We start from the raw sequence: 538,960 nt of genomic DNA on the forward strand, positions 1-538,960 counted from the left end.
CAGTAAAAACATCGTTTTGGTTTTAAATTCAATATACAGCCAATATCAGTGTCCCCAAATTAATTCCAGTTGACGTATGTATATCAGTTCGTATTTGTATCAGTGGCGTGCACACCATAGATGCAAATAAGCACTGCTTACTCTACCCATGCAACAACTAAACCTTAATTGTTTAATTCTTACTCACATACTTTTAATCGTACATCATGGAATGCGATTGTTATCAGACATTTAATGTCATATGATTCACGGTTTGGTAAAATCGTTAAAAGTGCTATGTATCAATTAACATTTTCGATCGACCGCTGCTAGCGTGTAGCGCCGCTTCCTAGCCAGAGCGGCCGTATGCATAACTACTTGATGCATATATTCCACACAAATAATCCCAAGGACGATCTACAAATCTCGTGTTGTATGCAGGAGAGATATATATATATATAGAGATATGTGTATATATATATATATATATATATATATATATATACACACATGCATATAAATGCGCCTCCTTCTTAAAACCATAACGTACTATTACGAGTTTTCATTTCTTATTATTATGAAAGGAAATTAACGGATACATTTTTTTGAGTTTCAAAGAAATGAGGACTTATAACGTTGTGTTATGAAATGACGTTCAAAAACATTATCGTTACAAAATACAGAGTTTTAAATATTTCATGTCGTTTAAAAGTTCCAGCCAGAAAAAAGATAAAATAACTCTGAAATACTTAAAACAATGTTTCAAGAAGTCTACGCTGTAGATTGTTTTTTTTTTTTGCTTGAGAGCTTGTGACTGGAATTTTCTAAATGTTAATTTTGTTTTTTGGTAAAAATGAAACCGAAGTAAGTTTAATTTTGATCCATCAAGTTTGACCTAAGGTCAAACTTTCTTAATAGATTAAGAGGTTCTTGGTATTAGAGGTCTTTGAGGTTGACAAATAGTTCAGTCGATTCAAATGACCTCACCCAAAAACCTAATAGCACTTTCACTAGCAAAATAACTTAAATCATCATAAAGTGTGGGTTAAGATCATGATGAGCGAAGAGAAATATTATCGATAGATATAAAAGTAATATTTTTGTAAGTAAACCCATGGCAAGAAAAAATCTGAGGGTTGAATTACTTATAAACAAAATATTGTTAACAACGCATCAAATTTTTAAAACGAAATAATTTTAATAGGACTAGATCTAAGACTTAATAGGATGTATTACTTCATACTGAATGATGAAATTTACTTAATTCTAATAATATTTAAATCTAGCTCACTATCGCTAACATTGCTATGCACGATAACTGATAAGGGAAATGACTGAGGCTGTCTGAGGGGATTTGGTTTCGGGATTTTTACTTTTAAACAAAAGACTTATACTCAAATATAACTTGCTTATTTTTTTATGTCACACATTTGAGTACATTTGCTCAATGGATTAATTAAAGAAATCGCATCATAGAGTTCCGTAGCGAGGCATAATAAATAAACGAAAAGTTATAAATTAAACAACAGTTTTAATGTTCTACGAGCACTGACGTTCAGTACTGTGATCATTTATATCGTCTAGTTACTTGAGCCAGTGCATCTTCTTTATTGATTCCGTACATTAGTTATATTAATTATACTATACCATAGTGTGAAGTAGACAAAATATAACCGTTAAAAAACAATTTATAACTCAAGATTAAACAAAAAAGATATAATGAGATCTAAGATTTTCGCGAGTTTTATTCATTTAAATGAAACTAGTATTATTCGGATATACTAGTTTCATTTAAACAAAAAAGATTTAGTTTAAATTATATGAACTTTCACTTAATAAATAAAATAATACATTCATGGTCTCGGTTAAATTAAACGTCGCTAATTACGTTAAGAATAATATCTTCTACTATAAAACAATTAGGAAATCTGTTTTAATGGAAAAAGTATACACACTTTCTGTAATCGTATTATAATTAGTCTTCCGACATAAATAAGGCAATATTTATGTATTTTATTTCAAGTTTAACACAAATACAATTTTAATATGTTTAGGTCGTATAAAAAATATCATAACGTAATTTATTATCAGATTCTATATAGATTTATTTATAAAACTTTTGACCTTAGATCTCGGATTTCTTTATGCGATTCTTAAAATTATTTCAATTTGTTGTATAAAAAAATATTTTTATAATAAAAACGAATAAAATCCAACAAGATTCTATACAACGCATCAATAATGAGCGAAACAAAATTGGTAACGTCTGACAGCGACGCCATTATAAATAGGAAAACTTAAGACGTTGTGTCAGTGCGATCACACATCCGCTAGCAACTCGACAAATAAATCGAAATGTTTTTGTAAAAAAACGTGAATTTTTTAGACATTTTTTTTTTGTATAAGTTATTTGTTGAAAAAAAAAACATTGTACTCTTTGTTACTGTGACAAAATGGTGAATAAGGTTTACAAGATAACTTCCGAAAAAACCGTTAAGCAGGGAAGCAAACACAATCAAGTCCTGATGTCTATTTTCGGTAAATACTTAGTGTTTAAATATAAGTGTATAAGCATTTCAACTAACTTAGCATTTTTATGCTAAGAATATATTATACAATTATTATTTTTTTTAATTAAAAGTGAAAAACCATTCGAGACGATTAATCCACTTAAATGATTTATATTCATTACAAAATGAGAATCTGGACACAACTATTTATTCGTATATTAATTTATTTATAGAAAGTGACATTATGATAATATAATATTCTAAAATTTGTGTTAAAGTCGAAAACACTGATGATTATATAAAATAACTTTGACGCCATTGAGATCTCCTTTCTTTTATTATCTATAAATTTTTAAAATATAAATGTTTCTTTCGTATAAGCAAAATGAATACACATTTAAAAAAAGGGTATTAAAATCATCATTCAATTTATCGATAATGATGTCTAAGACTGAATTACTTTTTTTTGTTTAAAAAACTACATATAACATACTCCCCAAGTTTCGGTTACTTTGCAGCAACCGTTATCACGGGCAGACGAGACGTGGACGTCTGGCAGTTGGTCTTGTTATTTAAAAAAAAAATCGCGTTAGTACATACGAAAATATTAGTTTCATTTCAATTGATCTGATTTTCCTCCTATCAATGCACTCGATAAAACCCAAATCATTGTTATTTATAGACAATAAATAAAACAAAAAGTAATGGATGCGGCATAGATTTTTTTAATAAAAAAATATCTCGGGACATAAACAAAAAACTACTATAATCATTTGTGTTTACATAAAAATCGTTTGGAAATATTTTAAATATATGTTAAACTTTACAAATTTATTCATTGACATATCCAAAATGCTATTTATAATTCATATTTCAAATGCGATCTTTTGGCAAGCTGTCCATTTTTAAGAATCGCTGAATATAGACCGAATAAAATTAATTATTTATATATTATAAGACAATAATAACAACAGTTACACGCGTATGAATTCGATGTTTAAAAAAAAATTGAAAAAAAAAACTCTTTAAACTCTAAGATTCTCTTCTACATTAAAAAACATCTCTCTATTTGGTTTTGACAGATTAATTGCTACAGCATAGAAAATATACCGGTTATTTTAAATAACCCGATTTATAAGTAAAAAAATATGCATCAACAAACAATCCTAAACCCACCTTTAGGAAATTAATTTTTAAACCTAACCTGCCTTCAGGAAATTGTAAACACATGAATAACATTTTATCTTTGAAATCTTATTTCATACTTCGCTTACTTAACGATCAGTTTAAATTTCATCAATATGATCAATTAATGTTAATTTGCGCAAGAGATAGAATATGTTTTTCTTAGCTCTTAAATCTTTCGTAATCTTTTAAATACCCAACCGACACATCAAATAACCCACTATTTTTTTTTAAATTATTAATGTACAATTTTTTTCGTCAGTGTGTTTGCCAATACTTACTTATGGCACAGCTATGGGCTGGATATCACCGAATAAGAAACTCCTCATGGGGAAAGATTCTCCATCGAATCCACCATTGACGGAAGACGACATATCATGGATGGCTTCCATTATGTTTATATTCGCCCCCATAGCTGTCTTCATGTACGGAACAGCGGCTGATAGGTTTGGAAGAAAAAGAGCACTCCTCTGCGCTTCAATTCCAATATCGGTAATAAAAAATGTTTTTATATAAAAAAAAATACTATAAATCTAATTGTTCATAGTTATTTGTCTGACTTTTAACAATCATAGATTAACAAATCGGCTAAGAAGTAGCTATTTAACGGCTGCTCTGATTACAGATCGGCTGGGCCATCAAGTTAATATCCGCACGTCCTGTAGCCCTGATAGCCGCACGCGCTCTAATCGGCTTCGGTTCAGGCGGCGGTTTTGTGGTTTGTCCGCTATATGTTAAAGAAATAAGTGAAGACAGCATCAGAGGCATGACAGGAACCTTCGTTATATTCTCACAGGTAATTTTATAGCAGAACAGTCTAAAGAACATACATATAGGCCTATAGTTATTAAGAAATAAAGTTCCAAGGAAGTGTCAAACTGACAGGTTACGTTTATAAAACGTAATATTTTTTTTTTATACAACATACTTCAAATCCTACGAAGCAAAAAATTTCCAGTGGAAGACGAATAAAAAGATATTCTTGAGACTTTTTTGTCGTTTTTTATCTGTTCCAGTACTGTGTTGATGCGAATACTAAAGTAATAAATATTTAATAAAAAATTTAAATCAACTAACAAAACGTATGCGGGACTTTTTTTATTGTTTTTAAATACTCAACTTAAATATTCTTAAAGTGCATTTTAATTCCGATGATCCATATAAAAACGTTACGCTTATTTATACAGTTTGTTGAAACGCGTTACAAAAATATTCTATTCCAATATATTTTTTTATCTAAAAAATTATTACCACAAAATTTTTCTTTGTTATACGACGGGATTCCCTTGTTTTATGGCACCTGGGTCTAACAGAGTTCGCAAAAGATTTTCCTCGTACGTGCCATAACCGTGCCAGCCGACAATGCAGCTAAACTAAAACCAAACAAATACGTTAAATAGAATATATTAGTCGATAAAATGGATACGTGTCTTTAAATAACTTGTCACTAATCACACTAAGCGTTCATTAACGAAGATTATCATATATACCAGAAAAGGACGTCTTTATATTTATAAAAATGATTGGTGATTGATTTTCACTAAGTGTAAGAATTGTTTAGAATATTTTCAGCCATACCATAACACATCTTAATACGTAAAAATTTATATTAAAATATTTTTTTCTTGTTTATAAATAAGAATTCGACAAGATAAATGAAGCTAATATTTTCGGACATTTTATCACATTCCCCTGACTTCATATATAAATGAATGTAAATAAAACATGTATATTATTTTTCTTTAGACGGTTGGGAATTTACTGATATTTGTTCTTGGTGATCTGCTGCCGTTTCACACGGTCCTTTGGATACTCCTTGCTGTGCCGTTAGTACACTTCTGCGTGCTCCTCAAGTTACCGGAGACGCCGTCCTATCTCATCAAGTGTGGCAAAAATGAGGTCAATAAAATAATTTACTTATAATAACTTTTACAATATGAATTACATGATATGACATTATAATAATCTGATAATATAGGTTATTAGCATGACCTCCTTCATAACAAACTCGTATTAAGATTATACACATATGAATGTCATAATAAAATCAAGATAAATTCGTTTCAAGATATATTTAGTTAAATTTTGTATGTATTATTTAATTCAAATATTATTTATCACCGTGAAACAATCTGATAGCATAAAATATGAATTAAAATCTTTATTAAGTATAATTACGATGTTTGATAGTTACCAATAACAGACAATGACATTTGCCAGTTATTGGTTCAAAAAATACATAATAATTGACAGTGTCTATATTATATATAGAATATTGATACGTGATCATATTTATTTACTACAGGAGACAGCCAAAGTATTAGGCTGGCTGCGATCACTTCCGCCCACAGATAAAACAATCACAGAAGAGATTGATAGACTTAATATAGAGCAGACAAAATGTGAACCGAAGTTTTCTCCTAGATTATTATGTGAGTAAGAACACTTAAATCACCTTTGTCTTTACTTTTTACAGATAAAAGCTTTCTTGGATCGACTCAAAATAAATTTCGCTTCCCCTTAAAGAAATGGTCTCTTCCTAAAATATTACATACCTACGTAATAGTTACATAATAATACATAACCATGAAAGTGAGAAATATAATCAGCTTCATTTAAAAAGTTCTTGACTGTGATATAAAAATCTACTCAAGTATTGACGAAATAAATAAGAAAAAACAAGTCAATGAAATTGTACCACGAAAGTTTTTTGATGAAAATGAATCAAATATTCTACTTTTAACATTGCTCCGGTTACATCATAAAACTTTGAACTGTTTCAAATACAGTTCAGTGTAACAACTTCAGTTTGATAAAATATTAAGGACCTGAAAAGCCTATTACGATCATATACGAATAGTTTGAGAAAGAACTCTGACAGCAGACATTTATTTTCTGTATAAATTCTAAGGCTCTAAATGTCAAAACTTTTCTGTTATTTATCGGGAACGGTTTGTCCTTCAGAATGATTTATGCAAGTTATATCAAACGGCGTCGTGTTACGTCTCGCGGTAATTAAAAATGTAGCGTCCATCCTAGAATAAGATACCTCTTTTTCTATTGCGATTCTTTCAAACTTTAAGAGCAATATTCCTTTTTACGTAGAGATTATCCAACAACACTATGTCTAATAGAATGTACCACGAACAGCAACCAAGTATCAACCGAATCACACTACAGCTAACCAACCCTCACACATTCAAATACACTCATACTGTCCATTAGCTTTATATATTTTTTAGTACGAGTAAACTAATAAAAAGGTATGAAGAGCATTTTTTAATAATCACCGTTAAAAAGCTAAAAATCTGATATCACTAAACTATGTATAAAAAGTATTAATTTTTGTTCCTTTTAAAAAGAATGAAATAACGTATTACATAGGACTGGATATAATTAATTAAATTCTTTTTGTAAGCTATAAATACATCCTATACTCGTGTTCAATGCCACATTTCAAACTATTTGTCAAGTCTAAAAATCGTTTGTGAATTGTAACCCACATAATTTCATGAGAAAGGCAATATAATTTCATTATATTCTCCTTAAAATTAACAACAACAATACAAAAGTTGTTTGTTTTTCCATCACAAAGTTTTTGAAAACATTCGTTTAAATGTTAAATTCATATAAATTAATTTTCTGTTTTTTCTTTTTATATTAAAAGTTGTCATGGAATAAAAGTTAAACGAGTAAGAAAAATGACGTCTTTGAAAATGTCTTGAGCTATTAATCCTAAGACAATATAGATGCGAAAGTTTTGCGAGGACGGATGAATAGATATTTGTATACTGGTTGTTCTTTAACACAAAAATCGTTTAACTTTTTGATTCTGATCAAACTTTATGATGATATAATGAGATCTAAGACTTTCCCGAGAATTCATTTAAATGAAACTAATATTTCTCGGATTACTACGCGTTTTTTTTATTATTTTAAAAACTACATACTCCCGGTGTTTCGATTACTTCGCGGCGACGAGATGTGAATGTCTGTCACTTGGTCTTGTTATTTATCATCTACTGACAACGATTTCTTAATTTTCGGGATTATGTTGTTTAAAAAAAATACGCTAAGTAATCCGAATAATATTAGTTTCATTTTTATGGTAATATACCTTGGACAGAAGAAATACGAATACTCTATTGCCTTTTAATTCGTTCAGTTCAGGCGGAATCATTCATAGCCATTTTATGTACTATGTAGTCACATAACAGACTAAGATCACAGCCTGCCGGTTAATCTAATGTTTATACTTTTAACATTCTCTATAATTTTTTCCCTCAACCTAATTTTATAGTCCATCCCAGTTATAGCGAAGTCAAAAGCTTGTCTGAAATACATAGAGATAAAAAAATATAACTTATTGTATTGAAGTTCTTGAATCAATCAATAATCAGACCAATTGAAATTGTTAAAGTTATTTTTATAATTAATTTAGTTATTTATAATAATATAAAGTGGCATCACAGTAAAATATTATATTGATAATTGTCTATATATCAATAAAACTGAGAGTTATGTTCTTATAAAGGCAGATATAAATATCGTGACGTCATCCTTATAAATTTAAATCATTAATATCAATTACAAAGTCACACGAACGAGATTTTCTTATAGCATCAATGATAAACATATAACCAGTCTCAATTTGTCATATCTTATATGCATATTGTTTTATAATATATTAGTATAATGGCAATATTATCAATTCCTAAGACTGTGACCACATTTAGAAACGTAGATATTTGTTGCCCTTAAACGTAAAATATACTGAATGGATTTTAATGTAGCGTCTAAACCAAAACATATGGGCTGACTTTTTCCCTTCGTTCTACGTAGTTAAGAGAATGTTCCGTGACATAGACGACATTAAACACACATACTGCATACATTTCTCTCTAAACATAAGAACATAAACGAAATTGCGGAGAAAAACTAGCAATGTAATAAATCAATCTTCAAAAGTTACGTAATCTGTATTGTAATCGATAGATGTCTGTGGTTTTTCCACATAGTGATAAAGGTTGAGGTACTTCGGACACATTTCCGACTCTATAAATAAGGTGTTTCTTTGCACCGTTAAACGTAATCAAATTACTTATTACTTTAAAAAAAAATTGTAAACAATTTAAAGGTTTTTATGCAAAGAAAACATAGATAATATAAAAAAAGTGACAGATAAAACCAATTTATAGTTTAAATATATTCCGGTCTTTTTTATTTATAGATTCTGATATAAGTATAAAAAAATATTTTGCTATTTGAGGTAAAGTAAAGAAATTATATCCCGCCACTTCGGTCGAAAGTTTAATTACTATCGAGATTTTTCAATCCAAACGTTTTTGAAATAAAAAGAAGTATGTGTTTTCATTTAAATATTATCAAAATTAAATCAATATAATACAGATTTTGTAGAAAATACTTTATTATAATAATTTTTACTGGTAAATCAAAATATAATTTAAAGCAAGAGAATAGGGGCAATTAATAGCTATAATATTGGCATAACATCAAATGACAATTAAAAAAAAATTAAACAAAGTTAGAAGAAGCTTATGTATAATCTGTATTATAAAAAAATACGGAAAGGAAAACTAAATCTGTATAGAAATAAAGAAATCGATAGTAGATTTGCCCACATCATAACCCTCGGTGAACGAGCGTTAAATTCATATCTATATTTTACGACAATTCAATAACACTTAAATAAAGCGATGACTCAATAATTTTCATGGATTTTTTTTTTGTATTTTTGTTTGAAAAAAAATGCCATATTTATTTAGCATAAAAGTATGGTTTTTAGAAGTAGGTTTGTCTTAACTTTGTGATTACAACGCTTTATAAATATTGATTATTTCGTCGTTATCTAGACAATTTTAAATCAAACCGAAACACAGGACAGTTCACGACTTGCGAATATAAATAAGAGAATGTTTTCAAAACAGATTTATTATTTCAATTGCGACTGTCCTTGATATTTGAGCCCGGCCATCTTTTTCAATTTGTTTGCCATTTAATTGGGTTGTTCCTATTTGTTTGGTGTCAAATGCCTTTGAAGGATCAATTGGCGGGTACACGGTGGTCGAGTGTCTCATTGGAGAAAAAACTCTTGAATTACGTACGTTCAGGATCAAAGATCGTTTAAGGCTTGACGTTACATAATTTTTTTGACTTGTCATTAATTTATGTGCCTTTATCAACAATATAATTGATTCAAAATTAGAACATACAAATTAATTTAAATGGTATTACGATTTTTATATCAAAAACCATTAATTTATTTTAAGTCTTCACTTGTTAATTATCGATAAATCACCAAAAACCTACATTACCAGTAACTAAGTGTGCCTCCAAGATTTTTAGTCAAAATATAATTATTTATATGAAAATAATAATAAATATGATTGTTAAGAATAAAAAGGGATATTATATCAAATAATACTACAATATATATCTTAACAGTTTCAGATAAGACCGCCTTGAAAGCCTTCTGGGTAGCGCTCATAGTAAACCTCACCAGAGAATTTTGTGGATGCATTGCCGTTTTAGTTTACGCGAGCCACATCTTCACTGAAGCTGGGAAAGACCAGAATTCAAGCATCTCATTGTCACCCAACAAACAGTCGATTGTGCTCGCTGCTGTTCAAATATTTGGGTCGTTTTTGGCCTGCCAACTCGTTGATAGGGCTGGAAGAAAGGTACATTTTGATAATTATAAAATATAACCAATATCAATACCTAAGATAACACAAGTATAATTTTTAAAGAATTAAATTTCTTCAAACCATACATTATTAATTAAAGCACTTTATCTGTAAGTTTTATACGTTAAAAACATTATACGAATTATGACATTCGTTCTTAGCTGGTAGTTTTACATTTATTATGGCCTGCATTATGCAAAGACGTGCACAGTATATTCTGCCAGTCTCGTGTAGAATGGAGGAGACACGATCCGGGATTAACTTACGAATGTAATAAAATTTAACAGCTTCGACTGAAGACACAATTAAGAACTTTGTTAGTAGATCTAAAAAAACATAAATTCAAAATTATTGCCAGTATTGGAAATTCATACAGTATAAAAAGTGTAAAACTAGACATCCCTTCTTATAAAAATCTTTTCATGAATCGAGTATTTTAAAATCTTCCAGCCGCTTCTAGCGCTAACAAGCGCTCTCGCTGGCTTCAGTCTCTGTGTGCTAGGCGCATGGTTCTACCTTCAGAGTGTGGGTACAGCGCTGGCCGGCTGGTTACCAATCGCCGCTTTGTGTACTTGTATTTTTGCGGACGCTTTGGGATTACAGCCCTTGCCATTCGTTATAATGACCGAGATGTTCGGTTTTCAGGTTAGTAAAATTTATTAAAAAAAAATCTAAGATAATATTAAACTAATAATAGAATGAAAAATCTTATATTTATTTTAGTTATATATTTGTGATAATATAGTAATATTTCACATTTACCAAAATTGCACATTTATCTTCATTTTAACTAAAAATTATAATTAAAATAAAGCAATGATTACAAATTGCCCCATAATATAGAAAATGCACCTCTCGCTTGGCTCGTTAAAAAGCTCTTGGTGTTATGAGTGAACTGACCGAACCGTTTTATTGGACTTGGGTTCCATTTTCCGACCCTGAAAAACTGAAATATGTGGTCCGATTTAATTTTTTTTTATAAAGGCTACCCTAGATTAAATTGGCTATTGGGCAAAAAAACTCAACTCGATCGGATATTCGGTTGCCGAGACCATCTCCGCAAAGAATAACCCGAGTCGTTCCTCTCGCTTCGATTCACTCAAATGTTTCTTATTTGTAGATATATATTTAGTTTAATAAATCTGTTAAAATGAATTAAAATAATTACTTCCTTCATAATTGCAGTTGCGGGGCACAGTGGCAACACTAATCATGGCGATATCCTTGGGCACTGATTTCGCGCTTTTAAAACTCTTCGCGCCATTAAATTCGTGGATCGGATACCACTACACCTTTTGGGGTTTTAGCTTTATATGTCTATCGAACGTGTTCTATCTCATATTCTGCGTGCCGGAAACTAAAATGAGATCCCTAGAAGATATTTATGCTGATTTAGAAGGCAGGAGTAAAACTAACGACAAAAAAGTCGTAAACGATACCATAGTTGAATCTCAACATGTATAGTTTCCAACGAACATATTTAAATGATGCCATTAACAAATAATGTAGTGATATATAAACCAGTCCACATTTTTTTGTAATAAGAACTTAAGTATTATTGAATCAAAATCAAAATGTCATTTCAGATAGTAAACTTAAAATTTATTCATTTGATAAAATAAATAAATAAATATATATATATATATTTACTATTAATAAGGCTTGTAAATAAATTAGTCTTAGTGTCATAATGTTTTACAACAAAATTTAATGCTTTTGTGTGATTCTGTTATATGAATATTTTTTTAATGTTCTACATAATTTTATATAATTTGAATATCTGTTTCTTCATTGCATAATCTTGTATGTATGTCGAGTCGCGTTAACTTAAAACTTTCCATTCGATTTCTCCTTTTATTTCTTCGATATTCTTCGTTCAATGTCAACTTCATTATCTAGTCACCGCTGTAAGAGATTAGTACAAGGTACATATCTAATAATTATTTTAGTAAAATGTATGAATGCCATAAACAAATATATGGTTGAAAATGTTTTGTACAAATATATAAAAATAAGTATCGTATTAGTGTAAATGTAAATAAGGTATTAAATAAAACTATATAAGATTCAAAGGATTTACTTAAAATAAATAACCGGCCTAGTTTACAAAAGCATTTTTTTTTCGATTTTTAATAAGTTTTTTTTTTTCTTTATAAAATATTTAAAAACTCAGTGACAACTTTATTTTCAGCTGAAAACTGTGACTCTTTAATGACGTGATTCTTATATAAGACTAGTCGAGGACAGATTTACATATAAAGATATTGTTTTAGAATATTCTTACCAAACTCATTCGTTAACAAAAAAAAAAAACAATATTAGGGATGGGAAAATTTAGGAAACCTAACATCTGTGTTCCCAGTCTCAAAAAATACAACACATCATACCCTTATTCTTAGCATACTCATATATTTTTTATTTTGGCAACACCATTATTTAAATTTTAACACAAAAAAGCTAAACGTAAACGTCCTTTCAAAACATAATTAACATAACGTATCCTTAATGGATCTAAAGAAAAACTATCGTAGATTCTTAATTAAAAATAACCCACTTAATATGTAAATAATTTTATTACGATAAGTCTTACAAAAAAATTTTTAAGTATACAAGTCTTAAAATATGACTCGACAGTTATATACGAACAGGAAAACCAGTGGATTTATGTTTAGCGTGACATTAGAGAGAAAATAAATATATAGAAAAAAAAAAAAGTATTGAGTAATGTATTTATAGCATAACTTCGATAGTCCGATACTTAATCACCTACCTAACCCCGGACAGGGCACAGCCGTGGCTTAGAATAGCTTAGCGACGTCCAAACAGCACATCAATAATGTTCTTACAAAAATATAATATTATTATTGCGCACGATGATGCATGAACGTCGCCAGAGAGATTTTTTTATTAGTAGCGACGTTTAAGACGTATATGAGAAATGTATAGCTTAAATTTAATAAATAGTTGATCGAGACCTAGTTTTTAAATGATATATATATATGTATATTTTTTGTAACAATAATAATTATGACGGACATCGCTACTGACAAAAAATAATATCATTTGTTATTAGCAATGTTAAATCACTCCGATAAAATGTCCGTACAGCCGCAGTCAAGCGTCTGAAGTGTCTATATTCCCGCTGTCCGTCCGTTCGACGCTCTCCTGAGTCTCTGTTTTCTCCTGTTTCTCCTCGTTTTTCTCTGTTTTCGAATCCGTTGATATCGAACTGGATGTTAAACTGTTCGGTTGTGACGTTTCTTTGCTCTGCGGCTCTTGAGAATTTCTTTCCTGTTTTTCCTTGCCCTCTGAAAATAATTTAAAAAATCATACATTTCTCGTTTATTTTCCTCATCATATTCTAAATTACTCTATGTAACAATTATGTCTAATAGTAATCTACTAAGTTCATAGAATATATCAAAGTTAAATTATACTAGGTCCTAATTAGTATAAAAATCCGTATTTAGTACAACTCTCAAGAATAACAGATAATTTATATTTCCTACAACACTCATTTTTCAACTACATACTTCTACTATCTGGATACTGAGGTTTTATTAATTTAAAAAAAATAACCACACAAATAAATGAATAAAATTAATTTAAAGCTGTCAAACAACATTAATTTCTAAATTGATGATTAAGAAAAAAGAAAAAATTACAAATCAAAATGAAAATAATACCAACATAACGAAAAAAACTTAAAATGCAACCTCCTTCAGTTAAAACTCGTATAAGATTCCTCAAAGTATATTCTCAGAGGTTTCTATTCATCAAAACGTGAATTGAACCACGCTCTCAGCGCCGCCCAGCGGATATCTTGTGAGTAATGACATTATACATTGATTACAATATAATATTCTTAACTAGGCTCAGGAGTTATCAGAATGGACCAGTTTTTAAACGCCGGCTGTCTTGTGTATAAAGATTTTATACATTTAAGAAATGTTGTATTTTACTTATATTTTCGTGTCTGTCTTTGAATTACCAGTCATATTTATAGTTTGAAGGATTCAAGAAAATATTCCTTTATAAATAGCAGAGGAAGTTCTATTATGAACGGACTATATAAGTTAATTATTAAGTACTGAGCGTGTGTTCATTTAATATTTTTTTTAATATATTTTATTATTCTAGTTACAAATTAGATTCATAAAAAAAAAATGTGTAGCACTTTCTATTATTGATGGCTGTCATAGATAAAACCTACGAGTTCGATTTTGATGGAATCCTTTTGAGAATCATAAAAACTGTCAGTGACAACAAATATCAAACATTTTCAGTGTTATGATGGATTTACGGCAATATTAAATGACAAACTCACCCTGAGCCGGCCATGGCTTCCTCACGAACATGTTTTCCACGATCCTATCGATATTGTCCTTTTCTGTTGAATTCGCCGGCCTGGGAAATCAATTATTACATTATATAAAACAATGATAGCGGCTACATGAGTATGTGTGTGTTGTATACTAACATCAACACGTTAACATACATAAGGCAGCCATTTTGAGAAAAAATCTTGAAGTATAAGATATAAAGGCTGTTTCTAAAGCAAATATGACTTTTGGGGACCGATGAGACTGAAGATCACATATACACTTTCAAGACCAGAAGCAAAGCAAAGCAAGCAATTGTCTTATTTTTTAGAAAGGCCAAACCGATATTATGACTAATATCTGTATACAGCAGTATATATAATGTCGCGATAGCTTTTAGGTCGGCGTAACGAACGAATCTAATATTGTACAATATCGACGTTTAGCGGCAGCGCCATCCCGCGACGAGTGGGCGAACTATTAGTTAAACGTTTCCTAGAACATTCCTATTGTAAAAATTTGTTAACAAGTAGAAATATTGGTACAGTACGGTAGTGTTTCGGAATGTTCTAGTAATTGGACTGTCGTGTATTGTAAGGCCGCTGGGTCGAGTTTATATCGCTGATCAAATCCGAGCTCGTAACGACATACCTGTCGTTGGCGGGTCGATCTGGTCGTACTATGGGTATGGCCGCTGTCGGTCGACGAACGGCTCTAGGCGCTTGTTCCTGCTCAGCACAACTGTAGTACGTCACTCCACCCGTCTGGAAACACCCATCAAAGGTCAGATAACCGATAATTTGGAGTGTTTTGTATATCGATATAAGTTATACTAGCTAGAAAATTTTATACTATATATGATAAGGAACTTATCAAAATATATATATATATATATGGCAGTGTGCGAAAGAGACGCCGACTCACTTTTCGGTTGTCGGTCGTCGGGTGACATCGCTTAAAGATTTTTAGTGTCAATATTGTGGTATCGGTTAGTTTAAAAACTACTTTAAGGATATCGATCTCTAAGTAGTTTACTTTTGTTGTGCTGGTGTTTAAAGTTCATTATCTTGTTCCCTAATTCACTTTTATATTTTTTTATTTTAAATCAAAACCGATTGTCAAAATGTCAAATGTCATATAGTCATTTTCTATTGAAAAATTGGAACCAAATCCCTATATGTTGGGTTTTTAAAAGCTTAATATTTTTTTTATCGTAACTTAATCGCAACACGTCATTGTAGTTCTAGCGGTAAGTAGTTTTTAGTCTGTTTTAACATTTCATTCATTTATGACGTTAAAATATGTAAATACTAATTAATTCCAACATTAAATTAAATGTATTTTCCAGTGTTCGCTGTTAGTTCCACTAACAGAATGTTCATATTATTTATATTCTGAAACAAGCTGTTGCCTGCGACTTTGTCCGAATATTCGAAAGCTTCATCCTTGCGAGGTTTCAATTAATTTCTCGAGGACCCTTAACTTCATGACATTAGAACTATCTCAGGACAATGCGCTTTAAATTAGGAAAATAATTTTGAAAATGGCCCTTTAAAGAAGTAAAAGCATACAAAAAAGTCAAATCGGAGTCGGTTAAAGAGTAACCCAAATTACTCCTTATGACATACGTACCTGCGACTAAAACTCCAATCAAAATCGGTCAATATTCTAAAGATTAACCGAAGCAAAGGACTAATAAAATTTTAAGATCATTTAGCTGTAGCCTGTAGGTGTAGGTGTCATAAATTTTTATTTTATTATAGACATTGATGAAATACTTTTTATATAATTCACTTGTATGTCTTTTTATCACATTATATAACTGACTTACAAAGTTATGATGCGGGTACATCTGATGCTGGTAGGCGGGCGCGGGGTACATCGGCGCCCCAAACACACCGCCCGAAGAACCGCCCTGAACGAGCAATGAAGAGAGTAAAATCCGGAGAATTAATTTAATTAGAAATCGTATGTGAAATATACCTAATCAATTATTTAAACTATATTTTTTTCTGTTAGATGTGAAGTAAAACAGAAAAAAAAATTGTTTGTAAAGTGTGGATTCGCCAAAGATTAAATCATTAATTTAAGCCAGCGGTTCCCAAAACTTATTCTGTCGACTACCCACTTGGAGAATAAATTATTCTTAAGCGCCTCCATATTTTCACGTACTGAATAACAACTATAACTTATGCTGGGTAAATGAAATTACAAAACACTTCCCAGGGCCTGTACACGACGCCGACATTTTATTTCCTTTAAGCCTGTGGTGCCCCCTAGCGGACGTTATCATCCACTTTGGGAAAGACTGATTTAATTCTAAATGATTATGTTTTGGTAATGTTTGGTCGGATGCTACGCCAGGACAGAAGACAGTTATCAGTCTCTGATTTTTATTTACATAAAAAAATATTTCACGTAATTTTCTAACATTAGACTAGTAATTTCGTATATGTGTATGTGTTTTCTACGTTATACCTGCATGTATTGGGCTGGCATCATAGCGGGTGGAGCGTATCCTTGAGCTGGTTGCAGTTGACCTGGATTGTAATGTACTTATAATTTTTTTTTTCTAAAAAGATGTTATCAAAATCATTTGTACACCCAAAACATCAAAAATCAAAACAAGTTATAAAATTTAAAAAATTAAACTACATTAAAATGGCTGAAGAATTCAGCAGTGAAATGATTTTTATTTTCATTATGATTTAAACGTCTAATATTCTCACTGAATCCTCACACGGCACATCGACCAACAATTTTTTTTCCATACAAACATACTTTATAGGAAATCTACAATCCATATATGTTTAGTGATTAATATTACATTAAATGTACCATACATATACTATACTGTACATACTGTACTGTACTGTACATACTGTACTGTACATACTGTACTGTACATGTACTGTTAATAATATTCTCTCACCAATATTGTGTTGCTGCGGCATGTTGTGTATGGTGTGATGGACGTGGGGCTCGTGTATACCGCGACGCTGAAATATATATCAAAAATACGCTTAATGATATCATAGGTCGTTTGAAATTTTATATTCATACTGTTTTTAGGGTTCCGCAACGAATAATTAAAACTGAACATAACAAAACAAACAAGAAATATCAAATGACAGATAGTTGGAAATATCACAGATTATATAATTCAGTTGTTTAATGAGATCTAAGACTTTCGCGAGTATTCATTTAAATGAAGCTCATTTTCGGATCACTTCGCGTATTTTTCCGTGACTTTGCAGCGACCGTGATTACGGTAGTAATCCGAAAAATATTACTTTTATTAATTCCTGTTACTATAATAACAGATTAAAAAAATATATACTAATAAGACTGACAATAAATAATTGCTACCTGCTGCGTGTGTTGCTGTCCCGGCGGATGTTGAGTGGGAGGGTGTTGTCCGGAAGGGAGTTGAGTTGGAGGGAGCTGTGTTGGAGGATGTTGAGCCGGAGGGAGTTGGCCGGCAGGGTGTTGTGATGGTTGATGAGGCGGTGACGGCCCGTGCTGATTACCCTGGTTTCTGTGCACTTGCTGTGAAATAAATTATAAAGAGTCACAATTAAATGTGTTGTATAACTTTTGTATATATTTCAATATATATGTACATACAGGGTGTATTATTTGTTGTGGATGCATCTGTTGCCCCGCGGTCGCTGGGTGCTGTGACTGCTGTCCGGCTACAAAATCTAAAATATTATCAACTTATAAAAAAGCAATTATCTTGTTTTATATACCTACCTGGAGCACCTTATATGCTATTTGTTATAAAATTAATTTAATTCAGTCAACAAGATAGGCTTATCTTGTATGTATAGGTGAACGAATTAATCAATTTCAATAAACTGACCGGGATATCTCTGTTGCTGCGGCTGTTGCTGTTGCTGTTGCTGCGGCTGTTGTTGTTGCTGTTGCTGCTGTTGCTGCGGCGAGTACGACTCCGCGAGCGGTCGCTGCCGCAAGCTGCTATACCGCTTGATGCGAGGCTCTGAACCTGCATACCATAAATTTTTCAACTTTATATAACTTTTACATATAATACTTTAATATATATATATTTAGCATATAATTCTTTTTATAATTATTAAACAACTTTTACATGTGGCAGAAATTTGATTGAAATTTTAAAGCGGCTTCAAATAAGATAAACTTTTTGTTTAAAGTATTTATACTTACAGTACATATAGCGTTGTTCAATTAATTCTATATATTATAATATGGGGAATATCTCACCGGACGCCGGAGCTTGTGTCTGCGGAGGTTTCTGTTGTGCTTGAGGTTTTAGTGCATTGTTCTGTGATGGTGGCTTAGGAAAAAAATATTAATATTAATATTATCTTTTTATACTAATATTATCAATTTATGTTATGGCTACCTTATAGAATATTAAAACTTCAAATTTCAGTTAATAGTTAACTCGATAGCGAATTAAATTTAATAGTTATAATTATTATACATATATTAATTAATTATTTAATTTTTACCTGTGAGTGTTTAGTTTCGGTAGGCACGGGACGTTGCTGAGCGCTTACACGACGCTGTCTGCAATAATTAATAGTCTAGTACTCAATAATAACTCGATTATAACTAAGTTAGTTAGTTAAATTTTTAAACAGATAAAGTTCTCTATGTAAAGAATCAGTCATTTAGAAAAATAACCGAAAATTGCATATATTAAAAGACATTTGGCTATTATAAACAGATGTTGAAATGTATGTAAATGTGGGTAGGCCTAAGAAAGGTGATGCTAGCCTTTAAAAAATATACTTCCAGATAAATACTACAATTTGGTTATCAAATAAGTATTCTGGTTTTATATTATCAACTTTCTCTTTTTCTCTCCTCTCTCTCACTCTCTCCTCTCTCTCTCTCAGTGAAGTTTCCTAATAGATTTCGCCAATGCCATATAATAACTTTTATATTCACTAACACTCGTCTAATGTCAGAGGTCTAATTGCACTGTCACAAGTATGAGAATTGTCACTGCAACATTTTACGTTACAAAATATATTTTGTGCCAGCGAAAGCATTACGTTAAATAATAATCTATGGACTTGAGTCATTAATAAATAATAAATTCTAACAACACTGTAAGACTGAAATATAATGAAAAAACTTCGGATATCCATAAACGTTGATTTTCATACAAAAAAGGTTCATAACATAAAAAACTAGGAGCAAATTGAAACTTCACGTACACCATCTTGAAGTCTTCTTAAATGTATTTAAACAAAACCTTCACAGCTAATAATTAATAAGAAATTTAATTTAAATGTAACAGTGAAACATCTATCATACAAATTACTTACGTGCCGTTATTAACTGGGGTGGTGATAGTCAGGTTCTCCATTTTGACCACATTCTCCTGGACGGCCTGCTTGTGGTTAGTTTTGTTCGGTTTGACCGCTTTCTGTTTCGGCGTCTTTATCGAGGCGTTCCGTCTCAACTCCCTGCCGTTTTCAGACGACTCGTTCGACGCCGGCTGTGACTTGGAACGCGGTCTCGCCCTCGGCTTCCGTCTACACATCGTTAGCATTATATTATGTATGTTATTCGCTATATAAATGTCACACAACTTAGTAATATTATTGTTTAATCAGTTAATCTTCTTCTAAAAATTAATATCGTATATCATAAATTCTTAGTTTAAAAATAAATTTTAACAAACTACTCACTATTTTTTGCATATCAATACATATTTTCAATGGATGTAATTTTCAATCTTTGAACATTATTTTTCGAAAGGACTATATACTTAAGTAATTTTGCTAAGTTATTTATATTATTGTTTTTCAAAAGGATTATATTCCATACCATACAATGACGTAAAATTTTAAGTTACACTACACACCCGGGTTTGTTCGTGGCTCCAAGTTCAGGGAAATCAGCGGGGCTGGGGGGCTTCTTGTGAGCCAGTTGACGACGATACGCCTCTTCATCCTCCCACGTTCTCGTGTACTTGTTAGGGCCGCGGCTGGAAAATTAATTATAAACACATAGAATATATTAATATACAGATTATAAAGAATCGAGATAGAAACTAAAACAGAGAGAATTACAATTAAGTTTGAATATAAGATATTCAAGAGAGATTGTTAGAAATATCTCTATATATAATAAAGACAGTGTTAAAAAGCTTGCAAGGCCATACATCATTTATAATATAGATTTGCAAATTTTATTAAAACACCAGATAAATACATTTAATTATAAGTTATATAAGCTAAAGGCATTCGTAAATAAAAATTTATTACACTTAAAAAGCTACGTATTTCATACTGAAGCCAGACAAAGAATATATATTAAAATTTTAATAGTACTGGAGATAATTAATAATGGAACTTATATTAACTAAGCATTGTATAGTTGTGTATGAAGCCATGCGATACTCGGACATGTCATGCGATGGTTCACAAGTGCAATTAACTAACCGCCAATGTCGGTACCTCCTTGTAGCGTTAACAGTAAGTTAAAAATTTAAATAACCAATAATTAACAGGTTTAAATATTCATGTAGAATTTTATGCTAACATATAAGTAGTATTTGCTATCTTGGTTAATTTTAACTCTGTAAATATGAATCCCGACTGCACTCTTAACACTCTTAAGACAAACCTTTGAAATCATCTAAGCAAGCAACGATATACATTTTCAAAATTTTATAAAATATTTGAAATAATCTCATATTATTAAAAAAGAATTTAAACTATATTTATATTAACGTTATTAAGATTTTATTGACTATTGTAAGGACCATGGAGGCTTTTACTAACCACCAGCGCCATCTATCATCTATTTCACGTGATTACAAACAAACAATCAACTATTATGCTGATTTCCTACATGAGCGACACTAATAACGGGACACAGTATAGCCTATATCTTAGTATTTTATATGAGATACATTTTTGCAAACTTTCATTAAAATCAGTTGAGTAATTTTTGCTTTCAAGTGTAACAAACATCGAGACATCAATACGTACAGACTAGTGTTATGTTAGTAGTTCAATAATTATTATATCCCGTTATACCCATATCTCCTGTTCCTCCTGGCGTGAGGCGGAGCGTCTTCGTTCCTTATATCATAGCCGTATATAGCCACCAGCTCGTCGCGAGACTTCGGAATCTGGAAAATTTATCAATAAAAATTTAACTAAGTTAAATAATGTTGTTTTATTTCATATCTAAATAATTGTGACGTTTTTTCTTTACAGCAACCGTGATCATCATCATCGGGAGACGAGATGAGAGGTTTATCATAACAATCATCAAATTTAAATAAATGGCATTCAGTAAATAATATTTAAATATTATATTATGTTGATGGAAAAACGAGAAGAAATAACACCTTAGAGTGATTGAGTTAATCAGAAAGTATAGTTAAAATGGCGAGTATAATCATATTTAATTTGTTGCTCAAATTTATAGGTATACCTCCTATTAATTATAATATTTCGCCAAACGTTTTGACTCTCATATATTTAGATTTGAGACAATTTTACATCATCATCAGCCTATCGGGGCCCACTGCTGAGCAAAGGCCTCTTGTCACATGGAGAAGGTTAGGGCGATAATCACCACGCTTGCTTAAGGTGAATCGGCGATTTCAAAATTATAAATACAGATTTCCTCACGATGTTTTCCTTCACTGTCTGTCAGTGATGTCTAAATACTCTTAAAAAATACATATTATGACTCGGAAAAATCTCATTAAAATTATATATACCCTATATAGCAACACTTATTCTACAGATCTCATAGAAATGTGCTATAAAACTCTATATTTACACTAAAGAAAGTAAGATAAACATTATAAAAAATTCAAATTCTCCTTTTCATATGAATTGTATTTATGTATGTGTCTCAATAGACCAATGTGTACATATGTTGTCATTCTGTCCATGTGTGTATGTCTGTATGTTCCGTCACCTGTTCGTTTTCGTTGTATTTGTCGTGTGCCCACTTATTATCAGCGTCTGCCTTCCTCGGTGGTCTTCTACGCTCTGCTGGAGGTTCCACCCCTTCCTTCTTCTCGGAGACCGTCTCTGATGTGGTGTTCGTTGTTTCCTCGCCGCTGTAAACATGACATAGTTTTAATTAATATCAAGTTCTGTAATGACTAAAACTTATAAAATGATTTATTGTATAAACATCAGAACTTAGGTATGAAAAAATATCAGTTTGTTCTATAGGACTTTTTTTATATCCGTTTCACATAGATATTTTGATTTCCATTAATTAGATAAACAAAACACTGTTCAGTATAATGAGACCAATCAGATATATTTTCCATATTCCTAAGATTCCTATGTTAATATTTTTAAATGATTCATGAAATCTCACGCATAGAAATAATATCAAACAAATTATCATTACAATGGATATATACAACTTTCTACAAACAGGTGGATATTACAGAATTAACTTTACACATGAACGCACAGATTGGTCAATTGTGACCGATGCAAATTACAATATCACCTCTATTTATATAGCCATAAGACTCAATATAAATAATAAATCTAATCGAATTAAAAAAATTATCTGCATCAAATGAATATAATCACATATAAATCGATCATACGGCCACAACTCCCAATAACTTTAGTTAATAGTGAAAGTGACGGTAACATTACAAACTTTCAATAATCTCAATGGCTTTGAAAATTAAGATAACAAAATATGAGTGTCAAAAGCTATTAGAAAATTACTCATATATTATATGTGAAATTAATTTAAATAAATTTTGTAAAAAACTATTAAAATTATTTAATTAAACATAACGAATCCGATCATGTGTCATATAATCTATAGACAAACATTTATTACCGATATATTTCTAGCTTACTAGTTGTGTCGTTGAAGTCACTAATGGCAGAATTCAAATACTACATATTGATATTGAAAAATTTTTTTGTTATTTTCATTTAAAATATATATTGATACCTGGCCGCTGTACGATCGTCGTGTTCGTAGAAGGTGCCCCTCTTTGGAATGTACTGTGGATTGCTGCGATCCTCATCATCATCAACGCGGCGTTCCGTCTCCTGTATCAATTATAATCATATCGTTATGTATTAGTTATACTTATACATATTATTTCATACTTTGAGGAAAGATGTTTTGTGTTTTAGTTATATTTGCTTGGTATTATTTAACAGTAATATGATAATGAGATCTAAGACTTTCGCGAGTTTTATTCATTTAAATGAAAGTAATATATTTCAGATATACTACGCGGATTTTATTATTTTAAAACAACATAATCCCCACGTTTCGGTAACTTTTTAGCAACCGTGATCATGGGCAGATGAGATGTGAATGTCTGTCATCACTGTGATCTGTGATCACGGTTGCTGAAAAGTAACCGAAACGTCGGGATTATGTAGTTTTAAAATAATAAAATCCGCGTAGTACCTCCGAAATATATTAGTTTCATTTAAATAGTAATGATGTCAAGTGTAATGTAGGTAGATTGTTATAATACATTAGGTTCCCTCATTCAGTATTGCTTCTTAGCATAATACATATATTATTAAGTTAATATATTTTTATCTAACACTACACATACAAAATATGTAACTAACATCGGTATATAATAAGTAAAACAGTATAATTTAAAATTATAAAATAATCTGCATATTAATCTAATGGAATATTTTCTACTATTCAATTTAATTACAGATAATAAAAGCTTTCACCTAATACACAATCACTAATACATTAAAATTACTTCACTTAACTTTCCTTGTTAATTTTAAATCTAATAAGCAGAGAATAATTTGTTGTTATAGCAAATGTTGTCACTATTATGATTATTTATAAGATAATAAACAATGAAAAGTTCAAGCAACTTATTATGTTTAACCTACATACTAATAGGATTTCATTGAGATCTCTGATCTATTTAGTGCACTGTGATATAAATTTGAACATTACTAATATAAAATGTACCTGTTTCTCTGGATCCCCTTCGGAATGCTCAGTTTCCGATCCCTGGGAGTCATAGTCGGTATCATGCTGAGCGCCATCCTGGAAACCAACACCAACTTTTAACAACTGCATTTCACACACTGATAGTTTGATAATATTTGATGCTAAAACTAGAGATGACGCTTATGATTTGAATAGTGCGACGTCCACCGGTAGATTTAGAGTGGACAGTCGCTCTATGACCTCAATTTACTAAAAAGAAATGGGCATTCCAACACGCGAATGCGCCAGAGAAAGTGTGCGATTGTAATACTTCTAACCCCAAAATGAAAGTTCACTCAGTTAACAACGAACTGTGTTGCCGTTTGACTTACAATTCCAGAATTGTTTTGCTCGATATCTTGTGATGCGTCCGAATATTCGCCCGAATCGTCCTGTTCTCGTCGTCTAGCCACAGACGTCATCTCGCCTTCCCCACGGTTTACTTGTAGGACTTCCAGATTGATAACGTTAATTTACAATTTATATGAACGTATAGCCGCAATTAATGCGATATATTTCAGTAAATCCCCTCCTTGAACAACGGAAAATGAAAGATCAAGGAACGTCAAATAAACAAGAACTTTGGCGGCCATCAAATTTTTATGCATTCCATTTCACGTTTTATTTTGCAGATTATAATAAATTATTTAAGATCCCTAATGGAATCATTATATTTTAATATAAATTGAAGAAAATATAAGTTTTTAAGATCACTTCAATAAAGAACTGTTCTTAATAAACTCAAATAATTGAAAAAGTTAATACAATATAGTTTATAAAGTATCACTAAAATTGAAAGTGTATAAATGACATTTCACTTAGTCGTCATACAATTAATTGACTTTAAACTATCAAATTATATTCTAATTTAGTCATAACTTATATCTACTTATTTATTAAATAATAAAGAAAGAGATATATTATTCCTTACTTGAAATATGGCGACAACTGAAAAGTAAATTATATGTTATAAAGTAGTTTGATGTTGTTAATGTGAATAAAACCTAATAAATAACAACATTTTCCAGTGTTCAAGAAAATTCAACACCTGAAGACATGAAAACAGTACAGTTACTGGCTAGGGGGTTAATGGAAATATACGAGCCTCCTTTGGTGTCACTAAATACACATTTAAAAGAATTAACGTAAGTTTTCTATCATCTCCTTAATGTATATACGTTTATACATAGTGAATACATACGGGATAATACACTATACATACAACAGGAATATAATATTTGTTAGTCCATTTAACTCAGCAATCACCATTAACATTTTGAATCGTAATTAATGTTTTAACAATTATTTATATTGCAAGATGATATACAGATAAAGAAACATTCATCTCAATATTTTACGAAAACGTTGCTTTTTTTAATGCATGAATAAAAGTATATATATTTTGTATAGTTAATTTAGTTTAATATTTAATATTCAAATTATCTTATATTTGTAGTGATAAACAAGATGCTGTACACACTATGATCTGTTCCGAACGGAGGCGACTAGAGGATTTACAGAATGACGCTATGCTTGATGCACTGGTTAGTGAAATGTAGAATCATATAGAAAGTATACAAAGAAAACCTTCATTGTCAAAAGTAAGATTCAAACCTGCAACCCCCAGATAACCACATACCAGTTGTTTTAACAATTGTGCTGTCATGTTCCAACTTAAGTGACTAGTCAGGGACTCAACTAGCATTGGATAATGCCATGTATATGCATAAGAAGCAGATTGACAGAGGAATGTTTAAACCTGATAATTTTTTAATACAACAACTCGAAGACTATTTTATAACACTGAGTAATAAATTAAACTCAAATAATTACTCACTGTGATAAAATACTTGTATAGTTCGAAGCTAGTTATACAGATTTTGCACTATCCCTGCCAATGTATAAGAATTATTTTGGAAACTGATAATATAATTATCAGCAGAACATTGATTTAATATGAACTTAATTGTACTAGCACTTTTTAATATTTAGTTAAGACTTATAATGTCATAAAATGACTCGGTTTAAATATTTATTTTATATGTTAAGTGAATTTTATTAAAATTTGTAATATATGAAAAATTTAATTCATACAAAGATTTCTTAACTCAAATATATTTGTTAACAATGAAAGCATAAGACTGATAATTTTTAAATTATGCATTAATAAAAATTTACTTCTGAAGTAAAACAATTTTTTGGTCAGACAAAGGTTTGATATGTTTTATTGATAGAAATAATTTTGCTAAAACGCTGTAATATATGTGTGCTTGAAGTTAAATGTTCTTCAGCTTGCCGATATAGCTACCAACAAGGAGAAGCTCTCGGCAATCAGCGGCAGCATGATGAATCTACATAAAAGGGTGCAATCTTTGCAGGTAACTATAGACATTTTTTTTAATAAGAAAATTATACAAACAATACTATGAATATCCGATATACTAAATTATTAAAAACTAACTCAGACCTGCAACTTTGTCCACATTGTCTGATATATCAACAAAGTTTAATATTTGCAAGGGATCATCGCTTAACACATGGTGCTTATTAAAATCTTGGTTTCTTAAAATATTATAAATTTATTTTAAATGAAGTTATTGCTGTTATGCTAGTATACTAGCTTTTGCCCCGACTCCGAGCGCGTAACATCAGAATAACTGTGCCAGTACGGCTACTGAATCCGAATTTAGTATCGGGATCCGGATAAAATATTGCCTATATCTTTCTCCAGGGTTCCATATATCTCTATATGAAAATTTATCAAAATCGGTTCAGCGGTTTAGGTGTGAAAACGTAACAAACAGTGAGAGTTACTTTCGCATTTATAACAGTAGTAGAGGTGCCGTACAGAAATATCTCATAGTAAGTTTTAAATATACATATATACATATCTCCAAGAAATGAAAGTTATAAAATTTTATTTTAAACAACAAACACAACGGCTAAAACTCCCTTTAGTTATAGATAGAGCTGTTCCAATAACTAGTACATAAATTATGTTACTCGTGTCTAATTTCAGGAAATTAGTGTAATTTTAATGGCATTAGTATATAGTTTTAAAGTGAAACTGAATGCCTATAACTTCTATGTAAATGTCACGAATTTGTAAAAACTATTAAAGAAGACATATAGACATAGTAATTATTACACTATTTGTTACATGCTATGCTTTCAATAGCATTTAATTGCAGTGGAAATGAAATACGTTCAATTTGTTTACAGATGAGAGCGGCGAATATAGAGAAGGTGGCTAAGAGTAAAGTCAGCCAGAAACCACAAAGCAGTTAGCATAAACACACGCACATAAAAATATAATGAACCGGCCTAACTATGAACCGATGAGACAAATGAAAGGAAACCGATATTATTTTTCAGTATAATCACAATGAAAACGTAGTGTGCTAGCGCTTACAACATCTGTGAATTGACATCTCTAAACCTTTATAAAATTAACCAGAATTTTTATCCTCAAAATGACCGAAGACCGCGCTGAAGCCCTTCATCGCTGAACATTTCCTTCGTCTTAAGTCTCGCTTTAAATTTGGAAGTAAGTAAAAGTTGGACGAGGACATTTCTGGACTGTGAGGTGGATGTTCCACTTCTGTGCACCAGCATTTCCGAAATGCATCCAGCAGCATGAACGAGCTCCTTGTCATGCAGCAACATGACACTTTTAGACAGCTTGACATTTAGTTTTCTCTTTATCTCGTAGTCTATATATACAGGAAACCTAATATTCTCCGTTCACGACTGTGTTTCGTTCTTTATAATCCACCATCAAAATGCCTTGTAAATCCCAAAGAATTGTGCACATTAATTTTCTAGTCCATTGTTACACCTTTGCTTTTCTAGGGACCTAGGAGGCTTTTCACCCTTATACGCTATTCCATGGATTTGCGCTTGCTTTGTGGATAATAATACAAGACCACAGTTTAATTACCAGTCACTAGCCGCTCGATCAGTCTTGGAATTTTCGCGACAAAGATCCAAAACCTCCCAAGAGCAGTGCACTCTCACCTCTCTGAAAGAAATTTCGGTACTCGTCTTGCACTCACACTTTTCACATGGAATCCAAAATGATAGATATTTCAGAGAGCCCAAACCTAGCTGCAATTTCTCTAATCTGGAAACGGCTGTCACTCGAACCTCCTCTTGAATAAGAGCAAACGTTTCGGCAATCACCGCTTCCACAGGTCGATCGTCGTGGTCAATGTCTTTGAAGGTTTAAAACTCTTCGATCCAATTTTTCCCTGTACCATAGGAGGGAGCAGACTTACACACGCCATCCAATCATATCACGCTTCATATCGATGCGTATGTCTTATATCAAGTACACGGTAGACGTATTAAAGCAATACAGCATTCAGCGGCATGTCGCGTAAAGCTGTATCAGGCCAGGTCATTATGGGACCGACTGGGTATTCTAGCATCAGGACGCTTTAGTTATTTGTCCCTAATATTATTCTGATAATTGAATCACATCAATGACTTTGGTTCTCCTGTTTTCTGGTTAAGACAAATAAAATCATCATGAAGGTTAATACGATAAAGTTCTTATATATTTTTATGAAATATTGAAGACTGAGTGACAAGAACAATTCATATGTGACTTCTTCCATAATTTATATGTTAAATAGTTAAAATTATAGAATTTTATGTTTTTTTTTTGTGGTTTCAATAGTTTTATAACAGTTTCTGTTTTGAGATAAGTTAATTTATTTTTATATTGGCATAATATTTACGTTCACAGTCTGATTAAGGATTGCAAGGAAACAAATAATAAAATGTATTTTATATTTATGAACATTGTTACAATTAAAATATTATTAAGAATAAATACAATTGTTAATGCTTAAGTTTAAAACATATCCTATGAATTTTGTATAACATGAAATAAAAATATGTTCTCTTGTTGATTTTTCATACAAATATATACTTTTTTTTCATATCATACATTCCGCACAGCATCTTTGTTATACAAACTACATTCCAAACGCATTCATAATTGCAGAATAATAGGTAGCCCATATTTTAACGATGACACCTGTTTACCCTACAACATCATAAGTATACATTTTATTGTCTATTATAATTAAGACAGATAATAAAGTTATTTAAAAATAGAATTTTAGTTTTACTAAGACTAGTTATGAGAGACTGAATGTGCTTTTACATGGGATTTAACATATTTTTTTATAATTTTTTAACAAAATAGTAAGTTGGATTTGTAAATTGGACTTATCTTAAAATAAATGGCAGTTATGGATTCACTTGTATTCACATGCTAATTATAACATAAGCATACATACAGACATGATTCTTTTTGAGATAGCTTACATACTTTAAATTTTATAATTCCGTTATAATATATTTCTATAGATTATAAAAATAATGTCAGCAAAAATATCTAAACTAACGACATTTCATGCCTTACGCTAAAAATCTAGAAAATACTTTCGTAAAAAAATAAGTACCACAGTACGTCGTTCGAAATTTAAAAGGGAGAATTCTCAATTACGAAAACAACATCGCCAGTAACAAACGTCAAACATATAGAACCTCATCGAACACAATGACGGCTAGAACTTGAAATGTCAATTTGAAGTTTGAACTACTCGTCCAGAAATTCACGCCCTAAACGAAATCACCGTGATTCCTTGTGCTGTTCAACAGGATCCAGCCTCTGTTGGTCTTGACTGGTCTGCTAACAACGCACAGGGCTGTGATCAGGTACTTCGGGTGTTATTTCTTTTGGTAGGCCTCAGTGACGTCACTGAGAACGGTGACCACGAACGACTCGATGCCGGACTCGTTGCTGCCCCGCGCTATACGGAAGTAGCCGTTCTCACCCCAGTCACAGCCCCAGCTGTTGGCAACCACCTGGAATTTTAAATATATAAAAAAATATTATAAACTTTTCCAACTAGGACGATTTGTATGAACCATATAATTTAATTAATCGTTTTAACTCCTTACCCAGTATTTATCTCCTCTGTCTTCTCCCCAACCTACGATCCTGACGCTATGCAAGCCCTGAAGGGTGTTGTCACCGTACGGAGAACGGCGGTAGATACCATCGTGGTAGTGGAAAAAGTCCTGGTGTACCGTCATTACGGCTGAAAGAAATTGTCAATATTCATTTATATTCCAAATTAAAAAAAATACTTCAACTATTTTAGATACAATATTTTTCCTTATCGTTTAGTATTATATACTGGCTGGAAATATTCGTCAAGTAAATAAGTTTCAAATGTAAAAAAAAAACAATAAATAGTCCTCCTTAAATTCGAATAAGTAACTATTGTATGATCCCAAAATTTACTGACAGCTTAATCGACATGTCAATTACACTCGACGAATTTATATATATTTTGTAATTATTAAAACATTGCATTGAATTATGTAGAAATTATTCACTATTGGTTGCTATGGTTACTGAATACTGACGTAATTGACACACAATATCTTGTAACAGCTAACGAGCCCCCTCAATTACTTTCAGAGCCCACTCGGCTGTATTAAGATAAATATACAAAGAGAACTATCGGCCAGGAAGTCATATGCCGGCACTAATGACTTATATTCTCAGAACATTCAAGTGTTTTGTCATTCATCGCCATTATAATCACACCCTTCATGATTGTTCAAGTGGCCATTAAATACATTAATAATATCAGTTAATACTAATTAATTATGTTTATCTATTGATTTCATTCTTACACATTTTATGGATTTATTGTTGATAGAGTTACGACCAGAATCGTGCTTTAGAATAACTTTTCAGTTTATAGGTGACGAAAACTGACAGTTATCGAAGATAATTTAATTAGTAATTATTGGAGGTTTATATAAAAGCCAAGCCCAGATAATGTAACAAAATCCTGAGCTGATATAAATATTTATATTATTTAAAAAAAAAAATCCAATCATTTACTTTAATGCTAAACAAATGAAACATTTAATAATCTATGTAGGTGAATTCGAAAAATAAATAAGACACGACAAATAATAAAGAATTAATGCAAAGATTTTATCAAATAAAAACATATTAAAACTACATGCTGTTTGAAGGCCTTGAGAGATAAAAAAAATATTGGACCGAGGCCTTTACAGATTTGTTACGAAAAATAATTATTAAGATTGTCAAATATACGTCATTTTCAATTGATTACTTGGAACATAGTATTATACACTTGAATTTATGCCTCATATTATAAAACATGTTTGAAGAAATATTGTTTAAAAAACGCTGTCGGCTCGTACGTTTTAAAGTTGTTTTAATAAATATATAATGTTTTTTGAAATAAGCTATTTTAATCAAGCGTTAAAAAAATGTATTAGGATTGCTTCACCGCGACAAATTACTGTATTAGGTGAATATATAAGGACTGTATTGAATATATAAAAATAAATAAAGAACAGGAATTAAAATGAAGCGAAAGTCATATGTTACGTTTTTTTTTACATTATTATTACTTCATACAGGCTGAAAAGTATGACGTTCGACATTGGTTATGCAGCCTGTCAAAGCAGAGGCTTGTTATATTTTGGTTTTTTATCTGTGTAATATGTGTGGCTCACCGTGTACCGGCCCGGACTCCATGATGTCGTACATGATGTCGTTTTCTGTGGCGAGTTTCCCGGGAGGACCCACCTTGTAGCGGGAGGTTCTTTGGCGGACCGGAGGCCGGCAACCGTCCTCTGTACACACGGATAATATTAAGAATCCATCAAACTACTTGACATGTACGAGTTCTTATGAAGATTCCATTAATTTTAAAATGTAATTATACTTTTTTAATTTGTATATTGCTCATGGCAACAAAAAAACATGTATTACTTTATTTAAATGAGGATGATTTTATTTTTATTGCAATATTTACGAGTCGAGCTTAAATAGAAATGTATGATTATATTATATAAATTATTTTGCGATGTATGTGTATATTTTTAATACCTATGAGATTAGCTTTCGGTCTGAAGGGACAGCTGGTAGTCGCGGCTTTGTAAGGAAAGCATTCCTCGTCGACGAGACTGTGGGATAAAGGTCTTATTAAAATATGTAACTATATTATTTTAGTATAGCGTTCGACTCTGGACTTTCTAAGCGAAATAGGACTTTAATTTAAGGCATTAAGGTCCAGTTCAGGATACGGTTACATCATGAGGGCTGTCAAAAACATTATGGAATATTAACAAACCCGTGGCCTCTGGCGAAGTTCCAGGCTACGTCGATATGGCCGCCGCGACAGCCCTGCTGACGTCTGATGTTACAAGAGAGCAGCACCTGAGGGGACAGCACCATCCTCTCAGCGCCGTTCGACTGGATCGCGAACCTATGGATTGGATTGGAAGAAATATTGGATCTATCGCTTAAGCTTTCTGTATCGCGAGCTGTTTGATCGAATCCTGAATATCGTTAGATTTATTTCTTGTAGTGTTGCCATATATGTATATGTACGTGTTTGAATTCTGAGACGATTTAAAAAATGAAAACTGTTGCAGAATATAAACTAATATAATACAAGGAAATGTACATATTTTCACGTAGCGATCTCATCAAAACATATAAAAACGATGTCATATAAAACGTTGGATTTTTAATAACATGACGAAAAATGTAAGACGAATCACAGTTAAAAAATTAAAAAATAATAATCTTAAAACAACAGCAATTAAAAAACGACCCTCGCGCTGACATGATAAAGCGGTGTTTCTATTGTCAAAAAATCGCATAATAACTTCAAGAAAACTTGAGAGTGCCTCTATATCTTGGAGTCGTCTTATTTTTAGACGGAGTGCTCTCGTATTTGCATACTTTTGTGATGTAAACACACCTCACCTTACAGCACAAAGAATCACATTTACATTCCAAATACGAGGTCCTTTTAATTTCAAGATCGTTACAACACTGAAATATCTTTTGTACGAAACTCAACCATTGATTGTACTGCGCATTATCCGTGATATGGAAAAAAAATAACCGCTAAAAAGGTTTTCGTTGTGAGAGAAATCATTTATGAAAAATGAATTTTATATTTTAAATAAAAAAAATATTCTTGTAACTCAGAAAAATTTATCTCAATACGGTCGGTGGTTTCCGAACTTATACACAAAATTTAAATTTTATATACAAATAATATCCTATTATCAAAACCATACATAAAAACAAATTATTACACGTAACATAAATATCTACTTTTATACTTTTATTTTCATGACACTTAAATAACTAATATTTTATTATTTATTAAGCGTTTTTTATTATTTTAAACTGCATAGATACTCTCGACGTTTCGGTTACTTTGCAGCGACCGTGATCACGGGCGGACGAGATGAAAAAAATTTTTTTATTTAAATGAATACTCGCGAAAGAATAATCTCATTTCGTAACACTTTTTTCTTCAAAAAAAAAAATTATTTCTTTTCAAACAATTCGATCATAATGAGTGACTACCATGCGTTTAACCAAGCAATGAGTCTATCATCGTCATAGGATTCCTATGGGAAACGTCACAATCACAGGTTTGAAGTAATAACAGGTTCCTAATGAAACCCAATACAGCATTAATATAACTATGAGAGAAATTCAATATCAGAAATTCTCATTATACAGGATTCTTAACGAACCAGTGGGTCCCTTCCATTAGACGTGCTTTGATTAGATTATATCAAAGATGAATGATCCCAGACTTATATCAAGAACGTTACAACAGCCTGGTAACTTTACTTACATTACGCCTAACATTAAATAATATATTTCAGTATTAACTACACTTCTCAAACTCATTAAATTCTATCAATTTCTTTAGACGATACGTTTAAACGCTCGTCTCTTTAAAGTTCACTGTGTACAATTCGTGACCGAAGCTATTCGTGTGCTGTTTAATTAAGTATAAAATGTCATCTTAATTTGGTCGTTTGTTACGTCACAAATCGTCTTTAGAAATAGTCGCAAATATCAGTCAGATTTCGTAGGAATTAAAATTCAAATCAACATGCAACTATAACAATATTTTTATGGTATTTCTTACCTATCAGAAGCGACGGTAGCTATGGTGACCGCCCAGTCCGAGCCACACCATCCTTGGTCTACCACCGGCGAGATGAAGTTGGGCCAGCGGCGGCGAGCGTCGAAATCCCTTGGATACGGTATATCCTTGTCGTATCTGATCGGACCCATGCGTCTTGTTTCGTGGCTCAATGGCATTGTACCTGTGATTTTGTTTGTAAGAACTCATTCAACTTTTCTGTTTCATCAAAATAATGTGTTGAAATAAACAAAAATCTTCACATCAGTGCGAAAAGAATAAGACCAAAATGTAACTTTGAGTTAGTAACATAATCATGACATAAACGATTAAAGAATTGTAGTGCAAACGAAAAACTAACTTATTATAAGTGTTTTAAAGTTTAAATTATTATAATATATTCTAGAAATCTGTTAACCATAGATCTAGGCTATCTTAAATGAATTCTTTAGTATTTTAAAACATTAAATGTAATATCTTATACCTCGTCTCGTTGATTTATTGCCTCTGTGATATAGTGAGGCATTTGTTTTGCCTAATTAACATTAATTATATTCGTTATCTAAATTGGGATCGGCTGCACTGATAGAGGCTACCACTATTACGACGCTGGACCAACTATTGGGCCAGGCATTGGAGGAATATAGTACACTCAAAACTAAAAAATCGATGGGGAGTGAAAACAATTAAATTGCTAGTGATTTATTTATAGCACGTTTCAAACGTCGATTGAACATAATATAGCAACATAGCCACGTTCGTTGGCCAAATACAATGGTTTCTTAACACAAAGCCTGAATCTAACTAGATAATCGTGCATGAGTATTGAAAGTCTGAGCTAGGTCACTTTCACTCAGCACTATGATCTACTTTCGTTTTTATGCCCTGAATCCTTTCGTATTCAATGCTAGCATTTGTAAAACATTATTGGTTATAAATTTAATTTATGCTAGTAATATGAAAAAAATGATACATAAATTCCGAAGTTCGGAATATGTATAATAGGTAAAAAGTGATCGTATTAACAAACAAAAGTATAAATATGCTCAGTTAAATTTAACTAACCTAGCTTATATATGATCCCGTCTCTCAGCTTCTTTCCGTAGAACTGAGTATAGTTGTAGGCCCTCCAGCTGTTTCCTCTGTTGACACCATAGATGACGTCATCACTGATGATGCAGGCGTCGCGTTCACAGCTCCACTGAGGCTGGTTGGTGTAGGGGTCTTGGACGCATTCACTGAGGAAGGAAGAGACATCTGTATATAACTTATAACCACGCTATTTAGAACTAAAGTTAACTTAAACATAACTATATAGAATGTATCTTGCTTTGTTTATTTATATAAGGACATTTGATAATACATCCATTTCGTTCTTCATTCCTTACGGTTACTGTAAAGTTATTTAGCGTTTTAATATGTAATAAAAACCGCGTGTTATATTGTTCACGATAAAGTAATATTAAAACAAGTAAGCCTCAAATATGACTTTAGTTTGTCTTAGATACGGATTTAGATTTCACTTAATTGCTACCAAATCTATACTAATCCATTAGCAATTCAAATCCCAAAGTTTATTATTTTATTTTAAGCAAAAAATAAATGTGTTATAAAGAATAAAAAGTTATTTAAGAGATGGGATTGGAACCTGCTACCTTCGGTATATCGAATCCCAGTCGCTTCGTTAATTGAACTATTATGTCCTTATTTATGACGATGAATATTTTCTTACAAAACTATAACCATCATATCAGACAAGAATTTAGCGAGTTTGTATCATTATTTATTACATATATAGAGACTTTATTGTATTTAACTTTTGCTTTTGTTTGTACTGGTTTACTATTAGACACTGCTGAAAGACTATTACTAGCATTTTCTCTTTATGTTAAAGATATACTGAGGGTCATGTAAAAAACATTTTATATAGGCAACATTTACAATTACATCAAAAATATCAAAGAAATCTTTAAATAATGTTTCAAAATATAGTTTTTATTACACGATTTATAAGTAACGTTCATTACGCTTATCCCAAGTTCGCATCGATAGACTACATACGGAGAGTTAACGGTATTTGATTAATGAATTTTCGCACATAGTATCAGTGAAGTTTACCGAATGACAAACGGGGAAAGCTTCCTATGTATTGTATACAAAACTTGTGTTAAGCATCATTTATGTTTATCAAATTACGACGTATAATTATATAGGTTTAATTGACTCCAGCGAAGAAGTGTACAAAGCCTGGATTTTTCACGATAAACAAAATTAACTTTCTATCGGAGATTCGTCGATGTTAATTAAATGTATTTCGTAATGTTCCTTTAAAATTTGGTTAGGTAGAGAAGAGCTTGGACGGTGGAGGTGAGCGTTAATCGCGCGTTAGATATTGCTCTCAAAACCTACACCTGGCTCGCAAGTTCCAGGCACTGTTAGAGCTCCTCGTAATGCAACGCTATGGACCCGGCACTCGCACAATGAATCTATGGAATGCTGAGATGTTTCGTCTCATCTGTATAGGATTCAATTAATCAGACGATTATACGATTAGAGACCAATCAATAAATGCATATATTATGAGATCACTACGCTAATTGATTAAGGATAATTTGCTATACTCTTTATCTATACATAAGCCATATAAATTAACGTTCGTCTGTTTTAACTCCTTATATACAATATATTGACTTTACTATAAAGCAAACGAATATTATTTTGATGCGAGCTGCTTATAGTCTACTATGTTTTTGACCCGAATTTGTCTGTGTCGACTTCGGTAGTGTGTCAAGAGAAATGGATATATGTGCGTAAACACGTATGTTATAAGTAAGCCTAGATCATTTCATAAAATAACAGTCACCATTAAGTCCCACATCGAGGTCCCGCTTAGACTGATAATCATTCCGATGAGAGGTTTTTCATAGCGCCGAACAAAAAAACTTCAAGTCATCCTCCAGAACTTTCGTTTTCACGTTATAAATAGGTTCTACGTTGCTGTAAGCTGTGTATTTCTAAAATTCAGAAGCTCCGAAATTATTAAAGCTTACTTTATTATAGTAGAACTAGTATACGTTATTGAAATTTGCGTGTGAAGTCGGAGGAAGGAGGTAGTTATAAATAAAACAGCCATCTAACAAACACGATACAATATCCCACAATCATCGGAGGCTTACATTCTTATGATAATTTTAATTAATTCGATATATAAATGTACTATTATAAATATATTTATGTCATCAGTGTGTACAGTTTAGTCATAATATAAAAACGCATAAATTATTTTGTTGACATGTAATGTTTTGAAGCAATTTTATGAGTGTATTAGGACGTTTGTATGAATATAGTTGATTGGGAAATAATACAAATTAAATCTTATATATATATAATATAAGGTTTCATTTCGTTCGTATTTTTAATACCGGTAAATTAAGTGAGTCTGTGCTAAATAAAAGTCTGCCATCAAATAGTATTGGAGGATATTTTTAATTTATTCATTCATTAGTTTAAAATGAAATAAAACTAAATATATTCATATAAATAATATAACAAAATCTGTATTAAAATTGTTAATAATTATAATGTTTAAATAAAACAACGTAATATAATATTGGGCAAATTTTAATGTTTTAAATGAGCGAGTTCGTAAGCTTTATTTTTAATTTTTAAATCGGCTTGACAGATTTTGATGTAACTGATCCTATAAACAGATAACGTTCAAGGATAAAACATGGTAGATATGAATGGATGAAAGTTGAATATATAATAAGTAAATATTTAAATAATATTTGTCTCTAGCAATACATGTTAGGATGTTTTATGATGCTCTATTATAGTATAGTAGTTTTGTATGACTAAACAGACATACATCCGTAGATTAGTGTACAATATAGGTAAGCAATCAGGCAATCTATATGCAAAATCCGAGGGTATAACAATAAACATTAAAATCAAAGGTATTATAACTTTATCTGAGGTCGTCTCCAAGGCGAGTCATTGAGTCATGTGATATACATTGTAAACATATCCAAGGATCTTAAGCTGTTCGAGAGCTTTACTTGTATTTATTACATGCAAAAACTATTTAAATAAAATTAGACCCTATTGTTGTCGTAAACAGAGTACAAATTTATATAAAACATAATAGGTCTTTTAAGTAACTTCATGAAAGTATCCGGATATTTAATATGAACTCTGTCCTTATATAGAGAGAGCAGATATTCAGATAAATCTTCTAATGGTATACGTCTATGAAGAAAGTAATTTTATCAAAGTATCTAGCTTAATCAAATTGAACACTATCATTATGTGGAAAGAGTATAAATTTATATAAACATATTTATGAGTTATGTCCAAATAAATTGTTCATACAAAATAAGTCAGTGTACACACACCCTAACCTTTAGGATCCTTGTACTGCACGTGGAATTCATTGATCATAACCTTGACTTTATTCTGAATTAACTTATAATCCACATTATTATATGACAGAGCTATATTTCACACTGGAAACATATTTAATGTATTTAAATTATTTATTTATTAAAAAAAAAACATTTTTTTTTATTTAATCCCGATTTGAAAGCTAAGATTATATTGTATTTTTTTAAGAAACTTTTAAAAATCATTTAATATGTATTTGATACCCAGTAAAAAACATTATTTATTTTTTCTTTTTTCAGTATTACTTCGAGAATATCTGTAGAACATTCTGGCAACTCTTCCAAAACAGTCAATAATAAGAATGCATTCTTTGTGAATGATGTCACTAAAAATAAACAATCATTTCGTTTTCAAAATTTAAAAATTAGATTTTATTGAAGTAAAACCATTCTCAGAACATTTATCGTAGATTTTTTTTTTTTATTCTATTCAAGATAACTTAAACAAAAAATTATCCTAAGTTTCAGAACGCAGCCTTATATAATACTTAGTTTCAGAACGCCACCTTAAATCATCGGACGTTGTAAAGGTATTTTGCATGTACATAAATCTATTTATATTTATAATAATTTAAAAGCGACCTTTTGTTAGACTGATAGTGTCGTCGGTGGCCTCAGGCGTTTAGAACAGATGATGTAACCACAAAAAACCTCTTAAATAAACATAAATCATTGAATCGACGTTAAAGAATTTAGTTTTATTAATGTCATTTATTTTAATGGGACTGCATGAACGGAATTTTATTTGGAATTGATTTTTAGCTGAGCAAATGGCTCGTTTTGTTTGACAATAAATATAGTGACGTCTACACAACAGTAATGAAGGATCGAGAAAGATGAGAATTTTGGGGGGAAATAGTGCCTAAAGATGGGACATTTTAGCTTTGGACTCACATATACTTACAAATAGTTTCCGAACCGGCCGGAGGGTTTTATGTAATAAATAAGCAGGTTTACATATAATCACCATACAAATACATTACTATTTGTGTGTATATAATATCTGCAGACCAATTTTTTTAATATCAGCATATTCCTTTACCAAAATTTAATTTAAATTCTTTTCGGTTTGATGGGATATAATTTTAAATATTAAAATATCACGTAAGTAACGCAGGAAAAGTCGGCAGTCGTAACTTAAATGAACGAAGTCACCGACGGTCAAGCACGAAACGAATAAATAAACAAATCTCGTTTGACATTTGTATAAATTATAAATATGTTTTTGTAGTTTTATTTTAGAACCTTTATTATAAGCTTCAATTAGATATATATATATTAATTAACATTTTTAATTGCTTGACATTATTTATGATTTAGACGTCTTTTTAGGAGCGACTTGGAATTCACACCAAGGACTCACGATTTCCTCAATTAATTGTATCTTTTATAATACACTAAAAGCTCAAGGCATTTTGTATAATGCCATAATATTAAATAAAGAGGTTGTATTCATTTTCATTTTATTTGATAAAAAGTATAGGAACGGTTCCAATCATTCCGTTCAGTGACGTTTGTAGTTTGATCGGAATATAAATCGAAAATCAGAAAACTCTTGAAGAATTCTGAACATCGGCTTAAATAATGCATAAGTTTACAATTGAATATTTTATTAAATTAAAAAAAAAAAAAAACAAATAAAAATATTCTAATAATCTTTAATCTTAAAAATAATTCCAAATGTCAATTTGAATGCACATAAGATATTTGTTCTAAAATAATGTTTTTTTTCTACTTATTTCATCATATTTTTGTTATTTTACTAGGACGATAACGAAAGATTCAAAGTTAGATCAATAGATATAAGGGTATAAAAAAAAGGCAAGTAAAGTTGTATGTAAAATAATGTCTCTAATATTATTCACCGTAGTTAATACAGAATTTAAACACGTAAACAATGTTCGCAAAACGGTTCTAATAAAGCAATTTCAAAAAGCTTCGCGTTCTTATTAACATTAACGGAGAAATTCTCATGCGATAACAAACAAAAAGGAAATTGGATTTTCAATGTTATGTATTAATATGATTTAAATAACTTAACATCATTAAAACTGACGAAGAAGGCACAAAATTAACTAATACTGGATATAGGAACGTATCGCAGATTATATCTAGAGCACCTATACGAACTCTTTATTAGGGATCTCTTTAATCTTTTCAGCAAAACATACAATAGTTTTACAGTATAACATTTGTGACAATAGATAAACGATACTATATATAGCAGTTACAAAACGCAGCATTGACATTCAATAGGAATGGCGTGAAGCCAGGCCCACGGCACCTGGGTCAGAGCTAAATTTAAACGTCACCCAGTCCGCCTTTCACAACACCTGACTGAATGCATACTTTGTCTTTGTATTCTAAAGGCTTGCACCATATAATACATCATTAAAGCGTATAAGAACAGGACTTGAATTTCGAAGATTCTGTTTGAGGATTTGCGTTTTATTATTGCATCGTTAATGTTATTATTACGAATGTTGAATATCACATACGGCTGAATAGTTTTAACCTTTATGAACTTCACAAAAAAAAGTATTCTATGTACATATACGTTGTTGACATTCAAAATAGAACCCAACATTTTCATAACTGTCTAACATGATACACGCAGTGTTACGTCATTGGGTTTGTTATATACATATATATATATATGATAAAGATTCAGTTCGTATATAATTTTAGACAGCGGCGAACATCTTTTATCATAAAACTAAGCGCCGGCTATTAAAACTCGTTTTAAAAGACGACATCAATTTTGCGTTACATTAATTCGGACGTCTAATTGTTTTGTCCCTGAAACGCGGTGTGTTTTTTTATCAATTGCCTCTCGTTATGTCTGATTAATTACCTTTAATACTTCAATCAACGATTTATTCCAACAACGCCCATTCATCAAGTAGATAACTTTATAAGCCGCGGAAAAATCAAAGCTTCTCTGTGCTGCTATACATTTCAATGACAGCAAAGAGTTTGAATAACATCGATTGTACTAAGCTAGATTTAATAAAAAAATTCAAAACGCATACAAAAATGTTGCTAGTTACGACTTTAAAGGCTCACGTTCAATGACAGTTCTCTATCAGGAAAGGGCTTTAAATCGCCCTTGTAAAGAACACGTAAACAATAATAAATTATTCATGAGGTTTTCCATAGCATTACGTTATAATACTTCATATTTGTTATTCGAATTCTAAATGACCTTGATAGTTGTTATCCGACTGACATTGGTATTAATTTCACGTAGCTATTTAAATGTATTGCCATCCTATCCTTTTTTTGAATAGATATCTAGCCATTATTAAATGAACTACCAACTAAAATAATGTTACATAAATTTTTTTCAGTGATTTTACTACCCCATATAACAGACATACGACATGGTCTAAAATTTATATATATATATATACAATCAAATTCTTCCCACGTATATTGAAATAAAAGCCGTACCTAGAAACTAAATTTATGTTTATCGATAAAACGGGTTTTGTTAGTGATTTCGATTCAATGAAATGTGAACTAAATCCGAATATATCATTAATTGAATTAAAGATAAAAGGACAGGCAGCGTCGGGGGAATTTGTCTGTATTGAGAAATTTTTAAGATGTTTTAGTTTATTGACAATTATAATTACATCATTTATATTAACTAAGACATTACGATAACTCATAAGCTGATAAATAATAAGTAGACTATGCAGAAGAAAACAATTTTGTTTTGTACGGAACCCAATATGTGACACAAAAATAATTTCGAAGATCCCTCATCATTGATTACTATACGTATTCGATATAACATAGTTAATGTCAATATAACTGATATATATTTTATAAAAAAATTAACTACCCTAAAAAGATCCAGGGCATGTCGAGACATGTCCCAAAATAATGTCTGCACCTGCCTTTATAGCTGTTTGTATTTAGCTGTGAAATGTATAATAACTAAAAACGCTTTAAAAAAACAATATTAACGAAACGTGTTCCATTGATGTTTGAAAAAAAAAGTCGTGCGAAATAATTATCACACACTTAGTTGCTTTCAAACAGATCTCGCCTTCAGACAATTCTGATTGGCGTTAATTAATATCTAATATATCTGAACTTAGATTATTGTTAGACCAAGGTAATGATGACCTATCGCGAACTTGAGAAATTATGAAAGGACGGGTTCGAATAATTTGGTTTTTTTACTCAAATTATGGTTACGTCTATATTTAAATCGAACTTATAAACGCATTAATGTATAGAAAATTCGCAAGATTTTTTTTCTTTATTGACCAGCTTTTAAACGACGTTTCAGTTTTGCGATAATTACGGTAATATTATGAAATAATACTTTTGAATGATAAAAATACCCACAATACAGCATTAGTGTTCAATAACGTTTTTGATATCTCTAAGGCTTTTTAAATCGCAGCTTTAAATCTTAAAGTCACGTTTTTTTTACGATCACACTTTACTGAACACATTAAGTGTGAATGCTGATTATTTTGGGCGTGTGGCGTTGTAATAGAAAAAAAGTATTTTAGTTTAAATTTAAAAGTTTGTTTAATTTGATACCTCAAAGTTAACAATCAGAAGATCGACTAAAACTAACTTCTAAGCTGTTTAAATCCTAACAGACGTATTTAACTGAAATTAGCATTACTCACCATGTATTACAGTTATCCATTCGCTTGTCCCCCTTGAAATACAACTTGCCGTTATGCTTGCACGGCTCCAGAATGTTCGAGGGTTTCCCGAGGCAAACTTCCTCGTAATCAGGACAGCAATCGTCGTGAGTGCGGTTGCAGAATTGATCGCAGTAACATAGAGTATCTACAAAATAATTAAATTATATCAATCAGAATAACAAGATTGTTACATGCAGATGCACGAGTGAGTTCAGAAAAGCTGTATAGAATAACTGATAACAGAATCGATGGTTTTATTCGTGAAAATCAGTTTGGTAGTTTGCTCGTAACAAGGCAGACATACAAAGATATAAAATAGTGAGACATCAATGATTAAAATTAATTATGACGTCATCACTCATTGACAAACATAAAGCTGTCTCATTTCGATCGCTTCGATAAGAGCATTATTGATTATACCTACATATTATATAGTTGTTTATGTAATATATAATATACATCTAAATCCGTGAAATGACACATGTAATACTTACTTATATCCAAAACTTCGTTTGCATAAAAATGATATATTAAATGGATTAGTTGTTCATTATATAAATAATGTCAATGTTATTGAGATGAGGCACGAGAGCACAGAGTTTTCAACGTAAATCGTTTATCGTGAGGAGCATTTATCAGAAATGTTAGTAATTTGATGTTATTGAACCACTCAGATCTGTGGTTCAGATAAGATTGTACGGTAATAACATTCTTATTCCACCTCTGGTATTTGTTCCACTACAATATAACTGTTTTTGTTTGAAATGGACAGTTCTAAATTCGAATTTTTTTTTATGTAACATCAAGATCGAAATCCCGTCATCCAGGGATCAAAACAAATGAGAATATATATCCTTTTTATAGACATTTTCAATATTTATGTGGAACCAAAATATTTTAGAACCTTAATGTGTGACGTTTGTATAAACGGTTAATGTTTGTAAAATGAAAAGATATTATAATCTATCGATCACGGTTGCTGCAAAGTAACCGAAACGTTGGGAGTATGTAGTTCAAAGAAACTAAAAACGCGTAGTAAAATCGAAAATATAAGTCATATTTCAATGAATACTCGCGAAAGTATTAGATCTCATCAGCATCTTATACCTCGTATCCGATGTGAGCAGTCATCCTTGCGATCGGTGCAGCACTGGTTGTTGATGCCGCAGTACGGCCCCGGCGGCAGTCCCGGGCGCCAGTACGCCGTCGTTACGCTCACCAGCCCACAGAACAGCAGCGAATATAATCTGTTCCAAAAAATTACTTATAATTTATATCGTCACAACATTGACCAAAAATATATATACATATATATTTATGTTATTGTCTTTTGTGATTCGATTGTGTCATTGTTTCATTTTTGGTTAAAAAAAAAAACACGTGATAACAAAGCACTCGAACATTAATTAAAATCCACCAGCACGTTATCTACGATTAGCCAATTAATGGAATCGTTAAATAACAGAGTAATAATTGCATAGTTGCAACACCGATACATTTATAGAATAGAAGAAATGCGTTCGAAATTTAAATAATTTTAAAATATAATAACCATATAGTGTGCTCAAATTATTCTAGAATAGCTTAATAATATCAATATTTGTATGTAAGTAAAAATTTCATTAATATTATGCAATGCATCTAGCCGTTCTAATCTAGCTATAGTTCGTCGAACCCTCGCGAATCGTGACACTGATAAGAAATAAATCAATTTTCGCTTCAGTTCCATCGATTACGTACGGATGTTCCGATGCTTTATACACTTGGGGCTCGATCGAATCTCGGTATTTTTACAAGCGTGAAATTAAACGTTATTTTATACAAAAACACATCAAAGGCATTTAATAACAATGTACTGGTATTATTACTTTGTAAGAGAGAATTTGATAGATCTTTTTTGACGTTTCTCGCATGTAAACTATAATAAAGAAAGTTTGAAAACAATTGTTCGTTATATTAAAATTCTTTTCCTGTAACGTTTTAAATACTTTTGTTTATCATAACTACTATGCATAAATTATTACGTTTAGTTTAATTCTGCAATCTTTAAATGGATTGTACATTGTTAACCCTTCAGAGATCATTTAGAATAACTTTTTAAATTCTCACTAAAATGTGTGCAAAGGTTTATCACAATCAGATGACACTTGAATTTCTTTAAATATAATTAACAAGCTACCAAAAAAAACGTTCTTTTTACAAAGTTAATACAATCATAATAAAATATGAACAGCATTTTGCAAACATTGTATACTCATTAAAACACAAAATAAATCATTGAATTGTGCCAGACCGTAATAAATTGTAAATAACATTAAAAAGCACATGGCGGCCAAATGTTTAGAACTCCTCAGTAACGAGATTAATGGCCATAGTCTTTACTTAAAACTGTATTTACCCACAATGTATATGTCACTTATAAAACCATTCAAGCATTGGACCTTTGTTACAAATAAAAATATTCTGAATTTAAATAAAAAAAATATATATATCTTCAGTTAAATCTATATTTGAAAATAATAAATCACTAAACAAATAAACGTCAGCTTTGTTTTACGACGTCTCTGATCACCAATTTGCATCGAAATGCATAGATTCTATACGAAACTTATTGTTATTCGAGCTGTCAAAAGCTGGTTTCGGATTTAACAAAAGTCATGGCGGCGCGGCGTAATAAAGTTTTCAATCAAACTGACATGTGACACGCGAAACAGATACAGCGTAAATTTCAAAATATAATGATTTTACGATAAGTTTAAATCACACATAGTTTCCAGTTTACCGTTAATATGTAAATCTATTTGCGAATAAAAACTTTATGTTTAAAGCTCTTCTAATTTAATTTTATCATGTTTAAAATGTTTATAACTGTATATTAAACTAACAAGAGTGGTAGAGCCTCGCTGTGGTAAAGTAACTACAGCTCGAGCTTGGGCTGGCTCGACCGGGAAAGTACTACCCTCTCACATGAGATCGTCGTGAAGATGTCTTAATTCTTACATGACTGCGTTTTGTCCGATGAGTGAGGGAGGCTTTTCCCATCCCTCTCTCTTCCTCAACGCAAAGCGCATACGCAACAAAAAATAATATTACTTTTCTAATTTGATTAAAATAAATAAATCAAATAGTATAAGTTTTAATTTTAAAATAGAAAAATTAAGAATATTGTAAGCGGAAACAATCATATAATTTATATGTATATATATAATATATATATATATATAATATATTTATATCAAGAAAATATTTTGTCGATACCGTTTTTTAACGATACTGTATAATCGACGAAGATTTACAAATTAAAAACTTTATAATAATTGTTTATTTGTACGTCGATGTTGTAAACGAGCGTTGAAATCCGCATTTCAGTTGAGAACGTTTGATCTGCTCCTGCCCCACCCTAAGAAATCATAGACTACGAAGTTTCGCAGGAGTCTATTCTTTATGGATAATATAAATTTCCCGTTTATTTTTTCCATAAACAATATTATTCTGATACAATACAGATACCAGTGTTGCTTGAATTATGTCAAATAATCAAAACCTCTGAAATGAGGATCTAACAAAAACGGTGGTATTTTTAGCTTTGTGTATAGTGATCGTATCGTCATCGTGTACCGACTGCGGCTGTTAGTAAAATTAGATCTTAATTAGTCGTTTAGAGTCTAGGTCATATCTTTTAAAAAATTTCCGCATATTTGATACTGTTTGTATGCACTTAGATTTCAAGGCAATCTAGATGATTGATTATCTGCGAATTATAATTTTTTGGCAAGGATGTGTATAACATTAAATCTAAGTCATGATTTTTCTTGGGACGTAACTTATTATATTTTTCGGGATATCGTTAATTTTTTTTACAGCCTACTGAAGAAATTGTAACGATAGGACTAGAAATCTATCAATTTCGGTTCATATCTAAGTTTGAAGTTGCCAAACCATAGACAAACATGGACATCATAATCCATAGACACACGCGTAGAAGAAAACATCTTCCAAGGCTAGCAAGATAATCAAAAGGCTAAATATTCTAAAACTTCAAGTATTATTGTGTTTTTAAAAACTTCAACAAAGTAATAAAATCTATAAAACGGTTTCAATAGTTATATTTTTTTCCATTTCTGTCTTCCAGTCTCGAGAAGACCTTCAACACGTTACAGTTTCACTAAAATTAAAAACAAAAAGAAAGATAAAGAAAAACACATTTGTTTTTATTTTAATACAACGAGCAAAACTAGAACGAAATGTATTTGTTGGAATTTAACGCTTTGCAACTGTTCAAATGTTGGCTCACCTGTTCGGATGAGTAACAAAAATGTACGAATAATATGCCGTACATAGTATTTTACTGTATAAAATATTTTTTTCAGAAAAAATTACCAAAATTAAACAAAAAGGACTTTAATGTTGAAAACCTCTTGACGTATCAGGTACCATACTCACATTCGATCGCAAGCACATCAAAAAGATCTAATTGTATGTATTAAAATATAAATCTAACAAATCAACCCCCATCGTAACAGTTATCCTTTCGAAAACTTCCATTTTATATTATGAACACCCGCCATAGGTATAAATATCATAAATGTACTTTATTTAATATTTAACATTTTATAATCTGGCTGAATATTAAAATATGAGTTAAGAAAAATTCAACAGATAACGTATACGACATATGAACTATTTACTTTTTCGAAATAACCTATAAAAGAAGGTTTAAATTAAATGAATTCAGCTTATCTGAAAACTGAGTCGCAAGGCCACAAGCGGATGACATTTTTCCCGCCAACCTCGTTATCGCGTGGGCCTAAAAATGTACTATGTCAATATTATGACTGTGGTAATAGATCTCAGTCTCAATGTCAGCTGCGTTAAGACATTGTTTTATTTAAAGTCTGATATCCTAATAACAAGTAACAGTATTCATTTTAGTACAGCCTCGTTATAATGTTTTCGTTAGAGGATTAAATATTCTTAAATTTGGTCAAAACTAACTACGATAACTTATAATCAAAAGAAGGCGGTTAATACAGCAACTTGATTATTCCTACAAATCTGACATAACGTTTTATTGTTAAAAAAAATACAAGTGTACCATACAATTATGTCAAATTTAAATAAGCTCTTAAAAAAGTTTCTATCGATAAACTTAAATAATAATTCATACCTACATATGTCAGTCGTCAGTTAAGATATAAGACAGGAGTATTATTAAAAAAGATTTCTATAAAAAACTTAACCTAAACTTATCATAAACAAAGAAATGTTCAATTCAGATAAAATAGTAGAATCTCTAGTATTTTAATGATGTTTCTGTCTGTTTTTGGACCTATATTCTAAATTCTTAGTGTTAAAAATGTTGTTTACCTATAATTATTAAAAAAAATTGCTATAAAAATATTCACTTGACAAATTGTCTCGCATATGTAAATATATTATATGAAAACTAATATTAATTTATTTTTTAATTATCATAAATTTGTCGAATGATGTTTAAAATATACATTAAAAGAATATTTATCGTTTTTTTTTCTATAAAATAACTGACGATATCAAAAAACGAAAATAAAAATCAACGATTTATAAAAAAAAAAAAAAATGGAATGCGTGTTTGTAAAAAGTATACTGGGTCAAATTATTTTAGTGGTATCTTTAAATATATATAACGATATAGCGATCCTAAAAAACACATAAAACGAATTATGTTTACTTTATAACGCCGACGATCTCTTAGGCGCCAAAGTCACTAGACGCATTGACACTGTTAGAAAAAAAGTCGCGAAACTAGCACTATTGAGGTTCAACGAACTATTAGACATTATTTACATGTGAATATAAACACTTCAAAATGTCCACTAAAATACTTTAAGCTGTCAGCTGTGTAACAGAATTTAATCAAATGAGCGACTTAATAAATAATAACACGATTTGAATTAAATAATGGTATTTTAGTACGAAATTAAAATTGGATCTAAAATTGAAAATACTATTTACACATTACAGATATATTAACATGTTAATGGGAACATAAAATGAGAAAAAAAAGTTATAATAAATTATATTCTGTAATAAGCTTGTCATTCAAGAGAAAATGTTGGCCAACAATCAATCGTTAATCATGCTCGAATAACAAAGGAAATGGGTCAAGTTCTATTTAGAATCTTATTTTTACATTAGATACATCAAAACAAAACAATAAATCTCTTATGATATTATAAAAAAGATGTAATATATCACATAATTAGAATATGAGCCAAGGTAACCATAAAAGTAACGATATTGATTTCGGGAACACTTGATAAGCCGGAGCATTAAATGGCTACTGAAAAAGAATTAAAATGATTTCATTTGAACTCATTCTTATGATATGTTGAGAGTAGCGGACTTAATAGGTTTATATTTAAATTCTAACAATCACAACAGGGGATAAACTGTAGAACTATTTACACATTAATTGAATTTGAAGTTTATAATAAAGGCCATTTGTAGTCATGTTCTAAATGAGTTTCTAGTTAACCACCACAGACTATAACTTAATACTTTTAATTCGCATAAGAAGTCTGACTTGTTGCTATCCCATTTCATTAAACATGTTCCAGCGGAATAATAAAACAATATCTTGACTTAATTAGAAAGGATGTGCAACTTATTTAAAACTGAGATTAAATCTAATAGGGATTCCAGCGTCTTTTAGTTCAAATTGCATTCATTTATTTGTTTCGTATTTATTTTTTAAAGACAAATTATTAAAAAATACATTATATTCTAAAGACAAAACAGAAAATACGTTTCGAAGATTGGAACGATCTATAAACGGGTGAAGTCGAAGTCGAAAAATATTTTTTATACATAATGCTTATAAACAAATATTTTTTTTATAATCTAAACAATAAGAATTTATCACTTCCAAATAAAATGGCATCGTATAAAAAAGAATAATTGACGTTCTGCTTTCTCGTAGCTGACGTTGTCAGATTTAAAAAAACTTTCCATGCATTTGGGTCGTAAGTCGTAACGCAATCACATATCATTTAAATACTTCAGTTAAAAATCCCATAGATTGGCTCGAGTCTCAATTGTATTCATTGTCAAATAAAAATAATATTGGTAGCGTTCATTATTAAAGCATTCCTAGATAAATGTCTAAGTAGCGACGCCAGTAACAACGTTATGAATGCTTTTGTGTGTAAGAAGCTTAACATTCCAAATTTTTATACCGTTTTACAATATTGCCATTATTATTTCTTTGGAGATAATTAAGTATATAATTGTTTATGTTATCTAAATGATGTAGTAGCATTAAATTATGCGAAGGATGCAATACATCAACCGAATTCGCGGGATGACGTATGGAAATAAAAGTGTTATCATTATCTGTGTAATATGCGAAGCGTCATCGTAACGTCAAGGTGACATCCATTGGAATGCTAATGATTAATATTGTAAAATATGACTTTGAAATATAAAAATTTTTAATACCAAAAAGCTGGTCTAGTCTAGTATATTTTTATTATTATTATGTATCATTTTTAAAATGGTTAAGCGGCAGCAAGATTAAAGAGTATTTACATATTGCAATTGTTATGAAGGCTGGAAATAAAAAGAAATGAATGTCGCGTGACTCCCAAATTAGTGACTTATATTTTTGGGTAATATCCAAAACAGAATGCCAATACATATATTAAAATTAGACAATAATAATAAACGTAACATTAATCTAATATTTTTATAACCATGTAAGCTGCTGTGTTTTTTGTAAAATTTAACAAATTTACGATTTTATTGTGCCACTGATGATTTTTTCTTACATGCCTAAATAGAACATCGAAGTCATGACCACATTTACTTAATCACTTCATTAATATTAAAACCTGGTCTTAGATTAAATGTTGAAAAAAATATGATTGAATCTCATAAGATAAGAGGAACATCGTCTTAAGTAATTTAAGATAAACATTTTTGATATTCCAAATTATAATTTTATTTCTGAAATATTATTCCTAATAGTGAGCGAAAGTACAAGACAAAGCATTTCACAAATTATTTTAAAGTTGTGATGCGACTTTTGTTTTTTTCTTAACACGTCAATTGGTGGTTGTGTGACGTCATTAAATACGTGCTAATAGGCTATAGTAACGTTTATTCTACTTCAATCGTTACAAAGATTACAGATGGAATGTGATAAAAAATTTAAAATATTTCTTTTTATCTTAATATCTCATATAAATAATATAAAGTATGTAAGGTGTAATAGACATCTTGAAGTCGCAAGCCGATTTATCAATAAGAATTCATTGTCATCGGTATTCCCTTTTATCTTATACTGAATGCAACCTCTATGTTTATCACCTATTTTAACTCTTTTGTTTATTTCGCTTATCAGATTATTATAATCAATGCGAAAATCAATTTGTAATGTTGCCTTTTGATAGTCGTCGAGGTCGAAAGTATATTCCTTTGTTAAATTAGTTATAATACTTACGTTATAGAAAATTAAAAATGCAAAATGTAAAATTACAATTTAAAATTTAATTTCATTAGAAATTTGATACCAGAAAATAAATAATAGTTATCATATTAACTCGTGAAACGAGTTTAATGCAGCAAGAATCGCCTTTAAACCTAATCAAAATACAGAACATGTAGATTTATATGTAAAAATAGTATTTATTTCTGCTAACGGTAGGACTTTCCGCTTCGATAGTATTCTAGAAATTGAAATATGTATATTTAAAATCAAATTTATATAAATAAATTCCAAATAAGGCAAAAGTAAGTTCTCGTTTTTTTTTTAAATTTTTCTATTCAATGATCATTTTTAACTTTGTTTTTTAGAAAGAACCTTCAATGTTAAAGGGCGTCACTACCTTTATATTTTTTTTTACTTTTGGTTGTCAAATGTCCTTTGCGTTGTGCCACTTGAACGTATAAATTAAGTTTTAATAAAGTTGATGTCATTCCACATTCTGATGTAATAGACGTAAATTTTGTTTATTTTCCTCCAAAATATATATACGAATTAATGTCATTAGTAAGAGAATATATTCATACCATACATTATTCTTCAATATCATATATATATATATATATATATACATTTATATTTTTTTTATTGTTTTATAATGACAAACTTAAAATTGCATTTTTTTAAATAATCCTTAATGGCCGAAAGAAATTAATTAAATATTTTAATATAAAAAAAATACTTACACATTCATCATGACAGCTATAAACACTTAGAGCAGTCGAATAAAAAAAAATTAAGTGAAAACTTAAAGCAGATTTTTTTATTACTCGCCAATTAATTTAAGAACATTTTTTAATCAACTGTTATACATTTTATTCAAACCGAAAGCACTGAAGGATATTGTATTGTTAAATTTAATAAATGAAAATAGAGCCAACTGTCACTTCGCGCGGCAATTTAAATTTCTGAACGTAAGGGCGTCAGTTTGGCGCGAGTGTTACAATCAAACTGCGTCCGTAGCTGGCGTCCACCTGATTTAATATTGCGGGTGATATATACATGTTTAATATCATTGTATTATTGAAGAGGTATGTAATGTCTTAATTTTTAAATCGTGATTCACAGCTTACGCAGCTTTCCGTTATATGGGACTTGGAACTTTTTGACGTCATATTTATTTTAGTTGGATGAATAACAATGGACTGAATTATTTTAATTGGTATTACGCTAATGTTATTATCATTCCTATAGTAAAAGATGTATAGAGAAATCAACATGGAAAATATAGGTATTTAATGTTGTAATTAAAGTTTCTTAAATCTCGTACGAGTGATAGAAATCGTTTTGTAGGGCTAAATACGAACAACTTTTCTATTTAAATTTAATTACGACTCCTCGTTATTATTATATACTAGCTATGCCCGCGACTTTAGTCGCTAGCAATCTTAATTAATTAGTGTATAAAACATACATTAAATAAAAGTATTCTAAGTTCTTAGTTTATTAAGTATATGAAGTGGTTCTATGAAAATCGGACCCGATGTCTAGAGATAAGTCGCAACAATAAGACGGACTTACAAAAACTGTAATAGAAACAAAAATGGCATTTGGGCTGTGTTAAAATTATATGTACGTTTATATTACAAAACAAAACAGATATTCCACTTTTATTTATTATATCTTAATTATATCAGTATATTTTTTATTTCTTATGTATACTATCATAGAAGCCTCTTTGTTCGTTAATTCGTAAACAAAATATCTAAATGGGGACTTTTAATTCCAAATTATATTATTATATATAGAATTGAAGTTTAAAAATACCTTTCATAGACAAAAGACGCCGCTCTCGCTACTACCGGTAAACAATTCCAAAAATGTTAATCTATAAACAACATATTTCTTTTTCCGTTTAAGTATTTCTCATAATACATATTTTGACCTGATTGTCGCATGCTCTGGATTTAAGAGGAATGAATTCCATAAATTAACGGAATCTGACTCACAAAATGAATATAGAATCCATTCAGCGTATCCATTGAGCGAATTTTACAATAGTTTGTAAACAATACACGCTTGTTATTTTTGTACGACCGGTCTTTGAAAATAGATTGGCGTTAGTGGGTAATACCCGGTCGAGGAATTCGCGTGGGTAAAGCGAGTGTGAGGAGAATGGTGAAATGGAGCTGTGGGTACTGAAGTTGACTTTGACGTGCTTACATTGACTGGAAACCAAATACGGAAGACCCGTGCAATGGAGCTTTGACCACTGAATTTCAGGACGTTTGAGATACACACATTGACTGGAAACCAAATATGGAAGAACCATGAACAATACGGAGCTATAGAGGATTGAAGTTGGATAACTAACAAATGTAATATTATTATGTAACGGACTGCCATGGTAAAAATCAATTTATTTTAATGATATCTAAAATTTTCTCGAGTACTCATTTTAATGACACGAAGGTTTTCAGATACCGCGCGTTTTTTAGTATTTTAAACTACATACTCCCCAAGTTTCGGTTTCTTTGCACCAACCGTGATCACGGGCAGACGAGATTAAAAAATAAATTTATAGTTTTATGTGTTAATTGAAATCCAAACAAACAAATTAAGATATATTATTAAAATTTGTTTGAAAATATAAAAATTTTACGATTTCCTCTGTAATAAATAGATGACAATTGATCTTTTTAATAAATACATATTTAAACATTCTTAACTCGTCCTCATAAAACGCGCTGATTTCAAATCATGTTACATTTAATGAGATCTAAAATTTACGCTAGTATTCATTGAAATAAAAAAAATCTTCTCATCTCGTCTGCTCGTGATCACGGTTGCTGTAAAGTAACCGAAAAACCGGGAGTATGTAGTTAAAATTATTAAAATCCGATAATATTAGTTTTATTTTATGTAACATTTATATCGACATCTATATTTTTAATACCTATCAAATATCAGGTACTTCCTTCTAACTTTTAATTCAAACCTATGTTACTTATCGTGATCAGTGACAAAGCCGAGGTTTGTATCATGAAACTAAGCACAGATAGTGATAGTATGAACGTATGAGTAAAACCATGCCAGTGATTTGATTAACTATGCTGAATTATTGTAACTGCATAAAGCTAGATAAAACCGTAGTGCTGTATGTATAGAGGAAATTTTGACTAACAAGTTATCTCTCTCCCTCTCTCTCTTTCTCTCTCTCTCTCTCTCTCTCTCTCTCCCTCTCAGTTATTGGCGTTTCCTTATAGATTTCACCGATGTCATGTGTGAATATTATGCTGCGCTATTAGAGAGGGATTTGTGAATTAACAAGATCGCTACTAGAAACTAAGAAGTTTGAGACCAAAAAGTTATTACATAAAGTATTTAATAAATATTTACATTAACGAATTTCGTTATCCAAAGTGACGTTTACAGTTAAATATTTTTTTCCTTCATGCTAATGTGATAATCGTGGAGGTGTTTCCATAAAAGGTAAATAAGAAAATGTCTAAAAATATCCAAGTTAGGAGTGTTCTGTAAATGCACTGTAAATATCTCAAAGTGACATACATACATTAGTATGATTATTTTTTCAATTCAACCAATGTTTAGTTATAAATAGTACTATTATAATGTTTTTGTAAATTAAGATGAGCGGTTATGATGTATTTTACTTTACTTCAATATTACCACTCTTTAATGGAGTCATGAATAGAACTGAAATTCTATAAACACTTTCATTAAATCGAAGCCGTGATAAACACTTTCATTAAATGCTAGCCTTTCGACAGAACAGTTACTAACCAAAGACTTTTCTCTTTCTGACTGTATAGTTAATACTAAATACTTTAACTAGCACTTAAACATAAACAATTTAAAACTAACAAAAGTAACGATAAAAAACTTAAATAAGATTTCCAGAACGTTTTGAAACATTAACAAAACGAGAGATCAAACTTTAATAAGATTTCCATAATAAGTGCTTCGGGTGATTGGCCGGCTTTCGTTTTACCTAGAGCCTATACGAGATGGAATCTAGGGAAGATTACTTTCTCTTAGAACAAAAGACCTATAATTGATGTTTAAATTTTGTAAGCTTAAAATCGAGGTGCACCTGGCTACGTGAAGTCCATATCACGAGTCCGAAGAATAAGGAACTTGTTAGAAAGAATTAAACCGCTGTAAGATAAATCTTTAATAATGGCCAACAGATTCACGTGTATGATGTACGAGTATATGGCATCTTAAATATATCTTGAAATAAAACTAATATTATCGGATTTACTAGCCTATTTTAATTATTTTAATTATTTTAACTACTGGATATACACGTTTCAGTTACTTTGAAGCAACCGTGATCACAGGCAGACGAGATATACGGCCCTCTCGTTATTCCGAAAACATTAGTTTTATTTCAATGAACACTCTCGAAAGTATTAGATTTTAATATACCTTTGGGTATCATAAAATGCTGCTACCTTGTTAGTTTATAACAATCAGAAAATCAATCGTTCAACAATTTAGCACAGATTAGATTTAATTCATAGCAGTTGTATTTAAATTTAAAAAATCCTTATGAAATTAAAAAAAAAAAACTACAAATTAAAAAAAAATCCCCCAGTAAAGACGTATTTTGAACAAACATTCATGATTAATACAGATTAAAAACATTTTTTTTTTTTCGTCGCAGTCGATCAACGATGAATTTGATGACATAACAACCTATATTTAAATTAAGCAAATTATCTTATTTAACAACATCCAATGACTGTTGCAAATAAAAACTTATTGTTTCAACCCAATTCAGTTTCAAAAGCCTTTAATACTTGACCCTTTTTAAAATGTACTTGAAATGCATCTCACAGTAACCCGATTCAGGTCTTTATAAGATAATGAAATTTACGAGCAACGTTCACGGTTTAAAAAATATATGGAATGAAGCGATCTCAAAACTTAGCCCAAATATAATACCATTAAATGGAGTGATAGTATATACTTAAAATATAGTATATATATATATATATATATATATATATATATATATATATATATATATAAGAATATGCGCTCCGATAATTTCGTTTTATTTAGTCTGGTTCGTATAAGCTTTGTATTTGAAAGGCGAATCTAAATCATTCAATAATAAAAATGGCAATTGTGTGCTATCGTCATAGTAACAATTACTTGCAGATGTTTAAATTGTATGCAATTTGATAGACACATTGTGACGATTAAATTGTGCAGTTGAGGTCAGCTTCCAATGTCATCGTCACGGTCAGGATCTACCGAATTTTATAAATTACAGCAATATTTACATTGAAAATTATATTTTTCAGATGTAACACGTGGTTTTTTTTTATTTTACAGTTGGGTTAAGTTTTATTTTCACTTTAGTTCAGATTACTCTATAAGAAATCGTGATTACTGTTTAACAGATAGACGCGTAAACTATATACCAAAAATATATTTTTTAGAAGTTTACTAGCTAAAATATTAGATTCAATTCAGTGGTTTGTGTCAGTATTTTAATATTATAGGTATAAATAAAATTAAGTCCGAGTTAGACGAGAGACTAAACGTAATCTTCTAAATTTACTTCGAACAAATACCTACCAAAAATTTTGGCGCCCATTTTTTAAATTTTATTGCTTTATCTACATTAATAGACAATTAAATTTTACAACTTAAAAACAAATTTCGTATCTCATAAAACAATTTAACGTTGAGACTGCGGTACAAAAAACGTCATTAAAGCTGTTTAATGTTGTGCCTTCGTTTGAATATACAATTGTAATATTCGTCATATTTGAATTTGGAATGTCAATGAGCGCGAAATGCATTCCATCAGCTTCTATAAATAGCTTGATCGTTGGCAACAGAGAGCCAGTCGTAAAGTTTCAGGTGAACCGACAATATTATGGTACTAAATCAATTTTAGTTCTGTATTCATGAACGAGGATATTTAAAGCACATAACTAAATATCTTTATTTGTAACAAAGTAACTAGCTGTCATGCATTTAAATGAAGAAGAACAAATCATCGGTTAAACTAAGATCGAATTGAAATAACACAGATAAAATAAAGTATTGTTTTGAATCAGTAAATTTAAGAGACATTAAATTTCCTGATGTTGTCATCTTTAAAAATATTTTTGTGTTGGCAACAAGTATTATGAGTAATTTTACCTGGACGGTGACTTAATATATCCGTTGCAAATGAAAATAATTTCACGTTTTTTCAAAGTGCGAGTATTCTTCTGTCGTATAAAAATAAAACTGATTAAATTAAATATCAAATATATTTATTATTCGACATGGATGATTAAAAAGAAATCAAAATTAACTAATATATTATTTTGGATATCTTATCAATATATATTTTTTTGTAAAACGGGGCATAAGCAAAAAAAAAACAATTGTCGTAGAAGTAATGTTTTTCTAGAAAAATAATTTGAAAACACGACCTATATATATCAGTTCTGAAAACAAATTAAATTTACATCTACCCGTAACAAAAAAATAATTCAAACTTATCCTACGTCTGTGTTTGTAATAAACGAAAACTATCATTAATTTCAAATTAATTAATTCACAATTTACAGAATTAAATTTGAAATCAGAGAACACTATAAATAACTAACATAACATGATGGGATACAAGTCAAGCTAAAACATTTTTCGCTAACTATAAAACACACTGAAGTACAAAATCATTCATCGCGATTCCTTTTATAAACACGATATTCAGACCGAGGTCGAACTGTGCAGTTATAGAGCGATGTTACCATCGTAGAAAGTATTTATTTATTATGATTATAAATCAGAATAAATATAGAACAGTTATTTTCTGCATAGTGGCAACATTTTTGTACCTTTTAATTTTGATACCTGACCATAAAGTATTTTAGATTGTATTCTTGTCAATACTTAAGTCACTCCTAGTCTATAATGATCAAAAAATATTTTTAGATATTAAAGTTTTTGTATGGTTCATAAATTATACAAATATTATATAAAACAAGTTGTTTCATACAAGTGGGATTATTATAAAAGATTATTATAATAAATATGTACAAATAACTATACTGTTGGATTCATTAGTACAGCTTACGAGCATTGTCAAATAACTTATGGCGTTTTTCAAGGTGGTTTATTATGATAATACTTTTGTCATTTTAAACATTTATTAACTCTATATCCACCTCAATGACTTTTGCCGCTATCTTTATTTAAATTCCTTGGAATTTTGAATTTCGAAGCAACACAATATGTCAGATAGTTTTAACGACATTTTCTTTGTTATCTCAGTGATTCGTGGTCAGCAATAATAAATTTTATGTACATATTTCACAATTAGAAATTTTAGAAATAAATCTCTCTTCGTATACGTATATGATTTTTTTAAACAAGAAAAGAGTTTTAATATTAAAATCATCTTTTATTTTGGTTGTCACTGAAGTTTTGTCATATAATTTTCATTCTGAAGTCTTAAATAAATCTTAAATAAATATCAGAGTGTTTAAGGTCCTATTTATATATAATTCCTTTAAAGTGAATCAAGTAAATTCGTATTAAGGATCCTCAAAAATCTGTAACCTTTACAGTCATATTTATCGGTTTGATGAAAAATTTAAGCAATGAAAACTGTGGAAACCTCACGTTCCTGTAACTACGTTAAATGTTCTGCAATTATTTATTTAAACTTCATTTGTATCTCATTTTGTTATTTTGTATCTGAAAATCTTTTCCGACGTCGATCAGAAAAAATAATGTATCTTACGAATTGCATTTCTTTCATAAAAACTTAAATCTACTTCCTTTTTTTTCTAACAAAATATTTGTTTAGTGTTCGCTTTAAATGTGTCTGTCTTTCTTTGTTATCAGAAAAATCTCAAATACTTTTGAAATAATCATATATTATTATCCTGTACTATTAAATATAAACTAGATCTGATATCCATTGACGGAAAAGGCCGTAAACAATCACTCCACATCAATCGAAGATTGTGTAAACAACTTTCGTCTAATACTATCCAAATGATGACATCTTAGTGACGTATTGTAAACATCTAACTTCTACATGAAGCCTTGAAATTATTCAAGGAAATACAAGGTCATACTACGAAAAGATCACCTATAGAATAAAAGTTGTTCACATCTAATCTATATCTCCTATTTATTTCTTTTATTATACCAACTTATGCTTTTAATATTTCTAAAGAAATGTTTTTTATTGTAAGCGGAATAATATCCATTAAAATATTGCCATATGAAATTATTAGTCGTTCTTTAATTGATTTATGACTTACACCAAGGGACGTCAAGTGATTGCGGTGACACGCTTCGTTTAAATTTTAAACTGTTTAACTGGCAAATTGGAAGTTTTGGGTCAACACTTTTTAAATTAGATACTCTTACTTATAAGACTAACTTATTATCGTTTAAAAGAAATGCTATCTGTATCAATAAAAACTTCAGAATTAACATGATAATACAACAAGTGCACAGATAATAGATTCTAGCCGGAATTTTGAGTATAACACTTGAAATATTTCTAATAGAGAACTATGTACGATCGGCTCGCAACCAATATCGTAAGGTCTTAAAATAAACCATTCAATATTACACAGATGGAATATTGCAACTGCCAATTGGATTATGAGAGCAAAGAATGCAGCACTCACTGACATTGAAGAGATATGATTTCAATAAAGAAATGTATATCGCCATTGATAATTAATAAAAAAGAATGTTTTTGAAAATTTTTTCGTCGTAAAAAGGTTTTATTAAAAAAAAAATTTAAACCGTCATTAATCCTTCACATTCAACTTTCGCGCTTTCCCATTTTTAATCTATATCACGATCGGATATTGACTGTAATACCACCCGGTGAAAGTTATTTACTTATATTTAAACATAAAAATAAATCGAAAAATTCAATTATCCTTATCTCACGCCATCAAAACGGGTGCTTTCTTTTCGTTACCTGTTAATGTGTCTGTCACTTTTGTAATGTCCCCTCATTATAACATTATCTTTATATCTAATAAGAAATGTCAGTCAATTTTTTTTTCTATGCCTTGAGTTTATTCACACTGGTATTATTGATTATGCCAATGTCTAAGAAAAATAAACATTAAAAAATTTCCCTCGAAATATAATGGCATCATATCGCTTATAAATTAGGAGTGAGGTAAGCCACTCTTGAATTCGTTTTTTATTCTTTGCATGTCCACGTCTAGGTCATTGAATTAGTTGCGCATAAAAAAGAATCCATTGAGGAATTAATTCTATTATGTTAAATAAGTGGCCATAACATAACTTTAAACACTAAGCTTAATAGATGAATGACAATTGACAAGTGTAAATTTTACAGTACGAGTTCCGTACTTATGTTTAAATTATTTCCATTTGTCGAATCACTTCTTTTGTTAGTCAAGAATACATTTATTTATTTATTTATTGAAAAAAATGAACATAAATTATTATACCTAGTCGTCTTGAATCAAGATACCCTGAAACATTTGTAAATCTGATTTACATACGCTAACACAAACTATTTAATGTAAGCCTCGAATTTTTTTTTTATAGCTAGCAACATTGGTTTCTTTGAATTACGTATTTGAGATCCATTTCGCACCTGACTTAAATAAACAGTTTTAAATATCACGATTATAGTCATACTGTTTACAAGTTAAATACATATATTAAAGAGATTTCTTTTAAATCATCTTGATTTTTTTAATAATATTTTTTCCTGTACCACCAGTTATTTATCAAAGAATAAACAGAGACAAAGAGACCCATATAAATGGTATAATATTTAAATTTCAAGTGCTACGAAATAAATAATGTTGACATCCCAAGTAGAAACTAATTACATTTTTATTTTTATAAACATACAATATACAAATACGAAAATATACATTACCGCAGGCATATCCTGCGCATATTGGAATTATACCGTGGTACGTTGTCAACAGAGTCAGGATATTCACGACGATGTGTTTACATTCTGCCAATAAACGTTCGAGATAAATGGAATACTGACAGTGACAACCCTACTGTACCTACTATAAAGGTTTTATATCTTCAACCCAGCCGATACCGAGACTTCCTCCTCTTTACATGAGTAATTAACAAAGTTTTGTTATATACAAAAAACATCTTTAGAAAAAATAATGTCTTGAAACTTAAAAGTTAATAAATATATCTGCTTTTTATATTTAAAGATTAGGTCTTTAATAAGTAAAACTTATATGTATACTTTTTTATATTTTAAGTTTGCAGTAGTTTGGTATATATAATTATTATCCCCAAATATAAAATCATTTAATTATCTATCAACATGCTTTAAAAATTTTAATACATAATTTGACGTTATGAAACGAATGCATAAAATTAAATCATTTTCCTGCCCATAATCGGCGTCTGATGACAACAATTGGGTCCTGATTCATGAACGTATTTGTTACACACTTACAGGAATACGTCTGAAAACCGCAACATACCGTGAATAATACTAAGACTAAGTTGATGACGCACAAATTACTTATTTAAGGTTTTATTAAAACGGACCCAATTCTCAAAATAGTATTAAGTATCGCCTTCGTATGAAAATAAAAACCAAACGCGCGAATGATAAAAAATTTGTGATTAATTTAATTAAGTTAATTTATTGTTACGTTTCTATATCAACCATTATATGTATTTTTCTTGTTTGTTTTTTTTTTTAATATTATTAATACTTAACAGTGTATGTATTTTAAATTGTGTTCAGAGGTTCAGTTGTGGTCTAGAACTCTTGTGTCTAATGAAGTAATGCAATAGTAGTCTTGGATATTTTAAAGGGGTCGTTCGATTTTCTAGCAGAGATTAAACATCAAATGCAGAAAAGCGAAGCTAAGAGCTAATTTGGTATCCATTACATGAGAGAAAGGAACTTATTTCAGTCATAGATAATAGTCATAAATAATCCTAATATAATATTTTAATTTAATTTAAAATCCCAAATCCTAATAATCCCTGATCATAACATTTCGAGTTACACCTGCAGATGTTTCAGGACGACTGTATTAACTTACAATCAGTATTTACGTGGTGGTGATAACAAGAAAATCTCGAAAAATCCTCTTCATTCACATCAACATATATAGAATCTGATAAAATCCATAGTAATCATTAAACCCTGATGATCCTAAACCGTGATCTCACCCGCCACTCACTCCAACACTCGAGTTATTAAGAATGATCGCTGAAACTATAATTAGAATATGAAACAGTGCTGCTAATGTGAGAAATAATCAAGGCGATTAATGACTTCAGCTGAAGGTTGATGGAACGAGGACTGCACGTTTTATTACCTTATTGACATGTTATTACTTATGTTGTGCATAGAATATAAATAATGCTTCCTAACAGAATACGGCTGTAAATCATTTATATGTACCGCGAAGTATGACTCGGACATACAATAAGTATGAATTTCATATATCAAGCGTATTCTTCCATAAATCATAGTTTACATAATATATTACAGGTTCAATAAATTCTTTCTGTTTGTATACCAATTTTATTCGTTTACTAAATTAAATTATTTTTATAAAACATATTTCCCAAAAGTTTTCTTTATATATTTTGTCACTATACAGTGTATACACGACCTTATTTGTTTGCACATATCGTTATGCCATATAATCTGTACATTTAATGCTAACATATTATAAACCAGTCTATTTTTGACTTGTAAATAGAAATACATAAATGAATACAAAAAACTACGTAGTTTTAATAGGGCAAAATTGGTAACTATAGTAATTAATACTACGTGATTTAAGTTTGAATTTGAAATAAATTTAAAACATTTTTTTTTATACAATGCAAACTTGTTGCATCGTAAAATGAAAGAGGCGGCAGGTTTCCTAGGTTCCATTCTTATATCTAAGTTGATATTGTCATACGCAAGTATTAAGAATTAGATTTTTATTCAAAGTAGTTTAAATATGTAAATTGTGAATACCTTTTCCTTTTATAAAGTGTGCAAACGAAATTATAACTTACGTAAGTAGCCAAGTATAACATTTTAGTCAGTCGCTATAGCTTTTACTGTACTTAGTACCAGTTTTATCACCAATTTAAAACTGACAGTTAAAACGTTAGTCGTTAACAATGTCACATACTTTATTTAAGTCAGTAACAATACTAATGTAATCGACAACTTACCATAACTTTATAATGTAAAGATTAAAAATAATAGCGTCTAATGATTCTAAACATAATTCACCTTATCACAGGATAGCTTTCACTGACCCGAAATATTAAGCGAGGGAACCAGCTTTAGAAAAATAGCGATATGTAACTCTTATGACAAAATTATTAATCATTATAGAATAAAGAAAATGTATTTTATAAATTTTGTATGAACATAGACAATACCTCGGACTATGCTACTCTATGACGTAATGACTAATGACCGACTTCAAAGCCAGTTGATACAATAGTTTATATTGCACGAACGAGCTTCGGAACCGGTGTAAACCTAAGATATACATATGTATAAGGTCCATGTTATTAATTTTTCTAGTGAGATTTTGCAAAGAAAGAAAACACTAAAAATATCAAACCGAAAGGAACGAAAGTAATAAGATAACCACTATCACGTATCTGTAAATATACCTTTTATTTAGGTTACCGGTTAAAAATTTCAATTTACACTTAAAAAAATAACAGTGGTACATCACCACTCATAGCGTTTGTTTGACTCCTGAATCAAAGATTTGGTGTTGGATGAAAAACAAAATTTTCATGATTTGAAAAGAAAATTTTTTTGGTACTTAACCAGTGCCGGCGTTAGGGGGGGGCGTGATGGGGCGATGGCCCAGGGCGACAAATTCGGGGGGGCGCCAAGGTCTGAAGTTGGAGTCTCTTGCCTCTCCTGGTGCAAACCCTCAGAGCTGTCCTCTACGCTCTGTGCATATGCATATTTTTTATTGAGATTTTTTTTAGATGGATTTTTTGAGGGTTTGTGGTCGAGGAGCGACTCTAACGATATCGTTAGAGTCACTCCTCGACCACACGGTGCTTACGCTTACGATTGGTGCAATACTTCCACCGCCAAACCGATACGCGTGACACGTGGTAGATGGTGGGGATAACTGAACCTTCTACGTCCGCGTCGTTAGCTCTGGGTAACGCTAAAGGAAAGATGAAATTCTTAATATAATTTTACTTGGGATCAGCAAAAAACTAACATTTGAAATTGCGTCCCTCAAGTGGGCGCCACAATATTTTCGCCCGGGGTATCAGTGGCCCTTACGCCGGCACTGTACTTAACGATAATATCCCATAAAGAAAATAGAAAAAAAACGTAGTTAGGGCTTTCTTATTCACTACAAGAATCATTATTGTTATATATTTAATTTGTTATATTAAATATCATATCATAATTAAATTTTAATGGAACGTGTATTTGCTAACGCAAGTTGTCAATCGTCACCGTAAACACGTCACAATGACAGCAGATAATATATCCGTCAAATTCCAAGAATAATTCCTGTAACGAGAAAGATAAAAGGGATATAATACGCTTCAAGGTAATGTTGAGTAATATTGAGGCATTTGGGTCGTTTAAATAATTTGTTAAATCTTGTTTGTATTGAAATAGATTTATGATTGAAACAAAAGAAATGCTTTCAAGCACCGCCGCGACATGTCTATCGTGATCTCGTCAAATACCTACTTTTTATATTTGTAAATTGTTCTCTGAGCAAGTTGCTAGCAGTTTACATATAAAATTATTTTTAGACTTAAGAAAATACTGAAAAATACATATTAACGAAAGGAACGTATGGAAAACAAAAGTGATTATAATTTCGGGATTCCGATTTAACCTAAATTTTTATTATATTCATTTTAAAAGATGAACACGCGTGACTCTATCATCGTATAGGACGCTATAGTCTTAAACTTGTACATATCAGTAATAAACAATAAGTATTTAGTGTAATTTTTACCATTATACCTTAATTATTTTGCACAAAATGTATATTTTTTAATTATATTTCAAGAAAGATATTTGACATAGATTAAAAAATATTTATTGTGTCAATGTCAATCCCTTTTTACGTTTGACACAATAATCAAACTTTATATATAATCGTGACCACGTAACTATTTAACGCAACATCGTGTGTATCTAAATGCCAGTGTGTGAAATTGCATTAACGAGATACTTCAGTACGAGCTGTGGTCCTGATATAGATTTTATGGTACCTAAAGTTAACATATAGCGAGCAAGTCTTTGTTTTTGAACCCATTAGTAAATCGAGTTTGCACCCACCTGTTTTTAAGTGACTCAGATCGTGTTTCGGAATATTCTGGAAATGCAGCTTTAGCCTACATGTTATAAAGTTCATAAAAGTTAAAAAATATTTTTTTTTACAATTTATATAATAAAGTTTTCAATTGTTTAAAGATTTTTCATTAGAATATGATATAAAAAAGTTGTCAGGCGTCATTAACACGAGAGCTAAAATCGTTGCGTCGCAACTCGGGGATGGCTTTTTTTCAGCGCTTTCAATGTGATTGTTTATACAAAGCTTAATAATCATCCTGGTCTTTATTTATGCTTTCCTTAGATGTGAAAAGGTTTTCTGCTAAACTACTAGTAGTAGTAAAACTTTTAATTCTAAAAATAAATAAATAAAACAAAGGTTTTCTGGGTACATCCTCTAAATCAACAGCTGTATAGAAGTATAGTTTATGACTATACGAAGAGTTAATACATATCCGGCTGAATTTTTTAATTAATTTCGAATGTCTGAGGAGACGAAACCTTTCAGCATTCCATGGATTCACCGTGCAGGTGCCGGGTCCATCGCGTTGCAGCGAGAGGAGCTCCTACAGTGCCTGGGACTTGCGACCCAGGTGTAGATGTAAGGGACCCCTATACAACGCGCAATAAACGCTCACCTCCACCGTCCAAACTCCTCTCTCTACCTAACCAAATTTGAAACTCGCACTATATTCACGATATTTTACGTAGGTTTGGAAATAGTTAGCTTTTAAAATACCAACTGAGTACTTCATGTCACCAACATGCATTCGGTTATGAAAATTGTACAATGACTGGTTGTTAAATAATAAGAACTTTTTAAAATCTAGTCGATTTAACGCCCAGCGTCGAAAATACAACTCAGGCTGATTATAAACGTCGCGTTTTAAAAACGCCGACGTGTGAATTTGATTTGAGAAAACGTTTGTAATATCCCTTAAAGTTAAAGGCGATATTATATGCAAAATCTAAAAAATGACATCTAGAAAGATTAATCATATATAATTAATCTTGTATTTAGAATGTCTCTTGGGACAAATTTATTCGTAGCAATCTAATCAATTGATTTTCTTGAGAACGATTTATGCGGAAATGACAAATATAAATTAAGAACCAGCGCAGTAAGTAATAATTTCATGAAATAAACTTATTAAAAAAAACAAATAAAAGATTTTATTAAGAACGAAAAGTTACTTTGAATGGCTTTAACGTTATAAACAAAATTTGTGAAGGATATTATTTATATTTTTTTTTTATGTGAAAAGTTTCAAAGTTTCAAACGAGCTGACGGCATACTTGGTGGGCAGTAGTGACCGTCGCCCATGGACCGTCGCCCATGGACCGTCGCCCATGGACATGGAAAAAAAATCTATTAATAATTTAATACGATTACATACTAAATTCGTATATTTTTATCAAATGATTTTGGTTTAATGTAATATTTTTATATATTTATAACCAGTTAGGTTATGTGTTATACGAAATTGAAATTTCAAATGTCTATATAATGGTGGCTTTTCTGTTGGTATAATGTCATTTAAATAATTCTTATAACTTTTTTTCTTTTCAGCTGAAATAAGATATTGAGAATTATATTTACTATACTAGAATGGGAGGTAGAGCATAAATTATAGTAAAAGTAACTGAGTAAGCTTTACTCCGAGCTGATGTTCTAGACATATACGACCTTTTACGATGCATATACCATTCTTATGGTTCAATTGGACATAACCTATAGCCTTGTCACCGTAACTCTCACGTGACACTCTAAAAATTAATTGATTATTAATTGTATTTAATAGATTAGATGATTTGATATTTTAATTCACAATAATTTTTTACAAACTTACCATAGCATCAAGCTTTAGTTCTTCGAGCTTCCGCTGAATTGAACGGAATATCATTTTTTTTTATCATAAATATATCCACATCAAGTATATTATCGGATCCGCTTTTATAAATCCTTTACCACACATGACTAAATTGAATTACTTAACATTATTAATGTTTTTACACTTAATTTCGGATATTTTAACAAGAAGCTGTTGACACTGTACTATCTTCAAATTCTTTTGACATTGTGACGTCATAAGCATGGCGACCAATCTTTGCGCTTTTTTAGTTTATTAGGGCTATTTAAAAAAAAAATTGTAATAATTATTTGAAAAAAAAATTTCAGATTTTCGCATTAATTTAAGATATAATTAATTTTAAAGGCTTGAAATTAAAAAAAAATCGATAATTATTTTTTTCAAAAACCCAATTATGAGCAACGGTCCTTAAAAACTACAAGAATTAACAATATTATCGACTGAAACCAAAAGCCGAAGGTGTACGGAGATTCAGCATAAGACTTTCAAACAATCAAAATATAAATTAGAAAATATTGAATGAAAATTTTGAAAATATGAAGCATTTTGTACGCTTATTTAAATATTAGCTCAACATTCCTTAAATGTTGGAGACCATTGCCATAATTTTAAACTAAAGTCACAATTTTTGTGATTAATTAGATTGTTTATTGTTATTCAAAAGCACATTATAAGAAGCGACGTCTCCCGAACGATTATTTAAAAGGTACTTTAAAAGTGAAAATAATGTAATATCGTATTTCAATATTTAATTTATACGAAGCATTTGATTCTTCCCACTCCCAAATAAATATTTAAGCATTCAAAACGCTGAAGACTGGCATGAATGATAACACATTATAATAATCTTAGTATTTTTATTATATCCTTATAAAATACTTGTATAATTAGTATTATAAAACTTAGGTTAAGAAGTTTTTTTTATATCTCAAAGGAAGTAAACTAGCAGACGGCCTACTTGATGGAAGGTAGTCACCATCGCCTATGGACATCTGGTTGCCGACCTTGATTGTGGGGAAGAGAGAGGAAAAGAAGGAAGAGGGAAAGGGCAATCGGATCTCTCCCTCATCCGACAAAACGCAGCCATTAAAGACTACTTCACGTCGATCTTTTGTGTGAAGGTGGTACTTCCTCAGTAGAGTCAGCCCATGTTCGAGCTGCAGTATCTTGACCATAGCTAGTCTCTACCACCTTTAACGTTGTACAGCAATTTCATTAAAATAATATCTGTGCGACGCTTGGTATACATTCGTGTGTAGGATTCTTTGAACACTATCGCTATACGAAATTTAATGTACTGACATTGATTAGCAAAATCATAACAGCCCTGCACCAGTGCTCACAGTTTGTTTAACTTCTAGATAGATTACAACAAAGTTTTCTAAGTTGTCTTTGTTAGTTATTTTGTGCTCACATAAAAATTAATTGCTGTACCTTCATTTAATATGTATCTTTAATTAGAGTTTCAGGAAAAAACGCTTTTTAACACTGCCTGTTCAATGTCTTTTTCGTCATATACGATTTTTTATTAATATATCTAAAAACGTGGACAAAGCCGCGGGTATCAGCTAGTTACTTGATGAGAACTGCAGAATAATGACATATTAGATAATGGTCTAACCCAATCTTAATAGGAATTATTACAAAATATATATATATTTTTTATGTATTACAGTCAGTCAGCCAAATAACTATACGAAGAGTTATTAAAATCTAATATTTTTTTCAAAATAAATAAGCGTTCTCTTATTAAAGTTCCAGAAAAAATATAGGAATTCTTTCAAAAATACTCATAGCTGCTACAATGAAGTTAGCGGTTATATATCTATATTTAGTGCAGAGTTTACACGTGGATTCTGAGCAAGAATTTTCAGCGACGATAATAATTTTGGTGGAAACTGTTGGCGATATAATTCATAGTGAGAGTAGGGGTCTTAGAAATTTTAAATCAGCCCAGCCAACCTCAGAACAAAAGGAAAACAGTTATATATAGCGTTATTTTAAAGTACCTTTTAACTATTGTTTTGGATTCGCTTGTCAACGGGATTATTAGCGGTCACTTATATACGCAAATGAGTCATAAAATTTTCACGGCATTCCTCAAACTCCAGCCATCCTTGGCTGACCTCCAGCACCCACTCATGATGTCATTCGGACAAAACCTTATTCGAGTAGGGCTACAGTCTAAATATATTATTAGATCACAGAAGCTCCAAATACGTTTATTTCTTTCGATGCTAGAATTTAAAATGCAAACCAATGTTTATGAAAATTAGAGTAGAAAATGTGGAGTGAAAAATCGCCACAATCACGACTCCGTCACATCGGTTCCAGACGCTTTTCAATTAAGCTTTTTTCAATTACGAAGGTTTCGGTTCGAATCTTTCGGTGTTCATGATTTTTTTATTTTTTATTTAAATTTTAACTCGAGCTCATCATTGCTTCAAACTTCAAAATATTCTTGTATATACGTATTTGCAAACTTTATTATAGGTACGTAATAAATTATTTTTTCTTTGAAATTTCTCAGACGATACATGCTGCGAGACGTAGTTACTCAAAACTAAACTTCGGTGTCAGCCCTAGCTCAATGTCACCTTGACTTAGTTAGTATATGCATTATGATAGCATACTGATAATCACCGCTGATTCCATCATAAGGCTTTAGATCTTTTGTTATTGGAAAATCCATGCTTAAGACCCCATTATTTATTACAGACGACAATGTACCAAACAAGTTGTCACCTACTATGAGATAATATTTATACATTGTTGTAATAAAAAATGTCTTAACTGACATCCAAACAACACATATTCAATTCCACTGTACATTTTTAATTGCTTTTGTTATTATTTTTTTATATATATTGGTCATAACTCATAGCATACGTAGGAGCCACGAGATGTTTAAAAAATGCTTTTACAAACTACACTATACAACGACTTCAGAATTTTGATTACAATAGGTACCTATTATTGGGTATTACAAGCTGATATGATCCCATTAAGATACAATTTTACTTCAGTACACATCTTTAAATCACTTTTTATAATGAGAATCATGAATATTCAAAGTTGAAGATACTTTGCCAGTATGGGAAATAAGTAATCATCTTAATAACTCAAAAAGTAAAACACAACAATAGATCGACATATGCATAAGCAAACCTTAAAACAAATAGGAAAAAACAACAAATATGTCATTTTTTATTTTTCCTAAGTCGTTGCCATTGAAAAAATATATAATATAAGATTAAATTACAATAATTTGAGTATAAGTTTCAGTAAAATAACGACGCCTGACGAAAAATGTATAATAACAATTTTATAAGCATGTCAGTAAATTTATGGCTGTATATCGTGAACACTGTAATAAATTTTCTAGAATTCATCTTACTTGTTTTTTGACGTGTTCATGTCTTTCTGATCTTTACCGTATCTGCTACTGTGAGTCACGGCGACTGCCTGAGGTGTCCTCGCTTGCTCTTCGGGAATTCTAAACGCGAGCTTTTTTGTGAATACCTATTGTGAATTTCTTTATAACCTGGACTGACCCAGTTCCGCTAAATACGTTTAGAAACATATTCTGATGAATCTATTGGGTCAGTATCTAAATACCCTGAATTCTTTGAACTTTGAGATGACCACAGAAGACTTCCTCTTTTCACGAAACAATACGAATTTAACTTCGGACCAGAAATCATAATTTTCGTTTACTTCTCATTCATTTGGTATTTTCCGTAATAATAATTGTCTCGGAACTTGAGACAGTTTCTCAGGTGCTAATAATACGTGAAGCACTTAATTATCTTTAAAGATTTCCTAGTTTCCGAAAAAGTATTCTCAAGAGAGAAGTGGAGACGCTTTGAAAATGATCTTTAAATATTTGTAATGTGGAAATAAATAAATTATGGTATGTTGTTCATTATTAAGGATATAGTATATTTGATATCCCATTGTCGATCTTAAATCTAGTAATTCGTATAATTTCTATTAAGCTTATTCGAATTGGGCTGTTAGCAAGTGACTTAAATAGTTTGTAATGTCCATAAACTAAAATATAAGTCGTCGATCATAAAATATTATCCTACGTATCTTGTTCAAGTGTATACATTTTTGATGCTTGGTTCGATCAGAAACGACGAAGAACGGAAAACGTGACACCATACATCATCTACATAAATAATTATCATAAGAATTAAGACTATCACAAGTGTATTTCCTATTATTTTACTAAATACGTCGGTTGAACATATATTTCAAATAGTCAATAACGTATTTGCTGCTGTGGTTAGTTAAAACAGGTTAGGACAAAATATACTCCATTTGAAATTCGAACCTAAAATTATACGAAGAGTATAATTTTGCCAGACCACAGACTATATAGGGAGGAGCGAGCCTGAAATTCATTTATGATTTTCGACAGCCGGTCGGTCAAAAAACTTGGCTTTACGCATTTCCGTACCTCTAAGGTCTGTAACTTTACTAGTTATTCAGAAGGCAACTGCTTTACCTACGTCATTGTCTAGAGTTATTGATGAACGAGGTGTTAATTGAAGTTATGATGAAGAGAAGCTCTTTAATATTTGCAAGAATGAAATAGACCTTTTTAATGTAAGCTTATCAATTTTATGCTTTATATTTTTTTTACGTAAACTTCCCTTATCTGCTAAGATTTTAGTACATTTTATCCTTAGATTTTGAAGTTACCAGATTATGAATTTTTTAATTCATTTAATTTGACTTATCAAACAATCTAACATGATTTGATGTCACACTAATATTTTGCACATTAATAAATGGTGTATACAGTTAAATGTAAAAATGTATGAACGTTTTTACATAAACAAGAAGAATTGGCGCAAGAAGTAGAATTGGCAAGAAAAATGGGAGGGTTTTTTAAATTAGCAAGAATCACCCTTACAAAAAAGACACTCACTCACTCCATCAAAAAATAATATGTTACAAAGACAATTTTTTTTAATTCTAAGAACAGCACTTCGAAGTTATCTATTGGTAACGAATTAGAATACCAATGATTTCTTTTAATAAGATCAGGTTTAAAAAAAAAATCTTCGAAATTCGAAAATAGACAAACATTTATGAAAAACAAATTTAGCAGACAGCTGATTACATAAAATGAATCATAATGTTTGGTAACAGATCTACTTTAAGTTAAAAATGTAAAACATGAAAAATTCGAAATTTACCATTATTTACCTGTATTTATTACCAGTTAAAAAATATCTTTTAGGTTTTTGCTTCCTAAACACGCTTAAAAATAATAGTAAACTAGATGTAAACTGAGCTTTACTTCATAAAATTATTTTAGTGATGGCTACACTTATTCAATGTGTAACTAGCTTCTTTTAATACATAATATTAAAAAGTCGTAAACTATTTGGTCATAAAATGAACTTTAGTGACAAGTAATAGAGTCTAATAACATTGAAATGAGAAATATACTGATTTTTATGTTGACAGTAAAGCTATCTCTTTCTCTCCCTTTCTTTCAGGGTATGGTTGTTTCATATTTTTCAAAAATTAATGACTTCGCCTTCGGTACTGACGGGCAATCGGTCTGGTGTGGTCACTGTGCATTTCGTATCTTTTATATTCGTAATTTGAAGAGGTTAATTAAAAATGCGTTACATTTATGTATAAAATAAAACTAAAGATGCCAAAAAGTAAAACCGAATTAAGATTGAAGTTTTGATAGAAATTTGGTGTTTATTTTGTTTTGTATATTAGCGGTGAAATCGTAAAAATGTTTGACTATAAATACCTTGGTCGTGAACATCTGGAAGGCTTCGATAACTACAAGGTAATGGTATTAAGAGTTTAATGTAAATCTGAGACACATTTCTTATAATACAACATATAACTTAAATAAACTTACTTTAAAATCATAACCTACAAACGTATCGATCTTTTACGCAACTTTATGCTTTAATAGTTACAATTCGCTTTCCATTTCAACATTTCCTTTATAAATTTAAATGTTTGCTATATCAATATAGCATATAATAGTTTTACAATAAATTTGCAGTATTAATCTCGAGTAATATAGATTATAAAGTATTATTTTACGATATGTACAATATTGTTTCAGTATATGGCTAGGGATACAAGTCCTTTAAGTGTATATGTAATGCACCCGTTCTGGAACAAGGTTGTTGAGGTAAGAAATGTTATATATAAAAAATTAAAAAATATATTTTTGTACATTTAATTCAAAAGCAACCTAATGCTGTAACAAAAAAAAGAATAGGAGGTATAGTAAATAAAATAGTAATTAAAAAATATATATAACCTCCTTAAAAGATAGATTGTTTAATATGTAAAAGAATAACTACTGTTTTTTTTTATGACATCCTGTTTTAGTTTCTGTATAACTTTGTTTCTAATAGGAAATTTTTATATTCTGTTACATTTTAACACATTTAAAACTCGATAAATGTTATAAGTTTTTATGACTCGTTCATAATAACATAAAAAATAATGTCTATAAGGTAACTTATTACTAGTTTACTTATGAAAATACATTTTAAATTATACAAACTCCATAAGAAAAACAAATTTTAGGAAAAACGTAATTTTATCAAACCGTTACATAACCGAGACGGGGTATTAAGACTTTAATTTTTACATTACTATGTTTTAGTTGCAATATAATGAAAATAGTTATAGTTACAACCTAACATGGTGTTTAGGAAGACAATCTACGGAATGGAAACAGTATACAAAAGATATTGTTTGTTAGAAAGTTTATCCACTAACATAAATATGAATGCTCGCTTTTAACATGCAATATAGTCCTCTAACAGATTATGAATTTAAATTTATTTAAATAAAAAGTCAGACAAAACTAAATATTCTTTATCATAGAAAACACATCTCAGCTATAAAAATTACCTCAAATCTCACTTTGTAACTGACATTCAATAAAATATCTCATAAGTACATAAGATGTGAAAATTTTGAAAATTTTATTATCGTGTTTATGATTTAAAATTTTAATGTAAGTACTGTATTACATCTTATAATGTGAATATTTTTAAGATCACCTATTCGTCAAATATTTAGCACACAAGTGTATTTCTCATAAAACACACGACATAACATTAATACAAAAAAGTTTAAAACCATTATATTTAAAAAAAAGATGTTAAAATTAAACTGTTTTTTTTTTTATTCAAATTATTATAATCTGTGTTAGAAATTTTCAGTAACAGCAAATATAATAACAAATGTATTTTACAATTAATTTAAATGAGGAATCCTTTAAAATAATTAAGTATTTGGTTAAAAAATTTATCTAAACCAATTATCCGACTGTCATATTATTATTTAAATAATTATATATTAATTTAATTAATTATTAAAATATATTTCTTACTCTGAATGATTCTTATTGAGAACAAGACATGGTTGTATAACAATGCCTTAGACTGAGATAAAAGATGACCTACATTTAAGAAATAAAAGATAACATCACCTTGGACAAGAATTATCTAATTGTGAATAAAATCAATAATATTTAATTATAGAATAAAATATCATATTTATTCTCATTATTTTTCTTTATTTTTTTTTCTATATAGATATAAAACCTATTTACTAATTAAAAACAACATTTCTAATGACCATTATATAATATGTTATTGTTTAAATACTTGTTTAATAATAACTAAACAATTGAATAGAAATATTAATTCATCAAAATAATACAAATGAAAGTCTTTAAATATTTATGTAATTTAAAATCTAGATTATAACATGATATAATTTAAAATTAGGTTGAAAGATTACGACCTTAAATATTATCTGTGCTATGTTAAGGCGTCAAAACCTAGTTTTGGTGTAAATATTTTAATATATAGTTGTTATAGTATATTGTATAGTATCTTCTTTTACTACCAATTCCTATCATGAAATACACAGATCAGAAACCAAAAAGTTTTCATACCTTTCATGGGCATAGTTTGCACTTGATGGGGCCCGTAATAATATTTGGTTGGCGTTCATAATTCGAAATTTAAAAGAAGAGAATCGAAGAGCATAGAAAGGAATTAAGTTTTTTTTATATTTTATTTCTACGTGTTACATACGTCTATATTTATCTCGTCTGCCAGTTACCACGGTTGCTTAAAAATAATCGAAATATTACGAACATGTAGAAATAATAATAAAAAAAATAGTTTCATTTCATTTGTGTACACGCGAAATTCTTAGCCACACAATTTTAACTATTCTAAATTCAAATGCATTTGTCATTCTATTTTTCTTTAGGAATTAAATATAAAGCCTTTGATTTATTAATAGATTTAGGATAAAAACGTTCTTAATCAAAATGTACACCTGCTATGACCTGTAATTTATACGCCTAATACAGTTGTATGTGACATTGATATGATGTACAAATATTTATGTTTGAGATACACTAAACTGTCTGTATTAAGTGTGATTGTGAAAACACATGGTAATTATCGTACAGGCATTATTTATAGTAAGGTAATTTATACTTTTCAGTTAGTACCCCGTTGGATAGCACCGAATGTCCTAACGTTTGCAGGGTTTATATTAACAGTGGCAGATTTCTTGCTGCTATCTTTCTATGACTACGATTACTATGCAGCGGCCACTAAATATAACACGACCAGTACTGAACCTTTGAACGGACACACGGAAGTTATACCGCAGTCATTGTGGTATCTATTGGCTGTGTTCCTCTTCTTAGCATACACTTTAGGTGAGATATAAGTCAGTTTTTTATACAAAAAGTGTTTCTGGACCTACTTTTGGTACTATTTTTATTATTGTAATACTTATTTATTATTCGCTGATAAAACAAATTCGATAAGGATTGTGGGTGGGGTTAATCTTAGTGTATATTTGGGTCATTTTTAAAATTTTACCTACATATATATAATTATATAATGTATGTAATTTTTTTAATTCATCCGTGATGAAGAATACAGTTTAACCCATACAGCCAATGTCATGACAAGGAGGTTGTAAGTTTTTTTTTATATATTTTACAGACGGCATTGATGGTAAACAGGCCCGTAGAACACAGACCTCAGGGCCTTTAGGAGAATTGTTCGACCACGGATTAGATTCTTACTCTGTGTTCTTCATACCAGCATGTCTTTACTCCATATTTGGTCGTCTAGACTACTCAATATCGCCTATCAGGTAAGATAAGTAAAAATTATTACATAATTTTAATGAAAATTTGCATACTGGTATGAAAATAGTATCGGCATATATTGAGTACAAAGCAATCGTACTATGAATGGTATGATGGCGTTTGCGTACGAGAAATTTCATGATTAAAAACACGTCATGTATGACTAGATTATTTACTGCATCGCTCGCGTCTATGGAATCTATTATTGAGCTCTATATTAATCTTTCATTGTGACTACTTTAATATGAAATTTCATCACAATTGGACTAGCATTATTCCAATCTAAGGTTATCTTGTATGATCATGTAAAATTTAGCAACAGTTATATATACATACATATCTTTTTATCTTAATTCACGAATTATTTGTGTAACTTATTTACGCATCTAAACATATAAATAAAATTGGATTGTCTGTTTGTTATATTGAAATAACCGTCTCTTACTACATACATATATATTGTACATACAACAAAATAACGCTTTTTTTTAATTTTTATCTGCCTGTCTGTCTGTTTGTTCCGGCTTATCTCTGAAATGACTGGACTGATTTCGACGGGACTCTTATTGGCAGGTAGCTGATGTAATAAAGAGCAACTTAGGCTACTTTTTATCCCGAAAATAAGTGCGCGAGTGCCGCGTGGAGCGGCTACGGTCCTTAAAAGATTTTTCATTGTTTTTTTTTTACGAATACGAATTCGCCGGCAACAGTTGATTGTTAAATAAATTTGCAATTCATTACTCAATTAACTTACCCGTAATCTTATAACATTTACGCTTCGTTATATTTTTTAAAATGCTCATTAATGTCCATACATAACGTAGCTATAAATTATCACGCTCGAAACGATCCAAGGTCATGTCCGCTACAAACCTAGTTTTAAATATCATAATATGAATTTTTGCTCTCTATCGTGTTTCTAGAATAATAATGATATTGTATTACGTAGTCACTAACTAATTATATTGTTTTTAAATTATTTAAAATTCCATAAGAACCGGTTGAAACCGGTTCTAACTAGTTTTTATGGGATAGATCTTTATTTTTTATAATTTTTAGAATACTTATATATATAATTCAATTGTTATACAAATAACAAGGGTATTCATTATATGTTTATATACAGGATGTATTACGTGATGTGGAATCTTTTACTGAATTTCTATCTGAGTCACTGGGAGAAGTACAACACCGGCGTGTTATTCCTTCCCTGGGGCTACGACTTCAGTATGTGGGTGAGAATGAACGCATATAAAGGCGTTTAAATTTAAACTTACTATGTTTTGATCTGAAAATAGATTCGTTTTATTTTTTTATATATGTGAAGATTAGATGTTTTTTCATACTTGCTATCAATAATCCATTTATATATTACACTCGTAATGCAGATTAATAAATAATAAATAAATCATTATGTTTAATCCCGGTGTTGTCATACTTAATACGCAATGTTGCCAGTTTTTGATGATAGTAGGTCTATGAATGAAAACTTGAAACGCTGCGTATGTAGTTGCGATAGAAGCTTGTACTAAAGATTTAAGATACTGATGGTAGAATAACTTTTGGACTTAGGTATTTTTGGATGTTCTATTAATTAATTTGCCTATTAAGATTATTCTTATTATTAAGAGGCGAAGAATTAATCGAATGGCATATATTCTTATATACAACACACATAATACTCGGTAAAGTCTATAAAGTCACTGTTATTAAATGGCTAACATAAAAAAAAACCTAATTATATTATTTCATAAGCTATACTTACAATATTATTATATTATATAAAAACAAACAGTCGACCTAACCTTAAAAGTATGTTTGACTTTTAAAATAAATATTCATAAGTTTACTGTAACTCTTTCTAATATTTAGTCAGTAAATGTTATAGATCGTCCATAAATTAAATAAAATTTATTAAAAAGTCTGTCGTAAATTGTACGTCAGTACAAAGTTACATCGCCCGTTCGGCCACGAACTGTCAGAAAGTCAAACTCTGAGCTTCGCTATATATGCTATACAATATTAATGTCATTATCTAATATCACACAGACGTCAACGTTCGTGTTCCTATGGACGGGATCTCACGGGACATCGTATTACAAAAAAAACCTCTTCGGTTCATATACACTGGCCGATGGTTTCGAGTGGCTCATCTACGCCACCGGAGTATTCACTAACTTGCCAGTCGCTGTATACAATATATATCAGTAAGTGTTATATATACATACACTAACTCTCAGTCTAAATCAATAAATAAATAGTTTATAGATAAATGACATAAGTCTATTTAAATGATTCACGAGTAATGAAAAGCTAAAGCATTTGTCTTTGGTATGTCTTCTACAAGTGGCGATAGTGTCGATAGTTCATTGTCGATAAAATATTTCTATATCCTCAAGAGTAAACTAAAAGTGACATAAATGCACTCATTGTTCGATCAGCATCAGCAGGATACAATGATTTCTTTTATAAAACTTTGCCTTAATAATGTAACAAAACAAAAATTAAACATAGGCACTATAGATCAATTGGAAAAGCAATTGAAACGTGACATTCAAGTGATTGCAGGTTTGAATCCTACTCATAAAAATCGATGAATTTTCCTATATTACCTATCGATACTAATTTTTTTAATCACATCCAGGTCATGTTGATATTATAAGAAAACGTTAATAAATTATTTGTTTCAGTTACTAATAACGCCATCTGTTATCTTGTATGTGTCAAATTCAATAATGAAACTCTAATGACATGCCACTGTGCTATTTCCAGGTCATACAAGCTTAAGACAGGTAAGATGAGAGCTCCTCTTGAGGCAGTACGTCCATTGTGGTCCTTGCTCAGCATATTCATAGTGTGTACCGTCTGGGTTCACTGGTCAAACAATTTACCTAATAGCGACCCACGAGCTCTATTCCTTCTTATTGGGACACTATTCAGTAATGTAGCTGTGAGTACATCCTGTATATGTTTATATAAATACCAAAAGAGATTATATGTTAAAAATAATTTGAATTTGGAATGCTTGTTAAATAATAATATTACTATATCTTATCTGTACAGAAATTAAATGTATATATATACTTAGCCTTTAATAATCCAAAATATTGCATTATTTATTTTTGACATTAAACTTTTCATTTTTATAAGCAGTAAATCTAATAAGAGAAGGATGAAAGAGTAAAAGATAACATAGAAATAAAATTACGAATTATTTATCTGTCTTCCTAATAACAGATAATAAATTAATCTCAATTTTTTTTTTCAACTTAATAATTAGAACCTATTTTATGAAAATACTTATTTTATTTTAATAATATAATATATCTGTATGTTCCAGTGTCGGCTGATAGTGAGTCAGATGAGCAACCAGCGTTGTGAGGCGGTCAGTTGGTTGTTGTGGCCGTTGTCTATAAGTGTGATGTCTTCTCTGGCCACTCCGCAGTACGAGCCGCTGTTCTTCTACACTATGACAGTGTTCAGTGTCCTCGCCCATGTCCACTACGGCACCTGTGTTGTGAGTTTGATCCACTTTGATCCATATTAACCTTCCATAAACCAGGATCGATATCCAAAATTCTAAAACCTATTGCAAGCCTTCACACACTCTGGCAAAATAATCTTATACATATTTCACTAACTATAATTCAATTTTATCCGAATTTGTGTCATTTTTGAATTAAAATTATATTGAGCTATTAATTATTTTATTTATAATAACTCTATTAAATTTTTTAATGCTATGGCTTCTTTCGCACTGGAATCGTGGATTAATTTACCAATGTCAACGTTTTTGTTGAACGTATTATAATATAGAGTACTGTGCGGAGGAAGCCTAAAGTAATAACGAATTCCTCGTCATCAGGTCCGTCAAATGTGTGAGCACTTCAGGATAGGCTGTTTCCATATAAAGCAGCGTTCAGACTGACTCCTAGCCGACAGTGCGTGCTAACTGACATCGAAATTAAAATGGAAATTGAACTTTATATCCTACACAATAAGTTTCATTATTAATTGTATTATGCACTTGACATTTATTATTTAGTATTTAATATTTCGTCTTCATATGTATGTTGTTTGCAATCACTGTATTTATAATACAAAATTATTTTACCTATAGTCTACAGTGAATGCCAAGTACATATTGGTACTTATGTCATATAAAATAAAGTTGAATTTCCAACAACAAATTTCATACTGAAACATTACATCCAACATGAATAACTGTCAATTTGCTTAGAAATATATATAATTTTTGTCTATCGATGTCATACATTGTGTATTACCATACGTATATCCGTTGCAGGCAGATGATAATTATTTTTGTACACTCTATAAAGCACGCATTGTCCCCGCGGTTTTTATTTCTAAGCGTATGTCCACACGAGTGGTTGTGAATTTGAACTTTGTGACTTTAACGAATTCTGTATTTACGATAATCATATTATAAGATGTAGTCTTTTTTCTTGTTATTTTTTGCTGTATATACTTATAATTCATAAACATTACTGTAATTTTTAGATCTTTTTTGTTTTTTTTTTTTAAATTATAATATTATTATTTTTTTTTGGCTGTTTAATCTGTGTATGTTTTTGTAATAGTCTGTGTATGGGAGACAAATCTATATTATCATGTTTGTATTCATTTAATTTATGTACAGATAAGATATAGTAATATTATTATTTAACAAGCATTTATAAATCAAATTATTTTGTTGTTTGTAACATTTAATCTTTTTTTGTTATTTATTTATTATTATTTAAGACGACACTTTATATTTCTATATATTGTAAAGTAAAATTCTCCTATATTACATCATGTTTGAGATACATAATATATATATTTTTTAATAATATAGATAATGAAAATATCACATTGAAATGTCGTTTAACAAAAAGTATTTGTACAAAATTCAATTATTGGAAAGTGCCGTATCAATGGACGCTCTATAATAATTGAACAGTATTAAATGTCACTTTTATATCCCTCTGTCATACCACCGATATATTTCATATTGAAAATCAACTAAATGAGAATATGTGAAATATTTTCATATAATCTGAGTTACTTCGCTGATTATACAAGTTAAATATAACTAAGAAATATATGTAATATTTGAGATTTTTAATAGCCCTTTGTGCTATTCATATAAACAAGCATATTTTTATACTTAGAACTCGCTGCTAACACTCCTCATAAGTTATAAGAGCAACTCAAAAATTGAATTTTATGTGAAAATTAATTTTCATAATTACTCAGCAGTCTATTTTATTGAATTTACTTCGAATACATTCAACGTATGATGTACTCGGTTTAGAATTTTGTGGTAATTTAGTCAAATTATTATTTTTTTATACAAATGCCCTATAAGATATATAATCTTTACCAATCATCAATGTGTTAAAATAATATAGAAATACTACCTGTAATATACAGTTACACAGGATCCTACCGATTATAACTTTCTTATAATCTATGTTTATCATATATAAATTAAATCCGAAACAAAAGAGGTTTTATTGGAATTTCTAATTCATACAGGTTAAAGTATGTTAATTTTCAGTGTTTTTTTTTTACTGAATTAAAAAATTTTAATCAATTATAACATTATCATCCTGTTCATAGTCTGTGCTGTTTTATGTGTATGTAACATCAAGATGAATTCTTCATGCTATGAAACAAGTTCTTCCCGATTGCCTTGAAAATGGATGTGATAGCTTAGGATAGCTAGGTCATAGCTTTACACTACACGGTCACCACTTTGCAAGACATTTGAATTATAACTATTTAATGAAATTTGTCTTTTATTTAATGTTCCCATTACTTCTATATCAACAAAAGGAGATATGTACGGATATTATTAATAACACTTTCAGTTCATTTAAGGCGCATTTTCATTGGTCGATAAGTCGGTAGTTAGCCCGATTGCGGGGAGTACCCGCATGCGAGCTAACAACCAATGAAATCCACTGGTCGATAACTCGGTCGATTAAACGTGTGCGGGTTATATCCGCATTCGGGATAACGACCAATGAAACTAGTCAGTCGATAACTCGGTCGATACAAAGCATGCGGTGACTCGCCTCCGTTCAGTCATTTATTAGACGTCATCAATATTACGCGCATTATTTATATTATTAACGCTGTTTATTTACGCAGCGTGGGAGCAAAATGGCTGAACGGTTTTCGGATTCACAAATGCTAAAACTCGTAGAGATCTATCGAGACTACGAATGTACTCGCACTTCAAATGCGAGCTCTAACGACCAGTGAAAATGGCTCCCCGCATGCGGGCCTTATCGCATGCGTTATAGAAATCACCAGCACCCCGTATGCGGGCTCTGACGACCAGTGAAAACGATAAACTCTTTGCGGGCCCTATGGCATGCGTTACAGAAATCTCCCGCACCCCTAATGCGGGCCTTATCGAGCAATGAAAATGCGCCCTTAAGGATATAGTTTCATTTTAGCACGCCTAGGATGAAAAAATCTACCTTAAAGCTTCAATTATCACTATGACCTTATATGAACTATTTATCTGTTCTAGCATAAATTAAATCCATTCAAAACTGTTGTTTGACTCATATATTCTGCTGAACTTGACATCTATACTTAAAACTAGAAAAGAAAAAAAATTAAAAATCCTTAACATATTTTAGATGGTTACTAGATGAAAATGAAGTTGTAATTAATGACATTGTGACATTGAGAAAATAAGAAAAAAAATTGATCGAAACTCCTGAATCAAATATTTAGCAGGTAAATATTGAAAATGTAATCTCAGGCAGACATTTTATGACATATGCAACAACTTAGTAAATGAAACTAGTTCTTTGTTATTACAAAAATCCTTAGATTCAAATCATCAAAAAATAGCATTAAATATTTTGTCAAACATATTTCATTTCTGCTTTTTAATAAACAATAAACATTTATAAAAAATAAATAACAAAAAATGTGCTATATGTACTACAGGTTTCTGCAGTACACAACATAGAATATATCTATAAACAAAAAGACAATTTAAGACCACAATTCATTTTATTGAAACAATAAATTAGTTCAGTCTTTAAAAAATGCGTTATTTTGTGTTTGCAAAGTCCTATATATAAATTACGACTGCTATTTTCACAGAAAATTAATATTTAATCAATCATTTTATTCTCCTTTCATTTTCTTTATATATTCTTCTTTAACCTTATTCCTGTCTTCAAGATCAGGTAAATAAGGTGTAATGCCTTTGGCTCGTCGATCTTTAGATACTTTGCCCTGTAAAAATATATATTTTTTTTATTAAAAGAAAAATGATATCACTATAAAATATTTGCGTTATGTTGATAGATCCTCACCCAAAATTTCTTACATGTGTTGTAGTTATCAAAATATGCCTCGCATTTTTCATGATCAAAATTATTATTATTTAGACATTGATAGGATTTTTCTTGTTCCTAAAACAACAACTTCATTATATAAGTATTAAGGTTAAATCCACATAATAAAACAAATGAAAATCCTAACCCTAAGACATGGATTAAAACGTTCTGCGTCTGTATTTCTCAAGTTTTTCATGTTTGTTTTTGTTTACAGTTTTTTATGTTTAATATAATTAAAATATTACAACTTAAGTTTCACTGTTTTTCAATACAGTTTTGCATTTTTACTTTTTCTAAATTTTGGATGACAATTGTGCAACTTTGTTTTTTTTTTTGTGCAACTTTGTTTTTGATAACATGATTTTTCCTTTAATCACAGATAGAAAATAAATCATTGCATGGAAAAAAATAGGTAATTTATTTTTTCGAAAAACATTTAAAGAATATTCTTCAGCAAAGTCTTATTACTACCTTCAAAATTTTTATTAAAATATCGCGTCCATTTCTAATACATAATTAATATTAATTTAATATTATCTGAAGAGACTATACGTTATAATTTTGTTATATTGTTAATAAAACTGTGCTTAAAACAGAAAATAATGAAGCATTTTTGTATTTATTAATATTTATAACTTTTTTATTTTTATTATAAAAAAGTCTGCGTAAAAAGGACCGAATCATTTGTTTTAACTGCTTCACATATTTTACTTTTAAAATAACCAATGAAATTGGTGTTTTCACATTGCTACAGTAAAATAAGGTCGTACCATTTGTCAAATATTACTAATAGGTAAAATATTTTGTAAATGAAATAGAACTGTCAGAAATTACGACGCGAGAGTAGTGTTGACTGAACAGCCTCATTTATTTGAAACTTTTGATAATATGCAATGTTTATTTGCAAATTAAGTGCCTAAATGTTATAAATATCTGCTCGTTGTTGTAGTTATATAGTTTTAAATGCCAGCGAGATGTCAAAGAACAAAATAGCCGCTCGTATCGACAGCCAAAGTGTAGAAGTTAAAACTAAGGTATGTGGGAGCCAATTTCTAATTTCCTTATTTATAATAACTGCCAGTAAGGTATTGTAAGTTCAGTGTATCGAAATATGAATCATACTTGAAAGTTTAAAATACTATGCAAACTAAATGTTACAAAAAACAACTCTTAATTAATTGGTAATGGAAGTAATGAAGACATCAATTAACAAGTTCACAAAGTAATTGAACTACCAATTGAGAAGTTATTACGTTTTAATAAATCAAGTATCAAAATTAAGAACTAGAAGTATGTTATTTTATTATACAGATATTAAGCTGTATTGAATAAATAAATAAAACAAGTTATATATACAGTCATTGTATGGTGATATTAGGTTTATTACTTTAGTTCAATATAGACGGGTTTATGGGTTCGGAAACTCTGTTGTACCCATACAATTACTTGTTATTACATTTAATAATATATAAGACACTGATTATTTTAAATATATCATTACTTTTTAATCAAATAAATGTAGATCTAGATGAATGAATTCGTTTAACAAGAAAACTATGTCAAGATAGAAAGAGTACTATTCTTGTCTTTAAACTTTTTTATATTGAAAATTAAGTTCCTTTTCCAAATATGCTTAAGCTGTAAAAATGTAGATAAAATATGACTAACTAGTTTCCATTAATTTAGTCTATGGAGACTACAGCTTTTTTCTAAATAATAAAAAATGACTACTGCCAGTTTAAAATTTCCCTTAAAATTAATTTAATGTAAATGTAATTAGTTTTTATTTGTCACTAAATAAATATGTTCAAAGTATTTTATTATTAATTACGGCATTCATCATCAAATTAGTAATTTGACAATGACTCATAGGATTTTATTCACAGCCAATACTAAATTTCGGACAATGGTTAGTTATATATAATTTCTATGAAGTTATATAGAAGTGATTAACATAATGATGTGATTGTTTCAGTTTGATGCGGAATTCAGAAGGTTTGCTCTCAGTAGGTCGGAAAAATTGAAATACGAAGATTTCAAAGGCCTAATTGAGAAATTGCATCGGCTTCATGATGTGGCCTTCCTCATAAGTTACACAGATCCTCGGGACGGAGACCTGCTGCCCATTAATAATGACGATAACTTGGCACGAGCATTGCTCACCGCTAAACCCCTACTACGAGTTATCATACAGAGGAAAGGTATGCATAAAATACATCTTCATAGAAAGGTGCTATCTATTTGAAAGTTTGTATAAATAAGCTTACAAAGAACATTTAGAACTGGGCTGAATGGATTAAAGCACTTCAAATATTTTATATGGACTGTTAAAAATATTAATTTTATTACTCAATACTTATGTACGAAGCTGAGTGTGACTTGTGTCACTCAGTTGGACGGCTAATATTATCCAAATCATTAATTATATGCAAATGTTAGTTGAGACACAATTATATTTTACGGCGACACGTTTTCATTGCACGGACAATGATATTATAGAAAACCTATCACAGGATAATAGCCTTTATGTCATATACGTATTAGTATTATTTTGTTGTTTATAAAGATCGGATGTAGTGTCATTGTTGTTAGCATTAGCATAGAATGCGACGCTCCCTTGTTGATCAACTGCGATAAGGTTCATAAACGCCTGATTTTATAGCGTGATATTTTTTTTTTAATTTATTCTACGGGCACCGATTGAAACTCTTTCATCCGAAGGTTACATGCGAGGGTATAATAGACTATAGATAATAGAACACTTGTTAAGGTCAAGTTTTTATAGTCTTAACTCTTAAGCCTATGTTTTTAATTAAGCACAGATTATAACGAAGACGTTTTATAAATGACTGTCGGTATTTAAATTCTTGTAACGGATTTCCGGTTTCGTGTTTATGGTTTGTTTGATAATTGAAGTTTTAAATGTTTTATATTGATGAATTTGGTTGCTATGTATGAGTTTGATGAAAGATTTTTTATAATGTAATTGTTATACACTTTCATAGCTCACACAGATGTTCACGGTTTGTTGGACATCAAATATTGTTGAGTCGTCTCAGTCAGTGAACATATATATATTTTATATCACATCAAAAACCGTTACATGCATTGAACTGTTGTTATTTCTGGTATTTCTGTTATTTTTGTTATTTTTTTCTCGCCGATTCTATATACGGTTGTTCGTGTTGTTAGAATAAAAGTATATAGGCACATTCTACTAGTTAATGGCCCTTAAGATTCCATACCAGTTTGGGTTCCGGAAGAGGACAAGGGCGTCTGACCTTGACCTTCAAGCCCCTACAATAGCCGTCCAAGTGCATTTTTATATAAATTGTTTTTATTAAAGGTCAATTGTGGTGAAATATTTTATAATGAAAAGATATCATTTTCTATCGATGACGACTTTACATGAATTATTTGAAACAAATCATTGAAAACGTTACCTTAGCTTTACTCTTTATATTTGATGAGTGTATTTACACACACACATACACACACATATATATATATATATATATACATGTAGGATGATTAGTATATATAAGACTTGAAAACCTATGTTTAGTTGGAGAGGCAAACTGTAGTAAATTAACCGTTGTTGAGCATAAAAAATATAGCATATAATAAGGCTAGGTATTTAATGTTAATTTTAAATGACAGCTATAACTTTTGTACGTCGACGTATCTTGATAGTAATCGTCGTCCTAATCTCGTTGCTTCCAACAAAGAATATGTTTTATCACTAATCAAATGTTTACGTTTGATACAAAATTAATCCCCAAATTACTGTCCATCGTAAGTTTACTTAAGATTTAATTGAAAATGCGATAATTTGGGAACAATGTACTTCGTATTCACGATTTATATTGAACGGTCAATGCGCTTACATTAAATTAATTATTTATTTCACAGCCTCATATATAACAATGTAATATTATTAAGGTGCGCTTACGACAAGTTTGCTATCACTACATACGAAACGTTTCGCGTTTTTTATTTGATAACCTACATTACTGATATAATGTGAGGACTATTGTGAATTAAAGTGTAATAATTAAAGCTCCGTATACACCTGGTATGTCGCTGTAAGCTCGGCTTAAGGATACTGTTATACTAATAGTAAGGACGTCGTGTTAAGCAAACAGTACTATATTTGGTAGCACGTTATAAAACCTTTACAATGGCTCACCATACAAATATTTCTTAGTTAAAATTACTGTAATGCCAGTTAATTATTACAAAAATAATAAAAGTGACAGTAACGCCATTATAAAAACGATTATGGTACCAGTGATGCCATTGGATGGAATTAGATGGCATTTTTATGGCCATGTCGGATATATTACGTTTATATGAATGCCTTAAAAGATTATAATATCTAAATCAACTAATATAACAACTAGATGGAGCTGATAATAAAATAAGACTAATAATGCGTCTGATATTAGCGGAGAATCCGTATCAGCTATGCTTTGACGGGTCCTGTACGGATCCTCAGTATTAGTTTTATATATACATAGAAAATCTTTACGTTCAAAGCGTCTAGTGCAGCCATGACTCTCAACAATACTTAGCGATGGCTGTATATAAACATTTTATATACTAACTAAGATATACATACTTAATAAAATAATTCAGATTTTAAATCCATGTTTATTCAGTACATCACAGGTACTTGCGCCTAATTGGTGCATAAACTGCATTCCGACGAAGACGAAAAGACATTGTGATAACGTGATTATGATGCTGTTCTTCCAGGAGACAGCCTCGAGGAGTTAAATGGATACGGCACAATGAGACCGAGGAACATTATCTCATCCATACTGAGCGGGGCGCCCGCCAAGAACAAGGGGCTGGCGATATCAAACCCGCACGACTTTAGAATGGTGAGTGCACACACACACTCGCTCACACGCACACATACGAACGCGCTGACGAACGCGCTTACCCACACGGACGCACGGACACGCACACACATAAACAATAGTAAACATTACATATAAGGACTTGTTAGTACACCTGACATATATTGATTTGCTCTTTACTGTATTATGTACTTATAATGTCATAAAAATGTATACAGTAGTGTTTGCGTGAAATTGTAGCAAACACACATAATGTCCAACGTTTATAAAATTAGGAGTAATTATGATATCGTTGGCAAGACGACAGTATAAATGTCATATCTAAACAAACATTAACTCAACTCAACAGTTAGCCTTTGCTATATTTGTAATTCTACAAAAAAAAATTATAATAATTCTGGAAACTATATGAGCATAATATTTTCCAGGTGTCAGCGATCATAGATGTCGATATAGTGCCAGAAACGTGCAGAAGAGTTAAATTATTGAAGCACGGCTCCGACAGACCGCTGGGTTTCTTTATAAGGTGATTATCATCTGCTGGAAAATTCCAGGTGTATATACAGCTCGAAATCTAGAGATATATTGATAAAAAATATTCAGCATTGTTATACAAGTTCTCGATTATAACTCCATTAATGAAAATATATACACTGCTCCCAGTTATTGTGGTAAGGATGCCGACGGAAGGAAATGGCTTAAAAAGCTTACACAATGAAGACATCAGAATAAAAGGCCTGTGTAAACAAGCTGACCGTGTAACTGAGGCCTCGTTAGCGAGGTCGAGAGGGTCAAGGGTCTTGGGCCATGGTCACCGAGATGGTCGAATAAGGACAGTTCGACTGGCGTTGTACACCTCGTGTATAATATGTAACACACCCCTGTCTCCCCTCCCAAATCTTCGGTGACCCGAACCTACCACTGTTTCCCGCGTTCGGATTACTATAATAGATACAATTTTCCAGGGATGGCACCTCGGTCCGCGTGACACCATCGGGAGTGGAGCGTTCGCCCGGTATATTCATATCCAGACTGGTGCCAGGGGGTCTGGCCGAGTCCACGGGTCTGTTGGCCGTCAACGACGAGGTGCTAGAGGTCAACGGGATAGACGTCTCCAATAAGACCCTTGATCAGGTAATGTGATGTGACAACCCTGACAGCAGGACTCAGTGTTACCAGTGTTTTTTACAGTTATTAATCGTTTTTTTTTTTTAATTGTTAGGCAAAGATTTTATTTTGGTATATGGACCATGTATATATTATATACATATATATATTAATTTAGTCAAAAGCCAATAATTTCAGTATTGCATACAAACTCTTAATTTATTTGTATATAGATAAAGTTATATAAATATTAATAATATCTTTCCGCACTCTCAAATTCAAACCGGCCTCCATAAAACCTGACTGTCGAAAATACGTCCGATTAATAGTAAATGATAAAGCCTTATAACAAAGTAATTGATCTGTTTTAACCGATGTTGACGATAAAAGGTGTGTCATGGTATTAAAGTATCTTAATTACAACACAACAATTAGTTATGGAAAATTTGTTACTGGTGAAATAAAAATATGTTATCTGCTTACTTGATATGATAAATATTTATATATAAAATAGTCCAAAATAATATAACCTAAAAGGAATACCTCTTGATCAATATTATTTTTCTCTTCATTTATTAGAAAAACATGTATCGGTCAGGAGCTAATATATATCATCAGAGTTACCAAATTTCTTTATGTATTTTAGAATATATGATTTTATTATGTTATGTTAGTCATTAAATATATTGTATCCGTTCCAGGTGACCGACATGATGGTAGCTAACTCTTCGAACCTCATCATCACAGTTCGTCCGGCCAACCAGCGAGCCGGACCGCCGCCTGCCGACACCAGGGTACACCCGCCCTCGGAGACGGAAGACGACAGGTCACACACACACTCATACAGATACAGTCAGACACGCACACGCACACAAGCACGGTTTATGTAACATCAGACAGAGACGGAACCTCTCAGTGTTCCATGTATTCACCGTGCTGGTGCCGGGTCCGTCGCGTTGTAGGGAGAGCAGCTTCAACAGTGCCTGGGACATGCGACCCAGGTGTAGGTTTAAGGGGCCCCGATCTAACGCGCCTTAAACGCTCACCTCCACCATCCAGCTCCTCTCTCTACCTAACCAAATTTGAAAAGAACCTACTAGAACTGCCTACTATTATTATAAATGCGGAAGTTTGTGAGGATGTATTGAAGTTTGTCACATTTTCAAGCAAAAACTACTTAACGGATTTCTAAGAAAGTTTACAGTAATGTGGCTAAGAAACGTATGGACTAATTTACCTCAGATTTCCGTGAAGTTTCCACAAGGTCACACAACCAGGGACTCGCACAGAGATTTGGGGTAGAAGGCTAGATACATCACCAGCATGTAGTACACAGATAGAAATACATATAATTTCAAAATAAAAACCGTTAAAAGATAATTACAAATTATTCACACGCACCTATTACACGCGTATTTGTATGAAGAATAAGCAGTGAGTAGTTCTGCTTACGGTCACATCAGAAGCGGCGGCGCTAGTAGCGGCCGACCAATAATGTTTTTCTTAGCTTTTGATAGATGGCGCTTTTAACAATCTTAATCGTGGATGGAATGAAATCATAAGTGGTATTGATGTATGCAAGTAGGATTTTTGCTTGATGTTATTTGATTGGTGAGGCATGCAGTGTTTACTAGTTGGTTGCAAGTATGTACACGGGATGGCGTACAGCGGTTGTCCAAAACAGCTAGCTGTATATGTAACTGAAGTCACATGACTAGTGATGTCAGGATGTATATTATAATAGAGTCCGCGCCATCGAAGTGTTATAACAATTAACGGTAGACAATAAAGTAGTTCGTACTTGTTCCAGATTCGATCAGGACGAACAGGACGAGATCGTGGACCTGACGGCGATCATGCTGGAGGACCAGACCGAGCTCTACCCGCACGCCATACCGTCCAAGGACGACGGACAGATACTGCATCTATAGTACACACTGCAAGAACATGTCTGGTGCGGGTCGAGTATTAAAATGTACACGTAGCGTTCACTCGCATGCATATCAACTAGGACTTACCTCTAAATGGCTGCGATTGGCCAATGTTGGGCCATGCATCGGTCGATATGAACCGCGAATTGGCCGACGTTGGCCAATATAGTGGCCAATGCTACACGCGGTCAATTATTCCGACAGGATTTCGCTGTTCATAGCGTTTATTGAAGATCTTTAAGCGAACTGTTACTAACATATTTATATGATAATGTATCGTTTGTAATAAATTTATCAAAACTCAAAGTGTAACATTCCAATAAGGTGATATGTAGAATAATGATAACGATGCGCCGTCAGGATCACCGGCCGGCGGAAAATATTAATTACTAATGAAAAAAGAGCAATAAATGATGTGAATTTTGTTATATAACGTCGTCACGAATAATTAAATTATAGCAAAATTTTTATACAGAATTAAATCGAACGACGGTGCGAGAATGTACTTTACTTTGACTAATATTTTATTAGGTTTCGTGTTTCTCTATACTGTTACTGTTACTGTCAGTTATAAAAAATCCTACAACACAACGATGCTATGGGAACATTATTTTTATACGAGATAATTTCTGTGTCGACGTCTCTTCTCACAGACAGCGGTTGATATTGTTTTGGTGATGTTATATTTCCAGTTGCTAGGTCCTCGGGTTGACAATAAGGCTAGGTTTAGACTAGTGATCTTGATATAGGTAACATTCCATCCATTTCTGTTGTTGCTTGATGTTTTCTAGTTTTAAACGTAACGCGAACTCATACATCTTAATATAGTTCCTAATAGACGAAAAATTGCTGAAATAAATCACGTGGCTCGGGTTTAAAGCGACATAGAAATTAAAAAAAATAAGCGATATTTTTTTTTTCGTATCATTATATTGTACTAGGCTTAAAGCTCTTAGTGCAGACACTTCCCATGGAAGGTGCTAAAATTTCCATATATTTGTATGAAATTTTTATAATCTGTAGCAAGATGTTTTCCGTGTTCGTGTTGAAAGAATCTCTGCGACAGACTCCAATAGTTCTTTCAATTCCGTGAAGGCCTAATACTAGTGCCTTGTGTTACGTCTTATGAGTATTAATAGATATATATTAAGGTTTTTCTCTTATAAATGTTGTTTTATATTAAATTGTCGGAACAAAATGTATTTAAATTTCCATAAATAACGTATTGTGTTAATGATATTCCAGTTTTCCTAACGTATAATGATGTGTCTCATACAGGATTCGTATTGTTCAGAATCAGTTGAGTATGTATTGCCAGGCGTTAGGCGCGTCAGTGACGGTAGGTTATCTGTAACAAAGTATTTAGTGATTTGAGCTTAAATTTATATTATAAGAATATTTAATGTAACTAAGGGCATGTCATTTAATTATAAGGGATCTAATCTTTGCACATATCAGAGGTTTTATAAACTGAAAATGAAACGTTCAGTATATAATGTATTTAGTACATTCCCTTGTGTTATGTATCGGTTGCATTTATAGAGACTTTGTAGTTACAACGTTTGCATACAAAAAGTCTAGCTCGTGTTTTAATACTGAATTTTAATGTAAATAAAAATATAGAACCTTTTTTTTAGTGTCGTCGTTTACAAGTTCTTTTGAGGTTACATGTTTTACCAACATCTATAATGTCTATTTTTAATCTGTATATAGCTAAATAGTTTTATTCACTAGAGTCTTAATTTTTTTTACACTTGGCTGACAATTTTTTTTTTTTTAATCCCAATGTACTTAATTCTTTATTTGAATCGTCTCGAATTATGTTGTAGAGGAATGAATTGGCTCAAAACTATGGTCCAAAAAATGTTAAATTGATATATAATTTAGTAAATACCGTTATTTACACTCTACTATACCTGTGTTGTATGTAATTAAATATTTTTATTCATATTTCATTGTTTCCATTGTTTCTCCTAACTAAGATATTTATTTGACTTCAGTTTTAAGTACAATAAAGTTAAAAATGATTTATATTAGTTGTCTATTGGTTTACATAAATAAGAGATTAGTCCTTAGGGAAGATTTATCTGTACTTATGAATAGAGTATCCGCATCAGTATCTTAACATATATATTTTTTTATAATTTAAATCAATTTTTTTTTATATGCACAATGTATTGAATGATAAGATTTTATATATTATAGATATGTGCTCTGAAAGAACAATCACAATGCTATCTTACGTCGTCAAATTCACACTATTGAATCAGAATTAAAAGAAAAGTTATGTGAATCGTGAGTTGGCGGAGATTAGAAAAAAAAGTAGTTGTTCATTTTGGACTACAGGAGCTGCCGAAACAGACAGGGGACGGATTTTGAGGGATACTCTAATAATATATCATTTGGGTGGTAGCCTAGCTGTGTTCAATGTACTACAGTCCGAGCATGGACTGGCTTGAAGTACTGTAAGTGGTCTTTGTCTGTTCCCACTCTTTCTTGCCATCTCCATAGTCCTACCATTTACTCCTTCCTCAACAACCAATACTGGCAACGCATTCGCAACATCTCTTACGTCCATGGACGACTGTGAACCCATCAGGTAGGCCGTCTGCTCGTTTGTCACCTTTCACTTAAAAAAAATAATCTAGGATGAAATATGCCATATTTGTATAAATTTCTCGACGTGACATTGAATGTATGTAGATTACTTATCATTGTCAGAGTTAAATAAAATAGAAAATAGATATCTATACCTACTTATAATAAATCTGTAGAGAGGTCAATTCTGTACATGAAATATGTATATTATCAAAATGACTATCAGGGGCTGATCAGTGATCGATGCTGATGCCAAAAATGAAATCAGTATAATCTTTGTGTCTGTCTGTGTGTATGTTCCTTATAGAAACAAAAACTACTCGACAGATTTTAACGAAACTTGGCACAATTATTTTCCATACTCCTGGGCAGGTTATAGTACACTTTTCACCACGCTACAATCGATAGGAGCAGAGCAGTGAATGAAAATGTTGGGAAAACGGGAGAAATTACTTAATATTTTAAGCGTCCGTCGTGTGTGCAGTTCAATGGTGAAAGATACATAGAAATCATGTATGACGGAAATATTCTACATAAAATTATATAAAAAATATACTCACTGTTGCGTCACAATAACACGAGTAACTCTCGATAGCTTAGCAGTTCGAAGCTTTTTGATTATATTTGCTTACTTTTTACGTTTATAATATACTCTCACTCAACCCTAATTAAATAAAAATTTACATTATTACCTTTACAATATAAAAAGAATCATAGATATCAGTATACAAACACCGAACTAATACATGAAATACGCTAATAAGCCATCGCGCGTGAATACTGAATCATGCTATAAGGATTATTTTTGCGTAACGATTGCCGCACTCAGCGCGGCTCGCGGCGGTAGGGTATAAAAAGGCGGGAGGCGAGCGCAGGCTTCATTCAATAATTGGCTGTTGATTGGTTCAGGACGTTCGACTTTATTGTCTGACAATAGTTGATATTATAAACCGCGCCTGTCAGCGCGACTATTAGTATTTAAATAATTTATATAAATTTCTCTTTTTGTTGTTTTATAAAATAGGTGTTAGTTGTTTTGGTAGTGTTTACACATTCGTTCAAATTCCAAATTATATATAGTTTCCATTTTATTTATTTTTAGGTGACGAAGTAGTAGAAGTAGAAGTAGTACGCCTGAGTTTTAGATACGTATAGGTTAGCTTGGCTAATTTATGTTCAGTTTTTTTGTATTGAGTAGTTAAAGCGTAGGTACTTTTATTAATTATAGTAGTAATGGGTATTTATTTTTAAGTGAAGTAGGTCTACGTAGATTGTATTACGCAGGCGTTTCAGCTTTATTTCATTTCCTTTTCTGTTGTAAGTTACACATATTTCTGGGTATAATTCTTCAGTTCCTTCAGTTCAGTCAGGTTCCTCTAAAGAAGATGATTTTTTTAGGTAACTGACAGCCTTTCAGTTAACGTCGATTAAAAGTAAAATACACAATGTCACCTAAGAAACGATTATCTTTATCTTTAACTTCGAGTCAAGCTAAGAGAATGAGAATTAAGCTTCCTCAAAAATCGGTAGAGAAAAGAGCACATCTGTTAAATTGTATGAGAGTTAGTGCGATTAGCAGCTGACAGAGCGAGACGAACTACATCACGGGCGTCTCAAAACTCTAAGAGCTCCTCTCAACGAGAGCTAAGGCGTTCCATTGACCGAAAACAGCAACTTAATAACAAACAAGAAGTTACACACTGACGGAGTCGCGGGCACAGCTATAATAATAATATTCTACAGTTCATTATATTTTTCTACAGGATTGTGGATAGACATATTATTTTACCCTACTAAAATACGAAAGTTAATCAAAACCACTAAATCGTGAGGATTCACTATTACACAATCACTAACATATGCTACTTTTTTACGAAAAACGACGGTAACGCGAACGAAGTCGCGGGCAAAAACTAGTCTTAAATAAAACTTTTCTTGATGACCACCTATAAACGTTGGAATTAACGTCATGGATTCTATGACTATGTAGGAATATCGGATCACAAACGGCTTATTCTTTTATAACTATAAAGTATAGTAGTAAGTAGTAATTTTATAGTATAATATAAGTTCTTTTATTAAAAATATTCATATACAAAAATACTTTTATTTGAGCACTGTAGTAGTACTTCATCAGTTATGACATATCACGCAGTCCAGGAGGTCAATAACCTTGAGGTAAATATGACAATAATAATTACGACATTTTGTTATTTCTGACCGACACTGGCGAGACTTAATTATGGGTGAGGGATTTGTGACGTCTGTGCTATATACGTCAGATACTAAAATTAATGTATGAACTAGCATCAAAATAAAAGCATTTGTTATGAGACAAATACATAATCACGATCAACAAATAAAAATTCTAAAAACAATTGAAATTTATAGAATTTAAATTATAATAGTGACAGCCGAGTAGAAAGTATACTGTAACTTGTTTTAAGATAATTTTAATGACTTTGTAGAAAAGGAAAAACCTTTTAACACAAATATTTATTATATTCACTTCACTAGGATTATTTAAATTTATTTTACCACAACATGGTCTTTGTTCTAAAATACGGTGCGATTAAAGACTTTAGTCAGTTACATAATTTCAATTATTGTCATAAAATTAACAACGTCAAAAAGATTTTGTTTAAAATTTCACACAATGATGCCGCAATGCACACCGTTCATACTATAATTCTAAAAAATATATTTTTGAAATTCTTACAACTTATTTCAACGGCAGTAAAGACGAAAATAAACAAAAACTATGTTCTGTTGAAGCAAAGGTATCATGGCCAAGGTTTCCAGAAATAAATCTTACTCTTCCATCCTCCAGAATCCGAGACGTGCCAAGATCTGTCGTCCACTTTTAGTCTATATGTAAACACCAAGGCACATGGTCAAAACTGAGCGTTGTTGTCAGTGTGAAAAGTGTTGTTAGTATTCCGTATTACCTACCGCCTAAAATAATTGATAAATACAATAATATTTTCTTTGTAACAGTAAAAAAATCTAACATGGGTGACGAAACCTATCACGTGTATACGAGGACGGAAAACATAACAGAACAAGATGATAAACATCTCGCTGGAGCAACAAAAGAAATAAGAAACGATTTGACTGTTATCATACCGGAAAATCCGTTCCCGGATATTGCTGTGGATGCATACCCGCCATTAAAGTTTTCTTGGGTTATACCGAAAAAACTAGCTGCCATGGCTTTCCCAAGACACGTGGAGAATTTAAAGTTTGTTGTAAACCAAGGCATAACGCATCTGGTAACACTAACAGCAGGGAAGAAGCCTCCAGTGGACGGTATTGCCAGATTAAGATGGACTGAAATACCCATAGAAGAATTTGGAAATCCTACAGTCGAGCAAATAAAGATGTTTATCGATGTCTGTAAAAGATCAGATAAAAATGGCGAGGTGAGCAATGAATGGAACAAAATGTTTTAATAACAATTAGTTAAAACAAAGTTGTCAATCGAAACAATTATTTTTATTACACGAGCATCAATAAAAGTACATTTAGTCTCATGAATGAAGTGAAATAAAATATAAATTAATATTCAGGTGATCGGTATTCACTGCCGTCAAGGCCGCGGTCGTTCCGGGGTGATGTTGGCCAGCTATCTCGTACATTTCCACCGTTTCCTTCCTGACCAAGCAATGAACGTTATACGAATGATACGACCAGGTTAGTTTAATAATTTACAAAGCCAGTTAAGCTGTTTACACACAACCGTGGAAAATATATTTCTCATACTTATAAACTATAAAACAATTTCTGCCTGACTTCTTTGTATGCGCGGTTGTAAATTGTAATCAATAATTTCGATTCCATATGGAAGTTAGATTTAATTTACACGATTAAAATTAGTCATAAGAGAATTATAGGATTATTAGTTATAAAATCTTTTGTACAGGTTCATTGGATTTTGAGGAACATGAAGAGGCAGTTGGCAAATATTTTGAATACTTGACTGAAAGCAATCCGTTGAGATTCGGAGTCAGTGGAGACGTTATGGAGGAGTTTATTGAAGCGGCCAAGGAAGCCACCAAAAATGTCTTGTAAATATTAGTTAAATCTTTTCTGTAGAATTTGTACATCATTTTTATACAAAAAAAATAATATTTTTTTTAGCAGGTCTTAGTATTGTCAATTCTATAACCTAGTGAAATCTAATTTGATAGTGACGCTAGTTGTTTGATTGGTCTAAAAAATATGCTTTGTAAATAAAATTAAAATAAACGTATACATTTTTATATGTCACTTTAGAAAAAAAATCCATGAAAAATTTGCTGCTTCAAAAATGAGTTTCAAGGTGTCTGACGTTTTAAATCAAGGTCAGTTTTAAAACGATCGAATTAAAATTTTAAGTTTACAACGCTGATTGTATTTTAAACAATTGTAAAGCGTAATTAATAATTATTATGGCATCATTTTTTACCTGTCGACAGATGCATAAATGATCAGAATTAAAATTTTATTGATGCTTACTCCATATTCCGAAATTGTTAAAGAATTCTCAAGAAACCTGTTGAGGTTGGTTAAGCGTTGGTTTTGTATAAATATTTTCACGTATTTTACTAAAAGTACCTGAATAAATATTTAATCTTATAATTTTTTTTCTTACCTCTAATTAAACCTCTGCTTCTATATAATACGAATGCATTTCAATTTCAACCATATAAATAAATTTGGCAATGAATGGATACATTACGCGTGAATGTCACAAATCTGTCTTGCCAATCGCCTTGCCAGTTGATTAAGTCTGGCTTTAATCCAAATTTAACGGTTTTGTACTAGATTCAAAATAGACGAAATAAAATAGTGTACACGTTGGCTGTTTGTAAAATAAATCATTCAGATATAGCAATGAAAGTGAAGATTTTGCAACTATAATAATCAAGTCTTTGGTGCCGTGTTTTGAGCAAAGAAAATAAGTACCATGAATAAGGTTAATGTCAAATTAATGAGATTGTTTAACAAGTATGGTGAAATAAAAGATGAAGTTAAACAAGAGGAGGTCAAATGCGAGAAAGTTAAAGAAGCTTCCTATCCACCGATCAACTTTTCATGGTTAGTGGATAACAAAATAGCGGGTATGGGTTGCCCTCAAAGTGTTGCCAGTTTAAATTATTTAGCAGACGTTGGCATCAATCAATTAATTACTCTGTCGCCTGAGAAGATCCCGCCGTTGTTGGAATGCGATATAAATTTAAAATGGACGGAAATAAGGATCAAGGAATTCGGAGCGCCCACCTTGAAGCAAATTATCAAATTTATTGAAATCTGTGAAAGAGCAGACATCAGAGGAGAGGTAAGTTTATAATATTTTTACTGAGCTTATTATTGATGTCTTCTGCGATTTCAAACATAAATAAATAAAATATAACCTTCACACAGTTGTATAGGTATACAATAACTTTTATTTTACTCCTTTTCATTTTTTCGGACTTAATATTTAAAAGAATTTAGAATGATTTAATCAAACCGACCTTAAAATTCTGATGTAAGTCATCAACATAAAATGGAATCATAGTTTAAAATAAATATAATGTTATCATTGTAATAAAATCCAGGCGGTTGGTGTACACTGTCGCCATGGCCGAGGACGCACTGGTACGATGCTGGCGTGTTATCTGGTCTGCTTCAAAAGAATGACGCCTGAAAGAGCCATACTCACTGTAAGAACTTTGAGACCAGGTAATTTTGATGTAGCAGTTCCTTTTATGCCAATTACACCTTTGAGAAAAGAAAATTTACTTATTAATACTTAAGCATTATTCGAGTCTCCTACAAATTAATTAAATTGAAGTATTAGTTCTCTAACTATAACTAATTATATAAATAGTTTAGTTGACACTTTTGTTAAAGCAATTTTGTTTTATTTGAATTGAATGTCATTTTATATAACTAAATAATATCACGAATATGAACAGCTTTTATGCATTTTTGTCTGATACCCTGTACCTAATTAGAAGCTTCTCCTTACGTATACCTTCGAATTAATTTTGAAAAACGTTGTGTTTACGAAGCTATACTGTATTTGCTTTGAACAGGTAACCGACGCGATGTAGGCCAAATATAATGTTTCAGGAACTTCCACTATTTTAAAAATAAATTTAGTAAATAAAGAAGTCCCACCCATAATAAAGAGGAAGACAAAAATGAATTCACTAAGTTTAAAATGTAATAATTAATTTATTCCCAACATTCCAGGCTCTTGTGAAACTGCTGAACAACAGCAGATGGTGTGTCATTACCATGATTGTTTAAGAGGAACTATATCAAAACCGGACTACAGGCTTGTCGATGACAAATTATATTTCGATTTATCCATGAAGTACATGTACGATGAAGAGGAGAAGCAGCTAGAGAAAGAAGATGAACAGGAACAAGAACAAGAGTCACATAACAAAGAATTTATGGACGAATTAGCAGTAAAGACTTTTCTGCACGAGTTAAAAAATGGAGGCCGCAAAAAGTCAAAAGCGATGGTCATTAACCACAAGATATATTTTTAAATAATAACGTATTTTCGTTTTAATATTAAAATTAAATATCAACGGAAGCTAAATGTGACTTATTATTTGTGTTTCAAATATTCAAGTTGAAATTAAAAATCAGCTATTTATTGATTCTCCTTATCCAAAAAGCCACTATAGATATGTCTATAGAAAAATAGATTATAAATACAGTCTAACAATAAGCTACAACTCGTATTTGATATATATTTTTTATATTAAATCGAGGTTAACAGAAATAGTTTTATTGCAGTCCATTGGTTGAATTGTAAATCGAACAAATGGAGCAGCCAATCACAGACCATGCTAATCGCCGCCAAATTTTAATTACCTCTGTAAAATTACAGATTATAAATCTTTTATCGAACGGCTCACCTAAGTTAGAATGATCTCCTCAGAGATCGACAATACGCCATAGTAGAGCATGTAAATTTCATAACTCAGATAATGTGTGTCTTGTCAAATTCAACACTTGTTGTCTTGTCAAAAAACACTTGAAGCTTGTTTACTTAATGTTCTTAAGCGTTTTTGTCGCCGCCTAGTTGAGTCCAAATTTGCAGAACGAGTCCGTCAAAACTCCGATTGCCTCCAGTGATTAGGTATTGAAGCAGACAAACCTTAAATTTGTTTCACTTATACAGAAACTAAGGTATGTGTCAGGTAACTCATTATCCTTGCAAAAATGAGTCATTACTTCACGTCGGGATAAATTCTTTGACCATGTAAAGAAAAGTCGGTCTTGTCCACTACTGTTACATTTGACCAAATATCACAAAACTGCTTTGAACTTCATGAAAAGATGTGCGTAAACACTTACTGACCACAACTTTGTGAAAACCAATCTTGCCAGCCTCAACACAGGCGTAACCAACCTCTCTAGAGTAATATATAGGGTGCATTTAGTACGCACAGGATTAGTATGCTTTAATTCAAACATCCCCTTTTTATCGGCGGACGACCAGAAGCTCCAGAAGCTCAGTCTCCATCCTCCAATGAGGACGAAGCTCTTACTATTTTTCGTCTTCGTGTGATACCTAAGTACTGGAATAGTTTACATCTATACTTCCTTCAAATTATGCACTCCAATCACCTGTGTTCCCTTTCATTATGATTTGGGTATATTCAAGACTGGAGTGAAGTGGCCTAAATACATGTATATTACTATGTAGAAAAGAGAAAAAAAATTAAATGTTTTAGTAAAAAAATCTCGTTTAATATTTATCAGAAACAGGTCTGGGCAGTGTTATAAAAGTGTAATGATTAATAAATATGTATATATATATATTATTGATTGATTTAGGGTCATAAAACATTTATCATTAGGAAATTCTGTTATTGCCCTAACATATTGACAAAAACAATGGGGCAGCTCAATATATACTTAATAAAAAAGCAAACTTTTTTACATATTTTTTTTTCCCTCAAATATTTATACAAATATACAGATGAATATTTTTACATTTTATGACATAACATATGTTATAAAACAGTTTCTTTCAATTTTGTTCACATCAAACACAAAATAAACTTTGACCCTATGAATTTTTCCTTTGTCTTGGTTTACTATGTATATTCGTTATGATAGCCGTTGTATCTGACACCCCAGTAGCCCCGGCCGGGCCCAAGGTCGAGGCACCACATTCAAGCTGACAACAATATGTTGTCTCTGCACTCTAACTTGTATAGCTTGTCCGACAGAATGGACCACTATACTGTGAAGCTGTGTGATGTCGGTGAAGTTACCGTGGTTCACTGAACCGAACTGAAGCAGCTCGTCGTCTTCACAGAGACCCTGAGATATAATAATAATATTTATTATACCATCAACTTATTTGTAATATACCTTTTTATTAAACAATTTAATAAAGTAATACGAAATGTTAGTGTAATTAGTCAGTCACATAATGAGAATTCAACTAATGTATGAGAAGCTTTCATATTGGCATTTTATTTAAGTTTTTATACCACTTACAGCGAGATCTGCCGGAGATCCTTCCTGTACAGGGCCAACTTTGGCAAAAGTTTGACTATGAGTTTCACTGTGCCTTGACAAACCATTAGTGTATATTGGCTGGTGTGGAGTACTTGAAGAAGCACCGCCAGTTCCCAGGAAGTCAGCGTGCACCTCACCAAGACCTTTTTCAATTTCTTTCATAATTTTCTTGTGGTCATTTTGTAAGCCTGTATGTTATTCGGATACTTTAAGTGTCACTTATATATACTCAATATTTTGTGAAAAATCATAACATTTGAGAAGTTAGCTATAAATTAAGATACAAAAATGCTGAATCATGAAGTTGTTGCAATTTAAACTTACATATAATTTGATGCCGCGCGTGCCGCACTTTATAAACATCGATATCATTCCTTGGAAACCCATCAGCGTCTACAAGAGAATCCTGCATTCCGACATTGTTAGCTTCTAGAATTAAATTTTGATCGCGAATAATGCTTTCTATTCTATCCTTTTCTTGTATTAATTTCATTACTCTGTCCCTGGCTGGACCATCCATATTAAAACCTACCATTGCTTAATCTCAATTAAGTGATATCTCTTAGAATTTGTTTATTTTACCGACTATTGTATTTGTTTTGAAATTTTTTCAAAACTGTCTAAACCTAAAGTGAGTACTAAGTAATCAACTCCCGAAGCCCGAAACTGACAAGTGACAATCACTATTAGATTATAATTGAATTTTGACATGTATTGATAGTGTTACTAGATAGAAATAAATTAAAGAACGTTATTTTAATTTAAGTGTTTATATGGAGGAATTTTATTTAAAACAAATTGCATTACCAGCCATATACGGGGTATTAAATGATCTGTAAAATAGTTGCGAAAGACTATATTCAACAATAGTTATCTTAAATAACACCGAATAAATAAATAATCACTCGCTTGTTTCAAGTTAATCGAATACTATCACCTTGGATAAAGTTACCCGGATTACAGAAACTTAGACTATTGTAACTTCTATGTTTACTTCTATTTTAACAATATTTTGTGCAAAGGATACGCACTTCGAATTAAAATATATTCATTGAATAAAAGTATTCTTATTAGTTGTCCAAAATTGGTGATTCAATTATTCTCCTTGAAACGAGGTGTTCTTTTATAACGTTTATTTAAACATAATAAAACTCTTAAGAGAGGAAATAAATTATCTATGATACCTTATTCATTGCTAATGTGTGGATTTTTTTTTTTTTTTTAGTGTGGTAAAGTTTAGCTTTATCGTGGTAACGCGACCCTATAACTGACTGATTTAGCAGGACCCTATCATTACACATTATCTATAGCAGTACAAAACAAAGTGACAAAAAAATATTGGCAATATAACAATAATAATCGAATATTGTTAAAGCTTGCTGAATACCCGCGAGTCGTAAAATTAATAAATACATATATAAATTCTTGTTCTTTTCTTTACCAACAATACTAATTGAAAAATAATTATTAAGAAACAAATAAAATTTTTATCAATTTTGTAATTAGAGTTTTTTTAAAGTAGTTTTTACTTTCGAACCCTTATTTTTTCCACAAATGTATTTTAACTCATAATCCTCACACAAATACAACATTACTTAACGATAACATTAAATAAAACAAGATAATATTTGTTATTTTTTTTATTTTGAAATCAATTATGAGATTTTAAAAACTGTAGCTCTTCAGAATAGTACTTTATACAAAAAATATTGCAAGCTTTATATTAGCTTTGATTTTACATTCAACAAATACAACGATTTAATAAATGACCAGATTAATAGTTTTACAATATTTCTAATAAAGACTTATCATAAGAGTCAGATTTATAATAAAATTAACAAGTAAATGTGAGTGTTGGTTAACATTTTAAGGGAGGTTAAATATTAAAGCGTTCCTTTTCATATATAAAAAAGTATTCTTAGCTTTTAATTATATGTCTTTTTTTTTTAGACAAAGTGTACTTTTTTTCTTAATAAAAAATAAAAAAAAAGTCCGCTATGGAATATCTGTTTCTGAGCACGCTGGTCGGTGACAGCTGTCATCGACTCTGGCGACAGTCGACGGCGGATGTCACACGAACCAGATCATTAAATCACAATAGACATATATTGTGCAAAAAAATATTGTATAAATAATCACATACATAATGTAAATTAAAGATTAATTATCAATTAACATACAAAAAAAAAAAAAACTTAAATATATTAATGGATACGAAATGAACAAGGAAATAAACATGATTGTGCATTTAAAAATTATCATCATAAAACTATTATCACCCTTCGCGATCATCGACCACAGTTTCCAACGGCAAATCATCGTTAATAATCTGGCGAAATTATTTAACAGATTAACGCAAGGGAAACGTTGCCCGACAACACTCACGTATCAGAAAACAGAATGGTCCCTAATAGGAAAGAATACAAAAGTGTTTTACAGAATCACATCTCCAGTAGAGACAAATACGTATGTAACATACACTAACAATTATGGCAACTTTGACAATAAATAAGATATATTCACATTAAACAGAGAAAAAAAAATCAATCTTCGAACAACAATGAAAAAAAATGACAGCAAAAAAAAATCTATGTAAAAAGGCCAGGATCGTAAAAAATAAGTATACAAGGCAACGAGTGCAGACTTTATGTTTTACTACAATCTATATTTGTTACTAATTAGAAGCCAAAATCGCATATTTCTTCGCAAGCTTGGCTTTTTTTTTTTGAAATAAGTTAATTTAATGTTAGTCATAAATTGTTTAATCGGCACTTCATATGTACACGCCAGTCGCTTCGTTTACGAATTAAGTGTATAACATGGGATAGCTTATAAAATACACCTTTGCGAAAAAAAACTATACGCTTATATTGCGTAGTCCGAAGCGATTCGCGTCACTCGTATTTTGTTTACAAAAACCCGCCAGATAGATATCAAATATTCAAAATGGCGGTGTTTTGGCGGGAATGATATCGTTGTATGTCGATTATAGCCGGAAGGGCTCTCGTTTCTCCGTCGTCCTCGCCGGCGTACGGCGGGAGAGAGGGGTGGCAGGGGTGGTGGGGGCGGCATTCTCCGCGTCCGACGGACGACGCACCAGTCGGGACGCGGCCGTCTGCGTGCCCGGACGTACCGGTGTCGAACTGCCGGATGGCGTCCTTTGCCTGTATTATACGATCACAGTTCTTACAACCTTCGATACGAAGATGACAACATGCAACCAAGCTACATCACAAGAACAGAACACCCGACGAGAACACTCTAAAACCGAATCTACAAAATGTTTACCTAGAGTGAGAATGGTTAGAGTCCTTCGGCACGGGTATGCGACTCCGAGCGGGCGTGTGTCCATCGGTGGAAGCAAACGAACCACTCCTACGTGTTAGCGAAGCACAGAGACGACAGATTTAATACATATAGAAAGAAGAAATGTTAAATATTGTTAGTGCACATGCTTCTCTTAATATTGTTCGTCAGATGGGAACTCTCAAAACATATTAATGGGGTTAATATAAATTAATTATTGTTTGAATATTATAACTATGTATTAGCTTAACCTTGTTTTAGCTTTCCATTAATAATTTGTAAAATTCCCGGACGAGTTCTACAAAATTTTCAATTATTTTTAATTAATGAAGATCTATCTAAAGTGCAAAAAATGTTTGAAAGTAATTGTGCATATGCAGTAACAAAAAAAGTGTTTACACATATTAAATATAAACAAAACAATATGATATATAAAATAAACGTAATACCAGAGTATGTCGCTTAAGATAAGCATGCGAATGTGATTTACAATATGCAAGCTGGTATTGAGAAGTGCCAATAAAAGATTTGATTGTGAAAGTTAAAAAAATAAGTTAGACATACCATGATATTGAATAATAAATACATATGACAGGAACGGATTAAACTGAGCAACAAATAAAATAAATAGAAAACGTAACAATTCGTTGCAAGCCACAACAAACGTTAGTAACCGAAATTAAAACACGATGCAGTATAACATAAAAAGAAATTTATTTTTAAGTCCTGTACAATGAACGTGGTCACTAAACAGGTGTTGAGTAGTAGAGGCGATGATGACTTGTGATGAATGAAAAGAAAAACAACGAGCATCTAAATGTTTGGGCCAAGACGAAGCTAAAACAAGCTTGTACCCTTTGATATCTCTTTGGGTCGGCTTTGAGGCGTCGCCGCTGGACTCGCTAATGTTACTTTCGTATTCATTGTCACTCGTCATCCCGGATATGCTGAACAGTGAGGAATCGTCTTCCGGACTGCGCTGGTCCGATTTGGGATCGTGGGATATTGGACTCGGGTCCTGGGATGTTTCGCGGGAATGGGATTTGTGGGATTTGGTCCGTCGTTCTACTGATGGCGTCCGTTGGGATCGGCTGCCGACATATATTGGGATTCGAGTGGTGCCCTGGGTTTGATATGCCGGATGAGTGTGGGATAAGGATTTAGGATGCTCGGATGCCAATGAGGATGGCTGGGAATGTGTGGAACTATTTTGTTTGTATCCATTTTGGTGATGCATGTGGAAAGGAAAAATACAATTATTTTTTATATAATATACCTCATACGTAAATATAATATTTTGTTAGTTATAACTCATAGCTAGCCCACGTTCGCCTACTCTCATGCTAAACGACTCTAGCATAAAATCCCACCACCAGAAAAACGGGCTGAGAGACAAGACAAATCCGACTGGAGTGCACCCATACAATACACAAACGTCACTAAGCGATGTCCACCGTAAAGCCGGAGCGTGCTAGACATATGACATCAACAATGTACGCAATTTGTGTCGGGATTGATGTTAAAAGAATCTTTATCCGCAATAATTAGCGCATCAAACTAGGGCAAAGAAATCCAATTCATCAAAACGAGCGAGCGACGTGGCCGCCTCCCCCGTATTGATCAATCTTTTATAGCGGGTTTATCAAATTGCGACACATGGCCAGTGAGTCCGACATTCCTAATACCTGACTATAGCTGGAGCTGGTGACAGTGTTGGGATACTGGACGTGCGGTACATCGTGCCGCCGTACCTACGTTGATACATGTTAGTTTAGTTTGCCAATAAAAATTAATAAAATTTTCGAATTTCGCTGAATCTGCTCCAATTCATATCTAAAAATAAGCTTCCTTTTAATTTTGTACGGACCTGCTGGCTGGCGTGAGCGCGCCTGTGGGCGTTCGTGGGCGCGAGGCTCCGTTGGCTGTTCCGAGTTTGCTGGCAGTGGCCGCGGCCCGAGCGAGCGAGGCGCGAGTGTTTGTCACCTTACGCATCGGTATGCGTGAGGGTGTTAGCACTTCATCTGTGAAGAAGTGTAGACTAAATAACTTGTACCAAGGATATTTCATGTGCTGATTTCAAATGTAAGCTCCTTTATTTGAGTGGTTTTGGGTAAAGATGTGAGTTAACTAAGAACATAAAGACTAATTGAGTCTCCTAGTTTTGTAAAAAATCAATTGATATCATTGTTTAATTTGAGAGTCTAGAGATTTTGAGTTGATATGAGAGGTAAAAACCTGTGCTGTCCAATGATAAATTGGATCCATGTCTTGAAGGCGGCTTGGATCCTGTTCTAGAGCCAGGTCTGGATCCTGGTCTTGATCCGCCTGGTGTCAAAGTAGATCTGAAACACATATTAAATAGAAATAGTAAATTCATATTCCATTTTTGCCTAAGAAACTTAATGATAAAATCAGTTGATTATACCTCGGTACGCTTGGTTTTCTATATCTCTGTCCTAATCCACTGGCTGCTTCGTTGTCGCTGAGTGAGTCAGGTGTTCCAGCGCTCAGTGACGACCTGGAAGCTCTGCCGGCAGCTGGACCACTTGACATCGGAACTGATCGTACAGTGCGCTCCCTCACCTACACACAGACGCTCACAATAATAGCAATCTCGACATTATTTTCATACGAATAATTAATAAAAAAACCAACTCAAGTTTAGCGTCATGATGATTTACAATAGTCAAAATGTTATGGGTATAAACAAATTACGGTTTTTAGACATATGTGGTATGTGCATGCTATCTAATATGGATTTGACATTTGTATTCTATTCAACGTATACTAGAACACGGACTAACAAAAAACAAACAATATAAATATCAAAGACAGCTGCAATCAACTTTGACAGAGGTACAAACACACGGAACACTCTGGTAGCCTATGATTTACCCAGTGGTATCCCGGAGACGGTTGGTATCCGTGGTGATGTGTATAGTGATGGCCGCCGGGCGTCGTCGATCCTTGAGATCTTGAATGTCCGTATATGAAAGCTTGCTTAGTGCCATGTGTCGAACCCACGTGGAGCGGATACGAACACGGAAGCTCTTCTCGCTGTCTGAGAGCCTCAAATATAGGCCTCAACTGCTCCATAAACTCCTCAGCTAAACGCATCAATACAAAACCGAAGAAAGCCTTTCATTAAGGAGCCAATGGACATCCGTTAACAACAAAACTCTTTCATAGTGCCAATCTTTTTCCGAAACGCGTTATTCCGATTCGTGTTTACGATAGTCCAAAAAAATCATTCGACGGACTCGCGGTTGTATTATACGGAAAGAGGGGATCGAGGGTTCGAGGATGAGGATGTCAAACGAAATACATTACCATATAATCCGTAGGCGTTGACGTGCCACCTCTCCAATGCAGTGAGATTCCAATGATAGATACAACTAGCAAACAACACCGAACACTACACGAGCGGGTGCTTCAATGCTTATATCGAAAACACTAATGGCATACGATAACGCTACGGCTCATTACATGCTGCAAACTCGACAGTGCCTCTTGCAAATGGATGCCAATATCCATGTACAAGATGCAAAAACAAAAAGCAAGATATGAAAAATCCCAAACCGAATCGCTCCCTCTATCAACTACTGTGCGCATAATGTGATAGAATGTGCGAATTGTAAACTAATTAAACGTAACCTGCAGATAACATATAAGATGTAAAAATATACATAGCAGTATCCAGCGACTTACCTTCGTTATGGGTCCGGTAGAGGGAGGTGTATTTGTGTTCGAGCGGGGCGTACGTGGTCTAAACGCAGCCATGCTCTGCGACACTCCATCGGCCAGAATGAATTGCTCTCGCAGTTCGATGTTGGTGCGGCCCTTGGCTGCATGCGGGCGGCGTCCGATGTGCAGGATAACAAATATGGATGGGATGGGGGCGGGGGGCGGGCGAAAGTAACCGTTCGGTAACAGGATGAGTGGAAATTAAAAAAAAAACACCAAAGTGTTAAAAAGGAGCGTGCATTGGTAGTGAGGAAAAGAAAAAAAACAACAAACAAAATAAGAACATGTCCAACAAAAACAAACGATCATAGGCATTTCATAAAATAAAATCAAAATTGTAAAAATGTAAGTGTGCAGTTAGGATAGGAATTATAAAAATTCAATTAGTATATACTATCACCAAAATATACGAAATCCACACACAAATCAAAAAACTTTTTAGCATTGATGTAATGTTATTGAATATCTTATTAAACTTGCATTAATTTCAGTTTTAATATGCAACAGGTGCAACGATATCAACATGCTTGACCTTGAGTTTGATTCGTGTGAAGACTTCGGTGTGTAATAAGAACCATAGATGCAAATAAATTCTTAAACATGCAATAATTGTTAAGCAACCAAATAAGTATTGTATACCACCGCGGGATATATTATGATATCTACCCCATATGCTTTTAATAATGATGTCGTAGTTCGAACGTCTTAAAAACTACATCGAAAGCATACAACATTAAAAACCCCTTGAAACTGTAGCAAAATATCTTGTTTCACTTAGCAAATAAAACTAAAATAGCTAAAGCTAAATTAAAGAATATTTATCTGCGCTGGAGGAAAATATTAGAAAAAAAAAAAACAAATATACTGATATTTATCACAAGTTTACATTCAACATTTTAAAAATATTACACAAACATTTTCCTTAATCCTCCAGTGAAGACAATATTATCTTACCGAGCGGACAACAAGCTTCATGCTGTTCCGGTTTGCTCGGATCAGGCAGCGGTAGCACTAACGATACTATATTTACAAAGGTTGTATAGGAATCGAACACAAAAAAAAATATATATAAATTTAAGGAAGGGGAATGGATTGGGTGAAGCAAGTTCGAATTAGTAAATTAGTAGCCAAATCAATTATTTAGAGTTACGAACGTTACGGATATGGTTATTAACAACGAGAAAATAAACTCTTCATTTGCATACTATACTATTATTTTTACATTTTATAATTTGATTTGTAGCTGGCAACACTACTGCGCATGTCAAAATACTCGCGTCCGCGTCCATTGAGCGCGACAGCGTCGGTGTTCAGTTATTAGCGTTACAGACAACAATGGAATAAAGTCAATTTTTACAAACGTGTTAATTTCGGTAACAATGGCCGGTACCATAATTGAAAACCTAAGTGGTAGGAAACTCACAGTACTTGTAGCATTACTTTTATTGTGTCAAGTGATATGTTTTTTAATCGGTGGTTTGGTCGCACCCATGCCAGCAAATACACAAACCATTTTAGGTACAGTGTGTAAAGATACTTCTGTTATGAAAAATGATACATCGAAATGGTTTTACAATCGAGGTAAAGGTAGTTGCCAGACGGTTGACCTTGGCGAAACTCATCACGATCTCTCGGAAAGAGATATCGTTTTTGCATTTCAAATGCCCGTGCCTCGCGAGGGTGAGAGGTTTGACTACTCTAGATGGCAACAGAACCTAATCGGAGTACTTCAATTAGACGTGCGTTACCACTCGCAAATGGAAGTAAAACCGCGCAGCACGGTTACAATAGACGCTCGACTAGCTTATCGCAACAAAGGAGACCCGGACGATGGCTGGAAGTTGTATACGCAATCGATTGAAAAACGAAACTTAGACTGCGACATTGACGTAAAATCAGAAGAATACTTGTACAATTGTTCCACAATACCACTATTTGAGCTTGGATCTTTATATCATGACTACTACTTATTAAATATAAGACTGCCAGTGAATACACCTGACATGAATGTTCACATCGGTCACTTGCAGGATATATGGGTGACTGTTATTAATCAAAATGGTGGTTTCACAAAAGTCTGGCTGTCATTGAAAACAGCCTTCTTCCCCTGCATTATCGCGATACTGGTTTGGTTTTGGAATAGAATTCACATGTTGGAACGTAAACCTGTTTTACTAGAAAAGATGTTGTTGAGTTTAGGTATATCTCTTTGTTTACTGAATGCACCCATTGAATATTTAACACTCCAGTATGATTTACCGTTTATGTTGCTTCTAGGAGACATAAGACAGGGTCTGTTCTATGCAACATTATTTTCATTTTGGCTCATTTTTGCTGGCGAGCACATGTTAATTCAGGATACATCTTCACAGAGTTCAGTGAAGCAGTACTGGCGTCATTTGAGCGCTGTAGCTATGGGTTGTGTGTCATTATTCATATTCGACATGTGTGAAAGAGGAATTCAACTCCGTAATCCATTTTACTCTATATGGGTGACGGACTTGGGCACTAATTTGGCTTTAACATTTATAATATTAGCTGGCATATCTACTGGAGTGTATTTTCTGTTCCTCTGCTATATGGTGTGGAAGGTATTCAAAAATATCTCTTGTAAGCGAGAGGCATTACCTACTATGTGTTCAGTTCGACGACTACACTATGAAGGCATTATATATCGTTTCAAGTTTCTGATGTTGGCTACTCTGCTATGTGCTGCTTTAACTGTTATCGGCTTTATCCTGGGTCAAGTTGCCGAGGGACAGTGGAAATGGGATGAGACCATTGAATTGGAATATACTTCGGCATTCTTTACTGGTGTCTATGGAATGTGGAATATTTATATTTTTTCTCTGCTCGTGCTGTACGCCCCAAGTCACAAGCGCTGGCCCGTCAACGAAAACACATCTGATACACAGAACTTGAGCGAGGAAATTGAGTTCAGTCCCATTCCTGAGAGAAGTGAGATATCATCGCTGACATCGTTTATCAGGAAGGCAACTATTGATTAGAACTTAAATTTTGTATTTTCAAATCTCATCTTTATGCCTGAACAAGTTTGTCTAAGCCATATTATAGTTCTAAGTTAAAACAGTATTACTCATTGTTGCAATCAAATATTTGCCATGGGAAGTGAATTCCATATAAGGCAAAACTTATCTTATGCTTGTAGTGTGGGTATAACCTTATGTAGTGCAAACTAAACGTAGTTTTAGACTTAGCTTCGTATTGGTTGTATTAAAATGTGAGTCACCATTAGACTAGATCTCAGGTAGTATGAGTCATGACATACCTTACCTGGCCGACATATTTTAAGAACTTCTATATTATTGTGATTGCTTACTAATTTTAATTTCTTAAATTCGTAACTCTTGCCATTTAAAATTACTTAACTCTCTGTGATAATGTTTTTGATATATATTTTTTTGTACTTGATTATTATTATTCTAATTTAGTCTTTATTAATGTGTTGCCAGCATACATTTGGAAATTATTTTGATGTAATTGTAACTTATATTTGTACGATTTAGAAATAAATATTTTAGAGGAAAACAAATGTTATTTTGTTATTTAACACATAATTTAAATTACACATAATATATATTTGGCCCGTCAATACCGGTTAATGGACATCCAAGTTTCCCATGTTATGGGGTTATACAAAATACCGTAACGATTTTGATTGACACTTTGAATATCATAGATTAAAAATTTTGATCATATGTTTTGAAAACAGATAATCAATAAAAAATTCCATAATAATGAAGCCAATATATATTGAGACAATAATAAGAGAAAAAATTAAATTAAGAGAAATTTTTTATTTGAATCATTCATGGCTTTATTATTATTAAAAAGAAAATCTAACGACATTCAACTTTTTTTTAATGTCCGTTGAACGAAGTTAAAAAAAATATTTTAAAAGAAGCATAGATCCAAAATATAAAGGATGATAATAATAATTTATTTAATTTTATTTGAGGGAGTATAATTTGTCTTCTGCTTCTAATAAAATACTGACAAGGACGAATTGCGTTCTTAAAAGCTAGTATTTGATTTTAATTCGTTTGTCAATTTATATCAAGTTTAATATCACCCATATAAGGCGCGACTGCGAACTGAAAGAGACGAATTGTTTTTAATGAAACGAGTCTGTTTACTGCAGCCGGTACCACTTATATGAGTGATATCATCTTTCATTCATCAGTCAGTTTGAGTGGATTGTGTAAATCAAATGTGAAGTGTTATTGCAGCAGCTGTGTATATCTTTATTTTTTCTTCCAAACAAATACTCTTACTACAAGTGTGCAACATCAAAATCGACCACAAATTTTCCAGGTCCAATTATACATTCACAAAACTTCCAACATGAATTCTACACTGTAAACTTTCTGTTCGATGATGCAGACTCGTATTAAGGTAAAGACAACCATGTTTTTCGTGTGGACTGTGGAACAAGTATCGATTGAAGTAAGTACGTAAAACTATAGTACAGACAAACTGGATTCGGTCAGTGAAGTATTTTTGTGACACTTACATATTAAGCTGTCTGTGACATTGTGAAGTAATTCACAAACATTAAACATTTTTTTTTCACTACAAACACGGTGACCACATATATTATCTGTGTATTGTGTGTTGCCAATAAATAAAAAATCTTTGTGTATTTACTACATACTAATTTATACATTACATATATAAAAATATCTACATACCTTTGTGTATATTACATATTATGAATAGAAGTAAAAATTATTAATAATACATAATAATTTATTTTTTAAGTAATAATAAATATATATACATAATAGATAAATATGGGATTGTGTGTAACTTGTGTCTGCCTGGGTATTTGTGTCTCTGGTGTGTATGTGTGTGTGTACATGTGTTTGTATGTATCTGTATGTAACGTACCTCTGCATGGGTCGTTCTTAACGAGGAACTCGTCCAGCGCAACCCACCCACCTCCCACTCGCACCATCACGGTGGAGCGGAGGATACGAACAAGACGGAGCTTCTGGGAGTCGCCGAACTGTTTGGACACATTTTAAACTGATTCATTATACAATATTAATTTTGGAGCGCATAACTTTTTTAAAACGTCTCATCACTGAGTCGCTAGAACATACAGATTTTAATTGGTTCGTCACAATATTGCAAAAGCCTATTTTTATGCATTTTTAACACCAAAAACCTAGTAAATAATTCATTTTTAGTGTACTAAACTTGATTGAAAATATTATTATAAGTTGCGACAATCACACATTGGTGCTACAGACTAATCCTTTTCAAGAACCCTAAACAGCTTGGTCATATTGCGGATAGCACAGATTAATTCGAAATTTAATAAGGCCAACAAAAATATGAAATCTACTCACCCTGTACTTGCCCTCTCCAACCTGGAACACCCTGAACTTCTGCCTGCAGGTACAGAGCATCACCAGACGCTTCACTTCATCGTGGATCTTATCGGCATCAGTTGGTGGACCGCGTCTTTCAACCTGTGCCAGATATCTCATTAGACTGTGACAAAACGTCTTTGTTTTAAACTGATTTAAAAAAAGACATGTAAGTTCGTTTCTCTACATAGACTAAGTTTAATCTATAGGATACTATGCACTTACCCAGTCGGGTCTCAGAGCTGCTATGAACTCCTCCCAGTCGATAAGGCCGCTGCCGTTCCTGTCAAACAAATCAGCCACCGCGCCCATCTCCAGGCGGGATGTGTCGAACTCTGATGAGGAGATTGACTCGTATTAATGTAACATAAAGCTAAATGTGAATGTTAAAGGCTATCCGGACGTGTGGATGATTTGATATATGTTGGTGTTTCACTCCCAAACCGCTGAATGTATTTTAAATAGACCTCTTTCGGATTCACTTGCGATCGTATTGTTTAAAAATTTACAGTAACAGTGATCACGGTCCATGGAGGTTACATGAACACGTCTTTTTCGTGAAAGTCTTAGATAGCATTATGAGAACGAATTTTGGTTAAATTTTTAGTAACGCAGTTTACACAACAGTAAAAAAATTGTACATAATTCCTCTCTGAACCCATTTCGACGTCCAAACGAACGAAATCGTGGCCCTAAACTTGTATCATGTGTTTCTAATTCATTTGATCGTTAGTCCTCCCAGCAGTGTTCCATATGGTCAGTATCACGGGCTACAAGAAGCTGTGAACTCCAACTTACTGGTGTTAAGTATTCCGTCAATAAACTCGTTCCTCGGTATGAGTCCGTTGTTGTCCTTGTCCATCTTACGGAACAGGTCCGTCAGACGGGACTTCTTGTGGTTCATGAATTTCAGGAACTGGGGAAGAACACATAAATTAATACCAAACATAACAGAAAATTAAGACAACGGAAGATATTCGGCGTCTTTCTAAATATTCTATAGATATCCTTAACACTGAGTTACAGTCATGATTAATTTTTAATCACTCTAAGTAAGTTCTTTGAACATTAATTTCTACACTTCCTTAGTAACATCATTCGTTAATAGCAGTTTCTCTAGTCCCAAACAGAAAGAATTCTCGTTAGAAAATATAAGTCACCTGTTTCCTCCACTCGTCCCAGCTGAAGTTGGACACTCTCTGTAGTTCTCTGAGATGAGCGAGTCGTTCGTGCAGTCTCCTCTGCCTCTCCCAGGCCATCAGCCAAACGTTACGCCAGCGGTCCCAGAGCTGCTTAACGCGAGGCGATCGGAACTCGGGCTCGGATCCTTTGCTAGATTGAGGAGTTAAGGACTTAGTACAGCCCCCATGATATATAGCACAGTAGAAAGACATGTCAGTTATACGAGGGGTGATCAATAAGTAATGATAATCGAGTATTTCTAGAACGCACAAAACCCCAAATTATTTTTTTTCTGCTTGCTTATTTATCCACTAGTTCAGTTTCAAAAAATTGTATAAATAGGACACCATTACCGGAAGATACATTCATTTGAATACGAACTGTCGAAGAGAAAACATCAAAATGGAGAAAAATGAAATAAGAGCTGTCATCAAGTACCTCTGCCTGAAAAAAATGTCTACCAAAGACATACACAGCGACTTAGAGGAAACATTGGGGGAGTCTGCTCCTCCATATTCCACAGTCGCACGCTGGGCAAAGGAATTTAAGCTGGGCAGAACCTCCACTGAAGATGAACATCGCGAAGGACGCCCTTCCACGTCCCTTACTGGAGAAAACGTAAAAAAAGTGGAAGATATCGTGTTGGCCGATCGAAGGGTGACCGTAAGGCATGTAGCTGAGGTCACAGGGATCTCCTATGGCAGCGTTCAAAAAATCATTGTCAACGAAATGCATATGAAAAAGGTCTCTGCGCGTTGGGTGCCGAGAATGTTAACCGACGAGCAAAAAAAGAAACGAGTCGACATTTCGAGGGTGAATCTTCAAAAGTTCCAGGCCGATAAGGAAAATTTTTTGTCGCGTTTTGTGACCATGGATGAGACCTGGATCCACCACTTTGATCCCGAAACCAAACAACAATCAATGACTTGGAAACGAGCTTCCTCACCAACGCCGAAGAAATTCAAAGTGTCAAGTTCAGCGGGAAAGGTTATGGCGTCTGTTTTCTGGGATGCAGAAGGAATTATTATGGTGGAATATTTGGAAAAGGGGGCCACTATAACAGGCTCTTACTACGCAGACCAAATAAGAAGATTGCGAGAGGCTATTAAGTCAAAAAGACGCGGTAAACTGCGCGCTAAAGTGCTGTTTCACCAAGACAACGCCCCGGCTCACAAAGCCGCAGTTGCGATGGCTGCCATTGAAGAAATGGGGTTCGAACTGCTCGAACACCCTCCCTATTCGCCAGATCTAGCTCCCAGTGACTTCTACCTCTTTCCTCGGCTCAAAGAACATCTCCGGGGCAACAAATTTGAGGACAATAGTGAAGTGATGGCCGCAGTAGAGGCATTTTTGGAGGGTCAAGACAAAGAATTTTTTTCTAAGGGAATCATGGGTTTAGAAAAAAGATACACTAAATGTATTAACTTGTTAGGAGACTATGTTGAAAAATAAAATAGTTTTTTTTATCTAATAGTTCTGTTTCATATTGATTATCATTACTTATTGATCACCCCTCGTAGAACTTTGCTCCAATTCTCTCTTGAAATCTTGTATGGATGTTAATTAAATTAATAGAAATTAAGTTCAGGGATTTGAACATTCATTTATAACTGATTGAGATTTTTGTTTAAGTGAGATGTTTTAAATAATATCGGATCTTAGATGTAACGAGATGGAAGATCACGAAAATGTGTTCATGTAGAATGTACTAATGATTTACACTGCCGGGTATATGATATATTATGGCAAGATAAATGGCATGTATAAACATTAAAGCAAAAAAATGGAAAAACAGCAAAAAAAAAAATGCCCTCTAAATACCAAAAGCGTATCAAATAACACATTACATTATATTCATTTTTTATTTACGGAAATCAATGTCATTCGAAATTAAAAAAAAATGTTTTATCTTTTTTTTATGTTATCTTTATCTTTACCTTCCTTTTGGTGGGAATCTCGGTCCATAGTGCGGCAGGCGTTCTGGCGACTCCCGTCCTGGACTCGCGCGACTGTAGTACACACGGATATCAACACACACACACAAACGACTTACCTCAACCTCACGTGTTAGCTGGGTTAGTGCTGGGTTGGAATTTGACTAGTTTTAATTGCACATGTTTAGACCTTGACCTTAATGTGAGCTTCGGCTACTTTTAATTACCGTAACATATATTTTTTCTTGATGACTTTTTCAAATTTTACATTTTTTAATACAGAATCCTTAAGTAAAAGTCTACGAAGCTCACAGATGATAAATAGTACCAACCTTGGTTTAGTAGTAAGTTGCTGGTGCGGATGAAGATGTGATATGTTAATAATTTTTAGTGCGATACCTTACCCTTAGATATTTGAAGTATTGAGGTTAATAATAGTCTCAGTAAACTAAACTATATATAAAAATAGACATGCACAGACCGGATATCCACAATTCCTACCATACTACCAACATACAAATATTACATATTACGTATTTTCTATGGTTCCTAAAGTGGAGAGATTTTTTAATTTGACAATGACAACGTTGATCTACATTTATCTACATTTAGGTACTAAATACTGTATAAGCTTAAGTGCATTAAAACTAGGATCACAATCACGCAAAATTGCTACACTCTGTGGAAAATATATTTCGGTATAGTAACGAATGTTATCACTTATTTGAGAAAAATGTAGAATTGATCGAGGAGAGTATTCGTTCAGTTTTTAATATCAAATTAAGAATTTAATACAAAATTAATTAATAATCAATCGAACAAGAAAGCTGAGGTTTGTATTAACGCCGATAGATAGTATTTTTTTCGTTAAGAGATGCATGTATGTGTAGCACGTACAGAATAACAAAAAAATAATATATTTTCCACACTAAGCTAAAATCAACAAACACTATAGTTTTAACTCCAAACCTTCCTCTCCTACTTCGACTGTGTATCCTCGACCTGGACCGACGCCACATACGACACAGAAAGCCGACATTTACATGTGTTAGAGCGAGATGGACATATAAGTAACGGGCATGACGTCTTACATGAGTTAGAGCGAGATAGATATATAGAGTGGTAGACAATTAAATGCGAGCTCTACACCACGCAAGTAAAGTTTGATTCAGGATGGCGGTTACGCCATACCCGTTACAAGACATTAAAAGCATCTGACGTGAGTTAAAAATTTATATTAATGGAAACAACGAAGCCGTTGAATGTAAATTAATATTTAAAAAAAGATTTATTGTAGGGTGTATTAGTCATAATAAGTAAATATAATTCAGTTTGAGGAATTATAATAGTGACGAGCTCATCCTTAACAAAGTTTAAAATTAACATCGGCCGGTGATTTAGTCTCTTTAAAAATTAAAGATCCTTAAGACAGTAAGTACATCTTATTGTTAGAAACTCGTGATATTTATGTCGAGCAATAAAAAGACTTAACTCTCGTCCGATGAAAAAAATATGTTTAAATGAGCTCAAAAAGAGGTATGATTAAAATTGAATATAATTAAAAATAACTTAAAGGTAAACTCGATACAATGAAACACACCTGTACCGCCTGGTTCCGTAGTAGTCTGGCGAGGCGGACCGGTCGCGGTGCAGGTCGTGCTGGGAGCCGCGGCTGTGACGTCACAACATGGCGGTCAAGCGAGCGTGACACGGGGAGGGGGAGCGGGTGGGGGGAGGCATTACGTGACATGACATGGTTTATGATCACACACAAAAAAAAAGTGGATGAAATATATGTATATGTAAGTGTCTACGAATTATGTTGAAAAATATAGGTGAAGTACAAAAATAAGGTGTCACGGTGACATTTGCGATCCCAATGTTGGCATTCCAATATTGGTTTGGTAAATGTCACGTGACTATCGACACATGTTTTGTACCTTGGCGTTCCTCTAATGGCGGTCTTCGCTGATATCTTCCGCGGAGTAGTCTCGCGACCCTGGCTTTGGCTCTTCACCTGATATAAAGTTATCATTCAAATATTAACAACATTCATGCTATAATCATATGATATAATTAGTATGTACAATATCATATTGGGATTAATATAGAATTATACATATATCTCACCTGGTACGCCTTGCATACTCTATCCACCTCCTGCTGCCTCTTCTGCGTGTGTTCCATGAGGTCCTTGTGGTCGTCTATCAGACCCTCGAGCAGTTCTATGGACTCGGGCAGAGGTTCCGTCTCCAGAGCTGAATTTTAATACATCATTAATAATGTTTTGAAAACTTTTTTTATAAGTTATCTGTGTACATAATTTTCTTATAAATTTTCACGAGGTATCAGTCGATCCAAAACCAGTGTACGCATAAACTTGTATGTGTAAATTTTATTACCATGGACAATACTCACTTCATAATCATATTTTCAAAGCGTGTATGTCTGCCTATTATGTTGAGCATATAGTATATGTATGTATGTTACCTCTGAGCGTGCCCTCCAGACCCGCCAGCCACTGTAGCAGCTCGTCGAGGACGAGGTCCAGGTCCCGCAGCGAGCGAGCGTGAGCCGCCAGCTTGTTGCCGCGCTGGATCGACCACTGCCACACCTGGGACACACAGACATACTTACAACATGATGAGCTGGTCGGATATCGATTTTGTATTGAAGAAAATTTTTAATAGAAAATTGTAATACATTAGTCCTCAAGAAACACACTTGGCTAGTGAAAAATATATGTACATTCATTAGGACATAAATTGTGGTTTTTTAGATTTAAATTAATTAATTTCCAACAGAGGAATCTTTAATTTCAATAAGTAACGCTTACATTTCCATGCAAATAAATGCTAATCTATTTTTATATAAATAAATATCTAATTGTTTCATTATCGGATGTTCAGAGCATCACCTGACCGGCCGACACTTTTCTAAATATCCGTATGACTGGCAACACTGTAACCATCACCTTACGTTGCATGTTTTGATTTGAACTCATTTTAATTAAAAAATAATATTTGTTTAATTACGTAACACAACACAATCTCAACACTTTCCCCGTTTAATGCGCTATCTGTGATCGATCGTTGAATACATATTATCTTTGCATATATTTTATCTTATTATGATAATTGTGAAGGCTAACGAGTCCCAGACCTAATCCGTAAAATTATATTTGTAATTTTAAAATGCTCTGAATAATTAAATATTATTAAAGCAATGTAAATTTAAAAGTGCTAGTCTGGTGTCTACTATCGGGGATTTCAATATATTGACAGCTCTACTGCCATAGCACAGAAAGTAGCGTAAGAAGTGGGGATATAGCTCAAAAGCTTATTACTTTGTATTAAAATATCAAAATTAGCGCCATATTTAGTATGGTAGTTCAGAAATTTAAAAAAAAACAATTTTAGTGACTCTGTCGATTATAGTTAATAAAAGTGGTAACCCTGACCTCGTCCCAGCGGCTCTGTATGATGGTGATCCAGTGCTTGATGACGCTGACCGCGTCCGGGTGGGCCTTCGCGAGGATGGAGTGAGCGAGGGCGATGGTGTCGTCCTTGTCTCTCTGCTTGTCTTTCAGCTCGGCGCTGAACCGCTCGTGGTCGGCCAGCTGCTGCTGCGCATCGTGCTCCGCCTCCGACAGCTGGCCCGAGAACCGCAGCCGGCTCTCCGCGTCCGACAACCACTCCAGCAACAGGTTCACCGACTTGTGGAGACGCTCCGCCTGCAACGAGACGGCATCAGAACGTCTTATAGTGTCCCAAACAAAAAGATTGTCTACCAATTATAGTCAATGACTTAAATATCTTGAAATTGTAAATAAGATATGGAAGTCTTATAGTGAGTATGTATTACCAAATTGCAGTATCAGCTGATTAGTAAACCCGTTTATATAGATAGTGTTTACAAACCTCTTTCAGCGCCGCCTCCAGTCTACTGGCTTTCTTCTCCGCAAGAGAAACGACGCTGTCCCAAGCCGAGGTCAGTTCGCTGCACTGCAGCTTGATATTCTGAGCGTCTTCTGGCGGGACCTGGATACATTCAAATGTTACTCAAAACGTTTGTATCAGCTTTATAGAACAACGCTTGAAAGTGTAGATTTGTATCGTATGACATTATTGACCTTGAAACACACACATACATACACACACACACACACACAGTTTAAATTTTTATTAATATAAAATGTTTCGTAACGTAAATACTGCATATATATACTAATCTTTACAATTTTTTCTGTATATGTATATATAAGCATCAAAATGAGCTACTGATATTTTAAAACAGATTTGTCAATTAATTGCCACCACATCTATTTCTTTATGTGGTCTGTTATCGTGGTGGGGTGATTTTGTTTAATTTCCTACCGTAGCTTCAAGATCTCTTCCTGTTTTGAGAACCGACTGCATCTGTTGTTCCCGCGAGTGCAGGTCCTCTTCGAATTGCTGTTGAAATTGGTTAAATTTAATAAAATTTTTATTGGCGTATTACAAATTATGTATGAGCTGTGTGAACCGGTATCCACCTTATGCTGTTCTATGAGGGCCATGACGGTGTCCAGGTCTCCGTGTAGTGGTTGATCCGCGGAGAGCGTCGCTTGCCTCTTCTTCAGCCAGTCGAGGAGTGCTGACATCGCGTCCTTGAACTGACCCGAGTACAGCAGGGCTTCTTCGAGACGACGTTGTCTGCACAATGAGAGGTACGATTAGTAAAAATTAATAGCTATAGATAATTCTTTTTGGTTCGCCTTGGAATAAAGGGAATTAGAATAATACCTACTATAGAAAGTCTAAAATTAATATTCCCCTCCACAATGTCACACTATGTAATATAATACATGCATATAAACGTATTATGAGGACAATGTATCGTACCTGTCAACAGCCTTCGAGCACACAGTGGTCCATTTAGTCTTGAGCTCCGTCAACATATTCTTGAGTACTGGCTCGTCGGTCTTGGGAGCTTTGTCCTTCAGTTGCTTGCCGACTTTAGTTGTTTGGTCGTACACTGGTTGTTTGGCCGCCAGGGCTTTCTGGAATTCCCTGTGCTTGTTCAATCTGGAAACAATTCAATTAAATTTATAAAGACATTTCAATATTTGAAATCCGTATGCTTTTTTAATAATTGTTCCTTCTTTAAGAAACCTGTTTGCAAATAAAATTAATATAAACAGATTTAGCAGATTAAGTTTCCATATCGTTGTATTTATCCCGTGCCATGTCTATATAATCACCTGAGTTTGATCTTCTCTGGATCATTGACGGCGGTCTCCGAGTTCAATTGGTCCAGTTGTTTGTCCGTCTCCTCCAGCCACGACATCATATTGTTCCTGCACAGAGGGACGCTCGAAATTAACACCGCACATTATTTCTATAGCAATATTTATCACACATATTTAATGTATGCTAAGGATGGGGTCGCATAGATTTGATAACATTGGAGCTTAGTACTGAGAGATATTTGAAAATTATAAACAAAAGTCTGTAGGTTTCGATTCAATTCAATTGCTATTGTATCAGGTTTATCTCGTGTATAAGAGTCCGCCTCTTTTCCTCATTTCTACAGCAAATGTCAAAGGAATTACTTCATAAAATATAGAAGGGACAATCGTAACATTCTCTGATCCTATTAGTCTAGCTGAAGTCGGCTGTAAAACCTTTGCTATTAATAATATATGAAATAATGCCACCTATGTACATATTCTTATAGTTACTAACCAGAGGTCGTTGAACTCCCGGGCCTCTTTGAGTCCGTGGTCCAAAGCGCGGGTCCTCTCGGCGGCGCGGGCTACGACTCTCTCCCAGCGGTGCTGGACGGATACCAGCAGGTTCTTGATGAGGATGACGTCCTGCTTTTGGCTGAAGTACTTCAGGTGAGTTCCCTTCTTGTCCAGCTGAAGCATAGTCTCGCGGTGCGTGGACACCTCCTTCTGGAACAGCTTGTGCTCCTCCACTTGACCTGGAAATTCAAAAGTTCACATACACAAAGATGTATCAATAGATATAATGACTGGTACTTGAGTTATACTAGTCACTTGAGTTATACTTGCTCGGTATTGTTCAATAGTAATGTGATGTCAAGTGTAATGTAGGTAGATCATTTTATTATATAAGCTCTGTCATTCAGTGTTGCTAGTTAGTACAAACATACATGACGAATTTAATATAATTTTAGTGAATACTACAGGCATAAAGGAATTATATCACATGGCCAGGAAATTTAAGACATAATAATTAATAATTACACCAAAAGTCGACTTAATTAAAAATATATAACGACGAAAAACAGCTGATAGTCGCTCTAACTCAATTTAGTGACCAACTTATGCAGATACTTGAAGACGAGAAGTGTGTTCAGAAAATAAAGATATTTTTTAAATCTCGTGTCTGTATTTTTTTTATATATAAAAGTTATTGTATATATGCCAATATAGAAAAAACCTGTTGTACTAACCGAGTAATGTCTCCATAACTCTGGACACAGGCTTGGCGGAGGTGAGAGTCTTCTCAGCGCTGGTCAGCCAGTCTACGAAGGCCTGTAGCGCCTCGTGGAACTCCGTCGCCTCTTTAAGAGCTATCTCCAACTTGATCTTCTTGTCTGACGCCCTGGTGGTACGTTTGTTAGTAATAATGTGAATACGTGCTTGAGTTACCATTAAGATAACTATTTGTTGAATATATTTCTTGGATAAAAATCTCAACTATTTGAAAGGGAGGGTTATTGAAATGGGTTACCAGACAGTGAATATTGCAAGTTTTTGGTAAAATTAAAGCAAGTAAGAGCAATAACGTTTACAGATAAGTTACAGTATAATAGTCAGTTACCTGGAGGTGACGTTGTCCCATCTCGTCTTAAGGTTCTTCAGACTGAGGTGTAGTTGTGAGGTGGGGTTCGGCTTGGCCTGTCTCTTGATGTACTCCTGACCCTGCTGCAGCACAGCTTCTACCTTGGGACGATTGGCTTCCACTTCGTTATATATTTCCTGTAATAAAACAAAAAAATATAATAATCACGACAATGTATTCTGAAATTGATATTAAATTAAATAGTCTGCGATAATTTTTTTTTTTATAATAATAATATAATATTGTCATATTGGTGGGAATTATGACGCCATTAAGACGCTTCCTGTTAATGTGTAACATATTTATAATAATTTCAAGATAAACCAATGAATACATCAATTTAAAAGATTCTTATACAGACTATTCATATATTGCACAGATAATATAAAGCAGTTATTTATTATTTACACCACAATCCAAGATAATAAAACGAACGAAATATAATTTGAACGAAAGCAAATTTAATATGAATGAGAGCTTTTAAATAGTATTAAATAATAAGGTCACCATGAATCTGTCCAGTTGTTCGGCGGCGGTCTCTGGCAGGCCTCCGACTGGTCGCGACGCGGCTATGGCGGCGTCCACCTCGACGGCCCAAGACAGCAGGTCGCCGATCTCCAGGTTGAAGCTGCCGGAGGAGATTAATAGAGTCATCAATACATATATATATGAAGCGAAAACTTTGAGAAGAATCCCATTTTTTCTTACTGTACATTAGGAAACATTGGATTAACTTAAATAATAACATAGGACTTTGAAACACATAATACATCGTGAACATTGTCTACTACGTTTATTGTTATATAATGATACTTCTATAGTCATTAAACTTGTTATCGATAAAATATTTTAGTGAAGCACCGTCTGTTTAACATCAAGTGTGTACAGGTCATTTGTGCTTCGACAACTTAATCAATGCTTGCTATAAATTGAGTTATTTAAGTATTGTTAAAGTTATTAAAGTCTTCCTGTTTGCTTGTAAGATTGTGTCTATGTTTCTATACAAGCGCACCTCTGTGCCTCTCGTAGCGCGTCTTCCAACTCCGCCTGTCTATCTCTGGCCTTCTGTTGTAGCTCGCGCCACTTCTTATTCAGCAGCGTCAACTTCTCCGCAGTTTCTCCGGCTTCATCTGAACCTGATGAAGAACATTTTCATATATTATTTGTATATTTATGCAACTTTGGTATATTTGAGTGTCTTACGTATTAAATACATATATGTAAATGTTGGTATGTTTTGAGTCTTATGTACATGTGAATCTGTAACCGCCATTTTGAAGTCGGAATAATAATATGGGTTGTGATAGTCTGTGAGTTGTGTTGGTGTCGTACCGTCAGCTTGGTGCATGAGGGTAGCTGCGGCCTCGTTCAGTGTGTCGACGCTAGCCTGGTGTGCTGCTATATCATTCACGAGGACCTTCAACTTAGCCAGCTCCACTTCCAGAGCCTGTGGATCGCCGGCCACCTGGAGAAGACATATTAATCAATATTTATTACATGTTAAGGCGAGCAAAATGTATTCGTTTTGATCCGATTTGAGTTTAGTGGATTTAAAACAAAGTATATTTATAATTAATTATAGGAAATGTTTCCTTTCACGATATTGTCGCGGCTGAAATGCTATGTCATAATATGGAAGGATCTCAGACCGGTGCGAGCGTGTCTAGCGTGTCGCTGGTGTGCTGTATCCACTGCAGCGTGTCCCTGAGCGCGTGCTGCAGCTGTCCCAGGCGGAGCAGCGCTCTCTCCAGCTGTTGGTGTCTCTCCACCATCCCTCTCAGCAGTGCCGCCCAGCGAGCGTTCACCGCGCTCAGCGGCTGGCGGATGGACGCCGCTTGTTCAGGAGACGTGCGCTCCGTCAACTCGCCCGCTTGTCTGAAGACGGATACGAATAGTAAGATATCTAACGGAATCGGATCATGCAGGAAACAATAATAATAAAGCCTTGTTCGTACTTACGATTAGGTTATTCTAACTATTGCATGCCGGTGACATGGTTCAAGTGAAACTAATATTTTTCGATTACTACGCCTATTTTATTATTTTAAAAACTACACACTCCCGACGTTTCGGCTACTTTGCAGCAACCGAGATAACGGGCAGACGAGATGTCATCTCGTAACCAATTATCCGGAGTATATTGTTTTAAAAATAATAAAATACGCGTATTAAACCGGAAAACATCAGTTTCATTTAAACGAATGCTCGCGAAAGTCATATATCTTATAATAATTTAAGTGGCACCAAACAAACCTACTCCTTTTGGTGCATATTTATTGTAATTTTGTAAGTCACTCTCATGACCTATATTTACATACGAAATAACAGAATTAATTTAAAAGTCTTCCGTGTAATGTATGAAGTAGCTTCCAGTACACCATGCTGATATCAAATAGCAATCAGTTTTTATCATTACCAAACACAACCACACATTAGTAGGACACACACGCAACAACTCGACTACACGGAACATACATGAAACAAAACGTTGAGGAGCTTCGCACACACTACTCTGTATCAGTACGCCTAGTCCAAGTTTTAATCGGCACACCAAATACAAAGCGTCTCACGTTTTTTCATTCAGTGATCTACGTTAATATTATAATGAACGAAAATTTTTGATTCAAAAACTGTTAACGCTCTGTTTGTAGTCTGACGGTGCGAACATGGAATAAGATACGGTACTCTGATTGAATGGGTGACTTAGGGTATTCATTTTAATTTGAGGATAGTTAAATGTGCGATTAAGTGTGTGTGTGAGTGTGTGTATGTTTGTGTGTATGTGTGAGAGAGAGAGAGAGAGTGAGCGTTTGAGTGTGTATGTGTGAGAGAGAGAGAGAGAGTGAGCGTTTGAGTTTGTATGTGTGTGCGTAGGCCCTCTACAATTAACATTCGCCGTTGTAAACAAAACAGAAGCGAAACACTCATAAATGTATTGGTTCTTGCCTCATCAAACTCCTGCGTCAGTCGACGGTAGCACGGGAAGTGAAACAAGTTATTAGTACACGATTAATATATAAAACTATTAATGGACGTGGATAAGATGTTAAAGATCTATAGACCAAGGGAAGTGCAAAGGAATTTATTCCGTGTCTAAAAAAATAGTGCCCAAGATATAAGAAATTATACGTAAATGTATTAAACCAGCACCAGAATTGAAATAGATCTGAGGATGTTTGTTATAGTTTATTGAAGGATTTTATTCAGTTTAAGACTCATCCCGCAACTATAAACGCACAGAGTACTGACCTGTTCAGAGCCTCAACCTTCACCATGTGCGGGTCGACCTCCTGCTTGAAGGCGGCCAGCTGCGCGATCTGTCTCTTGACCGCGTCTATGTCCGAGCCCAAGGGACCCATGCGGGAGAATTTATCCTCCGCAGTGTCCAGGAACGAGTTCAGGTTCTATATACATTATATTTATATTAGTTTCAGTGTGATGTTTAAGCTAGTTCACTGCATGATGATTGAATAGTGTGTATGTGCCTGTAGTGTGTCATGGAACTCCATGGCCTTTTCCATGGCGTCTATGAGGTTCTCCTCCCGGCGGGCGTAGAGCGCGGTGATGTTGTCCCAGGCGCTGTCGAGCTCCTCCATGTGTTTCTTGACCTCCGGCTTGTCAGGCTCGCCGCATATCGACATCAAGCTGGACCCGCTCTTACGGACTTTCTCTACCTGAACAAAATTAACATGTAAATGTCGACCGTATATTTGATAAATAAATAATTAAAAATGACTTTAAAATTTTGCTGTTAATTCAATTTGCTATTATGCATTATTTGAGCCATTTTTTTGCGACCCGTGCCGAGCTCTACTTCAGCTGTAAATTCACATTATTTTTTTTGGTATCATAACTTAACTTACCTCAGGCTTGGTGTGGTCTATCTCGTGCCTGATCTCCTGCAGCGCAACCTGCTGCGCCTGTATGTCCGCTGGTTGAGCTGCCGGCGGCGGTTGGGCTGCCAGCGAGTCAGCCAGGTCTGCCAGCGCTGACATCACAGTGTCCAGCTGCTGCCAGAACTTGCGGGCCATCTCCAAAGCGCTCTCGAGGGAGTGACCGCGCTCGGAGGACGATTTCTGAACCTCCGCCCATAATCTATGCGATAAAACTCATTTTGTTAGTAAATTTATACTTTTGTTTACCGTAAAGCGGAAGATTAACTTAAGCTGTGGGATAAGAACTCTACTCTGAAGTAAATAGTAGTAGTAACTATAAAATAAATACTATAGACAAGATTTGAAACCGCGACTCCCGCTATGATGTATTTCTTGATATTACTTAAATGTATAAAAATCATATTTCAATGATAGATAGTGTGGTTGGAGCCTAAATCTTACTTGTTAAGTTTGTCGAGTTTGGCTCGTATGTCCCTGACGGCGGGGTCGCTGTTGCTGGCCTTAGCCATGACGTCACTGGCGGCCCGGGTCACCGCTCGGTACGCCTCCTGCCGCTTGTCCAGATCCTCGATCAGAGCGTTGTTCTCATCCATTTGTTCACTGTGGGATTATCATTTACGTTGATATCACTGTCTTAATAAGAAAAGTTAAGTGTTCGTACTTATTGTTGAAGTTAGATTTCATTTTAAATTAGACTTTCAACAATAATAAACTCAAATAATAACAAAGTCAGTGAGAATATTGTAACTAATTACGTGTTCACAAGAGGTCACCACCTAGTGCTCAATACTGATCCGCGCAATAAACGTTGTAAGGTCTGCAATACTCACATTATCCTGTGAGGGTGAGCGGAAACGGGCTCGGCCGTCCTGAGTTGTTCCGCGGCCCCGGACAGAGCACGAACCATGCCTTCCAGTCTTTCCGCGAAAACAGCAGACTCCTGCAAAGCCTGGAAAAAATATATTGCTTAGTTGTAAAACCAAAGATAATATATGGAGGTGTCAGAAAAAGAAGCCACTGTGGACAGGTTACACGTTAAAATAAAGAAACATTTACTGATTCATTCTTTTGTTGAGCTCTGTTACACGAAGCACTTTTACTGAATATACTGATAATACAACCGTAAAAATGAGAAAATCAAAGACAATATTCTAGAAGCCTATTTGGAAGAGAAGTTTCAGGACCGACCTACTAAAATAATAAATATATACCTGTTCCAACTCCTGCTGCCTCTGTCTCAGCTCAGCTCGTATAGCGTTGTATCTGTCGCAGTCGTGTTCGACGGTGTCCTGTATCTTGGCGGCGTCTTCCTCTCCGCACAGCTTGGACAGAGCCTCGCCGGTCTTGATGAGCTTGTCCACTAGCGGCTTGTGTCCAGCTATAGACTGTTGCAGCATCTCGTTCTTGTCCTGCTGCTGCGCGATGTGGTCCGGCCGGAGAGCCGGAAGGGCCAGCGAGGACACCTGCTTCTCCATCTCATCCAGCCAGGCGGATAGTCTGTAATCATATTATTTTGTAGCGAAATTTTAAACATAATTATTAGGTACAAATAACTCTCTCAGCGCGTCGTGTTATGTCCCCATACCCGTTGTGTGTGTCCGCGAAGTGTTCGGCTAGCGGCAGGGCCTGCTCCAGGGCGGCGAGGCGGGCGGCGCTCAGGGCTGCCACCTCCTCCATCATCTCCTTCAGCTCGTCCGAACGCTCGCGGATGATGGCCGCCTCGTCTGACGATTGACACTCGCGCAACACCTGGGAAAATATAGGTTAAAGCACTAGCCAATAACAAAACGTAGAACGTAACTTCGTGTCTATTATTAGCGATTGACGAAGAAGTTGTTAATACTTATGCAAAATGATCAAACTGAATTATTACAGTTCCACATAAAAAAAATGTAAGAGTCATGAGGCGGAATTATTTATTTTTTATTATTAGGTGGAACTTTATGACCGTCTTTATTAGAAATGAGCAAACCACGTCACACCGGGATCATCATAAATGTGTACCTTCTTCGCCTGTCCCAGGAGGTCCCTGGCTCGTGCACGTTGAGCCGCCACATCATCAGACAGTGGTCGTTGTTGCGCCAGCTGAGCCCTGAGCGCTGCCGCGTCCCCGGCCGGGGGCTCCGCGGAACGCAACATGGAATCCGCTCCACGCAGCCATTCGATCACTTCCTCCATATCGCCCACAACCTCCAGGGAACGCTAAAGGGGGAGGTGGGGGGGGGGGTTATAAACATGCTTCGTTTTTGATAGCAGACAGAAATATTACTATAGACTATAGACATAACATGGACTAGTAGACTATAGATACAACAGCAACTTCAAATGCAGAGAGATATCCATGATGTTAACATAAATGAAATGTATATAGTGACTCCCTGTAACCGCATCTACAGCTACAAATTCTTCTATCATCAATGTATTCATACAAATTACAACTTCTATGCCGCACTCCTTTGGGAGTCATCACAAGTTTTTGAATATTGTAATCTTAATGTTACTCTGACGTATAAGTTGCATCAAAACTTGTTTAATGTATCTCACTTGGTAGACCAGCAAGCAAACATATGACCTTACATCCTCAAAAATTTTCCTATTCGAAATTGTCCTTCTATTTGTTATTTTTAAGAAACTTATATGATTATATTTTTCTATGTGTCTTTTTTTCTGATAGTCTTCGAAAAATAAGAATAATTCAATCTTCTCAAAAGTAAAGCATACCTTCTTGCTCAGGAGTAACCTCTCGGCCTTCCTTTGCACTTGTTCTGCTACAGCGTCAAACCTTCTGTTGTCACGAGTCACTACGCCTTCAACGTGTGCGGCGCCCTCTCCCGGGGAGATCTGATACAAGAACGAATTGTTTACATGTTATATTATTGTATTTATCGATTTTATATTGGATAAATTAAAATTTTAATTTATTTTAAGCTTGTGTTTCAGATGCCTGATTAGTTATATTTTTTTCTATAACATCTGTGTAAGCTGACCATCATTAATAGATGTTTTCTGACAAAAGTTATTAACAATGTCCATAGACTATAGCAAGCACTCATTATGAGACACACAGAGTTTGTTTGTCTCCACTATGGTAAAAATGTTAAGTAATATGTATGTAGCCGACCTGACACAACTGGGGTCCAACCAGGTTGATATTATCCAACAGCGGTCGGAACTCTTGCAGCTCAGCCTCGAGTCTCAGGATGTCTTCCTCTCGAGGGTCCACAGACTGGAGACAAGTCTCCGCGCTCGACAACCAATCGGATAACCTGAATAATAACAACGTAGATTAACACAGAGCCTCCAACGGTTAAGCAGACCACATTATAGATGCAGTTTAAGGTAAAATGTAATATCTACCATTGAATGAAACATTGCGAGATGACTTTATGCAGTAATTTGTAAGGTGCATTAAATCATACTTTATTTTAGGAATACTTGTGTTTCTTCTAAATCGACACACAACTTGTCTTACATGTCTATAATTTACTCACTTGTTATGACTATTGTATAGTTGCTGCACCAGAGGCAGTGTCTCGGAAGCTATCCTCAGCAGATCAGCTCCCTTGGAGGTGAGGTCGTTGTATCGTCTCTGCAGCGCGTCCAGCTTGTCCTTGAGCTGCAGGGCTTCGTCTCCCGAGATGTGTTTCATCAGCTCCAACCCTGACTCCACCGTACTGTCGACAGCCTCCTGCTTGGCTGCGATCTCTTCGGTTTTCTCCTATTAATATTATCAGAATTAATTGCTACGATCACTAGTCGTTACAAGAACTGTATTTTTAAGTTTTTGAAGGGATTTTTTTTTTTGAGCCGAAACTAAATTAACTCAGTTTTTAAAGCATTAAATATATATCTCACCGCCAGTTCATCCATCTGTCTGAGCAGTTCCTCCATGTGTACAGGCAGCAGTCTTCTCCTGGCCAGGAGTTGCTCCATGCCGTCCATCCACAACGACAGCTCCTGGTAGGTCAGCACAAGATGACGGAGACCTTTACGAGAACTGTCCAGCAACGAGCCTATGTTCAGGCTGTGGTCCACCAGCGCTTGGTAGCTAGTTACAAAGAATTGAATGAGAACAATGTAAATAAGCTTGCATCAAAAAACCGATATCAATATGAAGCCTTAGTTTAGTTTGTTTATTAATACAGGAAAAAACGCTAAAAAATATACGGATAGTAATATATATGTACTAACCGGTCGGTGGCTGCCTGGAGTCTGTCTGCGAGAGCGGCGGCCTCGTCATCTCCGACCAGGGATAGCAGCTGAGACGCCGTGTCCGTCAGCTGCGAGAACTGAGGACGGCGGGAGAGGATGTCCTCGTGGAGCACCTGCGGGTTACGGAAATTACACTTGTAATAATCATACGAATAAATAATTACGTGGACAAGCGATGTCGTCGATATAAAGTTCGAATAATTTTTTTTGTGAATATCAAAAATATAAACAGTTGTAGAATCCATGGTCGCAAATAACTTAGATTCTGGAGGATTTTATAACTTAAAAGAAATTAATATAATGTTTCGGCATATACTTTTGTGAAACAAATTCTGGTTGAAATAATTTTAACACACAAAATATTAATATGAGCAATAATATCAGTTACTCTTACAGTGGTACATTTTAATTTGGTATATTTAAACAAATGTATACCTTGTGCTCTCTTATTTTTTGTTGTATTTTCTCCTCGTCGGTGGGCACTAATTCTAGAGCCTTCACCTTCCTTTCAGTCGTGCCGAGCCACTCTAACAAGGGCTGTAGTTGCTCTTGGAATAATTTCGCCACCTATTAAAATGTGTTTTTAATATTAAAGTCACGTCATTAGCAATTTATTACGAAATAGTGTGAACTTCATTAACCAATAAAAAGTTCATTCAAAGTTGGTGAAAATATTATATAATATACGTTTCATATGTCCAGGTCATACTTAATAATAATTTAAATATATTTTCTTTAGTATTTATATGGTATAGTATAAAGGTTAGCTATAACCAAATACAATACAATTTGTTTAATAAAAAACTGTTGCATTTGTATCGGTAAGGAACATAGATGTATGTAAGTTACCTTCATAGCCTGTTCAAGGTCCAACATCCTCTGCTGCGCCCCCGTGGTGAGGTCATCGAACCTCTGCATCAGACCCTTGAGTTGTTTCTCTATGGCCTTCCTCTCCGCGGGGTCACAGCCAGCCGCCACCTCATTACCCATCGCGAACAGAGACGACATCGAGTTCTGACGGTCCATCAACATCTTCTTGAGGAACTGTTGGAAGATTAACTATTCATTATTTTGTTCTTGAGATTGTATAAACAGATAAAAAAATTTGACGGTAGATTGATTTTGTGGATGCGAAGAAATTAATATATAATGGTCAAGCTTAAATCCGAATAAACTAAATAGGTCTATCTCAACCATACATACATGTACACAAGATCATATAAATAATGGCATATAAATTGAAATTTAAAACTCTACCTTCTGTTCCTGAAGCTGAGCCTTAACGACCTTGTAGTCAGCGGAGGGTGACTTCTGATTGTTAACCATATCCTCTGTATCCGCCAGCCATTTCTCCAGACCAGCCAGAGCCTCCGCGAACTTGCCTGATTGAAGGAGACCAACATCCAGACGACGTTCTCTCTCGTTCATCTGGAATATAAGGTATTTAATTATCTCGCAAGTCATGTCAGATGATATATTTATAAGAACCTGGTATTTTATCCTGTTAAGTGTTTAAATTTATTTTTTTAAAAAGGTTACATAATTAACGATAAAGGTAGTTAGTAGCTCATACAACATTTACCTGATAGGTTTGGTCTAAGGCTCTAAGCTATCAAATACATACATAAAATTTCCGAAATTAAGACAGAAACAGTGAGCTGGAAATGACGTCATATAAAATAATTATATCCCATTGATACTTTAATCATAATATTGGTAACTAATTCATTAATCTTTAACTTTCCATTCATATCACGTGAAAGCGAATCATAATATTGGCATTAAAGGTCTCAAAATCCCAGTATCAATCTGTAATTGAGGACTCCTTAAATACATTTGCTCACCTTATCCTTCAAGGCGTTCCATTTGTCGTTCATCTTCTCCAGGTCTTTCTCCAGCTGTCCAGTGCTAGCTCCCTGTAGTGCGGACCTCACCAGCCCTTGGCCTATCCTGTTGCAGTGCGTCACGTTCAGACCCAGAGGTTCCAGCGTATGCTTCTTCAATTCCGCGAAATCTTTCTGTTGGGCCCTGATGTGTTCCACCTCCGATGACACAGGTTTTAGACTTCGCACTTGCTCCGTGGCCTGAGGATAAATAAAAAAAAAATTAAAGCATTACAGACGATAAAATGTATAACTAATAATATTTTCTTAACTTTTGATTGCTCCTTACAACTTATTAATCCCTGTTATATATAATAAATTAATAAAAATACTGTTTTTATTTAGTTCATAAAGAATACATTGTTTTTTCCTTCGGAGCAAAAACAAAACATTAAAAACTGCTCTTTGATTTTAAATGTTAGCAACGTTTTCTCTCCTCTTTCATCAAAAGTCCACCCAACCCGACTACCATATCTCCAACAGAGATAAGCTATGAAAGATCTATATGACTTTGGTTCGTTTTTACAGGCATTTACTAAAACAAACTTATTTTTTTAACAATGATTGTTTATATGAATATTTATAACTGTGTGAATACATCTTTTACACATGCATACCTCATCAACATCGTCCATGACCGAGTCGTAGGCTTTATAGAAAGCTTCCAGCTTGCTGAGAGTATCGTCCAGGTCCTGTTCCTTGGCGCGAGCACGTTCATCCAGCTTGGCGAGCTGTTTGCGGATACTTTCCACCTATGACAAAAATAATGCATCAGAAACTCAACTCATGAGCGTAGTACTATAAGTATACATCTTTACAAGGTAAAATTTGTATGTTTTTTCATGTGGGTCAGAATGAACACAGATTATACTAACGCTAACCAAACTAACCTGGTCTCTGGCCTTAGCGGATTCAGCGAATCCGCTGTCAACAAGGGCTTCAGCGGCCTTGGCAGACTCGGCGACCAGGTCGTCAGCCAGCTCCAGGCGCTTGTAGTACCGGGCCAGGTCATCCAGCTGCGCCTTCACCGTCTTGATCTCTCTGCCGGGAGCCTTCATGGCATCCAACTCCTTCTCCAAGTCAGATATGTCGTGTGAAACGTTCTTTACTTTGTCCTGTGAAGATGAAATGAAAATTACAAAAATGTCATTTTGAAAATATAATAAGGGTTTAATATCTTCTTTTAAATTAAAAATATCTGTTAATAACAATTTAAGTTCAATTAAATTAAATTAGTATTTTCTGAAAGTTGTAGCTACAGAAACAAACAGGCATGACATTGGAAATATAGAGACATCTATTTTGTCTAAAGTCCTTTTACCTGGAACTGTGAATATGCTGCAGCAGCTCCGGCTAATTTGTCGCGCGCGTCATCAGTCCTCTTCTCTAGGTCTTGCAGACGTTCCGCGAGGTTCTTGGCCGTCTCTTCCAGAACTTGACGAGCTCTAGCACCAGCTTCCTCGCCGCCATTTTCCATAGCCAGGGCCACTATATCGTCCGCTGCTATGTTGATGCTCTATATATGCGTAACAAATTTAAATCAGTCTTATGTACTTAAGATAAAAATGCGAAAAACCCTAAGGAATAAGCGATAAGGGGCGGTTTATAGATAGGTGTATACAAAATGCTGTGGATATATTTACCTGTAAGGGAGCCCTCAAAGCATGAACATGGTCAGCCAGTCTAGCGACCTGGTCTCTGGCGGCCGCGGGTGGTGCAGACAAGGCGGTCTCCAGGCGCTCCTCACACCTGGCCAGGGGAGCTTCTACTGCGCGCACCCTCTCCAAGAACTCGCCCAGCTTACGTGCGGTAGACTCCAGATACTCCACTTGTTGGAGCACCTCTGATAAAGAAAAACGAACATAAATATCATAGAAATATTGACTCAATGATATCGTTTGGAGTTTTGAAATTAAGGAGAATAAATGCTCTATGAAAAATTAAGATATATTATTATTAATATAAATAAAAATAATAAAATTTCGGTCCTAAACGTAGTGTTGTGAAAAGTAACCTGCTACTTTGACCAAATGTGTGCTTAAAAAATGTTATATGAAATTTCATGTGCTTGTAATACTTATTTGGAACAGTCTATTTGATAAAAAAAAATGTCTAAATGTTAATTTGCCATTTACTATAAATACACAGACAGGAATAACAAATCCGTTTTTTAATTTTTCATTATTCCCAAGCTGGTGACTTAATGTATGAATGACTAACAAATAAATTAGATTCAGTTACACTTAATAATATATGTATGTATGTACCGTTATTGATCCTATCCCATCTCTCCTTCATGGTGTCGAGCTGTCTCCTCACTACGTCTTGATCCACGTCACACGCTGATATCAACGTCTCTCCAAGAGTCCTGTTGTTCTCGTATTCACCAGATCTAGAAAAGTTAATTATAATATATTATCTTTCTTTTAACATTTACTTTGAGCATCTTTATATATTTATCATTTATAGCTTTACACACACACCCACACACACACTTATATATATATATATATATATATATATATATATATATATATATATATATATATTGTTTATATATAAATAGACTACTATAGTCAATCCTACCTCTTCCAGACATCGTTTCTGATCTGTTGCAGTTCCTTGAGCTGTCTCTCCACATCTTTCTTGGTGAGTGCTAGCGGTGGCCTAGTGGCCAGCCTCTCTTCCACCTCAACCAGCCAGGGAACGAACGACTCTTGAGCTTTGCTGTATTTACGGCAGTGTTCCTGTGGAAGTATAAAAAACTAGTTATAGTACTACTCACAAGAATATCTCATTTACTAGCATGTTGTAATGATAGCAACTGCTTGACAATTAATATAATATTTTTAGCTTGTGTTTTCAAATAATATATGACTGAATTTTATTATGTTGAAAGTCATTAATTAGAAGTTGCTATTTCATATTCTTAGATATACAAATATATTGTATTCCATCTCCCCCTCATGTATATATTGTGTTTCCATAACTCACCATAGCCGTCTGTAGTCTTGTCTGTCTGTCGATGATCTCTCTCTTGAGTTTGTCCCACTGAGTCTGTATTCTATCCAGATCCTTCCTCAGGTTCTGATGAGCCGGCTTCTTCTCCATCTCACGACCTGACATGAATGAATCAGTTAAAATACCAGCAAATAAAAATAATTACAGTTCATATATATGTATATTGAATGAGATGATACAGTATTAAGTTAAGTGTGCAATAATTCATTATTTTTTAATCTCGTTTTAATGTTTCAATAATTCTCAACTACCTGAATAATAGTTGCAAGTGAAATAACATATTTATGGTAATATACAGACACATAAATGTTATTGGTTATATGATAATTAAATTCAATAAAAAAAAATCTACATTACAAAAAGAGATCAAAATACAAATTTTAATATGTCATTATGGTTTTATATGTATGTATTAATGAAGCGTGTCGTGAACCTGCGTGTGTATATACAGATGTTATGTACATACCTTTGTCTATGAGCATTATGATCTCATGTTCTCTCTGCGTGAGGTCTCTGTATAGCGGCTCGTGTTGGTCCAGCTGGTGTTGTAGTGTGGGTCGGTCAGCTGACACCAACAACCTGCTCGGGAGACCGCCCAGTGACGACTGAAGCCAGCCCAGGGTGCGAGAAACTGAAGCTTCCAGGTTACGACCGTCCCTGGTGGAGGGGGTTTAGTATATGTATATAGATTTGCAAAAAATGTTTAGATGGTTCTTGGCTTTAATGCATATTATCCTGGTTTTTGATGATACTTTCTAATAATGTAGCTAACACATTACAATATATATATAGGCAATAATTTATCCTTTCAGACTAAGAAGGCCCCCCACAATACGGAGACAACGAAGACGAAGTGGCGGACAAAGACTTATATCAATTATAATCCATTGTCGTGTCGAAGGTTATGAGATTTTATTTCACAGTAAACTCAGTTCTTCAATTAACTAGCTGTCAATCATCAAACGTAATGTAATATTCATGGTAACTCGTTTGTTAACACTCACTTCAGAGCAGCTTCAATCTCCGCCTTCTTATTATCGAGCTTCCTCTGCAGGTTGTCGTATTGCCGCGCCACGGCGGCTAGTTTTCCTTGTATGTCCTGTCTTGATCCCGGATCAGCCAGAACATCTGCGAGAGCTGCACCGGCTGCTTCCAGATCAGCCAGAAGCGGTCGCTGTCCTTCTAATTGCCGTTCAAGATTCTATTTTGAAGATAAAATATTGTTTTAAATAACGACATTTTCAAATATATCCAAACTATATATTTTTCTGTCTGTTAGATATATATAAACATGTACAGCTTTTTATAATGTTAGCTTCGATTATTATTTTCATAAATATAGCTTTGATTATAAAACAATCTACAAGCTCCTCCCTCCCTTTTGATACATGCATCTTCCTCAACTCCCTCACCTCAACCTCCCTGAGCTGATCGTGCGGATCATGTTCAGTGACGTCATCCAACTTGTCTCCGATAGCGTGTAAAGCGTTCTTAAGTCGCGCGAGTCCAGCGTCTAATTCGCGTGACGTGTCAGCAGCTGCGCCAAGACTCTCCGCACGGTGTTCCAGCCTGATGGGATACATTTATATAAATGGAATAGGAAATAGGTGTATTAAATTCCAAGAACTAGAATATCACTTGGATCGGAAAAAAAATTGTATTATCTCCTTCATATGGTCGACAAACATGAGGAAATAGAAGGATAATCGAAAAATACTGCCATATATCCAAGGGTAAAATAAGAAAAAAAATATTTTTCTTTCTAAATAATACTAGCAATGATATTATGAGAAGTAAAAAGAGATACTGTATTAACTTTAGGTCAATAGGATTGCAAATTATTCTGTAATACTAACTGGCTGAGGAGGTCGTTCCACCTCTCCTGTAGTTGTCTCAGCTTAGCCTCAAGCTTCTGTGCGTCATGCTGGTGGGGATCCAGGCGTTGCAGAACGCTGGCCGCCACCTGCTCCAGGTGTGATAGCTGCGGCTGCTGGCTTCGGAACTCTTCGCGAAGGACTTGCACCTGGAATTCAGTTTTATATTTCATAAATGGTGATTCAATATTCTAAATTCAAAGACATTCAACTCATAATAAATAAAAACTAATTTTTCATTTTCGGTAATAGATTAATTATTTAAGATTCTGAACGATATAAAACATTCAAAACAGACAAATACAGGATATAACATTATAAGTCTCTTTCAGTGTATACCTGTTGAACCTGTGTGTGTACAACCCTGGAGTCTGATGAGATAGGTCCCAGGGCTGCCATCATCCTCTCCTTGGAGCCGAGCCACTGTGTGAGACTGCTGTGAGTGTCGTGGAAGTCCTTCATCTCTTCCATAACATGAATCCTGGCATGGAAATAACATCAATTAGTCAAATTGTAGGAAAGCTAATATAAAACTTCGATGTCATTTAAAAAAATTGCTATAATTATTATAAGAATTAAGCAATTTAATCGACAAATTTTTGTTCACATCACTTCAATATAAATACAACATTAAAGCATAAAATAACCATTTAGACAACGAGCATTGCAAAATGTACCTTATCTTTATGAAAATAAGATATACTGACTTGTCTTTGAAGGCGTCATGTAGTGCCTTCCACCTAGCAGCTGTTTCCTCCGCCTCATCGTTGAGTCTATCAGCGCCTTCTACGCTTTGCTTACGGCGGATCAGTTCTCGGACCTGGGCGAGTAGCAAATATTAAAACATGTTTTTATTACATACATTATGAGTTAAGAAGATGGGCCAAATACTCTGTCGCGGGAACCACTTACTGCACATTATATAAAAATTGTCTTTATATATTCCGTATTTAATTAAATATTTTCAAAGATGTATTTATATAAAAATAAATAATAATAAATTTAAATCCATATATCGCTTCATTGTTTCAATGTCTTCTCTCGTACGTCACTCACCTGTGTCTTTGTTGAGTCCAATATGCTCTGTTTCTCATACATCTCCTCCAGCGCTGCTCGAGCCTGCTTGATGGTCTTATCAGCTTCCTCCTTGGTGTTGGGGACAGACTCTTTAGGAAGTTGTCTTTGAACCTGGATATTGTAAACATATGATTTTATTTTTAAAATATTAATAATTCAAAGGTTTATATTATGTTTAAAATGTGAAATGTTATCACACTTTGTTACATCACATATATCATATCGTATCATATCATATCTAATCATATCATATCATATCATATCACATCACATCACATCACATCACATAACATCGTATCATATATCTTCTACTATCCTACCTTATCAAGGAAGTTATTAAGTTGTCTGAGACTGTCGTAGTGCTTCCTGACTTCCTCCTTGACAGCGTCCAGTTCTGTTTGTCGGTCTGCCAGCTTGGTGCCGAGCAGCTCGTACCGGTTGTTGATCTCCGACACCTGCTGTTGCACGGGAGACAACTCTGTGGGGAGATGATGATGTCGTCATTAGCTATTGATATTTCATCACAACGCTCTATATACATCCATGTACACATTAATTTCTCATATATTTGACAATTGAAAAACTTTTAAGACATTTGTTAATTCTTATACATACATATATTCGAACAATAATATTATTTTTCTGGCAACAGTTTCCATGTCGAGACTATTCAAATGAGCTAACATGTTGTGAATTACAAAAACGTTCTTATAAAAGTCACTGTTACGGTGCAAGTTATCTTTCTATGACAATTGAGATAATAGTTCAGTATCTAAAAAATGTACAAACAAAATCTGTAGTGTTCGTACAGAAATGTATTTAACAGCAATGTTCAACTAACTTGAATTAAATTTCAAGTACAAAATAACCTTCTGATAAATTAATCCCCATAACTGCAACGGCATACACCAGAGGTACGTAGTAATGAATTTTTCATTAGGTACTTTCTATTTAAACTTTTATCACACTGCTGTATTCAAAAATGAACTTTATTCCAAGTAGTTAGAGCTCACCGTCAAGATGGAACCCGTCCTGGCTGGAGCGGCGTGATGAGAAGCCGGATGAAGCGGAGGCGGGTGATACGAGCGTCCGGGACTTGACCGGCGAAGGAGAGCGACCGTCGGAACGACCTGAGGTGAGAAGGAAATTATCATATAAATATCTAGCCTGATATATTTATATATATATATATATATATATATTACCGACGCCCCTAAGTGACATGGACCTTCCTTCTAGTGTACTAATCCATAAATGTTTTTATTAAATGGAAATCTCTCTCCAGCAATCACTAATAGTGAATTAATGGAAGAATAGCGAGGTCTGTTATTGTAATACCACGAGCCCGAAGTCCCCGGCGTGGCTGGTGTGTATACCGAGAGTTACAATAACAAATCTTTTATACACATTGATGAGTATTAACGTATTGTCTGATTTCTTACTGGGTGTGTGTCGTTTGGTGGGACTGTAGAGCGACCTCTTGCGATGCGGACTGTCAGCCCTCTCTCCTCTAGACAGAGCCTCGTACAGCGCACCTGACTCGTTCACCTTAAAACATTAAATTACTTAGCATACCGTATTTAAGATTATATATGTCATTTCATACATTAATTATTCATCTAACCTTGTCGATATTGACAGAGAAGTCTCTGTATTCTTTAGCCAGTGGTCTCAACTCGTCCTGTTGTTGTTTGATGACCTCCAAGTCGACGGCTACGGGACGTAAATGATTTACGCGATGCTCCATATTTTGCAACCACTCTAGCACCTTTGAAATATAAGTATTGACTGAGCATAAGCCAAAATAGATCTTATAATAATAGACCCATGATTGAAATTAGACTAGCTAACTTATATTTTAATAGAACTATATTTATTCCAAAAGAATTAAGATCTTAATGGTATGTCAATAGACATGAAAGTCGTTTGCAAACCTGCATTCTCAGTGATTCGTATTGGTTGAGCTGGTCTGCTTTCTGTTTCGAAAGCTTCTGTTTTTCCTCCAACATTACGTTGAAATCACGCCATTGGTTTTCCAATGCCTAAAAGTATTCGGGAAAAGTTTATAACGGTTTTAAAGAAAAAAATACAAGTTGTTTGATATTTATTAAATAAATTGTCACCCTACCTTCATTCTGTCCCGTACTACATGAGTGTCCGTGACATCCGGCTTCGAGATGAGTTGCTTGCCGTTACGAAGGCACTCTTCTAGTAATGGCATTTGTTTGTCTCTGAAAGCAAAACAGAGGTCATCAGCAACTTCACCAGAGATTTTGCGTTTTATTGCTAACTAAGGATTCATGTTATAGCCACGTGAATTAGAAAAGTTTCGTTCCAGTATACTGTAAAATGGCAGTAATTTTTTCTCGATGACTATTTATCTTAGTTTTCTATAACCGACCTGTTGGCGAGTATGTCTGTTATCTTCCCATCTCTCAGATCGTCTCCCAGCTGTGTGCGAGCTGCCTCCAGAGTTGCAGCTGCCTGTGTGAAGCGAGTCAGCTCAGCAGATACCTCCTCCAGGTGTACCCCTCGTTTTGCAGATCGCTCTAATAGCTTGTCGTATCTGTGGGAAAGAATTATTGAGTTTGGAAAGTCCCATAGAATTATACACGTGTTCAGTTGATCCTATGTGCTATTTTATTTAGATACAGATAGCCCTTTTGGCATCGGTGAGTAAGCTTTCAGCCATCACTGAATTTGCATATTAAAAGTAAAAAGGAAAGCCAGCGTTAGATCAGTATTAATAAAAAAATATTTGGGTAACAAAGGGTCTTTTTTTAAACAAGTAGTAGCTCCTACCTAGCACAAATATCTTCAGCTCGTTGTTCCAACTTCTTAGCTATTCGAGCGTTGGAAGGGGTGGTGGCGGCGTCTCTAGCCGTCGCTAGCAGCTTGTTAAGCGTGGGCCTGCGAGCCTCCAGCTCGGAGTGCGACGAGCGTTGCTCGCGGACTTGCTCGTCCAAACGCTCGCGGATGAGGGATGCTGGCTTAGATTGGTTTCTGGAATTATCGAGTTTTTAGGTTATTTAATTTAAAAGAACGTTTGTTCGATACATATAAAAGATATATATATATGTGTATGTACTAGTTTTTAGCTCACCGGGCGAACTCTATTCCTCCTTAAAGACAGATGATTAAGTAGATAAGATGATTTTGGATTTGATCAACTTATTTTTTTTCGTTTTCAATCAGATGAAAAGTATCCTGTACTTTCTCTTGTTCTAAGTTATCTCTACGCCAATTTTCAGCCAAACCCGTACAGCCGTTCATCAGTTATAAATAGTGTAAATAACACGACTTGGTAAAGGTATTTGTGTATATGACTGGTAGCCGATTTATTTAATTGGCATACTTTTTTTTAATAACATTTTGGTTTACAAATAAAATAAACGAAATAACAAGAGAGAATAATTCTCGGAACAGAGCAACTCTACTTACTTGAATGAACTCTCTACTGTGCTGAGCCATTGAGCCTGTGTCTCAGCCGCGTCCTGCAGTCCCTGGCATTGTAACAGGGCTGCCTCCAGCTCGGAGCACTTGGCACCAAGAGCGTTGTCCAGCTCGTTGTACCTGTCATTCAGTTCAACAACTGGAATTTCCAATTGTCTGATCTCCGCCGGTGTGAGGTTCCCTTCCAATGACTTGACGAGTTGCTCGCAGGCCTGCGAGTAAATTATCATTATAGTAGTTTTCCAAAGTCAGTAATTACTAATAGAAAAATTAAATTTGTTTTGTGAATATAATTCTTGAATTTATAGGTATTTTACCCAGCATAGTGTAGAATTATTTGTTTCAGGGCCCAATAGTTGGCATCAAATTGTTAAATAATTCTATAATAGCAAATGTCTCTACTCAAAGAACTTCCCGTTATATAGATTTCGAGTAGTTTTAAGTAGCAAACTTATTATACCATGTGCTTCTGTGTGCTTGGGCGAATTTGTATCTGTGTAAGCAATTAATTGGATACATACGTCATGCGCGTGATCAACCAGTCTTCCTTGAGCCCTCAGTTCTGAGTGAAGCGCCTTCACGCGGGTCAACTGTGTGTCCAACGCGCGGGGGTCACCACCAGCCGTCTCCGACACACACGACTGTACTTGGGGTTCCACCTGATATAGAAGTTGGACAACACGTTATAAACACTGTTCATAAATTTAAAATTTTCATAAAATGTTACAGATCTCAATGAACGGTTTTACTCGTAAAGTAAATACTATAAAAAGTTATCCCATAGAACAAGTTTTTTTCAAAAACATTTTTAATATTCCACTTATCCAGGAACAGTTAAAATGAGTTATATAAACGAACTGTCACCGCAGTTTGCGTCTTGCAGTAAACTCAATAAGTGCCAATGATTTTCAAAGTAAAAATAAAACGATCCAAAAAACGTAAGCTCCTTAAACAAAGTTACCAATCAGAGTTTAAAATAGTATACCGACCGTCTGTATCCATCTCTGTGCTCTCTGCAGCGCCTCCCTGTACCTCGCTGAACCGTCGCTAGCTGTTCTGAGTCTATCCAACAATCTCTGCGCTCTATTGGCCAAGTCGGAGTGCCTTCTCCTAGCGAGGGCGGCGTGCTCGCGCACTATAGAGTCAACAGGTGGCGCCACATGCGACAGGCGAGCCGGCAGGGAAGTGCGGTAGTCGTTCAGTAGAGACAGGAATTCCTGTAAAATATTGTATTTAATACTTTCAAATAATCACCATATTATGTGACATGAACTAACTAAACCACGTGATATTTTTTTTGCAGAAGTAAGAATTTAAATTTAATTTATTTGGATTCTACCTTATTTTCATTTCTAAATTTTACGGACATATAGATTCTTCAATTACACCATATAAATAATCTCACCTTGCTCTCATCCACGAACTTCTGGGCGGCCATCGTAATGAACCTGAGGTCAGCCTGGTGGGCGATGACGTCAGAGACGAACTCTCTGACGTCATCGCTCTGGCCGGTCAGGTTCTCGACCTTCGACAGCGCGACCTCCTTGTCTTCGAGCGTGCGGTATGCGCTCTCCATCCACGAGTTGAATGTGTTCAGTTCGTTCCTACATGAGACATCCAAAACCACGTTAAGGAATACGAAAGGTACAGGTTAAAATAAATTTGCCGCTAATACAAACAAAGACATAGAAAATCTATACTAGCATGCATATTCCATAGATTTCTAAACAAATTTAGATAGTTCTTATCCTTTGTTTTAATCGACAACTGTCTTATGATCACTATACGATTCTATCAAATGTCAACATACGTAAATTTGCCGAGTTCATCTCTCGCCGCGATCATTCGCCGCAGCATCTTGTCACATCTCTCTGAACACTTGTCACATCTCTGCTTCAGCTGTCTCACGCCACGCTCGAGAGCAGCCACCTGAAACGACGTTATCATAGCTATTATTGTGAAAGTCATCTTGGCAATAAATACTTGGGAGGCGTGTAGATCAGTCCATTCCTTCCTGCTACATATTGCTCCTATAGTAATTCGATATATATTTATATTGACTTCATAATTCCAAACAGAACTCATTGTATCATGTGAAAAAAACCTTTTTTAAAAGTTTTTTTGTAATGTATATATATGCTAATTTAAACTTAATTTCTAACAGCACAGAAAAAAATCACTAAATAAAGAGATACATTAATCTCAATGTTTACTTGAACAGGTTATGTGTTATTTTTATGTATAAAACGTCGTATATGTGGTAAATTATTGTATCATCGTGTGTATTGTATCATTGTAACCTCGTGTGGCGCCAGGACATCTCCCCCTGACACCAACAGCTGCTTGGCTTGATCAGCACAAGCTGATACTTGACGTTGATGGGTCTCAAGATCGTCTTTGATGAGCTAAACGGACCAGAAACACAAATAAGTTAATCTGAATCGCTGATCGCTGTTTAAAAATATTTTGCTGTATCCTGATACAATGATTGTTTATATAGAATGTTTGATGAGATCTGAGACTTTCGCGAGCATTCATTTGAATGAAACTGATATTATCGGATTCCCACGTGTTGCTTTATTGTTTTTAAAAACTATACTCCCGACGTTTCGGTTACTTTGCAGCAACCGCGATCACGGCCAGACGAGATGAGAACTTCTCATGTATGTGGGTGGTTTTAAAAATTATAAAATAACTCGTAGTAATCCGGAAATATTAGTTTCATTAATATATAATGTTTAATTAACGGACGTGAGTCAGGGCACGATAGCTAATTTGTTAAAACGCTATTTCCTCTAAATACCCGGTTCAAATCAAGATCGGGTCAATGTATTTTTCATGATATATGTATTGTTTGTTTTAAAGTGAATACAGTTTTATTTTGTTATACCTTCAGTACGTTGATCTGGTTACGAAGTTCATCCATGTCCTCTCTGACGGCTTCCTGATTGGCCAAGCGTTCTTCAACAACTGCTATCCATTCTAACAACTTCGATAGACTCTCGTCACAAAGCCTGTATTTCTCTTCAACTGCTTGCTAAACATCAAAATATATATATAAATACAGGGCGTAACCGACATAAACAACAAACCCAAGAGCGTATGTGTATGTGATGTACCAAATCTACTCTAATATCTTCTGATAAATCTATCTACTTCGTGAATCTGTATATAATTTACAGTGCATTTATTTACAATAAAAGTGAAATTTTATTTAAACTACATCATACACAGTCACCAATAATTTAAAATGCAAATATACAGATGTTAATTTCTAATCAGCACTAAAATGTTGATCTGTTTCGACAAACTAGTTTCTAACCTGAAAAAAAGCATACACTACACGCCATACAAGTACGCGTGTAAGCAAAGACAGTAAGTACCTAAATGATACAAACGAAAAATGCCAATATACAAGAGCGCGAGGATGGGAACACGACCAGTCGATATGGTGCTCGGAACAAACAGTGTGGAAAGCGTAACATGCAAGCAGTGAAATAAATCGCAAATGGCAAAGTCAATATAATAAAACATTTGACATCTGCACGATGAGTAAATTATGAAATGGTATCGACATCTTCAGAAGTAATTGTTATTAATGTTATTATTATACTTTAAGTTAATAGTTACAGAGTAATAAAGACAAGAGTACCTTTTTGGAAAATCTGAAACCTTAAAACAGAACGTTTTATACATAACAGGAGATGATCAAGTGTTTACGAAAAAATAAAAGTAATTTGTATGACGAATTTACATTTGTTCATCGAATATGAGATCTTACTTCATCACACAAAGCATGGACACGATAAAGTCACCAGATATAATGAAATAAGTTCTCAATGAGACCAAGAGATTTTATTAGGCCATTAATTAATTGTATCAATACTACCTTTCTGTGTTTGTAGAAAATGTTTTACCATTTGCTATTTGTGAATGTTTGCATCGCGAGTACCGCCTTATTAAAGACATCGTAACACATTTAAGGGTCAGTCATGCATTTCGTGATGTGATCACGTTTCCAAGGAATGAGTAAATCGGAACACAAATTCTTTCAAAAAAATTATGAATAGAGAATCACACGTTTGTATAAACCAGCCGTCATAATTAGCTGATTTCCGAATGAGAAAGCAAACAGGTAAGCGGAAGATCGCCGACATGACTACAGAGTAATGTCGTTTTCGATTTCCCATATGGTATTCTTAGCACAATATGTATATGGGGGTTAGATATTTGGCGATACGGTGATGGTTCTTAAAATCGTCGTTAATATGATCCCTCAAAGGCAAGCATTCACGATATAACTCAAAAGGGCTCTTTAGCATCGCAGGCAACGGCTGGAAATAAAAAACAACATACATCGAGCCTTATTACAAAGTGATGAAGCACATTACCACTCGATTCGATGATTTTGACAGGTTTCTTTACATATCAAAAGTAACTGACGATAAAAAGAATTGATTTAGAATGTATAAAAAAAAAATCTGTCAAATATCGAGTGAATAATCTTATCTTAAGCATCCTTAAACATTACAAGAAAAAGAGGTTTTTTTTTCTACTTTGAATGATCTAGAAGCATTTGTAAACTCTTTATTGCTTCTACTGTCATAATCAGGTCGGAATCACACGTATATGTATACCTTATCCTAAAATTTATTAGTTAAAAAATAACACAAAAACGTTGTTAAACTTTCTTGGAAACAAAGTAATTTCGACCTCTCGATTAAGTGCATACTACTATCATAATTTAATACGTAAATCACTAAAATGTTTGCTGACCAAGTTATAGGTTCACATTCAAATTAATGTCCTATTTAACTGTATAAAATACATAACGCCTATAACCCAGTCACTGACGATTGTCATGTGGGTGTCGTGCCATGCCAATGATTTGAAGCCAAACGCTTAGTTTAAATAGATCACCGTCTAAGAGTAAAAGTATAAGAAAGTCGTAAAGCAACACCTTTTTGCTTGTTTAAAGCACAAAATGTAAAAATAAAATTTAAACTTACCCTCGTTTCTGCTGGCAGTAAGTATCCCTTTTTCAGAGCTTTGACTAAATCAAGACTTATTCCCTTCTTAGGGTCAATGACTATTCTTCCTTCGATTGGATTGACAAGTTGTTGTTCGATTGCTTGGACCAATGGGCATATTTTTCCTGTTTCTGGCTCCTTCACAACTGTACTAGACGGATCTACGATACCTTGTCGGATAGCTTCACCTAATGTTAGTCTTTTTCTATCGATAACGCTTGTTGTTATGAAAGGATCATTTAAGGCTCCCGTCGTAGGATTATAAATGCCGAAATTTAAGGTCTCAATAAGCGTGAAACTCTTTTTGGGTGTCATAAGAAGTCCACTTTCTATTGCTGCGCTTAAAGAATTCAGTTTAGAGGTTTCTGTATCCAGAATATTACCCTTTTCGGCATCCATTAAACCTTTGCGGAAAGCTTCGGGAAGCTTTACTAGTCGTTTCTTCAAATTATCTTTAATGAGCGCTGTGTCTGAATCAATGTAGCCCAAAGTGGCTGCGTCTTTTATGGTAAATACTTCGTTGGATTGTGGATCAGTGAAACGAGCAGTATTAATATTAAGGTAACCGTTTTCTATCGCTTGCTCAAACGTTAGAGGTTCTCGGGTGTAAACAATTAAACAATTTTCAAAAGTGAAACAACGCATCCGTGATCTATTTTGTGTATCGAACAAACCCTTTGCATTTTTATCTATAATACCCTCAGTGATAGCCAATTTTAAGGGAATGTATTTATTTTTATGGGGATCTTTTATTAAACATGTATTAGGATCGATAAATTCGTACTTAATAGCTTCGTCTAAAGTGAATTCACGAAGAACGGGTTCTTTGGAGTCAGAAGAATCCGGAACATACTGTTTAGTCACACGCTGAGAGGTTAGAGGAGGAATAACGGTGACCAGTAAACCTTTATCAAATGCTTTATCTATGCTATACGTTTTCTTTGCTTTTGTATCTAAAACCCTGCCCTTGATTACATCAACGTCACCGTCTCGAATCGCATAAATCAACGGTTTAAACTTACCCGTAGATCCATCTTTAACTAAGGTAAGATTAGGATCAATAAGATTATTTTCTATAGCTTTATCAATGGTGACAAATTCATTGCTGCTAGGATCTACAATTTTACCATTATCTGCCCTAAACAAACCGTTCTTTATGATTTCTTCTAAACTGAGATTTTTCTTTGATGTTACGATAAGACCACGATGTTTAGCATCAACTAAATTTACAGTATTTCCATTAGGGAGTATGTAAGCGCTGTTATTTTCATCTATTACTCCTGCTTCTATAGCTTCAGCGAGCTTCATATATTTGCTAGACGGAATATGTTTTACTAAGGAAGTCTCTGGGTTAATTAGTTCTTCAGAAATAGCATTTTTTAGCGAAAGTTTTCTTTCAGTCACAGGGTGTATAAACGTTAGTTCTGTTATATCATACATGTTCATGGCTAAAGCATCATATAAAGAGAAACCAGCACTTTCAATGTCTACAATAAGGCCTAAACTTAACGCCTCAGACAATGACACTTGGGCGTCAGAACCTGGCTCGATAAATTTGCCATTTGTTTTATCAATGACTTTAATTTGACAACACTGGGCTAATGTTAGCGGTTTTTCAGATTTTTTATAGAAATAACAGAGATATTTGGGACTTATTATCGACCGTCTTATCGCTTCGTGTAAAGTTATCTTACGTGACGTGACAGGGTCAATTATTTTGCCTGTAGTATCGTCATATAAACCCTGATGTAACGCTCTTTGTAGACTTATCGGTGCCTTACTATCAATTAATAAACCAATTTCGAGAGCTTTAGCTAGACTTATTTCTTCATTTTCATTATTTATATTTTTAATTTTACCTGTTTTGTCGTCAAGCATGCCTGTATCCATAAATTCAGATAAAGTAATTTTACTCCATTTTCCTGACCTGTTGTCTTGGATATGAACCGAATTTGGATCGATGAGATTAAGTTTAATGGCCTCAGCCAAGCTATATTTCTTTCCACTTTGTGGATCCATAAACAGACCTGTAATTTCGTTATAAACGCCCTTTTCAATGGCCTCCATCAGAGATAGTGGCCTTCGAACTTCAACTAATATTCCTCTTTCAAACGCTTCACGGAAATCAATCCTTTCGTTTCCTATCAAAATAGTGCCTGTCCTACCATCAACGATTCCCTTATCAACAGCGAATTCAAAAGGAATAACCTTGCCACCAACGTGTACTAAAGTTGATTGCGGATCTAATAGTCGTTTTCTAATTGCTCTTTCCGTAGGCATTTTATCTTTTGTTTGAGGATTAGAAAATTTACCTGTGTTGGGATCATAAAAACCTTTAAAAACAGCTTCAGGTAAACTGAGCTTACGTTTGGCTGGCAAAATTAATCCACGTTCAGAAGCGTCTGTAAGCGATATCTTATCACCATGCACAGGATCTCTGACTACCCCCTCCTTCGAATCTATTATTCCCGATTCTATAGCGTCAGCCAGGCTGATCATCTCTCCGGTTACCGAATTTTTTACCGTTAGAACTTCAGGGTTTATATTCCCTTTTTTAATAGCATCATCTAGTGTCATATTTTTACCATTAATAGTTAAAAGTCCGGTTTCAGGATCGTAGACTCCTTGTACTAACCCTTCCTGTAATGACCACGGCTTTTTATCACTTAACAAGTAACCTTTATCGAGAGCATCTTTAAGATTAAATCGAGGGGATGTTATAACTCCTTGTTCTAAATCCAAAAGGCCTGATTTGACTGCTTCATCGAAAGGAATAACAGTTTCTGTATTATCATTTTTAATTTTAATGTCAGTCGGATCTATGAGCTTATTCTCTATAGCCTTTGCCAAAGTTGTAATTTCACCATTCGCGGGATTTAAAACTCTACACGATTCTGGCGAATAATAACCTAACTCAATAACATCTAACAACGAAAATGTGATTGATTTTGTTGCTATGAACCCTCTCTTTAAAGCGTCGTCTAGTGGAATGTGTTTACCAGTCTTTTTATCAATTAATTTTCCAGTTTCCGGATTAATTAATTTCGTGTCAAGTGCCTCTGAAAGCGGAACATACTTTTCTAAAGCAGTATCTTTAATTTCGGAAATTGTGGGATGTACGATGTTTCTTTCAACAGCGTCATGTAACGCTACTAGTTGTTCAGTAATATTATCTTTTATTTTCCCGGAAGTTGGTTCATACATATTTTTATTAATAACAGCTTCAATTGAAATAGGCCGTCGAGAAATTGTAATAATACCCTGTTGAATAGCAACAGATATTTCAATGGTTTCTTGTGTTTCAATAATTATAATAGTACCATTGCGCATTTCTAAAATACCCTGTTCAATAGCATCTGATAATGAAATAATTTCGTTTGAATGAGGTAATTTTATTAGTAAAGATTCATTATCAATTATACCCTTTTGAATAGCCTCGCTCATAGAAACGAGATCACCAGTATTTACATCTTTTAATTGTTTAGTTTTAGGATCGTACAACCCTTTTTCTAATGCTGATTCTACCGTAATTTGCTTTGTTATAAATGTGTCCTCTGGTTTTTCAACTACCCACCCGATTTGAACACACTCCAAAAATGAAACTCGTTTTCCTGTTTTAGGATTGACCATGTGTCCAGTTACTTTATCAATAATAGGCCTGGAAATAGCTTCGTCAAACGGAACGTAATTATCTGAAGCACAACTTAAATCTTTGACTAATATCGATGATGGATCAAATACGTTCAAGCTATAGACCAGTTCTTCGAATGAAATCTTTGCGCCTGTTCTTGGATTTAAAAATATTTGTTTTTCTATATCATACACTCCCATTTCTGAGAGCTCCTCTGGGCTAAGTTTTTGAGAAACCGAAAGACTATATTTCGGCTGTATATCCCTGACAATAACACAATTTTTGCTAACTACATCGACTGGTGTAAATCTACTAATCTGTTCTTGTTCTAAAGAATCTTGAACCGTCAACGCCAATTCCTCTCCGTTCATTATGATTCGACAAACTTTAGGTTCTATTTTGCCTTCAGCGATGGCGTCAATCAGAGGAATATTTTCATAAAGTACCTTATCTGGTTCAATTCTAGCCTTCACCGTATTTTGTTCTGTTATTTCATCAATAGCCCGCAAGGGCTGCTTTTCTGCATCAATCAAAAGTTTTGACATCGTTTTTTCATCTGCATTCACAATGGGTTGTTTATTTTCTTGATGAATGCCTGATATAATTGGTTGGCGCTGGGTTGTTTCAATTATAGCCACATCTTTAGGATGACGTAAAGATGATTTTGGTGTTGTGGTTGATGTAGATGACTTATCTAAATTTATCTTTTCCGGGGAATTATTATCAATTGTCAATGCTTTTTTCACACCTTCTACAGCTTTTGATGCTGCCAAAATTGGAGCACCTACAATTGCTACTAGTCCGATCTTAGCAGCATCAGCGAAGGTTATCTTGTTTCCATCTTTATTCTCAATTTCTAATGTATTAACATTTATTATACCTTTATCTACAGCTTCTTTCATATTTATTTGTCGACCCGACTTGTAATCTGTAACTAATATTGTCTCTTGTGCGATAGCTCCTTCGTCGATGGCAGACAAAATGTCTTTGTATTGCTCAGTATTATCTACTAGATTAGTATTAGAAATAGAACCACTTGGAGTTGCAGGGAGAGCATCGCTTTCGGATTTTTCTTCTTTTAAAGATTTGACTGTACTTTCATTTGACTTTGGAGATACACTTGATGTTATATCTGTAGAAAATATTTGCATTTCGGGTTGATTGTCTTTTGAAACTTTTGAAACTTTATCAACTTGATCTTGATGAATATCGATTTTATTTTTCTTTTGATTTAGGTGATCATTAATGTCTGTTATACCGTGTGTTGTTGTTGATGTATTTTGTGTTACTTCAATTGTAGTAATTTTAGAAACCTTTTCAGATACAAATGTTGTCTCCTCAGATGTAGACACAGTTGGGTCCGATTTAGAAATCGTCGTTTTAACTATAGTAGTCACTTGCTGACCATCGGGAGTGATTTGGTGGAATTCTTGTATATTTTCTTGGTCTTGTTTTGTATTTCTGTCCTTGAAATTTGTAACTGTGTCTGATTTTTCAGACGGTAACATTTCTCGTGTTTTTATTATGTCTGGTTTGTTTGCTATGATTTCCTCTTTGACACTGCTGTCTTTTTGTAATGCAGTCTGCGTTGGTTCTTCGGCGCTTTTGTCTTCATTTTTCTTCACTATTAATTGTTTATGTTCTTTTTCTTTAGAGTGAGCAGTTGACTGCGAAGTTGTAGGAGTAATATTTTCATATCCATGCTCCTTCAAGGGTTCTTCTTTTTGAGTTTCAATTAACAAATCGGAGTCACGTTTTATTAAATCACTTTTTGGTAGTTGATTATTCTTACTCTCACTTATATCTTTATCTGATGGTTCTTCATTAAAAGGCTTCTTGATAACTTCTTTCTGTGATACACTTGGTTCCTTACAATCAATGGCTGATTTAGTAACATCTGACGCTTTTTCAACCATTGCTTTCGATTGCGGTACTTGATGTTCAATCGAACTATTATTTTTTCGTTCTACTTCTATAAATTTAACATTGGGATCATCTTTATCTTTTCTTAGAGCAGACTCCTGTTTATCATTTTGTTGTAGTTTTGTTATTTTAGATTTGATATTTTTGACACCCTCAGCCACAGCCATACCGGCTAAAACTGGACCTGCTATTACAGCAACCAAGCCCATTTTAGCTGCATTTTTAATATCAACAGATTTACCCGTTTCAGGTTCTCTAAATTTTCCGGACTTTTTATCCAATAAGCCTGTATTTAAGGCTTCCTGTAATGTAACAGGTTTACCGGCTGTTACATCATATATGACAGATTCGGGATCAATGATTTTCTTTTCCAAAGCCTCTTTGAAAGTTATTTTACTGTCAGGGGATTTCGGATCATAAAATTTCTGAGTATTTTCATCAAATAATAAGTCGAATGCTTCTTTGAGATCCAGCAACTCAACCTTATTGTCCTTGGGTTGGGATTTTTCAGATGGTTTAGATGGACTTTCTGTGTTCAATACACCACTATTGATGGCTTCCGTAATAGAAATTACCTCTCCGGTGGTAGGGTTTGTAAATGTACCATTATCTATATTGATATATCCAAGGTTGAGAGCATCTTCAAAAGTCATGCTCGTGTCACTAGTTAAAAATTCTTCCTTACTTGTTTGTTCATCTCTGATAATACCTTTCGATCGCGCTGCATCAATAGTCATAATTTCTCCTGTTATCGTATTTTGAACCTCATTAGCGTTAATTAAAACATAGTTAGCTAAAAGTTCCACCATTTTGGTAGTTATAGTGTGTTGCGATGTGAACGTTTCCGTGACTGTTGTAACTATACCATCTCGACTGCTAAGAGAGGAGTCTTTTTTAAGTGCTAACAATCCCTGTTCCATAGCTTTTTCAACAGGCATTTTTTCTTTAGTTTTTATGTCAGTAAAAGTACCGTCCTTCAGATCGACTACATTATTTTTGATGGCGTCTTCTAATGTTATTGTGGAAGAAGATTGTGGATAAGGTATGTCCATGAGAAAACCTCTCTTAATTGCTTCATTAATGCTGATTCTTTCCCCTGTTAGAGGATGTTTCACTTTCCCAGTTTTAGGATCGATTACACTATTTTTAATAGCTACGGATAAAGTCATTCCAGCAGGAGGAATATTTTTACATTCGTCTAGTTTTTCATTAAATATGTTTGCATTAACCGCAGACAATAAGTCCAGAGGTTGTTTGTCCGTTTTTATAATATTTTTTTCACTATCGATAATATTATTAGAAATAGCTTCAGCAAGTCGTACGCTGTGACCGGGTGCAATGTTGATAACTGACATAGGGTCTACTATGTCGCAAATTATAGCCTCTCTCAGAGTCAAGAGTGAACCAGTTTCAGGGTGTATAATTTTTCCCGTGTTAACGTCTAACAAACCTTGTTCCAGTACCTCTGGAATGGATAATTTTTTTGCTATAGGAATAAGAATTTCATTCAACCCTTCGCTATCAAGTAAACCTCTTACAATAGCTTCTTTAATTGAAACAAATTCTCCATGTTGTGGGTCCAATATTTTTCCTTTGTTTTCATCGATAAGGCCAATTTCTATAGCCTTTCCTAGAGTCAACTGTGCACCATTTTCATCTTTATAAGATGTGATTTTATTTAAAAGATCGGCGGTATCTCTGTCTACTAAACCCATACTAACTCCTTCTGATGGCATAACAACCTGTTTTCGTAGCTTTTGTAAAATGAGAGGTTTACTTTCGCATGAAGGTGTTTTGTTTTCTTTTTGTAATTTATTTATATTATATTTGGGCTTTTCAGGTATTTGACTTTCATGAAGTACAACTGTATTAACAGGACTACTTGCTTTTTGAAGAAAAACATTATCCATTGTTTTCTTATTGTCTGCGGATAGACTATTTTGTATCGATTCCACAGTGATAAACCCTTCGGAAACTGCTGCTTCTATTGAAGACGTCTTAGAGGATGTTTTACTTGGACCAGGTTTTCTTTGATCTAGAAGTGTGCGAGTAACATTTTCTTCCGAATCTATAAGACCTCTACTTTTTGCTTCTTCTATCGAGATTTTATCTCCATTTGTTGGATCTACGATCATCGTAGAACGTAGTGTTTTGGGAGCTGGTATAGTACTAGTAGGTTTATGGTTTTCAGATTCTGGAGTTTTTGACCTAATAGAATCTTCATAATTTTTATAAGTTATTTCGTCAACTAAACCTCTTTCATAAGCTACTTCCATTGGCAGCTCTTCACCTGTAGTGGGGTCAATGACCATTGTGTTTTTTATTACTTGGATTATTTTAGATGCAGCTACTAAAGGAGACCCTACAACTGCTATCAGTCCTACCTTTGCTGCATCAACGAGACTTATTCTTTTCCCAGAAGATTCTTTGTAATTACCAGTTTGTTTATCTACAATACCCCTTTCCAATGCAACTTTTAAATTAATTTGTTGTCCATTTATTGGATCTACAACGTTAACTCTGTCACTAGGAATAGCTCCAACATCAACAGCCTCGATAATATTTTGGGAAATTCCTGACGTGGTTGAAATCACCAAAGCTGTGGCAGGATCATATATAATGCCAGGAACAACTTGTACAGGTTCTAATACTGACTGATCTTCAGAAGTCAAAATAGGTGAATGTGCTTTTTCAATATCAGTAATTTCCATTTTATCGGGCATGCCTGATATTGAAGTTATCGTAATGACTTTTTGTGACGCTGTGCTTTCAGAAAGTGTGATAAAGATAACAATGTTGCGCTCTATAGCTTCTTTCATACTTAAAAATATATCATTGTGTTTGTAATGACCTGTATTGTCTAATATACGAAACTCTAAGGCTTTTATCAGAGGTATTTCTTTTTTCGTTTTAAAATCTATTACATGGGCTGAATTCGGATTGATTATTTTAAGGCTCACCGCTTCTTGAAGATCCAAAATTCTATCAGTGCCGGGTATAGTAAACATACCGGTGGTTGGATCGAATAAATTCTGTTGAATAGCTTCTTTTAACGTCCACCCACCCTGTGGTAGTTCGATAGTATTTTTCTTTATAGTCATAGCTGTCACTAAAGGATCAGTTAGGGATTTTGTCGTCACCGTTTTTATTTGACGAGTTATCTCTTCGTTGGTTTTAACCACATCAGGACTTTTTACAGTCTCAGGCCTATTTTCATATTGTAATTTACTTTCAGGACTAGGCGGTAAATCTTTGATAAAGGATTTTTTCGTAATTTTTAACTCTACGACTTGCCCGGGAACTAAATCTTTTTTGCTAACACGATCCGAAATACGAGCCACTCTACTTTCGTTTGGATCGATACCTAACAGGCCTTCGTCTAGCGCTTGTTGTATAGGAAAAACTGTGCCAGTTGTAGGATCCGTAAATGTCTGTGTTGTTTCATCAATCAGACCACGACGAATTGCTTCAGCGAAAGTAATAATTGTCTCTGACCGATGAGTAGTATTTGTATTTGTTACCGTAACATATCTTTTAACTGTCTTTGTTACAGTTTGTAGAGTCAATGTGATGTTAAGAAGAGAATTGAGAAGTGCTGCGCCTTCTGGAGTTATCAATCCGATTTCGACAGCTTTATTGAAAGGTATGGGTTTTTTAGTGGCTGAATCGAGTAAATAGCCGGATTTTGGATCGAGCACATTCTTAAAAACGGCATCTAAAACATTTAATTCTTTTCCCATTTCGACAACACCGATTTTTCGCATAAACATTTCTAAAACCTCGGGACGGACAATTGAAACTTTCGGACAATCTTCTAAAAAGACGAAATCGCCACTTTCAGATTTCAAGAAAGTCTCCCCATTAACGTATTTAAGGTTACCTCGACTAAGTGCTATATTAAAGGAAACAAATTCACCCGTTTTAGGATCTCTAAATCCGTCGATATCAAATATAGACCTTTGTGATACAGACGTAATAAGGCCTCGGTCTACCGCTTCTGGAATAGTACATATTTCCCCTGTTAGATTGTCACGGAATTTATTATCGGTAAGAATTATGCGACTGCCAAGAGCTTCAGAAAGTGTTATTAATTGACCTGTAGTAGTGTCAGTTACGCATTTAATGTTATCACTGTCGAGTATCCCTACAGATATCGCTTCTAAAATATTTAAAGGCGCTTTGTTTATAGGAGTTAAAATTTTACCGTCATTTGTCATTAAACTATGGTCACATACATCCTTCAGAGTCATAGGCTTACTAATATAACGTTTGCTAGCAGCATCTTTAAATGAAAACTTTTCTTTTGTAATAGGATGCACATATTTAGAATGCTTAGTATTAATTATATTTTTCTCTATAGCTTCAGCAAGCGTTATTTTTGTATCATTTTTAGGGTCCACAATTTCCCTGACATTAGGATTAATCAATTCATTTTTAATGGCTACCTCTAATTGGAACCTATCACCCGAATTCCTGTCCAATATCCAACCGCTGTTATCGATTAATTCTTGACTTATCGCGTCCGACAAAGACAAAGCGCTTGATTTTATTTTAATAATCTCTGTATATATCAAAAATCCCCTTTGATATGCTTCCGCTATAGTTATGAAGCTTCCATTGGGCAACCTGTACAGACCTTTTTGCAAATCAACCTGACCGCGATTTAGCGCGTCAGAAATACTCATTCCTTGGTCGGGTAATTGACCCTCGACAGTCACCTTGATTCTCTTTTCCGCTGGATCCGCCAGTCCCTGCTCGGCGTCATACAGCTCTCTCTGTATGGCTTCTAATAGAGTAACTTCGTTTCCGTCTTCCGTCATGCCACAAGGGCCGGTGAGTCTAGCAGCTAGTTTGGGATCTATCAAGCCCTCTTTGGCCGCTTGCTCTATTGTCATGGTTTGCTTCGTTGTCGACGACGACAAGAGCCTTCCAGTTCTTACATCCAGTATCCTCATACTGATCGCTTGACCGACTGTCAACACTTCCTTCGTCTCTGGATGAATGATACCTCTGGATTCTATGATGTTAGGACCTTCATACATTTTGTGGACTCGTTTCAGATTTCTTATATCTGGTCTATCGTCGCTGATGGTAGTTTTAGTTGTGTACTTCGGTGAGTTCAGTTTACCGTTAGTCATCGATTTAATCGGCGTTCCGTCAACTTCCGATGAATGCGAGGTCCTTACGTATCTGTTTGTCAATAAATGTATGTAATAACAATATATGAATGATAGGATATTTTCCTATGTAATATGACTTACTTCTCTGTCGTGTAGTGCGTGGTGTATGTATGTTCGGTCGTCGCCAAGTCCTGCATGTTGAACTCTTGGCGGAAGGTGCGAGCTGAACGCGGCGCCATAGCCTCCACGAGGCGCTGCAATACAAATATTTCGTTATATATTAATTCAGTTATTACAAGCTCATAGTTCATAGTCGTTAATGGAGGGAAATTTGAATTAAGTTTTTACAAGTACAATATTAAATAATATGATATATGCAAAATATATATATTTCTATAGTTAAATTAAAATAAATATCGAGAACATTCAAACAAACACCGTTCAACGTTAAATCGTATTTTTTTCATTCTTTCGAAGTACTCTAATTTGTTGAAATGAAAAATATAATGAAAAGTGGTTCCGTTAACCCCTTTGACATACATTTCATTTTTATCATTTGGACGGGTGGTTAGAAAAGAGATAAGAATATTAATTCAATGCAAATCAGAAAAAATATATCTGTAATAGTAACAGTCACTTAACAAAAGTAAGTTATTCTATAACAAGGCTAGTTTTGTTTTACTTTTTAGTCTAAAAATCGTATTTAAAGTAGCTACTTGTAAATAAATCTGTCAATCGCTGTGGAAATTGTTTTCATTAACTAATCTTTGTAAACGCGTAGTGCGCAAGTGCAAATTGAAGTTGACAGTAATTTATTATAATAATAGGTTATTACAAACACATTACACAGATTATAAAAAGCAAGAAATTATACGAACCCTGCATTCGTACGCGAAGTCATATTCGTAATCTTCCATTTTAACACAAATGTTCAGACATCACACTCTTAGTACATATTTAATATCACTCAACATTATTCACAATTTATAACTCATCACATCTATATAAGCATCACAATATAAAACCAAATCAAATGTATATAATGTTTAAATGTAATAATATATAAACACGAGCAAACGAGGGACGTTCTCGTTTGAAACTGAATGAAAAGCAAGAAAAATCGTAACGCCGCGCCGGCAAAATAAAAAAAAACAACAAATAATAATAACGCGGATTCTAAATTTAAATGATTTCGTAATGGCTTCCGACGCGTCTAGCCGAGGCCGGCAATAGTTGAGATAATTCCTTTCAGTGTTATTTCTTTAGCACACGTTTACAACAGCTGTTCGGTAATACTCTTTTAGGTTATGAAAATGACTGTGCTCGATACTAGGGATGCGCGCGCATCCCCACGCTACGGTGCGGCCAAATGTTAACAGATTATAAACTATGTCGAACTAAATTAAACTTTATTTGAAAGTGATAAAATTCTATATCGTACTTTGATTTAGTTTACTATTTTTGACCCTATGACCTTACAATGGCGTCATTTACTGCAACTAGGACGGCGAGGTCAGGTTTTGTTAATTCATTACATTTTTAGTGTAAATTAATTTTGTTACGATAACAATGTGTATAGTTCTCATAACATCTTAGATCCGTTTGATTGAAGTTGTTTTCACTATAACATGAATCATTAGTTCGGTTGATTTTTATTACTCGATCAGCCGGTGGTATTGTTAATTGCATGTACAGTATATGAATAGACTTCAGATTTCCAAACGCACTCAATGCGTCAGAGAGCCGCATCCATAAAAGTTATTATGTTGAAACCATTATTAAACTATCATCGGTTATTTTGGGGAAAACAAATATTGACACTTCCTCATACACGTTAAGGTAATTTCTAAATATAAAACCATGACTCAAAAATATAATAGCTATAAAGTTTTAAGTTTTTTTGATAACGCAAAACTAAGCGGAGATTACTTGAAGCACTTTTTGCTTGAAATTAGTTTTGGATTTCACATATATATGGGGATTAAATTTATTTTTATGAATTTTTATGGAGTAAACTGTACATATAACGTTATTCTAACAAACAGCTTACATAGACGAATTTTGTTTTAAATCAGTGTCCTTACCATAAGTTTGTATGTCCGAGATAAGATTTACGAAGCGTTAATAGTTTTTCGTTCATGAATTATATATCGCACAATACAATATTAACGTAGATTGTTGAATCAGAAACGGGAAACGCTTCGTATGTAGTGTGACGATTTAAACTCGTGGTAAACATTATTGTCATTATATATAAACAAAGATATGCATAGCCATCGTTTAATTAATAATAAAAAAATATATGAAATTTTATCGTAATTCTGCTCGAATGTAATCGCTGTATTTATGTATTAAAATCTTATGAGCGGATATTTTTTACATCGGCATGACGAACAAACTGAGTACTGAGTCATATTACGGATTTAACAAAAAAAGAACACAGTGCAACTAACAAGAGCTAGCAAAAACTGTAGTGTTGCGCCTGAGGTCAACGAACGAATTAAGGCGAGAAACAGCGTTTACAACTGACGATATTTATATTTGTTTTGGAATTTATACTAAGTTTCAGATATTTCATAATATCACATCTATTCCTGATTTGATAAAACTACATTAATGTGTTATTATATGTTTTTCTATTTATAATTTGACAGATATCCAAGGAAATAAATTGTCCTATTAGCAATATAAATAGTCACTTCAATGGCATGACCAATGGTTAGAGGTTTTAATGTTATCGGTAACGCCAGTAAGTAAAACGTAAATATTTTGTATAAAATCGATAAAGCAACGGTCGGACGCAGAGGAGTTTTGCAGTTGAGATGTAACGCTCTGATAAATAAGAAAATCCAATTATATTCGATCCATATTTTGTTATGAAGTTTTCAATAATTAGGTAAAATGGACGAAATTTCAAAAAAAATTCTTTGATAATTAACGGTTTTTCCGAAAAATCGGTACTTGTTCTATTAATAGTCGACCTTGTTCACCCGCATTAATGCGTGTTACAAACGCGACCTTGAGAATAATTCGTCCTTATGTATTACCGAAATGCCATGTGAGCTGGGTTCTCATTAAAAAATTTGTCTTTCACTTAAAACCGACAGTTCTAACGTTTTCTAATTAAATGACCATACTTATTAGTAATTAATCAACGTAAAGAAAACATTTATAAAGAAAGCATCAAACATTATAAAAAGCGCTCCAGTTTACACTATACAGCCGATATTGAACCTTATTTTTATCCTGAGAATCAATACTTATAATATATTTATAAAACAATCTATACTGTTTCATACTAAATGTCACGTGTGTTTGAGAACATTTGATCTGGCAGATACAAGCGTCGTGCAGACAATGGCTGCCAAATATAACAGGAACATCTATGGGGAATTTCGATACTTAATTTTAGATTTAACTGGTGTATTAACAAACGTAACATGTAGCTGATATAAATATATTTGTTCTTGAAAGGGATTTGTTTTATATTTCCTATGATTGGACTTGGATTGGACTTAGTTGCTTTACATGACCTGATTACTGAAGTCATATTAACATATAGTATTAGTTATGTCTATATTAATATAAGGCTAACATTCATAACACACAAAGTGTTAGCAATTCCTCTGGATGCTGCGCTGTATCAATTGAATTAATGGATATGACACTAACCGCTACGTACGTTATCCCTCCGTATATATATGTTATATTAAACAAACAGACATTTTTAAAATTATTGAAAAAACAATATTTCATTGATACATAATTAAATTATTAACAAATAATAATAAAAATTATTATAATGATGTCATACAACGAATTCTACATTAAATTCAAGGGCAGACCTCAATGAGAATAAAGTCGTTATTAACAAATACAAACAACTATTAACTACAACAGTGACAGTAAATTACTAGAACGTGTTCTTAACAGTAATCCAGTTACAACATAATCACTAGAGTATTAACGATAATATAATTTAGAGAAATCAGTTAAAGCGTTCAACGCGAGAGGGTAACAACCAAAGATTTAAAATATCAACGGATATAGTAACAAACAATGATACAGATGACAATTAAAAGTAAGATTTTTGTCTTCATATACCATTAAAGAAATTGACATTTATTTTTTTAAATTTTCACGAAAAAAGAAATTATTTATTTATAAGAAAAGTCTAAAATGACTTTCCACTAAACAATGCCCGAGTATTTCAGTGTCGTATTACGACTATCGATCTCTTAATCCGTGTAATAAATGAAACGATAAAAGTATCGATAACACTTTCATATCGATGCAACACTAGAAACAACACTGTAGATAAGGGTGTCACAGTCTTGGTATTTAAAGAGAATTTAATAAGAGATTTATTAAATTTATTTTATCGGTTTTTTATTTTATTAAAGGACTCTTTTGTATACAATTTCGTAACTGGATACCGTCGAGTACATGAATAAGTCACGAAAGAGAGTCAGACCGAAACATACAGGAGTTACTGGTTATCGTGACATATATACATACATATATTGTACTATTATAAAAATAATAGCTATATAAAAAACAAGGTCGCAGATTCACTGATAATAAAGAAAATATCAATACATAATCACTGTACACCAAACCTCACAATACAACTCAACATTAACTTGTTATTCGGTTCGTTTGTTAGCGCGACATGCGCTACCGTTCGACGTTCGAGAGGTACTGAGGCGGGCGGCAAAAAATATACATTGTCTATTATTATATGCAACGATAAACATGTTATAAAAACTTTTTTTTTAATCTTTGATTGAATGAAAAATTTATATACATTCCTAAAAGACAATTTTGGGCATTTAGACGATAATAATGTGACAGTAAATAAACATTTATCGTACTATAATAAAAGAATTGACTGGATCACAATTATATAATTGGTATATACACCTCATTATATTCAATAGTTTTAATTACTATAAGCATTGCCTTCCATTACAAAGGTACGTTTTTTATTACGACAATTTAAATCCCATGAATTCCATGATTCAAACAGTTATAACTACATTACATCACTCACTACTTATAGTATAATGACTATTTATCCTGTACGTATTAACATGAAATACACATAATATTTTATGTTGACGATTCTCAAGTCCGTAAACAGGTTACAATGACGTCATTTAAATTTTTAAATTGAACGTTTCGAAATCGCGTCCGTTGAAATTTTATTTTACGAAAAAAAAAACTTTCGTCGTTTAAAATTTTGACTTGACGATTATTTTTCATTATTTTCATCTTATAATGTTCTCATTCATTCTAAATGTGTAATTTATTTTTAAATTTTATATTTAAAATTCTTAATTCGAACTCTTATTATTATAATAAAAAAAATATATTAATTTAAAACAAAATTAGTACTGGCAGTTTAATTTAAATCATACTTATTATAATTACGTTCTCAAGTGGCAGTGTTGTCTTCTGCTTATGCTCATAGAGTATAGTATTAATGAATCTCTAAACGTATCAAAATAACTGCCTTTTGAACTGAGAGCCAGCGATAGAGAGATATCCCAATCAATAACATGGTATTATTCTACCATATTTTATTATAACTAAATTAATTTTTATATGAAAAGAAACGTGAATGAAACACGACAGATTTTATACAAGACAAAGTAAGCATTTTTTAAAATATACATATATTGAGTTAAAAATTCTTAGTAAAGCGGATGTAACTACGATAATAATCAAGTCTTAGGTAATTTTAAACTTATTTGGAATAAGCAAACTTATGGTTTGAACTTTAAATTCACCATAACCTCAATTACGATACATTAATACCGGCCCACGTTGTCAGGACAAAGTGGAGCGTGGGTGATTACCTTATACAGAAACTGAACCAGACTGTATATTTATATATATCAAAACAGATAAAAATATATTTTACGGAGACCTATACAGTCTTTAAGTACTGGATCAATTGATTTTTTTTTTGTTTGTTTTAATTGCAATATCGAAGCTTTCTAATCACAGCAAATCGATGTGTGTATTTATTTATATGAGACTTGCCAAAGGATTACGGCCTCATTCTATGCCCACATACAAAACGGAAAATCAAGATTTAACTTATATGGAAACAGGATTTTCTACTCGTAATTACACGTTTAGAAATCATGTCGGAATACATCAAACAAAGAAGGATATGTCTACGACGTCATTTAGTATGGGATTGTAGTTTTATTTTTATTGCTGCACTCGAAATACGTACATATTATTTATATTGTAATATGTTTGTAATCAAATTAAATAGTACCTATATGTCCTAGAACTGTATCAGTTATTACGTCATCAAATTCATAAATACGTATTGTAAAAATTCAATGTAAAACTCCTTTGGTATTCTAAACCGGCGCCCGAGCCGAACGGCCTCAAACGAGGTCCAAATAAATGACACAATCGTGACATCATTTGCCGTGAATTAAGTTAAACGTTCGTGCCAACTTAATGGATTTTTACATTGATTGAAAAATGAAGTGGTACTGAGCAGATCCGAGTCAGTTTGATTGATTATAGGAATGTGTTGTGATAGTTATTATACAAAGATGAGATGTGAGATGCGTTTTCAATATTATAAATGATGTCATAATTGAGAATTGTCCGACTTTATATGTAAATACAAAAATTTCAAAGAGCCTATAATTTAAGTTGTCCCCGATGTTGTGTTATAATAAATATAATAATATCGTGTGATCAGAAATCATTGATCAGATTCTGATTAAAATTTATTTTCAGTGTTTGCGCCGTTTTTTTGGCATAGAGAAATTAATTTTGATGTCTCTGACGGTTTCTTTTTCAATGACACTTTTTAGTTTCACGTCGAGTGTATTATTCTTTTTTGATTGTTACTAATAGAACATCAACAGGAAACAGGTGCTTTAAAAGAATGAGATCTCACGAGTATCGCAAGCTATAACAGCAAAATGTCTCTATTGTAAGAAACTATTACGACACACAATAGCAGATCGAATACGAAATTTTATAAACGATTACAGCTTGACTTGACTCACAAATGTGAAAAAAATGTCGTTACATTGATGTGTGACGTAATGATCGAAGTAAAACTTACCAATGTGACGATATCTCCAGGGTTGGCAGCCGCGATCCGTCTCAGCCTCTCATACAAGGAGTCCAACAGTCGCTGGTGCTTAGCGTTCAGCTCGTCCAGTTCTCTGGCGACGGTCTCGGCGCCGGTGGGGATCGCTTCCGCTGGCACCACATCCGAGCCGCGGCTCCGGAGGCGTTCGGCCAGTTCCATGTCCGCCTGCCGCTTGAGCTGCCTCGCGTCCAACGAAGGATGAACCTCCTCGCAGAGCCAGTCGACATAACGCTGGCATCTCGACGAGTTGATCTAATTCCGGTTAGGTGAAGCGCGTAAGTTACTTGTTAGTGGACCGACTCTCCTTAATCGATATATCAATTGAACTCATAATAAGTACATGGAACATTTTTTGGCAATAGAGTCGTCATAAAGAGAATCGGTCGGTTAAAATGAAGCGAATTAGGTTTTTATAATTGTCCTCACGCACGCGTTCCTCTCATTAGTAATACGATCTTTTTCGACTACTGTTTTATCATGTGAAATTGGCTGGTTCCTTTTATGGCAGACATTCATTCTTCGGACATTCGTAACACAATCAGTCCTTCTATGGCATACAATAGACTCCGTCTGGTACCAGGTCTCCGATCATGCGTGCGACCGTGCGAAAATTACACCCAACGTGCACTGCAGAAGGAAACTAGAAGCTCTTCCATAGTTTGTGATATGACCGGAACATATTGGGGAACAAACAATTGCATGCAAAGCGAGGACGTTGACCCCGCAAACGTCTTTGTGGTTTTGCTTCAGATTAAGAAGCGTTACGCTCAACGCCTCCGCTATATTGGAGTATCAAAATAGTTTATTATTGTGATAGCAGTCATATATTGCTGTTGCTATGAAGTAAAGAAACTCACAAACATCGCACATTCAAATTCTGTTATTGGTTATAGAAGCATGTGAAGCTTTCAGTATAATTGTGTAGTGAGGCAGAAGCGTTAGTTAAGTGATAGCCGAGCTGCATGCGTTTATTGCAAAAAACACCTCGAGGACGAAACAGGACCACGATAACCCAAAAATACAGTGAAATAGTGAAGGAAAGACGCTGGACCTACAATCTAACCAACCTTTCAAAACCTCTCAAATATTCAAAGGCTTTCCGAGTAATAAATACAACACAGACTATAAAAATCCCATAAAAATTTTTTGCTCACTGATAATTACCTTCGCCTCTCGTATGAACCTTCCTCCGTCTACGTTAACCTTTTCGATCTTCGGCGTCCTTTCCACCACAGTCGTGAAAAGATTCTGCGAAATCACCACGAGACACCCGGCCATTAATATACATTTTAGTGAAGTGCATCAAATTCAATGAAGTGAGGATGGCAATTAAATTAAAAATCAATTAATATTTACATGAACCTTATCTCGACGATGTTTTGAATAAGTTTGTTACGTTTAAAAAATATCAACAACAGCAAACATTAAGTAACACCTCATATATCATTAAAATTTTCATTTAATTTTGTTATCTAACTGTGAATTTATCCGTTTCTCGTGCAATATTAATAATGGTGTATGTTTTTTTCTTCTGCTTTCTTACCCCTCCCCCGTCCTCTCTAAGTTAACTTCCAGTTATTCCTGATCATCATATATATAATACTACATGCAATGTTAATAACATGTGATTCTCCCCCCCTTTCCCCTACTGCTAACTGACCCTGGTCGGCTCCAGATGTTCCCTGGCCCGCGCCTCATTCACAGGCGTGGCCTGCATTTGCGCGGTCGCGTGGTCGACCCAATCCGTCTCCTTGACAAGACCAGCGTTGTATGTACGTAGAAGTTGGTAGGCCGCCTCGCAGCTGCGTAGACTGTGAGAATGAAAAATATATTTCATGAAACTGTATGAGACAATAACTGACTTGATAATGATTTTAAACTATTAAAAGAGTATTAATTTTATATGTACATATATATATATGCACTAACCGTTCAGCTAGTTGTGAGCAGACGCTGCTCCACCTCTGGTTCAGTTGGGTGACCTCCTTGTCCAGGCGTTCCAGGTCTGCGTGTCTTCCAGCTCTCGGGAGCGAGTGTCCCATTCCAGCCCTGGAGGTCTCCACTAGCCGGCGGCAGTTCTCAGCGTCGTCATTCATCTGATCCACCTGCACCTGTTGCTTAGAGACAGCAACCTGCATACGCAGCAGGTCTTCGTGAATCTGTAGGAGAGGACACAATCAGTCATATTCCAAGTCTACCCTCACAGTGATATATCTAAGCGTTTCCTAATATTTGTAACAAAATTTACGATTAAAGTCGCTCAGTTCAATAATTTTCAATGATCCCATTTCTTATTCAGCAGTATTTTATTCGTAGACCTGATGTTATAACACTATATTTAGCAAATATCTATATAATTACGTCTTTAAGCAGTTCGACATCATTGGGCAGGTCGCTGAACTGCGCCAGTTTTATTTCGAATTCTGATATCGTTTGATTGTTCTCTTCCATGCTGTTCACGACTATCTCGACGAACTTAAGTCTGTAACAAAAACGATCGATCAGTAATATAACTTATGAGTATAGCGGAAAAGTCCAAATTGGTCCGTTAAAATTATTCATTATACCTTTCTACGAACAGCTGGCTCTTGGATTGTAGTTCGTTCCATTTGCCCATGACTTTGTCGAGATTCTTTTTCATGGCCGGTGTCTTGAGAGCTATACCTGGAAGCAGATAATCATCAGCACATACTAAATATGGAAATAAATTCGATATTTATATAAAAATAATAAATTTGGTTAGGTAGAGAGAGGAGCTTGGACGGTGGAGATGAGCGTTTAGCGCGCGTTAGATAGGGGCTCCGTAAACCTACACCTGGGTCGCAAGTCCCAGGCACTGTTGAAGCTCCTCTTCCTACAACGATGGACCCGGCACCAGCACGGTGAAACCTTGCGATACTAAGAGGATTGGTTTGCAATTGTGTTTGACTTTATTTTAAAAAGGCCTGTTGGTGCATTTTCGTCGGCCATTTTTCTTATGCCTCACAAAATTAAAGCAATGCCTCGGTGTTTTTAATATATTATGTACAGCGTTGAATAATCTATTAAGTATAATTTTACCTCTGAAGGTGCTCTGAACAGTATCTACGTCTCCATCCAGCGCTCTCAATGCCGTCTCCCAGTCTCTATGTTGCAGCACCAGGTGTTCCAGCGCATCGAGATCTCTCGGTACGGGCGCAGCTATACGCTCGTGCAGCGTACGCTCCAGCGTTTCCAGCCGCTCCAGCAGCTGTGACGACTGCTCCGTAAAGATGCGAGCTGCATTCTTTGAATCCTCTGCAAATAAGAATCAGGTTAAAGAACAGAAATTATTTATACCAAATGGAGAAGTATCTTATTTTTACATAATGAGATCTAAGATTTTCGCGAGTTTTATTCATTTAAATCTTATCTTTATTCTGCATTTTAAATAAATTTCGCTATTCCGTCAAATTGTCAAAGTGCGAAATCGTTCGCCGGTGACGTCCAACGGTAAAATTTAAAGGACAAAAAAAGCAATCAATCACCTGACAATCGATAACCGCACCAGATCCTCTCCACCGAGTGCTCGGAGTATACGACAACGGTGTTACGTAACATTTAAACCCGGTTTAAATTTACTAACGTTTAATCGGACATCGCTTGACGCTTCGGACGATGAAATGAAAACAGAACTATGGATGTGAAGCACAGAGTAAAAACGGCGGCTTGACTAATACAAAGAAACAATCGCGCAACGGAGATAAATTTAACCTTCGTTTAACACTCGCTTGCCGTTTTATAAAGATTTTGTAACCGAAAATAGTCATAAAATATATTTATATAGCAATAACAGAGCATATCGAATTAGAAACATATCAATGGACATTTTAACTTTTATTTCATTTCTAGAAATTTCTTTGTAATATGTACCTTCGTTAATATTTTTGGTGAGCCTGTATAATTTTTCTTATTTATTTTGATTTTTTTTTATCGTATTTACTTAATACATGTCGTGTAAATTCGGGTTTCGACTGGGTATATCTATGACAGTGTTGTTCATCTCCCTACATTACACTGTATACCCACCACCTACACTTCTGAACGCTTAATATAAATTGCAGCTATAACTCTGATAGTAAGATCATACAAGGCCAATAAAATTGACTTTAAGGAAACCATGACATCACTTTGTCCGAAACAGCCTATAATTTAATTTAACAAATCATTATAGGTGACATAGGTTCAGCTGAATGAAGATCTTGGATCTGCTTCTACCGCTACAATTAACTTAATAATCATTTTAGTCAGATTTCTTTCTAAGAAATATTTCTATGGAATTAATGTGATAAAATAATTCACATTAGTTTGTTAATTTTGGCCGAAATGTTATACATCATAAGCCAATCAATACACCAGATATTTGGTATAAACATCACGACGGAAGAACTACCCTCAAAAAGTAGTAAAGATATCAAGATAAAAACAATCAGCTCATATTAAGATTGCATGTCACAAAGACAGATGAATTATAAATTAGTACACTGTGGACTTGTGCAGAGACGACAAGTGATCTCATAGAGTCATCGCTCAATAGCAAGGTCGCCTCTAGGTATTGACCTGAAGACTTGCGATAACAGGGGATGTTTATTTGAACTGTTTGTTAATAAGGAGTAATGACAACTTATTTATTTATAATGTGGGTATATATACTCCAGTATGTATATGAAACGTCAATATATACATATAGAGGTAATATGTATTGGGAATCAGTACAGCCGACTTTATCTATCTTACTAACCCCTACATTTTATTTATTATATAAGTAATAAAAAAAAAATTATGAATGAGCTCAACTTTCCACATCCAAACTAAACCTAATTTTCTGATGTCACACATTTTACGAGATATTGATTTAATTTTTTTTATTGTGAACATTTATTAAGAGAATTCAACTTTTTTTTCCAAAACTTGAACAGCCTGAAACTTATCACATAGATTAAATATTTCTAAATCAGTTTTAAATTGACGGAATAGGGCTTTATGAAAAACGTAACGACGAATATGACCTACTGAAATAAAACTGGTGGTAAACGAGATCACGTGAGTGACGCCGATTGAGTCACGTTAAATGCTGATAGTAAACAAAAGCATTGTAATACAGAATCTAAATCTTAAAGTTTAATACAAACAGACTCAATGATAGTGTTTAAATATATATAAATAATATTAATAAGAAATACGTCGTAAATATTTAGATTTTAGATGAAAACTAAATACAAATAACAATAGTAATAATAATTATTTGAGTATCATTCTATTTGAGAAATTTAATCATAGTATAGAATTTTTATTCATAAAAAAAAATTATGTACTTAAATATTTACACGAAAGATGTTACGAAACTCTTACCTCCCTTTCCGAATGAGAATATACGTTTTATCTTTTTCATAACTATATCTAATAATTTTCTCAAATCTCAATTCAATATAAACATTAAAAAATATAAAACTATCGAAAATTTCCGTCTATTCCAGTCCCAAACACCATAACTCCAGCAATGAAATGATTGACCGAATGTTGTTTACTAATAGCAGTACCGTATTCTGAGACATAGTAATTGAGACTGACACGGAATGACGAGCGGCCATTATCATTAATAAGTAGCTTTTACGACATTACAATTACAACTACAATTACTCTAAAGTATAAAGCAAACGTGCATTTGGAATTAAGTATTTAATGTTACGATGAAAACTTAGTTTTGAGAGCGAATTACTTCTTTTATTAAGTAAATTAATTAATTGAAGGATGATATGTAAATCAATACAAGAATTTTATACACACACACATACATACCCACACACACACACACACACACACACACGTATAGAATATTTATCATAATATACATGGTATAATTTAAATTTGCACAAACCGTGACAATCTTGCACATAATAATTCAAAAATTGTATTCCTTGTGATATAATTTAAAAATAAATACAAATATAAAGACAATAGAACGATAAAATTAAAATTAATAATAATGAGTCAACGGACGCTATCAGTGTGAGTACTGACCCTACGTGACATAGGAGCTCTCGAGTCTCAACACTTCATTACACTGAATAAGTTTATTATTGAAAATCATTTTCACTCTATTTTTAAGAGCATCCAAGCATTGCTCATCACCGACACAGAGCGGAGACAGTCAGTTGATCAACAATTTCCCAATTTGTCTGAATTGAGAGAAGTTTGGAGAACAATTACTAGTTTATCAATTGAACAATCGGAAACAGCTTATCACAGTACGTCAATATGAATATATAATTAAAATATTTAAGCAGCTCAAATCCTATGACAAAGAATTGAAGTGATTCCTAGAGCTGTCTTTAAAATTACAACGATACATAATATAATTAACTCTATTAATACGTGAAACGAGAAATTTGTCATCTTTTGTAGAGATATTGATCCAACAATGGGCGTTGAATTTAACTCGGTTAAGTTTAACGTGGAGAAGAAGATTATAAAGCAATTTTTTTATGAGTAAAATTTTCTAGATAAATTAACTTTAAAGCATCACACACACTACCATCACTTGACACACACATGTAAGATCAATCTGAAGATAATCAATCCGAAGATAAAATAAATATCAGACATTATGAAATTTCTATTATAACCAATATACTATAATCTAGTGTCGGCCCTTCACCGTGACATGCTCCTACCTTCAGCCCTGGCTCGTCTCTCGAACTCATCGAAGAGCCTGTTGACGTCATCGATCTCCCTCCGTAACCTCCTGAGCTGAGGGTCGGCTCTGTCTCCCTCCGCCAGTAACTTCTCGGCGTCCTCGTTCAGAGCTCGTCGGATGGCCTGACGCTGTTCGGCACCCATCGCCACGAACTGGACAGAGTTATCAATCAGAAATCGTATTATAGTCCCATATATGATGGAAGCAACAACATGATTTACTATTATTGTCATAGCAGACCTGAACATACGAAATGTCTGGTAACTTGTATTAAGGGTATACAGATATCGCAAACAAAAAAACACTAACTCGAATGTGATCAATACACTAAGACACGTATGTCACATAAATTCAATATAAAAACGTGCGCTCGAATAGTGATGTCAACTTTATCAGTTCGGATCGGTGTAACACGATGTAATGATTATAGTAAGACTCACCTGCGGGAAGTCCCAACCCTTGACGACCTTGATGGTAGCGAAGATCATGTTCTGCCTCATCCTCAGCTGTTTCCTCTGCCATAACTGGATGACCTTCAGCAACAAGAACCAAGAAGTCAACAACAACACATACAACTCCGTCCACACACTGACGCACATGACGAACAGAACGAGACTGATGTTATGCAACACGCGGTCATCACGAGCAGTGACATCGCAGCTTAATCTGAGCGTTTGCACATAAACATCCAGCTATGACTTATCGAGACTGATTAACTGGTAAGACTGTACGGAATATTAAATATAATGATGAAACATCGACAGTGTAGATTTATTAAATACCGGGTGAGTGTATGAAAAATGTATTTAGAAGTCACAAATTATTTTTCTGCTACTTGTTTATTTACGAACTACCCTTAGTGAGCATATGTGATCCTGTCAGTTTCATCGAATCAGTCTTTACCTTTGCTCCGTTTGTTTGTTCGTGCCACCGCCACAGAGGCGATCTATTCCAGCGTTTGTATGGATTCAGATTATTTCTGATAAGTGATTTAAATATCGCGGAGTTCACAGACACGACGCACTCGGTTAGGTGCAATAAACATGTTTTATATCAATAGCCTTTTGGCAATATAAATAGTGTTAATGTGAGGATATAAAATTTCTCTGACACTTCAAAAGTCTTGCCAGGCCTCTTATTTCCTTCACCTGTCTTATTTAGTTCTTATAATTCCTCAAGGTCTCTTCCCCCTCCACTTCCTTAACATTCAACTATATAAACTCTTACCCGGTCATAGGCGCTCCTCAGACCGGCGGCGGCGTCCAACGCCTCCTGACAGGGCGGCGGCAGTGCCAGTACCGCTCCAGGCAGCGTCACCTCAGTACCAGCTCCTCCTAGACGAACACGCCAACGACTGCGGCCCGAGTTGTCCACAACTGTCACCGCTGACCCCTTCTCTATTGCCACCTGGTTGTAATTTAGGAATTGAAAAATACAAAATTTAGGGAGGTTTTTCAATGAAATCGGACATAAGTGTGGTGGTTGCAATATTATGTAAACTTATTGCAGACGTCCAAAGGAAAGATTATCATCATAGTGACACAGTTTGCGGTAACATTTTCTTTTATACAAATAAATGGAGTATTTCTATATTATATTAAAATACACGCTTCTCACTAAATACATACGAACTGTTAATTTTATTAACTTCAATCAGGTTATTGTGACTGATTTTTGAAACGGCTTTTCCTATTGATAACCGTTGCAATAAGAAGTTGCTTAGACCATCATTTTTATTCAAATGCATAACAAAATAAGGGAAAACTCACATTGGCGTGTTTATAGGCGCACACGGTCTCAGCCCTGAGTGGTCTGGTAACGGGCGCCCTCCTCTGTTTGAGAGGCCGCACCTCCTGCGCCTCCTCCACCATCCGGGACACTACGGCTCCCTGACTGTTCAGCTCTTCCCTCACATCCTGCATACCCTTCAACAGTCGCTCGCCCTGGTCCAACGTGAACTCCGACTGGGAGAATGTCGTGTTTAGAGCTTCTTCTCGTCTGGAAAGAAATAAAAATGATGAATATTGGTATTTATAAATTAATTAGTAGAAGATTTAAAAATACTAGAATAGAACAGTTAAGGCGAGATCTCCTTGTAATGAATTAAAGGCAATGGTAGGTTGATAAGGTTGTTAAAAAACAAGGGTTTGAACTTACTTCTGTATCCATTTCTCGGCTTCCTTGATTTGCTCGAAGAAGCTGTGGTAGTGCGTCGTGTGTTTCAGGTGTGTTTCCAGGCAGAGAGTCAATTGCAACACCCACGCCCATTGAGATTGCATCACCTAAATCAGACCATGATATGAACATACAACTTAAATACTTCACACGGAGTATCCAGGTGACTTTAACCAACCAGTAAATGTGATTCAATTGTTTTCGTGGCAGGGTGATGTTGTGCTATGAGCGCCTCCCCGCGGTCTATCACGTTACTGAATTGCAGCTCCCTCTTTTCCAACGACGACATCAGTTGCTATACAAAAATGAATCATATTATTTGAGCCCTAAAGAGTATTTAATATAATAACAAGCGGATAAAAAAACGCAACCAAAACAGTAGAAGACAAATAATAAAGTGTAAAACAAACCTCTCTATCGTCTCCAAATGAATGCTTGCACAAAAAAAATAAATATAAACGGAATGCTACAACGACATCGATGGACTGTGGGGGGAGGAGCTGATTGAAATATCGGCAGGAGAGAGACATTACTATTTACAAGGCTTTGTATGAAAGGCAGTTTGAAACAGATTTTTTAATTAATTAATATTGATATATTGAACCCAAACGATATGTGTGTAATGATATGAGTTTTACTAAGCAGTCGATAGGAACAGAACAGAGATGAATTAATGCGCCAGGAACTCATTAGATGGTGTACTGAAGGATTAGAGTGAAGCAAATATAAACAGTGTAATGAGTAAATGTAACAGATATATAACATTTGTACAGGACGAAAAGAGACGGATATGTGTAGGTGTGAGCGAGATAGATATATCTTAATAGTATAAGAGTGAGAAGGATATAAATACCTCGTAGTAATGCTGTACAGCCGGGAGGTTGATGTGAGGATCGGCCCAGTCCCTCGCCAGCTCCACCTGTTCCTTCTCTGATAGCCAGTTCAGTTCCGCGGTCGCTGATTGGAGGAACTCCTGCAGTGCGTCCAACTCGGACAGACTGAGACACATATTTAAATTTACTTTGTTGTAACTTGGTAAAGGTCTTTGATATTGGAAATTTTGTATCGTTTTTATTAGATAATGGCTTCACGTTGACTCAAACTAGCGTAAAAAATCCGTGTGAAAATACTTTAATAGATTTTATACTGCAGATAAAGATTGAGCATCAAGTCTCATAAAAATATACGAGGAGGTCATTTATTTATATTAACATTTGGTAAAAAAAATGTAAGACTTTTTTTAACCTTGACACCATATGTGGTTATATCTATTGCTATTGGTTTACAATCTGCTACTATCACTGTGGCGTGATGCATAGTCTAGTGTAAAATTTATTCAAAGCCCACCGTTTCGTGCTAGTGGAGAGCAGCTCAGCGTACAGTTTCTGCAGCTGGTTGAGGTGTTGGTTGTACAAGTTCAACTCGTCGCCAGAGAAGTTGTTCCTGTTATACACGTACTGCTCCACCTTGGAGTGGAACTGATCGATCTGTTTGTGCTCTCGTTGGTGTTTATCGAGTTCGTGTTGGACCGACGGCAGGTCAGAGCCGTAGTCGGATTCGTGTAATTTTTTCTGAAAAAATAATGTTTTAAGAGATTCAATTTGCTGATAGTCTTAGAAGACATTAGTTTTAATACCGTGTTAAAAAAATATAGTGAACATTAACATTACAGTAACTATTAATTTGAAGCCCAACATACCAATTTTTCCTTGCACCACCTAGTGGCGTCGTTTAACTGCTGGAACTTGGGATCGGCGTCATGGACCCTGGTTTCCAGGACCGTGCGTGTTTCTCGGCGGACAGTGGTCTGCTGGACCGGAAGACGAACAGACGACAGACGGGGGACAAGACGGCCCGTGAAGGATTGACGGGCGTTCACCCATCTTTCATGTAGCTGTTGAACGCTGGATGGACATGTGATTGGTGAGCGATTTCATATATCTTTGTATGTGCATATGATAGCGATCTCTCAAGAACATTAAGTTTAGAGTTTATAGTATCGCTCGTATTCTTTGAAACAACGAATTCAATAAGATAGAGTTAAAAACGAAAGAGAGGTTGATCGATTCTAATAGTTAGGAGTATCATATTATATTATTATTCTTACTAACAACGCTGATCTCTTCAATAACATAATAAATTTTAGATATTCAAGCAAAGCCAACAATTCAAGTACTGCAGTAAGCATACCGTCTATGTAGATCGGTGGCCTGCGGATATCGTCCGTCCCTCAAGGCCTGCGCGTCCTGGAACATCTCCTGTATGTCCTGTTCCATGGTCCTCAGTTCTTGTTCTATCTGTTCCGCGGCCTGTTTCGCTTCCGCCGGATGTACTCCTCGCTCGACGCGTCGTATCTCGCTCTCTATATGACGCTCCACGTTGTCCAGACCGCCCTCCGTCTGTTTGATATCCCTGGGGAAGATTTGGTAATAGTGATGTTTGGTGTTGGTTACATACCCTTTCAATTTACTTCTTTACTTGTCATGACAATTATAGAAAATCAATTTATCAACGATAGTATCCTTCTTTGGACGACCAAAGAAGATTTGAATGACTTTCTAAACAAATAAATTTTTATATGTATCTGCACGGCTACTAACCTGTGTAGTTTTTCTGCCAAGCGCTGTAAGCGCTCGAGACGTCGTATCTCATCTGATAAATCACGCTCCCTTTCTTGGGCCGCCATCAACAGTCTCGCCCAGGACTGCTCCAGCGCTTCAGGGCGCAACGTCGGTTCTATTTCAATCTCACCCACTGATTCGAAGTATTTCTATGGATTGACATAACAAAATAATTATAATGACAGATATTTCATATATCTAAGACATTCCATTAAATTTATGCTAACATTTTTAATTAATTGGTTGTATAAAATAGGCATAGTAGCACAGTTTGTACACCTGCTAGAACATAAAACAAGGGCTAGTTTGTGAACGATTGATTTTGACTAGGAATAAGTTTATTTACAATTTTTATCTCTTTTCATTGGCTTCACCTTGGTTCAATACAAAGTATAATATAATGATTTGCTATCGAACCCTACCTCAAGTTCCCTGTACTGGTGGAACAGCTTCTGTTTCTCTCTCTGTCTGAGAGGAACCTCCTCGTTTCTGAAGCGGGTGCTCTCGCTAAGCAACTTTTTCATTTCAATCAAAGTTGACGGGAAAGCACGATCCTGTTGGCAAAGTTATAAAAAAACCTTAAGTAATACATAATTAAGAAGTTAAGGCCATACATATCACAAAACTAAGATTCTATTTAAAATTTTACATATAATTTTATATAAGGAACTTCATATTTTGGTAACGACTCAAATAAAGAACATGTAAACAAAAGAGAATAAAATATGTGTAGTATGTACATATATGCCGTATGTATGAGGAAAGCGAGACATTTAAGAGTACCTGCCATTTAAATGAGTAATATTTATGAAGGGGTGAACCGACCTGCATTAAGGAGCATTTCTCATGAAGCCAGGCGCGGTGCTGTGCCGCTAGTTCGGTGTAAGCGGCGGCGCGGCGCTGGGACTCCGCGTCGAATAGGGGGTGCACCGCCGGGGGCTCCGGGAATGTCTCGTACAACGATGAGATGTAGGTTATCAGGGACTTCTCATCGGGCTCGTGGGTATCCACGTCTAGAGGTTAGATATATCGAATACAATTCGGTTTTTAGTCTGTATTTCAGAAACTTTTATCCAATGTTAGATTGTAAAAAATGTTCACGATCGGGATTCAAATTTAGAACTTCAGGTATATATGTGTATACTATGGATAGCTATAACAATTGAGTTATTATATCTCGTCTCTATTGGGGTAATGTTAGATTAAAATGCATTATGTACTTGTAATTCTTCTATCAATTATATATAGGTATATGAAATATTAAGAAAAAAATATTTAAGTTACGATTGTTTTAACAGCCTTAATAAAATTTCAGATTTATATGCAATGTTAAAAACTTAAATTAATGTTAGAATATTAACATTGACCGCATTAAAAAAATTTTGGATGAATAAAAAAATCGCCTTCAACATTGATTGAGGAAATAACAAAAAATAATTATGAAAAATTACCAAGTTTCCGTTTTAATAAAACCTAGACGGTGTTTTTGGAACGTGTATATATATGTATATGAAAATAAAAAATAAATGGAATAAAAACGAATGAGGTCAAAATGCATTGTTCTTCGACCTCACATGTGAATTGTAAATGGGATCAAAATTGAATTGCAATTATTTTAATGCCATGAATGCTTATCTCGCATCGTGTTCTTTGCCGGAGCGATTATTCACGCCAGTATCAGCACTGAACAATGTACTCAAAGAAATTTATTACACTCAACTAACGTAAATGTTATTATTTATAAAAACGTATTACGTGAACAGTTAAATTGTTTGTTTAAAAAAAAATAATAATAGACGACAAATTTTGGCCTCCATTTGTTTCAATATAAGACCAATATAAATCTTAAGAGATCTGGAAATTTTGTCATTGAAACCATAATCCCATAATGGAAGTTGAATTAAACAACGTATAGTTCAAACGATTGTTTAATTATAATCATTCGTTAACTGCACGGTACTCTTGAGCCAATGTCGTCAATATAAAGAATTTTTGATATTCATTGATGACATTATGTCAAAGTAACAATGGCTCGTAAAACATCGCGACCTGTTTGTCACAATTAAATAGTCAAGTGCGTTTGTTCTAAACTAAATGATCCTTAGCGGTCTCACAATTCAAATGTCACTGTTGCTGAGAAAATAAAACGTATTAAGACATTTATATACAAACAATCACACTGTATTAATATGTGAAAGGAGATTAAATATCCTTATGTTAAAAGCTAAACATAATGATTCGTAACGTTATAATCAGACCATCAAAACCAAGTGATAGTTTCCGAATTCTCGTATTTATATGTTTAAAACTATTTAATTTTATACTTCGTGTATTCGTACCTCACAGCACAAGACGAACCACGCTCACTCGTCACGGTCGTAAAATCTATTATAACGTAGGTATGATAGCAAAATTTAAGGCCAAATAATGTGGCATCACGCTATACGTAAGTAAAAAAATCCTCTGGTTGTAATAACTAAAATAAGGAACATAAAATTATAATTGAGATAAAGTGACTTTGGATACTATCTTTAATATTATTTACCTTCAGGGTCCAAAAGCCTGGTGACTCCATACTCCTTCTCCACCACGTGGAAGGCTGTCTCCAAACGCTCGCGGACCTGTCTTGATCTGTGACAAAATTAGGAATAAGTTACATCTATTTTTCTATATATGTATATATATTACTTATCAGGTAATGGATCTGTTAGTTCTTGACTTATTTTAAGGGACTTCTCCTTAAAGATTACATACATTTGGTAAATAAATAATACGAACTAAACCGTTGATAAAATTACATATTAAAGAAAGAAATAACATAAATTTTTTACCCAGGAATAAGAAAATACGAATGTTAAATTTATTTTGTCCAATAGCGTGAAAAGTTTCTTAGGTGCTGGTCATTCAAGTTCACCTGATATTACGCCAGTCAATCAGATCAGGACGGTTCCTATGTATGAGCGCGTTGAACGCCAGTCCATCCCTCCAGGAGGACGTGAAGTCAGCGACCCTTACGCCAGGGTATTTGGCTGTGGAGCGCCTCGCCCAACTGAGCAGCGCCTCACGAGCCGTCATATTAGGCTCTTGACCGACTACTATGTCAGATATCTGAGAACAATACAATAAATATTAATCTCAATAAAAAATAAATAAAGGTTTTTAACATGAAAGCGACATCGAACAAGTGCTTGCATTGGAATTCAAATAGAAAATATAGACAAAAAAATTCATCGATGTAAGCAGGAATCGAACCCGCAACCTCTAGATTCTAGAACACGTACGATTTGAATTTTAATGAATATAAGATTTGTTTTACATTTCAGGCAAATGTAATTGATACTAAAAACTCAAACACAAGTGAGCAAGGTCATCAAATTAATAGTGACCATAAGCAGGTTAACAGTTTATTCACATACTTATATCTAAGATTTTCGCGAGTATTCATTTAAAAAAAAAACTAAGATTTTCGGATATACTACGCGTTGTATATTATTTTAAAACTATATACTGCCGACGTTTCGGTTCCTTCGTAGTAACCGTGATCATGGGCAGAAGGAAATGACAATGTCACAAACATTTTACTTTTAATATAATAAAAAACGCGTTGTAGGTATATCCAGAAATCTTTGTCTCATTTAAAGTAGATTATTGAACCAAATTAAATAAATTAGAAACAAAAAGTCAATTACATGAGTATCGAACTATAATTTGCATACAGTAAACTTATCTTTAGAATCATCTATGAAATAAGATAGCATCTGTGTGTGAGGGAAATATAGCAATTAAAATGTTTTGTTAAGACGGTCTATGTGCTAGTTATCCGCGCGGGAAATTGTATAACGTTATTTATATATCGACCAGACATTCTGTATACAAAATAATATAATTAAGATAACTTATAACTATACAACTGAAATACTAACAATTTTATAAATTTGGTGATAACCTAGCATGAATGCAAATGCAATTGTATGACGTTCAGAACAACGTGAACAGTATTCATATAGTTTTCAGTTAAATGTGAACCAGGTATTAAGTTATCGAGACAAAGCAATCAAAATTGAATCAACATCGCCTAACCGTAGTGACATACACTGACCCAACTATCAGAGCAGAAGATAGGAAAGTATACTGAATATTATATATTACAATAAAAAAATATATAATTTTAGTTTATAGATTACAATCATAAAGGAGTATAGTACAAAATATAGAAATATGTAATAATATATTTTTTAAACTAGTCTAAAGACATGAAACTGAAGCGATATTAAATTATAGCAGCAGATAGTGCTCGTGTACAGTGAATCACCAGTTGAAAGGCATTCACATTATTATAATCAAATAGCATTGATCGAATCTCGTGGTACGGCATAGGTTGACCTTTCACCTATATCCTAAAAGGCGCCTGGCGCAAGTCCATGACGACATCAGCGTCTGGCTATGAGGAAATGAACTCGATTTGTACTCGGAGAAATGCAAACAAATGCATCAACTGCACATTCGATTTTTTTCATAAAGAGGACATCGCTTTAAATACTTGAATACTCTTTCTTCTCTCAGTTTTACTATCATTCACCTTCACCCTCCTCTCCCAGACATATATAATTTCGTGAATCTAATGAAGGTATCTAAATATAGCGAGAATATATCTTAGACAAAAATTATATATTTTTTACTAACTGATAATAATTCATTCGTAGGCGCTAGACAAAGATGGCCGACACAGACAAGCCTGGAAAATATATTATTACAAAACGAGGGTATTACGTTTGTCACAGTTGACAGTACATAACGAAAGCAACCATTAGTGGCACGCCACATGCCGGCCACAATAGATGAGATTGTGTGACATTAGACATATTGTTCTGTTAAAGAATCGTAGACAACTCCGACTGAATAAACTAACATGGATACGTATCGAAATAAACACGAGTTGTTTAATAATATCTGTTTTAATTGAATCACTAATAACTTATAAATATTTGTGTCTTGAATAAAGTATGCAAATAACGACATGATATAAAACACAAATCATTTTATACTCTATTGTGACAGAAACAAGGTTGCATTTGGTCGGTATGATGGTGCCGGTGTGGGCGAGTAACGCCAAGTGAGGCTGTGATGTCATCGGTCCGCTTAAACTTAGCCGTTTTCCTTTGTGTGGCCGATGAGAGGAATGTTTCTTAGCCATTACATGAAGCTGTATTCAAGTACAGTCACTGATCTAATAATATATTACATGATTCAAATAACCAATTCGACGGTCATGATTCCCAGCAAGCTTAAATTACTTACAGAATAACAACAAAAAAATATATACAACACGAGATACAAAATCTCGGGGTTAACTCGAGCCGCGTTACAAAAAGATCAAGTGAGTCATGGTCGAGGAACTCTGCTGTGAATTATTCTAATGTCGCGAAAAAGGTCAAAATCCTACAAATTGATGGTTTAATATAAAATTTAAAGAATTGCGGTCGCAATAGATTAACTGTTCGCTCCTGAAATATGGATACGAATATCTTAAACAAAGGTTATTATGCTTTAGTGATTTAGAATCTCAGTATAAATATATTAAATATGAAATTGAAAGTATGACAGATGTGAGAAAAGTAGATTACTGTGATTTATGAATGTATTAATGATTGAGTTTAAACTTAAAAACAAACGACTGCAACTAATAACAACTAAATATTAGTCATGCTAAAGCTATGGATCCCGAAAAAAAAACTCGATAACGGTGAAAACTAAACTTCTGATAAGTAAAACTAATTAGAGGATTTTTTTACCTTTAACCGGAGTTACTATGACTCTCTCGTAATAACTTGTTTTATCTGAACAGTATTTTTAAATTTAACTATCAAAGCCAATTTTTATTGAACTGTAGGGATTATTTTCTCTTATAACATTAGCGCGTTATCGTTGACAGAAAATAAATAATTTATTAGATCAAGTGGTTTTGTGGTTTCAGTACGTCTGTCGACTGACCAAAAATGCTAACTGTTTTTTTTTTTATGGTTCAAAAATATAAAATTAAATAGCGCAGACACCGTTGGAAGAATTCATCAAATTTATTTTATATCTTAAGGCTTGTAATTTCTTTTTCCATTATAAAGGCGAGAATGCCTTATAACGGAATCTCTTGCTTTCTTTAAAAGGCTCTGGCGAACCAGATTAATGACATTGTAGGCTGGAATAAAAACAAGTAGACTTTATTGGGTACAGCTATTAACAACTTAAGTATTTCATACGTCGATTGGAACCTTTAATGAAGAATCCCGATACATTAAAAATAAATCATGGAACAGTAATAAATTCTCATATTAATAAAAAATATATATATTAGGAGAAATGTTCCGTTACACCTAAAATAGTTGGGAAATGTTACTTATAGTGGTGAGGTTCATATATTACGTCATCGATTGATGAATAGAGCGGGCTCTGTTTCATAAATTTCACATTCCACTTAGCAGTGTCTGCTGGGAGATGAACATAAAATTGCATACGTGTTCTTCACACCGAGCTTACAAACTGATAATGTCTATATTTAATGAGAATGCCCGTAAGACTAACTACCTTACTGTACACTGACATCAATATCAAAAACATGTAAATATCAATAAATTAAGGTCTTTTATGAGGTAAAGTAAATTAATTTATTACTCATATTTTTATTGCCAGGAAATATGTTCAATATTCGCTTAGATACATTTGATGTGACCCCAAAAGTAGAATAGTTAAAGAGAATCTATTTTCTAAATGTCAAGCAAAATGTACTTTAGGTTAACAAATCGCTGTTGGCCGAGTTGTTTATTTAAAGGGCGTGAAGCTCGTTCTCGTTGGATCACAAGATTTATCAGATCACGATGGAGTCTCACGAGGGGAAGACACGATCGAGGTAATTGTATGTATTTCGTGAAATGAATTGAAGTGAAAGTTTCGTTATTGACGTATAAGTACAGAGAACATATCCTTAAAATACAGAGAGGCTACAGGTTTAATGCTATTTACATTGTTGTGAAATTCGTAATACATTTATCTTAAAACTAATGTATACATCCGTGTAATCACTCCAGTAAAGTAACGTAACTGTAATACAAAACAATAGGTACAATTCCTGAAGCAGTTAGTTCTCATCTGTGCTATCGGAGGTTGGCGCCGAGTATTTTGACTCACAAAAACCGATATTACACCTTTATTTAGCGACCTTGATGATCAAATACGATGATGTCAATCTTATACGTGATGTCATCAAACAAATTGACGTATCATTAAAATTTATGTTCATAAATACATTTGAAATCTATTCAGTCTTCTAACTGGCGGTAAACGAGGTTTATGTATACCACTTAAATTTTAAGCTAAGACTCTAAAACAATGTTGCTTGCACAATACGTTATTGCATATATACCAAGAACAATATAGGTTTTGAATTAAAAAATTCAACTTCATAAAACTTGTCATTATAATTTTTGTATTTTAATAGTTACGGTGATTAATTTTATAGATCGCTCCCACAAGGCTTTAAACCTCTATACATTATCATTGTCATTCGCAAGCAAATTTCGACTTAGGTTTTATCTTCAAACAATGAATACTTTGTTGTAATTTTAAAATAAAATACGGTTCTTTAAAATTTAATTTAAATTTAGAATATAAATTTACAATAGACAAATATTACATATTGGATGTATGGAGACAGGAGTCGATACTAATATAATAAAATAACTTGTTAAGACGTGAGTGTTTAAAAAAAAATGGTTTATATTTATAATAATAATAATAAACAAATTTTTTTGCTACATTAACGAATGAAATAAATGCTTACTAGATTGAAGATAAAATTTTTAATAGGGTAATATATATTTATACGAAAATTACTATAGGTTTGTATATATGATAGTTCTGTGAGTTTAAAGTTGACGTTGACAAAAGACAAAGTTGAATAAAAACTAGTTAATGATTCTCAACTAATTAGCAGACGTCCTGACGGACGGATAACGTCAGTCTAGCCTATGGTCTAGGCGGAAGTTATCACTGAAAGACAGTGGTAACCGTTACGTGTATTTTAATGAAGTTTGTGACACACATATATATGCAATAAGGACGACAAACTTAGATTAATGTGTCTATGAGACAGATTATGTAAAGGATTAAAATTCATCAATTCTACCTAAACTCTTATCGTATTGTTTAGCTTAAATTCAGTAAAACTGTGTCGGGCATATATATATATATATATATATATATATATATATATATATATATATCTACTTAAGCCGGTCAGTATATATCACCCATCTAAGCCACGGGACGTATATAAATTTCCTATGGAATTAATTTATAATTTTAACTTTACACACACTCCCACATTACGCTTTACTTGAAATAGCCAAGGCGTATCCAAGTATGGCAATGGAATTTAAATTTTCAGCACGACTCGTATGTACAATTCAAAGATATGTGTGCTTAATATATGTTAAGGTTGACTGACGGTTTAAATTTTCTTTTTAATTACTAATTTTTCGCATAAAAATAAAAGGTTTTATTTGTTTTTAGGTATAAAATCTAAACTATAACCTTCTTGTCTATTATTTATAATCGACACACGTTGAAACCAACGGTTTTATAGAGACCGACTCATTTATATCGAGTAGGGTCTAAGGCGACTGTAATGCACTGCCATGTGCGTTGCCTTTCTTAGCTGATCTAATATAACGCTCGCGTTCCTCAAACATAAAAGTCAATGAAACTGTTTAGAGAGTTGACATCTATTTTTCTGCTAATATATAACGACATTAATTCTAAGACGTGACACGAAAGGAGTTCTCAAAATTTCTCCAAATATTAATTCTTATAATCTACATCCAACTTAGCATTCTAGGTCGTCTGTAACACATATTATGTATGCAGGAATTTTGAGATGTACAAAAACTGGCTTTGCATCTAGATTTTTATGAGATGTCAAAATATAAGTATTCTATACGAATTTATTGATAAATATTATCGTATTTCGTGACTCTATTGAGTCTGAGGTCAAATCATGAATGCCTATTGTTTTCCGACTCCACCGATACCTACTTTAGAATGATCCAATTAAAATCTCTCTATAGATGCTTGAAAATGCAATGTTTTCTTTATATAATTGACAATTTTATATTAAAGTTTGTAATATAAATATCAAAGATTTCTCTAGTTGAGGTTATAATATGATTTAAATTAAACTTATTTGGTCCTTAAATCGATTACATAGAGCTAAACATTTAAATTGCCCGTGTGATGATTTTATAGCGTGTTCAGCAATTCAATACGTGTAATTAGAAATATTGTATGTGTTTACGTTGAGTGATATAAATTAATAGGTATTATGTATCCTAGAGTAACTTGAGACGTTGGATGACGGTGTCAGATCACTTTCAAGATAGCCCTTTGCTTTCTAATACATTGCTATTCAGATGGAACACTTTCGTTGTCTTAGTTATCGATAACTATTCAAGGATAAGTATCGGTTGGAGTCAGTTAACAGGTACGGACAGGTTCACAGGAATATTTATGTAATTGTTTGTTTGTTTGTCTGCGTGTTCGCTTACAGTTATCAAACTCATAGCGCACATCGAGTTTTTTTTGAACGCACGGTTGCACGCCGTGTGCCGGCGCACCTGTTACCATTTCCTGTCCGCCATCTTACCCCACTCTATACCGACCCTACATTATAAAAACTATCCATTCAATATATTATAGTAAGTTAAATACATATCACTTACTTTGAGTTGAGTTAATATTGCGAAAGTAACATTTTCCAACTAAATCAGACAACAATACAATCAAGATAGTTTCAGAGCGTACGTTGAGTAAGTTCTTTGTTCTGGACGTGCAAAATTTCGATAGCCACGGTCGGCGATGCGCATCGCTGTGATTTATGACAGACTACTGGATGAAAACCAGTTAGAGGCTGGCGATACGATATAAATCTAGTTTACCAGTTTATTTGATATATAAAGATAGAAAGGCACTGAGCTCGCCTTTGTTCTTACAACACAGAAATCATTCTTTATTTAATATCAGCTTCTGTGTTCTAATTAGTCTGTGTTAGTTAAAGAATGTGATAATATTTCTCCATCAAAATTACAAACGAATTGTCAATCAAATGTCACCGTTACAAAGACCCAAATCAAATAACAACAAACGTTATTTTAAACAATTAGATGCATATTAAATTTCATACGCACTCCTTATATCAAGAACGTAAATAGAAAATAAATTAAATTAAATTATATAGAACACGTTTGATAAAATTCAAAAAAGAATCATTATTAATTATATATAAAAAATCTGAAATAACAAAAGAGAACCTGTATCCGGACAAAACAATTGAAATGACTGTTACAAAGAGATTGCATAAAATTGTCTTCGAAGCCGCGAGGCGTTAAATATAACAAAAAATAGTATTTCTCAGATATTCACAACATCTACTGACATCCGTTGCGTTGCACAAAAACTCATAGCATACAAAGATTTGAATGCATCTGCGCAAATACTTTATAGTCACTTTGCATCTAAACAAAAAATACCATTACAGTTAAGGTACAATATGTATTCTTTGATATTAATTAATTGGTAAAGAACTAACGAGTAGGAAATAATTTTTACTAATAATATTAAATAACGATTTTATACAAACAATTCATAAACATGAAATTCCATTTATATCGCATAATCATCACCCCTTATATGATTCGAGGAATGATATTCCTAGAATAAATTTATTGTAAAGAAAATGAAATGTCGTAAATATTAAAATTGTAAACAAGAGTGTTGGAGTGAAACTAAACGCACGGCGAACGGCACGGTCAATTGAACATACGACATTTACAAGAAAATTTATCGCATCGGGAATGTGATGGAGAGAAATTAAAAACTTTATACATTACTTTGCCTTTAACGGAAAACGTGTGTTGTAATTAGTGTACGATCATCCAAAACATTAATACATAAAAATATAAAAGGAATTTTCTTTAATTAAACCCAGCTGTGACCAAAAAATATAATTATTTAACATTAAATAGTTATTTATTTCAAAGCATCTTTCAGCATTTCTCGTACATCATTTACTTTAAATAGACCAAACCGCAGCACACGCTGCAGTAATATTTCCAACGTGTCACTAAGTCTCCATGACTTATTTCAGATTATTTTAAGTTCTGAACTTTACCATTAGAATGTAATCCCTATCGTTGTCATAGCAACAATATCAATCTGTCTTATTATTAGATATTGAACTTTGTTCCGAAATCTGAAATCTCGTGAACTACGTTACGCTCTATTAATGATGTTCTCTACACTAATAGACGGTAATTATTTTAAAAGGCTAATTTACAGCATTTAAATTTTGGCCTCAGGACCCAAGTGACTTGTAAATTATAATCAATAATCCAAACTCTGACTCAATACAAAATGGTCATGACCGAGTCAAGCACGAAAGATGACGTCAACAATTGTTAAATCGAATTTCACAGTGCACTCTTTGTTATCTAATAATATATTATATACATTGTTATTCTGATACTAAAAGTAGAATCGACAAAAAAAATATTCGGCACACGTCTGAAGCAAATAATGTATAGACTAGTCTGAAGTGAAACACTATATAATAAGACAATAGGAGACCAAAACTGATCAAGTCAATGGTAATAGTCATGCTCTTGATATTTCTGTTTTCAGAGCCTTATAAGGTTCTAGACTACTGACTACCACAGTTCGTCTGTAGAATGTAAAACATATTGGTGACGTCATCCAAAACTACCCAAGCTCCGTAACAGCGACACGATTTGAATGAAAGCTGAGAATTCACACGTCAATAGTACGTACGTTACAATAATGTCTGTAGTTTATATATTTAGATAATACAAAGAAAAATGTATTATATAATATGAGGAAATAATATTATCATACCAACCACTTGTGGGCAACACAAATGACAATTTTATTAACTGTTCCGCAAATTGATTTGATACTTCAACTGCAAGAAGCTTCGTTGGAGGTTAAATTAGTTCTGAGTTGATTTATATAAATGGAAATTACAGTATTTAATTTAACTTGAACTGAATAAACAACACTAGATCCAATATTTTTCTTTATTCATTTTAATTCACATGAAGATGATTTTGTATTCAATTTCTTTAATATTGGAAGGAGAATATCAAGACGTATGGTCAAAAATAATATTAATTATATATAATATAATGTTCATTTTATTTCAAATCAATATCAATTAATGTCTGAATTCCTTAGGATACTAAATTTAGCTTTCAACCACTCGAAGAGATAATTGTAAGCTATCCTTATTTGGAGGCAATTGAGTCCCATACAGCGCCGAGCGCAACATCTTGAGTATTCGAATTACCTCCAGCTAGGCTCTTCTTCATGCGCATTCATTAAATTCAGATAAGATTTTGCTAAATTTGGCCTCTACTTAAATAGGTATATTTAACTTTATAAAGCAATTTGTTTTGTTTTGCAGTTTCGGTTAAGCTTCAGAGTGGATATCAAAGTAATTTTAAAACGAATACGATAAAAAAAGTTTCGTAATGATTGTTTAGGACAATCATCATTACTTGACACCGCAAGTAAAATAAAACCGCAAATAAATATACGCTATACCACATTTAAGATTCCTCGATATAAATAAGTCATTGAGGAACTTATTACCTTGACTTTCCTAGGAAGCGATGACTCCATCTCAACATGTCTATAGCGTTCAGCCGATCTATGAACCTCCCTTCCTCTGACATCCTCAACGGACGCCTTCTCCTCACCGCGGGTCAGCGTCGTCACCTTCCTAACGATCCTCGTCGTGATACGTCGCTGTCCGCTGTCGTCTTTCTTCGAGATCTTTGTGGACTCCAGCGAGGAGCCAAGGACCTCGGTCGACAAACGCTTGTTCGTATGAATCTCCTGCAGTTCCGACAGACCTCTACCTCCCGCCGAGAGCGGCACAGCCAGTGCGCTATCTCCATCGTATTCGAAATGTGTCTGATTGCCGTCATGTACTATACGACCGTTGTAGCTCTCTTCTCTGTACGACCCAGACCGGTAGCTGGTTCTTTCCATTCCAGGATAGTTACCATCGTACACAGTTTCGTTTCTCGTCAAACTGTCCCTCAGACTTCTTGGCACAGAAGCTAGGTTCAGACTGGTCGTGATGGGAGATCCCACCGGCGATGGGGCGGGCTTTTTGAGACTCGACTTCAGTGGCTTCGATTCATCACTTTCGAGAGTGCCTTGGACGAAGAGCCTCTTACTGCTGCCCTCTTTCACGAATCTGTACATCGACATATCTGATTCGTTCCTCTCAAACCTTCACTGGTCGGTATAACATAACACTGCTCACTGAAGCACTTCTATAACATTATTTTCAAACTTATTACCGATTCGATACGCGCGCCATTTGTACACCGTTATGTGACAATACTTGCAAATAGATTACTTCAAAGACAAGGCCCTGGGAGATCGTTCATATTTACTTTATTTAGATATGCATGTTGCAAGTGAGTTTTTAATTTGAATAAAATTACTTCAGCGTTTACTCATAGTACATTAACGTTTTCCAATGTAACCATTATCTACCGATAGAATATAATATATCGCGTGATATTATTCAGAAGATAATAAAACGTAGTTGGCGTTTTGTTTGAGAAAATACAACTACACCGTTGAATAAATAAATAAAATTGAAGAAAAGTGAACGTGAATTTAGTACGTGTTGATTGGATTAGCCAAGTTTCTAAGCCATATTTGACAAGTAAAATATGGCGAAGCCCTTCCGGCGGAAGATGGCGGCGTCATTAGACTAAAGGAAGCGATTTGTCACGACTCATCCTTCTAATACCCATAACATTTACTTAGTTTAATATTTATATTGTAAATACAAAAAATACCAAAATGGAAATTTAAAAAAGTTAAAATCCAACAAGTTAATTTTTCAATACTATCGACTATACGGTAATGATTTCATCAAACTGTACTTGTTAACCTTGACCTGGTGAACACTAAAAAGTTACCGAAAACACGAGATAACACATGGCACAGGATCTACGTCATATGGTTAACATTGGATCAAGTATGGAAAAACGAGACAGCTAATTAAAATACAAAGGTGACGTTATATGAAGAGAATTGATTATATAATATAATGTTGCAAGTTAGCGGACATTTCTTGTACAACCTCCAAAGCTAACAAACAAAAGCACTATGTTAATGCTAAGTTTAAATATAAAAAGTCCTTTAAGTAAGTGATGCGAGAAATATCTTCAATAAAGCCAGCAAGGTGGAGTGGTGTAGAGATTAAAAATAACAACAAGGATGGCGATTATGTTGTAATTGCCAATTATTACGAGAAAAAATATACGAGATGTTCAGAGAATTCAACTTCGAAAACAATGTATGCAATCTTAGTACGGACCGGTCAGACTTCCTGACAGGAAATTCAGAAGAATAGTGTCCCACTTTGAATGTTTTTGCTTAAAGCTTGTCTGGTCGTGTGTGGGTGTAATTTTATAATTAAATTACATATTAAAATCAATACACCGTATAATTCAACATTCAGTTACGCTAAGTGGGCGTTAGCACTGGATACTGAGGTTTGTTTGCGGGGGATTTTAGAATTCAATGGGTGACACCCACATGTTTGGACCTTGGATAACTCTATATAGAGACTCATTGTCGCTTCGATTTTAATATTAAAATAGATCTTTCTGGATTAATTGTTATCACTGAAGAATGTGCGCTTTAGAATGACAAATGATTTAAGATTTATCAAATGTCTTATGGACATTTTAAATGATATCTCATATCTGAGATCGTGACGTCTAGGTTGAAAAAAATCTAGATTGACACTAGATTAAACCAAATAAAGACAAGAGCGATAAGTTCAGTATCATATATAAATTATTTGAATTTAAATCATATATATATATAATGATTTCGACTGGATAGTGCTGGACTGTCATTTCATCCATAAAATGGAAATGAGGGAAAACGGAAATTAAGTCGTAGGTGATAAACACACGATCTTAGTAACAGTTCTTAATTTAAATACCAAATAAACAAAGACGCGGACAAACTAATTCCATCCTTTGCTGTCCGCATTAGGAAGAAGGAAGCGTATCGCTTGGCATGAAGAAAATTCTAATAACAAATTTACAATTGATTAAATTAATTGCACTATATAAAAGCTAATCAAACTGAATGATTACAATTTATACAGGTTTTTAATATATAATAAGTTGAAGCCGTGATTACTTCTTATTTAATGATGCCTACATCTTAAGTAATTTATTTCATTTTAATGATTAATTACAGAAACTGCGCATACGTTCTTATTAACCTTCGTCATATTTTTTTAATGTTTTGATAACTCGTCCTGATATTTATAAAGATTTAATTAGTTATATAAAAAACAAACATTATTTATCGTTTTGAAAAATACGATATATGCAGATGAGCCGCCTGTTTCGGAGGTTTATAAGACTATTTCTCTACATGATAAATTATGATAACACCTCGATTGAAACTCAAGTACACCTATGAAGAATAAACGCCGAATACATATATCTGTCCATATTTGGCAAACCGAACGTCATTAAAGAAATACATTATGCAAGTTGAGTGATATTTTAGCTAATAATTGGCGTGTACTTAGTCGCTGGCTACTTATATCATCGGCGTAAACAAAAATGTTTGTCACATAAACGTTGTAACGACGTTATATCGGTAACGAATCGGTAACACACAAAGAGGCACACCACTATAGATCCTTTTACGGTTATTGTTAATATGTTAGTGATATTATTGATTCGGTTCGATTCTCGTGATCGTTTGAGCGGTGCGCGCGCGCCTCCGTCGGCATCTAGCAGGTGACTGGCTGGTTTGTACCAACCCGCCCGTGACGGACCACGTCTGCGGGCTTGCGGATCCCATTCATTATGGGAACTGAGCTCCATGTTTGTCATCATAGAAAGGTCATGTTTTTTTTTCCGCATCCATAATATCGAAACATAATATACACTTTTCTAGCTTCAGAATTTTAATTATATCGCTTTTCTGAACAAAATTCAATTATAGTAACAAAATCGAGAAAAACATTCCTATATATTTACTTTAGAATCGCAACCATTGTATAATTTATTATAATTGATTGTATATATTATGTATAATGCGAGAATTAAATGTAACGCGTAACGCTGGTAAGTAATTATACAACCTCTGTATAAATATCAAACATAAGCTTTGCGGTCTAACAGAAAACCTATATGGGGTACTATAAATAAAGGTTTTTGCGGCAAATTTATTTTGTATTGGGACGATATAATTAAATAAATGTGAAATATAATAGCCAAGTAACTTGCATATTATTATAACGTGTGGATTCTTTAAATTATAACACTTGTAACGAATGATCGTACACCTTGGTTTAAGATCACTCTATTATGTTGTGGACAAAAATATATAAATATATACAATGAAGAAAAACTGTGTCTGCCTTTATCTTGTCACGTCTTAAATTCGATTTTGGCATTGAAAATTTGATATTTTAAACTGTTATTCGTCTTAGTAATGAAATCGTAGTTCAGCTTCGAAACAACTAAATTTTATTGACGTATTTCAGTTACTTTAAGCAACACTTAATATTTTTGTTACAGAAGATATCTTGCGGAATAAGTATATTTAGTTGTTATAAAAAACGTAATATAGTTATAAAATATGATCAATCCAACATAACATGTCAAAGCTTAACAGCAAAATTGTTTTGCATACATGTTGCAAATCGAAACATTTTTTTTTTATCATAACAGTAAGAAAGACATGTTTGCTAAATATGTACGTATATTCTTAAAGTATTAAGCTTGTAACGGTAATATTTTTAATGATTAACACTGCCATCTATTATATAAAGGCACAAAGCTTTGCTAAGCAATCCTTAGCGAGCCTTGTTAGGAACAGCGCCATCTAGTATTGGGCAGTTAAAGCAAGCTAGGCGAATTTTGCGATACGTCGATACGACTTACCATGATCGCCTGCTAGTTTGCGTGGACAAATAAAATAAGTAAATAACTTATTTCATAATACACATATATTTATGCCTATCCAGTGAATAATAAAATAAATTGTAAAATATGTCGCAATAATTCATTGTAAAAATATGATAAGAGATGGCGCCACATTTTGTTCTTTTTTTTAATCCCTTCTACAAAGAAGTTAATTTTATTCATTCTTATGAAAAACAAATTTCAGCAAAAAGTCAACTTATAATGAAAAAAAAATACATACATAATATATTATACTGCAGTAGTTATTATGTTAATTAGATAAAAAAATATATATATGACATAATACAGTCATTAAGAACATGTAGGCAATCAATTAATATAAACAGCATTTATAAATGTTTTCTACTTTAAGAATATGTGTCTGTAAATTTATTTTTAACTGTGGTGAAGAGAAAAATTTGTTGGGACCATTTGTATTAAGGCAAAACTCCATAGTACTTAATAACAAAATGTATATCAAATAATAAGTATTAAGAGAATTTAAACTTTTTCCTGAACTTACAAGTAAATCCAATGCTTACAAAAAATATCAAGGATCAATTATTTATGTAGAAAGTTGTCAAAAGTAAGCGGGGGCGGTCCCGCGCGTGGGAGCGACATCTGTTGGACGACCTTGCACCTACACAACCCCTACCAGGTATTAAAGTGTAAACGTATTGCTGTGAAAGACGGATTGAGAAACGTTGAGAAATATATTCCGGAGTAAGTTGGCTAATAGAGCGTAGGAATCTTATATATCCTTAGCTGATTTAGAATTACAGCTAAACTCGGTACTTCGAGATCAGCGCAATAACTACATTCGGTGAACCGACTCCAAAATATATATAGCAAATCGAAATTGACTTCTATTTATTTTTAATTTCTATTCAAGATTTTTCTCCACCTTTTCACGTTAACACCGATACATTATAATATTATTGTGCCATTCGTCGTATATAAGAAGAAGTTTAAGAAGAACCATAAACAAATAATCTAATATGTTCCTAAACACATGCTCCCCATTCTTATAGGATAGCTAAAAATATCTGCCGCTTATCTTTGAAACGGCCAAATATTTATATAGCAAATAGTGACTCAGGAAAGTATTATATACATGATAGAGGCAAGATTCTGTTTGGAATGATAATAATTATTATCAAATATTGGTGTGTCTTGTATTGTTTTAGTTGCGCACGCGCAGGGCCGTTGACCCCCCGCGCTGACCCGCGTAACTGTACGTGGAGCGTTAGAACTTAGAACATCTTGAACGGATGGTGGGATGACCGTCTAACAACAGCAGGCAGATATCAACAAAAAGATGTAATAAAGGAAAGAAAAGGACTACAGTCATCAATATAACGTCTTTTAAGAAAAAGAAAGGGAAATTTTGAAGGCCTTATAGCATCGAACTATTTACTTTAAGTAAAGTTTCTAGGAAATAACTATAGTAATACCATTTACAATTTAAAACTATACACAAATGATATTTATATAATTAAATCTTCCTATATGAGACGGACGTAAAGAGAAAAGAGAAACATATAAAGTGTAGTAATATTGCAAATTTTTGGTCCAGAGAAACTGTACTGTGATTTTAAATATGATAATTATCAATACTATAATAATAAGTATTGCATCAACCTGTTTATAATAGAGGCAAGCTGTGTACAAACGATGCAAATAACATTTAATACAATAGTTTAAACATCACTTGTTTATTCATAATGTTTTCAAATTAGCTGTGAGCATGCCTTTGAAACAAACAAACACACTCGTATGCCGGACAATACAGGTATTATAATAATGTTACTTTACATTTAGGAATTATTCATAAAGAATCGCTTTGAATCCCAACTATTATACCTAGATGGTGAAGGTCGGAGAGCTGGACCCGCTCGGGTGACGGAATCACAATCCCAAGACTCACGATTACAAATGAATTTAATTATTTATATATATATATCAAAATTTTATGTGTCCGATTAATGAAAACCTATCAAAAATATGTGCTCATGGATATTTACGATAATATTAATGTACAGTGGTGACGCGTTAATTCAAGAGTTTAATTATCCTTCAACAATTTAAACAACACTGGCTATAACACCATATAAGGCGGTGTGTAAGTGTGCCGCGGCGGCCCACGCTGGGCGGTTTCAATACCATATTAATGATTATATTTTTTCATATCTGCACCGTAGGTTACTGGTTCCTGTTAAGGAAATGTTACTACATCGTATATGTACTAGTTGTTTTACGCAGGTTCGCCCGATACCTCGCTGTGACTATATCAATAATACCTATATATTTTTTGTTTGCTCTTTGTAGTAACGAAAAATAATGAAAAAAAACTTGAACATTTAAAATTTTGTCTATATTATATGGGTTTATTTTCAGTGATGAACACTCGGTCATAAATAAGCAAACGATTCAATATGCCGTCATATTTGAGTCACGTAATATTATCTCGCACTTATTTTCGTATAGACTTACGTACTTTTATTGTATGATTACATTATAATAACTTTATCATCATTTGGCTGGAAGCGAGGTTATGCTTTTATACGGAGTGTAATATTTAAATGAAAAGATTATTTTTCGTAAGAAATCTATAAAATCCTTTTAATCAATTGCACGCTTTACCGAACGTTAATCCAATTGAATGATCTTTTTATAAAAGTTTCTAGAAAATCTATTAGGTATAAAACTGTCCGTACGTAATTACTTCGCTACAAAATCATCAATTTCAGTGTGACAATTTCTTTTATGGTCGCTATTTGTCAATTCTATCCGTGCGGTGACGGAACCGGAGCAATGGAGACAGAGAGAGATGGAACTACTTTACGTAATACGTTAAAACGAGAGGGAAAGGCTGCTTAGTCCTTAGATCTTTGATATTGTGACATTTGAAATGCGATTTGCGCGTGACATTTTGAAGAATGCAAAAAATAACTCAAGGTCTGTTTAGTTTGAAGTAATGTTATTTAACGTTTCAGCAAAACAAATTTTTATTATAAAACGTTCAGTCTATGAGTATAAGGTCGCAATAAGAAGGTTATCCAGTAAGCAAGTGTCCTGACTGCGGTGATGGAGAATTCATTTGTAGTTCTGATTATTATACATGTATGTCACGGCAACCGAAATGGCAATTCGTAGATGACAAAGATACGCCGACGGAAAACGTGTTTAGAATTAATTTTATAATAGGTTTTTTGTACATGGCGCCTGACGAGCGTACGTCTAGAGACATTTAAGTTCATTGCAATTGCCTTTATGAAATTTTGGAATACTGAAGAGATTTCTTTCAAACCGAACGATTTATTACCTGGCTCTAAAAAGGAATTCGTTATCACTTGATGAATAGAAGCTATGAGAGCGTTATTATCTACATTGAATAAGTCAATCAAAAATTAACCTAAGCTGATATTGGAGCTCCTCATAAACGTATCTTTAAACGGAAATTATTTGGAGCGGTTTTTGGGGTGAATCATTATAACTATATTTTATGGTTTCTTCGAGGAAAATTATTGAATGAAAGAATTTGTAATTGGCTTAAAGCACTTAACAGTTTGCTTCGAAAATAAGATCAAAATTTAAACCATAATTAACGTTTTTTGTCTGTAAAACAGTATGTCTACACATCTGTGTGTTATTCAGAAATAGGTAACTGCAAGGTCCGATAAAGATTTATTTAATAATCATTGAAATTAAAAATTAATTTTGTGTACTTCACATAGTATTCGGATCAGAATATTATGTCGCCGGGATTAATTTAAATCACTCAGATAAATAACATCTTGCAAATTAAAAAATAAATAAACATAACCTTCGCGCATATTTAGAGATGACATAAATCAGTTAGAGCTTAGAATGCATCGTGTTTGAAGGATACAGAGTTTCATACGAAAACTGAAAGTGAATATTGGACGCAAACACACTGGATACTAGATCCTTATCAAAATCCAAGTAAACTGAACCATAGCACTTGACAAATGACCGTATATATAATCAGTACATAATTGACAAGGCAATGTTTTTGTTATTAAATTTAAGCATCGACAAGCCTTTAGCTGTCAAACTTCTTAACATCAGTAGTCCACTTATGAATGGATATTTGTTAGGTGAACGCAAATTTCAATAATTGCTCATTGCAATATAAAAAATGTAAATAATAAATAAATCTGTGCTTAAAATATCAGACATATTTCGGTTGGTATATTATCCTATATTAGCGTTGGTTTCCTAAATGTTTGAAAGATTTCCACTGACCTGGAAATGCAGGATGATTGTCCATATCAAGCCCAGGGTCAGCTTGGGATTCCCGTCCACGATGTCCTCAGCTCGTATGTTAACCAGCTTGATCTTCTTGTACCGCAGGAAGTCCAGCGCCATCTGGACATTCTGCAGCATGTGGAAACGCATACGTCCTCTCTCGCGCGGCTGTAAGCATTACAACTGATGTTTATTACTAGCTTAAAAAGCAAGCGAATTCATTATACTGGATTTTCTAATAGGATACATGGAGATGAGGATAATTTTTGTTTAAAAGTAGATAACTAACCGGCAACGCCATCTATTGTCTGTGTTGTGTAACTTCATACTAAACACAACCGTTAAGAATAGCGAACTTCCACGGAAGCTACACGAGATTTAGGTATATATTATAGTCAACATGTTATTGTGTTACAACAGCAAAATTCTTGAAAAATTCCTTTAAACTCTGTTAAGCAGGTTTTGTATGTAGAAACAGCAAATTTTCTACACGTATCTATCAACGTAGACAAAAATTTTCTAGTACCAAATATGATTAGAAATTAATTAAAACTGTCAAACATATAAATCTTAGCTGTTATTATTAATAAACTTAAAACCAATGTACGATTTCAGGTCACAGTTCTAAAAAAGTGTAAGCAGAAATATCTCTTTATACGCAATTACAATTTGAAACTGAAACTAATCAAAGACAATCTCGTAAGTTAACTTATTGTTAGACAAATATTAAACAAAGTTCCTAATTTACCTTCATATCAGAAAACCTTCAGTGTTTAATCCCTACAAAAACTAATCAAAACTTATCGACTTCACAGTAGGTACTAGCCTTGAAAATTTATTAAACTTACAGTTTAGCCTGAGTTTATTAACAGAAAATCATAAGCTACTCCCTCCATTTAGATTAAGATCAAAACTAAATAGATCATTAATCTTACTTCATATTGCCCTCGATCTTTATTAACCCTAATATAGGAAGGGCGTTGTAAAACACCTGCTCACTACAAAACTATTACTTAGGATCAGCTGTCTCGAAGCAATACGTACTTTATATATAAATATTAAATTAGTTATTTTCCATAGTAAACGTAATATATTTCATTGCTTTGTGATTTGTTTTTATCATTCTAAAGTAATTAAAAAAAATGGCATTTTAAAACAAATCAGCTAAAGAACTAGGAACTTATAGTCTATCTAGGCTAGACTGGCGTAATCAAAAAACATTATGATTCAATGTATTTACAGTCGACGCATTAAAACTGATTCTTATAAATGTTATAAAGTATAAAATGACACATAATAATAATTTACATTTAGATTAAAAATAAAATAACATTATTTTTAACTATAGATGAAGTTGCACATACATTGTCTAATAGGAAATCTATATAAAAAAAATATATGTCGATATTATTAAAATGACTGTCAAGAACATTACAGATTGGTTTATTCAAAAACAAGTTTATAAAAAGTCAAATCTCCGCAACTAGCTGCCGTACGTTACAGCCACATGCAGTAATTTATAAAGACAAAAACCACAAAAAACGTTTGAAGCTACTACTTATAACTTGAAGAGAAAGGTCTCGTTTCAACACGATTTCATTAAAAAATATACATATGTAATTTTTTATAAAGATATCTCTAGATTTAAAAAAAAGACGATTAAAGATGAAAAAATGTAGCAAACGCTGTGAAAGATCTCTATGATTAATATTAATATTATAACTAGAAATGATTCTCATATAAATATGCATGAATAGAATTCTAAGTGCAGCTTATTTAGGCAACAAATAACCATCGGTACTCACGAGGTGTTCGCCAGAAAGCACCTCCAGCAGCGAGATGAGGTTGAGTCCATCCCGCAGGTCTTCGAACAGGTCGTTTACGTGACGATTTACCTGGGAACACACGGACAGCACATAAATACTATTATATTACTATATTATAACGACGGATGTACGACTGTAGAATGTTGAATACCTATGGAACATTTAGAATACAAGAGATCCGTTATCTTTAAGGAGGAAAGATAATTAGACACTCAATGCAACTCATAAAAGATAAATATTAATAATCACTTAAACGAACATCGTTAATATTAGAATTGCATGTAAAATATTAAGTTCCTATTTAAGATATAGCATTGTTAAATAATATTTTGCTCACGTAAAGCTCTAACGTATTGCTAATTTTATGAACAACAGTTACTATTAACAACCTAACTAATATTCACACAACACGTGTTAGATTGTTAAAAGGACTACATCTACAAAAATATACATACAAGACTATACTAAACTACTCCTACGTATATCAAACATGCCGTCGCTTGCAAAATAAAATAACCTGCAAAGTGATATCATTCCAAAAAATACAGCCAAAACAAATCTTACATCGTATCCTTGTGTTACGGAAGCCGGAAGACAAGGCTTTATTATGGCGTGGTATAAAACTCAACACAAACTACATTACATGAGACTAACGTTGACTTACTTGTTGCGGGGGACAACAGGGTTGGTTATTCACTATCTCACATACATGGAGACGTGTGTACGTCTGTCCGAGCAGCGTGAAATATGCAAAAACCTGGATAAGAATCGATACGATTCAATCTCATAGAAAACTATCCTCGCCTACTGATTACTGTACACATCTACATACCTCTACCTCTAGTATAACCTGAGACTAATCAAACAAAACTCCTTATATTACGACATTGGACGATAGAGGTGTAAATCAAAGAGTATCATTGTAATGAACGTGCAAAGTCATAGTTAAATAATTCAAGGACGCCATGACATACTAATAAATCATCATAACCGCAATAATGAGATCAGCGTTCGACCCACGCTGTACAAAAATTTTACATCTATACGTTAAAAAATAAAAACAATCTTTAATATCATATACGGTTAACAAATTATGTGTGATCTACACTATATGTATAGTACATTATATATATGTATATATAATTAACTCAATGATTAATCCAAACTCTCCATATAACTACAAACCTTCAGATATTTCCAATGCTGCTCCGGATCCACATCGAAAGCGATAAAACAAACAATAATAACATTTATCTCATATTACATGTCGTTTTAAAAATATATATGACATATTAAATATATTTACTTGCGGTTTTACTTGCAAACATTACATCATAATTTACAGATAGCCTGGAAATTCTAAGTGCATACAATTAACATGTATTCGATCAAAATATGTATAGTAAGAAAGAAAACTGACAATCCATTTCGGATTTACTATCTTGCTCTTACGTAAAGAAATTTATTGAACACAGTCACCGATAGAAAAAAAATTTAAATTTGAACTTTGTGTATATGAAGCCAGGTTTGGAATCTGGTTAGCAATACACTATCATCTGTTTATCTAACGGTCGGGTAACAGGATAACTGTGTACAGGAATTTAAGTGACTCATTGCATATGATTAATAACAGCTATTAGTGCACAAAACGTAGGATAAATACTTTAATATAAAATTGTTATTTAATCCAAACAACATAAGTGTTAAAATCGCATAAAGTAATATAGATGTCTCTTCACGAATTGATCTTTCCACTGTGCTGAGATATATATGCATGTACCATTTAGCTGGAGACTAATTTCTCCCTTTAAATTATCTAAGACTGCATTAAGCTACTGATGTTACGAAATGCAAGTTATTTATTAACATCTACTATAAATTTTGCTAAACAACATTTGTAATTGAACCTAGTATTAAAACATTAAATCAAAATCATGAATGTTCATGTTTCTCGATTTCAATGTGTTTCAAAAACGATGTTTGCTAGTAGTAATGTTGCGGAGATAGTGTCGCCTATATACTTTTAATATGTGTGTGATTTAATGTTAACATGTCACTGTGATTGGGTGTCTGAAATTATGAATGAAGTGATCAACAGGAGGGTACTTTAATAGAGCACCCTTTGAATTGTGTGCTAAAGTGGTTAAAAAATAACTTAACATTTTATAAGAACAATGTGTTTAGCGATGTCCGTTTTCAGGTGTATTTATATTCTAAACAACTCGTAAGAACAAATGGGTAATAGCTATTTAATCGTGATTCAAATCATCAGTTCTTTTACCACAAAAACTCATTTCATTATCGATTTTAATCCGACTTATATTCCCTCCAACAATTAACAGTTTATCAAGTCACAAGTTACAGGCCATTGTTTCTCGAACGTTTCGAAACGAAAGCCTCGCATAACTTCGACGTGACTAACTCGGGTCGTAACCAAAACATCCCGAGATGCCACCACCGTGCGTCACAGTTGCCTACATCCTTTGTTACCTGATCTCATGCAAGACTATTGTTCAGGATATGCAAATATTATTGCTGTTGCTAGATTATTTCACTTATATAAATATATCGTATCGATAGGCTTCATTATTTCACATTCACTGGCCGGTTATAAGAACAAGGGATCGTTGTCAAATTACGATATGAAAAAAAAAAACAAATTGACAGTTAAGCAAAAAATTATTTGGTTTGAAATAACTAATCTGGTTTTAATATCAATCAAATGTGAGACTTCTCCAGCGCTTCTTTAAAACGGGTCATGAGTATACCGTATCATTATGAGGAAGATTCTTTCAATTATGAATTTCTGTTATAATCTGCCATCTCTGAATTCATCCCGATCAATCCGTCCTTTGTACGAAGATACCTTATCTGGTTCCAACTCCCAACCAACCAACCAACTTTCTCGCCACAAAGAAACGTCTGTGTGAATCATACAATCAGTTTATTATTTATTAACACAGATGTTAATTATCAACTGTGTATGTTTTATATAAACAGAGTTATTTGCAAATCGCTACGACGGACGTCTTGTTTTATATTTCTGTCTTGTGTTTACGAATTCTCTGAATGTATACATGTTAGGGGGTTTCTAATAATTTTATAACTAAATTATTATAATGGTGAAAACTTTTTTTTTATTCATACGATTCCTCAATAGTCCTACTGATGTAAAGGACAAATATTTTCGAAGGACCTTTGCAGTAAAGAGCTCTTCTCAGCAATTTGGCGAATAACTATTAAACGGTTATGTACTAAAAGTTTGATTTCGGTTGAGGAACTTGCGTTTTGATTCGGAATGCTCTAATTAATTTGTCCGAATAAATAATATGATAACACACGAACTGGTCACATTTGGTCGGTGAGTCAGTCACAGCCAGACTAAACTGAAACATTATTTACAAGGAAAGTTTCGTTTAACACAAGTTATAAACAAATAGTCATGAATATTTCAAACATCGCTCGACACTTGGCGCCGTCGCCTTTATTATAAATCTATGTAAAGTTCACGTATGCAGTTTTTATAATCATTTCTATGCGATCGTATGAATAAAATTAATTTATTTATGTTATCGATTACTTTATGTTATGCGGAACGTGTTAAGGCAACCAGTTCATCGATAGTAAATAATGCTATTTCTATTTATGCAAATAATTAATGTGTCATTATTGTTCCTAATAGGAACTAATAGAAATGACGCATTTCATCCTTCTACGTCAGTCTTGACGCCACGTGGAATCCTACAATGTCATCTGACAACTGACAATGTCAAACACGTCAAATCTATTGACATCTCAAAGAGTTGCGACTGGCCATAGATTTGACCAGAATATTAAACCGATATAAATTATATATTTATAAAAAAAAGTTTTAATTAAAGAGAAATTAAATAGACACCACTTAGGATATATTGCTGTCATTAAAATTAATACAAATAGGAACCACAAGTAAATATAAATTATTTTTATAAAATTCTAATATATTTGAGGTCATTACAATATAGAGGTTCTTTACCTTTTTGAGATGTTTGTTGACCCATTTAGTGAACGTCTTCTTCTGGATCGCGTCCCTTTCATCTGGAATGATAAATACGGATTACATAAAAGAGAACTATACAGCTGACAAAGCCTGATATACACTCGTCTATAATGACAAAAGAGGATGCATTAATAAAAAAAAAAATAGTCTCATAAAGTGCGATGTACACTCAAACGGATACGAATGTATGCGTCGTCAAAACAATGAGTTCTGTATAAACATCGCGAAGATCAAACACACATTGTAATGATAACAGGAGTGTAGATCATGTGCGGGTTGAACGAACCCACGAATCAATGGCAGACCGATCTAGACTATTTATAGGTTTTCTATATCCGTCTAAGGTCGCTGCCAAATATTTTGAATACCGGAACAAAGTCTCACTGAGAAGTGTTAAGTACTTGTATAAATGGTGTTATAACTTATAGCATAAACATAATTTAATTACATATAAACGTTAAAATTTACTACAACTTATATATAGGTCGCTGCAGACGGACGGTACACTGAAGCAATATTAATCAGCTAGGTAATTAGTATCCCGCGTGATGACATGATTTGAATATAGTACTTTGTACATTCATTTAATGTACGGTGGCGATTATAGAAGACGAGCGGATGTATATATATATATATATATATATATATATATATATATATATATATATATGTTACTAATACATAATATAGATGGTTGTTATATGAAAATATATTCGAACACTAAATTAAAATTATTTTTTAAATATTTTGTCAGTCTTTATGTTTTTGCGGATAATTTATGGAACGATAGTTATCAATATTATGCGGATATACTACGCGTGCTTTATTTTTGTAAAATAACAAGACCAACTGACAGACATTCACATCTCGTCTGCTCGTGATCACGGTTGCTGAAATGTAACCGAAACGTCGGGAGTATGTAGTTTTTATTTTATACGTTAATAAAATCCGCGTGGTATATCCGAATAATATTAGTTTCATTTAAATGAATAAAACTCGCGAAAGTCTTACATCTCCTTAAGCGGTAGGACAGATTTTTAAAGAAAATTCTATACGGAGTATGTAATGTCATGAGGATTAACTTGGGGTTTTTAACCGACTTCAAAAAAAAGGGAGTTCTCGAGTCAATTGATTGTTTGTCATACTTCAATAAGAGGCAAATTTAAATGAATACTCGCGAAAGTAGTAGATCTCATTAAAAGGCAATTTTTTTTAATTTTCTTTTTCGAAAGAGCATTTTTCCTGAAGTAGGTCGATTGCCGCCAAGTCAGGATCTGATAAAGGAATCTTCCAGAAATCGAATGTAATTTCAACTCATGAAAACTCTCAAAAACGAGGTTAATTATGCGGGCAAAACCACAGGCAGCAGTAGTATGTATTAAAATAAGTCCTTACACTTAAAATAAACACAGAAGCTATCTGTTATATAGGGTTTTCCATTAAGGGCGCTTGATCTTTGAAATGCAAAAAAAAATACATGTAGGAAAGATATTTGCGAAATTTTTTTTTTATTTGGAAGGTCTATCGACCCCATTATGTATGGAATATGACATCATTCAAATGACCGCCACGGCTTCGGTTGGTGGCGCGCACACGAAAGGTCCAATTTTCGATGACTCTGGCGCACAAATCGGGCTGTATTTGATCGATGGCGTGGCGTATGTTGACTTTGAGGGCATCGGTGGTTTGCGGCTTGTTGGCATAGACCTGCGACTTAAGAAAACCCCACAAGAAAAAGTCCAGCGGGGTCAAATCGCACGATCTCGGTGGCCAGTTCACGTCGCCTCCGCGCGAGATGACCATGTCCAGAAATTGCTCGTGCAGAACTTCCATCGTAGCGTGTGCTGTGTGGCACGTAGCGCCGTCCTGTTGAAACCACATGTTGTCCAGATCCATATTCTCGATTTCAGGCCAAAAGAAGTTGGTTATCATCGACCGGTATCGCTCACCATTGACGGTGACGGCCACACCATTATCGTTTTCGAAAAAATACGGACCAATCACGCCTCCGGCCCAAAATCCGCACCAAACAGTCACTTTCTGCGGGTGCATTGCCACTTGGTGAACCTCGTGTGGATTGGTCTCGTCCCAAATACGGCAATTTTGCTTGTTGACATAGCCATTCATCCAAAAATGCGCCTCGTCGCTGAAGATGATTTTTTTGCCAAAATCGGCGTCAACTTCCAACTGCTCTAATGCCCAGTCAGCGAACACACGGCGCTGTCTATGGTCATTAACCTTGAGCTCTTGGGTCAGCTGGATCTTGTACGGGTGCAGGCTCAAGTCACAACGCAAAATTCGCCAAGTTGTCGTCTGCGAAAGGCCGAGTTCCTGTGCGCGACGCGGAATTGACTGCCGCGGGTTTTCGAGGACACTGTCGCGCACAGCGGCGATATTCTCGGCAGATCTCGCGTTACGTTGACGCACGGGAACCGGCTGATTGTTAACTGACCCGGTTGACTCGAATTTGTCCACCAATCGACGGATAGTCGACTCGGCAGGACGATCATCGCGACCGTAAAACGGGCGAAGAGCGCGGAACGTTGCTCGAACTGAAGACCCATTTTCATAAAACAATTTTATGATTTGCACGTGCTGCTCGACACTGTAACCTGCCATGGTGGTTTGGGAGGACGGAATGAATATAACACACTGCATTTGACAGCTGTCACTCAAACAACATGGCCGCAATCAGCTGTCAAAGTTCAAGCGTCCCTATTGGAAAACCCCATATATGCAATAGAAAATAAAGAATCTCGATTAGATTTTGATTAATGTCTTCTAATGTAAGTAAATCAAAAAAAAAAATTTTTTTCTTTAAAATATATTTATCTTTAAAATCAAGTTTTGTTTTAAACACATTACCACGAATATGTTAGTTACTGAAATCTTAAACAGGAACAGATTTGTTACATAAATTTTATTACAAAATGAAATCAATTAATCTATTTATTATCTTTATGTACTATATAAAATTGATTTGAGAAACCAAATAAATTTATGTTCAGAGAAAGGGGGGATATGATAATAAAGATGTATGTTAATCCTGCTTTATCTCAGAAACTATTTGCTTCTGATTGATACTTCTGTTTTAAAGGACTCCTTTGATGGAGTCTCAGTGAGCAGAGAATGCATTACACTCATGTACATTGCGGCGCCTTTTAAATGTACAGTCGCATACGAAATACATTACAGTAATTAAAGAAATTAATACAATATTTAGATATTTAGATAGTAGAACAAATTAAATTACATTTAATATTAAATTTATGTAAATTTACATTTAATTAATTTAAAGCCACTACCATGTTTAAAGCGTAATTATATCTATACGAGCTATTAAACTATTAGAATGTACTACATTTCGTTAGTACTTTCATTAATGGACTTCTATTGGTGATTGTACGTGAATCATAAGTGCACAAAGCGAGTGCAACGCACGGCTCGATTCAAACGTTGATTGAATGTATCACGCCTCAGCGGTTCGCACGATAAAACACTCGCTGTAAATCACTATATAAAAAACTGTTTATTAAGATTACTTTGATATTGATTACGAAAAGAAATAAAACATTAATTTCCAAACCAATGATCACATTTTATACGAGTGTTTTTGTTTGAAGATAGGATAACGAACAATCTTACGTTACAGAATTAGAAAACTATTAACTTTAAAATATTGATCGGTTTATGTACTTTTTTATGGATAAGTATTGCTTATTTGATTTAATTTGGAAAAATTATATATTCATATTGTTATAGTATTAACATTTAAATTATCGAGTAAATAAAAATAATCTAGCCAAAGCATGTTATCTTTAGCGTCATCCCATCCTGGTACAGATCTAGTCATTAAGAGACTTCCCAACACCCACACTTATTGAGATGAATGCGATCAACCAAACGTTTAAATCATAGTATATATACCCTTATATATATATATATATATATATATATATATATATAAGTGAACTGACTGACATTTTCCACTTTTCCTTTCATATATATCTATTTTGATGATCACGCGCAAAGATTTATGAATGAAAATGTACTATATGTTCCTTTAGCTATAGTTGTTATCCCTCAAAATTGTTAAACAACATTAAAATGTCACAGTCCCAAGAATAAGGTCTCTAAAGTGGGTACGGTACAAGATAACTTAAAAATATTATAGGTACCTAACTTTTTTTAAACTGACGTGACTTTATTATAAATAGTATTGGTTTATATTTAATAGTAATTATTATTTATATGCGAATATTAAAAGACGTCCGGCCTCTCTTCAACTTTATATTACCTAATTACAACAGATTTTATTTATATCTCGCTAATTATTAAAAAAAAAAAACTAACGTGTCTGTTAATGACACAAGGTTTAAACGCGATGGGCTTCGTAAATTAAAATGTATAAAAATAATTAATTAACTAATTTAATAAATGAATGTAATTTAAAATCCATACAATTAATATGCCAATTAAACTTTTCAAAGAACAGTTTAAAAATTACAATAGTCATAATTGTAATGGCTTAATATGTGTTTAAATTACTATTAGGGCTTTCGTATTATTCTATATTATTCACAGAATACCACAGCAGCGAACCCAGCCTAGCTTAGAGCTAGTTATCTAGACTTTCACCCAACCTAGCCCTAAATACGAAGGCCGAATGCCGCATACAGAATACTTGAGCCTTATCGCTGACGATTATCTCCTATATTTACGCTAAATAAACGGAAAATAATACAAACTTGATTCTCACTATAAAATTAATATACATTATTCATATTAATTCATGTTTATGAACAACTTTAAAATTAATTATATTTTAAAATATTATATGATAACACACTATTAGAAAATAATAAGAATTTTTACGATAAAATTCATCTAAACAAGTAAATCTATGAAATTAAAACTGTTCAATAATATAAATTTATTAATATTAAATGTTGTAAGAACAGTATAATTTGTATCTATTTCTATATCATGGTTCTCTTACAGACTGGGATGATTGTTCTAACGCACCGATCTGCTTTGGGTCACCGATCAACAGGCTGGGGTCGACGGCGTTAAATGACGTTAATTATTTTATAAATAACCGAACCGCACGCGCATATCATAACCAAACCTTATTAATTGATAAGAAATTAATATATAATTTTATTATAATTAATTGTGTACAAAAATAAATAAACAATATTAATAATCAAGGTGTAGGAGGACTGTTAAATAAACATATGTACAAAATTAAATCTTCTTCAAATAAAATACACTATAGGAGTTATTGAAACGTAACATTTGAGGGAGCACACCGGCTATATACTGTGACAGAAACTCTGTTATCAGCGCACACTATCTTATCACAGATTTATATGCATCGGTTGATAACGATTCCCTTTACGGTTACTTTGTGTAACACTGATTCATGACCAAATAAAAATCAAATAGTTCTAAACATCACTAGATATAAATAGGAAGCGTTAAATTTTAATCGAATGCGTAATAATTTATGATATAAGGACTTTTATAATTAAATATGCTAAGAAACACGAGCAGCCTTGTAAACGGTTTTAAACGAGCGACCGGTTTTAAAACATCTTGTTATTCAGTTAACATTTCAAAAAACTACTCCGAGTAGTGATCACGACATATTGTTAGTTCGCTGAAGTGAGTGATTGTGTCAATGCGAAAACATAATCTTTGTTTAGAGCAAAACACACGCATTCTCAATATTCGTTACCTCCACCACGAACCTGACTGCTGTATAAAGAATCCCCAACATGTTGTACCTTTAAATTTCGTCAGATTCTCCTCGTAAACCTGGTCGTGGCTCTCCTTGTGTTCGCCGCGGTGTCTCTTGGGCTGGTATGGACCATCGTAGTACGAGCCGTTGACGCCGTCCTGCATCGCCTCTTGAGGATCGAACCCCAGGCGTTCCTTGTAATACGCTTGAGTAGACATTTTAACACTTCATACTACCACAACTACTGGAGCACTGTTTCACTTTGCCGTTTTTATTAAACGAGGGGTTAGCGGTCAGCGGTTATTTCAGAAGCGGCTTCCCTGTAAGGCCGTCGCGTTGCAACTCACAAGTCGCTATGAAGGGATCCGTCGAAATCCCCCCACAACGCCACCCGTACTTAACCGGAGGTCAATATTAAACGATCCACCAGTGTCTTATACACCGATGTCATCCACTCGCTGATCTACAAAAGGAAAGTTGCCGAGACCCCTTGACACACACTTTTTGATCTTGACACAATTTTTTTTTTTATATTATTCATTCACATTCATCCGTAATTACGTGAGTTTTATGTCCTTTTCCAGTCCCCTTATAATTACAAAAGCTCGTTATATGTTAATATGGCAATGTTTTATTTGTAAAGCGTTACTGTTATACGGAATGTTCGATTGTTTTCTTTATTTTAAACACTATCTTTTCGTTTCTCGTTTCGTCCGCGGTCCTCTATTGTCTATGAATCATCTGATTGTCTTTGTTTTCACATAAGGTTTCGTATGCACTTGTGTAAATAACGAAACTATGGAAACCTGCAAACAGAGCGCTATATAATTGAATATGTCTGTTTTTCGAGTCTCATATTAATGACAAATTTTTTTTCAACATTTACGGAGGTCGATATATGATATCAGCAAGGTTTATGAGAATTCGGATAATACTCGGTTCCGTACACAACAAATGTTAGACACAAACTGACATCGCGTATAACAATTTTGTGAATTTAAACGAATATAATATAAAAAAATAATCAAAGACAAAGACAACACTAAAATAAACCAGTCGGACTTCTAAAACTACCTGGATTTTCGCGATCCCTGACCGACGTATTTCGGTTCAAGGACGAGACGCATTTTTACGCCTAAATAATATTAATAAGAATTCTAACACTGCCATACGTCATATATATACATATATGGTTTTATTAACCATCAGTATATAGTGTTACCATTAGAGAAAATAATAAAGTTTTCAAATTTTATATTTATTTCGATAAATTCACAAACATTACTAGAAAAATAAGTAGTTATACTAGCTTCATTACAGTTTAGTCTCGATATAATTCATCTTTAAATGTAACATCACTATAAATAACTCTATTGACAGATACAATAATTATATGCATTATTAGCAATAACTAATATATTGAAATTTCAAAAATTAAATAATAATTTACACGTAATTTTCATATTATAATAGCTGAAAAAATTACAACAGTGATAGTTCCAATACTATGCAAAGGATCACACATATATAATTTTATTGAACTTGAAAGATGCCTATCAGTTATCAGTGATACAGTAATATTATATGATAATTATGGATTTGTGACAGCAAAAACAATCGATCCCGACCTCAAGAGGTTGTTTTATCATAAGGAAGAAATAGATAATAGAAAAGAGTTTTCATATTAATTTCTTAAAACGTTTGAATAAATAAATATTCTTGGTTAATTCCATGTAAATTAGAATTTTATATCAACAAAATTAACGTCGTATTATCTCAATAACAAACTAAAGAATTTACAGGGAATTCATCGACACCGCTAAACGGTGAAAATAAGAATAATTTTATATTGTGGTACAAAAAAATACATACTTTTATAATTTATTATAAGATTTCTTAATATCCGTGAATAAGTTTATCAACGAGCAAATTCCAAGTGTGACGTCAAATGATAATCAGCTGATACATTTTATAAGTCAGAATATAAAAATTATAATATTTAGTTTTGTTGATGCGAACTTATAACATTCTTTTAATAATTAGGGTCGACCGAGAGAACTCAAAAACGACCAAAAACATGCTGTGTGACCTTTGTCAAGGTGGAGTCACCGACGGCGTGTTACATAAACAAAATTTTATTGCTTTTTGATATAAAAGTGCGATAGTTTAAAAAAAAATCTGATAAAATACAATAATAAGCAAGGAATATATATATATATATATATATATATATATATATATATTTGTTTGTAACACGAATGTTTGTGAATTTATAACAACAGAGCTATTTTATTTTTACGAAATTTTTTATCAGTTTTCAACGGGCGAATCAGAGAGGAAACTCGAGGTGGATATAAATTTTTTGTTAGTCGCAAATATCTGATATTATAAGAGACCTTGTCAGGCTTAATTTAAGCAAAAAGATCAATTTTACAGCGGCGACGTTAAAATCTCACAGACAGGCTACCGGCTTCTAACAAACAACACGCAGCTAACTCCCTGGTGTCATTGTATGGTCTTTCCCACGACATCATTATATATTTCGAGTGAAGGCCACATGACCTTGGTTCACTGCCCAAACGGAACGGGGTCTTAAAATCTGTGCAACTTGGTCTTAAACTGGTTTCATTGTTGATCTGTGGGGGAACTGTCCGACACTTCATATGACGATTGTACGTCGATTTGGATCAAAGCTAGATTTGTTACAAAAATGTCAAGTTAATTCCAAAGTAAAACAATTTCTCTAACTTTCCGGACACAGCCTGTAATATTATATCGAGAATGACAAGATCTATTAAAGTAATTAATGTCAGATATTTATACATTTGTGGGCTTCCCGAGAACCGCCCGACGACCAGATCTTTTTACAATTCAATCGAAATTTACATAATACTCATAAGACGCAGTAATATATTCCTCATCATTCCAAACTATTACCGAGATCAAATAAAAAAAATGTAACTATTTATATCGGAAGGTATTTTAACTCTAATCTTTCGATATTCGAAATCAATCAATCAATTGTTATCTAATTAAAACGCAACACGAATTTTATATCCATATAAACTTAACACTGTTTTATCGCAAAGATATTCTAAGAATAAGTCCCATTATTTTATTACGAGTATAAATATTGTTGTCATATTATCTTCTTATTTTACGCTTAGGCTCTCTGATCATGGAGTAATAATGAGCGTATTTGAGTATATTTTACGACATGTCATGACAAACAGTGGCTGTATGTTTGCACGTTAATACCAACCGTATGTAATAAAGGTAATATTTGAGTTTACATGAAATAAACAGAGACAGTCAGTGACGAAATACATATAACATATTTATAACCGAAGCGGAACGAAGACTAACAAATACAATTAGCGCGTTATCTTGAACGGTAGACATAAGTGGAGGGTATTATGAAAAAAACGAAAGTGACATTACATACGCTGTCGGATTAATTTCTAACGGTCGGCCCGACTGACATATCCCTCAGTGTACTAATGCCTATCATATTTTTTATACAACAAAACTATTAAAGTGAAATAAACGTATTGACAGTAAATAATGTTGAGATGTTTACAAAGGATCAATTTGAGATTATAATTGAATATAGCACGGTTCAATAGTTAAATGGAAATCAATAGCCTTATAATGTTAACCATCAATTATAATAGTACCGACTGCCAGAAAATAATTTAAGACGGGTCGACGACCATTACTCATATGACACGAAAAAAAAAAAACTATTTGCCGAATTGATTTAAACAAGTAATAAAGCCATTTGTAATTTTATAATGTAACATACGTAGGAATTTAAGCTTTAAACACATTGACTTAAGGTCGAAAAGGCGGTTTTGCTTACATGTTATTAAATCTTATGGCAATTCATATAAATTTTGAGATGAAAGACGCGATACCAAAACCGAATCAATGTACAAAGAATTATAAATACTCGGACATTAAATCTAAGATTTTAACATTACAAAAATATTAATTTAGAGAAACGGTTGATATAATTAAATAATATCTTAAGTATTAATTGAAATTTAAAGTAATTAAATAAAATGCAAGCGATCAAAACACACCCGGTCCAATTAAGCGATCCAGTTATAATTTATAACTAAAGAGTCGTGTGAATTTTAACAGCAGAACGAGATCATTGTTATTGCCATGTTATAAGTCATACTTTCAGCTGACCGTTGACCGATACAACAGTTACATGGCACGGTTAGTTAACGATTATTCATTGGAGATAAACTGAATAAGACACACGCGTATTAACGTATAAGGCATGTGGGGAAACAGATCAAGTCAACTCGTATTTAACATTTAGTACAAAAACTGTATCCCTTAAATCTATTTAAATTATAATATATATATAATAAAATTATAATATATATATAATAAAAATATTATTAGATTACTTATTTTAAAGTTCTACTAAAACATTATTTATATTGAGTGTAAATATCATGCTGACAATAGTTTTAGTAACGCCAATTACATGGTTAACAGCTTCATTTAGCCTCGGCTGATTATCCTTGAGAATAGAAAATGAGGGATTCGGTACATTTAAAGTGAAATCTAGGACGATCGGTGGACAGAAAAGCGTTTATAATATTATTTATATTAAATAAATACGAAGGAATTAACAAAAATATAGATAGTGGAGGTAAGTATAATTGCAATTAATGAGGAACTTTTGTTGGGAAAATGATTTTATAATTTGTCGAACATTAAAATAGAAGCGAAAGGAACTCGAGGAACGCGGACCGGTTTGTACTCTGTAACGGGATAACGCAATGTATGTAGTGTTCACCGGCACACCGACGGTATGTGCGACATTAGTTTTAATCGCAGTTTATGCGCCGACGGATTTACTACTTAGACTAAAGTTATCAAACACTCATTATGTGAAAGTTCTATATAAAGAATCTGAGGCAGTATCATTAATCGGATTTTATTCCCGTACAAATATCACTTTGGTGAGATAATTTGATAACGAGACTAACGATCGAGATGTGTTCAACCAACACACGTGTAACGGAAACATGTTTGTGATTCGCTCCAATACATTTTTTATATCATTGATTTCGGTCCGATACTAACTGTCAGATTTTCGAATGTTCATCAATTTTCATGCACCAAATATTCTCGTGGAATGTCTGAAATTCTTGACTCACTTTGATTTTTTTTTTTTAATAAAGTTAAGAGGATTATTCATTGACTTATATATTTTATACATAACATATGTGTGGCACGGCGTTTTGATTAAATATAATCGGATTTAAGAGTTAGCATTGTTGAACGACAAACTTGCTGAGACATATCGTTTGAATAGCCTCCGGACAGGCGATAAGGTCTAATAGAGAGCTGAGTATATCTAGGCATTAGCGGATTACGCTGTGGGCTCAATTCATTAGTAGGATTGGTTTACTATTAAAGTTACGTATCAATTTCCGCTCGAACTAACTTATATTTAGCAGTACATTAAATCACTTGATCGCTGAATTTAGTATAGCATCAATCGCTTACGATGTTATATGTTATCATATCTATAAGAAAGCTGTATAAGAAGTCAATTTGTCGTGCATCAGAAGAGATCAGCGAGATCAAAATAAAGGCAAAGTAAAAGAAATGGTCAATAGCTGTAGGAACTAATCAATTATAATGCTGACTGCGTGCGGTTCGTAACTATTGCGGGTTTGAGGATTCCTGCTATTAAACAGCGTACGGGGAATAATTCGCAGTATACTACAAGAATTTAGTTGATTGAATTTCTCTGCAATAAATTATTATAGCCTCAGTAAAATTTAAGTGACAGTCATGCTAATAGATTGCCGACTTCATCGGCTTAGCGATCATAAAGGTCGTGTTGTGTGTTAAGGAACAATAATGCTACAAGCTCGAGATTGCACATTCAATGGAATTGTGAAAGTATTGAATAGATATCAAGTAAAGCCGGTCCATGTGAGACGTTTCTGCTAACAAAATGTTTCATGTGTAGATAATTTGTACACTAAGTTATACATCTTATAATAAAACCTTCATTGTGAAATTTTATAAAATTAAAAAAAAAAAACAAATCAAACATATATATAACTGCATAAACAACGTTTGAATACTGATAGACGATTTAATTTCTAATACGAACTATTAGAGTTCATATATTAATTGAAATAAATTCACTTCTACCTTCAGTAATAGACGCCTGACGGCCGAAAACCTTAAAAAATACTAACATAATCACTGAATTTCAAATAGCTCACATTTACCCCATTCATGTTTTACTACCTTCACTTTGATGTCATTGAGAGAAATTGACTTTATGATCAGTGAGATTACTACCTTGGACTTCAAATAAACTGTACCTTGGACATTTATAATGATTATATATATATATATTTTCAATTAAATTGTATATACATTAATTTTGACATTAATCTGAATAAAAATAAAAGCTTTATAATACGAGCGATAAACGAGTATAAACATTACAATTTAAACGCATTGATGTTCAAAAAATATATAAAAAAAAACTCTTATAACAAACATAAAACTAGCACTAGGGAATCCCAACACTGATTTTTACTATCAATGATTCGCAGTTGCATTACGAGCTGATGCCTGCCATTCAATAGCGGCAGTGATTGGTCCCCATGCAATTGAGAGATGCCAAAGAGAAAATATTACTAAACAAAAGGTAATGAAAATATATTATACCTGTCCCTAGATAAGTAAAGCGTACGGAACAGAATTTGCAATAATTAGTAAGTCATTAAGTTAAAGGTAGTATTATTAGTTTGTTATATCACTTCCAATCTCATTAAAACGTAATGGTAGCTACATTTAATTTTACGACACTAATCAACTAAATGATCTTTTCAAGTTATGTATTTATGCCATTTACTTATATAATTTTTTTTAGTAGGTAATTCGGATTGTTATGTTAGAATTTTTCTAAGTTATTTTGTTATATTTTTTTATGCTAAAAAGGTATTTGAGAATATTTGAATACAAACACTAGTTACCTAAAAAAAAAAACAAGCAGCGATGGGAAATTATCGATAAAATTATATATATCGATACTTTTTAATTTTCTATTAGTTAATATCGTCAACCGCGGTATTTATCGAATGGAATTATGTCACAGCTATAAATGTAACGCGACGTGCAAAACAATTTCGTATACATTCAGGAAAATGGCTAATAAAATAAAAACTCATACATTTTTAGTACGTCCACATCACACACGTGCCATTGATTCAAATCTCATTGATTGTTACAAGAGAAACAATACAAAATGATAAATCGACCTCACCAGCTAGAAAATGTTAAGTAAAATTTATATTAGCGAAATATCACCCAACGTTGCGTTGATGTCTTTAGTAAACCGTGTTCCCGGATCGCTGACCGTAACCCACATACTGACATACAAAAAAATATATATACTACGTTCATGTGTATGGAAACATAACTTCAAACTATGGCACTACATTAACTGGCGCATGTGAATTTTTACTGAACGTTGCAATTCACATCATCCGATGGCATTACGTGTCGCGATAGCTAACTAAAAAAAAAACAACAATAAAAGAATTGACCGCGAATACATACATAACCTCAAACACGGTAAAAAGAAACCTTGAAATATACCCGAATAATCAACACCTTTATTTGTTATAACATATAACGCTAATCAATAAAACCAATAGACCTCCGTAAAATTTGTGGAAAAAAAAACACAGACACACACAGGAGAGCACTTCACGTACGTTTTATTTTTAAATTGCCCGAATTAATGCGTTAAAACAAAATGGCTGACGTTCGTGCCGCGACGCCGTTCCTCGGCCAACTGAGTCGAATAACGAGAAACGCAAAACTGGCTTGGTCGCGTTATCTGTTGTGTGAGTGTTTTTGTGTGTGTGTTAGTGTGTTAGCGTGTACACACAGCACGGAGGCTTGAATGGATAATGTTGGTGAATACCAGTGGTATAATACTCGATAGGCAGTAGGCGGGAAGGACATATTTGTGCATAAAGGGTCACAATTACTTGGATTTAAAAAAATCTGAATACCGTAAGAAGAATACGCTAAATATTACACACAATAGTTTGTTGAGTTTAAGGTACAATCACAAAGAAATCACGTTAGAGACAATTTTTTCTAAATGAAAATATATATATGTATGCACACATATATATATAAAACTTTTTCAAGATATGATAGTGTTATCACAGCGACATATTGAATAATCTGATAATATATAAAACAAAAGTGTCTGTATATATATTGATATTATAATCCAGTGGGTCTCAGTACATCTATAGTTACCTACAGGCTGTGAGTGACTAAGTCACAAAATGGTAAAAAATAACATTAAATCATCCACTCAGTAACTACATTGCATACATTTATTTACCTATTTCTTGTATTCTATATATATATATATATATATATTTATATATTAAGGATAATTAGTATAAAATTAAATTGATTTATGCAGAATAAATGTATATATAACGTATAGAGGGCAGCGGATTTCTAGGTCATTGTTGGAGATTGGAGTCCTGGAAAACATCCAGATGTAGGTCAAGCAATGAAATATTTTTACCTCAATATATTCTGATGATACATGACCATATGATGTCATTAGATTTCAAAGAAAACAGATGCTGAGAGTGAGTCAGTTTGATGGAAACGAGTTTTTGACCAACAACAGTCATACTGAGACGCGTTAACTCAAAGTATGACTATGTATATAGTTTACTATTATGTACTAGGTACATATAAAGTACTATGATCGAGAGTTGTTCAAAATAACATGTCACAGAAAAGCACATATATATGTTTCAATGTATTATTTTATAAATATTTTTATTGATGACATTATTCTTATCTCGCAGCTAATAATTCCATATTTAAACAAGCTATTGAACCTATTCATACGTTTCCGTCTTCTTGAAAAGAAAAAAACTCGTCATTTAAAAGTCGATGTTGTATTTCGAGATATCGTGATAAATCGAATTAATTTTTTTCTTATTTATAATATATAACAGGTATGGCAAATAAACTTTAAAACAAAGAAATTGCTGGTTACTTCGCAAATGTTACATTTATATATGATAACACTTAATAATAATTAAATAAAAAGTTACACTATTCTATTATCAACTTGATGTTAATGACAGATAATTTACGTTAAGAATATACATAATTTTTTTTAAACTACCCAAACGAATGTAAGGAAGTGTTGCAATGCAAAAAAAATTCCTGCATGTGATGCACAGAAGTACACCTGAAGATTTACGCAGATGTAAGGGGAGAGTCAATTTTCTAATATACTATTATTAATTTAATATAATATTATTATAATTATAACCGAAATTATTGATATATCTGTATGTAGTTCGCCTCCTTAAATAGTCTTATATGGTAGATTCCCTTGTCAGTCTGTATATGGCAAAGAAACGCGACCCGGAATTCAAATTCAATGTAACAATTGTGTGTGGTGATTTAAATCTTTGTCACATAAACTGTCTTAGTCTCATTGAAACAGCTACAGTCTTTATCGTGATCAGTTATTTTGATTAAGATATTTAACTAGCGTCCAGATTATTCAATATTTACACATGTATTTACAATAAAATATATAATCTTCTTCTAATCTCTTAAAGAATTTGTAGTATTCTTCACATACCTGAAAGTTAACTATTGATTATTTATAAGACATAACATCCCAAACAAACCTCCTTACTAATAAAATAAAATATGTACATAAATTTTAATGATTTTTAATTTAAATAAAAAAACATGGTAAGGAATAAATGATTACATAGCAATCAGTAAAAAAAAAACCCTGGCGCTTGGTCGACCTTAGATTATAAAAATGGAGATTGTAACAACAGCATGTTTTCCTACAATCCTTGACTTAAAATGTAAATTAATATTGCATTTGTATCATCAGTGGTTTAAAGAAAAAAATGAACGCGATCACTGAGAGCGAACTTGTATTTCATTTACGAGACAGTAACTCTAGAACCGTTATAGTTAGAGAGTCAAATTTTATCGCTATAATAACAAATACAAGTAATAATAATAATTATTATTATTATAAATAGAATAAAATAAATAATAAACGCGTCGCCGTACAACTAACTTCTTTTTTTTTGTTTTTATATATTGTGTTACACAAACTTTCATCCGTGAGTCCGGACCTAATTTATTAATTTTCTATTAGTATGTTCTAACTTAAAAGCGTAATTGAATAGTTAAGTTAAATCTCGAACAGATAGTATGGAATGAAGTATTCATCGACACGACAAGAGTTAAAACTAACTAAGCTTTGTATTTTACACAGTTTGTTAGAATTTAAAAATTCATATAAATATCATATGCGAGTCTGAAATACATGTAGTTAAGTTTTAAAAATGGAATCGGTATTCCAAAAGGTAATTTCAGTAATTGGATTGTGTAGTTGTCGGTTTCTTGTTCGGAACAATCACTCGTCACTAAATGTCACCAAAGTTAACCACATCGTACGTCGCAGATGAGATAAATCCTTTCGTCAACGGCGCTTACTAATTTTAACAATTCAATAAACAAACATCTCATTATTTACTTCGAATCAGTTATAAAATTAACATCACAAGATATTTGCTTAGAAACTTCAACTACAGAAAAAATATACGAGAAGAAAACGTCGACGAATAGTTAGTTTTTTATCACCAATGAATAGTATCTGTAAATTGATAAATTTTTTATACCAAATTTGTCTGGATGCATCGCGTATATAAATAAATTGCGATAGAATCCCCTGGATGTCCTCGTTTGTATAGAACCCTCTGTAATGGTTGTATGTTACACAACTGTCCTGGATCAGCGCGTATGAATAATTATCACAGCCCACCTCGTGTTAGTCACTGTGGTGATTAAACGATGTGGTAACCAAAGACAGATAAGGTCCAAAACTCTCAGCTGTTAGACAGGTCCCAATCAGGTCATATTATTTATTTATTACATAAGGCTTTGAGCGATTTTAATTAATTTTAAATGCTTTAATGTTTTAATTATTTCCACATATATAGTAAAAACTATCCGTTTCGATACATTTTAAGGAGAGTTAGTATATTTTTGTTGTTGAATAATTTTAGTTTGAAGTTCAACAGTTGTGTATGAGATAACAAAATTTTGCGATCACCGACCATCTGGTACAAGCAATTGTAAGGACAAAAAACTTTAACGGTCAATTCAATAATGAACTATAACTGGCTGTTTAATCGCCATCGACAATTGAATGATTCGAAGCAAAAGTTATCCTTGCTGCAATCATTCTCACTATAAAACAATTAAACTTTTATAACAGTACAACAAGAAGATATAAATTTTTTTTACTCGAATAAAGTATTTATTAGGTATAACTCATCCTCTCGATCCCGCGACTACCGGGACACTGTTTTACAGTCGCTTTCGAGGCTAAGCTGTCGTTGCCATTGCATAGACTTGAATATTTTAATCATTACATTCTTAAATTTGAGCAGGAATTCAAGAAAATTGATTTTTCATTTCCATTTTTTCTTGGATCATAATGGTTAATATTTGTATCAATGTATTTAATATGTACATACTTTGATTGAAAAATTATAGAAATTGTACGAAAACTTCCTGGTCTTAGAAGTTATATTAGTTATTGGTTATATATAGTTATGTTATAAATCCTTTCAGATTCAATACTTAATATATTTATCAGATATGTATTCATCAACACATTTCTGAATTTTATTTATCGTTTACTTTAAACGAAATAAAAAAATCATTAGTATTCAAATACAATAAAAATACAAAAAAATATATAATGCAGTGATCTTTTAGGAAATATTTAAAAAAAAATCTTTTAAAATTACTATCGAAAGACATCAATAAAGTTGACATGGATGGATGACATGATTTACTGACATGATTTTAAAACAAAAAAAAATCGTTTATGGTGTTTATGGCTAGTTTGAAAACAAAACATTTTTTATGAGCCACCAACGCCAGGTCGCTATAAATAGCCAACATGCGACAAATAAAATTATATAATTATTTATTAGGAGCTTAGCAGTGTACACAAGCTTAGTATTTCAGACAGAGATTTAATAATCAACGAATTTGAATCTCTTTAAGAGAATAGTGCGTACGATGAAGGAATATAACGCTGTTAAAGTTTATACGAAGAGGTGCGCGAAGCTGCATTTTCATATAGAAAGTATTACGAGCACATTAAATAGTTTATAATAAACATCACACACACTACCACAACTCTTACACACACATATAATACTTGAATTCCTTAACCTACGTACTGTCACTAAATGTCAAACAATGGCATTTATTTTGTAGTATTGATCTTGAAGTAATTAATTAATTACGAGTATAAAGTTTTGGAGCTATCTAGTAATATAAGCTATGTGATAGATAGATAGCTGTATTTTCTTGTAACTAAATAAATGTTCTGCAACTTCTGTGCAATACAAATCTGCATTAGCCTCAGACCTGAACTAGACTACTTTCGAATTAAACAGCCGTTGATTTTCGCAATTATTGCAAACAGCCCACAGCTTACACTAACAGAATAATAATATAGCATTTAAATATTCTGTTTATTTGTGCCGTTTGCTCTGCTGCGATGGCTAATCCTGATATTTCTCATTTTTCATTAACAACTACAATATAAAGATATCCACAGCGATAAGCCAGAAAATTAAGAATTCGTTGACGGTAGGCGACAAACAACAAGACTAACTCATCTTGTCTGCCGATGATCACGGTTTCTATAAAGGAACCGAAATTTCGGGATTATGTAGAAATAAAAAAATTAAAAACGCCTGGCATCCGAAAACCTTAGTTTCATTTATAAATAAATACATCGAAAGTTGAAAACGAAAATTAAATTTAACATTTCAAACTCTGTCCATTGAAGTTTCTAAGAACAGATTATATAATATGATATAAAATTGAATACAATCAGCAAATAGAGGTCTAATAGAGTAACTATCTAGCTCGCAGATATTCCTCCATTGTTTGATCAAAGAGCCGCGTTTATCTTATCAAGCGAGCTATCAGCTACAGAATCTTATTGGACTAGAGCTATTAAATATATTCAATTTATATATTATTCTAGCTGATCTGAAACTATATACTCATTTGAGGATTATTAGAAACGTTATTCTTTATTACATTTATATTTTTACGATTCAAACTTGGACGGTTGAAAAAATCTCGATCTACCCTACATTTTATAAGAAAACATGATTCATCAAAATTTTTCGTCCGAACACCTATTGTAATAGATGAAATGTTGCTCTTGACCCAGGCGTCTGTCATGGTCTTATTATAAATATATACGTTATTTTTATACATAAGATTACGATCGCTCTTAGAATAGAACCCGGAAGTTACGTATGGGAAAATATCTTTCCGTGGAACTGACCTCTTTTCAAAGAAATACAAGTGGCATCACACGTAATTCATATAATAAATCTACTGTTTCTTTATTTGCATAGTTAGATTATTACTGGGCGTTAATTTAACGTTTTACCTATACGGTCAGTCACCAGTTTATTTGCGACCCTTTAAACGTTTTGCATCAGTGTTTTACGAGCAATAACATAGCATTGTTATATTATAAACCTTATTCCAACGGCACAGAGTCCACGTGATTTCCTCTCGACGTTTATGATCTACCGAGGAAATAACAGAAATAGATTTTGGTGTTTCCTGTTAACAAATGTATTTGAAGTGTGATTGCTTTCACGAGCTTTAACTCATAACGTCATACTGTTTCATTTACCTATAATAATAATAAATAAAATTAAAATTTCTATTGCGAAAATAAAAATATCTGCTTCATACTCAATCCATTTTTATGTGTACACTGTACATAACAAAATAACAAATAAAATTTTTGTCTGTTGTCCATATATTTCCGATTAATTTTCAAATCCACTGGATCATCTCTGTCAGGACTCCCACTGGCAGGCGGTGACTTAGTTTCGTTTTTATATATTTTTATTCAATTAACATAAATAATAAAACAAAATTAATCAATACGTACAAACTCACCGACACACCTACTGATTTTATACACTAATAATATGAATTTATATATTATTAAATAAATAAAATCCGAATATCTCTGTCTGAATTCGTTCACGTGTGACGTATTCTATGATATAAAATTTTTAACATAAGAAATGACATGTATATCATGAATAGTTTATCGAAAGCCATTTTCACAAGTTGGCACTAACACCGAAGGAATGCCGTCGCCAACATAACACTATATATAGTGCCAGCGTGTAGGCTTCGTCGTAGGCGACACTGATCCAACTCTAGATGCTGTGGCAATTAAAGAGCCTTATCGAAAACAAGGAACTTTATTGATAACCACTCCATATAAGACATAGCTTCCGTCCTGTATTGATTGTGTCATTGTGATATATATATATATGTCCTTTATAATCTGTTGCTATGGCAACGTTATTAAGGAGATTATTTATTTGGTCAGAGGAATTCGCTCTCAAAGCTATATTAGTATGAAATATTCGTTTTCGGTTTCTGTTCTATTTCTAAACATTTATTGATCTTCTAAATGGAAAGTTGAAAAATGTTAATTTAAATGAAACTAATATTTTTGATTACCCGTGATCACGGTTGCTGAAAAGTAACCGAAACGTCTGGAGTATGTAGTTTTTTACAAAATAAAACACGCGTAGTATAACCGAAAAATATTAGTTCATTTAAATGAATAAAACTCGCGAAAGTATTAGATCTCAATATTGAAAAATGTTGCTATAGACGACTATGTATAATTTGCGAAACCAGTTAAATGAACTATTTAGTTAAGAATCGTGGCTTATTCAAGCACCGCAAGAAATTTACGCGTTGTGAGACCAAAGAAACAAAAGATTTGACTTATTATAATGCAAATTATAAAAAATAAAGATGTTTCATAATGAAGCTTGTATAAGCGGGTTCCGTATTATTTGCTATCGAACGAACTTTCAGTCTTACTATATAATTCATTAAATAGCTGATATACATGTACTTTGTATTCTGATCTCATGAAGAATGTCACTTAGACAAAATAAATACTTCTTTGACCCTGAAGACTTTATTCAAAACACAATTCAAAGAAAACAAACATCAACATTAAAATATGAAAAGAATTTGAATTTTAAATAATGTAATATTTAAGATTTTTACGAATAATCATTTAAATAAAACTAAGATTTTCGGATTTACTAGGCGTCCTTAATTTTTTTTTTTTGGAATGCATACTCCCAACGTTTCGGTTCCTTCGCAGCAACCGTGATCACGGACAGACGAGATGAAAATGTCTTCATTAATGTTTTTAACACTACCTTCATTTTTTACTTAATAAAGTATTGCTAATTAAAAAGCAGTCAGTATTTACTTTTAAAGATAGAATAATTTTATTTCAAGACTACGCTTACAGTAATACTCATTATAACCTGAAATTAAACTGTTATGTAACAGAACACACACACACATATATATGTATGTGTGTGTGTGTGTGTAATCATCACCCATTAACTCGTATCACTTAGTGGGGGTCACAAATGTAAAAGAAAATTATAAGGTAATTAAATTGTGGCAATAATTAACTTAATTGTTGAGGAATTTTGTAATAAAAGCCTTCTGCCGTATTCAGGGGAGAGTGCATCAGTGTCGAAATCGTATACTTTCTCTCCGGAATACTTTCAAGAATCTTTTCAGATGTCAGTAAAAGGATGTTACGCGACGCAAATTTAAAAAAAATACAAGATCCGAATGACAATTATAAAAATTATTACGTGTAGAAAACAAGCTTTTTGTGCATATACTTATTGAATGACTTCTTGTTGCCTTATTTTGAAATTTTCCAATAATTAACGGATAACGTTCAGTATTGAAATATAACGAAAGAAAAATCTTTGTGATAGTTTTGTGTATGACTTGACTATGACTAAGATGGAGATGTACGTCTGTTGATTAAAAATATTCTGCTGTTTGTGAGAGACGACCATTCAAGTTCCTTTTTATTGGACAATCAAATAAAAAGTTTAGAATTTATAAAACCGTTCCCAAATTCTCCTTTAGTACAAAATTTTCTTAAAGCCCTATAGCTTTCGGCCTCAATTGCGGATGTGTGGGTTGTAGCGGGGGCGAGGGTGAATGTAGGTTTGATTCTCGACTGATGTCATCAACAAAAATACAGACCTTACGTAAATATTGATGTCTGTATCATATATTATTTTATGTAATATAATTTATACGTGAAACAGTTTTAAAACCAAAACGAAAATTTCAATAAAGATATCCCCGAAAACAAAACTACTGAGTCAAATAAAAAATAATATAGGCTTTTGGAATTAAGAAAACGGAAAGGTGCAGGTGAGAGAGCTGGATTTTCAGACCTTCAATGTCGGAACAAAATTTATCTGTAGTAAAAAGCATTTAAACAGCCAAAATATAAATATAATTTGTAAAGATATGGAGGTCTGCTGCAAGACAACTCTAGGCTATGGTCAAAGATAATTTAAAATAAATGATACATTATTAGTGCACATCAATTAACATTAAAAAAGAATTATTATTTTTTTCAGAAAATGGCTCATCAATAACTAAGATAAATCGTCTTATTATTTTGTCTTTCACGACCTCTCACAACGAGCCAAACTACAACGGTGAACTTAAGAACAGTTTTAAAGAACTCAATGTATAACAAGCCTTATTGTATATACAAATACAGCATATTATTCCTATGTATCAAAATTCAAGATGTCTTTCACCTTTAGGTACATGTAATTGCATCGCGAGATGTAATAGAATGTATGAGTTTATTTAAGTTCCAATTGACAGTGTAAAATGTAACGAACCTACTAATTTGATACGGTATACTGTATGATACATGTACCTTATCATATTGTATTGAAATAGTAATCTAATTTCGTATCATTATTATGCTCTACTATAATATTTTGTTCCTAGTAATATAGGTATTACGTGCTGAAATGAGTGAATGGGATACGGAAAACCATTCGTGCGTAGTATTACGATTCGAACTGGTAGTTACGATATTTTACCTAATTATTAGATACACAAAAACAAAAGTTCTTTTTATCAAAACAACTAGATCGACTGACGAGCGAGCTTGTGAGATCAAAACATTAACTATCCTTGTCATATCTACCAAGCATTTTTATTAAATATTAATTGGTTATACACAAACAATTTCTCATATATAGATATAGAGATATCTTCTCATAATAGAAATTCGTCTTCAACTAAAATATCTCCAATAACTACAATGTTTGTACGAAAGCTGCGACGCACAAAAGGAAAGTCCTAACAAAGTAGCTTTGGTTACTTCATATGGAGATATTTTAACGATAAAAAAAATATAATTATAAATAATATAACAATGATCCAATATATCAGATACAGTGATGTTTGTCAACATTTATTAGTAAATTCATTTAGAGCCTATGGCCTAATTTGATTCTTAGTATAGAAGTCAAGGTATTTAGTAGAAATAATTTGTAATACAAAATCCCCTTTTTAATTAGCTTATACACATTAGAGTGACGTATCTAAAATATTTAAATATTTTATATTTTGTAACAATACTTGTACATAAAGCTAAGGGGATGATACAATACAATAAAACCAAAATATCACTTACATGAAAATTTATTAATTTAATTTCAACTATAGCCTAGTCTGAAATGCTTATTTGACAGAAGCACTTAAAAAGCTAACCATTCTACATTATTCCCACCGTATTCAGCTGTTACACCGAACACCTTCGTGGGTAAAATTTCTTAAATTCACAACAATTTGTATAACATTATGTTGAAGGTCAACGACCCCCGAATTTGGCGATACGGCGTCTCATCACGACCGTCCCACTTACTTGATTAATGCATCACTTTACGTCCGTTTTACATGCAACATACGTTTTATGTTGTGGTATGAGAGAGTAGGTTCGATAGAATACATAAATAAGAGGCGTTTAAAAATATGGATTCAGTAGCCTTACGAGGAGTTTCAATGAAATAACTCGAGTTTCCTCGTTAACGTGTATAAACGAAAAACTTTAGTGTCTCTCTTTAATTTTTTTACTCAAAATCGCGCTAAAGTGATGTTTTTACGTTAAAAATCAATTGAAAGAAGGAAAGCATTATAATATGTTACGTTAATTACACCTAATAAGCGTAACTTATATATTATTTACTAAAATAAATATTTACTTCTATAATATTTAATACTGTATATCTATAACATGTCTTTATACATTTTTCCTACATTTAATAAAATTAAGGTTTTCTAGAAGTTTCTTTTACGATTTATTTTAGAATATATTTAGTATCCCTCGTTTATTAAATGAAGTTCTTAATAATTTTCGAGTTTTTTTTTGTTTTATATGAGTGTCGAAAAAAAAGACAGTAAAAGGTAATATAATCAATTTTAAAAATATGTTAAAAAAGCATTGATTAATATGTACAGGGTCAGCTGTCAGAATGTCCCATAAGTTCCGATTTTATAAACAACTAGTTTTTGCCTCGACTTCGTCTGTGTTACTTCAAAATTAGAATTGTATAGCTGACCGGGCGATCTATATTCCTATAATGAGATCTAAGATTTTCGCGAGTATTCATTTCAATGAAACTAGTATTATTCGGATTTACTACGCGGATTTTATTATTTAAAAACTACATAATCCCGACGTTTCGGTTACTTTGCAGCAACCGTGATCACGGGCAGACGAAGTGTAGACCTGTAGAAATAATAAAATCCGCGTAGTAAATCCGAATAATACTAGTTTCATTTAGATCTATATTCCTCCTGAAAGGCAGTAAATAATTGAATGAAAAGTATCCTATGTCCTTTTCCTGGTTGTAAGCTATTTCTCTACCAATTTTCATCATAACCCGTAAAGCCGTCCTTTAGTTATTAATTATGTAACCAACCTGACCTTCTTCTATATATAAACATGTACGTAATAACTATATTCTTAATCTAATTATTTTTCGTACTCTTTATTCATGTGGAATCTGAATGCGATTGATCATTGCACTGTGATCGAAGAGGAAGTCTCTACTAAACGACAACGGCTACCCTTACAGCCTTATATATATGATATTTATATAAATATATTATAATGCTTTATAAAAATAATAATTAAATAGATTAAAAGCACATAAACTCAATATAATTGATGCCAGTGAGCTATGTACCGATGATGATATATGCCGACGATACATCTAAGGTAAACTATAATTACTTACCTACTGGGAACTACATCAAAATTACTAAATATATATTTAAAATGATATCAACATCACATAATACATTAGTAACACCATTAGTTGAAGATTGTTCGTATGAAACTAATCACATTCGCGCTTAGTTTGAATGAGTGAATGAATGTAAACTAAATATAACACAAATCAAAACCATTCGTTCAATCCTAATCAGATCATAGATAAGCTACATGAAGATAAATGATGAGAATAAATGAATAAAGGTATTTTTATTAAACTCTACAATAGATATTTATAATTTCACATACATTTTTCAGGACGTTTTCAAATTGTTTAACATATTTAAAATATTTACTAACTAAAACCTTGCAACAAAATGCGGCTATCGCTTTAGGGTGATACTAATACTAATAAGACTTAAAACATTACATCAATCATATATGAGACGGCCCTTAATTGGTAGAACCTTATGAAACCTACCTATGAAGTGTGCTACCATAAGTTTACAATGACAGCTTGATACGCAGCGGTGACCGTTTTCATTAATACATGTTATATTATTATAATGTTATATTATCAACGTAGGTTAGGTTATTGAATAAAAAACGAGCAACTATTCGTATGTGGGGTACACCAAACTTGTTTTAAGCTGATGATCTGTCATGAAACTGTAAGGATACTTTAATTTGAGCTGTCTATATATATATATATATATATGTGTTTGTGGTATATATATATATATATATATATATATATATATATATATAGGGGAATAGTTTAATGCTATGATTGTTAAAAATATTAATTGTATTTGAAAAAATATTAAATAAAACCCCTTTACAGTATAAATGATTGACTTCCATTATAATAATAATTACCTATTTATTAAAAAAAAAAATAAGCATTGTATTACATTACTGCAAAAAATCAAAATTAATTTAATAAAACATAGTTAAGTCAATTCAAAACGACGTCTTTATATTTCAGTTACTAACAATAGACTTTAAATTTTATATTTCCTTATAACACCAGTTCATATCTTACAATGAAACAACCCGTTAACTTTAACTGTTATGCAAAACATATAAATATAACATCAAAGGTTAATATTAACTGAAACACGGACGCTACTCTCGTAATGCTCTTAACTGATCCGTCGCATTCCTCACTAAATCAGTCCAGATGTAACTTTCAGTCTAGACACCTTTATTTATACATATATATACATTTGTGTGCGTGAGTATGTGTGTGTGTGTGTGTGTGTATGTAAAAAAATACTTTTGACATAAATCATAGTATATACATATGTACCCACATATTAAAATTCCATGATCGTATCTCGATATAAATATTAAATTCTTTAAAATAAAACTTTAGTACGAATTTAATTTATATAATTATAAATATAACAAGTACCATAGAAATTATTTAAGGCACGTGAATACATAAAAATCTTTTGATTATTCGATGTTATGCTGAGGATGTAATGACGGTCTTTAAAAAAATCAATAGCGGAATACAATATATATATATACAATATATGACCTTACAGCTTTACAACTTCCTGAGTATAATTCTGATATCGAGATCGAGCTAATTGACGTCCGTCAAACACTATACGGCAATTTTGACGGACGACAAATAGAAATCGTGACCTATATTATACATTGCAAGTTGTTAGTGATCATTAAAAAGAATAAAACTATTCTGGCATATTAGAATTATTATTTACTTTAACTGTTTACTTAAAAAACTGTCATATACATATTCTATCGCGCCATGCATCGTCTCTTATATATAGCTTTTTTAACAAACCGGTGTCAAATGAAAATTATCATTAAATAAATTAAATAAAATCCTACGACTAAAATCATTTTTATAATGGCGTCATACCGCCGCTTACTACGTCATAAAAACCACCATGATGTCATAAAAGACATGTCAAAATAGATAGATATTCATGTCATAAATTTTAACCTAATTCGGTGACACTGTCAGGTGACGTCACTCTTAGATAGCTTTAAAAGCCTTATAAATATTCAATGGATCACTTCCATTATCAATGAAGCGGATCACTGTGGTAACGATATATCATGGAGTTTATGTGGCAACATTATTAAAAGATTATTTAAAGTATAAATTATCATAATATAAAATGTGCATACGTGACATATGCATTCGAAATACAATCATTTCTTAATATTGTCACTTGATTAGAATATCGCAAATCAGTATAAAGATTATTATAACAATCTTATCACAGCTTATTTATTTCTCACGAAAAGTATATTTAGATAAATATTTTTTATAGGCTTATAAAGATTAAATAACTTACCGGAGATAAAGTCATAAGCTATTATTATGATGCACTAAAAAATTACCTGAAAAGAAGCAAAATATGATTAATTGTTTAAGACAAGCGCCATCTATTGTATTCTGTAAGACCTTCTTATAGCATACTGAATGTGTATCTGTACAGAATGGTAATAACGTTTGCTTACGCAAGCGAAAACTAGATGGCATTAGTAGATGACATAAAATAAATTTGAAACTTATACATAATTATCACAGAGCAAAATGTATCAATAAAATGCACAACGAAACGCATTATAACTAATTATTTCAAGAAACATAATTAAAAAATTGTTGCCGCTTAAAATATTTCTTAATTAATCTCATTCCCACAAACAAAAGCGATACAAGTATGACTACCGATATTGTCGGACAAAAACGTTGTTCTTGAAAACAAGGAGTAAGCGGATGATAGAAAAAGTTTATTCAATTGAATTCCCCGAGTGTGTACCTGACCTGGGCGATCATTTGTATTCCCGCAGCGTTCGTATCCGCGAGAAAACTAGAGCCGTATCATCTGCCTCCATCCTTGTCACGTACTTTTGAGGTCAATGACTGTTACATTTCATTACATATTCAAACAAAAATCTTTTTAAAAACCTGATATGGTATTTAATAAAAACTAAATTTAAGTTTTAATTATGCAAACGTATATATATTGAATTACAATAAAAATATCTCTTGATTTGAAAAAAGAATTTGACGATATATTTTTTTTTATTGAACTAATTGTATTGTATAATCTATCGCAAAGATGTACGCATTTAAAAAAAGAAACTAGAATGAAACTTACATGAGCATTTTTTTTTTTTTTTGGTCTACTTATCTGTATTAACTTCTTGTAACTTTTTTTTTAATATTCATGCAAAGGATGACGTTTTACGTACGGTTATATGGCTATAGTTAATAATTTAATATCACGCAGGTGATACAAAAATGTTCAGTGTACATAGGATATAACACGAAAAATATAATAACAGTTATTATTGTATACGAAATGAACAGTATAACGCTTTTAAATCACTACTTTTTATATATTATTTGTAAAGACTTAAATATATTTCGACCTTCTGATCTTGAATATTCTACATAGCACTATAAAATTTTACATTTTCGGTTTCCTTACCTCAATCGCATTTTTAATAAAAAAAATAATTATAAAGCGACTCACTCTTTATACATGTACTATCATAACCGAAATGATTTAACCGAATACACATATATTCTTGAGAATAATTTTGTTCTGTAGTATAGTGCCATTTTCTGTATGAACTTAATTAAATAACGTGTATGAAATTATAAGTTAGTTAGTTTCCATACCTTTCAAGATCTAAATCAATCAACGTTTACAACATTTACTAATAAAGACATCAAAAATAATGTCGTAAGTCATGACAAGCTGTTGTAAGCGTTCAGATACACGCGCTAGTTTTATCGATTAGCGCCGCTCGGTGATAATTCGGTTAAAGCGAACCAAAACTATTAATGAAAATAATACAAAGACAACACAGAATAATACGTTATAAAACCGTACTATTTTTCTTTATTGCCAAATTTATAGAAAAAAAGTGCTCATTTAAAAAAAACGTCGCTTTGATTACAGAAAAAAAATAACGAGATTAGAATTACCTTATCGATCAAATGAGACGATTCGATGAGATCTGAATTAAATATAAATAAAAAATAATATAATAATAGCAATATATGTATTTGTATTATGATACTTCGTAATGAAGCGTGAGAGTTCTTCCCGTTGATGACGTCATAATGGCGTTAAGATTATTATCTCCAGTATCGATCTTAGATGTCTATTCGATCTAAATATTCTGAGTACATACCAATGTTTTAATGTTCTAAATAATTTAAATAAAATTATTAATATAGACATTATAGTGGATATTAACGCGTTATTCTTATAGTCTTACCATCAGTTTAATTCATCAAACGGAACAGATAAAATAAAATTTTACAATAATTATCTTTTCACATGATTTTATATTATGTACATAGGTATATGGATGGAGTACTGCAAAACTGTCCGTGCTTTGTTTATAAAAGCTCTTTCTAAATGTACAGGAGTAACAGTTTAGTATCTGTCTATCCCAATTTCGTCATTCAAACCTTTCAACTTGAATTTTATGTTACACTAGCTTTCGCCCGCGACTTTGTACGCGACAGTTACATAATAAGAAATATATAGCTGACCAGTCGAACAGTTCCGCTTTAGAGGCAGAGGCAATTTTATTCTTTTATTTTTGGTCGAACGGGTTGAAAAGTGTCTTATGTCCGTCTGAGTTATAAATAGTGTAACTAACATTACTTTTTATATATATACTTTTTATATATATTACTTTTTATATACATATATATATATATATATATATATATATATTATGTAAACACGTCATGTTAAATGATTTAACGTCGTCTGTATACGGTATTCTATATTTTAAGTAACCAAAATAACTTTCTTTGACGTCAAAGTTTAATAATCCTTCAACTTTATACAACAACAAAGAGTTTTATTTAAATAGTTACAGTTAAGTAATTTGTACGTAAAGTAAGAAAGCAAATATGATCACCGAAAGTAAAAGTGTTAAGAACATCACGAGCACTTAAAGATCCGCCTTCTCGACCAGTTAAATTAATTTACGAGCGATCTCTTAACGTTGGAGATGATTGTGGAATGGGGAGACGAAATAGACGACATCCCATGGATGTTTACACGGCCTTATGATGATAATATTAGATAAGGCTATGGATACACTGGAGAGATTTTTGAAAAAGTAACAAAAAAAAATTGAGATTTTCAATTTTATGTACATTAACTTTGTTGAAAGCACAACCTAATCTTGAAGTATTTTAATTATCCTATTAAATAACCTTAGGTCAGACTGACAGTGACTTAGAGAAAATATATTGCTTGGAGATTAATAATAAAATTATTTTAATTATTATAAGAAACAACATTGAATGAGTCAAAATATTAAACACACAAGGACGTTTAGTACGAGTTGTGTCATCAATACTTTTAGTTTCTCCGTTTTCTATTAAAAAATTCGTTTGCGATATATCACTTACAATCTTCAATACCATTTGTATTACATTAGTGTATAAAAACTAAATTATTCGTTAGTGTTAACCAGACTATATTAAATTTCAAAATATGTCATTGAATTAATTAAAAAAGCAACCTTGAAAAATCTCAAAGCGAGGCGAGCGACATTTTTATGATAAAAAATAACTAACTGGTAAATAATATGAATGAAACCGGTTAGTTGTACTTGACTTGACATTTGGATTTTATTTATGGACACCGCTAAGAGGGTCAGAATTAGAGCAATTTAAAAATACTACAGCTTACATTGTGATCACAATTACACGAGGGAAATAAAGCCGTTGACAGATGTCCAAGCAGATGAAGGAGGGACATTAATTATAACTCATATTAGGACTAAATTACGAATAAGACTATACGTACACACTACCTATATATAATAGATACATATAGCAGCAGAACAGAATAGTAGAAAATATAAAAACATTATCAAACATTACTCATTCTGTAACGTATGTACGAAAGAGATAAATAAAATTAATTTTATATATTGCATACAAATATACGGTAGTGTTGAATATGTATATTAAATAATTTTTACGTAATAACATCAAAACAAATTTAACAATTCACACTAAACAAGTGTAAATTGTTAAGTTTGATGTCACTGTCATTTTCTTTTCTTATGAATTCCGGAAGAACATATAAATAGGAAAGGTTTGATAAAGAATATTGTAGTCGAAATTATAATATCCTTATTTGGGAGTCGGTTAAGGCTCAATGACGACTTTAATCGTTTTTAATTTCACACAAACACTGTTAATATTGCGAATACAAGTTCAATCAATCTATAATGCTCAAAATGATTTCCACGTAGCTCAAAGATGTAGATTGATTTCTCGGTAGTCGATGATGTCAGTGATGACCCGACCTCGGTGTGATGATGACATCACTACCTCTGATGGACATTTATCATAATATTAAAAACAAATAAGTATTGAATATATTTATTCTCATTTTATAGGATGTTTGTTTCTTCATTACATTACAGAATAGAATTGCTTAAACATTTTTTATACAACTTTACATTATTATAGTTAATATGTAACATTAACAAACACGTCTCCCGAAGGTCTGTTTGTTAAACAGCAACATGTTCATTATAAAATTGTAGCGACTATAAAGATGGTAAAAAATTCACACTTAAATAGAACCAAAAAATAAGAATAACTTCATCTGATTCAGAATACAATTTTACACAGTATCGTATGATAAAAAGAAAAATCAGTAGGTACGTTTAGGTTTGAGCTCTCATCGAGTTTAAAAAAAAATAATCGACATAGCAGTCCATTAGGATTATTTTTGTATGTAGCAACAGTTAGTACATTATAAGTATATTTTGTCTAAACGAATCTCAACAGCACTTATCTCGAGTGGATTCTTTTAACAGGTGCTCCATAACACCGATCCTCTAAGTGTTACGTCGCCGCTACAAAAATAGAAGAGCTTTCAGTATTCCAAAATATAGATGATATATCGCTTCCTTTTTTTCAAATTTTGCCCATTAAAACGTAGGCGTAGGTAATGCTTTTTATATTTTCACGCTAAATTTCTTACGAAGCTATCCAGGTGTGTTAAGACTGTCGCCGCGACTTTGTTCGCGATTTCATTTAAAATATTATAAGGACAATACCAAAAACCTTAACCGTATTTTATTTATAACATAGAATGCAGGAAATTGATCTTTGCTTTCTATTAAAAGAAAATTCAGACAAATTAACTATCTCACACATCGCTGAACGGAATTACGTCTCAGTGGACTAAAATGTTAAGCACCAAATGAATAGATACATAACGGAGAGTTTTCTGTATAATATTTTACAATGAATAAAATTAAAAAAAATATTATCACACTCTTATAAACAAGAATTCCTAATCTTTATATAAGCTATTCATAACATTAAGCGTTCCCATAATTGTGATAATATCACCATTAAAGGTCGTCATAAAACTATGTGTATAGTAACTTTGATGGCGGCCCCTTTAAAGTACATTAGATATATAAAACAGGAAATATTCCACGGGCATAATAAGCCGAGATTAACAGATAACGTTCTATGTTGAATTTCGTTATTACCAAGTATATTATTACTAAGTAAATATGTTTTATAACATTACATTTATTACCGGCGTTTCGTTTATTAAATAAAAAGCCCTCGAATACTCTAAGGGTTACATTCGATCCGTCGGTTCTTTTTAACAAATGTTTATATTTTTCTGTCTTAATATAAATAAGCAACAAAGAAATAAAATATTTTTTTTTTATATAAAATATAACAAAATATTTATAATGATGTATTTCTATTAATAATATTGGTTTATAATGAGATCAAAAAATATTTTCATCATTTAAATGTTACCATGTTCATGTCACTGTCAATTTGCGGTAATGAGTTAAATTAAATTAAAAAATCACAACTCTATAAAAAACACATCGAAAAAAATTAAACAATGTCACAATAAAATTAAATAAGTTCTATAAAGTATATTAAGGTGCAGTGTGTTCGTTTCCATTCCAGTTCTTTTCAACCAAAATGTTGTATAACGCTATACAAAACAAATTAAAATATTACAAAAATTGTCTACCCCTTAAAATGACTTATACGTTACGAAATATACATTGCAAATGTAAGGAATCATTTGACCTTTCCTTGATTAGATTAAGCAATTTTGTTTGGTACAAGATTCCAATCTGAGCGTGTTAGTATTAACTAACCTGTCGCTTACCGTTACTTCAAACGTAAACAAAATGCTCTTTATATTATAAATGCCCGTGTTAAGATAATTAAGTTAAATTGTGTTTTAAAGTTTTTTTTCCCTAAGAATACATCATTTGGTTCATGTTCGGAAAACGTTAAAACTGTCCGTGTCAAGTTTAAGATCAAAACTTCTACTAAGATATTAAGGATAACAGAATCAATATAATTACGTGTGTAATAGTTTGTTTATGTCAATATAGAATACATATTAGTCTTATTTCAAATTATAAAATGCTTCCAGTAATATTGACCGCTTTAAATTTTATGACATACTGAAGTAAATTTGTGATTCTATGGAGCGCATTTTTTTATAATCAATTTTGAACTCGTTTTGAGTAACGTACTTACAGAAAATGTGTTTACAGGAAAACGATAAGAGAGTCTTAACACTTTAACCGTGACACTTCCCGGAGGGCACAATATACTCCCTGCCGTTGAGGTGATAGCGTCGGACTTGTCACGTAAGTTATCTGCCGCTCGTATTCCACACTTAGTAAGTGTTTTAAATTGTCAACTTAACACTGATAGTGCTAATAGTGATAACATTAAAGGTAAAGTTGTTTATTAGTATCGACCTACACTACTAGAACCACGCTGTAGAGACTCAACTATTTTTGTAATTATTTTCTTATTAACGAAACTACAGTGAAAACATTTTAATTGAATATAACAATAATTAATATTTAGTTTCGTATAAAAACAGTCTGTCAACGTATGTAACACATCGCTACGTGGGCGGCGTCTCGTTAGCAGAACGTGATATTGTTTTTTGGATGCTGTAATCTTATTCATCGCAGCGTATGATCTTAATTTGTAATCTTTACATCTCGTTACGTTAATCGGTTCAAAGAGATTCTCTACATTGATAGCTGTATAGGCGATTTTTATCGATTAAATCTTTTCAGAAGTCAAAGCTTAGCCAAATCTGACCTTCATTAGTAACCAAAGTAAACATAAAAAATTGCATCAACTTTTTTTTATTCGCCTTATGTCAAATAAATTATAATCCAAGATTTAATTTTGACAAAAAAACGTCAGTACTTTAAGTGTTAACGTTGTATTCATACGCTGTTGCTAATAACGATTCAATACCGTACAGGTCTAACAAAAACTATGAAGTTTTTGTTTCGTGCAACCAAGTCGAGCCTATGAGGAATGACGGTTCGAAGACACTATTGATAAACATTCATTCACTTCGTTAACTAAAATACTCACAATGGTTTCTAGGGTGTATTTTACACTATGGTAATTTAAAAGATTAATATAATAGAATATTTCTATTAACCAGATAATCTTGACCCTCTGATTAGATTATTTGTATAATGTCAGACAGCCTCTTTATCATTGCATCTGTAAACATGTGAGATCATGTCGGTTGGTTCAGGTGCCCTTCTTATCTCCAAGGTTTAACGCCTTCAAGTACGAACCTTGCCAGTTTATTACATAGACAAATATATCGCATTAAAATCTACACAGAATAGATGTCATAAAAATTTTACGAAATTACTATAGTTTTTTAAATCATACAAGAGAATACTTTTGGTTATGCTCAGAGGAATAATAAAAAAAAATGTTATCAGTACTAAAAAGGTTATTTGTATAAAAAGGTTTTAACATAACTTTTGATTTCTCAAAAAGCTTCAATTTAAGGACAACGCTAAATAATTTTTTGTAGAGTTGTTATTGATATATAGAAGTACTTCAAATACAGTTGTAATAATAGATGCTATTGAAAGTGAACGTGTTAGAAAATATAATTAACATCGTCTCGATACATGAAGACGGCAAACACGTTACATTCAGATGTTGCGAAATAACTGACAATTAAAAAAGGCAGCAGAACAATACCTATTATGTTACTAATAAGAAATTTATTATTCATGAGATAATAAGATGAAAATTACAAGAGGACCAAGTCATAGGAACAAACGTGATTATAGTAACTACGATCGATCGAATATATGATAGATAATGAAATATTACTTACAATTTAATGTAATAAAATACGTAAATCGTATTTACTCAGTCCAAATTTTTATTTAATATTTTTAAACCAAATAAATAGATATTAATTCTAAAGATATATGAGATATTATTTTATTTCATCCGTTTAGTATCAAGGTAATTTTTTCTTTATAACTTAATAACTCATAACTTGTACCACAAACAATTACGTAAAAACGTCACCAGCGTACCGTGACCGTCACTTTCCCGGCTGCAGTCGCTTGTAACTCGCAAATGGCCAATCATTGACAACGTAACATTATAACAAGAACACTGGAGGTTTGAAAGTTAATACTCTTTATAATTATAGAGGCAAAGATTCAATTCTATACATCCAAATATTGGCAAAACAAACCTTCTTGGAATTAACTTTAATATAATTAAGAAAAAAAGTTTAAAAAGAACTCAACGTAAGTCAATCTATCGAAGCGTTACATTTTAAACTTTTCCTGTAGTAGTTTACATCAATGAAACTAAAGCTGGTCTCCATTTTATTTGTTTACATGCCTACCTTTCTAATATCATGTGCCAAGTTTTAGGAACGAAAAACTCAAAACCGTCCGTATTTCGTTTGAATATAACATATGGTATGGATAGTAATAATAGTTAGATTATATATTGATTACCATTAATTTAGACACAAACGAGACATTATTATCGTCAATATTTGACATGTCATTCTGACAGTTTGACAGGATTCTGTCGATCTTGCTATTCTCGTATTAATTGAGTCAAATGAAGCAACTTATTTTTCATATATAATTTTACGCTCTGATTAACATTTTCGCTGTCCTTAATTTATTAACATTACATATTTGTGATTTCGTAAATAAATTTAATTAATTTAGAATTACTTAATGTTATGCTACTAAATATATATAAGTAGTAAGTCTAATATTTTGTATAAGTATGTACGTACGTACGTATAAGTTTGTATATGTATGTACGTATGTACATATTGTTACTTAATTAGTTTCAACCTAATGAAGCTACTTCTATGTATTTTCAAGTTACTTGTTGAAGTTATTACGTGTAACACAAACTAATTATAAAAACGTCTGCCTCAGATAATTATAATAGATAAATATCAATATAATTATGATTACCCAGTTCAACAGGATACTTCAAAATATACAATTAGTAAAAATTCCAGGATCTTTATTAGCTGGTCATTGTTCGATCCCTTCAAGAGACTAAAAGCATAACACAACTGTCCTTGGAAAGCAAGAGCTTTAAAATTTTATTTAACTTAGTGATATATACATTAAAACATGAAAGAAATTTGTGTGCAGATGTCTTTAAAAAAATCAAAGTTCTGACAAAAATATAATGTTTTTTTTCTATCTAATAAATTGACCAGAAAAACGCTAAGATATTTTACCAGTGGATCTACGCGTCTATAATTGAACTTACATAAAAAAAAACAAACTGTCAATTAAGAATGACATTAATCCAATTAGACATGACGGACGGAATTAAAAATACACGAAGATTATTGTACGTTATATATAGTACTGACCTACGACAATACAACAAAGACTATTAGATGCAGATGTTATACTTTATTTAATAATAAAAGTAGGTATTAGTTTGTTTGATTAAAAAGAAAACTGTTGATATTAAGAAGAAATAACGTCGTAGCATAAGCACTTTAGCAATATTAAAAAATAAATGTAATCTACTAAGACATTTACTGCTTAGTTTCAACTGTAATGTTTAAGTCTAGACGTAAATACAGGCGCCAATCAGACGGCCGAGTTATAGTTTTTACAAAAATCTTTGAAAGAAGCGGTAATCGTTCGTACAGAATACTCGGCAATTAGGACTTTGGCTTTACTTCTATATGCCTTTTATGTGAACGAAGAGAAAAATTAAAAATAATAAAACCAGCCAAGTGCGAGTCGGACTTTCTCACGAAGGGTTCGCTCCCTTATCTAAAAATAATCATGTTTGTTGTACTTGAGATCAGGTTTTACCCTTTGAGTACAGAACCCTAAACAAGAGAACTAGATATGAATGAAGTTTCTAAAAAGGTGACTTATAATATATGATGTCGTATCTGCAGCTTCCACGTCTCTTTGGGATAGGTCAGTGACACGTGGTATGTGGGCGTTTTATTTTTGTTTCCTATACAACTTTGAACTATTCATCTTGTTCGGTTGGTTTTTTTTTGTTATATAACATATGTAACATTAAATAATTTCAAATGGGAAAGCAAATTCCTTATCATGTCCATAGAATTAGTATTAGGTAAATTGGTAAAAATTAATAAAAGTTAAATTAAGTCTTATGTGTACTGCTGTAGGGTTGATTTATTATATTTATTAATTATCTATCAATATCAAATAGAAACCCTAAAAAAAATTTAAGGGATTAAATTTGTCACGTATTTAAAAGGGCGTTCACCACAGACACGTGCGTATTAAGGTTCTGCTTCACTATAGATAATAAAGATTTATTTTATTTAAAATAAATTAATTATATTTGAGATATATAACCTTAAATTTTATTTCTTATGATTATTTAAACCATATTTATGTATGAACAATGAAAATACCATAATCAAATACGAGTTTAGATTATTCTATATAGAATATAATATAGTACTAAAAAATAGATGTTTCTTCTTAAAGTCTCTATGTAGGGTGGCCACCGGGTTTGTAAACTCTATCAGCCGGCTGAAGCTGTTCGACGGATGGTATTTTGATTGATTTCCGTTTCTTCTAAAAAGAGTACTCTCATCATAAAGAGACTTTCACCTCTTTTAAGATTTTTGGCGTTGTTTTCCAAGTGGCGCCATCTGTGCTGAACGAAGTATAATATATTATACTTCTAGGAATTATTTTTATCATTGATTATAATTAATTATAATACTGAACCATTCAAATTTTGTAATGGCGACATTTATGTATCAATCTGTATTTGAAAAATATAAATACTAGCTTCAGCCATTCCGTAGGACATTACTGGAAGTAACGCTGAACATTGAAAAACAAGTCTGAGACTGTGACCCTAACAATTGTTCTCCTCTCTCTCTTAACTCTCTTCTCTTCTCTCTTAACGCCGCCATAAACTCATACAGCTTCTTAAACGTTTGTGATATGTTAATGGACTAAATATATTTTCATATCTTGTATTCTGGCTGTTATTTAAATGATTGCAACAGAAACCTGATAAGTGCAACAGAATCAGAGACCTCATGGTTAAAATGAAGATGCAGACAGTAAATGATTGTCCCAGTAACTCTCTCGCCTTGTAAACAAATTTCCTTTGAAATGTATGTCTATCATATACAAAGTATCCGCTTAGATTATGTTTAAACAATAGTTGAATTGGTAACATCAAAGTCAACGACAGATAATACATATCGAGTGAAAATATTTTGCCACACTTCCTTATCTTTATTGTGGGACAGCTTTTTTTATTTCGTATCTCTGTGTTAAAAGATTATATGATAAAAATAACGATTGTATTTTTTATTAAACTTATTAAGTACTAACTCATTAAAACAGGTTTTACAAAACGTTTGGTCGAAAATAAAATCGGTAATTTCTTATGAGGACTTTAAATTTATTTTATAAAAAAACATATAAATATTATTTTTCTCTCAAAATTTTATTTGAGTGCGAAATATAAGAGCATTTCGTTTATTTATTAAATTTAATTAAATCGACATAGATAAGAAACGCTGGGTGCGAGGTTATTATAAATAACAATAATGTTTTATTTCTAGAATAATATATATTGACAGATAAAATTCACTTTACCGTACAACAAAGTAATCAAAGCCCTTATAAACTATAAGTCCTTATAATTAATTAATTTAGTATATATATATATATATATAATAAATATATATATAATAAAAATAAATATAGAAGCAGGGCAGGCGAGAGACGTGGACTCCACTTTTTGGTGGTCTATCGTCGAGATGACATCGCTCTAGGATTTTAAGTGTTAATATTGTGTCAGGAATTAGTTTTAAAGCTATTTTAAGGACATTACTCTGTAAGCAGTTTATTTGTTGTGTTTGCAGTGTATTATTTTGTTCCTTAATTTAACTTTTATATGTTCATTTTAATTAACATCTCATTGTCACATGTCATATTATTATTTTCTTTGTATAAATTCGAACGAAGTTCCTAAATATATATATATCTTACAGATCCCGTACGCGTTTGAGATGTCCTCTACTTTCTCGTACATGTCGAGGCGACCGCTTACATTCAGATTTCTTCGAAACAATATCAATTACATGCTTCGGATAACTGTTTTTTGCAGCTAACATCCCGGTGATAACTCCACTTTGGTATGATGGGACACTTCATGTTATCCAGGAGGTATATTTAAGTGTATTTAACGATACAAAATAATGTTTAATTACACGAAACAAAAACATTGCCATATGTTTTTACAATAAATTAAAATCTGACAACATTATGAAGAAAATATCTTAATACATACATATTTATTATTACGCAATATTTTTTTTATTTATTTAATAAATGTCCGATATTTTTATAATTTTTATAACTACCTTTATATTATAATACCATCTACATAAATACATTAATATGGGAAAGCTGTAACAAATTGATCGGAACTATAACTATAAATATCATGCAGACAATAATATGATTTTGAAATACCAACAAATCAATTGAAAAGCTTTGTTCTAGAATTTCCATAAATTATTCTTGACTAAAAATTAATAAATATTCTCAAAAATTCTTGAAATAAAATATATATTAATAGTATGTTTAAAAATCAATTAAGAACCAATTCTATACATGAAAACTGAATCAAAATAGGCATCAATTATTTGAAAATGTAATGTCTTTTATACAATCGTGAAAGCCTGGTTCAAATGACAGTGGAATGCGATTCACTGGGACCGTTAGTCACGACCAGGGCGTACTGATATATATATTTGAATATATATATGTATATATATATATAGTATATATAACTAAAGTATTCATAAAATTTACTTCATTAGTGTCATGTGACGGAAACATATTAGTATTTATTTTTGAATATATTTAGGTATTTTAATTAATATAATTATAGATCTAAAAATTATCAATAATAAGAGGTTTAATTTCTTTGATATGAAAAAAAATAAACTGGTCCCTGTTATAACTATCATTAATATTTGTATAAACTTAACAATACTTGAATTAATTTAGTATTATTTTGTAAATTTCAAACATTCAAATTACCTTTCAACAGACGCGTACCACAAGCGTCGACATTTCAGAACATTATCTTTAATTGCTACTTCGCTGTTGTCACTAGGTACAATGAACCTTCAGTGTGGCAAATCAACAATAAATATAACAAGACAAAGCTGAATAAACCTATGGTGTAACGTTATTTGCGCTGCGAGTTATATTAAATAGGATTCGCCCTCAGTATACGTCGCAGACAGACGAATAAAAATTTTACGAACCAACGAAATGTTCAATAACATCTGTATGTTGTCTTTATGCAGTTTCAAATTTCTAATCTAATAAGATTAGCTTATTGCACATATATATTCGGTTTAGTATGGCCACAAATCATTGATATAATTTAAAAATTTAGTACATTAAATTCAAATAATAAAGCACTGAACGCTTTACGGGATAAAAATATCAAAAGGCTTGTTAGTACTCTCGTCAGGACATCAAGCTAATAAATGAGTCTTCGTAATTATAATTCTTAGCCTTAATTGATAAGATTGAGCGTGGCTTACAAAAACTATAATCAGCCTTCATTTTATTCACAGACAATGATGAAGATGATATAAATTGTCATAAAGCCGGTTATACAAGTTCTCACAGCTACTGACTTATAATAGATCAATCAAACAATAAAAAGACTTCAGCAATGTACCACAGAATCGTTTCTAGATACACAGCACAAGTGTATGCACGGCCTTACACCTGCATAGGACACGCACGGCTAGTTAAAAACAAAGCAGCTGTCTTCCCCCACCTGCTGAATAACAACTAATATATAATGTTAATGTCTATCAGTTGTAAGGAAATTACTTGTTATATGGCTTTCTGAGTAACAACCTTCTCGCATGTATTATGTTTTACTGCTTCAGGTTTATATATTTCGAAATTATTTCCATTTAATGAAATGTTCCTACAATATTAGAAATTCATGAATATATGACGATGTGATTTAAAATATATATATACTCATTTTATAAGATTATCAATTTGGATTTTCAGTTTATTTTCGTCATTAACCGAAATATTAACTACACTGATAACTCGCTCGACCTTTTGTACATATGATCTGTTTCGTCGATATAAAAAACAATTAATCAAATAATAATCATACACTCGCTTGGATTTAAGTTTAAATAATAAGAGAATTTTAATTTTCATAGGATACAATATAAAAAAAAAAAAATTGTGTATAGGTATATACACATTTCTTTTTCCTTATTTAAAATTCTATGATCGGAGTATATTATAAATAAATTAACTTTTAACTTACGACAAAACTAATATTTATTGGATTTACTACGAGTTTATTATTATTTTTGACAACTAGCTCCCGACGTTTCGGTTACCTCAAGTAAATACAAAAAATATTAGTTTTATTTCAATGAATGCTCGCGAAAATCTTAGATCTCATTAAGTATTAACTTTAAATACTTCTTATAGTACATATATATAGGTGTTATAATTCAACTACATATACTATATGTACTTCGGGATAACGCAACCCGATATTCTAGACTGGCTGCACCTGGCTTGATTTTCAGTGACAAACATACATACATACCTCCAACGGCATCACACAAACATATTATGTTTGTTTAGTCTCGTTCCACAATTCACTGTGTACTCTACATTTATATCTTAAACTTTAAGATAAGAGGCTTCTTATGTATACGTTGATAAAGTAGAGAGAATCTCATAAGCTGTAGCGAAACCTTTTTATGACTCAGAGATGAATTCACATAAGGATACTTAAATTAATTTTGGTCGCAATAAGTAGGAGAAAACGAACATGTTGATAAAATTAAAATATCATGATATTGTGTATTGTATAGAAATATGGAAGTTGGAATATAGACACTGGAACACCTTACAGATGAACTTTCCCAAAAGAAATGCATTATTTATTACCAAATTAAACCACTTTTAATACTAAAGCACTATCAATTATATTTATTTGGTGTATTTAATAGACATAAGAGCACGCGTCAAAAGGAAAAAGTTGGGATCATCAAATATTATAATGTTATTAATAGGAGAAACTTTACCATCGTTTATAGAAGCCAACCCCACCTGTACTTCATGGAGCCGCGGTCGTGGGAATATTTACAATTTTCTTAGTCAATTAGATACGAGTCACGGTCCTCTTCTGAAAGGATTTATGTGAGAGTGTACGTCGTATAAATGATTTATTAGAATAATACCCGGCTCACCTAAGGCTGGTTCACAATGTTACTGTACAATTACAATAGTATAGAATAGTGTTGTATTCGATCCTTTCATGTAGCCACACCTTTAATTACAGCTGCACCGCCCGGTGAGATCATGCAGCACAATACACTATGGCAAGGGATTTATACAAAATCTGTTTTTTTTAACTCTTTGATATCATTGCATAAGTATTTGCATAAGTTGCGATCAATGGATGAAAATTTTTGCATAAATCCTTATATGATCTCTATCGACTCGATAAAATTAACATTTGTATAAGATTTATATATCATTGAAAATAAATAATCTATTATACATAATGAATTCTAAGACTTACGCGAGTATTCATTTAAATGAAACTAATATTTTCGGATTACTAACCGTGTTTTATTGGTTTTTAAAAACTATACTACCGACGTATCAGTTATTTTGCAGCAACCCTGATCACGGGCAGACGAGATCTGGTTCATGTATTTCACATAATTAGAAGAAGCATTTGTTATACAATTTAAAGTTCAATATTAGATTCATGCTATAAGTCCCACTCGTGTACTAATCAAGATGGCAAGTACGTAGTCTTGGTATGTCTCAGTGGAACAGTGAAACCGTGTAACTTTTATGAATATTAATGTGAAATTCTATGTGAATGGGTGTACAATGTTAATTATTAAAAATTATACAGGTTACACAGCCAGTGTTTTCAACAAGATATAAGTGTTTATAAAATTGTAAAACGAATATCTTTACGTCAAATTGGTATTTTGGTAATCCTTATACTATTAATATTATATATATATAATAAATGTTTGTCAGTCTTTAAAGCTTTCGCGATTTACATCTAAACTGATTTTAATAAAAAAAAAAATGGAGCTAAGATATATAATATGTACCTACTCGGAAACGAAAATTTAAACCATTCAGGTGCGACATTTTTGCTGCCATCTATATACTTGGGAAATCGCTCGCTAAAGCTGGTTTAATATATTTTAAACCAAATTCCTCTTCTTTGTAATATTACTAACCGGATCATTTAGATTCCAAGCCAGAATCCAAGGCGTATAAATCGAAAACAAATGATTATATGAAAAATCGGCTGTGAACATAATAGTTATAAATCTGCAAACGAAACCATAGTATACAATGAAAAAATATTATGAATATCAATTTTGCTTTTATTTCTTTGCTTTTATTTGTATGAAGTGTTTGAGGGTAGGGACCCTCAAACACTTCATACAAATTACTCACATATATAGCTTACTATCGCATCCAGAATATAAAACAAATATCATATATCGAAGCCAATATACGTGTTGAACTATTAATCTACAAATATAGTTAATAAATACAAAATATCAATTAAATAGTTTTAGTATTAATGGTGAACAATGTCCGACCTATACAAACATATATAGGAAGTACTGTCGCCGTAATTTCTGTCGTTGGTTATCATAATTACCGGATACGATTAGGAATCTATGCTAAGTCAGTGTTTATGAATAGCTTAGAGGTATAATAAATCCAATCACTCCTGTCGGAACAGCCGCTATTGCGACGGGAGGTGGGAAACCAATTGCATTGTAGGAACCCATTGCATTACAGCCGAGTGATCATATAAGGGAGATTTAATGTCTTCGCATAAACATGGACGTTTTAAAGCAGCTCGGAATATATATACGGAAGTCTTATTTAAGATATAATTACAATGAAGGAATTCGATACCAATTACATTTAATTGCTCCACGAATCATGACCACTGTTAGTAGATTGAAGCGGGTACTTTGATTATATGCTATATATTATAAATACGAAAGTTTGTGAGTGTGCATTATTATTTGCTGCTGTATCACACGAAAACTGCTGAACGGATTTTAATGAAATTTTAACAGTAATATAACTTAGATGTCTGAAAAAGACGTAGGCTGTAATTTATCCTGGAATTCCATTCAGATCTCAGGATATTTCACATAGTTCAAGTTATACTTCATATATTTAGCATTCGTTTGTTGTAGGATTTTTCTTCACTACCAATCATGTGGATTAGTTTAGGGACTCCAAATTATCATGGCGTATGAGAGAAAGCGGTGTTCTTTAAACCTGACCATAGAACATAATGTAGGGAATTAGGATCTGGATTATACGGTGGCAAGTCTTCAGTTCTGATGGAGTGTCTAACGGAAGCTCCTAACCAAGACTGGATGGATCTTAGTGAAAGGATCAATCTTGGTTATTGAACAATGTGTTTTAGATATACTACAATTTCAAGATTTTGATTCTATTTTAACTTGACAGTCTCGTCTTATATTCTGCTAGCCCTATAGAATATATTATGTCCCATTTTAAAATGCGCGGCATTAATCTAGGTCTATCTTCGTCTCACGAGATAAAATCATTTGCATTCGGAGAGGAATTCCTCGTACAGTTGCCCTAAATGCTTTGATAGCCTTTTTCCGTCTTACAATTAGAAGGCGCTTTCATTGTACGTACCATTAAAAACATTCAACTAATGACAAGCGCAAGGAGGATTAAAATTTTATTTGTCTTCGTATCTACTTTATGTAGCTCAATCACAAATTTTTGATTTTTGTCACCTTAGTCCATTTTAATATCTTTTTTTTTATAATATGGCCTTCATCCCTGCGAATTTAAATTATATTGGCGTGAAAATATAATGAACGCAATAAACAATATAAAAATAATAGATTCCAAATTCAAATGAAATATTATTTTTTTAATTGTGTTAGTATTAATGGCTAGACTAATACTAATCAAAAACTCTTCGATCCATAAAAGTCCATGTTCATATTTCTAATCCTTTAATGAATAAAGATAGAAAATAAAAATAAGTAGAAGTGAAGAGACAAAGAAAAGCATATATAATATCGTAATGATTTTTACGAGTACCTTTGTAAAAGAGCCTAATATACTGGAAAAATATCAGGAAGCATGTTACATAATATATACTTTATAGTTACGAAATTACAAAATATGGTGGAAAGCCTACGAGAAACATAAGGAATACCAAATTTGCTTCTTTTAACCCAATACAAAATTATCTATATAATGTGCACAATGCATGCTGATAGCGAAACAATACGAATATCTTCTTAATGCATCAAAAACCCTTATCAGTAGAAACAAGTAACTAAATGCAATGTAGAGTTTTGTAATTCTTCAATAAATTGCGGTTCAATGACCGCGTCGGTAACAACGGTCAGGGTCCTGACATTGCGTTGGATTTCCCTTTTTTCTATCGATCGAAGGGCTTACAAAACGTTCTAATTGCATTTAATGCGATTTAAAAGCACAGTACAGTCAGCGGATAACATGGCTTCACTCGAGCAAATCTAAGAAGCTGTACAAGCTGTATAAGATTTTCTATAATAATAGTGTATGTATATCAGCATTTTGACGAATCACTAAACTTTGAACTTGAGTATATACTTTTGGTTAAATAGAAAATATACACGAAAACGAATTGATTCCAAGATTTCAAAACGGTTTACATAAAGTACAGCTTATAACAAAGGAGTGCTGCAGTGCGCCGGCAATCCTGCATCGCAAGGTCAAGGTCACGGGTGTCAATGTCATCTGACATTAAACAAAACACAATGTTGAATAAAATTAACATATTTAAAAAAATTAATCGTCAATTATATTAGAGAAGATAAAAGCGTGGGCGGGGTTAAATTTATTTTTAATTTCTAATACCAACTATTTACGAAACTAATCCCATCTCTTTGAACGCGGTCGGATAATATGTTTGAGCTGTAATAGTTTTTTTTCGCATAACCACAATTCATTATGAGGACTTAATGGATGAGGAGTGGCTAATGTCCCAGCGGAAATAATACCGACAAAGAAAACTCCGTCCATAATGAGGCGTTTAATGTATTATAATTAGAAGTTTTTACTTATAGTAAGTCAAACACATGAATATTTATGTATATACAGATACATTCCTCATATATACGCACACATACATACAAACAAAGATATTTATTTGTTCGTTTAGTTTTTTTTTTTGTAAACCAATTACATACCTACATTGGGAACGTTCTCACACACTCATGTAAAGTTGCCGACTTAAATTAAAATTAATTCTTGCACATTTTTTGAATGTTCGTTTTAAAATTTTTACCTTTGAAAATCCAACGATAACGCTTTTTAAGTCGGCCTACATTTAAGACTGTTGAATGTAGAACATTTTATTGAGGCTAATGTTGGTACAACGTTGAATAATAAATGTACTTGTAAAGGTCAAAAGATAAGCTTTAGGATGACGAAAGATTATTTATTAGATTTTATGCAAAACATTGAATAAACGACTTTCTTATTACGTAATTATATATATTAAAATAATGTGAAGTGTAGGGTTCTAATAAAATTTATTAGCGTATTGAAATACTGAGGCTATTATCTGATTCCATTAGTTCATAAATTTATCGGTGGCAATTTAACGAAACATGAGCATGTAGCAAAAATATATAAATTTAAAAATTGTTAAAGACTTGAAAGTTTTATTTTAGTACTAAGTAAACTTAGAATTTGGAGTGAAAAAATGTCAGTCAATATTTTAAATAAATGATGTAAATTTGATACATAACTACGAGAACAAAGTCGCCGGGATGTCTAGCATTATATAAAAAAAAACGGTTTAATCAAAATTTAATAGTAATTCGTATAAATATAAATGTATATAAAACGTCTAATGAAAGATACGCCTTAACATTTTTAAAATACATTAGTATTTAATTTCTTTTTAAAAATATTCTATTTAGAAATAATCCGATTTGACCGTTTTAATCCGATTGAGCAGTACCGATTATGCGGTCAATTCCACCAGACGTATATACAAACAAATCCGATTGATAGTTTAATATTGAAATATATTAAATGTAGAAGAAAGTAAGTACTGAAAAACCCATCCGAACACGTACAATGCAAGCGCTATGTCACGGTCAATACCTTTTAAGTTCAAAGACACCTCGATCGATGCTGATAATAATCTATTATAGTACGACACATTACGACACGACACGCATCACTTTCTAGATATTAACATACCTAATTATTACTCTTTACTATAATGAAAAGTACATTAGCATAGAACAGGATTTCACACGTCGCTCTAGGAAACAATTTACAATGACTCCCGTATGTTTATCACAGGTTTGCAAAGTCAAAATAATTACACACACTTTCAAGTTTTTTCAGTCACAAATCGTTTCGTGACAGTATACTCGTAAATGTAAAAACTGTCTGTTTAGTTTAACGATGCATACTATTGGTAATAGTACACTAACAACCAGCCAGCATTGTTAACTCGCACGTTTAGTTCAATTAAATAAAAACCGCACCTTGAATACAGAAGCGTAGTTTATCGAACGCTTTAAGAATAACCCCGCAATGAAAAAATATTATTTTATGAAATAATATCGTAAATAAGTGAAACAAACTAAAAGAGAACCTTAAAATATCACGTTATATGTAATATTGGAACTTTCTACTATTCACTCTCATTACAGTACTTGAATCAATTGAGACATCAAGTATTGAGTGGAGCAATTTAAAATCATTGTATTTGAGATTCGTTCTTACGTAATATAGATTGGATCCAACTTCAGAGTCGAGCCTCCAGCTGAACTATGTCGGGCGCCAGTCTCTCAGACGCCCTGTTATGTAGGACACGTCTCCTTTATTGGCATTTCACCAGAGATTCAGATATTTAACATCTGACCCGATAGTTCATAAAAGGATTTTAAATCTCAGGTTAGTTGGAAATAGTATATTATGTGGAAATAAGATATATTGGTAATTCAGTGGTAATTTTTACACCCATACATATAATGATTTATAAAAAACAAAGTTGTATTATAGAATCGAGGGTCGATTCCAGGGTTAGGCAATGATTATTACGTCAATTCTATGAATGTATATACCAAACAAAATGACGGGTGACAGTTTATTTTAATAACTGTCATCTGATACGTCAAACGGAATGACATTTGATTTATCCGGAACGAAAAAAAACTTTTTTTTTTTTAGAAGTTTAAGAACTGTGGTTTAAATTTATACAATCGTGATCGCGTCCAACCAATGAATAAATAAAAATATTAATACGTACACAAAAAAATGTTTAGAAGACGTTACAAGTGAAGACAGATCAAGCGACAACTTAGCAACGGTCGCTGGCAATGAAGTATCGATGAAATATTAGTATACACTGTTAATAATGTATCCAAAATCACAGCAATAATAGATTTATATCCATACCTTTTACGGTAAATAATCTATAAACATTACAAACAAAAACATAGCCTACAATATATTTCACTGAAAGACGAAGCCTTCGTGTTCATCCACAATGAAAGTTATATATATAATATACACACATATACAGAAGCGGCCTCCTCAATCCTGTCAAGCATGACACGAAGCCTTGATTGGGATTTACCGAGCAAGTTATAAAGGCAGAATGCTTAAATATTTATTAGTTAACAGTGACATTAATTTAACATGCTTTTATACGGAACAATACGTTTGTTTCGCGTCTCATACTGTTACCTTATTAGAAAAATATTTGCTTTGGCGACTACTTTCAGTCAAACTTAGATTAAGATTTGAGTTTTTGATCTTCTTTAAAAAAAAATATCGTTACAAATGACTGCTATTTTTATAAGGCTCTATAAATATTACATAAGACAAATGTATTGTGAGTTTTTGTTTTATTTTATATATATTTAAAGACCTTGGTCTCGTATTAATGATCTTCTATCACGCTAGAACCGAGTTACCGCATCAAACATTGAACATGCGCTCTGAAGATTAATTTATTTAAAACAAATACTTATAAAAATTTACAACAAGGCGGATAATATAAAACGTTTTTTTTTTTTATTAGACAGATGAAAAAGTCTGATTTTGAAGAGCATACAAATAAGGAAGAATCTGGAATATTTCTCACTTATAAACTTAAAAATCTCGCACAGAACAACAGTTTTATATGTGTGATGTATGCGCACGCGCAGCGACGTCCTTGAACTCTTGACCTCGTAGTCATCACACGAATCGAGAGATAGCCGTGTGTAGATTATAATAAGATAACCGCTTCAATCATAGCTACTTTGAAATTTATATCATCCGTAACATATTTTTTTATCAATTTCATTCAAAAAATTGTTTTTATATTTATCTAGTATTATTATTACGTTATAATTATGATTTGAGATTTTTTTTTTGGTATTTGTTATTTTTGCTTAAATTTGCATGTTATGTATTGTTTGTATTATACCTATTTTTTTTCTTATTTCTTATTATTTTTAAATGTTTTACATTTGTTATTGCAAAGAATGTCGTTTTATTACGTATCATGTACCTGTGAATGTTGAGTTAGTTCATAAGTGGGGTGTACAATTTATACATGCAACAAATTATATTATTTATTATTAATTAACACTAAGATCTAAAATTGTATACAACGTTAGCTTCCCATTTAAATAAAATAAACTAAAATTTGTGTGTTTACTGTTGCACTATATTGGATTATTCGGAAATGCTCAGTTATTTTTAAATATTTACCGTCCTTACACAAGTCTAGACACATAGACGTTGTACGTCAATACTAAAACGGTTAACACATTTAGGACCTTAGGACCTAAGCTGTAAGACCTACGTGTGGACGCTTGTTAAACATATTATTGATCTTGGTTACCACGCTACGTTCATGTGGATCGTAGTACAGAACCGTTTAATTTGTTGCTAATGTTTCCTTCATTCTATATATTACGGTAATTTCTAATTATAGAGAGAGACAGAGCATATATCCATCTCTGTCTCGAAACACGAAAGCAAAATTAGCTCCAAATTTCCTATAGAAGTCACGCTGTATGGACTTACAAGGAGCACTTGTCAGCACCGGAAGTAATAAACTAAGAACAATGGAACACCGGATGATGTGTCTTTTAACACTTTCCACAAGGATCTGGGACGTTGAACCTAGATAGGTAAATATATTATTACCATGACAATATAAAACTTTACTATTAAATGGTAGGGAAATTATTTATCATACAAAAACTGTCAAACAAATTTTAAAGATTAAATTTGTTATTGTATCCGTAGTTTTAGTGTTTAAATAAATAGAAAGAGAAAAATATTCATATACGAGCAATAGTTTAAAGTAATTTAAAGTATCTCGTCGCATCTAATATGCATGTTTCTGAACTTCCAAGTAAGTGAATGATTCTCGGATTCTTTAAACAAAAGTATTGTTAATGGTAACGGACTCATTGTTCAGGGCCGGGCTATATTTAGTTCATGAATCAAATTATAAATCACTTAAACAAAGGGCTTTTCTTTAAGTCCTTTCATAATGTAACAAATAACTTAAGAGGAGAAAAAGACCATTCTGAGACCTTCTCAAGTGGATGAATCACAAGTTTTGAAAATAATATATGAAGGTATACGTACTGACCAACTTCTGATCAAAGTTTTATAATACAAATATGAAAAGGATTGGAGCTTAGCCCACCACCACAATGCTAAAAACAAGATGGTAGGTTAAACATACCTACAATTATTTCCTCTGAGCGTAAATTGGTTTCCTATAAATTATTTCTTCACAGACTGAAACAAAGGCTAAATATTTATTAATGATACACATACATATTTGCGTAATCGGGCATCGAACTTAGATTCGTCCCGGCAACCTCCCCCTTTCCGCCAATTTATTAAAATCTATTATAGTATTAACAATAACTCTGTATATAATAAAGAATCTATTTTACTTTATAAAAAACAACTTTGTTTAGATAACAGTAAGTCCATCGTATTTATTGGATTTTTATTTAAATTGCAACTCAAAGTTTATCGTAAATAATAGTTGATATACGATTACGTTTTAATACTATTAAGGTAGTGGTTACAACATAATTTTAAGAAACTAGTTTTTGCTCGCAGCTTCATCCGCGTGGATTTAGGAATTAGACTCAGAGAGAAATGTATAAAATAGGCAAAAAAAGTACCTATAATTGTAAAGACCGTTAGCGACATCTATAGTCTATGTCATGGGGCTTCACAATTCATACACAAACCAACTCTCTTATGGCGTGATCCCGCGGTACTGAAACTAATGTAGTAATAAATTATACTCTATGTCCTGTTCTGACACCTAAGATATATTAAAGTTTCATCAAAATCCGTCAAGTAGACAAACATAAATCCGCACATCCTCACAAACTTACGCATTTATAATATTTGTAGGCTGGCATTATACAACATGTTAATTTATTATGGAACTAGTTCCTCAGTAACGTCTATTCATAAAATAAGTAAAATAAATATATGTATATATGTTTTGTCATTTTAATCCTGGGGAATTCTAAAGTCTTTGTCAATCGCTTTAGACGCATTTTTTTGTGCCGGCCTCGCTTCTTTGTAACCGGTACGTAGAATTTTAATGCAGCTACCGAATCAGTTTCTAAACATCAAAAAAAAAATCATAGAAATCTCCGCTTGTTATTAAAATAAACGCATATATATAATTTTTTTGTGTCTGTCTCTTTATTCCGACCAATTTCTGTAATAACTCAAACAATTTTGACAGATCTTTCACTGGCAGACAGCTGATCGCATAAAGAGCAATTAAGGCTACACTTTTTTATAAGTTATACTACTGTTTTGTGAATATAAATACAAAAAAATATATATGTCATGGACAAAGTCGCGGAACACGCATAGGTTGTTAATACATTTCCAGAAACATTCGATAAATTTATTTATATATATATATATACATATACAAAATATTACATGACAATATTATATATAAACATACATATATATATCCGTAAAAGACATCTTATTTGTTATTCAAATAATGCTGTTAGTTCATTGAACTTTTGTTGTCAGAAAAATTCTAAGAATATTTATATAACCTTTGAGTTTTATCAAAAACAACTAGAACAATTCCAGTTAAAAAAGCAAATTTTATGTTTTTTGTTAAACTGTGGGTATTGTTATCGACGAGGCGCCGCTATACTGGAAATTTGGGTCAAGTTTATATAGGTACAAACTACAAATCATATTGATCGCCTATATAAAAAATATATACATACATGTATAATCCTTTAGTGATACATCAGTTCGTAGAAACTTGTTAAAGCTAATCAGACATGATGATAATGATGATGAAAAATATTATTATTGTCATTATCGTCATTATTATTATTAAAAAATAATAGTCATTTAATCTCGTTAACATTAATCAACTCGATCTGACTGTTCGTAACATCTATTCAATAGTTTAAAAGGAATTTAATTCTGTAATTATGTTATTTAATGAAGTAGGTATAGTAATTTCCATCAAATCAGTAACAAAACGATATATTATATTTATTATATATTAAAATTTCTAAACTGCTATTATTTTGTGTCTTCGTATAATGACCTTGATTTTACTTTATTAAATACAAATGTCTGTTGTTACTCTGTTTAGTCTGTCAGGACGAATAGAATGTTGTCAGACGCTTCAACGGTTTTATTATTCTATTTTCAAACAATTCCTTCATCAGCTACACGAAGCTGATACGGCGTGTGACGGTGCCATCACAAAAGGCCATCGCTCCTAAGAAAAACTGGAATGTGGCCGTAAAATGATTGAGCGACAAACGACAACTAGTATTAACAATGACACGAGATATAGTATATATATATACATTTTAACTTTCTTTGTGTCTTTTAATAAACTGATATTTAATTTGATTGGCAAATATTATGTTTTTGTCTTTCAGTACCGAAAAAACGTCACGAAGTTTAAATCATATGTTATTGACACCGCGCAACATTGTACCTTTAGTGTAATGTAATATACATTAGCCTGCTTATTTAGGGACCTATCAGCCAGTACTCTAGTCCAGTCACTAGTAAAATGATCAACCAAATTTACGACTTCATTAAATTTCACGAGTTACGGACTAATAACAAAAACGTTCAAATCTTATAACTTAATTGAAATTTTAATTATTGTATCCCGTCATTTATTTAGCATGAGCCGTTTTCGCTAGAAGACTAAATAAAGGACTGTTCATTTTTAATCTTTCATTGTTCCAGCCAGTTATAGCATTTTTTTTAGACTGTAATACAAAAAAAAATTGAGCTGTTCAGCCAAATATTTTAAGAAAAGCAAAACTGACTAGCGATTGTTTTTATTACATCAATAACTAATATAATTATCAAAATAATAAGTCAATGACATATCTAAAAGAGTTACTTAATGAGAAATAATTCCAAGGATACATATACATATATACAGGGTGTTATAACAGTGTGATACTTAAGTTACAGGCCTTGATATGTGAGAAGATGAAAGCGTTTCCACATGCTTGAATGGTTTTACATTATACGTTCTAATGTATTGTTTTTAGGGTTCCTTAGACAAAGAGTAAAACGGTACTCTATTAAACACTCAGACTCCGATGTCCGTCTGTCTATAACAAAGCTGTATATCATGTACCATAATTGTTAGACAGTTAAAATTTTCACAGATAATGTATTACTTTTACATCTTTGCCAACAAGTAGTAAAAACAGAATAAAATAAATAATAAAGGATTGTCCATACAGACGTGACTTTGTTGCTCGTTTTTATAGATAGAACCCGTGAAAGGATCCAGCTCGCTCTTAGCCGGTTATTTATATATTAATGACGGCTTTGTTAATAGTATTATATTCTAAATTAAAGCAGACGGTCAATAACTAAATCAAACTTTATAATGATAATATTTATTAGTCCATTCAGTACGTAATAGGTAGTTGTAAGAAGAATCTTAGAAGCATAAATAAATCTGTTTATGAAAAATTGCACTGTCAGCACTTAGAAATGTATAACAATCATAACAGTAGGTAATGAAAGCGAAAGTTTGTATAGACTTTTGTTGGTTAAAACGAAAAGATTAAATAAAAAATAATGATGTCACTACATATTAGACGTAATTTAACCTTAAATTCCGTGTAGTTCCCACGGGAACACGGCGTAAGGGTCGTACTTTGTATGAAGTAACGTGACGTAACAGATGCTAACTGCATGTAATTTTTTGATTCTAAATTTAAATATCTCCGTTTAAACATAATTCCAGAGCCCAGTCGAACGAACTCGGGTGCAAGAATTAGTATGTATTCAAAAAAAATATTAATTTTGTTTCATTGTTATAATTTATACCACTCAATGAAAATTAAATGACATAATATAGAAAATTTCTATTGACATTTGGAGAAATTACCAGTATGCTTAAATAGCACAAGTTTGAATCGTCACAAAATATACGAATCGTCTTTCGTTTCTCACTAAATAACCTACGACCTAAGTTAATACTACTCACAATAATATGCAAAGATTTACAAATAAAAAAACTATTAACGCTCCGTATATAGTGTGAAAACTTGAGGTAAGCATATTATATGTAAGATGCGCACAATTACATTATAAATCATTATAACGTAGAAACCCATTTCCTTCGGATATGAAAATAATAATTATCACTCTTGTGGGAAAACCGCAAACAAACATGTATAATACATATTAATGTCTGTATGTATGTATCCATTTGAGGCTGGTGTTAATATTTTAGACCGCTCGCTATAAATATCAGCCTTGATGGCCGGTAAGTCCTGTCAATGTTCTGCATATACGACGTGACAGACGGACATACATTAAACATGACCGAGCTGTACAGCTTACGGTAAACTAAAGCTACTCCATCCTGGCAACTCTTGACGCTCGTCACGTACGGCTTTAGTGTGACGCATCTGTTAATAATATTTTTAATCACATATTAATTTACCGGTATGTATGTTTGTTTCTTTGTCAACAAAATCTACAGAAGTGATTTAAGTATGTGGAATTTCTTTATAATTAATAAGATTACTATTGCTTAAATAATAAAAGGAAACGTGATGAAATTAAAACATTATTTTTGAACAAATTATTACCTATATTAGACTTAATAAAATCAACGTACGGGAACATTTTATTAATAACCTTAGAGTGTTGAATGAATTGTCACCATCTTTTATATTACTATTAGTATTAGTCGTAATTTGAAACGACCAAAAAACTTCATTAAAATGCCTCAAGGCGTTCCGTTCGGAAACAGCAAATGCATCCTGTCTAATAATAATAACGACTAGCTATTTAATAATTTAGTCTTTTATAAAATTAGGAAGTCCGCTGTGAAAGTTGTTATGACTATTTTTTTAAATTAAAACACTTAACTAAGTTCAATTCCTATACACTATGCAGCACTGAAAGACTAACTTAAAGTAAATGTTTAAAATAAATACAGAACGCACGAATTTTGAATAAATTTAGAAATGGAACAAGCGAAAATTAACAAAAAATTTAATAAAAGAATAACACACTATTATTTCATATATTATATAAAACGCCTTTTAAATAATAACAAGTTTGTCAATCAATTGTATTAGAAAAAAAGACGTCTAAAGACTCGTTCTCAAATCGTCTCGAATTTCGAAGAGAAAAAAAATCGAAGTCTTCCCGTTGGTCCGTTCGATACAAAATAAAGACGAATTATGAAATAGCGGATAATTAAAATACATTAATGTTAGAGAAGAAATAAGTAATATTTTTTTTACTACGGCAACATTATTGTGACATGATTAAAATACAAAGTTATGCCTCAAAATTATATATATTATACATAATGTGTTTGAGATATATGTGATAATTCTACATAATAAAATTATTTTAATATAATGTGCTGTGGTATATAACTTTCGAGAAAAGCTGGCGTAGAATCACGTGACTTTTCTCATAGACGATCCAACAACGATTGATCGTCTAACATAACATGTCGACCTTTTTTCAATTACGTAACTACATCAGATATGTCTATTAATAAATTTAATAAAAACATTTTTTTTAAAACGTTGACAACACTTAAGTGTTTTTATACTCATAGTGAAATTCTCATTATCATGATTCAGTCCGGAAATCCCCGGCGATTAAAAAATATATATGTACATATTATATATTGGAATCTTAAAAAAACTGTTATTAATAATCATTTTTGTACTTCGAATGTAACTTTTGTCAATAAAATAATTTCTTCATGGAACCGTGACTACAGTTAGCGATAATTTATTAACTAGAATATCGTAAATAAGACACCTCCAAGTCTAGATCTAGTCCAAGACTAAAACTGTCTTGAGTCTTGAGTAAGCACTACGGGTCGTGGGAGTAAAATCGATGAATGTTATGACGCACACTGGGGAAATTATTATTCTATCTAAAGTACCACAAGCAAATAGCCTTATTGTCACATAGGTTTTAGAAAGCAAGTATATTAATAAAAGAGCTTATAACAAGTTTTCAACCAGTTTATAAAAATTAAAAACGGTAACATTAATACGCCAGTTACACAAGGGTGCACGCTTAAACTGACTTTAGTCTGTTACGAAAATTAATTAAATTTGAAAAAAACATAATATATCTAACAATACAAATATATAAATGTTTAGTAAATTTTTTTTGACGGTCATAAATAATTAATCGTATATCCTAACGTTTTATTGCCATAAAGGCCACATTAAAACAGACCAAATTTAAAAGTATCTATTAAGTTAGGTTATGTTTTTAGGTTAATAATATAATATTTTCTCACACTACAGTCTCTTGTTATAATTAAGTCGTCGTTTGTATCACCGGCATGCGATGACAATACGTGGGAACTGGGAATGGTAGCGACCGGCATCAATTATTATGTGAGGGAAAATAATAATAAAATACTATTATCACTTATCACTCCTAAGCGAAAACTGCGAGGTCACTTGTCAATTAAGCATGCCTATAATAAGCGAATAATGCGGTTCTTTTTATAAATACCTTCGAAATAATAATTGTTTTAATTTTTATTATCGACGTACTTTAAACGTTATATCACACGTGATAAGGAAATGATTAATAGACTAAGCATCTATGCGTAGTTCCATAGTTGCACAATATGGAATCAAAAACGCCGAGCGTCGTTTTAAGGGATAATTTACCTGCTATTCTCAAAACGGCACGATCTGCAGGATCCAGCTGCAGAATGGACAATGGCTTGTCCTTCGCCCATTCTTTCAAGCTGAAATCGTTTTCGAATTCCATGTTTTTGTCATCCAAAACACGCAATCTCGCCCGAACTCTCGCACATAATTGAATCAATCCAGCTACAGCACTAGGGTTGAATACCGCACATTATAAAAACTTCAAAGACAAAATTACACTCGAATTAAAAGTAAACAAAACGTTACGCTCATTGTAAAATAAAAATCGATAATACAAAACTGACGAAAGATACGACGGAACGTATCTCGTTTTTGTAAACTTATATTACACTGTTAACACTGTAACGCAACACATAAACTAAATTATTGTATGAATTCAATTAATATCATCCAAATACAGGGGGACGGAAAAACTGCAAACAGTTTTTAGGTTAGCAAAAACACCGACAAACTCCGAACCGGCAGGCAGACATGATGCGACTGTCTAGTACGAATATGTACCGGGGTAAGTCGCTGCTATCGCTCAGCTGTTTCCGCGCACGCTCACATTCTATGTAAACCGAATAAATGAAGAAGTACATCAGTCGCATGAAATGAAGTAAGGCCGCAAAGCTACTTATTTGCTCGGGTTCAGAAGTTATTAGCAGTTGCTAATGCCATCTCTTTGCTGACATGGGTACTAAAAACTTTTAGCAAACAGGTGTCTGTGTCGCCAGCTTTAAGTTCTAAATACTACTTTCCTTGTAATTTATACACATAAAATAAATTTTACCCTTAAATAACAACCTGGCTTAGTCCGTTTCACTTTATCTGCCGAAGCATATAATATGCCTACTTGTAAGAAATAGTTGAATTACAGGTTTTAAGTTATACCTTATTTTTTAAGAGGAGTAAAACTTGATAATATAGACAAGAAAAAAATTAGAAGGACACAATTTTGAACTAGTTAGTACTGATATCAAGACGTATTGTTTTTTTAAGTTTTTTTTTTATATTTTCTTAGTAACGATTGAGAGATGGCTTCTAAGGTAACCATAGCAACAAAAATGTCAAACTTTTGTTTACAGTTCTAAAACAATGATTTATAGTTTATACTGACAGGAAATGTTAAAAATTTATTATTTATTACAATTATTGCTGACCTTATTTTCTATAGAATATTTGGTTGAATTGAAAATTTCAAGTGTCCATCTATACAGTATAAAAATTAATCAACGGTGTATTCAATTGTGTTCTATTTTCTAAATGTTTTATCAATAGCAGTGTTGAACTCTTGACCTACTTATGAACGTCTTTGTATATATAATATTTGTGCACATAATTTCTGGATGCGTATTGTGTATATCAAAGGATTTAATTTTTATTATTAATATCTTTTAAAATGAAGCAGTTTGTATGTATTAAGCTAAATGTTGAAAGCTGACAATGGACAAACATTCAGGAAAGAATTCAAGTACCGTCAGTAATCATTGTTCATAATTATAATACTGTTTATAAAAAAAATAAATTTTTGCATTCATTCTAGGAATTACTATTTAAAATACTGCCTCTGGATGACTGGGTTTATATATTTTTTCAGCCCGAATACAGTCGAGTTAGGAAGTTCTCTAATAAAGACACCCCAAAATTAAATTTTGGTGGCAACTTCACTCATTGCCATCGTCACTTTGATATATCAACAACAGATCAAAGGAGTTCATTACGCCAGGACATTTTAAACTCTGTTATAAAAAGAACTCAGTCTATAATGCTGGAGAGGGACAATATGGACAACCCTTTGTATGAAGATCCTAAGGATGTTATTGGTAATATAAGAATTTGTATCTCTTCATTCAAATAAATCTATAAATATTGAAGTATTACTTCTTAACAGTTCACTTACAGTTAATTCAATTATTGCAACTTCAAATTCAGTTTATTGTATATATTATAATAGTAATGACTTATATATTTTTTAAATTTTGAATGCAATTCTTTTCAAATGTGATAAAATTACAAGTACACCAAATTAAACTACACATAATTACTTAGCCATGTTGCACTTAACAAATTTTGCTAAAAAAAATTATGTAGTTCTTTCTCAGTGTATAGATTATTTTAAAAGAAGTTTACTTTCAGTGGAAAAACCACCAAAACCTCCTCGTAAGAGAAACATGCAAGGAATAATGACGTCGCCTCGTAAAGATGGCAAGTCACTTAGAGAACAGAAGAGAAAGTTAACGAAAAAGTATGAGAGCCTTATAAGTGCATTGATGGATAGATGTGAAGAGAGTGTGGTTGTGGTAGGTGTTATATGTATGTATGTGTATATATATACATAAATATATATATATATTTATGTAGCAATTAAATAATATAAAAATGATTATTATTATGAATTTTATAATATTTTGTATGAAGAGACTTGAAGCTTTATTATGTTCATTTGTTTTTATAACATCCTGGTGATAGAACTACTATTAAATATTTGTTAGAAATTTACTTTTGTTAAATCAATGTAATTTGTTTTGACTATTGTCTATAATATAATGTAACTTCCTGTGTGACATATTGTTTCATAATCAGTCTATCACATGACAAAGAACTCTATTCTATGATTCTATGTATCTTTGCTATGTCTTAATGTAACAGTAGAAAATTTATTTTGATTAAATCATATATATATATAATTATAATTATTTTAATAATGTAATCAACATCTTTTGTTTTCAGATTACACAGAAGGAATCACAGATAACAAAACTCAGAGAGAAATTAAAAACTGTATTAGAATACAACAGTTTGTTTGCAAATGAGAATGACAGACTCAAAACTGAACATACAACACTAGTGAGTTACATAGAAGAATGCAAAGAAGTTATAAAAGAAGAAAGGAAGAAGAATGTTGAAAATGAGAAGAAACTTAACAATCTCAATGACAGAGTCAAACATTACGAAATTCCTGATAAAGGTATACCTTTTATATATATAATGCTAAATAATTTCCTATAGGAAATCCATGTACTAAATATATATTATATGTTTGTAAATTTTAAATGACATCACATTTCACTTTATATTGGATATTGAAATATAAATTTAATGATATCAATGATATATATTTGTGTAACTTATAAAGCTATTTCTTATTAATAATATTTTTATGCTGTGTTTCTTTTGACTGAAACTAGCATATGTTATTACAACGAATTAATGCTGCCGATTTTTTATTAGTGAATGACAGTAAAGAACATACTAATGTGATTAAGTTCTGTTTATAATTATTTAAGTGAATGATATCTTTTGAAAATAAAGGTACATCCAATAAGCAACCATTCTAGGTAGGGAATAAAGTGTATTATGGATTGTCAGTGATGTATAAATTCCAGAACCTTCCACCGTACCGCTAGTGGAGGTCTGTATGAGTTGCAGCAGTCGCCAGATAGTACTGAACCAGGCTCGCGAACAAAACACACGTCTCCAGAGGGACATGCAAGCTATGAAAGATGTCTTATACAGGTTGTTCACATTATGATTTCTAAGATTGTCATGGTAACACAAAAATAAAAATATAGTTTTAATTAAAGTGTCAGACAGGTTTAAAGCAATATAATAAAATGGATTGATTTGAATCTTAATATCAAAATCCAATACAAATATATTAAGAATATGGGAACTTATTAATAACAAATATGATTTATTTTTATGTTAGACTGTCTCCGAATTCGATTTTTAAATGTTTTTCTTGAATGTTTGACTTGAAAGACCACATGAGTATGTTTTTTTTATGTCTACATATAACATGTATAGTATACATATTAAACTATTTAAAACACTCTATTCTTTTACTTAATTAATCTATTATTATAGTATTGATATATTTGCTCTCGTTCCAGGCTGAATGTCCAACTCTCGAGATATCAAGAACGGCTTCGTAACATGAACTCTTTAGACAACAAGGACGTTTTTAAACCGAGTGATAAGTATAATTTGGATTCGCTGTTAACAGCCAATCTGTGTCAGCGGCAAGGTATAATATTTAATACTCTTTATACACATTTTTTTTACTCTGTATTAAAATACAAATGTAATTTCTAAACTCATTGTATATTCGCAAAAGATTTATTCCAAATAACAATCATTACATTCTTTGATTAAAAACGAGCTCACTAGGTGGCGTTAGTAGTAGCCAGTAAGAGATACATACAAATTTTTATTTTCTTACATTTCACTGTAAATTCTAAATGTAATAATTTACCGTGTCTTTGTTTATGTTTCTTATATATTTCAGAGGCAGAAGAATCAAAGAGTGCAGCAGAAGATCACACAGAACGACTAGTAGATTTGTCTGGCCTTCTTAGTGCACAGGCTTTGGGTAACAAATTTCATTAAGATTTAAATAAAAATATTCTATTATCTAGCTTTAGTATCAACAGTGGAATATAGATAACTGGAAGAGTCATTATATTGTGATATACAAAGACAGGAATATTTTTGTATGTAAAGCCCAAAATGTCTTCAAAGAAACCAATCATGAGTCCTGATGTTTTGAAGTTACATATTTCATTCCTAAGTAACTTTCATATTGAATATTCTTTTAGAAGTATAATATTATTGAGATATTTTTAAATATAAAATTGAAATTAGATCTATAGCTCCTTCATTATTAATTAACTTGTTATTAGTTGCTAAGCAACGGTTTGTTATTAAATATTATCACTGTTCTTTGGACGTAATTTCAACTCTTAAATTTAATACACTAACTTTAATTGATGTTACACTAATATGTACCTGATATTAATAAATACAGCTCCATTATTCGACGCTTACCAAGAAAACCTCCAGGAAAAAGATAATCTAATATTGGACTATGAAAAGCAATTTGAAAATATGAACAAGAAATCTAAACAAATCGTCGAAGAAAACAAAGCGTTCGCAGACAAAGTTAATGCGCTCGAGGAGGAGTTGGTTAGAGTGAGACAGAGCTATAAGAAACTGATAGTTGAGAAAGAGACGGGTGATATTGAAAGAGCAACGATGTTAGAGCGAGCGGAGAAGGCTGAGTCCAAATTAAAAGAAGTTTACGAATTGTATGAGGATAAGAGTAAGCAACTTATAATATAAAACATTTATTGATAATGAAATTACTAACTAAAACTAACACAAGCTTGTCTATGGTATACCATCTTTAAAAGTAACCAAAAAATAAATATTATCACTATGTCTATGCTTAAATTATATCTAATTTTTTTGGCTAATTGGAGCTTAGTTTTATAATTCCTTTAAGTTTGTCATAAATACGAAAATTTCCATATTAAAAAAAAAGAATTCGAACCCACATCCATGGAAAGTCATTCTCACGACTGAGCCATATAGCCTTATGAATGTGTAGTGTCGGCTCTGATGCGGGACTATGAGACGGTTCATCGCGAGTACTACGCTATGAAATGTGCTCTGAAGTCCTCGCAGAGAGAAACCTGTCGCACCGTCCCCGCAGACCTTCACGAACGACGATTGGATGACTGCAAACGGTACGTATATTTTTATAGGGAAAATAATGCGTAAACATTACTATGAGATACTTTTATAGAGAAAATAATGCGTTAAGATTGCTATGAGATACTTTTATAGAGAAAATAATGCGTAAAGATTGCTACGAGATACTTTTATAGAGAAAATAATGCGTTAAGATTGCTATGAGATACTTTTATAGAGAAAATAATGCGTAAAGATTGCAACGAGATACTTTTATAGAGAAAATAATGCGTTAAGATTGCTATGAGATACTTTTATAGAGAAAATAATGCGTAAAGATTGCTATGAGATACTTTTATAGAGAAAATAATGCGTAAAGATTGCTATGAGATACTTTTATAGAGAAAATAATGCGTTAAGATTGCTATGAGATACTTTTATAGAGAAAATAATGCGTAAAGATTGCAACGAGATACTTTTATAGAGAAAATAATGCGTTAAGATTGCTATGAGATACTTTTATAGAGAAAATAATGCGTAAAGATTGCTATGAGATACTTTTATAGAGAAAATAATGCGTTAAGATTGCTATGAGATACTTTTATAGAGAAAATAATGCGTAAAGATTGCTATGAGATACTTTTATAGAGAAAATAATGCGTTAAGATTGCTATGAGATACTTTTATAGAGAAAATAATGCATTACGATTGATGTAAGGATCTTTTCACATTCAAGATTTACTTTCGAAGGATTTTGATTAAGATTACATCAAATAAATTGTTTTTCCTCAGCATTTTCTAAAGCTCTATTTGTATGTTTCAAAGACTGAGGGCTTGGCTTGGCTTGGCTTGGGCTTACACAAAGTTTATACACGCCATCAGTTCAATTGTTTTATCATATCGCACTTAACTTTACGGAGAATTGATTTTTGTTTTTATACAGGTCAGCCTACGTATAATATTGAAAAAATTTTTAAAATATCAAGCAATTTGACTTTTTTCTTGTTATATGTAACTGTAAAGTTTTTTAATTGAAAAAGCTGTATACTTCGTCAACAGTTTACTCGAAGAATTAAAACACCAATACGCTATAGATTCAGAACGCAAAAACGAACAAATCAAGAAGTTGGAAGACGACTACCGACAAACCAATGAGAAGTATCAGAAAGTTTGCGAAGAGAACGAAACTATCAAAGAGGAATTACGCTCTGCTCTTAAAAATGTCAGGTAAAATGTTATTTATGGGAAGAGGGCTTCAAGAATAAAAATCTTATTAATAAAAGATAAAGATTTCGAAATAAATTTTTCATTCTATGGAGGTAGTGATAAAAAATTCAGACTATGTAGTACAGAGTATATAAATAAATTAATTAGTTATAACTATATTTTATTCATATTAAAGAAAAACGTAACGATTTATTAAAATATTTGTAAATTTAATATCATGCATTAGGTGCCACCCATGAAGCACGTCACACGTTAATGGGGAGTGAGGGTGTCACCGAAGTGTGACATCGTGTGACAAGGGCCATGGGGAAGTCAATAGCTTTGTGACGTCACATATTAGAATTTAAAATACAAAAACGCAATGTATAGATGTGAATTGAATATTTAAACAAATTACAAACTTGATATAACTGTGACGTCACGCCAAGGGGGGGGGGGAGCTTATAAAATTGTGACAACCTGTGGCAAGGACGGGGGGAGGGTTTCAAAAGTCCTAAAATTCATGAGACGTATTTTATGGATGGCCCCTTATCTAGATATGTCAATTAAGCTAAGAAAAAAATACAAAAGATTTAGCGGAAATGAAGTATAGGATAATATGGTGAAAAACATTTCCCATTTCAAAGGTGTTTTGATATAATGAGATCTCAGACTTTCGCGAGTTTTATTCATTTAAATGAAAGTAATATATTTCGGATGTACTACGCGGATTTTATTATTTTAAAACTTCATAATCCCGACGTCTTGGTTACTTTTCAGCAACCGTGATCACGGGCAGACGAGTTCACGGGAAACGTCGGGATTATGTAGTTTTAAAATAATGAAATCCGCGTAGTACATCCGAAATATATTAGTTTCATTTAGGTGTTTTGATATGTCAAGGAAATGAGAGAATTTAATTTATAATTATTTTCCCTCTATTTTCAAGAAACTAATGTATAGTGAATGTTATAGTAATATGTTTGTATATTATCACTAGATTGTATAGAAAAGCAGCTGTAGTTTTCCGTCATAGAGCACGATCCGCAGCCGCTAGAGCAAACAGAGTGCGGCGCAAACAAAAGCAGTCTAGCAACGAACCGCTGAAGAGAGCGCTCGAAGCGCTGGAGAAGATAAAACTCGAGATAAAGGTTAGATCATTATCATACCTTTATTTAATAATTTTGTAAAGCCCCTATTCAAGGTGTATTACGGAGAAACAGTCTGATAACTATACCCCGAGAGCTATCGAATGAAATAAAGGAAAATCATTAATTTTTTTAACGAATAAAATAGCTTATACGAGATGAGATTTTTTGCTAAACTTATCCCTGAGAGTACAAAAAATATTTTCCTATTGAAATTTATCACCCAGGCTGTAAAAACTCGCGCTCATTCCTCACTATCGGAGTTGGAGCGACGTATCCTTCATCAGGAACGCGAGGCTATCGAAGCCCAGACTCAGTACAGACGGGAACTGGAGCGAGCTGAACTGGCCTTAAGACATAAGGAAGGAGTTATACGGAACCTAGTCGACAAGGTTGCAGATGTCGAGGAAGTCAGGTTAGAGTTACAGGCAAGAAATGAATTAGGATTCTCAAACAAAATCACATAAATGTGTGTGAATGTGGCTGTCACTTCTTAAGGACTAGTTATAATAGATGTTAAACAGATCCCAACTTTTCATTTTCCTTAATGAAAAAATATTTTTTCCACTTAAAGATTAGTCAGATAAGTTAGATTTTGTGGAAACTATTGTCGTCTTGTCCAACAAAGAAATGCTTCTTACTAGAATACTTCCTCTCTAAGACATATAATCAAAAAACAGTTTTATTTTTCACAAAAATATTGTTGATTGTTTCTAGATCTAAAGACGATCGAATTGTTTCTGTTGCAAAAAGGACATTCACATTCTTTACTAAGATTTCAGATTTGTCCAAACAATCTCAATTTAATTTTTGCTCCCCTCGCCAATAATAATACATTATGGTTCAAAAAAAAAAATAGATTAATATCAATGGATTTTAAGATGAAAATTATTATTGCAGATTGAGTCAAGCAAATGCTTATCGTCTCCAGGGTATAGTTTCCGACACATCGGATAACTCTCTCTCGCCCAAACAAGAGGAAAAGAGAGAGAAGGAAGATAAAAAGTCAAATGTTAAAGGTTCTTACAGAGAAAACGATAAAAGAAATAAATAATAGTCCTCTTCCAGCACATACTCGTAGAGTTAGTTTAAGACATACCTACATATAGTAGACTAGTGACCTTGAAGCATCCAAACTTTGTAAAAGGGATTTACTCGGTCCAATGTGGCGCTGATTCTGATGACGTATTTAGTTGGAAAAATCGGCAAAACCAAAGTTACGAAATAAAAATATACTGGAGTGTTGTTTGTGTATTATTTGAATATATTTTTTCCGGACATTGATTGTTATCATATTTATTGCAAGGAAGTTATCAATAAAATGTATTAAATCATAATGTAAGATATTGTTTTATTACTTCTCGCATTTGTACAAAATGTACAAATTGAATTTTTCGCCAAAAAATAATTCTTTTTGGTGTAAAGACAGTTTGCAAGAGGGTTCTATCAATTTTGGCGTGACACGAATCGGACGCTGGATTATGAAATGATTTTGATTGAAACAAATAGCCCTTGGCCCGCATCTAAGTATTTGTGCTTATCTCAAACGTTTTGTTCCGTTAACGAGGACAAATTATACCTGTATTTAACTTATTGTTGAACGATAACAGTGCAATTAATATCATTAGATTTATGACTGTGTTTCATGTTACATTGATGTACGAGTGCACCAGCCACCTTGTCACTGGCAATGTTTAATGATTTTCATTCCTATAATTATCAATTAAATATTTTTTTTTAACATAAACATAATATATAACAAAACAGCAGCCGTACATTAAAAACTCATTCTCTTATTACTAGGTTGGTTTCATGATGATTTTTATAAGATTCTTTATAGATGCATTTTAGATTACAAGATTTTACATTTGGTTAGTCATAAACATCGCTACAGTTTTACTAACAATCCCGTCAACCGATGTCATGGGACCAATAACAATACTATAATGCTATAGCTGTCAATGTACTGACATGCGATTTTATTGCTTTACGAGTGAGTTAGTTTCTTGCTCGTTAACATTTCTTCGAAAGTTCCGATCGCATTTTAATAAAGGCCTATGAATGAATCTCCCCGACTATAAAATAAAGCCTCTGATACACTCACAGTTAGTGCCTAATAAAGACCTACACGGCTATATTGTCTTTGCATTCGCGTATAGGGGTAGATACATTGATTAAAGTAAAAAATTTAAATTGGCTTTGATTATAAATCAAATAAGAGGCGGTAAGTTTATTGTCATTTTTTTTTCTATATATATATATATATATATATATATATATATATAACCATAATTTAACTAAAATATGTCTTCCTACTCAGTACTTCCTAAACAAAGTTTAATTTAATAATAGTAATCAATTTTAAGAACAATTTTTAAACGACCTCAAAATGGAGGACGTTTCTCAATTCGACCCTATATATGATTCTTTTATAAAATTTTTTCCTGAATACATTGATTTCGTTGCCTTAATTATTTTATTAACACGACATTATCCACTAAGAAATATTTTTACGTTGACATTTTTCAACCTAAAAAAAAAAAAAAAAAAAAGTATTCATATACTTAACGTAAAGGAAACAACACCATGTTTTAATAATTTTACGTCTTAAATATATAGAAATAGTAGATTGAAAGATTTATGTTAAAAATATTTAGAAAAAAAAAATGTACAAAGTAAAGTTATACAAGATATACTAATAAATTTGTTAATATTCATATGCACTTATAAAAATAAAATAAGAATTTCAGGATAGTTTAATGAACCATTCGCTACAGATTTCGCATTCAAGAGCGCCTACTTATAAAATATTAATATTTTTTTAACGTAGTCTTACCACTCACTACTATGAACGGCTGTTGCTGTTAGCCCTGTTTTCCTTTTTAATAATACATGCAAATTAAAATTACGAAAATCATAGAACATTATTATATGTAACACGTACATTACAGCTCGTTTACGGAACTTATCCTGTTTACTTGGCTTTTTATTTTGAAATATATATTGCTGTTAGTAGTGCGGCTTCGACGCCGTCACCGAGAGAGTAGGCTTGTGCTGAGACGGACCCGTTTTATTAGCTTCGTTCCATTCCAACGCCAATGTCTTCATAGTCATTAAAGAGATATATTTTTGAGTATCAGTTATTTTTCATTTATTTATTATACAATTATAATATATTATATATTGTTTTTTAGATGTTTCTTCTAGGTGCATTTCTTGTATATACGGTATGCTACGTGCAGGCGCAAGATGCAAATTGTGACTATTTAATGTATGTAAGTATTACAGCAAAATCTATTGCATTTTCTCTTTAACAGATAAGGCTTGTAGTACTCTACTTAGATAGTAATATAATTGAAAGTGTTTCTAAAACAGAAACCATTTGGAAATCAGTTCTTGGCTAAAACATCTAAGTACCTATGTTTATTAGTTTGAACGTAGCATTTTTTGTTAAGCATCAAAACGTATATAGCTCAAGCAAAATCTGGTTAAAGAAAGAACGACTTCAATAAACGTATCCCAGTTTATTATTATTATTATTTAACTATGTTATCTTTCCATCAATATAGGAAGTGCTTCCTTGCAAATAGAGATTGTCTAAAGTGAAATCTGTTAGGAAAATAAAACATTCAATAAATGTACAATGAAGGCTTTACGAACATAATTATTATAGGTATCTGAGGGCAGACTTGAGAGCATTATGAGCCCAAACTTCCCCCGTAGTTACCCAGCCGGGGTAGCCTGTCGATGGATTGTGCAGTGTCCTAACGGCTATCAATGCAGGGCTAGGTGTGGCTTAGGTATGCCGCAGGTATAATATTTTAATATGTTTAAATTAATGTATATAGTGATATAGCCCTCATCATCATCATCATCATCATCAGCCTATCGGAGCTCACTGCTGAGCACAGGCTTCTTCTCACATGGAGAAATTTGAAATTATAAGACCAGGTTTCTTCACGATGTTTTCCTTCACCGTCCGTCAGTGGTGTCTAAATACTCTTAGAAAGTACATATGACTCGGAAAAGATCTCAATTGGTACTTGCTAGGTTACGAGCCCGCGCCCTCACGTATGAAAGGCGAGCCTTTAACCTCCAGGTCACCACGACTATATTCTATAGCCCTATATTCTATGAAATAGCCTTTCATTCTCAACGAAAAAAAGATATATACTGTGACGGTTTTTTTCACTGTCAGTCGCAACAAATTCATCGTAATCACAACCTTTTTCTAAGTGTTGATAATGGGAGTTACTTGCGAGTACTTGTTAACAGTAGTGACATATTAGTACATGTAGTATTTATTATTGTTGATATATATGAATTCGTTAAGTTTATTTTAAATTAAATCGTCTAGACTCCAACCTGCTCCTTGGATCGCCTCTACATCTCCAGAATAGGAGACAGTGAGCTGAATTCAGCAGAATATCATTGTGGACGCGGATTGGTCAACGCTGTGTCTATTGATTCACGACTTACTGTTGGTTTGTACAATTTATTGATATTAATTGTTTTCTTACATCTGTGAAACGATAAAATTAGAATTGGTAAAAGAATTTAGTTGCTCTATACTGCATTCACATGCATGCTTGCATACAGATATTGAAGAAATACTCAGAAAAGGGAAAATCTTATAAAAAAAAATTAGTTTTAATCCGCGAATTTATCTGCATGGAATTCCGTAACAGGCTTGAAGCGTGTATAAAGTTTGTATAATGAATGGATGTAGTTATATCTCATGATGTATCAGTTTCTTTACTGTAAAGTGTTATCAAAATCTGTTAAGTACTTATTGCGCGAAAGAGTAAAAACATAAATACATCCACTCATACGTACATCCTCACAAACTTTCGCATTTATAATATTAGTCAGTCAGACAATCATTATCGTAAAAACATTTTGTCTTTTAGGGCTAGTAACATCGACAAACAGTACTGGAGGTAGATTCAAGTGTCTTATTTCAACCCAACCGATTACCACTCCAACATGCAATTGTGGCTACAAGAAAACGGTATTTTATGACGACATTTTTTTATATCTAACATTATATAAGAAATTTAAAAATTGCTTTATAATTTAATATATAGAACCGGATCGTTGGTGGGGTAGAGACGAGACCCCACGAGTATCCCATGATGGCTGGTATAAGATTTTCGGATTTCGGTGAGGCCATCAAATGCGGGGCAGTTATTATTGACAGGAAGTATGTACTGACAGCTGCTCATTGTGTCGAAAACAAGAAATTGGATGAACTAACCGTGGTTGTTGGCGAACATAACGTGACCACCGACGGTGAGTCTTCATTGTCAACAATATTACTGTTCTTTGATAAATTGTTGTGACATTGTGATTATCCTTCAGAACATATGTGATCTATTTTTATAGTGTCAAAAAACTCATTTCGTTACAGTCGATACTCCCGATGGAAAGGTATTACGAGTGAGAAAAGTCATAATTCATCCAAATTATAACCCGTAAGTTGTCCACATTACTGGCAGATGTTAGAGGACTACCTGATGTAGCGCCAAAATAGTAATTTTAAGACTTTACATATAAATATTTTTTTGGACCTTTTGAATTCCGATCCTATCCTCTGCAGAAATAAGATAACGTCGTTGCAAAAAAAAATACTAGGTGTTCCGACACAAACATACGCAGAATTAAGGCGTTTAATATTCATACTATTATTCATACTTTCAGTAACACACAGGATAATGATATTGCGATTATTCGAACAGCTGGCTCCATCGATTACAACGAAAATGTTGGCCCAGTCTGTCTTCCTTTTAAATACGTCAATCATGCTTTCAATGGATCTACAGTCACAATTTTAGGTAATGTTGTAATATTATACAAAATAACAGAGGTTGTAAAACATCAATAATAATTGCCAATTTAATTTTTGACTAAAGGCTGGGGAACTACGACCTTTGGAGGGCCAAAACCAAAGGTGCTGATTAAGGCTAACGTCGAGGTTATTAGTCAGGAACGTTGTCAACGTAATATTTCTACTCTAACACCCCGGCAAATATGTACATACACGCCAGGAAAAGATTCCTGTCAGGTGAGAAACGTCAATTCAATTGCTTGCATGAGCTGAATGTACATTAATTATTGAAAATATTATCTCAGGACGATTCCGGTGGACCCTTACTATATACTGACTCGTACAATGGTCGTCTGTACAACGTAGGAGTGGTCAGCTTTGGTCAATTCTGCGCGTCAACTGAACCAGCCATCAATACGAGAGTCACTTCTTTCTTGAACTGGATTAGGAAGGAGGCACCAGCTAATTACTGTGTAATATAATGTTCACCGATACAAAAACTGCTTCTTTTAATAATCTCATCTAACTCATTATATGTAAAATACTATTCGTTTTGTTTTAAGAACTAGTATATGCTGAGGCAAAAACAAAATTTAATAAAGTTTATCATAACCGAACCCTTAAATGGAGTACGTGATAAATATTACATAATATTTTTATAGCATTGTGCTAAATTCACTTTCTTGTTCAATTCGATTGATTTGATTTCAAGAGGATCTGTCTATATGTTTGTTTGAAAGAGGGGGCGACAAATAACTTAAAGTTATTCCATTAATTTTGTTATCATACATTTTAAATAGACAGACCCAAAAATGTCAATGATTTGCTAATATGGAGTTGTAGTAAAAAGAAAGAAATCAGAATAGAAGTAGGTACATGTTTCAAATATCATTTAAAAGGAATATGACTGTTTAAGGTGGTAGACCCTAAATGTGGTCATGTTACTGCAGCTCGAGCATGGGCTGACTCGACCTGAGATATACCACCCTCTCACAGAAGATCGGCGTGAAATAGTCTTTAATGACTGCGTTTCGTCCGATGAGTGAAAGAGCCGGTTGCCCTTTCCCTTCTCCCGCCCTTTCCTTTCCGTCTTCCTCAGTCATGGGTGGCAATACATCCGCAAAACTATGTGTCGAATGTCTATGGGCGACCGTACTACCTCCATCAGTTAGCCCGTCTTGAGCTCGTTTGCCCGTTTATCATAAAAAAATTAATACGTCCGAGATTAAGATTGTTAATGATTCATTTTACATCGACTGAGTTTTACGTTTATTGACTGTTGCAACATATATGTACATATTTAATAATAATCGCTTTATTTATATAAAATATTTAGTTTCGTTGTCCTTATTTTTCGAGGTTTCCACAGCAACAATTGCTCTACCATTCGTTTAATGAAATTAATTGTTTTACGATATAACATACAAATTATAAGCCTGGAGGTTTTTGCTCTATCTGATTGAAACCGAGACACTCTGTTCCACCTCCATAGAGGTTTTATTTTATCTATTACTCGAGGTATTTTTATCTTTATGATTAGTCAAAGAAAGTCGTAAGAAAGCGGAAGTGTGGAATATTTTTAAATTTATTTAATATTTTAGACATAATTAATAAATAGTAATAGTTTATCCCTCAACCGTTTATATACTTACTATATATATATATACTTGTTATAATTTTTTATGTCTATAGGTTGTGGCAATTCGATATAGTTCTCATTTTACTTGCTCCAGCGGCGACATGTTCCTAATGGCGGAGTAGCCGCATCAGTTGATGCAAAATAAATTGATTTGCTGTCTCACCACTTTCCGACAGCCATCTTGTTGTCACCCCTTACAACACAACCGTAACTCCCTCTTCCAGCTTTTTGTATTGTCGCATCTGTCTTGAACAATACCCGCTTTTTATATTTTTTCTTTGAATTTGGTCGCTGATGCTCTGGCACTCTATTTTTCATTAACGTTCCAGTTGCCTTGAATCCTCTTTCTATCAAATTATCAAGAAGTGGAATAGATGTGAAGTATCGGCCCATAAAAAATAACAACCTATGGGCAACGTATCCACTAGTTTTAACACAAAACGTCTCCCAAGATCAAGTTTTTCAGGTGACGGATACAATGCTGATTCAATTGTTGGGCCATTCCCCTGATACAAATATAAATCAAGTGGAACACCATTAGGATTTGCCATTAGAAAGACTTTTATGCCTTCTGGGTTGGGTTTGCCTTTAACCACTTGTTTTTGTTTTCATTTCCCAGTAAAAGGTATACCTTTTTCTTTGCTCATCGATAGCGACACAATTATCCCTATTTCCTCGGCAACCTTTTTCTACCGCAGAAACGATAGGACGTACTTTCCAAAACTTGTCAATGTGTCTTGTCAAAGGTTTCCACAGCAACAATTGCTCTACCATTCGTTTAATGAAATTAATTGTTTTACGATATAACATACAAATTATAAGCCTGGAGGTTTTTGCTCTATCTGATTGAAACCGAGACACTCTGTTCCACCTCCATAGAGGTTTTATTTTATCTATTACTCGAGGTATTTTTATCTTTATGATTAGTCAAAGAAAGTCGTAAGAAAGCGGAAGTGTGGAATATTTTTAAATTTATTTAATATTTTAGACATAATTAATAAATAGTAATAGTTTATCCCTCAACCGTTTATATACTTACTATATATATATATACTTGTTATAATTTTTTATGTCTATAGGTTGTGGCAATTCGATATAGTTCTCATTTTACTTGCTCCAGCGGCGACATGTTCCTAATGGCGGAGTAGCCGCATCAGTTGATGCAAAATAAATTGATTTGCTGTCTCACCACTTTCCGACAGCCATCTTGTTGTCACCCCTTACAACACAACCGTAACTCCCTCTTCCAGCTTTTTGTATTGTCGCATCTGTCTTGAACAATACCCGCTTTTTATATTTTTTCTTTGAATTTGGTCGCTGATGCTCTGGCACTCTATTTTTCATTAACGTTCCAGTTGCCTTGAATCCTCTTTCTATCAAATTATCAAGAAGTGGAATAGATGTGAAGTATCGGCCCATAAAAAATAACAACCTATGGGCAACGTATCCACTAGTTTTAACACAAAACGTCTCCCAAGATCAAGTTTTTCAGGTGACGGATACAATGCTGATTCAATTGTTGGGCCATTCCCCTGATACAAATATAAATCAAGTGGAACACCATTAGGATTTGCCATTAGAAAGACTTTTATGCCTTCTGGGTTGGGTTTGCCTTTAACCACTTGTTTTTGTTTTCATTTCCCAGTAAAAGGTATACCTTTTTCTTTGCTCATCGATAGCGACACAATTATCCCTATTTCCTCGGCAACCTTTTTCTACCGCAGAAACGATAGGACGTACTTTCCAAAACTTGTCAATGTGTCTTGTCAAAGGTTTCCACAGCAACAATTGCTCTACCATTCGTTTAATGAAATTAATTGTTTTACGATATAACATACAAATTATAAGCCTGGAGGTTTTTGCTCTATCTGATTGAAACCGAGACACTCTGTTCCACCTCCATAGAGGTTTTATTTTATCTATTACTCGAGGTATTTTTATCTTTATGATTAGTCAAAGAAAGTCGTAAGAAAGCGGAAGTGTGGAATATTTTTAAATTTATTTAATATTTTAGACATAATTAATAAATAGTAATAGTTTATCCCTCAACCGTTTATATACTTACTATATATATATATACTTGTTATAATTTTTTATGTCTATAGGTTGTGGCAATTCGATATAGTTCTCATTTTACTTGCTCCAGCGGCGACATGTTCCTAATGGCGGAGTAGCCGCATCAGTTGATGCAAAATAAATTGATTTGCTGTCTCACCACTTTCCGACAGCCATCTTGTTGTCACCCCTTACAACACAACCGTAACTCCCTCTTCCAGCTTTTTGTATTGTCGCATCTGTCTTGAACAATACCCGCTTTTTATATTTTTTCTTTGAATTTGGTCGCTGATGCTCTGGCACTCTATTTTTCATTAACGTTCCAGTTGCCTTGAATCCTCTTTCTATCAAATTATCAAGAAGTGGAATAGATGTGAAGTATCGGCCCATAAAAAATAACAACCTATGGGCAACGTATCCACTAGTTTTAACACAAAACGTCTCCCAAGATCAAGTTTTTCAGGTGACGGATACAATGCTGATTCAATTGTTGGGCCATTCCCCTGATACAAATATAAATCAAGTGGAACACCATTAGGATTTGCCATTAGAAAGACTTTTATGCCTTCTGGGTTGGGTTTGCCTTTAACCACTTGTTTTTGTTTTCATTTCCCAGTAAAAGGTATACCTTTTTCTTTGCTCATCGATAGCGACACAATTATCCCTATTTCCTCGGCAACCTTTTTCTACCGCAGAAACGATAGGACGTACTTTCCAAAACTTGTCAATGTGTCTTGTCAAAGGTTTCCACAGCAACAATTGCTCTACCATTCGTTTAATGAAATTAATTGTTTTACGATATAACATACAAATTATAAGCCTGGAGGTTTTTGCTCTATCTGATTGAAACCGAGACACTCTGTTCCACCTCCATAGAGGTTTTATTTTATCTATTACTCGAGGTATTTTTATCTTTATGATTAGTCAAAGAAAGTCGTAAGAAAGCGGAAGTGTGGAATATTTTTAAATTTATTTAATATTTTAGACATAATTAATAAATAGTAATAGTTTATCCCTCAACCGTTTATATACTTACTATATATATATATACTTGTTATAATTTTTTATGTCTATAGGTTGTGGCAATTCGATATAGTTCTCATTTTACTTGCTCCAGCGGCGACATGTTCCTAATGGCGGAGTAGCCGCATCAGTTGATGCAAAATAAATTGATTTGCTGTCTCACCACTTTCCGACAGCCATCTTGTTGTCACCCCTTACAACACAACCGGAACTCCCTCTTCCAGCTTTTTGTATTGTCGCATCTGTCTTGAACAATACCCGCTTTTTATATTTTTTCTTTGAATTTGGTCGCTGATGCTCTGGCACTCTATTTTTCATTAACGTTCCAGTTGCCTTGAATCCTCTTTCTATCAAATTATCAAGAAGTGGAATAGATGTGAAGTATCGGCCCATAAAAAATAACAACCTATGGGCAACGTATCCACTAGTTTTAACACAAAACGTCTCCCAAGATCAAGTTTTTCAGGTGACGGATACAATGCTGATTCAATTGTTGGGCCATTCCCCTGATACAAATATAAATCAAGTGGAACACCATTAGGATTTGCCATTAGAAAGACTTTTATGCCTTCTGGGTTGGGTTTGCCTTTAACCACTTGTTTTTGTTTTCATTTCCCAGTAAAAGGTATACCTTTTTCTTTGCTCATCGATAGCGACACAATTATCCCTATTTCCTCGGCAACCTTTTTCTACCGCAGAAACGATAGGACGTACTTTCCAAAACTTGTCAATGTGTCTTGTCAAAGGTTTCCACAGCAACAATTGCTCTACCATTCGTTTAATGAAATTAATTATTTTACGATATAACATACAAATTATAAGCCTGAAGGTTTTTGCTCTATCTGATTGAAACCGAGAAACTCTGTTCCACCTCCATAGAGGTTTTATTTTATCTATTACTCAAGGTATTTTTATCTTTATGAATAGTCAAAGAACGTCGTAAGAAAGCGGAAGTGTGGAATATTTTTAAATTTATTTAATATTTTAGTCATAATTAATAAATAGTAATAGTTTATCCCTCAACCGATTATATACTTACTATATATATATACTTGTTATAATTTTTTATGTCTATAGGTTGTGGCACATCGATATAGTTCTCATTCTGCTTGCTCCAGCGACGACATGTTCCTAATGGCTGAATAGCCGCATCAGTTAATGCAAAATAAATTGGTTTGCTATCTAACCACTTTCCGACAGCCATCTTGTTGTCACCCCTTACAGCACAATCTTAACTCCCTCTTCCAGCTTTTTGTATTGTCACATCTGCCTTGAACAATACCCGCTTTTTATCTTTTTTCTTTGAATTTGGTCGCTGATACTCTGGCACTCAATTTTTCATTAACGTTCCAGTTGCCTTGAATCCTCTTTCTATCAAATTATCAAGAAGTGGAATAGATGTGAAGTATCGGCCCATAAAATTTGAAAAACCTATAGGCAACGTATCCACTAGTTTTAACACAAAACGTCCCCCAAGATCAAGTTTTTCAAGTGACGGATACAATGCTGATTCAATTCTTGTGCCATTCCCCTGATACAAATATAAATCAAGTGGAACACCATTAGGATTTGCCATTAGAAAGACTTTTATGCCTTCTGGGTTGGGTTTGCCTTTAACCACTTGTTTTTGTTTTCATTTCCCAGTAAAAGGTATATCTTTTGCTTTGCTCATCGATAGCGACACAATTATCCCTTTTATTTCCTCGGCAACCTTTTTCTACCGCAGAAACGATAGGACGTACTTTCCAAAACTTGTCAATGTGTCTGGCGTTTTGAGTAATTTGTTCATAATTAAATTTGAACTAAGTTGGTAAGACGTATTGCGAGTGATTGTGTTTGCTATGTAGTAGACTTTTGTTTCCAACGCCCAGTACATTCTAATACTTGGAAGACCAAGCACACTCATAGCCATTGAACATCCGAAGAACTGTCTAAGTTCATCAGGCGTTGTATTCAGACATTTCCCTGTCCTCGATACGCTGCAAATGTTTGTACATTCGGCCATAATTTCATATAAACGGTTATCAATATAATGACCAAAGTACTCCAAAGAACTCTTAACAATTACGCTAGTATCGAATGAGTCATCCAGATTATCTTGATGTGGAGTAAAATCGAAGTTTTCTCTGTGTTTCCAACGTGAAAGTCTGTATGGAGACGATTGGGGTTGTACGCGAAAAGGTGAAAGAGTTTCATCGTCCGATTCATTCCATTGTTCGATAGAAAATGGGATTTTCTCTCCAATTTCTTCTTTCCGACATGTTAGGAGGTCACTTTCACCATCACTGTCTTCTTCTTCCATATCTGAATCGTCATAACTGAGCGCTTGTAAGATATCCACAGTGTATAGTTTACCTACATAAAGAAAACAAAATTAAAACCCAAATGCCCAAGATATCACGTACGATACTTGTATTAAAACGTACGATTTAGAAATAATTATTGAAATGTTCAATGAAATATTTGTATTATAAGTAAGACTACAATATATTTTGTAATATTATATCATAAAATCACTAATATAATAACAGAAATAATATTTACCTTGACGCGAATTCGCCATGGTGGTTAATACAAAATTTTCAAACGCACTGATCGCAATTGTGTCAAATTTTGACAAGTGACAATTGAACGATGAATCAAAACTTAACACAAGGTCATGCTAACAGTAAACAACGAAGTACTCAAGAATTCCGATAGACGGCATGGGAAAATATTTTCAAGTAAAAGTATAACTGGTGATACCGGGGCTCTCAGGAGGATATATATATATTTAGGTTTCTAACAAAATTATAAAAAAAAAAAAAGTTGTCTTATAAAGCCAGTACTTTTAACTAGAACAAACTCGTTATTATCTTAAATCGAAATACCTTAAATAAGTTAAATTCAATTTACAAAGATAAAAGTCACGTCGACAAAATACTTTCCCGCGTAAAAAGTGAGCAAACGCCAAACCAGATGTTATCGCTTAACGTCACTTCGGGTGCGTTCGGGAATTTTAAGGTTCGGTTCAAATTAAATGTGTGTTCCCTGAATATATATATATAAATGTTTATAAATAATAATAAATACATTTCAACGTTTTTTCACGTTTCACATATTTTATACGCTCATTATTTTTTTATATGTTTTAAACAAACTCTGATAGACGATTCCTTGATGCTCAAATTTTATTACTGTTGCAAAGATGTGACAAATTATTGTTTAAACTTGCGAATATTTACTCTTCGATGGAACAAGGAATTCAATACACTTGAATGCCTCGCAAGCATCTGTGTAATCTTTGGTTATGATAATATTGTAATTAAAAGTATTATATGGGAGTCTAAGAGATATATTTTGGACAATTAATCTTTCGATTAAATAAATATCCGCTTGAAGTTATCCATCCAATCTATTAGAAGTTGTTAGAACTGTTATGCACATATGGGTTGTTTAATAACATTGCATATATACATATAAAAATTATCTTATACAACCATCACAATCACGCCCTTGGCCCGCATGTCAATAACCTTATTTTTATCTATGCCAAATGTATGTGATTAAAAATGTAAGCAACATTTTGTACTAGAGCTCGCGTTAGACTTTTAGTTAGTGTTATTCCGTGTGACATGAAAGGGAGTTATATCTTTGTGAATTTTATAAACTTAGGAAATATATGATTCGGTTGCTGAAAAGTAACCGAAACGTAGGGATTATATAGTTTTTTAAAATAATAAAATCCGCGTATTATATCCGAAGAAAATTAGTTTCATTTATATGAAATCAAATTATATTATGTAAAATGAATATTAGTCAGAAAAATAATATCTTTCTTATTTATTCCTAAATTTTAAAAATAGAACTCGCTGTACACGGTTGCTGTAAACGTCCGGAATATCTAGTTACAAAATATTATAAAACGCGAAGTATTTGAAAAGCTTTGTTTCATATAATAGAAATAGTTTTTAATAACGAAACAAGGAAACTTGAAGTTCAATACATGATTTATAATATATGTATATATTATGTGGAATATAATATTACGATCGACGTCTTAAACATTACGCGTAGATTTCTTGGTGTTTATATTATTGAATAAAATTTTTAATATAAAGTTAGATATCTACATGCATAAAATAAATAATCTAAATGTACGAGAGTTAGCTGTAAACTAACAAATTGCACCCCTCCATTAGTTATCATCGCAACTGAAATTATAAACATTATTTTACCGACTGAGCCGCAATAAAACATAAATAGCAAGCTTACTTTTAGGTTTATTTATACACCAATACATTTAAATTATTTGCATCTAGCTGAAAGACGTAATCAATAATTGTATATGAACAAATTCATATATTACTGAATATATTAAAAATGGGTAAAAAATATTACCTTAAATCAATATACCCTTATTACTGAGCCCCGGCGCTAGAGTGATGCTTTAAGTTTGACATCAATGCGTGGGTTTTCTGCCTTTGACATCGTAGATTTAAACGGATGAATCAATTTCAATGCGGTTCTTTCAATCTGAAAGTCATATCCTTGGGATGGTTCTAACCCATGGATGGTTAATATCGGTCTGGCAGTATGAGAGTATCAATCAGGTCTTTTCCAGAATTATGTAAAGCATTTTTGACCTTTGATTACAGGTTTAAATGCCCCCAGCGTTCCAGCGTAATCGTTAAATTAATATTTCTTTCAAATTTAACCAAATGTATGAAAAAGTCAGAGTGATGAAAATTTTTGTTAATAATATATTATTAGAAACAACCATTTCTTTACTTTGTGTCAATAAAGTACGATACACATATTTAATATTTATATTTATTTATATTTTATGTATATATCTATGTATGTACAATATCTAAATTTTCTTTTATTATATATATTTTTTGTATGCTTATATATAAATCTCTTTTTTTTTCCTTCTCTATTTTTATTGTACCTACACCACGCTTTCTCATCTAGTTTTCTCTATCAATAGGGTTTCTTTTAAGAGATAAGTTATCCTTTGTGCATCACTTTTCTTTTGTAATTAATTTTATAACTATTTCTACTCTTGGTACATAAATAAATAAATAATAATACTGATTTAAATTTACGATGATAACTTCTTTAAAAAATGTTAATTGAGGACAGATAATTCTTACTATAACATTATAATTTAATATTTTAATGAAACAACGTATACAAGTACATCGTTTAGAACAATCAAAATAATCTTATTTTGATTATTAATTTATATATATTTATGTGAAGGTTTAGAAAAATTTATTTTCCGTTATTAAGTATGTATATGACATAGATTGCTACACTTTAATATTTATTTTAGGACAGAAAATAAATTTGCTTTATTTTAAACATTGACTATATGAAGACAGTTAATATTATAAGTTTTTTTTTAATATACTACTGATTATTACTTTCTTTATATCAGTCACGTTTATTAATCGTAAATAGTTTAAAGTATTGTAGTTGTTAAATTATTTCGTTGTTGAATAAGATGTTGCCTGTTTTATAATATTGTTTAAATAATGTTTAAAAGATGAAGAGAGAATTAATTTTTATTATATATATAGAATTTTTTTTTTGGCATACATAATGGATTATGAGGATATTTCATGTTGTTTAAAAGGATTTTATTAGCATCTCCTTTATTTAATAAATTATGAAAATAGTTTTTAAACTTTAAGATAGTTTGCGGGGACGTTTTATTATTTTGTATTCCATGCACATATATATGGCATATCTCTTTTCCTGAATTCTTTTGATATATAAAATCAGCGGTTGCTTTCAATTAAACTAAAAGTAAGTAGTTTAACCTTATCATTAAAAACATCCTTTATTAAAATCCGTAGTGCCGTTAGTCCCTAAAAATATATATAATATAATACAAAAGCAAGAGTCGGCTATTTACTTCTATGGACACCGCGACGGAGAGTTTACATTAATGTTGGAAATCGTGTCTTTGAGCTGAAAGTAAAAGACGTCTTATCACGACACATATAACAACAATGAAATGTATTTCCTTATCTATAAGGCATTGAAAGTATTGTACAGACAACGCTTACACGTAAACTGATGTGTTCATGAAATACATGTCAGAAGACATTATACTTTTAATTATTCGTAATTAGTTTCTTAATGTCAGTTGTTGTATTACGAGGATGATGATGTTTGAAAATATTTAATTTAATTTAATTTATTAAATTTTTTTTTGCGAAAATCATCCTAATTTATTTCAGGTTTAATTTGCGATATATTTTTTGTGCATCATTAACAGTCTCGAGGTATGTGTTAACAACTGTTTAAGACGTGTATTTGTTCAAGTGTGATATATTTTATTGTTTTCTGTTATGTCTCAGCTACGTATTTTGAATGTTGATGTTAAAGCCACTTTATTAGCCAAATACATAGCCGTACTAGCCGTTAATTGTGAGTAAAGCTTCCCATTAACCTGAGAATGCAGTAATAATTATTATTAACATTAATATTCTGTTTTGCAAAGATTTTCGCAATTTTATATTTACTGTATTTGTATTTAATATCTCTTTCTGTAGTATTAATTCCCATTTCAATTATTGTCGTATTGCAAAAATATCACTTCTTTTGTTAAAGCATTTTTAAGTTTTGTTGCTATGCTAGTGACAACTGGAAAGCCAGGAGAGTAAAAAGAAAATGTTTAAGTTTAACTTTTGATTAAAACTTTATACGTTCACAGTTATAATTATAAGTTTTCTATTATCGCGGCGCGGTATAGCATTTTCCTTTTATATTAAGCCGTGTGTCACACATAATACTTTAAATACTGTTTTCAGATGTATATCTTAGGTGCGCTTCTATTGTTCATACTGCAGGGTGCGCACGCGCAACAGCCAAATTGTGATTATGCAATCTCCGTAAGTAAGCTATGAACCAAGCTTGTAACTTATAACATTTAACATATTTTGAAAGTATTCATATAAAAAATTACTTTTAAGCTTTTCTTAAAATTTTCTTTATTTATATATAAACTAACTATCCAATAGCTAGTTACAAGCGACTCCACATGCAAAGAAAAAACAAAACTCACATCCACGCGTCATAACGCTTAATTTAGAGATCGGGATAAAAAGGAGCCTGAGTTACATGTTATTACGTTACTTACCTGCCAATAAAAGTCCCGTCAAAATCGGTCCAGCTATTTCAGAGATTAGTCGGAATAAACAGACAGGGAGACAGACGTACAAATATTGTAAATATAACATTTTTTTACAATATTTGTATATCTATTTTGACGTCTGTAAGTTTGATTAAAAAACTGTTATTTCAATATTACAAACAAGCACTTCAATATTATTTATATGTATAGATTTTTTTTTTCATATAATTAATGTCAGCTGAAAGGGACCTCTTGATAAGTTTAAATTGTCGTTGAAAAAAAAATTGGAAGTTTTAACTAAGCATGGGTCTGCAATAATATTTTAATGTTATTTACATCAAGGATAAATTTGTAAATTTGAACGAAATAAAACATTGCTAACGTCAAAAACATCAAATAGATTTTCTTAATACTCGTAGTTTTCAGTAATAAATATGTATCTATGTCAATTTATATATAGAGTCTAATCTACTCAAAATTAACAACTATCTTCCAATAAATGGTTTTCTATCGAAGGCTTACCCCTGACCCAAAAAATCAACCTTCTTTTTAAATTATAATTGTTTTATTTATTGACACATAAAAATGGATGCTAAAAAATATATATATTTTTTTAAGTCACCTCAAATAAAGGATTATATTATACTAATAAGGAAACAATTTAGAAACCTTACCTCTAAATAAGCAAACAAATTTATAGCAACTTGATTAAATAGAGTTATCAGTTGAAGGCGTAACGTATCACTTCTCCCTTTCGTTCGTCCTTCTTTAGCTTTGCCACATCCGGAAGATAAATCTCTGAAACTAATGAATTAACTACTTATACTCGTAGTATGGGTGAAAATTAGTTTCGAAAGTCACTTTTATCTCGTCTGTCCGCGATCACGGTTGCTGTAAAGTAACCAAAACGTCGGATTTTATAGTTGTCAAATAATAAAAAAAACACGTGGTATTCCAAAAACATAGTTTCAACGAGTACGCGCCAAAATCTTAAATATCATTATTAATTATATAGTATTTTAAAATTATATTACTAAGCCTAGATGATGATGTACTTTCGTACTATTACGTAATATGTATTTAAAATATAAAAGTAATATTGAGCTAAATTTTAAATATTAACTTCAGGATAAAATTAATATTTAAAATTATTTACCCTATTCTGTTAAGGTTACCCCCCAGAAGAGTGAACCAATATCCAGCCCCGGTTATCCTAATAGTTACCCACGTGGATCAGCCTGCCGTTGGATAGCCGTGTGTCCTTCCGGCTATAAATGTAAAGTCAATTGTGACGATGTCTATATACCTGGGGTAAGACTTCTTTATAGTTAGGAAAAGTTGTTTGAAGAATTATTACAAATTTTTCCTTAAGTTCATTGAAATAGATGGAAAGTTTCATAAAACAGGACTTAGAAGTATGGACAGATTGAAATATTTGATTTGAATATAAAAAAAATATTATAACAAATATCGTTTCTTATTTATCAATTAAAAGAGGCTATGATTTAAATAGGACAAAGTATTATATTAATATTTCGCTTTACGTACAGGGCCAAGATTGTCCGGTAGATCGCTTACTAATCTCAAAAACTGGTGACAGTCAATTGACATCAGCTGAGTATTATTGCGGACAAGGCTCGGTGTCTGCTATATCAACAGGAACACAGATAAGCATAGGTACCTATTATTATGCTATAAACATTATAGAAATCCTAAGCTATTATTCATATGAAATTTAAATATAAAATATAGAGTGACATCTTTATCAACCCCCAACCTGTTGTAGTAACTGTAACAGTTAGGCTATCGTACTATTTGAGGTGGGTTGTAAGACTTTTATTTCTGGTAATTTATTTATTTTGACGAAGGTCTCATAGTTCGAGTATACTTCTCGGTTTACATATGACTTAAACGTTTTAACGATATTTATTTTAAATATTTTTTAAATTTGTGATCTGTGGTGATACATGATATGTCATTTATTTTTAAGTATTTAGTTTAATGCAAACAAATACAATTATAAGATTATCTCTTTCAGGTCTCGTCGTCTCAAATCGAAGCCCGGGAGGTAGATTTAGATGCGAAATTAGCGCCCAACGAGACAGTGCTTCAACTTGCAACTGTGGTTACAGGAAAGTGGTGAGGAATAAATATGGAGATTAATTATATTTCAAACAAATAATTAATGTTTGAAGTTTTTTTTTGTTGCTTCATATAAGCATCTAAGTTATATACCTATGTTATTAAATATTCAAGCATCATTGAGCAAAATAAAGCTGAAATCCATTTGGGACGAGAGTCTGTTTTAGTATTTTTACTGTATATTGTCTATTATAAAAAAAAACCGTTATCATTACAATTTTGACGGCTGAATCATTAACCCTTAATTCGCCGGCTAGAGTCAAGGCACTACAGTTTATTAAATATAGCGATTCGTTAAAAATCAATGATTTTTTTATCGTATTTAGCAGTACCGGGTAATTCATGTAAAATTATTTGATAGAGTCGTATCGTCGGAGGCGAGGAAACGAAGCCAAATGAATTTCCTATGATGGCTGGTATCATTTATTTGGGAGAAAACACTATCAAATGTGGTGCAGTCATCATTGATAATATATATGTACTGTCAGCCGCTCATTGTGTTATCACTAAGGGAGTAAACGACATCGCTGTTGTGGTTGGCGAACATGACGTCAGGGTTGGAAGTAAGATGACACACGTTTATATAGAACTTGTACCAAAACACTGATTAATATAAATAATAGCGTCAAACCATCTCGATAAACAAAAAATGCTCTATCTGGTTTTAATGAATCATGCAATTCCAGCCTTGCAGAACATAAAAAACATGCCATAATTCTGTCTGTTTTAAATTCTGCTGCTTGAAATTTATCTATTATAATTCTGCAAATCTAAAACTGAATCATTCCACCTGTAAGACCTGCAAATTCATCAATATTTTTATCTTACCAACGATCATAACCATTGCTAAAACACAGACCAGATGTAACAAAACGTGCTTCGTTACAGCTGATTCTCCAGACATCCAATTATTCAGGGTGTCCAGGATTATGACTCATCCGAACTACAATCCGTAAGCTTTCTTCCTCTATATATTCAAAATAACCCAACTTAAAAATACATAGAATTTATTCTTTTCTTTTCAGCAACACATATGATAATGACATCGCGATAGTTAAAATACAAGGCGTCATCAGGTACAGTGAGAACGTTGGTCCAGTTTGTCTGCCATTCAGTTTTAAGGACGTCGACCTTTCTGGAGCCGTCGTAACAATTTTAGGTGAGATAATTCCTCAACAAATAAAGTAGTTTATTTATACGAAGTTAAATGTACAAAAACAACGCCTGAACAAATATTGTTTATGCATGAGACAAATAATAAAATAGTTAATCTTATGGTGATCTTTGGTGCTCCAGGGTGGGGTACTTTATTCCCTGGCGGCCCAAGCTCCAGTGTTCTCCGGAAGGTGAACGTGAACGTCATCAGTCAGTCGACATGTAGACAAAATGTCTTATCACTAACTCCCCGACAAATTTGCACATTCACCAGAGGGAAAGACGCGTGTCAGGTTTGTGTATTGATTATCCATTCTGTACTTATTGTCAAAACTAATTGTTATGGAGTTTTCTATAGACGTTTATTTCATTTATTCGATACTATTCTTATTTTTATTTCTCTCATCACGCAGATATTTATTAACATAAGCATATAATTTTTCTAAAATAAATAAAGTCATTCCTTATTTTTGCGATTTTTAAGACAAGCGAAAACATACAATTTCCTTTTTTAACTACAGTTAAGTAACTTATATATAAATAATAAAATTATATTTTCGAAATCAACCTATATATACCCATCTTAACATTGAACGCAATGTTTTGGTTATTATACAGTAACTTACGTCTTACGTATGGTAAGATGATATAAAACTTTTTGTCGCTTACTTATTTATATGGGAGCTAAACATTAGTTTTTTTTAAGTAAGGACCCGCGAATGTCTTATATGCTTTAACTAATTAAATTATTATATTCGTCAGGACGATTCCGGCGGTCCTCTCCTCTACCTGGATACTTTTACTGGTCGTCTGTTCAACGTGGGAATTGTTAGCTTCGGCCAGTTATGCGCCTCAAACAGTCCCGGCATCAACACACGAGTCACCGACTTCCTAGACTGGATTGTCGATAACGCACCCGCTAATTATTGCAGAATATAATACACATATCAGTGGCTTTTCATTGTATATATATATATTTAAGGAAAAACCCTCATAAAAATTACAAATCTAATGTTATCTTGAAGAATCTAATTGATTGATTTAAGTAGATCATAGATCATATCATAATAAGTTGACTTGATAAGTTCTTAAATACCTATTATTTTTATTATAAATCGAAATAAAATTTACCAACATTACTAAATAAATAAAAACAGAGGTCATGAAACCAATCTTATTCATAAGTGAAGGACAGATTCCTTTACTTCTTTTGTAAAGTAATCTTGCATTAAAGCGGCCTCGGATCTGTTTTGCTGGAATGGAAATCAAATATTATATAAAAGAATTAATTAAAAAAAAGTTTATGGTGTTTTAAAATTTATTTATGATGCTGGCCTTCGTCCATGTGACGTGCATCTCAATTCCTTTTTTTATTTACCTAATAAATAACGCTTGACTAATATTACACCTGATAATTAGTGGTGGCACAGTAAAAGCCTATTTATTCCTGTTTGATGACCTCCAAATTGTCAGTTGTAACACATTCTCTGGTAAACTGTTCCAAAGCGATGTATGTCATAAGGAAGGAGTCGAATGCAAGGAATATCTAATTCTAAGATGTGGAGGCCAACTGAAAGTCTGATTCTTCGATAGCAAAAAAGGGATGCTTATTTTATATAACACAATTTCCGTGCATACTCTAAATATTATCCTATAAAATACCAACAGACCGCCTTTTATTATACGGCTGTTTAGAAATGGTGTAATTGGCATTAGAAAATAGTGGTCACCAATAGGACTGTTTGCACCTCCGTCCACGAAGTTCAAAGTTAGTTAGGCAAAACAAATGAACAGCAGTACTCATACCCATATTTCATACTCGACAAATATGAGATATGTAATGACAAACACTGATTGACAAAATTACAGTTATTTATCTGATAAGGCCAACTATCGGCCAATCTCTCTGGCTACTCATCTCGAAGGCATTGGATAGCATGCTTAATAACCAATTAAATAAATACATCAGCTTGCACGACAACCAATTTGGATTTCGGCCTGGATTGTCTGCGGAAAGAGCCGTCTTGAGCCTTAACCATGCTGTCACAGACTATACCACGAGAAAAACTCTTATCTACGCCTGTTTTTTGGATCTTCCGAAGGCATTTGATTTAGTGTCTTATGACGTATTGTGGGGTAAAATGGAGCAAGCCAATATGCCATCCAAACTTGTAAACATTTTTAAGTACTGGTACAGTAGACAACTCAACTATGTTCGCTGGGCGGGAAATTTATCAAGTCCGTACAGGTTGGAATGCGGGGTGAGACAGGGAGGTTTAAGTTCACCAACCCTCTTTAACTTGTACTCGAATGATTTACTTGGCGAGCTAAGTGGCACTAGGGTGGGTTGTCATATAGATGGCATTTGTATTAATAACCTAAGTTATGTTGAAGATATGGTTCTATTAAGTGCCTCAATTTGTGGTCTTAGGAAACTGATAGCGATTTGTGAAGCTTATGCGGGAGGGCACGGTCTTATTTGTAATGAAATAAAAAGTGTAGTGATCGTCTTTGAGGCAGGGGGTAAGGCACAAAATATAACACCTTAAATTTTGCTCAATGGTAATGAACTCAAAAGAGTGTACCAATTTAAATATCTTGGGCATATGTTGACAACCGGCCTCAAAGACAATGCCGATATTCAGAAAGAAAGGAGGGAGTTGTTGGTGAGAGTGAATATGCTGGCTCGCAGGTTTACGCGCTCGTCAACTGGCGTAAAAATTACATTGCTTAGAGCTCATTTTACACGGTACAAGTCTTTATTTGTCTAACCTGTGGGTCAGGTATTCGCAAAAATCTTATAACGCCCTTCGGTTTCAATATAATAACGCACTTAGGGTGCTGCTGGGGCTAAATCGTTTCTGTAGCGCGTCAGGGATGTTGGCGACAGCGCGGGTTAATTGTTTCTCCGCTACTATGAGCAAAAGGTGTGGTGCTTTAATACCAACTACCGGGCAGCACCAACAGCATCTCTAGTATGATTTGTAGTAGGCTTGATTGTGCTTACTTAAATCATTGCTGCTCTATCTCTAGGGGGATCCAGTAGCAATTGCAGTATCAACATAGTTTTATAAGTTTTTTAATTGTTACTTACAAACTTTTGAGTGTATGTTACTTGATTTTTGATTATATAAAAAAAATACTGTCCACACTAGCGTATTCTTCATGGACTCCTATTATCTTTACAGTTGTCGTGATAATATATATATATGCAGTAGGTATATGTATACAGTAGGTAATTCCTGTTTTCCGAAAAAATTATTCAGATCAATATGAAGATCTAAAACATTAAAAACATCTACTTATAAGTGATAACAAACCTTGATAAGAATTTAAATGTTTTATTTTAATTTCACTGTCGCTTTTTTTATTGATTACTAAGTTAATTTCCTATCAGGACAATAAAATGATTCCCAAGAAGTTGTAAGCGGATAAACATACTTTTATGTTGTTAAGTATCGATTACTTTATAAGAATTTATATAAACTTTACAGTGTGGAAAAATCTGAATTAACATTGTCTGTAAATTCATTAATTTTATCTATATCTTATCGGTAATATCCGTGGGTATCTAAAAATATATCTGGTATAAAAACTTGTGTAAAACAAACAAGAAGATGGAAAACTGTTTTCACAGCTACACGGATACTTTAAGGACAAATATCTTGACAACACAAACGTATCTGATATGACTAGATTGTTAATTTGATTAAGGATTATTGTCGATTAATAAAAAAATAATATCTTTATTATTATTTGCCCGTCGCCTGATTAACAGTAAGTACACGTTTTAATACAAACAGTGCTTTGAAACAAAATATAAGGACATGGAAAACGATGATCAATTAAGAATTTTACTTATTAGAAATTAAACAATTTTTATAGTAAATATTACTAATTTCAGATGTTCGGATCAGGAGCTATTTTTTTGTTGGTTGTGGGCTATGCTCAGGCGCAAGATGCGAATTGCGATTTCTTTTTAAATGTGAGTATATGTGTATTAAAAAGAACGCATCTTTTCGTTTCTCTAACGTTTTTTTACTCTGTTGATTTTCCTTTGCGCCTTTCAAAATAAGTAATATTGAATAAATTTTTATTGAAAACTCTGAGGTACTATAAAAATTAATGGATTTCTGCCATTCAATATTCAGCCGAATATAGAAAGATTCTGATAACTATTTACAAATGGTAAATAATAGTAACTTGTAGCATTTTCGACTTTATTGTTTTAAATTATTCATAATAACCCGACGTTCTGGAACAGATACTTAGATGTTTAATTGAAACCACGCTTGTAAACATGTGACTCGTATTCGAAAAAAAAACCAAGAATATATATATATATATTTTTGAAAAACTAAAAAATTATTTTATCTAAAAATGTTAATAAAATATAACCTCGTTTGGTAATACCAGATGATTAGTTCGTAAAAGATCATATGTAGATTAACATTTTAAAAGAAAAAAGAAAAAGGAATTACAAGAATTAAACTCTTTTTTAAGGACTTAGAAGAAAAAAATTATAAATATGTACCTATTTATTGAATTTTCTATAGAAGTTATATATGACAAGTTTTATTATCCCATTAAAACATTGGCATGAGATAGTTTTATATGGACTGAAATATTAAACAAGGAATTTCTTAATTTTCTTTTTGATACTTTTGAATTCTTATAGGTTGCTGCCGGGAGAAGTTATCCTATCTCCAGTCCGAACTATCCATACAGCTACAGGCCAGGAGTAACTTGTCGCTGGATTGCACAATGCCCAAATGGATATAATTGCAGATTGGATTGCAGCGAAATAAATTTACCGCAGGTACAGATATGCAATATAGATAAATTTCCTTTTAAATAATTCTATGTCTAGCACAAACAAATTTCTAACAATTAAGATTCATCCAATATGTAAAATTATAGTACCATAGAGCACGTTCATACCTTCAGTCAAATTGTACAGAACACTTACGGATATAACAAGCCTCTCTATGTCACGTGTATGGACTACAAAACTGTCTATAATATGTTTGATATCTGTTCTGTAACGCAGTCTCTTATATGTTGTCAAAAAACTATCGATACCTTGAAGGCTAACCTTCTTATACAGTCCTTCACAATGTCAGTTTAATTCGAATACCCTATACGGTTCTAATGCGGCGTCAGATAAGGGAATGTGATTTTGGCGAAATTGTTATAGCACTAGGCCGGGGGCCGTGGCAGAGTTTAGGTGATACCTCGTCTTATATGAGGATGATGTGAAATAAAATTAAAATTAAACTCATTACATTACGTATATATACATATATATATAACATATTTTATTCATATTTACACAGACGCAAAACTGCTACATGGATAGGTTACTAGTATCCAAGACAGGGGATAGTCAATTGGGGTCATCGGAATACCATTGTGGTTATGGCACATTGACAGCTGTCTCCGTAGCAAACAGGATAAGTGTTGGTAAGTTCGCTCCTTCGGACGTCGTTTATTTGTTTGCAAAAGACAAAATTTTCAGATTGTAATAGATATATAATAAGTAATTATAAGATTACATATATTTCTTCTAACGTTTAACTTATTGTGTATTTAACCTGCTTCATTGCAAGATGCTCTAGTGATTATATTATGTCAATTAGTTGATTAATTTTTATAACTTCCTAAATAAGCGCATAAAGTGCGACTGGAAAGGGCTTTTTTGTCATTACTTTATTTTGTATAAGTTTCATTGAAGTATTAGCTATAATTACATCTTAATGGCTTTTAACTTACCACTAGTAATGTGGTGCAATGTTTCTATTTTCAATTCTTTCAGGTCTCGTTACGTCGAGGTCCAGTCGCGGCGGCAGATTTACCTGCACTGTTACTGCCCAAGCATCGTCAACCTGCAGCTGTGGTTACAGAAATGTCCAGAGTTTAAAGGAGGTCCGGTTTAAAAAACAGATATACTCCCTTTTATATTTAACCCTTAAAAATAATCTTTTCATATTCATATGGCTTCAGTAATTTTGTATAATAACATGGTGTATTATTATTTATTAAACAAAGTATATTAGATTGATTCATATGAGATATACGATAATGTATTACCTTATATATACAGCTATGTACATAAAAAAATAAAGACATCATTGTTATAACGATTATCAGAGTTATATCGTCGGCGGTGAGGAGACACGTCCTAATGAATATCCCATGATGGCTGGCATCGTGTATGTGGGAGAGAACACCATCAAATGCGGTGCAGTCATCATTGATAACGGATACGTATTGACAGCTGCTCACTGCGTCGTCGGCAAAAATCTCGGTGAACTCGCTGTGGTCGTTGGCGAACATGACGTCAGCACCGGAGGTGAGGAGAGATGTTACTGACTTACTTAATCAAAAGCACTATCGTAGACAAGTTGTATAAATACTTGAAGCAATTGAAATTTTTGTAACTATATATATTTACTAGAAGAAAAAGAAATAAGAAGTTATTGAAATAGTAAACTGGTAATATTCAAGAGCGACTGAATTACGTTACGTCTTTTTACTTTTTAAACTTAGTAGTTTATCTCTTACCAGTTAACTGACAAATAAGTGTGTTAACTTGACGGTCTTATTATAATTATACACATAACGACATTTTTTATCCCACAAAAGAAAACCCCTTCACATTTAGATAAAATATGAAATTTAAATCACAGACGGCTCTATGAAATTTTAATGATAATTTCATTAACACAATATATCGTCTATTACAGCGGATTCGCCGTCCTTGCAAGTTTTCAGAGTTGCTTCGGTTATAATTCATCCTCAATTTAACTCGTAAGTGTGATTAACCAGTTGTCAACATACATATTATATATATCGGATTTAATTACAAATTCATTATTTTAAAGACAGGACGCCAGCTTCGCAGACGTCACTAATGTCACTTGTTTCTGTACGTTCCAGATATTTTAAAATAAAACTTCAATTCTTCTAAATGTTCTTGTATTTCTCGAAGGTTCTTTATGCTCCGCACTCGCTGAACTCTGCAGTCCCCTGTCGTGCGTCCAGACGTCATATTTAAACCAGAATTCAAACATAGTTCTATTCTCTTTGATTTCGTTTTACTTTTAACAATAGTAACGACGACCAATAAGGTGTTATAATAATTGATGCTAGTTATTTCCATGTTGCATCCGTCATTGAAGCTGCTTGCGCCGATATATATTACATATATCCATATATCCATATATACATATTTCCAGGGATACATATGACAACGACATCGCCATCATACAGATATATGGCAGTATAGTGTACAGTCAGACAGTAGGACCTGTCTGTCTGCCATTTAAGTTCATAAACGACGACTTCACCGGATCCAAAGTTACCATTTTGGGTAAGAAGATCAATTAAATTTATTCATTTCTCTATTATATTAAAAACTATCCTAGAAAATATTATTAATGTATAACGTACATGATAAAATAATTTGCACAGGTTTTTTTATCTCGATCTATTTTATATATTTTCTTACTGTAATAGAACAAAATTTCTTACCATACCTTCGTATTTTTTCTTAAATGTTTTTATATAATTCAATGTCTACACATTTCGATACTTTCAGTGACAAATATAATTGTTATTCAGACAACATATTTTTTTATTATTTCATAATTATTTGCTAGTTACTGCTATTGTATATTTTTTTTTAATTTTATGCTGCATGTCATAGCTGTGAGTGCACTAAATATTAACAGAAAATAATTTTTCATTGCTGGTAAGAAATCTACTTTACTGTGAAATAAAACAAGGATGTATAACTTATTTTTTTCGACAAACATATATACAGTATTTACTAAAATAAACCTAAAAAAATCTGTTGTGTTAAGATAATACAATTTGAAATTTTTAGGTTGGGGGACGACATTCCCCGGAGGTCCAACATCGAACGTGCTCCGGAAGGTGGACGTGAATGTCGTCAGTCAGGGTTCATGCAGCAGAAGTTACCCAAGTCTCAGTAACAATCAGATGTGTACATTTGCTCAAGGGAAAGATGCTTGTCAGGTATTATTAATATTATATTTCCCTTACAAGCTAATGAAGGCTGGGTGAAAATTAATACAATGATTTTCTTGTGTCTTTTTCTCATATACAGGACGATTCTGGCGGTCCTCTGCTCTACCAGGACCCTTCGAACGGCCGTTTATACAGTGCTGGTATCGTTAGCTTCGGCCGTTTCTGTGCCTCCAGTTATCCCGGGGTGAACACAAGAGTCACCTCATACCTCTATTGGATCCTTAACAACGCCCCGGCCAACTACTGCAATATTTAATACTGTTATCATAAAAATTGTTATTAATTGAAAATAAAGTTCAATTTTTAAACAACTTCTGTTTCATTAGAACGATCGCGGATTCCAGATTTTGTGCCTGATTGTTGGATTAATTATATCCAGTATTCAATCTTCATCCTATTAGTCCCTGAAAGCACATATTTAATAGAAAATTAGTAAGTTTATTTATTATAAGCGCCAATAAAAAATTTTAAACTGTTAGAAGAGGAAAGAATATAGTAGATAAGTCTTGCACAGAAACATAAGTAATATGTTTGTAGGTGAGCTATTACTAAAATTTCACTCACATTATTCCTACAAAAAGACGTTTCTATATAAAATACGATAATGTTATTTATCTCACATTTAACTTTTAATCACAGACTCTTATTTTTTTCAAATTTAAAATCTTAAATAATACCCTTACAACAAGTTTAGATGGTCAAACACTATGCGTCCAGTTTTCACTAATTCATATGCTTACATCGCACAAACTGTTATTTGATACTACAACTTGGCCAAAAATATTTAATATGTGCAATGATTCTATAAAACGGTTTTATTTCATTCTAGCTTGAAAAAGGTAAAAAAAGCACACGCCTTTATATGTATACAAGCCTTTATTCGTTATTTTCGGGGTCATCTTCACCGCTTACATTAAGAAATGTCACTTTTTAGCTACAGATTTAGAATGTCGTCCGATAGTGACAGTTTTTTACTCTTCCTTTGCCTTTGAGATCAGAGTGAGATTTTGGGATGAAGAGGATGCAATCTACGCTACCCTGGAAAACTTTGGAGCGTAATCAAACCGAACTTTCTAATAGGTTTATTGTGGGCTTCTGCCTCTTCTTAGGACAATTGTACAGTAGCAAGAACAGCTTTCACTACCACTTGAGCTACGTACGGCAACACTTTTTGTACTGCCGGTGACGTTGGATAAAAGTTATACAAGGTGACATATAACTCAACCGTTTCTTGAAAATATCTTTCAAACGTTTCTAAGGTATAACACAGCACAATGATTAGTACGCGACGAATTATAACGATTTATATAAACTGTGTAAAGTAAATAAGCCTCTATCAGGGTAAAAAAATAGTTTTAATAATTCCATTACATTGAGGTACTTTTAAAAATTTTGGTAATTTGAAAGCTTTATAACATTAACTAATATATATTTAATGACCTTAACAAATTTAGACCCCAAGACTTTAGATTGCTGTATCCTCTTCCAGCCAGTTTCCCGGCTGGGCTTGTTATTCCGCCACTGCTCGGTAACACCGTCTGTCAGTGGTATCTAAATACTCTTAGAAAGTACATATGACTCGGAATAATTATATTTGTACTTGCCAGGTTTCGAACCCGCGCGTATGAGAGGCGGGCCTTTTAACCTCCAGGCCACAACCACATCTGGATAACTCATTTTGGATAAAATTCCTCTGAAATGTTAAATTATTTTGTTTAAAAATATATATCAGAAAGATTTAATCAAGGTTTTAATCAAATTACGTGACTAAATATCATCGAATCATTAGATTTAGCCTAGTAAGAAAATTTTTAGCACAGTCATTGATTGTTCAGCAAATTATTTATCATTAAACCGATAAACGTAAATCATATTAAAGTGCAAGTTATTTTGTTTATGAGTTTTTAAAATGAAGTCACCCCTCCCTAGATGGCGCTGTAATGAAAACTGTCAAACCGGCAAATAGTATTGATTTTCATCTATTCACTTATTCCGCGCTAACTCCGTTCGTTCTCATCCATCCATTATTATTTTGTACTCCGCCAAAATATATACAATCAGGGGATTAAGTTTAATTTTAATAATATAAAAAGAAATGTAGAGAATTTTATTGTTACAGAGTAATGACAGGGTGAAACATGTTTTATTTCCGTGATGCGTTTCTCTGACCCAAATAAGTGTTCAGATTCGTATGCAGCTATGGAAGTGGATATAATTTTAATGAGAGTATGCAGGTAGCTGTGGCACGATGCCGAAACGTATACCCTTCCACATAGTTTACGCAACCAGTGAGTACGTTTAATAAAACAATATGCTTCATAACAAAAAATTTATGATCAAAATTATTTTGTATTTAATGTAAATTATATATTTGTCTTTTTTGATATAATGATTTTATTTAAATATTTTTATATGTGAATTAAAAATTATATTACATTGCTATTATGCTCTCGTGTAATGGGTTCATCAATAAAATATAAATCGATTACAACGTTACACAACAAATACTATTCAAAGTTCTGGCTTCGCGTGCAAGAATTTATTTTTCTAATAACCATAAAACTATTTGGGATAATTAATGCTAGGGCAATGCAAAACATTTTATGAGACAGAAAAATAATACCGTTTCATACAACTATAAGAACCGATTTAGCAGTTGTATGTAGATTCTGACAAACTATATTCGATTTAAATTAATTTACTTTGAACGCATTAATTTTTTTTTTTTAAATTAATGATAGATTAAGAGTGAAGTTCTTAAGATTATAATAAATACTAATGATCATGATCAAATCAGTACGACGCGACGTAAACATTTTAAAAAGTAAATTTATTTAGATGAATAAAACTCGCGAAAGTCTTAGATCTCATTATTTAAGAGAATTCCTTTTTTCTTAATTTTAATTTTGTTTCATTTTATGTTATTGAATAACACTCTCAATTCGGAGTAAATGGACCCGGCACCCGCACGGTGAATCCATTGAATGCTAAGAGGTTTCGTCTCTAGCGATGTTCTTAATATATTGTTTCCAGGTGAAGATAGTTCATATCCAGCATGCGAGTTGAACGCCCAGGGTCCTGCGGCTCGCGGGTGGCGGAGCGCTGGTCCTCCGCCCCACGAGCTCCTGCTGCGCCTCACCGCCGTTACCAGCATACACAAGCTACAGCTTCTAGCTCATCATCAGCTGATACGTGAGCCCATTATTGCAAAAAAATATTAAATTTATTCAAACAATCCCAGTTCATTGAACAATATGTACCTTAACGAAATATTTTAGAACGAAACGAAATCAATATGTACTGGTATATTGCGACAAAAAATATTAAGGAACTTCATAAAATAACTCACTATGTACAATAAATTTTAATGATGAAAATTGATGATATTTTAAATTTAGTATAAAAATAAATGAACGGTTATATTTAATGTTGATGTGATTGTTGTGTCAGCTGCTTGCGTAGAAGTGTTAGTGTCTGGAGGTCTGCTGTCAGAGGGAGCTGCGACACCGTGCGGAGCAACTTACACTAGTGTCGGTAGAGTGACACTCGCCAAACCAGCGCCCCAAGCACGCACTAGAGAACTAAGGTACAAAAATAACCACCGAATAAAAGCGTTAGAAGAAATTGTTTTAAAGATTATAACAAGAAGATTAACAGAAATAACAGAAACATAGGAATTAAATCAATTTACCCATGTTAAATATGATGTTTTCATTTGAAATACTTGATCAATTCAGATCGGCTGCTCTGCCCGAGCCAACGGTAGCTCGCTTCGTAAAACTGAGGCTCTCTGGACCACACCCACCAGCAAAAGACGATGAGCAGGTGAAATGACTGAAGCATAGGACGAAGAATTGTTTCTTAATATTTCCTTTTGTTATAATAACGCCTTTCCCTTTTCGTTTTGTTAAGGTTGCGTTAATGGCTGTAAACGTTCTTGGTGACGAGGTGGAAGACGTCGCCAAATCGTTGCCAACAACAAAAGCTGAGGTGTGTTTCTCGCCTTACGATGACCTGGCCTTCGTTATGTATGTGGACAATGAAATTGCGGATCTCGTTCGTAATTTAGATGAAAAGAAAAAAACAGCTGTATGTGGTAAGTCGAATGTTAAATAAAAATCAAAAATTATTAAAAGCGAAGCTGAGCTAAAGCTAATTTTTATTGTGATATCACAGAAGAACGATTCGAATATGCACGACGGCTCAAATCAGCTGGTCAGGCTTTAGCTGCTGCGGGCATCAGGATCGGGAGATGGAGACTTCGCAAGAGAACCGCCGCAGCTCGGGATGACTTCGAACTGGCGAGACGCATGAGAGACAGAATAGCAGACGCACTGATCGGCGTCCAAGAAGACCCAGAGTTGAGGAGACTATTTGAAGATGATGGAGTAAGTGATATCTCCAAAGAAAAGAATTAAATGTATACTATTAGTTCCTTTTGTACAAATATGACATTCCTAATACTATTCTTATAATTTAAAAAGTTCTACAAACAGTGCTGCGAACTCGAAAATCATAACGAAATACACGTTAAAATAAATAAAATAATTTTGAATCAATTGTGTAAGACTAAACTTTCCATTACTTTGGAACAATTGTGTGCACGAAATGATGAGATGGAAGTGTCTATAAATAATAAATTTTTATAATCTTTTATTTGACCGAAGATTCTGTAAGTTATTAAAACTTGTTAAAGAAAGCTGCCCGTCAACAATTCAGATTATTTTTATATTTATGATTTATTTGGTTAACTATGTCATTTTAGTTAGGTAAATTTTAAAGCCAAAATATCCAAAAAAAGACTGACTCAAAGTAGCATATACTTATATATTTTAAGTTAACTAAGAAACTTGGGCTATTGTGAAGTTAATTTCAATATTAATTCTGTTTTCAAACTTCACGTTGCGTTTGTAATCTTTGTTGTTTTCAACTATTTCTCAGCCGGACACTCGCAACGACTCTTCTATGCCCCAAGCCTACGACTTCTCCCACCATCTGTCGCCGTCCGTCGCTATGGGAGTTCATAGCGTCGAAATTCCCTCGCCTGTACCGCCCATAGAACATTTACCAGAAAACGAATTCAATGGAGATCACATCGACAGTCATAATATACTCGCTGTATGTACAAACATAATTATAAACTTTAAATTCACGAGACTATCCGTGTCATAGAAACCTTATAATATTATAATCCATTTTCCATTTATTTTTAATTGCGTATGTTGTTAAGGCATACCATTATTACCATGAAGCCATAAAAATTCTGTAATAAAATAGAATCACCATATAAATTTCAAATTTCAGACAATTCGAATCTCCTTAATGTGTAACTTATCTTTTCTACTCTTTGTTATTCAAATAATGTAATTATTGTTGGTTAAGGATTATTTAAAGTTTGTTTTATAGAATTTTGTTAAATGATACTAACTTGATGCTCATTTATGTAATTATACATTGTAGTATAATCCACTATATTAATTGATACAAAACCTTTGGTATTCCAGTCACCCGTCCATATTCTTGAAGATGAAACCGAAGTACCAGAAGAACCGGCCCAACCAGATGAACCGATCCAAGAAGATAAAACTGAAGCTCAAAAGATAGAAGAAGAATTAAGAAAGGAGACTGAAAGTCCCCGTAGAAGTATAACTCCTACTGCCTCTAATGGTAATAGAGCATCAGAACTAAGCTATCCAGGTAAATTAATTTTTCCAATGAATTATTCATATGAAAAGGGCTTAAATTAAATATCTATAATATATTCTTAGGTACATTAGTGAGACGAAGAAACAAAAGTGCTGGTCCCAGGTCTACTTTTGAAGCTTATGAAGAAAGATTATTGCCTGCACTCAGACAGTAAGTCATCTTAAATACTATTCGCTCACTTAAAATATATAAACAACACAGTTCTTGAATAAAAAAAAAATATTCGTCTCCTATTGAAAAGAAATTAATTTAACATAAATAATTAATTAATAAATTATAACAATTCTTAAATTGTCTTCGTTATAGCTAAATAATAATTGTCCCATGTTCGGTACTTATAGAGTATATAATTAATAACATTATTATTGAAGAATCCTTAAAACCTAAGAAGTTAAAGTATATATTTTATCGTATTAAACCATTCAATTTGTTTTTAAGTTCACATACAAACGAATACCTCCGTGAGGCCCGTGAAGAAGACTGCACAGGAAGCTCTTCTTCACATCCTCGTGTAGTACACAAGTTGAATGAGCGGGAACGAAAACAGGCCGCGCTGCCGATACTTATATTTGGATATCCTTTGGTAAGCGATAAGTAAAGGAAGAGACGAAAAGGAACCCAAAGTAATTAGATAAATAAATATTCCTAAACACTATAATCCTACACAGAGACCTATACGTGTTCATTTGCATGATAAAAATGAAAGACGCTCATGTAGTAATATCTCGCAACTTGTATCTTTGTGATCCAGGTTGAAAAATTCTTCTCCAAAAGCTATTTGGACAAGGAAGAAGGTCTGGCGCGCTTGCGAGCTGAGTTGACGTCACCATCGAACGGCAGCACCAAGACGTCTCCGAACAAAACAGCGCGAGCAGCGGCGACTTTGCTCCAGAGAGTTCTGAGGGATAAAGTATTCTCAGTCTACAGTCAAGCCAATGAAGTTGTCAGAGTGCTTTTCAAAGAATTCGTCCCTGAAAGGTAAATTGATAGCTGATAAGTGTTAGTGAAATTTCAAATATTATTATAGCCATCGCATAGTGATTTTAGGTATTTCATGTAAAAAATCATTGCAAAATATAATCATAAAAAATAGTAGCGTATAAAAGCGTAGTGCAGTGTTTGAAAACATATTTTTTATACCATATTCAGGGTTTGCGCAGCGGAAGTAGGTCGATGTCTGGACAAACTCCTCCCTGAACTGCTGCGTGCTTGTGGGGACCCCGCCCCACGCGTGCATTCAACGGCTCAACACACCGTGCTCACAGTTGCTGACTGTCCTCTAGTCAGGTAACTGAAACATCCCTATCAAATACCTACCAAAGGCATCTAGTATGAAATTTTTTTCGATAAATTTTACTTTGAAAAATGTTAATACCTCCTTATTATGTCTTAATAATAGAAACTTAAAGTCTTATTTTTTTTAATAGGACTATGTCGTAAGAAATTACAAAAATGAAATTTTATGTATAATTATCTTTTAAATGTATACATGCATAAGTTATATTAAATTTAAACGTATATCTGAAATTTAAAATATATGAAAAAGAGTACTAACAAAATTATTACATAATATTTAATTTCCAGAAGCCTACACACAATTCCACAACAGCTTGTTCGACCTGTAGCTGCTTCCATGCATCCTCGACTAGCTCTCTCTCGTCTTCAGATGCTGGAACAACTCATCCTGAGCCATGGAATCTCGACCGACAAGAATAGGTAAGACTGAACTTAGAAGTTTTAGAACAGTATGATAGCTTTAAACATGACTCAGCTTATGATAATGAACTACCTCAGACAGCTGATGCTTCATAAAATGGACGCTTGAAGGTTGCCAACGGTATAAAGCTGAATGAGATCTAAGACTTTCGCAAGTATTCATTTAGATGAAACTAATATTTTTCAGATTACTACGCGTATTTTATTATTTTAAAAACTACATACTCCCGATGTTTCGGTTACTTTGCATCACCCGTGATCAGATGCAGGGCAGGGCAGATGAGATGTGAATGTCTGTCAGTTGGTCCTGTTATTTATCGTCGGGAACATCGGGAGTATGTAGTTTAAAAAAAAATACGTGTAGTAATCTGAAAAATATAAGTTTCATTTAGTATGAAGCTTCCCAATTGTTTTCTTAGCTTCCACGTCTCTCGATAATACATCGAGGAAAGGCTATCTTCTACAGAACCGTTTATTTGTTATACTTATGAGGCTAACACGTTTATTGCTTCGAAAATCCAGAAAAGGCATCGAAAGAATATCTGTTTTTTTATTTGATTATTTAGAAATATAATCAGTAGACTAGTATATTAATTACGTTATTCTAAAATTGATAAAGAATATATTAAATTCAAGGCATAAAAATTCTAAAAATAAAAGAAACAAAAAAGTATTGACAGGGGACACCCGGATTTGAACCAGGGACCTATCGATCTGCAGTCGATTGCTCTACCACTGAGCTATATCCCCTATGGAAGAGTTATAAAATTAATGCACTATAAATTGAATGTCAATACTCTAAAGCCTTATTTAATATAAGAATATAGAGAGCGTAGGTGTAGCGTGGGTTAACTTGGTGATTATTTTATCGTAACAAAGCTAATATTTTACCTTTTATATTACGTGTCCTTTGGTCATAAAGACATTGATATCCTGTCTTGATCATGAGGATTTTATAAAAATTATTTATTACTTAAAAAGAATGGGTATTGTTTAGCGGTCTGACGGTGCGTCGTCTAGCGGAGTGTGGTGCTGCAGGGGCTCAACACGCAGCGGGCTCAGTCAGAGCTGCTGCTGAAAGAATTCTCTTAGCAGCATACGCAAGATCCCCTAGAGTTGTCAGAGCACAACTTCCGCCAGACGATGCTGTCACCAGAAGAAATCTAATTTACAGACACCTCTTTCAACAATTTGATAGAATTGATATGCAGGTATTTTTTAAATATTTATCCAAAATATGTACTCTCCTGTACTGAGTTTATACATTGATATATATAAACCTACACACTTTTTTATCATAATAGAAAATGCTAAATCAAGCACCTACAGAAGAACAACTTCTTAATGGAGATCAGTCCATTGCTGATTCAAACTTAGAAGCTAGTGTAACACAGTCTACACGAAGCGGGACTACGGTTAGTGGAATGACCACATCTTATGGAATGACGTCTTCTATGGACGCCACATCATCCTATAGCTTAAAATCAAGTGCCAGTGGTGGCACCCTGGCTCCTTCTAGTTTAAGTGGAAGTTTTACAACGTCGAGAACAAAAAGCAGTTTAAAAAAAACACCCACTAAAAAATACACACCGACAAAATCATCCAAAGACGCTACCAATTATCCTGGCTACAACAAACTAAGACTTGATAGTGCCATTAGTCCAAAACATTCCCCAAGATCATCAGTCGGTGGGAATGAAAAGGTAAAGTTCTCAAAATTATTTTTAATTTTCTGCTAAGAAATACAAACAAATACTTTCTTTCTAATGAATTAATCTCGCGAAAGTCTTAGATCTCATCAAATACTTTCTTACTAGGTCCATTTCCAGGAACGTCAAACGGAGGAAGTTGTGTTCCGTCGCACAAGCAGGAACTTAGAAAACCGCCACTCCATGATCCACTACGATCATGACTTGTCTAAACCTCAACTGAAAGAACGTCCAGTCACGGTTTACGAACCTCTACATTTAGAGTATAGAGACTCCCCTACTATAGGCTCGCCAAAAAATTCCAAAAATGACAACCGAAGCATGGACTCCCTTCCTATGGACTCGCCTCAAATGTCAAGAAACGATATGAGATGCGACTCTGATAGCAGAAGTTTGGATTCCCCTAAATTAAAGGCCGACTATTTTAGAGATGTGGGCTTGGAATCCCCAAAATTAGTAGCCGGGGTTAGAAATTTGCATTTGGATGAACAAAGCCAATTGGATGAAAGTGGATATTATAGTCCAGGTTTGTATTGTTTTAATATTTTTCATCACACCTCCTGTGAATAAAAGAAAAGTGTTTTCACGTATTTTCGAACATATAACAGGACGAAGACAGCAGACGCAAAATAATGAGCCATACGAAGCTTATGAAGGAGTAGCAGCTGATGCTAGCAGTGAGACCACGCCGGAGCCAGTAACAAGGTACCTTAACAATGTCTAATAAAGCAACAAACTAAAATACCAATTCCTTAAAAATCAATTCTCAATGATAACCATATTGTATCAGCACATCTTGCACCTGGTGCGGAAGACGCGTGCGCACTGCTGCATTGGAGGCACACTACTGGCGAAGGTGCGTGCTTCTCGCTCGATGCCCGCACTGTCATCTTGCTCTAGAAGCCCGGGCTCTACACTCGCATTTACTGGGTACGAAACGTTATTTATTATTAATATACTTTGCTACAACTATTAATCTTGGAAGTTCCACGTGTTCATAAAAGTCTTAATGCTCTACAGAAGAGTGCTCGCTTAGCGAAGGATTGTGGAAGGCGTGCCAGAAATGTGGCGCGGCCTTACGTTCAGACGAAAGTGAATATCACGTCAACTGCACACGTAAGTTAATACATAATAAAAGAAAAATACATTCATTTATTCTATTCATAAACATAATGTATTACGAAATCTTAAAATAAAACATATGATTAATAAGTGTAAATTACCTTATTATTTATAAATAAAACATTGACAAAACTAAGTGGTGAGGTACCACTGTTGTTAGGAATTAGATATTATTTTTTATCTTCTAATAATTATTGTTTAATTTGGTATTTCAGCTTTAGGCTTGGATGAGTGGAAGTGTCCGTACTGTTTGACCAACATATTAGCTCGCGACCTTCCTTGGCAACGTCATCTGATGCAGTGTCCTCGCAACCCGAGACTAACACAACACTAATATCAGCCTTGTTCATTTAATTCAGTAATTCCTACGTTAAATTATGCTAAAGAGAGTTTGAAATACATAGATAAATGCGAACTGGATCGAAAGATGGACGAGGCAAAATACTTTTGCTTAACACATTAAATACACTGTCAGTATGGTATTACGCAAATTAAAATATCGGTGAGAAAGCTAAATATTCGACGAATTTAGCAATTATTGTTTGTTATGCTATTTTTTAGCATTAATATTTAAATGGTTATATCAATTTTAGTTTTTAATTGAACTGTTTAAGGAAGCACCGTTTAGTGAACCACAACAAACATGGCGGTTGAATTGTTTCGTCTATTTCATAGAAAGTGTTAGCTAATTGTTTTATTGTCATATTTCGTTGTCTGTTGTAGTTTTAGTGTTATGTTTTATTAATTTACTTTGATGTATAAATTTAAATGTAATCTCGTTTACTGGCGGACATTTTTTGTGTTAACCGAGAGAGATAAATAAGTCTTTCATATTATTTCAAATACCAAGCGGATTGCTGAGACGAAATAATAAAAAAAAAAAACTGAAGTTCGAACGCTTTAGAGAATATAAAAAAAATAAATCTAAATCTCATATTGTCTAAACATCGCTTGCAGTATATTCAATATATTACGTTATATGATGAAATAATAAAATTATTTTATGAATTTATTTAACACCACTCAATTAGTACCACGTGTGCCGATGCTGTGTCAATTTCGTATAGATGCACGTCCTGAATTACTATATTTAGCGCGTTTGTAACATTTTCTACGTTTTGGATAATTTAATACAGAATAATATCTAATTTTAGGTCAACTTATTATTCGTACTCATTTTAAAGCTGTTCGGAAGTATTTCGAAGCTGATATTTTTTATTTACGAAGCTGAGAAGAAATTGAATAATTATATAGTTTAATTGTCCGCGTTTACCGTCCTTCTAATACATTCCGTCTATGTTCATAACGCAAACCTAATAACCTTTTTAATACTATTTTTTTTTTCTATTATATCATATTCGTAGGCCACAGCTAAAGTTTGTGGATACAAGATTGTATTTATTTACTCCAACTTTACACTATATCGTTTATGACAATGCCTCAATAAACAAATGTTTTATTTTTTATTTATACATTTCAATTGTGAAACGGCAAATTCATAGTTTAATTCAATTCAGTCAATTGGTTTGACTTATTTTTTCATTTCATACCGGCACATAACTAAAATTTTAAGGAAGTAGAAATAAGGTTCTGGTAGCAAATGTATTTTCAAATTATCCGCTCTTTACGCTTAAGTGAGACGCTTTTTGAAAAAGTCCTAACAAAAAGGCGGTATTTGCAATTTATTTTATGGCAATTTGAATATATCGTAAAGAGCATAGCGTATTATAATGTGTTTTCGATTAAAAGTTATTATTTAAAATAATAAGATACTTAAGATACAAAAATTATAAATATGAATTCCATATTCTTCACCTCTCGTTATAAAATCTTCAAAGTTACGTATTTATAGTAGTGCTAGATCCTTTTGTGATGATTAAATTAGCGACTCCTTCCACACAATAGTCTAAAACGGCTGAGCATTACCGTCTCTTCATACGTCCTATTAAAAAAGTATTTCATGTATATAGAAATATAGTTGTCTTTTAATCGACTACCGTAATTTAGAAAATTAATTGTTATTAGTAATAATTAATAATATTAATCATAATTAAATTAATTCGATTAACGAAACCACATCACCCACTGTGATATTGGGTTGGTTTACACGGAAAAAGGTTTACATTGGAGGGATCTTCAGTTGATGGTATAGAATAAATAGTTTTACATAGATATAGAGATTTTTCTTCTATCGCTTACACCATTTGTATTTCGGTATTGGCTTAGACATTAATTAATTCTTTTGCAATCGTTAAGCTAAATTAAAGCGTTTCTATTTAAAGTCCTTTGCTTGTAAGATATGCCAGTTCGATAAGTAAGTAAAATAATGTCCGTAAAAATGAGATACATTAATACTATTTAAAATGTATATAAGGTACTTTCATCTTATATTTCCGTCTCATAATGACGGCGTTTAAGACAAAATAAAAAAAAATGTTAGTTAATTATTATTGATTGAAGCAAAAACAAATGACTGGCCGTTAATAAAAAAAATATTCAGTTTCAACATTTTCTTAAATGACAATTTAAATTAGACGTAACGAAACAAGAGAGTACCTACTTAAGTACAATTAATGACTTTTATTTTATAATTTTAATTAACTAATATCAAAACTAAGACAAGATGGCCTTATTTTACAGAAAAGGTTTTTTAAGACTACAGGGAAGATTCTAAAGTTTATTTCGTTAACATTAATTGAAATTTAGAGTAGCTTAGGATGCTAGTATGATTGGCCTAAGCCTGTATCGTCACATTACATAGTTAATAGTTTTCAATTCAAAATTCGTCGTATCTTATAGTATTAAAGTAGGTTCTTGAATGAGAAATGCGAGACGCTTTGTATGTAGACGATGCGAACTTATGTTAATCACACGGAGTCTTTTTAAAGACGTAGTGATGTAGATGTTACGATAAAACTAGTTGGCATAATAACCTAGTAGAGTTATTATAGTTATCTATAGGTTCACCAGCAATTGTCATTATACGACATATAAAAATAAAATATAAATCAGGATATCAAAACTACTTTTTTTTTAAGTATGTATAAAATTCTTGCTAATATATGTAGCCAACGGTTGCATGTATTCTGCCAAAACAATACTCATAAGCTGAATAATTCAAAGAAGAAGCACACGAAAAGAAAGTAAGTGAACAACTTAGATAAGATTATTTTTAACTGTTTTAGAACCCAGTAATAAGAAGAAATACAAACTCGGAAAATTTAGATTTTAGGTTATATAAACCACTTGGCTACTTGTTTTTACCTAAAAAATATTTTTTTGTAACTTTTTAAACGTAAATTTTTGTTTTTGACTTATTTGTAATATTGAGGGCATTGTCATTAACAATTTATTACTATAAATATATTGAAGCAATTCAAATATCTTTCTGTTACATTTTATATGATGTTTCTTTTTTATCTTGTCAAATGGCACTTTCACCTTATACATTTAATATTTGTATTTGTATTAAAATAGGTCACAAAATAAACTTTTATTTTCAGTTACCGAAAGAAAGTAAATAGGACATAATTTTGTTTGATTTAGCATATGAAAATAAACAAAGCAAAAACGTGTATTAAAACTAACGTAAATGCAAATTGTATCAATTAAAATGAATGGGTGAAAGTATTGTAGGAACGTATGGACTGATATAGAAAAAAAAACTCTCACGAAAACTGTTTTCGCAACAAAATTAAAGGTGAAATAAAAATATAATGTTCGCTCAATCTACTTTAGCCCTTTAGAAACTTACGGGTTTTTGCATTAAGGTCTAATACTCTAAAACTGATATTGTATGTTATTCATCAACTTTATTTATTTAACAAAAATGACAGGTGTAACAAAAAACTTTTATTGTTATTTATACTCAATTTTGACAGCTGTCATGCAATTTAATAAAATTTAAAAATTATAAGGATGCGTTAAGAGCTTCAATAATTAATCCAAAGCTGAAGAATATGGATTATAATTATAATTATAAATAAGGACATGAGATAATAAATTCATAACAACAGAGGGTCAATTTGAAACTGAACTCGCAATTATTATATATTTTGCTAAATATTTTGCAAACACTATTGTTCCCGCCAAAAATTTTAATTTCGTAGATAGTGACTTGTCGATTACTCGTTTAGTTTTTAATTTTATTAAATGAAAACTTTTTAAACATATTTCTTTTATGACTTTGTGTAATGTTCATTCTTAAAAACTCATAGAACCCGTTGAGTGCATTGACCTCTCACTTTGATAATATAATAAAACATCGAGAAATTATTTACCTTGAGATCAAAATGGCGGCGAGAGACTGAGTCACAAAAACGATAAATCATTATTTACTTAACCGTAATCGACTATTGGAAATTATATATATTTTTTTTACAAGAACTGTTTCTTCAATGCTTGTAAGGTATGTTTTTTTTAACGTATATATAATTGTGTATACTATAAAATGCACTTTTTAGTTTAAACAGCACTACAGCCGTGAAGTTGTTATCGTTTAAGCGATATTTAAATATCAGGAGAATAAATTGTTTGAATTCTAATACTTGTTTAATTTACACTCAAATATTTGGGTATAAAAATTTATTACAATATGAAAATTAAGTAAAAGATACTACAATTTTATTTTATTTATTTATTTTTGCATATAATTAAGCTTATGTATTTAGGTTTACATTAATATAAAACATTTTTAAGTCATAAAAATAATATTTTTTTCAATAAAAATAAAATGTATGTATAAAACATTTATTAATAACAATATTATTGTCATGTTACATTCATTCCCTCTTCAGTGTCCATAGCGTTGGTCTTGTTGGGATCATTTTCACTGGTAGAGGCTGTTCCGCTACCCTCAATACTATCATCCTTGGGGACTTCTGCAGCCTTCTTGAACTTATTTACATCTGAATTAAAATAATAAGAAAATAACATATTTATTTTCTAAAACTATATTACATAATGTATTGTTTGGTTTAGGCTTGCCATAACATACAAACAAACAGAATATAATGAAAAATGAAAATTAAGGTACACATAGAAGTTAATTAATTAACCTATAAGTATCATATCTCATACCATATTTGCTGTAGTCAGCTCCCAACAGTCTTAGGTAGTGCACGGTGTCAGGGGCGGCGGTGTACGCGCGTAGAGAGTGAACACCTCGCCAACCGACCAGGCGGAGTGACAACCCTGATGACGTGTCCTTAAACTCCAACACGCAGCTACCAGTAGCTGAAGTTAAAAGAATGAGTTAGCCCCCAAAGCTGATGCACATGGCAACCCTAATAAATCTTTCTACTCCCATAAACCCGAAGAATCTGGTAGAATAAAGTCCTGAATACACTGGCAGCCCTAAATTAGACAAGCTTGTTGAAATAGACAGTACTGATAAATCTGGAAACCCTAATATACAAGGCGACATTGTTTGATTAACCAAGACTTTTATCCGGCAGTCTTGTGCTATTTAGGGAGTTCTCATCATAGTTATTGACAAATTTAATTGTGAGTTAAAACTAAATGAGAAGGTGTGTATACAGAGAGACTTCTTGATGTAGAATAATCAACTTCTTTCTAACTGAGCTAAAGTATATTTTTGCTCAAACACATTTTTCTATGAACAAAAGTTTTATATTAGTTACACCCATATAAAGATATCAACTTACCGAAATCTTTCACCATATTCTGAGTGTGTTCTGTGAACAGTTTTAGTTCTGGGGGTTTGCTAGGGTTGTCACATTGTAATATTAGTATGAGATCCTCCTTAAGAATGGTCACGCGTCGTTTTGGACCGATGTACTGGGCTATACTCTGAAGACCTTCTTGAGATAGTCTGAAATTTAACAAAATTAATATATTTTTAGAGAAATTATATAAATCAATTCTGTATATATATCATTACTAGCGTAAGATTTTATTATGGAACTATCTGATTGTTGTACTATATGACTTTGGACTATATTTAAGTCTAAAATCAGGAATAAATACAGAAACCTCCAATGGAAAGTGATGGTCATTAATTACTTTTGCATTATAAATAGTGATATCCAAAAACTTAGATAATGAAATAAAAAAAATATCTTACAAGACAGTTTTAAATGTGTTCACTAAGTTAAAAGAAAAACTTTTTCATGAAAATGATATTTTCATAGTCATATTTCTATAAGTTTTAACTAATTGCCTTAATAGTAAAAAATAATAATACTAAAAAAACTATTATATATAAGAATTATTTTAATTACTCAATGAAAATATTAGGAAAAATCACCTGAATGGGCACTTCATATTTTTATTATCACACCTAACAAATGTTTTCACGCCTGTGTTTATAATCTTAATACTATTCTCATTTTTCTGTACAACTTCTTTCACCATGGCTGACACCAGGTAAATATTCTTCTTTTTCCCAACATGACATCTCGTCAAGAGACAGGTAGGGTCGAATTTTGTATCAAGATCGTAGAATTCCTTGATAGAAGGGAACACATCTTCATTTTCACCGGAGAAAAATACAAAAGGATCCTCCCTATATCCTCCCATTCTTCTTCTCTTCTTTGGTGGTTCCTTCTTTTCCGGTTCCTCTGCCGGTTCATCGGCTGCCACATCCGGTTTCTTGGTTGGGTCCTTCTCCCATGGCAGGAGGGCGGTTTTTTCAAACACTGCCACGAAAAACCCTCCAGTATCTTGGTGATGAGGCAGAATTCTTATACTGGAATATAACAAATGTATATTTTTTTTTATTAAATTTCAAGAACCCCCAATACATTTGTCATTTAACGATAATTTTACTGCAAGGAGTCTTAACATCAAATTAAAAATCATCAAAAATCAAAAAATACATCGGAATCGAGCGAACCGTTTAACAGCTACTATGTCACACGTAGAAACACACATACACATACAAACACACGCACCCACTCACACACACACGCGCACACACACACATCGCGTCAACGCTTCTTTTAGTCTGAGTTTCAATACCTATTCTAGTTCGTCCGATTCTATATTCCTTGGTAAAATTATAAGTACTAAAAACATTTTCTGTGATATTCTTTCACATTTGTAGTCCACTTAACGTATTGGTAGTAAATTTTATCATAAAAGTCAGGCCATACTGGTCATACAACGCGTCGAACAATTAAAATTATAGTGTTATAGAAGTCTCACTGAAAGCTCCAATGATATTGATGTTTTTCAACGTTGTGTGTGTAGGGCCATCAAAACTTACATACTAACCAAGAGTATAAACTCTCGAATTTCTTCCTTATTTCTGTCAAAGGTTACAAAAGACGTAGTGAACCGTCAGTATTACGCTAAAGATAATACACAACTAAGACGCGACACTAAAACTGTGAAGTCAAGCCTAATTCCTTTACAGAATAATTCAACACAAACAGCAGAACATACAGTATGTTGTTAGTAATGTGACTATAACAAGCTCACCATCTATCCAGATTATATTTGTCCAAGTCTTCAGTTTTGGGAGGGAACATTTGCGGCCTCACCACCGTCTGCCACTTCTCTGGAACCTCATCATAACTGTTGTAGAACACCATGTCTTTAGACGCCGGCCGCCAATGTGTCATGCCTTAGGAAAATATAACAGATCACCTTTAGGAGACTGTACAAAGTGTTTATAGATGACAAATTAGTTTGGTCATATATATATGCATATAACAATTGTTTTTTCCCGCGACTTGATCTGGAGAAGTAAAAGGAAAAAGTGTTTTAAATCTATAAATACTTCATGCAAAATTGAAGTGCTATGAAGTGATCAAGCGGGTGAACCACACGGCATCCCGGAATAAATTATAGCCTGTACCATATTCTGATATTGTAAATTTGCATAAAAATCCATTAAGCAGTTTCTGAGTGACAGAGCGACAACCGTGTACTCGGAAAAGAGCTGAGATAACATGGTAAGGAGGAAGTTATTGTTCCTCAAACAAAATCCCACTGAACATAAAAAAAGGTTTATCGTAAGGCTTATGATGAAAATTGAAGGCTATACCTTTATGGAACTTTAGTCCGGGCAGTAGATCCTGTACATCCACGAGGGTCACACTGGCGCCGGTCTCCTGGAGGATTCTGTGCACCACGGCCTCGTTCTCCACAGGGTTGAAGGAACAGGTGGAATAGACCAGTCTTCCGCCCACAGACAGCAACTCAACGCCACGACGGAGGATTCTATACTGAATACTGAACAATACTTGGGTTAGGACCGACATTAAAGGATTAGTTTTTTAAATAAGAATTTAAGAGAAAGGTCTAGTCTTACGTCCATAGGAAAATATTTTTTATGTTTTGCGATGTAGGCATTTTAACCTCTTCAGTTGCCACACTAGTAAACGGGTTTAGAATACTTTCATAATTAAGAAATATCAAACAACCAGTTTAATTACAACCATGAAGAGAGTCACAGTCAAGTTCATAAAGAATATAAGAAAGGTTTTCCCGCGACGTAACTTGAGATAATTTGAGGGTAAATTGGCAATTTAGTACTATTAATGTACAGATAATAAATTTTACGTTTTGTAAAACAAACACAATTTTTATTTTATGTTATTAATTACCCGTGTAAGTTATTTCCGTTTCCGGTCGACCATTTCGTCCATATATCAGGGTTCTTCCTCAAGGTGGCGTCTCCGGAACATGGAACATCACACAGAACGCGGTCGAACTTAAGCGGCTTCGTCGCACCCGGGTTCTATGAAAGTTGTATAACTGGCAGTCTTTCTCTATTATATATTTATAGTCTATATCATGTGAGATAATGACGTCATAGTTCAGCCAAACGATCCGTCCAACGAAACGGGATAGGGAGTATAAACAAATTATTTTTGATGTTAATTAAATTTAAAGGTAATATTTTCATATAAACATTTATACCATATTTACTTTCGCCAATAAATTAACTTTAACATACGTCATTTTTTCAAATCTATTTTGTGTATATATACAAAATGGGTGATTGTCTACGAGTTGTTTAATGAAAAGTGTGATTATGATATTCATACAAACCTCCTCATCACTCACAACCAGTGACGGCAACACTGCGGAGTCATGGTTGGTGATGATGATGCAGGGTGAGTTCAACCTCTTCGCCTGGTGCACCAACATGTAACAGCGACTGTTGTCGACATCATTGGCCATTACGAAACCTGGTCAGATATTACCTCCTATTAATTTAGGACGTTCTTTATTATTTTAATGTATTTAAATGTACATTTAAATTATAAATGAAGTTAAATTTACATTTGATAGATGGTATGGAATCATAACGGTCAACATACTAGGGCAAATTTTTTTATATGATTTTTAATATTTATATTTCCAGTGCTTTGATCACAGTTGTGTCTTAATAATCCGAAAAAATATCTCTAAAACATATACAGTTTCATTTGATATGATTTTTTTTTTTGTATAAAAAAACTTCTAAACCTAATCAATGAGATACTTCAGCATTGTTTTATTATAATGAATTAATATTGTATTCTGTAATACATATATTTAGATCATTTGAAGATTATTTCTTTCAATAGATATACCTGTAGGCATTTTGTCTTCATCGGAATGTAAGAACTCAATGAGTTGTGCAGTCTTGGAGCCCGGTGCAGCACACATGTCTAATACCTGATAAAAATATGTTGATATTATATTGAAATTTAATTTGGGAGCTTGAAATTAGCAGCAAAATATTTCAGAAAAAATTATACATATACATATAAATAAACATATGTTTATGTTTTTTTTAATTGGCAACAAAATGAAATACTATGTAACTATTCAGATTTTGTGTTGTCTGTGTGTGATGGTTTGATCGGTTAATAGAAAGTCTTGCATCAAGAAGATTTAAATTTAATATAAAATGAAATAAGTGACAATGGGACCTAAGACGTTCGTAAGTTTTAATTTATATAAAATTAATATTTCTGATTTACTACATTTTTTACGAGATCACGGATCTAGTCTGGCCGTAACCATAGTTGCTGCAGAGTAACCAAAATGTCGCATAAATCTAAAAATATTAGTTATTTAATAATGTGATGTCAAGTGTAATGTAGGTAGATCATTTTTTTATATAAGCTCTGTCATTCAGTGTTGCCAGTTAAATTTAATATTTTAAATTTATGTAATAAAAATAATGTAAACCTTATGATGAGGTTCAACTTGTAACACGACAGGCGGTATCATAGATACAGCCTCTTGACGTGAAACACCGCCCGCTTCTGTTTCGGCCACTAAAAAGTTATGGAGACGATAGAGTGGTTCATTCCGACGGATATGTGTGCGAGATACTGGCAGTTGCCACACTAGACCTCCGGGATACCTGGGTTAAGGTTAAGGTTTCATAATATTTTATTTTATTTGAAAACTAGATAATTAAACTGTTTCAATACATATAAAACGATTAAAAATTAAATACCTATGTATAATCATAAAAATTTTAAATGTTTTATCGGAAACACAGTAAACCTATATCTATTGTTACATAATATTTCTTAAGAATTAATAAAAAGATATATAGTGCGAATAAACACAATTACGTTGGACACTTATTCAGCATCTCTGCTATAACCCAAAAATTGTGTTATGTTTTAATAATGTAAGCATAAGTAACAGCATTTCTCAACACATTGAAAATAACCCAAATTATATGAAACATTCTACACACCACGGCAAGTTAACAGGTTTGATTTCCTCTTCTTCTTTCTCATCATCCAATTTAAGTTTATGATTTAATATCTCTGAAAAATATTGGCTCTTAACTATATTGAGTAGCGCATCTGTTTCACATTTGGAGCCCGTTATTCTGAATGCTGTTGGCAAATCTTTCTTGATAGCTCTCATGAAGTCGTCCCATTGATCATCAGGACAAACTTTCTGCGCCTGTTATCAGGTATATAATTATTTTCCTTCGTAATAAATAAATAATATGGAAGTTTTTTTTTTACCTTATAATACTCTTCGAAGATTGCATTTTCACGCACAATATCTTCATAATGCTTTCGCGTGTCGGCCGGTTTTTGTTGTGGATTTTTTTCCTTGAAAAAATAATTAAAATAGAGGCATTTTATTTAAAAAAATCATTTTAAACATAAACATTAATAGTTTTACCTGTTCTTTCCGTTCTCTTTTGCGTTGTGCGAATTTATTAACATTTCTGTTTCGTCTACCCATTCTTCTAATATGTTCACCGAGTGAAATATATCTTCTTGACGATAAATAAAATAGCATTAAATTTTAAAACTAACCTAAGTCTAACAACGTTTTGACAGTAATTTGTAACTACTGACGTTTTAAAAGATAGGTTATGTTTACTGCTAACAGATACGTTCAATACATTTATAACAAAGAATTAAATAAACTACAATAAATCATTACTAATCTATTTTAATAGAAAAAAACTTTAATTTATATTAAAATTAAAAAGAAATGAGGTTTTCAGGAGTATTTTGAATCGGTATATTGGATTGGTTTCTAAGTATTATTTTATGACGTTAGAAAAGGGCCTTGGAACTAATATTATTTTTATCACTGTTAGTCTGTTATCAATTGTCTTATTTAAACTTAAAAATCGAATAGGAGTAGTACCCTGTGCAGTTAAAATAAAAGTATCTAATATTCGTAAGTATATTTTAAAATTAATTAATTAATTAATTTTAGTTTGCTTATTCTTTGACATAATAAAACTAATTATTTTTAAATGATTAAAAATATTTTTGTTTTATAGTCCCGTAGTTAGTTGATTTAAATAAAAATAAAATGAAAAAGTTGTTAAGATTAATTTCATTCTAACTGATACTTATATAAAGATATTAAAAATATTAAAAATGTACCATATTTTTTTTATTACTTATGGAGCAAGTTTTGTTATAATGTATTAGCACGTATACCTATTAGTTCCACTATTTGATAAGTTCCATTATCTTTAACCCATGCCTCATCTTCTGTTATCTCAGTTAGAACAAGAAATAATTTATCACTTATAAAAAACAAACAGTATACAATTGTTATATATTCATCTTTATATAAATTACATTGCCTTGTATTAGATTCAGCTGAATCATTCTGATAACACAATATATTAGAATAAGTTTTTTTTACATATTATTATTTTAAAATTTAAAGATATTTATAATTTTTAGATAAATTTTTAATTTATTGATCAATGCTTAGTAGTTGCCAGCAAGTGTTCCAATTTTGAATTTACTGTTTTACAGCATTTTGAAAAATGAATAAACCAAGAGGATTTCAATTTGCAATTGATCGAGGAGGTACATTTACCGATGTATATGCTCAGTGTCCGAATGGCAAAGTGCGTGTTATGAAACTTTTGTCAGTAGATCCTCAAAACTATGATGATGCACCAAGAGAGGCTATTAGACGGATATTGCATGAGGTATATTGAAAATAATTATATATTAACAGATATAATGAAAATGTTAATATTGAGTAGTTTCAAAAATCTCAAGTATTACCTCCATTGAGTGCATTAAAACTTAGCAGTCACAGTAATTATGGTATTATTTAATGGAATTTATGATTTTTGTCAATTATTTTCAGGAAACTGGTAATGCGGTAGATGAATGTGGAAAAGTCAATTCATCTCTCATAGAATCTATTAGGATGGGTACAACAGTCGCAACCAATGCTCTATTAGAAAGGAAGGGAGCTAAAATGGCTCTTGTCATTAACAAAGGATTTAAAGATCTTTTATTTATTGGAAATCAGGCTCGGCCAAATATATTTGATTTGGTAAAGTATATATTCTTTGCATTATGTATTTTATGATTGGCCATAAATTTTGCACAGCTATGTGGTTGTTTATATGCTATTTCATTAAATATCTAGCTGTCAATTGACTGTGTAACACCTAGGCAGATAAAAAAATACCTAATTTAAATATCTTCAGAAACATCTATTTTGAGGTTAACTAAAAATAACATGTTTTTGTGAAAATTTAATTACTTTTTACTTTATCAGAATATAAGACGTCCTGGTGTTCTTTACAAAGAGGTTGTGGAAATCGATTGTCGTGTGATACCAGCATTAGAAGATCGCTGTGAGATTGACAAGTCTAAATTGGATTGGAAGGAAGTCATAGGAACTACTGGTCAGAAGATGTTGGTTATTAAGGATATTGATGAGGAAGCAGTGCGGAGAGATCTGGCGACTTTAAGAGAGAAAGGGATAGACAGTATAGCTGTGGTGCTAGCTCATAGCTATACATACAGGGATCACGAATTGAAGATAGGAAGAATTGCTGAGGAATTAGGTATTATAACCTTTTTGGTCAGCTAAAGCCTTTTAAATGCGATGATAATTTTCATATACAAACATAATATTTTTCAGCCTTATCTATGTTTTATATACAATGTATATTTTCTGACTGGCTAATGTTTTATTTTCTCCAACAGGTTTCAACCAGGTGTCTTTGTCCCATGCGGTGATGTCTATGGTGAGGATGGTTCCCAGAGGTTATACAGCATCAGCAGACGCGTACCTCACTCCCCACATCCGGGAGTACGTGACCAGTTTCTCCAGCGGCTTCACTGATGGTCTGAAGAACACCAACGTGCTCTTCATGCAGTCGGATGGCGGACTTACTCCTATGAACATGTAACATGAACATTATAATATATTTTTTCCTCCTTTTTTTTTGCACAAGTAATGTTTACAAGATTTTGATTCTCAATATAGTCATAAATCATTCTTTAAAAATTATGAAACCTTGCGAAGATTTTTTTCACCGGAGTTCTTAATTTAAAAAATATTTTTTTTTGGTAACAGCTATTCAGTGAGATTTTATATTATATCCGGTATATTGCAATAAGTTGTAGGTTCTAAGGGTTTTTCCGGAACTTTTATGATCCTTTTTCTGTTAAATATATTTCTTGTTAATTCTACATTAAGATTAAAGGTACCATAATGGCATTTTTTGTTAGTAAGTAACACAAAATTCTTTCAAATCTCAACATCTTTCGCCTATTATTTTGTTTTCAATACATATTATTTACACATACACATTATTTTTTATGTCATTAGTTTGATTTTTTTTTAAGAAATTGACAACTCATTAATGAATTGCAACAGATAAAGTGTTATTGTATATAAATTAATATTATAATTTTTTAAAGGTTCAATGGTTCGCGTGCGATACTGTCCGGACCGGCTGGCGGTGTGGTGGGCTACGCACTAACTTCATACAACAAACAAACCGGTCTACCAGTTATAGGTATAGATCAATAGCTACTTCTATAAAAAGCTTTTATTTACACAAATAAATAAAATTAGACTGTCCTTGTGATATTGATTTTTTTTAGACTGCATACACTGTACATTTATGAATATAACATTTTTAATCTCTCAGTAACTTAGGCTACTAATATATTAGTAATTACATATTTTTTTCCATAACCCATACATTTTTAAGGACCCTGTACCATGTTATATGTTAAGGTTTCGACATGGGCGGGACGTCGACTGACGTGTCTCGGTACGCGGGATCCTTGGAGCACGTGCACGAGGCCACGACCGCCGGGGTCACCATACAGGCGCCGCAGCTAGGTTATACATACTGACCCAGAGTTACCATGCAGTCACACCTTTCACTACGGACTACCAAAACGAAGTCTGTGTTAAATCAGTTCAATGTTGCTCAACTTCGTTTACTGCTTAAGAACACATACTTGTCAAATACATAGTATAGATGTCAAAAAAACGTGACGAAGAGCCTTTAGACCAAGGCCTGTGAAAATAGTTACTACAGCACCGCTCTACCTTAAGTGTGTATGTGCGCGTGCGTGTGTGTGTGTGTGTGTCATTAAGTTTCAGACTTAATGCTATAGTCTCATCTATATGTAAAACTACATAAGACTCAGAAGAATTAAAAAAATATATAATATATTATTATTATAAAAAAACATTAGCCAACATAAAATACCATAGTTGAATAATTTGAAATATATTGTAGATATAAACACGGTGGCAGCCGGCGGTGGGTCTGTGCTGTCGTTTCTCTCGGGCTTGTTCTCTGCAGGGCCCGAGTCCGCTGGGGCCCACCCCGGGCCCGCGTGTTACAGGCGAGGGGGCCCGCTCACGGTCACCGACGCTAACTTGCTGCTAGGTGAGATATATCTAATAATATAAGAGCCGGAAATTGTGACAATTATAAAGTGACATTATTATTGTATGGGGAAGAATTAATGACATAGAAAAGTTATTCCTCATATTATTGGGATAGGTACTTTAAATACATGCTCTAGTAATATATTATATTTGGTATACGTTCGGGAGAAAAATCTTTTTTTATTTGATCCTACTCCTTTTTGTCATGTTGACTACGCCGTTTTTTTTTAATTAATTTAGACGTGACCCTTCTTCTACACATTGATCATATATGTTTCTGGCTTGTTTCTGCAACAGGTCGCCTGCGGCCTGATTATTTTCCAAAAATTTTCGGTCCGGCTGAGAACGAGCCCTTGGATACAGAAGCGACGCTCGCCGGCTTTAAGAAAATGACGGCAGAAATCAATGCATTCCTCAAACAGGAAGGAAACAAAGAGGTTGGATACGGAGGAATATTATGCATATGTTGCAAACATATAAGATATAAGACGAGACCGCTGGCTGGGAATAAACATATAGTCTGGCGATCTTATATTTTAAAATACTAAAGATTTAATATAAAATCTCTTGTTGCTATCTATGTTACACATTATCTCTGAACCATACAATTTAATTTCCTTTGATACATTCTTTTTGTGAAGACCAAGAATTGTTGCTGAGTGGCAGATCATCCCACTTTGAGGAATATTTCATCAAACTTAATGTTCATCGTAAATTCCCCAAAAAATATATATAATTGTGTAAATATCATGTATTCAGATGACGTTGGAGGAGGTAGCCATGGGCTTCATCAACGTCGCCAACGAGGCCATGTGCCGGCCGATCAGGTAATACACGTTTGTTAAGAAAAACTCCAACTCGCTGAACAATACGTGTATGTAATATGTACTGTATATATAACAAGTTAATTGCTATCATCTCTTCCGATACTTCGGTTTAAACTAGGATTTCTGATTGGAATTATTTCACCCCATAACAGAGGATAAACGAAGTTTTCCAATAATCCAATCGAAAAATTTAGCCTAGTGAAGATGTATTCTCGCCCTCAGGTCATTGACCACAGCCCGGGGACACGATGCCCGGGCGCACGCGCTCGCATGCTTTGGGGGCGCGGGCGGCCAACACGCCTGCAGCGTGGCCCGCCGCCTGGGGATAAAGACGGTGCTCATACACAAGTACGCCGGTGGGTAGTCCAACATTTACTATCAATAGGTCTTCACAGTGTACTGATTCTATATAACTGATGAACTCTCACACTTTGCTTGTATGCTAATTAAGTGATATAATCATAGTTTCTCTAAAATTCATTTACCACAAAAGCGCTCTAAGTGGTTGTAAAACAAAGGTTTTTATGGTTCCGTGGGACCTATGGAGATAAATACTTTCTGATATATATCCATTGAAATAGGATCTCTTACTATTCAACAAAACATTGTGTTAGTCTTCCTCATAACAATGCTATATGGAATGCATATAAATTCAGATTGCTCTCAGTTCATACTAGTTATACATATAAGAAAAACTTTTACTGACGAAATTTTGAACTGGTAATAACAGTCTTCCCAAAGAAATTCGTTACTCCGAACCAAACTGACGCAGTCGCAGCCAGAGCTAACAGAAAATACATGTGTATACAGGTATCTTGTCAGCGTACGGCATGGCTCTAGCGGACGTGGTCCAAGAGGAACAGACGCCGTGTGCTGATGTGTACCGACCAGAGAACTATCGACATCTGGACGAACAGATCGACAGTCTCTCCGCTGTATGTAAGGAGAAGCTCAGAGCTCAGGTAAATATTATATACAGAAATTAGACAAATATGTTTGTTATTATGACAAAGAGGGCGAACTCGCAGACGGCCTACCGTAGGCCATGGACATCAGCAACATAGTTTTGCGGATGAATTGCCACCCTTGTTTGGGGAAGGGGGAGAGGAAAGGGTAGGCAAAAGGCAAGGGCAACCGGCTCTCTCATATCTCACGATTTTCTCCTTTACTTTAGCATTATATGCAAAAAGGAATTCCTCTCCTCCGAGGGTTCTTATCTAGCTGGCTGGGGCGTACCAGTTGCTATTGGTTCCTCTACAAACATTTAGTATAGCGTTTACAATACTATAACTGTTCCCAGGGCTTCACCGACGACCAGATAACACTAGAGCCGTACCTCCACTTGAGGTATTCCGGAACCGACTGTGCCCTCATGGTTTCTCCCATACAGGGCGACCAGGCTACCAGACATGGCGACTTCTACGCAGCTTTTGTTAACAGGTGAGAATATATAATATATCACTATTATAAATAAATAAATATAGTGCATAACTATAAATACAGAGGTTTAGATTCTTGCAAAAATATATTTAGTTCTACCTGTGACTCAGAAGATTCGATTTTTTTAAGTAAAAAATTACTGCTTCATGCAAAAATACTCTCATTACTACAGATATAAGAACGAGTTTGGCTTCACGCTTTCTAACCGGGAGGTGGTAGTGGATGACGTCAGAGTGAGAGGCGTTGGAAGAAGTGGGGGAAGAAAAGAGACGGCGCTAGAGGTGGAGAAGGAAACGACACCCGCCGTTGATAATGTACCTTATTTCATAATTAATAACGTTCATAATAGCCTGTCAGCTTATCACATGTATTCTCATATTCACCAAATCTAAACAAATAACATTAAGTTCTTGTGCTCAACGTTAAAATTTTTCTGTTATTTAATACTTTACAAAATATGTCGATTTTTTCATTTATTGAACACAAGCCTTAAGTTGTTGTTATAAAATCTCTATTTTTTGGCTTTTATTGTACTTTGTCTTATATTGTAATGTTTTTTATATAACTGTAATATATATATACAAACATGAACCTCTTACCACTTAAACCACCAAAACGAATAAAATATCTTATTGTTGCCAACATTATTTATCGTTATTTATTTTAACCAAACTTGTTCTAAACGATGTAGTGTTAAAGTTATTATATATATTAGTATATTTGGTTGCAGGTCGTCCAAGTCTACTTCGAAGGCGGTTATCAGAACACTGCTATATATCCGCTGGAGAAACTATCGCCAGGTCATAAAATTCCAGGTCCGGCCATTATAATGGACAAATTGTCTACTATACTTGTGGAGCCGGGTAATGAATAAAACTGTATTTATTATTTAATAATAAACTAATACTATGACAAAATTTACATAATCACAGATAATATTTAGCACTTACTTTTTACATTTCCTTTTTTTATCTGGGATATGTCAGCCCATTCAATGTATATATAATATTAATATTGGGTTAAGAGCAAGTATATTTTTGTCATGTATGTTTAAATTTTAAGAAACTATAATCTAGTTATAACTTATAAGTCTATATGATCTATGGTCAAGTCTGATAGTCTATGCAAGGACAAAAATATTGGTGTGTTCAGTCAGTAAATTTTTTATTGCCAGGATGTACAGCAGATATTACTAAATACGGCGACGTGAGTATCACTATAGGCTCTGGTCAGAAGACGGAAGTGACGTCACAACTGGACTCGGTCCAGCTCAGCATCTTCTCTCACAGATTCATGTCGATAGCTGAGCAGATGGGGAGGTGAGGAAAGGAGGAACATGTACCTCGATCATATATGAAACATACAATATTTATATTTTTATACAATTCCGTTTTTAGGAATTACTTTTAAATTGTTAAAAATCGTCAGTAGCTTAAAGATACAGTGACCAATATTTTATTTATGTTGTTTATGTGGTCGCATTAAGCCTCTTTGTATTTTAGCGTTGGACAAGTTTTAATTTCTCAGAAATTGGACATCCCGGTCCATTCGACAGCTTTCTAAGCAATGGACTGACAAACAAAAACATATAATCTGCCACAATGGCGATAATTATCACAGATTAAAATATTAGAATAATGACAAATATAACTTTAAATTAACACTTATTATACTACTTCCCAGGGTTCTCCAACGTACATCAATATCAGTGAATATAAAGGAGCGTCTGGACTTCTCGTGCGCGCTGTTCGGGGCGGACGGCGGGCTCGTCTCTAACGCGCCACACATACCGGTACACCTGGGGGCCATGCAGGAGACGGTGCAGTATCAGGTGCAAGAAAAGAAGAACACACACGCACACGCACATGTTTACTCATACAATATTTGAAGTATAAAAAGTATATATAATTGTATATAAGTAAATGTAATATATGTATGTACGTTGTATGTCCAGATGAAGGTCCGCGGCTCGTCTCTGCGGCCCAGGGACGTGCTGCTGTCCAACCACCCCCGGGCTGGCGGCTCCCACCTCCCGGACCTCACCGTCATCACCCCGGTCTTCCACGAGTATGATCGTATACACCAGCATACTATACAGCAGTATCCTTACATATATATAAGTTGATATATCAATCTTAATTATATGCAGAAATACTTTACAGTGCATGGCCCAAGAATAGGTTCAGGGAAAACCAATTTTAATGTCCATTATAATATTTTGATCGTGTTCTCTGATCAGGTCGAGTGCTCTGCCAATCTTCTTCGTGGCTTCTCGCGGTCACCACGCGGACATCGGTGGCCTGACGCCGGGGTCCATGCCGCCGCACTCCACCAGTCTACAACAAGAGGGAGCCTCCTTCAAATCCATGATGCTGGTGCAGCGAGGAGTCTTCAATGAGAAGGAGTTGGTTGAAGGTGAACGGATATAAAAATACACCTTATAAACTGTAAACATATATAGTGGTGTAATTCTTAATCAAAACTGAATATATACAATTAATAGTTATAAATTTCTTAGTTATATATATATATATATAAATATATATATATATATATAGTAATCAATCCGAAAAATATATGTGAATATTTGCTGCATATAATTCACTACTTAAAATTATAAATACTTTGATACAGACTTTATAAAACCCTTACTAGCGCCCCTACAATTATACCCCTGAACAGAGATGAAAGCCCTTTAAAAGGATTTTCTACTGAACCTTGCACTGCTGAACATTCACATACAATACCGGAATAGAAGCACTTGGTTTAATTGTTATAACATTCCAGAGCTGATGAAGCCAGGTCAAGTCCCCGGCTGCTCCGGGACGAGGAATCTAGCGGACAACCTCTCAGATCTGAAGGCTCAAGTCGCCGCCAACCAAAGGGTATGTTTTATTGACGTCACTACATATTATAACACAAGTATATATATATATATGTCTGTCTGTTAGTGATTAACTTAAAAATGTCCACCCCTACTTTAGTTCAAGCTACATGAAGCCAAATGTTTTTATATGTACATTAAGAACTCGTGCCTGCAGTGTTAAGTTAATCTTCTGATCTTGATAGGGCATACAACTGGTGTCCGAGCTGATAGAAGAATACAGCCTCGACGTGGTCCAAGCTTACATGACTCATATACAGAAGAACGCTGAACTAGCCGTTAGGGAAATGTTGAAGGTATTTAAATTCATTAAATTTTAGTTGTTATTATATACTAAAATATACTACAAGACATTGGTCCTAGGAAATGAACTATTATAATTTAAAAACTTCGCTTTGACACAAAAGTATAGCTTAAAATGAAATCAAATTAGGTCCAGAGATTTTAGACAGCCTGGATTAGGAAAAAATATATATTAAAGCTCTTATTATAGATAAATATTACTCAGTTGTTGGATATTTCCAGTGGTCTGGTATATATATATATATATATAGTTATTGTTATTATTTATATATGTTTGTTTTCTAGCAAATAGCGGAGAAGACAATCAAGAAGACGGGCTCATGTGTTCTGAAAGCCACAGAGTATTTGGACAACGGTGCACCAATCGCTTTGACGGTTACACTGGACCCCAGTACTGGCGGTGCTATCTGTGACTTCACGTTGGTTCACACATTACTACTGGAATACAAGTTTTTGACAAGCAATACTGATGATCTCTAAGCATTTTGGCAATAGAAATTTTACATTTAGTACTAATCGATCTAATATTCTTGCTGTTAAAGTGTGTAGTGCGTGTCTATACGAAATCATTTCCTTTGTATAATGAAGCCGTATTATATTGTCTTATTTGTTTGTCTTATTTATTTTGATTTTTTTAATGACTTGATAGAATTATTATTGTATTCTCAGTGGCACCGGCGTGGAGGTGTGGGGTAACTTGAACGCCCCTCGCGCCATAACTATGTCCGCTATCATTTACTGTCTGCGGTGTATGGTGGGCAGAGATATACCCCTCAACCAGGTAGGACACATACACACATACATACAGGTTACACATACGACAGCACCAGGGTTTGTAATGACAAGAACTGCACAGCTTTTGGGTTTATATTTTCAATCAATTATTTTGGATATGTAAAGTAAATCAGTGTGAGGGAAATTAAATTTGACAGTTCATTTTGACTTGCAAATAAAACGATCAAAATTATTCTATTCCTTCAATATGTATAATAACTGCATAGAGCATTAGTTGCAAGTGGCGCCATCTGTGCCGTACTAAATATAATATAACTTTAAACTTTTGAATTTTTTTATGACTGATTATAATAAATTATAATACTGAATAATTGTAATTTTTTAATGGCAACATTTGAATATCAACTTGTATTTGAATATTATAAATGCTGGCGTCAGCCATTTTGTAAGACATTACTGAAAGTCACGCTGAACATTGAAAAACACGTCTGTAACTGTTCCTCGGACATATTATTTTTGCAAAGAAACAGCGAAGTAGAATATCAAAATCCCTTCAACAACGAAGTCCATAGTCTATCTAAACAGATTTGGATACTTACTTACGTCAAACAACCAGGTGTATTCTGATGGATATGTCTCACTTATTACCACCTCATCGTTTTTAAAACGGTGACGTCACCAATGCCTGTGTTCGTAGACGGTTTGAAGAATCTCTTATTTCGAAGAAGTCCGATCGTTGCGTTGTCTTGCTAAATACTTTTTTTTTAATCTGTGCCTTCGCCTCAATTTGTTTTAACAAGCACTCATTGTTGCGACAGCACTTGCACAGGTGGTCTCGCGTGGGGTTATGCAGCAGACACAAGATAATTTTAACCATACATAATTATTTATTACCTAAATAAAGATAGATATTTTGTTTAATTCTATCAATTATTCCGTCAGGGGTGTCTGAATCCCGTGACCGTTATAATACCTCGTGGTAGTTTACTGGACCCCAGCGACTCAGCCGCTGTGGTCGCCGGGAACGTGCTCACGTCACAGAGGCTCGTGGACGTCATCCTGAAAGCCTTCCAGGTGAGATCGTATAATGTATACCGCTTATATTTTATAGAAAATTTCTAAGATAACAGATGTTTGTTGCTCTTTACCCAAAACTGTTTAACGGATTTTAATAAAAACTTTATAGGATTATAGCTCGGATGTTAGAATGATACTAGGTTAAAATTTGTACCGACATTCCGTATAGTTCTCGTATAACCACGATTATTATATTTTTATCTGAAGTCACGTGACAGGCCATGCGTGCCGCCCGCCGTCGGTCACGCGGATATGAATGTTGGACACATTGAAGATATTATGGGGTTTTCCAATAGGGACGCTTGAACTTTGACAGCTGATTGCGGCCATGTTGTTTGAGTGACAGCTGTCAAATGCAGTGTGTTATATTCATTCCGTCCTCCCAAACCACCATGGCAGGTTACAGTGTCGAGCAGCACGTGCAAATCATAAAATTGTTTTATGAAAATGGGTCTTCAGTTCGAGCAACGTTCCGCGCACTTCGCCCGTTTTACGGTCGCGATGATCGTCCTGCCGAGTCGACTATCCGTCGATTGGTGGACAAATTCGAGTCAACCGGGTCAGTTAACAATCAGCCGGTTCCCGTGCGTCAACGTAACGCGAGATCTGCCGAGAATATCGCCGCTGTGCGCGACAGTGTCCTCGAAAACCCGCGGCAGTCAATTCCGCGTCGCGCACAGGAACTCGGCCTTTCGCAGACGACAACTTGGCGAATTTTGCGTTGTGACTTGAGCCTGCACCCGTACAAGATCCAGCTGACCCAAGAGCTCAAGGTTAATGACCATAGACAGCGCCGTGTGTTCGCTGACTGGGCATTAGAGCAGTTGGAAGTTGACGCCGATTTTGGCAAAAAAATCATCTTCAGCGACGAGGCGCATTTTTGGATGAATGGCTATGTCAACAAGCAAAATTGCCGTATTTGGGACGAGACCAATCCACACGAGGTTCACCAAGTGGCAATGCACCCGCAGAAAGTGACTGTTTGGTGCGGATTTTGGGCCGGAGGCGTGATTGGTCCGTATTTTTTCGAAAACGATAATGGTGTGGCCGTCACCGTCAATGGTGAGCGATACCGGTCGATGATAACCAACTTCTTTTGGCCTGAAATCGAGAATATGGATCTGGACAACATGTGGTTTCAACAGGACGGCGCTACGTGCCACACAGCACACGCTACGATGGAAGTTCTGCACGAGCAATTTCTGGACATGGTCATCTCGCGCGGAGGCGACGTGAACTGGCCACCGAGATCGTGCGATTTGACCCCGCTGGACTTTTTCTTGTGGGGTTTTCTTAAGTCGCAGGTCTATGCCAACAAGCCGCAAACCACCGATGCCCTCAAAGTCAACATACGCCACGCCATCGATCAAATACAGCCCGATTTGTGCGCCAGAGTCATCGAAAATTGGACCTTTCGTGTGCGCGCCACCAACCGAAGCCGTGGCGGTCATTTGAATGATGTCATATTCCATACATAATGGGGTCGATAGACCTTCCAAATAAAAAAAAAATTTAGCAAATATCTTTCCTACATGTATTTTTTTTTGCATTTCAAAGATCAAGCGCCCTTAATGGAAAACCCTATATTATCTGAGCTTAACACCGAAGTCCGTGCGGACGAAGTCCAAGGCAAAAATTTGTATGATGAGATCTAAGACTTTCGCCAGTATTCATTAAAATAAAACTAATATTATTATTATTGTTCGGATTCACAGCGCGACTATTATTGTTTCGTGAAATTCCGAACAATATCAGTTTCGTTTCAAAAATTTTGCATGCTCATATATATAGATAATACTAGATAAATTGTTGTTGGTAGGCAGTTGAGCTGTTTTTAATATAATCTGTGTCCGTCTAGGTTTGTGCCGCCTCTCAAGGTTGTACCAACAATTTGACACTCGGCGAGACCACCTGGGGATATTACGAGACGGTGGCCGGCGGCAGCGGAGCGGTGATAATATAATTTAAACATTCAATATTCCATTTCTTTCATCAATAGACATGGTTTTTGACAGTCGAATTCTCCCGTTAACTCCAGGGTCCGGGCTGGCACGGGGCGTCGGGAGTTCACACACATATAACGAACACACGCATCACGGACGTGGAGATAGTCGAAACGAGATACCCCATGATCGTGACCAACTTCTCACTGAGGAGCGGCTCCGGGGGACGGGGTTAGCTTACGGAATTGAGAACTTTTGGCTTAGCAGTGCAATAAACTGATTTGACAAAAAAAAATATCATGTGTATAGTCTGTGGAAATGCTATATCTGTTGTTTTCAGGTAAATGGCGCGGCGGGGACGGCGTGACCCGCGAGCTGGTGTTCCGACGCACTGTGCAGGTGTCCGTCCTCACCGAACGGAGAGCCTTCCAGCCGTACGGAATGAACGGTCCAATAATTACTAAAATACATACAAATAATATGTTTTACTTCTATCAATCTGTTGTGAACGCTGTGATTTATAACAGGAGGGGAACCTGGCGCTAGAGGTCTGAACCTGCTCCAGCGAGCTGACGGGAGACTAATTAATCTCGGAGGAAAATCCTCAGTTACAGCGTCTCCTGGAGTAAGATAAGATTTTATTTATATTTATATTAATTTCTCGTACATTCTTATCCCATTACAATATCAATTACCAATACATTTACTATCTATGTAATGCTAACTTTTGTCAGTAGTAGGAGCCGATGGGATAGCAAACTTAGCGTGTCCTTTGGAAGGTTCAACAAAAAATATAATTAATAAATTTAAAGATAGCTGACATGATATATCATCTACTGTCTAATTACTACTTATGTACTGTTTATATATATATACTCATTATATAAAATTACAGGATAAATACATCATGAATTCGCCGGGCGGAGGTGGCTACGGCCGACCGTTGGGTGATGAGACAGGCGAACAAACAGACATACAACACAATGAGTTCGTGGAGAGAGGAAGCGTCTTCGAGTATAGAAGCGCCCAAGAATCAGTTTAGATGAAGCAATAGTATCAGCGACACGTCGTTATATGCAACAATAAGCAACCGCTGGTCGGACGGCGCGTGTCATAGGGTCTAGAGTACAACAAATATATTTTAGTATGTGTCGCAATCACAAGAACAGTACAAAATATAAATCATAGTTTACTGTAAGAAAAATAACACAAGACAATAAGTTGTGGCCTGTTAGGGGAGGGAATGGTTATTTATACAATGTTAACAAATGCACAAGTTATTCTTACACGCATTCTGCATAAAAATTATTTCATCATAGTCCTAGTACAAATGTTATGTGTTCGAATTTTGAAAAATATATATTAAATAATGTTTTTATATACAAAAATATACATGTTATTATCTCGTTTACTTTGTTATATATAGTTAAAAATATATATTTCAAATGTAAAATATTATTTTTCCATATTAAAATGTTATTTTAAATTTTTCTTTGATTTATTGACATTTAAATTAGTTCAGACTCTTCCGAAATCTTGATGGATCTAATTGTATGGACAAATTAGTTTTTGCCAGCGACTTTGGCGATATTGAGCAAGATTTTTACCAGTTCGTGGCAGGTAGGTACCGAAAGGGTTTGTGTTGCCAGTTAACAAGTTATTGTGGTATTGGTGCCAGGTATTTATGATGTCGTAATCTTTATATAGTAGCTTCCCATCTGGCTATTTCAATATTTTCTATTTTGCTAAATCAGGGTTAATTAATAATAATGCTGAACCATTTTAATTTTGTAATGGCAACATTTAAGTTTGCACCTGTATTTGAAAACTATAAATACTGATATTATTCGATATTTTCACAAAGAAATCCTTTGCTTATACTTGCAGCCTTGGCAAAAAAACTTCTCATAAATAAATTTATTATTATTCCTTGTCTTTTAATGATTGTGAAAAAAAATAATTTACTTCTTAGTATAATACAATAATAATAATAAATACTATTGTGATAGAAAAGCATAGATGAACACAAACATAAAAAATAATAAATTTATTTATTTTTCTGTGCATAATTTTTATAGCAGAATATTTTAGTAATCGAAGGTTGTTTTTTTCTTAAATTACATTAAATATATTTTCAAAAATAGGATTTTTTAAAGAATAGAATAATAAAAAATATTTTAAAATTATACATAAAAATTTTCTATAACAATTGTACAATACTTAAATTCAATTAAATAACCCAAATTAATATAGTAACTATAAGCTTAAAAATCATTCGAAAGGATCTGGCACATTTCCTGGAGTTTCTTCATCAACTTCTATTTTTTCTTCTTCTATTACTTCTTCTGTTATTAATAACTGCACAGGTTCTGGAAATAAACTTAATGATTTAATATTGGTGTGAGTAGGTTTCAGGTGAGATATATAAGGATCTGAACAGATCATAAAATTATGTATAATATCTTCATTATTTTGCAATCCTCCTGTTTTCCTCGTGTGGCGCTCTCTGGTATTTCTGAAGTCCTTATTTCTTGCTTCACCGGCTTCTGACATAATTCCGATAGGAAGACAAGAGAAATGCTTGCATATGTCAGCACCATGTGTCAACATTTTGTGTATGCTGGAAGGCATGTTGTACCAGGGTTAATGATGTACAAAGAGCTCAGCAGTCTCTTTGCAGTATTTATGGAATCCATTTATATTGACAGCCTTCACACAAGATAACACTAGCAAAATAACTGCGAAGTGTGTGAATAAATCAGTATCGATCTTTGTTATTTAAGCTGTCCTTTCGTATTCCTGGAAAAATCTTCTGGACGTATTTCCATCGTTCGTAGTTCCAAAGCCCTGCTTCACAACGTCAACCAAAAGTCCCATCTGTTCTCTGAACTCTAATTGCACCATGTCCTTCCGAAACTTCTTAAGGTTTCGTGCACTCCACATTACATAATCCAAGTTATACGAAATGTGTAAAAGACATTCCATGCTTCGAATACACATATGTAGTGTTGATAGTCCATATCGATATACATCTTCCCGTACAGGTCTTGAAAACATTTGTTGAAGATTATTCATCTCACTAGGTTTTGCAAAACAAACGTTGCACGTAGCTGCAGATGGAGTATCTGTAATTATTGTAGTAACTTTTTCGTCAATCATTGTCATGTGCAACTTAATCCTAACATCCAAGTTTCCGCAACTTGAAACAGTCAAATTTTGTATATCTTCCTTAATTACAGCTTGCTCTTGCTTAACAAAGTAAACAGATTCCTTTGCAAATTTAAATTTGATAGGTCTGCAATAAGAGGTTGAAGATAGATTAGGATTATTCCAAATAGCAACATTATCGGTCTCTAGCTTCAGAGGAACGAGGCTCATCATGAACACGGAAGAGTCATCGAATCCTGCCAGTTTACTCCTTTTCTTGAAGTTGCTCTGTATAGAAGAACCATCGAACCCCCATTTGCTGGTAAGCTTTAAGTTTCCATTGGAAATATATTTAATCCTTCGAGTTGTCACATTTAACCCGGTCATTGTTGCGGGGTATTTAATGCCCGACGCATTTTAAAACTGTCATAATTTTAAAACAAAATGCGTGCGTCTTTTGTTTGTTACAGTATCTGTGGTTGTTGACCTCTGTTCGCGTATTCTCTTCTCTATTTAGTGTTGCTGCGGCTACCTCGTAGTGTAGACGTGTGTAAAGAGCGCGCGGGTAAGTAACACCCGGCCACAATGGCCACGTAACATAAAGACAGCGTGTTTGTTGTTTTTTATTGTTTATTGATAAATTGCATATCGTTTTTCAGTTTTATGAACCATGTCTTACGAAAGCGAACAACGTCGACTCCTAGCCCTGTTTGAACAAGCTGACGCCAGTGAAAATGAACAGTGCAGTTCAGACGACGAGGGTCCATATTTCAGAGCGAAGTCAAGGCAGTGATATGGAACAGAAGTAATTGTTTCAACAAGTAACCAGCAGTTTTATATTGGTAAAGACAATTCCACCAAATGGTCTTCGCAACCATCTCGGACCAACGTCCGCACAAGGTTAGAAAACATAATTTTACAAAAACCTGGGGTAAAGCCTATTGCGCAAAATGATAAGACTGAAATAGACTGTTTATAAATAATAATATGCTGGAACAAATACTTTGTCATACTAATGCTAAGATAAAACAGAGACAGTTGTCTAACAATAAACAATCGCTTAAGTATGTATTGAAAGAAACAACTATAGACGAACTTTTAGCTTTGTTTGGCTTGTTGTACTTGGCTGGACTAAATCGTTCTAATCGCCAAAATTTGAGCGACTTGTGGAGAACCGATGATACTGGGATGGAAATTTTTAGTACTACTATGTCTTTGCAGCGTTTTTACTTTTTACAAAGCTGTTTGCGTTTTGATGATGCAACAACGCGCCAAGAGCGAAAGCAACTGAACAATCTGGCTCCAATAGGTTAAAATATGTTTTTACTGTGAGAAAATAGGACATCTAAAAAGTGAGTGTTGGCTTAGAAAAAGCAATGAAAAAGATAGTAATCCGGATAATGCATTCGTTATTGTAAATTCAAGTAAACCTTTTCAAGAGTCACAGTGGATAGTGGACAACGGTGCCAGCCAACATATGTGTCGTGAACGTCATCTGTTTACAAAATATTCACCATTATCGAACAAATTTGTAGTTGTCGGTAATGGCAGTGCGATTAGAGCACATGGTTGCAAGTCTATGAAGGGCGGCAGTGGATAGACACGACCATAGATAATATTCTATACGTGCCGGAACTACAAACAAATTTGTTATCTGTCAATTGCGTGACAGATAGAGGCCATGTTATGATTACAGACGATAACAAATACAAATTGCACGAAATTGCGCTGTGAAATACAATCATTTTTTGAAAATTTTGGGATAAATCAAAATCATAACAATAATAAATTTTTCAAGAAATATCTGAAATCAAACAAGAAATAAGAACAGCCACAGAAAATTTAATTTTGGAACAGCAAACTTTAAGACAAGACTTAGAAAATTTGAGACAGAAAAATTTATCCATTCATGAAAAAATTAAACAACTCGAAGATGATATTACTGAATGTAAAAATAATAACTATCCGTCCTCATCAAATCCGCTAACGCCTGAAAACATTACCTTTGAAATGCAAGATCGTTATAACCGACAGTAAAATATTATCATAGCGGGTATATCTGAATTAAATGATAAAAATTTGGAATCACGGCGGAAATACGACCAACAAGAAGTATTAAAAATAATTAATCTAATTTATAACAATCCTCCAATGCCAATGAAAATTATACGATTAGGAAAATTTGTCTTAGGCAGAAATCGAAATATTAAAGTTTGTTTCAATAACCAAGAAATAGCCGCATTGATTTTACATAACCGTAATAAACTAAATGACACTAAAATCCGTATATTTTGGGATCAGACACCTACACAAATAAAATACTTGAAAAATTTCAAAAATGAACTCACACAGCGGCAACAAAATGACGAAACAAATTTAATTATAAAATACATAAATGGAGTACCTAAGATAACTAAAACGACTTTAAAAAACTGAATATAGATCCAATACCAACTGATTTACCTACGTCAAATGAACCCATCACACATCAAATTACTTACAAGAATAGCAACGTTATAATGACGAAGAATTCTTTGAAATTTTTCTATGCAAATAAGAGAAGTTTATTAAAAGAAGGTAAAATGGATGAACTGAAATGCAATATTAAATCTTTTAAATATACAGTACACTTAATACTTTTAACCGAAACTTGGATAAAAACAGAGAAAGATGGATGTACTCTTAAAATTCCGAATTACACACATTTTTATAACCTAAGGACTGATAGCATAGGTGGAGAAGTATCAATTTATATACACAACGATCTAACGCACTCAATTACAGAAGAAAAATATATCGATGGAAACAACTATTTGAGGATTTATCTTAATAAATATGCCTTATACATTGGACTTGTATATAAACCTCCAGCTACGAATACAGAAAATTTTTTACAAACTTATTCCGAGCAATTAGAAAATAGAAAGAGATCGATAGTATTTGGTGATTTCAACATAAATTTATTGAACAATGATAAATTCTCAAAAAAAATATAAGTATATTTTACAACAAACTGGATATGAATTTTAAATAAAATAGATCTTAACCACTGCACTAGAGAAACAGAAACTACTAAAACAATCATTGATCATGTATGTACAAATATTAATAAGGATTTCCATTTGGCCACAATAGACTCTCCACAAGCAGACCACAAGCAGATTTATTGCGAGTTAAAAAGATATAAAAAGGAACCAAAGAAGAAATATAGCTATGAAGCGATTAATTACAATTTACTGTACAGAGATTACATGAGAGAGAGAGTACATGTAGCGTGTTAGAAAACTACTTTAAAACTCAAATTGATAACCATAAAATAATTAAATATAAAATGCAAAACTTACCCCAAGAAGATTGGATAAATAAAAACATTATTGAAGAAATCAACAAACGTAATCAGTTATGGAGAGACTTGAAACATGATCGCAATAACACTGATTTAAATAATGATTTTATTTGGACAAGGAACCATGTTGGAACTCTAATAAAAAATACTAAAGATAGATATTATTTTGCTGCTTTTATGAAAACTTACAACAAACCAAGGCGAATGTGGAATTTAATTCATAACTTAATTACCAACAAGAATAAATGTAGTGTTGTTCCCTCAAAACTCATAATGGATGGTAAAACTATTGATGAACTCCAGGACATATGCGAGTCTTTTAATATATACTTTTCTTCTATCGGTCCAATCTTGGCAAATAACATACCACAGAAACAACATCATTCCTAACACATACACAAAGGCACCCTTACAGTTTAAATGAATTTAAGCTATCTTCGAAAATTGAAATCCAAACAATAATTAAAAATTTAAATGTTAATTCAAGCTCAGGTATAGACAATTTAACAACAAAATCATTAAAATGCATTAACAATTTAGTGTGTGAAGATTTAAGTCATTGTATTATAAATGTATAAAGGAAGGCGTATTTCCGGATTCTCTAAAAATAGCAAAAGTTAGCCCTATTCATAAATCAGGTGGTAAATCTGATCCTGGAAACTACCGCCCGATATCTGTCCTGCCTGCTTTATCGAAGGTTTTTGAAAAAATTATACATGTACGTTTAAATAACTATCTTAAAGATATAGATTTTTTATACAAATAGCAATATGGTTTTCGCAAAAATTCGAACACACTATCCGCAACAATAGATTTAGTTAATAAAGTAAAAAGTAATATTGACCAAAAGAAATTAGTTTTAGGTGTATTTATAGATTTAAAGAAAGCGTTTGATACCGTGTCTCATAATATTTTAATAAATAAGTTAACAAATATTGGTATTCATGGGTCAGCTTTAAAATTACTTACATCATATCTTACAAACAGACAACAAATAGTTAAGATTAAAAACATTAAAAGTACACCAAAAATGATTACTTCTAGAATACCCCAGGGGTCTATTTTAGGGCCTCTGTTATTTTTAATATATATAAATGATATCAGTCATCTGGGTCTATTTGGTGAAGTATCGCTCTATGCAGATGACACGTGTTTATTTTACTTTGAAGATTCTATTGAAAGTTTATTAGCAAAAGCACAGAATGATTCAGATAAATTACATGAATGGTTTCAATATAATTTACTAACTATAAATATTGAAAAAACTTCCTTCATGCTTTTTCATGCAAAAAATAAGAAAATTCCAAAATTTAACCCATTAATGATCAATAATCAGACTATTAAACAATCAAATGAAGAAAAGTATCTTGGCCTGATTCTAGACCCTAATCTAACATGGCATGCACACTTAGACCACTCGTAAGGAAAAATAAATTCACTCACTGGGGCAAGACGTAGATTGTCGCGATGTATACCACACAAAATCCGTATTATAATATCATAATTCACTTGTAAAGCCATTATTTGAATATCTTGTTGAGATTTGGGGTAGTGCATATAAAAACTAGTATAAAGGATCTTCAGATCTCGCAAAATAAGTTACTAAAATCATTATTCTATCTAGATTACCATATGTCAACTAAAGAATTGTATAAACGTACTAATGTATTATCAATTAACCAGTTATAGAAATTTAAAACATGCATATTAATAAGAAAAATACTAACAAAAACAGTACACACACAAATAACGTTTAGAATTAAAAGTTACAAACATTACACTAGAAATAAACACAAACTTGAATTACCCAAGACCAGGACGAAATATGGAATTAGATCACTACAGTTTGAGGGAGCAAAACTTTACAATAGCTTACCTAATGAAATTTACAATGAAAAATCCTTAACGATTTTTAAGAAAAAAATATTATCTTATTGTAAAAATACTTAGATTAATCACTCTTGAATTGTATAAGTCGTTACTACTGTACTAAATTGTCGGTTAAATTATTATGTAAAATATCTCATTTAAGTGACATTGTATGTTCTTTATGAGAAAAATAAAATTCTTAAACCACAAATTATACAAACAAAATAAACTGTGTGCAGAGGCTAATCTTAACGAAGATAAGTATTTCTTGGATGCACGTTACCAAAACGAAGAAGCAAATGAGACTCAAGTGCAAAAAAGTCTTAAAGAGTACCACGAAAGACTAGCCCATCAGAATGTACAACACGTAAAAACTGTGCTCAAGAAAAATAACATTTGGTTTGAAAATGATTCAGAAACAAAGTGTGAAAGTTGCCTACAAGGCAAAATACATCGTTTGCCGTTCAGCACGAGTGAAACAAGAACAACTAGGGTTTGCGAGCTTATAAATGCTGACACATGTGGACACATGAGTTGCCGTCTGTGGGAGGCTCCAGATACTTCATTGTCATGAAAGACGATTATTCCAACATCAAGTCAGTGTTCTTTGCTAAAGGGAAGGATGAAGTGAAGACTTTAAAACTTCATAAATAATGCTGAAAATACCACTAACCATAAGATACGCTATTTTCGAAGTGACAATGGGTTGGAGTTCGTAAACAAAGGAGTGCGTCAACTGTTTGATAGACGTGGTATTACACATAAAACCACGGTGCCACATTCACCAGAACAAAACGGCAAAGCTGAGCGAGAAAACAGGACTTTAGTTGAAGCAGCGAGAACAATGTTGTATGCAAGAGGGCTGCCAAAGAAGTTATGGGCGGAAGCTGTTCAAACAGCAGCATTTGTACTAAACAGAACCAGCAAAAGTAACGAGCCTGAAAACACTCCGTTTGAAACATGGACCAACAAGCACTTTCATATTAATGTACTGAAAATCTTTGGTACCTCAGTGTTTGTTCATATCCCTAAGGAGAAGAGACGAAAGTGGGATTCTTAAGGGGGAGAAAGGAGTCATGGTAGCCTCCGGAGGAGATGTAAAGGGCTACAGGATATTCTTCTCGAACAAAAACAGAGCGGATTTTAAAAGAGATATTGTGTTTCTACAAGAGGGCAAGGAGAATACAGAACAATTGCTCACGCTGGAATATGATACAAATATGCTCGAAAAGGATAATCAGGATCAAATATCTCATAAAGAGAAGGATAAAGAAGGAGTTACACAATCTCATGAAGGCATAGAGGACAGTAAAATCAGTGAAAATAATCAGCTGTCTAGACAATCTGAAGAAATGTTAGAAACATCTTCAGAGGTTGAAAGTAGTATGTATTTGCCATGTCTAAGCGATGAGGACTCCAGTAATGAAGAAGAGGATATCTTACCTACACGCCAGAGAAGTACGCGTATCAAGAAACAGACCTAATTCCATAGCTGTAATCTTGTTTCCATTCAGGGTAATGAACCTAAATCATATTGTGAAGCTATGCAAAGGCAAGTTGCTGATAAATGGCAAGAAGCTATAGAGAGAGAATTTGAAACCTTAAATGAAAATAATACCTGGGACTTCTGTGAAAAACCTGCGAGTATGAAGACTTTCAGTAGTAAGTGGGTGTTCAAAATTAAGAATTGTAATGGTAATGTACAATATAAAGCTAGACTAAGGGCTAGGGGTTTTGAACAAAGTGATAAGTTAGACATGTGTGAAATTTATGCTCCAGTGGCAAAATTGTCTACTTTTAGGTTATTCGTGTCAATTGCAACAAAGTCCAAATTTACAAATATATCAGATGGATGTTACAGGGGCTTTTCTGTATGGTAATATTGATGAAACTGTTTATTTAGAGTTACCAGATGGTGCCTTTTGGGGGGATAAAAATATTGTTAAGCTAAAAAAATCTTTATATGGTTTGAAAAAGTCAATAAAATATTGGAATGATAAGTTTAACTCTGTAATAATGACAAAAGGTTTTGTAAGATCCTACAGTGAAACTTGTTTGTATACAAAACGTACTGGTGAGGCCAAAACATATGTTCTATGGTATGTAGATAATTTGTTAATTTTTGGAAATAATAATAATAGTGAAATTTGTGACCTTAAAGCATTGTTAGACAGAGAATTTAAGATGAAAGATCCAGGATATGTGTCAAATTATTTAGGCATACGGGTAAGACAGGATTTGAAGAATAGTCACTAAACTTAATAAAAACAAATATCTTGAAAATATCTTACAGAAATTTGATATGCAAAACTGAAAGGAAAGGAGTACCCCCATAGACCTTAATTTCAATATCAAAGTATTACAAGAAAATTGTAACGCTGTAATGGATAAAAATGTTGGAAAAAAATGTGATAAATCATAGTTTGTCTGTCTTATGCAGCATTGGGAACAAGGCCAGACATTTGTGTAGCTGTGTCCATATTATTAAGTAGAAATCAAAATAATGCAAATCATTTCTTGTTAACAGCTTTAAAAAGAGTATTAAGGTACATCAAACATACAATTGATTACAGTTTAGTATATAAATGTAATAAAGACATGTTAAGGGGATACTGTGATGCTGACTGGGGGGGAGACTTAAGAGATAGAAAATCAACAAGAGGTTATTGCTTCATGTTTTGCAAATTGTTTAATTTCATGGTGTTCCAAGAAGCAAACTAGTGTTAGTCTATCTTCCACAGAATCTGAATATGTAGCAATCAACAGCATATCCCAAAGTATTGTCAGGGTTCCTAATGACAAGTATATTAAGAAAAGCTAACGAATTAGAGGCAAATAATTCTTTATCTTTGTTACAGAGAGCCCAACACCTTTGTGATGCTGACCACCTAGAGGCCTAGCTGCAGCATGTAAAATATGCTATCACCACCAACAATCTGCCCATGCCTCGCCAACATCGCAAGAATCGTTGAGCGACAACCTGCAATATTACCATACCATACCAGAATAGGCAACATCTTGAAGAAGGTTTCGATCAAGACTATTTACAAATCACATGAGAAAAAGAGCCAATTCTTGAGACCTATTAAGAGTACCATTTCTTTGCAACAAGCGGACGTATATAAACTCGATTGTGATTGTGGCTTATCATACATTGGACAAAGAAAGAGGAGCATCGGTACAAGGGTGAAGGAACACATCTCAGACATCAAAAATTAGCGCGCGTCGAAGTCAACAGTGCGTGAACACACAATGGACAAACCAGGCCACTACATTCGGTTTGATAAACAACAAATCCTCGCTCGTGAAGACAGGTACATACCGAGGTTAATCCGCGAGGCTATTGAAATTAAAAAAAAACATCCGAATTTGAATAGAGAAGATGGCTGGAATCTATCGAACACCTGGGACCCCCTCCTTAAAAAATATAAAATCCCATGTCCGAGACCACACCGCAGGACCTCGCGACACCGTAAGCGCATTCTGCCGGCATCCAGAGCCGTAAGCCAGAAAATTAAGAAATCGGTGGCGGTAGATGATAAATAACAGGACCAACTGACAGACATCACATCTCGACTGCCCGTGATCACGGTTGCTGAAAGGTAACCGAATCGTCGGGATAATGTAGTTTTAAAATAATAAAATTCGCTTAGTATATCCGAAATATATTAATTTTAATTGCATTTGTGTTACTCGACATTTTAACAATATTCGGGGCACCAAGCTTTTTACAAAACGATAATGGAAGAGATATGTAATAAAATTGTTCAAGAAGTATGTGGAATGTGGACCGAGTTAAAATTGCTCATGGAAACCGAGGTACTCTCAAAGCCAAGGTTCAGTAGACAGAGCAAACTAAGACGTTGAGAATATGCTGAGTACGAGTTGGAGGATAACAACACTAAAGTATGGTCAGAAGGTTTACGTTTAGTGCAATTAATGAAAAACAGGGCCCATCACAACGGCATTAACTGTTCTCCATGTGAAGCAATGTTTGGAACGAGGTTAAAAGTGGAACTTAAAAGTTATTCTATAAATTATAAGGCTCCGCTTGACATTAATTTAGAAGAAGACTTGGAAAAACTTTTCTTTCCTGAGAACACGACGAGTATTACCGAAACAAACCAAGCTGATACCACGCAAAATGCTCAAGAATCCACCGAAGATTTTCAACAAAAGCTAAACGAACCTGACCGCGTGGATCTATCTCCAGTTATGCCCAGCGAACAATTGCTAACTTTTGTCTTATACAACGAGTCTGAAAAAACTTTACATATAGATTCAAACCTGTAAGAAATATAGGTAGAATTGGAACGCAATCGGAGTAGTTCCAATTATTGCCGCTTCACGGCGCCACTTCTCTCTATCGTGTGCAATGACAAAATGACTGATATGTTTCGTAATTAACTTCTTGTACAATTATTATTTTTCAATACAGTAACTTAAGTACTAATATCAGTGCCTTATTTCCAAAACCTCCTACATGGTAGCAGAGCGTGGTTCGGAAATAAAGTAATATTAGAAAGTACGAAGTTTCTCCGGAAGAAAACATGTTAAATATTGTGAGGTTAAGTTGAACAGAAGAAACGTGGTCATGATGAATTCACATTCGCACATGTTCAATCTGGAAAAATTGAACGGCCGCGACAATTTTGCCACCTGGAAGTTCACCGCAATAACGTATCTCGAACACGAGGGCTTATAGAATTGTGTAGAACCCAAGGAAGGACAAGTAGTTGAGCCGGCAAAGGATATCTTGGCCAAGTCCAAACTGATCCTATTAGTAAATTCTCAAAATTACGTACACATACAGGATTGTAAGACCGCGACAGAGGTATGGACCAATCTACACAAAGCATTCGATGATAACGGACTCACCAGAAAAGTGGGTTTACTCAAAGAACTAATCAACACATCGCTAGAGTCTAGCAGTGGCATCCAGGAATATGTGAGTAAAATTATGAACGCAGCACATAAATTACGTAACATTGACTTTGACGTTAATGACGAGTGGCTGGGTACTTTAATGTTGGCCGGTCTACCTGATCGGTACAAACCTATGATCATGGGACTCGAAAATTCAGGAGTCACAATCAGCGCAGACCTTATTAAGACCAAGCTTTTACAAGAGATAGTTTCTTCAGATACAAATAATGTACTTTACTCATATACTAAGAAGGGAAAGTTTAATGCACATAAGTCGAAGCCAACCAAGGGTCCCCGGTGTTACAACTGCAATGGCTATGGGCATTTAGCAAAATACTGTACAGGAAAAGGAAAAAGAGAGTCACATAAGCAAGAGAATTCCAGTTTTGCTGCGGCATTTTCAGCAACTGCCGGCGAAATTAAGAAACAATGGTATGTAGATTCCGGAGCATCCATGCATATGTGTGGCAATAAAGAATGGATGTACAATCTAAGAGCGCCATCTGTCAAGAGTATAACAGTTGCTAACAGTGAGCCGCTGTCCGTAGAAGGCACCGGTGAAATAAATCTGAACATTTTACAAGAAGGTACAATACAGCTGAAAAATGTGTTATATGTACCTGGACTTGCAGCCAATTTGATGTCAGTGAGCACTATTACAAAGAGTGGGTACAGAGTGATCTTCAATGAAAAGGGTTGCAATGTCAATGATGCAAATGGAAAGTTCATATGCTCAGCTACACTGAATAATAAACTTTATGTTTTGGATATGCAGTCAAAGGAGGAAACTGTTCATTTGGCTTCCAGTCTTGTAAGTTCTAATAATATAAGACTGTGGCATCTTCGGATGGCACATTTAAATGTTTCAGATCTACAAAAGTTACCAAATTATGCTGACGGGGTGGTGCTAGATCAAAATAAACAAGTAAGGTTGCAATGTTCAAGCTGCTGTGAGGGAAAGCAGGCAAGGTTGCCTTTTAAGCAAGTTGGCACCAGAGCAACAAAACCATTGGAATTAATACACTCGGACCTGTGTGGACCAATGGAGAATGCATCGTATGGAGGTATGCGATACTTTATTAATTTCATAGATGATTATACCAGGATGGTGCATGTATATTTCACAAAGGATAAGCTAAGTATTTTAGAAATATTTAAAGATTATAATAGATATGTAGAGAACCAGCTTGACTCAAAAATTAAAATGTTAAGGACAGACAATGGAAAAGAATACTGCAACGGCAATTTCGAGAGATACTTAGCTAATTGTGGAATTATACATCAGACATCAGCACCATATACCCCGCAGCAGAACGGATTGTCAGAAAGAATGAACAGGACACTTGTGGAAAAGGCTAGATGTATGATATCTAACGCAAATTTAGAGAAACCTGTTTGGGCTGAAGCCGTTGCCACAGCTGCATATATCATAAATCGGTCCCCCACCAAAGCACTTGACAATACCACTCCGTACCAAATGTGGACAGGTCGCAAACCAGAATTATCTCATATGAGAATATTTGGTTCCGAAACAATGGTGCATGTACCTAAGGAGAGAAGACAAAAGTGGGACAAGAAATCGGAAAAAATGATATTTGTAGGTTATTGTGAGAGAACAAAGGGATACCGTGTCATGCATCCTAAAACACATCAGATAATGAAGAGTAGAGATGTTATATTTTTTGAAAAACCTGGTCTGTGTGATGAATTTCTGATTTCAGCTCGTTCAACTGAAGAAGACAGGTTGGGATTGTCAGAGGAGTCAAAGCCTGATGACCAGTCAAAGGAGTTAGAAGCTGCTTCTTCCTCTCAACCTGTGGACTGTAAGCATAGCTTAAAAGAAGCTGAGAACGACAGTAGTAGTGAATATGAGACTGACACAGCTGATGATCCTGATGCTGATGAGACATATTACCCACCGAAGCATATTACAATTCAGGAACAAGGAACTCGTAACATCACATTGAGACCACGTAACAAAGATAAGAAAGGCATGATCTGTTTATATACTGGTTTATCTGATCCTCAGACAGTAGAAGAGGCATTGTCTTCCACAGAAGTTAAAGAATGGAAACAAGCCATGGATGCTGAGATGAATTCTTTAATGGAGAATGAGACCTGGAATCTGGTGAAACTGCCCCCTGGGAAAATTGCTTTACCCAACAAGTGGGTGTTCAAAAGGAAAACCAACCAACAAGGTGAAGTTATGCAGTATAAAGCTAGATTAGTCATAAAGGGTTATGCACAAAAGAAGGGTGTGGACTTCCAAGAGGTATACTCTCCTGTGGTAAGATGGACATCCATTAGATATTTGTTTGCTCTAGCTGCACAGCAAGACCTGTATATATACCAGATGGACGCAGTTTCTGCATTCCTACAAGGATCTATAGACACAGATATTTACATGGTACAGCCCGAAATGTATAAAAAGGGTGATGAGGTATGTCATTTAAATAAATCAATATATGGTTTGAAACAGGCGAGTAGATTGTGGAATACAAAGTTAAGCACAGTCTTAAAGGAAATGGGCATTCAACAATCTAAAACTGACCCTTGTATTTACTTTAACATCAACATTGGAGTTTACATTGCCATCTGGGTTGATGATATTGTATTATTCTGTTCACAAAGAAGTACGATTAATAATATAAAGGAAAAACTACAGCAGAAATTAAATATGAAGGATCTAGGAGAGGTGAGCCAATGTTTGGGTCTCAATATTACCCGATCAAAGGATTCCATAATGCTGGATCAAGAAAAATATATCAAAGAAATATTAATAAAATTTAATATGTCTGAATGCAAATCTATCAAGACACCTGTAGAAGTTGGACAAAAATTTAATGAAAATACTGAAGTTGAAATGGACTGCCCGTACCAACAGGCTATTGGAAGTCTTCTTTACGTTGCTCAAGGAACCAGACCTGACATATCATATGTTGTCAATGCTCTAAGCAGATTCAATAAAGAACCGAGGTCTGAGCACTGGAGTGCAATAAAAAGAGTCATGAGGTACCTGCAAGGGACTAAAGACTACAAACTTACATATACCAAGAGTGGTAACAGAAAAATCACGGGCTACTGTGACGCAGACTGGGCAAGTGATGCTCGAGACCGGAAATCGTGCACCGGTTATATTTTTCTGTTTCAGGGAAGCGCTATATCGTGGTGTTCCCGCAAACAGCAGACTATCGCCTTGTCCACAGCAGAAGCGGAATACATGGCCATGGGGAGCGCGGCGCAGGAAGCTCTCTGGCTACGGCAGCTGCAGGCTGAAGTTGGTCGCGGCTCCGACACCCTGCTCATATACTGCGACAACCAGAGCGCCATCAAGTTATCGGCGAATGATTGTTACTTACCTCGCTCAAAGCATATAGATATTCGATACCACTTTATTAAAGATCATGTAATAAATAATAACTTAAAGTTTTGTTATGTTAAGGGTTGTGAAAATGTATCAGATATCTTAACCAAGGGAACTACTGTAGAAAAGCATATGTATTGTGTCACTAATATGGGATTGCGTTCCGGGGAGGATGTAAGAAATATAGGTAGAATTGGAACGCAATCGGAGTAGTTCCAATTATTGCCGCTTCACGGCGCCACTTCTCTCTATCGTGTGCAATGACAAAATGACTGATATGTTTCGTAATTAACTTCTTGTACAATTATTATTTTTCAATACAGTAACTTAAGTACTAATATCAGTGCCTTATTTCCAAAACCTCCTACATGGTAGCAGAGCGTGGTTCGGAAATAAAGTAATATTAGAAAGTACGAAGTTTCTCCGGAAGAAAACGTGTTAAATATTGTGAGGTTAAGTTGAACAGAAAAAACGTGGTCATGATGAATTCACATTCGCACATGTTCAATCTGGAAAAATTGAACGGCCGCGACAATTTTGCCACCTGGAAGTTCACCGCAATAACGTATCTCGAACACGAGGGCTTATAGAATTGTGTAGAACCCAAGGAAGGACAAGTAGTTGAGCCGGCAAAGGATATCTTGGCCAAGTCCAAACTGATCCTATTAGTAAATTCTCAAAATTACGTACACATACAGGATTGTAAGACCGCGACAGAGGTATGGACTAATCTACACAAAGCATTCGATGATAACGGACTCACCAGAAAAGTGGGTTTACTCAAAGAACTAATCAACACATCGCTAGAGTCTAGCAGTGGCATCCAGGAATATGTGAGTAAAATTATGAACGCAGCACATAAATTACGTAACATTGACTTTGACGTTAATGACGAGTGGCTGGGTACTTTAATGTTGGCCGGTCTACCTGATCGGTACAAACCTATGATCATGGGACTCGAAAATTCAGGAGTCACAATCAGCGCAGACCTTATTAAGACCAAGCTTTTACAAGAGATAGTTTCTTCAGATACAAATAATGTACTTTACTCATATACTAAGAAGGGAAAGTTTAATGCACATAAGTCGAAGCCAACCAAGGGTCCCCGGTGTTACAACTGCAATGGCTATGGGCATTTAGCAAAATACTGTACAGGAAAAGGAAAAAGAGAGTCACATAAGCAAGAGAATTCCAGTTTTGCTGCGGCATTTTCAGCAACTGCCGGCGAAATTAAGAAACAATGGTATGTAGATTCCGGAGCATCCATGCATATGTGTGGCAATAAAGAATGGATGTACAATCTAAGAGCGCCATCTGTCAAGAGTATAACAGTTGCTAACAGTGAGCCGCTGTCCGTAGAAGGCACCGGTGAAATAAATCTGAACATTTTACAAGAAGGTACAATACAGCTGAAAAATGTGTTATATGTACCTGGACTTGCAGCCAATTTGATGTCAGTGAGCACTATTACAAAGAGTGGGTACAGAGTGATCTTCAATGAAAAGGGTTGCAATGTCAATGATGCAAATGGAAAGTTCATATGCTCAGCTACACTGAATAATAAACTTTATGTTTTGGATATGCAGTCAAAGGAGGAAACTGTTCATTTGGCTTCCAGTCTTGTAAGTTCTAATAATATAAGACTGTGGCATCTTCGGATGGCACATTTAAATGTTTCAGATCTACAAAAGTTACCAAATTATGCTGACGGGGTGGTGCTAGATCAAAATAAACAAGTAAGGTTGCAATGTTCAAGCTGCTGTGAGGGAAAGCAGGCAAGGTTGCCTTTTAAGCAAGTTGGCACCAGAGCAACAAAACCATTGGAATTAATACACTCGGACCTGTGTGGACCAATGGAGAATGCATCGTATGGAGGTATGCGATACTTTATTAATTTCATAGATGATTATACCAGGATGGTGCATGTATATTTCACAAAGGATAAGCTAAGTATTTTAGAAATATTTAAAGATTATAATAGATATGTAGAGAACCAGCTTGACTCAAAAATTAAAATGTTAAGGACAGACAATGGAAAAGAATACTGCAACGGCAATTTCGAGAGATACTTAGCTAATTGTGGAATTATACATCAGACATCAGCACCATATACCCCGCAGCAGAACGGATTGTCAGAAAGAATGAACAGGACACTTGTGGAAAAGGCTAGATGTATGATATCTAACGCAAATTTAGAGAAACCTGTTTGGGCTGAAGCCGTTGCCACAGCTGCATATATCATAAATCGGTCCCCCACCAAAGCACTTGACAATACCACTCCGTACCAAATGTGGACAGGTCGCAAACCAGAATTATCTCATATGAGAATATTTGGTTCCGAAACAATGGTGCATGTACCTAAGGAGAGAAGACAAAAGTGGGACAAGAAATCGGAAAAAATGATATTTGTAGGTTATTGTGAGAGAACAAAGGGATACCGTGTCATGCATCCTAAAACACATCAGATAATGAAGAGTAGAGATGTTATATTTTTTGAAAAACCTGGTCTGTGTGATGAATTTCTGATTTCAGCTCGTTCAACTGAAGAAGACAGGTTGGGATTGTCAGAGGAGTCAAAGCCTGATGACCAGTCAAAGGAGTTAGAAGCTGCTTCTTCCTCTCAACCTGTGGACTGTAAGCATAGCTTAAAAGAAGCTGAGAACGACAGTAGTAGTGAATATGAGACTGACACAGCTGATGATCCTGATGCTGATGAGACATATTACCCACCGAAGCATATTACAATTCAGGAACAAGGAACTCGTAACATCACATTGAGACCACGTAACAAAGATAAGAAAGGCATGATCTGTTTATATACTGGTTTATCTGATCCTCAGACAGTAGAAGAGGCATTGTCTTCCACAGAAGTTAAAGAATGGAAACAAGCCATGGATGCTGAGATGAATTCTTTAATGGAGAATGAGACCTGGAATCTGGTGAAACTGCCCCCTGGGAAAATTGCTTTACCCAACAAGTGGGTGTTCAAAAGGAAAACCAACCAACAAGGTGAAGTTATGCAGTATAAAGCTAGATTAGTCATAAAGGGTTATGCACAAAAGAAGGGTGTGGACTTCCAAGAGGTATACTCTCCTGTGGTAAGATGGACATCCATTAGATATTTGTTTGCTCTAGCTGCACAGCAAGACCTGTATATATACCAGATGGACGCAGTTTCTGCATTCCTACAAGGATCTATAGACACAGATATTTACATGGTACAGCCCGAAATGTATAAAAAGGGTGATGAGGTATGTCATTTAAATAAATCAATATATGGTTTGAAACAGGCGAGTAGATTGTGGAATACAAAGTTAAGCACAGTCTTAAAGGAAATGGGCATTCAACAATCTAAAACTGACCCTTGTATTTACTTTAACATCAACATTGGAGTTTACATTGCCATCTGGGTTGATGATATTGTATTATTCTGTTCACAAAGAAGTACGATTAATAATATAAAGGAAAAACTACAGCAGAAATTAAATATGAAGGATCTAGGAGAGGTGAGCCAATGTTTGGGTCTCAATATTACCCGATCAAAGGATTCCATAATGCTGGATCAAGAAAAATATATCAAAGAAATATTAATAAAATTTAATATGTCTGAATGCAAATCTATCAAGACACCTGTAGAAGTTGGACAAAAATTTAATGAAAATACTGAAGTTGAAATGGACTGCCCGTACCAACAGGCTATTGGAAGTCTTCTTTACGTTGCTCAAGGAACCAGACCTGACATATCATATGTTGTCAATGCTCTAAGCAGATTCAATAAAGAACCGAGGTCTGAGCACTGGAGTGCAATAAAAAGAGTCATGAGGTACCTGCAAGGGACTAAAGACTACAAACTTACATATACCAAGAGTGGTAACAGAAAAATCACGGGCTACTGTGACGCAGACTGGGCAAGTGATGCTCGAGACCGGAAATCGTGCACCGGTTATATTTTTCTGTTTCAGGGAAGCGCTATATCGTGGTGTTCCCGCAAACAGCAGACTATCGCCTTGTCCACAGCAGAAGCGGAATACATGGCCATGGGGAGCGCGGCGCAGGAAGCTCTCTGGCTACGGCAGCTGCAGGCTGAAGTTGGTCGCGGCTCCGACACCCTGCTCATATACTGCGACAACCAGAGCGCCATCAAGTTATCGGCGAATGATTGTTACTTACCTCGCTCAAAGCATATAGATATTCGATACCACTTTATTAAAGATCATGTAATAAATAATAACTTAAAGTTTTGTTATGTTAAGGGTTGTGAAAATGTATCAGATATCTTAACCAAGGGAACTACTGTAGAAAAGCATATGTATTGTGTCACTAATATGGGATTGCGTTCCGGGGAGGATGTAAGAAATATAGGTAGAATTGGAACGCAATCGGAGTAGTTCCAATTATTGCCGCTTCACGGCGCCACTTCTCTCTATCGTGTGCAATGACAAAATGACTGATATGTTTCGTAATTAACTTCTTGTACAATTATTATTTTTCAATACAGTAACTTAAGTACTAATATCAGTGCCTTATTTCCAAAACCTCCTACATGGTAGCAGAGCGTGGTTCGGAAATAAAGTAATATTAGAAAGTACGAAGTTTCTCCGGAAGAAAACGTGTTAAATATTGTGAGGTTAAGTTGAACAGAAAAAACGTGGTCATGATGAATTCACATTCGCACATGTTCAATCTGGAAAAATTGAACGGCCGCGACAATTTTGCCACCTGGAAGTTCACCGCAATAACGTATCTCGAACACGAGGGCTTATAGAATTGTGTAGAACCCAAGGAAGGACAAGTAGTTGAGCCGGCAAAGGATATCTTGGCCAAGTCCAAACTGATCCTATTAGTAAATTCTCAAAATTACGTACACATACAGGATTGTAAGACCGCGACAGAGGTATGGACTAATCTACACAAAGCATTCGATGATAACGGACTCACCAGAAAAGTGGGTTTACTCAAAGAACTAATCAACACATCGCTAGAGTCTAGCAGTGGCATCCAGGAATATGTGAGTAAAATTATGAACGCAGCACATAAATTACGTAACATTGACTTTGACGTTAATGACGAGTGGCTGGGTACTTTAATGTTGGCCGGTCTACCTGATCGGTACAAACCTATGATCATGGGACTCGAAAATTCAGGAGTCACAATCAGCGCAGACCTTATTAAGACCAAGCTTTTACAAGAGATAGTTTCTTCAGATACAAATAATGTACTTTACTCATATACTAAGAAGGGAAAGTTTAATGCACATAAGTCGAAGCCAACCAAGGGTCCCCGGTGTTACAACTGCAATGGCTATGGGCATTTAGCAAAATACTGTACAGGAAAAGGAAAAAGAGAGTCACATAAGCAAGAGAATTCCAGTTTTGCTGCGGCATTTTCAGCAACTGCCGGCGAAATTAAGAAACAATGGTATGTAGATTCCGGAGCATCCATGCATATGTGTGGCAATAAAGAATGGATGTACAATCTAAGAGCGCCATCTGTCAAGAGTATAACAGTTGCTAACAGTGAGCCGCTGTCCGTAGAAGGCACCGGTGAAATAAATCTGAACATTTTACAAGAAGGTACAATACAGCTGAAAAATGTGTTATATGTACCTGGACTTGCAGCCAATTTGATGTCAGTGAGCACTATTACAAAGAGTGGGTACAGAGTGATCTTCAATGAAAAGGGTTGCAATGTCAATGATGCAAATGGAAAGTTCATATGCTCAGCTACACTGAATAATAAACTTTATGTTTTGGATATGCAGTCAAAGGAGGAAACTGTTCATTTGGCTTCCAGTCTTGTAAGTTCTAATAATATAAGACTGTGGCATCTTCGGATGGCACATTTAAATGTTTCAGATCTACAAAAGTTACCAAATTATGCTGACGGGGTGGTGCTAGATCAAAATAAACAAGTAAGGTTGCAATGTTCAAGCTGCTGTGAGGGAAAGCAGGCAAGGTTGCCTTTTAAGCAAGTTGGCACCAGAGCAACAAAACCATTGGAATTAATACACTCGGACCTGTGTGGACCAATGGAGAATGCATCGTATGGAGGTATGCGATACTTTATTAATTTCATAGATGATTATACCAGGATGGTGCATGTATATTTCACAAAGGATAAGCTAAGTATTTTAGAAATATTTAAAGATTATAATAGATATGTAGAGAACCAGCTTGACTCAAAAATTAAAATGTTAAGGACAGACAATGGAAAAGAATACTGCAACGGCAATTTCGAGAGATACTTAGCTAATTGTGGAATTATACATCAGACATCAGCACCATATACCCCGCAGCAGAACGGATTGTCAGAAAGAATGAACAGGACACTTGTGGAAAAGGCTAGATGTATGATATCTAACGCAAATTTAGAGAAACCTGTTTGGGCTGAAGCCGTTGCCACAGCTGCATATATCATAAATCGGTCCCCCACCAAAGCACTTGACAATACCACTCCGTACCAAATGTGGACAGGTCGCAAACCAGAATTATCTCATATGAGAATATTTGGTTCCGAAACAATGGTGCATGTACCTAAGGAGAGAAGACAAAAGTGGGACAAGAAATCGGAAAAAATGATATTTGTAGGTTATTGTGAGAGAACAAAGGGATACCGTGTCATGCATCCTAAAACACATCAGATAATGAAGAGTAGAGATGTTATATTTTTTGAAAAACCTGGTCTGTGTGATGAATTTCTGATTTCAGCTCGTTCAACTGAAGAAGACAGGTTGGGATTGTCAGAGGAGTCAAAGCCTGATGACCAGTCAAAGGAGTTAGAAGCTGCTTCTTCCTCTCAACCTGTGGACTGTAAGCATAGCTTAAAAGAAGCTGAGAACGACAGTAGTAGTGAATATGAGACTGACACAGCTGATGATCCTGATGCTGATGAGACATATTACCCACCGAAGCATATTACAATTCAGGAACAAGGAACTCGTAACATCACATTGAGACCACGTAACAAAGATAAGAAAGGCATGATCTGTTTATATACTGGTTTATCTGATCCTCAGACAGTAGAAGAGGCATTGTCTTCCACAGAAGTTAAAGAATGGAAACAAGCCATGGATGCTGAGATGAATTCTTTAATGGAGAATGAGACCTGGAATCTGGTGAAACTGCCCCCTGGGAAAATTGCTTTACCCAACAAGTGGGTGTTCAAAAGGAAAACCAACCAACAAGGTGAAGTTATGCAGTATAAAGCTAGATTAGTCATAAAGGGTTATGCACAAAAGAAGGGTGTGGACTTCCAAGAGGTATACTCTCCTGTGGTAAGATGGACATCCATTAGATATTTGTTTGCTCTAGCTGCACAGCAAGACCTGTATATATACCAGATGGACGCAGTTTCTGCATTCCTACAAGGATCTATAGACACAGATATTTACATGGTACAGCCCGAAATGTATAAAAAGGGTGATGAGGTATGTCATTTAAATAAATCAATATATGGTTTGAAACAGGCGAGTAGATTGTGGAATACAAAGTTAAGCACAGTCTTAAAGGAAATGGGCATTCAACAATCTAAAACTGACCCTTGTATTTACTTTAACATCAACATTGGAGTTTACATTGCCATCTGGGTTGATGATATTGTATTATTCTGTTCACAAAGAAGTACGATTAATAATATAAAGGAAAAACTACAGCAGAAATTAAATATGAAGGATCTAGGAGAGGTGAGCCAATGTTTGGGTCTCAATATTACCCGATCAAAGGATTCCATAATGCTGGATCAAGAAAAATATATCAAAGAAATATTAATAAAATTTAATATGTCTGAATGCAAATCTATCAAGACACCTGTAGAAGTTGGACAAAAATTTAATGAAAATACTGAAGTTGAAATGGACTGCCCGTACCAACAGGCTATTGGAAGTCTTCTTTACGTTGCTCAAGGAACCAGACCTGACATATCATATGTTGTCAATGCTCTAAGCAGATTCAATAAAGAACCGAGGTCTGAGCACTGGAGTGCAATAAAAAGAGTCATGAGGTACCTGCAAGGGACTAAAGACTACAAACTTACATATACCAAGAGTGGTAACAGAAAAATCACGGGCTACTGTGACGCAGACTGGGCAAGTGATGCTCGAGACCGGAAATCGTGCACCGGTTATATTTTTCTGTTTCAGGGAAGCGCTATATCGTGGTGTTCCCGCAAACAGCAGACTATCGCCTTGTCCACAGCAGAAGCGGAATACATGGCCATGGGGAGCGCGGCGCAGGAAGCTCTCTGGCTACGGCAGCTGCAGGCTGAAGTTGGTCGCGGCTCCGACACCCTGCTCATATACTGCGACAACCAGAGCGCCATCAAGTTATCGGCGAATGATTGTTACTTACCTCGCTCAAAGCATATAGATATTCGATACCACTTTATTAAAGATCATGTAATAAATAATAACTTAAAGTTTTGTTATGTTAAGGGTTGTGAAAATGTATCAGATATCTTAACCAAGGGAACTACTGTAGAAAAGCATATGTATTGTGTCACTAATATGGGATTGCGTTCCGGGGAGGATGTAAGAAATATAGGTAGAATTGGAACGCAATCGGAGTAGTTCCAATTATTGCCGCTTCACGGCGCCACTTCTCTCTATCGTGTGCAATGACAAAATGACTGATATGTTTCGTAATTAACTTCTTGTACAATTATTATTTTTCAATACAGTAACTTAAGTACTAATATCAGTGCCTTATTTCCAAAACCTCCTACAAAACCCAATCCCTTTAAACAAAGTCCTGGAGCGCAGAAAAGACACTGTGATGAGAGCTAGAAAATTGACCTCAAGTAATTAGCAATAACAAGTTACTTGTAGCCCACTTATTTATTAATGTATAAAATAATAAATTTATTTATTCATTTACACATAAGAAAACACTGATACAATAAATATTAATACATTTATATATGACGGCGCAGATAATGACATTTGACTTTCTCAGTGTTTGACGTCGGCAACAGGATGACGATTTTAAGAGCTGTCATTCATCCAGAACGTAGGGCAAGTGGCATCGCTAGTTACCGACGCAATCCTTATTCGTTAATATTCTAATTAGCCTTAGAAAGTAATTAAGTTAATTAAGTTGTTATTTTGCGAATCATGAATTGTTAAGTGTGATTAAGTAACTTTCAATCATTGTGAGACTTTTTATTAATACATACATAACTGCGGATCGCCTCGCGGCGACAAGACTGCTTTCGAATATAGAGTCTATTTTATCCCGGATTATGGCAATGTCTCAACCATCTGCCGCTGTGAGTGCTGTTAAACTGTTTGAATTTGATCCTAACGATCCAGAGGCTGACATTAGGAGTTGGTGTAACGTCACCGAAATCATAGTGCAAGAAAAGCGTCTTGAGGGTGTGGAATTGCTTATAGCACTCACCAAAGTACTTAAGGGTCACGCTTCGACTTTCTTAACCAAAATAAACTTCCAAGAACTAAAATGGAGTACTGTTAAGGATACTTGGTTAGCAATATTCGCTAAGCTCAAACTCATACAAGACCATTTCGAAGATATTTTAAAATTTAAAAATTGGTTCTAAAGAAACCGCACCAGAGTCGGTACTACGTTTATGGTACTTGATCGAGTGCATACGAAATTTGAGTTTCCTGAGGAAGTAATTGCAGGATTCGTAAAGCGGGCTCTGATTTACTCGTAATTTCCTGGAAAATGTCACTGGTGTGGATTGTCTGGTCATAAACAAGCTGACTGTAGAAAGCGAAAGGAAGATATCAACACTGCGAAGACCCATGATCAATCAAGCTCTACTTCTACACGTAGTCAAGACAATTCAACTGTTTTCTGTTACACGTATTGGAAGCGTGGTCACGGTTCTAGAGCCTGTCCAGAAAAGAAGATCAGGAACGGGATTGAACGAAGGGAAGTCAACCTATGTGGACATCGGCTTTCAAGATCTACCTTAGAGACATCTACTGGTGAGGGAATCCCATTTTTATTTGATAGTAGATCGTCTTCTTCTCTTGTGACTGAGAGTATTCGCGATATGTTTCCGGGTATTGTAAGCAACAATATTGTGTATCTTACCGGTATAGGAGGTGATGATGTACAATGCAATATTGAGTACAGTAAAAATCAATGATATCTCGGTGGATCTGGTAATCCACGTCATACCTGATGCAGTAGCTTCTATGCCAGTTATAGTAGGTAGAGATAATTTAAATGAGGGTTTTTGCGTAATGATAGATGACGACAAACTTAAATTGAGGACCAAAGAGCGTGCGAACTTTTGCGAAACTAAGGTTGTTGGTTTTGATTTTTCCTTAATCGATACAGATTTAGAAGGGGAGGATAAAATATTGCTATCAAAAATAATTAGTAAATATTCAAATTATTTTATTCACGGGCGCGGTAAAACGGGACAGTTAGAGATTAAATTAATAGATCCTCATAAAGTAATTCGTAGTTCGACTTATCGCCTCGCACCCGTAGAGAAAGAATTAGTCCGCAAAAAGGTACGACAGCTGTTATATGATGGTATCATTCGGGAGAGTAAATAAAATTATATTGTAGATAAAATTATAGAGAAACGCTTACGATGGTACGGCCATGTTCAAAGAAGACCGGAAGACCACATGGACAAAATAGCATTCAACTTGCCAACGACGAAGCAGAAACGTGGAAGGCCCCCCTTGGATGACGACGGTTCAAAAGGACCTAAAAGAAAAAGACCTAAACAAAGATCTCGCCACAAATCGCCCTTTATGGAAACGCAGGACAAGGAAGGCCGACCCCAAAATAAGTGGGAAAACGGTCTTGCAAGAAGAAGAAGAGTTAGCATACAATACCACTTTACATTCAACGACACACTATACGCCATTTGAACTGTTATTCGGGCTTAAACCTCATATCCTAGATTCAATATACGATGAAAATTCCAATGTTACGTACCCCGAATATGTAAAATTACTTCAACATCGTTTAAAAATGATTACTCACTAATGAAGAGCTCGGCGATAGGAAGCCGTTACAGTTGCTTCGCCACCTTCAAGACTTGGCTGAACCTCTGATATAACATCCAGATGGTGCTAGCTTCGTAGCCCACACATTCTTTGGAGCAGCTGGCGGATTTACCTGACCATATTCATTCAGTCCCTGTTGCATTCAGCAGTGAACTTGGGTCTGAGCATGTTAACGAAATCGCGGAGCTGAAAAGGATGGTGCAGCGCCTCACCCTGAAACTAGAAGAACATACTCGAGGTGCCAACTGTTCCACCCAACGTTGAAGACCACGTAAACGTCACCTTTGGTCTTCTTCTCGGCAGCGAAATCGTTCCAGTTCCAGTTACCAGAAGTGTCCAGTGTAATACGGAAAATGAGCATGATGTAAGTCACTTCTGTCCGCGCAGCGGTGCTAAGCGACTCCCGTTCATCACTGGACTTGATCCGGAACCCGGACACGCGCCATCCCCTCGCTACCCATATTCGAAAGAATATTAGGGAGTTGCAGGGGAGGGGTAAAACCCTCCGGTTATTATGGGTGAAGGCTCACATCGGGACACCCGGCAACGAGCGCGCCGACTAATTGGCTAGGCTGGCGGCTCAGTCTAGGGTCGCCCCGGCCTTTGGGGCACGCCCCAAGTGATATTCAGTACGTCCCCGTCGTGTGCCCTGGACCCCTTCCTGACCACCGTAACGGAGTGGCAGGTTGGGTGACCGAATCTGAATATCATTACTTGTGGCTTTTCGGAGTGTTTTCGTTGCGTTTTTACTCTGCTATTTGATCCTCTCCACTTGGTGCGCGGTAACGCAGTGGCCAGTGGAAGGTGACTACTTTGCGGCTCTCCGTATTAACTGCTTTCTGTATTATCGATCCCTTATTGACTTGGCTTGCCTACTGGACCTTGTATCTATAGTGGTGTGGATCCGTTGATTTGTCTGATTGTCCCTTTCGTTGTTTGTGTTTGTCTGTTTTATTTTATATTTGTCGTGGGGGAAAACATTTTTCCCCAACAGAATCAGTCTTGGGCAGGGCCCTTGACTGGACTATGTCCGAGAACTCAGAGTCGTCGGACAGGAGAGGGGAAGCTCCTCGGAAAGTCTCCTCAATCCCCCGGCAGACTAGAAGCATGACGGCCGCTGGCTCGAGTGGCTTGGATTCCGAGGCTAACCCGAGGAAGCGGAAGGACTCGGACTCTCAGGGGGATTCTGCGTTGAAGTTCCCAATCGTTGTCCTTCCGAAAGTCCCCCGAAGTTCGACTGATAGAGGCACCTACCACAATGCTGGTTTGTCCCAAGCCAGACGTGAGAGGAGGGAAGCGATGATGGTGGATACCGACACTGACTCCACCGTGACCGAAGTGGAGAAGGAACAAACGCGTTCCCCCAGAAAGGTGTAGGGTAGGAGGTCGCCAGACATCTCGATGGAGGACCTAGTGAATAAGGCCAAGGTGAGTTCCGAAAGGATTTGGATGCTGGTGTCCAAGTCCAAAAATCTGAAAGGAACCACCAAGAAAGAAATAAAGGATACCTCCATGGCCATAAACCAGCTGGTCGAATCAATCGCTGAAAGGTCCACGAGCGAGGAGCTCAAGAGGGTGCAGGCGGACAACAAGCGCCTAAGAGGCCAGCTGTCCGTACTCCAGGATGAAGTTGCTGCGCTCAGGCGAGCATTTGCTGAGCAGGGCAACCGAAGGAAGAGCCCTTTGGCCGAGGTGGAAGAAACCGTAGAGGAGACGCAGGCAAGCAAGACTAGTGAAGGCGTCTCTAGGACGGAGCTGACCAACATCATGGAGCGCTTCCAGCGAGAGTTGACTGAGCAATTCGGGCGCATTCTGGGTGCCCGTTTGGAGGGGCTCGAGGTGGATGGCCGACTCCTTCCAGCCGTCTCGCACCGTCCAGCACTAACATCTGACACCCGGAAAAGGAGCAACGAGCCAGTACCCACCACTCTTGTCCCACCTGCGAACATGCCAAAGGAGGCAAGAGCTAAAAAGGGGGCCAAAGCAAAGGCCGTGGCAACGATCTCAGGTCAGGCTGCAGAGCAGACGGCGGGTCCCTCACACCAGGAGCCACCAATGGTTTTGGAAGGCTGGACAACCGTGGTGAAACAGGCAAAGCCCAAGAAGCCCGCTGCCCCCAAGGCTCAAAAGAAGAAGCCATCACTCCCGAAGCAGCCTAAAACCCTAGCGGTGGTCGTGACCCTCAAGCCAGAGGCCGTGGCTGAAGGCATCACATACCAGGATGCCATCACCAAGGCCAAACAATCCGTCAGCTTGAAGAGCTGGGAATTGGCTCGACCAAATTCCGGACGGGGATAACGGGGGCTCGAATTATTGAGCTCCCTAAGGAGGTCTCTGCCGCCCAGGCGGACAACCTTCGGTCCAGGATTGGCCAAGCTCTAGGGGATGCCGCCAAGGTGACACGCCCGAGGAAAATGGCCAATGTCCGAATTTCCGGCCTGGACGACTCAGTAACCCAGGAGGAAATTCGTCTGGCGCTGGCAGAAAAAACTGGAGTCTCCCCGGAAGACTTCAAAGTCGGGCTTATTACCCACGGGTACACTGGAGTAGGCTCTACTATAACTGCCTGCCCCATTGAAACTGTTGCCAAGCTGGCGGAAGTGGGTCGGCTTTGTGTGGGCTGGAGCGCTGCCTCTATCAGGGTTCTGGAGCAGCGCCCAATGCGGTGTCACCGGTGCTACGGCATCGGACACCCGCAGCAACTCTGCCCCTCTAACAAGGACCGCAGTGGATTATGTTTCCGTTGCGGAGAAGAGGGGCACATATCTAAAGATTGCACAGCCCCACTTTGCTGCGCGGTGTGCAAGGACCGGGGCTTGGCATCGGGTCACCGAATGGGGGGAGCCCACTGTAACCCCCCTCCGGTCAAAGGCCGCTCCCTACAATGGGGATCAGCCCTCCGCTCGACTTCCGTGTCGGCCGCCCCTGTAGAGATGCCTATGGAAATCAACAATGCCAGTTAGGCCCATAGGTAAAGTTCTTCAGGGGAACTTAAACCACGCGGTCGCAGCACAGGACCTCTTGTGCCAGACAGTGGCCGAGTGGAACATAAATGTAGCTGTCATTGCGGAGCCATACTCTATACCCCGAACCCATAAATGGGCCGGGTCAGTGGATGGTTCCGCGGCTATTTTCTTTCCCGGCGTGGCTTGCACTCACTCCGTTGTGGAGAGAGGAGCGGGCTTTGTGGCAGCTCAATGGGGAGAAGTAGTGGTGGTCTCTACATACTTCTCCCCAAACCGCAGCCGGGCCGACTTTGAGTCGTTCCTGGCTACGGTTGAAGGAGTCATCCTTCGGGTGGCCCCCAGTCCGGTGCTGGTGGCTGGGGACCTCAATGCGTGGTCTCGCGCTTGGGGCTCTATCAGAACTAACGCCCGCGGTCGTGTCCTGGAGTCCTGGGTTCTGTAATTGGGACTCCAGATTCTCAATAGAGGCACCACCCCAACCTGCGTCCGGTGGCAAGGCACATCCATAGTGGATGTGACCTTTGCCACCCCATCACTTGCCGCCCGCATCAGGGACTGGCGGGTTATGGCGGAAGCGGTGACTCTATCGGACCATCGGTACGTCCGATATGAGGTCTCCCCGACATCCCCTGGGACACCTTTCCAGCTGGGTACCAGACCACCTTTCCCAAGGTGGTCACTTGTTCGCCTCCAACCCGATGTGGCTGAGGAGGCAGCGATGGTGAGAGCATGGGCCGAAGTGCCCGACACTATCGCTGGGGATGCGGACAGCATGGCAGACCTCTTTGCGGAGGACATTAAGGTTGTCTGCAACGCCGCCATGCCGAAGACGCAGACCTGCCCACGAAACAGGGGGAAAGTATATTGGTGGACGCAGGAACTGTCCAACCTGCGTACCGCCAGTATGGGAGCCAGACGCGCCTACCAGCGTTGCCGTAGGCGCGCCCGAGGAACGCCCGTTGTAGAGGAAGCTCTATACCGGGCCTACCAGGACGCCAACAAGGCATTGCGGACGGCCATTCGCAAGGCCAAAGAGGATGCCTGGGACCAGTTTCTGGGTATCCTCAATAACGACCCTTGGGGTAGGCCCTACAGGGTGATTAGGGGGAAGTTGTCTACTGCAGCTTCCCTTACCTCCTGTATGGAGCCTGGGCTGCTGCGGAGGGTACTGGGGACGTTGTTCCCTGATCCGGGACCTTTCGCACCTCCGCACATGGCAACCGTTTCTCTCGCTCAGGGAGAGCGGGTTGACGGCCCTCCTGTGTCGGACGTGGAGTTCAATACGATCCGTTCAAGACTCCGTCACAAACGCAAGGCGCCGGGGCCGGACGGGGCCCCCTCTAAGGTGATGGATATCGCCTTGGGACCCCTGGAGGACCGGTTTCGAGCAGTGCTCGATACCTGCATGGCGGCGGCCCGCCTCCCCAGGCGATGGAGAGTAGGGCGGCTGTGCCTAATCCGTAAGGAGAGCCGTCCGGCGGATGCCCCAGAGGGATACCGGCCAGTGGTGCTACTGGATGAGGCGGGGAAGGCTTTCGAAAAGATTCTCGCCTCCCGCATCATCCAGCACCTGGAAGGTAGAGGACCCGACCTGGCGGAATGCCAGTACGGCTTCCGCACTGGTCGGTCTACGATCGACGCGGTGAGCCGCCTAAAGAGGTGGACTGAGGCGGCTTTCAACAGGGGGGAGGTGGTGATCGCGGTGTCCCTGGACATCGCGAACGCGTTTTACACCATCCCCCATGAGTATATCACGGAGGCACTCAAGTATCATCGAGTGCCTTCGTACCTTCGCGCCATAGTCAGGGACTACCTGCAGGACAGGATGGTCCTCTACGAGAGCGCGGAGGGCCGCGTCGAGTCGTGGAGAGTGGCGGCAGGAGTACCTCAGGGTTCCGTATTAGGACCTCTATTATGGAACCTGGGGTACAATTGGGTTCTGCGGGGCGTGATGCCGCCGCGCATGGATGTCATCTGCTTTGCGGATGACACGCTGGTCGTGGCGGCAGCGAATGGTTGGAATGAGGCGGTCAACCTTGCGTCGTTCGGCACCTCTTTGGTAGTTCGGCGTATCCGCCTACCGGATCTGGAAGTAGCCCTCAACAAAACGAGGGCCATCTCATTCCAAGCCCCCCGACGCAGAGCCCACCTGGAGCTCAGAGTACTGGTAGAGGGGGTCCAAATTCCAGTAGAGATTCATACTAAGTACCTCGGCCTTATCTTGGACCCCCGGTGGAGCTTTGAGGAGCATTTCAAACTCCTAGCTCCCAGGCTATGCGCCGCCGCAGCCGGTCTTGGACGGCTCCTTCCCAACGTGGGAGGGCCGAACACAAAATGCCGTCGGCTGTATCACGGGGTAATACGGTCGGTGGCACTATACGGAGCTCCGGTGTGGGCTGAGTGCCTCACATCCCGCACGCGAGCCCTTTTGCGCAGGCCGCAAAGAATAATCGCGACCAGAGCCGTGCGGGCATATCGTACGGTTAGCCATGAAGCGGCCTGTGTACTAGCGGCCACGCCTCCTTTGGAAATCGATGCACTTGTGCTTGCGGAGGTGTATCATCACAAAGTCGAGGCGAGACAGCGGGGTGATGAGCTTGCTCTGGTTGACATAGAGCAGGCCCGAACCGAGGCACAGAGAGAGGCTCTACACCGGTGGAAGGAGGCACTTGCCAACCCCACCGCAGGTCACTGGACGATAACGGCGTTTCGTCCGGTGTTAGAGGAGTGGGTGGGGCGCCAGCAGGGCAGCCTCACCTTCCGTCTGGTGCAGATATTGACCGGACATGGTTGTTTCGGCCACTATCTGTTGCTGTACCACCCAGCTCCAAAAAATATTAATCCATCAACAATTAAAATGCTAGTATATTTTTAACAAATTGTAATGTAAATTTTTATATTTAATTCAATGTCAATTCAATATTAATGTCAATTGTAATTTTAATGTAATTAATTCCGATTTTAACTCCAATTATTTATTTTATTTTAATCGTATTAAGAATAGTAATTGTAGTACTATGTAAATGGTTTTAAAAAATTAAAAAAAATATATAAAACTAGTCTCTAATTTTAATTCTAATAATTTATTATTTTATTTTAATTGTTATGAATATTTAATAGTAATATTATGTGAATGGTTTCAAAAATTTTAAATGTATAGAACTAGTAACATTAAACCAAAACGGATTAATTGTATACGACCCTGCCATCGGCAAGGCCCACCGCCCACAGTACAAAATGTATAATATAAAAATGAATCGCTAAATGTGTTGGTAAGCGCATAACTCAAGAACGCCTGGACCAATTTGGCCAATTCTTTTTTTTTAATATTCGTCGAAGCTCAAGGGTGGTTTTTACGGCGAAAAAGTACCAAATAATTGCCGGAAAAACTTTGAAAACAGTCCTTTTCTTTATCCCATACAAACGTTTTCTAACTAATACGTACAGTCAATTTGAGCTTTATTGCTAGTGTATAAAGTTCACTGTTGTCTAAGCAATGTAGGCGTGTTCCTAACATCAAAGCAGTGTGCGTTGGAGCACAGAATATAATAATGTAATGTCGCGTTCTGAAACTCAACAAAAGTGATATCGCGGACCCGACTAAATTGACCAGTCACAAAATGTAATGAATCATTAGTTATTTGGTTGACTTCGCGATATTAGTTCTTTTGTTTTACTTTAAAATACATGTTATCCCGTCATTACATCAGACAAACACAACCGTTACTAAAAGTCCATGACTCCAAGTCATATCAAATTTAAAAAAAATAAAAAAATAAAATAAAAAAAGACCGTTGTCGATTTGAAGTGTTGTTTTTCTTGGATTTTCTGTTACGTCCTCTACTGAGTTTGCTTTTGTCAACAACACGAATCAAATTCGTATATCGTGCTTTGTGCAGTGTTTAATTACCTTTGATCATTAATTATTGCATGTGGCATAATAATTAATAATATAGATATGCCTCCTGTAAGACGAGGAAATTTAGGTAGAAGAACCCGAAATGCTACAAACCAAGCTAATTACCGATCTAATCATACTGCACAAGAACGTGACGACCGAAATGAACGTGAAAGACTTCGGATATCACAAACGCGTGAAGCGCGAGCGAGACATTCAACTAATAATCGCGCAAGTTTGAATCGAGCTGCTTTCAGTTACGATGTGTCAATTGACTACAGTAACTACCAATGTGTTGTTATTGGTTCTATGAACTCGGTTTGCTCACACTGTAAGGCATTGAAATACAAAAACGAAGCCAATGGATTTTGTTGCGCAAATAGTAAAGTGAAATTGATACCATTGGATCCACCACCAGAGCCATTGTACTCATTGGTTTCAGGAATAGGAACAGATTACATACACTTTTTGACAAATATCCAACGATATAACAACAGCTTTCAAATGACTTCATTTTGGGCAACAAATGTAGTTCGGGAAAATTTTATGCCAACTTTCAAGGTATGTATTAAAGCTATTAATCATAATTATTTTAGCGAATAATATTTTCTGTCATATAAGTTAAGATGTGTATGTATCATTAATCTTCAATTTCTTAATCATTAAGATCATAATCATCACTTAGTCATCATATTAGGTACTTGGTGATTCAGTTTTAGTGACACTTTTATTATTTTTAATCCAATATAATTATATGATGATAGATATTAGTTACAACTAAATACGTAATATTGAGGTATCTAAGCATATGAAATATTATTTAGTGATTAGGAGACAGATATAATTTTTAAGAACAAATATTATTTAAAATTGATCACTGACAATCCATATACCCCACATTGTTTATTTAATTTATTTTATTTTATAGTGTTTGGTACAAACATAATAATTTTTTTATTTATTTACAGATACAAGGCCAAATATATCACAGAGCAGGTTCACTGTTACCAGTGTCAGATAGCAACAACAAATTCCTGCAAATTTATTTTATGGGCAATTCACCACAAGAAATTGATCTGCGTTATGCGCATAACAATTTAGTAAAGAGGTCTATTATAGAACAATTACAAACTTTATTTCATGAGCACAATCAATTGATTCTATTGTTTAAAACTGCACTAGATCTGATGCCATCTGATAATCACAAAATTGTAATCAGAGCTGATAAAACACCTGCGGGTCAACATGCAAGACGTTTTAATGCACCAACTATTGATGAAGTTGCTATTGTTGTATTTGGAGAAGATTTGGAATCCCGTGATATTATTTTACACCGTCGGAATGATCAGTTACAACGTATAAAAGAAACGCGCCGCTCATATGATGCACTACAATATCCCATTATATTTTGGAAAGGTGAAGATGGCTATGATTTCTCGATAAAAATGATAAATCCCATTACAGGTAAATAAAATGTTATTTTAGCTATGGCGATAATATCTCAGTCACTATATTATGTATTTTAATTTTATTAAAAAAATATATATTTACAGGTTCTGAAACCAACAAAAAAGTCAGTTCAATGAACTATTATTCATACCGCCTAATGATTCGGGAAAATCAAGACAATCACATACTGAAATGTCGGCGTTTATATCACAAATATGTTGTTGACATGTATGTTAAAATTGAAACGGAGAGATTAACATTTATCAGGTTGAATCAAACCAAACTGCGATCTGAAGAGTACATTCACCTTCGAGATGCGATTAATACTGATGGAAATGCACAGAATGTTGGTCGGATGACTATTCTTCCAGCAACATACATCGGAAGCCCTCGACATATGCACGAATATGCTCAAGATGCCATGTCGTATGTTCGTTATTATGGTACAGCAGATTTATTCATCACATTTACATGCAATCCGCACTGGATAGAAATCAAGCAGGAGTTATTCCCTGGGCAATCACCCATTGACCGTCATGATATTACAGCCAGAGTCTTTAGACAAAAGTTGAAATCTTTAATGGATTTCACTGTAAAACATTATGTGTTTGGTAAGACACGCTGCTGGATGTATTCTGTAGAGTGGCAGAAACGAGGATTGCCACATGCACACGTTTTGATTTGGTTAGTTGAAAAGATAAGGCCAAATGAACTTGATGCAGTGATATCAGCTGAAATTCCTGATGTACAAGTAGATCCTGGATTGCATGAGGTAGTTACCAAAAATATGATACACGGTCCCTGTGGAACTCTTAATCAAAATTCACCGTGTATGATGGATGGTAAATGTTCAAAACGATATCCACGGACATTAATATCGGAAACTATTACTGGTAATGACGGTTATCCACTTTATCGTCGCCGATCGACAGCAGACAATGGAAAATCAACAATTATCAAATTGTCCTACTAAAATATGATTTTGAAGTCACTGATCAGGAACAACGTGAAACAATAACTCAATGTTGTGGTCTTGAATCAATAACGTTGACAAAATTTGTAAGTGACACACTAAACTTTTCTTACCTATACATTTCAAAGCGACAGTATTATGAGATCGTTTACCAGAAAAAAATGTTTGCTTCGCTTTCTCATATTAGCACAGATATTAGCACTGAGCACCGGAATCAAAATAAAAAGGAAATCTCTCACCCAGATTATAAAGGTCCCCTGAAGCAGGACTGATGTTGCAGATATCTACCCGTTGTTTGGTCAGATCTGAGTGTTCAAAAGTTTTTCCAGATCTAGTAGGACACGAGGGTGCTATATGTATTGGTTATCCACATCTGTAACATATGATAGTCCTCTGTGATGGTCCTCTTACGCTGCATCGAAGCACTTGATTGGATAAGATCCCGATTTGTTCCAGAAGAGTTTTCTTTGGAATGAACGCGTCCACATTTATTCGCTAGATGTCCCACAGTTGTAGCAAGAACCGTAAAATCTTGGCTTTTGGGCTTCACTCAATGAACAATTTCTTTCAGACACTGGCAAGGTTCTTTTCTTGTAGACGAAAGACATTAATTCCTGTTGCAATTTTGTTGGTGAACTTTTTTTTTTTTTCTGTGGTAAATGAAAGTGCAACAGTAGTCGCAATTTGTTCTGTAGTCAGATTTTTCCAACGGTTCATAAGAATATTAAAAATCCGGGATGCGTACGATGAAATATTCTCCCCATCATTTGAGCGGCTGTTCATTATTTTAGAAACGGCAGCTGCTGGTGTTTCAGCAGTGCCAAATCGAGCGAGGAACAGATTCTTCAGTTCGGGCCACGTTGCATTTTCATAGGAATTTGGCGCCAGCCATGTTGATGCTACCCCTTTCAAGGCTTCGCTTATTAAAATTATCAATTTACTTCCCATTACGGTTGCACCACGCTTCCACATCCGCATCGATTCTATCCGGGTTGAATTCAGGAAAGGTGATTCTTGTTGCATCTTTGGGCGCCTTGTGTAGTTTACTAACTCAAAAATGTTACGCTATGTAGTTGAAAAAGTTTTCTCCATTTGTCATGTTTGGTTTGGAGAATTGGACTCCAACTTCGAGTGTGCGTATCCGGGTGAATCCCACTTCTGATGTCGGATCGCCGAGCCCATTAGGGTCTTGTGAACCACTCATATTGCAATCCAATGACTAAAACTTCAATACACTTTGCAATAACTTTATTTCACTTGTCACTATTTGATTAACACCACGAAAATAATTTACTATTCTAGAATAGCAATTATGAATTTGAGCCACGTGGATTGGCGAGTGTGCGTCCAACACCGTGTTCAAGTGAACACTGCCCTTACAATGTGACTGCTCCCATTTATATACCTTGGTGACTGCTACGACGTTGGCGCCACTCGCAACCCCACTCGACAATCTAACTGACGTTAGCGTCGGCTCTTTGCAAAATTAAAATAAATTGAGTTTCTTTTTAAAATTACATTTGTAATATTTATCAACTAAATATAATCACATAAACAAACGAACACATTTAAATATAAACATAAAAGAAATATTATCAAAACATCAAATAATTTTCTTAAAATGAGGTAGTTTATATGATATTTTCTAGATACGCCGTCATATATATATATATTTTATATAGAGAATAAGATTATTACCTTAGTGTAATATATATATACTAGTGCCTCCTACCGAATGAAACGTGTAACTAAGTATTGTGAAGTAAATGTGTTCTGTTATACCTATCTGTGCAATAAAATCATTCTTTTTCGATTAAAATTACACTGCTTTTCAATAGCTTATGGGCCCAGGTTCAGGAAAAATGGAACAATATCCGTATCAAAGTTTGATAGGTGCCTTAATGCACCTTACTGTATCAAACAAGCCTGATATTGTATTTGCCGTTAACTACAAGTAAATTCAATACTAGTTATGATATGGAACATTGGAAGGCTGCTAAGCATGTGTTAAGATATTTAGAAGGTACATCAGATTATGGATAGGTATATGAGAGGACAGGCTTACCTTTGTTTGGAGTGGTTGATGCAGACTGGGGTGGAAATACAGTGGATCGTAGATCTTATTCTGGTTTTGTATTTATTTTAGCCGTTGCTCCCATTAGCTGGGAGGCACGCAAACAATGGACTATTGCTTTATCAAGCACGGAGGCCGAATATATGGCTCTTTCCGAAGTTACTAAGGATGACATGTATCTTCTGTTGTGCTATTAATAAAGGATTGAGAGGTAAGTTAAAACTTAATGTTTATAATATAAAAAAAAATGTTATTTCTTTTATAAATGTTTCAATATACAGTTTTTTTATAATATAAAAATACTATTATTTTTATATTCCTTAAAAATTAGTATAGTATGCAGATATACATATATACTCGTACATTCATGGCGTGTGAATTTCCATACAATTATTCTTTCTTCTTCTTTTATTTAAGAGACGATTGACTCTTGTCAGCGGAATATGCGCCACACTGCTCCGTCCATGATATTACTTTTTAACTCTTGATACGACATGACCCCACTTTTCTCTTTTAGTTGTACCACAAAATTCTTTGTAGGCCTTCCTGGCCCTCGTTTTTATACACTTTTCTCTCTAATATATTTTTACAATTATTACAGTGTTTTTTTTTTGGGTCACATCACGCCCAGACAGAAGAAAAATATGTATGGGAAAACTATTTTCATTCAGCAGCCTGTATAACGGGTAAGTGTAAACACTGTGATAAAGTCTATAAATTTGCCAATGTCAACAAGATGACTACCCATCTGTTAAAGTGTTTTAAATGTTCAACTTTCATAAAAAACAAACTCAAAAAATATCTAACACTGATACAATTGCTACCAATATTCCTCTGCAAGACATTTCAATGGAGGAACGAGACAACAGTTTAAAGGTAAACAGTTTAAATTCATATGCAAGACAGATATCTGCAGAAAAGAAACCTGGATTAGCTTTCGTCGAAGGCAATATTGGTTACTGATTTTCCGTTTTCAATCGTTGAACATCCGCTGTGGATAACATTTTTTAATGAGATACGGTTGTATCTTACAAATCTTACAAATTACCAACCAGAAAAGCAATCTCAACTACATATTTGGAAGTTATTTACAACGAGATGGTAAAAGCAATCACAGAGGAACTAAAATCTACAAATGATTTGCATTTACAGTGAGACGGTTTCAGCAATAAGCGCAAGGAAGTCATCATTAATTTTATTTATTTGTTAAAAGCCTTCATACTCTCACTAACCGCCATACAAGCCAATATCTTTCTCAAGAGATAATAAAATTATGGAAATATACGGAGGCTATAAATTTGAAACCCTTATAGGAGACAACGCTAAAAATATTCAAAAAGCATTCCAATGGTAAAAAATACACATACACATGTGTTGCCTCTTAGATGTATGGCTCATACATGAAATTTACTATGCGAAAGCTGTTTAAAATCAGCACCTTTAAAGGATTTATATCGATTACCATAGAGACCATAAAAGCAATTAAACGAAGTCAAGCAATGAGTGCTTTCTTAGCCCAAATCATAAAAAATAAGTGTTCAGAGGAAACATTGAAGTTGCCCGGAATAATCCGCGGGGGAAGTTAATGCACCGCTTTAAAGAGCCTGAAGAATTCGAAAGATGCATTGCAGATCTTAGCAGTGCATGAATATGCGACTATTTTGAAGAAATAAATTCAAATATATTAGAACAAACTTTTTGGTCAATTATTGCACATTGTATCAAGTAATTAGAACCAATTACTAAGAAAATTTTTAAGCTGGAAGATAATGGAATACATATAAATGAAGCATACATGACTTTCAAGGACATCAAATCCGCACTCGATTTTGTGTTGCCAGAAATATCTATTTTAGATTAACAATACAAACAAGATATAATAAATAAAGTACTTAAACGCACAGATCATTGCATGAAGCCAATTCATTATGCTGCATATATGTTGGATCCAAAATCCCAAGGTACTGAACTAGATGAAGAACCTGAAGTGGACGTCATGGAATATATTCATGAAGTGAGCCCATAACTAAATATCGACTAAGCTAATAAAGTTAATCATAGAGCTTTATGGGGAATACCACCATATCATTTATTTGGAACAATGTCGCAGAAATGGGTCCAGTAGTTTGGTGGAAAGGACTTTGCAAATCCAAATTACTAAGTAGAGTTGCTGTAATAATTTTGACTGCTTCTTGTACTTCGGCTGCCAGTGAAAGATCATTTAGCATACATGCACACATACATAGTCACAAAGGAAATATATTAACGACGGACAGGGTAGCAAGAGTAGCATATATTACTTATACTTGTAATCTTCTTCATAAACATAAAGATGAAGACAATGACGAAGATGACGAACCCTTATCTTCTCCTAATCAATTATCGAGTCAAAAAACTAGTTCAATTCATGAAGAACAATCTTCTACATCAGGTAGAAACCAAAAGGAAATGGAATTTTGCAACGTGCTTCCTAGAGATTGTGATAATGAAAGTGAAGACAATGATTAATATGTTACACTTAATATGGAAGAAATGTACATTTCTTTTGTTGAATTTAAACTATATTAGCTGTGTTTTATTTCCTCGCTTTTATCTCATTATTTACAGATTTTTTAATCAAACTTCAGTTTACTTATACCTCGCAAAATAATGAAGGTATAGTTTATCGGCGCAATTGTTATTATTTGAATAACAAATAATTGAGGGTAGTTGAAATTATCAGGTGTCACCCGCATAACCACCTGTGCATGTGTAGTCACAACAATGTTGGTATAAATAGGGGCGAGAGTACAGATTACGTAGAGTATAGATTGGTAAGGGGTTCGAAGCCTATTGTTTGTTTTAATTGCAACGGGACAGAAAATTCCAGTTATAGATGGACTAAGACAATTTTTAAAGGTAATTGTAATGAAATTGGCCACTTGAGTACAGATTGCTTTAAATTATAGAATAATAGTAGTTCTTAACCAAGAAAAGAGAATGAAAAGATTGGTAAAGTAGTTTTTACTGCGGTAAAATCGGTCATTACAAAGCGCAGTGTCGTTTTAAAAGGTCAAAAGACGATAAGAAGATTAGTAATGCGTTTATTGTTTTGGACTCGGTGCATAAACAATACGAAGAATCAAAGTGGCTAGTTGACTCTGGAGCCAGTGAGCATATGTGTCGCGACCGTTCATTGTTTTCATTCTTTCAAAGTGTATCACAAAAATCAGTTATAGTTGGTAACGGTGCGGTCATTAGTGCGTTAGGATGCGGACAGATGACAGTACAAGTTCATAACGGAAGTGAATGGATTGACTCAACCATAGACAATGTGTTGTTCGTTCCCGATTTAAAAACGAATTTATTCTCTGTGAACCGCGCCGCTGGGGTTATGTCATAATAACAAATTATAGCTCATGCAAATTTCTCAAAAACGGTATTGTTTGTGCAATTGGAAAAAGACTTGAGAACTCATATTATTTAGAATTTCGTTTCAAATGTAAAATTGCAAATGTTGCAAAGGTAACAATGTATGATTTGAACGAGTGGCATGACAAGTTGGCACATCAAAAATTTGATTACGTGAAGAAAATGTTGAACGAAAACAAGGTAGAAATTATACAATCTGCAGTTCCGCAATGTGAAAGCTGCTAGAAGGGAAAGATTCATCGGCTACCATTTAAGACAAGTGATAGTATAACTACCAGGACATGTGAATTAATGCATGGAGATACATGTGGACCCATGGAAGGAGAATCCATTGGTGGTTCTAGATGTTTCGTTGTTTTGAAGGATGACTTTTCAAACTTTAGAACCGTGTATTTTGTTAAAGCAAAACATGAGATTAAACGTTGTCTAGAGGATTTTCTGAACAAAGCAGAGAATGTTACTGAGAATAAGGTAAAGACTTTTAGGACTGACAATGGATTAGAATTTATAAATAAAGAAGTGATGGAGATGTGTTCGAAAAGAGGGATAATCCATGAAACTACTGTTGCCTATTCACCGGAACAAAATGGGAAGGCTGGGCGGGAAAATCGAACACTTACTGAAGCAGCAAGGACAATGCTACATGCTAAGGATCTGCCTAAGAAACTGTGGGCTGAAGCGGTAAACACAGCCGCTTTCGTTCTAAACAGAACTGGAAAAGATGGAATGTCAACATATGGAATATCGATGAACAAAACTTATTATATACATAAACTGAAGGCCTTTGTTTCCCCGGTCTATGTCCACATGCCAAAGGAAAAACGGAGGAAATGGGATACAAAAGGGGAGAAAGGTTTAATGATTGGCAATGGTGAACATGTAAAAGCCTATAGAATATATTTTCAGAGAGAAATTGTATAGACACGAAAATAGATGTGATTTTCTTAAACCAAGATTTGTGTAAAGAAAATGAATCAACGGTCATGTTGGATTTGAATAGCCAATTAATTCAAGATGAAGCTCTGGAAACAACAAAGGTTTGCAAGGTGACTGAAGACAGAGAAACTAAAAACACAAGTAATACTTTTATTACCACTATCAAGGACGAGTCTACAGTAGAGAGTGAGTCTCATAGTGAATACAAACCCTGTGATGATGAATCAGAGCTGGAGGAAACAGCGGAACAGAAAGGCGGATATGAAAGGAGTAGGAGACTGAGAAAGCAGACGTTATTCTATCAGTGCCATAATGTTTTAAGTAAAGAGAGCGAACCGACTATATACAAAGAGGCTATGGGAAGGAAGGATGCAAGTAAGTGGAAAGAGGCAATTGAGAAGGAATTACAAAACTTATACGGTAATAATACTTGGTTTTTTAGTTATGTACCGGTAAATGAAAAAAATATTAGTAGCAAATCAGTCTAAAGCTAGATTAGTGGCTAGGAGTTTTGAGCAGGATAGTAACTTTGATCTAGGTGAAATCTATGCGCCTTGTTGAAATATGAACACAGTCCCAATTTAAACTAATTTGTGAACGCATCCTAATTTGTGACTTATGACTGTAGACGTCGTCCCTGTCTCTCTCTCGAATAAAACCGCTCATCGTTGAAACCACGCTCCGTTTTTTTTTTATTTCAATAATCCTTAATCTAGCTAGTCACTCCATAATCATACAATAGTTTTCATCACGCCTGTTGCAAAGCTATCAACTTTCAGAGTTTTTGTTGCGATAGCCACTCATTTAAACTTATCAATATGTCAGATGGATGTAACTGGGGCGTTCTTGTATGGAGATATAGATAGTGATGTTGTTATTAAATTGCCAGAAGGGGCTTATTCCGGTAATAAAAATATTGTAAACCTAAATAAAGCATTATATGGTCTTAAAAATTCACCCAAGTGTTGGAACACCAAATTTAATTCTGTAATTAGTAGAGAAGGTTTTAGAAAGTCTGAGAATGATTCATCTTTATACAAGAGGTGTATTGGTAAAGATAAAGTGTATGTTTTATTGTATGCTGATGATATTTGGTTTTTTGATAAAAATAAGAGAAGTATTGCAGAACTCAAGAATACATTGAATAAAGAATTTGAAATGAAAGACATGGACTTAATATCAAACTTTCCGGGAATAAACATAAAAAAAAATTTAGATGTAGGTATCACTGAGTTAGATCAAACAAGTTATTTGAAAGGTATTTTAAAAAGATTCAATATGGAAAATTGGAAAGATATGTCAACCCCTTTGGATATCAATTTTAACACTAAAATATTTGAAAATGAAACTACTTCTAAAGATAAAAATATTGAAAAATTGTGCAGGGACGTACGTTGTTTAATGTATGCAGCATCGACCACAAGACCCGATCTTTGTTTTCCCATCTCTTTGCTGAGTAGATATCAATCAATCGCAAATTATGAGTTACTAAGAGCATTAAAGAGTGTTTTGAGATATATTAAACATACATTTAATTACAAATTAGTTTATAAATGTAAAGATATTAATTTACAAGGATAAGGTAATTCTCTCGCTCTCATGTACCTACAAATCTATGTAACTTGCATGTTTTAAATAAATGACAACTAAACACTAATTAACAACAGTTTTCATTCATTAATTTGCACAAGATTATTTTGTTATGCCGAACAAAAACAATATAGCTACTTGTTTGATATCTCGTGAAAGTATTACATTGAAGAAATACAATATTTCGCGCCATTTTACCACAAAACAAAAATCTTCCGACGACACGTTTTTACTTGGGTCGGTCTTGAGAAATGACAAGTGAATGACCGTGGCAATACCATAGGACTCGGCGATAACCAAGGCGTCATATGTATATTCTTGGTAAACATTTGAAATCATTTACCGAGACAGAAATCATTATTTTAAATTTTCTTCTCATTTTAATAAAGTAAATACATCGTTACCTTGGATTTATACTTTATTTATGACCTAATAATTTCTCGCTTGCGGCCTGGGATCTCATGACCGAAACATTCTTTTGGTCCTAGTAAAAAAAAAGTGGCTGGTTGAACACATCCGTCTGGATAGATGACATCTTCAAATTTCATTAAATATATACATCATTTTACGAACCATGCAAAACCGACGCCAGAAAATCCAGTGTTGTTGCTCCTTGATAATCATGAGAGCCATATTTTTGTGGAAGTCTTAGATTTTTGTAAAAAAACTTGGCATAGTTTTGGTGAACTTTCCACCACACTGTAGCCACAAACTACAGCCACGTGACTTAACAGTACATAGACCACAAAAAAAATTAATACAATAAACAATTACTACTACAATCGTCGGTAAGTTCTTCGACTTTAACTTCGGATAGAGTTGACCCTCATATATCCCATGGTGTACCATTGACTGGAAGCTACCAGGAGTCCATTGACATCCGGACACGTCTTAGCATTCCAAACATAAAACAATCGACATAGAAAGTTCACGACGACAATTTCGCGGTCCTGTTAGAGTATCCGGGCTCGAAGCAGGAATTGAACTCGCAAGTAGAAACCTTCCAAAACACATTAAAGACTACATTCACGAGCAATATCAACCTCAAAATCGTTATGCTCATAACAACAAAGAAAATTCTTTCAATGTAAAAATGAGGAGGAAAAAAGGGGAATTAATAAAAAATCTACGTATAGCCAAAGCCTTAGACGACAATAACTTTAGTCACTAACTAGCTAGGGCGTTAAGATTAAATCTTAAATTAATTCAAGGAATATCGGCGCAAACCGCGGAATATCACAACAACTTTGATCGGGCAAAACATGAAGTAGATTTCGATAAAAACCCCTTTGAGTACTCGAAAACCATTATTAAGAAAGAACGCGGAAAGCGTCTGTTGACCAACGAACAAATTTACGACCATTTTAAAAGCACCTATGAAGTGCCCAAAAGTTTCAGAATATATAAGGATCCAGACGGACAAAAAACTGAAAATCCTTTCGTCGACTTCCACGGCATTGCACCAACGACGGAGGAAATAGATTATCGTATTAAGAGAAAATCATCTTAATCTGCACCAGAACCTGATGGTAAACCATATACAGTACAGTGGATTTTATTTATTACGACCTTGGTTGTAGCGACCATTTGTCTATAGCGACGTTAAATCTCAGTCCCTTGAATTAAAGCATACTTTAGTATGTACAAACATATGGCTATAGCGACTTTGGATGTAACGTCGAGTTCGGGTGTAGCGACTTTTTTTATTGAATAGTTTGTAATAAATTCTTGGAAATCCCAAGCAGATATTGCGACCGGAGTCGGCCGCCAAAGACACAAAAGAGCTTTCTTATCTTTTGTTTACATCCATACAGATGGTCAGCAATGTTTACTTTTTGTTTATAAATATTAGCTAGGTAATTAGGTAGGTAAGCGTGTACGTTTGCGAGTTTAAATGATTTAGTTACAAATTGGTATTCAGAGTAGCAACTGTGTATAATAAACTTTTGAATAAGTATGGCTCCTAGACGCACGTTTACTGTTAAAGAAAAGGTGGAAATCATTTCAAAATTGAATAATGGTGCAAACAATGCTGATTTGTGCAAAGAATACAAAGTTTCGCATTCAACAATATCTACGATGTGGAAAAACCGTGATAAAATATTAGAGTGCTTTGAGTCCAAATCCTTAAAAATTAAGAAAAACCGCAAGCCGACGCATCAAGATGTTGAAAAAGCTCTTCTAGTGTGGTTCAAAGCTCCGGATTGGGAAACATATGTCAATATTGACAGTCAGCTTATCACCACTAGCAATTTGACTGATAATGAAATTGTTGAAACTGTTGCTTCATCACCTACGACGCAAGATGACGAAAATGAGGAGGAAGAAGAAGATGACAAGGAAGGTGAGATTCCTACAACTGAGGATGTGTTATGTGCAGTGACAAGGCTCAAAAGATATTGTCTATTTGGTGATGGAAAGGATAATATAGACATTGAAGGAGTAATGAAAATAGAATACACCCTACAGCGTATGCTAGCGCAAAAAAATAAATTGAAACAAAGTAATATTACACAATTTTTTAAATGTATCAGTAAATAACTATGTGTGCAAATTATAGTGAAACACGTTATTCGCAACAGACTAAACTTTTATTTTACTCTTGTAAGGAAACCACAGATAAAAACAAAACACATTATGTTGACACAAATATTGTCATAGACCAACACACAGTTTCTACAAAATGATAAGAGATGGCGCTACCATTCGCTAATTACATATTTTGATACACATTATTACACCCCCACTTATCAAAATAAACAACAATTTTATTTATGTACAATGCCCAATTTACACATAAACTTATAATGCTTAATAGTACACAATCCTTTGGTAAATAAATCAGCAGGCATTTCCTCACTACACAAGTACATAACTTTAATATATTTATTTTTAACAACATCTCTTACATAATGGAATCTCACATCTATGTGTTTTGATCTGTTGTGACTTTGGTTACTTAATGACAACTTTAAATCACTCTGATTGTCACAATAGATCTGTATTACAGATAGGTTACCAGTTATTTCATGTAACAGGTTTCTCAAATAGACTCCTTCGCGAGCTGCCTCAGACAAAGCAGTATATTCTGCTTCTGTACTAGAGAGCGATACAGACGTTTGCTTTCTGCTTTGCCATGAGATGACAGATCCCGACATAGTAAAGCAAAAGCCCGTGTAGGACTTCCTATCTATGGCATCGCTGGCCCAATCACTATCTACAAAGCCCTCCAACTTGCTACCGTTGGCTTGATGTAATTGTCCATTCCTTCAAGAACCAATAAATTTTCAGCCGCGAAGCTCCACTCATCATAATTTTCCCTGCCTTTTAGTTTAGGGACACTGGCAATATAGTTCACAGTCATGTTTCCGCGATATAATTTTCACAAATTATCTATTTTCACAAAATAACTGATAATTTAGCACCGAGTTCGCCCATAACCTATAGTGAAACACGTTATTCGCAACAGACTAAACTTTTATTTTACTCTTGTAAGGAAACCACAGATAAAAACAAAACACATTATGTTGACACAAATATTGTCATAGACCAACACACAGTTTCTACAAAATGATAAGAGATGGCGCTACCATTCGCTAATTACATATTTTGATACACATTATTACACAAATATTTTAAAAAATACATAAATGAATATAAACCATGAACATGTCTGTATCTTTTTGCCTTTGCCTGTAACGACATCCGGATGTAACGACGAAATAACAGTGGTCCCTTCATCGTCGTTATAGCCGAAATCCACTGTATTTAAAAAATGTCCATCGGTTCGTAAACATCTTAGAAATATATACGATAAAATCTGGTCAAGGAAGCGAATCCCGGAGTCCTTCGGGAAAAAAAAATTTGTCCTCATTCCCAAAAAAGATCGAGTTACGGATCCGAAAGATACTAGATCCGCAAACGAGAATAACGCGGTTCATGCTTAACAACAGGTATTTTAGGCCAAATCACCAGAAGGGTTTTTTACCGGGGATTTCTGGATTAGGCATACAGAAATCCCCGGTAAAAAACTTTGTAGATTAAGATGGTGTCAAAAGCATAAAGACGAATTTAAAATGGATTTAATTGCTTCGCACAAAAAATTCAAAATTTTGGAAAGCAACCAATAGCTTTAATGTTCGACCGAGCCTACCAGTGTGTGTCGACGGCCAGAATAGTCAAAAGGATATTGCTAATTTGTTTAAAAATCATTTTAAAGTATCTTCTCCCCTGGGGCCATCTGTGAGGGGAGTCGATGCTGAGGTTTGTCGTGATAAAGAACTTCTGTGTTTCTCAGCTAAACAGGTTTCCGAGGTGATAAATAAAATGACCAGGGGAAAATCGCCTGGACCCGACGGCCTCAGCATTGAACATTTGAAATATGGGGGAATACACTTACCCAGAGTACTGGCAATGTTTTATTCCCTATGTGTTAGTCACTCATACATCCCCATAGAAATTATGAAAACAATAGTGGTTCCTATTGTTAAAAATAAAACGGGTAACATTGCAGATCGATCCAATTATAGACCCATCTCGCTTGCTACCATAATTGCTAAAGTGATGGATAGTCTGCTTGATAAGATACTTAACAGTCAGCTTACCTTTCACGACGCACAGTTTGGGTTTAAACCTGGACTTTCCACAGAAAGCGCAATATACAGTTTGAAGCAGACTGTCCAGTACTATACTAGCCGAAAAACGCCGGTTTATGCCTGTTTCCTTGATCTCTCCAAGGCCTTCAATCTAGTGTCTTATGACCTGCTTTGGGAGAAGATGGAGAGAGCAGGCGTAGAGCCGGAGGTGCTTCGGGTTATGCAGTTTTGGTATGCACATCAAACCAATAATGTTAAATGGGGTAAGGAACTCTCAGACTCGTATAGGATGCAGTGCGGGGTAAGGCAGGGGGGACTGACCTCCCCTAAGCTCTTCAATCTATACGTGAATGATTTGGTAGTGGAACTTAGTAACACACCAGTCGGCTGTTGGATAGACGGCATATGCGTAAATAACCTTAGTTATGCCGATGACATGGTTTTGCTGGGTCCCACTGCCGGCTCAATTCGGGAGTTGCTTAAAATATGTGTAGATTACGCGGTTAGGCACGGCTTAATCTATAATGTCAAAAAGAGTGAATACCTGAACTTTAGGGCTCCCCGTAAACAAATGCCTAACGAAACAAAAAATGAAAACGAGAGTCACAATTTAAATATCTAGGACACTATATTACGGAAGACCTTAGAGATCATGTTGATATAGAACGAGAACGAAGAGCTCTCGCTACGAAATGTAATATGTTGGCCCACAGGTTTTCTCGATGTAGAAAGGAAGTTAAAATAACGCTTTTCAAAGCCTACTGTCAAACTTTCTACACGGGAGGCTTGTGGGTTAACTATACGCAGAAAGCTATGGACAAATTAAGGGTTCAATATAATAACGGGTTTAGGGTGCTGTTGGGCTTGCCGCAGTTCTGTTAAGAGCCGTCCGTCATCCTCAGCGGCACTAGGGGGTCGGAACAATAATGGTCATAATCCTGAAAGGATGGAAAACCCATTGCGATGTGTTATCTGTCACCAAAGAATTCGCTGGCGTTGCGAAATATGTTTGAAAACGCTATGTGTTGAACGACCTTGTTTCAAATAATTTCACTCCTAAAGCGCCCATTGTACAAGGCTGAGATTTTTCATTTTATCTTCTTATATAGCATATTTTATCCCTTATGGACTAATAAATAGAAAAACAATAGAAAAATATACTGCAGTTTCATTTTGGGCGTTAATGACGACGCACATCAGAAAAACATTTGTATCAACACTGGAACAGCAGTCGAGTGACGTGGCAGTAAGTATCATATCAAGTAGAAAGGCCAATCAAGTAAGGTCTTTCCTTCTAACTATTTTATCATGTCGCGAGTAGAAGAGCTACTTTCGGAGCAGGATAAGCTTTCAGCTGCGATTGAAACGCTTTATATCAACTTCAAAAAGAACGGGGCTGTACGAAACACCCCGGAGTACATTCAACGACGTTTAGAATCTTTAGATAACTACTGGTCGCAATTTAATCATCAATATTCAATTTCAATATCAAAAGATTAGAGATGTCATCAAGAAATGTTTACCATCAGGATATGTTGAAAAACCAATTGAGTAGTTTTAAAGCTGACATGAGAACTGTATAAGATATCAATTTAGAACTTGTCTCAGATAAGTGGGAATTCGAAGATCTGTTGCATACTATACAATCTCGATGGTCTGCTATACATAAATAACATTGGGAGTTAGATACAGAATTAAGTGGCTCGAATAAAGATTACGAACAAGAGTTTTCTAAATACGAATCACATTACAACAGTCTCAAGAAGTCTATCAATAAGAAGATGTGGTCGGTTGCATATGTTGAAAAAACTACACCAAAAATTGACATACATACCTACTTGCACCGGTAGCTATTGTCAATGGATTCCGTTTAAGGATCTTTTTACAAAAACCATCCATCGCAACCCGTCTCTATCTGATGCTCAAAAATTGCAATTCCTTAAGAGATCAGTTCAAGTAATTACGCAATAAGTTGGTATATACTTACTAACAAGTACGACAATATACGCTTAATATTTTCTGCTCATGTTAATACACTTTTAAATATTGCAAACATATAGCAACAATCAGCCAGCGCATTCATGACTTCACTAATGAATGCTTAAATGCGATCAGAAATTTAGACATTGATACCGAATCGTGAGACCGCTTGTTGGTCCACATAGGGGGAGGGGGGGCACATTGATTCACGGGGCACATTGGTACAGTATCTATATCTCAAAACCGATAAACGCTACACAGTCCGGCACATCACTAGAATGCTCAAGGACATTCACAAGAATGACAGTTGTGACACCGTTCGCCGCCGTTTTGCCGTTGGGTCTCAACGGTCACTAACGTGTTGGAAATGGCGTGCGCCGCTGGCTACAAAAAAAATACGTGAAATGTAATTGTGTCTCAGGAGGATACTCTTAGTTGTTTTTGTTATTATTTGTTACTAAAGGTAAGTAGATATAGTTATTATTGTATTTTAAAATGTTTTTGATTGCAAGATTATTATATATTTGATAAAATTAGTTGTTTGTGGAAAAAGTCCTTTGGGGCACTTTGATACGGTAATGTGCGGGGTACAATGATACGTATCAATCTGCCCCTTTATTGTATTAAAGTGCCCCGTCCAAAATAATAGTATATGTTATTGTTTTTTTCTTTTTTTCAGAAAATGGTGCGCATCAAATTATCATCATTATCTACAAATGAAGCATCCTCTTCATTACAAGCAGAATCTTCTTTATCACAAGCAGGTCCATCTTCACCACAAATAGCACCATCTATGGAGATGGCACAAATAGCATCATCTTCAGCACACACTACTACTGCAGCTTTATCATCACACACTGCTACAGCTACTTCATCAAACATCTACGGTTCCAAGTATACCGTTGCATAAGTTTTTTCAACCGAACAAGAAAAGGCATTAACTCAATATTTATTGAATTGCAGTAAAATGCACTACGGCCTTACATTGAAACAGCTTTTGGCTTTGGCATACGAGTACGCAGAATCCTCAGGGTGTAATTATCCAAAATCCTGGAAAGAAAACAAATGCGCTGGAAAAGATTGGGCAGCTGGCTTCAGGAAGAGAAACCCAGAATTGAGTCTACGAAAACCAGAAAACACAAGCGCAGCAAGAAGCTTTGCTTTCAATAAAGCTGCTGTAAGCTCAATTTCATGATAATTACCAACGCATAATGAGACAATACAATTTTACACCCGATCAAATAATAAACTTAGACGAAACAGGCATAAGCACAGTCCTTTCCACTCCTAAAGTTATTGCTGGAAGAAAACAAAGACAAGCGGGACAAATAGTTTCTGCTGAACGCGGAGAGTTAGTTACTTTCTGTGGTATTATTACTGCAACTGGTTCTTCTTTCCAAGAGTTCACTATAAAGATCACTTTCTAAATGGTAAACAGAAGCGGCTGGATGACATCAGAATTGTTTATAAGAGTTTTGAAACACATTCAACGCCTTACTTCAAGCAATAAGAATAACCCAATTCTAATCATTTGTGACAATCACGAATCTCACATTTCAATAGAAGCTGTTAACTACTGTCGTGACAACGGTATTGTTTATTTGAGTCTTCCCCCACACATGTCACACAAATTGCAACCGCTTGATGTCGGTGTGTTCGGACCCTTCAAAGGCAAATTGAAGATAGCTTTCAACGACTGGCACATTCAAAATGTTGAAAAAACTTTGACCATATACAACATTGCTGAACTGTCAAAATTAGCATATTTGGAATCATTTACACCAAAGAATATCATAGGTAGTTTTTCCAAACCTGGAATATGGTCAATTAATAAACTGGTATTTGGCGACGACGTTTGCACCGATAGACATTTTCAGCACAGGTTATCACGATTTGACAGATGAGAACACTCACAACACACAAGATTTACATTTTGTAGACTCAGAAACAAGTCAAAATAATGAGGTTGTTGATAGAGAACAAAATAAAACTCCTACTTTGGATGCCGAACCAGTTTCAGTGTCTGATGCTGACGATCCTCTATATGTTTCTTCATCAAAGGCTATTCTTACTCCTGAAGTAGTTAGACCTTATGCAAAAAACGCGATTACTGACAGTGTCTTAAAAAGAAAAGGAAGAGAAAAGGGACGATCAAGAATATACACTGAAACACCAGAAAAAAAATAGATTAGAAAGCTTACGTAATGAAAAGAACAGGAAAAGAGAATTACAAAAAGCAAAACAGCATGTAAAAGAATTAAAAACAGCGAAAAATATGTTGAGATTAACTGAGCCAAAAAAGAAAAAGAGAGTGACTTCTTTGCCTGCAGAAATAGATTCCGATTCTAGTCAAGATGAAGTCGTGATGACGAGTGATAGTGAAGACATTGAAATGCCGGCGGAATCGGAAGAAGAGGTAATTAATGAAGAACCAGTTAATCCTGAACACATAAATATTGGAGATTTCCTGCTAATTAAGTTTGAGAAGAAGAAAACTGTGATTCACTACGTTGCCAAAGTTGTATTTAAGTATAATGTTACAGAATATGAAGTATTATATCTCAGAAAAAAAGCAGGGTCTTCTAAGTTTATATTTCCAATTGTGGAAGACAAAGCAAGTGTGGATGTTAGAGATGTAGTTTTGCAATTAGCAAAACCAACTTTCTCCAAAGGCACATCTCGAACATCGTCGCTTTGTTCATTTTCGGTAGGTTTAACTCGATATAACATCCAGTAGATTGTTTTGTAATTTATATAAAAGTTTTTATGATTACACTGATCAACAAAATTTTGTAACAAGAAAAGTAAGCAGTAATTTCGAAATATCTTCCTAACCTCTCCACAAAATCATATGTATATTAATTTGATTAGGACTAGTTTCCGTGTACCGGCAGTTATCAGTAAAATTTAATATTAAGTGTTTTTTCCTTCTTATTTTTTAATTCAGTGTTTTATTTTTCAGAAAAGTGGCTGTGTTTAGTGTTTGCTGAGTGAAGTGATTCTTAAAGAATGTCAAGAAAGTGTAAAAATGATCCTGACAAGTTCTGTTACATTTGTGGTGAAATTACTTTTGCATCTCAACGAAGAAATTTAACACTTTTAATAAAAAAATTGTATGAAAGTTATTTCGGTTTTCCTGTTGGCCACCAAGATAAAGTGTGGGTTCCTCACATCTGTTGTGGTACATGTGTAGGACTTCTTACAGGATGGGAAAAAAGATCTCGATCTATGCCTTTTGGAATTCCGATGATTTGGATGGAACCGACAGACCATTCAACTAATTGTTATTTTTGTCTAACTAATACAAAAGGCATTACAATTAAAACTAAAAAAAAAAGTAAGTACCCTGATGTGTCATCTGCTAAAAAACCGATCCCTCAAGTGAAGAATTACCTATACCAGAACCACCTCAACGCTCTGATCTTTCAACTGAATCAGAGGAAACAGATAATAAAAGTACTGATCCTGATTTTCAAATTGCTTCTTCATCTATCTGTCTCAAGGAAGAAACGCCACACCTACTATCTCAAGGAGATCTTAATGACTTAGTTCGTGATTTACACGTGTCTAAACAACAAGGAGAACTTTTAGGATCTCGATTAAAAGGATGGAATTTGTTGCAACCAAACACAAAAATAACTTTTTTTCGGCATCAAGATGAAGAGTTAAAAAGCTTTTTTTCACAAGATAATGATTTAATATTTTGTTACAATGTCTGTGGTGTTATGAATATTTTGGAAATACAGTACAAAATTGACGAGTGGCGTTTATTTATTGATGCTTCAAAAACAAGCTTAAAGGCAGTTTTGTTACACAATGGCAATAATCTTCCCTCCGTACCGGTAGGTTATGATGCTAACATGAAAGAATCCTATGAAAAAATGAAATTTCTTTTAGAAAAAATTAAATATGACGAACATAAATGGAAAATTTGCGGAGATTTAAAAGTTGTTGCCCTTTTATTAGGATTACAACTTGGGTATACAAAATTTTGTTGTTTTCTTTGCGAATGGGACAGTAGGGATAGGAAGAACCATTACGTTAAGAAAAATTGGCGCGAAAGACAATCTCTTACTCCAGGAATAAAAAATGTAAAACATGCTCCGTTAGTACAACCTAAAGATATATTTTTACCACCTCTTCATATCAAACTTGGCGTGATGAAAAATTTTGTGAAAGCAATGGATAAAAATGGCGCTGGATTTCAATACCAAAAAGAAAAATTCCCGAAAATCAGTGACACCAAGATTAAAGAGGGTGTGTTTGTAGGCCCTCAAATCAGGCAAGTGATAAAAGACGATATATTTAAAGAACAACTCGATGATTTGGAAAAACCAGCTTGGGAATCATTTATAAAAATCACTGAAAATCTTCTTGGAAATCACCGATCAAATGACTATCAAACTATTGTCGAGGAACTTTTAGAAAATTATAAAGCCTTAGGCTGCAATATGTCCTTATAAATACATTTTTTAGATTCACATTTAGACTTTTTTCCTCCAAACTTGGGTGCGGATGAACACGGGGAACGATTCCACCAAGACATTTTTATCATAGAAAAACGATACCAGGGAAAATGGAGTCCAACTATGCTGGCAGATTATTGCTGGGGATTACAGAGGGATGTTCCTGACGCAAAATACAAAGAGAAAATCATAAAAACGTACTCATATTAATATTGATAATAATTTAATTCTTGTTAAAATAACTTGTAATTTAAGAAAAGTTGAAAAAATCATATTACAATAAAACTATTCGTATCTGAAATACTAAACTACTAATTCTACTTCACTTGACCTTATTCCTAATAGAATCAGCCAAAATTTTTCTTGTTACATAGAATAAAAGTTTTTTTGTTGATCAGTGTTATTTTTGTTAAACTTTTGATGTTTGTTTAATTTTTTAAGAAAAACATTGTTCATTTTGATAAGAGATTCTAATATTATATTTTCATTAACAATATTCAATGTTAAAGTCTGATTACTTAGTAAGTATATAACTGATTATATAATTAAGAAAATAACAGAGAATTAGTCTTATTCCATGATGACAATATTTTTTTTTTTGTGATTATATTCCTTAAGTAACTTAAGAGACTGATTATGGCTAATGTGCACTCTTAATAAAAAGTATTTTGCGATCTCAATCAATAAAATTGTTTTATTTTTTAATTTTAAGTAATAATACAGTTTATATTGGGTTTTTAGTCAGTTTTAATTTGCATTTCATATGGATCTAAAATAAGCATCAAAGTGCCCCACTGGTGGGGCAGAATGATACAAAATGATTTTTTTCTTAAAATCAGTTTATCTCTATACGTCACCAGTTTTTGCGGTTTTTGCGTAGCCAAAATATAAGCTGACATATCAGCCAATGCACACATCAAAACAAATATTTAAATATAATGCTTTACGGTCCTCAGAAAAGAGATTGAATTGTATCAAAGTGTCCCCCCTCCCCCTATTGTCTCAAAAGTTGGACACGGACACATATCAGGATTACGTGGAGTCACTGAGACAGCCAAGAGCAATACCATCTTTAAAGAGTTTTTAGGTTTTTTGGAAAACAAACTTGCAAGCTTAGAGTTATCTCGTAAACAAGACAACATTACTGAAAAATCAAATACTAACAGTTATAATCAAGCATTAGGAAAATAAACAAGCAATAACTATCAAAAGCCTAATTATTACAAAAGCTCGTTTTCTTCAAGCACTCGAGTAATCCCTTCAAACAATACGGGAAACCAAAATAAAAATTTTACAGCCAATAAATATTGGTGCGTTATCTTTAATAACAACGAACATGGAATTTTTTTCTCTCACACCATCGCACTTTTTAGGTAGTGGCCCGATATTGACTATCTATGGACAAGGATCAGCGAACGAGATGGCAATTGGTACAAAAAATCACCAATGACTTGTGGGAGCGATGGCGCTGCGAATATCTGCCTCAACAATCAGCAAGAAGCAAGTGGCGACAAGCAAAAGAAAACATCAAGATTAGCGATGTAGTCATAATTCAAATGACAACATCCCGCCTGGCCAATGGGCGCTAGGGAGGGTTGTGAAGCTTCATCCAGGATGTGACAATTCTCGACGTCGGGACGTGACGACCCCATCGCCCACCGGCTTTTCCGGTGCAGTCAGTCACGGGGAGGGGGACCTTGACCTCGTTTTGGGGTCTCGGTCCGGGCTGGGGGAACAGCCCATAGAATGAAAGGCTTGTGAATGTGTGATGGATGAATGGTGATGGATGGGCCGTATAACACCTAATCTTTGGTTCTGGTGCCCGGCCTTGGGATGCATGGCGAGCAGGCGGCTCGTCCCAAGGGCACCAGGTCTGGCCCTTCCTTAAAGGGTCAAAAATTAAAATGGAGAGTCGTATTGTCAAAAATAGTCCCCGGGTGGGTCCCGGCATTAATGCCGGGGAATCCCACACTCCCGCTCCGGCGGGGGGTCGGCCCATGTATACAGGGGGTGCCAACAGTGCGATGGGAGGAGAGGTTACGGAAACCTACGAACCTGGCAACGTCTTAACGGATTCTGATCTGCTTAACGATTTGGCTTTGACGAGTAGGCCGGCCGCGGCGCACCTTACCGCGTCGAGACCGGACTTACAAACTGATGAGGAGGAGCTCGCTAGGGTTCAGCTCGAACGCGAGGTGAGGCTTGGGGCCGCGACACGCATACCACGCTTACTGCTCACGCGGCTACCCACCGGATTTGACAGGGAGAGAGACAGCGATGATGACCTCTCCGACTCCTCGGTCTACAGTGTTATGTCGCTGGAGTCCGGGGGGTCCAACACTGGAAAGGAGAAACCTCGCAAGAGGAAAACAGATGACGACGGGGTGCCCGCCCTTAGCAAGGGGGCGGCACCCACTCCTAAGAACGGGCGCAGCCGGCCGCCAATGCTCGGCCAGTACATCGGCCTAGCAAAGGCGCAGGCCGCCTATAGCACGGCGAAGGAGGAAGCCTTGAGATTTCAGGCCGAGAAGGACGTGGCCGAAATCGTCAGGCGGACCCAGGAGAAGTGCGCGTCGAAAAGGACAAGCCCCTTCCTTGCACCTGCGAGAAAGGAGGACACGTCAGAGCAGACTTCCGCTGCTCTGACAAATGCTGTTGACACCACGTTGGAGGCCATACTCATTGTTTTATCATCGCGATGCCTTAAAGAGGCGGTGGCCAGCATCAGGGCAGCGGTCGCGGAAATGAGAGGGCGCACCATTTCCGATAGAATGGAGAGGCTGGAGGCACAAAATGCGCGACTCCTCGCACAGGTGGCGGAACTGCGCCGAGAGATGGAGGAGTTGCGCCGACAGACCTATCGTCCTGGCGAGAAGGACATGCGCCAGCTCATGGAAGAGGTGTCGCGGAGGAGTTTGGAGGCTTTCGGCACAACGCTGAATGCTAGACTGGCGGGGATCAAGGACCGCCTTCTGCCGGAGCCTCGACAACACCCACCAATTGCGGCGGAGAGAATCGGTGCATCGGTTGCTGCTGGCCGCAAGGCCTAAGCGCTGCTTCCGCTGCCTAGACACCGGCTACACGTGCTGGGCCAAACCAAAGAGGCCACACGTGCTGGGGGCAAGCGGCTGTGTCGCAAGGCCCTCTCTCCCCGGCACGACAGTAGCAAAAACGAGAAAGGCGCCAAAGAAGACCCGGCCAGAAAAGCCTAAGGCCAATGGCGGAGGAGCCGTTCCTGCCCCTCCTACCATGGAATTGGATGCCTAGCCCGTGGGCGGCGATCGGGGGATCGCCGCTCACATGAAGAGGGCCCGAGAAGCCAGCTCCCTAATGTCCGGGAAGCTCTCGGAGAGGCAAGCGGCGGCACGTCACCAAGCCGCCGCACTGGGCAGAGCCAAGCCCGGACGAAGCCGGGCAACAACATTATGTTGCAGTTCAGTAGATTTTGTCAAAAACCCTTTTGAGTATTCGAAAACCATTTTTAAGAAAGAACGCAGACAACTTCTGTGACCACCGAACAAATTTACAATCATTTTAAGAGCACATACGAAGTGCCTAAAAGTGTAAGACTCTATACGGATCCCAACGAACAAAAACCTGGAATTCCTCGTATCGATTTCCACGGCATTCCACCAACGCTAGATGAAATAAGTATTCAGATAAAGAAAAAATCGTTTACATCTGCACCGGCACCCGATGGTATTCCATATACAGTCTTTAAAAAATGTCCATCGGTTCGTAAACATCTATATCTATATATATAAAAATGAATTGCTGTTCGTTAGTCTCGCTAAAACTCGAAAACGGCTGAACGGATTTATCGTATCTTGGTCTTGAATTATTCGTGAAGGTCTAGGGAAGGTTTAAAAGGTGAGAATAATTCGAATAGTTGCCGGGAAAATCCTCAAAACAGCATTTTTCTATTTCTCACACAAACGTTTTCTAAATAAAATGGATAGTCAATTTGTAGTTTATTACCGCTGCATAAAGTTCAAACACGCGTGCGCGTTGGAGGATCTAATATCGCGTTCTGAAACTCAACAAAAGTGAAAGTGAATCGCGAACGCGACAAAATTGCATAGTCTCAAAATACATAGTACATAAATAGTGGTCGGCTTCGAGAAACTCAATTTTAGCTAACTTCAGTTGTTAATCTGTCAGATGTTTTTTTCAATAAGATATATAGAAACCAAAAGATAAATCTTAAGTTTTGTCACAAATCTATAATATAAAAATAAGTCGAGTTTTCCTTCCTGACGCTATAGCTCCAGAACGCACAAACAGATTTCCACAGTTTTGCATTTGTTGAAAAGGTCTCGGGCTCCGTGAGGTTTATAGCAAAGAAAATTCAGGAAAATTTCAATAGAAAAGCGAGAAAATAGGGATATCATTTTTTTAATACAGCGCCATCTCTGATACATAGCATGTACTACAAACCAATATTTTAAGAAGATGGCGACGGTGCGTGCCACATTGTTTGACAGCTACTTATTGTTTTCTTCTCAGTTAATTTCATGTGACAAACCGGTGTGAAATTGTGAAAAAAAAGTAAAAAAAATAAGTTATTCGTTTCTTAACATTTTAATTGGAAACCATCAAAACAATCACGTGTATTGTGTACATTTTTATTCAATTTCAACAGCAGGTATTTGTCTTTAAGGTGGTAAGTTGAACTGTGTAAATTATGTGGATCGTGCATTTGAGGTTAAATTCACCACTCTGCCCATAGTTAAAAATGCCTAGAGGACGACGTGCGAACATCGGTCGCCGCACAAGACATGCAAGTCAGCAACAAGTGTATTCACAGAACTTAAGCGAAGAAAGACAAAATATAATAAGAGAAAATGCCCGATTGAGACAACGCGTGAGCACACGAAGATCATTGGCATCATACAATCGCTTGGCATTCCAATATGATCCCACTGCGAACTACAGTGATGATGAAAATTTAAATATTGGACCAATGACGACTGTATAGCCCAGTCATATTAGGGCTTTCACCTCGGAATGAAAGATAATAAGCTGCAAATTGGTATGAACCTTTGTTTTGTCATTCTAAATGTTGTCTCAAAAGTCACAATCGTTATCGTGTCCGCGTCTCAAGATATTCAAGGTCAAAGGTCACAAAAATCGGTTTTTCGCGAATATCTGGCTTCCTATCGGTTAAATGAGATTTGCATTTATTATAAAAGTTGTAGGCTATAAAATTCCCTACAACTTTTGTTTAAACTTTTTTTTCATACGACCAACCGTTTTGAAGGTAGAGCGCGAAGAGTGCACATCGTACAGTCATATACGGCCTAATGCAAGGTCAAGCGTGAGTTATGGTTATCAGTACGTTATAAAGTCAATTATTTACTTGGAAATTATAAATATTAAACAATGCCTATTATTTATGTACTAACTATTAATTATTTATATTTAATTAAAGTAAGTAACTTGATTATTTATATATAATTATTCATATTTAACTATTTAAGTATAAAATATTATTAATTCTGGATTATATATTTTAGTTTTATTTTAAGTTAAAATGATAGTAAGAGTATATATTTTACACATATTTATATTTATTATTAAATACGGCATATTATACATTTATCAAAATGTGAGTTCAAATATCAAAAGTATCTTTGTTGATTTTAATTGTAATGAAATTGGAAATGGAAGCTAATTATCTTCTTCTTGTTCGTCGTCTTCTTCTTCTTGTCGCTCAAAAATGTTCGATTCATTGTCATCATCCTCATTATCTGTCATGTTCATCTCCAAACCTTCCAGAATATCGGGATCATATGTATTTTCTTCATCGGGATTACTTGGATACAGTGAAGCGTTGAGGCAAGCTTGTCCGTTGCACTGGCCGCAAGCTAAAGAACATTGTAGCCCTGATTTTCTGCATCCACAGCGGGAACCACAACCATTTTTGCAATTGCAAAATATTACGTTTAGTAGTTCGGCTGGTGCTGGAGGTAATAACGTTCGTATGGGCTCCAGGATTTCATTTTCAAGCATCCAGCCCCATTCTTGAGGTTCTAAGTCCTTCCCTAACCACGTTTGAATCTGGTAGTAGACACGTTTTATGTGTTGATGAGCTGCTACACTTGTTGGTGGAAGTGTTGACAGTTGTACAGGTTTATTTAGTTTTGTAAATTTGATGAATTGCGTGTAGCGGAAATGATCAATGTTGTCCTCAGATTTTGGAGCATTATAAAATGCCAACAAGATGCGCACTCCATTTTCTAATAATGTTTGTTTTGGGCAGTTTTCTTGTTGAAATACTTCCACCAGTTTATCTAAATCAGGAATTTTTTCCAATGCTCTAGTAACAGTTTTTTTTCCTTTTTTAAATAGCGCAGAAGTCGTGTCACAGCCACTGAATGCGTGTAAAAATAAAATGTGCTTTTTAGTACGAGGATATTGGTTATTAGAATTAATAAAAGAAACTTGAAAATTTAAATTTGGCGCCACTGTCACTGTCGCTGTCAATTTTGAACTAACATTCACATCACGACTTGTGTGATGTCATTTTTTTTGTTAACTCTGTGTTCTTGTCAATACGTTTTCTCTTAATAAATATAATTTGATCGCTGAAAGTAACGTTTGTTTTTGTGGATAAATCCCATAACCTAAGAGGTTATGGGCCCAGCGAACTCTGGAAATAAAAGTGAAGAAGAAATATAGACAAAGAAAAAGTTACATTGTGGCCGAGAGAATAACCTCAAAATGGATCCCACGCGGTCAATGCATTTGGAAAAATTTGATGGAAATAACTTTCGACAGTGGAAATTTCAAGTTAAGTGTGCTCTGAAAGCAAAAGGAATTGATATTTCTATACCGAAACCAGAAGGAAATAGTACGGAGTGGTTGAAAAACGATGGCATGGCGATGTTTATCATAACTTCGTCAATGGATTTAAGTCAGATCACATTAATTGAAAATTGTGAAACTGCTAAAGAAATCATGTTGAAACTTGAATCAATATATGAACAAAAGAGTGAACTATGTAAGATGTTAATCCATGAAAAATTTTATCAATATAAAATGTCTCCAAATGATAGTGTAGCTCAACACATATCAAAAGTAGAATCTCTGGCAAAACAGCTAAATGAAAATGGTGAAAAAGTCAGTGAAATGGCCATCATTACTAAAATACTTGGTACTTTACCTTCCAAGTATCGACCACTGCGGCAAGCTTGGATGTCGATGGATCCAGAACAACAAACAATCATTAACTTAACTGCTCGATTGTTAGATGAAGAAGCAAGTTTGGCATGTGAAGATGAACAACAACAAGAGACAGCTCTTCTTGTTGCCAATAAAGGATTGAAAAAACATTCAAATCAAAAAAAACCTAGTAGTAGTGGTCCAAATCAAAACAAAACTAATAGCAAACATAGGTTTGAGTGCTATAATTGTGGGAAGCGTGGTCATTTTTCAAAGGAATGTCGTGCACCAAGAAAATCCAAGTACAGAAAGCCTCAGCAAGAAGGCGCAGATATGTTAGCATTTAATATAGAAAGTAATTACACAAGTAACCCAGAAGATATTTGGATATTGGATAGTGGTGCTTCCGCACATATGACCTATAGAAAGGAATTCTTTATAGAAATTTTTGAGAGCAGTCAGAAAACATTGACATTGGGAAATAAACAATCAGTGGAAGTGTCTGGTATTGGTAAAATTCTAATTCAGAGATATGTCAATGGACAGTGGGAGGACAGTGAATTGTGTGATGTACTCTATGTTCCCAGCCTGCGAAGAAACTTGTTTTCAGAAGGGGCAATAATAAGAAAAAATTTTACTATCATAAAAAGGACACAAATGCTTTAATTTACAAAAATAGTGAAGTAGTCATGATTGCTAAAATTACAGAAAACAATTTGTATGAGTTAAATATAAAAACAGTGATTCCAAATACTTGCAACCTGGTTCAAAATACCCAAAGTGACCTTAAAATGTGGCATGAGAGACTTGGACATATTAATCTAAAGCAAATTAAAAATATGTGTTCTAATAGTGTTGTTGAAGGCTTGAAAATCAAAGACAATGAACAAAGTGACTTTATTTGTGAAGCATGTGCATATGGCAAACAGTGTAGACTGCCATTTCATAAATCTGTACGAGGAAAATTACAGCCAGGAGATCTAGTATATAGTGATGTATGTGGACCAATGAGTCATGAATCAATACAAGGTATGAAATATTTTGTATTATTTAAAGATGCAGCCACAAGTTACAGGCATGTATATTTCATTAAGAATAAAAATGAAGTCATGGAAGTTTTCAAGAAATACAATGCTATTATTAAAAATCAATACATGCATAATGTTAGAGTGTTACATACTGACAATGGGAAAGAGTATGTCAACAAGATATTTCAGGAGTATCTGGATAGAGAGGGGATAGTTCATGAGCGTACAGCACCCTATACCCCAGAACAGAATGGCCGTGCTGAGAGGGAACAAAGAACTATAGTAGAAAGTGCACGTTCAATGTTGTATGCCAAAGATGTATCCCTTGATTTATGGGCTGAAGCTGTTAATTGTGCAGTTTATATATTAAACAGGACTTCTTCTAGCCAGTGCCCTAATAAGACACCTTTTGAATTATGGAATGGTATAAAACCTCAGATAGGTCATTTGAAGGTGTTTGGAAGTGTTGGTTATGTTCACATTCCAGATCAGTTAAAAAAAAAATTAGATAAGAAGAGTGAGAAGATGATTTTAGTTGGGTATGATAATACCAATTATAGGATGTACAACTTAAATAACAAGAAGATAAAAATATCAAGAAATGTCATCTTTGATGAACAGCAAGTGCCAGAAACTAGAAAGAACATTGCAGAAATATGTATAATTGATAATGATATACCTGTAAGCCAGGAGACAGAAATTCCTGAGTCAGAAAATGTAGATGATAGTGTAACTGAAATACCATCATCTGAGAATGAAGATAGTTTGTTGAGTTGCAATAGTGACGATCCAGTATATGAACCATCTCAAGAATTGAGTGACATAGAATCACGAAGTATCAACTTGAGACCAAGGCATAATAGGCGTTTTGAAGCCAATCTTATAGAATTGTCAATACCTCAATCATATGAAGAAGCAATAAGAAGTCCTCAGAAAGATAAATGGTCAGAAGCTATCAAAGAAGAACTATCTGCATTGAAAGTTAATAATACTTGGACTATGGTGAAAAGATGTGGTCAACGAACCCTTACTACGAAATGGGTCTTTACTGTTAAGAAGAATGAAAATAATAAAGTTATTCGTTATAAAGCTCGTTTGTGTGCACGTGGTTATAATCAGATAAAAGATGTTGATTATCAAGAAATATTTTCACCAACAACTAGATATGATTCAATAAGAATTATTCTTTCTATTGCAGCTAAATATAATTTAGAAATTCAACAGTTTGATGTTAAAACTGCATTTCTCAATGGGTTTCTTGAGGAAGATATTTTTATTGAGTTTCCTAAGGGTGTATCTGTTAAGAATGATTTTGTGTTGAAATTGAATAAGTCTTTATACGGTCTTAAACAAGCATCTAGATGCTGGAACAAAAGATTTACTGATTTCCTAAAGAAATATGGTTTTATACAGTCTCAGGCTGACAATTGTGTTTATGTTGGCACTTTTGATAAAATAAAAGTATTCTTAATAATATATGTTGATGATGCCCTTGTAATATCCTCAAGTAAACAACTTATTAAAGAAATAATAGAGTACTTAAACAAAGCTTTTAAAATTAAAGAATTAAATTTAAAATATTTTGTGGGAATGGAAATTGAACGAAAAAATAACTGTATTTGTATTTATCAGAGAAATTATATAAAGGAAATTATTGATAAATTTTGTATGAGTACTGCAAATGCTGCCAGTACGCCAGCAGATGTAAATGTTATTATCACAAAGAATCTAGATGAGAATGTTGTTAACTTTCCTTATCGGGAGGCTATAGGTTGCCTGCTATTTTTGAGCTCTGTTTCTAGACCTGATATTTCCTTTTCAGTGAATGTATTAAGCCGATATGTAAACAATCCTAGTCAACAACATGTAAATGCTGTTAAACGTATAATTAGATACCTTATTAACACCATAGATTTATGTATAAAATATGGAGAAAGCAGTGATCTGATTGGATATTCAGACTCTGATTTTGCTAGTGATGTAGATACTCGTAAATCTACAACGGGTTATATTTTTAAAATGAATGGTGGACCAATAACATGGTCTAGTCAAAAACAAAAGACCGTTGCTCTCTCCACAACTGAGGCAGAATTTGTAGCAGCCTCTGAATCTGCAAAAGAAATTTTATGGTTGCAGCAAATTATGGCAGACTTGGGTGATAGTTTTAAATGTGTCACATTGTATGTAGACAATCAAAGTGCCATTAGACTTATTAATAACCCTGTCTATCATAAACGTACAAAACACATAGATGTTAAATATAACTTTATAAGGGAAAAGGTTGAATTGGGTTTAATCAAAATTAATTATGTTTCAAGTAAAGAGCAATTAGCAGATATTTTGACAAAAGCCCTATCAACCCAAATATTTGTTTATCTGAGAGATCAGATATTTGGTTAAGTTTATATATTTTTTTTGAGAATTTTGAAATATTGTGTAAAGAATAAAGTTAAATTTTAGTGGGAGTATTAGAATTAATAAAAGAAACTTGAAAATTTAAATTTGGCGCCACTGTCACTGTCGCTGTCAATTTTGAACTAACATTCACATCACGACTTGTGTGATGTCATTTTTTTTGTTAACTCTGTGTTCTTGTCAATACGTTTTCTCTTAATAAATATAATTTGATCGCTGAAAGTAACGTTTGTTTTTGTGGATAAATCCCATAACCTAAGATTGGTCAAAACTTTTAGTAGAATATATTTGTGTTTTGACATTGCCTTTGCCAACTTTTTTCAAAAAAATTTCCTGATGATGTGACTGAGTACGTCCAATTAAAATAACGAGCAAATCGATATCTTCTCCTATGATGACAGCAGTCTTTTGATGTTCTGATAAGGCAATAGCTGTGTCAATGATGAGAACATCAGCATCATCTCTGGCTTGTTTTGTTGTGATATTAACAGTTTTAAATTTTTCAACAAGCATGTCGATAAATTTTTTTTTATTAGACCGATTTGATAAAAATTTTTCTTGACTGATTGGCACAACCATTGTTTCGTCAAAACAAACTTCATATGATTTTGAAAGTGCAGCAGTTCTTCTTTGTTGTTCCAGTGCTTTAATATTTTTACTATAGTCCGAATATCCGTCAAATACAACAACAATTGCTGAGCCATAATGTGTTTGTAAATATTTAATGTACTTATTTAAAATAATAGAGAAAGTATCGTCTTTGCTCCATACGACGCGATGCAGAAGAAATCCACCATCGATGATGTATGTTACATTATTTTCATCAAGATCGATAACGACAGGCATCATATTGTCATATAATGTTGCTTTCGTGGTTTTTCTCATGCCATTACTATCAAATAAAGATGTCGGATACGGGCTTAGTTCATACTGAAGATATTCTTGTAAATTACTTTCAAATTTTTTGCTTACAGTTATTCTCTGGAAAAGTAACATTGGATCTATAGAAACTTTACAATCATTAATTTTGACAGATTTGTTAATGGCTGAAAGCGGTAAAACCTTATCGACGCGTTTTAACTTTATTTCGTTGAAGTTCAAACCAGTTATCTTTACCATAGATTGCAATCCGATTTCATGGGCTCGGTGACAATTAATTTGGTCATTTCCAACGATTCCTGAAGCTAAGGATACCAACTGATTCGTATTTGGAAAGGGATTATGAAGCGTAAACCAACCAACCAGTTCATTTACATCAGTATCATCCCTTTTTATTCGTGAATCTCTAGCATCAACATTTTGGTCCACAGAATCGAAAGAAATGTTACAAAACCGTTCAATTTCTTCACAAATTGTATTCGTGGCATACATAGCATATACCCACTTACATAGAACACTTTCTTGTGTACTTCGGCCTCGAGATACTCCTCCTTCTGTCTTCATAGATTTCATCAGACTTTGCTCGATTACCATGTCTGTCCATGTACCAGAATTGAATTTTTCGGTTCGTTTTACAGTAAAGAATCCGTTTTTAAAGTTCTCAAAAGCCTGTTGATCCATTGTCTCCTCAAGTTTTAACATATCTTGAAGATACAAATGAGCTGATTTCGCATATAGAAAATGACCACCAGCATGAAAATAGGGCAGCATTTTTCGCACTGCATCCAAATGTTCTTGAAAAAGTCCCAGCCTTTCAGCGCGAATGAAATCTAGGGCTATTGATACCATTTCAAAATATTGCACCCATAACTGTGCCGTGGGACCTCGAGCTTTTAATTCTTTTAGTTTATCCTGAAATTGATCAATTAACGAGTTGGAGCTGCTCGTACATCCTTCAACATCTTCGTAGGAAACATCGCGACTAGTTATCTGTTCAATTAACTCATCTAACACACAATTTTCAATTTTCATCTCTTCAAAAATCTTTATTGATAATGCAAGTCGTAATAATATATGGCCTCTGATACTTCTTGCATAAGCGTGACCATTCAACATTTTGTCGACCGAATTTGTAGCATATATTTTACTTAAAGCTTCCTTGAGACCACTACCGTCCATTACATGTCCTATGCATCCAAGAAAAGACATGAGCATATGAAATCCTCCAAGTTTGACAACTGTTTTAGACAAGTCTGAGTTTGCATCTGACGCAGCAACCATTTCACGTGCTTTTGAGTACAGGGGCTGATCAAATGTAATTATGCACGTTTTTTGTTGATGTGACTTGGCAATATTTATAGCACTATGTAAAGTTGTATAAATTGTGTCTAAATTACTGGCAGGATGATCAATGAAAGGTAGAAATATAACCTGAGAAGTTGAAAAATTTTGATTATTTTTCGTAAGTTGTTGAAGATAGCCATTCCACCCTGGCAACGGTGAAAGATTCTTCCATTTTCCGTATAACCACAACAAATCAACTGCATTAAATTTTTTTTCAATCAGTACTTGATCATCATGTAGATTTTGGACTTGAATCTTGCTGTACCCAGGTACAACTGGCTTTTCATATGCTAAAAGAGATACATGTGATATTGCTGCTAACTCTTTTGCACTCGGTTTAGTTGTACATTTTTTTATGCGATCATCATAAATTACAGCATCTTTCGGAGTAATTATTTTTATCATTCCCATAACGTGAAGAGTATTATTACCGTCAAGAGTACTGACATTAATATCTGCATTGTCTCCAACATATTGTACCAACGCACCAGACTCTGATGGTAAAATACGAGGTTGTGGATGGTAAACTGATGAAACTTCATACTGTATGGTATTACTATATGATGCAGCAAATCCTAAAGATGATAAAACATCCAACAATTTTTTAGACCCATATCTTCTGTGAAGAAATACGGAAAGGCCCAACAGTAGCTGTGATGAAAATGAACGTTCTCGTATCGAAGCCATTATTGCTTGGCTAATAGATGTGCATTTCGTTTTTAAATGATCTACTTGTCCTTTTCTATTTTTTAATATCATTTCTTCCAAAAAATGTGATAATGTTTTTGGTATTTCTTCGTTAATACAATCTAGCATTTTATTCGGAGGTGGATACGTTTTTGTTTCAACTACAGATGATCTGATGTCTTCCCTAATAATAGCCGCAGCAGCTTCTACAATCCGTAGACGTTCTTCTACAGGAGTACTTTTTTTATTTTTGTACCAAGCTTTTGATAATACGTTAAGCTGTGTATCACGGAAAGATATAATTGTAAATGATCCAATTTTTTTTGTGATTATTATATCAGTTAAATACTTTTGTTGTAATTTTGTAATAATTGTCTTATCGTCAGGTATGTATTCCGTAGGGACATCTTTAAGTTCTTTCAAAGTAAATTGAGAATCTTAATTATTTTCTATATAACAAAAAATCTCCTTCATTGCTTGAGTGACTTGATCATCTTGGCGAGGCATTTTATCTGCAGATGGTACTCGGGTTAAAAAGTTGGTATAGCAAATAGTATGATACTTTGCTTCAGCAGCGATCAAATCATACTCGTAATATATACGTTCCTTTACTAATTCTCCTAAGGAATCGTTTCGTTCTTCTGCTCTCTTAATTACGTTGTCTTTGAATGCAAGAGTACTTACATTACTTATTGTCCGTCTATACTTTAATTTTTTTTTCTTTTCTGCTATTTCATCAGCTTCTTGGCCACAAAATAAGCATAACTTTCCAAAATCAAAGACTTCATTTCGTTTTTTACGAGGTGCACTTGACGTTGAAGGTTCGCTCTCATCTGTGCGTCGTTTTGATGCAATAATAACATTTTTACTCGTGTACACTTTTCGACACTCGGAATGCACATTTACAGAACTTAAAGTATTTAAATAGTCTATATGTCCATCATTTCTTTCAATACTTGCAGTTTTTAAAGTTTGTAAACCACGTACGACATTCACAGAAACACCTTCTGAAAGTTTCTTATCACATATAAAACACAAATCAGCCATAGCTCTTAAAACCGTACGTCCGTAGTTGCAACGGTACAATTTCAAACTAACGAATAATCTTGACTCGTACAAAGTGGAGAGAGTGGCCTTGAATACTATAGAACATCTGTCCCGGCAATGAATAGAAAAGGGCATAGGGTAGGGGCAAGTATTTCCAGGTATATAAGTATTGAGAAATTTACGCGTTTTAAAGAAAAGATATATAATGTCGTGTTAACTTAAAATAAAACTAAAATATATAATCCAGAATTAATAATATTTTATACTTAAATAGTTAAATATGAATAATTATATATAAATAATCAAGTTACTTACTTTAATTAAATATAAATAATTAATAGTTAGTACATAAATAATAGGCATTGTTTAATATTTATTATTTCCAAGTAAATAATTGACTTTATAACGTACTGATAACCATAACTCACGCTTGACCTTGCATTAGGCCGTATATGACTGTACGATGTGCACTCTTCGCGCTCTACCTTCAAAACGGTTGGTCGTATGAAAAAAAAGTTTAAACAAAAGTTGTAGGGAATTTTATAGCCTACAACTTTTATAGTAAATGCAAATCTCATTTAACCGATAGGAAGCCAGATATTCGCGAAAAACCGATTTTTGTGACCTTTGACCTTGAATATCTTGAGACGCGGACACGATAACGATTGTGACTTTTGAGACAACATTTAGAATGACAAAACAAAGGTTCATACCAATTTGCAGCTTATTATCTTTCATTCCGAGGTTGACCCCTTTTTTTACCTAATATGACTGGGCTATGTATGCCGATATTGCAATGCGTTAAACTTCAAAAGAGAAACGGCTGGATTGTGCTGCGCAAGTGGAAAAGTCAAACTGGATCCATTACTTACACCACCACAGCCACTGAAACCATTGTTCGATGGAAGTGATCCCGATTCCAGCCATTTTCTTCAACACATCCTTGAATACAATAACTGCTTTCGCATGACTTCCTTTGGAGCTAATATCATTCGAGAAGGCGGCTTCATGCCGACTTGCAAGGTAAAAGATACAACACACACGATCAAAAGACACCATATTCTTTAACAAATGATTGTTTGCAATTACAGATACAAGGACAAATATATCATTTGCATGGTTCAATGGTGCCAACACCAGATGAACCGCATCAATTTCTGCAAATATATTTCATTTCGTCGATGGTGGATCAGCTGAATGTGCGGTGTAATATTCAGGGAACACAACAGTTAAAGAGACGGATTATTGAACAGTTGCAAGCATTTTTTCACGCTAATAACGCTGTGGTTAATATGTTCAAAACAGCATTGGAACGAATGCCATCGGATACGCACAAATTTGTCATAAGAGCGGATTGTACCCCAACAGGTGAACATGTGCGAAGATTCAATGCACCCACCGTTAATGATGTTGCTGCAATTATTGTTGGCGATCCAACTAAATCGCGAGACATTGTCGTTCAGCGAAGAAGCAATATCATGCATCGTGTAAACGAGACACATCGTTTGTACGATGCGTTACAATATCCAATCATTTATTGGCAAGGGCAAGACGGATACGACATCACGTTGAAGATGGTCGATCCAATTACAAGTACAATATTCACACACTAATTATTGCTATTATTGGTTTCCATTAACAATTCATTTAATTTTGCATTTTCAGGCGTATCAACGAATAAAAATCTAAGCGCAATGAATTACTATGCGTATCGTATGATGATTCGTACACATGAGGAGAATGTCATTCTGAAGTGCCGTCGGCTATTCCAGCAATTCGCTGTCGACATGTATGTCAAAGTCGAGACAGAACGTTTAGCGTTCATCCGATTCAATCAGGCAAAGCTACGATCTGAGGACTATATACACTTGCGTGATGCTATTCATTCAGATGGTGATGTTCAGAGTATTGGACGTCTGACGATTCTCCCATCATCTTATATCGGAAGCCCACGCCACATGCACGAATAAGCTCAAGACGCTATGACGTACGTGCGAAATTATGGAACTCCCGATTTATTTATTACGTTCACATGCAATCCGAAGTGGAAGGAAATTGAACGTGAGTTGGAACCGGGCCAAAAACCGCAAGATCGCCATGACATAATCGCCAGAGTATTTCAGCAAAAACTCAAGGTCATGATGGATGTGCTTACTAAGTATCGAGTTTTTGGTGACACACGTTGTTATATGTACTCGGTGGAATGGCAGAAGCGTGGACTACCGCATGCTCATATCCTAACTTGGTTGCTGAACAAATTACATTCAAATGAAGTGGATGACATCATATCAGCTGAAATTCCTGATCCAGTCACTGATCCCCATCTACACGACATTGTGACGACACAGATGGTGCATGGACCGTGCGGTGCATTAAATCCATTATCGCCTTGCATGACAGATGGAAAGTGCACAAAACGATATCCGCGACCGTTAGTTGCTGAAACAGTTACAGGGAACGATGGATATCCAGTATATCGTCGGCGTTCAAAAGAAGATAATGGTCGAACTATCAAAGTTAAAGTTCAAAATCAAGAGATTGAGATCGGAAATGAATTCATTGTACCATATTGCCCGCTACTATCACGAATTTTCGAAACACATGTAAACGTTGAGAGTTGTCATTCGGCCAAATCAATCAAATATTTGTGCAAGTACGTCACAAAAGGCAGCGACATGGCTGTGTTTGGTATTGCGTCGGAAAATGCGAATGACGAAATCAGCAACTTCCAAATGGGCAGATACGTCAGTACTAATGAAGCACTGTGGCGATTATTTTCATTTCTAATTCATGAAAGATATCCCACAGTTGTACATTTAGCAGTGCATTTGGAAAATGGCCAAAGAGTTTACTTCACTGAAGCTAATGCAGCACAACGAGCTGAGAGACCACCATCGACAACATTGACTAGCTTCTTTGCAATGTGTGAAGCAGATCCATTCGCAGCGACGCTGATGTACGTTGAAATGCCTAAGTATTACACTTATAATCAATCAACAAAGAAATTCCAACGTCGCAAACAAGGAACCCCAGTTCCAGATTGGCCACAGGTGTTTTCCACTGATGCACTAGGTCGCATGTATACTGTTCATCCTAGAAATGATGAATGTTTTTATTTGCGACTGCTGTTGGTAAATGTACGTGGACCAAAATCATTTGCGCATTTGAAAACTGTGAATGGCCACCAATGCCAAACATATCGAGAAGCATGTCAACTATTGGGTTTGCTAGAGAACGATTCTCATTGGGATTTAACACTTGCGAATTCAGTTGTTTCATCAAATGCGTACCAAATACGAACGCTGTTCGCAATTATCATCACCACATGTTCTCCTTCACAACCAATTCAGTTATGGAACAAATACAAAGACGACATATGTGAAGATATCTTGCATCGCTTGCGCATTCAAACGAATAATCCTGACATGCAAATAACCGATGAAATCTACAATGAAGGACTGATTCTGATTGAGGATCAATGCTTGACTATTGCAAACAAGCTACTGATTGAAGTAGGAATGATTGCACCAAATCGATCAATACACGATGCATTCAACCAAGAATTAAATCGAGAGCTGCAATACAATGTTGATACATTGCAGGAATTCGTTCAAAATAATGTGCCGTTGCTGAATGAACAGCAAAAACCAGTATACGAAACATTAATGCAAGCGGTGGACAATAATACTGGTGGTCTATTCTTCCTGGACGCATCTGGAGGAACAGGGAAAACATTTGTCATTTCATTGATTTTGGCCACTATTCGATCAACAGGTGACATAGCTTTGGCGTTAGCATCATCTGGAATTGCGGCGACTCTTCTAGATGGCGGTCGTACTGCACATTCTGCGCTTAAGTTGCCACTCAATTTAAACACAATTGAGACTCCAACATGCAATATTTCCCGATCCAGTGCAATGGGAAAATTGTAGACGCAATGCAAGCTCATTGTTTGGGATGAGTGCACAATGGCACATAAGAAATCACTTGAAGCACTCAACTTCACACTGAAGGATCTTCGGCGAAATAACAACATTTTTGGCGGCTTGATGATATTGTTGGCAGGCGATTTCAGGCAGACGTTGCCAGTAATTCCCCGTGGAACGCCTGCAGATGAATTGAATGCTTGCCTGAAGGCATCACCTTTATGGAATAACGTAAAAACATTATCGCTAACCACTAATATGAGAGTTCAACTTCAAAATGATCAAAGTGCTGCACAATTTTCAAAACAATTGTTAGCTGTTGGAAATGGAAAAGTCCCAGTTGATGCGACATCTGGATTAATTACTCTTACCAACGACTTTTGCCGATTTGTAGACTCTCAACTAGCTCTTATTTGAAAATGTTTTTCCAAACATTAGTGAGAATTATCAGAATTATGCTTGGTTAAGTCAACGAGCAATTCTTGCCGCAAAGAATAATGATGTACACGCACTGAATTTCACCATTCAATCAAAAATCGATGGCGATTTGGTGACATACAAATCCGTTGATTCCATAACAAATCCCCATGATGTAGTACATTATCCAACGGAGTTTTTGAACTCTCTGGAGTTACCAGGATTTCCACCACATAACTTGCAACTCAAAGTTGGTACAGTTATTATGATATTGCGTAATTTGAATCCTCCGCGACTTTGCAACGGTACTCGACTTGCGGTAAAAAGACTTATGCCGAATTTGATTGAGGCAACCATTATTAACGGAAAGTACGCAGGTGAAAATGTATGTATTCCTCGAATACCAATGATTCCGACTGATCTTCCGTTTGACTTCAAACGATTGCAATTTCCAGTTCGCCTTGCGTTCGCAATGACAATTAACAAGTCGCAAGGCCAATCGCTTAGTGTTTGCGGGATAAATTTAGAAAATCATTGTTTTTCACATGGGCAGTTATACGTTGCGTGTTCACGAGTTGGGAAACCATCCGCTTTGTTTGTATTAACGTCAGACCAAAAAACAAAAAATGTGGTTTACCAAAGAGCACTTCAATGAAACGGTTAATTTGCGGAGACGTATAACGCTTCGATTCAGTATTTACTTTGGATTCACTTTCATTTACTTAGAGAAGTTCAACTAAATAACACTTAATTTTTTTAATCGAAATGAATTCATTACTGTTGTGAAATGAAATAAAATTTTTCATTTCAAATATAAAACAAAAAAAATATTTTTTCTTCATCTTTTAATCACCAAACGAAACGTTACATAAAACGAAGCCATCTGGTGGCGAAACGGAGTTCGCCGGGTTTGCTAGTTAAATTATAAATCTTAAGTTAAATTTCTGAACGCAATCATAATATTTGACATTAGATTTGACATCCAACTAATATGTCAATCCATCCTGTCGCATTTCAGAGCACGGAAAAAAGTATTATTACGATATTATATCTATCTTTATGGCTACGTGCGCGAGAACTTTCTTTACTTTGGTCATCCTTTGTGATAGTGACATTCCAAGTAATGTGCTCTTTTTTTTGATAGTGACACTTTACTGCTACATGAGCGGCAAAATTTCTCACTTTGATTAATTACAATTTACGATGCCGAGGAGAAGACGACCTGACTTAGGTCGTCGTAGTCAATCAAATGTGCGAAGAGCTACCTCACGTGCTAACCGCACTGATGACCAGAGACAGACAGATCAAGAAAATAGTCGTATTGCTATATCAGAATTGCGTTCTTTAGTGAGTGACAATGTAGAAGATAGGCTTAGAATGCAACGAGTTCGTGCACATCAAACACAACAACAGCAAGCTAGACATAATGAAATTGAGCGAATCCGCAGACGCAGTGCTCCTGTGATTCTTGAACGAGCTGCATTCCACTATGATTCGGCAATTGATTATTGTGCCGACAAATCGGTAACAATTGGGGAAATGAAAACAATTTGTAAATATTGTAAGGCGTTAAAATACACTGGTGAATCAACTGGATTATGTTGTGCTGAAGGCAAAGTAAAATTGCCACAATTGGTCCCACCACCAGATCCTTTACGCTCTTTACTTTCTGGGATTGGAAATGATTCTAAGCACTTCTTGACCAACATTCAGAAATATAACAACTGTTTCCAGATGACATCATTTGGTGCTACACATATTATACAAGACAATTTCATGCCCACTTTCAAGGTATTATATAAGAATATTTTTTTATATTATTCAAGTTTGTACTAAAATATATATATCGGAAATAATTAATGGACAAATTTTTAAAAATTACAGATACAAGGACAAATTTATCACTTACTGGGAACTCTTTTACCACTACCTGATGCAGATCATCAATTTTTACAAATTTATTTTATGGGCAATTCAGATGCGGAAATTAATAATCGTTGTGCTCACAATCCAACAGTGAAGAGAACCATTGTCCAACAATTACAAATGTTTCTTCATCAGTATAACAATTTAGTAAACATGTTCAAAATAGCATTGGATCGGATGCCATCTGATAGCCATAATATTATTATTCGAGCTGACAAAACACCTGCCGGTGAACACACAAGGGGGTTCAATTCACCTACCATTGATGAAGTGGCTGTTGTCATTGTGGGAGAAAATTTACAATCTAGAAATATTGTGCTTCATCGTCGGAATAGTAATTTAAAACGTGTATCTGAAACACACAGGAGTTATGATGCACTACAATATCCTTTGATATTCTGGCAGGGGGAAGATGGATACCATTTTAACCCAGATAAGCCTACTGTCCTATATTTAGGACAGTAGAAATAAAAAAAAATATCAGAATACCCTCTTTATCTAAGATTATTTAGTCTTATGATTTGCAGTAAGAAACGTGTCAGCTTTATTAGAAAAAATAAAAAGACAGTTATTTTAACAGTTTTTACCTTATATTTTACCTTATAAGTGTGTAATAAAAGTGCGTTGCAGACATGGCAAATGACAGGTATGTATAAAAAGTTATATTTTACTCGTGAGTTGTTTTTTTCTGTGTTAATATCTAGTTGATAACCTTAACTTTTGTACTAAATAAATATTCTAGCAAAATAATATAAATAAATTACGTATAACTTGTTACAAATACTAGCGTACTATATATAGGACAGTAGGATAATATACATGATTTTAGTACAATAATACAACTTTTTCTTTACAGACCGTTAGCTGCGCATGAAATTTTAGATGCTTTAGAAAATGTTTCTGATAATGAAGAAGATTATAGAGAACGACTGATATGTATTCTACCTCTTCCTGTTGATCCTGACTGTCTCACTGACGAAGATTCGGGTGAAGAAGATAATGTAACTTTGAATAATTTGCCACGAAACATTCTGCTTCAACCGGCTGAAGTAATGATTCAAGGGCAGATTATGGTGAGTGATACAGAAGAAGTACCTTCTGATTCTACAGGTCGAACTAAACGTAGGCGTACCTACGCATGGAGAAAACGGGACTTGGCAAAAAATCCCGTGAATTGGCCAGATGTTCAAGGCGCTTGCCAAGATAAGCGCCCAATTGAGTGGTTTGAAAACTTCTTAGATGAAGATGTTATTTCGTTGTTGGTGTCAGAGAGCAATAAATATGCTGTCAAAAAGAATTTGCCTGGAGACATAACCACTGAAGATATGAAATGTTTCATCGGCATATTGTTGGTTAGTGGTTATTCATGGCTCCCCCGTAGAAGAATGTATTGGGAAAACTCCCCTGATATAAAGAATGAATTGATCAGCTCGGCTATGACTAGGGATAGATTTGACTTTATTTTTCGCCACCTTCATGTCAATGATAATCTGGATTTGCAAGACAAATACACAAAAGTACGCCCCCTAGTTACACTTCTAAATAAAAAGTTCTTAGAGTTTTCTCCTCTTGAAGAGCATTACAGTGTAGATGAGGCCATGATCCTCTACTATGGTAGACATGGCTGCAAACAGCACATAAAAGGTAAACCTATTAGGTACGGGTTCAAAGCTTGGGTTGGTGCTACACGGTTAGGGTATGTTTTATGGATGGAACCATACCAAGGTGCTACAACTATGTGCAATCCAATATATAAAGAATTGGGGCTGGGTGCAAGCGTTGTTCTCACTTTTTGCGATGTGCTGATTTCACGTGGCTTCGACCTTCCTTACCACGTAGTTTTTGATAATTTTTTTACTGGAACGCCCTTGCTGGAAGAGATAACAAAGAAAGGCCTTCGTTGCACTGGGACAGTTCGAGAAAACAGGACATCTAGTTGTCCTCTGATTACATCGAAGTTACTGAAAAAAAAGGAACGTGGTGCTGTCGATTACAGAACGACACATGACAACACGTTCATTATTGCTAAATGGCATGACAATAATATATTCAGTATTGCTTCTAATGCTGTAGGAATAAATCCTAAACAATCTGCCAAACGCTTCTCACAAAGTGAAAAGAGAAACATTGTCATAGAAGAACCACATATGGTGTCCATCTATAACAAATATATGGGAGGAGTGGATCGGTCTGATGAAAATATTTCACATTACCGAATTGGTATACGAGGTAAGAAATGGTACATGCCGTTGCTCACACACATGATTGATCTTGCCGAACATAATGCATGGCAGTTATATAAAATAAATCATGGAAAACTGGATCATCTTGGCTTTCGCAGAAGGGTAGCAATTGCTTTGATTGAATCAAACAGAAAAAATGCCAAAAGAGGGCCTAGCCGACCCTCCCATCATGAACATGCTGATAGTCGTAAAGACCAAATGAATCATCTGGTTATTCCTCAATCGAAGCAAACACACTGTCGTCAATGTCACAAAAAATGTTTGACACGTTGCAAGAAATGTGATGTTGGAGTGTGTGTCAAGTGTTTTGAAACATATCATTCATAAATAGTGTTAGTCTAGTAAATTACATATAACAATGGGTAATATAATCAATAGTTATCTAATAAACTACACTTTTTGATTACATTCTGTTTTGTCATAAATGGTCTTTTATTTCCTCTTATTATCCTACTGTCCTACATACAGGACGGCTGTTTCCCTGAAAGCCTTACACTTAATTTTTTTTATGTTGCATAAGATCTAATAAACTAAATAATGTAACTTTTTTCAAAATTTTCAGAAAATTTTAGTTTCAGGCTTATCTGGTGTAATATCAAAATGGTAAATCAAGTAACAGGTAAATGAATTGAACAAGATTAAATAATATTTTTAAATTGAATTCATCTAAGTAACGATTTAAACAATTATCATTTTTGATTGCAGGTGCTGAAACCAACAAAAAAGTTAGTGCTATGAATTTCTATTCATACAGACTCATGATCCGTCAAGGTGAAGTAAATCATATTTTGATGTGTCAACGACTTTTTCATCAGTTTGCAGTTGATATGTATGTCAAAATTGAGACTGAACGTTTGACATACATCCGTTTGAACCAACGACGGCTTCGGTCAGAGGAATACATCCATCTCCGCGATGCTATAAATGCTGATGGCAATGTGAATAATGTAGGAAGAATGACAATTTTGCCAGCTACTTATATAGGAAGCCCACGCCACATGCATAAATATGCTCAGGATGCTATGTCATATATTAGGCATTATGGCCGCCCAGACTTATTTGTTACATTCACATGTAACCCAAAATGGTCCGAAATCGAGAAGGAATTACTACATAGCCAAACACCAGTTGATAGACATGACATAACTGCCAAGTTTTTAAACAAAAATTAAAATCTCTCATGAATTTCTTAATAAAGCATTGTGTGTATGGCCGAGTCCGTTGTTGGATGTACTCTGTAGAATGGCAAAAGCGTGGATTGCCACATGCGCACATTTTAGTCTGGTTAGTGGACAAAATAAGGCCAGATGAGATTGATTCCATAATTTCAGCTAAAATTCCAGATGAAATAGTTGACCCAAAATTGCATGCAGTAGTTACCAAACACATGATACATGGACCTTGCGGACATTTCAACTACAATTCACCCTGTATGGTCGACGGTAGGTGTTCCAAGCTATACCCAAGAGACCTGCTTGCTGAAACCATAACGGGAAATGATGGATACCCATTGTATCGTCGGCGATCAGTTGCGGACAGTGGGCGATCGGTAGTTGTGAAGGTAAGAGGACAAAATGTTGATGTAGACAATCGTTGGATTGTGCCATACTCGCCAATATTGTCCAAAGCTTTTGAGACTCACATCAATGTGGAATATTGTAATTCTGTGAAGTCGATAAAGTACATATGTAAATATGTTAATAAAGGTAGTGATATGGCTGTCTTCGGTGTAACCAATGCAAATGATGAAATATCACAGTACCAGATGGGTCGCTATGTAAGTAGCAACGAAGCTATTTGGCGTATCTTTTCATTTGTGATCCATGAAAGACACCCTACAGTAGTCCATTTGGCAGTCCATTTAGAAAATGGTCAACGAGTTTATTTTAATGAATCTAACGCGGCAGACAGGGCGGCACATCCACCGTCGACAACATTAACAAGTTTCTTCACAGTCTGTCAAACTGATGATTTTGCTCGCACTTTGCTGTATGCTGACATGCCACGCTATTACACATGGAACGCATCATCGAAATCGTTTTAGCGTCGAAAACAAGGAACACCAGTTGAAGGACATCCAAATGTATTTGCTTCAGATGCTCTGGGTCGCATCTACACAGTACATCCAAATAACGATGAATGTTATTATTTGCGGTTGTTGTTGGTGAATGTTCGTGGTCCGACATCGTTTAAACAACTGAGAACAGTTAATGGACAGCTGTGTGCGACTTACCGTGAGGCATGTCAACTATTACATTTACTTGAGAACGATTCGCACTGGGATGATACGCTCAAGGATTCCGTAATATCTTCGTCGCCGCATCAAATTCGTACATTGTTTGCGATTGTCATATCGACATGTTTCCCCTCGAATCCAAAAGATTTGTGGGTTAAGTATAGAGATGACATGTCTGAGAATGTTTTGCATCGTGTGCGCCGTCAAAGTTTGAATCCTACACTACAAATGACTGAAAAAATTTACAATGACACATTGATCATGATAGAAGATATGTGTTTATTGATGGCAAATAAAGTATTGTCGTGTTTGGGAATGACAGCACCCAATCGTCATATGCACGATGCATTAAACCACGAGTTGCAAAGAGAACATCAGTACGACATTGAAGCATTGGCCGAAACAGTTCGTACAAATGTTCCACAATTAAATCAACAACAAAGAATTGCGTACGACACTTTGATAGAAGCTGTGAACAGTGGATCTGGTGGAATTTATTTCTTTGATGCTCCCGGAGGAACCGGAAAAACGTTTTTAATTTCATTGCTTTTGGCGAGGATCAGATCGCGAAATGATGTTGCCCTAGCGTTGGCTTCATCTGGAATAGCTGCAACTCTGCTAGAAGGCGGGCGAACTGCACATTCTGCCTTGAAATTACCACTAAACATGCAAATCACCGAAACACCAATTTGCAACATCGCCAAAAATAGCGCAATGGCCAAGATCCTACAGGTATGCAAATTGATTGTTTGGGATGAATGCACAATGGCCCATAAGAGGTCACTGGAGGCACTGGACAGAACGTTGAAAAATCTTCGTGACAACCAAAATATTTTCGGTGGGGCCATGATTCTGTTGTTAGGTGATTTTCGTCAGACTCTTCCATTTATTCCCCGATCAACTGTTGCTGATGAACTAAATGCATGCCTAAAATCATCAAATTTGTGGCAGTACGTAAAGACACTCCATTTAACAACTAACATGCGAGTATTTTTGCAACAAGATGAAACTGCAAATGTGTTTGCGAAGCAGTTGTTAGACATTGGAAATAATAAAGTTGCAGTGGACACCTCGACCGGATTCATCACATTACCTACAGATTTCTGTCACATCACAGACTCAAAAGTGGAGCTTATTCAGCGAGTTTTCCCAGATATAGCGCAAAAGTTCAATAACCATAATTGGCTGGGTGAACGAGCAATATTAGCAGCGAAAAATAAAGATGTCGAGGATCTTAATGCGACAATTCAGAATTTTCTTCCAGGACAGTTGGTTTCCTTCAAATCAGTCGACACCGTAATGAACCAGGATGACGTAATCAACTATCCCACAGAGTTCTTAAATTCACTGGAATTGCCTGGATTACCACCTCACAATTTGCAGTTAAAAGTAGGATCAGTTGTCATCATGCTGCGTAACATTAATCAACCTCGACTATGCAATGGAACAAGACTGGCTGTGAAAAGACTGATGAATAACGTCATTGAGGCGACAATCATAAAAGGAAAATACAAAGGAGAGGATGTCTTGATCCCGCGGATACCGATGATTCCAATGGACTTACCATTCGATTTTAAACGTTTACAATTTCCAGTACGTCTGGCCTTTGCGATGAGCATAAATAAATCGCAAGGACAGTCGTTAGAAGTTTGTGGAATCAACTTGGAGTTTCCCTGTTTCGCGCATGGACAATTATACGTCGCGTGTTCGCGCGTCGGAAAACCGTCTTCTTTGTTTATTTACGCACCACAAAACAAAACAAAAAATATAGTTTATGAGAAAGCTTTAAATTAATTAACAGACTGTATTTTAACGGGGTTTGTCTGTGAATATCAAATTTAAACCTTATAAATAGCCAGTATTTCAGGAAAACTCTGTTTTCTAAGTAAGCAACATGATGTATCGAAAATAATAATAAAACATCATGCTTTATTCAATAAATGCTTTTTTATTAAATACGGATTCGATTTGTTTGTTTTAAAATCATTTTATACAAAAGATTAGGCAGTACGAAGTCTGCCGGGTCAGCTAGTCTCATAAATATATGTCGGAGATTATAAATCGGAACATCAAGTCAACATTGACTTGGGGGTATTCGGAAATATGCGCCGGCAACACGAAGATTGACGAGCTGTCAACTGTCGTCGTCGTGTGGCACTTTTGAACGAGAGACCGAACCGTGCGGGCGCGCCGGCGTACGACCGACTTCACCACGTTCCGAGAGTTAATCCATTTGCATCCGCGTTGTGTCTAATTATTTCAAGTTGATTATTGTATGATTGCGATCTCAATAAATCAGAGTGTGTAATTGAAGCCGCATTTGTTGGTTAAACATGAATATAGACGAACGCCCCGTCCCTTCCCCGTTATCAGAAGTGGGATGTAACCCGAGTGAAAATCAGCGTGATTCACCTTGTAACGACGAATCAAAATGGTTGTTACTGATGGAACAGCAGAATCGCAATTTTATGGCCTTAATCAATGCCATGAAAACAACGTCGTCGGCCAGCAAAGATATCCGGTTGCCAGAGTTCGATCCGGACAAAGAAAACGTGGATGCTCGTGCCTGGTTATCTACCGCGGACATGTGTATTACGGATCCGAACATGCAAGGTGCTCCGCTAATGATGACCTTGAGCTGTGCATTAAAAGGGCAAGCATCAACATGGCTGTCTCAAGTTTCTTTTCACGGAATGACATGGAGCGACTTTAAAGATCTGTTCACTACCAGGTATGAGAGTGCTGAGACTGCTGCTGGATTCCTTATTAACCTGCAGAATAGTAGACCGAAAGACGGTGAATGTTTAGCCTCTTATGCGTCTAAATTGATGTCATCCGTCATGTCAAAATGGAAAAATCTTTCGGTAGAACAAATTGCCGTGTCTACCGTCCTATTGCATATTTCCCAGTTCGAAAATCGTGTCCAACGGCTGTCATTCACACAAAATATAAACACGAGGAATGAATTACAGCAAGAACTTAAGGCCGTTTCTTTTATGAAGCGAAAAATGTCGTCTACAAACGATCATAACCACGACGTTAAGAAACCTCGGGTAGCTAGTGAGGTCTCAACTGTCAGATGTTTCGCTTGTGGGAAATCCGGCCATAAAGCGGCGCAGTGTCGTTCAAGAAAAGGGACAAATGCTAGGGATGTCACATCGAAGATGCCGATGAGTGACATGAAGACATCTTCAACACCATCTCACAGCTGCTTCAGTTGTGGTGGTACCGGCCACTTTGCGAAGAACTGTCCGCGGAGGAGCAGCAAGGAAAGCAGCGCCAACGCCACAGCTGGGCCTCTGCAGGAGAAGCGCGTGAATGTCTGCACTGTCAATGCGCCCACTGGAATACTGCATCAAGCGGGTGAGCAGTTTCTGTTTACGTATGATTCAGGAGCTGAGTGTTCATTAATTAGAGAGTCGATTTCATGTAAAATTAGAGGCAAACGTAGCTATTGTAATATTTCATTGACCGGTATAGGCCAATCTGCTATTTTAAGCACTGTACAGATTTTATCGCAGATCGTAATTGATGAGATTTCAATTGAAATTTTGTTACACGTTTTACCCGATCATTGTCTACACCACGACATTATGATATGGCGTGAAGTACTAGCACTAGGTTTAGCTGTGAACATGACCTCGGATAAACTGACATTTTCTTGGACTAGGATTGTAAATAATTGTAATGCGAATAGATCAAATATCGACTTCTATTCTATAGACACAGATGCCCCTCCCGAGTTTATGCATGAATTGGTAGAGCTTTTAAAGTCATTCAAAAGTTCGTTTACAACTGGTGTCCCTGTTACCCGCGAGTTGAGGCGGGTAGTGATGGAGTTGATTTTAGCATAAAAGTATTCGGTTTACAAGTTTGGTTGTGTGTAGTGTGTGAATACTGGTCAATGGTCTCTGTATTATTAAATGAAAGTTCATTGTGATGTAAGTTTAAATATGCGAGAATAAAGATTTGATGTCCTGAAATATTTGTTGTGGAAAGACCCATATTCAAGTGAGTTAATCAGGATAGGCCGAGTGGAGATACTTTGGTATTGCAGAACTCTTACTCTTTCAGGATCATCACACAGGGACGTGTGACTGGTCAAGATGGCCGTGTCGGAGATTATAAATCGGAACGTCAAGTCAACATTGACTTGGGGGTATTCGGAAATGTGCGCCGGCAACATTGACGGCAACAGTGCAAGATTGACGAGCTGTCAACTATCGTCGTCGTGTGGCACTTTTGAACGAGCGACCGAACCGTGCGGGCTTGCCGGCGTACGACCGACTTCACCACGTTCCGTGAGTCAATCCATTTGCATCCGCGTTGTGTCTAATTATTTCAAGTTGATTATTGTATGATTGCGATCTCAATAAATCAGAGTGTGTAATTGAAGCCGCATTTGTTGGTTAACACGTTCGCGCGCGGTACGTCGGTGGGCGATAGAAGATAAAAAAACTAACGCGACACTACGTCGACAGTCGTTCAAGTTTGAAATCTAGTAATCCACCGTACGTCGACGGGCGGTATTGTTTCCTATTAAATATTAGCGGGAAATTTTTTTGTCCCCGTACGAACCCTCAGAAATTTGCTAGTGTCACGTTGAATGGTAAAAACTTACTAGAAAGGGACAGCCATATCTCCACTACATTGACAATTGTAATACACACTGCACACAGACACAACGTCCGTCGGCGGTCGCGGTCAATAGACTTTGGTTCACTCGTTCGGTCAGTGCGCATTTGCGAGCGAATTGGAGTGGGTGCGTGCGAGTTTTGCGCGGTTTCAAGGTAATATCCTTATAATAAAAATATTTACGTGTACTTGTGTATATTATATGTGTTTAGTGTGATTTATTACACTATTTTATTTACCAATCGAAGTTATATGTTTGTGTTTTTACCCTTTAGATGGAATCCAATGACCCATACCAAAGACAACAAAATCGTATACAAAAATTGTTTGACGAAGCTTCATCGTCAGAATCTAGCCAAGATCCTTATGCAGATGATGGAGAATATGGTTCCGACCAATGCTACGTACCTTCTGATGAAGATAATTGGAGTAGTTCCGATTCAGAAACCGTGGTAAGAGTACATCAACCGAACAAGTCACGACGACGTGTCGGTGGATCGTCTGATTCAAGTAAATCTTCTACCGATTTATCAGATGTTCCTGACCAAAATTTATCACAATCGGAGCATCAAACTGAGCAAGAATCTCAGCAAAACGAAAATGTTCAGCCTTCTACTAGTAGAACTGAGATAGAAAGAGATCTACTCGTACTTACTCATAATTCCCAGTCTAATAGTAACAACGAGCCAAACAACGACGACTTCGATAGTCAGGATTGGTCCTCTACACTAGTTGACATTCCAGAATTTAATTTTGATTCATCAATAGAAGGCATATCAGTAAACAAAGAGAATGTAAACAATCCTCGGGATATGATTGATATTTTTTTTCCTAAACATTTCGTCGATTATATTGTGCAATGTACAAATGCCTATGGTAATAAGTTGTGTTCTACTAACAGACACCACACCAGACATAGTCGAAGGGCTGTATTTCGAGAGACCAATAATGAAGAAATATTGAAATTTTTGGGTCTATGTTTGCTGAAAGGACATGTTAAATGCCCTAAACAACGTAACCTGTTTACCTACACAAATCATTTGTATTATCACCCAATTTTTACATATGTTATGTCTGCTAGAAGACATGAGCAATTATTGCGTTGTCTTTACGCTTCTGAAGTTGATGCTAAGGGATCAAGAAAAATAACTCCGTTTATTGACACAGCTACAGCACATTTTCAAAAGATTTACAATGCTGGTAAAAAACTTTCTTTAGACGAATCTTTACTTCTATTCCGAGGGCGATTGCAATTTCGTCAATATATTAAATCTAAAAAGGCTCGTTACGGTATCAAGTTCTATGAGCTCACAACGTCGGATGGATATGTCTTGAATATTTACATGTATTGTGGTAAAGAAAATCTAGAAGAAAACATTTCAAAGACTGAAGACCTAGTTTTGAGGCTAATGCGACCTTACCTTTTGAAGGGACACCATTTATATATGGACAACTTTTATAACTCTGTTAGCTTGTGCAAGAAATTACTCGGTTTGAGAACTCACACTGTTGGAACGTTGTGGTCAAATAGGAAAGGTAATGCTGACAGTATTGTAAAGAAAAAATTAAAGAAAGGTGAACACGTTTGGGTCCGAAAGAACAATGTTTACGTATCTAAATGGAGGGATAGTCGCCCTGTCCTGATGATTTCTACAAACACTCATCCTACAATGGTTGAAGTACAAAACAGATTTGGGAGAAAGAAGATGAAGCCTCTTGAGGTGGCGACTTATAATAATCATATGTCAGGAATTGATCGCTTAGACCAAATGGTCTCTTATTATTCAAGCCCTAGAAAAACAATTCGTTGGTATAAAAAAGTATTATTTCATCTTTTAGACATATCAGTGTGGAATGCATATTTTTTGTACAAAAAATACAAAAAAAATAATGACAAAAGTTATGAATTTATTATGTTTAGAGAGGAATTGATAAAAGACTTGATAAAACTCGATACTAATATTAATGTAAAGGACTTGGTCAACAAGAAAAGTATGCATTACAACAGGCTACACAATAATATACCAGCAATTGAGCGTAATGAGAGATCTTTAGATAGAATGAAGGGCCACTGGCCTGAACGAATTGAATCTAATCCTGGCAGCAAGAAAAAATATGCTTTTTTAAAATGCCGTGTTTGTTCCAAAGATGGAAAACGCGTAGAAACTAGTTACCATTGCAAAGGATGTCCACAAAACCCTCCACTTTGTCCATCTTGCTTCGAGGCCTGGCATAACGAAATTAATTTATAATAACATAATTACCAGTAATTTCTAAGGTCATTTTGTTTACTAATTTTTTATTATGAAAGTTGATTTATTATGAGTAAAAGTTTCGTACCTACCTAATTATTAATTAACATTATTATTGATCTCACACTCCTAAGATTGTTTTGTTATAAGAAAGTTGATTTATTATAAGTAAATGTTTAGTCGCTAATTATAGTTCAACATATAATTGATCTCACCCTCCTAAGATTGTTTTGTTTTGTAAGTTGATTTATTATAAGTAAAAGTGTCTTACCTAGTTATTGTTTCAAATATTGATACCTTATTCTTAAGATTAATTAAACATTTTAGTACAAAAAATATATGTTTTATTATTGAACGCCTCAAAACGTTAAGGGGCAGAACACCTACATAATAGAAAGAAATCTGCCAGAACGCCCTAGGACGTGCGACGCCTGAAGACGTTCTGTCATTTGGTATGGTATTGGTAAGCGGACCTACGCAAGTACGCCTATGGACTTAGTATGGAAAAAACGAGTGTCAAAATGCCAAAATTTGTCATGCATTACAGCGCGCGAACGTGTTAAACATGAATATAGACGACCCGTCCCTTCCCCGTTATATATATGATAAAATCTGGTTAAGGAAGCAAATCCCGGAGTGCTTCGGGAAAGCAATTTTTGTCCTCATTCCCAAAAAAGATCGAGTCACCGATCCGAAAGATACTAGACCGATAGCATTAACAAATACTATATCCAAAATCTTTTTCTCAGTTCTACAAACGAGAATGACACGTCTCAGTTCTACAAACGAGAATGACACGATTCATGCTCAGCAACAGGTATTTTAGGCCAAATCACCAGAAAGGGTTTTTACCCGGAATTTCTGGATGCCTAGAAAACAACACTTTGCTGTCGGAGAGTTTAAAAGATGCTTGGAAAAGCGAGAGGCAAATTACAGTTTGTTGGATAGACTTAGAGAACGCGTTCGGGTCGATACAATACGAATTGATGCTATTCGCGCTGAGATGGTACAACTTTCCGCCCCTAGTTACCGATATGATCGCGTCGTACTACTCAAAATTAAAGTTTTCTATAACAACTAAAGAAGGCCATTCAAAAACTTTTAGTTACAATGTAGGACTATTTCAAGGTTGCTGTTTATCTCCAATTGTATTTAATATTGTAATTAACATCTTAGTAGATAAATTATTCGGCAACGAGAAAAAATGGGGGTATCGGTTCAAGTTTAATAATAAATACACGGAATCCATTTTAGCCTTCGCTGACGATCTCGCAATACTGACACGTAACCCCAAACAGTGTCAAGTACTATTAGATGAAGAGGATAAATTCTGTGAGTGGATCGATGGATTGAGGACAAAACCAAGTAAATGTCACTGTCTGTGTCTCGATAGGCGGAATACAAGATACACCTCATACGATCCGGGATTATCGTAAGGCGGTCAATGCATTTCTACGGTTACAGAAAATGCACCATTTAAATTTCTCGGTCAGAAGATTGATAATATAGGTCGTACTCCATCTTTAGAAGGTATAGTAGATAGCTTTTTAAATGATCTCAACAAGGTAAATAGCCAACAGATCAGTAACGTTAAAAAAGCTTGGATCTACGATAATTATCTAACATCACGTTTAAATTGGCCTTTCCTCGTTTATAATTTTAATAAAACCCTTTTGTCAAAGTTAGATGCAGGCGTCATAAAGATGTTGAAGTTGTGGCTCGGGCTCGCGCTAACGGCTGATTCATCGGCTTTATTTAGGGATCGCAATAATTTTGGGATGAGTCTAAAAAGGCCATCAGAGCCCTATAAACACCTGAGAGTTTCCAAGGGATATATCCTGTGGAAATCGCATGATGACTTATTGCAACAATATAAAATTAATGACAAATGAAGTAAAAAACAAGGTCTCGTAGCTAAATCTCGTTTGAAACGAATCCCTAAAGCAGCCAACCTATTACAGGCTAGTACTAGTAAAGCTGACAGGCACGACGATCCACGCCACAACTCCCTTCGCGATAAAACTTGACAGCTTGGATGATGGACCTAGACTATTACCATATAAACTTGGACCGATAAGACATACCTACCATAATACGAGGGTGGATCGAAAAGTTCTCGGCCTGATATACTTACGTGTATTTTATATTTACAATATTACCCTCATTAGGTCTACACACTTTTTAGCTGTCACAGTATAAAAATTTGTTATAGTAGTATTCGTGGTTTCTAAGTTATAACGTGCTAAACGAAGCCAAACGTGCAGTTTTTTGAAAATGGACAAAATTGAGCAACGTGCGGTGATCAAATATTTGTTTAAGAAGGGATTAACGCCAAAAGTCATTCATGATGATATGACGAAAACATTAGGGGAATCTGCTCCATCGTATAGCACTGTTAAAAAATGGGTAGCAGAATTTAAACGTGGACGGGAGAGCGTTGAAGATTACCCTCGCTCCGGCCGCCCTACAACGTCTACGACCGAAGAAAACATCCATAAAGTGTGCGATCTCATATTGGAAAACCGCAGATTGACTATAAGGGAGATAGCAGACACTATAGGCATTTCATATGAGCGAACACAAAACATCATTATCAATGAACTCGGATATTCTAAGGTATCCGCTAGATGGGTGCCTAGACTGCTTTCAGTCGAGCAAAAACGAGTTCGTTTAACAATTTCTCGCGACTGTTTAGAGATGTTTGAAGCTGATCCGCAGGACTTTTTGAACCGTTTTGTCACTATGGATGAAACCTGGGTTCACCACTATACGCCAGAGTCCAAACAACAGTCCAAGCAGTGGAAAAAATCAGATGAACCGACTCCAAAGAAAGCAAAGAGAATTTTATCGGCTGGCAAGGTGATGGCGTCTGTTTTTTGGGATGTTCGTGGAATAATAATGGTAGACTATCTTTCAAAAGGCCAAACAATAAACTCAGCGTACTATTGCACCTTATTGCGTCGTCTACGTGAAGAAATTAAGGAAAAACGTCCGGGATTACTGAGGAAGAAAGTGTTGTTTCACCAGGATAATGCACACGTTCACACGTCTGTCGAAACGATGGCTCAAATTCGCGACTGTGGTTTTGAACTGCTGCCCCACCCAGCTTATTCGCCTGATTTGGCACCTTCCGACTTTCATCTGTTTCCTAACTTAAAAAACACCTTGGTGGGCAGAAATTTTCCTCAAATGAAGAAGTTGAACTCGCTGTGAACCAGTATTTTGCAGACCTTCAAGAATCATTTTTTAAAACCGGTTTAGAAGCCTTGCAAACCAGATGGAAGAAATGCATTGAGTTAGGTGGAGATTATGTTGAGAAATAAAAATGTTTTTGTAAGTAAATTATTTTGTTTTCTTCTTGAGGCCGCGAACTTTTCAATCAACCCTCGTACCTTCCTACAATATATTAAACTGGACTGTATAGAAGATAAAGTAGAATTTTTAACAAAACAATTACCGTAAAATGTTCCTACTTTGCTCGTTTAAGGTTGATCATGCACCAATTTTCTTAAATGTTTTATCGCTTGAAAGGTCCAAATCGGTGCGAGTTCAAAGATATAAATGCTTATTTTTTTTTTCAGATGCAACGTAAAAAAAAAACTCGGACAACCACAAAAGCTTCTTGGACAGTGGATCCATTAGAAAATGCTGTATCTGTTCTCAAAAGAGGAGGAATTTTGGTGTACAAAGTATCGCAACAAACTGGTATTCCTTACAGAACTCTCAAGAAGCGATACAATTTAGCGAAAGCCGACGACAGTAGCTACAAAAACTCGCCTAAGCTGGGAAGACGTACTGTATTTAATGTTGCCCAAGAAGAAATACTGGCTAACCACCTTCGGACTATGACAAGCCAATTTTATGGTTTGGCAAGATAACACTTTAGCAAAGTATGTTACAGTGTAGCTAAGCAACTAGGTATTGAGAAACGGTTCAACCAAGTCAATCAAACTGCAGGAAAAGATTGGCTTGCTGGATTTTTGTAGCGTCATCTAGATTTGAGTATTAGAAAGCCTGAAGCCATCAGTATCAACCGAATCCTTGGATTTAATAAGACTGAGATAACGCTTTTTTTTCAATAACTTGGAGAAATTAATGGAGCAACATAACTTCGAGCCTCAAATGATATACAACGTAGACGAGACTAGTATAACGACCGTCCAAGAGACTGAAAAATTATAGCCCCCAAAGGACAAAAACGCGTCTGGTCTGTAACGTCATGGGAAAGAGGTAAGAAGGTCACTGTTATATGTGCTGTAAGTGCGTCTGGATCGTTCGTTTCTCCGCTTTTCATATTTTCTCGTCAACGTCATTCGCCACAGCTGGAAAAAGATAAACCAGTGGGAGCCGTTTACACATGTTCACACAATGGCTGGACTAACGAAAAGATATTCATTTTATGGCTTCGTCATTTTATTAAACACACCACGCCTTCTGCTGAAACACCCGTATTGCTAATATTGGACAATCATAACAGTCATGCTACTCTCAAAGCTTGGGAATTGGCAAAAGAGATCCATGTCATAATGCTAACCATTCCTCCGTATTCATCCCACCGTCTACAGCCCCTTGACGTTGCATTTTATGCCCCGCTTAAAACAGCTTATAACAAAGAATGCAATTTGTATATAAAATCAAGAAATTTGATAAAAATTACTCCTTACGACATTGCTGAACTGTTTAATAAAGCTTATACTAGAGTTGCTTCTATGACGGCGTCGGGACGTGACGACCTCATCGCTCACCGGCTTTTCCGGTGCAGTCAGTCACGGGGAGGGGGACCTTGACCTCGTTTTGGGGTCTCGGTCCGGGCTGGGGGAACAGCCCATAGAATGAAAGGCTTGTGAATGTGTGATGGATGAATGGTGATGGATGGGCTTATACGGCCCCTAATCTTTGGTTCTGGTGCCCGGCTTTGGGATGCATGGCGAGCAGGCGGCTCGTCCAGAGGGCACCAGATCTGGCTCTACCTCAAAGGGTCAAAAACAAAATGGAAATTCGCAATTTGGAAAAAAGTCCCCGGGTGGGTCCAAGCATTGATGCCGGGGAAACCCACACTCCCACTTCGGTGGCAGGTCGGCCTACGTATACGGGGTGGCCACAAGTTATGAGAGGAGAGACGAAGGAAACCAACGACCCTGGCAATGTTATGAAGGACACCGATCTGCAAAGCGATTCGGATTGGACGAGAGGGACGGGCTCGGTGCACCTTACCGCATCCGCAATTGACGATGACTCCGCTCCCAACCAGGTCGAGCGCGAATTGAGGCTCGCGGCCGCGTCGCGCATTCCGCGCGAACTGCTCACGCGGCTTCCAACGGGACTGGACGGAAGAGACAGTGACGATGACTCTCCGACTCCTCGGCCTACAGCGTTGTCGCTAGAGTCCGGGGGGTCGAATACCGGAAATATCGAGGAATGTGTCAGACAGAGATACATTGAGACATATTTGAGTACTCTAAATGATGCGTAAGACGGGCTGGAGTCATCGGAAGAAGAATGCGATGAAGAATATTTTAGGAGGGATTTGTGAGGGAGTTGCTTCAAACAATAAAAGATGAGATGATTGACGAGGGACCCCAGGACCTTGTTCAGGATGAGGATCCACCTCTTGTTGAACATGCTGTTGAAAAAATGGATGAAGCCGATCCACCCCTAATTTTAGATAATACTTCCTCAACATTACCTAACAGCAATTCTGTCTCAAATCGTCAACGCGACATAGTCTGGAGATAACAAAATTTCATAGCCGATGCAAATAGTTTGATCTTTTCTAACAATATTGAATATCCTGATGACTTACTAGAAATAGACACTCCCTACCAATTTTTCTCCTACTTCGTTACAGCAGAATTACGAGACAAAATTGTACAAGAGAGTAACAAATATGCGACGCTGAAAAATATTTCTAACCCTTACTCTATTACTGTTACCGATTTGAATAAATTTTTAGGGATATTAGTATATTCGTTGGAAACAAAATATACAAATTTTCGTTCATACTGGTCCGACAGTTTTGGATTTCATTCCATTAAAGCTGCAATGAGTCAGAAACATTTTGAAAAAATTTCAGCAATATAACACTTCAATGACAATCTAAACCATTTACCCCAAGATCAACATTAACATGTCAGGCTGTTCAAAATACGACCCATAATAGACGCACTAAATAACAGGTTTCAGACCATATCAGTGGAACAAGGTTTATCGGATGATAAACAGATGTGTGCAACGAAGATGTCACACTATATGAAACAATATCTCTCTAATAAGCCTCACAAGTGGGGATTCAAACTATTCTTGTTGTGCAGCATATATGGATTTGCTCACAAATTCGAGGTTTATGCTGGTAGTGAAAAACATACGATATTACCCGAAGATCCAGATTTTGAGGCCAACAGGCAATGTGGTGGTGAGACTACTGAGAATGGTTCGTCGAAAATCAAACCATATAGTATATTTTGATAAATGTTATACGTCGATACCTTTGGCAGTGTATCTAGCAAAGAGGATATACATACATTGTTTAGGTACGATACAAGCTAATCGCATAAAAAATATAAATTACCAGACAAAAAGACTATTATGAAAAGGGACATACCACGCGGCCATTTCGTAGAGACTGTTAGGAGTGTAGATAGTGTCGATTTAGGTGCCCTTGTTTGGAAGGATAATAAACCCGTTACCATGCTTTCGTCTTATACAGAATCATTACCCGTTGGCACCATAAATAGATAAGACAAAGTTCAGAAAACCCGAACACCTGTAGAGTGCCCTAATGTAGTAAAAGATTACAATGCACATATAGGTGGAGTCAATTTACTTGACAGTTTTATCGGAAGATCGCATTACGCGCAAAAGTAGAAAATGGACAAATAGATTATTTTATCACCTTTTAGACATGGCGATTATAAATTCGTGGTTGATGTACAAAAAACTGAACAATAGTGTTAACAATTCTGAAAAGCTACTCCCCTTATGCAGTTTTCGGCTTGAGGTAGCCAATACCCTGTGCATTCTTGGTGGACCATTTAGCAATGGAAAAAGAGGACGTCCAAGTTCAAACTCTTTGGAGGTAGAACTGCAGCTGAAAAGAAAACGAGGACCTGCCCAGCCTGTTTCTCCAAAAGATGTCCGCCTGGACTGCATAGGGCATTGGCAAGTATTTGGAGACAAAGCCCGTTGTAAATATCAAAATTATAAAGGGTATACACTGCCGGTCAAAAGTTTGAGACCACTAATAAAGAACTTTTGTTATTAGTAAATATTTTCAAAACATTGGTGATAAAAAGTAATCTGCACACCTGCATATTCTATTGTTTATAAAGATCACCTAAAAGCTTATTCTTTTGTATTTAAGATAAGAAAAAGGCAATAAACAACCATTGTTTCCAAACCTCAATGTGAGCCCAGGAAGAGTCCGATGATAATTGCCTGTCAAAAAAATTATTACCTCGTTGCAGCAACTGACAATTATTTTATTTTACTTTAACTTACAATGCGATTGTTTTAAATTCTTAAAATATTTTAGAATTTTTATTTTAACCCCATATTTTCATGGTTATCTACGAATATCTGCAGGTAATCTGATTTCGTTGTTCCTACAGTGAAGACGTCTCTAAAATGGGTAAAGTTCGCGAAATTAGTATTGAAACGCGAGCTGCCATCGTTGTTCTCCATAAAGAAGGCAAATCTGAACGTGAGATTGCATCTCAACTCAAGTTATCGAAGACTTGTGTTCATCGCAGTATTGTGCGGTACAAAGAAACTGGCAGTAATCAAGATCGTCCGCGCTCCGGAAGACCAAGAGCTACTACTTCTAGTGAAGACAAGTTTATTGTGGTAACCAGCAAGCGAAATAGACGCCTAACGGCCCCACAAATTCGTGTTGAAGTCAACAGGTCTCGGGAAAAACCTGTGTCAGTATCTACAGTGAAAAGACGGTTGCGAGACGCCAACTTGTTTGGTCGCGTTGCTGTTCGAAAACCTCTTCTAAAACCGCAGAATAAGAAAAAACGGATGCAATGGGCCCTAGCCCATCGAGACTGGACCGAAGAAGATTTCAAAAAAGTACTTTGGAGTGACGAATCTAAATTTGAAATATTCGGTTCAAAAAGAAGAATTTTCGTTCGACGTTCTGCCGAAGAAAAGATGATGCCACAGTGTGTAGTCCCGACTGTCAAGCATGGTGGCGGATCTGTTATGATCTGGGGTTGCTTCTCAGGCTATGGAACTGGAAATCTGGTGCAAATTAAAGGAATTATGAAAAAGGAGCAGTATAAAGAAATTTTGGAGAAAAATGCTATTCCCTCCGGGCTTAGGTTAATCGGCAAAGGATTTATTTTTCAACAAGACAATGATCCTAAGCATAGTTCAAAATTATGTAGGGGCTATTTAGACAATAAACAATCAGAAAAGGTGTTGAAAAATATGACATGGCCACCCCAAAGCCCCGATCTTAACCCTATAGAGCTTTTGTGGGAAGAGCTGGACCGAAACGTCCGGGAACAATGTCCTTCTTCACAGCAGGCCATGTGGAAAGCATTAGAAGAAAGCTGGAGTAATATCTCGCAAGAAACCATAATTAAATTAATTGCTCGCATGCCAAGGTTGGTTAAACAGGTCATTAAATGTAAAGGAGGCTATTTTGATGAAAAATGTGTATAAAAACACTTGTGTATTTTTTCAAACATAGTATTTTTCAAGACTTCATGTAATATAATTTTAATTTTGAATCTTGTGAGCAACATGAAAATAAAAACTATTTTTCAAAAAGTATTAAAAATATTGACTTTTATTTCTTTTTCTCCACTTTTTTATAGTGGTCTCAAACTTTTGACCGGTAGTGTACATACACTAAATGTGCAAAATGTAGACTAAGTTTGTGCTACAATAGAGATTTCATCTTTATTTCTCATACATATTATATGACTATGACTGTTGCAGTTCTGCAACAAACCAGATTTTCGTTTTTTATGATTTTTTTTGTATAGAAAATCCATATAATTATGTAATTTCTGTAATGTGCTGTAAGAATGACTACGTATTTTTTATTTATGAACAGGAAAAATCGCGGATTTAAGGGATATATGTTACAGACAACAAAACTAAACGTTACAAAGCACTACTTTAAGAATGTGGCCACTGGGTCTTGAATCGTACGACGAAGGAATTCTGTATTGACCAACCTGCCAGATTTGAAAATGATTACATACAACGTAAGTTATTGACTGACATAATACTGGAGTGATTCTCTAATCTAGAGGTTGTATTGTTTACGAATGAGGCCCACTTTCACATCAACACAATAAGCACAACACACAAAAGAATAACCATCTACAAGTAGAGAAATTCGAAAACATATGTCAAAGACGCAGGTCCATCGATTACAAACTGAACAGGAGCCGCCTGTCAAAAAAAAAGAAGAATTAAATAGAGATATAACAAATAGCGATAGAAATGAACTGACAGAGGAAGACACCACCAAAAAAAAGTTTCTCGATTCCCCCAGTCAGTGTTGTCAATTTCCAGAAATTTCCGCTTGGTTTTGATTAATTCCCCACATATATTCTGCCGAACTTATATTTTTGGAACATAAACACTGCTTTACTCAAATTTTGTTAAAAAAAAACTTAAAACTCTTTACTACAAGTCTTATGAATAGGCTTAGTCACTGAAAGAGCTTTGGAATGAGCTATGTTCTGAGTTTACATATCATAATTTTAATTTATAATAAATAATTTAGAAAATACCCCATGTGAACGCCATACCCTACTCTTTGAGTGAAAATAATACCAGTAAGAATCGAAGTGGATTCTGGAGCTGTTTATTCTATAGTCAATCGAAAAACTTGGAAAAAACAATTGTAGTGTTGTCAATGTATTACCTACCATGTTTTGTATATTTGTGAAAGAATTTACCAGTGTAAGCAATAGGACAAACGTTAGTGCAAGTTCAACATAAGGACATTAAGTGTGATTTAAATATTGTCGTAGCCCGAGGAGTAGGTCCAAATTTGCTTAGACGCTATTGGTTTAAACAACTCGGGATTACGTTAAAAATTAATTTAATTGACCACGGTCAAATATTATATCATGATATGGCAGGCATAGATAATGCAGTCGGTAAAAACCCAAGCGTCTTCAAGGAAGAGCTCGGTAACTATCGAGGTAACCCTGTTGTTAAACAGGTCAAACCAAATTCGTGTCCTAAATTTTTGAAAAATCGACCTGTACTTTATGCATAGAGAGAATTGAAAATGGAAAAAAGTAGTGAAAACTCTCAAAAATATCTACGAAAAATAGATGCAAGTAAACAAAATAATGTATCGTAATTTTAAAAATGCTTCACGGTGGCCACCCTGCAAAGCGCTAAATAGGAAAGGAACATCCATTTATGAAGTGGAGACACAAGATGGTACTATTGTTAATAGACATATCAATCAAATCATTCAAAAGAAACAGTCTGATATACTTCATATTGACAAATGACAGAGAGGAGGAAAAAAATAAGAGAGAAGAGAGGAAAATGGAGTTGGGTGGATATATCAGCATTATCTTCAGCGATATTCTGACCGTTCATCCTGCCACAGGCTGGAGGCAGCCCGTTTGAGACCCGTCTCTGGGCAACGCCTCGCCGGCGCGGCGGCGACTTTGATACGACACCAGGGCTGCAAACGCCCGCCCTAACGACCCGCCTGCATTCACAGGCGGAGTCGCAGCCAGCTCAGGGGGCCTACGCCCCGAAAAGCGTACCTCGACCCAAACACTTGGGGGGCCCGAGATGACCTTGGTGTGTGACCGTTCATTTGCTTGGTGGCGCTCTTTGGAGACGGATCAAAACTCGGTACACGTGAGCGATTTTGTTTTCGTATTTAACATACTTATGTAATTTGCGTATCGTTTGATTTGTTAGTTAAAAACGCTTAAGGCGATCCCGATTTGTATTTTTTTAAATTAAAATTTCACTTGTAGAATAATTGGGGGAAAGGTATGTGTTAGTTATATTTGGTCGGTCATGTTAAATAATAATGTTATGTCAAGTGTGATGTACGTAGATCGTGATATTACATAAGGAGATCTAAGACTTTCGCGAGTTTTATTCATTTAAATGAAACTAATATTGTTCGGATATACTGCGCGTGCTTTATTTTTGTATAAAATAAAAACTACATACTCCCGACGTTTCGGTTGCTTTTCAGGAACCGTGATCACGAGCAAACGAGATGTTCCTTATTACATAAGGTTCTGTCATTCAGTCTTGCTATTCCGCACAATCCATATATTACGAATTTAGTATAATTTTATTATTACTAAAATTCCTCTACACGACTGAGAATCAAAATTTTAAGACTCCTACCTGCCTTCCGCTACGATTATTCGATTTAGGTAAAAATGTGAGAGGGGCTAGTTAACACAGTCGTAACTCATATTTCAATAAGGCGCACTTATATAAATTATCATGCGTGATCACCAGCCGCAGCCAAGGCCTCTCTATTCTCATAAGCCCAGAAGCCGTGTAGTTCCAGAAGTATAGATACTGCTGTGTGGCCGTGCCCGCTCCTCACCAGGTCTTGCAGAGTTATCCTGTATGGATGTTCTGGACGTATCATGTCAAATATCTCATCTTTAACATCATCAAAGTTGACCGGCTCAGCCCCATGAGCTACCATCTGTTCTTGAATGGCCTTGAAATATTAAATGACAGCTATTAATTTGACAATTTTACCAACCTATTTTAAAATACTCATAACTTCAAGTAATTTTACCATAAAAAGACTATAGTTGCTTTTTTATATAGCAAAAGAACTATAATATTTACAACATTAATGTATCAAGACTATTTGTTCTCCATAAATATATTAAAACTATATATAGGTGTTATTAAATAGGTTTTGATGTTAAACTTACTTTGAAGAAATAGTTAAGTGTGAAAGCATCCAGATAACCTTGAGAATTAATATCCAGTACTCTGAACAGGTAAGCTAGGGCAGCGGGCTGACGTCTATTTTCTAAAGCTAGTACTAGATCTAGGTAGGTCTTATAGTCCATTTCTCCTTCATAGGTAAGACATTGCTGGAACACTCGCTGGAGGAAGGCCCTCGTTAAAGTCCCCGAACCATATCTGTAAATAAATTCAAATTATTCCTACTATTTTGGTGAATATTTACTTAAAATATGTGCCAAGATTGAAAATTATTTGGATACTTAAATGAAAAAATGTGTACTGGAAATGCTGTTCTTAAATGGCGTTTGAATTAATGTTATTACTATTATAATTTATATAGCTTTTAAGTAAACAAAAATCTTAAGCAGAACACTTTTTTTTAATGTCCCAATAGAGATGATATTCCAAATATTTATATATATGTATATATATCGGATTTAATTCAAATTCGTTGTTTAAACTGAAAGACATTAGAAACGCCGGCCTCGCTGACGTCACTAATGTCACTTCTTCCAGTACGTTCCATGATATTTTAAAATGAAGCTTCAATTCTTCTCAATGTTCTCGTATTTCTTTAAGGTTCTTCATAGTCACATTCCTCAACGGTACGCGGTCTAGTAAAAACTATAGAATATACAAAAATATTCTATTGGAGACTTTACTCAAGGTTCTTAATTCATATCCTTACCCAGCCAGTTCAGTAATACTAAGCATTCCATTGTGATCTCTGTCCAAATTCAAGTACTGTCCGTAAACCCTTAAAGCTGATGCTGCACTGAACCAATTCTGCTCCTGGATCTCCATCGGAAGGTCTTCTTCACGTAACTGAAATGAGTATAAAGGATTTCATAGCATATTAGGATTTCTTTGAAACATACAAGCAAGGAAAATAGAATAAATAACAATATATGTATTTAGAAATTTACAAAATATTTTTTTGTGCATATATTTGGCTTTGCATAACAATCACACGGAATGTATATCAGTTGGAAAATATTTGACATATAAAAAAATATATATTATATTTGCTATTAATTGCTAAATAAATATCATGTGGCCATAAAGAGTAAGGAATTATTAAGTAAGTGTACATGTTGTATTTATTATGAATAATTCAGACCTCCAATAAATCGTCTAAGAATGAACATGACAGCACATCTCTTATTCTGACTCGACCCACTCTCAGGGGGTCCAGGAAGAAAAGGAATTTCCGAACCGCTGTACACACATAGAAAGATGTAAATGATGAATCTAAACCATCGAGAGCAGCTAGAGATGGAACCAGTTCCGCTATGTAGCCTTCCAGGTCCTAGAAATTAACAAACATACAAAAGTAAATAAATAACAATGAAGTTAAGTATTTCGTGTTATATCAATAAGCACAAGTAATTTTTTTCTTTTCTTGTTCCCTGGTGATAAAATTACATACTTGTTCAGTGAGATAACCCTGGCCTGTTACATCATATAGTGACAGACCTATCCTTGTCTGTTGAAGCCAAACGCGTCTCATGACATAATTGAATAGCGAAACTCCTTTCACTCGACCCAGACCTCCCTCGGCGGCTTGAAGACGACCAAACACTTCAGCAGTGAAATACGGTCTGAAATACATTTACAATATAGTACATGTGTTAAAGCCTGGTTATTTTGTGTTAAGGAATGCAGATTATTATCTGAAGATTTGTACTGATGTTGCTTAAAAGGTTATTGTAGTATGCAACTATACATATGTAATTTGAACTAAGTAACAAATTTAAGTTTCCTAATAACCCAAGTGGCTTTTGGGCAGTGCTGGCTTTCTTGACGGCTTTTCTCAACAGAAGAGCATTACAAACCAGTGGTGGCTTCCCTAGTGTCCGACAACATTGACATTACATGTTATTTTTAATATTATGAATTTCATTCTAAACATATTAAAGTTATGTTTCTTCTTAATCTTTATTTATAACCACTAATACAGTTTAGTCACCAACATATAAAGCTTGTCTTATTCACAGACCCCATCCCCTCTAATCAACCTAATAGCTGACAATATTCTAAGAAATTTACAACACAATTATCATACCCTAAGTTTGTATAAATAAAATGAATATGAAATATATACATTTTCAATCTGTAAACCTACATTCAAATTATCATGTACAAAGATTTGTAAGTGAATAACTAAATATTTTCAGTATCTAATTTCATAACGCGAACATATGACTAGGGTATGACTTGAAAAGACTATTCTGGTATTTTGTTGAATTCAATCGACATAAACTTGTGCTACAATTTGTATATTATAGCTTATATTTATAAACCTACCTATACTTGGGTCCAGCTTCATCTCTTATCTTCCTGAACTGTAAATAGTCTATTGTAAGTTCCTCATTGTTTGCCATACTATAGCTACCATTTGTTTTCTTTAACAAACTCCACAAGTGTTTTAGTTCACTATTGTCCAACAGTTCTTTGCTTTTCTTTTGTAGGAACTGAGATCTTGTTTCTTCTCTGAGCTTCTGGGCTAGGATATCATCGGAATTAGGTAATTTGAAGTGAAATTTCGGTATTTTCTTGTATGTCTCTGCATCACCCTCAGTTTTAGGTTTGTATAGCTGTTTGAATGTGTCCAATTCAATTCTCTCACTCTCCTCTTTAGTAATGCTAGCATAAGTTTCTAAAGAAACAAAAAATAATACATATTTTTCAATTACCATCGGCCAGCGCTCATACTAGTATTTATGAGACAATACTTAAATATACCAAATTTACCATCTAGCTTTTTTATGTATTTCCTAAGTCTATTTTTTAAAATTTCATTCAATTTCTTGTCCTCTTCACTGATGCCAGTCGAAATGGATAAATCGGTAGTGAGAGTTTCAACACTTTTACTTTCTTTTATGTTCGACATCATGTCATTAAAAAACTGTTATGAAAAGTCTAAGGAATAAAATCAAGAATTGAGGTCTACAATACAATTACTGAGTAGTGAGTACAAACAAATAACAATAAAATCAATTCTTATTTTATGACTGTCGATTTAAAATGTACAGACAAAATATAGTACTGTCTTTGTCAAATTATATTTATATTATATTTTGTAAAAAAAATGAGAAGTTAAATTATTATTAATTCAAAAAATTATTACTTATACGTTAATTTTTTCTTGGTATTATTTGTGTATAATATACGACTGTACATTAATTGATACATTCTATTATCTATATAAGTCTTGCGTTCCAACTTGCGACGGAAGATGTCGCTGTTCAGCATTAGATGACATGTTTAACGCACCATTTTAAAACTCAAACAAACGATCGAGTTCGTTTAAGTCTTTCATACGCTGTCATGAAAAGCAGAGGTAGTCATCAAAATATACTTAAAAATAAATGTCATTTTCTCATCTTAAAGAAACTTACTGTACGTGACTAATATTTTATGTTTATTATTATTAACTAACATATTAACATCGCATACTCAATACAAACGAGCAGTAAATTTGCATTTTAAAACTGAAACGGCGTTATAAAGTTATGTACTTTATCTTTTGTCAATATTTGTCTATAACTAGTGTTTACATGTAAAGATTGCTCACATATTATGCATATCAATTACAAATCAATAAAGCTCACCATTTGCATATTCAAGTTTAGCTACCAGAGTACAGAGTAGAAAAGTTTTTTATAATACCTATAACTTTTTCTTGAAAAAAACATACATTGTTCACTTAATTACATTTTATAGTGAATTATATTTAAGTATATAGATTAGGTATATCTACTATATTTATATTGGATTAATACTAATATTAAGTATCTTAGTAATTAGGTTATATGATACCACACTGAACGCTTATAATACCTGTAAAGTTTACACACATTGGTATACTTTTTGTGATGATTAAAAGTGTATAACCATCAAAAGATAAACATCAGGATCCTATCTTCAACACTTTTACACCTCCCGATTATATAAGAAAGAAAACATAGAAATAAGTTTACGTCTATTTTATTATAATATAGCTTTATTCGCACTGGAATCGTGGATTATTTGTCAATGTCAATGTCAATATGTCTATTTTAAAAATCATGAATTGAAGATAAAGTACCTCAATTTATTTAAATTACTAGCAAAAAGTAATTGAGGAAAGCTACTGAATTTATTGTCGTAGAAAATTATTACTGCTATAAAATCGCAAAGCTGATAAAATTTACAAATAAAAAATATTAATGGCGGTTAATGGCAATTTTTTTTTAAACTAGGAACAAAGAACGAAATAATTCTTCCTCAATACAATACACGCATGGAGCAACATCGACAAATTATAACTAATCAGTTTTTTTTAAGGAAAAGTTATTTAATTTCCATCCGTTTAATTTAACATAATTATGTGAGGTTGCGTTATTATTATGCAAATTCAGTTTGTGTTAAATAATTTTGTTTTTATAAAAAAAATATATAATTCTGTAGAGAATATTTTAAATTTTATCGCAGTTTATAACTTTCATGATTAATTTAAAATATCGATATATTTAATCTATTAGTTTATTATTTTAACTGCTTCCCAGTAAGGAGGTACGATTTCTTTTGAGAACATTTATAACAATACTTCTGTTTTTTTTATTTATATGAACATATATATGTGTATTTATATTGTCACAAATCGTTAGCAAATCCGTAATCTCTATATACAATAGTATAAAAGGAATCTTAAATAAATTAAAGATTAGGACCACGAGTGTCCCAGGTTTCCTTAATACACTAACGTCTCATCTTTGTAAAAGATTCTAAAGAAATCCATGGCAATGTTGACGATAATTTCATAAATTTATTTAAAATGTTACCAGAGCAAATAACAGTACATATTAGATAAGGAATAAAAATATCGTTCTTAATTCAAAAACATTTCTTAAGAACCAATTTTAATTATAGATTGATGGCTTCCTTTAAATTTTTTAATACAATCAAAGATATTTTGCTAAGCAATATGTACTTCAATCCGTTAAATTAAAGTTAATTTTTCTCTGCCAGTTGCTACTGCGGGGTTTGTTCATTTTGTTTTAATTGTATCTAACACGGATAAAAAACGACAGAGAATTAGTGCTTGAGAATCTCAGACTAAAATAAGATTTTACCCCATATATTATTTAATTCTATTAAAGTAACTATATTTAATCTGTATTTTTGAATGAATAGGTCGTTCATATCTTTGTTTTGTCTTTTTATCATGATAATATTATTGTTAGAGATAAAATTTTATACATTTACTTAAAAATAAATATGTACCTTATTTGCAATTACTTAGGATCCAATTCATGTTAAGAGCTATGTACTGCAATTTATTCTAATGACCCAATACTATTTCGTAAAAACACTACTGATCTACTTTTTTTTTTGTTTGAAATTATTTTACACATACCACTGACATCTTATACCATTAAGTATGTTAAATGTTCTGTAGCAACAAGTTTTACTCTATTAAATGGTGATATTAAGATATATGTTTATGACATAATATCTGTTAGAGGAAACTGATATAATATTCTTATGACAAAAGACGAAGTCGAAACAAGCGAAAACCGGACAATCCGTTCAATGCGGGGACCGACCGAGCAAGTTTGAGAATTGAGTCGCTTGGTGTGAGCGTTCAACGCTAACACGATCCTCAGTTGGGCGCGAGACGTCTTGGTGTTAAGACGTATGTCGTGTGATTTGAAAACAGTGTCGATGTCAGTGATCAAACAATAGCATGCATTAAGTTTGTGATTATTATGGAAGGATAAATTATTGACGTATTTCACTGGTGAGTTCTTCTTTCAGTTGAGATTACTTTTCTTGATGCGTCTTAACTTAAGTTTCAAATCGTCACCGAGGTTCGTTCGTATATCAACGAGTAACGAATTAATGTTTTTAGTTTTTTATAACAAATTCTTTAAATTGTATTGTATCGTTTATTATGGCGAATAGAATCTCTCCGACCTTGTGCGATTTGATAGAATGTTGGACGAAGAAAATGTGAACGTCGTTTTAGCAGCTGAGATCCGGTATTTACTATACTGTATACTGTTATGGTGTTTAATATAATGACGCTATTCTATTTGACAATTGAAATTTAATATTCAGTGGAAAAACATTATTACTTAGAATTTTTCAAGTTTTATTGTAATAGAAATGTCATGTAATATTTTTACACATAAGTAAATTTATGATTAAACCGCTTATGTTCTACGTTTGCACTATATTTGATATAAGTATATATAAATTTAAATATTACGAAATCATTCACATTTCACTCATTTCATTCGATAATTTTTTTTTTAGTTTATCCTTGTTCATATAGCACATGGTTGGTAACATTGAATGATAGTATTATGCCTACGTCAAACTTATTTAAGCTTCACTCATTTAAAGCCGTTAAAATTATACGTTTGATTAATTACTTAATGTCATAGGAGTTCTGTTACCGATGTAAACTCAACAGTGCTCTTAGTGAGCGTACATCGTCTAACGTAACACTAACAGTTTGAACGTTCCTCATTCAAGACTATTGACTCGTAATATTCCTATCAAAGATTTATGAATTGACGACACTGTATGTGTAACGTTGAAAGTGTATAATAAGAGTTAATAGTACTTGTAGTAATTGTAATCCAAATATTATATTGAAAGTTAAACATGTTGTATAAGTATTATAAAGTTATAAGTCTAAATATAATAAGATATTTTTCGAATTCATCAAAGCTTCTGTTCATTGAAACAATAATTTTAAAGACATGACCATGACCGACATAGGTTTAAGTTTCGTAACTCATGGGTGCACTCGTTTTCTAATTATTAATTTGCATGAATTTTAATATATACTGGATTCCTTCTAATTTTTTATTCTAAAAAGAAAGAATGATATATGAAGAAAAATGTCTTTGAAAAATTGTAGTCCATGATCTAAGTAGTAAGTTGAGACGACGTCGCGTTAACATGTTAGTGTAAATCCACAAACAAGTACAATGGTAATACTAACCTATAGTTAAATAAAATTGAGCTATAAGTAAGTCGTGTCTGGATTAAGAATAATTGCTGTAAATTCAAGAACGCTGTTAATATTGACAGCAATGTTCAATATATATAACCAATTCAAATCAGGATTTGTAACTAAAATGTTAGCTATGCGCAGTTTCATAATGCAATTATTCAAGTTACCTGAACTGGTTCTCAGTCATAGCCAGGTGCGCTCATTGTTTTTGGCTGCATTTGTTTTTTGTGCAAGACCTAAAGATTGCTAGTACACTATGAAGATAACTACGGTCAGTGTTGCCACTTTAAAATTAAAATTAAGAAATGTTTTGCAGAAAGAAAATATACATTTTTTTTATAGAATAACTTATAGTTAATCTGTGACGAATTAATTTAATTCACAGTCATACTTCTACGACGGTTAATGTATTTTACTCTGGTAAATAATAACTTTTTTGAATGTCAGAATGTGCTCTGTTATATATCCTAGTGTTTACTTATAAAACGTTTTTCAACCCATGTGTAAGTTGTATAACTAGTCGGATGCCATAAAATTATCACATTTCGCCGGCTTTGATGTGAGAAAAGCCGAGCGTCAAACCAATTATGACAATAGATTGAAGTGTCTCAAAATGGACGAACTGTCAATAGATGGGAAGAAAGCTTGATGTTTAAAGTGTAAGGGAAATGGAGGATACTATTTATCTCTCTCTTACCTTTTTTCATAGAAAAATACATTAAAATGGAATCTACTGATGCCGTGTTAAAAAAGCTGTTGTTGTAACATTACGCAATATAATTTTTGGCCTACATCGATGTTTTGAAGGAAATACGTAAGGTCAGAGCGCATTACCATTATACGCTTCCAGGATGATGTGCAACGTCCTAATACACTTTTAGATTACATCTATAGATATACAGTTATATAAGTTACAAAATAAATACTTGTTTTGTATTACAATGATCTTAATTTATTTCCACATCTTCGTCAAGTATTTAATTTCTATTGGTTATTTTCGTACGCGTTAAAAATGACGATATCCCATTGGTCAATTTTTGCGTATGATCCTAAATAGAAATTTTTAACAGCTCTGTTTAGAAATCTATATGCTTATCCCAAGTTTGGACATACGGAGCGTTTCAAATTTTTTATTTATAATTCGTTCCTATTATGATAGCAATTTATGGTACTGAACTTTAAACCAAATTTTCTTAGACTTAATATATCACGATATAATAGGTTATATTGATGTATAGGGACTTGGACACAACAATATGTTCCAGGTGTCTAAATTCCACAGGCGGCTGAAGCCACTTAGCATCAAACGAACCCCGTATGCTCATTTGCCACCTTTTATTGCTATAAAAAAAGTACGACGGTCAAAGGCAATTTTTTTTTTATAGTTCTAATAATTTAATTTTATATTACATCATAACGTAAATAAGAATATATAGTTGTTTAGCATGTTATTAACATAAATTATAAAGTTTTATTTTCAAGAAAAAGTTTTGCATCAAAACATTAAATCCGGTTTAACGGTTCATTGATCCTATGACACGTGTTTTAAAGGAACTTTATGGGACACGAGAACGACATATAAAAATTTAAAAAATTATAAACATATTATTCTATGTTTTTTTTTCTGTAAAATTATTATATATGTTGTTAATTGGGTTTGTTATTTTTTTTTTTCATTATTTTAACCGCCAGTGACATATATGCATCATAATGTACTTTCTCCGAGATATTGATTGTTCTGTTCACCTACTTCGGTTAACGGTTTCCATTGCAATTAAAGGGCCATCTTTTTATATGAATTTACAATGTAATGGAGAAATTTTCAGTAAAAAAAAAATCGAGAGCGTTTTTTTTAAACCTCTAACGTATTAAATTTATCAAAAATTATTACTTAGATTTCATGCAAAGAACAATAAACTTTTTTATTCATCATCTGTTTAACGATAAAATCGATTGATAAAAAAAAATCGATTTTTGCAGTCGTTGTTTTCAGATTATATAACAGTATATATATATAAAACAAATACAAAAAAACCGGTCCCGCTATCGAGCCGACAGAAACATTTATTACAAATCAATATAAACAACTACAAATATATTGAAATTTATTCATTACAATTTGCTTTACTGAATTAAAAGCTGAATCTAAATGCAAATAATATAGCCTTTTGTTTAGGCGTTTTAAATAAATAAGCGTTTCTTTGACCTCAAGGTTTCATATAAAAATAGCATAATGTCATCGCACTTCATTTCAAAATGAAGACAACATTTAAAAAGTCCGTACTTGGACATTTCATTAATTCCCAAATGACGTCACGTATGGAGAATGTAACTGTCATATTAATAGCGTAAATACCAAAACGAGTGACATTGAATTTTCACTTGCTACGTATAATGATTAAATTGTTTTAAAAATTATATATTAAGTGGCATAAAGCCATAAACATGCAAGGATTAATTTTGACATAATATACGTTTTGGCGGGAAGAAAGTAAACGACTTAAAATATACATCCAATGTATAACTATATTTCATAATATGTATAAAAGCCCGGGCTTGTATATTTATTATAAGTTCTTAAGGTGATTAGCATTTATTAATTGCGGTATACGATGTAATAAATTTAATGGCGTCATTCGGTTTATTGTTGAGATATTTGAACAGATTTTTAAGTGCATCTCGAAACTTCCCACGTTTTAACAGCAATCACGTAACAGGAATATAAAAAAAAATCAACATTAATTGCAATTGCATTCAATTAATTATTAAAGCGTCTTATTATTAGAATGAAATAAAAATATCTTGCGTTACTTTTAAATTGTTTTATTTTTAATGAAATCATTTTTTATTTTATAGAAATTACATAAAGAAGTTTTTTAATAAAAGAATTAAATATTTAATTTTAAGAAAAAGTTGTATTTTTTTATGTTAAGTATATTATTGTATGTTTATTGGAATGTAAATTGGCAAAGATCTAGTGTATTGTGGTTGCGTATTTTTTGGAATTTTCGTCAACCATTATCTATTATACACATTATACAGATACATATAATGTCGAGACGAAGCCTTTATGTATATAAAATGTACGTAAAATTACATTTTCAGTGAAATTACTCACTCCTTGCAGATTATATCATTAGAAATTATACCGGAAAATGTATGTGCTGAATTAGCGTGTTCTCGGTACACTTAAGACTGAATGTTCGAATGCAATTTACATTACCTTAATATGACAAAGAAAACGTTAATATGACATTTATCGTATTACAATCATAAATGGATTTTTACTTAGATTCAAAATGTAATAAAGAAAAGTGCTTGTAGTTATCCTGATACATTTATTAACACAAATGATTTATGTTTATTCGTACTAAGTTATTTAAATATATATTATAATATGTAAGTATTATATATAGATAAATTTTCGTCTGTATGAACGTCTATCGTGTATTCCAAGTTGCGTACGGCCAGCCCGCGGCGGTGCGACATTCCTACTAACTACCAAGTCCTCTTATTTAAACCTACCCTGACTCTTTAACGAGGAATTTTTTATTGCAAACATTTGTATTCGTTCAAATTATCTCGTTCTTTTGCCGTTTATTTTATATTTGTTTTATTCGTTTCATTTAAATAATAAACAACTGTTATTTTCATTAACACAGAATGTTGATCAGAGTTACAAGATTGATATAAGAAAATGGGAAATTCTCATACAAATGTTGCATACGTTATTTTTACATTTCAAAGGTCGGGAATATATGAAAATAAAATAAGAAAAACTTCATATCCAGTTTATGAGAAAAACCTCGTTTTTTTTACATGTATGTATGTAATTTTCAACTTTAATATCGACAATTAATGTATATTTTTCACGCGGTTTTTATGCACACATATAGTATATGTGCGTCCGTATCTATGTTAGTATGGGATATACCTACTTAAAAGTATAAATTTTGCTATAACTTAAAATCATAATATCTTTGAACGAACTAAATATATAATTTTTAATATCTAATATTTATATTTCTTCTACAATTTGAATTTGAATATTGTTATTTACGTTTCACATAATAACGAAGAATACATATCGGCATACATTTATATATAATATATAATAATAGTTATAAGAAGTACACAAGGAAATTGGTTCCTGGAGTTGCTAGTTTCTTCTAATACTAGCTGCTTCCTGCGGTATTACTAGTAGTATGCCAACCACAAGTCTGATTCGTCACAATATAAGTTATATACGAAGTGTTTCCTAGTTATCATTCAATATCTGGAAACGATATATGTATGTGTCGATGTGGGCTTGTAATAAAGTGCTTTTTATTGCATTATAAAACAGTATATTGTAGTTATATTAAAATTATGTAAAATTTAGAAAAAAACTTTCAATGGAAGTGTAATAAATAAATATAAAAAGAATAGTAACGATATAACGACATATTAATATTATGAGATAATTAGAAAAAAGTTTCAATATTCAGCGTATAAAGTCTATATTTTACAACTCGGCTATTTATAACACATTGATTAAATGAAATTTAAAAAGTACTGTATCAATATAACGCGCGAGTAAACAGTTTAGATGTGTATGGAAAGCGTTTCTCACGGCCGGGCCGTCTGCCGGCCAGGATGTTAACCGTAACACAGACGGACGTTTCATAATTATTTTAATTAATGCGATGAATTAAAAAAAAAACATTTTTTTTATTTGAGATGAAACCTCTTAGCATTCCATGAATTCACCGTGCGGGTGCCGGGTCCATCGCGTGCAGAAGCTTCAACAGTGCCTGGGTGTTGCGACCCTGGTGTTGGTTTAAGCCACTGTGTAACTTGTACTAGAGAGCGAATCGCGGATTACCATTTTATATAATCTGTGGTTTCTTAATAACCTAATATTTCTTTTTATCTGTACTAGTAAATAAACAAATTTAATAATATTATTATACATGCTACTTGCTATAAATCATTATAATTTTGACACTGAGAGCACTTTAATCTGTCGACTGTAACATTTAAATATAGTCCGGCTTCCAAAATTCCATTTTCAAAATTGATAGTATTATATTCAATGTGACATTCTGAACTGCAGATGTATTTTTTTTTTCATATCTGACGGCTGCATTTTTTTTCGACCAGCATCAAATCTTTTTGAAGGAGTATTGTCTATTGTACTGTTGACACGTGCCCAACATCTGTCTCCAAAATATTTATCGATTATTCGAATATCTGCTTTATGTTTAAGTAGTACAGTCTATATTTTTTTATTGCTACTCCCTCTGTTGTATTTTTCAAATGTGTAATCGTTTAAAAATTTGGTCTCTTTGCAAAGAAAAAACGAGTTACTTTTGATGTTGTTTGATAAGTTATTGTAGCAAAACCGAGTAAACTTAATTTTTTATGTGAAATTATAATAAATAAATATATGAATTAATCTTTGAAGAACAATGAATAGCGCACAACGCCGCTCGTTCGATGAGGATGGCGAATATATGAACGAACAGTAATAAAAACAAATATATAAAGTTATATAACAATTAACGTAATATGTATAAAAATATGACATAACCAAAATTCTATACTAAAAATATCCGTGTAGGTCATGAACGTGTAAATAGATCAAATAATATGTTTAAGAACATGCTTACAGCTGACTGCGAGATATTTGGATTTTTGCATCGTTAGGGTGTGGATGATATTTGTTTCAAAGAGATCTGAACGAAATTTTCTTTGGAATATTAATTAACATTAATTTAATTAAATTGCTTGCGGTCACTTATACGTGTACTCTTCTGTTCATAAACGTATGTAAAAATTTTTGTTTGACTCAAATAAGTATTTTAATTTTGTTTGACTCAAATAAACGTAGTATTTTGCAGCGGAATCTTAGACTATATGCGAGCTCAATACTTTTGTATTGTTCGTTATAAAACTTTGAAAGCATACGAACTATTTAGGACTCCTTAAGAATATATAACTAATTGCTGTGAAATAAGAGTAAATAGTTTATTTTTAATTAGTCATTACACATTATAAAAGATGTTTGCTCAAATTAGCGGCCGGTGTTAAATCAAATATACTCTTGTGAATGGAACAAATAAAAAAAAGTTGAAATAACACAAATTGCTTTCGTAACATCGCCCTTCAATGTACAGATCATATTCAACTTTATTTCGCAATGCATAAAGTTTAGAGTCCACTGTTGAAAATAGATAGAACTGAATACTTAACATTGCAAGTTGCGCAAAACAACAACCATTTACAAGTTATGTGATACTTAACGGAAGGTGATAAGGTTGTTTTTCGTTTGTAACAATAGCACGGGTCAAGTTCAACGAACTATGTTTAAGTAAATAAATTGGTGCTAGTGATCGAATGCAAGTGAAAAAAAAACGGTACCTCGGCACGGATTCGATGTTAGATAACACTATCACAAAGGTTACGAAGGTAATGAGTTGGGATTACATTTGAATACATTTATACACAGCCAATATATTATAATATAGGAAAACAGATTAAATATAATAATATTTATACAAATAACAGCATTACATGTCCTCAAAGTATAGACCATAGTTATCACGTTGTAAATTAGAAAAAATAATCTTTAAACCAAGATGGCGGGAATTGACAGCTCGACTTGAAAATGGCGGACACCTGATTATATGTCGATTTACACCTTGTTAAGAAACGTGTAATGAAGATGTTATATTACACATCTTGAGAACATTACGGTATAATTCGGTAAAAGCTGTACAAAAATATACTGTTACCTCTCAATTATCTGTTTCCTCTCATAAAAAGCGGAAGTCAAGTAACCTGTTGTTTACTTTTTGTAATTTCAATCAGCTCGGATGTTGGATGCTCTCATCATAAATCATTTTTATTGATTATTATCGATCAAAAATTATGTATTTTTATTTGGATATAACTTATGCATAATAACCGCTTGACACCAGATAAGCGGATGTCACAAAATACCTTAAGACCATATTAACAGTGACTTCTTTATTTCGTGATTTCTCATAATTTGATATGACTTGAATATTACGTAGTTAATTCTGAGAAATAATGTAAGGAACTAATATTTTTCGGATAAACTACGCGGATTTTTATTATTTTAAAAACTACATAATCCCGACGTTTCGGTTACTTTTCAGCAACCGTGATCACGGGCAGACGAGACGTGATCTTAGATCTCATTATAAGGTAAGGAATACTTGTGTATATCATAACACAATTAACAAGATTATAATTCGCTTCATTTTATTTGATTTTAACCATTTAACTATAATAACATTCGTCCCGATTTGGTTAGAATATTTAGAACAATAAATTCGTCGAGTTTAATAAGGGCACTATGGCTTGTTGACATAATATCTGGCACGCGACATCCTTCAAGTGGCATGTTCAAAGACATAGGGTGATTATTTTTCAATCATTGATTCATTCATGTTATCACTTATTTTCACTATAATATTTGTATGGTGTTCCTCATTAATATATAATATTACTGATTTACTTTAAATTCCATTTCCTAATTTTAATTTACCGTCAACGTTTGATTTATAATCGGTTCAGACTCGTTCCGTACCGTGACATCGCTTGCGTCAAACAATAGTTAAGTAAACAAATACCCCGTCTTGTATTTTGTCATAATGTTTTATTGTTGCCAAAGTTAACATTCCCTTGTTAGAATCAAATTTAGAAAGCGTTTGTCAAATAAACTATTTGTACCTTAAATTTCTTCTGACAAAGACAAGACAAAACGCGTTTTTGTTTTAAAGAGATAAACTAAAAGATATTTTATTTATTTTTATATAAATATAAATAAAATGATTTTTTATATTTTTTAAACATATAACGAAGAATAGCTAAAGAATTGTGTATATAGGATTTCTTTTCACGAGATAGTTATCCAAAGTTGAACGTGTAATACATAAACAAAATTTTCCACTAGAAACTAGTGTAGGTTATAAAGGTATCAGACAGAATTAATACTATAATTCTTGCTAGCTATTTGTTAGTCAGTATTCAGTAGACACGAATTTGTCGCCCACTCGCCTTAGTCCTTAGTAATAGTTGGTACCGACTGTCAAATGCTCATTGTATGTCAGCTATTTGTGTTTTTTGTAGTTATCGCCGAAATGACTGTAATGCCTATCTGTTTTTCTTTTTCAATCACGGCCTTTATGACGATTAGCTGTTAATTTTTCGAGATCTTCAAATCATTATAACACAGACAATTACTAGTGGTTAAAAATAATATATGGTTCATTGTTTTTTGTGTATTATTTTGATATACATATAAAAATATTAGTTAATTAAACTCATTACATTTTTCTATATGTACTTGTGAATAATTTTTTTAATAATCTATTATATATTACCCTTAATATGTCTGTAGCATACTGACATTTGACAGTAAATCATTCGATTGGTTTAAGTCACTGTATTGTGGAAACTGATGACGTCACCGTCTGATAGATGACTCTGAAATTTTCACAGATTACGTCAGAATTATATATAGCAACATTAATTTTATTTATAGATTATATAAACCACCACCTGCTTGTACACAAGAGCTCGAATCGTCAATACATTTAATATAAGCTCTTAGAAGATTAACGGAATGAAAAAAATGTTGTACACATAAGTAAATAATTCATAATAATTGTACCGCTTTAACGATTGATCTTAAATATGACATTCAACACCGTTCTAGAGTCGTCATAGTACATTTATTACTGTAATGAAATACATTACACAATAAATAAATATCACGATTTCAATACATCGTATGAGAACCGCCCCATCGTTAGCTATTAGACCGTACCACAAAACTTTTACCTATCAGCCTTGAAATCTTTTTTCTATTAGCTCAGAAAATAATTAACGATTGCCAAATTGAAATCGATCTCAACGGAACGTCTAAATGCTTTTTTAAACGCGTCCCCTGAGTCTACTTTCGTTTCATTACTATAAGAATCTGTAATTACGCTATTCTGATTGTAAAATATATATAAAAAGCAGTTGCATAAACAAAAGTAAGAACAGACCGACAATAGTATTCGTAAAAACCCTAAAATCGGGTCGCAACGTGGGATCTCAGATATGGCAACATCTAACAGTTATGTCATAGTGATGTGCGTAATTATCGATGTAGTTCGATGTTATCTGTTGTAATTATTTTTTATGGCCTTTGTTTGTTTTGTATGCTTTCGTTGGATTGCAAAAGTAATTTAGGATTAAATTATACGATAAGGTGCTTTCGATATGAGTTATATATAGAATTCCAATGTATTGTCAGCTCGTACAATGTTAATATTTTAACAAAGTTAGTATTGAATTTTCATGTTTGATTTTTTTTTATAACACTATTGAAGTAGCCTTAAATTGTTTCAATGTCACGTATATTATAGGTAAATCTGTTAATAATCCGTTATATTTGTTTTCATAGGAATAATTTACGAAAGTATATATAGAAATGTTTACATGGAGAAATTAAGTCTAATTAAAAGGAACTTTGGCCTAAAGTGGTAACATTAATAGCCAATTACTTAGTCGGTCTGCCCTTTTAAAGGTAAGCGACGTTACTATAAGAAAAAAACGGTACGATTATATAATTGAACTGAAGACTGGATGCTATTGATTACACCGAAAAGCTTTTTTTGAAAGGGAAAATAAATACGGCAATACTTTGCATAAACAAATGAACTGATAAAGTCTATGAATAAAAATATAAGACACGAAGGAGATTGATTAAATGGTTTCAAATTAAATGAATGACTGTATTCTTTGTAAGTTCAAATCATTCACTCATTGAATGTCACGTCAGATTTGCGAACACATCAGATAATTTTCATTATAAATACTTTGTGACATTGACAACATACTTTCATATTGTGCACAGACGAAGGCTGTAAATAGAAGTGAAGAAATTGAATAATCGTGAAGTACAGAACTTAGTTTGATTGAAGAAATCCCACACCGTCACGGCATACCGATGCTGTGATTCCAACCTGTCACCGACAAAATACTTTGAATGTTTTAATCTTACGTTATATATTAATTTGTTTATAATCAATTTTCTGACCTGGAATTCATGATTAAAGTTATTAACGAGACATCTTGTTTATACAAATTATGTTGCAGATTTGTCGAGAAAATTATGAATAATAAAAATATTATATAAATGATTTACGCTATATAAACGTATGTTAGCTACAAAAAATATTAAATGATTATATTATGTGTGTCCGTTAATCGTTTAAAAACTTACTGTGGTTATGAAAAAAAAATTCATACAAAGGGTTCGCTCTAAGTTTCTATCCCGGATAAGGTCGAGGATAAACATAAAATAGTACATTGTAGAGAACATTTAAGGTTCCATAAAGAACTATTAGGAAAGTAATAAGTTTATAGGCGTATAAATAAAAAGATACTTAGGGACGGTGTTGAACAATATCGTAAAACTTCATTGCTTTCCCGATACATTGTTTTATAACTAACCGAGTTCCCCAGGCCGCAGCGAACTGGAAATATAGTGTTATATAACATAATGAATATTATAACTGAAATAATGTTTTATTTTATTAAAAATAATATAGTTATCGTTCTCTGCATATTCAATTTTGTTTATATGATTGAAATTCCGGATGAAAAGAGTTCAGATACTGAACGAAGTTCTGAATTTTTCTTTCCATGGTTATTACTTTTGATCTATGGCTTCATGTGCACTGGAATTATAGAATATTTTGACAATGTCAACGTTTTTATTTTTCTGACGAATTATAATCTTGAGTACTGTACGGAGGAAACGCGGAGGAGTTTGTCGAATGGAATAAAGGCGTTTATCGTTATATTATTTCTAATTTTCAATTCAACTGTCAGCTCAGTTCTGCTTCAATTTTTAGGTCGTTTTTGCTATGTCATCTTAATTCTAAATAACAAAACAATTACAGTATTGATATGTTATAAACTAATTAGATTGTGCCCATACATCGATATACTAATATATACAATAATATACAAAAATAACGATAAAGATTCAAGTAATATTTTTCATACTATTATATATATATATATATATATGTATTTTAATATAACAAATTAACATGTTAAATTAGTTGTTATATTTATGTGATATGATGTCTCATCAATCTTTGTATGAGAAACACATTTTTGACTTGAAAACCAGAAGATCAAATTGAAAATGGACCTGTTGTCTTTGGATTTGATTGTACAGGACCGTGTAGGAATTCTAGTAATGGAAATATCGTCACAGCTCTGAGTCTTTAAATTACAGTCTTTTTAAACGAATTTCGTCATCAAAGCCTTCTATTATTCATACCTCAAAACCTCGAGGGAACGATTCTTATATAAAACAGCTAAATTCAAATGTAACCTAGGTTATCTAATATCATTTGTCAATATCATTGCATATTCGTCATAATAAGTCATTGTCTTCGGTGAATTTCTCTTAGTAGTAGATCTCAATACACCTTGAACAGAAGTCATTTACCAATGAACAACCAGCCATTACTCCTCAACCCCTGGCTTTACTAATTACTCCCATCTGTTATAACTAAGGATGGATTACGTTTAAATTGACATCGATAGTTAATATGCATTATCGTAAGATTTTTCTTATAGATTGGTAATGAAAAAATATTTATAAATACTTCAGTCGTTACTTGAATTTCGCTCATATTTTTTTTGTGGAGACAAGTTTTTTTTTTTATATGTATCGATAAATATTTGCATGCACACCCCTATCCTTGTCTCAAGCCTTAGTCCATCCGTCAGGCTGTAATCTATCTCGGCGGGATTTACCTGTAGCCAGGAAGCGTTTTCGTGTTACTGCCAACGTAATGTTACCATTACTTGAGCTTTAAATAGCGAGTGTGGACCTTCTTGGACGCATAGATTATAAATTCAAAAGATTTATTAAATGTCTATGTATATCCTGTTGAGATTTTATTTGTGAATATAGAAATATGTTATCCGCCATTAAAAATATCATAAATTTAATTATCATTGTGTTGAAAATAAATGTATTACATTGTAATTACAGAAAATTTAATTATTTCTTATGGCAACATTTCCAACTGTCATTGTAAGTTTATAGCCAAATAAAAGCAGATAAGACAACCAAAATGGTACGCAACCTTAAAGCCGTATCGTGTGCCATCTCGTAAAAAAACCAAGGATTTTCATACAATTAAAATCACGTGAGAAAATTTCGATGATTGTTTATTGTTATAACAACAATCGCATGAGTAGGAAACGTGTTCCTAGGGTGGCCCAACAGCCAACAGGTCAGCTGAATATACAGTATAAGAAAATAACAGACTTACCTCTATTGTTAATAGATTGTCAAGATATTGCAATACATACCATAGAGTAAAAATTCACCTACAGATTATATTAACATCCTATTGTCTATGATCTATGTTTTCTTAATTTTATAACTCCTTTAATACTATGTTATTTAAGTCTCCTTAATATATTATGTTAAAAATGTCATTGATTAATATTTTTATGTTTAATATTATTTATGTCTTCAATCACTGCGTACAATAAAAATAAAAATATAAACTAGCTAATAGTAATTTCCGTTAAGATGATTATGGTTTATATTTCCCATCCGTTAAATTATAGAATCATAATAAAATTCAATTGTAAAACAAATGTATACTTTGAGCTGATACTGACCGCATGTTAGCGTTCAACTTGACGTGCAAGATGATGTCCAAGTAACGAGCGATGAGAGATTATAAAATAATATTAAAATATAACTCATTATTTTAGTTCTATAATTAAATTATTTTATTATTATTATTATTTATATACTGTTTGTAAAGAAATTGTATCAAGAATACAAATAAATGGCACATTGTCTATTCAAACAGTAACAAGGTTGTTATTCTACCAATACGTCTATTAGTAACGCTCAGCCGCTTTTAACGTCTCCACGAGTGCCAATAGACAAACCCTGGATTCAATCGATGTTATAAGCTATAAGCGATATTGTAAAGGATATTATTGTTCGTACAGAACTCAACGGGAATCGCATGTATACATTTTTTTTTATAAATAAAATATTAAATAAAATATAAAATACTTATTGGTTCATTTGTGTTGATCTGTAAAATAATCTCATTGACGCCTTCTCAGTTCATGACACAAATCCCCTTTTCAAAATGCCACTTCGAAGTCTAACTAAATATAATTTTCACGCTAAAACTGTTACTTTAACTTAAATTTAATTTTATATTCGTACAAAGAAAATGGTTTATAGTAATTATTCCACAAACCAAATGTACGATACATTTATATTAATATATTAATTAAACCTGCGAAAGCTGATGGCTTGGACCACAAGCAATTCCAACCTAAGGCTACCATATTCACCGAGGATACTCGTTGGCTGTCCACTCAATACCCAAGCTCTATATCAATATATAGCACTATCGACCTAAGCTTTATAAACATAAAGATCATAATCAGGTGTACATAATATCCATGTACTTGTACGTTCAAATACACGCTATTAATTCTGACATCTTCTGCATCGCGTTGAAGCTCTACTTGAGAATTAAATTTATTTTTTTCGTATTATCATGTTGTTCAAGGAGGATGCATGTGATTTAAAACCGGCATTATAAGAGAAATTGTTCATAAATTATTAAATACGAAAAGACGTTTTCAAATATATTAATAAATACTGAAAAAATATATTAAAGGTTATTTAAATTATGCTCAAAAAATAAAATAAAATATAAATATATTTTTGAAAAAAAGAAACATTTTAATATAATTAAGACATTTTATGCTTGTAGAGACAGATTATATCTACCATGTATATTGTACATAGAGACGAGACGAAACCTCTCAACATTCCATAGATTCACCGTGCGGGTGTCGGGTCCATCGCGTTGCAGGAAGAGGAACTTCAACAGTGCCTGGGACTTGCGACCCAGGAGTAGGTTTTCGGAGCCCCTATCTAACGCACGCTAAACGTTCACCTCCACCGTCCGAGCTCCTCTCTCTACCAAACCAAATTTTAAACGAATCTACTAGGGCTGTCTTCGACGCACGTTCCAAGAATAAACTGATGTTAGTTTTTGGGCCTGCCCAAGTCTTTCAGTAGGTTGTAGAGAGATTTGGCTATTATACCTCTCGCTCCTACTTCTACCGCGTACAAATTTACAACCAACCTACTATTAGTGAGTTCGTTAGTGAGCTCGTAATACTTGTTGACCTTGATGGCGTGGTCTCTGGGGATGTTGGTTTCCCAAGAAACCGTGAGGTCTATTAGCACAACGCGCTCTAAGATTCGCGAATATAAAAATGTCTGGTCTGGACGCTGACGCACAAATGTCCTAGAAATAAATTGAACTATATGTATGTATATTGCATTCCTACTTAACGTGCAAATATGAACTTGTATATTTTGTATGCATGCAAAATAGAGTTTATTTGATCTATTACAAGGATATTTTATTCGGGTTATATGTTTCGTAAATTCGCCCACGTATACATTATTGTACAAAAGGAGGTCCGCGTTAATATCAACTAGTTTTACAGAGACCATAATATGTTGGTCAAGCGAAAAGTTCATGAAAATTTATTAAAACAACCAATATTAGAAAAAACATAACAAAATCCCATAAAAAAAATAATCAATTCCAATGATACAGGTATGTGAGTCATGCCCTCATTTACCAAGACTTCCGTATACACAAATTGGTCGAAGCATAAGGTTGTCTATACGTGTTCAATATTACCAGTATATTTTATATGTCATGATTACATCTGATAAGGAGGATATTATTATTAATAAGTACTCACAATATGTTATTTTAAAGTTTTAAAATAAATATAATTTCGGTTAATTCATGAAGAAAATTTATCTTAAGCGTATAGTAACTGATACAGCCTTTAATCCTAACGTTGCACAAAAACAATTGATATACAAATAAGGTTCCATGGGACGTGTAAAAAATTTTATACTTAAGATCCTCATTTGCATACAAAATATTGTATGTCTGCTCTATAATATGTAAATATAAAAATAAAATACAGACAATGGTTGCACATCTCATGAATGATCCAACATAATGGCTTGAGCTGAGCACAGCAGGCTAATAGACAATTATATTTGTAGACCAGCTAAAAAAAACACGTCAATCAAACCAGTCAAAGCCTTGTATCCTTAATCAAATAAAAAAATATAATGGGACAAACTATTATGTGTGCTCACAATTATATACTATATATATATGATGGGATATAAATAGGTGCACGTGTTTGAGGGAAATAATACCTTGGAACATAATAAGAGTAATATGATAGTGTTATTATGGCTACCGGTTTGAAGTTGACACGGGTGCGTTCGCAACCACCAGCCTCGTTGCTAACTTCACATGTATTTTCATTTCCCTAGATGTCACTATTGTTTTTGTCGTGATTTTAATTAAATAAAGAAATGTGTATATTTATTGTCACTAGTTTTACTTCAGATATCTGATAGTAGAAAGTTGTAAGAACGTACGAAAAAATATTCATAATCGTCGTTTGTTCGCTCATCAATGAAATGGAAGTGAGTGTGAGAATAAATAACTTCTGGTTTTTGCAACTAAAATTAACATGTTCTCGTATAATTCGATCAAAAATATAATCATGGTAGTTTTTGTCCGCGACTCCGCCTGTATAGACGTACTTCTGGAATAGGTGATAGTATTTTTTATAAGTTTATATAAATTAATTTAATTATTGTTCCATTACAAAAGTTTATATATCTGTTTAGTGCGGATAGTAGTAAAAAGTTTTCACGCTTAGTTAATGTTTTAAACTATTTCTTATAATGTGACTTTCATTTATTTTAAAAACTGAAAGTAGGATCAAATTAAGACGTCCAATTATTTAGGAAGAATTTGTCCAACAACATTTGAGATAATACGTGCCAGTCGCTCTGCCGTAGAATACTTCTCTTGGCATCTTTACTCGAGTAGGAATAAATTAATTTTTAATCTGTGCATCTTTATCCATCTTATAGTGATTGCAATCAAAAATAACTTCTGAACGATGAAGTTAAGGTAAAGAATGTGTTCAAATATGGTTTTCTATACTATCTGCTAAAAAACTGTATTCATGTTATGCCTATTTAATGCTCAAAGAAATTATGTAAGTTTTATTATGAAGAAGATTATCTGTGCAGGCGATTTAAACTTTTGGACAAATATCGACATTTTTTTTTAATTCATTATAAATATTGTATTACAAATATTTTTATAAATCTATATTTCTTACTTATTGCACTTGCCTTTTGTGTGGTTTTTTCGTATTTTAAAGAATTGTGGCATTATTTTTGCCAACTATAATGGATATTTTATAGAATAATAAAAAAACAAAGAGTCGATTTTTTTTAACGATCCAAATAATTTTAGTTGAAATAACTAAGTATATTACATAATTAGATATATATGCAATATGCATAAAAGGTGGGAAATTACCCGAACTCCTCATTTTCCACTCCTCGGGGAGTCGTGTTATTAATTTTACTCCATCCTCCCATTATTGATGGTCCATTAATTTCCTTTACAAGCGAACCATCAATCTTCTTCAAACAGTTAAAACACATTCAATATGTGTTGTCTGTAATAATTATATCTGCGACTTCCTCTCACATGCCCCGCCGGTAATTAATACAAACACTTGGATGATTTGAGTACATCGCAAATGGGGAAGCAACTTCGTCTGTCCGTTGTTTATATCGCGGTAGAAACTTTGAATGATTTGAATGCAATTTTGAGAAATCCGAATGAAGAAAAAAAAGGTAGAACCGCGGCAAAATGGTGAAGTGATTAAAAATAGAATATGTATATTTTATTCGTATATAAAAAGAACATTATTTTTCATTATTTTTTTAATAGCATGTAGATAATACTGTATTCGATATCTCAATTGACACAAGTTTAATCTCGTGATTTCCTCTCGATTTTAAAATAATACTATTAATGACGACTAATGGACGCATCTCATTCAAACTATTTTAAGACGCGGATTGTATTTATAATATACGATTCATTGTCAGTTAAATCAGATCTAAATCCCACATAAGATTGATTGTGTCGTAACATTAATAATAAAAATATAAACATCTAAAATTCAGTGACCAGATAATTACCGCAGCTTCACAAATGACACAATAAAGAAATCCAAGTAATCGTGCTTCAGATTATATATTCTTCTGTGTGATCTGGAACCTCCTAAAACTTAGGTGAACTATGGTCCAGGACCCTGAATCTTTAAGCCTCGCTTTCAATCCTTCGTTCTCGTGATTTGGCCACACAAGTATGTAAAACTTACACTATAGTCTGCTTAAAATAGATTATTTTGTCAATTATAAACCAATATGTTTATAAATTTTAACGTATTTCATTTATTGTACATACATATGTTATACATACAATAATGGTACGTAATAATCTGCTCGGAATTCTCGAGAATTTCGTTTTACGTAGCAATTATAATATTAATACATTTAATTGCATCGATTTGTTATGATTTTTGTAACAACACCTACGTTTAGTGATTAATCGAAATAGTTTTCGATTTCCGTTCATAAACCGGAATCTATGTTTAGTAATTTACGATTGTAAATTATTTAATATCTTCTAACATTCATCACTATCCGTTTTGAGCTTTTGGTGCCCGACCGCTCTAAAATATTCCGTATATTTCTGTAAGTGTGTACATATTGTATTGTATTGAAAATACGCAAGCATATGATTTTTATTAAAATTGTTTGATCTAAGTAGAACTTTAATTCCTTTAAATTATTACTTATTTAAATTATTACTTAATACTTTATTCTCTTGTAAAGAATTTTCACTAAAACATTTTCGTCATAATTTTCTTCAAACACTTAAAGAGTTCTAACTTCATACTCTGTCATTATCCATCTATAGATAAGACTATTTAGCATTTCTAACGTGTGTCAGTACATACTAAAACTAAACAACGAAATGATACTGAGGACAAAAAATATGCTAATTAAGTTTCAATAGCTTTGAATGATATAGTTTGAAAATTACTTCGTGATTTCAAAAGAATCGATAACAAACGTCGCATTGACTCCCGAACGCTGATACATCTATGAGGAAATCGTATGCTGGTTCATACACTTTGTATTTTTAATGAACGCAATGTTAGGTCTTAGTCAGAAAGCATGGGAATGACGTCATTGGCTAAGTACGTACTATATTAGAATATAAAATAACCTTTGTTTCTTAATGTATAAGGCCTGCAAATTGTATGTGCAACTTATAAAACATAATAGACTACGCGTTTTTCAAACGAAAAGCATATATTGGTTATAAATTAAATAATTATTTATTATATATTGTTGTTATCAAGGTTTATTAGTCTGCCATGTATAGCCTGTCGAACTAGTGCCGTCCCAAAAATGTCCGTAAGCGTCACTCAAACGTGGTACATGTAGTTAGTAGGTTTAAATGAAGTTAAAGTCACATGTACAGACACAGTGTGATCTCGTTCGGTTTTATTTGTTATTGTTAACGGGATGATCCGGTTTTAACAGGTTATTGTCACCTTTATGTAAGCCTGCTTTATTTTAACATGTAACAAGAACTCGTTACTTTTATGTAGATACATACATAATGTTATGAAAAAAGATGCAGTAATTTTATATCTCAATATTTATGTATTCGATTTTTATAATAATTACTGTTATAAAGCATTTTACTATTTGACGTTAAAAAGGTTTCATTAAGCCGTAAAACAAGCCATTTATATAGTAGTATTAATAAATTTAAACATTAAAATATTATCTTCTTGAAAGAAATTTTCTTGCAAACATGAAATATCTGTCAGAGGACATCCGCGGTCAAAAACCAGTTGATGTGGTTGGTTCATAGACCCCATCACTATAATTATTGTAAGCAGATTTCAATCTATTTCCTCCAGTTAAGTTGAGCTGAGGCAAAAACTTCTGCCGAGTCACCTCTGGTTATTAAACCTAAGAGGCTCCTAAGTGAAGCGGTTATTGAAGGTTCTATTCTAGAAGTAAAGTCCAGTATGAACTTATTGTATGCGAGTTTGTTATTGTCTGTTTTAAGAATTGCATTTTAATTATTATTTAATCACTATATTGCATAATAATTTGAATATTTTTTGCCTTGTAAGCTCTTTTGATTAATATATATCTATATTAGTCTTACTAATATATCATTTTTTATTACTTTATTAGATCTTACTACGTGTAAGTTGGCTATGCTTTGGTCACATTACTTCCATAAGGGAAGCCCTCACTGAACATCATATCTCGAACATTTCAATCATTTCATAACTAATTTCTAATTGGCTATAACTGAATGCTCTTAGTAATTTATTGGCTACAGCCAATCCCTTGCCTCTGTAATTTTAAGCAGTCATATCTCGTGTGTTTGAGTGATGATGAAAAGGAATTAATTCGAATTATTCAGGTAATTTAAAAATATTTCAACTAGGGGCCGACAGTCGGAACTGGTGTACTGCAAGCGGAATGTGTTTTCTTTTGATTCTGTCAGTAAGCACGTTTTACAAAGTATTCAACGTCTTTCATACAAGATCTACGGGAAGCGTTCACCAAAATAATTTATGATCTGCCTAATATGTCCCGGTAGTGTCAACCTTTATTTTTAAGTATACTGTAATAAAAAAACACAGGTTATAATCATTAAGCCACCCAAAAATAAACACAAGAATAAACGGTCCACTATTATATTTTACGTCATGGTGGATGGCGTGTAGTTTTTATGATAAGGCCAGCTTTTGTTGCTAAATATTTTTTTGTCTTTTCAGTCGTAATAAATAATAAACGTAATTTGTTTTTTTTTTTTTATAAACCACTGCCATCGACCGTTGTCACTGTTTGTCATTATGATCACTATTTCGGTCATACAATAATCATGTTCAGCGCTCATTGGAAACGTGAAACATAATATTACCTTATAAAATAAAATAAGTGTACAAAACTATGGATATTCAATCAAGAGACCGAAAAGATTCAATTGAATATTTGTTTCAGACGAAACCATCAATGGCCTGAAAGAATGTTCCGCACGGCGTCTGTCGAGGGCTCCGGGGTTCGGACGCCGCCCGCGTACGTCCCGCACCCCCCTTACCCTCCACCCCGTTTCTATCCCCCACGCATTCGACCCCCTCCCCCGCAGTATTGCTTCGACGCTGCCCGCTTCGCATGTGACGCCTCTAAACCCAGATACCTGGATGTAGAACGGGAGAGGCTCGTCACCAGATGGTTGGCTGAAGCCAACGAAGCCCTGGTCCGTAGGGATCGCCCACCGCGCTACAAGCCAAGAAGCAGCGAGCGGAGGCCTGACTTCCTAGATCGGAGGCCTAACGCTCCGGAATGGGCTGACAATTTCTTGCTCGGAAGACGGAACGGCTCCGTCGAGCCCGAGGAAGAGAGTAGTGATGTGATGACGCTTAAGGATTTCGTAGATAAGTTTTCCTTGCCTCGTGTCGTGAGGTTTGAAGGAGAGGATAGGGCTGTGCTTCTATATCGGGTGTTGGAAGCGCACCGCAGAGTGGAGGCGGTACCGCTGTCAGGGAAGAAGGGCAAGCTGGTGGGGAAGCCGCTGTACATCCCTGATTCATACGACGGTGAGTACTCATTAGTTTTACGTTAAGTGATAACCCTTTATTCTATTCGTGATACACACGTGTGATGAAATCGTGACGATTAATATGGTAAGCCAGTTAAGTAACCTTCATTTGTGTACAAACAAAAGATATTACGTGGTTGTCATTGTGTTACATGCAGCGGTTGAATCTTTGTTAGCGATTAAAAATGAATAGTTGTATTATATTCAATGTAATTAACTACCAAACTTCTTTATGTCAAACATTGTAATGAACATACTAACCGATATGAACATTACATGGAAGCAAAATAGAGTTTATGAACAGACGTTTAGGGAAATAAGTATGGTAAATACTTCACACCACGACATCCACATACCTAATTTAATATAGAAAATTTTATGTGTAATAATATCTGCTAAATATCAAACAGCCATTTTCTATAAATCGTGAGATTAGTGGAATATATTCACTGATAGGGTTTCCATAATGCATTTAACATCAGTGTCTAAGGTCGCGCGGGTCACTTGGTGCTGTTGCTCAAATCGGGTCATTATTGGATCGGCTGGTAGCTAGTAGCAGTGGGTCACGATACAGAAATATGTTTCCTTTATATAACACGGTGACAATACCAACCTGCCCATTAGACTGTTACATAACAACGCATAATCGTCTGGCCTAAATGCCTAAACGGTCGGAAACTGTTGACTTAGCATAAATATAGCGGACGGTTTCGTAACCTATTATGTGGACATAAGAGTGAATATGGCGTGAAATTATTAGAAAATTATGATGCATGTATTGTTCATGTAAATTCTGAATAATGGTTCTAATGATGGATGGAGTTTATGATAATAAACAGAGAGACGGGCTTGTATTACACATATTACTAACGTACATTCGTGCATCAGGAGTCGCGTACAAACGTTTGAAGGGGTTAGTGGACGTTCGTCAACGAAAAACCTATGACTAATAGTCAATGTCGTTAAAGGCACAATAGTTTTATAGCGAACCATTGCAGCACATGATGGGTCATAATAAGGACTATTATGGAATACATTGTAGACTTCGTGCTTAGTATGAGGATGTATCGTTCACCTATAAACTCACCGTTTCAAGGTTTTTCGTGAAAATTTTCAATATTTATGTACCAATGACAGACAGATATTAGCATTACGGATAGAAAATATGAAACATTTAAAATATAATTTTTAGTTTATTTGTAGAGAAAGCTTCGCGAATTATAATAAATTTATTAGAAATAAAAATGATCATGACAAAAATTCTGGCGTATTAAAAATCAATATTGGACAGGTTATGTTGATTTATTAAACATATAGTTTACATTTTAATTGAACAGAACGAAAGTTTACAAGATATTCTTCTTATATAACATTTTCTAGAAATACATTAAATCATTTGAAACAAACATTTCACAGACTACCAACACAGACAAACATACAATACATTGATCCGGGAAGATCCCTCAATGTGTGTATTTTCACTAATTGTCTGAAATAATGCCATTTTTATTATACTATTGAAGTTGGAATAATAAATTAAGGATGATTAGGTATAGATTCTTCGGTAGTGGTAACCAGTTTAAAATAATTTTAAAAACACGTTATTTCAATACGTCATATACGATAAAGACGTTTAATTTTATTATACATTTAAAATGATTTATATATGTAAAAATATCATTGTTTGATCATATATTGAAAAGGCCCATAAATATTTTTATCATGTCGAATAAAATCGTTTACGTGAAGAACAATAATGTCGTCACATAGTGCTTAGTCACCTCATCTTCTGTCATATCTTAAAAAAAATATCACTTTTTGTCAAATAATAAAATAAATAATTTGAGATTTATGTTTTCTCTATATATATTGTTATTTAAACTCAAATCTTTACGTTCCTACTGTTCTAGATGACCGATGTAATAAGTAAAGTCCAATTGCTCGCAATACACCTCGGATATGTTCAACTAAAATACATTTACAAACAAAAAAAAATGATCTTTATATTATTAGACTTCCTAAATTAACTGTTTTTTTTTCGTTTTATAGGGTATAATTATATTCATATACTTCTCATCTTAACTCTTGCTTACTTCACTTTAACCACATACAAAGCAGATGACTTCGATAGGATATGTTTGCGTGTCATGCCAATATACATTATCAATACTCGCATATACGAGTATTTTTTTTTCAAACAGAACATTGAACTTCTTAATACAATTACACTCAATTATCTGTGATATGCAAGGTCACTCGTTTAATAGGATTTGATTGATAATTATTATTATCGGTTGCTACATGAGTACTTACTTGTAACTTACTCAATAAAATTATTTATATAAAATTTGTACGGACTCAAAAATCACACATCTTTAAATAAACCTTGGTATATAATTGTTTTGAATTAAATAGTGCTCCAACAATATTTTTTCTAACATATTTTTATATGAATATTCAATAGCCTCTTTGAAGGCGGGTTATTTTTAATATTTTCTGTTTCCAGTGCTATTGAAATTCATCATGTAATAATATGTCGCCTTACTCGTAAATGTGTTTTCGTTGATCGCAATCTTTCTTATGGTAAATAATACAGGCTTAAAGTAAATAAAAGCTGTACGGTTCATAATATCAAGCAATCTTGGGTCATAACAGTATCAATGGAGTAATGGGGAGTAATTTTATGGTCATCCAACGTTGGAATCGACGTTCCATTAGGGCTGGCCAAACATGGACTAGGGTCGTTGGACTCCACTGTTTGGATCAACGAGGCCAATTTAGATATGACAGGGGAATATTTGCAGGATATATAGAAAGATTAATACAGATTTTTTGCAAATGTATTAAAAATGAAGTTGTATTTAGGCTCTTAAAGACATTCACGTCAAATTATTAAGAAACATATATAACAATTATTAAGACAGATGTTATAAAATTTGATTGGGAATTACAGTATAAGGTAATTTTTGTTTTAAGGCGCATAGATCGCCATTTGAAGGACAAAGGAATGTATGGTTGGTAACACACACAATATTCTATTATGAACGCCATAATAAATGCATTGATCACAATCGCAATCACAAGCTTCCGAGACACGGCCATGTATGGTCCACGTAATGGGACGAGACTCCCACGCCTGGGCCAAGGTCTCCAAATCCTCGGAACGGGTAATTTATTTGTCAAAATTGTTATTTACGATTACAGCACATTGTCGAGTCGGAAACTGAGATTCAAGTATAATGTTCAATGTTGCTATTAATATTTTTTTTGCTATTTTTCCTCCATTACAATTATATTAAGCGTAAATTGTCTGTATTTTGGAGTTGTTTTTTTTTTCTCTCTTTGTTTTCAATCGTTCATATTATTGGTGTCATGTATTCCTTATGCCCACAATAGACTCATCAGTAATTTATTTATAACGGAAATGTTATGTGCTCTCTGTTATTTTTTTATTATTTTTACATTCCCGCCGCGTCCTATATTGTGTAGGTCGTCCGATTGTTGATTGCAAATGAGCTCCATGAATCAGAAGACGTTGGTTTTGCTTCGTTCTGCTGGAATACTTTAATGAAGACATCACTAATTATATATGTACATTGTACAATTGTCCAAGAATATTATGTGTTATGTATAATGTAACAACTATGAGAACTGAATTGTATAAAATTACAAATTAAATCATTTGTGCAACATATTTTTTCTTACGTATGGCAATACATTAGGGGGATAATAAAGTTGTTATATGGGTTCATTAAAAGGCTTATGAGCCACGGCTTATGAAGCGTTAAATACAGTATCAGTGAGCAAAGGTGTTAATTACACAAGTTAAGTAAGTCTATATATCGTTATGTACTAGGCATCAGTACGCATAGCCCGAGCTTGAATGGTCAGACTATAAACGAAGTTTTTTTCGTTTCTTATTCATTAAACTTGACCAATACTAAAATCTGCTAAGATTTATGACTGAAAAACTGTTAACTTCTTAGATCTTCCTTTATTTCCAAAAGACTGTGAGACCAGAATTTCTTTATTACATAAGACTTCGTCTGATATTATTTCTTCACATCCTTGACGAATTTAATAACAGAAAAAAACCCTAAATTCCCCAAAAAAAAATTTCAATTGTATTTATTAGCATTTTAATTACAATACTGTTGGTAGAAGCTTTGTGAGTTAAAATCTTACATGAAGAATATTTTTGGTTGATATATAATAATTTATTTACGTTTTGTCATAATTTATATAACATATCTAATATCGGTGTGTTTGAAAGGAAATTTGAGTACTATTTTTATTTTGTTTGTCTGTTTGTTCTCAATTCCGCCAACTTCTGATACGCGTGGGCGTGTTTTGACAGAACTCTTAATATTAAATTATGTGTTAAGAATTTTTTTTTAACAAATTTAATATCAGCAAAACAAGTTAGGGAAATGCTAAATAAGATCAATGAATTTGTCCAATATATTGAATGATTTTTTGACGAGCTTGATTTATGAGTATTCTTTGTTGTAAAATCTAATAACCTTCATAGTTTACGTGTCCATTGTTATTTACCTAAACACGATACTTAATGGTCAGGTCAGGGTCAGAAGTCAATGTTTGGAAGTACGCTCGTCAGTGGGAACTTGGCTTTATAGTTACTTCCCGACATTGAGAACTTTAAGAAGACTAATAACAAATGTAAACTTTAAATAAGTATAAGGTTTTATACGTAATATAATACTGTTAATATAGAAATGTATATATATATATATATATATATATATATATATATATATATATATATATATAATGTGTTTAAAATTTACCAAAAAATGTTAATATTTTTTCCACTCATAATCCATGAAGATTATTTTAGAAATATTATAAAAAGTTTTGATTACAAAATCTAGTAAGAAACAATTAATCTTAATTAAGTATTTTGTGTTAGCTACGATTAATTTTGTCTTTCAAAACATACTGTAAACTCTCGTCAGATAGTGTAAACTGCTAGTAAACAAATCAAATCGTTAACGTGTAAAGTAACGTGAACATGTCAAGTTACGTATACATCTTCTAAACTATAAAAACACTCGTGTATGATATAACATAGCGTTTATTAAAAACGATGTCATAAAATTAAAATGCACTCCTTTCTGATGAAGCTTTTGAATTCAGACGATTCTACGTGAGGGTAGTCAGTCGTAAAACGTGGCATCGCATACGCTTGCCATCAATGTTATTATGCTGACATTTTCTATTTAATAACCTCTATTTCTTATTAATACGGTTGATTATTGCGTGTAGGTATTGTTTTCGGGTGTGACATATGTTTGTATTGTAACATAACAATCCTGCTGTTAGTTTACGTTTAATAACCTCTATTTATTTGTCATAAAGTTGATTGTCGTTTGCGTTTATTGTTTTATGTCAATCATATCGGTCGTTGGTTCGTGTCGGTGATCGTTTTTAGATAGCCCGAGGGAATGCCATTGTTCCGCCGAAAGCAGAATAACTCTAGCGCACTTCACACGGACAAACTTTTAGTTATTATTTGGAATCAACAAATTGTTTGTATTCAATATGTATGAATTATGTTAATGACATCGATTTTAATTTATGAAGTGTTTGTATGAACGCTGATGAATATTTATCTTTTCCTGATGTTATACGTTTTAGTTCAACTGAATGTCTTTTTTGTTTTTGTATGTTGGCAACCTTGTTATTACATATTAGTACTATAGTATAAAGGTACTCTTAGCTATGCTCTATCTCTATAGTTTTCCATAAATTTGATTTTTATTCCTATAATTATTAACTTTATAGTTAAAATTAAAGTTATGGGGTTTATTTGATTGAACGGAGATATAAAACAACACGGAGTTAGAGCATAATGTCCTCGTATTAAATTTTCATTAAGAGAAAAATCTGTCTCCAGTCTTACTTTCATGACGGCAATTATGTGGTTGCGACACTATAAACAATTGTGTATGGGACGACGTTATGAAACCATGGAATATAGTTGTGAGAAAAATTCCCATGAGGACAGCATGAATTAAGATTAAACAATAGTTAGAATCTAGATATTTTTATAAGACACTAGCGACTAATATGTGCATTAAAAAAAGTTTTTACGGAAATATTCGGTTTGTTTTCAAGAAATTGCTGTTTACTTTTTAATTATTAGAATAAAAATACATAAACGATATCTCATATCTAACAAGATAACATTGCATAAAAAGAAATATGTATAACTAACTATCCGTGTAAGTAGAAGATGCACTAAGCAATAAAGGCATCCTGTCAAAAGTCCGCCATTTCAAAAAAATTTAATTATTTTTTTCAATGAGTCCATTTTTTCATTTAAACAATTCAAGCTCATAATACATTGTTGAAGTTTAATCAGATGTCAGTGCATTTCATCTTAAACGTAACCCGATTGTGTTACCAGGCTTATATGAAGACTGTAAAAATCTTACGTTGAGACTTATCCAGACTGGACTGTTGTTGGCTGTTGAGGCTATTCATAAAAAAGTATATTTTTTTAATTAAATATATTATTATTTTTAGTACACGAACTTATGGCTTGTTGCGAAAATTAAATTTATTTATTTGCAACCTATAAACCTCCTTTGTATATTACAATCAAATGTGTTTCATTCGTTTATGTAGATTTTTCAAATTTCATTTTCTATTGGATGTTCTTTTTTCCTAAAATCACTATTCTCATGAACTGGAAACCTTCTAAACTTAAAGGATCTAGATTAATTCGAGGTATGTCATTAGAAATATAAACGGGAAACATTTAACTCTTTAGCAATACGGAGCAAGAAGTAGCAATGACATATTTTTATTTATGTCAAAACGATATATGTATAAACGTCAAATTAACAGATGTCAATTAAACGTCATAGCAAAAAACTGGCAACGATCCATTTTATACGTACGGCTTTTAAAAATTATATATAGATAATTTATAGAATTATATTGTTCTGTTCTAAATTCCATAATATGAGGTCATAAATGCAGTACCTTGTTAAACTATATCGGAAGACTATCATTTGGGTCAGTATAAGTTAGGTTCGACTGTAAATAGTGCCCCAGTGTTACCGTATCGTAAGTACCGTTGTACGTAGATGTACGAAATATCGATAAAATATTTGTGGTATAATTTTTAAAACAGATATATCACAGTTTGTATCAAAAATATGACAATTTAAGACGAATTATGTGCTAATAATTAATAATATAATAAATATGAAGTGGTTATATGTAGGGAAAACTTTTGCAGACATTGTATTGACCTTATTTATGACATGTACATATTAGAAATGAAATCTTAAACCTCGAGCTGATCCTCGAAATGAAATCTTAAACCTCGAGCATTAAATATTTAATAGTTTAGATTGATATAGGAGTGGTACTTTTATATGGTTATATTAATATTTTTTCAAATTCAGAAGTTACATGAATTATATGTATCCATGGTAAGACACTACTTGGAGATAATCGGTAGTAAACTATGAAAGTGTATTACCGCATCCATAATTAGTAAATCAATGTACCAGCTTGTTTTGGACGCATTACGCAACAAAAAACTGTAGGTCAGAGGTTAGTTTATAGCTACAAGACCGTAATGTTATCCTACGAATTAACTATTACCTGGACGATGGCAATCCCTAACCTAAGGTTAGTGTGGCAACTTTCCGATTACAGATTAAATAAACAGCCAGTTAAGATGTTGTGTTATGCACTAATTTATAACCGGGGATATACATATACCATTTGAACTTTAATAGATTGGGCACAGATTATACAATTGCATTATTAAATGTCACATGACATAAATAATAGGATTCTTATGTCAAAATATTGACAATGAGTGAAGAGTACGACGATATATTTATATTGTTGTCCTTTTCTTTCAAAGTCTCCAAAAATAGGAGTTGGGTCCAACGTCAGTTCCCGTTTTATTGTTTTGTTTGTGTCGTGTAAGTGTGTCGCTAACAGCATATAAGTGAAACAATATCTCAACCGGACTTTCTAGTTAGGTACTGTTACGTTTATATATTAAAATATAATTAAGTGAGGTTTTATATAATAAATAATTATACTTAAAAAATAATTACCAGGACATCATGTGCCGGCGGGGGTTATAAAATGTAATTCTATACAGCAATAAGATCTGTCGCCATTCAATGTTAATTATAATACAGTTATTCTGATATTATAATGATACTAAAGGTGAGCTTTGAATTTCAATTAATATGGTTTAATTTAATCCGTCATCATATGATGTCACGTTACTTTGCCTGCCTCTCACACATAGAATATATAGTAATAAACGTTCAAACAAATAAATCGTAATATTTTGAATATGGTTTTGTAAAAGGGGGTAATTTTTAGGTATGTGGCTTTAATTAAACAGTAAAATATTTTTCATTTAAGTAACTTTACATATAAACCGTTATAGTTAGTCGTCGCATAAAACAAAAAGCGTAGAAAGCGATCATTTTGGAAAATATATTATGATTTTTTAAACTTGCTGTTAATTCAATTGAAACCCACGCTTAGGTTGACGAAATTGTATCACTAACTTCGCGATTGTCATAAAAATAATAAAATTTATTTATAAATAGAAATCTCATAACAGCGCCTTATAAACTTATTTAATATGGCTGCAATTAAAATTGTTTTAATGTCAGCCAAATACGAATATATTTAGAAGTAAATTATATATAATATATTATATATAATATATTATATATTAACATATGGTATGCTCTGGCAACACTCATGACTATATTTAATTGGTATTAAAAATAAATAATAAATTATTCCGAAACTTAATGTTATAATAGTATTTAATCGTAGTAATCGCTGCACGGCCTGTATGCTCGTTGACCACATCTCCGTCCAGATATTAAGACAAATTAATAAGATTTCTATTCTTAAACATTTGCAAAGGATTTTATTATGTATAATAAATTTGATTCAATTAATAACTACGCCTTTAGCTTTATTTGACGATTACACGGCCACGCAAAAATATCTTACACTAATTTGAAAATACGTTGACACTTATACTGCTGGATTGATATTAATCAGAGCTTAGATCCATCGCAAGGAAACTGGCTTTCAAATGAATAAAACCGCATCGAAATCGGTTGATCTGTTAGGGAGGTACGATGCTACAAACAAATATACACACTGACATCGACATCAAATTTATGACAAGAATGAGACAAAAAAAATGTTATGTAAACAATTTGAAATTTATATATAAGTCTTCTTGATATTGTAGAATGCTATAGTTTATTAAACTGATAAAGTTCTGCAAATAAAAGAACTTAATTGATATAAAAATCTTAGATACAACTTAAATACATGTCACTGATAAACAATATTTAGTAATCATTAATTCTTACGATTACTCGTCTTTAAGTTCTTCAATGTAAAGATGATTTTTGTAAAATTTTCAAACCAAAATATTCAAATAAAAAAATAAATAAATAAAAAAAACAACGTGTCATATGACTGTATAGGAACTATGAAAAATATGAGTAATAAATAGGAACTACGTCAAATATGAGTAATCGAGAAGGAGATCGTGTACTCGCAAGTAATGAGTTAATACTATAACTTAAACGACAGGTTTGAAACTTATATGGTTATTAGTTCTCTACGAATGATGTGGGAATAAAAATGATGGATTACACTTTATCTAGAAAATATACAATTATATCACATGCTGAGATTTGTGAGTATAAAAAAATTTATATACGACTTATAATAATTTTCTACGAGAATCTTGGGCTGGAAACATTTTCGATTTACAAAGTATTTCAATATTAGAACCTTTTTGCTAGAACGTCTGTTACCAATAAAACCTTGAAGCCATATGCTTATAGTAAATGAGTTTTTTATGAGCAGGAAGGGAAAACGAGTTGAAATTGTTTAATAGAAACATTAATAATTGGTATCGGAAGTTCTAACAAATACATATATAAATCTATTAAGAAAATATTTTTCATCCATTTTATATAATATATGTTTTTTTATTTAATATACGATTTTTATATGATTTATATTTTAATACATACAATTTATTTTGTTAAATAAATTTTCATTGTCGACTTCGTAAATAGTCTCAAACGGTTCTAGCAATAATCAAAACAGTAGGTACTTTTTGTTATGTACCTCGAGGGTGTTGGAAGTATTTTCTAAAGTTACATAATCATATACAGCCGCTTGTTCTTCTTTGTGTTAACGATATTTTTAGAAAAAAAAATAACTCTTATTCAAACCTATATATCGGTAATTCCACACGTACCAAACCTCAACACTTTAAAACTGCAAGTGACAACACTGAATGTGATCTTAATATTTAATTACGTTATCAAATCGTAGATAGTGACGTCACGAACGTAAATGCCGGAACGGCTATGCTCTGATTGATATGACTTTGGCACCAGTGTCAGTAGCGAAACGGAAAAACATTTAAAATAACCGCAAGATTACAAAACAAAAGCGCAATTTGTATTATGAATTTCCTTTTTGTTAACATTCGAATGACCTGAAGTCTTGTTTTACGAAATATTTCACATAAAAGAGGTTGGCATAAGAGAGCCAGCTTCAATTTAAGCCTGAGTTATAATCTCATTATGTCGTCTTAAGTAGTTAATCTGCTCTAATTAGGGCGTTTAATTGAAACAGGCTTTCTAAGAATACGTTTTAAAATATTAAGTTTGGGACATAATGTAGAAATTACTATACCACGACATTAATGATATTCTTCGTGCTATACATTACTGAAAATTTTCTTTAATAAAACCTTTTTTTAGAATAAAAGAGAATAACATAGATACTTTATAATTTGATTTATCTGTGGCATGTAGTTTCGTCTATGGTATTATAATTAACACTAGATATACATACGTATACATCTCATTGACTTTGTATGAATTGATCTGTATGTTATTGGGGAAGAGGGAGAGGAAAGGGTTGGAAAAGAGAAGGGCAACCGGCTCTCACTCATCGGACTAAGCGCAACCACTAAAAGCTACTTCACGCTGGTCTTCTGTGAGAGAGTGGTACTTCTCCGGTCGAGCCAGCCCGTGTTCGAGATAAAAAAATTGAGCAGAGCTAGGCTCTACCTTGATCATATATTCGTTCTTCATGATTATTTTTTTAAATAATAATGAGCATGCGAAAGTCATTGGTCTGTTATATGTTTTAATATTTAAATATATATGAAGGTTTATAAGTACATTTCACTAATATATATATATATATATATTTCAATTTATTTATGAATAGTTCAAAAACATAATTAAAAATAAAATAGTAAAATATTATTATTAATTAAGGAATAAGTATTTCAGTCTGTTTATTCTTAATTCAAATTAAATCCATTAAATAAAAACAAATTTCCATTCTGTTTAGATTTAATGGCATATTTCAGAAAATGGTATTGAGGTTCGAATTATTTTTACATTTATAAATGTCTGAATATCCTTATGTCAAGTGTGGCAATCGTTACGAGACCAGTGTAATGAGACCTAGCCTGTTTAAACTCATTTTTATTAATACCTATCACTTTAATATTCCAAAGTATGAACCTACTATCTACTACTAGAGAATCACAACAAAATCCTTAAAATCTAAAGACATCTTATTAAAGGCCCTCTAAAGAATTAGCACTAAGCCAAAGGCTCAATCTGACAAGGATAATAATTTTATTAAAAAAATATAAAGTAAAAAAAAGTATTTTCAAAAATCAATATCCTAAGGTCAATGTTTCTTTTATAAGAATGAATAATATAGTATTAACTTAAAATGATACAAGCATTATATTTTCAGAGCTACAAAACGAACAAATGAATCTTTATCAAATAGCGCGTTATCTTTTTCTTTTCTTATTCCTTTACCTTTTACATTCGATCACCGGATATTGATAACATTATATGTATATGACTATCACCGAGGACGGTGAGATAACTCGGAATACATGTTTAAACTACGCTGTATTATGTTTCAGCTCTATGTTAAAATCTTTTACGATCTCATCAGATCTCATTCGATCTCTTTTGACTATGAATTGGAAGCTATTGGGATTATCGGTAAGTATGTTTTAAAATTACATTAAATTTAAATATGATTATAAATTGATTTATAGATAACAGATTTAGATTTAAACATCTGTACTACCAGCGGACATTTCTTACTGAAATGATGTACGAATGATTTCTATTTTATTAGATTTCAGTCTAGATCACGACAATATAAGAGATAACATTAAATACTTACTTTATTTTACGAATAAGACGAAACCTCTTAGCATTCAATGGATTCACCGTGCGGGTGCCGGGTCCATTGCGTTGCAGGGAGTGGAGCTTCAACAGTGCCTGGGACTTGCGACCCAGGTGTAGGTTTAAGGGGCCCCTAACTAACGCGCGTTAAACGCTCACCCCCACTGTCCAAGCTTCTCTCCCTACCTAACCATATTTGAAAAGAACCTACTAGGCCCTAAAGACCTACTTGAAATTATAATCAAATTTTATACAAATTTGATTTGGATATATATATATATTAAGATTTAGATTTCGGAATTGAGCTCTGAAAGAAATGTATAAATGTGTTAAAAAATTACACATGGTAACAAACTGACAGTGACATCTATTATTTGTCTGGTGACTTCACACACAACGCAACTGTAACGCTTCGTCCTGTGATAACTATGTATAAACTATGCAGCTATTTTCATAAGTTACAAATAATAATATACATATATAAAAACCTTTCGCGACTGAAACATGTACTAAATATTATTTGTTAAGATTTTTTTACAGGTTAAAGTGTAATTGATTAATTTTTTGTTTAATACTTCGTTTAGGAATCATTAAAATTGAAACATTCCAAAACAAACTTACAAGTTACATTAAATAATTTAAATTAATTTTATCTGTATACCTACTTAATACTTATTCTTGATGACAGTTAAGTTTAGCATTTAAATTTAAAATGGTAGTTACAGGAAGTGGTCTATATTAAACACTACATTTGATGGCTAATCTAAGTATTGCCAGTATAATTTCCCCCGCTTAGAAAATTAAGAGAATCCATTAGATTAAAAATGTTTCAATATAAATTAAAATATATATAATTTTAAAATACTTTACATAGTATTTATGTATAGATAACAATGATGAATACCTAAGTTATCGATATGTCTGGATCGGGAATCGAACCGACGTCTGATAACAAGCTGCGATTCAAATCACCCCATCTTTTAAACATGGATTCAACTTATACAGCTGTTAGGTTATTTTAGATTAACAGCTTGAGGCTTAAAATACATTATACTAACAGCTTATACATTTTTATTTGTCGTGTATAATTTATTTAAAAAAAAAAATATATATATATATATATTATTTAAAGGTACTAACATATCTTTTATCCAATATGCCTGTATATGACGTTAAGTTACTTAAATTGTTGCTTTTATAATACTAGTTTTTTGCTGGGACTTCATCCGCTTGGATTTCGGAATTAAGATCTGAAAGAAATGTATAAATGTGTTACAACAATACACATGGTAACTAACTGGCAGCGACATCTATTGTTTGTCCGGTGAGTTCACACACAACGCAACTGTTACGCTTAATATTTTGGGACACATTATAGCCTATGTCTTATTCTGGTGTGTAAGTTAAATTAATGTTAAGTTTCATTAAAATCTTTTAAGTAGTTTTTGCTTGTAAGAGCAACAAACACACACACATTACCATAACACACACACACACGCATCTATAGGTAGTGTTTTTAACAACAATGAAATAAGTGTTGCATGTATTATTAAATGTGAACCTTATTTTTCATATTTTTATTGTATATGAAAGTAATTTTCTTTCCAAACGTGAAAATCTTTCATATTTATAGCTTTAGTACATGAAACTTTCGGGTTGTTGGATTTTAAGTCTTGTGCTTCTCTAAATAAGAATGAGAAAACATTAAGCAAGTTCATTCGTTAATAAACGGGATCAGCTATGAAATACAGAGGACAGTAGGCTACTAACTGTATTCCGGCTGTTCTTAAACAAAGTTCTCTAAACTATGTTTGGTCCAAATAATAAAACAGAATTTAAAATATATTTATTATATATAAATATAAATAATTTTTTAATTCTGTTTTATTTTTCAAAAATCGAACATTGCATTTCCGAACGATTAATATTCAATCAATCGGTTTTAATTTATTAATCGTTTCAGTTTAACGTATGTTCTCATATTGGCAATATGTGCGTAACAAAACCATGGTATTGTGTGTAATGTAAATTTAATCAATATTATGTTTTTTGGTATGTACTATAAATTTCATTCGTTCTACATAAACTGTGAGTGTCAAATTTAACGGTCATCTGTTGGCACAAATATCTTTATCAATAGTCCCCGTTTCGCGTACTATTTGAAAGACGGATTAGTAAAGAGAATGCCAGTATTTTAAACCGTTCGTGTTATATGCCAAAATAGTTTTATAGTTGTAGTAAAAGTATTGTGACTAGAATAAGTATAACGTGTTCATAAACACGAGGGAACAGATAAAAACTAATCAGCGATGTATCCGGGCGTTTTCACTTGCCAAGGAATGAACAACAATCGCTATCAACGTGTGAACATTTATGTTTTCCTGGTACACGCCCGAGCACTTTCTATGTCGCTCAGTTAATATCAGATATTTAACACATACATATATACACATATATATATATATATATATATATATATATATATTTAAATAAATTTTTAAAGAACGAAAGTGAAAGCGATCTTTTAAAAGGGCAAATCCTAATAGCGTATGCGATTTAACAATTGTACAAAAATGGCGCCGCAATAGGATGCCGAGCGACGTTTTATCCAAATAAGAAACATTTTATAGAATGATTAGCTTTCGGTGAACGTTTTCTTTCGCTGAAGTATTTCTTAGATTTATCTTAATTAATCACATATCTTTCTCTTCCTTATATAACCGAATTAATCCCTATACTAATAGTTAGTAACTATAAATTCTATGAAATAAACCCTATGGGTGAATAAGCGCTGACGTGAAAATTAAGTAAAATGTTTTATAAATGTTTCAAGCAAACAATAAACATACTTTCGTTTATTCAAATCGTTCAAATAACAGCAAATAAGGAGAAAAGCATAACAACATATGAGTATTGTAACGATCGACTATGCGGAACCAATTCCCGCATTACGCATTACAAATGTAAAAATATTCAGAGCACATAGTGAAAGTATTGAACCCAGCTAAGATCACCGCATCCTCGATTTATTTAAAAATATATGTATATAAAAGAGAAATTTTATGTAGAATAGAATTAATGTTATATTCTTAACTAGCAGACGTGAGATCTGTCTTACTACGTGTTTGCATCGTTCAGATTAGTACTTAATACATACAATTTGACAGTTTTTCTATAATAAATCTTGACATATAACAATTTTAATTTGACGTAAAAACTATCGGTAGTTAGTTTAACAAACTCGTTTTAAGAGCACAATATTAGAAGCAGTCTCAAATAAGCAAGGTTGCATAATTACCGTCTTAATTTATTGTTGGCAGTATCATAAACGTTTAGAAAATATTATATAGGTGTTTTTTTCGTTCATTGCATATAATGTATGAATTTATAAAAAAAAATATATAATTAATTAAAAAATAATGATTCCACCAAAGCTCATCAACACTTAGTTACTAACGTTGTCATGTTATTACGAAGAACTAAAAAAAAACTGTCTCAAGAAAATCATAGACGAGGTCACGGATAACTGTTAGTGAATAAAAAATCAATATCATCCGATATTTCAGAAAAAACAAGTTGTGATTTAAAAATCTTGTAATTCACGACAATTTTATTATTATACAGGCATACAAACTGAGCTTACTACAGTTTCACACCTATATTGCTGAAACGATTTGAATAATATTTCGGTTTGGACATAGACAAAACTCAGAGAGGGACCTAAATTAGTTTAAATAATAGACTAAAAACTTAAATTAGCATCAAACACATTAAAAATAGACGTCAAAAACGATAAAATTATTATGGAAACATAATAAATATTAAAGCAAAACAGTTAAACGTAAACTTTCATTTGTGTATCAACCCACATCTATTTTGCAAAGGTTATGTATGTCAGAGCGGGTCCGCGTGATGTAACTATATTTATTAATAACACCATAGCTGATTGCACTATTGTCTAGTTACCGCTATGTCGGTATCATTGCGTCTTGTTTTGTCAAATGTTGCAATACATCTATTTATCTGATGTTATATCTATATATAGTTATTTAAAGTTATGTGCATAATAAATGCTTCCTTTTTTATATGTTGGTCTTACTGAAATTGTCATTTCTATTAACTAGTTATCATTTTCTTACGTTGGTAACCCTGTTTCTTGTTAAATATTGCAAGATTGCATGCAATTGATATTATGTTTCACATTAGTTGTCGGTAAAATTAATTGCCAAACTAGTCTTTGATTTCTTAAAAAAAAAATTTTTTTCTGGCCATTATTTTTGGAACAGACCAATTGTTCAATTAGATATTAGTATTTAAATATTATATATTTTTAAAACCATTATATCGGCTTAATGAAGCGTGTGCGTTTAGTAACAGTTAAATAAATGTGTGCATTAATATTGTTAAGGGAACATAAATCTTGTCGTATTAATCAACGAAATAGTATAAAAAAATTAAGGTCTCTACTTATTATGCAACCTTTTTTAAGATTTTGAAGTAATATAATTTGAAAAAAAAAAAGTATTTGATTATATTTAGAACAAGTTATTATTAATCTGTATTTTTGTATCTTGATATTTGAGAACATTTGATATCCGTACGTTACATTCTAAATTCAAATACACAAGAATTACGCAAGAATAATCGAGACGCGTCCATATTACACACATACATAATATATATATTATTGTTACCTTTAATAAGAACTATTTTATGTAATCACATTTTTGAAGATATTATTTTTGTAAAGCAAAAGTTCTTTTAATACTTAAATTATTATAAAATTCAAACAAGTCTAAATGAAAATTCCAAAGGTTTGACAGCTTAGAATCTAATAAAATACTAAAATGATATTTATTTTAAAACAAAGAAGCTTTTGTTTGACGTTTTATTACTATTCAAGAATCATACCACCTGACATTACATATGTAAATATGTTAACAATAATTTCAACATATTATCGCGTGCGCTGTATCATACACAATATGGCCGACAACTTGACAGAATCATTTGTCAGACAGCTATAGTTAGAACCGAGTCTATAATGTTTGTTCTTTCATACACGGATTTAGATTTAACATATAAAACCTTTGTTGAAAATTTATCACTTTTTAGTGTTACCGCCTCTTCAAAATACAATTAACTATTTTCGAAATTACTTATTTAATCTCAGTTTTCTTAAATTTCTTCATAGAAGCCGAACTTAGTCAGGTACCTATTTCGATTCAACATTTCAACTGTATTTTTGGGTTAAAATTATATAAAATCAATTACGTTGATATCATAAAACCTTTATCTGATATTTTCTCATCTTCAATTAGGTATCTGTAAAACTTGTAGCATTATATGTACGTATGTATATATTTTTTAATCGATCCAAATACACGTCTCATAGTGTTTGCTCACAGATAAGTTGTATGTTTGTCACAAATCTATCTTATAAACTGTCAATATTGATAGCCATCTGTGTAAATATTTTGTCAACACAAGCTTTCGTGTGTGTCTTTGTATTACAAACATATTACATGACAATCAAGCGTTCAACTATAAAACAAACTCTCTCCCGCGACTTTGCTTCTGTTTTTGTTTCAATGATATCTTGATGGATTTATTCCACATATTATATAAATATCTAGAGCGCCCCTTAAATTCTTTCAGTACCCTCACGACAAACACTATCCCACATATACAGAAATACATACAAAAAACTCACAATGAATTTGTTTTAGTGTTGGGTAAGATAATAATATAGTAATATTAAAATTACAGACGAACGCTCGAAGTTTTATTACAATGCAATACAGCCGTAGGTCGAATTTCAAAGCAGAGATTACAAAAAAAAAACCAGCGACTGCCGAAAATATGAGCTTAGTAGAAGTAATGTCGGCGGCGGTACTAATATAAAACTTGCTTTTCTTCTTTGAGATCCACGTAACATTTTTCTTAGGAAGCTTCTTTCGATCTATTTTAATGAAACTAATATTTTTCGGATAAACGAGCAGACGAGATGTGCCCGTGATCACGGTTGCTGAAAAGTAACCGAAACGTCGGGATTATGTAGTTTTTTAAATAATAAAAATCCGCGTAGTTTATCCGAAAAATATTAGTTTCTTTCGATTTCCCAAAAATCCCTTTATCGTACCCTGACTCTGTGTCAGGACTACTTCGGAATATTGACTTTTAGATAAAAAAAATCCAATAGGCCTATTATCAATGAAGTAATAGCTTTACTTATTATTCGATTGTCAATTGAGAACATCTTTTTGACATCCGTTAAAAAGTAGTCTAAGTCACTCCTTATGGTATTTGTTACCTGCGAGTGAGTTTCTTGAAAATCAGTCCAGCCGACTAAGAGGTTAGCGCGAACAAACAAACACGGTATCAAAATGAGATTTTTTCTTCAGGTATCATGTTATATAGTTAGCGATAAGTGAGAAAAGCTTTTGATTCAAAAATACAAACAGGCATTTTAATATTAATAATGCATATATATAATTATATTCTTTAGTATAAGACAAAATTAAGGGAAAGACTAAAGACTATTTTATTTTTAAGTTAACTCGCGTTGATTATATACTAAGTGTTATAAATATAAAATGTTAGACTACATCTATGTATATTTAAAATAACAAATTTTTTAATATTAAAGAAAGGTTCTGAAGATAGTGTTTTAATTAATTTAGTTGGAATGACTGTATATAATAATTTAATTAATTTTAAAACACATGGTTTATTTTTTTTATATACATATATACTACGTAATGAAAAAAAAAAATTGTTTATATTTTTTGTTTGTTTGTGGTTATTTCTGTTTTGTCTGATAGGATATTGTTGGAATATTGTTTGTATGGATATCATTTGTGTTTGGGGTTCCGAAGTGGATATCAGTAAACCCTTTTGACTTAGCTTAACTATGAAATATTTGACTTGAAATACGCCAGGCACATTTGAATCTGTATAATCAAATATCAATACCACAGTCTATGAAACCTACAATTACTCCACAGTGTGTAGCGCGATTCATCACGCACGATTGTCCGTTTGTCTGTGATGTTACGTAACTATAATGATTCATATACATTACAAATAACATGTCAATTCTATATTAACTGCTACAGTCCTTATTACTTGTTCAAACGATAAACTATTCAGTAAAATATGCAAAATACTTTTATACTTGTCGATAATCCTTTTTTTTAATCAGAGTCATTGCCTTTTGATCTATCTGTCTGTATACTTAGAAAAGTCGTCATTTACCTTAAAACGGAAAATAAACTAGTTTATAATCGGATATAAAACATTAAATGGGTAATCATATCTAAGATTCATAAGAACGGATTTAATTAAAACTATATTACATATATGACTTTTTATTTATTTAACTTATTTTCGTTCGCCTTCTCGTGATCGCGGTTGATGAAAAGCTAAATAATAAAAACAGCTACGAAACTTAGAATAAAAAAGGTTTTATATCTAACCCTCCATGTTCAGTTCGACGAAACAAACCCGTACTAAGCTACTACTTACAACAGTTAAAACTTTAGACAGTTGGTAACTCCGTCGCACTGTTTCAATACTTTATAAAATAAATTTACTGTGATATTTGACATCGTTTGAACTCAAACCGCCGAAATAATTATTAATCGCAACGAAAATATCTAAATAAACAGATTGTTACATTTACAACCGATAAATTCAATAACCGTTGAAGTATCACTTGTATAATACGTTTAAAAAATCCAGTGCATTCTTAATAGTAATAACTCTTAATAGAAATAGGAATTATAATTAATTATGAATAATATTAAGGTATTCGTAAGGCACAGCTGGTGTATCTGAAGCTTATTCCTTCGTATAACTAACTGCAAGGCTTCTAGGGTGGGTGCTGTCTCTTCCTGGTCCATTGAATAGCATCCAAAGGTCACCAGTTCACTTATTCACCAGTCACTCTTACGACCGGTCACATAACAACCAGCTAATTGAAATTAAACTCTTATAACTAATTGCGTGTGATACCAACGTATATTTTATCTCAAAGTTTATACTTCATTAGATGGATTTTGATAACGATATTAAATTATACTATGGCAGTTTTAGTATAGTCTTTTTTTTTATCTGTTATATATATTGACGTAACGTAAGTTATCCTTACACTGACAGTTGGAAGCCATGTTGACAGTTATATCGCAATCGTACCTGTATATTATCTTTCAGAGCTCTTGTATTGTATTTATATACAGTCCTTACTAGTTTTGTGTAGAATAATGCATCGGAATTTACATTATACGTCCACAGGATTAGAGGCCTTATTATCTTATGATACGGGACAGTATCGTGCGTAGGTTTGTTTCGGCAAGAGAAAGCTGATGTACGGTTTCAGCTATGATAAGTTCGCTTCCCAGTTTGGAGCAATGCAAATTATTATCACAGTTCTGACCCGAGCTTTGTGGGCGGTGTTGGTTGTATAAGCCTTATTCCTAGAACGTATCGATCGCTTCATGATAGCTGATTTATAGATTACATTCGAATCAATTTCGGTTATAGCTATATAAATAAATGGTTCTGTAACCTTAAAAGGTTGCGTCACACTACATACGAAGCGTCACTCGTCTCTCGTTCAATAACCTATATTAATACTATACTGTTCGTAGATTTACGAATGAAAAACTGTTAACTCTCCGTATTTAGTGTGCTGTGTGACGACGCATACTCGGGGTAGGTAAAACTTTTCACGGGTGATTATCAAATAAAATTATATAACGACAGCCGTATTTTTAAAGAAACCTGAACAAATAAATTAAGTTCCAGTGTAAATGCATGCACTGTATTTATTTCTGTCTGTCGTTCTGTTTGTTTTGTTCCGGATAATCTCAGCAACCTCTGGAACAATTTCGACGAGACATCCATTTGCTGGTAAAGAGTTACAAAGAAAAATTATACATTTTAGTGATTTTAATAAAGAACGATCACAAGCAGCAGACACAGCTGCTATGGTACCTGGTTAATGATTACATCACATTCTATTTGTAGTAAGGCTTGTATAGTAAACATTTAGGAAAGTATTTTCTCTTCGTAACTTGTATTTTCATTTCGAAGACACGTGCTAATAGATCCATCAAAGTATTGTGAAACTCCCGCGTGGTGTTAACTCAATGAAACGACTGTGTCGAGTAACTTGGAATGTTGATGTGTGTTTTAATTATTACGCTTAACTTTATAATTTCTTTTATAATAAATTCTATAGTAATAAAATGTAATAAAATATCTTTGAATCTCGTAAATACGTACTGAATACCAATTAAGTACAGATATATATATTTTTTTTGCTTATTCTTAGAAGCGGAACGTCTGAAATAAAATCGTGTATCTAAAGTTGAATGAACTCGCGAAATCTTATTTCAGAGACGTTTATCAAGCCAGCGCTGATCTAGACCGAAGATTCCACTGATACTGTTAACTTCACCGGACCATTTGTTAAACGGACTGAACTTTTACGTTAACGACAAAATTACTGCGATGTGCCTAAGAAGAGATCCTCTCAAAAAATTAGGAATAAAATATATAGGTAGAATCTGTGTATCTTTGATGGTATTCGTTCAGCTAGTGTGAAATGCTGTGCTATATATAATATATTCTGAGGCGGACTTCAACTTATTATGTACATGTTATTTGTTAAAAACCCCTACTGTTGTACTCCTGATACAATTGGACTTGTCTTCACCACTTTCATTTTTTAATTTTTACGTACATTCAACTCGATATATCTAGCAAGATTTTTATTCAAAGGATAACAGTAGACCGTAGTGTATCCATTTTTTTTCCACGGATAAAATTATTATGAAATAATTATATTATTAAAATCGTTCATCCAAAAGATGATCCCGGCAACCGAACGTCCGACCGAGTCGAGGTTCTTTTCGTTCGATAGCCCATTAATCTAGGGTGGTTTTTTATCAAAATACAATTTAGATCGGACCACAAATTACAACTTGAGGGCTCGAAAACGGAACCCATGTCCAAAAAACGATTCTGTTCCGAAACCCAGAGGTCGCTTCACTTCACTTGCACTGAGAGCTTTTTTTAGGCATCCTATATATTTAAATAGATTATTTAAAATAATATAAATATTAAATTATAAAACTAACCAACTATTTAATAAACGTAAAGTTGATAAATGTCTCAAAATCATTCCCCGTCTCTCCGGATCGTGCCGATCACTGCCGTAGATCTCGCAGTTACTGTTAGGCTACAAACGGGGCTAATTACTATTTGGAAAACAACAGTTGTGATTATCACAAATGATAATGAAATAAACTTTTGTTTTGTGCTTTAATTGAAGTACTGAGTAGTAATGATTTTCTAACCTAACCGCAAGTTTATACGTAGCAAACGTAGCGTAGATAGATCAATTTTATATAGTATAAAAACTTTTGTATGATGTAAGCCAATACAACCTTCTTTCTTAAAAGTAAGTAAAACAAATGATTTTTTAATATCAGTGCATTCTAACGTATATGATTCCAGTAATTTACTGACAGAGACGTTTACTTGAATCAATTAATAACACACGTGTAAAGTTTAGATAACTTATAAAGGTATAATAATAAAACGTAACGTATGAATTATATGATTACAAAAAAATATATCTTATAAGGGTATACTAACAAGGCGGCAGATTAATAGTTATCTCCTCCCAGCAACCTTATATCAGAGGAATAAAAAAATAGGATTTTAAGCTATCCCTACATATATATATATATATAATGTTTTATACATATAAATCACGATAGCTGATTTTCCAAATAATTTAATGATTGATAATTTTATATAGAAATAATATATTTAATATTTATTAAAAATAATTAACTTAAATTAATTTTAAGCGTTGCTAATGTAACATGGGATCTTAATCACAGCGATCTCTGAACAGTCTTTGATACGCAATAATACGTGAACATGGTACGTCATGAAATTCAGTAGAACAATTTTTAATTAAACATGCATATCAGTGGGAAGAAAATATTACTACTAGGTTAAGTTAATCAGTAGCCAATACATTGCTACATAATATTTATTGCTTAAATTGCATTTGAAGTATTAAATAATAAACAAAATGGCTTTTAAAATTTATTACTATCATAAAATCGAGAACCTAGTAGAGTTTACACGGAGGGGTCACGATTTATCGTATGATTAATCGTATCGTCGAACCTTAAACGATCTCCGGAGCGCCGACGTGATTCCGCATAAGTATTGTGTTGAAAGTAATCATTCGTCAGGATATTCTCAAGACCAGAAACGTATTCGAGACTATTACAACATTTGATACAAGAAATGCCTAGTTTATATTAAAAATATGTATAAAAAAATTACATTAATATTCTCGTAAATGTAAAATGATTATTGACAATTCTTGTTTAACCAATGTGTATGATAATTTATATTTAAGTATTTAATAACAAAGGCTAAAGAAAACGAGTAATAATAACGAGTAGGTTCTGAAAAAAGCAATATGTACTTACAACACTTATATAAGCCGGGGTCCGGCCGGTTGTCCTTGAAGGTCGTCTGTATGGGTTCTGTACCATAAAAATTGATATAAACGTCCGACAGTCGGGTGTAGATCAGAAAATAACAGAGCTTTCAATATTATATTACTAAATATATATAAAAAAATATAGTTATATGTGAAATACTTTGCACGCTGCTTCTGTGATTTGATGAAAGCAATATAAATAATACAATGAAAATAGAAGTAACTTAATGGAATGAGTATTATTTCAAAAGGAATGTTGGGATTAAATTAATAATATATATTTCATATTGAAATTGAATAATAATTTATTTTGTTATACTGTGAGTTTAAAACGAAATTACTCTGCGCCTTGAACCGGTGAACTTTTTACACGGCGTATTAACCGCGCTGTCGCATACGCCATCTAGTCGTGGCAATGTACACTAAAAAGATACAAAATTATTTTTTAACTGAGCCGGTCCTTATTAGATCTCAGTTGATATGGAAAATTATTTACTATATATTATTAAATAAAAATTCAAAAATTATTATTAAAAATAATTTATTTATTTACTTTAGATATAAAAATTTTATGGACAGAAACTGATTCGTTTTTAGCTTTAAGCGTTTAATGAATACTTTTCGTTGAGTTTATTTGTACAAAATATATTTTAAATATCAAAACACTGTAAATTATAATCAAGAAAATAGAACATTAAACAAATGACAAGTTTTTAGAGTTTACATTATGCTGCACACAACGTTATACCAAAACTGTAGACTAACACCATCTAGCGGAGAAAGGAGGCAACAAAATATTAGTTCACAAAGATAATGGAATTCACATAATAACAAAGAATTATGAAATAACTATAATATGAGCGTAAAAACAAAGAATCGTTACAAATTACATTATAATACTCATAAATATTCACGTCAAAGGTTGCAGCGACCCAATAGTTCTTTCTAACGGCCCATTGTTTCACCCTTAAAAGGGCACGTGTCGGTTTTTGTTTAGAGAAAGTTGTTCGTTGATCCACTGTCGCTGACATTCCGTCAAACACACCCCGGAGTGTGAACACACATGTACATAATATATTTGTACAATATATTGTGGATACCTTAACATGGAATTGATTAAAACATTAGTATTATATGTTACTAGTTAAATAACTACTTATTAATATTACATCTTTATGAGGTTTTTCATGCATTAACACTCAAAGGAAAGTACAACAAGTTAAAGATATAAAAGACGGTATCTTTACAAAACAGTAAAATTATAAATAATATGTCTTAACAAACGATACCCACACCTTAATTAGGCACACAAACATAGTTGTAGAAATTATAGAAGTAATAATATATATATAACTATGTATTTATATTATGAAATTCTAACTATTTTATTGCTAGTTTCAAGACAAGACTATTAGTGTTATTTTAATCGTAAAGAAGTAACCGAGACTTATCAATTGACAGACAATAGTGCCTAGTTATGAAACGCCAGTTCAATAAATGAGTCTCCTGGCTACCAAACAGTTCAATGACACGAATATTTTAACTTCATATAGACCAAAAGCTAACCATTCTAGCAGACAACAATATAGTGTCACTCATTTTATTTCAAATTATCACAACTTTTTTTTATTAATACAAAAATCATTTAATTCACAGGATGGTTTTCTGCGTGTAGTTGTCGTGGCGGGGCCTTAGCCGCGTCTCGGGGCTCCGTGTCAGCTCTACTGAGGTCCCAGGCCTTCGCCCTCGTGTCCCCACGCGCCATATCCGCGTACAGGGCCAGACCGACATCCGGTACGTACATCCTAATATAAACGTCTTTTAAATTAATCCATTCTGTTAAACTTAATCGAAATTTTAATATTTTAGTAATTTTTGTCTTCTGAATTAAAAGGAAAATTTTACTGTTATTGTTTTACCGTTCGTTAAAATTAAAATTACCACCTGAACATAAACGAAACAACAAACAGTATCTATGTAACTAAGACAATGAGACATGCGTACTGTAATTATAATTGTTTATAATTATATTTAACTCAAAATTCTTTGTGTTTGTATAGAGAGCGGTCGTGTGGGAGCGCAGTACGAGAGGGCGGCCGCTCGTCCCGGGACTCCACTGCGCCTGGCCGGGGTCTTCGCCGACGGCAGCAAGGCCAAAGCTCCCAAATACGCCCAGCTGATCGACCCACAAGGAAATGTGAGTGCTATGTTACTATTGAACGTCAAATAATAAAGACATCAGGCTAGATAGGGGGATATAACTCGGTTTAATGATTAAAATTACTCTGAATAGATTTTGTGCTTAAAAAAATATTATGATAACCTTGATATAATAACAAAAGAAAATTTTGCATCAACTTTTCCGCATTTTTAGCAGAATATAATATTTGTTAAGGCGTTTGTTTATGATAAATCTGAAATCATTTTTATTAATACGGAACACTTGTGCTTAAGGCAAACTTTTTTAATTCCGCATAATGGGACAATATATGCGATTTCTATCTGTGGTTTGACATTAAGTGATATTAGTACATGACTTAAAATATTAGATATACATATATTTGTCTTTCAAACACGATCTACTGAAAAAAGTTTTATATTTACGCTTTACCGTCGTCTTCTAAGGGACGGTTATAACGTAGTTATAACGCAGCGTAATTACAACGTAAGAAATTACAAAGGGTATTATTTTTCATACTTTCCCCTGACAGCCTCACTCAACCTCAGTGACGTCATCACCTCGTAGAAAATACATTTAAAATGAAATAATCGTCAAACCTCAACCCGTTAGGCATCATTGATATCGGAATGTGGTTTGGTTATATAACAACGCATTACTTGTAATTAACTTACGTTTTTAAACCGAGCTGTTTACTTACTTCTAACTGTTGGGTAACTTCATTGCGTTAATTGATGTGAGGTTCAAATGTTGTTCGTGACGGTTATAGTTCTGCAACGTTTAAAAATCGCGTATTTATTATTTTACGTTGAACTTTTAGGAATTTTAATTTAGGTACGCGTTTAAGTCTACCTCCATTTTCGCATCCGCTTGCATGAATAGCGAAATTTTCTTAGAATCAAAATGAGAGCCCATAAAATCGAATAGCCAATACACCTTTTTCTATGTCGGTTATTAATAGAATTCCTTAGTAATTAAACACTTTAATTATTTAATTTAACGGTTACACGTGTAACTAATTTTTACATGCTAAAGAACAAAATATTGTATCGCGTGACCGAAAATTTTAAAACAAAGCTTTGAATTGTATTGCCCACCAAATAAATCCTTTGTCTATGGTAATGATTTGTTCCGGTTAAAGTAAAAAAAAAATCGGTCTGTGCTCTTAATTTTGAATTTTTAAGAATATTGGAAATCACGTATGAGTTGGTTTATTGGGATTATACTATGAAAAAAAAAACATAGGTAATATTTCGTAAATCATTTGTTAAAATGATCTATGGACTCTGAAAAATTAAAATAATGATCTACACACTAGTATTTATCATTAAAAGAATCATTTTAATGTTGTGGCGACATTATTACATTTCGCATATTTACATAACACTGTAAATTATTGAAACAGATCTATCAAAGGTATTTAATTAAATAGATAAGTATAAATACTGAAATTAATGTAAACATTAAATATAGTTCACGCGAATGGAAAAGCATAAAACCTTCTTTTGCAGCCGCAAACATCTCGAACAAAATGTTTTCTTAAAGCAGAAGTTTTAGTTACCTAATTAAAGTGTGTGTAATAAGACGTGACACGTGAAACATTACCATAAAGCCCGCACCCACACACGCGCCTGACCCGCGGAACTGTCTAAACACTAAAACAACAAAACCTCATGCGGGTTGACTAACAAATTAGATATAATATCATTTCATAATCTTTACGTAAAATAATTTTAATCACAAACTCAAATATCATTCAAACAAATGGCATAACAGAAAACTGAATATGTGAAACCTTCGACTTCTTTATTTAAAAAAAATAATTTCGTGTCAATGTCATCAATAAAAATGTCTGTATATATTTCAAATCGCCTAAACACATCGGCCAAATTTGCTACGAACAATTATTTCAGATTAAAAAAATATAAGTTTTTTTATAAACACGCGATGCACTTTATTGCTGAACTAATATCGATTAATCAACCATCACACGAGCACGTAGACGATGAAAGAGGAAAAAACAAAACACGATCAACCACTAACATGTTTAATCGAACGGTTATCGATTTTTATTCACCTGCAGATCTAATAGACAATGAGTCCCTATAACTAATAACTTTTATAACTATGTATTTATATAACATACAATATAAGTACTAAATTCTAAATTTAAAATATATATATATATTTTTTTTTCATTTTAGTCATGTAATTATTTTCCTTTAGTTGTTTTTTATAAGATATTCCAATTTCCAAACGAGTCCTATGGTAAGGCCCGTTTCGCTATTTCGAAATTCCTTTCGAGATCGTCTTAGTAATTTATTGTGTTGTATGCTGTTTAAAGTAAAGGCTTCATTATTATAAACTCGCAATTCTCCACCCGCCGCCATTTGCAATGAAATTAAAAAGAAATACGTCCTTACACTCGAAAGAACATTAAGTACTCTTTGTCTATTTTCCTTCGACAACCCATAGTAACGCACAGCAGGATCTCGACAGTAAAGATCTAGCCGAGTTAAACCCTAGCGAGCCAAGCGAGATTCATTCCTACACAAACGTAATAGAGTCTAAAACAAATGCGAAAGGATACTGAGAATTCTAAGACACAACTATGTTTGTACATCAACGCCGTTATATAAAAACAGTCTCTATCCCTACGAGATAAAATTTGCAAAGAACGCAAAATGGAGTTAAGAATTCTAACGCAGTGCTAACTTATCTCAGTTATCAGCTTATATAAAACAGACCCTATGCTTTTGTAATAAGGTACACGGTATACGCAATGTGAGTCCTTTTGTGCATTTCTGCAATGCGAGGGCAGTGTCCTCGGTGAACCGTGTTGCTAGGACGACGGAATAGGGCTGTCACTATTTGTTTTTTCATTTCGATGCAAAAGAAAGCTGCTGACTGTTTTGGACAAAGTATCCAAAGTAATATATTTATCTTTTCGCGGGACTTTATGTTTTATTTTTAAAATCATAACGTATTATTAGTGTTGTTTAAATATTATAATGAATTATATGGGGATAGTTTGAAACGTTCCGTCCGGTGGCCTGTAGGCGAAACATGAAGTATTGTTTATGGTATAATGGGTCTAATTATGTAAGTTGGCGAGCGATTCTCAAAGCGCACGACACCAAGACGAATGGCTTGAAATGGTAATAGCGTGTAAGTGAAGCGATCTATTACATTAAGATTGCGAACACACCCGCTAATTGTGTTTATCAGATGGATTTTGGTTACGTTTATTATTTACGAGGGATTAAGCCATGGCACTTACTGTACAGTACTGATGACACTCCCGTGGTATGTTTGAATTGACGACTGTATAGAAAATTAAAACTCAATAATAAAACTGTTAACACAGACTTATCAAATAAATAATAAAAAAATTAAAAATATCTTTTACAAAACACATAAGATTCTTCGGAGTTGTAAGTGATGATCAAATTATCTATCAAATTACCGACGAGATACAAATGACTGTTTGACCTTGTAAGAATTCGTTTTGAGGTTAATTCCACATAATTTCCTTTGACCGTTACTCTAACGTATTGGGTTTCTGTCAATGATGCCATTTTACAATTACATGTCATGTACAAACGACAAATGTGCGAAGAAAATTATTATCAAATTATTCCATCGTGAAAATTTAACGTTATGATGTTTTTTTATATAAAAAGGTTTAATATCCTCTTTGCGTAATAGAGTCACTTTTATAAGGTGTTGCCAGAATAAAAAAAAAAAACTTAAAATTCTAGTTGTTTTTAAGATGTATAAATGCGATAAAGTGGTTTTCGACTCGTGTAAAAATATGTATATCATATTTTTTGAAATAATAGGTAACATATATAAATCGAAAAAGTTAAATATCAAGAAGTTTCTCACTGGTGCATTATTTTTTGGAAGTTTAAAGCATAACATTTGAAGGGAACAAAAAAATGATTCATAAAATAAAATCTAAGATATAATCGCGATGGTTCCAGGAATTTCCATTTTGTGGGTTGAACTTGTCTGGAAGCGACGGTACCTGCGTGACCTCTCAAGGGCGTTGGGGAGCTTCGTATTTTTTACTTATGATCTCGATATTACTAAAATAATACTACCTCTAATTAATTTTCAATCAGACATTTCAAATTAAAAATAAGCAATTTTTTTCAGTTATAATAAGGAATAATAATAATTAACATCAAATACAACCGCACGCCATCTTTAATTTTATTATTGTCTAGGAATGTAACCATAAACTAAGTCTATGCGTATAACGTACAAATTTCATCATCGAAACATCAACCTTATTTCATTGCTGATAGAATTCAGAATCGTCTTAAAATATCAAGTACATTTATATTCCGCGTTAGTTTTTATAGTCACGTTTTGACCGCGGTCAGTCTCGCAGTTCACTTGTTCAATATTTAACGAACGTCGCACGAACTCTGTGCACAGGTTTTAACACAACCTGAAATATACCCTATATGTATAGCGATAAGAGCCAATTGTAATATTTTTCTCTTAAACTTGCAGTGACACTCATTTTTAATACAATCTAAAATGAGCTCTATTTTCATTTGAATAAGCGTCAATCCTATATTTTTTTTTTTGTTGATAAGTTTCAGTGACAGATCGTTTTGAATTTATCGCTGATAGAACACAATTGAAATTAGTTTTTATGTGATTGCGATAGAATTTAATCTTGACAAATAATTAATTGAGATTTCCGTCAACTTTGAACCATATTCGGGGGCAAGTTATACAGAAGCTGGTTAGGTTGGTAAGGATTTTTAACATTTAAGATGTTTATGTAAAAATTTTAATCCTATAAATCAAATTACTATACCTAACTGTATAAATAATTTCAATCTCTTTTTTTAAATAATAACATTATGTGAAGATGTAATATAACATACATATGTAGACTAACGAGTACAATAATTAGTGTTAATAAAGGAACGGGGAATCCTTTAAATCTTAAGAACTATCTTTATTAATATAATCATTTATAATCTGTTATATAGAATATTATAGAAGGTTTTTTTTTATAAAGAGATATACAAAAGAGTATTATTATAAATTCGTTTTTTTTTAAACGTAAAAAATTTAATCGGGTAACGTCAAAATGACAGTTAACTTTCCTTATATTACCGAAGTCGATGGAAATAATAGACTTCAAGTTTAAACCGTACGAGTGGCTGAAAGACGTTGAAATCTTCAATAAAAACAACCAGCTAGTACCTCATGAGTGGCTCCAAACTAACGCTGACGTTATAGTCCTCCTCTTCTCCTCCCACGGGACAGACAAGGATGGAATCATCGAGAGGTTCTACAGCATATACGAGAACGTGAAACACGTGAACCTGCCCATTGAAGTGATAAACGTACCGATGGACGAAACTGAAGAGGATATGTTGAAGTCCTACGAGAAGCAGGCCAACTGGTTCACTATGAAGTACTCTGATCCAGTAATACCGATCCTCAAATACATGTACGAGGTGACATCTGTACCGCATCTGATAGTGTTACAGCTGGATGGCAGTATTGTATCCCGTCACGGGATCCTGGACCTGGAGGAGTATGGGAAGAACGCGGTTATCACCTGGACGTCAAAAACTTCAGCTGTGACCAAGCACAGAAACCTGAGCAAAGAGCTGATGATGTACGGGAAAGATTGGCTGTATATGAAAGTAGACCAGAAGTTTGGAAAGACTGATTATCAAAAAAGATTCAGCACACTGTTAGCGGAAGAGAAAGTTTAATGATAGTTTGTATGAATACCTGATTGTTAATAATAATCAATCAAATACATTACATTTCTAGTCTTGAAGACTGAAAATATTAACAAGAATATACTGTTATATTTATTTATTTAACTTCATATCTTTGGTCTGACTCGGTTATAACATTTTGTTAAAATATTAGGATCGATAACTATTCGTTCGTTGCTTGTATACATACATTTTTAATTTGTCTTCCTATGTCAGGGCTGGCGACGTTTCATTAATAAAATTGTCAATTTGATCGCATATAGTGTAATTTTGGTGTGAGTTCTGTTCTTTCATCCTGAATACTATTGAAATATAAAGATATTTATTACAGTCTAAATGAGAATACCGTCTGACTTCCCTAATGATAATATTTCTATTAATAAAAGTTTTTTTGTGGTAATTATTATATAACTTATTTTTGCCAGCGACATAGGCTTGATGACGGCCTGAATTGGGTCCAGAAAAAAATGTACAAAGGTTATTAAAGTAATGAATAAAGTAAGACATGATAATCAACTGCTAACGACTTCTATGGTCTGTGTCACAGACTTCATAGTAATTAAAACTGTTATGCCGTGATCCCGCGGGAATGTTACAGAATTCCGGGATAAATTATAATCAATTTCTCATTCACACGTCTCAGAAACATTTCAGTAAGGTTACATTAAAATCCTTAAAGTAATTCGTCTCATATCCCGTCTGCCCGTGATCACTATTGCTGAAAAGTAACCGAAACGTCGGGATTATGTAGTTTTAAAATAATAAAACCCGCGTATAAGTATATCCGAAATATATTAGTTCCCTTAAAGTAATTTTTGCCTGAATTTTTGTCTACCTAATACCTATATACATTCCCACAAACTTACGCGTTAATAATATTAATATGATTATTAAAATTAATAAAATTTTAGTTGTGTAGAGTGGCAACCCTAGTGTGAAATTGATTAAGTAATGAACTTGTCTTCATATCAAGATATGTTGTTACACCATTGTGTGTAAGACATTATTTAGGTTAATATCATACCAGTTGGCCGCTTGTTTCACTTCGACGCCTCTATTGTACATTGATTTTATTAGAAATTATATTATTATATAGTTATTTAAACATTTATTTATTCTTTATAAATAATAAAAAATACTTCAAATCATATTTCTTTAAGTAAATAGTTTAATAGCTTGAAAATAATATATATAGTCGTGAGCTGATATTCAGATTCGATTCTTCGTTTGAACAAATACATGTTGAATAATTGTATCAGACGAATTTTATTCTGTTAAGAAAAATAACATTAAACCGCATTCAACGATATTTTCACATTCTTCATAGAATTATAGTACTTAATATTATCTGGATAGCCCAAGTCCCAACCCTTTAATGTGTATAAAGTTATGTTTTGTCCATTTACTATGTTACCAGGAATCTAAATTTTCCAGGAGCTCTTCGTTCCGATCAACACTAAGGGCGAAATGTACGAGGTCTGTCCCGAGGAGCTGTCTCCTACTGAATGGGACACTTCCTCGCCACCAGCTGCCGTCCCGCCGGAGATATCATCACGAGCTCATCGCCTGCCGCATCTCCTGAGCCTGTGGAGATTACCAGCTAGAGTCAGGCTGTTGGCTGGGACCGTACCTATTGAAATGGCCCATGATGTCGGAGGTATGGGACATCACATTATTTTAATATTAACTACATTTTTTTATTCATATACAAAGGTAATTTTGTTTGTTAGCGAGAAATCTTCAATTTCAAACAGAGCTGTTACAGAACATTGATATCATAATTGGTGGATGTTATTTATCGATGTGTACGATAATATATTGATAATAATATATATTGCTCGCACTGACTCCGGAGACGATCCTATAAATAAACCAGCCTCACTGCGGCCGACCAGTCCGACTTGTTCCATTGGTTAATTTAAGACTTTTGTCATGACCATCCAGATAGCATACTTTTATATTAATAACCCCTTTATATAAATAGAATTTTATGATTTATGAGGTCAAATATTTTGGTATATTTATGAAACCAGTTCCTGATGTTGAGAGGTGTTGTCTTTAAAATTGAATTTATTTACATTTCAGACGACTTACTTCTTCGGGCTGCTATCACAGAGCCTGTGTTGGTAATGTGTACTCTACCAGAGTATAGCTCCTTGCCGTCAAGTCCCAGCAAGCAAGTAGATCCGAGGTACTATGCCAAGGAAACTCTACAGCTCTTACCATTGAACAGCAACATCAAAGTCCGAAGAACGCAGCTCGGCTTCGAAAACGAGAAGAGAATGTTTCTTTCCGCGCGACTCCAGAAAGCTCTAACCTTCTGTCAACTGAACGTTGACAACTGGATCAGGCAGATTTCCTACGCTAATTCCACTGTTGCTAGCAAAGCCAAGACAGTGGAAGAACTCATGAAAGAAGACCACGAACCAGTCAAGTTTGAGAAAGAAAAGAAGTTCACCCTTCAGGGTTTGAAGATTGATACGTCTAGATTATTCGGCAAAAGTGACAAAGTGTTGAGAGACATCCCCGACGAAACGGAAGGTTCTATTATATTCTTAAGTAAAAACGAACTGGAGCATATGAACTATGACGTGTACAGCGACGAGGAGGGAAAAGACGATAAGAGTGACGAGAAACTTGAGACGGAACAGTTCTCTAGCGACAAAATGCACGTGTTCAGAGAAGACTCTGGACAGAGGAAGAACAAGTGGTTTAAAAATTTGAAACTACTCAAAAGTACTGAGAAGCTGGATGACAAAATAACAGCTATAGAGAGTAATGAAAAACATAGAGACATTAAGGATCCGTTTGATCCCTTGGGTGAGAAACATAGTTCTATAGAGCGATATCAAGATATGGCGAAACTGATAGAGGATAGATTCGGTGTCTTTAGGAAAAACGATGGAACGGCGGAAAAAAGCCATTCATACAAAAGTCTCACTACGTCATCATCAGAGATGGGAACGAGTCAATGTAGTTCGAGTCATAAAAAGGTTGTGTTGACGAAATCCGTATCAGTACAGACGGGGATGCCGGACAGTTCATACACGGAGGAAGAAGATAGCGGAATTAATATGAAACATGGACGGAAGAACCTCAGTGTCGACCAAATAAACTACTGCGGGTCCATGGAGAGCGACACGAGCTCGGGGAGAAAATTAAAATCCCTCGACGAAAATATGCTGAAAAAATCTTCAGCTTCCAAATCGTCATCAAATCTGGAGAGGAGGCAGAGGATACAGCCAGACCTTATACCAGAAAAAGCAATAGTGAAATCTGAATCATACAACCAAATACAAAGCTGTGAAGATATAAATATGTTTGGGGCCGGGTCTCTGTACAACGATAATGACTTCGAGATTAATTACAAGCAACATTCATTTATCACAGAAAAGTTATGTTCCGAATTTCACGTAAAAACGAAACGTGTCCTCAGTAAATCTACATCAAACTTACTTCATCCAAAGAAATGTAATGAAAAGAAGGAAGCTAGCAACAGTAACAGCATGCCGACTAAAACAGAAAGAACCAATGAAAATGATAAATTGGCGAATTTCAGAAAGAAAATTGAGAAACCGAGAGCTCCCACGCCTAAGTCCGAGTTGGAAGAAACATCTCCAGTCGATATATCAGAAGAAGAGCCTCAGATACAGAAGAAACTAAGGCGATCGATATCCTCAATACAGAAGAGAAAGTTACCTGTTATTGAAGATCTACCTTACGGCCAAGTGGCGGACGCAGTTCATGTGGAAGAGGAACCAATCGACACGGACTCCGCATCAGACAACATTTACGCAGAGATTTGTCCTCCCAACATCAACAAAACCAGCGAAGATGAAACTTACGATTACAACGTAGACGTACTAGCAACGGATCCCGTTATATGTAACGTTAAAAAGGAAGTGATACATCGCAACGATGAAAGAGCGAGACAGATGATCAATCAGGAGAACTCGTTCAGACACATCGAAGTTGTCGTCATAGAGAAAACGACGGATTTCGAACTCGACACTTCGAGTATAACGTCCAGCGAGACTGATGATACCGAGAGCAGAAACGAAGTGTCCATAGTGGATTCCTGGGAACGGAACCAAAGTACGGAACAGAACATACACGCGATCAGGTTAGAAATAACAAGCAACTTGGAAGAATATCCCGTTGAGAACATTGACAGTGAAGTCATGAGCAAACATAACTTGAACTTCAGCAACAGCATACATCTGAACGGTAACTATCCCAACGAGGCCATCTATGATACCTTAAAGTAGTATAGAACTCACGTTAGATACGATCTAGTTAGTGTTACATACCCTCATATCATGATTAACTTTTAATATATACCAATCACCTAAGTGTCATATTGTAGATTAATAAATTAAGAGGCTTTTATTCAGCGCGTTAAACAGTTGCAACTAGATTAGTAATGTTTTGTACGATATTGATTTTATAATCAAGCTCTCAAGTCGACTGTAACTTCATAAAAAGTTCCATAGGAACGGGTCTAATAGATCACAAAATCTTTTTATCATTTGTCTTTTCAAAGTTGTACAACTGTTATTGTACATTCCAGTTATTATGCGAATTCAATCTTTATATTTGAAAAAAAAAACAATGTAAGGTCGGTTTTAGACATATGTTGTTGACACAAAGTGTCATGTAAAATAGTTAATGCAGTAGCTATAAAGCTGTATACATACTATGCAGGTAAAACTATTTTGTGTGAATTCATGTCATAATAATAACATTTTAATTAATTTCATAAACTGTCAATATTTTTGTTACACCTTTTTAATAATTTCTATTTTGCAAAACACACATCTTCAAGTATTTACATTGTATAAGTTTTTCAATTTAACTTTAATTCAGCGTTGGAACCTAAATTGGTGCTGCTCAAGGTGCTCAATTTATATATTATATAAAGCCGATATATTTTTTCCTATTTTAACTTAGTAGTAATAAATAAATCTAAGTACCATTAAGGTATTTTGTAGTAAATAATATGTTGGATTGTTCCTCATAGAAATATGAATGGAAGGAACACCTTTGAAGGGCTATATATTTTAAGTCTCACATATCACATGACAATATTATATAATTATTGTAAATTTGTACCATATAGATTAATAACCTGTAATATAGTTAAGTCGAATGCTCTCGAGATAAATATAAAATGAATAAAAGACGCTTTGAAGATAAATAAAAGTTTTTAAGTATAATGATATCTATCATGTCATTACAAACGGTTCCTCCTGGTTATACGTTTAGGGACTAAATCAAAGTGTGAACATGCTTGGGACTCCACCCTTCGCTGTTCCCGAAATACGTTTTGTACAACTCCGCGTTTAACTTGTTGTACATCACCGTCCCACTAGTCACAAGCTCTTATCGAAGTGAAATGAGAGTATATTTTATAATACATTTATTTATTAACAAATTGAAATCAATATTAATATAAATAAATAAATAAATAAATCATTATAAAAAAATATTTTTAACCATACATAATAATGTCTTAAGGATTAAACTTTAAAGCAAACTTCTCCGTATCATATATTTTCTCCATTATTACCAATTATATTGGTTCCATGTTGACATCCGCAATCCATCTTGAGTCAAACACCCGTCTTTTAAGCCTTTTAGTCTAGTTTACACTTCCTTACGGTACATATGCTGCCCTCTAATGTAAATTTTGCGGGAGGAAACTTGCACATTTTAACAAATTGATAATTCTTACTTCATTATAGCATCGTCTTTCAAAGCGAACACTAGTCCAGTTTTAAGAATACGTATAAGAAGTGATCATTATAACGGTGTTTTAAGTTTCGTATCGAAAAGTGTTAATATTTAAATATTTGTCTCCCTTCTAACGTCATGGACTGTAAAAAAAAGTACGAGTGACAATGAATGTTCATCACGAGATACTAGCCTGGACAGGTATTCTAGTGCACCGAAACAATCTAAAAAGCTGTAAGTAACTCACAATTCAATATGTCTCAACAAGTGGCTACTTTTTTTGACTACCCTCATTATGCAAAACAAAACAAAATATTTATATATTTATCAAAATTACATTTCATTCAGGTTTTAAACACAACTAATTTAAAATACTGAAGGACACGATTTAACAAGTGAGTTAACCCTGCGCCCTCCAGTGGGAATATAATGTATCGAAACTCAAATACCGCAGTTGACCATATCTGAATTTACCCCTAATATTGCGGAACAATTTGTTATTAAACTAAGGGATTTGCATTGGTTTTAATTATCTCAATTTTAAAGATTTAATGTGGAGATTGTGGTACTTTGGGTTTTGATGATCATCAGAAGAAATACATCTCTGTAGGAGTAAATGACGCATTTCACTCGGATGCGTCTCAGTGTACGACTGTCTCCTACGGAACCAGGAGACAGTGATACCTGCATTAAAAGATATCGTGGACATTAATTCTTACTTAATTATTGTCTGCCATTCACTCTCTGCAACGTGAAAAAAGAGTGAATATTAGATCTTCGTCAGTCTTGATGACTGGTTACAACGAATTTATGCAATCGGATCTAGAGTGTTGAGTGAAGAGCAGTGGCATAACTACACTGTTCGAGGCCCGTGGCAAAATTCATCGGATGCCCCCCCCCCCCCGGGTTATAAAGAAGGTGAACGTTTAATAATAGTATTTTTTATTTTATAATACTTATTTATATACTGTTATTTGGAAGACTTTAATCACTGGAGGAGGCCTTTACCTTTAGTTCTTGCAGAATAACCACAATATCCAATAATTTTAGTATATAAAACACACACACACATATATATATTGAAAAACTATTACTACTAATAAAATTATTAATATTAACACAAATAACGACTTTTGTAAACAAATATTTTTCTCTCGGAAATAAAAGGAATTTACATATGAACAGTCATCCCCTCTTTTTACCTATTCTCCCCTATTTTTTGCAATAAAAAGTCGTCTATGTTGTCCCTCAGGGTCTATTCTATCTCTGTACCAAATTTCATCAAAATCGTTTAGGCGTGAAAGCGAAACAGACAGACAGAGTTACTTTCGCATTTTTAATATTAGTATGGATGTGTTAATATAAATGTTGGGAATTTTCTTCTGACCAGGGGCCCCTTCCGGCTGGGGGCCCGAGGCATTTTGCCGACTTGCCACCCTGTAGTTACGCCACTAGTGAAGAGCATAGATAACGTGGTTTAGAGCTCGCATTGTAGGTCATACAAAAACTTTAATATCTCAAAAAGAAAAGCTTGTGGCAGGCGCGCTGATTGCATACAATCTTAAAGGGAAGAGTTATAAAAACGGGTAACGGAGAATTTTGTGGGACTTTACAAAACATTCCTCCGTCTTCTGAAATATTATTTGATGTATATACCGTTTACCTACATCAAGAAATGGGGGGGGGGGAGATAAAATATTAATAAATACCAACTATTAAAACAGATCAATTAAAGTAAACCTCAGACCATCTACTCGATATTCGCCATCAACTTTTAAATCTGGTTTCGACAAAAAAGTATTTTTTCCACAAAAATGTTATAGTAAAAAAAATATCTTCCTACCCTTGCTCGACCACCACCATAAAAGCATAAGTTTCCAAGACCTTAATGTGGCATTTTAAGACAATATTTGCATATCTGGGTTAATGTATCGGTATCGAACTTTATCTGTAAAACAATCAAAGGAGTTCGCATGCCTTTTTAATGAAGTCAATTCTAATAGTGACGACATCGTCTTTATTAGAAGCGACTCAAACTGAAAATACTCAAAAAATTTCAGAGCTAATACAAGGTATGATCGATTTAAAAATATTAGAAAGAGCTGACATTACATTCAGTTTTCTATTAAAATTCTTTCTGATCCCTAAAAGTGAAGACTGGTTAGCGAAGTTGGATTTGAGCTAACCCTATTTTCACCTTTTATAATTATTGCACTGCCTGCCGTTTGGTCCATCATCGGCGCCCCGGATATTTGCATGCGTGACAGACGGGATAGCAGAGTTTCTACGCCATCACTACATCAGATGCGTAGTTTATTTACGAGATTTTTATTGGCAAACCAACTGCCTCACATTCTGAGCGATTAGGTAGCTTTCACAAGAAAGCAAGGCATGTAAAGTACAAGGAATTGTAAGCTAACCAAGAAGATTTTGTCCACGAACAGTCTATTATACAATGCTAATACGTATTATTTTGTTGACGGACAATAGAACAGTAGAATTGTATATGAACAGAGAAGAAAGTACCAGGGCGAAAACTGTTCTGAAGTAGACTCGACAGTTAATATTGTTAATGAACGCCCAGGATATTTCTTAGCCCTGTACTTCCCAGGCCGATACAACAGCGATATCGACAGACTGTCACAAATAAAAGAGTGTCTGGAGTGGCATCTGAAACCAGAACCCTCCAGGAAAAATTACACGAAGTTCGGGATACCACAAATAAAGTAATTTGTGTAAAGATCAGCTCGTGTAGTAAAACTATATGTGACATTAGATATAATGAATCAAAACAAGACTTACCACTACGCTTTCAGTCGTCGGTGAAGCTACGACATTGGCTGAATATTTCCACTTCCAAACCTCATTCCTCGAGTGCTATAGACTTGAACAGTGCCAAAGGACGCTTCATAACAATAGCTCCGTTATGGCAAAAAACTCTTTGGGTAGCAGATCTGCTACATCGATCTCTGCAAATTCTTACAAAATTCCCAACTTTTGTCAAGTCTTATTTAGACACCGGTTCATTCATTCGGTGAAGGTCCAGGACCTTCATTTGGGTATCATAGCTGATTTCGCGTTTACAGACTTCACTGACGGTTGGACTAAGAAAAAAAAGGCTTATTATTATCAAGCTGGCGACAATGAACACTAGATACTTACTGTCCGGTTTGGGACAAATGGAGATTGTAGTGTCAAAGTCAGTTAATTGACTACAACAATCCATGTAAACCAGATGTTTCCTGTTCTGGTACATTTGGTACATTTGCACAATGAAGAGGGTTTAGTCTAGAAGCATCCTCGTACAAAAATCTCTTATTCCAACTTTTACTAAATTTACCTCATATATATATACTCGTAAAACATATTCTTAAAGCTATTTCATTAGTCCAAGAAGAAGGGTGCAACATCATCTATCTGGGACCCGAAAATTGTTTCCAAAGTTTGAGTACATATTTAGCAGATGTAAACAATTTATATCGGGTACTGATGCTAATAGCAATCCTGCTGCTTTTATGATCAGGACGCAGAGTTCACGATCTCACTTTATTGACAATTGACGAAAAAAATTTATTGATCCCGGGTTACGCCATTGATCCAAATCCAAGACTGATAGAATCAATCACATTCAGTCTTGGTGGAAACTTTCACAAAACCTATTTCATCACCTTGATTGTTTCTACTGGGCTTGCCGATTGTTTGAGCTATCCAAAGACCGCCGCAGTGGGACAATAAATTTAAATGATTTATTTTTGACTTCTAGAAGGATGGACCTAGAGCGACATCGAAAATAGTTATACAAGATTGGATTAAGTCTCTACTCAAAGAAGCTGGTATTGACGCTTTTCCTATATCTGTAAGATCTGTAGTAGCTTCCCTTAACTGAGAGAATGCTTTCCAATAGATACAATTTTAGAAACTCGAAGCTGGAGGCAAGAACATACCTTTAGAAGATACTCTGAAAGAGTTACATTAAATCAGTTGCAGGAAAATACAGAAGCTTCGCTGTCAAGCTATTACCATTCTATTCTATGAAACAAATTGCTATTAAAATTATTTCAAGATCTATTGTTAGTTAAAACTCTCTATTATTTCTTCATTAATGTATTGCGTGTCAACGTTAAACCCGAGAGCGACAAACGGAATAAAAAAAAAGTTTGTAACGTGGTTAGTTGAAATCATGAATCATGATGCAATTCGCTTTCTGCGGGCGTTGAATATTACCTACATTTTTAGGAAATTTGTTCAATTTAGTGTGTCTAAACTCAAATGAATATCAAAATGGAACGTTGATATGAAATCGATTCAAGATAACATATCTGAAATATGTATATATCGGCGCAAGCAGCTTCAATGACGGATGCAACATGGAAATAACTGGCATCAATTATTATAACAACTTATTGGTCGTCGTTACTATTGTTAAAAGTAAAACGAAATCAAAGAGAATAGAACTATGTTTGAATTCTGGTTTAAATATGACGTCTGGACGAACGACAAGGGACTGCAGAGTTCAGCGAGTGCGGAGCATAAAGGATGTGATTATGAAGAACCTTCGAGAAATACAAGAACATTTAGAAGAATTGAAGTTTCATTTTAAAATATCTGGAACTTACTGAAACAAGTGACATTAGAGACGTCAGCGAGGCTGGCGTCCTGTCTTTAAAATAATGAATTTGTAATAAAATCCGATATCAGAAGTGGGATCGCTCCTGTGATCAGTTACTGCCGGTCTTAGTGTATTTGTAAATCCTGATCCAGCTCAAGAAAATAATCATCCGGAGAACTTGCATAATGAAGAATGCTCCTCAGTCTTTCATGCAAATGATGTCAACAATGCAGAGCGTGACCGAACGTTTGCTACTAAAAAAAAACAAGGGATACGATTAAAATTACTAACAAGATCATATTCATTTTATCATCTTTTGATCCCGGTGATAGTGTGTGTGTTCGGGATTGATTCAAACGCATCTTTACGGCTGTAAATACGTACCAAATCAGTAACTACGACATTCAAATTAAAGTCTTTTAAAGGAGCGAGCTAAAAAGTGTGCAGACGATTGGTTAGTTGCAACATCTACACAAGAGGCATTACGTGAGACCATAGCTAACATTTGTTATTATCCTTTGAGCTAACCTCGTGTCCATGATGTATTCTCAAGAGAACCATGCGATTCTGTAGGGAAGGCTTGTGGTACCGTGACAAGACAATTATACACCACAGATCTGGAGAGCGTGACCTCTGAGCTAATCGCGTGTTACCCTTGAGCTAACCACGGGTCCTTGATGTATCCATAAGAGAACCATGAGATTCCGTAGGGATGCCTTGTGGAGCCGTGAGAAGACAAGTCTACACCACAGATGTGGAGAGCGTACCTCTGAACTAATCGCGTGTTACTCTTGAGCCAACCACAGGTCCTTGCTGTATCCTTAAGAATGCCATGAGATGACGTAGGGAGGCCTTGGGAAGACTTGAGTAGAAAGGTACTCACTCGATCTATAAGAACTTGCATGATTTTAATATCAAACTACTAAGATCATTACTTTATTTAAATACGACAATAGACATACTCTTCACAGTAATATTTGCAACATGTCTGGTTAACACACGGCAGTGCCTCTACAAAAACGATGCTGTAATTCAAACGAAAGCATACTCGACTCCAAAATCCTGATCAAATACATCTATTGCGAATATAACTAATTTCTGTTCCTTTTCTGCTAACCGTGATCATGCGTTTGAATCGTGTTTCCGACGAGAAAAAGAAGATGACGCCGAATTTCAATTCAATATCGATTGTTCCAGGTTTTGAAACGACTACTGATATATTAACCGGAGCAGATTTATTACGTGATAAGAATACATGTGGAAAATTTAGTAGCCTTGCCGATGTTTTGCACATACGAACAAGATGGTCGAGGCGGAAAGAAGATACAAAGCTAGGTTTTTGAGAGACCGTGGATGACTTCGAAATGTGGCACATGACCAGCTACGAATGTGGCACATGACCAGCTACGATGAGACTTCACAGCGTCTGAGGGACGACACAGAATTACTAAGCAAGCAGTTAGGTGGACGGTTCGCCTACCTACTAGTTATCCGGTGAGCGTATTTCATTTTGTTCAAATTGCTTCATTCAAACGCATTACCATTAATCATTGCTAGCAATGTGATTGTCTAACACTTAGTTTGAGATATATTACTATAAAAGATGCATTTGGCGTGCGGATCCGAACCATAACAAAAAAAAAAAAAAAAAAAAAAAAAAAAAAAAAAAAAATAATAATAATAATAACATATTGTACACGGGTGGAGACGTCTTACGCCAAACAAATAAAGAAAAAAAAAAAAAAAAAAATTAAAACAATATTGTACACGGGTGGAGACGTCTTACGCCAAACAAATAAAAAAAAAAAAAAATATGTAGACGGGTGGAGACGTCTTGCGAAAAAAAAAAAAACAAAAAAAAAAAAAATTTAAAGAAATATTGTACACGGGTGGAGACGTCTTACGCCAAACAAATAAAGAAAGAAAAAAAAAACAAAAAAAAAAAAAAAAAAATGTAGGCGGATGGAGACGTCCTATGACATATGTTATGAATGTTCGTGTGACGCCCCAAAGCCATAAGTAGATTAAATAATTGGACCTGATATTATGATTTCGTCTCACGATGAGTCGACAACAACAAATTTGTTAACCATAACTAATAACAATATAAAGTTATCTAGGTTTACTGTGGAAGTACCTAGACTACATAAGTATCTCTCTGTTATCACAGAAAACAATGCAGAGCACGCATCAGTATAACCGTATCGGCATGACTTCGGACGATGAAGCATCAATTCTTGAACCTGGCCCATCTACTCTACGAGACCTGCAACGGGTAGGAGAACATTACGAAAGCTAAGCAAGAGAGAACACATCACCAGGCAGGTGCAGAGCACGCACCGCCTGCCAGAATGGCCGTATCGGCGCAAGCAGCTTCAATGACGGATGCAACATGGAAATAACTGGCATCAATTATTATAACAACTTATTGGTCGTCGTTACTATTGTTAAAAGTAAAACGAAATCAAAGAGAATAGAACTATGTTTGAATTCTGGTTTAAATATGACGTCTGGACGAACGACAAGGGACTGCAGAGTTCAGCGAGTGCGGAGCATAAAGGATGTGATTATGAAGAACCTTCGAGAAATACAAGAACATTTAGAAGAATTGAAGTTTCATTTTAAAATATCTGGAACTTACTGAAACAAGTGACATTAGAGACGTCAGCGAGGCTGGCGTCCTGTCTTTAAAATAATGAATTTGTAATAAAATCCGATATATATTTAAAGTTTAATCTACTTGTGGGTACGGAATACGCGGGTTAAAAATGGAATAAGTTTTATGTAATTCAATAATAAAATAAAGAAAACTTGCGGAACAATTGAAAAATTAATGAATATATGAAAGCTACACAATTAGTTGAAGTGAGCCGTTGACGGAGTAACATTTGCTTTGTCTGGTCTGCTGACCTACAACTTACCCCCACCTCGGCTTCATTCTGTAATACAACATGCAATAAATGAACGTCAAAATATTAGTTGATAGATATTAGAGACTGGTTTACTTGAAAATTAACTAAAATAACCTTCAAAATATTCCTTAGAAACTCATAACTATTCGTCCTTGACTATTTTTAATAGGTTTATTTTTAAAAATGTAGATTTTCTACAAATATTTTTCTATACACTTGCTGTTTATCTAAAATCTTGGTAGACCTTAAACATACCTTGTTATTATAAATTTAAACTTTCATTTTCAATTAAACTAGATATTTTATTTTTCTCTTCTGAAATGAAGGTTTTAAAAAGTATCTAACAATTGGTAGATAGAAAATCAGGTCGCTATTCCCCTGTTATTTAAATCTTTTTGATCAGACTTACATTTTTAACTATTTTAGGCTTTCTCTGAGAATATATCTTATCTGAATAATTAATGTATCTCTTTGTGTAGCCAAATATATGTATGTGTTTAATATTAAAAGAGGCTTTTCCATTTCTTCTGTTAGCCACCTTTTCGTAGAACAATTTTTTTTCGCATGGTCTATTTATAGCTATTACTTTGCCGTTGCCGGTTCCAAGCCCTGGTGTGAAAATAGGAGGGTTGTCAGAATGAAGATCTTTTCTGTCGTAAAAAAATTCCTGAAGCTAAACATCAGGCGAATGTGTAATTACCTCGAAAAGCACTCCAGTGGAAGGGCCCATAAAACCTCCATGAACTCAGACTCAACAACTTTAAGTTTGTTAGACGACCCGACTAACAGTCGGCGTCGTCTGATACCCGAGCTGGATTTTTTTGGTCCACTTTGCACTGTCCACTTTCCACGAGGTATTGCACACTGCGCAAGATAACACAAATAACGCAATATTGTCGGCAGAAAAAAGTTTATGCGAGGTCACGACCATTGTCCATTTTTGAGCATTGATCATTGGTTTCCTCTCTCGGCATTGAGGGAACCGATGCTAGGAGGAGGATCTGTGGCTATATAAAAAAATGCTGTATCGATATTTTGATTTTTTGATTTTGCGAATTTGTTGCAGAATCACCTGTAAATTACTTCTCTGTTGCTGAATTATTTCTAATACGCTTAGGTTAGTTTTTTGTTTTAAATGAAGTGACCGTTTTAGTAACCACAAAAGAAACATTTTGGGTTAATCAGTAAATTTTTTTTAGTGTCTAACTTTCATATTTTCAGAAATATGTAAGTATTTAAATTTAAATTTAAATGAAACTAGTATTATTCGGATTTACTACGCGAATTTTATTATTTTAAAACTACATTATCCCGACGTTTCGGTTACTTTTCAGCAACCGTGATCACGGGCAGTTCTCGTCTGCCGAAGCATCCGAAATATATAAGTTTCATTTAAGATAATAAATAATGTTTTACAACGTGTCAAAGTTAAACCTGACATTTTGGGTAATCTCGAATAGATTCACTTTTCGTTACTTTATTGATTTCACAGAGAGGAAAGTTTTATTTTTGATAACAAGTCTCAGTTCTCAAGTTTTATTTAGTTTATAATTTCTGACTTTTATCCAAAGTAATTACACAAAATATTCTGCCAATGTCACATAATTTAATAAATACCAAATCTGATATATTCGCCCGTTACTAGACGTCAAATTAATTACTTAAAAGATGCCAAGTCAGTAGTGACAACTGACAAGGACCGGTAATTTTCATAAAAATATAACATTGTGTACACTTTGTAGGAATGGGGGCCATATAACTATAATTTAAAAGTTGTAGATGTTTCATTGGGCTTGGGAACAATAAAGAATTCTTATTTTTTTATATAAAATGTATGTTCCAAATCTAAGGGTAGATGTTACTTTTGATTAGTTAGTTATTTTTGACAAATTTTTATATTTAAAACGAGTTAAATGTGATACAACAGGGAAATGTTGTTATTTTCTTCGAGAACGTACTTGTTAAGTTAATAATAAATCTTTCCTTAGTTGAATATTCGAACTGTTGATCTCAACCTGAGTTTTCATTACTCGTTTGATGGTTGGAACCTAGCTTAAGCGAGTGATAATAGCATTAGCGATTATGATAAGCCTTGAAAGGTGATTTTATTCAAAAGTATAGCTTTGAAGCGAAAGAAAATATATATGAAGGAACAAGTCGTTGACAGAAACGGACCTTATGTTACATAAAGATTTCTTCAGGTAAATAAAATCTCGGATTATCGACAAATATACTGTATTTAATCAAATAAATTACAATTAAAATTAAAAATAGTACCGACAAATAATTTCATAAAGGTGGTTCAGATAAAACATTAAAACCATATAAATTATACTAAATTCATAAAAAAAAAAATGAAAACAATGCAACAATTGTATTTGGAACATATTGTGCGTCTTTAGAGGGTCTTAAATAAACGAGGAATCAAAATATATGAAATGCTTTTTAGGCTTAGAACTGAACGGGCGATTTAAATTTTTTAATTAAAGAAATTCCACTGTTATCAATTTAATTATTTAAAATTCTAATTCAAATTGCCCAGTGCATTTCACGCCTAATATAAAATTTTAATAATATACAAGAATATAGTACATACATTGAGATTATAATTAATGCAGTAATATTTAACACATTAGTTGGAGCTACAGCGGAGAGTTAGGACACATCGGGAACATCACAATTCTTGTTACTGGCATAGATGAAGTTAATAAGCAAATGGCAAAAGTAATTTCAAGAGAGCAAAATATTTACAGTCTCGGGCCAAAGGAATGGTAGAAAATACTATGCCATAATTTTTTTATTCTAAAATTATCAGTCGGAGAGGAGTTTTTAGGCGAGTCGAATGGATTGGATTATTTGGAAGACGGCGGAGCCACAGACTACGAAGATGAAGAGAGCCAGCAGCCAGGGCGCTACAGGATATTGATCATCCTTTTCCTGAAACAAAAAATTAAAAATCTTCATTGTATGATATCCCAGTTATTTGTCACAGACAAGACGACGGCCAGAGTTGCTGTTAAAAATATGCAATGCAATGAAAACCTATTATTTTATTTCTAATTCCATTAATATTTGTCAAAATAAAGTAAGAAAAAAACTAAAACATACAATAAAAATAATATAATATCTGGTTCAACTACTTCTATGGAATCAGAGAATAAATTTCTAAATTAACATATTAAAAGTACTTATATATTTATTAACCGACATTCACTTTAACTCAGTTTTGACAACTGTATAGAAGTTATGTAACACGTGTGTGTGTGTGTTATGTGTGTACATAAATATATGTATGTGTGTGTGTTTATATATGTGTATATCATTTTATAACTTTATAGTAATCAAGATATTCATATCAAAGCAGTATCAATACAAGTAGAAAAGAATTAAATATTTATCTGTAGTTTGATAACACGCTCTGTGAATCCCACGATTGAACAAACAATATTTATAAAACAGATTAACGTTCAAATCGAAATCTTTATTAATCAACTTTATTACTCACTAAGTTAGTATTGATATTCAAAAGAAAACTACTAAGTTACATTTTATGTTATTTTTTTTAGACTACCTCCTCAAAATGAAACTAAAAAAATGGCAAATAACATATGTATTATCAAACAGTACTTTTTTATATAGATTTAGATATTATTGTACTCTGAATAAACAATTGCTTTTTTGCTATATTTAAATTGGCAGAAAATACTGTAAGTAGAGACTTGTCAACTATATAACGATTTGTTTTCTATTATCGTTATATCGAGTATGGAAGCGGTACAATATGATAACAGAAAGCTGCATCAGAAAACAAATAAAAGTACAATTTAGAAAGTTATTTCAGTCATAGGTCTTTGAAACTTTCACATTTGAAAGTAAATTTAAGCCATTGGATGTAAAACAATGATAAAAAGTAGGTTTATAGAAAATAACTTATTGGTTAAATTTAATAAGGTCTGTGTTTAATTGATAAGTTTGTTTACCTTTGTTGATTTAGGTACATTTCCCCTCATGGTGATATTTTTGCTGGCAATTTCGTTGGCGATGCGCATCCTCTGTTTTGGTGCCATTTTATTTGATTATCAGTTAAATTTGTCCTGAAAATAAAATAAAAACATCAATAATAAATGCAAGTTAATATAACGAGAACACATTTTCTAAATGTAACTTTCTCAAACAAAAGGTAAACATTTGAAATTGTTCATAAGAACACAACAAACTAATATAGTTTATAATTAAACTTTTATTTATAACTTTTAAAGTATAAAATATAGCAGTTATACGAAGAAACAAAAAGGTTTGTTGAATACGAAACTTGTGTAGACATATGTTAAATCACAAAAGACAGGTTAAATTATAATAGAATTAACGTTCAATTCTGCCACGTCTACTTCAAAACCTTTAAAAACTTAACGGTTCGAATTGATGATATATTTGAATGTTTTTAAAGAGGAAACCATATTGATTATTATCGAAAATCATTCTAGATTACCGAAAACGTAGTTTGGTTCAGGGAAGCGTAAACCACAACAAACTTTATTAATCGTAGCACTAAACGAAATTAATATAGCCAAGAAATTTTGAACATAATATAAATTATACTTACAATAATCTTAAAATTAAAGGCTTTTTAAAGCCGGACACGCACAAGCTCACTTGACACGTATGTAAAAGTGAATCGAGAAGGAAAATTAGTTGAAACGTCAACACGTCTCGTCTTTGCGTCACCAAAACATCGCGCAAGCGTTCGTGACACGTGTCACTTTGATTGCCATTATTAATAAAATAATATATATTTTAATATCGTCAGTATCATAACATTAAATAAAATGAATTATTGGATAAACAAGAAGAAAATAATAACCTAAATGAAAATGAAATAGTTTTCTATAAAATATTAGTTCTATGTTAGTTTCAGTGACATCTATAGGAGTCTAAACAGATTAAAGAACGAGGAGTTGAAATGTGGGGAAAAAATTTTTTAAATAACAGATGTCGCTAGTTACCTACAACCTTTTCCATGAAACGTTATTTCAAGTGTGTTTTATTCACATAATACATATTATTTTTAAATCTTTCCGTATGTGTGATCTCGTTTATTTTCTGTTGGAAATGTATAAGGGATTGATCAAAGTAATTCATGAAACTGTATCTAGAAAGTCTTTTATAGTTTTTAAATAATTTTATGTTAGTTTAATTTATAGTGTTAGTACTTACCAAAATTTCTATTCAGAAAAGTACCATAAGTTTATTTTAACGAAGCAATATACGTCTAAAAGAAATCAAGTCTGAATATGAATTTTGTTATTGGAATTAAATGTGTGAATTGATGAACTATTGACGGTTTGACGGAGAATTTTTAATTTAAGTATAAGTAAGAGTTTGTAGGGATATAGAGGCACACGATGGAACTGATGGTGTTTTAGTGCGAAGATACAAACTCGTTCTAAGGACAAGACTTATTTGTATATAAAGTTATTCTCGTTGAATTTCAAGAATTTAAATTATGATTTTTTATAATATAATATTACATTCATATTTATTTTATATATTTGAAGTTTTTGTTTTATTTAATGATTAAAAGTTCTGAATGAAAAACATTCTTTAACGTTATTTGTTAAGGTAGATTTTTATTTGTCACATACGAAAACGTAAAATCACTTTAATCATATTGTCCTTTAATATTTAATTATATATATTTATCTAAATTAAGAGAAATTATAATAAAAAAAAACAATTAGTCTCCTACAATCGGCCATCTTCGATAAGAAAGGGAACTGTATGGTATTAAAATGGGATAATTCTATAAACATTTATTACAAAGAGACTTGAATTATTACTGACAGGCTGTTCAGGAGTCGGCCGAGGGAAAGAGACGAAGCACCACGGCCATAGACGAGACAGGGACGGAGATAACAGGACGTGGAACTGTCGATGATGACCAATGGGATAGATCCGTGATCCTTGGATGTCGATCCTTGGATTCCGATTGGTCGGAACTGATCACGAGCGACGCCTCGCTGAGACATTCGAATTTGATTATCGAAGGGAGATGGAACGTTCAAGTTCAGGGTATCGTGAAGGTGATTTAACGATTACTGTGTAACCGAAATATATAATGTAGAGTCGGTAGAGTCGGTAGAGCCGGTAGAGTCGAGAGAGTCATAGCCATATAGAGAACACTGACGTTTTTTAATTATTTTTTTTTTGATAATTAATAAGTCTTGGTTTTAGTATACAACTCGATTGATAACTGGAAACTGAAAAAAATACATTTTCTCTAGTCTATTATATTGTAGGTAGGCGTATATTTCGTTAACGAAACTATTACAATACTGAGTTACACGGGTGCGTATTTATAACTATCACCAGACAAATAAATAAGAATAAAAGAAACTACACTTATCACTGATAAATATTATTTTGAATGCTTTTTTTATTTTCCTTTTCAAATATTTTCCACATGAAAATTTCTTTTTTTTTTCAATTTCCGTTTGTTTTAAAATTATTATGAATCAAAAAAAAATTCTGCATATATATGTATTATTAATTAATATTTTATTTACCACACCACTGATCTATTACTAAAGTCAACTATTTTTTCCTATATATTAATTGAATTATTTCTCATATAACGAGTATTGAGTATTGGGTACAGACACAATGTGCTCTACCTATTGCACGTCGGACGTGTCACACGGCCATCAACTCTCATCTATTATTTTAGGATTATTTGCTAAGCGGCGCCGGAGAAAAAAACTATCCTTCCGTCTGAATTGATCTTTGTTATTTCAAATCTGTTTCCGACTGAAACTATGAAACTGATAACAGTTAAGTATATGTGGTCAGTTAGAGTAATTAAAGTTGTTCTACTGATGTGACTTTAATGAATTACTACTAAATAAGTTGCAGGGAAATATCTTGAATATTGCACTAGTTTTATCCCGCAGCTACCTCTCGAATCTGATTTGATAAACGATTCATCTCAATATGTTATATTTTCATACGAATCATTGATTTCTGTTAGTACCTATAATGTAACAATCATAGACTAACAATTATATGAAAAAAAAAAAAAATAAACAAAAAAGGTTGCATAACATCTCGACAGATAAAAAAAATATACCAAGATGGATCACGAGTTCGTTAAAAAGAATATACTTTTTAAATACACACAGAAATAAATGTAGCTTCATAATCTTTTACTTGATTTACGATACATTTAGTTTTATTTAAGACATTATTACGTATTAAGAGTTACTGTCGCAGGGATGAGTTCGCTGGACCGAGAGAATACTGTGAAAGCAACGAAAATACTCTCAGATCGATATAATAGGTTTATCATGGCATTGTTGTGTATTGTTCTTGTTGTTTGATACACATTTTTTTACAGAATAGATACACGAACAATATGTTAATAGAAAAAATCGCTTTAAATTATTTACATAGATTTAACGTTTCTAAGTTCGGAAGTGATTTGAATGTTTGAAACACAATTTATAGCTTTTTAACATTAGTGCTAATGTAATGTCTCTTGAGAAACAAGCTTCCTAACAGAAAAATGCATTACAAAATGCTTATTAAAGTTGAAATGCATATACTTATTTTGCGCAAATACTTCCAAATGTTACGTAAATAACCTGAAAGATTCCGTGTTATCTTTTAAATCATCTTAAGTTATAGTAATCCGTGCGGGCGAGCGTTAAAATAATCAATAAACAATCCACATTATCCGTAGACGGTGAAGGCGCCGACGACGCCATTTGCAATTGTGTTAACAGACAAAAAAATACTTCCACTGTTACAATATTGCTGTTAGTTTTTTATGCTAGCAACACAAGCTTAAGATTAAAGTGAAATATTTATTTTAAATGAAATAAGTATGGCGATTCAGTAATAAATTTTTATGTTTAATGTAGAGATTATAAAATTTTTATTTATTATCGCATAGTCAGATTTTTAAAACTATAAGTTAATAGTCAATAGTAAAATTTATTATCGTTAAAATTGCAAATTATGTAGTAACACAAGAGAGTATTAAAATCTTTTATATTTATTAAATATTCTAATATTCATGGTTAATTAATTTTCTATTATTTATGTTTATACTTATTTTCGCTCAGAGCTGTGAGGCAATATTATCTCGTATACACAAAAAATAGCATCTTTAGCTGACTTCGGCAAAAGGAAAGAAAAGGAAAGGAAACAGGATTTTTAATACCATATTGGAGAGGTGAAGAATTCTCTAACATAATAAGCATATAGAATATTGGACAAGTGCTTAAAGTTTCAAATAAATAGTATGAAAGATTGTTAGAAATATATTCGATCGTAAAATATCGTATAACTGAGGATTTTAAACCATAAAGTTGTTCAGACTAAGTACCTATACAAGTATTCTACTTAGAGTAACTAACGATACAAAAATAATTTAAAAACAACGTATATATATTAGTAATTTCTCATATTATATTAAAAAATCAAATTATCTGCAGCCGAAGAATGAAATCCTACGTATCATATAGCATTAACGTCATTGTTTTTTTCGTATTAACGAAATAAAATAAATATATTTATTTACTACACACCTTTCTTTTTTTAAATTAGTTTAGACGCATCCATCTTAAAATTTGCACAGAAAAAATGATTCATGCAAGAGATGAATATCAGTAGAATTATTATAAATAAAATGGATGAAAAATCATTCCAGTTGATTGGACTAAGGAGGTGAGGTAGCGACCACCGAGTGAGATCGGCTGTATGTGAACAATCGTGTGGTTCTTTATTAGTGGTGAAAAAAAAATCTACCTATTTACAAATACGTCTAGCGTGTAATGGCCGTCATGCTTTGGTTTGTAATTTTGTATCATAGGCGTTACGTTTTTTATAGTGTTTGGTACAAATCGATTATATTTAGTTGTTTCTAATATATAGTTAATGAAAAATTAATATTGTGAATAATTAAATGTTATTTGAAAGCATTTTTAATAAGGTTTAATATATGCTTCTACATAATAACTAAGTCGACATTTATGTTTTTTTGTTTGTACCGTTTATAGAGAGCAAATTAAAATATATAAAAATACATATAAATTAATAATTATATGTTTAATCATTGTATATATTCTTAAACAACATATTTCTCTCATAATTGTGTCAAGCATCAATATATCTCCATACAATGACAGTCACAAAGAATGTTAATAATTACCCAGGGCCCGGGTCCGGGGGTAAAAAGGCCCCCATCTCACGGATGCGCATTTATTCGCGTAATACGATATTTTATTACGTCATTGTTTAAACAATTGCGTAAGTGATTGTACTGCACCTTGCGGGACGATGCTATTCAATAGGGAGCAATTATTACAAATAAATAAAAATAAAAATAAATTAATTGTTGGTTTCATTATGTTTTGTTTCATATTAATTCTATCTCTTTTATATGGCTTTTATAATAATTACAGCGGTGACAAGTAAACGAGTGAGAATGTGAAATTATTTTTTCTATACTTAAAGAAATAAACTTACTCACTTTGCTTCTTCTCAGAAAATTCTCAGTTTTCTTGTGACATATAATTCAAATATGTTAGTGTTACGTTTGAAAGCTTCATATTATATGATTAAATAAAAGAGATTTTTTTTATACTTGTATGTTTGTTTGTTTCGACGTTATATTATATAATTTGTAATTAATAAAAAAACTTGAATCATTGATCATGTAATACCTATATAAATGTAAACATCTGATTTTGTTATTGCTTCTATCCTTAAATTCCCGTTTTCATGAAACATTATAACTCCGTATTTATCAAAAACTCGACATATGTATAATTAATAATTTTCTCAAACAAGTATTTTTATTTTAAATTAAAACAATTTTCATGTGCTGTTCAGCATAACACCTTCCCACAGCATACGTTCATCGTTACCCCGAGGGAGGGTATCGTGTTACCCCCGACTAGTTTGTATAATTTTAGATTCGGGGGATCCAGCCTCCAATAGAATGGAACAACCGAGGAATTGCGTGATGTTCACGGTAATGATAGTTATGCGGGAAAATTTTAAATTGTTGTTTTTTTTTTATTAGGCATGTAATACAAAGGATCTAAATTATAATTCCAATATCATATGTAAATATTAAGTATGATAACGAAAATAAAAAGGGAAAAATTATTTTATATAACAATTTTATACGAAATATTCAACATTTTAGAGTTCATCGAATCAATTTAATTTATCATAATAGAATAAATATAAGAAATATAGATACGTTAAATAAAATCTGAATATATTCAGTCGTAATCATCAACTAACGAATTTAAACAAAAAAAGTGAGGTTCAAATCTCCGATGTAAATTTGGCGCCAAACAACTATCGCCATATTGTGTTGCGCAATTATTAATTGTAACGGACGAGTGGAGCTGTATTTAAAATGATATGTTCCCGATTTTTATTCTCATCTATATTTTTTACACAACAGACGAGATATTCGAGATTACAAGTAATGCATACAATTGTCAGATCTATATCATTATAATAAAGATCGTATTGCTTTGGAAGTAATAATAATGTAATTGTGATTTTTTTTTTCAAACCGACCTAGAACACTTTTACTCAGTCAAGAAGACACGGATGGCCGCCATTATTATATGTCCCATTGTGTGTTTATCTCGTAATTGTCCATAAGTACGTAATTTGTAACACGAGCAGATTCACTGTAAAGTTATATGGGTGACATTTTTTTGTGTACCTTAGAAAATATTTGTGTTTTGTTTTGTGAAAATTAAAAAATAAATAAATAAATGAACCCCAAAAAGGAGGTTTTAAGCTCTTAATTTACCCCACAAAAATGGGGGAAGAGCTTCCTGTGAGGTTTCTCTGTCGGTATACATTTACAATTGTTTTCCTACAAGGGTTGAAGCCTCACAAATTAGTGGCTTTGTCTTTACGATAACTTTAAAAAGTTAAGACTTTTTTTTTTATTCTAAGGCTTCTTGTTTTCAAACTCGCTTCGTGAAAGGTAAAATACTTTCAAACGCCCCGAAGCTTCTGAAAGTAACTTTAACACTGAAATATAGCAGCGAGGTAGTGAAGGTGGCTTTCATTTTATTGTCAGTTGAGGCAATTTGAATCAGAATCGTTTGTATATGAGTATATAGTAGGTGGGAGAGCGTGTCCGTCACGCCGGTGTTGCTTTACAGTAACACAATACTGAGATGTGTATGTATGTATGTATGTATGTTACATATAATACATGAAATAAAATTATTACTTTAAGTCATATTGGAATTTATATTAATTTATATTTTCATCTGTACATTTCAAAGGCTTTCTTCTGTCTTTTTACATCACGTTTATTTTCCTCTGTGGGATTGTCAAATAATTTTTTTAAGTCGCACATTTTAAAACAGTATTTTGAAGTTATTTACCTTGTAGGCGTAGCAAGATCTACCATTTACTAATCTCCGAGTTCAAGATTTTGAAATGACAAACAATTTTTTTATTTTATTGACAAACGTGTATAAAAAAGACATATTGTTTGGGATTTAATATAATATAATTTGTTTTAACGACATATTGTTTGTTATTTTTAAACAATGTTTTTTTATTCTGTTTTGTCTAACTATTACTTGACCAGAGAAAAAATGTTAAATATAGGTCGGTACAACAAGACAGTTCTGACTGAAATTATTAAATAAAAATTGTATTGAATTTATAAAATCATTTTTTATGGAATTTTATACAAAAAAAACTTGCTTTCCAAAAGATTGTAGTCTGTTTAATTAATAAATAACAAGCAACCTGAGTTAATTCTATAACAAAATAAATATGACACCTACTGTTGTTGATATTTTCTGAGTTAAAATAAAATATATCAAAAGATTGTAATTCTTTATAAGAGATAATGTCAATACATATCTTATAACGCCTTCCTTCGTTATTAATTGAATTACCTGTTCGAGAAGATGATTTCAATGACGATCGAATGAAAGAATGAATGATTGATTTTATTCAAAGTCAAAAAGATAAAAATGTTTGGAAAACTTCATCTACAAGTTTGGATTGCGACTGCAACGAGATTATTACGAGAACGGGAATAAGCAAGTTTATCATAAGTTCTGAAGAATCACTCGTTAGGACTACATACGGAGCTTATCTCGTTACTCGCTCAATATTCAATAGCCTACGTTAATATAACGTCACATAATTTATGAATGAATAACTGTTAACGCTCAGTAAATCGTGTTATGATATAAACAAGTGTTAAGCATATATTACCATCGGTGAACTTTTTTTTTACTGTATAAAATTCTTGAATTTTAGTCCAAATATATATATATATCGGCGCTATCAGCACCAATGATGGATGCAACGTAATAATTGATGACAATTAATAATAATTATAAAAACTTTTTGGTATTCAAAATCAAAAAAAAAATTGAAATTAGAATAGAACTATATTTGAATTTCGTTTGGGATTACTACAGCTCATTGAGTGCGGACCGTTGAAGAACATAGAACCTTCCAGAAATACAAAGATATTAGGAAGAATTGAAATTTTATATTGAGGTGTTCTAGAACTTACTGGTATTACTGACGCTAATGACGTCAGCAACGCATTTGTCTCTCTCTCTCTATATATATATATATTAAAAACATAATTATATGAATATATTTCTTCGTGTTTGTCTTTCATTGTCCCGGTATTACAATTACCACAACCTCCAGCATAATCTGTTTGCCCCCGTGTGTACTCGCGGCTCGCCTCCGTCAATATTGACTTTAAGTTTGTTTTTCCGTACCGTTTTATTGAACGAGAATATAAAAACACGCTTAATGCCTTTGATTTTATATAGTTATTGGTTTATTTAATAATATTCTTATAATTAATAAATGTTGTTATTAATTCCCTGAGCTTGTAAACTACGTCCTAACGAGGGACGTGTCACTTTATTTCACCAAATTTTTTCGTTAATTCGAGTTCTACATACATAGAAAAATGACCTATTTGTCTTATTAAGTTTTATGCAACTATTACATATTATATCTTTAATACTTTAATCATAGCAGCATTTTAGTGTCCCATAATTTGGGCTCTTAAGTACGTGATTGTTTATCGGAGTTTGACCGTATGTTTGTACATGGCATTGTATTCGAGTAGTCACTTATTTGTTTAACTGTTACGTTAAATACGTGACGAGAAAGATTTATATATATATATTATGCCATAGAGATCTGTATTATTTTTTTATATTTACCCTTTTTATTATATGTATAATAAATATTTCTTCGTATATAGATTTAAATCCTGTATTTGCATACTTTTATAATAACATGATGAATGTTTAAAAAAAATAGTCCGCTTCATTTAATATGCAAACATACATTTAAATATTATTGAATACAATACACGCAAATATACTTAAATGAACTCACAGCAACTCAAACATTAATATATATATATAATGAACAACCTTAATGAGCGTTTAATGTGTTGTTTGTTGAACGGTATTGTTTTAAAAAAAATATACGAAATTGCCAGAAAAGAAATATATTTTATGAAATTGAATTTTAAGGATTTTTCTTTGATAGTTTTGTTTAATCTGTACTGAATATATAAAAAAAGAATAATTAAAAAAAAATATATTATGACGTTTTCATCTTTACAGTTTATATACATTAACAATTTGTCGAAAGTTTCAATACATTACATAGTTACATACTAATTGCTACCGCAATGTATACCACGTAGATTATTTGGTGTTTTTTCGTATTTATAATAGTAAAAATAAAGAATATTAGTTAAAGCTACTCCTTATTATATCATCTATTTTCCAGTGAAAGTCCGTTCCGAATCGATTCAGTCGCTTCATAGCTTACCGGGAATAAACATCCAGACAGACAAGCCATTTTTTATTGGTATTTTGATGTAAATCCGGTTTATACAGCCACGGGCATATATTAAGATGTGTTTTTTTTTAAATCATATTTTGTCTTTCGGTTTTGTTTCAAAAGATTCTGTATGTACGGATGTTGAATGCGCAGCTTGTGTACCTATTACCTAATTATTTCGTTAAACTTTATACCGAATATGAAAAATATTTTACTAAATTTCCAATGTTTATTGATAAAAAATAATTATTACGTATGTATATAAGGTGTATACACAACTTAAGGTTATGAAATCTAAAAGCAATATGAATTTCACTTCACATGCAAAGCTAGGTATTCACATTTTAAATTTTAGCAGACTGAGGTGAACACATCCCCATACAATCTACGGTCCGCGTTGAGCCCCTATCATACTTATGGTGTGTTTTCCCATTAATTACGGTCTATCATCGAGGCCGACGCGTGCCTCACACGCCTCTTTTGTTAACGTCAAACAATCATCAGCCATTTTATATGTATTATATATTATACGATTTCACACCCTATCTGCTTAACTTAAGGTTGTAAGTCGCCTGTACGTTGTTTGGATTTAATATTGTAAGTTTATGTAATTTAGTAATTACGCGGCAAATCTCCTGTCAATAGTAATGAGGTCGCGTGCTTTTCGGGATAATTTTAATGGAATTCATCTATCAGACAATGTATATCGCTGAAAATAGCGAGGTTTTATTTTGTTCTTAATAAAACAAATTAGATAAGTAGAGGAAACGAGTACATTTTTATATATATATATATTATTTACATATTTATATTATTTATGACTTCACAAAAGGCTTAAATGGATGGGACCATTTAAAAATTAACTTTCGAAGATGATTATCGAAACGAATTTTATTGAGATGAAATATATATAAATAATAACGTCACCTATAAGGAAAACACAAGCAATATAATTAAATTATTATTTATTTTCTATATTTTATATATAATTTATATAAAATATATAGCAACAATTTTGTACCAGGAGTTCATAACAAGCAAGGTGATTAAAATAAAACACTCATTTAAACTGCTCCAATTTCCACTAAAACCAGATGCACGGTAATTTGATATACAGGCTGCGTTTTTATGTGTATTTTCGTACGCTTCCGCTCTCGTGGAATTTTTTTTCGGCTAAAAATTTTACTTTGTTCTTTTTTTATTTATTTTTTAATCATCGAAGGTATCGCGCGGACTAAGCCGGAAAAAGTGAAAAAAAATTATATTTTGAATGTACATCTCATTTTTTATGAAAATTAGATGTTACGTGAGTGAGATATGTTGTTTGTTGGTATATACGACTATTTAGTTCGCAATCTGAACTCTTGAAGTGTTCAAACAGTGGCGATGGTTCCATTGATGTCCAAGCCGGAAACTTCGAGGATCAGGCAGCCCTCGACCGCGGGTGTCGAGTTTCTTACATACTCAGCCTTCCCCGCGGTTTCGCTCGCGGTTAGTCTGAAAAGACAATTCCTGCTACAATATATATCAAGTTCATCTGATAATTAATAAATCTTCCAATTCCCACACATTAAGTCCGTGTTTTTATTCTTTTACAATTGTAACGACTCAGTGATCCTGTGGTTTTGTATTAAATCAGAACATGCTGTATATATGTACAGCATTGATTATCATTCAATTATAAAACTTATTTTTAAAATTATAACGCTTATATTCCATTGCATGTTCTACATCAATTGTGAATACGATATGACTGTTTCTGGTTTATGATATCCTAATATAATAATGTAATTAAAATAAAATTAATCAAATTTAATTAATTTTTTTTTAGATTTGCTTATTTATTTCTCATAGAATTTTATAAAATAGTTCGAAAAAATCTACAATCAACCAGCCACGCGCCGCTAATGGAAGTAATTATTCGAAATCGGATTCCCCCTTGTTAAGGTAATATCATAATTTGACGTGCTCGTTACTTATGTTGCCCTGGTAGCAAATATTATAATAGTAAGAAAAAAAATCCCAATTTAAAAAAATCTATTTTAAATTTTATTCTTTCCTTTTTTCTGTTAATTTTTTTTCTACATAAGCTGATGATAATTTTTCTTTCTTACCATAACTTAACTGTTCTCAACATCTCAACTCAGAGAATCGCTTAGTTTTATTTACATAATGTGTCGTAAAAAAAATTATATGAAATGTACACACATGTAACACATGTAAAACTTACAAAAAAGATTTAAAGATAGTAAAAATTTTAACATGAATTCCCGAATGATATTTTAAAGCAACAACAAAAAAATACTCAAAAGACAAAAATTTATATAGTTTGCCTCCAATGTCAAAAAAAGAAAATAAAAATAATCTAAACAGATTATAAAAACCTACAACGAAATAAAAATTAAGAATTTAATGATTTATATCGATGTCATAATTGTGTTCGTCGGTTTGTGAATCGATTCTCGGTCGAATGCTGGACAAACAATGGGGAGGGTCTGTTTATTCCATTGCCCCTTTTAATAGAACAAACACTATTATAGCTGCGATGTCTCTTTTGGGGCATCATTATGATGATCCATTAACGTTACTCTGTAACGGGTTCTATTTTTAAATTTCATTGATTTTATTTAATTTTTAATAATTTTGTTGCCTTTTTAATTCCTTTTATGAACGCTATTTAAAGATAATGTGCTTATTTTTTTTAAAATTAAACTGAACGAAGGTTTGAGTTATACAGCCAATATAATGGCTTTGGAATAATTCATAGAAATAATATAAGCTATTATGTCACGAATACTTGTATTTTTTGGAATAACTTTTTTCGCCAAAACAATGTTGACTCGGAGCAAAGTAGCAGGCGGTGCGGGAGTGGTCCGCAAACAAGAGGCGCCGGCCTGGCGGTCACCTGATGGATACTCCCGATTTATACAATTACAATCGCATTTACAATTCTTATAATTACGTAATATTTAAAATATATATTTACCATTCTGAATTTAAAATATTCTGCCCATATATTGTCAACATGTTTCTGTCAGTTGCTGTCTATTATTATGCCAAATATTAAAAAGTTAACCCGTTTGTTTGAGTTTATTTCGATTTAATTGGCAATTTTTATATGAAAATTGCTTACCTTATTTCGGAACTTTCAAACGATCAATAATTAATTAAAATTCTTTAACTTAAGACCCAAAGAGATTATTGGATTTAAAATCTTTTATCATAATAAAATATTTTCCATGAACCTGCACTTCATAATTTCTTGCATATTCTTAGAAAAAACTAACACTATTTTTGGATTGTACGAGAATATTTAAATTAAAAAAAATATATAATTTAAATTTAGAATGTAACTATTTATATGTGTTTGAGTGTATAGCTGGGTGCTATTGAGACCCCAAGCTGTATTTGTTCATCTGTGTGCGATGTTTACTGTATCACATCTCTGATATACTTGCGTATGTGTGTCGATGTGTGTGTGTGTATGTTATAGACAAAATTTTTAAGAGTCATATAAGAGTTTTATTATCTCTAATCATTATATTAAAGATAAATGAAAAAAAAAATTTGCTATTTAGATAAAACATTGATTAATGTTTGATTAATGTTTTAATTGCGGTTCATTCAAATATATTATACACAGCGTTATAAAATTTCTTATTCTCCTCAATTAACTTACAAATTAAATTTTAGTCAATCAACAAAATGTTTAAGTAATGCGATGTTTGCATCTGATATTAAATTAAATATTATGATGTTTTAACAGATTATTAACTGACAAGCTATGTAACAAATAAGAGAAAAAAAAGAAAGTAATCTCTGACCCCTTTCATTAAAATTAGGATTAATTATGGGAATACATTTAACTAGCGTGACTATAGCTCAAGTTAGCTTGGTGTTCGGATATTATCTGTTTAATAGCAACCTAATGTTATGGTAAACAGAAGGCAAAACAACGCATCACATTATATACTTTAACAAACCTTTAAAAAAAATAAAATATTGAGTAAGAAGTAATATTTTTTTTATGGAGGAATTATTGAGATTTTTTAAGTGGGGTCCCAGTGAAATATTTTTACTTTTTCACATAGAAAATAGAACGGGATATATTTTTTAATTTTGATATTTCTCGCCGTTTTTATACATATTTTTTTTAAATAATAGATCATTATATAAAGGTCACCCTCTGAGAACCAACATGACCTCAAGAACAACAATGGGGTTAATTTGTGACCCCTAGCGGATTTTTGATTTTATGAAAAAAATATTTTCTCAAGAAAAAGGGTTGACTTGATTATTAGATTTCAATTCCCGTTTGACCTTTAGAACGTAAAAGATTTATAACGGTTCAAATTGAATTTTTTTAACAATTTTTTTTTAAACACATCAGTTTATTTGATAAGAAAATTATGTTTATAAACCTTTTTTTGATATTATTTACAAGAATTTTTTTCTATACCAATTATTTTAGTTTTCTTTAAAATATTTTTGTGTCAATGCCCGTGGATAATGGTAATTGGTAGGTCCATACGCAGATGAAACATCGTATCGAATTCCCTAACAGTATATTTAATACGAGAGTAGTATTTATATTCAATTCAGCATAAAAAAAAGAAAATTAAATTCTCGTTTTAATTATTCCTTATTTCACAATATCTCCAATAAGTAAATCTAGAAAGCGATAGATATTCGTGGGACGTACTATGTGCGGTGAACCGCGGGCGTATCGACTGCCTAGACTTGGATTTACATATCACAGACTAGGAATGAACCGAGACTTTACACGCTGTTATATTATATTTTATTTATATATATTAAACAATTTTTTTCTCGTTTCTGAAAGCTTTTTAAATCCTCTTTTATCCATTTTATTAATGGGGAATATTATATAGATATGTTTTTAATTTTGAACACACGTGCTGGCCTTCATGTAAAGCTGATTGATAAATAGTTCTAGGTTATATATATTATTTTCAAGGTCAATTTCGTATGCCTTTTATATCTCTACTTATATTATAAATGCGAAAGTAAGTCTGTCTGTCTGTCTGTCTGTCTCTCTATCTGTATGTCGGTCTGTTACGTTTTCACGCCTAAGCCGCTAAACTGATTTTGACGAATTTTGGTAAGAGATAGATGGAACCCCGGAGAAAGACATAGGCTAACTTTTATCCAAATCCCAAATCCCGATCCCGAAATTAGGCCGGTTAAATTGCGCACCACATTATTATACGTTGATACCTACTCATAATTCAAATAATCAGCCTGTAAAATATTTCATCCCGACTCCGAACTCAAAACAACACGGGTGGAACCATAAGCACAAGAACTAGTGCAAAATAATTTTGTTTTTTATATAAAACCTATTTTTATTATTTTACTTAGTTAAATAATTGAATTACTAAATATATAAAATTCGGGCTAAATCCCAGTACATCTTGAGACGCGGTACTAGGAGAGCATGGCGTAGCGGAAAGTCGTTGACAGCTGATTGACGTCTCACTCCGGCATGTTTATCTCATTTCTTTTTACAAACTTATTGAACCAGACGTTTATTATAATATAATTCCTAATCCATTACATTAAGGTCTCAATTGCAATGAATGTTATTTCGGCGGGAGTTCATTTGTCTGGTGGAACGTTACTAATGTATGAATGACTAACAAGACAGAACTAAAGTAAATAGCGTCTAGAAACGCGCCAGCTGTGTCCGGTCGCTTTAGTTTTAATTCTAAATGGGTTTCAATTAAATGTGCTGCTACAAATGTTATATTATGCAGGTGACATCTCAATGTTGTTTTAAATTAAATTATTCATGATATACAATACATTATTGTATTAGTTATTTGCTTGTTCAAGAAAGACGTGAAACGGGTGTGAAAATAAAATTTAATTGTCTTCGAACGACTTTTTTCACATAAAAAAATCTAGGCTTAATAGCACACCGTTCAAGAAAAGGTGCTGCAAAAGGGTTTAATATTAATAAAATTTATATTGTAACCTTTTTAACAGCAAAGGTCACGAATAAAACCACAAATTGATTCATTGTTAAGGGGTCATCGGTACCCATTCATTTCACAAAGGAGCAATATTTTTTTAGTTGAAAGATATAAAAAATATCCTATTGACCCTTTCTCCGAACTATTGTTCGTATTTTATGAGAAATGGTGATGAAAAAAATATTATTTTATGAATTTGGAACGTAATCCAAAACCGCAAGCACATGCTCCGATGGCTCTAAGAAAAATACAATTTTACAATATTCCCTAATTTCGTGCAAAAATATCGAATTACTTTTGTCTATTCGTTCTAAAACTGAAATTTTCGGTTGGCGGCCTTTGATTTTGGGGCATGTGTTTCTGATAAAGGTTTCGAGATGATCGATTTAAAAAAAATATATGAATAAAAAAGTTATTAATTCGCCCGCATAATGTTTGTATAAAAATAATTCTGTTGTATGGATTAGTATGTGCGTGTGTGAGTGTGTGATTGTGGGAGTGTGTGTAACGTGATGTTTTTTAACAGCCATTAAAATCACTGCACCAACCATTAACGAAAATTCAAGTGTCAATTTAAAAAAGCTGACGTTCTAAATTTAAAATACTCATTAAAATGGATACGCAGAAGTGTCCTGGCGCGGTTTGAACGTTGTACATTGGGTGTCGAATAGCAAAAATATTTATCATGTCACCAAAGGGTTTGGTTTCCTTCGTTTGCCACATGGAGGGCGTGATTTAGACAAATAAACATTCTAATTATTTTGAACTGAAATTTTCTTAATAAGGATATTTTTCTTCACAATAAAAAAAAAAACACAACAAACTTTTGTATAGTGTGTTGTTGCTTGCAACAAAGAGTTCTTATATCACATCCTATTGCATGGTTACTATAACGAGAGGTGTTTAGGTCATCTGTTTCATTATGATTTATTGCACTTATTGTGAGGACTGAGTAGCATGAACGCGTCATTTAGATCATGAGTCTATCGTTTCTATATATTTGAATGTATTACTTCTGTTCTATATTAAAATTATAAAATTTTCTTAACTACTTATATTATTAATCATATGCCTATATTGTATTGATCGTTTTAATCCGATCAAATTCATATTAGGTCGTATTCGTTTAATAAACCGCTTTAACAAACGCACACGCTCAACCGACTTCTATATCATACATAAACTACCAAAACAATTCGTTCATCAACCGACGGATCACACACGATACAAAAAGGTTTAAACAAAAAACAAAACTGGCACAAGATAAAAGTCCTTTGACTTTTTCTACAGCGATTAAAAAAAAGAAAAATTTAAAAAAAGAAAAGTTATTCCGCGCCACACTGTCTGCTATCCGGTTTCCGACATATTGGGTTACCTCACTCAAGTGATGGCTTTACTTTTATTCGGTGACGTAAAAAATTATAATTTTCTTTATTGGGATAAATTGTTCGTTGAAGAAATTTTTATGGTACGTTTTTAAAACGATGTACTTACGTAAAGAAAAAATATTAAAAACTTCTGTAATATTGTATTTTACCAAATTGAGAATACATTAACGTTGACATACAAAGAAATTTAAATTTTTCAACCAAATAACATTTACAATATACGTTGTTGTCTTACCAGTTTAATTAACATAATACAGTGTTTTTATGTAAGTATCATATTTTCATATTTTCTCTCATTTTATCGGTTTAATTAGAGAACAATGTAATAAAAAAAAAACACATATACGTCCAAAGAAAATTTAAATAAAAATTCCCATACGCTTCATAGTTGGAATAAAAATAAAATTAAAAGGACCTATTGTAATGAAAATTCGTAATGTCTCTTTGAAAGAGATCTTTTATTTTTCAAGTATGAACAATGAACACAGATCCCGATGCCCTTATCTTACACCATACGGGTTTCAGTGTATTGAGAACTAAATACAGGATAAATAAAAAGTTTTACGTTTTTACTTAATTTTTTATGGTATGAAATCGAAATTTAAATGAAACATTCCATGACTTTCAGCGTACTAGGCGTACATAAGTGTTAAGTAGGTGATTATGGTATTCGCTTCCGATTACAACGATTCAGCGCCGACCAGTTGACGTAGCGGCGCCTAACCGATAACTCTTTACCGCTCATGTCGCCTTGGTAACAAGGAACTTAATTAATAATTTTAATTACATTAAATAATTTTTATATTTATTTATTTGATATAAATAAATAATCATTTATAATTTGTAACTAACTCCGTAATTAATGTAGAAGTGTGAAGCAAACGGACTTACAAACAAACTTATATAAAACATATACAAAAACACAACCCTCCCTTTAGTAATTTGCGAGGTCGGGTAAAAGGTATCTCAGCTTTATTAATGACATAAAGTTTGAAAACTGATATTATATTTATAACATTGTAAATGTTACACTTATAATGCATTTGTAATCTGATATTGTTTTCGTTCTAAGAAACCAGTTTACGTAAATACGTCTTTAAAACGCCGCGGATTTTGCAATTACGTACTCGTAAAAATAACGTAACCTTGACAATGGTGACAATATATTAGTGAAAATCATACAGAACGGTTATTATACTAAAAAAACTTAGAAATATAAGAAATGTGCCTAATAAATGAGAAACTACTGTGAAATAAAGAAATTATAAGATTAATTTTAATATTAGGAATACAAAAATCAAAGACCCTATTTATTTTTAATTGTTTGTACACAGTCTAATAAACATATGCAATAAGATAATCAGAGTTGAACCATTCAATGTTCCTTATCTATATTAATTAATTATTCTGTGTCCAATAATTGTTAAGTCGACATATACAATCGAAACTCAACGGTCAGCACGAAAGCGTGGGAATGTTTGTCTTTACATTATCGTTATCTTGACAACTTAAATGTACTTGATGCTATGCATATGTAATCTTGTATATATTTTAAATGTAGCCTATTTCCTTTCAACCTTCATGTTAACTAATTCTTTTTGTCAACTTTATTGACACATGTTGATACTTATTCAGCCGATGTCCTGTCAATGTTAATGTCAGTTGTGTTAAAACAATTGTAATTCAAACCAATGAGGTTACATACCAGAGTAACATACGGAATTATAATATTAAGGATCATTCATCCTCATTTGTGTGACGTATAAATTTTTTAAAATTTGTTGCTGAACATTTTTTACTGAAACATTCGAGTAATGTATCTTAAAAACCAGAATAATGTAAAATTTCTTACGGGATATCGACATAAATGTTGAATCTGGTATAAACAAAAGTGGCACAAAAACTATCGCTGTGCAGTCTGTAGGTAATTATTTTATTAAAGAACGCATTTTTAGACTACTACATGAAGAGCCATTTTGTTTGTAAGACCTATTCCTAACATTTAAACTACATGTAACGAATACTACTTTATCTGCCGATCTGAGTTACTAAATAATATTATAAAGAGCATTTTTTTTATAAACAACATTAAAAAAGGAAGTAGAAAAAAAAATCACGGAACCCTAGATTAAAACCTGGTTTCAACCCTCAGTACCTTTTAATATGTAACGCATTATACATTTATACAGCTTCCCGTGACGTGATGTAGTGGAAACATATCGTTATGACATTTAATAACTATTTTAAAGAAGTGATATTTTATTAATTAATTACTGTATATGGGATCGGTTAGTTTAGTATTGAAAATAAAAAAAAATATTATAGCAACACCAGTCAGTGTAAGATTCAATGTGACGGACGATAATTGAAATTTATGTATATAAATGTTAAGTAGTAAAAATTATTTCATATTGTAATATCAGGAGTATATATATTATTACATTTTACATTTAAAATAACTGACTCAGTTTTAGCCAAAATAATAAATACACTTAAAAAAAAAGAAGAACTTAACGCTTTAAAAAGTTTTGATATTTCTTTTTTTTATTTTAAAAAAGTTTTCCAACCTCAATTAATATTATCTTATTTTTCGTCTACGATTTCAATATAATTTTATCAAAGTTAGATGCAAGCGTCATAAAGGTGTTGGGCTTCCAGCTCGGGGTCGTCATTCGTCAGCTTTATTCAGGGTTGCTATAGTTTTGGGATGAATCTAAAAAGGCCATCGGAGCTCTATAAATACCTAAGAGTTTCCAAGAGGGAAATATCCTGGGGAAAACCCAAAACAGAGTGGGGTTGGATCCAGTAGGAAGACCGAAGATACGGATATTTTAAAGTCCTTTGTTCTAAAAATGCAGAACGAGTGATTGGACATGGGTGATTTTTACATCCCGTTAGCACTAAAATGCCGAATCTTAATTCATGGTTGGTCGTCAGCACTTTTGAAATTTTAGCTCAATGCGTTCGAAATGACTTTCCCATATCAGAGAAATTAAGTAAGATTTGGTAAAGGTAACAAAACTTGCTATATTTTCGGGGAGGCAGTTGGGATTGCTAGGCATTTGCTGGTGGGATGTAGTGTACTGCTAGATAGTGAAGTGGTTAGTCTTTCAGTAGCCGAGCGCAAAAAGAAATTACCACAAACGAGCTATTTATAGGTTTTGTGAGAGAAGGCACTAGGCTTATAAAATAAAACATCAAGACTTACTCTATCCTTAGAGCGGCTTAGGATTGGACTATAGTGATGAGGATACGTATGAAAAACAATATAAAGTCCCAGAGAATATTTATGCGTCGGCGTCCAGACCTATTTCTGCATCCGCGAATTTTAAAGCGCGTTGTGTTAATATCGAGCGAGAGGTACATCTAAATCTCTCTACAACTTACTAAATACTTGGGCCTGTCCAGAACTAAGATCAGTTCATTCTTGGAACGTACTTCGAAGGCAGTCCTAGTAGGTTCTTAACAAATTTGGGTAGGTAGAAAGAGGAGCTTGGACAGTGGAGGTGAGAGTTTAACGCGCGTTACATAGGATCCCCTAAAACCTACACCTGGGTCGCAAGTCCCAACACTGTTGAAGTTCCTCTCCCTGCAACGCGGTGATCCCGGCACCCGCACGGTGAATCTGTGGAATGCTGAAATGTTTGGGTCATATTGGTAACAAATATTTTAAAATTAAATCTAATAATTCATTAGTAAATAAATTCGATTCTGGAGAAATATATATATATCTAGTAGTCATTGTTAAGACTTGTGAATAAGATAGTATTAAAATCTCTATTTTTTTTTATAAAATTTATCCGCAGTGCAATACTTGTATTACTAAGAGCACGATGGCTTCGTTTGTGAAGTGGCTGGAAAGCGATATTGATAGTAATTCCGGTTCGAGTCCGGCTCGTGTAAAAATTTTTTGAATCTATATTATTTATTATTTATTTGAATTTAAATTCATAGTTTTAGCGTTTTAAGTAACCTTACCGTAAAATCGTCGAAACGAGTATGATTTTAATGTTGAAAATAGTTTTAAAATCTGTGTGTGCAAACTGACTAAGCTTCATAGTATTGTAACTTAGACATCAGGTTAGGGTACAGACTATAATTTATCCCGGAATTCTGTGTACTTCCCTTGAAACACTGCATTACAATTGTAGTATTTATGAAGTATCGAGACGATGACTATAGATGTTACTACTGTATTTAGATTTATTACTTTTATCCATTTAAATAAAACTAATATTTGCGGATTACTACACGGTTTTCTTATCATTTTAAATTACACACTCCTGTGACACAGCAACCGTGATCACGGGCAGACGGGTTGAGAATTTCATAGTAATCCGAAAATATTAGTTTTATATTTACATATATCTTCTCCAGCCCAATTTTGAAGCGAAGATAACAACGCGGGCAAAAACTAAAGAAACAAAACATTGGAATAAACAAGAATATTTTATACTAGAATTCATGATATTAAAAGTGAAATTTCATAAGACAAGTTTAAATAATATAAGGTAGAGCACCACAGCATTAATTTATACCTCTGGGTGGTGTGGGATTACCCAAAAATTGTGATATACGCTCAGGGGCGAAGCCCGAGGGAGTTACGAGGAGCTCGTGGTTTGTGTGGACTGCTGCGTGTTATAATAGTAGCTTGTGGAGGGAACTTGTTTATGTGTTCACACTTCAAATAAATTGATTTAGATAGTTTTGCATGTCGCCCTCGATAATATAAAGGGTTTCTCTTATGAAACAGGAGATCGATATAAATATGTCTGTTTGTTTGTTTACAAATAGGTAATAAATTTATTTAAAGTCATTTTTATAGTTAGCTAGTCTATATAACGTGACACTGACAGTCTTTTGGAGGTGATAAAATATATTTTCTTTTATATATTTTTTTAAATTAAAGTGATTATTTTTTTTTTATATACAAATAGAACATTTTATAATTTACGAACAGATCATTTCATATACAAAAAAAAAACTTAAACAGAAGGTAAAATTTTCGGACAAAGTATATTCAACGGCTCTATATAAAAAATAATTTACACTTTAAGTTTAATTTAATTAAACTCGCTATAATTATGTACATTAATTTGTCACGTCTCGCGATAGGTGTTAATATCAAGGGGAGACTTATCGTTATGATCGCAAATTGTGTTTTATAACGAGCGTAATTAAGTGAACAAGTGGGGTGTTGTGGCTCTGGAAAAATATACGGATTAAAGCTGTCACACACCAGCGTTTTTATGCAACATAAACGGTCGTTTTTTTTACCGTCATTCCAAATTTTCTAGACAGACATTCTAGTAGACTGTAGACGCAAAACAATCCAAAAATGTTGGAGATAGAGAAGAAAATTATCAAAAATAAAAAAAAAAGCAAAGTTAACGGATGCATGATTTTATAGAAAAAAACGACTTGACTATATAAAAACATAAATTTAATTCAAACAGTTGATATTTGTAAAAGTAGGATGAACATAAAATGCATATAAATACGGATATCACATACATATCTATGTACACGAACCAAGCAACCACTTGTCAGCAACAATAAAGTAAAACCAAGCATAACAAGCTCATTATAATAGTTATCTTTTAAAACTACCCTCATCCCCCGGGCGTGGGGCGTTTATTGGATTTGGTTATCCCTCACGTTTATTGAATCTCACGAAGTGAAGTGTGTTATAATATAATTTTCGTTTGTATACTTTTAATAATTTATAATTATGTATTTATTTATGAAATTTTAATGTCGTAGAATTTGGGTTATCTACATTTACCATATAAATAGTTCATTTCGATAATAAATTATTGTAACTGTACATTATAGAACATATATATATTATTAAATATAAGATCACAAAGTCTTAAAAATCTTTTACGAGTTTGTTGTTTTTTTCTTCAATCCGTCCTTTTGGACAGGCTAAGATCCTAGATCATGCTGCTTGTTCATTATTATTGTTAGTCATCACTGGCGAGTATCTTAATTGTTACATAAAACATGATTATTATTGCATAATAAACAAGAAATTTCCTAAGCTCTGAAAGAAGTAGTATAAAATGTTATTAACCCTGAAACTTAAGACTGACATCAACGTTACATTCATGTCAAACAAATAATAAAGGAGAGTTTGGTTATTTTAAAAATTCAAAGTAATTCTCATATGAGTGTAATATTTTATTTGTTATATAATGTTTAATGTAATAAAAACAGGATATTGTTATAATTGAAGCTAGAATGTCTTTGCTATTTCAAAATCGGAAATGATCTTTTTATCAGTCCGTATGAGCTTCACGCTATGCCTCCTGAGCGACGGTAACCGGACGCCATGTTGGCTCGCCGTGACGCCGTTGTGACAGCTGTCAAACGGACATTCAAATTTAGAATCACCTTCGTTTTATAATAGTTGGCTAGAATTTAAGTGACAGATGTATTCGTTTTTCTTTTGTTTTCTGCAAAGCTCTTATCGGGGAGTTAATAAGAACCTTTGGAATAGCAGAATAAAAAAAATGGGATCAACTTTCTGGCATACAAAAAATTATAGAAATAAACAATATATGAAACAGTTTATTGTGGAAAAAATATATTAATATTAATTCATCTTATTACTTCTTTTGTGGTGTTGCTTTCAGGTCATGATTTGTATTAAAGTTTCATGAAAATCTGTACAGTATTTTTCTCCAAAAGCATCACTTGCATTCGAAGGCAATTTCTTATGATATGTTTATTTAACATATAAGTTTATATAAGGTTTAAATATTCCTCGAGTGGCTGCAAACATTGACCTCAAGCGCTCTTATCTCATAATACACTTTCATTAAACGGTACAAATCAATGTTGAGAGCTGTCGGCCGATATCCGGTTACCTTCCAATGAATCTTTAATTACTAAAAATTAAAACAAAACGAAAACACAGCCGTTATATTTGGACGAATTGAAAACAATCACGGTTTCCGCTAAATAATTACCGAGTTTGAACGAAACAAAAAGACAAACAGAATGTTTTGTTATTGAAAGCTAATTTGTTAGCTTAACGAGTAATTGCTCGACATTGTTCCTAGGGTTGATGAAAATATAAACTCGGATTAAACATTTAAATGTATTATTTACACTTTAAATTTTATAAAACAAATTCCCATATAAAATTTATTATAACAACGACGATTTAATGAATATTAAAACGCCTACAATTATAACAAGGCTGTTGATTGCACTTACGTAAAGTGGTTTAATTGTTTATATATTTATTTAATTATTATAAATAATATAAGAGAGTGTCAACCCTGTAGTGTACGTGTTATCGCAGTGCCGGTATCGTGATGTTTTAGCTCCAGACTTAGACACAATACAGAGTTAATAATTCAACATACAAACGTAGCACTAACCAAACGAATCATACTCATTTTAATTATAATCAAAATTAATTTAATTATAATCACCTATGATTTATGATCTCCTAGTACACGAAGGTCATAGTTGGTACCTACTTTACTAGATTATTCTTAATTCAAAAGAGGTATGCGTGTTTCCTTGGATGTTGTTTCTATATCGAAATTATTAATTAGTTGATTATTATTATAATTTATAGTGATTTTGTACTTAACAAAAAAATTAAATTGAATTAATTTAAATTGTCATTTTTTTTAATTCTTTGGTTACTCAAAATGAAGAACGTCGTTGTACAAACTGCTTTTTCTCAACGTCGTACTAATAAAGTGTAACCACGTTAGTAGTAGTTTTCTAAATACATATGTAGTTCTTTTTTTTCATTTCTAACAAACTACATGACAGTCCAGTTAGAATTAAAAACTAATTTAATCACTTGAGATAACACGCTTCCTAGTTTGTTTCCATTCTTTTAATATATATAATATTTTTTTATTGAAATAATATTCACAGTTTAGATCGTTTCTGTGTTATACAAGTTAGTGTGATGAATTCTATTAACGAGCCGTAGTTTAGCGATGACTTGTCTCGTGACTGTGAACATTAGTCTGAATTAAAACACTGTAAGGACGTTTTCATTTGCATCGAGCTGTCTGTGACGGCGTCTAGCCGCTCATCAGCGCTCGCGATTAATTCATACAACACAACATACAAGAGAAAGCGATTT

The 538,960-nt window shown here is 33.6% G+C and overlaps 28 protein-coding genes, 2 long non-coding RNA genes and 1 other non-coding gene across 58 annotated transcripts; 21 read left to right on the forward strand and 10 right to left on the reverse strand.

Annotated features, from left to right (window-relative positions):
- Window positions 1–2,287: 2,287 nt before the first annotated feature.
- Window positions 2,288–13,190, forward strand: LOC116775135 (facilitated trehalose transporter Tret1-like). The gene is made up of 8 exons (XM_032667957.2): window positions 2,288–2,517; window positions 3,937–4,166; window positions 4,300–4,470; window positions 5,421–5,573; window positions 5,980–6,106; window positions 10,140–10,375; window positions 10,832–11,026; window positions 11,567–13,190. The coding sequence occupies exons 1-8, from the start codon at window positions 2,433–2,435 to the stop codon at window positions 11,843–11,845; spliced, it is 1,476 nt and encodes a 491-aa protein (XP_032523848.2). The 5' UTR covers window positions 2,288–2,432; the 3' UTR covers window positions 11,846–13,190.
- Window positions 12,443–25,295, reverse strand: LOC116778573 (uncharacterized). Of its 2 annotated transcripts, none has more exons than XM_061524614.1 (18): window positions 25,026–25,295; window positions 24,673–24,750; window positions 23,665–23,765; window positions 22,648–22,792; window positions 21,750–21,844; window positions 20,570–20,692; window positions 20,028–20,237; window positions 19,203–19,260; window positions 18,952–19,024; window positions 18,569–18,712; window positions 18,331–18,398; window positions 18,073–18,252; window positions 17,636–17,702; window positions 17,182–17,243; window positions 16,535–16,618; window positions 15,355–15,467; window positions 14,709–14,788; window positions 12,443–13,689 (listed from the first exon to the last, which is right to left on the reverse strand). In XM_061524614.1, exons 1-18 carry the CDS (start codon window positions 25,113–25,115, stop codon window positions 13,496–13,498), a joined length of 1,965 nt encoding a protein of 654 aa, XP_061380598.1. In that variant the 5' UTR covers window positions 25,116–25,295; the 3' UTR covers window positions 12,443–13,495. The 2 variants fall into 2 exon arrangements, with proteins under 2 accessions (XP_061380598.1, XP_061380597.1); XM_061524613.1 differs by having other exon boundaries at window positions 18,331–18,407.
- Window positions 25,296–25,488: 193 nt separating this feature from the next.
- On the forward strand, window positions 25,489–27,992 carry LOC116775222 (uncharacterized). The gene is made up of 5 exons (XM_032668073.2): window positions 25,489–25,648; window positions 25,722–25,838; window positions 26,150–26,237; window positions 26,985–27,071; window positions 27,916–27,992. The coding sequence occupies exons 1-5, from the start codon at window positions 25,632–25,634 to the stop codon at window positions 27,979–27,981; spliced, it is 375 nt and encodes a 124-aa protein (XP_032523964.1). The 5' UTR covers window positions 25,489–25,631; the 3' UTR covers window positions 27,982–27,992.
- Window positions 27,993–29,473: 1,481 nt separating this feature from the next.
- On the reverse strand, window positions 29,474–53,349 carry LOC116775162 (tubulointerstitial nephritis antigen-like). The gene is made up of 10 exons (XM_032667996.2): window positions 53,053–53,349; window positions 44,950–45,089; window positions 43,822–43,987; window positions 35,790–35,962; window positions 34,728–34,908; window positions 32,895–33,029; window positions 32,651–32,727; window positions 32,275–32,394; window positions 30,670–30,809; window positions 29,474–30,573 (listed from the first exon to the last, which is right to left on the reverse strand). The coding sequence occupies exons 1-10, from the start codon at window positions 53,061–53,063 to the stop codon at window positions 30,436–30,438; spliced, it is 1,281 nt and encodes a 426-aa protein (XP_032523887.2). The 5' UTR covers window positions 53,064–53,349; the 3' UTR covers window positions 29,474–30,435.
- A 13,126-nt stretch (window positions 53,350–66,475) lies between these two features.
- Window positions 66,476–68,396, forward strand: LOC133319570 (uncharacterized). Its single transcript, XR_009753131.1, has 3 exons — window positions 66,476–66,573; window positions 67,147–67,239; window positions 67,912–68,396. It is a non-coding gene; the product is annotated as an uncharacterized LOC133319570 (long non-coding RNA).
- A 5,660-nt stretch (window positions 68,397–74,056) lies between these two features.
- Window positions 74,057–83,498, forward strand: LOC116775142 (ethanolaminephosphotransferase 1-like). Its single transcript, XM_032667964.2, has 9 exons — window positions 74,057–74,333; window positions 74,622–74,690; window positions 77,042–77,261; window positions 77,554–77,707; window positions 78,829–78,937; window positions 79,752–79,909; window positions 80,475–80,652; window positions 81,043–81,219; window positions 81,568–83,498. Exons 1-9 carry the CDS (start codon window positions 74,277–74,279, stop codon window positions 81,628–81,630), a joined length of 1,185 nt encoding a protein of 394 aa, XP_032523855.1. The 5' UTR covers window positions 74,057–74,276; the 3' UTR covers window positions 81,631–83,498.
- A 1,226-nt stretch (window positions 83,499–84,724) lies between these two features.
- On the reverse strand, window positions 84,725–85,398 carry LOC116775152 (coiled-coil-helix-coiled-coil-helix domain-containing protein 7). The gene is made up of 3 exons (XM_032667983.2): window positions 85,221–85,398; window positions 85,052–85,150; window positions 84,725–84,971 (listed from the first exon to the last, which is right to left on the reverse strand). The coding sequence occupies exons 1-3, from the start codon at window positions 85,269–85,271 to the stop codon at window positions 84,861–84,863; spliced, it is 261 nt and encodes an 86-aa protein (XP_032523874.2). The 5' UTR covers window positions 85,272–85,398; the 3' UTR covers window positions 84,725–84,860.
- Window positions 85,399–85,884: 486 nt separating this feature from the next.
- LOC116775129 (partitioning defective 6 homolog beta) lies at window positions 85,885–94,928 on the forward strand. The gene is made up of 7 exons (XM_032667951.2): window positions 85,885–86,109; window positions 87,051–87,276; window positions 89,834–89,961; window positions 90,369–90,466; window positions 90,906–91,074; window positions 91,749–91,873; window positions 92,858–94,928. Exons 1-7 carry the CDS (start codon window positions 86,050–86,052, stop codon window positions 92,976–92,978), a joined length of 927 nt encoding a protein of 308 aa, XP_032523842.1. The 5' UTR covers window positions 85,885–86,049; the 3' UTR covers window positions 92,979–94,928.
- On the reverse strand, window positions 93,602–97,999 carry LOC133319586 (uncharacterized). Its single transcript, XR_009753139.1, has 2 exons — window positions 96,137–97,999; window positions 93,602–95,607 (listed from the first exon to the last, which is right to left on the reverse strand). It is a non-coding gene; the product is annotated as an uncharacterized LOC133319586 (long non-coding RNA).
- A 389-nt stretch (window positions 98,000–98,388) lies between these two features.
- On the forward strand, window positions 98,389–100,196 carry LOC116775229 (dual specificity protein phosphatase 23-like). Its single transcript, XM_032668082.2, has 4 exons — window positions 98,389–98,506; window positions 98,574–98,998; window positions 99,146–99,269; window positions 99,499–100,196. The coding sequence occupies exons 1-4, from the start codon at window positions 98,467–98,469 to the stop codon at window positions 99,645–99,647; spliced, it is 738 nt and encodes a 245-aa protein (XP_032523973.2). The 5' UTR covers window positions 98,389–98,466; the 3' UTR covers window positions 99,648–100,196.
- Window positions 100,197–100,374: 178 nt separating this feature from the next.
- Window positions 100,375–102,156, forward strand: LOC116775230 (dual specificity protein phosphatase 23-like). Its single transcript, XM_032668083.2, has 3 exons — window positions 100,375–100,896; window positions 101,159–101,282; window positions 101,799–102,156. Exons 1-3 carry the CDS (start codon window positions 100,525–100,527, stop codon window positions 102,101–102,103), a joined length of 801 nt encoding a protein of 266 aa, XP_032523974.2. The 5' UTR covers window positions 100,375–100,524; the 3' UTR covers window positions 102,104–102,156.
- Window positions 102,157–103,294: 1,138 nt separating this feature from the next.
- On the reverse strand, window positions 103,295–104,775 carry LOC116775318 (26S proteasome non-ATPase regulatory subunit 9). Its single transcript, XM_032668195.2, has 3 exons — window positions 104,421–104,775; window positions 104,076–104,284; window positions 103,295–103,895 (listed from the first exon to the last, which is right to left on the reverse strand). The coding sequence occupies exons 1-3, from the start codon at window positions 104,629–104,631 to the stop codon at window positions 103,680–103,682; spliced, it is 636 nt and encodes a 211-aa protein (XP_032524086.2). The 5' UTR covers window positions 104,632–104,775; the 3' UTR covers window positions 103,295–103,679.
- Window positions 104,776–105,721: 946 nt separating this feature from the next.
- On the reverse strand, window positions 105,722–265,740 carry LOC116775425 (microtubule-actin cross-linking factor 1). 23 transcript variants are annotated; one of them, XM_061524493.1, is made up of 107 exons: window positions 221,024–221,100; window positions 213,295–214,054; window positions 207,482–207,543; window positions 203,446–203,535; window positions 201,638–201,808; window positions 183,193–183,386; window positions 182,824–182,909; window positions 181,104–181,291; window positions 180,701–180,832; window positions 180,258–180,427; window positions 179,848–180,069; window positions 179,357–179,561; window positions 179,005–179,228; window positions 178,511–178,655; window positions 177,836–177,952; window positions 177,640–177,764; window positions 177,252–177,480; window positions 176,710–176,889; window positions 175,923–176,015; window positions 175,460–175,634; window positions 171,828–172,043; window positions 171,335–171,431; window positions 171,129–171,249; window positions 170,697–170,926; window positions 170,428–170,578; window positions 169,932–170,015; window positions 168,738–169,019; window positions 161,774–161,886; window positions 150,938–161,702; window positions 148,819–148,965; window positions 148,229–148,333; window positions 147,739–147,857; window positions 147,334–147,532; window positions 146,918–147,145; window positions 146,450–146,587; window positions 145,917–146,140; window positions 145,278–145,478; window positions 144,877–145,041; window positions 144,604–144,706; window positions 144,410–144,517; window positions 144,100–144,243; window positions 143,918–144,023; window positions 143,489–143,605; window positions 142,796–142,953; window positions 142,455–142,586; window positions 142,106–142,218; window positions 141,738–141,879; window positions 141,381–141,547; window positions 140,937–141,093; window positions 140,529–140,725; window positions 139,991–140,181; window positions 139,498–139,622; window positions 139,090–139,250; window positions 138,771–138,895; window positions 138,147–138,346; window positions 137,825–138,019; window positions 137,394–137,618; window positions 137,121–137,255; window positions 136,465–136,704; window positions 135,878–136,048; window positions 135,470–135,664; window positions 135,056–135,187; window positions 134,600–134,733; window positions 134,264–134,456; window positions 133,900–134,126; window positions 133,530–133,674; window positions 133,130–133,249; window positions 132,413–132,610; window positions 131,994–132,157; window positions 131,620–131,905; window positions 131,239–131,357; window positions 130,850–131,008; window positions 130,376–130,607; window positions 129,998–130,186; window positions 129,762–129,916; window positions 129,459–129,470; window positions 128,162–128,387; window positions 127,845–127,977; window positions 127,525–127,648; window positions 127,020–127,140; window positions 126,492–126,649; window positions 126,121–126,272; window positions 125,385–125,625; window positions 124,901–124,996; window positions 124,542–124,724; window positions 124,193–124,352; window positions 124,035–124,112; window positions 123,579–123,698; window positions 123,119–123,391; window positions 122,149–122,272; window positions 121,789–121,916; window positions 121,599–121,675; window positions 121,259–121,330; window positions 119,662–119,733; window positions 117,703–117,874; window positions 117,341–117,458; window positions 116,768–116,877; window positions 116,522–116,644; window positions 116,058–116,175; window positions 110,298–110,509; window positions 109,828–109,985; window positions 109,638–109,744; window positions 109,270–109,423; window positions 109,088–109,153; window positions 108,257–108,607; window positions 107,385–107,471; window positions 105,722–107,260 (listed from the first exon to the last, which is right to left on the reverse strand). In XM_061524493.1, exons 2-107 carry the CDS (start codon window positions 213,464–213,466, stop codon window positions 107,083–107,085), a joined length of 27,129 nt encoding a protein of 9,042 aa, XP_061380477.1. In that variant the 5' UTR covers window positions 213,467–214,054; window positions 221,024–221,100; the 3' UTR covers window positions 105,722–107,082. The 23 variants fall into 23 exon arrangements, with proteins under 23 accessions (XP_061380477.1, XP_061380479.1, XP_061380492.1 ...); XM_061524495.1 differs by lacking the exons at window positions 213,295–214,054; window positions 221,024–221,100 and adding an exon at window positions 265,284–265,740; XM_061524508.1 differs by lacking the exons at window positions 129,459–129,470; window positions 213,295–214,054; window positions 221,024–221,100 and adding an exon at window positions 265,284–265,740.
- On the forward strand, window positions 111,358–114,699 carry LOC116775339 (protein wntless). Its single transcript, XM_032668229.2, has one exon. The coding sequence runs from the start codon at window positions 112,526–112,528 to the stop codon at window positions 114,152–114,154; it is 1,629 nt and encodes a 542-aa protein (XP_032524120.1). The 5' UTR covers window positions 111,358–112,525; the 3' UTR covers window positions 114,155–114,699.
- Window positions 265,741–266,380: 640 nt separating the features above from the next.
- Window positions 266,381–274,431, forward strand: LOC116775424 (protein Cep89 homolog). 3 transcript variants are annotated; one of them, XM_061524728.1, is made up of 13 exons: window positions 266,381–266,744; window positions 266,866–267,091; window positions 267,405–267,568; window positions 267,999–268,236; window positions 268,655–268,784; window positions 269,162–269,295; window positions 269,557–269,640; window positions 270,076–270,369; window positions 270,658–270,796; window positions 271,800–271,967; window positions 272,947–273,097; window positions 273,322–273,509; window positions 273,995–274,431. In XM_061524728.1, exons 1-13 carry the CDS (start codon window positions 266,712–266,714, stop codon window positions 274,146–274,148), a joined length of 2,103 nt encoding a protein of 700 aa, XP_061380712.1. In that variant the 5' UTR covers window positions 266,381–266,711; the 3' UTR covers window positions 274,149–274,431. The 3 variants fall into 3 exon arrangements, with proteins under 3 accessions (XP_061380712.1, XP_061380714.1, XP_061380713.1); XM_061524730.1 differs by having other exon boundaries at window positions 266,382–266,739; window positions 266,812–267,091; XM_061524729.1 differs by having other exon boundaries at window positions 266,382–266,739.
- Window positions 274,432–276,778: 2,347 nt separating this feature from the next.
- Window positions 276,779–284,784, forward strand: LOC116775223 (venom serine protease-like). The gene is made up of 9 exons (XM_032668074.2): window positions 276,779–276,905; window positions 277,452–277,578; window positions 278,005–278,105; window positions 278,182–278,386; window positions 278,505–278,568; window positions 278,795–278,928; window positions 279,007–279,158; window positions 279,227–279,394; window positions 284,716–284,784. The coding sequence occupies exons 1-9, from the start codon at window positions 276,795–276,797 to the stop codon at window positions 284,782–284,784; spliced, it is 1,131 nt and encodes a 376-aa protein (XP_032523965.2). The 5' UTR covers window positions 276,779–276,794.
- A 4,976-nt stretch (window positions 284,785–289,760) lies between these two features.
- Window positions 289,761–295,347, forward strand: LOC116775322 (venom serine protease-like). Of its 3 annotated transcripts, none has more exons than XM_032668202.2 (10): window positions 289,761–289,916; window positions 290,445–290,525; window positions 291,938–292,078; window positions 292,318–292,444; window positions 292,806–292,906; window positions 293,271–293,472; window positions 293,798–293,861; window positions 293,935–294,068; window positions 294,206–294,357; window positions 294,827–295,347. In XM_032668202.2, exons 2-10 carry the CDS (start codon window positions 290,445–290,447, stop codon window positions 295,001–295,003), a joined length of 1,179 nt encoding a protein of 392 aa, XP_032524093.2. In that variant the 5' UTR covers window positions 289,761–289,916; the 3' UTR covers window positions 295,004–295,347. The 3 variants fall into 3 exon arrangements, with proteins under 3 accessions (XP_032524093.2, XP_032524092.2, XP_061380686.1); XM_032668201.2 differs by lacking the exon at window positions 289,761–289,916 and adding an exon at window positions 289,996–290,061; XM_061524702.1 differs by lacking the exon at window positions 289,761–289,916 and adding an exon at window positions 290,076–290,094.
- Window positions 295,348–297,689: 2,342 nt separating this feature from the next.
- LOC116775323 (venom serine protease-like) lies at window positions 297,690–302,427 on the forward strand. Its single transcript, XM_032668204.2, has 10 exons — window positions 297,690–297,841; window positions 297,969–298,049; window positions 298,743–298,883; window positions 299,401–299,527; window positions 299,880–299,989; window positions 300,215–300,416; window positions 300,811–300,874; window positions 301,303–301,436; window positions 301,953–302,104; window positions 302,196–302,427. Exons 2-10 carry the CDS (start codon window positions 297,969–297,971, stop codon window positions 302,370–302,372), a joined length of 1,188 nt encoding a protein of 395 aa, XP_032524095.2. The 5' UTR covers window positions 297,690–297,841; the 3' UTR covers window positions 302,373–302,427.
- Window positions 302,428–304,140: 1,713 nt separating this feature from the next.
- Window positions 304,141–316,913, forward strand: LOC116775061 (centrosomal protein of 104 kDa). The gene is made up of 20 exons (XM_032667863.2): window positions 304,141–304,404; window positions 305,150–305,308; window positions 305,567–305,702; window positions 305,854–305,941; window positions 306,029–306,212; window positions 306,293–306,504; window positions 307,058–307,234; window positions 307,621–307,813; window positions 307,885–307,972; window positions 308,261–308,405; window positions 308,574–308,800; window positions 308,972–309,109; window positions 309,407–309,538; window positions 310,536–310,749; window positions 310,843–311,241; window positions 311,356–311,773; window positions 311,856–311,952; window positions 312,038–312,177; window positions 312,268–312,363; window positions 312,585–316,913. Exons 1-20 carry the CDS (start codon window positions 304,365–304,367, stop codon window positions 312,701–312,703), a joined length of 3,402 nt encoding a protein of 1,133 aa, XP_032523754.1. The 5' UTR covers window positions 304,141–304,364; the 3' UTR covers window positions 312,704–316,913.
- Window positions 310,217–310,288, reverse strand: Trnac-gca (transfer RNA cysteine (anticodon GCA)). Its single transcript has one exon. It is a non-coding gene; the product is annotated as a tRNA-Cys (tRNA).
- Window positions 316,914–317,102: 189 nt separating the features above from the next.
- On the reverse strand, window positions 317,103–323,658 carry LOC116775221 (tRNA (cytosine(34)-C(5))-methyltransferase). The gene is made up of 13 exons (XM_061524472.1): window positions 323,488–323,658; window positions 323,325–323,414; window positions 323,045–323,259; window positions 322,522–322,699; window positions 321,918–322,002; window positions 321,391–321,530; window positions 320,943–321,076; window positions 320,381–320,568; window positions 319,813–319,957; window positions 318,638–319,078; window positions 318,036–318,202; window positions 317,449–317,604; window positions 317,103–317,276 (listed from the first exon to the last, which is right to left on the reverse strand). Exons 1-13 carry the CDS (start codon window positions 323,605–323,607, stop codon window positions 317,140–317,142), a joined length of 2,196 nt encoding a protein of 731 aa, XP_061380456.1. The 5' UTR covers window positions 323,608–323,658; the 3' UTR covers window positions 317,103–317,139.
- Window positions 323,659–323,847: 189 nt separating this feature from the next.
- On the forward strand, window positions 323,848–338,196 carry LOC116775423 (5-oxoprolinase). Its single transcript, XM_061524471.1, has 29 exons — window positions 323,848–323,997; window positions 324,594–324,772; window positions 324,937–325,128; window positions 325,357–325,648; window positions 325,791–325,992; window positions 326,511–326,608; window positions 326,833–326,940; window positions 327,347–327,499; window positions 327,799–327,938; window positions 328,261–328,328; window positions 328,551–328,684; window positions 329,139–329,290; window positions 329,629–329,768; window positions 329,941–330,082; window positions 330,499–330,631; window positions 330,943–331,087; window positions 331,452–331,599; window positions 331,723–331,835; window positions 332,008–332,183; window positions 332,556–332,653; window positions 332,838–332,948; window positions 333,241–333,374; window positions 333,625–333,736; window positions 334,633–334,764; window positions 336,626–336,718; window positions 336,806–336,941; window positions 337,051–337,158; window positions 337,238–337,335; window positions 337,606–338,196. The coding sequence occupies exons 2-29, from the start codon at window positions 324,605–324,607 to the stop codon at window positions 337,750–337,752; spliced, it is 3,873 nt and encodes a 1,290-aa protein (XP_061380455.1). The 5' UTR covers window positions 323,848–323,997; window positions 324,594–324,604; the 3' UTR covers window positions 337,753–338,196.
- A 69,871-nt stretch (window positions 338,197–408,067) lies between these two features.
- LOC133319571 (uncharacterized) lies at window positions 408,068–409,224 on the forward strand. Its single transcript, XM_061524679.1, has 3 exons — window positions 408,068–408,277; window positions 408,346–408,847; window positions 408,920–409,224. The coding sequence occupies exons 1-3, from the start codon at window positions 408,221–408,223 to the stop codon at window positions 409,222–409,224; spliced, it is 864 nt and encodes a 287-aa protein (XP_061380663.1). The 5' UTR covers window positions 408,068–408,220.
- A 12-nt stretch (window positions 409,225–409,236) lies between these two features.
- On the forward strand, window positions 409,237–411,186 carry LOC133319572 (uncharacterized). Its single transcript, XM_061524680.1, has one exon. The coding sequence runs from the start codon at window positions 409,237–409,239 to the stop codon at window positions 411,184–411,186; it is 1,950 nt and encodes a 649-aa protein (XP_061380664.1).
- A 1,585-nt stretch (window positions 411,187–412,771) lies between these two features.
- Window positions 412,772–416,268, forward strand: LOC133319558 (piggyBac transposable element-derived protein 3-like). Its single transcript, XM_061524600.1, has 3 exons — window positions 412,772–413,388; window positions 413,482–414,169; window positions 414,380–416,268. Exons 2-3 carry the CDS (start codon window positions 414,156–414,158, stop codon window positions 416,091–416,093), a joined length of 1,728 nt encoding a protein of 575 aa, XP_061380584.1. The 5' UTR covers window positions 412,772–413,388; window positions 413,482–414,155; the 3' UTR covers window positions 416,094–416,268.
- A 98-nt stretch (window positions 416,269–416,366) lies between these two features.
- On the forward strand, window positions 416,367–420,166 carry LOC116776539 (uncharacterized). Its single transcript, XM_061524681.1, has 5 exons — window positions 416,367–416,385; window positions 416,472–416,537; window positions 417,098–417,543; window positions 417,811–419,595; window positions 420,056–420,166. The coding sequence occupies exons 1-5, from the start codon at window positions 416,367–416,369 to the stop codon at window positions 420,164–420,166; spliced, it is 2,427 nt and encodes an 808-aa protein (XP_061380665.1).
- A 6,997-nt stretch (window positions 420,167–427,163) lies between these two features.
- LOC133319573 (histone-lysine N-methyltransferase SETMAR-like) lies at window positions 427,164–428,102 on the forward strand. Its single transcript, XM_061524682.1, has one exon. The coding sequence runs from the start codon at window positions 427,164–427,166 to the stop codon at window positions 428,100–428,102; it is 939 nt and encodes a 312-aa protein (XP_061380666.1).
- Window positions 428,103–436,010: 7,908 nt separating this feature from the next.
- On the reverse strand, window positions 436,011–439,857 carry LOC116775255 (serine/threonine-protein phosphatase 2A regulatory subunit B'' subunit gamma-like). The gene is made up of 7 exons (XM_032668111.2): window positions 439,590–439,857; window positions 439,143–439,494; window positions 438,265–438,436; window positions 437,956–438,144; window positions 437,524–437,660; window positions 436,799–437,012; window positions 436,011–436,575 (listed from the first exon to the last, which is right to left on the reverse strand). Exons 1-7 carry the CDS (start codon window positions 439,729–439,731, stop codon window positions 436,348–436,350), a joined length of 1,434 nt encoding a protein of 477 aa, XP_032524002.2. The 5' UTR covers window positions 439,732–439,857; the 3' UTR covers window positions 436,011–436,347.
- Window positions 439,858–442,472: 2,615 nt separating this feature from the next.
- On the forward strand, window positions 442,473–501,534 carry LOC116775090 (uncharacterized). Its single transcript, XM_032667909.2, has 6 exons — window positions 442,473–442,620; window positions 463,949–464,544; window positions 490,029–490,166; window positions 490,433–490,569; window positions 497,748–497,970; window positions 498,399–501,534. The coding sequence occupies exons 2-6, from the start codon at window positions 463,974–463,976 to the stop codon at window positions 500,579–500,581; spliced, it is 3,252 nt and encodes a 1,083-aa protein (XP_032523800.2). The 5' UTR covers window positions 442,473–442,620; window positions 463,949–463,973; the 3' UTR covers window positions 500,582–501,534.
- LOC116775091 (uncharacterized) lies at window positions 495,636–496,566 on the forward strand. The gene has a single exon (XM_032667910.2). The coding sequence runs from the start codon at window positions 495,702–495,704 to the stop codon at window positions 496,302–496,304; it is 603 nt and encodes a 200-aa protein (XP_032523801.1). The 5' UTR covers window positions 495,636–495,701; the 3' UTR covers window positions 496,305–496,566.
- Window positions 501,535–511,785: 10,251 nt separating the features above from the next.
- On the reverse strand, window positions 511,786–514,308 carry LOC116775278 (stress-associated endoplasmic reticulum protein 2). Its single transcript, XM_032668146.2, has 3 exons — window positions 514,171–514,308; window positions 513,548–513,661; window positions 511,786–512,504 (listed from the first exon to the last, which is right to left on the reverse strand). The coding sequence occupies exons 2-3, from the start codon at window positions 513,632–513,634 to the stop codon at window positions 512,397–512,399; spliced, it is 195 nt and encodes a 64-aa protein (XP_032524037.1). The 5' UTR covers window positions 513,635–513,661; window positions 514,171–514,308; the 3' UTR covers window positions 511,786–512,396.
- Between the last annotated feature and the right edge of the window lie 24,652 nt (window positions 514,309–538,960).

This window comes from Danaus plexippus, chromosome 25 (genome assembly GCF_018135715.1).
Source record: "Danaus plexippus chromosome 25, MEX_DaPlex, whole genome shotgun sequence".
NCBI classification, from domain to species: domain Eukaryota; kingdom Metazoa; phylum Arthropoda; class Insecta; order Lepidoptera; family Nymphalidae; genus Danaus; species Danaus plexippus.

Bases quoted from the DNA above. Each gene is read 5' to 3' on its own strand.
- LOC116775091 (XM_032667910.2), top strand. From the start codon at position 495,702: ATGGAAATAATAGACTTCAAGTTTAAACCGTACGAGTGGCTGAAAGAC.
- LOC116778573 (XM_061524613.1), bottom strand. From the start codon at position 25,115: ATGACGTCTGTGGCTAGACGACGAGAACAGGACGATTCGGGCGAATAT. The intron at 21,845-22,647 runs GTGACGGAACAT...TAAATTTTCCAG, and splicing joins AATACAACGAAAACGAACAG to ATTCCGAAGTCTCGCGACGA. The intron at 15,468-16,534 runs GTAAGTCAGTTA...GGGTGTTTCCAG, and splicing joins TGTACCCGCATCATAACTTT to ACGGGTGGAGTGACGTACTA.
- LOC116775339 (XM_032668229.2), top strand. From the start codon at position 112,526: ATGGCCGGTACCATAATTGAAAACCTAAGTGGTAGGAAACTCACAGTA.
- LOC116775255 (XM_032668111.2), bottom strand. From the start codon at position 439,731: ATGATGTCGAACATAAAAGAAAGTAAAAGTGTTGAAACTCTCACTACC. The intron at 438,437-439,142 runs GTAGGTTTATAA...AATGTATTTCAG, and splicing joins GAAGCTGGACCCAAGTATAG to ACCGTATTTCACTGCTGAAG. The intron at 437,013-437,523 runs GTAAGGATATGA...ATTTATTTACAG, and splicing joins AGTATTACTGAACTGGCTGG to ATATGGTTCGGGGACTTTAA.
- LOC116775278 (XM_032668146.2), bottom strand. From the start codon at position 513,634: ATGGCACCAAAACAGAGGATGCGCATCGCCAACGAAATTGCCAGCAAA. The intron at 512,505-513,547 runs GTAAACAAACTT...TTTTTGTTTCAG, and splicing joins ATGTACCTAAATCAACAAAG to GAAAAGGATGATCAATATCC.
- LOC116775090 (XM_032667909.2), top strand. From the start codon at position 463,974: ATGTTCCGCACGGCGTCTGTCGAGGGCTCCGGGGTTCGGACGCCGCCC. The intron at 464,545-490,028 runs GTGAGTACTCAT...TTTAATTCACAG, and splicing joins CATCCCTGATTCATACGACG to GATGGTTTTCTGCGTGTAGT. The intron at 490,570-497,747 runs GTGAGTGCTATG...TAAATTTTCCAG, and splicing joins TGATCGACCCACAAGGAAAT to GAGCTCTTCGTTCCGATCAA.
- LOC116775221 (XM_061524472.1), bottom strand. From the start codon at position 323,607: ATGCTATTTTATTTATCGTCAAGAAGATATATTTCACTCGGTGAACAT. The intron at 321,531-321,917 runs GTATATCTATTG...ATATCTGACCAG, and splicing joins TGAAGACAAAATGCCTACAG to GTTTCGTAATGGCCAATGAT. The intron at 317,605-318,035 runs GTAAGTTGATAT...TTTTAACTTCAG, and splicing joins GAATATGGTGAAAGATTTCG to CTACTGGTAGCTGCGTGTTG.
- LOC116775229 (XM_032668082.2), top strand. From the start codon at position 98,467: ATGGTCAAAACTGAGCGTTGTTGTCAGTGTGAAAAGTGTT. The intron at 98,999-99,145 runs GTGAGCAATGAA...ATTAATATTCAG, and splicing joins GATCAGATAAAAATGGCGAG to GTGATCGGTATTCACTGCCG. The intron at 99,270-99,498 runs GTTAGTTTAATA...TCTTTTGTACAG, and splicing joins TATACGAATGATACGACCAG to GTTCATTGGATTTTGAGGAA.
- LOC116775230 (XM_032668083.2), top strand. From the start codon at position 100,525: ATGAATAAGGTTAATGTCAAATTAATGAGATTGTTTAACAAGTATGGT. The intron at 100,897-101,158 runs GTAAGTTTATAA...AATAAAATCCAG, and splicing joins GAGCAGACATCAGAGGAGAG to GCGGTTGGTGTACACTGTCG. The intron at 101,283-101,798 runs GTAATTTTGATG...CCAACATTCCAG, and splicing joins TGTAAGAACTTTGAGACCAG to GCTCTTGTGAAACTGCTGAA.
- LOC116775425 (XM_061524485.1), bottom strand. From the start codon at position 193,616: ATGTCGATGTACAGATTCGTGAAAGAGGGCAGCAGTAAGAGGCTCTTC. The intron at 134,457-134,599 runs GTTAGTACATAT...CTTTGTAACTAG, and splicing joins CTCCAGGCAGCCACCGACCG to CTACCAAGCGCTGGTGGACC. The intron at 133,250-133,529 runs GTCGGCTACATA...TTCTTGTATCAG, and splicing joins TTGGACCCCAGTTGTGTCAG to ATCTCCCCGGGAGAGGGCGC.
- LOC116775424 (XM_061524728.1), top strand. From the start codon at position 266,712: ATGGACAAACATTCAGGAAAGAATTCAAGTACC. The intron at 270,797-271,799 runs GTACGTATATTT...CTTCGTCAACAG, and splicing joins CGATTGGATGACTGCAAACG to TTTACTCGAAGAATTAAAAC. The intron at 273,098-273,321 runs GTTAGATCATTA...TTTATCACCCAG, and splicing joins AGATAAAACTCGAGATAAAG to GCTGTAAAAACTCGCGCTCA.
- LOC116776539 (XM_061524681.1), top strand. The intron at 416,538-417,097 runs GTGAAGTAAATC...CCATAATTTCAG, and splicing joins CAGACTCATGATCCGTCAAG to CTAAAATTCCAGATGAAATA. The intron at 417,544-417,810 runs GTAAGTAGCAAC...AAATCGTTTTAG, and splicing joins AGTACCAGATGGGTCGCTAT to CGTCGAAAACAAGGAACACC.
- LOC133319572 (XM_061524680.1), top strand. From the start codon at position 409,237: ATGACGTACGTGCGAAATTATGGAACTCCCGATTTATTTATTACGTTC.
- LOC116775135 (XM_032667957.2), top strand. From the start codon at position 2,433: ATGGTGAATAAGGTTTACAAGATAACTTCCGAAAAAACCGTTAAGCAG. The intron at 4,471-5,420 runs GTAATTTTATAG...ATTTTTCTTTAG, and splicing joins CCTTCGTTATATTCTCACAG to ACGGTTGGGAATTTACTGAT. The intron at 6,107-10,139 runs GTGAGTAAGAAC...ATATCTTAACAG, and splicing joins GTTTTCTCCTAGATTATTAT to TTTCAGATAAGACCGCCTTG.
- LOC116775152 (XM_032667983.2), bottom strand. From the start codon at position 85,271: ATGAAAAACTTGAGAAATACAGACGCAGAACGTTTTAATCCATGTCTT. The intron at 85,151-85,220 runs GTTAGGATTTTC...TTGTTGTTTTAG, and splicing joins GTTTTAATCCATGTCTTAGG to GAACAAGAAAAATCCTATCA. The intron at 84,972-85,051 runs GTGAGGATCTAT...ATATTTTTACAG, and splicing joins ACACATGTAAGAAATTTTGG to GGCAAAGTATCTAAAGATCG.
- LOC116775162 (XM_032667996.2), bottom strand. The intron at 35,963-43,821 runs GTGAGTAATGCT...TTCCTTCCTCAG, and splicing joins ATGGATAACTGTAATACATG to TGAATGCGTCCAAGACCCCT. The intron at 33,030-34,727 runs GTAAGAAATACC...TCCAATCCATAG, and splicing joins GCTACCGTCGCTTCTGATAG to GTTCGCGATCCAGTCGAACG.
- LOC133319573 (XM_061524682.1), top strand. From the start codon at position 427,164: ATGGACAAAATTGAGCAACGTGCGGTGATCAAATATTTGTTTAAGAAG.
- LOC116775318 (XM_032668195.2), bottom strand. From the start codon at position 104,631: ATGGTAGGTTTTAATATGGATGGTCCAGCCAGGGACAGAGTAATGAAA. The intron at 104,285-104,420 runs GTAAGTTTAAAT...AATAACATACAG, and splicing joins CGCGCGGCATCAAATTATAT to GCTTACAAAATGACCACAAG. The intron at 103,896-104,075 runs GTAAGTGGTATA...ATTATATCTCAG, and splicing joins GATCTCCGGCAGATCTCGCT to GGTCTCTGTGAAGACGACGA.
- LOC116775222 (XM_032668073.2), top strand. The intron at 26,238-26,984 runs GTTAGTGAAATG...AATGTTCTTCAG, and splicing joins ACGCTATGCTTGATGCACTG to CTTGCCGATATAGCTACCAA. The intron at 27,072-27,915 runs GTAACTATAGAC...ATTTGTTTACAG, and splicing joins AAAGGGTGCAATCTTTGCAG to ATGAGAGCGGCGAATATAGA.
- LOC116775142 (XM_032667964.2), top strand. From the start codon at position 74,277: ATGTTTGACTATAAATACCTTGGTCGTGAACATCTGGAAGGCTTCGAT. The intron at 74,691-77,041 runs GTAAGAAATGTT...TATACTTTTCAG, and splicing joins TCTGGAACAAGGTTGTTGAG to TTAGTACCCCGTTGGATAGC. The intron at 78,938-79,751 runs GTGAGAATGAAC...AATATCACACAG, and splicing joins GCTACGACTTCAGTATGTGG to ACGTCAACGTTCGTGTTCCT.
- LOC116775129 (XM_032667951.2), top strand. From the start codon at position 86,050: ATGTCAAAGAACAAAATAGCCGCTCGTATCGACAGCCAAAGTGTAGAA. The intron at 86,110-87,050 runs GTATGTGGGAGC...TGATTGTTTCAG, and splicing joins GTGTAGAAGTTAAAACTAAG to TTTGATGCGGAATTCAGAAG. The intron at 89,962-90,368 runs GTGAGTGCACAC...AATATTTTCCAG, and splicing joins ACCCGCACGACTTTAGAATG to GTGTCAGCGATCATAGATGT.
- LOC116775322 (XM_032668202.2), top strand. From the start codon at position 290,445: ATGTATATCTTAGGTGCGCTTCTATTGTTCATACTGCAGGGTGCGCAC. The intron at 292,907-293,270 runs GTGAGGAATAAA...ATTATTTGATAG, and splicing joins ACTGTGGTTACAGGAAAGTG to AGTCGTATCGTCGGAGGCGA. The intron at 293,862-293,934 runs GTAAGCTTTCTT...TTTTCTTTTCAG, and splicing joins ACTCATCCGAACTACAATCC to CAACACATATGATAATGACA.
- LOC116775323 (XM_032668204.2), top strand. From the start codon at position 297,969: ATGTTCGGATCAGGAGCTATTTTTTTGTTGGTTGTGGGCTATGCTCAG. The intron at 300,875-301,302 runs GTAAGTGTGATT...ACATATTTCCAG, and splicing joins ATTCATCCTCAATTTAACTC to GGATACATATGACAACGACA. The intron at 301,437-301,952 runs GTAAGAAGATCA...TGAAATTTTTAG, and splicing joins ATCCAAAGTTACCATTTTGG to GTTGGGGGACGACATTCCCC.
- LOC133319571 (XM_061524679.1), top strand. From the start codon at position 408,221: ATGACTTCCTTTGGAGCTAATATCATTCGAGAAGGCGGCTTCATGCCG. The intron at 408,278-408,345 runs GTAAAAGATACA...TTGCAATTACAG, and splicing joins GCTTCATGCCGACTTGCAAG to ATACAAGGACAAATATATCA. The intron at 408,848-408,919 runs GTACAATATTCA...TTGCATTTTCAG, and splicing joins GATGGTCGATCCAATTACAA to GCGTATCAACGAATAAAAAT.
- LOC116775061 (XM_032667863.2), top strand. From the start codon at position 304,365: ATGCCGAAACGTATACCCTTCCACATAGTTTACGCAACCA. The intron at 306,505-307,057 runs GTAAGTGATATC...ACTATTTCTCAG, and splicing joins GACTATTTGAAGATGATGGA to CCGGACACTCGCAACGACTC. The intron at 307,235-307,620 runs GTATGTACAAAC...TTGGTATTCCAG, and splicing joins ACAGTCATAATATACTCGCT to TCACCCGTCCATATTCTTGA.
- LOC116775223 (XM_032668074.2), top strand. From the start codon at position 276,795: ATGAGCCCAAACTTCCCCCGTAGTTACCCAGCCGGGGTAGCCTGTCGA. The intron at 278,387-278,504 runs GTGAGTCTTCAT...ATTTCGTTACAG, and splicing joins ACATAACGTGACCACCGACG to TCGATACTCCCGATGGAAAG. The intron at 279,395-284,715 runs GTAATATAATGT...TTATGTCTATAG, and splicing joins AGGCACCAGCTAATTACTGT to GTTGTGGCACATCGATATAG.
- LOC116775423 (XM_061524471.1), top strand. From the start codon at position 324,605: ATGAATAAACCAAGAGGATTTCAATTTGCAATTGATCGAGGAGGTACA. The intron at 326,609-326,832 runs GTATAGATCAAT...TTATATGTTAAG, and splicing joins AACCGGTCTACCAGTTATAG to GTTTCGACATGGGCGGGACG. The intron at 332,654-332,837 runs GTATGTTTTATT...TGATCTTGATAG, and splicing joins AAGTCGCCGCCAACCAAAGG to GGCATACAACTGGTGTCCGA.